Source organism: Pleurodeles waltl, chromosome 5 (genome assembly GCF_031143425.1).
Source record: "Pleurodeles waltl isolate 20211129_DDA chromosome 5, aPleWal1.hap1.20221129, whole genome shotgun sequence".
NCBI lineage: Eukaryota > Metazoa > Chordata > Amphibia > Caudata > Salamandridae > Pleurodeles > Pleurodeles waltl.
Genome location: NC_090444.1, coordinates 1,611,698,256 through 1,612,274,971, shown reverse-complemented (window position 1 = coordinate 1,612,274,971; position 576,716 = coordinate 1,611,698,256). Strand labels below are relative to the sequence as shown.

Below are 576,716 nucleotides of genomic sequence, written 5' to 3'. Positions count from 1 at the left end.
GTAGTCCATGGGGAAACGAAGCACAGGACTCGTAGTGGGGACCCCAGATCTGAAATAGGGAGGGAAAAGCCAAAACTCAGTCATCATACACTGGGGCAAATAGACAGGCAGCAGAGATGCAGGAGAGTAGTTCACATTTACTAAATTATCTTTGAAATGTTACCTGTGTCCTATTGGAAGTACTGTTCAATGATTCTGTCCCTGTTGTCTGTTTCAGCCCCGTCGTCTTCCTCCTCGTCACTCTCCTCAGGTTCCACCGCTGCCACAACACCACCGTCTCGACCATCCTCCTGCAGGAAAGGCACCTGGCGGTGCAAAGCCAGGTTGTGAAGCATGCAGCAGGCCACGATGATGTGACACACCTTCTTAGGTGAGTACATTAGGGATCCACCTGTCATATGCAGGCACCTAAACCTGGCCTTTAGGAGGCCAAAGGTGCGTTCGATCACCCTCCTAGTACGCCCATGGGCCTCATTGTACCGTTCCTCTGCCCTGGTCCGGGGATTCCTTACTGGGGTCAGTAGCCACGACAGGTTGGGGTACCCAGAGTCCCCCACTAGCCATACACGGTGTCTCTGTAGCTGTTCCATCACGTAAGGGATGCTGCTATTCCTTAGGATGTAGGCGTCATGCACTGACCCTGGGAATTTGGCATTTACATGCGAGATGTACTGGTCAGCCAAACACACCACCTGGATGTTCATTGAATGGTAATTTTTTCTGTTCCTGTACACCTGCTCCCTGTCTCTTGGGGGAACCAAAGCCACATGGGTCCCATCAATGGCACCAATGACGTTGGGAATATGTCCAAGGGCGTAGAAATCACCCTTCACTGTAGCCAATTCGCCCACCTCAGGGAAAATGATGTAGCTCCTCACGGATTTCATCAGGGCAGACAACACTCTGGATAACACCTTCGAAAACATGGGCTGAGACATCCCAGAAGCAATTCCCACTGTTGTCTGAAATGACCCACTTGCCAAGAAATGGAGTACTGACATGACCTGCACCAGAGGGGGAATCCCTGTGGGTTGGCGGATGGGGGACATCAGGTCGGGCTCCAGCTGGGCACACAGTTCATGGATAGTGGCACGGTTAAGACGGTAGGTCAGGATAATGTGGCGTTCTTCCATTGTCGACAGGTCCACCAGCGGTCGGTACACGGGAGGATTCATCCGTCTCCTCGCCAAACCCAGCGGACGGTGCCTAGGAAGGACAACATGGAGCACACAGTCAAGCAACCCACAGGTACGTACTCACAGCTAGCACAGTAAACGATTCTCTATGCAGTGAATGGCGTGTCTGAGTGGCTATGCAAGGCCTAGGCCTGTGTGACGCAGTTGAAATTGAGCCATGTGGGCCCTGGAAATGGCGGCTGCCTGACCTGTGAAGTGTGACAATGGGATGTGAGGTCAATGCGCTGGCGTGGCACACCGCGGCGGGCGGCGGGCGAAGACCGCGGCGCGAAGCCGCATTGGTTAACATTGAAGCCTATGGGTTTCAGGAGCCAATGGCGAAGGGCGCCGGCGGTGGCGGGACGCACCGACGCGGTACGCACCGCCGCGGACGTGACCGCCATTTTCTATCTACTTATCCACTTGCGACTTGAACTTTCACAGGAGAGGACCTATACTGCAAGTGTTGCTGTGACCTCGGTCTGGAAGGGACAATGGCTGCTGCGCCTGGGAAAGGGCCCCTGCCTTCACTGGAGAGGAGTTGGAGAAACTTGTGGATGGGGTCCTCCCCCAGTATGCGCTACTCTACGGTCCTCCAGACCAACAAGTGAGTTTAATTCAATCTGGATTTGGGGCCACTGGCTGGCTTGGGGGCCTGGCGGGGGGCCTGGCGGGGATGGGGGGCATGTTGGGCCTGGCGGGGGGCATGGCGGGGGGCCTGGCGGGGATGGGGGGCATGTTGGGCCTGGCGGGGGGCATGGCGGGGGGCCTGGCGGGGATGGGGGGCATGTTGGGCCTGGCGGGGGCATGGCGGGGGGCCTGGCGGGGATGGGGGGCATGTTGGGCCTGGCGGGGGCATGGCGGGGGGCATGGCGGGGATGGGGGGCATGTTGGGCCTGGCGGGGGGCCTGGCGGGGATGGGGGGCATGTTGGGCCTGGCGGGGGGCATGGCGGGGGGCCTGGCGGGGATGGGGGGCATGTTGGGCCTGGCGGGGGCCTGGCGGGGATGGGGGGCATGTTGGGCCTGGCGGGGGGCATGGCGGGGGGCCTGGCGGGGATGGGGGGCATGTTGGGCCTGGCGGGGGGCATGGCGGGGGGCCTGGCGGGGATGGGGGGCATGTTGGGCCTGGCGGGGGGCATGGCGGGGATGGGGGGCATGTTGGGCCTGGCGGGGGGCCTGGCGGGGATGGGGGGCATGTTGGGCCTGGCGGGGGGCATGGCGGGGATGGGGGGCATGTTGGGCCTGGCGGGGGGCATGGCGGGGGGCCTGGCGGGGATGGGGGGCGTTGGGCCACTGGCAAGGAAAATGCTGACAAACTTGAACGTGGTATTTCTCCCTCCCTGTACGTGTCACATAGGTCCGCGCCCATGAGAAGATCGGGATTTGGCGTGCCATCGCCAAGGAAGTCCGGACCCTGGGGGTCCACCATCGACGGGGCACCCACTGCCGCAAGAGGTGGGAGGACATCCGCCGCGGGACCAAGAAGACCGCCGAGTCTCTGCTGGGGATGGCCTCCCAACGTAGGCGGGGTGCCTGCCGTCAACTGAGCCCCCTGATGTTCCGGATCCTGGCGGTGGCCTACCCTGATTTGGATGGGCGCGTGAGGGCAGCACAGCAGACACAAGGGGGTGAGTACAAGCATTATCTACTCTGTTGTCGCGCAGTGGAGGTGTCTGGGTGGGGGAGGAGGGCTGGGGGTCCCCCTAGGCCAGGGCGATATCTGTAGGCTGGGCACCCCCGTAAGCCCCTGTGTCCCCAGCCACCACCCTCAGTAGTTTGTCAGTACAGCCATCCCTGGGCCGTGTCATCCATGGGTGCAGTTGTCAACTCTAGGCGTGTAGGGCATGTTCCACGGAATGCGTAGCGGACCCCAAGTGCGCAACTTAGTGCAGGGGGCATCTGTGTCTGTCATGTCCGCTAACTGTACCGGAGATCCATGTACTCAATATCCCTTTATTTCTCTCTCCCCCCCCCCTTTTTGTTTGTCTTTCTGTGCTTGTGTGCATCAGCATCATCAGGCGGAGGAGAAGTGGCATCGGGGCAGGAGGGAGCTGCATCTCACATGGCCCAGGAGGGCCATGCCACAGAGTCTGACTGGACCAGTGAGACGGAGGGCGAGGGGAGCTCCACGACGGGGACTACTGGACCCTGCAGCGACACGGACACGTCCTCGGAAGGGGGCTCCCTTGCGGGGGTGGCACCATCCGTGCCCCCCGCCATTACAGGTACAACCGCCACCCAGCGCACCATCTCCACCCTCCCAGCAGCCCCTCAGCGTTCGCCCCGTGCCCGCTCTGCCAGGAAGCCGGGCATCTCCTTCGCCCCAGGCACCTCAGGCCCTGCCCCTGTTACCCCCGCTGCCCTCAGTGAGGAGGTCATTGACCTCCTCCGAACGCTCATTGTTGGGCAGACTACCCTTTTGAATGCCATCCAGGGGGTGGAGAGGGAGGTTCATCGCAGCAATGCGTACCTGGAGGGCATTCATTCGGGTCAGGCTGCCCATCAGCGATCGTTCCAGGCTCTGGCCTCAGCACTGACGGCAGCCATTGTCCCTGTCTCCTGCCTCCCTCTACTAACTCCCTCCTCCCAGTCTCCTGTTCCTCTGCCTGTCCCACCCACACCATCAGACCAGCCTGCACACACCTCAACACCCAAGAGAAGCTCATCCAAACATAAGCACCACAGATCACGCAGACATTCACACATGCAACATTCCGATGCAGACATGCCAACAGTCACTACCACCTCTGTGACCCCCACCTCCTCGTCTCCCTCCTCCCTCCCTGTGACGTCTACCCTCACACCTCCATTCACCTCACCATCAGCCAGTGTTTCCATCACCAGCACACCCAGTCATAGATCTGGGTTTAATCCATCGTTCTTTTGCTCACCATGCCACCCCAGTTTGGACCCAGCCATATGCAAATCAGTCTTGACCCTGTTCCTCATGGGAACAGTCCAGACCGAACTGCCAAGCCAGGTCCTCACTGGACCGGAAACAAGCATCCTGGGACCGGTTTCGGGGTTTCACCCCTCATCAGCCAGGCTAGCTTGAATCCAGTGGCATGGGAAGCACGGGACCCACGTCTGGGCATACCCTTCCCACTTAGGGTAACAAAGCAAAAACAACAAGTGATGGACGGAATGCTGAACATTGTCAAACACTCACCCCCAGTCATAGATCTGGGTTTAATCCATCGTTCTTTTGCTCACCATGCCACCCCAGTTTGGACTCAGCCATATGCAAATCAGTCTTGACCCTGTTCCTCATGGGAACAGTCCAGACCGAACTGCCAAGCCAGGTCCTCACTGGACCGGAAACAAGCATCCTGGGACCGGTTTCGGGGTTTCACCCCTCATCAGCCAGGCTAGCTTGAATCCAGTGGCATGGGAAGCACGGGACCCATGTCTGGGCATACCCTTCCCACTTAGGGTAACAAAGCAAAAACAACAAGTGATGGACGGAATGCTGAACATTGTCAAACACTCACCCCCAGTCATAGATCTGGGTTTAATCCATCGTTCTTTTGCTCACCATGTGTAGTGCTTTCCTCTTATTTAGTTTCTAAGCACTAACATAACACACTAGAAATGCACTTGTGAGGTCAAAGAAGACTTTTATTGTTATTTTATTCTTCCCCAACCACAATGTTTATGAATGAATGACGAATTAGTAGCTTTCAAGTCCGCGTTAATCAAACAAAATATATCAGTTTGCAATATACACAGCAGGTTATATTTATAAGATATTGAATGCAAAGCAAAACAAATACTTCACCGTGTAGGAACTATTTACAGCTACATCTTTCTAAGGTCTGCAAGCTGAGACCCCTGTCAGCCGCGAGAAAGAGTGTCATCTACCCACACAGGATGCTGGCAACTGGCGCCAAGCTCCAGCACGAGGTCCGGCAGATTCGAATCTGACTCTCTGCAGCCTGTTACATTCGTTACAAAGGTGTGCCCCCTCCTCTCAGACCTGGGAAACTGAGCAAGCCTTTTGGAGACTGGCCAGGTCTCCAAGACTACTCCTGTTCCCAAGCTCAAGGGAAGAGAAACGACGCCCATGTACTCTCTCTTATCAGGTCTAGTCTACTGTGAGAGCAAAACATCTTGGTTCTCTGGTGCAAAAACACAGCTTGGAAAAATACAGAACTCCACGTTAAAGGCAATGGGCAGCTAACCTAAATATCAAATGCAATGTCATGTTAAAGGCAATAGGCAGCTAACCTAAATATCAAATGCAATGTCTAGTGTCATGTCAAAGCCAATAGGCATCTAAGCTGAATACAAAATACAATGTCTTATATCATGTCAAAGCCCATAGGCAGCTGAGCTGAATACAAAATGCAATGTATAATATCATGTCAAAGCCAAAAGGCAGCGGAGCTGAATACAAAATGTAATATATGATATCATGTCAAAGCCAATAGGCAGAATATCTAATAGCATGTCAAAGTCAATAGGCAGCTAAATTGAATACATCATGTCAAAGCCAATAGGAATGCAATGTCAAAGCCAATAGGCGGCTAGACTGGATACAGCATGTCAAAGCCAATAGGCAGAATACAGAATGTAATGGCTAATGCAATGTCAAAGCCCATAGGCGGCTAAACTGAATACAGAAAGCAATGGCTAATGCCATGTCAAAGCCAATAGGCGGCTCAACTGAACAAAACATACCATGTGCTACTGGTGAACATTGAGCAACTAATATGCGCAGTGGTGAAACACAAAGTCATTGGTCAAAACAAACTTTATCAAATGGCAGGACATTCCGCCCTTTGACCAATGAATTTTTGTTTCACATATCTCTTGTGTCAAACCAAAAACAAAAAACATCAGCACAAAAAAAAAAACATTATCAGCAAATCAAATTTCAATGATCAAAGCAATCCCTGTAAAGCAATAGAAGTGAATTAACACATTGATCTCATAACCTTTCACATCAGATACATCTACATAGAAAAGACTGGGCAATTTTTTTTTTTTTTTTTTTCTGAATGAGTCTCTAATTCAACAGTGTTAGCAATTTGATGTGGCATGAGTTCTGCTCATGTAAAGGTGCACGGTCCACCTGAAAGGTTTTCTGGAAGATAAGCAAAAGTCAGAGTTCCATACGAGAGGGGAAAAAAAAAAAACACAGCAAACAAGTTGAACTTGAACTGAAGGCGCAGTTTGCGCAAAATGGATCCATGGTGCTGGCACTTTACTCAGCCAGGTTCAGGTTGGGGATTCGGTCCCTTCCCCGACCCCACACGCACACACCGGAAGGGGGACCACACAGCACACTCAGGGACAGTGGCGAAACGTGGTCGGATCTGCAAAAGAAACAAGTATGACTTTTCTTGCAAATAACATTTTTCATTTAAACTGCACCCTTCCTCTTTCTTTCCCTGTTTTATAATCAGCAGGACGTTTTTGGGGCCCTTTGTTATATTCACTGCAGGTTCTGGAGGATCACTTGGGGCTTCAGCCCACACATCAGCACTGAGGTTTTTATCTGCTGCGCCACAGCTTCCCTTTTCTTGCACTGTCAGAAGGGCTGGGGCAGACTCCTTCTTTACCAAACCTCCATTCACTGCATTTTTGCCAAGTTGGGCCATTCTGTCTCCAATTTGTATGAATGAATCAGATTCTTTTCTAGGTATCAGCATAATTTCGATTTTTCCTTGGTAATTTGCAGCAATCACTCTCCCTAAAACCTGATCAATTTGCCATTTCTGTTCTGGTAACTTTCCTCTCCCCAACTGCTCTGTGACTGCTTGCATGACAGATTGCTTTTGTGCATGCTGCACAGTTTTTATCAAATCTAGGGGAATGGGCATCTCTCTCATCTCTGCCCACCTGTAAGTGGCCTTTTCACATTTCTGGGGCACCCACATAGCCATCCCCACTAAGGCAGAATTCTGGGTGAACACTTCTCTCTCTGCATTTTTCTCATTAACATCTGCAAGGTAATTGAACCAGTTAGGTGCTAAAACATTATCAAAGAACCAAAAATCAGCATAAAAATGACACATCTCACGTAGCTCTTGCTTTAAAATCTGACACACATTATACAACGCTGTTCCTTCTACTGTGCCAGAAAGCAACATTTCAGTCAATGAATCATTAGTAAAACAAACATGCTTTTTATCTTCAGTAGACACGAATTCAAATGGTGCACACAATTTCATTGATAATTCTTTTATCTGTGGTACTCTAGCCCTGTCTTGCAAGTACCAGATCCATTGTATGATTCTAGCTAGGGGCAGTATTTTCTTCCCTTGTTCTTGAATTACATGTACATCAGTTTTTCCTTCTTGCACTGCGCAGAAACCTAAAGTCTGCATTATTTCATTTGCCAAATCACAAGCGCGCAGCTGCATATTATTTTTCACAGTGACCATGTACAAAAGTGTTAGGATTTCTCTCAAATGAGGGCTATTCTTTTTCCAAAAATCAAACAAGCTAATGAAACTCGGGGTGTCTTGCTCTAAAATCCTTCGTTTTACTTGTGCATTTTGCAACGGTAACTCGTCGTCCGTGTTATCAGTTAAGGAATGCACTTTGGCTGCCAAAAACCCTGGCTCACACGGAAACTCAGTGCAGCTCGGAGCTGTCTTAACCCCCTCATTACTGGAATGGGACAAGAAAGATTCTTCAAAAACAGCCTTTTTATAACTTTCAGTCGGGCTAATTTGCTCACGTAAATTCCTATTTTCATGTTCCAACTTCCTACATTTCTCCTGCATTTCTCTGTAAGCAGATAAAGGTATCCAGACCTTTCTGTCATCATTACTTCCAAAACACACGTTTTCTACATATATACAACGGGAATTATTTCTCAAAACAACATCAGGCATTTTATCTACACATGTATTTTCTTCTGTAATTCCCCAAACAGAAAACAATTCACAGTTTTTCTTAGCACCATCAGGCAGTTCATCAACACATGTATTCTCAGACATGGTCTGCCGTGCTACTGTGATTCTCCAAACAGAAAACAATTTCTGTAATTCTCCAAACAACAAAAAACAATTACACTTTTAAAGTGTGCACTTAGAAATCTACTAACTCGTCAAACCCTTTAATCACCTCTTAATGACCGACCCCACTTCTGGTACCAATTGTAGTGCTTTCCTCTTATTTAGTTTCTAAGCACTAACATAACACACTAGAAATGCACTTGTGAGGTCAAAGAAGACTTTTATTGTTATTTTATTCTTCCCCAACCACAATGTTTATGAATGAATGACGAATTAGTAGCTTTCAAGTCCGCGTTAATCAAACAAAATATATCAGTTTGCAATATACACAGCAGGTTATATTTATAAGATATTGAATGCAAAGCAAAACAAATACTTCACCGTGTAGGAACTATTTACAGCTACATCTTTCTAAGGTCTGCAAGCTGAGACCCCTGTCAGCCGCGAGAAAGAGTGTCATCTACCCACACAGGATGCTGGCAACTGGCGCCAAGCTCCAGCACGAGGTCCGGCAGATTCGAATCTGACTCTCTGCAGCCTGTTACATTCGTTACAAAGGTGTGCCCCCTCCTCTCAGACCTGGGAAACTGAGCAAGCCTTTTGGAGACTGGCCAGGTCTCCAAGACTACTCCTGTTCCCAAGCTCAAGGGAAGAGAAACGACGCCCATGTACTCTCTCTTATCAGGTCTAGTCTACTGTGAGAGCAAAACATCTTGGTTCTCTGGTGCAAAAACACAGCTTGGAAAAATACAGAACTCCACGTTAAAGGCAATGGGCAGCTAACCTAAATATCAAATGCAATGTCATGTTAAAGGCAATAGGCAGCTAACCTAAATATCAAATGCAATGTCTAGTGTCATGTCAAAGCCAATAGGCATCTAAGCTGAATACAAAATACAATGTCTTATATCATGTCAAAGCCCATAGGCAGCTGAGCTGAATACAAAATGCAATGTATAATATCATGTCAAAGCCAAAAGGCAGCGGAGCTGAATACAAAATGTAATATATGATATCATGTCAAAGCCAATAGGCAGAATATCTAATAGCATGTCAAAGTCAATAGGCAGCTAAATTGAATACATCATGTCAAAGCCAATAGGAATGCAATGTCAAAGCCAATAGGCGGCTAGACTGGATACAGCATGTCAAAGCCAATAGGCAGAATACAGAATGTAATGGCTAATGCAATGTCAAAGCCCATAGGCGGCTAAACTGAATACAGAAAGCAATGGCTAATGCCATGTCAAAGCCAATAGGCGGCTCAACTGAACAAAACATACCATGTGCTACTGGTGAACATTGAGCAACTAATATGCGCAGTGGTGAAACACAAAGTCATTGGTCAAAACAAACTTTATCAAATGGCAGGACACCATGCCACCCCAGTTTGGACCCAGCCATATGCAAATCAGTCTTGACCCTGTTCCTCATGGGAACAGTCCAGACCGAACTGCCAAGCCAGGTCCTCACTGGACCGGAAACAAGCATCCTGGGACCGGTTTCGGGGTTTCACCCCTCATCAGCCAGGCTAGCTTGAATCCAGTGGCATGGGAAGCACGGGACCCACGTCTGGGCATACCCTTCCCACTTAGGGTAACAAAGCAAAAAACAACAAGTGATGGACGGAATGCTGAACATTGTCAAACACTCACCCCCAGTCATAGATCTGGGTTTAATCCATCGTTCTTTTGCTCACCATGCCACCCCAGTTTGGACCCAGCCATATGCAAATCAGTCTTGACCCTGTTCCTCATGGGAACAGTCCAGACCAAACTGCCAAGCCAGGCCACTTCACACCTTATCAAGGCAGCCTGGCCAGGCTGCCAGAGGCTGGCCAATCAGGGCACAGCAGCAAAATCAATGCAGGGCTGAAATCGGCAACTTTTCAGGTAAAGTTAAAAATTCTTTACCTGAACAAGTTATATTAAATCCAACAACTGGAAGTTGTGGGATTTATTATAACAATTAATTTGATACCAAACACTTGGTATCCATTACTTAAGGGGACTTTTAAAATTAAAATAAAGTCTCCCCATTCTAGCCTATGGAGGACATTCACTACAATGAGGGAAAAACGAATTTGGCTGTTTTTACCTCACCAGGGCTTATAAAAAACATTTTATAAGGTCCCTGCTTATAAATACATGGCACCCAGCCCTAGAGGCACATAGGGCACACCTTAGGAGTGACTTATATGTAAAAAAGGTAGTTTAAGACTTTGGAACTACTTTTAATTCCAAAGTCGAATTTGCATTTAACTTTAATTTAAAATCAGCCAGCAAGGCAGGCCTGCCTTTAAAATGACACTGGGCACCTCAGCAGTGCACCTATGTTGTGGTCCCTAAACCTACATGCCCTACCATATTCAAGGGACTTATAGGTAGGTTAACTTAGCCAATTATAATAAGCCTAATTTGCATATCCACTTTACACAGAGCACTGGCCCTGGGACTGGTAAGCAGTACCCAGGGCACAGCCAAGAGTTAGTAACCACCAGTACCTGTCCAAAAAGTGTGGGGGTGACCAGGGCAAAAAGGAGGACTTTCCTACACTACGTTATTTGCATGTTAAGAACATAAAGCAGAAGTACCTGTTCAAGTATTCTATTGCAGACTCTATGATACTATTTTCACATTTTTCATCTAGACTTGCAGATTCACATAAAACTGCTAATATTTAATTTGCATTAGCCTTGAGTACATTCAGGTAAATACCATCACTAGTACAACCAATTCAATTTATACAATAAGTCTCTTCACTGGAGATTTGCAGGTGAGATAGGGATTAACACAAATGCATATGGTTGGACCTGCTGTAACATCTTCTTCCTTCACAGGAATAAAGGTTCTTGGAAGCCAATGGACCTTTGGACCCAGTGACAGGGCGTGGCAGAACCATTAACACAATTTCAGCACAACCCAATTTAATTACACACCATGACCGATGTGGCCATGGAAGAAAAACTCCAGTCATTTAAAGAAGGGGGTTTATTACAAACTCAAGCTCAAAGGCATGTAGACAATTCACAAGACCAAGTTATAAAGATACATAATCACTAAGGGTTGCCCAAAGCGATGAAATACGTTTGGACAAATTAACATCAATAGAACTAAGCATTCAAGAAGGACTGTACATATCATTAAAAGAAATATCTGTGATGCAGAAATTAAGCATTGCTCAGAATTAACAATCATCAGTCAATTCAGTTTAGTCTGAAAAAAGAAAGCTCACGTTATAAAAAATGAATCTGCATTTCCAGCACAATTGCGAATTGCAAAACTGACAGGCCTCACTTAGGCTAACGCAAGTGAATAAAAGCAAAACATTAATATATTTTAATAAACACACTTTTAATATACACTCTTTTAAATTCAACCATAGTAATGATTCAATAATATGTATGTTAATTTAATTTTAAATGAAAAAGAACTCTGTTACTACATTTCAGTACATATGATGAGGAAGTACATTTCTTTAATTTTTGCACACATTTTAAACATATTAATCATTAGAATTTCAATATTGTTTAATATATTGTTAGTCTAAGACTTAAATTATAACATGACATCATTTAAATCTTGCAAACACCTGATTTAGTTCAAATACCACCTACGTCGAAATCTACAGTGTAAAGAATGCACATTAACAAAACATGTCAGGGCAATTTCTATGTTTAAAACCATTATTGCTTTTGATTAACATAAGGTAAAAACCGTCACATATTGATGGCTTTTGTGACATGAGGGACAACACTGAATTTTAGACTACATCAGACCTAAGATAACAGAAATAGGATCAGCAATATGATTGGGAACTCTAGTATTGGAAATACCAACTGCAATGATGAACAAGCCTGGGAGAGGTAAAAGCAGGTCAGCTAGTGCCAGTAGCAATCAGGAAGCATGTTGCTTTTCCACTAATCACATATTTTATATAGGGGCCATTCTAATCAAGCTGAATGAATGTAATCATTAAGCAGTTAGCAGCTCTCAGCTTGTCTTAATAATTAGCTGCTGATTCTGCAATATTTGGGTAAATTTAGAGTGCTCAGCTTGAACAAGCAAGTTTTTTTTAAAGACACATTTTTCTTAGCAATACTGTAAAAAACAATTACAAGAATAACAGCCATCTCCACCCACCTTCGAGATAGTGTAACTTGGTACAAATTGGAATAAAGGAAAAAGCATTACATGAACATGCCTTTATCAGCCAACAAATATGGGGTGCAGACATGAACATGCACTTAGTTTGTGTAATGTTCAGGGAGAGCAGGAGGTCCCCTTGTGGATCCCATCAATCCCCATCTGCTTCATCAACTCCCTTCCCATCCGAGGATGAGTGTGTACTAGATTCCGCAGGGTACAAAAAATATTTCAACAAGACTGCCCATGTCTCCAAATCCTCCTCGGCCCTGTCGCCATTCCTGCAGGACTTCAAACTTACCTCTTCAGCCACTACCTATTCCACCACATCCGCTCCCCATCACTCCACCCTGGGGTCTGAGGGGTTCATCCACACTATCCCACCTTTTGGTAGAAGCAATGCCAGATGCAAAAATTTGAACACCATTTTCTGGCCTCGTCTGCAAAAAATGTCCCCCAAAAGACACATTGTTGGTGTGACAGTCCCAGACCAAATGCAGAAAAGGATTGCATCCCTGACCTTGTAGTTCAATATGCGGGCTATGAGGGCCCCGGAAGAGGGGATCCCCTATGAGAGAGTGTGACCAGAGCCCTGTGCGCCCTCTCAATGACAATTAAATCGGACAGGTACTTGGGACACAGGGTGTGTTTCACCCAGCTTTCTGCTGATGCACCCTCTTCCTGCTCGCACAATATTCCATTGTGATCACCTCTGCATCCTCCATCCAATTTTCCAGAGTGCTAGAGACCACCTGAAGCCGGGTGACCTGATGTTTGAGGTGCAGTACCTCAGTCTACAGGGTGGTTGTTTTGGACTCTGCATTCTCCGCCTTATTCACCACCTTGCGGAGATCTGTCTGCAACCAGTACACCTCAATAGACACCACCACTATCTGGCCCTCCAGGGCAGCCCTCAAGCCCTCTGTTGCCTCCAGGATAGTGTCTCGTGAGGGCTTTTCCTGGCATTCCGGTGAGTGATCTGGTGAGCACTCCGGAGAGTGAAAGCATTCCTAGTTAGTGAGTCTGTGAAAGGCTCAGCAAGGCGTAGCATATTGGGTGATGGTGTTCCCCTGCTGTTGCCTCTGTGGCCTGTCTTTCCTCATACTGAAGAGTGGAGTGATGCCCAGGAAAGAGTGCAGGCCCACAGCAGACCAAATGGATGGGATTTCATAGTCTACTGCCCCAAAGTAAGAGGACTCACCAACAGGAAGGACAAAGGAGTATGTCCCCCTACATACATTGGTGGGCAAAGTCTAGGGCATCTGCACGAGGACCACAGAAGACCACAAGAGATCCTAGGCACCCTCACCATCAGCAAGCACAATACAAGTGACCCACCAATGTTAGGTTGTTTGTAACCGGAGGGCTACAACCCCTCCACCTTCGCAAATCCTTTGCCAGCATAAGTATCTGGTTAAGGTGTGCCCTGCAGGAGAGGCACCTGTCCACACAGGAGGCCGATGACAAAAGCAGGTGGGAGACTAGTGTTACAAGGATAGGGGCTTCTCTGACACGTCCTGGCTCACGCACGCCATCATGTGAAGCTGCAGTGAGGCTGGCCCAGCACCCTCAGGCAGTGCCAGGGATACATGTTTCCTCTTCCTTGCAGGGAAGGGAGTTGCATCTGCAGTGCCAGTTGGGCAACACTGCCCAGCATTAGGCCACCACGCTACGACTCCAGGAGTATCACAGGGCGAGCTGCAGCACTCCCAAACCCAACGGCCCAGCCCATGCTCCAATGCCACCATAGGTGCAATGTAGAGGGGCCACAGCAGGTCAAGGCACCTCCCTGCATTACATCCAGAAGGGTGCTACCAAGGCCTGCAGCACCAGGAGGCATGGTTAGGCCACAGGTCGGACCCACAGGTCGACTGCAGCCCCAGCAACAGGATAGTACAAATGTCATGCATCTGATGGTCACCAATCTGCAGTCCCAACCAGGCAATAGGAACCAGGCCCTCAGAAGACCCACAGACCTCCCTCAAATGGTGCAAGTCGGCCTCAAGAGGCGCAGAGCTCAGGACCCCATGGGTCCAATGTAGGTCACAATGACCACCGGATGATCAGCAAGCCAGCAGAATAACCCCAGTGTCAGAAGGGGAGCACCCCCTGTGCCCCTCCAAAACTAAAGCAGGAGTGTGGGGGCTCAGTTACCCCACGGTAAGCAGAATGGAGCAGGTCAAAAGGACAATGTGATGGGGAGACAGGGCTCTCTAAAGGTTCATCCTGTTGGCCATCTTGGTTGGCCATGCCACCCAAACAGATGCATCTGAAGTTAAGTTCAGGCAATTTCATTTCGAGTGTCCTAACTGTCCACAGTTAAAACATGATCCTCCTTGAGGGGCTGATTCTTCTCTTCCCCATCTTGGGTTTGTACTCACTCAACATCCACCTTGACAACTCTGATTTCCAGCATGTTTCATCACTTCTCTTCCTCTCCCTTTTACCATTTTCTGAAATGGCTGTAATTGCAAAGACATTAGATTAGATTTATTCAATTCCATTTTCTTTTCTTGGACCCTGAATGCCTGTAACCAACTCAGCCACACCTTTTCTTTGCCAAGCAATACAGATGGTATGCAATGAATCCTAAACCACCTGTACAAGTCCCTGTCCAAAAGCAGCACCAACTGCTTCTTGAGCTTGTTCAACAGGATGAGGAATGCCCAAGTATCTCTTAAATAAGTCATTTAATCAATTTAGATAATCTGCCAGAGACTCTCCTTTATTTGACTAACAGTTGGAAATCTTTGTCTAATCAGTCTTGACTTGATACTCTTCCATTACAGCATTGAACAAACCGTCCTAAGCCGCAGTCACAGTGGAATCATCAGCAGGTTTCACATCCTTTTTCTGTACTGGTAGTACATCAGATGTGCTGAAATGCTTTTTGCTTTTAACTTTTTCACCCCCATCTTCCATTCTATTTTGCTTTTGCACTTAAGAAATCATTGAGGTGTCTGTCACCCTTGTGCTGCAGCTCATACCACAGAGGGAGGTATGGTAGAAGGGTAAAGAATGAAGGAGGGACCTTACAGTTATCACTTTAATTGTTTCCATGGAAGGGGCATGAAGATATCTCTCACTCCTGTACACTCACCCCCTTGCTTTCAGACATCTCCAATCTCAGCATCGAAGTTCGAAGCGGTCCTGGGACAGCTAGATCCGGAAGCCTCTTTTTCAGGCACCTTTATCCTTACATAGTCTGTGCTTGGGTCCAGTCCCACCTGCATATCTTCCCCTTACCACAATGCTACTAGAACACACTTGTTATACAGCAAGGATTGCATTCATTATCCTGAATCCAGGCTTGACCCTTCACCTCCTACCCCGATGACACCCTTAGACTTTTTAAAAAATGAGAACAAAACATGAACAGTCTTCACATTTCATGAATTTAAGTATACTAATGCTGCCCGACCGGATTCGTGGGTCAGGTGCTCGCCACTCTGTACCCCTGTTGCCCTTGGGGAACTTTTCCCTTATCTTGGTGCCTAGAATTGTAGTGTGGAGTCCGATCTAGTACTCTCCCTTCTTCAGCTGAGTGCAGGTGAATCCTGGCTGAGGCGCCAGAATATAAAAGAAGAAACCCCTCACACATCTTCTTGCATTCTGAACATGGTTAGTAGGCAAAAATAAGCAAAACAAAATCTTACGATGCAAAGTAGCCTAGGTTTTCCTTCATATTGCATAGCAATGAGCATTTAATGCTAACAAACCCCTATGCCCTTACACAAGCTTTCATCGACTTCCACATACAGGCACTGAATTCAATACATGTGACAGAAACCAAAACTTTGATATTGTTGCAGTTGAGTGGCTTTCTCATGAGAAGAGTGCATTTAATCTTGAGAAATTATAAAAGAAAAGTAACTATCAAATGCTTAACTAGTCATTTAAAATTTCCCACTTGGGGTTGCCATGTGAGGGGCTAAATACGTAAAGGTGTTCCAACGTAATATTGTTCCAAGAAAATCATGTGACACAAATATTGTGTCTAAGCTATTGTGATGTCAAGAATATCAAGGGATACAATATCAGTAAGCATGTTGTTTTTTACGTTTGTTGTTAAAAATATCGTTTTGATCAATATTGTTGTAATGTATTGTTTATGTGTATTTAGTATAAGCTTTTATTGTTTTATTTTTTAAAATTTATTTTTGATTGTATGTTCTATTTTGTTATAAAATTTAAGGAGCATGATGTTGGGTTTTAAGGGAATAGAGTGGGAAGTCATTTTAATTTTTTAATTGTTATTTTCAATATTTTTTGGTGATAAATTATTTAAAAATCTAGTTTCGGTATTTGTGAATTGATACCGTGCTTTTGTTTTCTGTTTTTATGTACATGTGTGTTTTGTTTTATTGTATCTGGGTTATTGATTTATGTTTTGTTTTTTGATTTTATTGTCACTAATGCCACATAATGATTAAATCTGAGATAATGTTAATATTTTGAGGAGGAGGAGATGTGGCCCAATCGACAGAGCTGCCAATGTAAGATTGAGTTTAAAGTGAGAATAGTAAATCTTACATTCCCAAAATCTAATATTTTCCCCAATGTGGCTACGTTTAGGGTGGGAATGTTAAAACTGACCTTAACCAACACCCAACATTTTCCCCTATGCGATTACATTTGTATTTGTAATAATAAATCTCACTTCTACAAAGTCCAACCCTTTTTGAAATGTGGCTAGGTTTGTAGTGGCAATAATATATCTGGCCTCCCAAAAATCTAAAGCTTTCCCCAATGTGGCTATGTTATGGTGGGAATAGTAACTCTGACCTCCCCAAAATACAACACTTTCATCAATGTGGCTAAGTTTGGAGTGAGAATAGTTAATATTACCTTGTCAGAGTCCATCACTTTCCTCATTGTGGCTAAGCTTCCAGTGAGAATAGTAAATCTGACTTACTCCAAGTTCAATATTTCTCCAGTGTGGCTGCATTTGGAGAGGGAATAGTAAATATGACCACCCCAAAGTCCAACACCTTCATCAATGTGGCTAAGTTTGGAGTGGGAATAGTAAATCGAACCTGCATCAAGTATTACAATTTCCAATATTTGTAATTTTGTAGTCTGCATACTAATAACAATTGTTGGTGATAAATATTTGTTATTTCATTTACACATTTTAACAAATTGTATGTTTTACACATTTTGTAAAAACATCTTTGATTAAAGACATTTTTAATAAAATATTTTACATAATACATTTTTCTCTTCATATGTTTTAGGAATAAAAAATCATATTTTGTTTTTAGTACAAAAAGATTTACATTTTACATATAGTAGACTTTTAGTGTACATATATTTTTACATGTTATAAAATGCATGTATGTGGTTTCCAGAGGTGGCTGCTGCAAATCTCAAGGACGGGGGGAAGGAGATGGAGGGGGAAAAAAACACTTACCTTATCTGTCTACTGCCATTTAGCGCTCCTCTTCCCTCCATGTGATGTCCCAGCATTCACTGGGACACCAGCACAGGTTCCCCAGCAATCCTGGCACTGCTGACATGCTAAACATAGCATAGATCAGACACAAGCCTGGGGTCTGTGCTGTTACTCCAGCCCGGCTGTGCATACAGCCAGGCTGGAGAAACCTAAGTGCGCATGTGTGTTTGGCCAGCCTGAGACGGCCAGCCAAACACATTTAGTTCTACTCCCCTCGTCCCCCCTCCAACCTCCTGTAGCCTAGCCCCACCCCTCCCTGTACTGCTGGCTGAGCCAGCAGATGAAAAATAAAACAGTAGTGGAACTATAGTTTCATTATTCATCTCCTGGCTCTTGGCCAGGGGGGCGGCGCTCCTTCGCCATAGCAAAAGAGCCAGCCCTGGTGGTTACATAACTTTTTCTGCATTTTTATATATTAAAAGAACTATAAAATATTATTAGCAATTATTTTTCAGTATTTGTAATGCATATTTATTTTAGATTTCATGCATTATTTTAAAGAAGCGCTTCTAACATCGGCCAGGGGTGGGACTACATCCCCCGGCAATCCAGGCTCCAAGGAAACTTGAAATTGACGCGCTCCCACGTGGGATGCGTACTGCTGCTTCTAACATTGGCCCGGGGTGGGACTACATCCCCCGGCAATCCAGGCTCCAGGGAAACTTGAAATTGACGCACTCCCCCGCGGGACACGTACTGCTGCTTCTAACATCGGCCCGGAGTGGGACCACATCCCCCGGCAATCCAGGCTCCAGTGAAACTTGAAATTGAGGCGCTCCCCTGCGGGATGCGTACTGCTGCTTCTAACATCGGGGTGGGACTACATCCCACGACAATCCAGGCTCCAGGGAAACTTGAAATTGACGCACTCCCCTGCGGGTCATCGTCCGATAGAGGCCAGGCAGGGCCCATTACCTAGGTTGGAGAAAACAAGCACCAAGTAAGAGCTAGTGACCCAATAGAGCATCTAAAAGTGGGGATTCTAGGGATTTCAGGGAGAATCCTATATGTAATATTGCTCACACTGATGCTTCTAAAAACAGGTGAAGATCAAGGGGGTGTTATACTTTTAAAATAGCAGGTAAGGAGGTTGACCTCCTTCCCCCCACGATTAGACCATCAGAACCCCCCATTACCATTGATTCTCCCTTTTGTAACAAACTCAGTGATTTAGCACCTATGATTAAAGGTTTAGGTACAAAAAGTGGAGATAATACTATCTTTATGGTTGATGTTCCCAAGTTGCCATTGGCCTCTGTTGAGAATCATGAATCCCGGATTAATAAGGTAATACATTGGTTACGCACCCGACGGAACTGCCTTTCATTTATCCGTTCAGATATTTTTGCAGCAGAAAGATGCAGCCCCCCGGGGTCAAATTTTTATTTGATTTCTATTCATTTTTTCGATAAGGCATTGGAGGAACAACTTATGGCCTTTGATTTACATACCTGCTAGAACAGGGAACTGAGAAGGGGAGGCATTATCCTTGCATTGAAGCCATATAGTGTTTGTCAGACTGTTACACATGGATGCCCAAATTACCGCTAAGAGAGGGATTCCCCTGTGGCAGCCAAAAACTCTTGGCTACACTCAAAATCTGTATGACTAACTACTGTCCAGGAAGTACCTATTGGGACCTGCTCTGAGGATTTGCACATGAACGGAACTATTGGGATAGTTCCACCAGGGGCCAGCAAAGAGGAGATGGACACGGAAGAGGCCAGTTGCCCGATACATGGGATAGAGTTTGACAACCAGGGCCTATCAATAATGACTTAGAATTTAGATGGACTTGATAGGAAACAGGCAGACCCAGATTGGATCGCGTATATTAACAATCAGGATATCTGCCTATTCCAGGAAACCTGGGCTGAGAGTAAAGTTAATATAGATGGGTTCCTATCATTTAACATTTCTGCCCAACCACCGGAGAAGGGGATAGGCCATGCTAAAGGAGGACTTTTAATTCTTTTCAATAAGAAATTGCAATGTGATTATAAGATTTTAGACATTGATTGTGTTGATTTAATGGGTTTGCAAATTTAGTTTCAGCAGAATTTTAACATTACTTTTATTAATGTCTATGCTCGAGCCGTCCCACGAGGCTCTGAGTCCCAGGTTTTAGTATCATTATTTGAATTTTTAGATACTTTACAACCTTCGTCTGTTTTAATCATTGCAGGGGATTTGAATTGCACTTTTGAACCCTCTGTTTTTCTTAGTGGATCAACGGTTGAAGAGGATGAACTCTGGGGAATTCCACAGTTAAGTAGTCATCGGTACTGCACCCGTTCTTGTGTGGGCCTCCAGTTGGCCTCTTTATGTTTAAAGTATGGCCTTAGGGCCTGCAATGGTCATACGCCCTCTGATTTAAATACTGAGCCCACATTTAAACGAGGTAGGTCGACAAGTGTTAGTGACTACTTTCTGGTGGATGTTAGGCTATGGCCCCTGTTGAGGGATATGAGGGTAGACCCATAATGCGAGAGTGATCATTATCCCCTGCTTCTTACTCTATCTGGGGATGTATTTGGGAGGACCTCAAATAATTATCGCACAGTGGTTCCATCCCCATGTTTGAACAATAATTCTATAAAGGTTGGGTGGCCAAAGGTGATGTCTAACCCTTACTTGATACGTGGGATCTACCAATTGTTTATAGATAGCTTGGCAACTTATGAAGGACAGGATGCCAACGACATTCCTATTCTTAGTATACATGATAGTATGTTTTTAAAAATGCCGAGCTTCTTTTATAAGAAGGTTGGGTTGAGACCCCGGGGTGGGAACTCGGTAAGTAATGGATGGTTCGATGAAGCCTGCTTTAGGGCGAAGTCAGGGCTAAAAACAGCAATTACAACTGGTTTCCTGGGGGAGATGCAACAAGCTAGGCGCATATATAAGGAGGCCATTTCACGAGCGAAAAGATCATAGGAAGATTCCATCTGGCAGGAATTATTGGACGCTTCAATGCTAAATAACAATATGCTGTTTTGGGTACTTCTATCTAAACAATAAAGAGGAGGCAGGAGCAGCATTAGGAACCACATACAACCAGAAAGCTGGGTGGATCATTTTTCTTGCCTCTATGCCTTATTTTTCTTGCTTCTATATCTGGGGATCCCCTGGGCTGTGATTCTTATGACGGAAATCAGGCCCCTTCACTATTGTTGGATGTGAATCCTGGTGTTGAATCACTAGGAAAGGGTTTTAATAACCCAGAGGATCACATATTTTTTTCCTTGAAAGAAACCCTTGATGCAATCAACTCTCTTAAACCAAGTAAAGCTCCCGGGCAGGATAAGCTCCTGGGAGATCTTTATAGATCAGAACCAGCCAGATGGTATATAAATTTATTTTCAATTAAAATTACTGCAGGGGGTCAAATTACGAGTACGTGGAAAGGGGCTGAAATCAATCCTATTTACAAAAAGGGTAACACAAATCTCCCAACCAATTATAGACCGATTAGCCTTATTGATAATTTACAAAACATTTTTGCGAAACAATTCTTAGGGAGGCTAACTAGCTGGGTCCTAGATCATCAGATCCTTTCTCCTCTCCAGGCAGGGTTTCACCCAAAAATTAGTACGGTAGACCAGGTTTTCAGGCTGGCTGTTTTATATTGGAAATATGTAGTTCTTGCCAAGCAACCCTTGTATGTTGTTTTTGTAGATTTGCGATCCGCTTTTGATATGGTCCCAAGAGAGAAACTGTGGGAAGTGTTGCACAGATTAGGGACCCCAGTTAATATAATCCAAATACTCAAGAGGTTGCACGAAAACACATGTAGACAAGTGAGATGGGGCAATCAAGGTGAGTTGACTGAAAAAATCCCCATTCATAGGACGCCAGGGTTGTGTGATGGCTCTGTTATTGTTTTCTTTATTTATTAACGAGGTGGTGCAGGCCCTGACTTTTTGTCAGAATGACGCCCCTTCTCTGAATGCTCAGAAAATTCCCATTCTCCTTTTTGCTGATGACTCACTTCTTATTTCAAAGACCCCAATGGGTCTACAAATTCTTGTTGACAGATTTAATTTATTCGGCAGGGATTACGGTTTGGAGCTGAATTTCAGCAAGACAAAACTACTGGTGTTCAATTCTGGACCTTGCAAGAAATGCACTATCTCACCGGTATCCCCTTGAGCAAGGTTAGCGTAATAGACTATTTGGGAGTGAGGTTAACAAGTAAATTACATTGGGAGGACCAGATTAGTAAAAGCATGGGGCTTCTACAACATAGAGCAGCATCTATCCTGCGCTTTTATAGGAGTATGACCACAAAAGCTGTATCCCCAGCTATTAAGATCTATGTGGCCAAGGCGCAGGGAGCTGCTGTCTATGGTGCGGAGGTATGGGGATCCTCCAATAGTTATAGATTAGCTGTGGGAGAAAACAATTTTACGAGGGCCTTGATTGCGTGCCCTCGAAGTACACCACTGATCCCAATGTTTTTGGACTTGGGCTTAAATCAAGTAGCCAATTTAATTGCTCTAAGACCGTTATTATATTGGGTAAGGATTTGGACTGTCCCCAAAATGGATATATATAAGAGTTCACTTATCAACTTATTAAAGAGACCGAATGCTGCTACTATTCCTTGGGTCAGACATGTGTCCTACTGGTTCCGTACCCTGGGCTTGGGAGATTACTGGGAGAATCTCTATAAACTATAGAAATCCGATAAAAATGTTTTGAAATCCGCATACTGGTCTCATGTAAGGAATGATTATATTTGTCGTAAATCTTGTGGTAGATTAACTAACCTTTTTATTGATTTTAAGTGGTATCCGCAGTATGAACCTTATCTAGATATGATTCCAGATTTACTGGGCAAAAGTTTATATGCTAGATTTCGATTTGGGACCTTGCCTCTGATGTCTTTGACAGGTAGTTGGGGGTCAATTGTTGCTCCCGACATATGTCCAGTATGTGGTGGTGCTCCAGAAACAGTTGGACATTTTGGGGCATATTTATACTCCGTTTGCGCCGAATTTGCATCGTTTTTTTCGACGCAAATTAGACGCAAAACTAACTCCATATTTATACTTTGGCGTTAGACGCGTCTAGCGCCAAAGTTCATGGAGTTAGCGTCATTTTTTTGCGTGAACACCTTCCTTGCGTTAATGATATGCAAGGTAGGCGTTCCCGTCTTAAAAAACGACTCCGATGCTATTGCGTCGTATTTATACTCCCGGGCAAAAATGACGCCCGGGAGTGGGCGGGACTAAAAAACCTGCATTTGCGCCGGATTTTAGCGCCTGGGTCAGGGCAGGCGTTAAGGGACCTGTGGGCTCAGAATGAGCCCAGAGGTGCCCTCCGAAGCCCCCAGGGACACCCCCTGCCACCCTTGCCCACCCCAGGAGGACACCCAAGGATGGAGGGACCCACCCCAGGGAAGAAAAGGTAAGTTGTGGTAAGTATTTTTTTTTTGTTTTTTTTGTGGCATAGGTGGGCCTGATTTGTGCCCCCCTACATGCCACTATGCCCAATGACCATGCCCAGGGGACAGAAGTCCCCTGGGCATGGCCATTGGGCAAGGGGGCATGACTCCTGTCTTTGCTAAGATCATTTTAGTATGTTATGTGTTAGTGATATTTGTATTAGCAATTTTAGGTTAGAATGCTAGGCCTCATTGTAATTTTTAATACTTTTTATGTATTTTGAATATGTTTCATGTTAATGTAAAAGTGGTTTTAATGAATTTCAATCGTGTTGTGTTTTATAAGAGGGTTTTTTGTGCTTTTATGCTTTTGCTTTACAGGTGTTTTTATTTTAGATACCAGTGATTATTTTAAATATGGACACATTTATGTTTTATTCAAGAAAAACAGTTGGTTATTTCTTAACCAAAATTATTTATTTCTTTTTCCTTGATTTTTCAGATTCCCTCTAGTGTTTATTCACTTTTTAAACATTGTCCAGGTTTTGGATGGATTCCCTGGGTTAATGAAGTTGTATTGGATGTTTTAGATTTTTATAACATTTTTAAGACCAAAATCACCAATATACATTAGGAACTTATTTTATTGTTATTTATTTTTACTTTTTTGAAGAATTTTTTTGGAATTCTTTATATTTGGTCATGATTACATTTATAAGGACTACAGCAAAAAATCACAAGTGTTATGTTATGACGTATTCTTATGTTTCTTATATTCTTATATATTTATTTGTATTTCTTAATTATCATTCTGGATAATCAGGTATTGCACATTTATTTTAGTATTCAGATTGATATTTAAACCTTTATGTCATATTATTTATAAACAAATATACAGAAAATATGTTTTGGTTATTTAGGAAGGTTTAAACTGTGTTGCTGTTTAGTGTGGTGGTTTTAAAGTAGGGTGTTTGTTATCGAATCTAGATATGGTAGTCACTGGTGGTTAGCAAATATTAATACTTTGCTTGTTAAACTTCGATTCATTTATTTAGCTTGTTTAGATACTTTAATTTTGATTTGGGTCAGGGATTGCTCCAATCTAAGTTCCTGGTAGCTCTGCTCTTTATTGACTATTTCTAAAAATTGGTATTATGTAGCGAGGCATATTCCAAGTGTTGCGTAGAAGGAATCATGCCACCCTTCACTGTCGTATCTGTCTTTGCTTCCTGGTACATGGGGCTGTTATAGACATTACACCCTGGAATATGATACTGTGGTTTGTGTCTGTATTCTTACCCGCACAGGCGACCAACTCAAGTGTATTCAGAGTAATCCATTAATGGGGCTAGTTAATATAGATAATAGGGGATTCAATTCAAATATCAAAATATAATCACTTCTGTAGGAGGCTGGATCTCTATATAGTATATGAAATTGACATGCATTGTGCAGAGATTCCAAGCAAGCCCACCTTGGTATCCAGAAGTAAAAAGCAGACCACCTAATGCTCTGTTTTTGTGGCAGTGTGGGTGAGATATCAGGCTAATCCACGAGATTTGCTCAGCATTTGTTGTACTCACAGTATCATTAAATGTGGACATACACTTGAGAAAAATAGCTTGAGACCAATTTACAAGGATAATATAGATTTTTATAACATTTCTAAGACCAAAATCACTGCTTTTCGATGTCCAAGGTGGGGGGTCAGTTTCCCGGGTAGTGGTATGCCACGGCCCTGAAAAGACTCAGTACCACCAAACTTGGCACAGTGTTAGGCCTTGTCCTTGAGGGCTGTTTTACAGAATTTGGCTGGGCTGCTGAGTCCAGGTCACTGGCCAGCAGTTGGTCACTTTACCGGGTTTTGTGGGTTCCTTGCCCTCTAGGTGCAGGGAGTGCTATCTTTACTCAAAGGGTGGTTCTTGGAGATTTTTAGAAGGCTGGATGGCAAACTCTGTCTGCTGCTCCAAGGACTCGACAATCGCCGCTGAGGTGTCGCCTGAAACCAGAAGGACTCTACAATCCTTCTGGTTTCAGGCGACACCTCAGCGGCGATTGTCGAGTCCTTGGAACAGCAGACAGAGTTTGCCATCTTTTTCTTTCTGTGGCAGGGCTTCAGTTCTCGTGTCTTGCGTCTTCTTTGTCCTGGTCTTCTTTGTGTCCATCGAATCTGAAGTCTTAGTCTAGGGATGCCCTCTAAATACTGTATTTAGGAATTGTTAGGGGGAGTACATGGTTGTGATCAATGGACAACCTACCTTAGTGTGGTTACACCCACTAAGTGACCACTTCCTGTGGGAGGGGGTCACATTCCTAAACCTGATTGGCTCTTTTCCTGCCATCCAAGATGGCAAGAAAATGAAATGGAGTGATCACATTGCCTGCCACAACTGAGGGGTGGTGCAGGCTTAGGATGGCCACTCCTCCAAGTCTTGCTAGGTTTCCCGTCGATTTTCCCACCTAAAGTGGGGAAAAAACTGTTGGGCAGCCATCATCTGCTACCAGCAAAGGTGGAGGTCAGATTTCAAAGGTAGCAAAGCCTTTGAAGCTGAATGCTGGTGCAGTGTGCTTATCTGGGGGAAGACATGTAACACATCCACCTATGAAAGGCTTTGTGATCTAGTTCCTGGGAGCAAACGGCTCTCACCCAGGAGTCCAGAACTGTGTCTGGTGGTGGCAGGCTCGTTAGGACCAGTCAGCAGCCAGGGTTGTTTGGTTTTGTAGGGGCACCTCTAAAGTGCCCTATGGGTACATTTTATAATAAAGCCAACACTTGCATCAGTGTGGGTTTATTATTCTGAGTTGTTTGATACCAAACAACCAAGGGTTCAGAGAGCCAATCATGTAGCTGGGGAACGCGTAAGGACCAGTGTCCAGCACATGCATTTGCTATAGCTTCCTGGTATACTTACTATGTCTAAGAATTAGCAAAGACACAGTAGGGGCATATTTGTTCATGCACACATATGCCCTCAAATGCATTAGAGTGCACCCTGCCTTTAGGGCTGCGAGGCCTGCCAGAGGGATGGCTTACCTATATTGCATGCAGTGTTAGTGGGCATGGCGCTCTTGGTGAGTGCCATGTCAAGTTTGCAACTCTGGATACACCTTGTCATGCACTTGCAATGGCAGTCTGCATGAGACTGGTGTGGGGCCTCTCACAGTGGCACAATTTGTGCTGCAGTTCTGAGGGCCCTTTTCAGTACTCATGCACTAGGTACCAAGGGTACCATTTACTAGGGACCTACAAAGGTGGATGAAGTGCCAATCATAGTACCATTTTAGTGAAAGAGATATGGTCCTGGGAACCTGTTTAGCAGGAGCCCAGGGGACTTATACTTTGAAATCACATAATTTTTCAGGCAAAAGGTGGGGCACTACCATGTCAAAAGAGGGCCTTCCTCACACTACTTTCCCCCCCAAAGGAAAGGGGATAAAACTACCCTTCACCTGGGATGGCATGGGCAGTCCCAGGTCTGTGTTCCACTGAATGTTCCTTTCATCTGTTGGAGCCACCTGAGAGGCATGTGATCTGTCTGAACTATTAAGTGAGAGGCAAACAGGTATGGCCTAAGCTTCTCCAAGGCCCAGAACACACCAAAGGCTTCCCTATCTATGGCACTCTATTTTTGTTCCCTGGGGAGTAGGCTCCTGCTTATAAAAGCAACAGGCTGGTCATTTCCCTCCTCATTTGTTTGGGCTAGGGCTGCTCCTATCACATGCTCAGAGGGACCTGTTTGGACAATTAACTTCCTGGAGTAATCTGGAGCTTTCAGGGTTGGGACAGATCACATTGCATCCTTCAGAGTATCAAAAGCCTTTTGACAACTCATTGTCCAGTTAATCTTTTTGGGCATCTTTTTGGAAGTAAGTTCTGGGAGGGGGGGCACTATGGTACCATAATCCTTTTCAAATCTTATATATTACCCAGACAAACCAAGGAATGTGCTGATTTGAGTCTGGGTGGTTGGAGCATCCCAAACCAAAATTGTCTGGATCTTGAGTTAGAGTGGCTGAGCTTGGCCCCCACCTACCAGGTGGCTGAAGTATTCAGCCTTTCCCTGCCCTATCTGGTACTTTCTGGCCTTGATAGTGAGGCCTACCTTTTGCAGAGCCTTACGGAACTTTCCTAGGTAGATCAGGTGTTCCTGCCAGTTGGAGCTGTAGACAGCAATATCATCCAGATAGGCTGCACTAAATGATTCCAATCAATCTAGGACTTGGTTGACCAACCTCTTGTAGGAGCATTCCTTATTCCAAATGGTATTACAGTGAACTGGTAGTGCCCACTTTGGGTAGAGAGTGCTGATCTTTCTTTTGCTCCAGGGCTCAAACCAATCTGCCAGTACCCAGATGTAAGATCAAAGGTACTCAGATATTTGGCTGTCTTAATCTGTCCATGAGCTCGCCAACTCTTGGAATTGGGTGTGAATCAGTTTTTGTTACCACATAGAGGCCTCATTTTCTTTTTCTCTCCCTTGGAGAGAGGTTTGGGGACTAAACCTACTGTGCTGGCCCAGGAGCTCTCAGAGAGTTCAATGACACCCAAACCCAGCATCTTGTTGACCTCAACTTGGATGCTTTCTCTGACATGGTCTGACTGCCTATAGATTTAACTGCATATTTAAGAGCCCCTATTGCCATTCTAATGCCATATTAGCATCACTTTTTTACCCTAATGTGGCTATAGAAGGCCAAAAACACAGTGCCATGTTTACAACTTTCTAACCTTTTGTGTTATATTATGCCTGCACCAGGCATAATGTTTGCAAAGGGGGCGTTCCCCCATTAGAAGGGCTGAAAAAATGGTGCAAGGAAATCTAAGAGATTTCCTTGTGTCATTTTTTTGGCTTTTTATACCTGCTCAGAGCAGGCATTAAAAGGAGCCATGCCATTAATTACAGTGGGTCCCTATGTACTCTGCAGGGGTAGTGCCGAAATTTTGGTGCTACTCCTGCAGAGTACATCAATAGCGTTAAAAAACATGACGTTATTGCCCCCTACCCTACGCCATGGTGCGCTGTATTTTAAATATGGCGCATCCATGGTGGCGAGAGGAGGCACTAAGGGGCGCAAACAAAGTGGAGCTGCACTGTGTGCAGTGCCACTTTTCTTAAATATGCCCCTTTGTTTTTGACAAGCAAGTTGCCTTCAGTGTCCACATCATGGGTACACCTGTTAGTCCTACCAGGGGTCAGAGAAAATAGTTCAGCATACTGATTGAGAACTTGCCTCTAATGAGTCTGCTGCTGCCCTGTGAGGGTGTCTGACAAGACCACCCCATCTGCAGAACCATCTTGGGGGTTGCTGGAGAGGAGGTGTTCACTCTCTTCCTCTTGTCCCTCATCTGTAACCATGGTCACATCAGCTCTGTCAAAATAGGGCTTAAAGTGATTGACTGGTATAATCCTTTTGGGATTCTTGCAACTACCAAGGTCAACCAGATAGGTGACCTCCCCTTTCTTTTTAATTATGGAGTAGAGCCCAGACCATTAACTTTGGAGAGCCCTAGCTGCCACAGCCTCCAACACCCAAACTTTCAGCCCTGGTTGGAGCTCCACCATAGCAACTTTGTGGTCATACCAGTGCTTCTGGAGCTCTTTGCTGGCTTAAGGGTTATTGCTGGCTTTGACCATATACTCAACCATCCTGGAACAAAAGCCATGTACATAATCTGAAATGTCTTGTTTGGGCTGTTTGAGCGGCCTCTCCCAGCCTTCCCTCACAAGACTCAATGGACCCCTAACAGGATGCCCAAACAAAAGTTCAAAAGGCGGAAAACCCAACTTCTTTTTGTGGCACTTCCCAGTAGGCAAAAAGCAGACATGGAAGTAAGGCATTCCATCTCCTCCAGATTTTTACAGGGAGTCCTCCAATCATGCCTTTCAATGTCTGGTTAAATCTCTCGGCCAACCCATTGGTCTGTGGATGGTATGGTGTAGTGAACGTATAAGTCACTCCAAATTCCTGCCACATGTGTTTCAAGTAAGCAGACATGAAGTTGGAAACCCTGTCTGATACTACCTCTTTAGGAAAGCCAACCCTAGTAAAAATACCAAGCAGGGCCTTGGCCACTGTGGGGGTAGTGGTGGTCTTAAGAGGAATGGCATCAGGATATCTAGTGGCATGATCCACTACCACTAGGATATATCTGTTTCCTGAAGCTGTTTGAGGGTCAAGGGGCCCAACAATGTCAATCTCTACCCTTTCGAGGGGCACCCCAACCACAGGTTGTGGGACTAAGGGACCCTTGAGGTGGCCTCCAGCCTTACCACTGGCTTGACAGGAGACACAGGGCTTACAAAAGTCATTCATCTTCTGGGACATCCCAGGCTAGTAAAAGTGATTAACTAGCCTGCTCCAGGTTTTGTATTAGCCCAGATGCCCAGCTAGGGGAATGCCATGAGCTAAAGAGAGGAGGAACTCTCTGTACTGTTGAGGTACCACCACCCTCCTAGTTGCAACAGGCTTGAGGTCTCGCCTCAGTATAAAGAAGCCTATCTTCCCAGTAGACCCTGTGAATACCACTGACATTACCCTGTTCTTCCTGTGCAGCATGCTGCCTCAGGCTTTCAAGAGGGGGACACGTTTTTTGTCCCTGGCACAGATCCTCCAAAGAGGGTTATCCTGGTCCCAAAGGCTCTGTCATGTAAGGCCCACGGTCTTCAGGCTCAGTTACCTCTGGGGTTACCACGTCCACTTCCTGGGAAGAAGGGTTCTGACTTGTGGTCTGCTTACAAGTTGGACCCCCAGTCTTCCTGCCTTTTCTCTTGGAGGGTTGGCCCATCCTTCCAGGATCTCTTGTTCACTCTGGAGTTTGCTTTGTGCCCTAGTTTTGACACTGACCCATTGTGGGATCCCAGGCATGGCTGCATGGATCCTCAGCTTTACTTCAGCCCAGGGAGAATTCAAATCATTGCCAAGCAGACAGTCTACAGGGATAGATAGGGACACAGCCACTTTTTCCTGTCCAACTACTCCCCCCCAGTCAAAAGATACCATAGCCATGGGATGGATCTTTGTAACATTATTAGCATTGGTGATAGGATAAGTGTTCCCTATCTAGGTACTAGGTACTGATCTGAGTGGACCAGGTGCTGGACCAGCATAGGGATACTAGTTCCTGTGTCCCTCAAGGCTTCTACCTTAGTCCCATTAGTCAAAGGATGTTGCCTTTATTTTGGTATGTTAGTAGGCCAGGCATCACAGGATAAGTCTACCCCTCTGTCAGTGATGAATGTTGCCTCTGGCTGCAAGCTATAACTGTGATTCCATCTGGAGATTTGCAACTTCATATACAGCAGGTGGACTAGAATCATTCTTTTTATTTTTACAGCTAGGGTCTTCAGTTTGGTGTCCTTTGTTTTTGCAATCATGGCACTAACACTTGTTGGGATCAAAGTGTTCACCCTATTACCCACCCTTAGATTGTGAGGAGTCTCGGGCCCACCCTCCTGTGCTGGTTTTTGGGGGCCTGGTGAAGACGCTTGTTTTTGTTTTGGTTCCCATTTTTCTATTGGGGGGGCTTTTTGGCCTGTTTCTTTTGGTCTCCCCCACCAGTGGTAGTTTTAGTTACCCCTGTCTTGACCCAGTGGTCTGCCTTCTTCCTCAATTCTAGAGGAGAAAGTGGACCTAGGTCTACCAGGAACTGATGTAGTTTCCTCATTATAATAGTTAGTTCAAAGATGCTCTTTCACAATTACATTGCACAGCCCATCAGAATCGTGTAGCTTGTTACCTTCTTACAAGTTACCCAGCATGTTTACTGAAAAATCCACAACTTCTACCTAAGACTGACTCTGGGTGTTTCGAGTCTCCCTGAATTTTATTCTGTATTCTTCACTGGTAAGTCCAAAGCCCTCAATGAGGGTAGCCTTCATGAGGTCATATGATTTGGCATCTGCCTCATTCAATGTCAGGAGTCTATCTCTGCATTTACCTCAGAACAGTTTCCACAATAGAGAGCCCCAATGTTTCCTATCTACTTCCCTGGCTATGCAGGCTCTCTCTTAGGCAGAAAACCACTTGATGATATCATCACCTACTGTGTAAGGGGGTACAACTCCTTTGGGGAGTTTTAGGTTGAAAGACTTCTCTTTCTCCCTATTTATTTTTATGCTGCCACTGGAGATGGGTGTCAGTAATAAGGCTGTGCGCTGTGCAGGTCCCGCCCGAAACTTCGCTGCGCGTATTTGCGGCGCTTCATGCGCACCACTTGTCATCCCTTCTTGTTCTAGAAGTGGTCATCAGTGTCGCCTGCCCTGTGGCAAGATGCACTTATCAGTGCTATTCTATGAATGGACTACAATTCCCAGGTTTCTAGAGGCAGCAGCCATCTTGGGGTGCGGCAGGCCTTTAAAGCCCAGCCACACCCAAGCACATTGCTCACTATTTTGAAGACTTTGATGCAGTGAGACCTCGTGGGGGTCCTCTGAAGAAGAGCAGATTTCCTGCATGGCAGATTGGCAGCAAATCGGAGTATCCTTGTTTCCATGGTGAATTCAGATACGAGTAGGTCGTATTCATAGCGGTAAAGTCTTGATGAGCCCAATCTTGAAGAGAGTTGTTACTTCCAAAGGTAAATCGCCCCTTAGCACAACGAGCAAAGTGCTTTCAGTCCAAAGAGTAAAGCGCTCCTGGCACGACGATAAAAGTGCTTCAGGCCAAACGAGTAAATCGGCCTTGGCGCGACGATCAAAGTGCTTTGGACCACATGAGTAAAGCACCCCTTATCACAACGAGCAAAGCGCTTCAGGCCACACCTGTAAAGCGCCCTTGGCAAGATAATCAAAGCGCTTCTGTCCACACGAGTAAAGCGCCCTTGGCAAGACAATCAAAGTGCTTCAGACCACACGAGTAAAGCGCCCTTGGCACGACAATCAAAAGTGTTTCAGGCCACACAAGTAAAGCGACCTTGGCACGATGGTCAAAGCGCTTCATGCCACATGAGTAAAGCACCCCCTTAGCACAACGAGCAAAGCACTTCATGTCACAAGAGTAAAGCGCCCCTGGCACGACAATCAAAGCATTTCAGGCCACATGAGTAAAGCGGTCTTGGCATGAGGATCAAAATGCTTAAGGCCACATGAGTAAAGCGCCCATTAGCACAACGAGCGTAGCGCTTCAGATAAAGCGAGTAAAAATGCTCTCTGGCATAATGAACAAAGCGCTTCAAGTATGATGATCAAAGCGCTTCATGAACAACAAACAAGGCGTTTCTGCCCAACAAACAAAGCGCTTCAAGTTCAATGAGTAAAACTTTCAGGCCTTAGTAGTTAATGTGAAAAGTTTTGGAGATAAGCAAATTATAGTTTCATTGTTTTTTGGGTAGCATAATATGTGAGATACATTTTTAAGTCTTTGAGAATTTCTAGGCTGAGATCAAACCTTTATGTTATGAATGCATAAATATTACATGATTGATATTCAGAGTATGACCATAGTCCAAAGCTCTTGCCATCTCCAGGTTCAGAGGTTGCAATTTGTTCTTGTTCCATGATTCAAAGAACGACCTATGCCCAATTCACAAAGGGTCTCAATCTGATACCACGGAGACGCCTTTATTCAACAGTCCATTGGTGAGTTTATACTGTTATGAATGACTATATGCATATTTGTTCTAACCGTTTCTTTTCAGATCTCTCTCCCTGCAGTTCCCTACCCTAATTCCCTTCCCCCCGCCTGGCTTCATCATAACTCTGTGCTCTGATAGCTTTCTGAGTTGGTTACGCCGGGAGGTGGGCCTTTTGTTCAGCAGCGTGCGGATCCTGAGGAAAGGGCACTGTGACAATGGGTCATAGGCCCAACTCTCTTCTTTAAACTTCTATTTCCAAGAGTTGTGCTTCTAAATCCAACCGTTTGGTCAACCTTTCTAGAGCCAAATCCTCCTCTGAGGGGGCTCCTACTTCTGAGATAGAGGATCCTACCTCATCCTCAGCATCATTTCAGTTTTTTGGTTTTCTGAGTATTCTCCTCCTCTCACTGGGTTCTCAGTCTCATATTCTGCCACAAAGCTTCTAAGCTATTCTGTGTTATTATGATCACCAGTGTGATTGTTGTAACCTTTACAAAGATCCCTTAGCTGGGGGAATTTCAGTTCCTTCCAAGGGGTCAGGTCAAGCCCCCTGAGCCTGGTTTTCTGCATCAGACATTTTTTTTCCTACTAAAGTTGGGACCTTTTAACTTTTGAAAAACTTTTGAAAACTTTTATATGCCCTAACTACAGTAACCAGGGCCCTAGCAATTAATTTTTAAATTTTGCAAAACAATCCAATGGAAGAAAAATGTGCAATTAGGCTAAAGACAATTTTTTTTTAGATATTCGTATGATCACTTATTGGCAAAGTGGTATCAGTATCTTGTATCCCACCACTGAGCCTCCAAGTGTAGGAGGCTGGCTCTCTATATAGTGTACGAAAATGATGTGCACTGTGCAGAGAGACCGATCAACCCCACCTTGGTATCCAGAGGTAAAAAGCAGACTACCTAAAGCTTTGTTTCTGTGGTAGTGTGGGCAAGCAGTTAGACTAATCCAGGAGATGTGCTAAGCATCTGTTGTACTCACAGTATCAATAAATGTGGACACACACTCGGAAGAATAACTCTAGACCAATTTACAAAAATAATATGGTTTTTTTTGTTAATTTCAGATCAAGATCACCAATATTCAGTAAGTACTTTTTTAGTCATGATTTTTCAAAGTTTAGAAAATGTTGCTTTTCTGTGCATAATTACGAACCATAGGAATCAATGGGAAAAACTTTGAAAATGCGTAAAAGGCAATACTCTCACAAATGGCACCTTCTATTTTTAGGTAGAGGTCATCGGAATGTCCAATACGCCAGCTAGAGAACGTCAGGTGGTTTCCAGTTCAAGCAGGAGCAGCGGCTGAAGGTCTTAGAGCTGGTGGCCAAAGGAGAAGGGGACCACTTGGAAACATACTGCAAAGATGGACTTAAAGGCAAGTCCGGTGGGTCCCCTTGGAGGGTAGAGGTCGCAAGGGGTCAGGGGTCCTGAGAGCACAGCTGGTTGGTTGATGCAACCGCCAAGGAGAGAGGTCACTTTGAGGCTGGATTGCAGGTCATCAGGGCCACTCTGAGTGATGGTTCTTGGGTGTCCTGAAGTCCCTTGACTGGTGCTCGCTTCTGGTCTTTTGGGAGTCTGGAGTGGACTTTGCTTCTGGGTGCCTGATGTTGTAGGTCCAGTACCCCAGGTAGCAGTACGCAACAGCCCTGGAGAGTCATAGTAACACTAAACTTGGCACAGTGGCAGGTCTTGTCCTTAAGAGCTGTATGGAATTTGGCTGGGCTGCTGGGTCTGCGTCATTGGTCAGCAGCTGATCACTTTACCGGACTTTGCAGGTGCGTTGCCTGCTGGTTGTAGGGAGTGATACTTTCCATCAAAGGGAGGCTCTTGGTGATTTTTAGAATGCCAGAGGTGCTCTGGGGTTTTGTGGAGACCTTCAGGTTTTCAGTTGACACCTCAGCTGCAATTGTCAGGTCCTTGGTGCAGAACGCAGGGTTTCGTGCCCTTTTTCTTTCTGCAGCAGGGCTTCAGTACTTGGGTCTTCTTTGTCCTGGTCTTCTTTGTGTTTATTGAATCAGAGCTTTTGGTCTAAAAATGCCCTCTAAATACTGTATTTAGGTGGTGTTAGGGAGAGTCCCTAATAGTTGCCAATGGGCCACCTACCTGAGGGCGGCTCCTCCCACTAAGTGACTACTTCCTGTGGGACGAGGTCACATCCGTAACCTTGATTTGCCATTTTTCCGCCATCCAAGTTGGAGGAAAATTAAATGGAGTGGTCATCTCACCTGCCACACTTGAGGGGTGGTGCAGGCTGAGGATGGCCACTACTCCTATTCTTCCTAAGTTTCCCACCAGATTTCCATTCTAAAGTGGGGGTAAAAACATTGGGTGGCCTTCTGCTGCTAGCAGCAGAGGCGGATGTCAGATTTCAAAGGCAGTAAAGCCTTTGAAGTTGGCCACTGGTGCAGTGTCCCTGCCTGTGGGAGGAGGTGTAACACCTCCACCGGGGAAAGACTTTGTGTTCTGGTTCCTAAGAGCAAAATGCTCTCACCCCAGTCTGCAACCATGCCAGGGCTATTAGGTTTCACAAGGGGCACCGCTTGGTACATTTTATAATATATCCAACACTGGCATTAGTGTGGGTTTATTTTTCTGAGTTGTTTGATACCACAAAATCCAGGGGTCAGAGAGGCCATCATGTAGCTGGGGTACTCGTAAGGACCAGTATCCAGCACATACATTTGCTAGGACTTCCCAGTACACTTACTGTGTCTAAGAATTAGCAAACTGGGGTGGCGTGGTGAGCAAAAAAACGATGGATTAAACCCAGATCTTTGTGACTGGGGGTGAATGTTTGCATTGTTCAGCATTCCGTCCATCATCTATTCCTTTTGCATTTGCCTCCCTAAGTGGGAAGGGTATGCCCAGACGTGGGTCCCGTGCTCACTGCACCACTGGATTCTAGCTAGCCTATCTGATGAAGAATGATACCCTGAAACCGGTCCTAGGATGCTTGTTTCCGGTCCAGGGAGGATCTGGCTTGGCAGTTTGGGCTGGACTGTTCCCATGACTGATTTGCATATGGCGAGGTCCAATTTTTGGGTGGCGTGGTGAGCAAAAAAACGATGGATTAAACCCAGATCTTTGTGACTGGTGGGTGAATGTTTGCATTGTTCAGCATTCCATCCATCGTTTGTTCTTTTTGTATTTGCAAGAATTAGCAAAGACACAGCAGTGGCATATTTGCTCATGCACACATATGCCCTCATATGCATTATAGTGCACCCTGCATTTAAGGCTACAAGGCCTGCCAGAAGGGTGACTTACATATATTGCATGCAGTGTTAGTGGGCATGGCACTCTTGGTGAGTGCCATGTCAAGTTTGCTACTTTGGATACACCTTGTCATGCACTTGCAATGGCAGTCTGCATGAGGCCGGTGTGGGGCCTCTCATAGTGGCACAACTGGTGCTGCAGCTCTGGGTGGCCCTCTACAGTACCTATGCCCTAAGTACCAGGGGTACCATTAACTTGGACTTAGAAAGGGGATTGAAGTTCCAAACATAGTAAAGTATTGGAGAAAGAGATGTGGCCATGGGAACCTTTTTAGCAGGGGTCCAGGGCTCTTACAGGTTGAAACCACATCATTTTCCAGGCACAAAAGTAGGGGGCTACCATGTCAAAAGAGGCACTATCTTAAACTTAAACTTAAACTATCTTAAACTTCTGTCACAGAAACACATGTTAATGCTATAGGTTTTGTAATCTCATATGCAAATTCTAGGTAAGTAGCACGCTTTACACTCAGGTTTGATTTTTGTCAGTTCTTCCTTATGCTCTCGTTAAAATGACAATTACACTCTTGAATTCCAAGGTCTGGGTGCATTTTCAGTATAGTGTTCATGGTGGAGTGTTCAAAATCTCTGATGATTTTTGTGAGAATTAGAATTGTTAGTTTGTTGCTTTATACTTGCTAGCATTTTGAATCCAAGTTCCACTTTGTTTGATAGTTAACTACTGCATACACCAATTGGATGTTTTTATGTTCATATTGGCTATGTTCAGTTTATATGTGATTGAATAATGTAAGGAACAACTTAAATGTGCCACCCCTCATACATGTATTGCATTCTGTTAAGGTTAGTAAATTGTTGTTAGTAGCATATATTTTATTTCTGTCATTATTATGATAGTCATGTAGCAAGACGGTGCCATTTTGTTTGCATGGTTAGTAAGCGTTAAAGTATGTCCATCTCTTCCTATTTTCTGGGTGCTACTGGGGTTTCCTTGTTGTTGTACATGCTATGGTAACTAATCCTTTTAGGTTTGGTATGCTATTTAGTTGGCATTTTGTCTTTTCAAAAATGTTTGGAATATTATTTTTAAGTATGGTTCCTGTTGGCTATTGTGAGCGTATACAGGCCGCTTTCGGGTCCTGAAGGATATTTCTCACGTCTACTTCTGTAGTATCACAGGGATGATATGTTCCCTAACATTTTTTATAATATAATGTTTAGTGGTAGCCCTACCCTTGCATGCATTTTGGGTAATATGTGGTGCCTTTCAGTGTGTTGTATCACTGGTGGTGCTCTTCGTACAATAACTATATTCCCTACACTTGAATAACAGTTTCCCTTTTTTGGGATATGATGTACGTTGCTGTTTTCAACATTTCATCTGTGCATTTTTTAGAATATAAAAAATAAACATTAATTATTTCAAAAAACAATTCATTTTTTAATTTTTGTTTATATATTTTAACGTTTTAGCTGTGCATTTTTACTTACATTTTCGATGCTTTCTCTACTCGGGTTCTGTAGATTTCTGTTTTGAAGGGTTATTTGCTTCTGATTTTAGTGACAGCTGGCATTTGTTTTCGTCTGTTGCGAGGACAAGAATATTAATTATGCTGGTTTATTATGTAGTTTTTTTTCTTTTGATTTTGTTAGTTTTAGTTTACTTTTAAATTATGTATCAACATTATATTTACTTTAAATGTTAATTTCATGCTTTAGTTATAGCACTTACTTTAGAGTTTGTCTTTCTTGGATGTGCAATTTTTAAACGTATGTGGGTTGATTTTCTTTTTCCTTTTCTTCCTTTTGTCTTATTGTTGTGGAGATACCTGTGTTTTTGGAGATATAGCTGTATGGTATAGTTTTAGTCATTTGTTTTAATTATTTATTATATTATATTTATATTTATGTTTTTTCAGTTATTATAAGGTTACATTTTTTTTTATAACTTAGTGAGTTGAATTTAGTAGTCTTTTCAAGTCTGGCAGAGTGATGCTGTCCTGCTGTCCTGTCCTACTGTGGTTGCTTTTTAGGATGCATTTAATTCTATTATTTTGTGTCCTTTTTATACTATTTTTTTAATAGGGAATTCATTTCTTTTTGCTGTTTTTCAGTTTAATTTCATAGGTTATTTGAAGAGTTGTTTGAATTTTTCTTTTACCATTTATACTAAACACTAAGGGCCTGATTTAGAACTAGACGGATGGATTAACCTGTCGCAACGGTCATGGTTATCCTACCTGCCACAATCTAAATCCTATGATATCCTATAGGATTTAGATTTTGGCAGATGGGGTATCCATCACCATTGTGATGGAGTAACCTGTCCACCAATACCTTAATCAGGCCCCAAAGACTGTTTTCATTTTATAAGTAATATATATTTATTTTCATGAATAGCAATACATTTTTTTAATATATATTTATATAATATCACTATTTGGGTGTTTGATATTTTTGCAGTCATGGTTATTGTTATGTTTCATTAGATATAATGTAGTCATGATATTTGGTATTTCTTTGTTTTTATTTTTGATATTGTATTTTCAATCCTTTTCTCAACTATATTTTTGGTAAATATTTGCTGTTGATGTATGTATTTTTGTTTTGTTAGTAGAGGGTCACTATATTTAAGTTGTCAATATTTTTGCCAGTATTTTTGTGTTTCAGTATTGCTTTTCTCAATATATTGTCACACAACCATATCAACGGTGCAGTGGCCTACACACCTACAGCTAACATAGGTAAACAAGATGGTGCTGGCTAGAGCAATATGGGATAGGTTATCAAGGTAATACTTGTGAATTAATACAAAAGTGAAATTATGTGGTTTCTCAAAGTTTTTTAACAAAGCACTGCATGTGGGAGTACATGAACTTGGGGTGACTAGGAGTCACATGGCATACAGATTTTGCATAGTGTTAGCTGAAAAACAGGTTTTCAGGAAAAGAAAATGTGTTACACCTCAGAAGCAACCAAAGGGAAGAATGCTACTTAGTTCCGGAAATTTTTGTTGCAGTTGGATTAGAAGTATTCAACCTGTGTCATGGTCAGTGGCACACGCAACCCCCATTTCTAATAAGAATTGGCAAAGCCAAAAGCACTCAGCTCTAAAAGGCCAAACTTTAGGTTTCACCAATACTTTTTTGCATTGGCAATAACTCATGGCAAAATGGCTGCCAGTAAATCACAACACTTACAAACATTAATGTTAATGAATGTGTGAAGCACACTGATACCCAAGGGCATCTCGGAATAGGCTTCCCATTAAAGTTAAACTATTGCAGCCAAAGCATACACATGGGTAATGATGCCTGTGTTAATGTGCAGTGTGATATCTTGTTAAACACCAGCAGCCTGTTCATATACTTCATTTTTTTGTTTCAACATGGATAACAGCCACTTTAGAATGCTAAATTAAAAGTAAAAATGTAAAAACTGAAGTGTGCCACAGTGCAGAAAAGGAAGCCGGTGGGGGAAAGAACTTTCTTTTTAATTATACTTTTTTAATCCTTATATCACCGAGCAAAAGGCTACCTCAGGCACAGAAGTGTTGGAGACCAGCCATGAGCCTAGTGAAATTAATTGCTGCAGTTGTAGAAATGGGCCATGAGACCCAAATCACATTTACAACTTGTTGTAATTATAGGACAGATCAATTCTATGTGATCATTGTACCTTCCTGTCTCAAGAAACCAGCCCGAATGGTACCTGTCCCACTATAAATACCTTCAATGTCTAATTTACAAGTCCGATCAATTGCCTTCAACCATGTTGCCGGGGAGGGAGGTATGGGATTATGCTAGTTCTGGCAAATCTCTCTTCTGGTAAGAAGCATCAGGTAAAATAATAGGGACCGCTGTGATCTATCAAGGTGGTTATATGATGTAATATCAACACCAAACAGAACAAATATGGGATTTACCATGAATGAAACTCCCAAAATCCCAGCTATGATTTTACTCACACTCTCCCAAAAGCTAGATAATAACGTACAAGCAAAAACATATGCTCATCATTTGCTTAAGGGCAACCACATCTTCTACACCCAAGAGCATGGTTTGTTGCGAATCTCGCAATCTTTTAAAGAGTCCAAAATATCCTGTTGAGGGTAAAAAATGTATTCCTATTTAGGTTGGCCGGCTTGACAGTATGGTACAATTTTAGGTATGTTTGCCATAAATACTGTAACTCTGGCCCAGGCATCATCTCTTCCCAGATCAAATATGGGCCTTCAAATGTTTTTCCTCAGCATCCCACAATGTCCGGTACCAAATGAAGACCCCTATTTTTGTAGGCCGTGTATCTTGCAGTCTTAACTCAATCTCCTAGGGACCTCTGACTTCTTTTTTTAGTATGCATACAAAGTTAAGATAAAAGTTGTTAACTTCCCCTGGATTTTGGCCATGAGTGTTCAGGAAAAAGGAGCAGAATACAATTAAAAAGGTGTGTCAGTTTTAGAAGGATGGACATTTTGATTACATTCACCTGCCCAAATATTGTTAGTGGAATGTTCCTCCACTTAGTAAGCAACAGCTCAATGTCTTTAGCCACCTTCCCTAAATTGTGTGTTGGGATTTCCTCCAGGGGATGAACAATAGAAGTATCCAAATATTTGATCTCTGCCTTTGTCTTCCAGTACAGAACCTCTGATTGAGCTTTATTGTTGGGATATCCAGAGAAGGACCCAAACTCATCTGCTGGCTCCTCCACTCTAGGAATAGTCTTAGCTGGGTCCATCGTGTAGATTATCAAATCGCCAACATACAAACCTATCTTAATCCTGAAACCCTGCGATAGAAAAGGAATTACTTGTCAATCCCCCCTGAGCAGTTAGGTAAATGGCTTCATATAGACGTCAAAAAGGAGACTGGAGAGACAACACCCTTGCCTAGTACCAACAATCCATTAAGTGGAATTCAGGCTGACAGGACTCCATACAATTTTTGAATTGATTAGCTAAAGATCTGACTAAAATTCAACAATTTTAGAACCTCCCACAGGTATTCCCAGCAGACTCTATTGAAGGCCTTGGCTGCATCTAATGTAACTACAGCCAAGAGAACTAAATAAGTAGAAGCAAGGTCAATTGTACCAATTAGCTGTTGTGCAAGATCATCTATCTACCCTTTAGGGACATAGCCTTTCTGAGTCTGCTGGATTAATTGGGGTGCTAGATTGGGAAGTCTGCAGGCAAAATACTAGGTAATACCTTATAATCAGCATTCAGTAACGAAATTAGCCGGTATGAGTCTGCCTTCTTGGGGTCCTTGGCAGGTTTTGATATTAACACCAGGGTGGCTTCTGTCCAGGATTCTGGTATCTGGATGTTCCCAATGTGAAGTTAAACAACTTTTCCCATACAGGTATATTTACCTCCTTTAGTATCTTATAGAGCTCTGAGTGGATGGCATCTGGACTCACTGATTTCGCATTTTTAGCTCGTTTCAAATGTTCCCAGATTTCAGCCTCAGTAGTCCTAGATGACAATGAATTCTTTCCCAGATTCATAAACCCAGGAAGATACCTATCCCTCAACTATCTCCTAAGCTTTGCTAAATCTGGGTGGACCTCTTCCTCGTAGAGAGATTAGAACAAATGTTCCCCATGTTCCCGCCCAATTAGAGATTCCCTCCTGAGGGTTAACTACCAATTTTTCCTTATGATTCTTCGCCTTCAAGTATAGGGAGATGGTGGAACTCAAATGGCCCCCTTCTATGTCAGTTGTGCCCCGCTCCTCTCCCCATACTCAAAAACGCCTTCAACAATTAGCCTGCCATTTCTCTCTACACTTCCTGTTAACCTTGATTTCATAGTTCCCATCAGCACTTCTTCCAGCCTCGTAAGAGTTTTCACCCTGTCTACCAGTGGGTTCTGTAACTGTAGAATCACCTCAAGTTCTCCTATTTCTTGCTCAAGGGTGCCTAGCTCTTCTCTGGCCTGCTTGTTCTTAAAGGATGCCTGACTCCGCAAAAACCATGTATAAAAGCCTTGAAGGTATTCCAGTCAGTGGCTAGAAAGGCAGACCCTATATTGTCTAAGGAGAAATCCAGGGTCGCCTTCTCAAAAATCTGACTAATTCCTCCATCTAAAAGGAGGGCCATCTGGGATTTTCCTAACGGACAGGGAGTTCCACAAGCATAATCACAGCTGAATAGATGGAGATGTGTCCTGGAAGATGCTTAGCCTCTCTGACCCTCTCCAACATGGTACTGTCAGTGAGGAAATAGTGTACTCTGGTAAAATGGCCATACTTCTTACTATGGAATGTGTACCCCCTCTGTTGCATTATATGATGGCGCCACACATCCACCGGACTCATATCCTGCAGCATACTTTTCAAGGCTGGTCTAGTCTTTGGTGTATTAATACAGTATCCCCTGACGGATCTATCAAGTTTAATATCCAATAATATATTAAAGTCTCCCCCAAGAATTATTGGCAGTAGATCTTCTAATAAATGCCACTCCAGGGTGAAAAGGTACGATGGGTCATCCATATTTGGGCCGTAAAATCCTGCACACAGAAAATTATAATTAAAACACCTCATCCGCCCTAAAACTCATTTTCATGAACAATCAGTTTTGAAATCAACAAAATCTGTCCCTCCTCCTTTCCTTACAATAAATACAACACCCTTAGAATATTCATTTTACAGCTGCCAGGTCCTCGTAAAAAAAAAAAGGAAAATGGGGTGTAGGAAGGAGTGACAGACAGGAAGCAGCATAGGAGCACATGGGACAGGGGAAGGGTAGGGCGAGGCATGAACAGAGCATAGTAGGGAGTGGGGATGCTTACATGTAAAACATAAAAATCAATTTAGTATGGGGATCAGGATGGAGAGCATCAGGCACATGGGGAGAGTAGATAGAGAGCATGTGGGGCCAGGGGAACTGAGATGTTGAGAGTAACAATAAGGGAGTGAACAAGGAAAGACAAGAACTTCCACGAAGAGCTGAAAGTCAAGGGGAAAAAAACTCAAGTTGACAGTGGAAGGATACAGCTCATCTAATCAGAACACTGTGAGACTGAAATGTTCCTGGGCAGGACAAACACAAAAATAGGGAAAGCCATCACACGAAGATCAGAGAGAGACCCGAGCTAGATAACAAAACAAACCAGTTATGAGCAAGAGGCAGACCAAAAGCTCACTGTAAGGCGGCACTCTCTGTTGTTGAAACCTAAAAGGGGGCCTACAAATTAAGTAGATTGTGAAACAGTGTGGAGTCACCATATCAATGTTTTAATATCTAACAGTAACAATCTTGATGCCACAATATCACTTGTACTGTACCAACAGGAAAAAATGTAGAGCTAGAATAGTAAATCTGCACTTCCTTGTGTACAGTTACTTTAACAATATAGCTGTAGTATTTTTGGAGTCAATATTTGTGCAAGCCGATATTTTGTAGTCAACATTTTGACGTACGATGCTGTGGAACAAATGTTTCCTTTGGTACCTACTCTCACGTCCCCTGCTTACATAAAGGCCTGTCAATCAGACTTGGGGAAAAAAAGGTTTCAGCACAATAAATGGCCTTACATAAACTTGTCTCAAAGAGTTTTTAGTTTAATGTTGTGATCCTTCCTGATTTCCCCCAGAACAAGGCAGTGCCTATTTGTCAGGTCTGGCTTGTCAGCCTCCAGAAGCTTCAAACTCCCACTCCAAATATAACAATTTTAACTATTTGACAGTGAATTAAAATATGACCAAATTTGCGGTTTTCAGGATGAGGACGATGTAAGTTCAGATAGACAGTGAATAAGCATAAGATCATAACTTTAAGCAAATATTAATCTAGGTATCAAGTTAAATGGTATTCTTTGACAGGTGCCTTTGCAACAAAATGCTGTCCATTTGGAACATGATTTCTCAAATTCCATTCTGCTTATCTGAAATTGCTCCTTTCGCTCAATTGCCTATGGGGGAAAATCAGAAATGAATCGACTGAATACATTTAAGTGCCCAAAGTATTGACATTAAAGTGTGGTTCAGGTTGAATTACGCCAAATTATACAGGTAAACTGGTAAACAAATCTGTTCTTGAACTGGAAGTAACAAGAAATTAAGAAATCATTGAATACTGTTAATGTTTAAAAATTCAGGTAGGGTGCACACCAAAGTCAAACTGACCTAATTTTCTGCTGCAGTTATTACACCTTTTGTGCAATCATTGAAGGTGTTAAAATAGCAAGTGTATTTTCATAAGGAAGTTACAGTGTTGACAACTAATATTTAAATATAATGAACATATCCTTTGGTCCTCTTGGATTCTTGGTGGAATAATTAGGTTAGATCTGTAATTATAGGTCTTAGTTGGATTTTCACCGTATAAACATCAAATATAAGCTTTAATCTTGCAAAGGAAGACAAAATAACATTTTGGAATAAAAAATTGAAAACGATATTGACTCACAGGCATTTCACTCCTCACAATTACTATTTCAGATACTAAAAAGGGAAAGTGTTCAACTTCAACTGTGCACAAGCTTCTGAAAGCCGCTGGTGCGGATAAATCTTTGACAGCTTTCAAAAGAGTGCATGGGAACCGGATCTTGAGGAACAAATAACAGATTCTTTTGGGTCTAAGTGTCTGAATACCAATTTTAACTTCTTTATAGACAACCGACACAGCAAAAAAGATCTTCAGAGAAAATATTGGAAGCAACTGAAACTATTCAGAGTAGGCTGACCGGTTGTCTATTACCACCACATATAATAGATATTAGCATTAGTTAGACAGGTCATCACCGATTACACTTGTCTATTGCTGTAATAATTCATGAAATCAGATCCAGCAGTGGCTGAAGTGACTTGAGATATTGGTTGCATTTACATGTAACTCATTTGGCAGGATGGATAGTATCTACCACCACTTTTTAAGCAGCAGAAAATGTCAGAGTCTGTGTGCTGCTTTTGATTAATTATGTGAAATACTGCAAAATATGTGAGAAATTACGTGAAACGCAAAACCAGCATTTAGCACTATGGTCCATATTCATACTGTTTTAGCTCCGCTTTTGCGTCATATTTTGACGCAAAAGCGGCGCTAAAAAAGTATAAATATTGGCCTATATTTTAGAGCAAAATGTGCCCTTACCCCCGTTTATGGATGCATGTTTCGCTAAAGAAAAATATCACAAAAAAAACAAGTGCCACGAACAAGGGCTGCTCACTTTTTAGCTGTATGTGGTGTGACCAAGTTCTTGTTCAATACAGAATGCTGCAGATGTGGCGTGATTACTCCACATGGCATAATGCTGTAATTTCGGGATTTTCAGATAACAAGCCTTACTCAAAATTCATGCAAGATTACGCGAGTATAATTGGAATTTCACCCAGGCCCACTGCTCAGACCTCCCATGGGACAATTTGAGGTCTCGTTTGTGTTAGTTATTCCAGTGCCAACACAATTTTAGAACTGGGGCATTGGCAAGTGTTCAAATTGTAGAAGACAATTGTTTCATCCGGTTAGTGGAATTTTCAACCAAAATATCACAAATTGCTCAAACCAAGGTGAACAACGTGAGACTCCACTCAGTGAATGAACCGTAGCCTGCCTTGAAAATAATGCTTTTAAAGCAGGCGAGTTTGTGGTTACAGAACCAGCTGCGATTCGAACCCACACCAGGTGTTATTAAACTACAATTTCCTGTCTTGCTAAATATGAGCAACATTCAGGAAACAGGCCGCCAGTGTGAATTTTGGCAATAAAAAGTGCAATCCATCATTTTCTGTTTTACTGATACCTCTGAGTACTTGGACGGCCACGAGCCTGCTCAGTTTGGGCTCTAAATATAAGGCCGCCATGACACCGTTAAAGTGGCAGCTTGTGTCTTCAAACGCGTCTTAATAATGGATGCCTTCTTTAATTTAAATGCGTTTGCTAAATAAACTGTCTGTACTTGTACCCTTTATTTTCCCTCCTCTGACTAAAAATCGACCAAACCTAAATTACCCTTCGGGCTCTCCTTGTGTTTCAAAGCATGCAGAGCGTAAATGCGTATTTTATGTGCTAGAATTTAAACAGCTCCTGTGCTCTTTAATGCTTAACCAAGAAACTATGCAGCTTTCTATGTACATACCTGCTGCTGAGTTGTCGAGCAGCACATTCGTGCTGGTCATTGCAGCCAGCTTACTTCTAATGCTAATATTTACCTGTGGGTGTAACGGTTTGTTATATTTGGCTGCTTAGTTTGCTAAAACGCAACAGGCATCAAAGTATGAGTGAATGTTTGTCCGTTAAATACAGTGCTTTAAATGGGCCGTGTAAGATTGCACGAGCAATGCAATCGAGGCGGATTCAAGTAACACACACGTGCAACATGGTTGGGGTCTCAAGGGGAACTGCGTCAGAGCAGCCCCGACTTTATTACGAGACCTCGGTTCCGCCCTACATCAGGATGCGCAGAACCTGGTCCCAACAAAAGGAGAGCCCGGGTGGCTCTCTACAGGCCGGTACTGTCCCATACTGAGTACCGGCACTTTTTTTATTTTTAGAGGCAGAGTACTGGCATATCTCAAGAAAAACGTAATACTTTTCATTAGAGAGTACCGGCACTTCTCAGAAACAATCTGGTACTCTGGCACGGAGTACCTGCACTTTAATTTTTCCATTTCAAGCACTAGTTAAATAAATATGGAATATACCACTTTACGACTCTAGTTATTCTCAAAACACAAAATAAATACGGATAACTACAGCTGCTAATTTCAAAACAATAAATACCATAAAATATGGAGTCCTAATCATAGTATCATTTTGGGTGGCATCACAATGATACATTATCTGTTTAATATATAGAGCTACGTCCCCTAGGAATAGGTCCACCACGCACCCAGTATTTCTTGATATTGCTGGGGACATCCCCTAAATTTATATACCTGTTCCTTTGCCTTGGAACTCCAGTTCATTCCATGAGTCCATTCATGTATTGAAGGACCTTTCGTAGAATGCTAGTTATATGCCAGTGTTCTGGTGGACGGTCAACCCCCATTTATCCATTAAACCCAGAAGTGCCATCCTTGCGTCAGGTGTGATACAGTAACCTATAATTTAACCATAATAAGGTTTATAGACGACCTTTAGAGCTGTATAATGGGGCATTCCCAAACTAGGCAATAAAAGGTGAGCAGCTCTCTCCCACACCTAAGGCAAGGGGAGTCTATCCTTTCCCTCATTTTTCTCACTCTAATTGGGCTGTAATATACACAATGGAAGTATTTCAACTGAATGAGCTGTTAACTCATGAACACTCAGGGGCATATTTATACTCCGTTTGCGCCGAATTTGCGTCGTTTTTTTCGACGCAAATCCGACGCAAAACTAACTCCATATTTATACTTTGGCGTTAGACGCGTCTAGCGCCAAAGTTCATGGAGTTAGCGTCATTTTTTTGCGTGAACACCTTCCTTGCGTTAATGATATGCAAGGTAGGCGTTCCCGTCTTGAAAAATGACTCCGATGCATATGCGTCGTATTTATACTCCCGGGCAAAAATGACGCCCGGGAGTGGGCGGGTCTAAAAAACCCGCATTAGCGCCAGATTTTAGCGCCTGGGTCAGGGCAGGCGTTAAGGGACCTGTGGGCTCAGAAAGAGCCCAGAGGTGCCCTCCTCTGCCCCCAGGGACACCCCCTGCCACCCTTGCCCACCCCAGGAGGACACCCAAGGATGGAGGGACCCACCCCAGGGACATTAAGGTAAGTCCAGGTAAGTATATATATATTTTTTTTTTGTGGCATAGGGGGGCCTGATTTGTGCCCCCCTACATGCCACTATGCCCAATGACCATGCCCAGGGGACAGAAGTCCCCTGGGCATGGCCATTGGGCAAGGGGGCATGACTCCTGTCTTTGCTAAGACAGGAGTCATTTCAATGGGGGATGGGCGTCGTAAAAAAATGGCGCAAATCGGGTTGTGGCGATTTTTTTGCCTCAGCCTGACTTGCACCATTTGTGGACGCCCATACGCCATTTTCCCCCTACGCCGGCGCTGCCTGGTGTACGTCGTTTTTTTCAACGCACACCAGACAGCGCCGGCGGCTAACGTCATTGAATAAATACGGCGCACGCATGGCGCTTCAGAATGGCGTTAGCCGGCGCTAATTTTTTTGGCGCAAAACTGTGTTAGCGCAGTTTTGCGTCAAAAAGTATAAATATGGCCCTCAGTACTCTGGGGGGCTTTCTCGCCTCCCACCCAGTGCACATCGTCCAAGGGTCTGACATCCTGTACCCATCTGTCCCACAGTGTCCCTAGGGGGTCTGGTGTGTTAATTACCAGCATGCTATGGAACTTAGAGATGTACTTCCCTTCCTAGACTGGATTTGTAATCTGAGCATCAACTGGGCTGTTTTCTGGAAGGACTCCCAAATCCCTCTGATGTGCCTCTAGGGCATGTCCCTATTCAGGTAACTATGGAATTGTGAGCTGTGCAAGTCATATGTTTCGACCAAGGAATATGAATGTGTAAATATGATCACCTGTCCATGCATTTTCTAGTTTAGTTATACATATAAGGTTCCAGGAACAAAAGCCCTTGAGTCTCACAGTGTGTTTAAGCTATATGGAATGCAATAGCTGAGTCTCTGCAGTCAGAACCTGCTCCCACCTGATCCATCTAAGGGCTTGATGTCAGCAGGACAGTGTTGTCAGGGTAACAGGGTGGAGATCAGAGCACCTCAGAGGCCATAAGGCAGGTTAAGCAAACTTAATTTTTCCAAGGTACCATATGACTCCCGCAGTAACAGAACCTGGCATCCACCAGCCCCAATCCTCCATCGTAGAGGAACAGCACACACTTTCAGAATGCAATCCATAGTTGCTTATCAGCCCATAGGAACACTGGCATTGCTGATGGTAGGGATCTGAAAAAGGATTCAGGTATTTCAAAAGGGAAGTTTTGAAAAACATGCAACAAACGAGAAAGTGGAATGATTTTTTAATAGTGCTTCCCTGCTCGCAATGTTCAGAGAGAGGAAGTGCCATGTCTCTATTTCTCACGTGACACAAGGAAACAAAAATTTCACTGTCAAATCCCATGCCAGATGTGTGCAGTCTGTGATCCACATCCCTAAATATGTGAAATTGTCCATAGCTGTTGTAGCCCAGTCAATGCTCTAATATCGTCATGTTCCCCAGGCACTGGAATGTATATTTAATCAGGCATTGACAGGCCAGACGCCTTCCTGTAAATTTGCAGCATCAATGTCAATCTAGAGATAGAATGTTATGGTTTACAAATGAGGATATTATCAGCATATAATGAAATTCTATTCTTGTGTATCGTCTCCCATCGGACCCCTTGCAGTAATGCATCTCTCCGGTCGTACTTAGCCAGTCACTCAATAAGTAGAGCAAAGAGAAGGGGAGAGAGAGCTAATTCCTGCTGAGTGCCCTGTTCCATATTGAAAGGGGGCAAGACCATCCCATTCAGCACAACTTGTGCCCATGGTTCCCCATAAAGAAGTTTTACATATCTGTGGAAAAGTGGATGAAAGTTTATCTGCTCAAGAAGCACAAAAGGCCACTGTGCTGAGTCAGCAGCCTTTTTGAAGTTGATGGAGACCAGGGCCCTTGATTCCTTTGATCCCTCCAACCACACTATGGCATTGTTCAGGCATCTGAAACAATGATGTGTACCCTAACTAGGTATGTACCATTCTTATCATAGTGTATAGAGCCACACATCACCACCATCAGGATATTGGCTAGCAGCTTGGCAAGGCATGTTGGCCAAAATCAAGGATGTGGGCCAAATTGAGCCGTAGTCATCTATGCGGCTTTACTGGTTTTAGTCTCACTGTCTCACTGATACTATTGCTCCCTTCAAATGATAGGGCATGGTTCCAAGCTCATAGACCATTTCATATGTAGCTAGAAGTGAGGGATTAGATGTGATGAATATCTTTTAGATGCCTCACGTCGGAAGCCTTTAGAGCCCAGAGTGTTTTCCGAGTGGAGAGCAACTTCCAGAGGCTCATCCAGTTTAGGCTGTTCTATATATGAGTATCTTGAAACCATCAAATCATCTGTGATTGGATTATTTTTCTTGGCTAAAGAAGGTGCCCTGGCTGTGTATAGGGAGCTGCTAACATCCCAACTCTTGGGCAATTTGTTGGAGCCCTGTAAGGAGTTGTTTGATAGGACTAACTAGAATGGGTATCTAGATCTCTATTAGCCATCCAATGCAAGAGCTTACTGTCAGTGTGTCCAAGTTAATGTATTCGGCATTGTATTGCTACGTGTGCAGAAGTCATCAAATCTAATAATGTCTGACACAGTGTAAGTCTTAGTAATTCAAGACAGGTTGAGCCTGGTATTTGAAGTCATTTGTTAATCTCCTTTTCGAGTCCTCTATGTTAGTCTCTAGATCCTAAATATCTCTGGCCTGATGCCTCTTAATCTAGGTTTGATAGGAGATGGACTGGATGGTCTTGAATGCTTCCCAAAGCATTGATGGGAACACAATCAAACCTGTTTTTAATAGCCTACAATCTCCTGTCAAAGGTGCTCCTCAAACTCAATGTCACAGAGCCAACAGACACTAAGGGGCATAGTTAAGGAGCGTCACTTTTCGTGGTGCTCCGGTGGCGCTATGCCTTGCACCATATTTACAAGGTGGCGTTAAGCCACTTTTTGTGGCTTAATGCCACCTTGTAAATATGGCTCCTTCACATGCAGCACTTTGCGTTGAAGGGGCGTGAAATGGGTGTTGCTGTGGGCATGCCACAGCAACACCCATTGCATTTTGATGCTGACTCAGATTTATGAGTTTTCATAAACCTGAGGCATCACCAAAGTCTAACTCCCCCCCAACGGGTGGCATTAGAGTGGCATAACGAGGAGAAATGCTTTAATTTCTCCTCGTGTTTTTGCTCTATGTGCTGCATTTTGCAAATCGCCTTTTAAGATTGTTTTTGTGCAGGAAGGATTTCCTTCCTGCACAAAAACAATCTCCCCTTCAACGCAGCCATCCTTACACTGCGGTGCAAGGGTGGCTGCGTTGGCGCATGGCAGCAAATTTAGCGAAGGCACAGGGGGAAACACAGGGGTGTGCTGTATTCTAGTAAATATATATAATATGGCGCATCCCTGTGTTTTGAAAATGATGGTGCACGACACTGCCAAATTTGGCACAGAGCCATGCACCACAATTTTCCATTAAATGTGTCCCTACGTCTGCACAATCCACCCCATCCTCCGTCAAGTCTTCCATGTTTAGTTTGCTTGTTGGAATGTGAGTGGTATGTGTTTTCTCTAGTGGTAAGATGCATAACCCTCCAGGCATCTGAGACTACTAATGATTGGGACCATGTTTTCGAGGCACTAGTCCTATGTGCAAGTACTGGTAAGGAAACTTAAACTTGGAAAACCTACTTTAACACTATCCCCATCAACCCCCTACACTTTCGAAACTGAAGCAGCTCTCACCCTTCTATAACTTTGGAACCAAGTGATTAGGGGTCATGACCAATGTGAGTAATTTAAAGAGACCACCCTCCCAGGGTGTACCCAACACTAACACAAGTATGAACCTTTTTGTAATGAATGCACTAAAAACTATGGGGGTTATTCTAACTTTGGAGGAGTGTTAATCCGTCCCAAAAGTGACGGTAAAGTGACGGATATACCACCAGCCGTATTACGAGTTCCATAGGATATAATGGACTCGTAATACGGCTGGTGGTAAATCCGTCACTTTTCCGTCACTTTTGGGACGGATTAACACCTCCTCCAAAGTTAGAATAACCCCCTATGTCTGTTCAAAAGGATTTTAGAAGTAATTCTGGACCAGGGTTCCCCTGGAGCATATTTGGATCATCAAGTTGTTGGACATGGATTGTATGGTCTGCTAGATGCTAACTCATGCAGCATCCATAACTACACTGGATTGTCTTAATATTGCAGGTGTATCTATGTAATTAAGAAAGCAGATGTTAGAAATGGGGTCTTTAGTTGGCAGTCAGGTTGCCCCCTGTCCAAGCAAGGACCTTCACTCTAGTCAGGATAAGTCATACACAATCCAAATTAGCCTGTGCCCACCCTCTGGTAGCTTGGCACAGAGCAGTCAGGCTTAACTTAGAAGGCAATGTGTAAAGTATTTGTGCAGTAAATCATACAATACCACCATATTGCACCACAAAAATACACCACACAGTATTTAGAAAAATTTATAATATTTATCTAGATAAATGCAGGTCAAAACGATCACAAATGCAATAAGTAAATGTAGAAATATCACTGAAAAGTGATATAAAGTGTCTTAAGTCTTTTAAAAGCAAATAAAGTCTCTTTCAAGCACAAAGTACCTGGTTTGCATGAAAAATCTCCGCAAAGAACCGCAGAGGAGGAGATGCGTGGAAACAAAGGGGTGTGCGTCGATTTCTCAGGCCGCACACAGCGATGCGTCGTTTAGTTTTCAAGCAGGAACGGCTTTGCATTGTTTTCCAGCGCTCAGTCGTGGATCCTCTTCGGGTTGCAGGGTTTTCAGACGCCCCTGGGACGGTGTGTGGATTTCCTGTGCTGGCAGGACGAAGTCACAGGAGCTGGGTCGATCCGGTGGGCATTGTGTCGAATTTTCTACTGCACGGCAGGCGCTGCGTCGATTCCTCTCTGGAAGTCGTTCCAGCTCGGCTATGCATCGATCTAGTGGGCCGTGCGTCGAATTTACGGTCGCTACGCTGGCGCTGCGTCGATCTTCTTGTTGCGAAGTCGGGCTGCGTCGTTCTGGTTTGGCGTGCGGTGACATTTTCACTGCGGTGCAGGCTGTGCCTCAATTCTGGCAGGCTGTGCGTTGAATTTTGCCGCACAAGGAGTCCTTCTTGAAGAGCTGAAGTCTTTTTGGTCCTGAGATTTCAGGGAACAGGATGCAAGTTCTATCGAAGCCCTTGGATAGCACTTCTTCACCTCAGGCAGAGAGCAGCAACGCAGCAGGGCAACAGCAAGGCAGCAGTCCTTCACAGAAAGCAGTCCTTTGGGCTGCCAGGCAGTTCTTCTTGGCAGGATGCAGGTTCTGGTTACAAGCTTCTTCTCCAAGAAGAGTTGTAAGGGGCAGAGGCCCTGTTTATATATCCAAATGTGCCTTTGAAGTGGGGGAGACTTCAAAGAGTGACTTAGAAGTGCACCAGGACCCCTTTCAGTTCAATCCTGTCTGCCAGGGTCCCAGTAGGGTGTGTGGCAGTCCTTTGTGTGAGAGCAGGCCCTCCACCCTGCCAGCCCAGAAAGACCCATTCAAAATGCAGATGTATGCAAGTGAGGTTGAGTATCCTGTGTTTGGAGTGTGTCTGAGTGAATGCACAAGGAGCTGTCAACTAAACCCAGCCAGACGTGGATTGTAAGGCACAGAAAGATTTAAGTGCAGAGAAATGCTCACTTTCTAAAAGTGGCATTTCTAAAATAGTAATATTAAATCCAACTTCACCAGTCAGCAGGATTTTATATCACCATTCTGGCCATACTAAATATGACCTTCCTATTCCTTTCAGATCAGCAGCTACCACTCAAACAATGTATGAGGGCAGCCCCAATGTTAGCCTATGAAGGGAGCAGGCCTCACAGCAGTGTAAAAACTAATTTAGGAGTTTTACACTACCAGTACATATATACTACATAGGTATATGTCCTGCCTTTTGCCTACACAGCATCCTGCCCTATGGGTTACCTATGGCATACCTGTGTCTTGTATGTAGAAAAAGGGGAGTTTTAGGCTTGGCAAGTTCTTTTAAATGCCAAGTCAAATTGGCAGTGAAACTGCACACACAGGCCTTGCAATGGCAGGCCTGAGACAAGGTCAAGGGGCTACTTAAGTGGGTGGCACAATCAGTGCTGCAGGCCCACTAGTAGCATTTAATCTACAGGCCCTGGGCACATATAGTACACTCTACTATGGACTTATAAGTAAATTAAATAGTCCAATTGGGCATGATCCAATGTTACCATGTTTAAAGGGAGAGAGCACATGCACTTTAGCACTGGTTAGCAGTGGTAAAGTGCGCAGAGTCTAAAAACCAGCAAAAACAGTGTCCAAAAAGTGGAGGGAGGCAGGCAAAAAGTTAGGGGTGACCACCCTAAGGCTGTCAGGTCTAACAGCAGACAATTACAGGCAGGGGCGGAGACTTGAGGGAGGCCTCACCACTAGAGATCAATGGGCGTTCTCTTATGAAACAGGTTGAGGATTTCAATCAAGTAGTAAGGAAGCAGTTGGGATCCATCCCCTCTGAGCCCTCAGGTATGCCTATAAATCAAAAATGTTACTTCCTTGATCTCTTTTCTACATTTTCGACTCTGTGTTTGAGGTAACCCACCGCTTCTTTCAAGCAGCTGACATCATCAATAATGCAGTGAATCTTAGGTGGCAGAAATCCTAGTTTCCATTTCTGTAAGCTGCTCCTCTATTTTCCTAATGTTTTGTTGTAGCAGGCTAAAAAACACACCCATTACCCTAACTTGTGTCTCTAAGGATTTCCAGGTGTTCCAAATGGCCTGGGGTATCTGTTCTGATGAAGTTTGTGAGGCAGGTTCCCCAATGGGGTTAGTAATATCATCTGGCCATTGAGGCTCTGCTATGATTTTGTGAATTCATCAATTTTACTTTGCAGAAGGCTAGCTGCTGCTTGAGGCTTACCCCTTATGTCCAGATTCTGGCTGAGATGCAGCACAGAAAGTCAACAAAGCAATCCCCCGCCACTGGGCCCTGCACTTTCAAGCCTCTTGACAGAAAGTCCAAAGCGGTAAATGGCTTCAGTTTCAATTTGATGTTCAATGATCTCAGGAGGCATGTGGTTCTAAAAATTCTGGACCCATGTAATTTACTTTGCCACAGCAGTACGATTTTAGTATCAAAAGACCGATAATGACTAGTACACTAAGCATGAGCATTTTCGCTCAATTCCAGCAGCGTTTTCACCTCGAAATCGCCATTTTCGTCCTGCACTCGTGGCTCCCATTTTTAAAAGTTGCCCTCACATAGGCTTATAATACAGTCAGATTTGATTCCAAGGACACGTACACCTTGATTGACTTTTCTCTGACCTGGGCAAGCTGGAACCATTGCCTCAGGCCAAACCTGTTTGGTCAGTCCCTCTCCCAGTGGCCGAATCAGATAGCATCAAGGCACACCATGCCATAAAACCCTTATTATCTCTCACACACCCTGCCTAATCTTGCTCACACCTGCACCTGCTCTTTTCTTCTTCTTACTTTACGAGGGGGAGGTGCCCGTTTTTATTGGGGGTCCGCACTTATCTGATGTAAAATACTAGGCCTTGCCGGGTAATTTATTATGGGTTGGATGACATGAAATGTGAGGTTTCATCATGACACTGTTTTTTCCTTTGTAGTGAAAACATGTGAATGACCAACCAAAATGTCAAGAATGTTTGCCTGAAGCTTAAAAAACTGTATATAAGGAAACCTGATTTTGCATTGACACACAGTCTCCTGAGAACATACAAACCGTGCTGTTGTACTTCTAGGACGCGTGTTACTTGGTTGCAGCCAATAAATTTGATCTTTGACTTCACCTAGAAGACTCTGAGTTTCTGTGGTCTGAATCAGGAAAGTACCTGAGGTCTTTGGGTGTACCCTGGCACCGCTGGGTTACCGGATCAGTACCGGTTCTGAAAAACCCAGTACCTCAGTTGGCGCCCAACGTGGGGCGATACCAGCGGTACCGGTCCAAGCCTGAGGTCCGTGAGGAGCTTCGTGTGAAAATTCTGGAGGAAGGCCGCCACTTCATCGACCCCTGCATGTCGACGTGGTCCGAAAGTCTTTGCTGCGAGGTTCCCCTCTTCCCGACGGCTACGAAGGACTGCTGCCCTGGCTATCGCCCTGATTTGGACCCTTGATGTTTGGTAGAGTGAAACGATAAGACGAGTCTTCTGGTGACGTCATCGATATTTTCAGTTAAGTATAAGTGGAGCGTCTCCCAGTCCTTAGTTGGACACTTGGTTTGGTCCTTAGTTGGACATTTGGTTTGGTATCCCTTCGGGATCACTTTGATTTGGAACTTGCAAGTACCAAAGCCGAAGGACTCGTGTATTCACAAGACTATCGTAAACGATAATCCTTTGAAGTTTGAAGCTAGACTAGTGAGCGAAGATGCCTGGTCTTAGCAGACTTGGAAATTTGTTTTGTCTTGGTTGTAAAAGGGACTCCCGGTTGGAGGACTCATGTCCGGTTCCTCCGATTATAACTCCAACCTATGAACTATATGTGAAGCACGGAGTAGGCCCCATCACATATAATTAAGTATGGATCCGTTACACCAGAAAAGATGGTGTTTTAAAATGGCCCCAAAATGGTAGCTTTGACACAGAAATCTTAGATAACCTCGAAGTTAGACTTTTTAAGAAGAAAGCCCGGCCGGCAATGTTTGATTCTTTCCGCTTATGGCGTAAGGAAGCCAAGCAAAAGGAAATTAAATTAGCTAAGAAAAATAAGAGAGAAAAAGGTATTTCGATTATGCAAGCTGCTATACAGTTTAAAGATAACGAAGTAGAACAGTTGAATGAGCAGTTGCATAGGCGACATAAAATGACAGTAGATAAATGCTCTCCAGTTTTGCCACCTCTTCAGCAAGATGCAGCAAAAGACTCTGAAAAAGATCCCCTAATGTCGCATTTGCTAAGTTCGCCACCACCCTATGCGCAGAATGCAACGGCACCTCCGCAACCTCTAGTTGCACAACCAGTGGTTGCATTGCCTCCTGCTCCTCCCCAGCACCCACCAGCTATTCTTCAGTTGGTTCCTATTCCTCCGGTGCAGCCTCCTCAAGGGCCACCAGCTTTGACATCTGCTCTGCCTTTACTTCCTACAACTTTGACTACTATAGCGACTACCACTCCTGGTATTGTTTCTGACACTGCTTCTGTCTCTGCCTTGTCTCATTCTGTTTTTCCTCCTGTTCATTTGTCAACCTCTCCCTCTATCCGTCAGAGAATGACAAACACTGTGACTAGTCTTTTATCCCCTCTCTTTGGGTCATTAGCTACGACCCCAGTTTCAGAGCGTAAACAATTGCGTAGCCAATTGCCTGATGGTATGGAGAAAGAGACACTGAATTATTTGGCGCATAAATGGGTTACTGAACCAGCGAGATATGAACTAGAGTCTGTTATGGATGTCTTCCATCAGTGGGAAGAACCGAAACAGAGATACGTTTTTGAGAAAATGTGTACTTTTCTTTCTGAGGATTTAGAGGAAAATGGTTTGGAGCCCAATCCGCCTAAGTTGTGTCGTGTACGGTTCGATTTTGCAACAGGTTTGATTGTGGGTTCAGATGTCGAGAAAGCAGTTGCGATGTTATTGTCGTTTGGGACTGAAGGTGTTTCCAGGTTATTATTTAAATATGATTCTTCTGCTAAAAAGAAAGGGAAACAGTACCCCATGAGAGAAGTTCCCCCACAGTGGAGGGAAGGGGACCCAAATGCTAATCCACCTGTCCTGCCTCATTTCCAGCGTGTATGGGTACACGTTCCATGGAAGCGAGCTGAAGTTTTAGCCCTTAAGCAGACATTGCCTGATCCCCGTAAGAATCCTACAGGGTATTACAAGGAATTGGCACAGACTGCGGGGTCTTGCATTATGAATTTAGCTGACATAGACATGTTGTTTGGGAATGTTGTTCCACAGCCTTTATGGGGAAAGATTCGCCATACAGACCATGCTCAAGAGTTAGGTGACACATGGGCTAATATTGCTGCTGCAGATGCCCGACAAATTGGTGGTGCTAAACCTGAGCCTTTAGTGACAGAGCTTCCTGGTAGGATTATTGATTACATGAAAACTATAATGCCTGCGATGCGTGTAAACTGGGATAAATTGTCTGCATGTAAGCAAAAGAAAGAAGAAACGGTATCAGATTTCTTCACCAGGTTTGAAGAAACGTTTGTGGACCACAGTGGTCAAGATATGAGCACGGAAGGTGGTCAACGTTTGTTCGTCGATAAATTTGTGCATAATCTGCTTCCTGAGTTGTGTAAAAAGTTAAAAGACTCAGAAAGTTCTTGGGCAGTTTCCTCTTCAGCACAGATATTGGCTACTGCACAGTACTACGAAAATAGAGATAAAGATGAGAGAGATAGAGTAGAGAAGAAAACAAAAGAATTGAAAACGAAGGTTCTGTTACAACAAGCGTACCCGCCACGTGGTGGTCAGAATAGTGGTGCACAGAACAACTATCAGAATAACTATCAGCCCCAACCGTTTCAGAGAAACTCGCAAAGAGCCGAGTATGCTCAACCACGTATCCCAGTAGGTCCCAATCAGTGTTCATATTGCAAGGAAGAGGGTCATTTCAAGTATAGTTGCCCTGCTTTGCTACAGCGCGCAAATGGTACTTCCGGTTTAAGAGGTCGAGGTGTTCCACAAGCACCTAGAGGAAGAGGACGTGGATATGTTCCCCAGAGCGCGCGCCCATTCCTCCCTCAAAACTCAATGAACAGATTTGATCAACAGGTTAATGCATCTGGTAGGACGGCTCAGTACTATACTGATGATTACTATACAGAGGATGAGCATTTGGACAGTAATGATTGCTAGGACAGCCATAGACAAAGAGAGGGAGTTGTTTCAGTTCCAGTAGATCAGAGTGGGCCTTATGTTAAGGTGATTGCATCAGGTGTGTCAGAACCTTTTCTGTTGGATACTGGTGCTACCAAGAGTTCTATTATGCACTCAAAACTCCCTGGCGCACCTTTGTCTGGCGAAACAAATGTATCAGTAGGGTTTTCCGGCGCCCCAGTTAGAAATCCGATTTCTAACCCTATATCTCTTTCTGTTGGACCTTGTAAATTTGAAACACCCCTTATTTTGACGACAGATTGTGGCGAGAACTGGTTAGGATTAGATCTGTTAAAGAGATTGTATGCAACATTGTATTGCTCTCCTTCTGGAGTGCAACTCACATTGGGTAAGAAAGTGGTTTCACCAATGTATTTGTCAAAGGACAGATTTCCACCAGAATTTTCGTCTCTTCCTAATACTCTTTGGGCTACTGGACCTAATGATGTAGGTCTTTTGGAAATTCAGCCATATGTGATAACATTAAAAGCCAATGTTAAAATGCCACGTATTCCCCAATATAAGATCTCTAGTGAAGGGGAAAAAGCGTTGTTGGCAATTATTCGTGATCTGATTGAGAAGGATGTAATTGAAGAGACAAGAGGCAACGTTTGCAATAGTCCTGTTTTGCCTGTCTTGAAGCATACTGACCCTACTCAGCCACCTGTTTATAGGTTTGTAATTGATCTTAGAGAGGTGAACAAAATAGTTGTGCCACAGTTTCCAGTCGTCCCCGATATCACTGCATTGTTGACAATGATTCCAGCTTCAGCCACTTGGTTTTCAGTAATAGACCTGAAAAATGCTTTCTTCAGCATCCCTATTGCAGAAGAGAGCAGGGACATTTTTGGCTTCAATTTGGGAGGACGAAGCTTCAGATTTAAGAGAGCTCCTCAAGGCTATTGTGAAAGTCCATCTATCCATAGTCAGGCTTTGAAAGCACAACTTGACACTCTTATATTACCTGATGGCGCCACTCTCATTCAATATGTCGATGATTTGCTAGTTGCCGCAGATACTAAGGAGATCTGCAAAGAAGCAACATTGTCATTATTGCGTCATTTGTCTGATTTACACCACAAAGTGTCCCTTTCAAAGTTACAGTATTGTCAAAAAGAAGTGACCTATTTAGGTCATCTCTTTTCGAAGGAGGGAAGGCAACTGACCCCAGAGAGAATCAGGGCTGTTGCAGCAATGAGTGTTCCAAGAACACAGAGAGAAGTGCGTGCTTTCTTGGGTATTACATCATATTGCAGACAATGGATACCTAATTTTTCGTTAATAGCCAAACCCTTGGTGGCATTAACTTGTAAAGATACACCAAATCCCGTCCCATGGTCTGAAGATTGTCAGAAAAGTTTTGTTGAATTACGTGATGCATTATGTTCAGCTCCTGTGTTGGGTACCCCCAACTACAGCAAGCCTTTTACATTGTATGTCCATGAGAAAGAAGGTTGTGCGTTAGCAGTTTTGACACAACAGTTTGGAGACAGGGAGCGTCCATGCGCCTATTTCTCTTCAACCTTAGACCCAGTAGCTAAGGCACTACCGAGCTGCTTAAGAGCGGCAGCGGCAGCTGCTGTTTCTATCCGACAGTCTGCTGGTTTAGTGATGAATAACACATTAATCGTAATGGTTCCACATGCAGTGGACACGTTGTTAAACAGAACCAAGACACAGCATTTAACTAGTGCTCGATTGTCAGGTTACGAGTTGACATTGTTAGCAAGCCATGTACATATAAAAAGATGCACTACACTTAACCCAGCTACGTTATTGCCAATTGTGACGGAATTAGATACTTCTGAACAACATGATTGTCTCCATAGAACAGAAGAAGAAACGAAAGGGAGAATAGACCTTCTGGACACTCCCATTGCAAAGAGTGATGGTACTTTGTGGGTGGATGGTTCATGCTTTAAGCTCCCGAATGGTGACACGACTGCGGCGTATGCTGTGACAACTTTGTGTACGATTGTTGAAGCTGCACGTATCCCACATAATTCAGCCCAAGCAGCTGAGTTAATAGCCCTAACAAGAGCATGTACAGTATCAAAAGGAATGAAAGTGACTATCTATACCGATAGCCAATATGCATTTGGTGTGGCCCATAGTTTTGGGCGTTTGTGGAAGGAACGTGGGTTCCTGACCTCGCATGGAACTAAAATACAGCATGGTCAGTTGGTAAATGAGCTCCTTGGTTCACTTACTTTACCGTTGCAAGTTGCGATTGTGAAGTGTAGCGCACATAAAAAGGTGACTGATGATGTTGGTCGTGGGAATGCATTTGCTGACGAGGTCGCAAAAGAGACGGCAAGGAATGTGATGAGCCGAATGTATGTTGCGGGCCCTGCAAGATGGATTGGTGATGTTGGAATGTGTGAAGACACGATAGAAAGCGTGAAATCGATTCAAGCTGCAGCCACAGAGAGAGAATTGAGTGTGTGGAGAGAAAGTACGGGTAAATTGGATGCGAATGGTTGTTGGGTCGAGTTGTCAGAACATCAGAGATGGTTGCTACCCGATGCGTATGTGCTTGCAGTAGGTACAATGGCTCATGGAATGGCTCACATCAGTGTGAAAGGGATTTGTAAGTTGTTGGCCCCAGTATTTCAAAATGCAGGAATTCCCAAGTGCGCAGAAAATGTGGTTAAAAATTGCATGGTATGCCTGAAACACAACCCTGGTAGAGGAACCCCAACTCCAGCTGGTCATTTTGCACCTCCTACGTATCCGTTTGAGGTTTTGCAGCTAGATTTCATCCACATGGAGAGGTGCAACAACTTAAAATACGTACTCGTTGTTGTTTGTGCCTTTTCAAGATGGGTGGAAGCCTATCCCCTAAAAGACAATACTGCGCTATCCACAGCCAAAGCCCTTGTGAAAGAGTTCTTCCCTAGATTCGGAATGCCGAGAATGATCTGGAGTGACAATGGAAGTGAATTTGTGGGTCAAGTGATGAAGAAAGTATGCGAAGGGCTAGGCATAAACCAAAAGTTTCACGCTGCAAATCACCCCCAATCAGCTGGATTAGTGGAGTGCTATAATGGCACTCTAAAGCTAAAATTGGCCAAGATACAAGCGAGCTCCAGTCTCAAATGGCCTGACGCTCTACCCTTAGCACTCCTATCAACCAGAATGACTGTGCATTCACGAGTGAAACTTAGTCCTTATGAAATAGTCTTCGGCCGCCCGGCCAATATATGGGGAGTGCCTAGGCCCAAGAAGTTTAGCGAGATAGAGCATCCTGTTTTGCTTGACTATCTGTATGAATTGACGGCTAAATTGCGTGTCTTACATCAACAGGTCCACGACACCCTGCCTCCGGTCTCTGAATCTCCAGGTCATCCCATTGAGCCTGGATCCTGGGTTTTAATAAAGAACTTTCAGCGAACCAAAAACGAGCAGCCCAGGTGGACCGGACCGCACCTCGTTCTTCTCTCCACAAGATCAGCTGTTCGAGTAGAAGGGAAGAAACACTGGATCCATGGGACCCATTGCAAAAGGGTACCCCTACCTCTGCCATATGACCGGTGGGTCCAGGAAGGTGTCGCCGACTCAGAGACTGAAACCGTGCCACGTTTTTTGCCTTTCAGCGATGCACGAATAAAAGGAACACTCACTGAGAAAGAAAGTGACGACATTTTACAATTAGCAGTATCACCGTCAGTTCGATTGGACACTACAGAACCTGAACTCCTTTTTCAGGACCACACGATACCTGGGACTAACCGTTATAATCTACGACCAAGAATAAAGGACAAATAAAACAGTTTACTTTTCTTTCCTTTAGCAAAGTTCTCCAATATGGAAAATTATTTTTGAATGACTTTTTGTTTTTTGTGTTGTTTGAACCTCCATCCGGGTTCAGCTGTAGGATCGTGGCTGAAAAGACTTAGGGGGGTAGCCTGTGGACACAAGGTCTACAGGTCTGGTTTGTTCTAGGGCGGCCTGGAACATTCAGAACACTCCTAAGTGAAGTAAACCAACCGTCACGAACGGCAACGGTTAGAGGATGGAATCTTTCCAAAATGGAGAACATGAAGAAAGACTGAGTTTCAAGAAGAGAATATGTGAAACGATAACCAGGAAACGGTTTTTGCTGCTGTGCATTTTTATGTTATTTAGTATACTTATGTTTTTTATAGGATATATTTTATTCTGTTTTAACGTGATATTGGCACCCACTACCTCGTCTACACCTCCTCCTTCCACTGTTTCCCCACATTCTTTTCAACTCCTCCCTAAACATGAATCTGCTAGGAGACTAGAGTTCATTAATAACTCCTTCATCCAGCTTTTGCACCAACACCAACTAGTGATAAATACAACTAACTGTTGGGTGTGTGGCCTTATGCCTCACACAGCAGATAAAGGTATCCCTTATCTGATCCTGCCTTTCAGCCACAATGGTTCCGTGTGGGCATTCAGAACGATATTCATCTATGCACACTACCCCCTACGTTTTGCGGAAGACAACCCTAAGAAAAATGCTTTAGTTAAAGGTATCATAGACATGATGAAGGACAATATCTTCTACGAGACTATCCCCAGAGATGAGACAATGGCATATATAGGATGGAACATGACCGGATATGAAGCCACAATGAGTGAGAAACAGCAAGCTAAGATATCTTCCCTGATTTGGGTTGTACCCCATCAGGGTCACCTGTGTCTGCAAGGTACTGGCAAGAATCCCAGAGCTCAGCTAGGGGAAAGCGTCTGCACTGAGACATATGTCTTCGCATCTCAGACCTCCCCTCCGCTCTTGGCAGCTAAGGGTACCTATTTCATCTGCCATGATAGAGCCTTTACATGGTTGCCCCCTGACTTTTCGGACACATGCTTCGTTTCGTTCCTGTTGCCCCCTACCTACACAGCAGCGGCAGATTACCACAAGACAAGGATAGTTAGAGGCGTCTTCAGTGAAGAAGACACTGCAGGACAAGAATTTGGGGACTTCGTAAAGGGTTTTCTGCCGTTCTGGGGACAAATAAGTAACAGCAGGAGCATAAGGCAATTGATAAGAGTGGTTGAATCCACCGTGGCTGAAACCGCTGGTGCCCTTGGTAACTTGACTGCTGAGCTCCAGTCGGATCGTCTTATGACCCTTCAGAACAGGGTCGCATTAGATGTCATACTTGCAGACCGGGGTGGAGTATGTACATCGATCCAATCGAGTTGCTGTGTTTTTGTCCCAGATAACGCTCCAACAGTATACCAGGCCATCTCCAAACTGCATAGAATTTCCGAATCTATTCATTTAGATAAAGGAGATTGGTCATTAATGGGATGGTTCTGGGAACTGATATCAGCATGGGGATGGAAGATTCTGATGGTCATTGGGATGATCTTGGCCATTCTTTTCCTGTTTTGTCTATGCGTGCAGTGTGCTCCTGCGATATGTGGTTTCTGTGTTACATCATGCATAAGGAAACCTGCACCAAGAGACGAGCTAAATACTAGGATGATGTTACAGCAACATCTCAACGACTTTAGAAACATAGACCTGGACTCAGATTAGCATGAGAATAGGTTTATTGCCTATGTAAGGGCAAAAGGAGGGTTTGTGGTTCTAAAAATTCTGGACCCATGTAATTTACTTTGCCACAGCAGTACGATTTTAGTATCAAAAGACCGATAATGACTAGTACACTAAGCATGAGCATTTTCGCTCAATTCCAGCAGCGTTTTCACCTCGAAATCGCCATTTTCGTCCTGCACTCGTGGCTCCCATTTTTAAAAGTTGCCCTCACATAGGCTTATAATACAGTCAGATTTGATTCCAAGGACACGTACACCTTGATTGACTTTTCTCTGACCTGGGCAAGCTGGAACCATTGCCTCAGGCCAAACCTGTTTGGTCAGTCCCTCTCCCAGTGGCTGAATCAGATAGCATCAAGGCACACCATGCCATAAAACCCTTATTATCTCTCACACACCCTGCCTAATCTTGCTCACACCTGCACCTGCTCTTTTCTTCTTCTTACTTTACGAGGGGGAGGTGCCTGTTTTTATTGGGGGTCCACACTTATCTGATTTAAAATACTAGGCCTTGCCGGGTAATTTATTATGGGTTGGATGACATGAAATATGAGGTTTCATCATGACACTGTTTTTTCCTTTGTAGTGAAAACATGTGAATGACCAACCAAAATGTCAAGAATGTTTGCCTGAAGCTTAAAAAACTGTATATAAGGAAACCTGATTTTGCATTGACACACAGTCTCCTGAGAACATACAAACCGTGCTGCTGTACTTCTAGGACGCTTGTTACTTGGTTGCAGCCAATAAATTCGATCTTTGACTTCACCTAGAAGACTCTGAGTTTCTGTGGTCTGAATCAGGAAAGTACCCGAGGTCTTTGGGTGTACCCTGGAACCGCTGGGTTACCGGATCAGTACCGGTTCTGAAAAACCCAGTACCTCAGGCACAGGGAGAGGGAAACACAGGTTTTTCATTTGGGCTCTTCCTATCACTACAAACCAGTGAAGGAAATATCAAACATCAAGAAAGGTCTCTTTTAAATGTTTTCTTTGTGACGCAATTATCCCAGAGGCTGGATCGACCAGGCCTCACTTGCTGTCCATTGTCTATGGGCCTCCCTCAATGCTTGTCCATGTGTTTCTTTGAAACAGCTGCTGGGCTCACAGGCCACCACCACCTTGTGTGAATTGTCTTCCATGTTGAGCTCTTCTCCTTTTCTAGCGTGACTCTTTTCCTTCACCTGAGTTGCCCTAGGTTCATGTGGACTGACGCCACCTGTGTATCTTCAGTGCAGCTTAGCCACTTGGCCCAGGCTCATGCGGCAGGGGGATCAGTCCGCCACCCAGGCCCAAGCCTCCTTCAGCACCAGGTCAGCTGTCATCACTGATCCCCAGTGGCTGCAGCAGCCCCATGTGGCCTGCCTCTCACAGTGTGACTCTCTTCAAAGATGCTGCCCTAGCGCAAAGTTCTATTACTCGGCTGTCATTCGTCGTGGGCCGTTTGTACCTCTGCATCAGTATGCACCACAGTTTTGGTGGAAAAAGATGGGGGAACAGCCCCATAGCTTGGCACACAGTTTGCCCAGGCCAGACAGCATTGATCAGGCCCACCCATTCCTCATCTGTCTGTGGTCCAGCCCCAGCCGGAAAGCCTACCATGCCTCCGGTGTGGCATCGGAAGCCGCTGTTGTCTTTGCGGCTGTATTAAGGATCCCCACCTTTACCTCTGGGTCAGCAGGGTCATAACGGATCAGCAGTTTGCTATGCAGATCTCTCTTACAACATGGCTGCCATCTTAGGCATTTGAGACCATTCCCCTTATATTCATGATTGCAGTTGTCCCCTGGTCGACAACTAACCACATACGACAACTGTATTTATTTATTACCTGCTTCATGTAGCACGAATCAGTCCTCAGGGGAGTCAGAGCACCTTATGAAGTATATGTTGCTACTCTTTAACAATAATAAGCTCACAAAATTATCCGTTACAAGATAGCACTGATTACAGTGTCAACATGGAAAAATGAACATATGTACATTATCCACAATCACAGCGGTAGCCTTTAAACTTATACACAATCCATCAGTAAATAAAAGCTCCAGTGGCTGGTAAGGGAGTAAATGTCGAGCTGGGTATGTCATTTCTGGCTTTGACATTGAAGAGGTATTTAAAATATTATTTGAACAATTTGTAAGAGGGATTTGTCAGTACGCCAGGGAGTGGAGTTCCTGTTTTTTGGGGCTTCCCAGTGAAAGTATGGGAAAATGTTTGATGTTTCTTGACGAGGGGTATTTCAGAAACGAGAGTATAAACTCTTCAATGAGTGAAGGCCTCCAGGGAATGTCCGTTTTTACGCCAAGCATTTCAGGGTACTCAAGTGAAGAAATTTGTGCACAACGCAGTCCAACTTGGAATACTCTCAGCTTCGATGAGTAGCCGTCGGGTGTGGGGAAAACGTTTCCTTTCTGACACCAGCAGCATGTAAGGTCGACTTATGAGGTGTAAGGTGAATCTTTGGAATCACAGAAACTAAGGAGTTCCTTTGGTCAAGCCAGAAAGGACTCGGGATTGTTTTGCTCTTTCGAAGTGTAATTCGGGCATGTAGTCTTTGATCCTCCACAAGACTGTGGGCTGGTTTTGCCTGCACTTAGCTTATGAATTAATGTATGCTTTCAGGTTGAGTGATTTTTTATCTGGGAGATGCCGTTCACCACTATTGTCTCGTTTACAGTTTGGAAGGAGTTCTTGGGGCAAATCGAGTTCACCTTTGGATTCTGCAAGAGTGTTGAGTGCTACTCATGACAGTCCGAGGCATGACAGATTTTGTGATGACCACGGACTAAATAATTACTTTTAAATATACATGGATATAAATGTATCCTGTGCTGATATCCTAAAAATGTGGCACACATCTGACTATTGTTAACCACCATTGGGCATCCCTAGGCTACAGTCGCAATTTGCAGGTGTGCAAGGAAATGCAAACATTACTTCTGCTGGATTTTTCAATACATTTCTCTATCTCCCGTTCTCCATGATCCTAGCAATTTAGTGCTGCTGTGGATAAACTCTTGTGTTCAGCACAAGGAGCTGCAGGAGTGTAGCTACCCTCGGTGCATCAGGTTCAGTGACACCAGTGTTTATGGGGTCTCAAAGGCTCAATGCACCTCCGTTGTGGCTGGTTCTGCTAGCTAACCAGAGGGAACAGAGTCCTATCTGCCTATCATCTGTGCTTGATTTAGGGCCCATGACATCCTTGCTACCCCACTGACCAGCGGTAGATGGCACATTATGCAGGGTTGTAATTGTGGTCTGAAATATCGAGTGAGAAATATCGGGATACCGTAACATTGTAGCAAAGATATCAAGGCCCAAATATCGTAGTGGCAAGGGCATGCATGTAAATATAAATGTATTATTCTTACCTTTTCGTCTACATAACCTAAAGATAACATATCATCAAGGTACATATACGCGGCGTTTGGTATAGAAAATCCATCTATATTTACCCGTCTGTATTTTGCCTTGGATATTTTGGCTGAGGTTAGGGTCGATCTCGATACTGCCTCTCCCACATTCCATCCCCACACCATTATGCAGTCACTATGTAGTGCTCTTTCTGCCAGATATTAGTACAAATACAATATTTAATCGTGGAAATTGGATTTTAGTTATGTTTGACAAAATGTTTCTTGTGCATTTTCTTAACTAGGTAGGAGTATTTGCAAATGGCTTGCATCTACTGCAACTATCTTGTCGGGGATAACACAACTGCAGAGAATTCTCAATTGTTCTATTACACATAAACAGCTCCGCTGCAAGCTATAACCGTCTTCTCGGATTGCAGCGGACACACAGAGACAAAAAGCCAAGATATGCGGTTGATTTCCAACGTGGAACTAAAAACCGCAACCTCCGGTTCAGGAAACACAGCGTGAGTCACCGGAAGAGGCCACAGGCTGCAAAACTCATTAAAAGCCCGGCACAATGGCTCCTCGGAATCAATAAATAGATTGTTTGGAGCAAACCTAATGTTCGGGAGACAAGACTACGGCTCTCATAAAAGCGCTCATTATAAATGTGTGAAAATGCTTGTCCCAGATTTATGGTAATGCAATAATTTCATAGCATCGGGCAGCAATTTGCATTACTCCTTCATAGACGTTCCCATTTCTAAAACGTCTTTCATCATAGGCAAGCACATTGCCTATGCGTATTACCCAAATGTCTTGTATGTTACAGTAATTGCGTTTTGCTGTTTTCTTATTTGATGTATTACAAACAACGCAGTTAAGCAATCCGGTCATCACTCCCCACTTTGGCATTCTAGGCACCCCGATACTCTTCTCGGGTGGCTCTATTCCCTTACATGTAAGAGACTGCACCCCCTGATTATTTTTGCTGACTCTACAAAACATTTCCATAAGTATATTTTAATGCACGGATCCATCAGAAAACCATTTTCTCATTTTCCTTGTGTTGGTGTGAGATTATCTTGTATGTATCAGCCTGCTATAATAATAATTCACCTCTTCTCACAAATATTTATTAAAGGAAACATTTAAGTGTTCAGTGGCTTGAAGTGGTCAGGGGCCAGAGGTCCTGATATGCTCGTGCAGGAAATTAGGAAGCAGTCAAAGGGCACAGGCCAATCGGCGTTTGAAGGTCTGCTATATATTTCGCATTAGATCTAATAAGGCAACTCAAGACATCTTTTGATGCCAGTGGGCTTGAAATGGAAAAAATAAAGTGCCGGTACTCTGTGCCAGAGTACCTGCTTGTTTCCGAGAAGTGCCGGTACTCTCCAATTAAAAGTATTACGTTTTTCCTGAGATGTGCCGGTACTCACCCTCTCAAAATAAAAAAGTGCCGGTACTCAGTACCGGACAGTACCGGCCCATTTAAAGCACTCCCCCATTCCGGGAAACCATCTTTCACCTTTCTGGCCGGTATGAAGCCTCGCTCTGAGGAAACAAAAGCTGTGGTATGGAAAGTATTGAATGGTGGCAGTAGGCCGAGTCTCACGTGCCTAACTGCACTAGCCACAGCCGGTCGTTAGAGTCACACAGATTCCAGATCTACAATACCTATCAGTGGTGCAGCAGGTGCAGTTGCACCGACGCCCAGAGGCTTGAGGGTTCCACTACACCTGACTTATGGTGGCTTTTGCTTTTACATCAGGCGAAGGGGGCCCACTTCCCTTACTGTGCCACTGGCAACATTTCTTCTGGAAAGGACTGGGTACGGTGTGGATGAGGATAATTAAAAAGTAGTCTGCTGGCCATGTGTTCTCGACGTCTTCTCGTGTTTCAAAAATACATTGAGAAATCCAGAGATACAAGTCGATTACAAGATTTAACTGTTATAAACTGAACACTGTAGTATATGATTCCTATATTCTTTTTACCATCTTCCTACTTTAACACAATGATAACTGAATGGATGTATTTCTGAAAGTATATATAAAAAAAGATCTTAACGTGAAAGAATTGCATACTGCATAAATGTAAACAGAACGCCACAGAAGTATGTTGTTAGAATGGCTGTGGAACCTAAATGACAGTGGCGTAGCAAGGATGCCATGAGTTGTAATAAGGAAGTGAAATGGTCTCCCTTTCTCACATTACGGTGGTTAAAAGCAGCTTTAATTTGATTGTAGTGGGTCCCTCGCACTCGTTTTCCCAGGTGCAACTGCACTAGCTGCACCAGTGATCTCTATACCCCTACCATATGAGGTGTTAAAATGCACAGGTTTGCAGGAAGTAGTACAGAAACTACCTGATATACCATCCCTGTCAGACGCCAGAGGCTCAATCACATAGTACCTCAGGTTGTTGGGTCCATAGTCTCCAATGACCCAACCACGACACTATGCCTGCATTCTACTTGCAGCCTTTTGCAGAGTGAGGATGGTTGGAACATCTTTGCCAGGGATGATTTTGGTTACCAGTCTGCACTGCCAAACCCACAATCAACCTGAAAGTTACGAATCAATATATCTTGATAAATTGTGAGGTGTCAAGTTATGAGTAAGTTAATTGGCCATCAAGTTGAAGTAAAAGGTCACAACCCTTGTGTAAGCTTCACATCCTGCAGCCAGGGACCCACTTAACAGGCATAGCCCACCAATCTGCTTCATATCCTTAGACTTCCCACTGCTGGGGTGCTCAGGCATCATCCGCTAATTGAATCCAGATTAGTGCTACTAAAATACTCAAATGCTGGAGGGTCTGCAGATAACCAATCCACTGTGAAGCATAACAAGCTTAACTAAAGGACTGCATCTTGTCTGTGGATGACAAATAACGTCCCGCTGCTTGGAAACTGACCATGCAGGGTGTTTCTGGCAGTTGTTCCAATGGTGGATAGGGTATTTCAGCTCGCCATTTAGTTGTTGTGTGTGTGGTCTTCAATGAGAAGCAGCTCTGGGTGCAGGGACTTTAGACTTCATTGTCACTCATGGACAAAAGTTGGTTTTCCATAAACAACAGAGAAATTGTGTAGTGGCGGTAGAGTGGAAGCTCAAAGATTCTCACACAGGATAAGCAGCCCAATGGGAGAAAACAGTATTCATGGAGGTTCTATTTTCCAATGCGGCACAGACGATGCATTGTTTCGTTCCACGCTGCATGGGGCATAATTTTTTCGGCGTGCAGTCTTGGTTCCTCACTGCGATGCAGAGATCTTTTTGATGCCCAGGGATGACGCGGGGAAATCATGGGTGTGCTGGAAGAAGTCACAGGCATTCCGTCGATCCAGTAGGGTGATACATTGAATTTTCTGCCACAAGGCAGGCACTGCATCGAATCTTCACTCGAGAAGTTGGGGGAGCGTCATTCCGGTTTGGCTGTGCGTCGATCCAGTAGGACTGTGTGTTGAATTTTCTGTCACAAAGCAGGTGCTGCTTCAAATCTTCACTCTAGAAGTCAGGCTGCATCGTTCCGGTTCAGCAGTGAGGCAATTTTATCATCGCAAGGCAGGTTGTGTGTCGTTTCCGGCAGGCTGTGCATCGATTTTCGGTGCACAAGGAGTTTCCTGAAGAGATTAACTCTTTTTTGTCCTGAGACTTCAGAAAACAGGAGGTAAGCTCAATCCAAGCCATTGGAGAGCACTTCTCAGCAACGTCAGAGGTCTGCAGGGCAGCAGGGCAACAGCAGGGCAGCAGTACTTCTCAGCAAAGCAGTCCAGACAATTCCTTTGGGCAGCAATGCCGTTCTCTCTTGACAGGTTGTAGGTTCAGGTCCAGAAGTGTCTAAGTTGGTGGGATCAGGGACCCAGTTTATAAACCCAAAAATACCTTTGAAGTGGGGGAGACTTCAAAGAGTGGTTTTGAAGTGCACAAGTTTCCCCTTTCAGTACAGGTCTGTCTGCCAGAGTCCCAGTAGGGGGTTTGTGTGAGGACAGGCCATTAGCCTTTGAAATGTGTCAGACTCTCCACCCTTCCAGACCAAGAAGACCCATTCAGTATACAGATGAGTGCAGGTGTGACTGACTGTTCTGTGTTTGTGGTTGTCTGGGTGAAATGCACATGGAAGCTGTCAACCAGCCCAGCCCTGACGTTGATTGGAGACAGGCTGTAAGGCACAGATGGTTTTTAAGTGTAGAGAAATGCTCACTTTCTTAAAGTGCCATTTCTTAAATAGTAATATAAAATCCAACCTGACCGATAAGCAGGATTTTCTATTACCATTCTGGCCATACTAAATATGGCCTGGTTACCCATTTCTGATCAGAATCTACCACTCCAACAGTATATGAGGGTAGTCCTGATGCTATCTTATGAAAGGAGCAGGCCTTACAGTAGTGGAAACAGAATTTAGGAGTTTTTCACTACCAGGACATATAAAACACACATGTACATGTCCTGCCTTTTACCTACATAGCACCCTGCTCTATGGGTTACCTAGGGCGTACCTTATTGGTGATTTATATGTGGAAAAGGGTGGTTAAGGGCATGGCAAATACTTTTAAATGCCATGTCGAAGTGGCAGTGAAACTACACACAAAGCCCTTGCAATAGCAGGCCTGAGACATGGTTAAGGGGCTACTTATGTGGGTGGCACAACCAGTGCTGCAGACCCATTAGTAGCATTCACTTTACAGGTCCTGGCACATGTAACGCATTTTACTATGGATTTACAAGTAAATCAAATATGCCAATTGGGAATGAACCAATATTAACATGTTTAAGGGAGAGAGCATATGCACTTTAGCACTGGTTAGCAGTGGTAAAATGCGCAGAGTCCTAAAGCCAGCAAAAAACAGTGTTAGAAAAGTGGAGGGAGGCAGGCAAAAAGTTGGGGGGTGATCACCCTAAGGTTGTCAAGTCTAATATGTGTCTCCCCCAGCTGAAATTGGGAAGAGTTAACCAACCCCTTGGGAGCTCTCATCGCTAAGGCGGAAGAATCGGGAGAGGCCATCAGCATTGGCATGGTCAGTCCCCGCGCAATGCTCCACAGTAATGTCCATCCCCTGTAGGGAAATGGACCACCTCAAGAGTTTAGGATTTTCACCCCTAATCTGCATTAGCCATTTGAGGGGCCTGTGGTCTGTCTGAACCCGGATGTGAGTCCCAAACAGGTATGGTCTCAGCTTCATCAGTGCCCAGACCACCGCAAATGCTTCTCTTTCAATGGCACTCCACCTATGTTCCTGTGGTAATAGCCTTCTGCTAATAAAGGCTACTAGTTGGTCTGGGCCCTCCTCATTCAACTGTGCTAGAACTGCCCCAATGCCATGCTCTGAAGGTCTGTCTGCACAATGAACTACTTGGAGTAGTCAGGGGCCCTGAGCACGGGTGCCGTGCATATGGCTTTCTTTAGAGAGTCAAAGGCTTTCTGACAAGCCTCTGTCCAATTCACCAACCTAGGTTGCTTTTTAGATGTTAGTTCTGTTAAGGGGGTCACTATGGAGCCATAACCCTTAACAAACTTACCGTAGTACCCAGTGAGGCATAAAAAGGCTCTCACTTCTGATTGGGTTCTAGGTGGTTGCCGGGCTGTGATTGTCTCAATCTTGGCCTGGATGGGTTGCACCTTGCCCCCACCTACTAGGTGTCCCAAAGAACCCTGCTCAATGTGGCACTTACTGGCCTTGATTGTCAGGAGCATATGCACCTTAGCACTGGTTAGCAGTGGTAAAGTGTGTAGAGTCCTAAAACCAGCAAAGTGTCAGAAAAGGGGAAGGAGGTAGGCAAAAAGTTGGGGGGATGACCACCCTAAGGCTGTCAGGTCTAACACTGCTGAATCGCTCATTTGGGAAAGTTTATGCTGAAGCTGCTCTGACTAAAATTGAGCTTTTGAATAGTCTTTCCCAGGCATAATTAGCTCTCACCCTTTTGTCTAGAGTTTTGTGGAGTGTTCTTTCCAGGGAAACCTACCAAAGCACCTAGCCCACTTTAACAAAACTGGACTTATGAGACCCATTCTTCACTACTGATGACGTGACTGCAGCAACATTCAAGATGGGGGATGGACAAGATCCAGCTATCAGTGGATATTGCAACTGGACACCCACTTAAAACAAAATATTAGAGCGTAATGGCTAGATTGGAAGAGTGCATCAACAATAGGTTTTGAGCAATTTCCAGGTTGGATTCGTAAAAGGTTTGTACAATACAGCAAACCTAGATGTTGTGCTTGATTCAAGCTAAATCTTTTTCAGGCCTTCAAATTATTTAACTGTAAGCACTGAAGGTCCACACTTTGGGTTTGTGTTTAGGCTCAGTTCTATATTCTAAATTGCCAGCCATGACTCATAGAAATCAGATGAGAACATTAGGAAGCCCAATGTTGGTACAGTAAAAGTTGGTCATTAAAAGTGTAAATGCAAGAAAAGGATTGAGAAACCCGCTGGTTGTCCCTAAGTTCTATATTTTTAACAAAATAAGGCAGGTAATGGCAGCGAGCTAAACGTTTAGGAAATGTGTGAACCCTTCAGAAGAAGGTCATACATGAGTGCTGGTCTAGTCCTGATTTATTTGAAGGCAGATGACTGGACCAAAAGGACCAAACGATGAATTACATAACTGCCTCAACGAGAAGACTACACAGTGACTCATTTTTTGGTCTGCACACATACAGCTCCAGCTGACAGCTATAGCTCTTGTTATGCAGAAAAATACATAGACATTTTGGATCAGCCACCTTCATCTATTGCTTGTGGGTAGTGGTATTCATATTTTCAATCAACACATAGGAAGACAGCGTACATAAAGCGGGACAGTGGACTAGCTCCCTCAGTCATTGCTTTGTTGGGATGGTCATTCACATTTTGGATTAGTCCCTAGCTTGCAAAAGGGTGTGTGTGCATATAGAGGCAAAACATCCTCCATAGGAGAGAGTTTGCAGCTGGACATAATGCTTTTTAATGGGGATAACAAGATGTATTTAGTTGTATTCTTCAGAGGGATGCAAGTTATAGGCCATTGGGTTGGGTGGTGGCAGAAAAGGGTCAATAGAAGAGGATGTGTGAACCAAAGATGCAATGCAGAGCTAGCAAATAAACCAAGCGGAGGCCATAGGGGAAATGGTGATCATTAACATGGACTAGCTGACAAAAACTATTGTACCATGATGAGAAGCGCCTCATTTCATTTTCCTAGTAACCACACATTATAACCTGGCCGCCTGAGTGTGTTCTCATGTAGTATCAATGTGGCCTCATGTGCCCTGTGTTGTGATTTCCACAGTCTTCATGAAACAGTGACAAGGAGCCAGTCACATGACTATCTGAAGACCTCTTCTTCTCTAATTGAAGCACACCTACGTCTTGTGAATATTTTCTTCAATTGTACTATAGGTACCAAGTTGTGGCACTCCAACAGCCGCACATCACTGGTCCAAGAGTGCACAACAACATTCAGACAACACTTCCCATCATTGAGAAATTGTGAGGCTGGGCACTCCACCTATTGCCTGTTTAGGCCTTGATCTTTCGTTAAATAATTGTGCAAATTCCAAATACTTGTGAGATTTCCTTACTTTATGTTCTGAGTTCATACCAACGTTCTGTTTTCTACTTTACCTTTCAAATATGTTTTGTAGATCCAATTTCGTCTATTTTTAATTTGGCTTATTTTTTGTTTGTGAATTAAATAAAATAATTCATAATTTGTGTATTAACGTTTTGATTGAATAGATAGTGTACCTCCGGCTCCTCAATTATATGGTAAGCATCACAGAATCATGAGCTTTAGGATATTTGTGACATACTTCATTTTGCGTTCAGTAAGTGGATATGAAAAATATATATGAACTACCTACCAAAGTCTGAAAGAATATAGTCTCTCATTGTGTGCTTCATTCCGCAGTCAGCTCGAAATGCACTGGCCTATTTTTAATTAAAGCAATTGGATCTACAAAAAATATTTCAAAGATAAACTAGAAAACGGAATGTTGGTATGAATTCAGAGAATATAGAAATTATATGAGAAAAGAAGAAGGTCTATATGGCGAATAAGTGTGATTCCTGGCCTAACGATCCCTCAGTCACGGACTGTGTTGAATGAAGCAGTCACATGACCACCCAGATGCCTAAGGCTCTGTTAGGGCCCCAAGACAGCCGAGAGCATCTGAAAGAGTTACAGCATGGCCTAGCCTATCATCTGCTGGGGGTAGATGACGGCTTTTGGAGTTTGAGGAATGCCAGGGTGAGTTGCGGAACTGGTTCGGAGTTATAAGATGCTTGTAGGGCATGATCTTTTGTTTGATGTTCTCAGGCTTTTTCACCCGATTTGAACGGTGGGACGGTACTGAGTGCTACCTAGCTTCTTTGGGCTTATCACATGTTTTCAACCTCAACTTACCAGAAGACTTTGAGCGGGAACAGAATTTCTCGAGGGACCATTTTCTTGAATAAAATAGCCAGGAGCCATGCGACTTGGAAATGGACCTATGATTCGACCACAACCTCCTCTTATATCTGGTGATGTTGAGTTTCACCTTCCATTCTAAGATCACTTTCTGGTGCACAAGGGTTGGAGCAAAGCACCAGAGACACAAGTCTGCAGCTTCGGCAGAGCTTGAATCTTGTCGTTTTTGGAGAGTGATATCTTCCCTAGTACACTGTACAAGAAAATAAGAAGTCATTTGAAAAACAACAAAGTTGAGAGCCGAACACCAGGTTCACATAGAAGAAAGGAACTGATGTTAGCATGCAGTGGTGGCACTTAAATGAGGCTCCACTTCATCACCTACGGCCGTGTGGAGTCAGTGCCGAGCTGCACAACAACACCTAGTGATGCACAGAAACACTACGGTGAAAAGGTTTTGACATCCAGACTAGAGGCTGAGTAGTATTCTAAGGTGAGGAATCTGCAGTTAGAAGTATCCATCCGAATGTGGTAATTCTTGATGCATTGCTGGCATTCCTGACAAAAAGGTGCTCATTTATAGTCTACTATAGGCACTCTTTACACTATGGTGCTCATCCAGGGTGTTATTCTCCCATTGGCACAATATCAGTAATTCATGTATACTATTATCAGCATGTAGGATTGCCGTAATCTGTTTGCATGCATCCACACACACACACGCATCTCGTCCATACACTAGCTCATTTACCCATCCCTAAACTCACTCATTCATCCAAGCACTCAGTCACAGTTCAACCAATATTCCATGCACTAATGCATCCATTTATCCATCCATGCATTCACTCATCCATCAGATAAACTGTTTTCACTGTAATCCACTAATCAAACCACACATGTAAACTCTCCAATCAATGAAGATGTACTTTCACTTATAAAGTGGCCAGACCTTTTGGTTTTGCCATTGGTTTTCTTTTATTCTGCCCTTTGTTTGAGAGGCTGCACGCGGCCCGACTTATCACGTTAATAAGATTTAAGTGTTACAGAAGGGTGCCAATTGCAATGGCTTTGCACACTCTGTAACCTTGTAATGGGGTGTACAGTGTTACACTTCATTGATCGGCCGAGGAAGCAACAAGAAAAGTGTGTAAAAAACACACCTTCTATGGGGGACTATCGGTCGATTTATTTTTGATATAACCTTCGTTTATCCTTTATCCTTTTAAGTTGTTCAGTTTTATGTTCTAAGATTTATGTTTAATAAACCTTTTTGTGAAGATTGTTTTTTTATTTGCAGGAACTGTTTTTAGCTTGTATGCATTTGTAAATATTACTAGATTGAAAATGCATATTAACCACATTTTTCAAGACTTTATGACGTCCGGCATGCTGCATGTTGTTAAGATATTTTTTCTGGGTATCACTTGCTCCAAACATTCACACTACAACCTTGCTGGTGACCTTCAAAACGGAAATGAAAGCCTTCCTCCTTCCTCGGTACTTTAGCTAAGCCATTGCAGCCAACCCCTTCCACTGAGAACATGTTCACTCACGTCTTGGTACACAACTCAAACCTCCACTTCATCAGTGCTTACACATGTTTCACTGTTTTGGATATCGTTCCTTTCTCTATATTAATGTACTATTTTGTAATTCTAGAGCTTATGTAAACTATATCTGCTAATATTTGGTCATTCTTGAACCCTTTGTAACCATCCCTGTCACAACATATGTCTGCTATAAAATCACCCTACCTACCACCTTTGGGTAATGTTCGCCCTATATGAAATTGCAAAATAAATAAACAAAATAAATATTTCTACACCCTCTTCTCCTGCCCCGTCTAATTAAAGGTCAATATAAAATGAAAGTCACCGCACCTTTTCACCTTCTATGCCAGCCTAAGCCACGTTGCAGAGGGAAGTAAAATCGAATGTCAGAAAGGCTGGCTGGTTTTCAATATAATCACGTCTTCTTTCCCCCTGTGAAAAAACCATGTTTTACCCTGGTGCTGTGCTGGCTGATTCTCAAAACTGATGATTGTTTTTGCTTACCATGGAAGAGAGCTCGGAAGCCATTCCATCCGCTCTCTGGAACAATTGATTAATACTTCATGGAAACAGTGCAGCAAATTGCTCTGGCAATCAGCATACATCAAGGCTCTGTTGCTGCCGTGCTTTGATGACCTGAGACACATTTCTTTAACCTATCAACGGGAGTGAAGTGTACAAGCAGTTATTACATGCTCTCTCGCTGAAACTATGTTGTGCATTGATTAAGTTCTACTCCCAAGCTTCTCCTGTCAACCGAGCTCCTTGAATTAATGTGAAACCTATGACTGGCCCCGGTGGCGTGCAAAATGATTGGTTGACGACAAAGAGCACTGAAAATGCCCAGATTAATTACTGTTAATCTTCATTATTATAAGTATTTTTATTATATTTTTTATTGAGCAGGATACAGACATACATAAACTCTTAACAATAACAAACACATATTGCTATCTTATTATACAGACAACGTACTCCAAAAGCAGTAAGGTGTGCAAAAGTGTAAGTACATCAGCAATAATGTCAAAACAAAGTCCAAACTAAAAATACCTAGTACCAGACATTAAGATATTAAGGTGCAGAAGTGCATAATAATAGTAATCAAGGAAAGTGCCCATGCAAAATAAACATAGCAGCACATATTAAGCCCTTCGGTGCCAGGCCTTTTCCCCTCAGGTGCCAAGGCCTTTTTTTGGCTATTTGGGGCAGTTCCTGCTTCGGCCCTCAAATTTTTGTACATAAGCTACCCTCGCCAAATTTGCGTGCTTTTTTTCCCCAATATCGTAGGGATTCTAAAGGTAGCCAGAGTTTGTGGGTTCCCCAGGAGGAGACCAAGAAATTAGCCACAATACAGTGAAAATGTCATTAAAAAAAATAAATGGAAAAAAGGGCTGCAGAAGAATGCTTGTGTTTCTCTCCCTGAAAACGGCATCAACAAAGCGTTTGTGGTTCTAAAATCCCCATCTTCCTAGCTTTCAGGAACAGGCAGACTTGAATCAGAAAACCACAATTTTCAACACAATTTTGGAATTTTACTGGGACATACCTCATTTTTAGTATTTTGTGTGCTCTCAGCCTCCTTCAAGTTAGTGACTGAGATAGGTGTGAAACCAATGCTGGATCCCAGAAAGCTAAACATTTCTGAAAAGTAGACAACATTCTGAATTCACCAAGGTGTCATTGGTGTAGAACCTACAAGGTTTTCCTACAGGAAATAACAGATGAAATAAAAAAAATATTGAAATTGAGGTAAAACAAAAAGCAATTTTTCTCCACGTTTTACTCTGTAACCTTTTCTTGTGATGTCAGATTTTTAAATAATATACTGTTACATCTGCTGGACTCTTCTGGTTGTGAGGATATATTGGGCTTGTAGGTTCATCAAGAACCCTAGGTACCCAGAGCCAATAAAGGAGCTGCACCTTGCAATGGGCTTTCATTGTATGCCTGGTATACAGCAATTCATTTGGTGAAATATAAAGAAGGAAAAATAGGTTTTAAGAAAACCTTTGTATTTCCAAAATTAGCACAAGATAAGGTGTTGTGAAGCAGTGGTTATTTGCACATCTCTGCATTCCGTGGTGCCCATACTAGCATGTGAATTACAGGGCATTTCTCAAATAGACGTCTTTTTTTTTTACACACTGTCTTACATTTGGAAGAAAAAAATGTAGAGAAAGACAAGGGGCAATAACACTTGTTCTGCTATTCTGTGTTCCCCAAGTCTCCTGATAAAAATGGTACTTCACTTGCATGGGTAGGCCTAATGCCCGCGACAGGAAATGCAACATGGGCACATCACATTTTTACATTGAAAACTGGTGTGTTTTTTTGGAAAGTGCCTACCTGTGGATTTTGATCTCTAGCTCAGCCTGCACTTAGGGAAACATACCAAACTTGTGCATTTTTTAAAACTAAATACCTAGGGAAATCCAAGATGGGGTGAATTGTGGGACACTCACCAGGTTCTGTTACCCAGAATTCTTTGCAAACCTCAACATTTGGCAAAAGAAAACCCACTTTTTCTTCACATTTCGGTGGCAGAAAGTTCTGGAATCCCAGAGGAGCCACAAATTTCCTTCCATCTAGCGTTTCCCCAAGTCTCCAATAAAAATGGTACCTCACTGGTGTGCGTAGGCCTAGTGCCTGGGCAAGGACATGCCACAAAACACTATGTGAACACATCATAATTATCAAATACAAAACTACCTGTTTTGGGGGACAGAGGGGAAAGAGGCACCTTCGTTTTCGGTCCTGGGCTCAGCAGCCATATAGGGAAACCTTCCAAACCCAAACATTTCTGAAAACTAGACATCCGAGGGAGTCCAGGGAGGTATGACGTGCATGGATCCCCCAGTGTTTTCTTACCCAGAAACCTCAGAAAACCTCAAATTTAGATAAAAAATAAAATTTTCCCACATTTCTGTGTGGGATCACCGCGCTGGCGCAAATGTCCTACCACCCAACGTTCCCATCAGTCTCCCAGTAAAAATTATACCTCACTTGTGTAGGTGGGCCAAGTGCCTGTGACAGTCAAAAATGAGGGGGAACCTAAGCGGGTCCAAAAGGGCAGTTTGAAAAAAAACGTTTTTAGGCAGACAAATGGGGCAGAATTTTCATCGGTATAGATGCGACAATGCTAGGTGGTAGGACTTTTGTGGATTCCTGCAGATTTCGGAAGGTTCCATCACAAAAATGTGGGAAAATGTGTGATTTCCAGCAAAGTTGGAGGTTTGCAGGTCATTGTGGGTAAGAAAATGGTGAAGGGTGCATGTGAAGCACACCACTCTGGACTCACCCGGATGTTTAGTTTTCAGATGTGTATAGGTCTTGTTGATTTTTCTACATGGCAGCGTCCCAAAGTTCAAAAAGTGCAGCCCTCAGCATTCCAAGTGGGACGATTTTGAGAGTCAGACAAGCTCTCATGGCCCAAATGTAAAACCAAAACCCAAAATAATCAAATGTCCTCTTGCATGCCGTGGAATAAGATGTTTTAGTGTGCGGGGGAGAGCAGAAAGACTGTTACCCCCTTAAGTTGGGGTGGGGTCATAACCATGCCCGTACTGGTTGGTAGCAACCCCCCCATTATTATTATTATTTTTTTTTAATTCCCTGGCATCTAGTAGGTTTTCTGTGCCCCTCCCCATGGGGAATGAATCAGGGGTAATTGCCCCATCAGCCCACTGGTGGGCAGAACAACTTAGTCCCCATTTATTTGGGGTGGGGGTATGGCTATACCTAACCCTCTTTTTTTTAAAATAATTCTTCCCTTGTCTCTGGTGGGGCTTCTACAAATAGGCTGATCTGCCCACAAGGGGGGCAGAAATAGCCAACAGTAATGTGCCCCCATGGGGAGCGATGCTTGCCCAAGGGGTTGCCCCCCCAAACACACACACACCAATTCTTGGAAAGATCGGCCTAATAGAAATAGGCCAATCTGCCCCTAAGGGGGGCAGAAATGACCTAAAATAAATTTGCCCCCCCCCCCAAGGGAGTGACTCTTGCCTAAGGGGTCGCTCCCCATCTGTAAAAAAAAAAATAATAATCTCTGGTGTCTAGTGGTTTCTGCCCCCCTTGGGAGCAGATTGGCCTTATTAAAATAGGCCGATCTGCCCCCAAGGGAGGCAGAAATGGCCTAAAATACATTTGCCCCCCAGAGGAGCAACCCTTGCCTAAGGGGTCCCTCCCCGTGTGTGAAATTGGTGCAAAAAAAAATCCTGGTGCCTAGTGGTTTCTGTTCCTTGGGGGCAGATCGGCTTAATAAAAATAGGCCGATCTGCCCCCAAAGGGGGCAGAAATGGCATAAAAATAATTCCCCCACCCCCAGGAAAGCGACCCTTGCCTAAGACCTTTCCTTTCCCTTTGATGCTTCTCCCGCCCCCACCTCCCGGTCGGAAGAGAAATGCTTAGCATTTCTCTTCCGGATCATGCTGGAAGCACAGCTTTCAGTGTGATGGGAGGGGACCTCTGATGAGGTCAGTGTGCGATTTGCGCGCTGACGTCATCAGAATCCACTGGGGGGGGGGGGAGGGGTGGATGTTGGGTTGGAAGTGATTTCCCTTCCATCCCTGCCCTGAGGGGGTGGGTGGGAGTCCCGCACTCCCCCATGAGCCAGGCGCTGGACGAGCTGGTCTCGTCCTTGGCACACAGCGACCGTGGCCGAGGACGAGACCAGCTCATACCGGGCACCCAGGGGGTTAAAGTGCCTCATGCGAGTCAGTGGGGTTCCACGTCAGATAAACCAGTTAAAAAATTACTTAGCAGCAGATATTAAAATGCAATGGCAAAGAGTCATAAAAATACATCAATGCAATATACCCGCCACTAAACCCAATCATGATTATTACCTAGTGGCTGTGGCCACTAGGTAGTTATAGTTAGGAGCATGTTTCCATAGAAAAAACATTTGTTGACTTGCCTATTTCTTTGGCACCGTTTGAATCTTCATGAAATTTTTTTTTTTTTAAATGTGCCAGTGATTTGTGTTGCCCATGGAAAGTTTCCGGGTGATCCTCCAAGCGCGAGTTATAGTTACCTTAGGGCACGAGTTATAGTTATGTGAGAGAACTCTATGACAGGTGAATTTCTATGGTTTTTGTACTTTTAAAATGTGAGCCTAACTATAACGTCCCTGTAACCTTTATTTTTTTCAGTGAATATAGCAGCAGGTAATAAAGCGCAAAGGTATGCTACAGTGAAAAGCATATTGCCACAGTTTTGTAACATGGCAGTCAAAATCTATTAAATATGGACTGGCGTATTGTGAATGACTATTACCACTGAGTTGACGCTATTACCAATGAGATGATACACGTGAGGACAAGAGGGTTTGGGGCAGACTGCAAGCCCTAGACTGCCGTGCTGGTGGAGGAGGCTGGTGCATGTCCTAGTGCTGGTCGGGCACCTACAAGGAAGCAGTTACTTTCCTGCAGTACAGGACGAGCGTGGGAGGGGGTCTGGCGAAGACCATGCCAAGAATGGGCCCATCTGTGCCTGTCAGAGCCCAGAAGAGGCTGGGCCTGACCCCTACCTCTAGGCCTAAAGTAGCCAAGTTGAGCATTCCCTGCATTACATAGTCTTATGGGGAAAAGAAAGATGGGGCCGGGTGCACCTGTTGGGGACTCTATTACCACTATTGACTCATTTCCGGTGCAGGTGGCTGGGGTAATCTCCTAGGAGATAGCACTGACCGAAAGGAGACTCTCAATGGAACTTGTCAGGGGCAATTGTGGCCTGATACACCAATGTGACTTTGTGAAGGAAGACACTCAGCCATCAGGAGCCCCACATTTGCTTGCTGGAACACAGAATGCGTGTGTTGAAGATGTTTATATTGAACCCAATTCTCCCCCTGTTGAGTCCCCAGTGAAAGAAATGCTGGGGGGGGGGGAGAGTGGTAAAAAAGGCGATGTCCAACAAAGTGGAGAAGCAGGGAAGTTGGACACAGGATGTCCGAGTGTTGATCGAGCCCTGGACATGTTTTACCAAATTTTAAGGCTTAACTTAAGGGGCTTTTGGCATCTGTATTATCACGCCTTGATGGGATTGAGGCAGCGCTACCTAATTATCTAAATAATTGTGTCCCCAAGAGGGCCCCACCAATGGTGCAACAAGGGCCGGGTAGATTGGCAGAGTGTGCTAGTCTTGTGTGCATGGGTGCGAGGAGTCCTTTTTCCACAAACGTGCAGGGGGTGAAGGAACGGCCGAGCCACATCCCATCAGTGGTGACGTGCGTGCCATCATCTTTGCAGGAGGGCGGGCTGTGGCACCTTGTGTATCAAATGACAAGCCAGCTACTGGCCCAATGGGCTCGCAGCAGAGTAGCTCCATGACACAGGGTATAACTGCTTCTAATAGGCCTGACCATAATAAACCGCCTCTACAAACGGGGGACACTACCATACTGCATCTTCCCCCCAGATTCAGCACCAATTGTAGGGTTTTAATTGGCATACCCCCTATCAACACGGGCGAAAGCGAAACAATGGATAAACTGCTGTGTAAGGTGAAACATTGGTGTGATCGCGTTTTAGTAAATTGGGCAGCTTTTTCACTACATATTAATATGGTTAGATAAGTGTGTTTGGGTGGGACGGAAAGAGAAAAATGCTGAATGGGACTGCATTGTAGTTAACTTTAGGTCCCTCATAATTGAGAAAGACTTTGTACAGTGCAGTTTTACTTCTCAGTGTAAGGGTACAGCTATCAGAGTTCGTCCCTTGCAGTATTTTTACCCCTCCTCCCGCCCCTACCTATATTGCAGAGAACAACCTTTGTTTAACCTACGTGTAATGTTAGAGGAGGGGCGGAACAGTGTAAGGACATACCATCAGAGAATAGGTTTACGCTTTTGTGTGGGCTAAATGATAATGACTGACAAGTCTGTCTTTGGCAACTGTTATTCCCCACCCCCGCTCAGGGTAAGCAGTACAAGAGTGGCCTCCAGCTTGAGTGTACGTAGGGGGAGAAGTCCCTGTTGCCTGGTATGAGTTGGAACATTGCTGGGCTGAAAGTCAAGAGGGACAATGTGATGTCGCTGGATGTGCTAAGAGGAAAACACATTGTGGCTATGTAGGAAATGTGGGATATATATAACTCATTTTATTGAGATGTTTTCTCCTCTTTTTTAAAGACTCATGTCCTCTTTCGACGTGGGCAAAGGGTGGCCTCCTTACTATAGGCTCTCTTAAAATTCTGGGTACCCTCACACCAGTGAAAACAGGCTGCGTCAATCTGCTGACAATATAGCTGGTATTTAAGAATAGCCTAATGTGGTTGGTGTTTAACTTTTATAATTTGTTGGTCAGGGTCACACCAATAGAAGATATCCTTTGCTTAAAATGTTTTTTGGAAGGGCATGGGGAGAGTACAACCTCGCTGGTTAATATCCTAATTCTAGGTGACTTTAACGTTCATCTGTCCACAGCAGATTTTGGTGTAGATAAAGGGTCGCTTGATGTTAGCCCCCAAGTAACACACTTTGCACACACAGAGAAGGGTGATTTGCTGGAGGATATATTGGCAAGCAGCAATATGTATTGTGATGAGCAGACAGGGGTTGGTGAAGCTACACCCATTTTTGCAGGAATGGGCTGTCATTCCATCATTGGTCACATCATAGTATCAGCACCCCTGCCTTCTCCTATGAAGTCCATGAGCATACAATGGAATAGTTTTAGTGATCATAACCCTGTAGTGCTGGACTTGATCCGGGGGCCCGATGTGGAAGTAAATCCTAGGAAAGGTCCTGCTAACAAAGTTATCAGCACCAGGGACCAGGCATGAAGAATCCAGTGGGACAAGGTGATTCCTGAGGCATTTTTTCTGGAGACTCTCTACAGAAAGAATGAGGTAGACATTTCCCTATCTCTAGGGACTAAAACGAGGGAAGAGCAGGTTCCTAATGCCTTTAACAGGTTATGCAGGCAGATCTCCTCCAATCTCACGACTTGTGGAAAGTATGGTAATAGAAAGGAGAATAAATGGTGGACAAGAGATTGCACTGGGACACAGAAAGCTGTTGGCTGCCCTAAAGCAAAAACCAAGGGATGTGAATAAGGTATGGGCCAGCAGGCAAGCATATAAGTTAGCGGCCGGTTTACATAAAACATAAATTAAGGATCAGGCCTAGCAAGAGTTACTGCAGCCTAGGGTCCTAGGGAATAGTGCCAAATTTGTGGAGGTCAGAAACAGACTGTTTTTTCCGGCACTATATAAAGCAACTGGGTGCGGTATTCTCAGCCGCCTGCAGTGATGTTCCCATGGCTGGCTCCATGCAAAACCCAGCATTACTGTATGAAGACAATGCTTTCTTGATTGCAATGATGCTAGTGGCTCTTCAATGTCATTTGGACACGCTTATCATCTTTATGGACTCACTGGACCTTACAAAGAACTATGCTAAGTCACATGCAATGATATTAGATTGTCGTAAGACAGCCAGGAAACCTTTTTCGGTAAGGGGGTGGAATTGACTAAAGTACCTATCTTTCCATACCAGGTATATTATTTGACGATTGGGGGTCCTGGGTCCCGCAGAGATCCTTGAAGAAGAATATCCTCCAGAGAGCGGTGGCTGCAACAATGGATTTTGCTAAGAGACTCAGCGCCAAACCAGTGCATGTTTTGGTTAAAGTACACCATGAGAAATGTGTGCCAATGGCAACTTATGTTTGTGACGTATGAGGGCACACAGATGATAGTGAGCTTCAAGTTATAGAAAATAATTTTTTTGCATAGGCTCCTGGCCGTTCCTGCATGCACTTCGTCTTTTGTGGTACACACGGAATTAGTCTTAGGTTATCTCTCTGATCCTATTGCCCTGGCTTCAGTCATGCTCTGGCTTAGAATCTGGCCAAACCCCTAATCAGTCAATATTAGACCACGGTCTTCGCTCTCCTCTCTGTCTTGATCGACACGTTAGAACCCACTCCATTACTGGCCCTGAAGGGGGACACGCAACACATTCTAACTAGTATATGGCAATTCACGTCCATTGCTTTACTTCTAGCCAAATGCGAAATTGCTTTACACTAAGGAAAGCAAACCTATACCTAAGAGCTCTGCCTGGATAAGACCCTTGTCTAACTGTGAGACTATCAGCAATGACTATGCACAGCTCCAACCACCTGCATTCTGTCTCAAAGATACCTGGTCACCCCTTCAGCACTATCTTCTCCCCTTGCACCAGAAGTAGCGGATTAAATGTTGCAATAATAACTATTCTGATCTGCCTAATAGATGGTTGCACACCGCGACTCATTGATGTCTCTATTGTACTGACTTTGAAAAGTCTGCTTCTTTCTATGCTCCCACTTGGTTATTTTTTATTCTGAACGCTTTTCTGTTTTTGTACTGTTGTTTTATTCTGCAAAAACGTAAATATAAAAAATAAAAATAAAAGATTCTGGTCAAATGCAGCCCTTTCACTAAATCAGTTAGTGATGAGTGGGCAGTAGTTCACTGGAAGGGGCACTCCATCCACCCTGGCACAGATATGTTAAAACATGCTGGAGAATGTGGGTGTCTAGAGTTATTTGCTAACCCTAAAGCCTTGAGGAAAAGAGATCTACTGGAGCTAAAGAACATGCTGCTCTTACATAGGATGGCAGTTAGAGAGGAAAGGGGACTCGCCAAACCAATGCCAAAACAATACATTCTCTTAACAACAAGCTCACTAGGATAATCATATTTGGCTCTTGTTATTAACCCTCACCATCGAGTTTTATTAATGAGGTTCAAGTTGAATATTATACACTGAGTTTTAGCAGTGCCAAAAGGGTTCCACAAAGTAGGTGAGTGGCAACCCTGCCCCTGTGACAGCTGCTCTCAGCAGGATACCATGCATTTTATGTTTTTGTGATTTGTATCAGACACTAAGGCACTGTTTCTTTGTTCCATTGCTGAGAGAAACACGATTTGTACAAGTAAAACCAGCTTTGTTGTTCCTTCAAATACTTGCTTCCCCCGGAGTTTGTTTCGGGGTCGCAAGCTTCTTTTCAGGTTCCCTTAGACTACGGAAACAGTTTTTTAATGCTTAGAGGGCTTTTGTGTATGGAGTTGTTTTTATCCCTAGAAAAACTGACATGGATACATTTGTTTTTTATTGTCCTTTTTATCAACTGTACTGTGATTTTAAAACTTTAATCTTGAATCATTTTTATGTATGTATGGCTACACATAATTGTTATTGGTTTTATGGTCTTTTAATGGTATTGAGTTCCTGAATTAAGTATTAATGACTGACTGACTATGATCAGAACAGTACGAGACAACAGATCTTACACGAGTAGGGGCAACCTCAACATAACAGTATCTCAACCATCTACAATACATAAAAGGGCCCCATATTGTATTAAATTTCCGTACAGCCCCCACCAGTTTGGCACATGCCCCTTCAAAAAGTCCTGACCATTTTGTTATGCCAATGGGAATGTAATGGAACCAGATCAGCTTTCCAATTTTGGAGAATCAGTGAACGAGCCACAGCGATAGCAATTTATATAAAATACTGATAATATTTGGGTAAATGATAATATACCTCGTGGGAAGATCCAAACAGCACCAACATAAGGGAAGGGGATACTGTAACATGCAAAATCTGGCTAATTGAATAAAAGACCCCTACCCAAAATTGCTGAAGCGTTTTTAGAAAAAAACTGGTTATCGGAGTAAAACTAAACCAAAGTGAGAAATTCTGATCACCCAATTGTTGCTTTAATAAGTCCCATGGAGTCAAATTCAAACCATTATAATAACATCCCAGTTTCTCGAATCCTAGATTTCGCCACGCCTCCACCAACATTTGTGACAGACTGAAGCCCCAATCCTCACAGCCCTGCAGCACTCTATAAGCATGACAGACCGAACTCCCCAAGTCTTTCAAAAAATCAGAATACGCAAGGCTATGGTCTCTAGGGCCTTGTACCTCGTCTTCTTAGGGAATTTAGCAGTACGAAGAAATACTGGTAGCCGTATTTGACTTTCCTGAATCATATATTTTTAACAAAGACATACGCTATAGTGTCTGATGCTAGCTGGACCAACGAGTCGATTAGGGATGCCTGATAAAATGTTCTGAAGTTCAACAACCCTGAGCCTCCCTGCGTTGTATCAATCTGCATAAGTTTGACCCTGGGTTGCTTCTTGGACCAAACAAGGTTTTTGATCACCATATCTAATTATTTAAAATATACACTGGGTATTTTTAAAGTAAGTTTTAAAAAGGAAATAAAAACAAAGGAAGGACAGACATCTTGATCAAAGCAACCCTGCCAAGGAGCAGGGCGTAGCGCCGCTCACCCCTGTTGCCACTTGTTCTGCTGCCACGGTAACGCTCGACTCAGTGCATGGACTTGTTCGTGTTCTCCTGGCTTTCTTCTGTGCCTTTTGCCTCTGTGCCATGTTTGTTGTCTTTGCCTTTTGTCTCTTTGCCTCTTCTGTATCTTTTGCCTCTGTGCCATATGTGTTTTTTTGCCTTTTAACTCTTAGCATCTTCGGTGACTTTTGCCTCTGTGCCACTCTCTGCGCCTTCTAGCTGTGACCTGTTTCGTAATCGTTTTTCTTTGCCATTGTTGATCCTTCTTGCCTCTGTGCCCTTTGTCCTCTGTGCCCAGATTCTTCCCTGCTCGGCTTTCTGCCCTGCCACCCCTCCCACCATTTTTCCTTCTGCCCTTTGCTGCTTCCCTCCCTCTCGTCCCACCATCCCCAAGACCTACTTAACAGCAGTTACTGCAAAACCCCATGGAGCAGGGCCTTGCACCGCTCAGTGCGCAGATGGGTTCATGCTCTCCTGGCTTTCCTCTGTGGCTTTTGCCTCAGTGCCGTATTTGCTGTCTTTGCCTTTTGTCTCTTTGCCTCATCTGTGCCTTTTGCCTCTGTGCCGTACCTGTTTTTTTTTGCTTGTTGTCTCTGCCTCTTCTGTGCCTTTTGCTTCTGTGCTGCTCTCTGTGCCTTCTAGTTGTGACCTGTTTTGTATATTTCTCCTCGCCTTTGTCTATCCTTCTTGCCTCTGTGCTCTTAGTCCTCTGTGCCCAGATTCTTGCCTGCTCACTCCCTGCCCCACCGCACTCTTGTCGTTTTTCCTTCCAACACTTCGCTGCCCCCATCCCCAGGGCCAACTTAATGGTGGTTATGCTGTCGGCATGCCAAGGGCAAGCCCATCTGCACTGTGTCCAGCGCCAGAAGCCTTGGCTCCCTGACCCGCCACCAGTACTCCTCAGATGAAATCAAAAACCTCAGACCCAAGACCCAGAACTCCAACTGCTGCATCGCCTCACCACAAACCACCAAGGAACGTTTCTCCTGCCTCAGCTGCCACTTCACCTGTGATGTAACCTCCATTAAGCCCCCCAATAATGAAGTCCCTGCACATGCCCCAACTCTACTGTATTCTTCTCAATGTCCGATCCCTCTGCAAACACGCCTCTGAAATCCGGAGCATCATCAACACCCTCAACCCTCGCATGCAGACCCCCAGGCCCCCACACCAACTTCTCCAACCACATCTCCAACTTCATCGCGCCCCTGGAAATAGACTCCGGCCACTATCTCTTCCTGGGTGACCTCAACTTCCACCTAGAAGACCTGGACGGTGCCAACTCCACCACATTCATTGAAACATGAGCATCTTCAGCCTCTCCCAGCTGGTCACCTTCCCTACTCACAGCGCAGACACACTCTCGACCCCATTTTCTCCTCGAGTGACAAAATCAAGTTCTCCCACACCACTGTGATAACTTGGACAGACCACAACATCATACACTTTATCATCGACCAACTGCCAGACACCACAACCAGACACCCCTCTCTCCCCAGTCACAGCTGGACCAAAGTCGAGGAAGGCCCATGGATTATCGCCCTTAAAGAATCCAGACCCAACCTCGCCGACACCCTCAAACGCCAGGTCCAAAACCTCTCCACCTGGCTCACGTCCGCGGCCGACTCCATCGGCCCCTCAAGAACTCCTCCAACAACTAAAACCAACAAACATGCTCCCTGCTTCACCCCCGAATTCCGGACCCTCAAATGCAACTGCAGGAATGTGAAAAGACACTGGCGCACCAACAAAACCCCGGACAACCCTGACTTCAAGTCTGCCATCACCAACTACCACCACCACCTCAGGGAGTCCAGGAAAGCCGCTCTGGCCACCTGCATCGAAACCAGCGCTAACTGCACCAAAAAGCTTTTCAGAGTCCTCAAGGACTTCTGTCCCTCCGCCATCAAGAACGCAATCCACCCCCCCCAAAGCTGCTGCGACGAGCTGCCAGACCACTTCCACTTCATGGTAATTGACGTCTACTGCAATTTCAACCCCCAGGCCACCAACATTGTCCTACCCCACACACCAATCCACCTCACCCCTCCACACTGGATCACCAAATGATAACAGATCTCCACTGAAGAGACAGTCTCCATCATGTCCTCCATCCACTCTGGATCCCCCGCAGGCCCCTGTCCCCACCATTTCTACAACCTGAGGAAATAAATAATCGAAGAAACCCTCACAGAAACCCTGAACAACGTGGGGTGAGGTCTCTCCTGAAGAAACCCACAGTCAACCCCAACCAGATCAGGAACTATTGTCCCATCTCGCTCCTCCCATTCGCCACCACAATACTGGAAAAGGTCATCAACCACCAACTGGACCCTTCCCAATCCAGCTTCCGCCCAAACCACAGCACAGAGACTGCCCTCATCTCAGCCACCAATGACATCAGATGCCTCCTCGACCTCAGAGGATTAGCGGCTCTCATCCTACACGACCTCTCAACCGCCTTCGACACCATATCTCACCACATACTCATCACCAGACTCCACAGCACAGGAATCCAGAGCAACTCACTCAAATGGATTGACTCCTTCCTTTCCGGTCACACTCAGAGAATCCTCCTCCCACCCTATGTCTCGCCCCCAGTGATATCATCTGCGGCATCCCAAAAGCTCCTCCTTCAGCCCCATCCTATTCAATGCCTATATGGCCCCTCTCGCAGAAGTCATACGCTCCCAAGGACTCCACATCATCTCCTATGCCAATGATACCCAACGGGTCCTCTCCCTCTCCGACAACACAGACCGATGTAGCCCGAATGGATGAAGACCAAATGCCTCAAACTTAACTCAGATAAGATCGAAATCCTCATCTTTGGAAGCATACCATCCCCTTTGAAATGTGGCCGCCCACCTTCAGACCCCTGCCTACACCTTCAAGCTAAGCACGTCATCTTGGAATCATTCTGGACACCCAAATCACCATGAAGCAACAGGTCAATGCTATCCCCTCTGCATGCTCCAAAAGACCTTCTGATGGATACCCACCCACACCAGGAAAACAGTCACCAAGGCCCTCATCACCACTCGCCTTGACTATAGCAATTCTCTCGTTGCCGGAATCTTGAAACTGCTCTTCAACCGCCTCAAGACCATCCAGAACACCTCAGCGAGACTCGTCCTCGACCTCTCCTGAAAAATCAGGATCACCCCCCCCCCCCACCTCAGCGCACTGCACTGGCTCCCTTTACGGCAACGCTGCCTCTTCAAACTCCTCACCCACGCACACAAGGCCCTTCACAACACAGGACCCCCATACCTCAACAGCCGCCTCTCCAGCTCCGATCGACAAGAGAGATCTGCTCTGCCACGCTCGCTCAGGCATATGTCCCTCACGTCCGCCGTGAAAATACCGGGGGATGCTTCTTCTCACTCCTTGCCACCAAGACCTCAAACAGCCTATCCATCAATATTTGCACTGCTCCCACTCTTTCTGTGATCAGGAAACAACTTAGGACCTGGCTCTTCGACCACCACAGCCAGCAAGACGAGACACGCAGTTCCATTACAGTGCCTGGAGATCCCCTGTGGTGACAAGCTCGAGCTCTACAAGAACCGAATGACTGATTGATTGACTGACCAAAGAGAGAGAGAATAAAGCCCATTTCTCCAATAACTTTCTTGTCTTAATAAGAGTTGCGCCATAGTTCAGATGAAATAGTTGTGAAAAATAATTTATAATGAAAATCCCCCAAGTATATAACAGGGTTTTTAGGGCCATCTGTAGAATGTCTGGGAGCTATGAACAGGGTGTGTTAAACAATATGAGCTTGGACTAAGCCTGATTAACCTTATATCCCCCAATTCTCGTAAAACTCTCAATTGACTCCAAAGCACTGTAAATATTAGGCATGTCTTCCCTTAAATATAAACTCATATCATCAGCGAATAACTTCATTTTCATCACCCCCTCAAAAGGTGGTAAAACAGATTGATTCTTAAAAATGCTGGAAGCTAGGTGTTCGCCCCAAAAAATAAAAAGAAGCGAGGAAAGGGGGCAGCCCTGACAGATCCCGTAATTGATTTTCACTAATCCAGCTTCACAAGAATTAGAAATAATTTTAGCCCCAGCTCCCTGATATAACCTCTTAACCATATCTACTATTTCTAAAGGGATGCCAAAGATGACCAGAATATAAAAGAGCTTTCTAGTGGACGCAGTTGAACGCCTTTTTAGCGTCCATCATGAGAATAGTCGCTTTTTCTTTATTAGCTGCAAAATAACCAGTAGCTTACATTGAATACTAGGTGTTGGCTGCCATCGACCTTTTGAGCGAAAAAACATTTTGATCTGAATGTATCAGTACTTGAAGTACTTGCACACAGGGTGCAAACGTATCCACCCAGACCTTCATATATATTTTGAAGTCCACATTTAGTAGACTTATAGGGCAGTACGAATGAGGATTTAGCAGATCTTTATCTTTCTTAACCCATTAAGTGCGGGTGTCGGCCACTGGCCGACGCCTGCACTACCTCTCTGGTGCAGGTCATGACCAGTGGGCGACACCAGGGAGGGGGTTAGAATATTATTATTTTTAAACCCCTGGGAGACACGGAAACTCTTCCGTGTCTCCCCCTGACCCCCACCCGCCCCTTTGTGACGTCAGCGCACCGCGAGGCGTGCTGACATCACAGTATTGTTTTCCCAATCGGAGCAGGATGCGGCCGTAGGGGAAAACGGCCCAAACGGCCTTCGCCGCGGTCGGGAAGGCCTCGTATGAAAGGGGAGACTCTCCCCTTTCATACGAGGCCTTCCTGAATGCGTTTCCTGGCCCTCGATCGCAGTACAGCTGCGATCGAGGGCCAGGAAACGCCACTAGACACCAGGGATTTCACTTCGTGAGGTCGGCCCCCCCTCGGAAAACAGGCCGCCCCCCCCAGGGGCCATATTTTTTTATTTCAAGGTTGGTGCCCCCTAGGAGGGCGAGATCGCGCCACCCGCAGGGGCTAATTTTTTTTTTTTTTAAATAAAGAAATTGACAGGGGGTCGCCCGTGGGCAGGGCGACCCCATGTGGGGGCAATACTTTTTTTTAGTAGTTGTAGGGTTTCCTTGGTGGCCATTTTGGCCCCCAAGGAATCCCTACAACTACCCAAAAAAATACATATATATATATATATATATATATATATATATAGATATATCAATCCATGTAGATAGATATATCTATAGGTATATATATATATATATATATATATATATATATAGATCACTTTTGTGAATGCATGTGTGGTTTCACTGGGGGCTGCGATCGGCCCCCAGGAAAACTAGACCCACATATAAAAGTAATCTATATATATATCTTATATTATTATTATATATATATATATGTCACCAGTTGTCTTGCAGTTGCAGCTTGCCTCTTCAAAGCAGTGCACATACTTCAACTTACGCATTTCAACTGTAGCTTTTAGGCAGCAATAAAAAAGTCAAGTAAGTCTTGTGATTATGTTTCTGCTACAAAAGGATCAGACTTTTGTCTAGTGGCAGTTTTAGTGCCATAAAGAAACGCAGAAGGTTTATATGCCTACTGCAAAGAGCAAATCTGTATTTTATGTAAAAAGCTGAGTACATTAGTAAAGTCAGCCACTACCTGTGCTATAATACAAATAAAATGTATGTGCGGGGTGGGGGTGGCTATGGAGAGATGAAGAGCACGTTTGCTGGGAGGTAATGAGGGAATCTGAGGAGGAGGACATGGGAGTGGGAGCTCCAATAACGATTGTTGGACTGGGCGCAGGCGGTGCTAAAGACTGTGACGGATGGTATGTGACAAGATGTTTGAGTGTCTTGAAAGAACGTGCTGATTGAGGGAAGAAGCGCAGGTAAGGTGGCCTCTACTGTTGCACGTATCACACACACACACCAGCAATGTTGTGACTGTCTACGTAGGCTAGTGTTTTAAAGCAACAGTTTAGCCAATAGCAGAGATGGCATCTTGATGGGTGACTGCTGCTTACCTCACTCGGGTTATAGAGGACAGCTCTGACATAGGATCAGAGACTGAGGCAGCAGATACTGAGACAGCATCTGAGGGATAGGACAATGGCGCAGAGTCTGGGAGTGAATTTTTCAGTTGGAGGAGTCCCAATAGATAACTCCTTCCGTTAAATTGTGAGGAGGTGATGAGGGCAGTCATGTTGTCCCTTCGCAAGCACAGTCTGTGCAACAGGCCAATAGTGGGTTAGCCCAACCCAGAGAGCAGGTGAATGCGGGGCAAGCACAGAGAGGGTGCTCTCTTGGGAGCTCCCCAGTTTAGTTCAGCCCCAAATTCCACTTCCCAAATTGTATTGTGGAGACATCAAAATTATCTATCACAAAACAAACTGGTTTTGTAAGGCAGGCACCTATGTTTTTGGTCCTGGGTTCGGCGGCTATATAGGGAAACATACTAAACCCAAACATTTCTGGAAACTAGATATCCGGGGGAGTCCAGAGAGGTGTGACTAGTGTGGATTCCCCAAAGTTTTCTTACCCAGAATACCCTGCAAAGCTGAAATGTTGAATAAAAACTCAATTTTTCTTGCATTTCTGTCACACAAACTACAGGAATATGCTGCGATCCACAAAATTCCTACCACCCAGTGATTTCTCACCTGTCCTGATAAAAACACTACCCCCACTTGAGTGCCTATACCTAGTGCCTGCGTGAGGAATGGATCACCCCAGGATCAACAGTTGCCTCATGTAAGTACCAACATTGACCGTTGTGTGATCTATTCCTGTCGCGGGCACTAGGCCTACCCACACAAGTGAGGTACCATTTTTATCGGGAGACTTGGGGGAATGCTGGGTGGAAGGACATTTGTGGCTCCTCTCAGATTCCAGAACTTTCTATCACCGAAATGTGAGGAAAAAGTGTTTTTTTCCAAATATTGAGGTTAGCAAAGGATTCTGGGTAACAGAACCTGATCAGAGCCTCACAAGTCACCCCATTCTGGATTCCGCTAGGTGTCTAGTTTTAAAAAATGCACAGGTTTGGTAGGTTTCCCTAGGTGCCAGCTGAGCTAGAGGCCAAAACCTACAGCTAGGCACTTTGCAAAGAACAGCTCTGTTTTCTTTGTGAAAACGTGATGTGTCCCAGTTGTGTTTTGGGGCATTTCCTATCACGGGCACTAGGCCTACCCCCACAAGTGAGGTATCATTTTTATTGGGAGACTTGGGGAAACGCTGGGTGGAAGGAAATTTGTGGCTCCTCCAGAACTTTCTGTCACCGAAATGTGAGGAAAAAGTGTTTTTTTGGCCACATTGTTAGATTCCCCTAGGTGCCGGCTGAACTAGAGAACCCCATATTGGATTCCCCTAGGTGTCTAGTTTTCAAAACTGTGCAGGTTTGCTAGGGTTCCCTAGGTGCCGGCTGAGCTAGAGGCCAAAATCCACAGCTAGGCACTTTGCAAAAAACAGCTCTGTTTTCTTTGTGAAAATGTGATGTGTCCACGTTGTGTTTTGGGGCATTTCCTGTCGCGGGCACTAGGCCTACCCACACAAGTGAGGTCTCATTTTTATTGGGACCTTGGGGGAATGCTGGGTGGAAGGAAATTTGTGGCTCCTCTCAGATTCCAGAACTTTCTGTCACCGAAATGTGAGGAAAAAGTGTTTTTTTTGGCCACATTTTGAGGTTTGCAAAGGATTCTGGGTAACAGAACCTGATCAGAGCCCCACAAGTCAGCCCATCCTGGATTCCCCTAGGTGTCTAGTTTTCAAAAATGTGCAGGTTTGGTAGGTTTCCCTAGGTGCCAGCTGAGCTAGAGGCCAAAATCTACAGCTAGGCACTTTACAAAAAACACGTCAGATTTCAATGTAAAAATGTGATGTGTCCATGTTGCCTTTCCTGTTGCGAAGTATTAGGCCTACCCACGCAAGTGAGGTACCATTTTTATCGGGAGACTTGGGGGAACACAGAATAGCACAACAAGTGTTATTGCCCCTTGTCTTTCTCTACATTTCTTCCTTTCAAATGTAAGACAGTATGTAAAAAAAAGACATCTATTTGAGAAATAGCCTGTAATTCACATGCTAGTATGGGCACCCCGGAATTCAGAGATGGGCAAATAACCACTGCTGCTGAATACCTTATCTTATGCCCATTTTGGAAATACAAAGGTTTTCTTGATACCTATTATTCACTCTTTATATTTCAGCAAATTAATTGCTCTTTACCAGGTATAGAATGAAAACCCAATGCAAGGTGCAGCTCATTTATTGTCTCTGGGTACCAAGGGATCTTGATGAACCTACAAGCCCTATATATCCCTGCAACCAGAAGAGTCCAGCACACGTAACGGTATATTGCTTTAAAAAATCTGACATTGCAGGAAAACATGGAGAAAAATGGCTGTTTTTTTAGCTCAATTTCAATATTTCTTTATTTCAGCTGTTATTGTCTGTAGCAAAACCTTGTAAGATCTACACAAATGACCTCTTGCTGAATTCAGAATTTTGTCTACTTTTCAGAAATACTTAGTTTTCCGGTATCCAGTGTTGGTTTCACACCCATTCCTGTTACTAACTGGAAGGATGATGAAAGCACCAAAAATAGTAAAAATGAAGTATGTCCCAATAAAATGCCAAAATTGTGTTGAAAAATGTGGTTTTCTGATTCAACTCTGCCTGTTCCTGAAAGCTGGGAAGATGGTGATTTTAGCACCGCAAACCCTTTGTTGGTGCCATTTTCAGGGAAAAAACAACTAGCCTTCTTCGGCAGCCCTTTTTTCCCAATTTGTTTGAAAAAAACAAAATTTTAGGTGTATTTTTGCTAATTTTTTGGTCTCCTCCAGGGGAACCCAGAAAATCTGGGTACCTTTAGAATCCCTAGGATGTTGGAAAAAAGGACGCAAATTTGGCGTGGATAGCTTATGTGGACAAAAAGTTAAGAAGGCCTAAGCGCAAACTACCCCAAATCGCCAAAAAAGGGCTCAGCACTGTGGGGGGGGGGGGGGGGTGGGGGGGAGGAAGGCCCAGCAGCTAAGAGGTTAATAAAACTGACCACAACCGATTCATTAAAATTTGTAGGTATTTCTGCTCTTTATGTTATTGAAATGAATTAAGAGGAATGGGAGAAGTTCATCTGAAAAAGTCATATATACTTCCACAAGAATCCCGTTGCTACCTGGCGCCTTAGCATTAGCCATATCCTTTAAAGCTAAAGCCACCTCTGGGGATTTCATTTTGCTATTCAGTGCTCTTTTTTGCGAGTCTGAAACTTGAGGGAGCTGTAATCCATCAAAACACTGTTCTAGATCCTGCTCTCAGACCTCTTCTACTTCTTCATAGATACCCTTGTAATGATTCAAGAATACCCTTCTGTGTCTGTATTTTCAGTCTCCATTATTCCTGTGACCGGATTCCTAATTTTATTAATATTTGCCCGTTTTTCTGGGTCTTAGTAGTCCAAGCCAAAAATGTCCCCACCAGGTAGCTCCCCTCAAACAGCTTCTGTTGATAAGCTGTCCCCCCACTATCTCTTCTAACAAGAAGAAATCCATAATCATTTGCTTGGCCCTGAATAACTGATCTTGCAAAGACTGAAAGAGTGCCGTCGGAACAGAACCACCCAAAGATCCCATAAGTTGCTACAGGCTTTATCCACGACTGTCTGCAAACCATGGGTCCTAGGCGCCCGAACCCTGGTTAATTTAGCATTATATGAGATTGCCTGGCCCCTAAAAGCAGCCTTAAAATCTTCCCAAATCACTAGTCTTCATTGTTCCAGCCCTCTTACTGCCATCCAGCCCTTCTTGCCATCTCAGAACACCTTGAAGCCGAGACATGTTTCTATTAGCTTTTACAAAATGATGACTCAGTTTGAGAGTGAGATATGAAGAAAGGGGAAGGCACAGGGAAAATGTTGGTATAGTAAGGAGAAGACAGACTAAGATAGATAGATATGTGCAGCAAGTGGGAGACAGATAAAGAAAATCCTACTTTCGAACTATATCTGTATGTCTCAGTAAGACAGAACTGGCAAAACTCCTCCCCACAAAGTATGGAAGATGGATGACAGGTAATCCATCTATGACAGAAAAAGACCCCTGACACATTATTTCCACCAATACCTGTTTATTAGAATAGGTAGCACTTTTTTATTTTTCTTTATAAGCATCATCACATAGCATGTTCAAAACATATGCTACAGTGTAAACAATATATCCATCTCGGATGTATGGATACCTGCCATAACAACCATTTCTTTGATACTGTGAGAAAGCGTGACAGGTGAGAAAACCTCCCAAAGACATCACAAGGGTATATCCTGTTCTTATAATCCAGATTTAAGGCTAAATAAAATAGACACTTTAAAAGCAAATATTTAATAGACAAGCTCTTCACATTTAAATTTGGTATGATACATGGGAATTAGGTATGTATATTTCCGCTCCACAATTAGCAGGCCTGCCTGGGATCCTGGATATCAACATACATTCATAAGGTTTATGGGAAAGAAAACAATTTCCACAAATTATGTGCATCAACCAACGGGAAGCCTCGATTTTCATTTTTACAAGTCATATGAACTCATTTAAATTACATTATAAAAGGACAATGGTCATTTGTTAAATCCGTCCTATATTTATATGGTTTGAGCTAATCTAACATGAAAATAATTATTTACTTACATGTAAATAATATTGTCAAATGTTCATTTTTTAATATAGCTAACCATCAGGCTGGGAATCTGTGGAAAACCTTTAAATGCTACTGCTTTACAAACAGCAGAACTGGTGTATATCCTCAACTTAATATAGCGTAACTTCCTTGCTGCTGCTGTTTTGACTCCGACCAGTGAGTGCACTTCTCCCATGCTTCCTCTAACAGAGGGTGTGTTCGATTCTTTTTGTGCATTTTACAGATTATGAGAACTGGATATCCTTGGGAGAAAGGAACACATTCCATAAACAAAATACCAGTGTTGGAGAACTACACTTACAGGTCGATACATTTTTATTATCCAGTGTAAAATGTTCAAAAGATTGCATGTCTTTCAGAATGCATTAATGTTTGTGATTATTCCTAACTATAATCAGGAGAGAAATCAGTATTCTGTCTGGAAGTCGCACTCCAAAAATCATGAAGGAGGCTAAGGTTTCGGAGAGGGACACTCTTCTCACCTCGCAAAAATGTAAATACTCTGACCCTAAACTAATGTCTGCTTTAATGGTTAATATTAACATGCAATATTTGACAATAAATTACCTGGGAAAGAGAGTGAGGCGACCTTCTCAAAATAACAAGTTCCTACCTAGCCAATTTTTAAATGTGCATCAGTAAACCAACACTGTTTCATGAAGATCTGAAAACTCTTCCTTGCTGCAGCCTTATTGAGGTCCTGAAGACAAACACTGTCAAATAGAGCATTTATAACTTGTTGTGGCCTTTTTTTAAAAGACGTAATTCTGCATACTAACAGAATCTTACACAGTCTGTCACCTGCTGGCCTTGTTTACAAATCATGTCATTTATTACAGTCACAAAGGGCACAAAAGACTTTTGGAACAACTTTTTGGCATTTAATGCATTTAGCTATTTTACTGTTAACTCAGGGTTCAGAAAAATAAACTGAAAATGAGACAATTTAGTTCATGTGAATGAGGTTGTCCAGCCACTCTCTTGTATTTTATCTTGCTACCACTCCATAATATACTTATTGATGCATACCAAAGATTCGCTAAAGCTAAGAGGTATGACCTCCGTTTGAAAAATGACTTGATGTATGTGCGTGGACCAGCACCAAATATAGAAAGACTCACACGTCTTTTTCCTAGCAATTTCTAGTGGAAAAAGAAAATTAAATGCCTGCCTAACAAAGTCCATGCAACTATTCGACTGGCTAAGATTTTCGAGTTTTAGGTCTTCTTGTCAAGCTATAATATGCTCATAATAAAAACATACTTCTTTGGACTAGTTAAAGGTGGTCCTCTGTTTATGCTCTACGTGGACCTCCTTCACACCTTCAAGGCTGACTTCAATAGCATGTGACGAAGCAGCAAAGTCAGAATTTTGCTCATGTAGGATTAGTCATGTCTTAGGAGCAAACTTCTCAAGTTATTACAATTCACAAATAATTTCTGGAGTACCGAGAAGCTTTGACTTTTGGAGCTTCTCATGCATCTTCATATCTGTAAATATGCACCATAGAGTATTTTACAAGCATATAGGAAAACGTAAGTGCATTAGCTAACTTTCTTCTCTACTGGTGCACTGTCCCCTTTCCTTCCACCCAAACAAAAATATTGTGATTGTTTGTAGGTGGGAAACGTACTGCAAAATTGTTATATTTTTCAACAAACTTAGGTTTGGGGGTGTTTATCAACTTTTACAGGTACTTCCCCCACGAACGCCAACAACTAGCTGCAGTGAGGAGATATAGTTGCATATAAATGTACACCAAACTAGAGTAATTTTATGCTTGGATACATTCATATACATTTGCATGTATAAACTGACATTTTATTAATAACAAAATTGCTTCTCCATTCATAAATGTTTCTACTACTGTATCTAAGTGTCACTTAGAGCAATTTTTTCCCACTAACTTGTCTGAGTCTATGAATCTTGCACCTCATGCTGCAAGCTTCTAATGTGTGAAGAACACTTTTGTATTAGGCTATTGAAATTCAATATTAGGTCTAATAAAACTGTGTAATAACTCACCAGGCATTTACACACCAACTACAGATAGGTCTTGATGTTGCATGGCCTCTCCTTCACTGGACTTGCTATTGTCGATCAGGAGCTAATGTCTACTCCAAGGAATTGGACTACCTTTGTGACAAATGGAACTGCTTTTTCCACATTATCCTTGTGAATTTCTGAGAGGGATTGTAGCTGGAATTTCATCACTTTCAGCTGAAAGTGTTTTGCTTGTCTAAATCTTTTAAATCATCACTGCTTTGGGTTAATCTGTATGTCCAAATATACATACTGCAGGTCTTCTATGCAAATGTGTGCTCATTCATCTGTAACAGCAGCACGTTCAATATGAGAGAAGTTAGCTGAACATTTGTTTTGAGAAAGAATTGTTTTAAGTCCTGAGATTTCCTCGCAGCTAAGAGCATCTGGCTATGCCCCTTTTATTCCTATGGTACACTTGGTACAGTGACATTATCTTTGTGTCCAACATCAGCCAGGAGATATTGGAGCACCGGCTACTGGCCTAGGGCCAGTACAATTACATTTTGGGAGGTGAGAAAAAGCCCCCCTCTCCCAAGCAATAGCCACCTTTATGCTTTTTGGAGAGTGACTTCCACACAGAACTCTGCTTTCTCTCATTGTTGGAGATATGAAATTAGCACAAATGTTAATGTAGTAGGGATGAATAGAATACATGTAATCATTAGGGTCTTCCTGCGCCGTGTTGGTCTACCCACAAAGCTCAGATTCCCTACAAAAAGTCTTATCTTGGTTGACTTTGGTAAAGTGAAAAAAAGAATATGAATATATAACTCAATGGAAACAGCACACCTGCTCCAAGGACACACTTAAATATTTATTGATGAACCCAGGAGGGTTCGCTGCAGTTTCTGGTAACCTCATCTGCACAGATTCCCTGCTGAAGACTTTGGGGGTCATTCTGACCCTGGCGGCCGGTGGCCGCCAGGGCCACCGACCACGGGAGCACTGCCAACAGGCTGGCGGTGCTCCCACGAGCATTCTGACCGCGGCGGTTCAGCCGCGGTCAGAAGCGGCAAGTCGGCGGGCTCCCGCCGACTTACCGCTGCTCGGGGGAATCCTCGCGCTCCGCCGCCATGAGGATTCTGACAGCCCCTACCGCCATCCTGTTCATGGCGGGAAACCTGCCATGAACAGGATGGCGGTAGGGGGTGCTGCGGGGCCCCTGGGGGCCCCTGCCGTGCCCATGCCAATGGCATGGGCACGGCAGGGGCCCCCGTAAGAGGGCCCCGCAAAGTATTTCAGTGTCTGCCTTGCAGACACTGAAATACGCGACGGGTGCAACTGCACCCGTCGCACCCCTGCAACTACGCCGGCTCAATTCTGAGCCTGCGTCCTCATTGCAGGGGCATTTCCTCTGGGCCGGCGGGCACTCTTTCGGAGAGCGCCCGCCGGCCCAGAGGAAATGTTTAAATGGCCGCCGCGGTCTTTTGACCGCGGTGCGGTCATTTCACGGCGAGGCCGTCCGCCAAGGTTAAAATCACCCCCTTTATCTCCTTAAGTGCTAAGAAAGAACTTATTTACCTGTAACTCCTGTTCTCCAGTATTGGTATCTTTCATACATTCACATGCTTAAATCATTGCCCGTTGTTGAAGTGGGGGTCCCACGGTATCATAGTAAGCAGTATATATCAGTATAATAGGCTGTAAAGAGAATGTAAGGATCAACTTAATAGTCTATGTCTTTTTTAAAAGGACCAAAGTTGAACAATGACCAATCAGGCAACAACACCCTTAGAACACTCCCAACAGAGGCATCTTCCCTCAGATTTTCCAAGCACTAATGAGATAGACCTCACTGGCCAAGAAGCAGAGCCTCTAAAGGGAGGAGGGTGGGTCACGTGTGAATTTATGAAAGATACTAATACTGGAGAACGGGAGTTACACATAAACAACAACTTCTTCCTCCAGTATTGAGGTATCTATCATAGATTCACATGCTTGAATCAGAATAGTTATCAGTGCAAAACATTAGCAATGAAGAACACATGATTATGACAGCAGATGGTGGGTGCAACAGTATACATTGTATGGTAACAGGCTCACTGCTGGGAGATGTTCAGCCCTTATGGTCACTTGATGGCATACTGCCATTGCCAGATAGTTTGAGCTTCTTGAGGCAGAATCTTGGATCTTGTACCTTCCTTTGTTGAGGTAATGCATACTTGTTTTGTTGTCTGTCTTTATTAACACAGAGGACCCCTGAATCCTAGGCAAGAAAGTTTGAAGAGCCAGCAAAATTGATCTACGCTCGAGGAAGTTGACATGCATTCTGGACTGCTCTGGAGTCCACTTACCCTGAACTTGTAAGTCTTGCAAATGAGCTCCCAACCCTTCTAGAGAGCGTCTGTTGTAATGACATATTCCAAAAGGGTCCGAAAGAATGTCAATCCTTCAGAGCGGTTGCTGGACCTTCTTCACCAGGGAAGATATTCTTTCATCACATGTGTGATCTGGATGATGGCATCGAATTGTCCTTCCACCTGGAGCCACTGTGTGTCCAGTTCTTCTTGGAAGGGTCGCATTTTGAGATGAGCATGAGGCACTAGGAGAACGGCTGAAGACATCATGCTGAGTAGAGATTTGATCAGGCGAACTGAAGTGCACTTTCTTTTTGAAAGGGAGCGGACCAGAACAGAGAGTTTCTGTTGCCCATCTAGGGACAAAAATGCCTTGTCGAGCAGTGTGTCTAGAGTTGATCTTAGAAAGCTTATCCTTGTCAAAGGCGAAAAGAAAAATTTCTGGAAGTGGACTATGGGCCCAAGGGTTTTAAAAAGGTGAAGACTCCTGGAAGAATCCCTTGACGCCTGTTGGCATGACGGAGTCTTTTTCAGCCAGTCGTTGAGGCATGGGAAAACTTGAAGTCCTTGTTGCCACAGGTGGGCTGCCACTGGGGCGAGACGTTTTGTAAATATACGGGGAGCGGATCAGAGACCAAAGGGAAGGACCTTGAACTGATAATGAGTACTGGCTACTGTGACTTTGAGGAATTTTCAATGACTGGGATGAATGGGAATGTGGAAATAGAAGCTGGTAGAAAATATCCATAGTTGAGAAGGTGGAGAATTTCCTGGAGGGAAACCATATGGAAAGATTGCTTCTTCAGGTACTTGTTCAGTTTCCTGAGATCAAGAATGGGGTGCCACTCCCCATATTTCTTCCTCACTAGTTAAATAAGGAAGTAAAATCCCTGTCCTTTTTGAGAGTGGATCCTTTTCCATGGCCCCTTTTGACACCATCGCTAAAACCTCCTTACGAAGATGAAGGTGAGATGGGTGGAATTTTGTTGGTGAAGTTTGAGGTGGAACCTGGGTGAACTCTAGAGGATGACCATGTGTGATGAGATCTAGGGCCCATTTGTCTGTAGTTATTTTGTTCCAGTGATGCAGGAATTAAGAAATTCTGGCACCCACTGAAGGATGAGTAGGGGGTGTAGCCGGCACACTGAGGTCATCACTACTTCCTAGCAGTATCCTAGGCAGAGGCAGCCTGTCTCATTCTTGGTTGTTGTTTAGAATATGCTGCTGACGGCAGATAACTGGGTCAAAAGGAATGCTGATAGGATTGTGGTTAGTATCTCTGGTATAATCCACGGTACGAGTAAGATCCGCTGCTACTCTGCGAAAAGGGGTCTTGTGGAACTGGAGAGTTCCTAAGGATCGAGCTGTTTCAGTGTCCGCATTTTTGACCTGCAGGGCATCACTGACGTGTTTCTGGAATAAAGTGTCACCAAAGGGCATATAAAGGATCTTCGTTTGAACTTCTGGCCGGAATGATGTGGCTTTGAGCCAACCTTGGCGCCGAAGGATGGCAGATCCCGCAATCTGCAAGAAGCCCATGGATAATATCCATTGCGCAGGCAATAATTTCAGATGCTTTTTTTCGCTCTCTTGTAAAATGCGTGTAACCTTAGCTTTTTTGTCTTCTGGCAAGAAATTCAGATATGTGGCAATGTCCGACCATATCTGGTGATCATATCGCACCAGAATGGCCATGGAGTTTGCGGCACGGACACCTGTGCCTGGCATGACTGTGAATCAGTGCTTAATTTGTCAATAAAAATGTGTAGGTGCCCTAGCTGCCCACTGAAACATGCGGCTGCTGCAATTAAATGCGTGACCATGGAATACTGAGGAAGCGTATTCCTGCAACCATCTCAGCCCTCTTTAATCAATTTACAGCCACTCCCTACCCCTTCAGCTCATTCTTGCAGCTTTCTCCTTTCTCCCTTTGTGAAGCTTTTTTTAGTTTTCTCTTCCTCTGTCTTTCCCATATGAGGCTTTTGCTCGCAGTTAATGCTTGGGGCAGAAAAATAAGTGCTAGCCCTCAAAAATAAGTGCTGGTGGCCCGCACCGGAAACCAGCGACTCAAATTATGCACTGCTGTGAATCTCTCTCTGATATTATCTAGTTCTTGCCCCCCCGTCAGGCAGGGAAGAGATTGGGGTGGAAGGATTTTTAGACCTGCGTTGTGCAGCCTCTGTAATTACTGAATCAAGTTTTTGATGTCTGATCAAACAGGCAGCGGAGTCCTCTGGTGCTTTATATTTTTTATCTATTCTAGAAAGAAAAGAACATAAGTGATGGTAGCCAGTGCTTTCATTATTTTTACTCCTTTTCCCAGATATAATCCACAATCGGTATTGCTCTGACTGTTTTTCTGGATTGCTCCTTGAAATCATACAGAAAACAGTCCGATTGTTTAACAGTAATGGGAAGATGGAAACGCTTGGCAGCTCTCTCCATTAGTGTGTGAAAACCACCAATATCTTCCAGTGGAGAATTCACTGGTTGTGGAGCTGGAGGGGAAGGTGGAGGAATGAGGTAATCATTCCATTCATTAGTGATGGTGCAATTGTCTGTTATTTCGCCTTCTTCCCTATCCCCATCACCGTCATCATGATCATCATCATCCGTTGCCAAGGGATCATCTAGAGGTGGCATGGCAATGAGGGACTCTGATGTCACTCTTGGGGTAGTTGAAGGAGGAATATAGCCGGGGACACTTTACCAGGAGATGTGTATGCAGGGCGAATACTTCCTGGAGATGGCAAAATTCTTATTAACGATGTCGTTGTCTGTCAAGAGTGTGGGCAAAAGCAACATTGGTGGTTTCTTCTTCTTGAACTTTGCTGACGACTAGGACTTTTCTGAAGGCTGCGCTGCTGATGAGGTCTTTATTGATGGTGGTACTGATGCCAGTGCGGTGGTAGAGGGTGTTGTTACAGCCTTCTTCCACGTCACTGTAGTTGTTGACATGATGGAACTCATCGATGGAGAGGTTGTCGTTGACGAGGAAGTCTTCGTTGACGTGGAAACCGTCCTCGTCGACAGAATAGATGCCGACTGTGAAAGCGTCGAAGGACTTCCAGTCATCAACATCTTGGTTTTAGGTGCCGTGAACTTGGTCTTTTTTAAATTGGTTCAGAAGAGGATCTAGGTTTCAATGGACGGGTTGTAGATGTAGTAGAAGAGTCAGATTTAGAGTCTGCAGAAGCTCTTTTCTGTTTTTCCTCATGAGGACCCTTGCGTACATCCATGGTGGATCTAAGGTTTCCTTGATTTTATGATGTGACTCATGGTGATATCTTTCCCTTTTTCTGGAAGTCTGTGAAGCAATAAAACACTCACTACTTTCCTCCTCAGAAACGATGGCAGTCTTGGTCTTAAGTTTCTGCAACCATAATAAAAGTCTTCCCTCACGGTCTTTGAGGGTTTTGGTAGTAAACGTTCTGCATATCTTGCAGTTTCTCACCTTGTTTAATGGATGACATCAATACATTCATTCTGAATGAAGCCTTTTCTTATTACACGTGGCACAAGGTCTGAAGAGCCCTTTCTTTACCAGTTCTGACATACTGGAACAGACAAAGATCAATTTGGAAATCACAAAATCTGAATGACTAAGCAGAGCTCAAGGGGACTCTCTCACACAAGACGTGTGGTGAAAATCTGAGGGAAGATGCCTCTGCTTGGAGAGTTCTAAGAGTGCTTTCACCTGATTGGAAATTGTTCAGCTTTGGTCATTTAAAAAAAAAAAAAGCGACATAGGCTACTAAGCTGCATTCCCTTTAAAGCCTATTATACTGATATATACTGCTTATTATGATACTATGATACCGTGAGACGCCCACTTTGACAACAGGGAATGATTCAAGCATGTGAATCTATGTAAGATACACCAATACTGGAGAATCTGGGCCTTTTCAAAATCTCTGCTAGCTGGGGTTGATTTTGGGGCTGTTTTTCTCTACGCAAGCAGATAAAAACAATTCAGAATTGCTTCTGAGAGTGGAACTGGTATAGTAAAGACCTGATTTGCCTGAGGAGCAAATAATCTGGAAAAAAGGTAAACAGGATCCATAAATGCTGACTATAAAGCAGGGTAGAGGATGTTTGTTTAGAAAAAATGCTTTTGTTTATGGAGCTTTCCAGTCTCACAGTGGGGAAAATTCTAATGGCATATGAACTTAAGAAAGATTCAGGGCAGGAGAAAAGGGCAAAAACTGTTTGTCGTCTGTATTAAGAATGAAGGAAAATGAATTAATTTATGTTAGGCAGTGGGTGGAGTTTTAAAATATATTTGTTTCGTTTTTAAAAGAGGTTATGTCTGCAGGAATTGGTGTGTCACTCTCGTTCTCTATAATATACAGCTAACAATGAACAGAAACTACACAACATATCTAGCTTTTTGATTAAAATCCTTTTAGTGCCAATTAAACAAAAAGATGCCAATGAGTAGAAAATAAGATTAAAAGACTTTTGTTCTAGGCATCCATTCTATTGGTTGTAAATGCATAACTGACTGCAATGACATAATTCTCTCGAATTATGAAAGACTATTCATGGGTATGATATACTTCCGATGAAACATAGGTTATGGAGCCACTGTTGTCTGCACAATGAACAACAGCCACATATTTAATCTATGTAATATCAGAGCTTCACGATTCGTGCTAAAGATGAAAAAAAAGATACAAAATATTTTTAAAGCAATGTCAATACACATATAGGAGCAGTCTTTGTAACAATTGCTACTGATATGTACTTAAAAATGTGAGTAATGTTAAGAGTTTTCCAAATAGCAATCATAATGTCTCTCAGCCACACTGGGAAACTCCCAAACTGGATTATATTCATAGATGTAATTGCATGCATAAAATGTTGTATTTTTTTCAAAATCATTGAGAAGGACGGACACACAAGTCACAATAGCAAAAAGTGCTCCTTTTGGCATTACTATGTAAGCAGAAATTTCTTTCACAGAAAGAATAGTATTGATCAAACAGTTCTATGTAGTTGTTCTTGTGAATTGCAAAGTACTTCTTAAAATGAAGAACAAAAGCACAGTGACAATAGCAATATCAAACCAAACATTCCATGTGGCAAACATTCGACACACATATTTAGCCGAACATTTTCAGCTAATGCAAAAGCTGAATACATGTTAGTTTAAGTCTAAAAGAAACATTTTCACCAAACACACAAGAACGCTTGGAAATTTGGTACAGTCCCACTTCACAGTACAAAACACATGAAGTCTTCCAAACCAAAAAATACTGGCAAGGTCTTATGTTTTTTTCACTGACTGTTCTCCTTTTTGGATGCTTTTGAGTTACAAACATTGGTGGAAATTATCAGACTGAAAACGTTTCTTTGGGACATAGTTGCTGGTTGTTAGACATCTGACATCTAATGAACTGCCATGGAGAACATTCCCAATGGTTCCCTTTGAAGGATGGAACCAGTTATTAGTATTGTCTACTGGTTTCAGTAGCTATGTTTTTATCTGGCACATTTTCCCTTTGTTTTGTTTTCTATTAGACATATATAGTTCAAGGTCCAGATAGAAATATGCCGCAGTGAGGTCTAGGAAAACCCATTGGTCAAATGAAATTTCCACCATTGAAATGAGGTGCTCTGCTAGGTTCAGACACATGTTTCCTTCCCCTGCGTCTTCAATATAAAATGGTGATTTCATTAAAGTCAAAATATCAAACCACATTACCTAGCAAAATAGATATGGTTTATATGCAGACAATGCAGCTCTAAGTTGCATGAATTAAAGGCATATAGCAAAGCAATATAAATAACACTAACAGTGATGAAATGGAGATATAAAAATATTCTCTTAAATTAAAATATTCTATTTTAATACTCTCAGCAACACGTTGCCTCACAGCAGAGAGTACAGGCAGAGCACTGTCTTCTCCAGAACAGTCACTGGTGACAATCCACCTTGCACACAATCCTAATAACAGTCTTTTTCACCAGAACGTTCAAGCAAAGGACTTCACATGATCACTTCCAGTGACAGGGTCTTCATAGCATCAGCCACACAATGACACAGCATGTAACAACAGAAAGAAATACTGGGTGTAAAAAATATTTTACATGTCAGACGGAGTCCAACATACCAACATCAAGATGGCCCCCCCAATAACTCCTCACAAGAGCCGCCATTTTAGACTAAGACTGGATGTCAAACCGAGTCCAGCATACTAAAATGACCCCATGTGGCTTTAGGTGAGCTGCCATTTTAGACTAGAAATAGAAGAAAGATTGAGTCCAACATACAGAGTGATGACCCCTTTATGACCCCACATGAACAATCATATTAGAATGGAAGTCATCAACAAGGTGTGAAAACACTTTTGACGTAGTGTGATGCCTTGTAAATACTTCTACATACTTTCAAAAGGGGATATGCCTTTCCAGGATAGAACATTCCACATCTCAAAGCTAAGAGATAAAGGCACAGTATAATAAATGTCTAAGATCAAATTGCACCTCGATTTCTCAATGAGTTTTAACTAAAGACTCAGCATGAATCTTGCTCACTTACCCATAACGTTTTTCCTATTAAAAAGCATTCACTAGACTGTAATTTTTCTCCTTACAAAAAGGCCCAGTTGTTCTCTGGCTTACTCACATCTAACTTACAGTTGGCCTGCATCCAGTCTCCCGTAGAGTATAAATCTAAAACTCGAGCTTCGTTTCTGCATCACAGCATTAGATGTGTGGCTCACATAATCAATACACGCAGCCCAGAAATTCTCACCAAAAGGGAAAATGTTTACAAGTGAAAACCAGTAATGCACCACAAGACCATTTTATATCTTTGCACTGACTCTATATGAAAGTCGCGCTAAAGAGCTCTTGGAGTAAATCACTGTTCACGTTTTGTACAAAACACAAGGACAGCATTGTGACCAGATGCCAGTTACACACTCATTAGATGAGGCACAGAACTGTGAAATGACATCTCTCACATCATATGGCATCTCAGTAAAATGTTGAGTCTATAAACAAGTAACCAAGCTCCAAACTCAGTTGCTGCAAGAAAAATAAACCTATTAAGTTAAGTGACATGTTCTTCTGGGAAAAACAAAGCTTGTGAAACTAGTAATACTATTACTATAAATTGCCTGAACGTGTTCCCATGGGCACTTTCAGTGCTTCTTCACTGCGTTAATCATTTACTTTATGTCCTTCCACTTTATGTTTTAAAAAGCACCAGAAGAAGTTTAGTCTGATCACTTTAAAATAAATGTTAACAGTACTATACTTTTTAAATATTCTCTCTGTACCTGTAACGTACATGCACATTTATGTCACAACCCTGCTGACAGCACTGAGGCAGAGTTCCAGGACAGAACAGTCGATAAGATACCACCATGTTCAAGCTTCCCCTGCCATTGCCAAACCAGTGTAATACTTGACTTAATTAATGTGCTTCTAGATGCTGCCAATAAATATATAGCTTCATGATATCAAAACAAGTCAGCTGGTGAGCTCCACTGTGGCAACAGAGAGGCACAGCAGTATCGCCTGCGTCTTTGGATGACGTGTAGTCCTACTATGGTCCAGTCATTCTTAAGTGCCCTTAAGTAGATTCTGGGTGGATATCTGGGTTCTCGAAGGGTGGAAGAGGCTCTCTCCAGTAGGTAAACTGGCTGAAGGTGTCAGAGCAAGGGAAGTCAGAAGAACAGCTCCTATTCAGGAATGGGAATACATGGTCGACCACCTCACAGAGCCTCACGTACCTGTAGGGGTAGAAGAAGGGCACAATGACTGGATCTAAAGAGGCACAATGTTTCTGTTGTGAAAGGAAAATAAACAACAAGACACCCCCAACAACACACCCCACAAGTACAATGTGGTATCTATATGAAGATGTATCAGATGAGTAAGAGCATTCCTGACGGAAAACGTGCTGCTATTCAGGCACCCCCAAAGGGTGGGGCACAGGTCTGTGTCTTGGACACCTCCCCTGTGTTTCGAATTCAGGAAACATAATAAACACTAAACCAGAGGTTATAGTATAGGGGGCACAGTCACCAAAAGGCTTGTGGTGGGAGCATTGCTATGGAGTCTTTGGCAAACATATTGCATTTAGGAGTTACTTAGGTGTAGGCCCATAGTTGGCTTGAATCAGAGACTATTTAGTCTGGTGTTGATGAATAGGGAAATGACTAAGGGCCAATGTATCAAAGTATTTGCGTTTGTGATCGCAAAAATGCATTTTGGTATGTATCAAGTCCAATTTGCGATTCAGTAACTTGTTACAAAATCGCAAATTGGATTTGTGACTACATACCGATTCGGTATTAGGAAGGGGTGTGTCAAGGGCATCCCCTCCTTATACGGAATCGTAGAGGTATGTATGATTGTTTTGTGACCCTGAATGCAGTTTCAAAACAATCGCAGTTAGCACCAATTTCAAATTGGTGCTAACCCATTCGCAAAGGGGAAGGGGCCCTAAAGGAACCCCTTCCCCTTTGTGGATGCATGCGAAGAAAAAAAATTTAAGAGGAGGCAGTGGTCCCATATTTCTTTTTTAAACACATCCCGCTTTCCTTTAAGGAAAATGGGCTGCATTTAAAAAAAAGATTGCTTTATTTAAAAGCAGACACAGACATAGCAATTAGCAATGGGTCACAAATTGTGAGCTATCTCATGAATAATAATGAGGTAGGTCCATTTGCGAGCCCTTGCGAATCGCTATATGAAACTCCTGGAGTTTCATACATTCCAATAGCGATTACTTAATTGTGATTCGCAAAACATCGCAATTTGGTAATAGCTATTGGAAATCATGCTACATCTCGCCCTAAGAGTTTAACTAAGATTTAATTAACCAGACTAATAATATACTGAGGTCTAACATACTTCACTTGGGCCCTGTTGCTTAGTAAAACTGACAGTGCTTAGTTAGAAAATAAAGAATTGCCAACGCCCATGTATTTCACAGACGTCCACTGCAGTTGACTTCACCTGCAGCTCCTGGGCTACTGTCAACATATTGGACTATTCCAGGTCACCTAAAACTGTAGGGATGGCCTGACGTTGTTTCATTTTTTTCAAACATTATATTAAACAGTTAAATTCTCCACTGATGTGCTTTTCTACAAATGTAGACACACTGCTCCGCTATGTGGTGGGCGCTGAAAAGAAAATGCCAGTGTTTAGAAATGAATGTCGATGCTGAGCACCAGAAAACAATGGCACAAACTAAATCATCGGTATTACTTTTGAAAACATGCTAAACTAATCCCAGAGAAGCATTGTAAACGTTATCCTCAGGTTTTTTTTTTACCATGGTATCGATTTTAAAAGCCTACAATTGCATGTAGCACGCTTATGAGTGCAGAAATGTTTACAGTGCTGGAATTGGAAAACCTTTGCATAGACATGGACAGCAACAACATATGTGACCGTGAATCTGTTCTAGATTACTTAATTGGTCACAATGAGGATGCATTTTAAAATATCTTACAGGGCTAGTTTACTGGCTGCAGAGATAACTGTGTGTCCAGTAATTTGGAAGGGATTATGACAGCAGTAAGATAACTGTAGCAGTTAAAGCAGTTAAGGGAGAGTTCTATGTTTCGTTCAGTCACAGTTTCGACTCAAACTAGCACAAAGACTTAAGGTGCCTGTGCGTTCGTGGAATATGCAGATCACAGTTTGGCTTTTTTTTTTAGAGAGGTAAGTGGGCTACTGCTTTTGGTGTTGAGATCATTTGATAACTTTCAGTTCGTAAATTGCAGGCCTTGTAGTACGGCATATTTATCAGCATCAAGGAGATGCATGCGCACTAAGTCATGGGTTTAGATCCTTATTGTGTTTTTTTCTCAATCTGTTGTTATTCTAAGATTTCAGAGAAGGGTTCCTTTGGGAATTGATAGTCTTGTTAGTACTGACAACCACAGTCTGTGTGTTACATTTTATATCCAGAGTTTGTGTTTCTTTAGACCATTCACTCCTAACATATGTCTAAAAGCATGGATGATATGTGATTCCAAACCTTACAACCCTCATCATCTTAAGTAACATTCCCTGTAAACTAATTTATATACTTGTATGATTTATTGTGCTTTTGTGTGTGGTATAAAACGCGGTGACACCCTACACTGGCATGGGTATCACTATAAAATAATCAAATTAAAAAAGTAGTAGGTGCCATTTAAATCTATATTTGTGTAATCACTCATACAGACGGTTAACACGAGTAAGGACAGGGTTTTTTTAAATTCATGGTTTATGAGTTATTATAGTCCGGACTGTGACAGCACCAACCCTCACAAAACAACAGCAGTGTGACTTCTCTCGCCTAAGGTTAGAGATGCCATCTGTCACTGATCCCTTATCTCACAGATTAGGAAAACCAACTCTGTACAAGCACTATTCAGAGACAGCTAAACCTCCCTACTCTTATGAAAGGACAAGTAATGAATCATGCATGGATGTGAATGACAGTAAGGAACAGCAATGAAGTATTACAGCTTTCCTACATGCTGCTACCCAGGCTGAGCTTGTTGCGACTGTGAGTTGAGCTTGTATGGTGGGGGGGAGTGGCTTAGGGCATCAAGATGGCGGTCGCACTCTAAGAGAGCTCCAGCCCCCTCAGTCCTCCGCCACCATCCAACTCGATGCCCTGCCTCCATGTGACCACCGGACAACAATCCCGCACAACTCTGGAGCCTGCGGGTGGTGAACACTGGGCTGTAGAGGCAGTTGGACCTATGGTGCAGACTCTTGCAGTGGGCTAAATGGCGGGCCTGTGTGACGGCTAAGCCTCTGTCCCAAAGTGCTGGGGTGCGCGCTGCTCTTGGGCTGCTTGCCGCCTCTTTTGCCTGAGGTGGTGGTGCTAGCTGCTGGACTGGGACAGACTAAGGTTGCTCCTGCCGGGTACTTCTGCCCATCTGCCTCGTCGGAGACCTGAGGCAGCCTATGGTGGCGGCACAACAGGCTGGAGTCTCACTTCTGGGAGGCCCCGGGAGTTGGGAGCAGGTGGACCCGAGTGCAGCATGAGGACCCTGGTGAGGGGAGATGTTGGCTATCCCCCGCCTGCCTGCTCCTGGGGTTTAGGAGCAGCGAAGGCTGCCCGGCTGTGGTGCCTTCCTGAGCCTCATCTCCCGTTTGGAGGGAGGTCCTCACCTCCTTTGACAGTGCCTGTGCATACAGCCTTCGAGACCATCCTGTGACCTTCGCCTACAATCAGCGACTCTGCAGGACAGTGGCTGTCCTGCTGGGGTGGGCCTGACCTCCCGCTGCGATGCTAGCCTGTGGCGGCCTGCTGGTTGCCTCTTCACTGTGCTCTGGCTTGAGGGCATGGTGGCATCTCCGACCTGGAGTTGCAGGGCTCCAACAATAATCCCATTTTAGGAACCTGGTGTTCCTGCGAGGTGGCACCCCACCTTTGGGCTGAAGGAAGGGAGTGTGAAGAGGAGGTGCTGTGCAACGTAATTCCCAGCCAGGCCCCCAGGGCCCAAAGCAGCCACCTGAACTCTAATTATACACAACAGGGGTGGGCCTCCAAAAGAGACACGCATTGGCCCACTTATTGCTCTTGCTGAACATGCTCATCCTCATGGCGGGGAGCGCTGGAACTAGTGGAAGCCCATCTATAGGTGTTGTAAAGTTGGCTCTCCTGGAGGCGGGTGGCACAAACAGACCCACAAGTTGTTGGTGTGGCTCATCTCCATTGCTGTGGAGGGGCGGCTCTGAGGCAAGCATACAGCCACTCTCCACACTTTTATGCGGCTCCTACACTCCACTTGACGGGTTCCTTGCCTAGACACAACTGGCCTGACCTGTTTGGGGTGAACAGAGTGGACCAAATGATGTGGGCACACATACCAAGAAACTGTGACCCTCACTTTGCCTGCTCCTAGCCCTAAAGATCGCCTGGCACGGATCTAGCACTCCTTCTGTACAGTTGCAAAACTGAGAGTGGGTGCCTTGACTCCCGTCCATCACCCCCATACTCTACACCAACGGACTGCCATTTCCTTGGCGCCTGGCTGCTCGTGCTGCTACGAACTGTGGCAAGCGGGCTAGGCCTCCATTCTGACCGCCGAGATGATCAACACGAAACATGGCGAAAGATAAAGCTGTGAAGCCCCAACCCTCCAAGCTGCGCATCGATCAGTACACCACTTTGGTTGGAGAAACTGGGCGGATGCCTCGGCTAAACCTACACCTTCAGAGGGAGACCTTGACAAAATTCTGCAGGCCATCCATGCCTCACAGACTGTGGTTGAAACAAAAAATGGAGAGATGCAAGTGGATGTGGCACTTCTCCAACAAGACCTCAGAAATACCACCACCTGTATAACAGAAGTAGAAGAGTGTCTTTCAACTATAGAGGACAAGGTCGATTTCAAGACCAAAGTGGCTTGCTTTCTTACCCGTACAAGCAAGCTCCATCATCGAGCAGAAGATGTTGAGAACCACTCAAGGAGCAATAACTTGAACTTCATTGGCTTCGCAGAGGTGGCGGAACGTACCCAACCCACGGAATTCTTAGGAGAGTGGATTACATCTTGGATGCAAGCAGATAAACTGCCCCCCGGTTTGCTGTTGCTCATAGAGAGCTTACCCCTAAACGTCCTCCGAGCTCATCACCCCGACCTATGATTGCAAGATTCTTCAATTTCAAGGAAAAGCTCAAGCGCATCCAGACCTCCGATATCAGAACTCAAAAATTCTTACCTTTCCTGATTAAACCTGTTAAGTCCAAGCACAACATTGCTCCTACGAATCAGTCAAGCAGAAGCTCCAGGCCCTACAACTGTCGATATGCCCCTATTTCCAACACGCCTGAAGGTAATCCATGCCAACGAGACTCACTTCTTTGAAGCCCCTGAATTGGCATGGGAATGGCTGACTGAAAAGAAACAGCTGCACAGGCCCACCTCTCCTCCCCAATCCCCATTAAATGGTCAGTTGCCTAGGGCTGACACAGAGGTGAGCGGATGTCCGAAACTCTATCATACCGAGGGAGGCATAAGATGAAGGCTACATCGCTGTCACCAAGTTCTCGCTCCTCTGTGCCACCGCCGTAACAGGTCTGATCTCTAGAGATGGGCAGAGACATACATGCTGTTTCTTAGGCAGATAAGCGATTGAGTCGGACACTCCCTTCCATTTAGACCGGTAATGGGGCTCTGAGATTTGACCCTGCCACAACGTGGCAACCACCCTTACAGAACACTCACGACCGCTTATGCAGTAGCAAGCATCATTGGTATTGTATTAATCCTACAACTTGGAGGGCTCCACCACACAACACCTGTTCAGGACAGCTTGGTTTTTAGTTGGGGCACATGTTCTAGGGCGACACATACTTCTCGGGAGGGGAAGTAGGTGAAGGCGGGATTTGGGGGGGGGGGGGGAGTTATATGCTACATTGTTAAAGGGGATTTGTTTCATTGTTTGTTTCTTGACTCATTTTCCTTTCAGGTTGTCAGCTGCTCAGGAGTCACGGCTTCCACACACCTAATCACACACACTTCACACTCAGTGCCCGTTCTCTTCCATGTAATCAGCACACCCCTGGATGTCGTGCAAATCAGGTTTCTAGCCCTCCCCAGGCCCCATACACTGTGATGTTGTGGAATGTAAATAGTGTCTTGGACCATAGCAAGCACTCTGCGGTGTTGCGTTAGACCCAGCGCTTTCTAACTTCCATCTTAATGCTACAGGAGACACACTTGATGAGTGTAAACTGCCCATTTCTTAGTCTTCTGGCAGCAAGCTAAGGAGACGAAGGGCAGACCCGAATTCAGCAATCTAGTTCAAACAACGAGAGTCCTGCGACAATTCTATGCTGTCAGTGAGTGAGTTGTTAGGCTAAATCACCACTTTCGGACCAACATTGAGGCTGTTTAACTTGGAATTCTGGTAGATCTCATCCATGCCTCTGCATTCATTAAGACTCAAGTCACAGTGTCAGGCTATATTTGTCTGCAATTATACCTTCACATTTATGAGTTCTGTCAAATACTGCTGCCTTCATTTTTCAGCATTAGGGACTAGCTTACTGACATTGATCATTTGTCTTCTTCATACTAACACATTTGTTTAGCTAGGATGGGGGATTCCATTGATGGTGGCCAGCGAAGCAGTAGAAGGGTGAAATTCACAGGGTCCATTATTAGAAACTTGACTGTGTTTAGACACCAATCATTTTTTTATATACGTTTGGGGGATCCTTCAAATAAAAGCTACTACTTCCATAGAATGTACAAATCTCTCCTAAAGAGTAGGACAGATGTGAAGCGAGGGTCAGCGCCAGGACAGGTAGAAGTAAACATTGCACATCCCCAAGAGAATAAGCAGAGAACCTATAGCTTGTCTAGTAGACTAACTATAAAACGACATGAATCTACAGGACTGTCAATGCACCTGGTAAACTCGTACCTGGTACTCCCGTACCCAGTAAGTTTGGGTGGGGGAATACCAGCCCACTCAGAATTGTCAGGAGAGGTTATCATACTCCTGTGAATACCACTCTAGTCGACTCATAATGTAGGATTTAATTAATTATTGAAAACCTGTACAATCAAGTATTTGAAGTGGCTATACACTAACAAATTAAATATGCTTTAGAATACAATTAAAAAAAGCAAAGGGATTGGCAGTATCTGCAAGAGGAAATTAAATGCCTCACAAACACAAGCCCTAATAAAATATTCAGTGGTAGAGTGGGAAAAGTAATAATGGCTAGAAAAGCTTTCTAATCCAGAGTTTAATCTCCGATTTTAACTGAAGCTATAACTAAAAGCAGACATGGAGTACGTCAGCTTCCAAACTGTTGAATTCTTAGACAGTCTCAAGCTGGCAATGTAAAGCTGTGAGCGCCAGCCTTAATTTTAGTAGGAGACCAAAGAAATACTCAGTAAGAAAGTTACTGAATGCTTAATAATTTTAAGCACATCAGAAGCTATAGCTCTCAGTGCGGCAGAGAGATCACGGGCCAAATGATGTGTTCATTATAAGAAGTGGGATAGATAAAGATTCTGACCAGCAGGCTGGGTGAAAACCAATAAATGACAACACTAATTTATATTCATAAACAAATTAGCTTTCCCACTAACTATCTTGGGTTAGTTCAGTTCAATGAGATACCTGTTTGGTGAGTGCTCCCTCTTCACCCCAACCCCTAAGTGTCTACCACCACACTGATCTCACCATTGCATCAACCAAGGACATTACCTCAACATACTTTTACCATGACTTGGTTTTAGGACCCTTATAACTATGTCCAGAGTTAGAATAGTAAATGTGCCACATTGAAACAAGGAGAGGGGGAAGCAATCCATGTAGGCCCCAGGTAGTGGTACTCACTGTCACAGGGTTGAAGTGGTGGCATACATCTATTTGTGCACTTATTGTTTTCACATACTAGATATAATACTTTATAAGTGTGTCCGTTGCAGTTTTTGAATGAGAAATTATAAGGGGTGTGTTTTCACCTTTAGAAGAAATCTTATCCCGAGATTCACCTCAATCCTAAAGAATTACTGTAGCAGATAAGAATAATTCAAGATATGATGGTGTTATCAACCAATGAGGTGACCAGGAACACTGAGAAGTACTGTGCAGTAACAATGCAATAATTGTGGCCAATAGAAGCCGAGTGCCTACTAAAAAAAGCAGTGCCTCGGCCTGTGTGGTAGCTCAGTCCCTCTGGTCAAGTAGGCATAACAATGATGTTACTATGTATAGTAGTTAAAAGGAGGCTTGCACATGTCCTCAAAACCTTCAAAGCCCTGTGCCTAGTTACTGAAATAGGAAAATTGAGAGAAGGGCATGTTGAACCAACCACTGCTCACACTCACAACTGTGTTGTGGAAGTTTGGCATTGTGTGGCAGTCCAAACTTCCAATGATTAGTTAAACATAGGCACTTTGACTCACGCATCACTTTCTTGGATAGAATGAGGAAGTTACCTAGTTGCAGACACCTTGGAGAAAGGAACAAAAATATGCATAAAAAAAGTATAAAAACATATCTGCAAGAAAAGGGAGAGCAGCTGGACAGCATCTTAAGGAGCCCTGCAAGCAGCAGCGGCTCCTCTGCTATGGTGGTGGAGCGTAGCCCCCCGCGAGTAGCAGCCACTGCAATACTTTAACAGTGAAACAATAATAAACTATGTTTATTATCCTTTTGTTGTTAAAGGGGTGGGGCCATGGGGGATGACTGGGATGAGGGGGGTGCACTGTACACTCCCCTCAGTGCACATGTGTGTTTTGCCAGCCATCTAGGGCCGGCCAAACACACATATGCACTGTGCTCTCTCCAGCCTGCCAATGTGTTGCCGGTCTGGAGAGAGCAGGCACAAGCTCCTAGTCTGCCTGGGACACCCTGGCTGGTCGCTCCGGACAATCCAGCCTCAGGCTGCTGCCCTACTTTGCATTACGTCTTATGTAAGTGTTGTCCGTACCTCTAGGCCCAGCTCAGTCCTAAAGCCTTGCTTTTACATGTTATGCATATTTCTTGAACATTTTTCTTTACTAGCGTAGATGTTCCTAGCCAGTATGATCACTGGAGACATCCCTGACCCGTTAAGCTGTGAAAGTGGGACTAGTAGTGGGTTCTAGCTGCAGGTAAGAGCTCTATTGACAAAGCCCTCCTGTGTCCTTCTCAGAAAAAAGGGGACACTGAGTCCTGCCAGAGGCACTGGAGGATGGGAGGCAACCAATCCTCCCTGTGGCCACACTGTACATGTATGGAACAGCATACAGCTTTGTTGGAGGGTTAAATGGTGATGCAAAGTCTCTTTGGCTTAGGCTGGAGGAAGAAGGAAGAGGGTGGGAGCATTACACTCTCTAAAAATAGTGGAGGAACTTGTGTCTACTCCTGACCTTTGCTCAGAGTATGTCCATATTTGTTACATCTTTGTGAGGAAAACCTGCATTTTAAGGTTCCCCTAACCTACAAGTTATCATGTAAATACAATATTTGCAGAAGCCAAATACAACTTCAGCTCAGCTGTTTCCTGCACACCCTATTATAATATCATTGTTGTTACCATTGGTCATTTATACAGCATACAATGTAGCTACTGTCCTCAGTTTAGAGATGGCAACCTGAAGATAGTCTATCCCTCCACATGCAGCCTCTACCTCCTACTGGTCACATCTTTCAGTTTTTGCAGGAGTCTATTCTCATTTCTTTGAGCATAAATAATTTACTCACGATGAGATGTTGGTCTTTGCATGTTCTTGAATGAGTTCTCCTTTAGGATTGACAGTAAATATCCGATTTAATGAAACCCCCACTTCCTTATACGAATATACATCCTGTAAAAAATAGAAACACGCTTGTCAAAGGAGAAAGAAAATGTGAGACATGCATCTGAACTCTTCAACAAGTATTGTACCTATTTATAGATATCCTCCCCCATCCACACAATGCACCCGGCAGAAAAATAACAACTGAATAATTTGTATAGTTTACTTTTCTAGCACTCCGTTGTGCTTAATTCACTGCCAGAGGATCACTGAACCACCCATGCACGTTGCAGAACAAAATATCAGAGTCCAAGATTACTCTCCTTCTTATAGAAATCAGAGGCGCACATCTATGCCTTTGGGCATTTCATCTTCATAAAAAACATGAATTGACTTTGAAGCCAAATGGAGGACTGGGTTTTACTGCAAAGGAGAGGGAATGTTTTGCCTTGATGTCCAAATGTTCAGTAAATAGAGTTTTAAAGCCTATGAGCACATCTCTAAGTATGCTTGACTTTGTCAGAAAGTGGACTGAGGTACAGGGAGGGTAAAGGATTGCCTAGGGTTTCACAATATGGCCTTTTAGGAAAGTGGTATTGAAAACGTTTGAGCGAGAGTCTTTTATAAGAAATAACAACTTTATATTATTAACCTGTATGGAAGAAGTTTGTAAGCCTTAACTAAACACTGCATTTAAATGTGGGCTTTGCAGCTGAAGCTTCCTTGTCAACATGTACTTGCTTGAGCCGCTAAAAAGGACAAATTCCTTTTTCATTCCTTTTCTCTCATTCTTTCCTTTTTGCTAGGTCTGACCTGTGTCATGGCCATACGTATAACATTTCATGGTGCAAATGTTTTATGATAACAAACAAATGAGTAGACAGAATATTAGTGCGTTGTTTCATGACCATTTAACCTATGAAAAGAATTACTGCAATGTTCGATTAATCTTAAAACTGTTTTGATGTGAGACTGGAAATGAAATCATTCAAAAATATATCATGCTCACTTAACTGTTCTTTCCCTCACAGACACTGACAGGTGGGAATTAACTCGACTGTTTCACTGCAGTTTAGATAATAATTAAATGTATAGTGTATTTGAAGTTCTTTGTAAAACTTCCCATCTCGACGGAAGCTGCACTGTTCACATAAAGACCTTAAGTGGCGATTAGCTAATACCGAAGACTATCTACTCAAGCTTTGTAATTTGCTGCCATGTACAATGTTAGAAAAGTGTGTTCCCAGACTAAGACAGGCATAGAGAAGCTTGCTTGAGAAGGCTAGGCTCCCCATGATTGCGAGATTCTCTATTCAGAGAGGACTTTAACTCTGACACAATTTGTTCTATTCTCTTTGCCGATGTCGGATTCATTCTGAGACAAACTTTATCCTGCTTGAACCTATTGCTGAGAGATTTTACTGAAATTATCTGTGAGATACTTGACTAGAAATGATATGCCTTCACATCTGAGACGAGAAATGTTAAGGGTTCTGCTGAACTTTATTTTCCTGAAATTAGAGATCAGATCTTTATGGAACATGACATATGTTTTTTTCTGTAATTTGCATTGATGTTAAATGATTTGCTAATAAACAGAGATGAACTAATGGTTTAATAAAAAATGTAAAATAGAACCCAATCTCCCATTATTGACCTTAATCAGACTAAATTGAATGTATGATATTTATAAATGTGCATTTCTTAATATTACAAATGATCTACCTCAAAGACCATTGCCTCTAGGGATCAGTAGAGGTGTGGGACCTTTATATCCTGAAGGCTCCCAGTAGTCCTCAAAGGTGATGTTTTAAGAACAATGCTTTAGCACTTAAATCTTGTCTAAATCATGGTCATGTACTCCTATGTAATACATTGTTACTGATAACCTATATAGCCCAGAATGTATCAATAATTTTAAACAAAGGTGGATGTTGTTTTAAAGTAGTTTGAAGTTTTCTCTGCCATGGAGTATGCTTGCTAATTCCCTGGCTCTAGTAGGCCCAACAACCCATAAGGGTCAGGGTTGCATATTTCCTACCAGCACAATCTTGTTTTCAAACCTGGCAAGTGGAAGTGGGATTTCAGGAGAATAATGAGTCTAGTACTGTATTCAAGAATTATGGGGGTCATTCCGACCCTGGCGGTCCGGGGACCACGGAAGCACCGCCAACAGGCTGGCGGTGCTTCCAGGGCCATTCTGACCGCGTTTTCCCGCCGGTTTTCCCCTGGCCCAGGGAATCCGCCATGGGGATTCCGACCCCCTTCCCGCCAGCCTGTTTCTGGCGGTTTTCACCGCCAGAAACAGGATGGCAGGAACGGGTGTCGTGGGGCCCCTGGGGGCCCCTGCACTGCCCATGCCACTGGCATGGGCAGTGCAGGGGCCCCCTAACAGGGCCCCATAAAGATTTTCACTGTCTGCTTTGCAGACAGTGAAAATCGCGACGGGTGCCGCTGCACACGTCGCACCCCTGCAACTCCGCCGGCTCCATTCGGAGCCGGCTTCCTTGTTGCAGGGTCTTTCCCGCTGGGCCGGCGGGTGCCCTTTTGGCGGTCGCCCGCCGGCCCAGCGGGAAAGCCAGAATGGCATCCGCGGTCTTCTGACCGCGGAGCGGCCATTTGGCGGTTCCCGTTTGGCTGGCGGCGCCCGCCGCCAGCCAAACTTAGAATGAGGCCCTATATCTTCTCCACAAGGATGTCCAGCACTTTCTCTGGAAGAGTATCTTCCCACCTCATCATCTAATCATTAGATAAGGTTTGGCTGAGTGTAACAAGTTCCTGTCATGTGATTAGGCTCCTTGACTTGCACTGAAAAAAAGTGTGCATATTATTATATATATATACACGCACACACACACTTAAAAAATCAAATGTTACAGGGACGCTAAAAATAGGCTCAGTGCGAGTTATAGTTACCCTAGGGCACGAGTCAGTTATTTGAGGTAACTCTAACTAGAACTGGTGAATTCCTATGGTTTCATACGTTTAAAACGTGAGCCTAACTATAACATCCCTGCAACCTTTGGTTTTTAAAGTGAATTTTTATGCTTTTTTTAAATTCTATTTCCTAACTATAATGTTCCTGTAACCTTTGTTTTTTCAGTGAATTTCTATGTTGTTTTTCAACATATAGTAATTTTCATTACTATAATTTAATCCAACCATGGCCGTGCGCTGCAGCAGTTGGCCACAGGACCTGGCCTTAAATTGCTGCAAAAATACTGAATGGATTTACACCAAACCACAAAAAGCATTATCTGCAGAACAGAATCTAGCTTCGTTCCCAATCTGGAGTAGTTCCGTTCAGTGGTTCAGGCTGTAGGCATGTCTAAATGTGCTATGGAAAAATGAATGGGGGAAAACACGTTTTGGGCGCCCCTTTCCCCCTTTTCTCGACCCCCACTTGACAGATCACCACGAAACTTTAAAGACAGAAGCTCAACTGAGCAAAGTATAGGTTTTGAAAATTTCATGAAGGTTCATCAAGCGGCGCCAAAGTTATAGGCAAAACAAAAAATGCTCTTCCTATGGAAACTAGGTCCTAACTGTAACTACCAAGTGGCGACTGCCACTAGATAATCTGTACCTGCACATATACATATATATAGTCACTGAAAAAAATAAAGGTTACAGGGACGTTATATTTAGGCTCAGAATTCACATGCACAAAACCACAGAAATTCAGCTGTTAGAGTTATTTCAACCAACCATAATTTGTCCCCTATGTTAACTATAACTCGTGCCCTCGCCAGCTAATTACTTCACATATTATATCAGTCATAACATCTTTGACATCATTGAGAATATCACTGCAACATCTGCAATAAAATTTTTGGTAAGAAAACTGCATGGCGAGGGCATGAGTTATAGTATGGCATATATATAAGTATGGAATTATGAAAATATGTTTTTAAAAAGATCTGCAGAATGAACATGAAATGCTGAAAAAGTACAAACCTAAATTGATAGAATGAGATTCCCAAGTCGGACACTGTAAAACATAATGATTTACAGGCTCAAAGCAATCTTCTATCACAATAGTTACAAGAAGGGATGTGGTGCAGCCCTAAAGCACTGAAGCCAATAACTTCAAAAAAGAAAAATAACTGCCTATTTTCTGCAGCAACAGTGGCCGTAGCGACTGCTGACTTTGCAGCTTCATCAGCCAGTGCATTCCCAGCAACGTGTATTTCAACACGCTGGTGTCCAAGTGTATGTACAACATGGACGTTTGGGAGCGTTTCCTTCTGATCTGCTACCTTCCCACACAGAAGTCTGTGTTTGATGGTGTTGCCTTTAGAATCTCTGAACCCAATCTGGCGCCAGTAATGCAGGTATTCATTTAAGGACTGGACACAATAGTAAGAATCACAAACAATCAGCGTTAACTCTGCAGGATCCGTATATTCCAGTGCCGTATAGTTGTGCTGTGCAATCCCCTAGGGTTTGCGTAAATGTATGTTTGGGACAAAATTTATTATTCTCCATGTAGCCACTTACGACTGTGCAAGCAGCGGAGTATTGATGTTTTGTGCCAATTCCTGGTCGCGCTGAGCCATGGGAATACATGACTCTTTGATATTGATCAGTAGGCAGTGTTTTTGCAGGAACTGGGTATTATAGTTCATATTGCAAAAATTCTTGAGTTTTTAATTTTGGGTCAACTCCTTAAGGCTGAACGACTACCCACAATAGGTCTGGGATGAGGAATACATGTTCAGGTTAACTTTCACTATAAAAGATGATAGAAAACGAATTTTTTCAAGAGAAAATCATTGAGGATTAAGCTGAAATTTAGAACTGAAGTAATGAAGAATACATACATACAAATAGTGTACATGTAAAAAAATTCTGTTGGAGAATATACACAAAAATGTATTTAGCACATGGCGTGCTTCTAACATAACAAATTATTTATATAGAGGCATTTTAATGAAGTCAAATGAGATGCTCACAAGAACATCTGTCTACTCTACCAAGATAGAATGTAAGCACCTTCCTGGCATCTACTTCATGAATCATCACTTACCAATATGGCCTGGGGAAGACCACAGTTAAAAATATATATTGATTCAGCTACTCTCTACGGCTAATGGAAGAAACCTAGGATGTGGGTATGAAACCACACAGAAAAGTGATGTACTGTAGAAAGGATCTACAGAGAGCAGTTGAACAACAACTTACTGTCAAAAATAGAATCGTCTATAAAGTTACAATACAAAGAAAGTCACTAAAAGGCAGTTATTTTACTTATTAAGGGCCTTTATAACTATTTAATTGAACCTTTTTAATACATCCATTCAGGCGTATAGCACCTAGTTAGGACTATGGGAATTTTTGAAAGGATAAGGCTTAATTCAAGATCATGTCAGCACATCACTCCTGCTGAACACAATTTGGATGTACAGCAGACTGCTCACAACATTTTTGCTCAGACAGTTATGGCCCGAAATGCCCACATACAGATGTTTGCTGCTGAAGGCATTCCCTACATTCCCTCTGAGCTAGTTATACTTTGCAAAATTCTTCAGTGACAGAAATGTGGGAAAAGTAATAGAAATAAAAAAGGAGTTTTTTTTAAACCGGTTACTAAATCTATCAAATGTCATCTATTTTGGGGGATTTGTGGGCACACGAGTTGTCTCAGCGATATTGCAGCAGTCTGCCTGTCCCAAAAAGGTCATAATAAAGATGATTTTTACCATTTGTGCCCTGGTGCCTACACTAGCTGACTGGTTTGCTGTCCAGTAAAAACATCAAAGAGCAAAGGAAAAGTTTCTAACGTGGCTCGATACAACTGTGTACAACACAACAAACTAATGGCAGCCACAGATACAGCATCAAAGCAAATAAAAAACTGACAAGAGTTAAGTGTTATATGTATCTAACACTGAACTGATGTCCTAACACATGTATATAAATATATTTACCAATATGGTGCGCACAAGTACAAACAACTATTGGTGACACATGATGCCGCAGCACAGCCCTGGTTCGAAGCACTAACGTGAAGGACAGATTGCCCAGATAAATAAACCTTCTCACTCTCATACTGGCTGGACCAGAGCCTAAATAAAATATTTATATAGTATGAATTCAAGAAAGGAGGAGAATAGCTGTTACTTAGAGATAAAGATTTGTACAGAGAATAAAAAAGTGTTTATGTGGAATAACAGCATTAGAATATGAGTAAACACATACAGGACTAGGACAAACACATTTTCTATACAACCACATTTTCTAGTTCATGAAATAGAGCAAGCAGTACAGTCAAGCATGCACTTCATGGGATTACAAGAGTGATCAATCAATGAGGAGAGAGCGCCCACAATGATATAACTTTATTAATATTTATTTTATGTGTTATATGTACCTTTGTTGTTGAATTTTATTTTTTTAAGAGAGGTTTGATGCTACTACCTGACAAAACTGGCACTTTTAAGAAGTCCCTCTTCAGCCGTTGGAACTTTCCAAAACTATTCTGAGCACAGGTTCTGATTTGATGGGAAAATTAAGCCTCCTACTTCTTTAGCAATTGGCAGTTGAAGTTGACCATTACAGAATATTGTGGCAAAATGTGGAAACTGGTGACAGAAAGAGTGTGCAGCACTGCCATGGTTGTTCTAGTTTGTTTACTTAAAATCAAACCAACAATCCATCCGTAACTCCTGTAGATTTTCTTCTTCTGGATTCCTGGCACTGTCAGAGAGACACTACTCTACCACACCAGGGTTTTTATCCTCAAGGAAGATGCAATAAGTGGCGGGAAATGTTTGATTTAGTGTTTATTACTCTAAACTAAGTTTGCCGAAGTATATTTTATATCTTACTTCTACTAAATATCAGTATTTTATTATATAATGGTTATTCTAGAGAAATATTTCTATGATAGTTTAATATCGGAAAATTAAAGTGGCAGAGTGAACGATAGTCCTAGTGTATGTATGTATATATATATATATATATATACACACACACATACACACACACACACACACACACACACACACACACGTCGAAACGGGTCAGTTGTTCTACATAGCAACCCAACCCTCTTGGAGTGCTGGCTTCTCTGTATTTATGACAGAAATGTGGACTAAGTGCGAATACACTAGATACACTTTTGCTAATATTCAAGACATGCTCATCAATCTTAAACACCATTATAAATAGGGGCATACACACATCTCTGTTGGTAACAACCCAAACTAACCAAACCTTAACATGAAACAAAGGTCCCAAGTCATACTTACAGTTGGTCGGTTTCCAAAGGCAGCATAAAAGGGCTCCAAATTTGGATAGAACAAATTTTTGATGTCTGTCAAACACTGAATTTTAAATGTTTCTGGCTTTTTTTCTATCACTTCCCTGAAATAGAGGCAATATTAGTAAAACTTGGAAATAAGAATTGCAGAGTCTCTACTTTCACTCAAATATATAATCAGGCATCTTCGAAGGAATACTGACTACAACTTGACATTAATTTTCCAACCATTATATTTGATTACATCTTATACATCACTTTATTCATGCTTGTAGCTACGAGGGATCACATGATTAAAAGTCCTTGTGCTCAATATCTGTGACTGCTCCATGGAGAACGGTCCTAAGGGTGTGACAATGGACTTAGGAAGACAGGCAAGTTTGAAAGTCATGGTTGACAGCTTGGACAAGTGTTTGGCAGTCTAGAGATTGGAAGTCCATCGTAGATGTATTTAACTTTAAGAAGTCATAATTCTTCTACCGCTTCAACCAAAGGAATCAGTCTTTCATTGCTGCCTACGTAATTAACCCTTGAAATAGAAGTTGTTAAAGGCATCACAAGTATTCTTGATTTTGTATGAAGGAATGGCAGGCTATGGTTTTGGTAAACGTATAATGTTCTGTAATCCCAAGAGACCTTACTTCACAAAACAGTCCCACTCCCCCAATTTGAGGTCAAATGTTTCATACCTGTGTAAAGCGGAGAACAAACTGCTCGGGCTCAGTAGCACAGGGCCTTGTGGTAATACTGTGCCTCGCTCATTCACCCAGTGCAGATAGCCTCTAGTCATGTCTGCCATTCCGATAGCACGTGCTGAGCAGTATAAAAACTTATAGCCATTTCTAAGCAAAGGAAACAGAGAAAAATTCTATTTATTGTACCTATCACCTGCTTGACAAGCAAATCTTATTGTGGCTGTAAAATATCAGAGATTTTATAATTATAAGAGAAAATCATCTTGGTAAAATGGGAGATTTTCTCAGAGTGTGAGAAGCTGAGAACTCCTCAACTGATGCTTAAAGCTTAAATACAAAATAAACAAGCAACACACCAGACTGTCAGGCTTTCATTCATTCAGGATTCCCTTTGTGTATGGGTCCATCCATTAAACAATAACTGAATAAAGGCTGTTTTACAAAAACACAGTGAGCTAACTTGTCGCAGATCACACATGAAGAGTAACTGCTCCGAATCAAGAAGGCTTCCCAAAGTCATTGTCTTGACTGGCTGGCCAATTATTGTGGCGTGTCGTTAAGGGTGAATATTTATTTAACTAGTGTTATATTATTATTAGATTAGCAGTGAGACTCCACCAGCTTGAATAGGTAAAGCACCCAGCACACTTAAGTAAAGCAAAGCTATTGGAATATTTCTAAATGGCATTTCACTGCATCTGATGGTTACACAAAGAGAAAAAATACACAGAATTTCAACTTCCTGTGAAAGGTAGTTATTTGCACTGTATTCAGAAGACGGAACACGTTAAGACACAAAATGATACAAAGCACTAAGTGAACGCGGCTTCCCCCGTCAAGCAACTTTCAGTTCATCCTTAATGCTTTAGCAGTGTTTACCTTCACTTTCTAAGGAATGGTTGGAGAGGGTGGCATCATTCAAGAAGATGAATTGACTGGTGAAAATGACGAAATGTACAAATGATACCACCTCTGCAGTGCAGGACAGGATTTGCTTGCTACTTACTCGCTAACTTTGTGGTACAGCTTAGCAATTCCTTGGTGGGTCCAGTCCTTGCCAAGCGTTGGGAGAATATGGCCTAGCGTATCCGAGCTGGAAAAAAGCGTGTGATAAAATTATTAGAATGAGCACTAACAACTAATGTAATGTAGTGATAGAAACTTTATTTTCTCTAGTTTTCAAAAACTGTACTATTATCAATGTTTAGAATGGAACATTCTTATATAGCTATTACTAGTAACCCTAATAAATACTTCTGTTATTGTGCTAAAATACCATTATCGTTATTTTGATTTCTGTAATACAGATAAAGATGCTAATAACAATGCCAAAAATAATAATAAAAAGTATTTTGATTTGCCATTAAATTCCCATGCAGTTAAGTATTTTTGGTGCAGATGTGCTGTAGAACACAATTTAGAGTGTACAGAATGAATTTCAAAGGAAAAACAGGAAAGCAGTGTATTGAGCTTAAAAACAAAAAAGCAGACCAATGGGCCTAAGGGCCAGATGTGTCCTTCAGGGGTCACAATGCAGTCAATGTTTTTATACAGCAACTGGATTGCGACCAGAGAATATTTTCTGCTACAATAAATGCACTAATCTGTCACAGTGCAAAAATGTCCTACCAAAAGGGCTGTAAATAAAGTGACGGAGACGTGTGACAGACAGCGGATGTCCCATTGCTCCATTCACATCTGCAGGCATTCATTTATTCTAGTCGAGGTTTGCTAAAACGGCAAGGGCGTCCACGTAAAAATTAAACTGATTTGAGCAAATGTGGAAACGCTTGCTGCAGTAACCCTCCCCTGACTTCCCAAGAGCATGCTATCCCCTTGGCTTAACCCACTGTTCTCCTACTAGGGATACAAAAGAGATCTGGATGACTTAAAGGATGAGCGGTTAGGACTACAGTTTGTGTTATGCAAATGTAGAGACTTGTCAAGGCCACAGGGAAGAGAAAGGTTTCAGATTGTTAATGGGATTGTGACAAAAGAAAATGCATCCTATCTCAAGGTTTGGAAGCATTTCAAAGCAGACATATCAAAAGTGAGAATCACAAAACCGACCTTTTAAATTAAATGCAAGGATGGAATCTAGTTAATATCCAGCAAGTTCTGCGCAGTATGTTATTAATCTGCACTGTTCACTCACTCCTTTCACTTGAAGCTACCCTTTCCATGATAAAGGGACACTAAGTCAATTATTCATGTTTTATTTTTATTGAGATAGGAATCATGCTTTGTATTTTTATTTTACATCTAGCATTTGTTTTGCCAGTTTAAATGAATTTAAAAACAAACATTTTATAAAAATAGATCACTTTTTAAGACAAACTGATCACAACTAGAAAAAACACCTTTGGGGCTGAATTATGCACAAAAAAATAAAAGAGGAGTTCAAAAGACATACAGTTTTACACTAAAGGAGATCTAATATGCTATAATGGTGAACACAGCCATTATGCGGGCAGGTATGGGGCTTAATCAACTGTGTTGCAATGATTTTCCAGAGGAAAATAGCTAGGTAGAATTCAGAGAATAGTGCCATTTGCTCTAGACCGATACTTGGGAAGTCAGATTCACAGCAGGGCATTCTGTCCACTATAATTTACTATAATGTGAAGTATTAGAAGTAAAATGCAGCTTCTTGGAACACAGTAATGATCAGCTGTAAAAGAGAATGTGATCGCCACAAACGACAAGGCAATCACAGAACATGGCGACCGTACCGCGTGATTGTTCCATCAATATCTGAAATGACAATCTTATCATCCCAGTTCCATAAGTATATTGTGCCCTCGCAGCGGCAAGTGCCTTGGTATTGTGTGGTGACACTGAAGACCACATCATTGGGACCATTCTTGAGCTTCAGGCTTTTCTGAAAATACAGAAAAAAAAACACACACACACAAAAGCATTAGTATTGAGGTGGCATTGGAAATTTGAAAAGGCAGGTTTTACTCTGTAATAATGACAACGGAGTAATCAATTCCTTCAAATAACGCAGCATTTAAACGCTGATATATTTAAAAAGCTTTAGTCGCGACCCACAAAGTGCAGTTTTTCCCAACATGGTCTCTTTCAATAATAAGATCCGAAAGGCTACGATGTGTATGCGGTTTTCTAATTTATTTATGTACTTTGCACATGAAGCCTGATTCACAAAGATTAGCGTTTGAGTAGCTTGGCTTACTCTTTCATTACATAGGGCATACTCATTAATTTCTGGAGTAAGCCAGGAGAATTCTTGGCTTATTCCTGGCCAACTACTGAAATCCAGAAGTAAGCTATAAGTCGGTCACAACAAAATCTTTGTGAATTGGGCCCATAATTTGGAACAGCAGACCTCTGGGGATGTTTTCAGGTTATTTACTACTTTTAATCAAGGAACTGCAGTTTTAGACACTTTAGAGGCTAAGCCCTAATAGGCCTTTCTTATCTATCACCTCAATGCAAGTGTGCTGGTATAACAAAGAGTGGGCACCAACAATGTTTACGCCCTTAATTCTGATTGCTGTGCTATTACCGCATTTCTTCACATTTTTTCTGCACAATTAATTTCAAGTATTAGCTGGAGGAATTTGCGCTTGGCAAAGAGGTTTAAAAAAATGAAAATTTTGTGGGAATCAGCTACAACAGCTCCGGAGACCCCGGCTAACCCTCATTTCACTCACTGAAACTCAGGATCAGGTCGCAATTTTGCCATGAAGTAAAACCACAAGGTACAGTATCAGATGCAACCCAAGGCAATATCATTGCACAGAAATTCTCCAAGATTGCAACAGGGACCTAGATGCTTCGGTGTACAAGGGGTCGGATCTGACCTAGATCCGTAGGGGTCATATGTAAATAAGTAAAAGAGTGAGCTTGTCTCAGTCTGACTCTCATTGAATGTGCTATACCTCTCTTGGTATTGGTGTAACCTTCCATATATCAAACAAACACCCAACAAGTTTTGCATGATCGAAAAACAAAATGTTTGTACCTCAAGTGATAGACTAGACACTGATGAGGCTGGCATGGAGCTACTTAGTACTCTACACTCACAAAATATGGAGTCGTGTTTGTCTGACACAAATTTAAGTATGCATATAACGTATTCTGCTGGAGATAGCTCAGAAATATTTACTGTTAGATGATAAAACCTGCCAAAATGCATGTCCCAGTGATGCTAAAAGACTGAAGGGTGCAGGAGATTATTTCCGGGTATTAATCTTGCAATTGGGAACTTGAATGGCGCACCAAGCAAAAGTACATTACTCTTTTGGCCTGTGACATAATCCCAAGCATGGGATGAGGGTCGTGGGGAGGGAGGGGGGGTCCATGCTGGCACTGAATTATCTCTGGAGAGAGCAAGACTAGCTCGAAAGATAATAGGTACACCAATGTGCGGGACCAACACAGCTTGCTGCCAATCTGCTGCATGCTGTGGTGGATTTGGGATTTCCAGAAGTCTCAGAGCCTCATTACAAGGCTGGTGGTCCAAGGACCACTAGCCTTATGATGACTGTTGGACCGCCGCAACTGTGGTGGTCTGACCACCACATTACAACCCTGGCGGGCAGACCCGCCAGGGAACTGACATCTCCACAGGGAAAATGGTTCCTGATGGGTTGATGGCTGCCGGAGTTGTAAACAGCCAAGGTGCGCTGAAATCAGTCACCCCGCCATGGAAAGGCTGGCAGAAATCCAGAGCAGGGGGCCACAGTAGCAGAATTTGCTTATCCACCCATTTCACCTTTACACAAAGGGCTCAACGCCTGTTGAGAACAACTAAATTTCTTTGGATAAAAATGCATCCAGAAAACTTTGAAGCAAAGTTTAAAAAATGCATCCTTCAAACCATGTTGGGGGGTCGGTGTCCTAATACAAAAACAGTTTTCTGCGAGGAATCCCAAGCTTACTTTTGGTGGCGTGGCACAAGCACCAAGGCTTCCCCAAAGAATAGTGTGTGTGGAAAGTTTTTGTGAACAACACCAGAAACAAATTAGAGTTAACAAATAAACAAGATACAATTCCCAAGTCATGATTAAATATCACAAAAACGTATCAAATTCGATTCTGGGACCAGGAGATAGTAAAATAAGAATTGGAATGCGATTAGCGTTTCATTCAGTCTTCAGAAGTGAACAAGTGCACCAATGCTCTGGTTGTGCTTTTCCAAAAATCAGGCAGTAGGATCTAGCACAACATTTTTTAGAAGTGAAACAAAGCAATATTTCCCATCATCCTCTAGAAAAAAACAGCTCTTGAAAACTTGCTGTGGAATTCCATTATGCCTCACCTTTTCGACCCGTTGGCTTTACCAGTACCTTTTGGCAATACTTTACAAAATCAGGCATATTTCTGACGATGTGCAACATTGTCTAAATAAATTAATTAATAAAGCAATAACAATAATAATTAAAAAGGTGCAATGACGTGACCACTGCTGCTGGGCTCATCATTCCACCTGCACGCATGTGTGATGATGCATGTGCACGTATTTGAAAGCAATTGAATGATACAGCGTTGTTTGCTTTATTTTTTTATTTACTTATCCAAAATGGTGGATGTCACTTGGAATGTGAAATAAAAAAACTAAGATTTTTTTGTTTAGTGCGAAAATGTAAAGTAAAAGAAAAAAAAGGACTAGAGTGGTGGAATAAACAGAGGAGCAAATCAGGAGACTGGGTGGGTGAGAGGAGGGGAAAAGCATCACGAAAGGAGAAAGCAACATCAGGGCAGGGGAGAAGCACCTATGGAAAAGAGAACAATGAGCAAAAAGGACCCGAAAAGTGACAGCGAACAGTGGAGTGGATAGAGGTGAACAAAGGCGAAAACACATACCACGAGTGGTGCGATGGACGAATACACAAGAGAGGGACATAGAGAGTGGGAGGGCATTTGGGGGGAGGACACATTGGAGAGGAGGTGAGACTTGGAAAAACATGCACACTCAAGGAGTGCTCAAGAGAAAAGTAGTGCCCCTAGAAGTGAGAAGTGGAAGGATAGAAAACAGGCACTCAAGGATGGTAAAGTGGCCACGCTCCAGGGGATGGACATACATAAGATGGAGAAGCTGTAAAGCAAGCAAACTAGAGTGACAATGAAGCCAACCAATGCTAAACAAAGGGATGGGTTTAAACTTGTTTAGGTTCTTGGATTGGCTAGTTTCATAAAACCAACAGCTCTTACACATGTGCGCACACACAAACACCCACAATCTTTGAATGTCTGAATTTTCTTTAGTCACACTTTCTCTTGAACTGGGCAAGAGGGGATGAGGAATTGCGATTTGTCTCCTATGCAACAGAGTCACATCCTTTCCTGCTTCACCTTTTTAGAAACCTCTGTTCTGCCAACTGTAACCTACTCAGCAATCCTAAAACCGTCTGGCATGGACTTCAATTAAAAGTACTCTGGCTTTCTCTAACTTTCCTTTTTAGCACCCATGACATGCGCCTAGCTACTTCTGATCTTAAGAGACATGAATGCAGCAGCAAGGAACAAAGGAATTAGGGTCATAGATGCTTGTGAACTTCTGCAGTTTAAGCACTGTGGCATTCCCTTAGCTCCCCAGCATCGAACAGGAGGTGGATGGTGGGTTATGGGTAGGACCAATGATCAGCCCTGTGTTATTATCTTGCTGTGCTGATTTGCCTAAAACTCGCTCATTAGCAGCCTGAATCAATGTAGCCACCCCAGTGTCCAAGAATACCCCAAAAAACAGCCCTCGTCCTTTTGAAGCACCACAGAGGTGAGCACTATAGCACCCCAGTTTTAGTTTACTAAAACCTCTTCTCATACGTTTCCAGCAGAAACCACAAAAACTGAACAGAGACACAAAAATAACTCTGGGGACTTATGTCTAGAAACGGGCACGCACACTCGCGTGTGTAAAGTAATATTCATTTGTTCAGCTAGGCTCACTAAACGGCGCAGAGACTGAAAACAGAGATACTGGCCTCAAATCCATCAAGTGAAACAACTGGTCAGAACTGCACCAACTTTCATGTCATACAAGCAGCTGGACTCGCTATATTATAGGGGCCATCAGAGTAGGAATAGTGAATCACTAGAACAATGCATCCTCTTCACTCTGGGTGTGAGTTACACACACATAATCCCTCGGCTTCATGAATCTGTTCTCTTTTGTGTACGCAGCTGAGACTAGGACTAAAGATTGTATTCATATTTGTATAACGCTTACCGTGCCCCTTGCTAGGATTAAAGAGCCTCTGCATATACATACTTCATGACAAGTGTTCCATATATAAGATTGGGGGGGGGGGGGGGGTGTATATATATATTGGTGAATAAACACTTAATCTTGTTATGCTTGTGGAGTGATGTCTTCCCGTTAACTGAGAGGAAAGTGTTGAATATATATATATATATATACACACACACATACATGCATATCTTGTGCGTGCAAACTTTACTGGAGTACCACAAATGTATTTCATAGCTTCGCACAACTCATGTCATTACATATGTTTCTTTACGGCCTGTGCAGTGCTCTATGTAAGGCACTACACCGCACTTCTACTTTGTACGTGCTCTAAAAATGGAAGTACAACAGCTTTACTCCATCGATCAGAAAGCTTAACAATAAAAGTTGTGTTTCACAGTAAACAGAACAGGCTGAGGAGTCGTAAACAGTTTGTTCTGCTGTGGCCACAAAGCATTCACTAGACAGAAAGGGCTGCAAACAGACTCACGAGTTGGTCCGAAGTGAGCCGCAGGGTCTTTTTGTAGGTGACACCCGAGGATGCCGGGAGGTGGCTCTGGCTGGGCGGCACGGAGCCCCCGCTCTGGTTGGCTGCCCGGGCCTCTTCGTCGCTGGAGGAAGATTCATCTTTTATCCTGGAATAGCACACAAGAAAGATGCGCGCGGTGAGTGCATTTTGCAAGCCATTAAAAACACATTACTATTGCACTGAATCACAAGCCTGCTAATTGAATCCAAGCGAGATCTCGTGGGAGGCTCTTTAAAAAGCAGGGCCTGGCGCGAGTCAATGAACTCTCGCCGCCAGCGTCTCATTCACGCAGGCCTCCCATCATTCACCTTGCCCCAGCAGTCACTCACCGGCCCATACACATTCGTAATCACTGCACACCGAGCACGCCTGGGTGAGCACAACACGCTGACGCACGGCGAGGGCTAGCAAGTGATACGGCCGCCTATTGATTAATATGCCACGGTGCATTATGGGTGCGGCGAGCCTCACTGAGGAGGAGGATGGCGCCGCATCCTTTAAAGAAGCTCCCCTTCGCCGCATTATGGGAAGCAACGCTGCAGGATGACTCATGCTTCATGCCTGGTGGGGACCCCGCGGCCGCACTGCAGCTTTAAAAGCATTTCAGATGGCAGCTCATCTCCGACTGTATTTAGGACATGCCAGGAAGCATTTTCCGCAGGAGTCATCAGATCACACGGAAATGAAAACGTCACAGAAAATAGCAGCTGATGGCCTCTGGCATGAGATGGGAACACATCTATCTGTTTGTTCAAGAAAATACCACGTTCGCAGGCATCCTGGCATCGGAGTAAAGTAGGCAAAAACATATGACAAGCTATTGACATCAAATATATTGTAGCTAGAACATTTTACCACCAGCTACGAAGCCATTTCCACGTCCATGTTCAATTTAGGACCAACATGGCTCAATTACTAGCACAAATTAAGCTCTGCAATTCGCACAAGGTGGATTGCATTTGAAAATTATATTACAGACATAATTCTCAAATGTGGGGTAATGTTCAGGGACATAGGTTAGTTAGTCAGTGAGGTGGTGGTGGGGGTTTCCTCAAATTTCCCAACTAAAAAGAATCCGTATGCTGCAGAGTGGAGGGTGAAATCACTAAGCTCTGGGATAGACTGTTTACATGAAGACCAGGGTCTGTACTGGTTTGCATTAGATGGGCCTCTGTCTAGAATGGTGCAGACAAAGAAAAATGATGGACTGGAATGCTAGCCTGAGCGTTTGCCACTGGTTAAATCATTTGCAAACATTCATCCCATCACCTTTTGGGTGTTTGATTGCCGGTGGTATAGCTAGACACTAGAGACTGGTGCAGCTTTCCAAGTCTACTACTGCCTATGTTTGTGAATTCCAAAAAGTGGTAAATTTGCACCTATTCAAGGAGTTCTTCTATGGGTGCTGACTTACAACTTCTTTGATAAAACAGTCACTATATATTTTAAAGATACCTATTAAAAAACAATAAAAAACATTACAACCTCTTATTGAAATGAGAACAGATAAAAAAAGTGAAAAAGTAGCAGACCCAACTACCAAACCAAGAACACATTTGAGGGGTGTTACACCCCAAACACCCCCGCTAAAGCTACGCCCCTGCATGTCACACTTTAACCTGGTAGTTCTCCCTGGGAACTTATGACTACAGTTCCACACAAAATAATGCTCTGGAGTCCCTGCCTTCGGATCACTTATTTTAAATTATTTTACTTGCAAGCCCTCTTCTTTATCTCTGCAACAAGAAGCCTTGGTGGCAGAATTGTAAAATTAGTCATGTGGGAAGATCTTCACCTTTCTAGTCCTCACTTTTTACAAATCATTTTATCAAGTGACTGGCGGCCACAAGAACTAAGCCTAAATTAGTAATAGAAAATGGTACACGGGCAAATTAATAGGGTGAGCCAAGCCATGGGTCTGGCTTGGCTCCAAGAATGAATGACGAGCCAAGCCATGAAAACGTTTGACATGTATACTGTGCAACAAACATAATGTAAAAATATGATACACTCTCTAGAAAATTCATTCAAAAAAATGTATTTTTTACAAACCGGAAGAGTTTCACCTTAGTACATCAGATGGTTAGATTGGTGGATAGGCAGACATTTATTAAAAGTGGTAATCTTTAGAAACATTCATGTCTCGCCCCCAACAACAATGCCAATAAAAAACTAAGAGGCAAATCGATAGTCATGTGAACCCAACATGTAGCTTTGATTCCTATTATAGATGAAGCAACATTAAAGTCTAGTAAATGAAACATTAGCGGTTCTTGTGCTGTGTATATCCTAAAACCTGGGTGAAAGGACCCAACCTGTCCCTATGAGGACTGGGTGGAACCTCCCAGTGACTATGGCAATGGTGAAGAGTGGGGTGGTGGATGAGGAGGTACTGGAGGAGGAGGACATGTAGTATGTGAGGAGGAGGAAATGGATGAGAGGGCTCACACGGAATGGAGTTAACGCCCTTGTCCTTGTGCTTCTTGCTTTTAGGCACCGGGGGACGCTCCAAGCTGAGTTCCTCGACAAAGGAAGGCTTTTGCTTGCAAGGCAATTTCTCTGCGTGTGTTGGATGTAAGTTTGTGGAAATCATGCCAGTGTGAGGATGAATAAAGAGACTTTTTTTTCTCATGCATCCAAAGCCATTGGAGGATAGGCTGCTCCGAATCATCAAAGCCGTAGAAGAGCTCCTCTTCAGGGTCAATAGCTTGGGTGCCAATGCAGGTGTGCCAATGCAAGTATCAGACCCGATGGTGTCTTCAACACCAATGGTTTGGGAGCAGAGGGTGTTCTCAAATCTGAAGGTGCTTTGGGCACTGGCAAAATGTTTAGTGCCAATATCAGGTTTGAAGTGGAGGCCGTCTTTAGTGCTGGCGTTGAGAGGATCTTCAGACTCTGAAATAATTGTGGGGTCAATGGGGTAGCACTTACGGGTGGGGAGGCGACTGCTCTAAGGTTTTTGGTTGATGCCGACTGGTGCCAGAGGGCAGTAGGGCCACAAAAGGTCTTTGTTGAAGGGCTGGATGGCCGACATTCTTAAGGACAGTGCTCTGTCTCGACTCAAGGCTTTTTGGTAGGCCCGGTGTGTGATTCAATTTCAGCCATACTCACACTTTGCACTGAGGTGATGAGTCGGGCTCCTGAATAGTGGAGTCGCTGGGAGCTTGGAGGTTTAAAGGCTCAGAGTCTGAGTCTGAAGAGAAGGTGACTTTCCCATTAGGTGATGGCTGGTGGAGCGGAAGGGCAGACGGCCTGTCCTTTTCGGTTTTCTTGACTCCAGGGAGGGCTGTTTGCTGAAGATGCCATGGGTGTTGTCGAAAGCCTACCTCTGCATCTTGCAGTGTGCTCACCGTCTCTTCCACTGATATCAAAGTGTGTGCTTTGAACACAAGTTCATGCAGGCCTCTCACACAGTGTCGTTGTAGCCTGGAGACAGAAAGTTTATGCACCTGGTGGTGATCGGTCCACCAGGCAACGCTGAGCAACACTGAGGATATTTCTGAAAGGGCATGTGTTCCCTCACCTTTGTATATTCTCTGTCCAAAAAGATGGGGAACGTAGTTGAGGTCAAAGAGCATTATGCCGCGGAAAACCCAAAGGCCCCTTGGTGGACTTAGTCAATGCTGATCAGTCTGCAGAAGGTAACAGTTGTAAAACAAAGCAACAACAGTTGTTATCTAGATATCGGAGTCGGGGAATAAGACGGCTGGACCCAAACGTAAATGAAGAAAGGTGTCAAACTCAACACCCCAGCCTTACACATCCAAACCCGATGGTGGAAAAAAAAACAATCAACATCGAGTCAGTACTCATGCGCATTTCCAGCTAAGGAAGGAGTCACTATATAGCTTGTGTTTCTAAAGACTCTTTGAAGAAAAACATCCTGCAAATGTCAAAACCCAATAATAGATGGCAGGAGTATGCAGAGCATGAGTATCTACATCAACACTAATTATAAACATAAATATTACATTGGTTCACATGCACACGGTGCAACAAAACCACCTGCAACAGCTCACAATTGGAGCCAGTGAAGTTCAAAATGATCTGCTTTACGCACAGAAATATGGAACCAGTGTAGGTAGGAAGCTGGCCTGGTGTGTGGTGGACATCTATGGAGTTATCACCTTATACCAGGTATCCCCTATTAGTGAAGTGTAGGCAGTGTCTAGGAAGCCAGGGCTCTCTAAAGGTAGCTGTGGATGAGCAGCCAATACTTATCTTGGAGACATGCAAAGCTTATGCAATACCACTATAGCCACACAGCACACTCACACAGGAAAGCACCACATAGTGATACAAAAGTAAAGGTACTTTATTATGGTAACACAAATACTAGAGTACTAAATAGGCAGTCCCCCAACTTGAGGTAAGTAAACACACTATAATATACACATTAGCAATCAGTAAAAAGCATAGAGAGCAATAAGCATTGGCAAAAGTATACGTAAACAATGAGGGCCCTAGGGGAAGGCCACACCGTATACTAAGAAAGTGGCATGTGAAAGGCAGACCCCCACCCAAGGATGTGGAATCAGTAGAGGGGAGCTGGAAGAACTATGAAGCCCAAGAGGTGAGTACCAAAGTGACCCCCAGTGACAAAGAGCTGAGAGGTAAGTACCTGGTTTTCCCCAAAACCAACAGGAGGACTTTGCAAAAGGATTGTGCAAGAACCAAGCAAAACTAGAAGAACCCAAAGGTTGATTCTGGAAGAAGATGGCCTGCAAAAGGAAGGGAACCACGTCCAGTTTGTGACGGAGTGTCTGGTCGTGGCAGGAGCCACTACCCACCCTTCTGTGGTTGTAGGACCAGGTCGACGAAGGAGACCAGAAGTGCAGCACAGGAGATGAACAGGAGTTCCTGAGGTGATGCAGATTGTGTCCCACGTCATCCGGCAGGTTTCTGTGTCCATCTACATAATGGTAACTCCGAACCTGGGAATGTTTGGAATCAAACATGCTGGAATCATACCACAATACTGTTGCCAGTACTGGTCGTATGATTCCATGCACTCTGGGGGCTCCTTAGAAACTATTATATACACATTAGCAAGCAGTAAAGAGCATAAAGAGCAATAAGCATTGGCAAAGGTATATGTAAACAATGAGGGCCCTAGGGGAGGGTCAAACCATACACTAAACGTGGCATGTGAAAGGCAGAATCCACCCAAGATGGCTGCAGATACACATACTCTGCATAGATTGTAAAGTAGTTCCATCCCAAAAGCAGTGGCTAACCCGTGGGTGTTGCAGCTGTCTGTAAAAGAGTACAGAGCACAGCTTGTCCAACATTTGCATGTTGCCGTGCAAAGACATCCACACAGTAATGTTTGGTAAATGTGTGTGGATTTGACCACGTGGCTGCTTTGCAGATGTCAATGATTGGCATGTTTCCCAAAAAAGCCATAGAAGCACCTTTTTTATGAGTTGAGTGTCCTCTAGGAGGTATAGGTAGAGATCGTTTAGCTTTAGTATTGCATGTTTGGCTACATTTGATTATTCATCTTGATATGCCTGCTTTAGATATACAGTTCCTGTGTGTGGAGGTGAATAAGCCACAAAAAGTTATTTAGTATTAGGAAAGTCTTTAGTTCTATCAATGTAGTACATTAATGCTGTTTTAACATCTAAGGTGTGTAGAGCTCTTTCAGCCACTGAATCACGTTGAGCAAAGAATACTGATAACTCAACCGACTGGTTCAGGTGAAAAGTTTGGAAGAAACTTTGGACTGGTACGAAATACTACCCTGTCCTTAGGTACCTGTAAAAAAGGTTCTTCTAAGGTTAATGCCTGAAGTTCACTTACACATTTTAGTGAAGTGATTGCCACCTAAAAAGCTACTTTTCAAGATAGAAACTGGATTGGACATTTATGTAAAGGTTCAAAAGAAGGTCCCGTAAGTTTGGTAAGCACAATATTAGGATTCCATTTTGGTGCTGGAGGCACTGAGGGTGGTATCGCTCTTTTAAGACCTTACATAAATGCTTCAATAACTGATATTTTGAATAATGTTAAATGTTGCCTATTTTGTAGATAAGCTGCTCTTGCTGCCAAATGCAGTCGTATTGAGGTAAATGCTAAGCCACAAGTGCAAGCAGAGAAAATAGCAAACAATCTCTTGAATAGTTACATTAAACAGATCAGTTTGTTTGTTTTGACAATAAATAACAAACCTTTTCCATTTAGAGGTGTTTCATGCTCTAGTTGCGGGTTTGTGTGCTTCCTAAATAATGGTCATGCATTCAGGCGGTAAGCGTTAAGTATCCAAACTCTCTGACTTCAGAAGCCAAATCGCAAGGTTGCGTTCTTTGGGATTTAGGTGTTTGATTTCTCCATGGTTCTGAGTGAGAAGGTCCGGGTGTAAGGGAAGCTTCTTCTGTGTTATTACTGAAAGTTTGAGTAGTGTTGTGAACCATGGTTGATGTGTCCAAGTGGAAGCCACCAGAATGTGATTGAGAGAGGATTGTCTGAGCTCCCTCACCACAAAGGGAAGGAGGGGGAGAGGTGGAAAAGCGTAAGCAAATATCCCTTTCCAATTCATCCATAGAGCATTACCCCTGGAGAAAGGGCTTGGAAGCCTAGAGGCAAAGTTTGGGCACTTTGAGTTGTTTGCTGTTGCAAAACAGATCTATTTGTGTAAAACTCCACTGCTAGAAGTATTTTTTAGGACTTGAGAGTGGAGTTCCCAATCATAGACTTGTTGCCGCATCCTGCTAGGTTGGTCAGCAAGATCGTTGTTCGTCCCTGGGTGGTGTTCTGCTACCAGCTGAATGCAGTATCAAATTGCCCAATGTCAGATTTTCTGAGCTAGCAGAGACAAGTGTAGAGAGTGTCCCCCCGTTTTTGTACATAAAACATGGCTGTTGTATTGTCTGTCCAGACTAGAACAGTCTTGTCTTGGAGGTGAAATAGAAAAGCTTTGAGTGCTGGTGAACTGCCTGAAGCTCCAACTAATTTATGTGTAGAGCATCCGCTATATGAGTGTGCTGGGGAACAGGGCCTAGAAATGGCCACCCTTTGGTCAGATTTTGTGTCTTCCACCATTATGCAGAAGAGTGGGTGCGGCTCTCTACCAACATTAGATTGTGTAACTGACCCTGTGCTTGAGACCATTGACTCACCAGATACTCCTGCAGCAGACACATGTGTAGTTTTGCATATAAGACAATTGCAATTCAAGATGCCATCATCCCTAGAATTTTTTGGATTGTTCGTACTGGAATGGGGGGATAGTTGAAGCAATAGAGTTGTTATATTTTGAATCCTGTTTGTATTGGGGTAAGCCAATCCAAATTGTGTGTTGAAAACAGCTCCTAAGTAGGGCTGTAGGTGTGATGTTTGCATGTTGATGGTAAACCCTAACTGGTGTAAGAGCTGAATGGTTGCCTTTGTGTGCTGCAGACATTGCTGAAGGGAACTGTATTTTATAAACCAATCGTCCAGATATGGAAAGACATGAATGATTTGTCTGTATAGATGCACTGCAACTACTGTGAAGCACCTTGTAAATACACGAGGTGCAGTTGTTACTTTGAATGGGAGAACTTTAAACCAGTAATGCATAACAAATCTGATATATTTTCTGTGTGCTGGATGTATTGGGATGTGAAAGCAGGCATCTTTGAGATCTAGGACAGACATGAAGTCTTCTTGTTGTAATAGTGGTATTACATCTTATAGAGTGACCACATGAAAATACTCTGATATGATGTATTGATTCAGTAGTTCGAGATCTAGAATTAGATGAAGGGACCATTCTTTTTTGGAAAGGAGAAAATAGAGGGAGTAAACTCCTTTTCCTTTTTGATGATTGGGAACCAACTATTGTTTTGTGAAGGAGAGCCTTTACTTCTTGATTTAACAATTGGAGATGTTCTAGAGAGAGTTTGTGCTTTTTGGTGTTATATTTGGAGATGTGGTTATGAGCTCCAGGCAATAGCCATGTTGGATAATGTCCTATACCCACTGCTCTGTTGTTATATTTTGCCAGCTGTAGAAGTCCCCCAACAGGTGTTGTGTGATCAGTGGTAATGAGGAGAGAGTCACTGTTGTGAGGTGCAAGGGGTGGTATGAGTGGAGGCACCTCTTCCTCTACCTTTGGAATAATTTTCCTTATATGACCCTCTATAAAAACCTCTTGAAGGGGATGGTGAATGTTGATGTTTAAAAGAGGTAGAGGATTCTGATGCTGCTTGTCTATTACTCTGTTTGAAAGTTGTTTTACAAAAGGAGCCTCTGTTTCCACTAGTTTGTAGAGTTCCCATAGACTCTGCAACATCAGCATCTTTTTTCATTTTCTCTAGAGCTTGGTCTACTTGTGGACCAAAAAGATGTTCCTGATCAAAGGGGGAGTTTAATAGCATTTGCTGGACTGTAGGTTTAAAACCTGATATATGCAGCCATGCGTGACGGTGTAATAATACACTTGTGTTTATACCCCTGGCAGCTGTATCTGCCGGATCGAGAGAAGATTTAATAACATTGTTGGAAATCAACTTGCCCTCTTGTACAAGTTGTTGTCCCTTTTTTATAATTCTTTGGGGGGATGTTGAATAAGATCTTTCACCTCAGCCCAGTGAGCTCTGCCATATGTTCCCAAAAGGGCTTGTGTGCTTGCAAACCTCAAGCGGTTGGCTGCCTAGACCCCCACCCTTTTGCCTGAAGCATCAATGAACTTTGACTCCTTGTCTGGAGGAGGTGCGTCCCCAGAAGTTTGAGAATTAGCTCTTTTACGAGCATTTGAGACTACTAAGGAATCTGGTGAAATCTGTCCCTTAATATAAGCAGGATCTGTTGGGGCTGGTTTATATTTTTTGTCAACCCTGGGTGTAATTATTAGTGAGTGAACAGGGTCTTTAAAAATGTCAACCGCATGTCACATCAACACCTTTAACATGGGCGGATATTGAGATGCCCTAGTGGTGAAAGAAAGGGTTTCAAATAGAAAATCATCTTCTATAGGGTCCTTATACAATGGGACCCGATGGTATGCAGCTGCCCTAGCTACCAGCTCATTAAAAGATGTAGTGTCATCTGGTGGAGATGTTTTTGCCGGATATAAATTAGGATCTGTGTCCCCTGGTGGATCAATATCATATGTGTCCTAGGGATCTAATGCTTGCTGTTGTATGTCATCACCCCTCCCCTGATCTTCTACCTAGGAGTGTGGTGACTCTAATGGAGTTTCATTTATTAAATCTTCAGCCTCTGAGTTTGAATGATGTGGTGTAGGAGGTGGAGGCGATGGTGGTAAAGGTGGAGTATTGAAATGATGGCAATGTCTTTTTCCTTTTCTTCTGTGGAGGTGGTTGTATAACAATAGCCTTCTCCAATGAAGTCTGTGGCGTAAGATGGGAAGATTTGGCAACAATTCGACCAGTATTTGGTTGAATATATAGAGTCTTGTTTCGGATCGAGCTTCTCTGCCATAGTCTGTAAAATAGGCTCTGGTGCCAAAATAGATGATTTTGAGTCGATTGGTGAAACCTTCGGTGCTGAAGAATGTTTTTGTTTTGGCGCCGAAAAGCTCGATGCCAATAATGTTAGGACTATAGACAGCCTGGGTTGGGTCGTGCTGAAACCCTTGAGGCCATTTTATGAGAGGAGTCTTTAGGCTTGGCCTTCGATGTCATGCTAGAAGGTGGGGCAGCCTTGGCAACCATTCAGTGCCAACCATGCCCTGCTGGCAGTGGCAGCCCGAGAGCCTTAGTCTCAGTGGAAGCAGAGTGTTTCCTTGGTACATGGGCCTTTGTGCTCACTGCCTGCTGCGCCGATGGTACCTGTTGTGTATACACGTCCTCTTCAGCCTCCGACTCCGGTTAGGATTCCGAAATGGATATGGCCTCCTCTTCCGCCGCAGTAGCCTCGTGGAACTCTATCTGCAGCTCGATGTCTTGGAGCCCAAAAATATCTGGTGTCTCCTCTAGGTTTTTTTGCTGCATTTCTTTTCAACTTGCCCAACAATCTCATAGCATTTTCTTCGACTGAAACGATCGATAGGCTTCACAGTCCTCTTTATTGTGAATTGATGATAAACAAAAGTTACACAGCGAGTGGAGGTCTGTGTGGCGGGTATTTGGTGTGACACCTAGGGCTAAAACAAAAGATGCCCGTTCCATCAGCAGAACATTTTAATTAGATGCCGAAATGTGGAAAAAAAAATAGGGGCCTGATCGGGTAAGCCCCGAAGGCTGGAGGCGGCGTACACCGACCCAACGAAGTATGTTTTGCTTCCCGAGTTCGCAGTATGTGAATTCAATGCGATCAAAACAATACAGACGAGTATAGAAGTCAAAGTAATCTAGGAGGGACCCAAAGCAGTCTCGAACCAGAGCACCGAAGAACACGTCAGAACCCGATGGCGGAAAGAAAACAAACTAACAATGAAGTCGATGCCCATGACAGTATCACGAAAGGAGGGGTCACTTTACCTCGTGACGACTTCTTTGAAGAAAAACAACATGTACACATCCGGACCCAACACTAGATGGCAGAAGTATGCAGAGCATGTGTATCTACATCCACACATGCCATCAAACATTTAGTTACCTACACTTCAGACAGCACTTGAAAACTGAACAGTTTAAAAAACTGTGAACTAAGATCGGGAAGCACATGAACTGGGACCAATAATTACAAAAGTTCAGACAAAATAATTTCGCTGGTCTGTCAATCAGCAAAAGCCTACCATTTTCACAAAAATCCATTTATAACTGGAAACCCACTGCTAAATAAACGTTGATTACACAGAACCATCAATACATTTCTAGATTCGTGAAAAACGCAATCAGGATATAAACTCAACCCTCACAATCTTGCTGGACTACAACAGCAATTGAGAAGTTGGACACTATCTAAAAAGCCCTAAAGAGAGTCCAACTTGTTTCAGAACCAGACTTGTTCTCCCTTCTCTCTGCTACATCACTTATCACATACCCTCTCAAATACTAACTAACCTAACATTTCTCTGGCTCCAAACCAACACCGGAAGCCACATTGGAGTGACCAGTTCAAGGACTACATATTACTGATAAAGTCATTTTGCTAGTTACTTCTACAATCACTGCTAACAAACTTTGTCAAGATAAAATGCAAACATAGGAGTAAAAGTGATATGTCATTGCACACATAATAGCAAAACCAAATAAACAGATTACATATATATGTATGAAATTCAGTTGAGCCAAAATATGGTAGCTTTCTAATCATAAGAGATTGATCACTAAACTCACCTGCCATAAGCACAGGCTTCTGATATTCTCTTTTGATCATAGGAATAGGACAACTGAGGCACAACTTTGAACATTTGTGCAAGTTATTCAGGAGTCAGAATTGAGAGTCTCGTTCATGCTTCTTACCTGCTTCCAAGGTCCCTCTGTGACGACGGCTCGCCTGCAGCTGGTCCAATTCCAGGTAATCCCTGTGCTGGTTTGGCTTCCTGTACAAGTGGAAGGATTAGAATGTTCATAAAAATATGGGACCAACAGGCCCTCCCTTCAGAGAATATTTCCTTCTGTTCACAATATATATGCAGTGCATATGTTCTGCTCATCATCCTTCTGCGGCATTATCTTAGAACGCAGCTGAACAGTTGGAAGCGTATCAGCATGGAGGACATTAAAAATGTGTTCTGACTTGGCAAGGGCTCGTAGATAAATGATTTCAAATGGCAAGGTGTAGTACACTGTATACTTATAATGGAAGGAAACATAACCTCATAAAGAGGGGAACCTTTAAACAGAGCCATCCTTTGGGAAATGATATTCCACTTAAAAAAAGCTCAATGTCAAAGTTGATTTACACATTCTAAAAAAGTGGGAGTTAGAAGCAGACCACACGCATAGAGAAGACTTAAAAATTGAATGTGGAGCAACATTTAGGAAAATGAAATTCAGACTTAAAACATAATTTGTCTAATCTTTAAATATGGGCAGATATAGCACCACAAATTGTATCCTTTACTGTAAGGATAACAAAAGACAAAGGTGGTCATTCTGACCCTGGCGGTCTTTGACCGCCAGGGCGGAGGACCGCGGGAGCACCGCCGACAGGCCGGCGGTGCTCCAATGGGGATTCCGACCGCGGCGGTAAAGCCGCGGTCGGACCGGCACCACTGGCGGGGTCCCGCCAGTGTACCGCGGCCCCATTGAATCCTCCGCGGCGGCGCAGCTTGCTGCACCGCCGCGGGGATTCCGACCCCCCCTACCGCCATCCAGATCCCGGCGGTCGGACCGCCGAGATCCGGATGGCGGTAGGGGGGGTCGCGGGGCCCCTGGGGGCCCCTGCAGTGCCCATGCCACTGGCATGGGCATTGCAGGGGCCCCCGTAAGAGGGCCCCTAAATGTATTTCACTGTCTGCTGCGCAGACAGTGAAATACGCGACGGGTGCAACTGCACCCGTCGCACAGCTTCCACTCCGCCGGCTCGATTCCGAGCCGGCTTCATCGTGGAAGCCTCTTTCCCGCTGGGCTGGCTGGCGGTCTGAAGGCGACCGCCCGCCAGCCCAGCGGGAAAGTCAGAATTACCGCCGCGGTCTTTCGACCGCGGAACGGTAACCTGACGGCGGGACTTTGGCGGTCGGCCTCCGCCGCCCGCCAAGGTCAGAATGAGGGCCATAATAAGAAAACACCTAAATAATCTAAATGGACATAGCTTTCCAGATATCCATACTGCTAACAATGACAAACAAAATATAAAAAGGTGTTATATGCTGTTTAAATAGTAATTCAGTGTTCGTTTTTAAGTATTTAAGAACATTGTGAGCTCTTTCTTCTTTTGTTGCATTCGACAGACACATTTTAGGAATTAAAAACAAACACATAAATTACATCTGCAATTGGCAAAAATCACAGAAGAATCAAAACACTAAACTAGATGCCAACACCACCAACTATGCCTGACAGAAATTCTGCTTGACCAGTTACAAATGATTTCTATTGGATCCATTTTCTGGGATTCATGATATATGTGGGATTGCTGTGGAGAAAAGCCCAATCTTAGGTGTATCTCGAGAAGCTGACCTGGGTATGGATGATTATTTGTGTCTAATACCTTTTGGTGCTATTGGTCTTTCACTGTTAGAATTTACCTATTACCTCTTCTGAACATGTACATTCCAATCTTCAAAAACAAATATAGTGCAACTACATTCAAGAGTAACCATTTGCCAGTGGTCAGCTGGAATGTATACCAGGGAAATAGGGGACTGGCCATTCTCACACAGGTAACAACATTTGCAGACATTAAAGTTGAACAACAGATGATTTGAGCAACTGTGCGCTCGTAAAGGCACATGTCACAGGTCCGACAAGCAATCACTGCATGGCCAAAGGTCCCAAGCAATAAATCAGAGTATGATTTTGGTTGTCCTTAGATGCAGCGGCACAGGTTAGACGCTGATCCAGCACCCTGAGACACTTCAAGCAAAACCAATCCTGCTCCTTTTTTCAGACTTACCACTTTGTTAGTGGTGTTCCTTCCTCGCCATGAAAACCACCATCTCCCTCCCTTTTTGGGCATCTTGTCCCTCATTAGCGTTTCCACAGTGACCTGTGACAAATGCATGGTGACATAAATAACATAACTAAAAGAAAATAAAGAAACAAAAGTGCTACCTCAGGCATGCAAACATAAATAGGCAGGCGAGCAAAAGAACAAAAACTCAACGTACGGTCTGTTGGCCATATATCTTAGAAAAACAAAGCATAATGGCATCCAATGCCGCACAGAAATAACTGAAGCATGAATACTTGAAAATATTTTAAGAAAAAGAAAATCAAGAAAAAAAGCATAAAAATGGGTTAGTATTTATTTGGTAGACTACATAGAGTATTTAATAGCGTTGGTTTATATTGTAATGTTTAATCAAAAACATCTTGCCACGTCTACCTTGTCTTTCTCACATGTTCGCCACCTGTCTTGGCATAGTTTTTACATGCAGTAAGGCAAATAACTCAAGGGTTACTCAGGTTCTAACACTAACTCTTGGCCAGTATCAATGGTATCACTCATTTCATGGGAACCTCAAATTTGGAAATTGTTCTTTTTCTTGGTATTTTACTGGCTGGACTAAAATTCTCAAAAGCCAACTCTCATCAATTCGTGGCCTATGAGATCTCTGATATAATATATTTTGGCACACTCTTCTGCATAAAACAATAATACTGGTCCACTGCCAGCAAGTTGTTAACAGTGCCCATTCATGGGAAAGGGTAATTCATTTTTATGCTTTCTATTAAACAGTTAAGGACCGAAATGTTGCAAAATATCAGGTTGTTCTGTCACAAGTCGTCTGCTTGTACTGATCTTCAATATCACAAACCAAATTGATGTTATGTTAGCTGGATTTGTGAAGCACGGCTTATCACCCAGTAGGGTATCAAGGCGCTGGGGCAGGGGTATACGTGTGGGTCTGCCGGAGTGGTCAGTGGGTCAGCCAAGTGTAGTTAGTTGAAGAGCCATGTTGTCAGTTTCTTGAGGAATTCAAGAAACAAGGAGGAGGAGGAGGCAGTAATGGATAATTTTACAGTAGGGAACACACTTTTACATGAAGACTACAGGTCTAAAAAATGTGATGGTTCTATCTGAAAATGACAGAAAGATTCCAGTAATCATAAACCAAGAGAAAAAAGCTAGGGTTATTACTTAGTCATTTTCTGTGGCTGGATAGCCTTTACCCACACCATTGCTGTCATATACAAATGTGACTATTGGCAGGTGGGCTAAGTAGAGCAAGGAAAGAGAACAGCCACACACCAGTCCCAGTAGCTCTCAAAAGTTCCAAGTTCCATTCCTTTTTTTATAGAAACTATGGGACCAGCTATTAGGTCTCAAGGTGCCCTGGAGCCTATTTCAACACGGGGCCTCTCATCTGCATCTCCAAAAAATATTTTAATCACGTTTTCAAAAAGAAATGTTAGGAAATAAAATAAATATTAGCTTGGAATGGATCTTTACTAATAATCAAGATTCAATATTTGAATCCTTCTTTTTTGTACAGATGCATTTTCCTGTGCTAAATTATATGCCCTTGGGGAGGTTCTGTAAGATGCTGAAAACAAATAGGTTCTGATTCGTAAGGAGCAACATGATAATATAAGAAACAAAGGGTCTGATGTATCGAAGGGTTTTACCCATTCTGTGTCTATGGGGAAATGCATCAATACATAAGAGCCAACGTGATTAAATCAAACATTTCTGTGGTACTATTGTGTGCATGTTTGGATATTGATCCCTACTACAAGGGACTTTACAGACATGGATAAGCTTTATAAAGGTAATAATAGTCTCCTGTAAGGGTATTCCATTGTAAATCTCTTCCTCCTAAGGTCTCTCTAATCTGACTCAGGATGAACCAACTACATTTGTAACATATCCAAATTGTCCATTGACCTAATTTAGCATTTAGCTTTGGCCGTTGAACAGCTGTGGTGGCAAAGGCACTATTTCTGTCCCGCAGGCTGCCCTCGAGGTGATCTCTTGCACCGCAGCAGCTCTTGTCTCCATGGCGGAAGACACTTTGTGGAATAAAAACAGTGACGACAGGCCCACGATTATGTTCCTTTTCAGAAACAGACCCAATTGTCAGAATGACCATTGCATGCATCAGGAAATCCCCCAGAGGGGCTGGTGGCATAAAGGCAAATATTTGTAGCCCTACCACTGCCACAACCTTCAGCACTCAAGATTGTTAATGGTCATTAACACACTTCAGAGTCTTCTACTTCCTCGAAGACCCCTGTCCAAATGGCACTGGGCCTCTGTCCCTGGTAAAGTGGGGGTGAAGTACTGGCTGTCTCAGTCAGTGTGTTAGACACTCTGTTGATGCCTGCTGCCATGTGATTGCTCAATGCAGCAGTATTATCACAGGGACTGGGTTGCAGGCAGTCTAGTGTATGGTTTGCCTACCCGCAACACCTTTGTATAAATTTGCAAAGTACAGAATTACAGTGATGTCAGGGCGTGCAGTGTTGACTTCACTGACTCCAGCCCGTCGGCATGCAGGCCGACTAATAATCACCACCACAGCACTACCAGAAGTGCATACTCTGGTTTTCTAACAATGGTAGTCAACAACCCCAAATGCAATGACAAGCTGAGTCAGCAGTACACTTGACCTATGGTCCCCCCAGCTCTCTGGACACCCGCCCGTTAGTCTTGCCAGCCAGCTGAGTTCATGAAACAACCACCCAGAAAAAACCTAGAGAATAAAAATAGGAAGTAATTTAAAAAAAAACTAGAATAGTTCGAAGGAATTGGAAGCAAAGCAAAATTAAAGCTAGAAGCAGGCTATGATCTGAGTGGCCAGAAATTGGAAGACTGGACATGCCTGAAATGCGAACAAATGCACCACCTACATGCTGATTTTGCATTTACAAGTAGTTACTTATGTGTGTACACTTATGTGGTGAGCGGGTAACATTTTGCCTCATTTCCATAAACGTAAACTGTTTGTGACAACAATTAATTGAAGAAATATCTGCATCATCTCAGTGTACATTTGCACAAATGAAACTCCAGTACCTTGCAAAATGTGCCTTCTTACACACAAGTCCTGATAAAATTACAGGCATTGCAGGCACCTCTTAAATTCATTGCTAGTTTCGGGTCATTACTTTAGGTGACACAGTTCCAGCTATCATGGATCAGAAAGATGGGAAAAGAAAAAACTGGAGAATACAATGACATTGACTGAGTGATCCAGGCAACGCTACTTGGTCTCTGTGACCAAGAAGCAGGTTACCAAGAAAGAAAGTAGGGATAGTGACTCACAACAGTGGGAAGGAAGACGCTGTGAGTAGAGTGGATAAAAGAAGAGGGAAGGAAGGCACCACAGGGAAAGTGAGAGAAGAGGGAAAGAAGACATGGTGATGTGATTCACTAAGAACAGAAAATGAAAGGTGAAAGCAATGGATGGGAATGTAAAATACTCTAGAAAGAGTGGCTGAGAGAAAACAGGGAAGCAATGGATAGACAAACTAAGAGAGGAAAGGAAGGCATCATGGGGAGAGTGAGCAACAGAAAATGAGTAGAAGGTTCTGTGACAAGCATGACTAAGAAAAGGAATGGGAAGAGAAGGAAATTGAAGGCTAGGGAAGGAAGTCAATGGAACACAAGTCAGGCATGACACCTTAGGGAAGAGTGGGGCTTTTCGATCCAAACACCCTTCTTAAAAATATGAAAGACACTGTACGGGCCATTTGACAGACCCTGTTGGTATGGAATAATAATCAAATTATGTTATGGTAATATTGATTTAACGTTGGACATCTTGAAAATAAACATTTTGGAGCAGACCTTTATAGCCCCCTTATTTTCATCACCTAACCCTTTGCTATACATCACACTCCTCCACCAACTCTGTTGAATTATGTCAGGGTAACGCAGGGAAAGAAAGTTCTAAAAGTATAAAACTAAATGCAGCTTCCACTTTCCCACCATTCTCCCACAATTTGTAAGTGGTCTGAATCACTCCTCAGTTCCCAATTCCACACATGCTTAAGGGTGGCACTATGAATTCCCATGGCATGGCCCAGTGATGAAGCAGGGAAGCCAAAACGTCCGCTCACTGTCCTGTCATTTGTATTTTTCTATTGTCCCCTCACTCCTGCTCCAACACCAAAGTCTATTAGTTGGGGTGGGGCAGAAACAAAACAGAGAGGCACAGATGTACAAGCTTGCTCTGCAGACTCAGGGCAAGGTAAGAGAAATGTAGGATGGACAGTGAGCATGTGAGCTTACTTAGTAACTTGGACAGCTGGGCAACGGTTGCTTAAAGCCAAAACTGTTGCAAGAGCACTGACAGGAACAAAAATGGCAAAACAGGGGGCACCAAGCAGAAAGTAGGAGCAAATGAAGTTTGAGCATTTGTACACACCCACTTCCAGCATCATACGTGAACAATTCTTCCAACATATTGGCTGATGGTCTTTTTATATCTGTATGCCATTCCTACATAGTGTTCTTTTGGAACAGTCTTGAAGAATAATTTTCAAAATTTCTTTCTTCTTTTATATCTTTCTCGACATACAAAGTACACAGTGGTGTCCTAACACAGGCAAAGTTCCCGCTTTTAACTCTTTATTGCCAATGAAAACATATTTTAGTTTGTAAGTTCCTATATATAATCTCCTGTCACTGTCTTTGTGCCACAATTGTAACTTTTATGTTCTTTGACTAAACTATCCTATAAACATGCTAGCATACAATATGTAGTATGTTTGTTTGTAAACATGTAAAAAAACAAAGATATTTTAATTAATATGGGGTTGTCAAAAGACAACATCACTATTCTGTTCTCTACTGTAGCTCGACTTTCAGCTCCAGAATGAAGGCGGAGCAATGTTTAGAGCTACGCGTAAGCACACACTTTCATCTTACAAAATCATTTTCTTTTTGCTCAACCCACTTCAACAAACTTCTTTTTTTAAATGGCTACTCACGCTCACAAGCATTTCAAAGCCTTTCTTCTTACTGCATATCTTTCAAACTGAACACACTAGACAGCAGAGTGGTGTTATTTGTGTCTGAGCTGGATGCCCACCCATGCAGACTTGGTAGAGGCATAAGATTGATTTCAGGCTACCAAACTAATCACCAGATGGCAGTGGATCGGAGTTAAAGGCATTTGACTTTTCTGGATGTCGAGGACTATGAATCCTCTATGGCCTCTGCACTACCACTCGTCCTAGCAACATCAGAATGGATTCCATGAAACTTGTATCAGAGTTGCAGTTTGACTGGAGAATGACCCCGGCTCCCCTTGATGGATACACAACCACTGCCTGGATTTTAACAAAATTCTTTGACAATGCTTACCTTTGGGAGAGGCTTTTGAAAAGCCTGCATTGCCAGAAGGAGAGGAGCTGCTGTTGGCCAGTTATAGTATCTAAACATCAAGAGAAGAAGAAAACAACTCAATTTACAAAGGCACTGGAAATAAACACGTTTCTGTTTCAACTTTTCAGACCTGACAGATATTTTCAAGATCATTTGGTGGTCATTTGAACCAAGGAAGACTATGCCGCTTCTGTAGGCTTTCACTGTATAGTGTCATGCTAGGGCTTTTATCAGTCCCTACGTGATGTCTCAAACGGTGGACTATCACCTAACATGCACGTGGATCAAGGGTAAGCTAGGAGGCATGTTTACACCAGCGACCTCTGCAGCTCTCAAATCATACATCCTTGGTATCCTTGCATTTGATAACACTACGTCCAGGAGCAGCTCTCGCCACAAAGGCAGTGTAAAATGTGCCTGAGTGATACAGAACGTGTGTAAGCAAAGAGAACTATGCATTAGTACATTTTTATGAATTAAGTTTGTTCTTCTGATGTTTTTTGACCCAAATAAGGCAACTAAAAAACTCAAGATTAAGAAAAGGTTTCGGAAACTTGCCATTCTTTTCCAACTTTCACGCCGGCAATTCACTCGCTACATTTACAGATGCCAGGAGAGGCAATGTATCTGCGAGTGACACCAGATATTTGTCAAAATGCTCCTGCACCCCCCCATAAGTGGGATTTAAAGTTTTATTTAGTGAAGCCTAATGAATTGATAATGAGGTAATTCCAGGTAAGTGACTTAGTAACGCCTTCATTGCAATTCAAAACCTCATGTCGCAAATCCTACAAAGTGAGCAACCCACAAAACTTCACTTTGAGCTGTACGCACTTGTTTCCAATCTTCACAACAAGGTTGGGGTCATCGACGACAGCAGGATTGTCCACAAACTGCTGGTATGTTATTATTTGTTCTGCAAATTTCTCTGTTGAATAAAAAGGAAATATATTTTAAAGAAAGTATTTTCGTTGTCTCAAACACTATGATGTCAGTTTATTAGTTTGAATTTAATTGACCGACTGTGCTGTCTAGTGAATGAAGCATTAGGCTGAACAAGTCAAGAAACGCTCCTTCGCATCATGCTCATACGTACAAATCACTACCATAAACCTTGATGATATGAACTAGGACAAAAAAAAGTCTGATTCCTCAGTAGGTAAAGTGAGTGATTGAATACCGGAGTCAGGGTGCAAGCAGTGGAGTAAAGTAAAATAATGCCAGCCCCCTCAGTATGTGACAAGGGGCCCCTGAGTCTCACATATTTCACAAATATCCAGTTAACTTGGGCTGGATGGGGGCACCCTAAATGGTTGGAGGCCCCTTGAAGGGGTGGGGGCTTTCTCCACCACAGAGGCAGCGGGGATCTGCAACACCCCCCTGGGGTCCAGTACAAAATGGCCCCCTACATTGCATTAATATGTTTAAAGTTGTTCAGATGGATGGAAGTGCACTTTCAGAAAACAAAACAAAAAATCAACATGTGCTTTTAGAGTACAACTAAAACAGACAATCTCTTTAAGGGAAAGTGCAGTCTGATTTTAGTTTGTCATACAATTTACAGTGCGAGATTGGCATACGGAGAAAATTAGAAAATGTATTCCTAGCCTTTTGTTCAGTGGTTATTCAGGTCTCCTGCTTAAATGAAAAAACATATAAACTATGTACTACTAGGCAATCCTTCACATTACTGCTGACAAACGAGACTTCAAAGGTGAGCGAATACCAGACTTATTGCAATTTGGTAACTAATGTAGTAAGAGGTCCACTTCCTTGCTTATTGTTAGAAGACATAGCAGGCAACAATTACACGTGGGATATTTCCCATCTATATATCATTTTATAGTCATGTGTTCTCCTGGCACTCCTGTTTCAAATATCCAATCAGCATTGTCATAGTTAAATCTATCCTGTTTTGACCAGAAACATGTTTACTAATGTGCATGACTTTTTTTTCATGATACTAATGCTGCAGTTGCAGTGGTGTAGATTCATGCATTGTCTGCCTAGTTTTGCTGACATTTAAAATGTTAGTGTGGAATATACTGCACATAGTCAAATGGATCACACTGGTAAATTTGCAGGTACAGGAACCTTGCATCTTAACTACTGTTTCCTGTCACGTGACATAGGAGAGGCGGGATTAGCAGTGGAATGTGGGAGGGAGGATTCTTCCATGTACCTGCAGGATCCAGCTGTAAGCCAAGCGTAAGTGTTGGGCCTGATGTCACAATGTTTTGGGTGTCTGAAGGCTAACAGTGGGATGTCTTTTCATCTTTCTGGAGGATCCAATACAGATTTCAAGCAGTACTCCCAGCTGAGGATGGTACTCTACAGCACTGCAATCATGACCAATGCCATATACTTGTTTGCAGTCCAGGACTATATTTCTACGTACTTTGGGTAATTGGTGGACCTAGTCATCAAATCCTGTGGTGTTGTCCACGAATTTCCCCTGAGAACACATGTCTGATTTTACAAGACAGAAAATGATGGGTGAAAGGAAGTCTGGACAAAGATGTGGGAAATGTCATAGCTGCGGTCATTAGACGATGGTTCTCAGTGACATAAATGTGACACAACTTTGACATTTTTACAGGTCAAGGAGTGTAAAATGCTCTCCTCTCTAACAAGGAATGACAGAAATGAAAGTAGTAAAGGATGCTGCAGAGCACCATGGAGCTACAGAGACACACCATTCATTCTTCTACTGTACATAGCTTCTGTACCAAACCTTGTGCTATCACATTTCCACCCACCTTACAGCACGGATCGTTTTCTTTATGTACTAATATGTCTTTAAATAGTGTAAACCTCACTATAAAGGAACACAGCATTATAGAGTTGAGGTATACAGTATGTAGAAGGGGTGCTGTACTTGGCAGGAGCAATGAGGCTTTTATGGTACGTAACAGGAAGGGAGAAAGTATGAGGAATATGGGGATCACAGTTGAGCTGGGAGAGGAGGATAGGGGGTACAGTACTAGTGGCTGACTAGGGCGGGGGAGCAGCTGCAGCAGTTGAGAAGATAAAAAAAGAGATGAAGGAGGTCAGGGACAGCAGTGCTGGTGGAGAGGAGGAAAAGTCAAACACTTTTTACATACTACAGCAATGGGAAGGGTATCTTGTGATGACGTGTTGCTGAAAAGGAGAGTCTTGAGCTGTTTCCAGTATGGGTGAGCAGTGGTGTCCAAGGGGCCTGAACCAGGCTGGAGGGCCACACTGCAGGTGTGACAGGTGAGATAGGGACAGAGGCTACTGTACAATCTGGGTCAAGCCGTTAAAGTATCTCAATGAAGACAAAGTCAAGTGATTTGCACCATAACCGGCACTGTGCCATTGGAATAATGAAATGCACAGATGTACAGAGGCTGCTTAAGGGCGACAGGCACTTTGATGCATATGATAACTGAATGCAAGAAAATAAATAATAACTTTCTGGGAAATGTTGGATCAAGGCTGAAGCACAATCACTTCCTTTGCAACTTTTGTGTACCACCACACTGAGCTAGCAGTCTCTTTGTCTAATTCCTGCCAAAGAAAAGAAAATTTTCAACCTTATTTGCACATGTGTGCGGGTAGGCCTGGAACAGTGCCAAGTGATTATGAAGTCCGTAGTGTGTGGTATATACATTTTGACCCTCACTCACTAATAATTATAATGCAAATTATAAGAAACTGAATACATCGGAGAAGCCTTCAGGTGTGGGAGTCAGTAAGTAGGAGTGTAACCATGGAGCAACAGAAGTAGATTAGGAGAGTTACACACTAAGGGCCAGATGTATGAATCTGGCCCATTGCGATTCGGTAATTGCGATTTTTAAGAAATCGCTATTACCGACTCGCAAAGGGCCATGTATCACATTTGCGAATCGGTAATAGCGATTTCTTAAAAATCGCAAATGCAATTACCGAATCGCAATGCGAATATTTTGCATTTCCAAAATTGCGATTTCTGAACCAGAAATCGCAATTTTGGAAATGCAAAAGGCCAGGGTGCTGGGGGCCTAAGGCCCCCTCTCCTGCACCCCAATTTTTTTTTTGGGACCATGTAAAGTACACAAATGCCAAAAGGGCATGTGTGCTTTACATATTACATTTAAAAATGCAGTTTTACTGCATTTTTAAATTTTGCACCAGGTTACCACCTGGTTGCAGACAATGGTATTTTGCATGTGCAAAATACCATTCTGCGAAAAATCGCAATTTGCGATTTTTTGCAGAATTGCCTTGCGACCTGGATTTTGCGATTCTAAATCCAGGTCGCAACGCAAAAAAATCGCAATTTTTGTGATTTCTATTTTTGTGGTCTGCGAATGCCTTTGATGCATTGCAGGCCACGATTTTGCACTCGCAAACGGCCGATTTCGCCGTTTGCGAGTGCAAAATATTTTGATACATCTGTCCCTAAGTGTCATTCAGCATAAAAGACACTGCTGGTGCTTATAATAGGGTGTCCAACCCCCAAGGTAAAAAGAAAAAAAAATCAGTGATCAATTTTCAAAGGATAACCCCCCAATTTCAAAACCGTTATGTATTTCTTATCTTTAAGTCAGGTTAGAGACATTTTTAGATTGCCAATTCTTACAAAAAAAAGAAGAAAAAAGGAAAAGCGAGTTATGGGTCAGTCACCTTCAGTACTGACTTTCATATTTTCATGCTTCACAATTGCCGGGACCTGCAGTCTAACAAGGCCGGGCATATGGAAGACGGTACATTGTCCATTCGTATTCCCCTACAAATTGGTTCTGAGGCCTCAACTGCCCATTTTGTTAGCAGATACAACTTGTAACTGAGACTCGGTGTGTTTCCTTTGATGCATTTACTTTGCTGATGCATCACATTTTAATTGCTGAACTATGGGTTTCTTGTTTAGGAAGTGGAAGCTGATCGGATGTTTTGCCAATAAAAAGGAGAGTGCTATTCACTAATCACCCCTGCATGTTCATTTGTTTCACTGTGTTTGTCACATTAACATGCTGCTGGATTTATTGCTTTCCTTCACAATCTCGTGGCATGCACGTAGGCTTTCCCAGACACGGAAGAGAGATACGGGCCCTTTGTCAAGTGTATCCACAATGTAGTAGTTTCCTGTATATGCCTTTTAAAAATGAACACCTTACAATGCATCCTTCATCAGCTCAATCTGCTTCACAACACTCTTTTTGAGGGTAGCAATAAACTCTCTTAATACAGTTGTTCAACAAAGTGGCTCTTCGTCGGATACCTTGGATTTTATATTGCTGTAGCAGTTATTTCTAAAAAAGTTGAATTTATTTTTTTAGGACAACAGAAGGCAACCTGCAAAAAGTTGCCAACTATTACCAAACGCTTCTGTTAAGAAAAAGCCAGACCTATTTTCTTTGCCAATGCTTGTTTCCTTCTGAAGATACTTATACATATACAAAATAAAATCAGAAGATATTACACAGTGTCCTATTTTTAGATAATGGAGTAGCACATCGAACTGGATATAACTGAGGAAAGCAGTTTGGAAGTAAATTTACAGTTCATTTTACTCTTTGCAGTCATTTAAATATTATCATCAATGTCCACTCTGCAAATACATTTAAAGAGGAATACAATTACTTTTCACACTTTCTAGTATGGTGCTGGGACTTACCTTTTGCTATTTCTTTATTGTCAATGAGACCTCCACAGAGTGAAATGGCGATGGACGGCAAGTCTCTTATTCCATCCGAGATGCTTTCCACACCGCTGTCGGCCCCTGAACTTCCGACGGACTGGGGAGACTGGTTAGTTGATCGGACTCCGTTTTCAGTCCCACTCTTTCCGGGTACAAGATGTTCACCACTACAAAATATTTTGTAAAAGGTTGCTTTTACTCTTTTGGCCACTGAGCATAGAAAAGAGGAATCTTTATGCATTACACCTTAGGATATTTGTTGAAATGTGTGTGGCTCTTCTAGCATTATTTCTAAATACCTTCTTCAGACACAAATTGACTACATTTATTTTAGAGACAGTTCCCAGTATTATGCTGGTCCAAGACAAAGATTCTGTGGAAGTAGTAATGTTCCTATTTCACCAGAGCAGCTATGATGGTGAGGAAGGACTCTTCTTTTCTGCATGAACTTCAGCATCTCTCTGTCGTTTATGTGCTGTAAATGTGCGCTTACAAAAGAACTATACTCTATTGCCGAAGGGTTGTCAATGACCCAGAAGGATCATGTATTTGAGGTGCCGGAGTTATACATGTCGAGGAATGCAATTTTGACATATCAGTCCTTATCAGTGCTTTTCAAATGAGTTTTATTTTTACCAATTCGGCTTTTCAAACAGACTAGAATTAAAGTAAGTCATCATTTCCAAGACACCATAACACCAAAAAACACAGAGCTACAATCACACGGATTTAACACAATCTAAAGGCTACAGCAGAAATACAGATGAACCAAGGTCTAGGGACGCAGAACCAACGACTAGGTTTATTTTCCTTTTCCTGACCATGCATTTTAATATCTGATTATCAGTGCCCAAGGAAGGGTGTTTTCCACTGGGGAAGGGAAAGGGGAGAGGGTGGAGACATGCATGCATGTTTCAGTGCTTGTCAGTAGTCCAGAGAGACACAAGTTACAGCCTTCTCCTCTTTTCACAGTTACCGGCTTCCTGTGTCAGCCCTGCCAAGTGCGACGCATCTCACGTTAGAATAACGCGTTTCGGTCATTTTCCCACATTACCACAATGCATGAGACTGTCATGCAAAAGAACCGTGTCCTGAACTGCAGTAAATCCTTCTAATTCCAGTTTCTCACTTTGCTAGGTACGCTCCGAGTAGTGTTTATCAAAGGCCGCAAGGCGGCGCTGGTGTACAACGGGAGGTATAGGATTCTCGATAAATTGTGATATTTATATGGTCCCCTCGCCCTCATCGCTTGATTTTACTTGCAAAAAAGTGTAACTCATGACACTGAAATTATGAAAATGTCACACATAGCAATCTGAAACTTTGGCAGCTATGCTTTGTCCGTGGTGGGCATTTTAAGTCCTTAAACCCCTGACTGTGAAATTGTGAATCTGACCCTCGAAAGAAGGTAGAGGTCGTAGTGCGTGATCCAGAAGACAGAGCCCGGAGAGGGACAATTTCTCAGGGTCCCACTCGTATTAAGCAACTTCAAGGAATCGCTGGACATCATGGGTGTGCTTGAGGCAACTCATAGTGGAAAATTTAGGAAAATGTACACATTTTTTTAAACCGCTACATCTCAGCATTAACCATGGGGTAGAATGTCCCATCTCCGAGCTGCGGTTGCATCAAGCTCCACTCGCCGTACGGATGATGTGAAGCGCATTGAAATGTTCTTTAGAGCCCACATGTTTTAATGCAGCTTCTTAATATTGAAGACACTTGTAAATCACTAATGCAGTCATTCCAAAATACAGAGGGGCATATTTATACTCTGTTTGCGCCGGATTTGCGTCGTTTTTTTTTACGCAAAGCTAACTCCATATTTATACTTTGGCGTTAGACCCGTCTAGCGCCAAAGATCTTGGAGTTTGCGTCATTTTTTAGCGTGGACACCTACCTTGCGTTAATGATATGCAAGGTAGGCGTTCCCTTCTAAAAAATTACTCCAAGGCATGTGCGCCTTATTTAAACTCCCGTGCAAAAATGACGCACGGGAGTGGGCGGGCCAGAAAAAATGACGTCCAGCCGCTTTTGCGTCATTTTTTAACACCTGGTCAGGGCAGGCGTTAAGGGACCTGTGGGCTCGGAAGGAGCCCAGAGGTGCCCTCCCATGCCCCCAGGGACACCCCCTGCCACCCTTGCCCACCCCAGGAGGACGCCCAAGGATGGAGGGACCCATCCCAGGGAACGTAAGGTAAGTTCAGGTAAGTATTTTTTTTTTTTTTTTTGTGGCATATGGGGGCCTGATTTGTGCCCCCCTACATGCCACTATGCCCAATGACCATGCCCAGGGGACATAAGTCCCCTGGGCATGGCCATTGGGCAAGGGGACATGACTCCTGTCTGTGCTAAGACAGGAGTCATTTCAATGGGGGTTGGGAGTCAAAAAAAATGGCGCAAATCGGGTTGAGGCCAATATTTTGCCTCAGACCTGACTTGCCCCATTTTTTGACGCCCAAGCTCCATTTTCCCCTACGCCGGCGCTGCCTGGTGTGGGTCATTTTTTTTGACGCACACCAGTCAGCTGCGCCGGCTAACGTCATTCAATAAATAAGGGGCCCGCATGGCGCTTTGGAATGGCATTAGTCGGCGTTACATTTTTTGACGCACAACTGCGTTGGCGCAGTTGTGCGTCAAAAAGTATAAATATGTCCCAGAGAGTTGATGCATTACCTCAAGTTACACAAAATGTTTACTCAATGCCTGTAAAGCAATCCACACAGGTCTCCAGCAGCTTACTTGTTATCCAAAACTATGCAATGCCTGTTATCAATTTCTTCTACTGCTTTCATTGACATTGTAATGCCCTTCAAATTCGTTCGTCAGAGCTACCTTCAGATGGCTGTAGTACACTGGCTCTGTTGCTGATGTATCACTAAGGATTAAAGCATTCTAAGCTACTGCGTCCTCTCCAATGTGTTTTCCGCATGGATCTGCTCTTATAACATTCGGACATATGGTGTCACTCTTGTGCAAAGTTAAAAATGCCCAGCTAGTGTCCTGCATGGGGAGCCTATGCTTGGTCAGCTGAGATATTGCGTTAGAACTTATCCGCAGAGGTTGAGACAAACTCACAAAACACAATAATTAAGAGTTTGGTTACAACAGTAACGAAACACGGTATACTGGAAAACGAAATACACACATCAATAAAGATGCGAGTAAATCACAACTCTATATGTAAGAGTGCAAAATGTTCCAGATCCCTCCAGATCGAATTAATTTTATGACCCACAGCGAACGGGTTAAAACTTTGACAACAGCGCCACCAAGTGCCTACAGGTCATGGAAGTAAAATTGTCAAAAATCACTAAAGAAGAAGAATCAGCAAAGCATTTTTCTCGAGAAGAACTAGAAAGACCATGGGGCCTCATGTACGAAGATTTCAGTCGCAAAAAAGAGGTTGCAAGTTGCGTACTTACTTTTTGGAAATGGAATCCCATTTCCTGAAACTACTTATGTACTTATAGGTTGGTTTGCAAAATAAAAAATCATAGCGAGTCGCAGACTCCCATGCCTAGTGAATATTGAGTAGGCAGTTTGCAGATTTGCAAACTCGCAGCATTTGACTAGGTCGGCTGTTCAACAAGGTGGGGTATGTGACTCACAGGCGTTCCTTCTTGGAGTAAGTGTGACTACAAGAAGTGCCTCCTCAGAGCAGACCATGAGGCTAAAAGGTCAACAAATATGGAGGTCCGCTACCACTAGAATAGCAGAACATGCAAGGTAGGTTCACTTTTTACATTTACCTCACCTTCCTATTCTTTAAGTAGGTTAGGTGGTGACTGAAGCCCTGATGAATTCCAGAGACCTTTGTTAGGCTACAATCCATATGGGCAGAAACATGTTGGCAGGCAATTATATAGGGGCAGTGAGTGGGCATAATACCCACTATGAACCCCGATGGGAATTTCTCACTGTAGGAATTTTTAATTATGTCAAGTATACCGCCCTAATAAAACAGGATACTGTCTGTGGTTTATCCTTAGATATTTGTAAGGATATCTGCACCCGAGTTCGTTGTACAGCTAGAACATTTCCAAGAACTCCCTTAGGATTGTCCCACCTGAGGTTGGGTCTGCCCTAGTAGTATCATCTTACCAGGGTGGGATGAAGCGGCCAATGATGAAGCATGTCACATTATGTGAGTGAGCCCACCTCATTCATTTCTTTGAGGTCCCAAGTACTGCTGGGGTGGAAAGGATACATTTGGTTTAAAGTCATGAATTCCAATGTTTTGGGACAAATTCAGTTTGCGTGCCATGCATTTGATTGTGTTGTCAAGTATTGAAGCTAGCATGGCAGTTTATTAAGCCTCTTCTGACCCCCGCATGTGTTAGACCCCGAGTTTAATAAAACGTGCCCATACAAGGGTTTCTGTAGTTCGCTTGCTTCTCTTTCAGCTTGAGCCAGGCATAAGAAGTGTTTCTTCACCCAGGCCAGCTTGCTTCTGGTAATCGTTTCAGGGGAGCTAAACAATTCAGGGTGATTCAGCCTGTCTATGACCATTCTAATATAGTTGAGCCACAAGATACTGTTATCCTTCACCAGTGCTAGACAATCCTTACGAACAATATGGTTTCATTTGAGTTCCGGATTATTCCAGATCCTGAGCCACTGGCCAATGGCCTGGAGATCAGAGATGCATCCAGCTCCCAACTTGTCATGAACAGTAAACAAGGCTGTAGACTGGGGGACCGCTAACACTCTTCTCAAAACTGTATTTTCTACAACCTGCATTTCAGGCATCCCCAAATATCACACCCATAACTACAATACATTTCGAATGATATACCTTTAGGAGGGCCTGGATTGGCTTAGTGCCCAGTCTTCTGGCAAAGTCAAAAACAGCTGTGACAGCTCAAGCCATGTCATTTCTCCTGACACTCATTAGTGCAGACCAAGAGCCTCTGTCATCCAAAAGCACACCCAGCTATTATAAAAGAATTGAACCTGGTGATCTCAGCTCCACCCCCAAAGCATTTCCTTGCTATTCCGCTTCATGATCATGATGTGCGAATCTGAGCAGTTGGTACTTAGGTCGAGTGAATTAATAAAGTCCACAAAGCAATCTAGGAGACATTGCAGCCCTACTCCCGCTCGGGCCAAAAACACAGTATCATCTGCGTATAGTAGGGCGCTAAATAAATATGAGCCCATTTGTGGAGTATCGGTTTTGAATGCACATAACTTGGGACCCTATTTGTAATGAATGAAAGTGACAGGCTCCCAATCATGTTGTAACTCACTGAGGCTGATAAAGCGAGATGTAAATGACGCAGAAAGTTCACTATCGCGCGGGCCATTCCCAGGTCCAGGAGCGGGGGCCAGAGTTTTGACCCGTTTACCCTGTCAAAGGCTGATGTTAAAACCATAAAGCCAAGGTGTAGCATGTCTCCCTTGATTACTGTATATTTGTCTAGGATCAGATGTAAGTTGAGGCATTGATCGAGATTGCCCATTCCTAGTCAAAAACCCATATTGCAGGATTGAGAGGACGTTTGTTTTTGTCTAGTCAGGAGGTTAACCTGGCGAGGATCACTCCCCCCATGACTTTCACCACCAACTCAATTAAAGAAATGGGCCTGTAACACTTGGGATCTGATCTAGCACCCTTATTAAATACCGGAATTATTATAGGTTTCGACCAAGACTCTGGGAGGCCATCAGTGCTATTGCTTCGGCAACAACTTAAAAATAAAAAAATCAAAACATGGACTTCCGCAACATTACCCAAGCTGTTCGCTGGGGAGTCAAAAGCCCCGCATCCGTATACAACCCTAAAATAGTACACCCAGGTGTCTGGCGTTATAGCACATTCCAAAACACTGTTTTCGTCCCAGTAAAAAACGGGGACTGTTAATCTCCCAGAAACTAGAACTATTCTTCAGTACCTCTGTCTGGACTAATTGAGACCAAGCATCCTCTCTAATGACCTTATTCCTTTGTTGGAGGGCTAGTTTATCTCTTTTTCTACAAAGGGAGATCTCAACCTGGGTTTTCTTTTCAGGGCTACCATAAGTTTGTAATGTGCCTTGGAGCAACTATGATAGAACCACCTCTTGCCCGCCCCCCCCAAGTTAGGCTTGGCATCAGCTATCCTCAGTCTCAAGGCCATATGTACGCAGACACAATTGTATTCACCCAAGAGGAGAACCAGGTCTGTACTACCCTGTAGGCATAGGTTCATATCCTGGGTTCATGTAGTAAATAAATCATCTGAATAGGAGTCTCCTGGGATCGTATTCCATTTTATCCTCTGTGCTTGGACCTGGCTGACAGGTCATTGTTCATTGGACCGGCTTCAGAAGAGGCCTACTACTTCAGCCTCAATGCCATACTTAAGAACAAGGGGTTATGGTCGCTGAACTGAGACCATCTCACCTCGTGTTACGACACCCAAGGGATTAGAGTTGCTGAGAGGAGTATATAATCAATAATGGTGTTGGCACCTCGACCATTAAAGGTGGGAACCTCTTTATCCTTCCTCAAGGCCTCAAGATAGTCCAAATTAAAGTCAGAGGAGAGGTCATTCAACATAGCTCCTTGTATAGTATTTTTAAATAGATTATAGTTGAATTCCTCCCAAGGGGTGTCACTTAATAATCGGCAATTTAAGTGATTAAGATGAATATTAATATCTCCAGCTAACAAAATCATATATAGGGAGTTAGAATTGTTATGAGTTTAAAAAGGATCTTAGGCTCAACAAGGAGTCATCAGGAGTAGAAAAATCGAAATACACTGCCAATAGGTGACTATCTCCTGTTTGTACCTGCACATGCTTACACTCAACACTTAGGGAAATCAGAGTCGCTATGCCCTCTTTGGCCTTTCCTGATTGTAAGGACAGGACAGTGGAACAATACGGTACATATCCATCCAGAAAGAGTTATCCCTATCCCAGGTTCCCTCAAGTACCAATATGTGCTACTCTTAAAGTCGAGAAAACCAGCTGTAATTATATCCCTTGTTGGCTAACTGCTATATTGAAGGACATCACTTCAAAGTTTGGCTACGCCTTAGCTGCTGAGTGTCCTGCGTGAGATGGATTGACTCCTACTTGAGCTACTCTGGACACCGGGGAGATGGCGTTAAATTATTCACACAACTGTGGGAAAAGCTTTGCAATTATTTTGTAAACACTCTCTAAATTATGGCAGTCTGGTTGTAATCTCATTTGCATTTCAGTCTCCAGTGCTATAACACTCCCCTGGGAATGCAACAAAGTACTTTTTAGATGTGACTTATGAATGCAAAAAATCTGCAGGTGTAGTTGAGTATATTCCTGCATGAAGCACTCTTCTACAACCTGGCAGGTTTAAATGTACTGTTTTTCTATCACATGTAAATTATTGTGACTAGGGCCCATGGTGCCTGGTATCCTATGGATCGCAGGAAGCTGCCAGAGCGCATCTCTCTATTTATGTTTTTTTAAGGATGATATTTGTGATTCCCGATTTCTCTCAGCATTTTTCTATAGACTTTACAAAAAGTGTGTGGGGAAAAGTTGATAACTTTGGGAAAGTTGAATAAAGTTGGACAGAACGGCCGTAACACAAGACTTTGTGCTAGCTTAAAAAGTTCACTACATGCAATACGAGCTTACAACATCACAAAGCAAGGCCACATATTCTGGCACACAAGTTGCAGCACTGTTCTTCACCACATGCCCTGTTGTGCAATACTGTGCTCATGGAATAATAGAGACTTAATTGGTTGAGAATCGACTTAGAAAACCTTGTGACCCAATCCACTAAGAAGTACTACACCTGTCAACAGGATGGATGACAAAGCTCAGTGTCACACTTTCAAAGCCTGCTGGCCAAATATGTCTGACCTTTCTAATGCAGTACCCACCAGCACCAGTTACAAGAAAGGAGTATCATTCTCTTAAATTGTATGGGTCCTAATGAGCTGCTTCATTACATCATGAATCTCTAACAGCAGGGAGAGAGGCACAATACAAAGGAAATGTATGCAACAAGATATGAAGCAACTCTGTTGGTACATGTAGCATGTGGCTGAAACTGACATATCGAGGCACATACCCTTCTGGGCTTTTAGGGAAAAAGGAGCTCTTGGCCTTTAAATGGACGCTGAGCATCGCAATGGCTCAATATCAAGTAAAAGGTGTTGCAACCAAATGCTACTGAGCCAATCAATCATGGAAATTTGGTGAGTCACTCAATCAAATCTCCTTTTCAACAACATCTGTCCAAATTTGCTTCACTAGGAGAATGGTACACACATGTTCCCATTCCTTTGTGATGCCAGATAGCTTTGTCAAGCATGTATATTGTTCATTCATGAGTGCAAAGTGGGTGCACTTTCTGTCCATGTAATAATAATGATTGATCCGCTATTTTAGAATTTGAAGATGAATAAACTATACCTACTCACCATCAGCATATCTTCTATTGTGGACCCCATTTCCATAATACTCTATATGACACTTACTTCAAATCGCTAAGAAGATGCAGAAATAAATAAAATACCTCATAAAAAGAAGACCCATGGCTTGAGGCTATAATTTACAGTGATAGAATGTGGCACTATTCATTTTTATACTGGTCGTAAAAATCAACCTAATAATTACATGAAATATAATGAATCCAAAAGAAATCTACCTCTTGGGGAAATAGAGGGCAGCAACTTCTGGATCCATGCCGGTGAGGTCATCTAAATAAACACCATCAGCTCCAAGATGTCTGCTTCGTTTGTCTACAAACCAAAATTTTGAGGAAATGATCAAAACAAGGTTTTTTATCCAGTGCAAAATAGACAGAAACTGCCAAACAGCGCTGGAAGTTATGTTGAGAAGACAACTGAATGGTCTTACTGGTGTGTTAAACAAAGATAAGCATTATTTAGCAACTCTAAAGTAATCAGTAAGAGTGTATCTCCTAATTCTGAGGCCTAGTACTTACTGCTTAATGTTGGTTGTATGCCGAAATATCAGCTACCAGAATACCATGAAAGTCAGTATACATAAGTATCGATTTACTATGCTTAACTTCACATTAAAATACTTTCAAAACATATGTTATGTCAAAGTAAAGCTATCACTCTGGCTGTGCAGGACGCATGTTGTGCTTTTTTGTCAGTAAAAAGAAACTTAGGGTCTCATTATGAGATGGGGGTGTCCATTCAGACACTTCTCTCTTCCATATCACAGGAAAGAGGGACAGGGAGGTTATTGGTCCAGTGTACAATCTCCCAAATCTAATGAGTACAATAAACTAGGTAAACTGTTCCAAAAAAAGGGGGGGAGTCAATAAATACAGGGCTAGAGAAGGTCAGTAGTTAAGGAGAGCCCTCACACACCCAACAGGATGTCAAGCTTCATCACTGGGCAATCTCTCTTCCATCCAATCACACTTGGGCCAGTTTTACCAAGCCAAGTAATTGCAACCCTTTGTTTTGCCAACAGAAGCAATTGAATAAATTTAAATTCCATCTTCATGCCTTTGCGCGGTTTAATATCACCTAACAGACATACAGCTGGGTCATGTGGTATGGGAATTCTGCACACATCTGTCAGATGCTGCACTACAGTGCCCTAGAATTAATTAACAGATGGGGAGTGCCATGCCAAATGCAGGAAAGTAACCTTACGCTCTGGACAATGTGGCACACACTCGCCCTAGTGGGATCTTTTCTACACCTCCTGACTAAATCTGTATCGCTAGAGGTTCGAGGGCAATTGAAAATAGGAGGGACAAGAGCAGATAACCCTGTTGTGTCCCCCTGCTCACTCTCCATGGGTGTGAACATAATCGACCAGCTCTGACCATAGCAGTGCCTTTACAACTATACAGCACTTGTTCGATACCCTGCAACTATCGACTTTTCGTCATCTGAACTCACTTCTCATGACACTTATCTGGTCGGTTGGTAGGAGCAAAGTAGCTCAAGAGCATTTATACTTGCCTATGATGGAGGGTGGGCTCCAATGGAGAAGTCTTAATTTACTCTGGGTAGTCATTGTCATAGGTCAGTAGCTAATCCATCTGCATTGCCCCCAACATGTAATTTCAGCAGTAACCCCAACACGTCAAACAGTAAGATATCCCAACAATCCTTCCCACCCTCCACACAGGACAAGTAACGACAAACAAAAACCATATAAATGCCCACAATACTCGATGAGCCAGAACTTGCACCAACTCCTCCCTTTTACCGCACACCTCAACTTTTCTCCCGATTCAATTCTCCAATTAACACCCCCGTCCCCATCCACCAAGATAAAACAACTGTGGGGCAATCTCCCTGCAATATCAGACATGTAGCTATAAACTTAGCTTCAATACATTTTTGACCCTTCAGTTCCAAACATTCATACACCCCTAATGCATCGATCTGCTATCAGGTACCTTGCAAGAGTCATCTCTCATCACTCAACTGCATTCACTTACTCCTTACTCATCTCCCTCACTCTTTCCGAGCAATTTATACCAATCGAACTACCACCAAAGGTTTAAATTCCACTCGCAGCCTGCTAAACTCATACCTGTTACATCAATGTCCTATGCATTCAAGAGGCATTCTCATTGGTTTTTCAGTTTTACAGCTATTCTCCTCAAACAGAACGGGGAAAAACAGCCTGTGTTTCAAGCCCCTGTATCCGGAATAATGTCTTCAGTGTCTGCTGGTGAGCTGGATTCCTTTGCATTGCCAGGTTGGATCCTTTCATGGGGCTCACCTGTCATTTTCTGGGAACCATACAGGATTAAGGCAGTTTTATCATCCACAAGGCATGATGGGTCAGGATAAGCCAGCTGGGAGGCAGAGCTCCCTGAAGGTGCATCCTGTCGGCCATCTTGTTAGCCACACCCCCTCCACTTCCATATACTTTAGGAGGATTTGCTGTTCCAGATACAAAACTATATTATCTCAACGCTCAGGTGCATTTTGCCTACTATTGGTTTCATCCTCCTAAATATTTACCTCCATCTTGAGAACGAAACTAATGTGGCACATCCACACCCACTCAAAGTAACACTCTGGGCAGGGGAGGTCTGCAGGGTAACCGAGATCAATACTGTACAATGCACAGTGCATGCTTGGGGACAAGTTGCATTGTAAATTATCCCTGCGACATTTATACACGCCTGCGGGACCGCTGCAGGCTCATCCGCTGTTTGGTGCAGCGGCTGAGCCCAAGGCACGTGCCCAACTTCGTAAATTACAACTGGTAAAACAGGTTGACCTTTACAGCAACAGGATATTTATTGAGCAATATGTGCTTGCACTCCATCATACGCCTACACCCTTACACTACTATTTCTTGCATAGGCTTAAAATGATTAGTAAGCAGATGACCCGGATGTTTCCTCAAGAACTTGATAGAGCTCGCCCTTTGAAATTTTGGTTACTGATAAAAGTCTCAAAAAGCGAATCTCTCTTACATACAGCGCTGTGCAGTAGTGGCTAACTAGGGCTACACCACGGGAGGGATTAGCTTGGGAATTTGATCTTAATCAGTGGAAGAGATATGGTTCCACTGTTGTGCACGAATAGGAGATTCGCTCCAAGTAGCAGACTCATCCACTTTGCTTCCTTCACCATCTCTATTATATTCTGTGGAAGTTGAATGAATGGGGGTTGAGAGACAATTCTAATTGTGCAAGCTGTGGTTGGAGTGAGGCAGGCTTTATTCACCTGGCGTGGCATTGCAAACCGCTTCTGGCTAAGGCTTACACATACCCTTCAGGAACTGGCTGGATTGCAGGAGCCACTTACCCCCTTTAGTTGTGCTACTGGGGGGGGTTCAAAAGATTCTCAATGCTCATCGTAAACTTGTTGCCCGTGCTTTGCTTTTAGCTAAGAAGTTAGTGACAAAAGATCAGTGGCTCCAGGAAGTCACGTAGTGTAGTGAACAAATCAAACTGATAGTGACTTGTTGCCTGCATCCTCCCGGCCAAGAGATACCAGGACATTATTTCGGAATGTTTTACTTATCTCATGTGCAGCACAATCTCGAGTAACTTATTGACTGTTCAGCTGCATTTGCTGTTGGTTTGCTTACTTCATTTGGGGGAGGAATCATACGAATGTACTGCTGAGTGATAAGCAACGTGTTGCTTGCCTGGCTCCCCTGGAGCTGTGGAACCGTGCTGAGGCAGATGTACTGTGCTCTACTTTTGTTTGTACTTCAGAAATACGAAATAAAAATGTAATCATTAAAAAAAGATATAAGACATTAACATTCCTAGAAAAAAAGTATAGTAAATCTATACTTATCGATATATACATACCTTCAAAATATTTTTGTAGTTGAGATTCTGGCTACATTTTTATAGCACGATATTTAAAACTCGATATTCTGTTAGTAAAACATAACATGACAGACTTAATATTATGGAATGTACTTTTCTTTACTGAACAAAACACAGCAAAGTTGTTGTCAACATGTGAACAGGGAGGACTCCCTTCGGGACTAAGCACCAATCCATGAGCGGGAGTGCTCCACCAATGAGGATAGAGTACGTTGCAAGAGACAAGCTGCCCATACCGGCTGTTCCTCTTGCATTACAGCTTATTGAAAGACCAGTTACAAAGGAATAGCATGTTGTTTGTAACTAATGTTAGCTTATCTTTGCCGAATGATCATTGATAGACAAAGAGCTCAATCTGTTTCAGTGTATTTCAGTTCAACATGACAGGAGCTTGTGCTTTTGTAGGACAACGTCTGTCCGCAGGCCCGGGGGCGTAATGCAGGCCCCTGGCAGCCCCTGCGGACGGGAGGGGGGGGCACATTCTATCCAATGCCGATAAATATCTCTGAGATATAGGAGACCCAGGGACCCCTCATCACACTCTGCAGGGAGGCCTTCTCGTTTTGCGCTATGCCACTGGGCAGGTCCCCTTGCAGCTCCCAGTGCTGGGCAGTTTACAGATGCAAACATCAGACAACAGTGACTATGGTAGTCTTGTCAAATGCTGCTGTGTCCATTCCCACTCATCTTCACGCTTTTTGTAAAAAATATGCTTTATTAAGCAATAAAAAAAGCTCTACAACCAATCTAGCAAGTTAGAGAGCGTGTGCTTCTCCTTTACCCGAAATGGACTCCTCCTGTTCAGAAAACTCACAATGGCTTCTCTAACAACAACTTGAAGCTCATGAGGTCAGTCCTCATAACCTCCGTGTTCAGAGAGCAGTTCTACAAAGGATCACGTACTACAGAAAGTGACAACAGAAGCTCACTGCTGCAGTCATGGCTGTGCCCATTCTCGGACTGTGACAAACCACACACTTCAGTTCCCCTCCTCATCATGTGTAAACAGACTGCTGGCAGTCACTGTGGTTAGAGATAAGGCCCAGCTTGAGCGGAAGCTGGGTGATGCCATAGTTTACAGCAGCATATCAAAAATGAAAGAATATTTTTTTTACTGTCATCTTCAGTGAAATCCTTCTCAATCAAAAGTCCGCCACATGATCTGGTCAAAAAGGTCCTGCCATTCCTGTGTTTCCCCTTGTCAAGGGCACCACAAGGATAATAGCGGACTCGCAGTGAGGACCTCTATAGTAATTTTATTTTTAAAAGTGGTCATCAAGTTTCTAAAGTAATCATTGTAATTAGTGTATTTTAACCATTGGTTTTACACATGACCCTTCCTTTAATCACTTACCCAGTCATGAAGTGACATGAGGCAACTGCGTTAACAGAGCTGCACTATACAAGAATCTTCATTTGTTCCTTCATTTAGTCGATAGAAGCTTAATATTCACTCATCTCACCTAGATAATGAATAGTCGGTTTCCCTGAACATGCCACTGCCCACTGTGTCACTCCTTCAGAAACTACTACTGCCACAAGTTAATCATTTACACTAAAACGCCGTGCCTACGTTCTGCCATGGTTTATAACTCCAGCTTCCTTCTAGCATTATACAATCTGCATACAAGGGACATTTTAGGAAACAGAACTACTTGGCTAATTTTGTAGAAACAAACTAGTATTATTCGCTCAATAAATCTAGTCCTTTTTGTTTACTGTATGACCTTTTATTATCCCTCCATCAAATGTACTTCCTTCTTTTACATGCCAAGAACATGTATAATTAAAGGGGCTTAGAGGTAGCAGGTTTACCTTTCTTCTTGGAAGGAGAATCCGTTTTGTTCGGGGGCTGGTTGGGGTAGACCGCGGTCTGGGTCTTCTCTTCCTCGGTGCTCAGTGGGGGTGCAGCTGCTCCTTGAGGATCAATGTCAGGCTCAGTTATAGTTATGGCCGCAGGCTCAGGTCCCTGCTGAGTCTCGTGTTCCGGCCCAGGGCTCGGCTGTGGCTCATAAACTGGCTCTTCAAGGACTCTAGCATCCACGTGCTCCTCTGCGGAAGGGGCGCCAAAGCTTTTCGGGGGGTCAGAAGTAGGTGAATCTTCTTGAATAACCCGGAAGTGGGTGCTTTCAGAAAGATTTAGATTTAGGAGGTTGGGTTCACGTGTCTTGTGCGTGGACATCTATAAAAATACAAAGAAAAATAGAACTATTTTAAACAAATAGAAAGTTTTTAACTGCCAGTGAGAAATGCCATTCCATTTAAGTAACTTACAATGATTTTTTTTATTGCTGACATATTTACTTGACCTTCTACTAATGAGTGAGAGATGACTAGACACTTTATAAATGTCTTAAGTATCCCTGACAAGGCATTTTTGCTAAATATTATATTACATTATACCGAGCTCTCTGAACAGTGGCCATAGAATCTATGATTGCTAGCCCCTTAACTTCCAGCTCCTACCACAAGGAAGAGAAAAACACAAATGGATGTGGTAATTCCCCAATTCCATTACTCAGGGTGCTCTTCCCTCACTTCTATTCATTATAGAATGAGGCCATCAGACATTCACGCCACATGTTGGTTGAAATGAAAGGAACCTGCCCCCTCCACACCTGCTGTTAATATAACAAGCTCTGACACAACCCAAATCTTTGGTTGGCCCGGAACAACATGGAGGGCAGGAAGAGATGTAATGAACAGAAGCAGGAAAGAGGATTCTGAGTAATGCAATTACCAGTAAGCAATTGGGGCATTACCTTATAGTCCACTCCATCGCTGAGATTTACAAATCAACTACAGGACAACCAAAGAGATAATGCGAGAAACCTATGCTTACTGAATACAAATCAAAAAAATAAAGGGCCACTACTAAGACGTCATAGTGGCCAAAACTCTAAAACTAAATACACCAGAAAGTTCAATTTCCTGCATGATTCGATAGTGAGAGGCAAAAGCCAAAAGGGCTGACCAGGTGGCTGCCCTGCAGATTTCAGCTATGGAAGCCCTCTGTATCTCAGCCTGTGAGGTTGCTATAGATCTGGTAAACCTACCCTGGACCCCTAGAGGTGAGACCTTACCTGCTGCCTTGTAAGCCAAATATATCAAAGGCCTAACCCACGGACTCGTAGAAGAAGTGGATTGTTTTAACCCTGTATTTACTGGTCTAAAATTCACAAATAATGAAATAGAAGCTCTAACGGATACCACCCTGCCCAAATATATCTGGAGAGCCCTTCTGACATCGAAATGATGTAGCATAATCTCCTCTTCAGAGACAGGTGAATTAAAAAACGATGGTAATATCAACTTCTGATCCCTGTGAAAGGGAGAATTAAGCTTGGGAATGAAGGACAAAAGAGTTTTCAAAATAACTGCAAATATCCTACAAGGAGGCTTAAAATAAAACTCCTCATTCTCCCACACGCCTAACTGAAGTCGTAGCTAATAAAAATAAAGTCTTAAGAGTCAAGCTCCTGAGGTCTATGGATTCCATAGGTTCAAAAGGGAGACCCATCAAAGCTGATGAAACTAAGGACAGATCCCATAAAGAGAAGTGTGTCTTACAAGAACAAACGCATTATTCAGACCCTTGAAAAGACAACCAACCAAACCTTCCTCATCTGATAAGTTATTCCAAGAGCTTCTAATAGCTTTAATCGCTGCCCACTGAAACTTAAGGGTAGCCACCCTCAGACCCAAGGAAGCCCCATCCTGAAGAAAATTCGCAACATCAAATAAATCTGAGGAAGTGGAATCTAACTCCTTGGACTGACACCTCCTACTGAAGGGAAATCAGTGTCTTAAATATGATCTAATAATTGACGATCAACTAGAAGCCTGTAGAGTGTCAGTCAAACTTGCAGACTCCCCTTTATGCAGTAAGCTTAGCCTTTCAACATCCAAGCTGCTAATTTCATCCTGGATAGGACTTCCTGTTGTAACACTGGGAATTGAATGAAGAAGAGATTCAGATGTAATTTCCATTCCTCTGACTGCCAAGAGGAGTGGGGCCATGCTGGGCTATTACAATTACTGAAGCTCTTTCCCTCCTCACCATAAGTAGAAATCTGGAGATGAGAGGGAAGGGAGGGAGCACAGAGAAGACATTGAGACCACTTGCATTAGAGAGTGTCCACAGCCCAAGCCTGATCTTCCTTGTAGAAAGATCTATGACACGATTTCCCCATCTGCATGATATCACCACAAATATACTGTAATGGAGATAAAAAATCCACTGAGGATTGAATGTCCATGCTCAGATTGTCCACCAGAGTATTGGCTATCCTCTGGATATGGATCACGGAGATGGAGATCAGTCTGGACCCAATGAAATAGCCTGCTTGCAATCTTCGCTAGAGATTGTGATTTGGTTCCCCCCGTCTGTTGACATAAGCTGTGGCTGTCACATTGTCTGTAATGATTTGGACAACCGCTCTCTTCAGATGCCAAGAAAAGGTTCTTAGTGGTAACCGCACTGCTTCCACCTCTGTTTAATTTGAGGACCTCTTGCTCTGGGAAGGAGACCAAGATCCCTTGATTTGGCATACACCCAACCTGACAGACTGGCATCTGTTGTGATAATTCTGGGTGCTGGAAGAGAGAGAAGAATTCCTCTTACAACATGTTCCGTTTTGAGCCACCAATTCAAAACCACCCGTACATGGGGAGAAAGAAGGATCTGAACAGTCAAAGCCTATAAAAGGGGAGAACAGGGTGTTAACATGTAAGCCATCAGTTTGGGTATATGGATTCTGGCCCAAGAAACCAGAAACACTGTAGCTGCTGAATCCCCTGAGACCTGTAGCCACGTGGAAGCCCTCAGACTCAGAGTTAGAAGACCGAGATGTGAGACTGAATCTTTGTTACCCTTTCATCCGGCAAGGTGATGAAGCCCATATCTGTGCAGAATATTGCACCGATAAACTGGCATTAGGTTGGAGTTTCCCAAAATTTATAAGAATACTGTGCCTTTGTAAAATGGAAAGTACCATGCTTGTGTGTCTTTGGGCCAGATTTTTGGATGGAGCATCAATCCACCAGTCATCCAAGTACAGATAAAGGAAAATCCCTTGACGGTGAACTAAAGGAACCAAAACATTTGTAAATACTCTTGGGGCTGACTTCAGCCCAAATGGCAATACTACGAATTGAAAATAAGTCACCTATAAAAACATTTGATACTCTTTTGCCATAGGAATGTGCAAATAAGCCTCCTGAACATCTATGGATGTCATATAGTTCTCGAAGTTTACCACTGGGAGTATAGACTGTAAAATGACTATTTTGAAGCGCGCCCTGTTCTGACCCATGCATTCACTCTTTTGTGATCTAGGACTGGCATGAAGTCTCAAGAAACTCTTTGTACTAGGAACAAAATGGAGTAGGTCCCTTCTCCTGCCCCGAAACGAAAACATGAACAATTGCTGTCTTCTCCAAAAGGGTTCAAACCCCCTTCCATGGCCCCTTACATAGAGCTTGGTTTCTTACTGGATTCTTGAGGACAGGAGTATGGAAGGTGCCCCATTTGGGTGACAGTCTGACAGAGTCTATATGATAACTGTTCCTGACAATATTCAAGGCCCATTGATGACATCTTTCCAAACCTCAGAAAAATATGAAAGCCTGCCTCCTATAGCATAGGTGGCCTGTGTCCAATAATTCTCAGGACTTCTGCTTACGAGGCCCTTGTTGCATCTTGTACACCGTAGTTGATGGCAATTTCGTTGGTTGGAATTTTCTCCGTCAGTCAGAGTAAGACTTTGAATCCTTTCTGATTGAATGACAGGAACAGGAAGAATGACCCCAGTAGTTCTGAATGGATGAAGATTTCGCTTTATAAAACATGTCATGCTTCTGATCTTTGAAAGCCTTAATAATCGTAATATCTAACTGTTCACGAACAGCATTTTTCATTCAAAGGGGATTTTAAGCAGAGCCGATTTTCTTCTCCAATCCCTCATCCACAAACTTCTCGCCATTACCACTGACCCTGTAGCCACTGCAGAAGCCCTTAGAATATCTGAAGATACACCTGCTTAAAATGTTTCACTCCTGAACTGCTGTGGCCAGTCTAATTTAGCCACATAGGCTGAATAGATGCCAGCCTTTCATGCCAGATTCCCTGCTGTATATGTTTTCTTGAAAGGTCCCTCCACATTCTTGTCGGTAGCATCAGAAGGTGAACAATCCTCAGGATTTATGGCACTTCTCCCAGTCAGAGTGGCCAAGATAGCATGAACTTCAACGTTATGCAGAAGAGAATCCCCCCTCCTTCAAAGAGTAGAGCTTTTGTAAAAACCTTGCCCTGTAGAACAGTCCAGCTCTCGCCCTTTCCTTTAATTAAAGCCTTACTCCTACCATTAAGTGGCATGGCAAAGACTAGATGCTTAACATATTGAGGAAGGAGGCCCTCTGCAGTTTCTTGAGATAGAAAGGGAAAACAACAAAAATTCTGCCTAACATGCTGCTGAATAACCAGTACTTCCGCTCTCTGCACATATTTTCCTGTTAAGTCAAAGAAAGACTCTGATGCAGAAGAATCAAATGACGGGGAAACAGCAGCCCCACCAGCCTGCTTTTCCTCCTTTTATCCAAAGCTCTAGAAACCGCTGCCTCAATCATGGCTTAAACCTCTGCAGCAGAGATCGAGACTAGAGGATCATTAGATTCCATAGACCTGCTTCTTCTGGCTGGAATAGGGTCATCATCCTCTGAAGAGGACAATACATGCCTTTTTTTCATCGTTCGATTACCCCCTATCCTTACATCTAATGGTAAAGAGAATGAACCTCATCCTTAAATAATAATGGATGTACTAGAAAGGAAGCAATCCCTGTGATCCTCCCATTACAGTACATACCAATACAAACAGGGTTCCCAACCCCACCAGTAAGAGTCCAGAAACGTATATGCAAATTATTGCACATAAAGATAAAAATTGACCACCAATGAGGTCCCTACTCTTTTGTTTTGGCCACTTAATGTCAGCATGGAGGAAAGCTCCATATTCCCTCGTCCATAATCCAGCAAATCAGCAACCTCCTGTAACCTGGGGAAGAGCCCCAGCCACCGTGAGCCGGTCAAATACAGTACTGGCTCGGAAAAAAGACACCGTCCCAGACAGCAATGCTGACCTCCACAGTGGCATTCCTGCCTAAAAAGCATGTTGGCTGGTCCACAGTGCCCGATAAGTAGAAAAAACATAATTATAACTTCCTCTGATGAAGAATATTCTCAGCATTGATGTAGCCGTAGCAATGCACACAGCTGGTGCGGTACGAATGCACAACTTGATAAAGCTTGTTGATAAGACCTGTTTAAATAATTCACAGGAGGCTCTATTGTTTTGGGATGAGTGTGGGTTGAAAGAGATCCGTTGATAAATTCACAAGATGTCCTGTTGTTTTCGTATGAGGGTGAGGGTGAAAGAGACCAGTTTGTTAAATTCACAAGATGTCCTGTTGATTTGGGATGAGTGTGTGTGTTGAAAGAAAACAGTTCATAAACTCACAAGATGCCCTGTTGTTTTGGGATGAATGTGGGCTGAAAGAGACCTGATGATAAATTCACAAGGTGCCCTGTTGTTTTGGGCTGACTGTGGGTTGAAAGAAACCCGTTGCTAAATTCACTAGATGCCCTGTTGTTTTGGGATGAGTGTGGGTTCAAACAGACCTGTTGATAAATTTACAAGATGCCCTGTTGTTTATGATTAGTGTGGGTTGAAAGACACCCATGAAGTTCTCTGTTGCCACAGATTGAATGAGGGTTGAAAGATACCCATTGCAAATTTCTAGAATGAGGGTTCAAAGACACCTTTGCCTACTGCTATAGTGAGGGTTAAAAGACACCCACTGTATTATGCACAATTTTTCCTGTTCTGAGCTGAGTGAGGTTTTAAAGATACCTATTTTGTGGTTTTGTGTTTCATCTGAATGTTTCAGCCCGGTTGCGTTTTAGGTGGTGTGTTATGGGTCCAGTGAAACCCTGTATACAAATGTGCTTTTGGCTTTCTATGGATGGGGTCAGATGCGACCACTGTGACAATAATCTTATAAGGTTGAATAAGTTATAAGTATTATCGGAGCTAGAGTCTCTTACATTTTCCTCCTTGACGGTGAGTGACTGGAGGAGTGTGACAGTTAGAGAGAGTAGGCTGAGCAGAGATGATGCTGCTCCTGGTGAGGTTTCTTTATTAAGTAACTTGTAACACAGGTGAAAAACTGGGGGATTAGAGGGAGGGTCCTTATTTTTCAATCAACATGTGGTATGAATGGTTGATGAGACGGGATGGCCTCTTTTTGTAATGAAGGGAAGCCAGGGAGGGGACAACAAGGTAACTGTAATTTTGTAAATGCAGAGAAAGGGTAGACAATCCAGGAAAGCAGGAATATCATTACAGAGAAGATGCACATAGACCATGGAACTCTTATGTTCCTGCATGATATAGCCGATCATGAGACAAAGGGACTTTCCTGCTGAGCAGAGATTCACTTAAAGTGTTACAAAGACTCAGCATATTGAACCTCCAATCTTTAATCTACATAGAAATCTAGGTAAAATTAAATGTATGCTTTTTAAGTCATTGGTTTATTATTCAACCCAAGTCTCTGGTAAAGGAAGGTGAAATGAGAGAAGTCAAAACAATATTTTAAGCGATACTGAAATTTCAATGAAATGAATGGAATTGGTACCTTATTTCTCATGACAAGTCGTATGGTGTGCTGCATGCAATATACTCAGGAGCGCTATCCTGGTGAGTGCATGCCTCAGTGATTCGGAAAGTACATCCTAATAGCACTTAAGTCATAGTTATGTTCTCCTAGCCATGAAACATGTATGTTTTAAGTACTAAGCCCAAATGTACGTTGTCTAACACTGAAGTGTGACCTCTAGAGTGAATGGAGTACATTAACTCTTGTAGAATGTGCTAAAGACCCTCAAATTCTTACTGCCCATCCCCCCCAGACAGTTTGGCCCATATTTATACTTTTTGACGCAAAACTGCGCCAACGCAGTTTTGCGTCAAAGAAAATTAGCGCCGGCTAACGCCATTCTGAAGCGCCATGCGGGCGCCGTATTTATTGAATGACGTTAGCCGGCGTTAGCCGCGGGCGCTGTCTGGTGTGTGTTAAAAAAAACGACGTACACCAGGCAGCGCCGGCGTAGGGGGAAAATGGCGTATGGGCGTCCAGAAATGGTGCAAGTCAGGCTGAGGCAAAAAATTCGCCACAACCCGATTTGCGCCATTTTTTTACGACGCCCATCCCCCATTGAAATGACTCCTGTCTTAGCAAAGACAGGAGTCATGCCCCCTTGCCCAATGGCCATGCCCAGGGGACTTCTGTCCCCTGGGCATGGTCATTGGGCATAGTGGCATGTAGGGGGGCACAAATCAGGCCCCCCTATGCCACAAAACAAAAAAAAAAGAAATACTTACCTGGACTTACCTTAATGTCCCTGGGGTGGGTCCCTCCATCCTTGGGTGTCCTCCTGGGGTGGGCAAGGGTGGCAGGGGGTGTCCCTGGGGGCTTGGGAGGGCACCTCTGGGCTCATTCTGAGCCCACAGGTCCCTTAACGCCTGCCCTGACCCAGGCGCTAAAATCCGGCGCAAATGCGGGTTTTTTAGACCCGCCCACTCCCGGGCGTCATTTTTGCCCGGGAGTATAAGTACGACGCATATGCATCGCAGTCATTTTTTAAGACGGGAACGCCTACCTTGCATATCATTAATGCAAGGAAGGTGTTCACGCAAAAAAATGACGCTAACTCCATGAACTTTGGCGCTAGACGCGTCTAACGCCAAAGTATAAATATGGAGTTAGTTTTGCGTCGAATTTGCGTCGAAAAAAACGACGCAAATTCGGCGCAAACGGAGTATAAATATGCCCCTTTGTATGTCCTACAATAACAACTCTCTGGAAGTGAGTATCTAACTTATTAGGTGACAATAAACAAGATCCAGATTGGACTATAGCTGCTTGTCTGTGCACTGAGCACAAAAATATTCTCTTAGGGCAAGATCTTTAACAGAGCAATGAAACATCTTTGAATTGGGGCAACGGCGTTAACTTTAATATAAAGGTGACCCAAAAGGAAATTGTAGCTCTAATAGCATCAGCTAAGAATTCTACATTTTCTTTTGAGATAGCATGAGGGTTATTACAAACTAGATTGATGCTAACTTGATTCTGTCCATAGGGCAGGCTTAGATTAGATCACAGTTTTGTACTACCGACAATATCTTAGCAGTTTCCCGTTTAGTTGCTAAAAACAGCTACATAAAAATTGTAATTCTGTTTAGTCAATTATTCAAATGCCTTTGATAAAATCGGTACAGCAGGACTGAGGGGAAAACTGATTGTGTTTGGCATTTGAAGTCAGGTCTTTTAAAACTGGTTCAACACATTGGTTTTGGTTGGGCGAGGAATGAGTGGCACCAGCACTAAAATGATAAAAAAGCAAAAGGCCTTGCTTGCAACAACCCCATCCAACCTCTACCAGGCAGATTTGTCATTAGCTCTGAAACCGATAAGGTAATTCTCTGCAATCATTGGTGGTAATCTTTTAGCATTACTAAGGTAAGCTTATTACTTAGTTTTGGCTGATCAAAGAGTTATATGACTTTAGCTGCTACTAAGTCGGCTATTGACATAAATCACTTATTGACTGACATGCATAAACATAAAGGGGGTCATTCCGGCTGCCGCCCGCCAAGCGGGAGCCGCCAATTGGCCGCTCCGCGGTCAAAAGACCGCGGAGGCCATTCAGACTTTCCCGCTGGGCCGGCGGGTGCCCGCCAAGGGAGCGCCCGCCGGCCCAGCGGGAAAGGCCCTGCAACATTGAAGCCGGCTCCGAATAGAGCCGGCGGTGTTGCAGGGGTGCGACAGGTGCCCAGTGGCATGGACAGTGCAGGGGTCCCCAGGGGCCCCATGACACCCGTTCCCGCCATCCTGTTTCTGGCGGTGAAAACCGCCAGAAACAGGCTGGCGGGAAGGGGGTCGGAATCCCCATGGCGGCGCTGCTTGCAGCGCCGCCATGGAGGATTCTCCCAGCCGGGGGTAATCCGGCAGGAAACCGCCGGACCCGGCTGGGCGACCGCAGCTTTACAGCCGCGGTCGGAATGCCAGATGAAGCACCGCCAGCCTGTTGGCGGTGCTTCCGGCGACCTCCACCCTGGCGGTCATAGACCGCCAGGGTTGGAATGAGACCAAAGTGTTAACATTACTTCAGATGGAATATAGATGGCACACACGTACAACTGTTCAAGTCTTACGAGTATTTAAGATGTTATGGGCATCCACACCTAGAGGGGAGGCTCATTTAAATATAGTTGAAGTAAAGACAATCTGTGGTAGATGGATTAACATTAATCAACAGCCAATAAGAGGAACGGCATTGGGCACGGAAATCATTGCAATTCTTTCGTACTCAGGAGCAGCGTTCATCGAATCTGCAGACACCAGGGTCGATTAAATCAGTTGCAATGACTAAGGCGATTACTGAACATAAGGAAATCAACTCCACAAGTGTTACTCAAATTAGAATTTTTTAGGTCATTGGTCAATCTAATTGCTGCAAAGTAAACAACATCTATTAAATGAAATTGATATATGCAAATCCTCAAAAAGATGGGGAATAAGGGCATAATAAAATGCTGGAATAAAGTCTCGGGGTATGTACACTTAATAATTAAGAATGATTTACAAAATGCTCTTTAAAGCTAGAACTAAAATAAAGCTACATGAATTGAGCTTGATTGATTGTTCCACAAAGATATGAGTAGTTCAAAAAAGCCAGATTGATAATAAAGCCTCCAATGCCGACAATAAGGTTGGGCTTTTGAGGTATCTCTTAAATCCAATTGCTAATGTTGTCTTTATGGCCATGGGTAAGAAAGAACAGGAGGGACACCAAATGTTTTATGCTCTTGACACAAAAACTGCTATATGCATTTTTCCAGGGCTAATGGATATCAGAAGTAAATACTGAAAGGATATGCTTCTTAGCTGTCAGATAAGCAAAAATAGTGGATGCACAAGCTTTTTTTTTAATAAGGTGTTAGGAATCACCAATAGGTTCTATTGGTTCGCTATCTTAAAACCCCAATCAACCTTTGAGCACTCTTCAACAGTAAGAACAAGCCCTGTGTGTGTATGTTAATGCTCTTTTTAATGATGAATTACACAGCAGATGTCGGTGACTAAGTTGTTATGTTTTTATATGCAGTGGCCCAGCATGTTCTGCTATTTAAAATAGTTCCTCTTAATGGTATTGTAAGCTTTACAACGTATTTTACTTTGTTTGCATTGCTATATTAAGTTGTTTACTAAACAAGGCAATAAAGTTTATAAAAATAGAGACTGAACTATATATACACCTTTATAAATATTTATTGATGATGCGTCACCAGTAAATCGTTTCCCTTTCAGACTGTAATGCAAACCAATATACAGTTATATGTTCACATTATTTTTTATGTATCTGTTTATTTCAGTGCCCCATATAGCCATAAATATGTTCCCCTTGCCTCCTTCATGCAAAACACCCTTTTTGGGAATAGGCAATAACAAATGTAGAAAAAATGTATAGGATTGAAACATTCAACCAGTGAAGTTGACAGTGTTGTCATAGGGCTATGGGAAGTAGGCCATCCCTTGAGGCTACCACAACTGTGGTCTCACGTGTTGAGAGCTGAGGAAGGGAGGGATGGGTTACTAATGAAGAAGGGGAGCTGGATTGTGTGCTGTAGGTCTGGAGCTGTGGGAATATAGCCTGGGTAGTCCAAAAAGGTGTTTGTGGGCATCTGTCTGAAGCAGCGCTATTTCTCCACTTTTCAAAACCATTTCGGAGAGTATTTTCATCTACAATCTCGACTCCGGGTGAAAACAGAGACCGATGTGTACACAAAGAGTAAGTCAGGCAATTATTTTTTGTGTCGGCATTTCATTTTACACTAAATGTAGTCGTCGAGATAATCACCTTTACCCACAGCATTTTACCAAAATGCACATGGTGTAATAATTCACAGGAATAGATAGGTCCACTGTATGTTTCTCCCTGTGTCTTCATACCTTTGCAGCTTGTGGAAGTTCTCCCCAGGCCCAGTGCATCTGTGGGTTGTTCTTCAGCATTCCTCTGTCCAGTGGTTTACTGACTAACTCCGAGTCACTCTTAGGAGTGGACGAGCGAGAACCTAAAGGACTGAACAAGAACATGTGTATTAGATAGCAAGATAAAGTAAGGTCAAATCATCAAGAAATCACAGCCTTGTGGAACTCCTTCTAAAAGAGCTAGAGAGTACCTACCCTACGGCATCACTTACATTCTCATTGTGCGTGCCGTAATGCATTTCCAATTGGACACCAACGTTTATCTCACATGATTTAAAATACCATTTGCTACGCAAACTGTCCTCAAACATGGACCTTTGTTAGATTTTGTACACTGTTTACTACACCTGCACAGTAAGGCAAATTTGGAAAATGTTGGCTTATGGTTAGTATAGCAGCGTTCTACAACTCTTAAAGACTGTACAAGGCAGAGTGAAAACCTACAAACCTACCTCCAGATGAGCATTCCATTTTCTGGCCCAGGATGTCCAGGTCGGGCATCCTAAAGCAGACAATGGTGTTTTGCGAGACTGCACTTTCTTACGAATATCAGTAGGTGCTGAGGAGGGTGGAAGCAGGGAATGAGGCAAACTGGGTGCTGGTAGGGAGGAAGGTGCTCACCTAACTGGGAATGTGTGCAGGGGCCAACTGCAGGGAAATGGGTGGTTGGCTGATGAGCAGCACAAGTCTCCCCAGTGCCCTGAGCAGCACCCCACAAAGCATTATATGGAGATACATTTGTGAAAAATTTAGACCAATTTTGGGAAACACGGGGAACCAAAAAGATATTAAGGTACAAACATTTTAATTTAAAATGTGGTGCTCTTAGATAGGGTTGACAAAGAGAAATGACATTATAAAAAGTTTTAACCTACATTTGACAGTATTAAAAAAAGGGAAGGGAATAGGGATAAACAGGAGGTAAACGTGGGAATGAACACAATGCATCACTTTTAGAACTGCCTTCAGGGTGTAAGGTACAGTGCTAGGAAATAACAAAAACTGTTTCCAGTAATCCTGCTTGCAAATTCGGCAAATGGTGTGAGGACTAAGTGAATGGTTGAGTTATTAATCCCAGATCAGCTCAATGCTTCGCCACTGAGTTTAAGGAAAAAGTCCTTTTAGCGCCCAACAATATTTCAGCCACTCTTTAATTCACACTCAGGTATCAAACTATTTTAATTGTTGGTATATTTTTGGCATTTCTGTGCATTCATGATAACAAGCCCACTACTAAAAACCACTTAGAGTCACAAAAGGATGCTTTGTAAGGGCAAAATACCATCCCCGATTTACATAAGGACAAGTTTGGATCATGCCTTCACAAATGGAACCTGCTCACAAGAATATTCAGTATATTGCTAATAGTGACATTTCCGAGAGAGAAAACGTACTCCCATGCGTGAGTTTGTGCATGCTCCTGGATGGGCCGTCTAGCAAAAGATAGTGGAACACAATAAGCTTATTCAAAAACATTTTGCAGGTATTTTATTGCCCGAAATACATTTGTACATTTTCTCCTATTACGAAAATGAGTAAATACATTTGAAGGGGAACTGGAAAAAAACACCCTCAAAAACTGAAGGGGGGGTTGGGGAATGAAAATCTGCACAGGGAGAAATAGGGGGAAAAAATAAATTGTACGTGTAACTTCACTTTCCCATCTGCTAGTCCTCAAAATATGTGACAGTCGGAGAAAAACAGAAGTACTTTATTGCTTTTGAGCATTCCTAGAAGGTTAGAAATATACTTCACATATGGGTGTAAGTTGACGTGAATACAATGTTGACTTAGAGAGGGAACCTTTGTAAATCAGACCATAAGATGGTTCACTTGTTTTTAAGTAGGGAGCTATGTGGAAAGTTATCAAAGGACTCCCTACTTTGGCAGCCGCCGGCATCAGGCTCATCATGCAGGAGGGGAGTGATATATCATAATGTGTGAAAGTCTGATAGTTCCCGTGTGGTGAGGCCTATGCCTGGTAGCCTCTGCAGAAGGATCCACTATGCAAAGAAACTCGAAGTTTACACAGGACTGCGGCTATGTGCACAGCCACTCCCTCCATGTAAGAAATGTGCAAAACAACTTCATTGGCTCTTTCGGCCTAGAGGTTGCGTGAACAACATACATACACAGATGCAACTTTATAGGTATGTGACATATATCCTACAATGTGGAGTAAGTAAGTATACGACAACACTGCTAATACAAGTTTCAAGGTTCTATTTATCTGCTTTCCCAGAGACCATCTGTGATGTTTAATGATTTGACAGAGAGAAAATAAATTAAGAAAAAAATCGATAACGATGCAATGATATCAGCCATAGGCAGAACATTTGACAACACTATTACAATATATCTCCAGGGATTTCATATTGAGAAATGACAAACGCCTCAAGAAAGTGAATATAATGTGTTCCCCAACAAAAGCAATCTATTTGTAAAGGCACAGGATTTCAGCAAATATGAATGAGCCATTTGCAAACCGGAAGCTTCCGATCCTTACAGGAATCATCCGTTTGTCCGAGATACCTTAAGAATGTGTGAATATATGTACATCTGTGTGCAGCCCAGGCGAATTTTAAGACATGACATCCTACCTGTGCTAGAAATGCCTATAAACAGAGATTATCAAAAATTAACGCGTTTCATAAAATCGATCCTGTGTTGTGGTTGCCACTAGTGTCAATGACGGCAAATGTGTCTCTGCGGATTATCTTGGGCGAGGCAGCAAGGTCAAAGGACACTGTCCCTGCAATTGGTCTCTTGATATGAGGCAGGGTGGCAATCACTGCATTTAGACCAGTACAATCACGTCACACTTAAGAGCAATGAAAACATCAAAAAGACAGATAGGCATTAAGTATTAAAACCATCGATTGGACAATGTTCTGAAACTGTCTCAAGGGTTGACTTAAGAAGTCTTTTGAAACTTTACCGCAGCGACCAGGCATAAATGTACCATTTACTCAAATGCATTCAAGTTTCCAACTTCATAACGAATTGTGGTGTGGAAGCGGGTAGCCAGATGTATGGGTTTATGAAATGTAGTGGTAACCTTTGGAACCTATTCCTAAAATGTGGCAACCGTTTTAAATTCTGGACTACGAGAGGTAGGAGACAGAAATGAAATGAATGTCCTGATTAAGGCACACTGACAGGCCGATCAGAGAGTGAAGTCAATGGAACTAGAGTTTTAAAGACTCGCTTTCTCAAGGTTTTGCTGCCTAAGTGGGTGCTAAGATATTATTCTTCATTGACCTACTAACAGATACTTTCTCAGTGGAGGTCACCATCACGACGGCTAGAAAGGTGCCTTTCCTGATTGTAGTCCCTTATAACTGTGCAAAAGTAAGGATTTCCTTTTGTACAAGTGCGTGAAATTTCAGAAAAATTACACAAAATTATATGAAATGGATTCTGGCATTTGCGTTATATTTTAGCACAAGTTGCGTCCATTATGCCGGCAAAACAAAACGTTTGTCCAGGCCTAGTCATATGTGCTAGAGATTGCTGGAATAAGGACCTTTCACACGACCCCTCTACGACCTATGGAGTACAGGGAGGCGTCAAAACACCTAAATCAAGCCAAGCCAGCCAAATAGAAAGGCGCGAGCTAATCAAAGAAGTGGCAGGTTGCATCTCCTATTCTGAACCAACCTGGATGCTCGAGGGAGAATGCAGAAAAGCAAGTTTGCTGAGTGGAAGGAAAGAGGACACCACCTACAAATAAAAGTTACGGAAAAAGATGGCTAGCTGCATGTAGATAGATTATTCTAGTTTCATACAGAACAGCATTCGGCCTATTCCTTGGACTTTATGTCAAAGTTAGGATGAGAGGACTGAGGAGGTGGTCCTTTCACCTACATTTTCAATAGAGTGGAGCCCTAATCGGGCTTGGACGGCTGAGGTTAACTGTCATGGAATCCTTAAAATATGATGACAAATTAGCTATTAATTAAAGACTATTTAAAAAAAGGATTTGAAAGTTGTGCAGTAATGACTGTACGGCCGATTTTTTCGGTCCTCTCTAAGCACATACAAATCCATCAATGAAACTGCCTTATTGGTTCTAGTTGCGATAGATCTAACCGGCTCACATCCTACAAAGATGCTGTTTGGCTGCCAGACACCGACCAGAAAGGTCATAAAAAGGGGCCTCTTCTGAAGTGATGAAATTGTGGCCTTTCGGAAGGCTGAAATAACAGAGGCCGGATGGGCCGGCATTTCAACCAAGTTTTAGGGCCACAGGAACCAGTCAGAATTTTGTGCGAGGAGGCATTTGATATGATTAACTCTAACCAGCCAATGTCTCATAAGAATACTGTGTGTTGCCCCACAAGGTACATATGGGCAGCCTAAACAAAGGCAGTGTCTATATTCTATCAAATTTTTAGCCGGACTATGAAGCAAATTCTGTCATTTTTGTAGACCAAATTTAATCTGCAGGTGGACTAAAATAAAAAAATAAAAATAAATCACCTTTTCTCGCCTTTTCTTTAAATATTTCATTCGCTATTAGAAGGAACATGACATTTGGAAAAAGATGCATAATCATAGTAACAGGAAAGTTCTCAGTTTTTTTTATTGCTCTGACTTCATCTCGGGCTCAATGCAGCAGACTGCACTGCAGTTTACCCTCCATGTCTGCGGGGGGGAACAGACACCTTGCATCCTACGTCGGCACCCAGTCAGCCAGTCTGACGTGTAAATCCCACCAAACCTCATTAGTCACCGATTTATGTATTTGGTCTACTTTTTGTCTTGCTGAGAATAAATACAGCCGGCGGGAAACAACTATGCCCCCGAGAATAGCAGTACACAAGGAAGAACTGCAATTATATATTCCCACGGGCGGTGATTACTACTAGTAGGGAAACTACACATCAGTTAATCTCACTGATATTACTTCTGGGAGCTAAAAACAATACTGACGGGGTAAATAAGTATATCCAGCAGAAAGAAACAGAAGTGGTCAGAATGTATGGTAAGTGGCCGAAAGTTATCCTAATTGCCATAAGGCTGTGGGTGGGGGCCACTATTCTGTTATTATCCTAATGTCTGCTGCACACACCAAAACCATCCTTCTAGTCTTGTCAGTAGGTTACAATTCTGGAACTCAAAAACTACTAGAAGTGAATGGTTATGGGCGGTAGCTGAAGCCTCCATCTTAAAAAGTTTAATACAAGCATTAATTTGATTGAACCTAATATTAATCAATTGAAGCTGTACCGCTAGTGTAGGCCCGAGCTGCAGGGAGTAGCTAATGAAGAAATGAGACAATAACCATCGTTATTGCCTTGAAGCACATTAACACAAGCCAGTTCCTCCTGCTACCCACCACAAAAGCAGGGAGAACTGCGATTCAGCGATGTGAGGAGGAAGTTGGATGTGTATCTGTATGCGCGCTACTGGTCCTGGTCACGCTACTCAGCCTCTCCCGCTGCTCCACGCGCACCCTCAGGAAGATTCAAATCCCTCTCCTGGAGCACCGCTACAGTGAGCCACCTCTACTCTTTGTCCTGTTGATGCGGAAAGTGAGCCCCATGGTCACTGATAAACAGGGGCTTCACAAAGATTGACCACCTAGGACTATTTTCCCAAGGCCCCACTCTTTTCAGGGCTCCATACTGCCACTGGTAAGTCTACTTACATATTACAAAGGCCTACCTTGCTTTTGATAAGGCAGATTAACTTTGCCGCCACGAAGTGTCATCATAAAAACAAGAGAAGCACCCCACCTCACTTTTGTGACCTGAACCCCACAAAACCTTCTGACTAGCCTACAGACAAGTACGGATCATTAAAAAAAACTCTTTCAGCGGCTCTGCTGCACGCAAGCTTAGTTGCACCCTCAGCAGACCGAGAAGGGGAGACACCAAAAAGACAGCATACTACACCAGTCAAGCAAGAGTAGCTTTTCTGTCAACTGCATGACAGGACAGAGCCGGCAAACTGTTTGCTTAGCCAAACTAACAAGGAGAGTATGTCTACTAACAGAAGCAGATGTGCTTCATTCTATAAAGCTCATTGTAGAGCTGAAACAAATGATAATTATGCTACTGGCATTCTATTGTACCTTCTGCAATTAGTAGGGTACCGCATCACTTTCTTAATGTGGATGCCCGTTTAGTTTCCAACATTGATACGAAAGACTAATGTGGCAACCATTCACGCAGATAATTTGGAACCCCTAGTCTCCAACTATTAAATAGTAATATGTCCTAAAACTGAAATATTACCAGGAATTACTTGAAACTGCAATCTCACCGGGAATACATATGGATGAGATGTGACATTTTTGCAAAGTGTAGCAGAAGTAGGCATAATATGAATATGAAAGCATTCTCATCCATACGTTCAGATACACTACTCAAAATCATCCTATGAAACTTAACAAGAAATAGGTCACATAAATCATTATATTGTATTTGAACCAGGACAACAGCGATTTAATGTGCCCCAATAGCCCACATGTCCTCTGCCTTTTGTCTAGTGACAGAACTTTTGTAAGCAGACATTAGGGGAGAGAGACCCCCTGGAATAGAATTTGAACTGATGAGGAATCTAATGTTGCTGCATAGTGCTGCCATGGTGGGGGAGGGTGATATTGCGTAGGAGGAGGGCAGGGCTCTTTTTCTTTCACTTTTCTTTTCCCTTCCACATTTTTAATGCAGGTATGCCCGCCTCACGTTTTGTAAGCTACAACACATCAATAAAAATTGTAGAAACACAAAATAAAACATTATGTTTGTAATTAGAGAGGTGTATTTTGGTGGGGATTCCGAGATGAAAAACATATGATGTTTGGGGTATGTTTAAAAACACAGGTGCTTATGTGATACTTAAGGACCTAATTACAAGGTTGGTGGGCCGAACGTTGGCCTGCCAGCCCCGTGGTGAGGCGACCGATGTGGAGCTGGCAGTCTCCACCTCCCCAGGCCAATTACAAGGTTTCCACTGGGCTGACCGGCGGGAACCGCAGAAATCTGATGGTTACGCTGGTCAGCCCCAGTGGAAACCATGATGCAGCATTGGAGCCGAGGCCAATGCTGTCACACAGAGAGTGGAGCCGAGCTAATGCCATCGCACAGAGGGTGACCCCATTACCCTCAAAATGCCCCATAGCAGACAGTGCAAATTCTGAGGGTGCTGGGCAGGGTTTTTCACCAGTCTTTTCATGGAGGGGTCCCCGCCATGAAAAGGCTGGCAGAAAGTGAAGTTGTGATAAGCATGGCTGTGTTGCTATAAGCACCACGGTGGCGGAGCACAACTTCGACCGCCTCCTACCCGTCAGAAACCTTGTTCCTGGCGGTGGTCCCCTGGGTCATATCTGGGGGTTGGAACACCAGGAGCGTGGCGGTCCGACCACCATGGCGGGTCTGCCCGTCTAAATACTGCCAGAATTGTAATGAGGGCCTAAGTGTCCATGTTGAGCAAAACTAGAACCACACACGAATGTGACAAGCGAAGTGTATGTACCTTTGAAGGGATATGCATTTTGCTAATTCATTGTTAGTGGTACTTAATCAGATGTGCCCAGCATTTTTAAAACCAAGAGGTGAAATAGTAAGGTTGGGTACACCGAAGAATTAGGAGTACCCTTTTTAATCAATTTTAATGTATCAGGATTTGACATCAGTCTTAGAAGAGCCCACAAATAACATATGGCCGACAACCGTACAGAGCCAAAGACTGAAGTGTGAAAGGTAAGAACTCCTGATAAACAACTATACTAGGTCTTGACTTTCTACATGGTGAAGCACAACAGTAAATGGGTGTAACATAAGTGTGTAAAAAAAATCTCTGCATAAATATGTTTATATATATGATACGTTTTACAGCAGACTTTAAATATTTAATATTGTTTTTAGTAATTGGAATGTTTGCAACATGGGGCACAACACAATGGACGGATGAGTCTGCTAGCCTCCATTCAAACACAAAAAATACAAGGATCAAAAACACTAAACACAAAAACTGAGAAATGGAATAATGATGACTCTAAATAGACATTTCTGAGAACACTGTCAGAGCAGGTTAGTATATTGCTTAAAAAGTTACACAAGGTTACACAAAGTTTTGAGGAGATAATAAAAGTCCAAGAAGGGAAAACAAGGCCTCTACCTGTCTGAAGTAGGGAAGAAAGATGGTGGCTGCGGGCAAGAGTTAGATAGCCCTCCATCAGCTGGATCAGTTAGATGAGGGAAGGGCCCTTTGCAGCGTATAGGCTTACTAGACATAGGGGTACATTTAAAGAGGAAAACAATCATTAATTGGCAATAATAAAATCACTAAGTGAGCACTTCAGTGAGACACAGTGCATTTGGTATTCATCTTTAGAAATATTATAAGTTCAAAACGGAATATCAGTGGCAGAAACCGATCATTGATTTTAATATAAAAGCTGTGTACAATTGTAGTGAATGCCTCTCAACCCCTCAGAAAGTGAATGCTCAATTTGTTCTAATGATTAGTCTTCCATAAACCTACACCACTTTGTGCAAATATAGAATATAAATATTTTTTATGTAATAAAAATGTGAATAAAGATTGTACATGAAAATGAGAGGCATGTGTAATATCAAAATATGTACACCAACGCTACAACTAATATCACAGTTCTGTGCTTGTCACTGGTCTTGTGTGAAACACACACATCTTCAGGTTTCGCATAGGCAACACTAAGATGTATTGTCTTCTTACAGTGGGCTCAGAGCCCAACCCTTACTTCAACAACACAAAGAGTATGGGGAAATTAGTGGACAGACCCGTCAGGCCTGTTAGCTTATATTTTCACTTAACTGGATATCCACTTTATCCAGAAAGATATCACTTCAGCACTCCCTCAGAGTTCTTTTAACAACGAGGGTGAGTCCACGGAGGGGACAGGTGGTCAAATGATGAAGTATGACACTATAATGTGTGTGAGACCACCTATTCCGTAAGTGGGACCCCCCCAATAGAACACGGCTACCACTACCATACCTCACGCCTAAATTAGATTACTACATCTGTGATCTGATGAACAGCTGAACTAAGTTCCCCATACTCTCTGTGTTGTTGATTCTGGTTTCAGGGAGGTAGTATGGGGACCAGATCCTACCCTATCTCTCTTTGTTTGTAAAACCCAACCATTACTTACCATCAATTGGCCCCATGGTCACTCATTTCCTTGCTTCTCTTTGGTCGGTACCTAGGGCTACCTCTTACTCTTCACATGTTTGTCCCTCTCCGGTAGCATAGGCCAAGTACTGATTTATTACTTCATTATTGTGCTTCTGCTGCTCACAATCCATTGAGGTACTTTTTAAATGTTACTTGGCGTTTACTACTCCATGATGGTGTGTGCGCTTTTGCTGTCTCTCTCATGCACTTCACTCATGCTGTATTCCTCGTTGCTCTTTCTTCCCCTTGTACTGGTCCAGCACATTGTGCAACCCCCACCTTCTGTGTTGCCTCTTGCCTCTCTATCCCTCCAACCCTCTACCATGTTGCTTCTTCATCTATCCTGCATTTGCGTTGCCACCACCCCCATTTCATGTTACTTTCTATCATCACATGCGCAGTATTATGTAAACCAGAGTGTGCTGCATAGCAACAAGTTTACAACTGGTTGGTGGCCCTGCAGCAGGGGTGGCATTCAGAAGCTGTTATTTGTTATAATGGGGCCATACTGCCTGCAATTTTTCTACTTCTTATTTCTGTGGGAATGGCTTGGCATTTTGTATCCCCTTACAAGTGGCATCTCCGTGGAGCATTTGGGCTAAATTCTGGCACCCTGTATCCCGGTCCACTGAGCTTGTGTCCCACCCAGCCCCCATCCTGCTTCCAGGGAAGCTATGCCTGGCTAAAAGTGCCCCACTCATTGGTGCCACCTGCACTTTTCTCAATTTTAACTGGGGGAGTTGTGCAACACTGTATCCTTCCCCAGTCTACCTCACCCCTTAACGCTAGGCGACGCGAAGACTGATGCCTAGGTGTGAGGGATTCTGAACTTTCCCCAAGACTTCAGTTTCCTCTGACTGCATCACCTACTGAACTTCATGCTGTTTTGGCAAATGCTAACTATTTCCTTCCTTTTGATTCCGCTTGCTGACACGTCTATGGGCTTCTAATTTCCCAGGTAGGCGCTCATTGTCGAGTGTTGGTAGTAGCTCATCTATTTATGTTTTTGTGTAAATTTGACTATTTTTTGTTTTGAGTTGCTAGTTATTTAAATAGCAGACTACATGTATCAAAATACAATTCAAAGGGAACAGAGCCGAATGAGCGTTTGGTATCTTCAGAACCTGCTGCCCTCTCACTTCGGTGTTTTTCTGAAGTGTTGTTCGTGTAGATAGCATCTCTGTCCCTGTTGCGTCCTTCTGTTTTTTGGAATTTGATATTTCTAGGAGGTTAAAGTAACCTGCCTCTTAAGTAAATGACCCAATCCCTGACAGCTGGTAGCCCCGTCTCCACCTGTTCTCCCCTAAACATGTGTGTATGATCAGTGTTTTGAATGGGTTGTAGAGCAGGGCACTCCTGATCCATGGAAGGGGGCCAGTGTCTGGTTTGTGCAGCAGTACAGATGAAAGTCAAATTCACATACCAGGATAGGTAATCTTTCCACATTACCTTGATTCCAGTCTGTATGTGACGGTCAGTAGTGTAAATTGGATATATGTTATTGCAATGCATACGCTTGCAAGCATGCCTTTACCAAGCCTTCATTACCATGCACTGCCTTTACTATGCATTGCCTTTAAAACGAAGCCTTTACCACACATATGCCTTTACATCTCAAGGTATGTATCTATAAGGTGAAATCCATAATATATATATACATATCTACACACGTATTCATTGGAAAAAAACAAAGGTTACAAGGATGTTATAGTTAGATTCACGTTTAACCCACATAAAACCAAAGAAATGTAGCAGTTGTAGTTATACATATAGTAATACTTATGTTAAGAAACTATAGCTTGTGGGCTAAAGTTACTGCACACGTAATAGTATCTTCAGATAAGTATAACTATAAGTATAACTATAACTGCTGCATTTATATGGTTTTGTGTGGATAAAATGTGATCCTAACTATAATGTCCCTGTAACGTACAAGTTACTTACCTTCGGTAACGATATATCTAGTAGAGACATATTCTAGTTGCAGATTCCTTACCTTTAAATTTCCCCAGGCATCAGTCTGGATCTGGGGATTTTTCTTCGAGCAGTACCTCTGCGTGCCGTCAGGTGGCGTCACTCGACTCCGCAGGAATCGTTGGCGTCTTGTTCATCGTGATGACGTCGCAGACGTATATAGACGCCACCCTGGCATGCTGACGTCAGTTTCTTTTCACAACTTTTCACGCCAGTAGCACAGAGCCACGAAGAACACAGAGTGGTGCACCAAACCTAGGGCCCTTAAAGGGAAGCTCCTGTCCCTAGAAATCAGTTTGCAGTGCTGGGAGTATGGGCGGGTCGGTAAGGAACCTGCAACTAGAATATGTCTCTACCAGATATATCGTTACCGAAGGTAAGTAACTAGTACATCTAATAGAGACTTCTAGTTGCAGATTTCCTACCTTTGAATAGATACCCGAGCAATACCATCCCCGGTGGTGTGCTGTGAACCAAGATCACACCAAGAAGTCCTGCAGGACTGAACAGCCAAAGTAGCCGTCCCTGTGGACCTGACTGTCCAGGCAGTAGTGTTTGGTAAAAGTGTGCAGAGATGCCCACGCTGCTGCCAGGCAGATGTCCATGACTGAAACGCCCCGTGCTAGCGTGTGGTAACAGCAGTAGCTCTGGTGGAGTGGGCACGCAAACCTTCAGGAGGGTGCTTCTTAGCCAGAGCGTAGCACATTTTGATATATAAGAGCACACATCTAGAAATGGTCCTCTTCTGCACCGCCTGCCCTTTCTTTGCACCCACATATCCCACAAAGAGTTGATCGTCCACCTGGATGTCTTTGGTACAATCAAGGTAGAACACCAACGCTCTTTTTTGGGTCCAGTTGGTGGGGTCTCTCCTCTTCAAGTGAGGGATGTGGGGGTGCATAAAAGGTAGGCAAGGTGATGGCCTGTCCGACATGGAAGATGTCACTACTTCAGGTAGAAAAGAAGCCCTTGTGCAAAGTACCACTTTCTCAGGATGTACTGCCAGGAAAGGTGGTTTAGATGAAAGAGCCCGGAGCTCACTTACTCTGCGGGCAGAAGTGATGGCAAGTAAGAAGACAGTCTTGATGGTTACGAGCCGTAAAGGGCAGATGTGAAGCGGCTCGGAGTGGGCACAAATAAGGTATGGTAATACTAGGTTCAGACCCCATTGGGGCATAATGAATGGGGTAGGAGGAAAAACATGTGTGAGGCCTTTAAGAAACCTCCCAACAATGGGAGATTTGAATAAAGAAGGTTGATCTGGTAACCTCAAAAAAGCAGAGATAGCAGAGAGATATCCCTTAAGGGTACATAGGGTGGAACCCTGTTGGGCAAGAAAAAGAATAAAGAGAAGGACCTGACAGAAAGGGAGGAGCAGATAGAGGATCAACCGATTTGTCGATGCACCATGCCACAAATTTCTTCCAACGACAGGCGTACATGGTTTTGGTTGAGGGACGCCTGGCTGCCAAGATAACGTTACAGACTTTGGGTGGCAGGTCAAAAGACGTCAACTATCGCCGCTCAATCTCCACACAAGGAGGCGGAGGGTAGACGGGTTCGGGTGGATGACCCTGCCATGCTGCTGCAACAGAAAATCCTCTCTAAGAGGCAATCTGATCGGATGAGCTATGGCCATGCTCAATAGCTCGGGATACCAGGCTCTTCGTGCCCAGTCCAGAGCCACCAGGATTACTTGGGCCCAGTCTTGCCTGATCTTCTTCAAAACTCTGGGCAGAAGTAGTATGGGCAGAAAGGCGTACAGGAGGCCTGAATTCCACTCGTGACGAAAAGCATTGCCAAGCGAGTGCCGCCTTAGAAACTCCAACACACAAAACAGCTGACATTGCCCATTATCTACAGGGGCGAACAAGTCTAACCAAGGTTCTCCCCCACTGAAGGAAGAGACCTTGCGCTAACTCCGGATGGAGACGCCATACGTGATCGACTGCGCATCGTCGGCTGAGTTCGTCTGCCCTGGCATTCAAGGAGCCCGCCAGGTGTTGAACCACCAGGGAAATGCCCTGATGTTCCAGCCAAGTCCAGAGGCACAGAGCCTCTTGACAAAGGGTCCACGACTCCACTTCGCCTTGTTTGTTGCAGTACCACATGGCGGTGGTGTTGTCTGAACACCTGCACTGCTTTCCCTTTGAGAGAGGGAAGGAATGCTTTTAATGCTAGTCGAATCGTTCAGAGCTCCAGAAGAATTATATGGAGCCCAGTTTCTGATCTTCGCCTCTCCCACATGGCTGCCCCATTCCAGAAGTGACGCATCTGTCACTACTGTAAGATCTGGTTGGGGAAAGGATAGGGATCTGCCTTTGACCCAATCCTGATTCGTTAACCACCACTGCAGGTCTCTTGCAGTTCCTTCCAAGATCTAGACCTTGTTGGAGAGATTCCCCTGATGCTGTGCCCACTGGAACTTAAGGTCCCACTGCAGAGCCCACGTATGCCATCTGGCCTTTTGAACTAGCAGGATGCAGGAGGCCATGAGGCCCAGCAGCCTCAGAGTCATTCTTACCGAAATCCAGGATAGAGGCTGAAACATCGGTATCATAGCCCGAATATCCTAGACTCACTTTTCAGGAGGATACGCCCGAAAACTGCACTCTATCCAGAACAGCTCCGATGAAAGGAAGCGTCTGAGAAGGAGTCAGGTGTGACTTTGGCACGTTGATAGTGAACCCCAGCGAATGCAAAAGGTTCATCGTAGTCTGGAGGTGGGAGACAACTGTCTGGGGCGAGTTCGCCTTCAACAGCCAATTGTTAAGGTAGGGAAAGACTGGAACCCCTAACCTGCGCAGATGAGCTGCCACCACTACCATCACTTTCGTGAACACCCAAGGGGCACTGGTAAAGCCAAAAGGAAGCAAATAGAACTGGAAGTGCTCGTGACCTACCACGAATCATAGGTAACGTTTGTGGGCCGGCAAGACGGGGATGTGGAAGTATGCGTCTTGCAAGACCAACACTACCAGCAAGTCTCCGAGGTCCAGGGCAGATAGGACCTGAGCTAATGTCAACATTTTGAACTTCTCCTTCTTGAGGAAGAGGTTGAGGGACCAAAGATCTAATATAGGACGAAGACCCTTGTCTTTTTTCAGCACCAGAAAGTAGCAGGAATAGCAACCACGACCTACTTCTGGCAGCGGAACCCTCTCTATAGCTCCTTTGGCCAAAAGGGCTTGGACTTCCTCATGGAGAAGCACCATATGATCCTCCAATATGCGATTGTATGAAAGTGGCATGGCTAGAGGAGGTGTCTCAAAGGGGAGGGAGTAGCCCCAGCCCCTTCGGACAATCTGGAGAACCCACCTGTCCGAGGTAATGGATTGCCATTGGGGCAGGTGATGCCGAATCCTGCCACCAACTGGTTCCTGGTGTACCCGCAAACTAGGAAGCTTTGGGGGGTAAGGAGGCGGTGGGGGTGGACTGGGCGACCCGCTGGCTCCCTGATCCCCTGGGGTGTGGGATCCCATGTCCGCGCAGGGGCTGTACAGCAGGCGCGGGTCAATGACCGGGGAGAAAGAACCCAGTTGGGTGCCCCTTCCGTAGCAACAAAAGGGGCGAAAGGTGGACTGCTGGCATCTAGGAGCAGGTGCAAGGCCAAGGGACTGGGCTGTGGCTCGGGAATCCTTGAAGCGCTCGAGCGCTGAGTCCGCCTTGTCTTGAGACGTGTTCCATCAAAAGGCATGCCCATCAGAGATTGCTGGACATCCCCTGAGAAGCCAGATATTCTCAGCCAGGCGTAGCGTCTCAATGCCACCGTCGATGCAACCGATCTGCCCAAAGATTCGGTCGGATCCAGTCCACAACAAATCATGAACTTTGCTGCGTCTCTCCCATCTGTCACGGCTTGGGAAAGGATAGTTCGGGCCTCCTCTGGAACTCTAGGCAGCACTTACCTGGGGAAATTCAAAGGTAAGGAATCTGCAACCAGAAGTCTCTATCAGATCTTTGGTTTTTCAGTGAATGTCTATGTTTTTTTCAATGTAAACTAATACATAAATACTGTATGTTAACACAACCACCGCCACGCAGGGGCCTGCAGCCAGGTCATGCAGCCACACACACCCCTGCCTGCACCCAACCCCATGCTGCGCACTGCCGAAGGCTGTGTGCAGTGTGGGTTTTTGTGCATGCGGGCAGGCCCTGCAGCCAACCCCCACCAACAAACAAAGGTACAGTTTAGGGAAAGAAAACAAACTGGTGCTGGGGCCTCGTTAGTAGGATCCCAGCACACTTTCAACCATAACTAGCATCAACAAAACGCAAAACACTAGGGGGTAACCATGCCAAGGGAGGCATTTCCCTGCTTAGACCTATTGGCTTTGCCAATGCCTGTTGTAAGAAAATGCCACTGTTGGCATGGTTACCCCCCACTTTTTGCCTAGTGCTGATGCCAACTTTGACTGAAAGTGTGCTGGGACCCTGCTAATCAGGCCCCAGCACCAGTGTTCTTTCCCTAAAACTGTACCTTTGTTTCCACAATTGGCACAGCCCTGGCACACAGTTAAGTCCCTTGTAAAAGGTACCCCTGGTACCAAGAGCCCTTTGGCCAGGGAAGGTCTCTAAGGGCTGCAGAATGTATTATGCCGCCCTGGGGACCCCTCACTCAGCACAGGCACACTGCCTTGCAGCTTGTGTGTGCTGGTGGGGAGAAAAAGACGAAGCCAACATGGCACTCCCCTCAGAGTGCCATGCCCACAAACCACTGCCTGTGGCATAGGAAAGTCACCCCTCTAGAAGGCCTTATAGCCCTAAGGCAGGGTGCAATATGCCACAGGTGAGGGCATAGCTGCATGAGCACTATGCCCCTACAGTGTCTAAGTCCATTCTTAGACATTGTAAGTGCAGTGGCCATATTAAGAATATGGTCTCGGAGTTTGTCAAGAACGAACTCCACAGTTCCATAATGCCTACACTGAATACCGGGAAGTTTGGTATCAAGCTTCTCAGCACAATAAACCCACACTGATGCCACTGAGGGATTTATTGAAAAATGCACACAGAGGGCATGTTAGAGATCTCCCTTGTATGTTAGCCCAACTGCTAGTGTGTGACTGACCGGTCTGTGCCAGCCTGCCACTTTCAGACGAGTTTCTGACCACATGGGGTTAGTGCCCTTGTGCACTCTGTGGTCAGAAATAAAGCCTGTCCTGGGTGGAGGTGCTTCACACCTCCCCTTGCAGGAACTATAACACCTGGCGATGAGCCTCAAAGGCTCAAGCCTGGTGTTACAGTGCCCCATGTCACTCCAGCCAGTGGAGATGCCCACCCCCCGGATGAGCCCCCACTTTCACGGTGGCAAGTCCAGAGGGATAAAGAGAAAAACAAGGAGTCGTCGCCCCCTCAGCCAGGGCCACCCCTAAAGTGTCCAGAGCTGAAGTGACCCCCTCCTTGAGAAATCCTCCATCTTGCCTTGGAAGATTAGGGCCGATAGGGATGTGCCCCTTCCCCAAAGGGAATGGACACAAGGAGGGTGTAGCCACCCTCAGGGACAGTACCCATTGGCTACTGCCCCCTGACACTAACAGTATTTAGGGGCAACCCTGAACCCTGCTCTTCAGATTCCTGATGAGCTCAAGAAAGAAGAAGGACCGCTGAGCTGAAAACCCGCAGAGAACAGGAGGAGACAACAACTGACTCAGTACCAGCCCTACTGGCCCGTCTCCTGCTTCAAAAAGCTGCAAAAGAAGCAACGCATCCTGCAGCACCAGCTACCCTTGAAAAGCCTCCAGGGGACTGCCTGCATCACCGAGGACCAAGAAACTCCCATGGACAGTGGATCTGTCAAACAAGAAACCATTTTAAATGGGATTCAGTCCACAAGCGTGCGTCCAAACTACTCTGCACCAGACGCTCCCAGCCCGTGTCCAGAGGAACCAACTACCCAGATAGGATTCCCAGGCGATTCCGACTTCGTGTCCACCCGGGGCTGACCTTTCCATACCCCCACGATGGCGCCTGCAGAGGGAATCCCAAGGACCCTCCTGATCGCGACTGCCCAGGACAAAGATATCCGTCGCCTGGAGAAGCACTGCACACATACCACCCAGGCCCAAGAGAAACCGATCACCGGTGCAGCAATGATCAGCAGGCGGCCCTCACCCTTGCCCAGTCGGTGGCTTGCCCGAGAAGCCCCTCTGTGCCCTGCCTGCAGCGCCTCAGTGAGCCCCGGGGACCTCTATAGAGTTCTATTGAGAACCCGACGCCCTATTCACACACTGCACCCGGCTGCCCCAGGGCAGCTGAAGGTTGATTCTGTGCCTACTTGGGGCTCCCCCAGTGCTCCTTCAAACCCACCTGGTCTGCCCTCAGACAACACGGGTACTTACCTGCAAGCAGACTGGAACTGGAGTACCCCCTGTCTCCATAGGCACCCATGTTATTTTCGCTCATGTTTGACCTCTGCACCTAACCGGCCCTGTGTTGATGATGCTGGGTGTTTGGGGTTATCCTGAACCCCCAACTGTGGGCTACCTATGCCCTGGAGGCTGAACCCATAAGTTTGTTACTTACCCCAAAAACTGTACTTTACTTACCTCCCCCAGGAACTGTTGCAAATTGCAGTGTCCAATTTTAAAGTAGCATTTTGCCATTTTGAAGAAAACTGTGTACACTGTTGATTCCATTCAAGGTTCTAAGTATTACTATGCAAAGTGCCTTTCGTTTAATGTACTTACCTCCTAAAAGAATCTTGTGGTTATAGAAGTAAATTAACACAATATATTTTTCTATATAAAAGCCTATTGGTCTAGAGTTAAGTCATTGAGTGTGTGTTTTAACTTATTGCTTGTGTATGTACAACAAATGCATTACACTACCCTCTGATAAGCCTAACTGCTTGACCACACTACCACAAATAGAGCATTCGTATTATCTATTATTACCTCTGTCAAACCTCTTGGGGAACCCCTGGACTCTGTGCACACTATTTCTCATTTTGATATAGTATATACAGATCCAGCTTCCTACACTTGTCACATTAAAATGCCATTACCATGGGGCAATTGTTCATTATATTATGCATGCTTCTCGAAAGGAAAAGAGGGACAATTAAGGTATAAGGGCAAATAAGAATGTTCTCATATAGGATGTACCAACTCTGAAAGGTGGCTGCATGGGTGCTCCCAGATATACATCATCGCCATTATATTCTCAGTTCATGACCAATGCTTTATTTTCTCCAATACAAGTCACTTGGCAATATGGTAAAAGAACAAGGAAGGCCACATTGTTAAGCCATAATCAGGCATGGCAATTCTGTTGTTCCAGAGCTTCAGAATGTTTCCCCATCCTGTTGCCGAGGAAAGCATCCATTACGGATCCTCATCCTTGTTGGTGAAATCATCAATCACATGGACATCCCTGCACCATCACAGTTTGCAAAATCTATTGACAAAAAAATTGTTTACCTCCTATTTATATATTTCTAAGTTTTGCAAATCACCATAATGTCATTTTTTTAACCACTTCACACAGCTGGAGGCTGCCGTAGGGTGAGACTGTTTTGAATATCTATCCATACTGAATCTGTTGAATCCTCCCAGCTCAGTGAAAAGTAAAAGGATGACCAATGGTGAGGTAGCACTTTCACCTCATTGTCCATTAAGTTCCACAGGTGACTGCTTAGCTGTCCCATGTTTGTCTCACTTAAAATCTCCACTGCAATTGTTCTTGGGCTACGGGCTCCGCTGCCTTTTGCTTATGTTTGTGTTAAAGAAGTACCCTATATGTACATTTAGATACTGGTTGAAAGGAGAGGGAGGAGATGGAATGCCATGGCCATTTTCCTTGGCACTTTAGTCCTGTGATCTCATATGATTTGTACATAGCACTCATTATCAGTTCCATGGTGTTCCTCCAGTGACCCGGCCACTCCAAGTTACTGGTAACTCCACAGAGACTAGGAGAATACCAGGGAATTAAGAATCAATATAAATGTTTTGCTTAACTTTTGTCTGAATTAGATTGTAGATGTTCTCGTATGACGTGGAAGCTGCACATGGATTTGTCCCGTGGCCTGAGAAGATCCAGTTCTAAAACACCTTGTCTTTGTGAACCTGCCCAACTTCACATCATTGGGCAACTTTAGAATATCTAAGTATCACTACTTTAGGTTTCTGAAATTTATAAATAAGTGTTCTACCCTTATTTAAACAGTTTTCCTTGCAGGTGAGTCAGCAAAGTACTGCTGAACATTGCTCCGTTCCTGTGCTACAAATGAATACTGGAAAACGAAAAATGAAGATGTGTAGAACCCAAAAACAAACAGCAAAACTTACTGATTTCAGAAATGTCAATGCCATATGCACAGCAAAATTAAACAAACAACAACTTGTGACTTTACACAAAAGACAAAGACCAACCGAATAAGTATAAATACCATTTCACAATCTATGTTATTTTTTGTCAATAATGGCATATTTATCATGCATTTTACAGAGTTCAGCCTGTATTGGCACAGGGGCTGGGTATGTGTGTATTGAGGATGCCTGTTGTGGCCCTGGCCAGTAAGATTGCAAGATTTCACTTACCATTCCTATTTATGCTATTTGAATTTCTGAGAAAACGTGAAATCCAAATGCCACACTTTTGAAGCTATAGGTCTTTAGTAAATGTAAATTGTTCAATATCAATGCCATAAACTGTAATTAGTTGACAAAAAGTCACGTTATCGAATGCGGTTTCGATTGCCTGTCAAGGAACTATGTATGAACACATTTTCCCATAGACACAGAATGTATAAAACCCTTTGATACATCTGGCCCCATGGGTTCAAGAGCACAATAAGTTATCGATTCTGCTACTGTGACGTGACTTTCAGAGTGGCTGACCACAGCAGTTATAGCCTTCGTGGGTGAGATTTTGCAGTGCTTCCAGATATATCCCCAGGGCCACCTAAGGGAAAGGCAGGGGCTACACTCTTCAGTGGAAATCTCTGTTCTATTTATGTCTGACAGAACCTGAGCTTTTGTCTTGTGAAATTCTGCTCTATGCCTTGCACAACCCGGCTTGTGGGACTTGGTCTGTGCTTAGGTCTTCACCTGCGCTTAGTACTTGGTCTGTGTCTTTTAGGATTTTGTCTATGCCTAGCAGGACTTGTACAGTCCTTTAAGGAAATGATACATGTCTTTCAGGACCCAGTCCATACCCCTCAGGACTTGGCCTATATCTTGTAGGACTTGTCTTTATGTGATACAAATGTGCATTACAATATGGAAAAAATACCACGATAAGCTAAATTTAGATTATGCGCATGTGTGATAAAAATTGGAAAACTGGCTCGAAGAGTAAGAAAGAGAATCTTTTCCAGTAAACAGATTGACAATTACAAAGAAGATAAAGAATATAGTTGTTCTTAGTAATCAACAACTTATTTTGTAAAATGTCTGTAATTCTCAGTAACTCACTAGCACATGCACTCTTCCTAAAACAGGGAAGATTTGCCCTGCTGCTCTATGGTTGCTCTTCCCATTTCAAAGCAGCGGATTTCATTCTTTGGCCCATCCCCTTTTGAAAGTTCTTTCACACAGGTCACAGAATGTGTATTGTGCTTTGCTGCAACCAATCACAATAATGCCCCTGAATGGTACTGAACTGCTCGGGTGCCCCCTCTTGAAATTAGCCTTTCACATATAATTGAAGTAGTGACATACCTTAAAAACAGGAGCCACTAAATTACATCAGTACTGGTGTGACTAATGGCAGTCCATAAATTCTGACTACTTATCATAAAATAAGTCCAGTGGAACCATTGTTCTCTCTGTATTACGTTGCTCAGGTACCACATAGATGAACTGGGCTGCTGTGGAGAGAATGATACAAAGAAGCAGAACTCTGCTGAGGGATACCCCAGTAGTACACAAAATTACAACATACCTTTGATGGGGAGACCAATCTCCATCTGAGTGATGTGGAAAGGCAGGATGACCAAACGGACCCTCTTGAGAACTGTTTCTTTCCAGTACTTCACCTGCATAGATACCATGGAGAGGTGGCCTAAGAAAAACAATAGATACTTGAATATGCGTGGATAGACAGTTCTCTCAACATTCAATCTATAACTAGAAGAAAGTAAGGGAAAGGGTAAAGCAAAACAATAAGAAGGCAGCAAAATCTGATACAAAAATCTTTTGGGTTGATTTATCGTAGCAATTCTAAATATGACAGTGATGAGTACCCTTACTTGACTTCCCTCATCAATTCAAAGGTATCTTCAAAGGTGTCCTCTTATCCAAAAGAAAGAAGCTGTCTGTCCCTCTTGTTTCCTTAGGGCCACAGCCAAAGTCCTGTTCCACAGGCCCACTGTGTTTTTTGTTAAAGGTGCCCTCTCTTGGCAAGCATTTGCCCATGGACCAGAGGAGATTAGCATCTCTGACCCTTTCAGACACCCCTGCTTTCCCTGCCTGAATACAAGGGACAGCAGGAAAGTCTCTGCCCTTTCCTAGGCAACATGCAGCAAACAGGCCTTCTCTTCTTCTCTTACACTTTCCAACTCCAGTGACATTTTGATTTCTTAGAGGTGGGTGCCCATAGTTTTAGGACAAACTAAGCAGTGGGTGTTGATGATTTTGAAACCTATTGTTAGACCTGTCAGCCTCTGGATGGTCTCCTCCCAAACCTTTTACCTTACTCTTGTTTTCATTGGCTTTAGTAATGTGCACCTTACCACTGGTACACAGTGTTAAAATGTGTGTGCTAACTCCCTACAAAATGGTAACATTGGCTTACACCCAATTGGCACATTTAATTTACTTGTAAATCCCTACTATAGTGGTACTACATGTACCCAGGGCCTGTGAATTAAATGCTACTAGTGGGCCTGCAGGACATATTGTGCCATCCTCTGAAATAGCTCATTAAAAAGCCCTCTGGTCTGCCATTGCAGCCCATGTGTGCCATTTTTAAACTGTCGTTTCGACCAGGCACAGTAAACCTTTTCCTAGGCCTAAACCTTCTTTTCTCATTTGTATACATCACCCTTAGGTCAGGCCTAAACAGCCCACATAGCAGGGTGCACTGTATTCAAAAAGTTGGGCATGGACTTTTAACTTTTGCAAGTCCTGGTAGTAAAAAACTCTTACATTTGTTTTTTACTACTGCAAGGCCCGCCTCTCCCATAGGATAACAATTGGGTTACAATATTACATTTAATAAGAGATAACTTTCAATTGGGAGCAGGTAGGAATTTCAAGTTTGGTGTCTAAATAATTTTAATGGAAAACCCCCTTTAAAGGTAAAGTCATACTTTAAGTCACCATTGTGAAAATGCCACTTTTAGAAAGTTGCCATTATTTCGTCCCAACGATTTGGCGCCTGCAGCCTGTATCCTTGGTCACATGACTAGGTGTAGATGCCAGCTGGTCTTTGTATATTACTCACAGAAGGTGAAACAAAGGGGGAATAAGTACTGGCAGGACAGGCCACCTCTTACATGATGAAGGGGAGGAGCTGTCACCTACCACACTTGCACATCACAAAGGCTCTGTCTTAGCACACTCACAAAGGGTTCGACCCAGACAAGGTGGGGCAAGGGCAGATAGGCAAGACATTCCAATCATATCTGGGGGTGGAAATCTCCAGAATCTTTTCCTACTTCAATGCTGGCACCAAGTATAAACCCTGGACCCTGAGGCTCAGTTCGTCAGTATACCTCTGGACCTGTGGAAGACTCAGGTCTGCTGTGCTTCTCTGCTGTAGACGCTACACTGCTGCCCTACTACTCTGCTGCCTGAGGGAAAAGGATAGACTGTACATTCCAAAACCATCCTTGTCACCAAGTTTGGACTCACCCAAGAGAAGTACTGCATCAGGTTCGGGGATAGCCAAAAGATGCAGAACGAGTCTTGGGTGGATTTCCTTGATTACCCCAGCAAGACACTGAATGCTTCGAAGGGCAGCAGCAAAGCTGATTATTTTAATAGGTTGTTTGATCTGATACTAAGAGAGCACATTTTTAGTATTGGTTTTACAGAGCTGCCCCAGCACCTAATTGATAGTAGCTCAGAGACCGCAGGGAGCTTGCTAAGGAGGTAGACCTCTGGGACAGCACTAGAGGGTCCAAAAAGGTATCAGGCAGGTGCAGGATGAGAGAAAAATCACCAGAAAAAGACATGGGAGAAAAACTGAAAAATAAGGAGTTCTCTAAAGGCCCACAAAATAATTTCCAAGGGAACACCAGTAACCAGTCCCAACCTGATTAGAAAAAGGAATTCTTTGATCACAAGAGAGGGAGGTGTGTCCCCCAAAGTACTGACTGTTACAAATATGGACCCTCCAAAGGAGACACCAAATGTCCCAAGAGGTCATGCCCCTCCCCCCCAACGGTGGGCAGACACCTGCACTGGCCAGTGCAGCACTCTGGGAGGAGGTATTTCAAGTTAGCATGGGGGAAGAGAGCTGAGGTTACATTAGTGATCATGAGGAATAAGGATATGGTGCCAAAAGCCTATATACTTTACAATACTTCCAAGTATCGGCAGTGGGTCACCACAATGGGAAGAGGGTGGAGGATCTGAGAGACACAGGAGCCAGTATGACTACAGTGAGGTGTCATTTAGTGGTCATCCCAAATACATTCCACAAGGTCATAGTCGCAGACAACCATAAGAGTTGCTACCCAGTGGCTCTGGCTCCCTTTGAATGGGGAGGGGGGGGGGGGATGTCTTGGTCCCCTAAAATAGCTGTGAGCCCTTCCATGCCTGTAGACTCTTTGCTGGGCAATGGCCTAGAGCACACTGTCTGGAAGGAAGTGGAGCTCAGGTCACACCTGGAGATGTTAGGCTTGCCTGAATGGGTCCAGGGTTGCTCAAGTGGGGAGTCCAGGAAGTTTGGAACCTCGAAAAATGGCCCAGGCAGTTACCAAGAAAAGAAACGGCAAGGGGCTCAGGAAAACCAACCCTTGATTTTTCCATGGTCCAGGTTGATGGGGCACCTAAGGAAGCTGCCCCTGAGCCAACCGGGAAAGGAATTGCCACCCTAGGACATCTGCCTAAGCTTGCTGGATGACAGGTTGAGGGTGGGTCCACCAAGGAATTCCTCAAAGCCCAGAAAGAGTGCCCCACTCTAAAGGACTTGAGGAAAGAAGCTGAGGCCTAGGCAGCAGGTCATACTTCTGGAGATTACCTGATCTACTGGGAGAATGACCTATACAGTGAGCCTAAAGTTCTTGGACCTGGGGCAACTCGAGTGCTGGTGGTCTTATAGTGTTGCAGGGTCTTCCAACTGGGGTTGGCTCACAATATACCCCTGGTAGGACATCTGGGAAAGAACAAGAACGAGGCTTGTTCCCCACTTCTACTGGTCCGAGATGAAGACAGCTCAGACATGTTCTGTTTGTCCTGTCCCCCCTGCCAGGAAAGCAGGGAAAAAGCTGAAAGCTACCCTGGTTCCCTTGCCTGATGTTGACACTCCCTTTGAGAGAGTTGACATCAACATTGTTGGTCCTTGGACCCCAAGACAGCCCTTGGCAACAGGTTCATCCTGGTTTTGGTGGACCACACCACATGGTACCCAGAGGCCATCCCTCTGAGTTCAGTGACTGTAACTTCAGTGGCTAGAGCTCTAACTGGGATTTCTACCCACATGGGGCTCCCCATGAAAGTAATGTCTGACAGAGACACTAACTTCACGTTAGCATACATGAAGTCCATTTGGGATGAGTGTGGGGTAACATATAAGTTCTCCACACCCTATCACTCCCAACAATCAACAAGACCCTGAAAGGCATAATAATCGGCCTGTCTGAGTCCATGAGGCAGGTGTAGGGCGCCCTCTTGCCATACCTGCTGTTTGCCTACAGGGAGTTACCACACAAGTGAGTTGGATTTAGCCCATTTGAGCTCCTCAAGGGAGACCCTGTTAGCAGGACTTCTTAGCCCTGTGAGAGAGGGGTAGGAGCAAGCCTCCAGGAAACCCCCTTGGAGAGCCAGCATGTAATTGACTACACCCTGAAACCAGATGCAGCACTTCTGGAAGAAGGCTAAAGATAACCTTGAGCCAGTCAATAAGTGATTAAAATCTGGTACGACTAAAAAGCCATTCTGGTGGAGAGTCAGCCTAGCAAGAAGGTGTGGATCATGGAGCCTGTAGACCCCAGAGTTCTGTAAGATAGTTGAACAGGCACATATGAAGTGAATTAGCGGAAGGGATACCACCTACCTGGTGGACCTCAGGACACCTAAAAACCTCCTAAGCATGCTCCACACAAATAGCCTCAAACCACATTTTGAGATGTCTGAAGTTACCATGCTCTCAGTGACAGATGACGTAGTGGAAGAGGAGAGTGAGCCTCTCCTTGACCTGCTGTCTACACAGGAACATGATGGGTCAGCAGAGGGTGATAACCTCTCCCCTACTCTGACCCCAAAACAGCAGAGTGACTGTTACCAGTTACTGGGGCAATTTACTTTTCTGTTCTCCTGTTGTGTGGTCATTTTTGTTATAGCTCCATGTACGTTATTTTATCAGACTAGGCCTGCCGCTGTGCACTATAATCTAGATATATTTTATTTGGCTTAGTTTTATTATTGTTACAATAGCCACTTTTACGGTCTTGTTTTATTTATTTCTATCTAACTGTTTTTGCCTAGGCCAGCACTATGTTCTCAAACAAGACATTCTTCCTTACTCTATACTTTTTCCAAGGCTGAAGTAAGATAGGTTGCCAGTGAACGTGGTACAAGTTTTGTCTCTGACATTCATAGAAAAACACACATCCTTACGTAGGGACATTTTCTCAGAACATCAGCTGGTTTATTATAAAAACACTTCCCTGTCCCTTACACATTAGAGGGAGATTCCAGCCAGAGAACCACGACTGTATGCTGATTGCTGAACGCTTCGCTACAGCTGCTTATGCAGACTTCAGGCCTTTGCTCAGTTATGGGGGATGATATCTTTCCAGGGGAACCTGAAGGGCAGAATTAGAGCTTAACACGATGTGCTCTATTATAGCCTAGGTAGGAATTAGTCTATTGACTCTAGTGACAATATGGTAGCATTATTTCTATGCTTTACTCTCCTTGTCAAAATTGTAATCTTGTCATGCTGTATCGTCCTGGTTATTGCAGCACATGCTTTGCTGTCTAAGATGCAGTTGCTTCATTAAAGTCTTATTGAAACATATACTGCCTCTATTTTGTCATTGTGTATGTGAGACTAATGTAACTGAGAGAAACGGATGAGACCTGAGTGACCATGGTTTCCCTGAGAAATCAATTATGTCATGCGCTCGGCTGCCCAATCATCCCACCCTCGGGTGGAGATGAGGCACTGCTAGTTAGCTGGAGCAAAACGCGGATTGGACCAACAGGTGTCACCTGTAGTGGCTCGGACTCAGTCTCCCACACCGTAGTCTCATTACAATAATGAGAGCCTACGCAACACTCCCTCACCACCACCTCCCTCTGGGGCTTACACGCTTGTGTACCCATGTCATTGATATTGGGGACAGTATGCCTGTTAGAAACAAAATTTACAGGTTGTCACATAAGTAGAGGGCCAGTATCAGGGAGGAGGTCTCCAAGATGCTGACGCTAGGGGTGACTGAGGTCTCCAGCAGTCCTTAGTCCAGCACAGCAGTGCTGGTACCTAAGGCCCCCCAACTGGGCGCCATCAACAACTAATTCAGCATGGACTCCAAGGTAATCACCCAATCACCGAGACTGACACTCACCCCATCTCCCGACCTCATGAGCTCACAGACAGGTTGAGCACTGCCAAATTTCTCAGTACTTTTGACCTCACACCAGGGCAATGGCCGACTGCTTTGACTGTGGGGGCAAAAGAGAGGTATGGATTCTTGACACCAGATGGCCACTTCCACTTCAGGGTGATACCCTTTGACTTAAAGGATGCCCCTACCACCTTCCAGAGGTTGGTGAACAGGGTCCTGGCTGGGCAGGAGGCACTCTGTACCGCCTACCTAGATGACATAGCTGTCTTCCGCTCCAGCTCGGAGGAGTACTTGTATTACCACCAAGAGGTGCCTCAGGCACTGCAGCAGGCAGACCTATTAGGACCATTAAATGCCAGATATGGCAGGGTACTGTGGTATATTTTGACCACATAGTGGGTGAGGGCAAGGTGCAGCCCCTTTAGGCCAGGAGACTATCCTTTGCTGTGGTCTGGGCACTGATGAAGCTGAGACCATACCTGTATGGTACTCACTTCCGGGTTCAGACGGACTACAGGCATGTCAGATGGCTCCTGCAAACGAGGGGTGAGAATCAAAGCTGTTAAGGTGGTCCATTTATCTACAGGGAATGGACTTTACGGAGGAACATTGTCCTGGGTCAGACCACACCAATGCTGACGGCCTTTTCAGGATCTTCCGCCTTCGTGATGAGAACTCCCAGGAAGATGTGTAGTTCTCCCCATTTCCAGATGGGGTGTAAACCTGTTAGACCCCTTAGCCTTAGGGTGGTCTTCCACCAAACGTTTTGCCTTACTCCTCCATTTTTTTGCTGAACTTAGTTTTGTTGGCCTTAGGGCTCTGTGCAATTTCCACAGCTAACCAGTACTAAAGTACACTTGCTTACTCCCTACAAAACGGTAACACTGGCTTATACCCACCTGGCACATTTAATTTACTTGCATGTATCTAGCACAGATGTACTATATGCACCCAGGGCCTATAACTGAAATACTACTAGTGGGTCTGCAGCATTTTTGTGCCACCCACTTAAGAAGCTCTTAAAACATGTTTCAGGTGTGCAATTTCAGCCTGTGTGTGCAGTTTTTAAACTGCCATTTCGACCCAGCAAAGTAAACCTTTTGCCAGACCGAAACCTTCCTTTGCAATACATATATTTACCCCTAGGATAGGCCCTAAGCCCATATGGCAAGGTGCTGTGTATTTGAAACGTTGGATATGAACTTTTAACTGTTATATGTCCTGGCAGTGAAAAACTCAAATTTGTTTTTCACTACTGCAAGGCCCGCCTGTCCCATAGGATAACATTAGATTATCTAATTACATTTAATAAGTGATAACTTTCAATTGGGAGCAGATGGGAATGTTGAGTTTGGTCTCTACAGAATTGGAATTTAAAGCAATCTTTAATGGTAAAGTTGAATCCGACGTCACCATTGTCAAAATGCCCCTTTTAGAAAGTTGCCATTTTCCTGTCCCAACCATTTGGTTCCTGCAAGCTGTATTCTGGGTCATATGACTAGGTGTAGCTGGCAACTGGTCTTTGCGTATTGCTCCAAGACAGTGAGACAAAGTGGGAATAGAGGTTGGCAGGATGTGCCATCTCTGACTTGATGAGGGGAATGAGCTGTCACCTACCACACATGCTTATCACAAAGGCTCTGCCTGAGCACACTTACAAAGGGTTTGACACTAGTCTTTTGTGCCCCCAGACAAGCTGGGGCCAGGGAAGATGGGCAGGAAATACTAAACACCTCTGGGGGTGGAAACTCCAGGGCCTTCTACTTTAAAGCTGGCACCCTCTGACCCAACTCTTCAGTACACCTCTGAACCTGTGGAAGACACAGAGGGACTACTGTGCTGGTTTGCTGCAAGAAGAACTGCTACTCTGCTGCCCTACTACACTGCTGCCTGAGTGAAAAGGACTGGCCCTGCATCTTGAACAGTGACTCCAAGGGCTAGTTGGCTGGCCTCCTGATCAGAGCCCCAGGGATAGGAAAAAGATCTAATCACTGTGAACCCAATACCTTGACTCTGCCTTCTGTAAACCTTGCCCCCAAGTGAAGTCACCCCAGTCCTGGACTCTTGGAAATAGTCCTGAAGGTGCAATGCCTTCCAAGCTGTGGTTCAAGCAGAACCAACACAGGGCAATACAACACCTCCCAATCAATCAATCAGTATATTTATAGAGCGTGCTACATACCTGTTAGGGTTTCAAGGCGCTGGGGGGGCCGGGGGGAGGAATAAGAGCTGCTACTGGTCAAAGAGCCAGGTCTTGAGGAGTCTTCTGAAGGCGAGTCGCAGGTTGGTTGGGAGAGTGTTCCATGTCTTGGCGGCGAGGTAGGAGAAGGATCTGCCGCCGGATGTCTTTCAGTGGATGCGGGGGACGGTGGCGAGTGTGAGGTCTGCAGAGCAGAGCTGACGGGTGCGGGTGTAGAAGCTGAGTCTGTTGTTGAGGTAAGCAGGTCCGGTGTTGTGGAGTGCTTTGTGTGCGTGGGTGAGGAGCTTGAAAGTGATCCTCTTGTCAACGGGGAGCCAGTGGAGGTCTCTCAGGTGGGGTGTGATGTGGTTGCAGCGGGGTACGTTGAGGATCAATCGGTCGGAGGCGTTTTGGATGCGTTGGAGGCGCTGCAGGTGTTTTGTCGGGATGCCTGTGTAGAGTGCGTTGCCGTAGTCTAGCCTGCTGCTGACGAGGGCCTGTGTCACTGTTTTTCTTGTGTCTGTTGGGATCCACTTGTAGATCCTGCGGAGCATGCGGTGAGTGTTGTAGCAGGAGGAGGAGACTGCGTTGACCTGTTTTGACATGGAGATGGAGGAGTTGAGGATGAAGCCCAGATTGTGTTCGTGGTCGGTTGGTGTTGGTGGGGTTCCTAGAGATGTTGGCCACCAGGAGTCGTCCCAGGCGGAGGGGTTGGGTCAGAGGATGAGGACCTCCAGTTTCAGGTGGCTGTTTCTCATCCATTCGGCAACGGCCTGCATTCCCTCGTGGAGGATGGACTTGGCGGTGTGCGGGTCTTTGGTGAGGGAGAGGATGAGCTGGGTGTCGTCGGCGTAGGAGAGGATGTTGAGGTTGTATTGGCGGGCTACTTGAGCGAGGGGGGCCATGTAGATGTTGAATAATGTTAGGCTGAGGGATGAGCCCTGGGGTACGCCGCAGATGATTTTGGTGGCTTTGGAGTGGAAGGGAGGGAGGCGGACTCTCTGGGTTCTGTCGGAGAGGAAGGATGTAGTCCACTCGAGGGCTTTCTCTTGTATTCCGGCTTCGAAGAGGCGGGTTCTCAGAGTGTGATGGCATACTGTGTCGAAGGCGGCTGATAGGTCCAGGAGGATGAGGGCTGATGTTTCGCCGTTGTCCATTTGGCGTCTGATGTCGTCTGTGGCGGCGAGGAGCGCGGTCTTGGTGCTGTGGTTTTGTCGGAAGCCGGACTGGGAGGGGTCCAGGATGTCGTTGTTTTCAAGGTGGCGAGTCAGTTGTGCGTTGGCGATTTTCTCGACCTTCGCAGGGAACGGGAGTAGGGAGATGGGTCGGAAGTTCTTAAGGTCTTGGGGGTCTGCTTTGGGCTTCTTAAGGAGGGCATTGATTTCGGCGTGTTTCCAGCTTTCCGGGAATGTTGCTGTTTCGAAGGAGATGTTGATAACCTTCCGTAGTTGGGGAGCGATGGCTGCGTCTGCTTTGTTGTACACGTGGTGGGGGCATGGGTCTGACGGTGATCCGGAGTGGATGGAATTCATGAATTTGCGTGTCTCAGTGTCGCTGACGTTGGCCCAGGAGGTTAGGCGATCGGAGCGGGTGGTGTTAGTAGGGGTGGTGTCTGGCGTGGTGGGGGTGGCTGTGGTGTTGAAGCTGTCGTGGATGTCGGTGATCTTTTGGTGGAAGAAAGTGGCCAGAGAGTCGCAGAGCTCTTGTGAGGGTGGAATGTCGTTGATGCTGGGGTTGGAGAGTTCTTTCACGATGCTGAAGAGCTCTTTGCTGTCGTGTGCGTTGTTATCTGGCTGGTCTTTGAAGGAGGATCTTTTGGCTAGTCTGATTAGTTGGTGGTGTCTGCGGGTGGCGTCTTTGTGGGCCGTGAGGCTGTCAGGTGTGTGTTCGGTGAGCCATTTATTCTTAAGTTTCCGGCAAATACGCTTGGAGGTCTGGAGCTCTTCAGTGAACCAGGTGGCTTTCTTGGTGGCTTGGTTGTTGGAGGTCTTCTTGAGTGGTGCGAGTGAGTTGGCGCAGTCGTTGATCCAATGTCTGAGGTTGTGGGCGGCGGTGTCTGGGTCGGTGGGGTCGCTAGGCGGGTTCTGGGCAAGGGCGCTGGTCAGCTGGTCTTGGGTGACTTTGCTCCAGTGACGGCAGGGTGGCTGTAGGGTACGGTGGTGCTTGACCTGTTTCTGGATCTGCTCTGCATCAGAACCGCGCAGCATGACGCATCCCTAATGCAAGACCTTGCGACTCTTCGGAACCACCGCTGCGTCATAACTCCCCAGTGCAGGACCTCTTATCGCAGCCCTGCAACTGCTCAGAACGGCCACTGCACAATGCATCCTCAGGGACTGAAAACGCTCCAACCACCTTGAACCCAACACCTGGACTCTGTCTGCTGGGAACCGTGTCACCCCAGTCCTGGACCCTTGCAAGTGGGCTTGAAGGCACTCTGCCAACCCAGATGTGGTCCAAGCAGAACTGGCGCAGAGCAATGTATCGCTTGCAGCTCCACATAAGAGTTGCTACTCCACAATGCATCCTCTATGCAGGATCTTCCAACACTCCACAACCCAGATTTAAGGTACTTTGTTCAGCAGGGCTAACTTGGTCCCTGTATGCAGCTTGCGCACCATGGCGGTGGGAATAAACTCATGACTTTGTCTTGGACTGGAGCAACCAGATAACCACAGTTGGCACTTTGTGCTTCTAAGCACTGTTTTCACTTAAAACTTTAAAACTGCATAGCTCTGATTCTACTAATTAATTTTTTGCTGCTTTGGTCTCAAATAATTTGTTAACTTTTACTCTATTTTTCTAAAATGGTGTGGGATTTTTCTTGTGTTGTGTTTTCATTTTATTACTGTTTGAAGTGCTGCATAAATGCTTTATACCTTGCTTTTAAGTTAAGTCTTAATGCTTTTGTGCAAGCTACCACAGGGTTACGCATAGATTAATTTAGGTTTTGGTTTGGGACTTCATCCTGACAGAAATTGTGGTTGCTGCCCAAGTAGGGTTTCACCTCCTCACCCAATAACCTAATTTCCTACACCTATTAATTCCTTCCAGATTTTCTTCCCCATCCTTTTAACTCTCTTCAGCACAAAAAAACATAGTCTGAAGAGAGATCTAGTTCCCAGGACCTGGTGACTGAAATGTGAGGGGGCTGGGGAGTGAAGGCTTGTCCTGCTTGTGAGAAAATGAAGGTCCCTGGTAAATGTTTGCTCCAATAACCCTTTCAACAATCATAATTCAATCTTTTCGGCCCAGATCTCTGACTTAGGAGGAAGACCACACAATATTCCCGCAGCTATGATCCTAGCTGTGTTAAACAGTGAAGTAAGAAACGATGAACAGCAGGAGCACGCCAGCCTGGTATTTAGCCTGTCAACCTTCTAAACATTAGGTGCCCAGGCCTAGTCGGATGTTAACCACACGCACACACTTTAAATAGGATTTTTTATGGTACCCCTTATCCTGAAACTGTTCACTTGCAGCCATTCAGTCCAAGCAATAGGATCCGCGTTTCTAAAAGGGACAACGTGTGAAAAGGCTTCCCGGTCCAATCAAATTCCTTTCATTTTTTTGATTTGCAGATATCAAAGAAGCAGATTCAGAAATCCTCTGCAGTTAAAACGGACAAGATATAAAGAAGTGTGAACTTTTTAACTACCACCTTTTTTTATGGCTTGCATCTCAATCTCAAAAATAAATGAACCGCTATATAGGAAACCAGCGAAAGCATACTTTTTGAGAAAAGCCCAAGTTTAGTGTAAATCCATTCAGCGATTTTGGATGTAGGCGCAAGCAACATATGCTATGGGCGCTAACATTTGAAACACATCTTTTTCATCTCCCCCCTTAACTTATGTTCCCCATGCACGGAAATGCACAACATTTGGTTTGCGGAACCTGAGGTAAATGAACTGTTTTTTTCACAATTTTTAAGCAGATCCGTCCACGGAGTCCAAATATATATATTTAAGAGGGAAATTAAACTCATGGTAGGTGTGAATGCACTCAGTGAATTTTTTAATGAGACTTTCTACTCCTGTTCATGTAGGTCGGTGGAAACTGTTGCTGTACACTAGTTTACTCCTGTTAGCTTCTTCTGCTTTACTCCCACTCAATCAGCATACACCAATCAACGCCCTAATGTGCACCTTAAACTATCCACTTAGCAAAGGTATTTTTAAAGGCTTACCTTGACATAAAAAAATTATGATGTGCCACATATAAAATTATGAGGAGAGTTCATCACTCCGCGACTAGGCTGGGCACCTTTAAGTTCTCTGTGAAAACACCAATTTTTCCATGTCTAACCATTTCTACCTCTGCTAATTTGGCCAGCTTCCACAGTTGCAAGCAAACCCCGATCGTGTCAGGCCCTCACAGGCATTATGCCCTCCAGTTAAAACATCAAAGTCCTTGGTAGTCTTCAGCACAACAACAAGCTCGCCCGGAGTTGCACAGCAGTCATTGACAAGGCTAGGTAGAACAAATATCTTTTCTCGGGTTGGCACATGAACAATGGAAAAGGGCAGCGGATTTAAACAAGGGGGTGGTGATCCTTGGGGATGGAAATGCCGAATTCACTTCATCTTTGAAAATAGCATAGTTGGAGTTTTTCGAAATCTTCACACAAATCAACAAGAAGGTTGTCAAGCCTGTAACCATCAGCCTCCACAGTGAGATGGCCGTCAACGTGGAGTATCCCCGCTAGCTTAATATTTTTTTTTTTGCATTATGAAGTATGATGATGTAGCAAAGCAGGGCATAAGTCTGATGCCCAGTAGCATTTTACAGAAGGGGGCCAAATCGAATGATTTTGTGACTCTCCATTGGGCCAATTTATAAAGGAAAGAGCAACTTTACACTTCAATACTTTTACTATAATTGCAGCTGCTCTTTTTGGTGGAAAGACACAAAAACCCACTGCTGCCAAAGTAATGACACATACACAAAATGGAAATGTAATTTGAATGCGTATGATAAATCCTAATGTGGAAGACTTTCAGCTGAGTTAAATCCAATAGTTTATGCTTGCATTTGGGGTGGAAGTGGACTGTATTTTTTCCACCTGATAAAACATTTCATTGTAGAGAACACACTGTACCAAGAGGGAATTTGTTGGTCCATATAATTTTCAACATGGAAACCCATTTTTTTTTAAGAGACACAGTAAAAATGTTTCCCGAATGGTAATGATTCTGCCAGGACCCATCTGGCCTTTTATTTCATTGGGACTTTCCTCAGTGGGCTGGAGGCCAGTTTTGAAGGCCCAGGGCTGCTGCTGATGCCTGCCACCTTCTCAGCTCTGAGACAGAGAGAAAGAATGGAGGGATGCAAAGGAGATACAAAGGGCTAGGAGAGGAAGGGATTGGGGCTGGTTGAGCATTTTTGCCAGGGTTGCTTTTGGTTCTCCAGTCCGGCCTTAGGTTCTGCAATCACTTAGGAATACTTACAAACTTCCTAATATGTGGAGGTTAAAAGAATTTAGCAGGGCTATTTCCCACCCTTCCATCAACCTTCCCCGAACCTATGCTTTTTCCCGATCTTAAGACATGTACAACTACGTAAAATCCCACCTCATTTGCAGATGAGGTTATTTATGAGGTAATTATGAGGAGTATCTGCAACCAAAACAATCTGGAAATTCTGCTACTGTCAATCCGGATTTGGGATTTCTGAAGGAAAACGCTAGTTCTGAACATCGTAGTAACACATGTGCGCTCAAAAGATTTTGTTAATCTGGTACCTTATCCCAAGCACTGCATACCCTAGAGACTCTCACAATACAGTTCACAGTAGCCTGTTCGGGCCAAAATGAACACAGAAATATACACTAGTGGATCAGGATGGACATTGTGCAGACCTCCTCAGGGGAAGGGTGGGGTAACTTGACATGTCAGCCTGGAGTTTGATACAGATAAGAATCCCTGGGCAGTCTAGTCTGGTGACAATCATTGCCTACCTTTAACACTGGAAGTTGGATATCCTAAAATGTGCAAATGCGTAATGCACAAACATAGTCATTGCTAATCAAAGAAGGCCACAAAGCACCACTTCAAAAATACAGCTTTTGAAAGTGAGCTGAGCAAAGTGCAAGCAAGGAAATGTGCGACTGTCTGTGATCATTATTCCCAATCAGAGTACAGTGAAAAAAGGATTTAGTTGTGGTAGTAGCTTCCTGGTTTTAACCCAACGGGGAGGCTTCCCATAAAGAAAGGCCAGCCTGCTGACCGGAGGCCCTACTGGTTCTCTGCACTGTGCAAGATCCTTAGCATCACATTTTATCAGCATTATCATGGCTACATGCAGATGCCTCAATGGTCCCTCCAAGGCAAGTCTGTGTTGATAAAATTAACAGGAGTTCCCAGACCCGGTGTAGACCTGACTTCGCAAACCAATATGTTGCCGTCTGATTAGTTTATGTTTAGAGTGGAATAAGTAGCCGCAAGCAAGGACTTCCACGAATGGCCAAATGTGGGAAAAGGCTGGGCCGAACAGTTCCCCGCACACAGAGAGCGAAACGGGCACATTTTCATTCACAGGAGCCTTTCTATAAATAGAAGTAGTATTCAGGCAGATCTATAATTACACCCATTACACGCTGCAGCCTGGTGGAGATGGTGCTCTAAAGAAGAGCTATGTGAGCAGGAGAGGAAACAAAATGACACCCTTCCCCCTTCTGCCGTACCTCTGCAAAATATCACCCCATTCTGCTCTCCTGGCATACCTCTCCCATTCCCGCTCCTGACCTACCTCTTCAAAGTGCGACACCATTCCCCTTTCACGACATACCTCTTCAAAGTGCACCATTCCCCCTCCTGGAATACCTCTCAATATTATGGCACTATTCCCCTCTCCTGCATACCACCTCAAAGTATGGGAACATTCCCCTCTCCAAGCATACCTCTGCAAAGTATGGGAACATTCCCCTCTCCGGGCATACTTCTGCAAAGTATGGATTCCCCTCTCCAAGCATACCTCTTCAAAGTATGGGTTCCCCTCTCCGACTATGCCTCTTCAAAGTATGGGAACATTCCCCTCTCCGGGCATACTGCTTCAAAGTATGGGAACATTACCCTGTCTGAGCATACCTCTGCAAAGCATGGGAACATTCCCCTCTCCAGGCATACCTCTGCAAAGTATGGGAACATTCCCCTCTCCGGGCATACTGCTTCAAAGTATGGGAACATTACCCTGTCTGAGCATACCTCTGCAAAGTATGGGAACATTCCCCTCTCCAGGCATACCTCTGCAAAGTATGGGAACATTCCCCTCTCCGGGCATACTGCTTCGAAAGTATGGGAACATTACCCTGTCTGAGCATACCTCTGCAAAGTATGGGAACATTCCCCTCTCCAGGCATACCTCTGCAAAGTATGGGAACATTCCCCTCTCCGGGCATACTGCTTCAAAGTATGGGAACATTCCCCTCTCCAGGCATACCTCTGCAAAGTATGGGAACATTCCCCTCTCCAGGCATACCTCTGCAAAGTATGGGAACATTCCCCTCTCCGGGCATACTGCTTCAAAGTATGGGAACATTACCCTGTCTGAGCATACCTCTGCAAAGCATGGGAACATTCCCCTCTCCAGGCATACCTCTGCAAAGTATGAGAACATTCCCCTCTCTGGACATACCTCTCCAAGGTGCACCATTCACCTCTACTGGTATACCTCTTCAAAGGGTGGTATTATTCCCCTCTCCTGGCATATCGCTTTTAAGTACAGCACCCTTAGCCTCTCCGACGATACCTCTTCGGAGTATTGTACTATTCCCCTCTCCTGGCATCCCAGCCAGAATAGCTGTTTTGTCATCTACTAACCCTGAGCGGGTGTCAGATAAGGCCGGAATTCTGCACCAAGCCCTGAAAGCAGTAGACTGGCTTTCAGCTATTCTGCACTGGACCTTCCCACCCAGTAAGGGTCAGTCTATGCTTTACCTATCAGACACCCCAGTAGACCGGACACATTACAACCCCCCTGAAGACAAACCATCCAATCAGACCTGGACAAGGCAGACCACAGCACAGACTCCATTACCTAACATTTATAAGGAGCAATAATTAAGAATAGTTAAGGATACCAGCTGATTTGCATATGTTGATGTATTTGCAAGATTTGTGGGATCCTGGTATTTTAAAAGCAGCCCTGTGTCTGACATTTGTACAGTTATCGGAGCTGGATGTATATCAATGTTCCCAATTACTATCTTAACCTGCTACAGCCTTCACCTTTCACTACAGAGTTACAGGTCATGTGATGTCACTTCCTGTGATGTCCCTGGACCAACATGCATGTGATGCCAATGCAGCTACCACTAGGATTTTGAAGAAATCACGCCACAACGTTTTATTTAAAATTTAAAATAAAATAAAAATACCAGACATGGTAAACAGGTATTCTCTGAATCGAGACGATGTTGTTTACCTTGTGCAGTAGATCTGCGTTTCTAGATGTGAATCCTCTGGTTTAAACACACACACACCGAACGCTAATCACGCTGCCTGAAACAGATGCGCTTTGAGTGGGCTCTGAAAACCGTGAAAGGCCACTTTCAGCAGGGTTCCATGGACAGACTGCTCCGTATTTTAAATACCTTGAACTGAAGAGGGCTGTGATTTTTGGAACTGAGAAATAACCACAAATGGATGCAGTATGAAGGAAGCGTATGTTTCGCATCAGACCGGGACAAGTGTTCCTTCTTAATGTTAGCAGAAGAGGGTCTAAGGGCTCACGCATCTTCCAAGCGCCTTTCAGTTTTCTATGTCAATCCACTAAGTTTCAATTCTCTGATGTGGGGACATACAAGTGCAGTGGGTTTTCTCCGTGACTGTTCTGGGTGCTTCCTTATTAGATTTGATTGTAATCTGATAGGTAATTTAATTGATCGGTCAAGAAAAAAGCTATGACTGTAATGAAGCATTATGATGACAAATTTAGTTTCAGCTTACATTACGAAATAGTCAGAGGCCATAGTAATAAATATATATATGAGAGAGAGATAGAATAAAGTTGATTTCTTTCCTAATTTAGACACCAAAACAAAGTAAATCATATACGTATAACCAGGATTTTGGATCTTATAAGAAACAATAATTCAATGCAGTTCAAGCTGTCAAATCTTTGCCACTGAGGTAGATGGGGAAAATCACTAGTGACACTCGGTCACTTGTGGGGTGTGTTCAGAGGAACCCACTTGTAGTTAAGATTGTGAAGGTCCCAGGACCAAGCTAAGACAGTCAGACCAATTTTACCTGGCTCATGGGCCCCGGGTGCAGAGGTGTCCTGGCTGTCCTTGGTGCTGAAAAGCAGGAGCCGTGGGTGCTGATGAATGGTACTTGTGACACTCAGTCACTTGCAGGTCGAGTTTGGGGAAACCCATGAGAGGTTAAGCTTGTGTGGGTCCCTGGACCAGGATAAACCAGGCTAAATAACTATCTAGCTCCGGTGTCTCGGGTCCAAAGGTATGCTTGGCTATCTGTGGTGCTGAACAAGAGCTGCAGTTGATGGCTTTACCACTGTGACGGTGCAGGTGAGGAAACATGCAAAAACTTGACAACAGAGCCATTGGTGACTTCAGATGCGGGTGTTGAAGAGTGTGCCCATTTGTTGCAACGTCAATTAAAAGTGGTGATGAATGTCCTTGCCATCCCAAGCACTGGCAGCGGTAAGGTGGAGGAGAAGCTATCTCCCCTTCCATAGGACCTGGGGAAAAAGGTAACTGGCTGTAACATGGTGGAGAGCTCGACTACACTTCCCACAATGCACTGGACCATTTGTTTTTAGACAATCCCTTGGAGGACCCAACGGCCAGTGCTGGGGGAATTGGTCTTTGGTCCAAGACAAGCCACAGTAAAGCAGTTCCAGAAAGGTTGCCACAGGTTCAAGTTATCACACCTTTGGTTTGTGCAAGTTCTTGTTGTTGCTGATGTGGGTCTTCTCTTGTCCTTTCATCACACATTGTTGCAGAGCTGAGGTTTTGGTGCCCCGGTGCTCTTTAAATGCTATATTTAGGGGTGTTAGGTTTGTGGGTGCAAGTAACCAATAGGCTACTAGCCCCAGCAGGTAATCTGCCCCTGAGCTCACACATCCAATGGGTTGTGGCACTTTTTCTACCCAGAACCCTCTAGTCTGCCGCTTTTCAAGATGGAAGAAGTCTTCCTTGGGGGTTAAAATCAGGCTGCCCACCCTAGAGGTGTGGCTAACCTTCTGGGGGTGTATGCCTCCTGACTAACTTTCCCATCTGCCCAGGTGCAAATGTGCCTGGGGACAGGGGGAGGGCTTTGTCCTCCATTGGGGGACCGCCTGATTTCATATCAGAGAGGTGTGCCCTTTGAAGTTCACCGCCTTGATGTGCCACTTCACTAGCCTTTCTGGAAGGGAGGAAGGTGTGACCTCCTTCGTGTCTAGGCCTTTGTTCTCATTCCTGGAAGCATTCACGCCTCTGCCCAGGGGGTCAGAATCCAGTCTTGGCAGCAGCAGCTGCAAGCTGGCAGCCAGAGCACAGGAAAACTAGGGTAACTTGTTGAGCAACCTCTAAAGTTGCTCTCTGGGTCCACTCCACATCACCCGCGACATGAGATTTGTGTCAGGGGTGAGAAGGCATGATGTTGGATACCAAACATGACCCAGTTTGGCAGTACCATAATGAAGCTAGCAACCTCAGGTTTGCCCAGGTGCCAGCCCATGTTATCCTACAGACCTTTGTTCACTTATAATAGTTGTTAGACTTGGCATCCTTGGCGTGGTCTCCCCTAACTTTTTGCCTCTGTTTCCCAGGTTGTTGATGTGTGCTGAACTCTGTTTTTGCTGTTTTTGTTACTCTGGGCACTTTACCACTGCTATCCAGTGCTAAAGTGCAAGTGCTCCTATATAAAATGTGTATGTAGTTGGCTTTCCATGATTGGCATATTTGATTTACTGATAAGTCCCTAGTACAATGCACTAGAGGTGCCCATGCCTGTAAATCAAATGATACAAGTGGGCCTGCAGCACTGGTTGTGCCACCCACATTAGAAGCCCTGTAAACATGGCTCTGGCCTGCCAATGCAGCGTCTGTGTGTGCAGTTGTAAACTGCCAATTCGACTTGGCAAGTGTACCCACTTGCCAGGCCTAAAACTTCCTTTTTCTTACATGTAACACACCCCTAAGGTAGGCCCTAGGTAGCCCCATGGGCAGAGTGCAGTGTATGTTTAAGGTAGGACATATACTAATGTGCTCTATATGTTATGTTTTGACAGTGAAATACTGCCAAATTAGGTTTTCACTGTTGCAAGGCCTCTCTCTCTCATAGGTTAACATGGGGGCTGCCTTTAATACTAAATGAAAGTGTAGATTCCCTTTGGGAGCAGATAGACATTTGTAGTTTGGGGTCTCTGAACTCACAATTTAAAAATACATCTTTTAGTAAAGTTGGTTTTGAGATTGTGTGTTTAAACATGCCACTTTTAGAAAGTAGGCATTTTATTGCTTAAACCATTCTGTGACTCTGACAGTTTGTGGATTCCCTGTCTGGGTTAGTTTGACAGTTGGGTTGTTTGCACCTCTCTCTAGACAGTGACACAAAGGGAGCTGGGGTGTAGCATGCATTTCCTGATGAGCCATCTGTGCTAGGAGGGAGGGGAGGAGTGGTCACTTACACATGAAAGAGCTGTGCCTGCCCTCACACAATGCAGTCTCCAACCCACTGGTGTGTGTTTGGGCCCTGGCTGGCCAAAGCAGGATCTCACAAACAAGAGAGACTTTCCTTTGAAGGCCTACTTCAAAGGCAGAAATGGGTATAAGAAGGGCACACAAAACCCTGAAAATCAGATCACTTCTGGATGTCAAGAGGAACCTCTGCCAAGGAGAAAAGCTGAAGAGAAGTGCTGCCCTGCCTGTGACTGTGCTTTGTGGAGCTATCCTTCAGTTGCTGCTTCTGCCCGTGAAAGGGGACAAAGACTGGACTTTGTTGTGCATTCCTGCTTAGGAAGAATCTCCAAGGGCTTGACCTGAGCTTGCCTCCTGTTGTGGAAGTCTCAGGGCAATCAAAGACTTCCCCTGCCACCACCTGGACTCTCAACTGAGACTCCTGCCATGTCAAGTGGTGCCCTATCCAGTTCCTAGGCCCTTGAAAGGTGAAGCTGGCAGACCAAGACTGAAAATCCACGCTCAGACCACAGTGCAGAGAAAGTTTTGATGACCTTCTGAGACGCGGCTGAGAAACGATGCGCCACCGGCCTCGCGGCTAAAATCTACGCTCCACCTGCATTGCGGCTGGAAGATCGACGCAACTAGGCTGGAGAAACGACGTGCAAAACCTGCTGATAGAGGATGTTAATGTTGAAACCAACACAGCGCTGTTTTCTGATACTGTGAAACCGGATTTTCGACGCAAACCTCGCTGGGTGCGGAAAAACAACGCAAAGCCTGCCCGGACCCGAGGTGCCTGTCTGGATCGACGCATTGATTTCTTGCGGAGAGGAAAAACAACACCCGCCGACCCTAGCGGAGGAGGAACGACACACGGTCTCGCTTGCGGGTGAGAAATCGACGCATCGTTGGCTTTTTCCAACACACACTCGCCTGTGCAGTGTTATTTTGATGCAACCCATGTACTTTTCACACTAACAGTTTTCTCACTGTTTTCTAAGGGATTTGAGACTCTTATTCTTTAAAAATTCATAATTTTACTTGTGTATGTTGGACTTTTGTCGTTTTGATCTTGTTTTGTTTAGATAAATATTCTTTAGTTTTCTAAACCAGTGTTGTGTCATTTTGTAGTGTTTTCATTGAGTTACTGTGTGTGTTGGTACAAATACTTTACACATTGCTTCTGAAGGTAAGCCTGCCTGCTCGTGCCAAGGTATCAAGGGGGTGAGCGGGGGTTAACTGAGGGTGAGTCTCCTTTACCCTGACTAGAGTGAGGGTCCTTGCTTGGACTGGGGGTAACCTGACTGCCAACCAAAGACCCCATTTCTAACAATAGCCTTCAATGGAACAGGACACTATAGGGACATGTAAGCGTGTATTTATATGTCCGCACCTTTAATATAATGCACCCTGCTGTCTGGGCTCAGGAGGCCTTCCTTAGGGGTGACTGACATATATTAAAGATAGTGTTTTGGTTATGCCACACATGGTTTGAGCATAGTTGAGTTTGAGAAGTTGGCACTGCTCCTGCAGACTGCAATGGCAGGCCTGCTGTCAGAAATGTATTTGGGTCACTCAGAGTGGCACAGTGCTTCAGGCCCTTGTGATCCCTTTAACACCCATGCCCTGGGAGCCACTGGTACCATATGCTAGGGACTTATAAGGGGCTTAAAGTACTTGCCAATTGGGGATACCAATTCACATTTACTGATTTAGGAAGAGAGCACTGGCACCGGGGCCTGGTTAGCAGGTTCTATTGCACTTTAGAGTCATAACCACCATCATGTGGAGCAAAAAATGTGGCGGTGACTAGCCAAAAAGGACACTTCCCTACATCAGGCATTTGCAAGTGTGCAATTATTTGTATTTGTAACAAACTTAAACAAAACGAAAATACAGCTTTGGAAAAAATGTAAAAATAAATGAATGGCACAGCAGCCCTGGCACTTAACTGCACTCCTTTTCAGGAGGCTGTGCGCATGTGAAGAGGAAAAAATGCTGCCACTCAGAGTGCAACACATTCAATGGACAAAGTAGGCTAACATAATGCTACTCTATGCTGTGGTGGCAGGAAGCAAATTATGAACGGGGCAGAACAATAGATGAAGAGGGCTGACCTCTGTATGTTTGTTTATCTCGTCATAAAAAAGAAATCTCAGAGAGACACAAATTATTACTTATCAGGAAGTATTCTTTAAAAGAAGCAGCTGAAGGCCAAAGTTTGAGAAAACAAAAGGGGTACTCAGTGAACTACAGTTCTGACTGACTCAGACTCTGACTCCAAAAACACAAAAATAGCATCAGCTGATTTTTCCATCATCCATCTGCACAGGATGTGACATCCCTGTATTGCCCGTCATTTATATGCAGAGGGAATAAAATCACTGGATATCCCATCATTCATCTGCACAAGAAGTAACATTGCTGGATTTCCCTCCAACACTGTCTTTAAAAGAAGAGGCCAAGCAAAAGGACTCATTTCTATCAACCATCTGAACAAGAAGGGACATCACTGAAATTTCCCATCATCCATCTGCACAGAAAGTGAAATTACTCCTCTCCAACCCAGGACCTACTTAAAAGCGTCCGCAGCACGGGCGCACACATTGGGTGTCCCACCGGCATACCAAAGGCAAGCCAGTCAGTGCCTGTCAGCATCTGTGACGCGCCCAGTACCAGAAACCTTGGGTAGTCCCCCTCTTTCGCCACTAGCCCTCTGCTACCCTTGGCACCCTCAACCCCAGCTTCCCATGCTGCTGCCTCATCACACCACAAAACACAGAGGGAGAGTTCTCTTGCACTTGCTGCAAGCTTTCATGCACTTTACCACACCCGAAACTCATCACACCCGTACAAACAACACCCAACACCCCACACCCCACTCTCTCACAGTCACGCAGTCATGCATTTACCCACACAATACCACGCACTCGCATGCACGCTCCTCAACACCCGCTCACCAAACATTCCACAGAGATCTGGGACTGCTGCACAATTATGCCCAGACCTACTTTTCCTCACAGAAACCTGGCTGAATCCCACAACGGCACCTGATATTGCCACAGACATCTCCCTAGTCTACAAGATTACCAGGCTAGACAGATATCACAAGCCCGGAGGCTTAATTGCCATCATCCACAAGACTGACATCAGTTGCATCTCCTCCAGGAACACGTCATTCACCAACATGGAATACCTGTCATTCAAGCTCCATGACACAGCCAACATTACCCTAAGCAACACTCATCTTCAGACCCCCAGGACCATGCAACAACTTCCCCAACACCTTTACCGACTTCATCACACCATTTGCCCTCAATGCCAGCAATTACATCCTGCTCGGAGATCTGAACTTCCACCTGGAAGACTATGCTAGACCCAACCCAAAAGTGCTCATCGAACACCTTGGAAACCTGGGTTTTACCCAACGGGGAAAAATATCTATCCACCTCACCGGACATTTCCTGGACCCTATTCTTACCACCTTTGACAACATCAGAGTCAACAAGCCCACACCAGTCTCCTAGTAAGACCATGTCCTCGTCGGATTCAGCATCCCTGTCCTGGTCCAACGCATACATACCACCACCAGACCAGCCTGCTGAAAATGGAAGAGCATCACTGACAAGTGTTATTGATACCACTCTCAACATTCACCAACCGGAATACAGCAACAACCTCCCCAAAGCCATCAAGAATTTGAACAATTTGATCACCTCCTGCACCAACTTCCTGGTACCCCTCAAACATAAGATACAACAAGATCTAGACTCCCGGCCAATTGGTATATGGAGGAACTCAGACTACTGAAACGCCACTGCAAACAACGGGAACACAAATGGAGAATGAGTCAGGACACTGCAAACAGGAGCATTTTCAAATCCACCCTGAGATGCTACCACCAAACGTGCCACTCTGACAGACCGCATTGATGCCAGCACAAACAGAAGTAAATAAAATATTTGCCACTGTGGCTGCCTCCAGCTCAATCACCTCCTCACACCACCTCTGGAACACTCTCACTCAATTCTTCAGCAACAAACTCACTACCATTTACGCAACTCCAACCCGCAACCGGATCCAAGACACCTTGAAAAATGTCTCCAGATTTTATCCAAAGACCAAGTGCTAACCACATGAATCATCATCACCATGAAATCCACCCAGTCAAAGGCCCTATTGGACCCCTGCCACCACCACATGTATGCTAGCAGACTGCATCTCATCAGCAACATGCTCACACCCTTTCTAAATACCTCTAACCCTTCTGAAATCTTCCAAGAGGATTTGAAACAAGCAGTTTCCCACAGCTGAAGAAATCCCCTGCGGACCTTTTAATGCTTGACAACTACAGACCAATCTCCCTGCTACCATTCCCAGCCAAGGACTTAGAGAAAATCATCACCAACAGAAGCCTCACCGAACACCTCAACAACCACTAACTCTCTTGACACCACTCAGTCTGGTTTCAGACCCAAAATCAGCATGAAGCTGCCCTCATCACCACCGCTGGATGACACTGGACAGAGGACACATTGCATCCTTCGTTCTCCTGGACTTCTCTGCAGCGGTTGACACCGTCTCCAACCCCTTACTCATCCAACGCCTACATGACATTGGAATCCAAGGAGACGCACTCTGATAGATCTACTTTGTCCTGAGTGGAAGGACCAAGCCAGTCCGTCTAGGCTAGCTTGAATCTGGTAGCACAGCGAGCACGCCTGCAACCTCATCTGCAGAGTTCATCAAGGACCGTCCTTGAGCATCGACCCTCTTCAACATAAACACGATCCCTCTTGCCAGTACCATCTGCTCCCAAAATATCAATGTCCCCACCTATACCGATGACATGAAACTTATTCTCTCCCTCATTTCAAGAATTGAGTACGCTAATCAAGTTCAATGCCTGCATTACTGTAATCGCCGACTGGATAAAGACCAACTGTCTGAAGGTAAATGCTAACAAGACCAAAATTGTGTTCCTCCGGGAAGAGCACTTCACTATAGCACTTCACTACTAGAGCTAGAACCACCACTCACCCATACCACCCACAAAAGAAAGCTCAGGATCGTTATGATTGCAAACATGTCATGTCCTCCCACGTAAATGCCATCACTCCCTCATGCTTCTGTACCCTGAAGATGACGAAGATTTTTAAATGGCTCCCAATTAGCACAAAAAAAAAACACATCACACACACCATGGCCACAAGCAAGCTCGACTACGGGAACACCTTCAGTAGCCAGATCAACAAAAAACTCACCAGAAGGCTGCAGACCATTCAGAATCATTTCAGCCTTCCATGCCACACTCACATCAAACCACACCACACCTGATGGAGTTCTGCTGCGTCCCCAAACACAAGCACAATTTGAACTCTTCACTCACACTTTCAAAGCACTACATTACAACAAGGTACCTCAACAATCTGCTTTCACAAACCTTCCACACACTTCCGATCGTCAGGGCTTCTACCTGCACACATCGCATGCATATGGAAAATCTGATTCGGCGATCAAGCCTTCTTCTGTATTGCTCCTAAAGAGTGGAAGGACCTGTCACTACCCACTTCTTGAATTCCACAAGAAGTTGAACACCTGGCTTTTTGATTAGCCCCACTAGGCCCTAGGTTTGGCTAAACTCACACCTCCTTAGCACCAGGATGCCTCCCGGGTGATAGCGCACTCTACAAATCTGCATAATATAAAATACCATAACATCAAAATAAAAAGGCACTATTGAGAGGAGTTTTGCCTATAAAGATTGGCAAAAAAGCCAACACAGGTGCAGGGGCAATAAGGCTATCCAAAAGGTGGGAGAAGAAAGAAAAATAGAAGGGACAGAGGAGAGGATAGTGTAAAATGAGAACAGGGACACATTCAAACACGTGTAAATAAGGCGACTCCATCCAAACAAACGACAGCCGATTGAATACGAACACGATTGAAGAATTATTGATGGTAATTAACTTGGTTTACGTATTATCTAAGGCTGAAAACAAGCGCTTGAATTAGGTCTATTCCCCTGTCCAGAATGTTCCTTTAACTTTACTAAAACATTTTTAGATGCTTTCATATTCCTAAGATACAAAGATGTATAGGACAAAATAATTCCCTAGTAATTTACTGATGAGTGATACTAAGGTATTAGAATCTCTGGCTTCATTAGACTGTGATGTAGACACTTGAATTGACAAAAACAGAGAATTAGATCAATCAGTGTAAAGTATACCCACTAAGTAGCAACAGCGGTTTCAAGATGAAATCTCAGTTTCTTCCTGCCATGCCTTACAACTGCATATATACATTCCACAAGGTTCTATACAGGAATCTTAAAAGCTATTAGCAGAAAAGTACATATTTGTTTCCTGAGAAACATATCGAAAGTATAAAAGAAGGCTCTTAAATCTGTGTAACAATTGGATCAGGTGGTGATTAAACTATCTGATAAAGGCAGAAATATGGTTCTCTGGCCACATGACGTGTATATATATATATATATATATATATATATGAAGCTTTAGACAACTCAGCATGAGCAAATGCTACACAGATTATCAAATGGACTATGATGACGTTCAAAGAACATTCCATGATGTGTTACTTGATTGGAGATAAAGGCCCTCATTATGAACACGGCGGTTCACACCGCCGCATTCATGCTGGCGGTCTTTCTATTGACCGCCAGCCCCCCTGGGACCCTGCGGTATTATAAACATTCTGCCGGGCCAGCGGAATGCCTGGCCGGGACATTGCCGGCGGCTCCATGCCTCTGTGCGGCAGGTGGAGCTGCACCCGTCGCGCAGATCACTGCCCGTAAATAGGGCAGTGACCTGCGCGATGGGGCACTGCACAGGGGCCCCTGCACTGCCCATGCCAAGTGCATGGGCAGTGCAGGGGCCCTCAGGAGGGCCCCAGAGCACCCCTTCCGGCAGCCTTTCCCTGGCAGGGAAACCCGCCAGGGAAAGGCTGGGGGAAATGGGATCATTATCCGAGGGGCAGCAGCACTGCCCTGTCAGATAATGATGCCGTCCACTGACAGGCTGCCTGCCGGAGGCAGCCTGGCGGTGGAGGAGGGCCGTAATTGGAGGCCCTCCCAGGCTTCATTATGTGGCGTTCTGGGCCGCCATGCTGGATGGCGGGATTTCCCACCACCTCCGGCATGGCGGCCCACACCACCACGATCATAATGAGGGCCAAAATGTCTTGAATTGGAAGAGTAAGTTTTCTTAATCAGGGTTTTCCCATCATATCATGCTTTCATTTATTACCTAAGATGAATAAACATTGCACTATACAACGGAGAAGACCGCTTAGTTCAACTCAAAGGGGTCTTCTTGGAAATGTATCTATAGAGGCAATTTTTTGTTGTCTTTGGTGAATAATCTTTCCCTCTTATGTAAGGAATCCCAAAGATTTTGTAACAAAATTATTTAGGATTGACTGGAAAGATGAATATTTTATGCTCACTTTCGATGTTAAATCATTGCGCTCAGGTGCGAGACATAAAGACTGGGTTAAAGTGTGGCAGCACTTCTTAAGATTATACCATTACAAATGATTATACACTAATGTTACAAACAACAACTGAGTTTTGTCTCAGTAACAAGATATTAATTTTCCAGGATAAACTACATAAGAATGTAAAGGGTCCTGCAATAGGAAACTGATTTTCTCAAAGCTATGTGAAACTGCTTGTGGGCTGGTAAGCTTAGCGGGTACCATGGGCCCTTGTGTTTAATGAGTACACACAAAACAAAGTCATCTGGTTGTTCTACCTTGATGATTTGTTTTTCATATGTCATGGAAGTTACAAAAAAAAGTATTATATTGTATTAAAATAATCAGTCAAAATGACTTCAATATATAGTTCTCTCGTAATAGCAGCAGTAAGGAGTTATTTTACCTAAAACTAAAATTAGGTTAAAAAAGGAAGCTTAACAGAATTATTTCGTAAACCTACTGCAGGGAATAGCATTTTACCTGTGCAAAGCCACCACACCCTGTAAATTTGAAATGGAGTATCCCTATGGGAAATTGTTAAGAGACTGAGGCAGCTGTTACACTCTTGAAACATGCAATTGAAAAAGCAGCCACTTGTCAGATATTTCCCAAAAGGGAATATTCTATCAGAGTGATTGATAATTCACCACAAAAGGTGAATCAGAAGAGTAGTGATGAATTGTTAATTAACCGGTTTTCTAAAGAGAAATCTATAAAAGAACATAGGGGGTCATTCTAACCCTGGCGGTAAAAACCACCAGGGCGAATGACCGCGGTAGCACCGCCAACAGGCTGGCGGTGCACCGCTGGGCATTCTGACCGCGGCGGTTCATCCGCGGCCAGAAACGGAAAGTCGGCGGTGTACCGCCGACTTTCCGCTGCCCTGCAGAATCCTCCATGGCGGCGGAGCGCGCTCAGCCGCCATGGGGATTCTGACACCCCCTACCGCCATCCTGTTCCTGGTGGGTCTCCCGCCAGGAACAGGATGGCGGTAGGGGGTGCCGCGGGCCCCTGGGGGCCCCTGCAGCACTGCAGGGGCCCCCAGGGGCCCGCGGCACCCCCTACCGCCATCCATGGGCATCCCTACCGCCATCCATGGGCCAATGGCATGGGCACTGCAGGGGCCCCCGTAAGAGGGCCCCAAAAAGAATTTCAGTGTCTGCCTAGCAGACACTGAAATTCGCGACGGGTGCTACTGCACCCGTCGCACTCCAGCAACTCCGCCGGCTCCATTCGGAGCCGGCTTCATCGTTGCTGGGTCTTTCCCGCTGTGCTGGCGGGCGGCCTTTTGGCGGTCGCCCGCCAGCACAGCGGGAAAGCCAGAATGGCCGCCGCGGTCTTGTGACCACGGTGCGGTCATTTGGCGGGAACCGCATGGTTAGAATCACCGCCATAGTACGGTAAGAATAATCATCACATATAGTATGCAGCTGAAGTGAGAGGTGCCCTTAGAAAATATTGGGATATTGTGGAAAGTGACACAGATTGGCCACAGGATGACAGAAAATCGTCTGGTAACTTTTGGAAAATCGATATCCCTTTGGGGTTCCCTGGTATTTAGGTATCTTAGTAAATTTAGAATTAATCATTGGCTGTGACCAGACTGTGATTTTAAATGCTGTGCCAAAAGTACTGCCTGTAGAAACAGGGAGGATAAAACAATTAATGAGATGCCACACTGACATGCGAAACAAAAGATTCTCGAATTTTTCACTTGTACATCAGACTATGCAGTCTATATTTTCCAATGCTTTGCGCAAGCCAATATGAAAAGCACTCACTTTCAAGTGAAGGCATGTATTTGAGAGCATCATAGAAACAGAAGAACAACTGATGTAAGATCAGTGTAGAATAAGGCATTCTAAATCAATGGGCTTTTTTTGCAATTAACAGAATAGAAAAAAGAATCAGGTTGAAATAGGCTGCAAATGTTATGGAAATTTGATTTAAAATAATAATTCATCATGGCACCTGCATCCCAAATGCTTTGCATTTGACAGAAGAACTAGCAGTACATCTGTAACATTGTTCTTGACACGTCATTACTGGTATATTTTTTATTATAGTCTTATAAAAAAATATATATATATATTTCAGCACTGGGCACTGTAAGGTGTTAAAGCTACTTAACAATTTCTTGTACAGGTTTATGGTTTGGAGAAAGCCCCAACAGTGATGTATATTTGCCTACTTTGGCTGGATTAGACAGCTGGACAGAAGTTGGTACACTCTATGGCACCAAAAATACTTGACTGAAAGCTGACTGCTGCTACCTCTTAAATATAACCACAGGGAAGGAACACACATTTTCGTTCTCCATTTAACTAATTTAATGCATGTTTTGCTACTATTGCACATAATCTGAATACAGTTCATGTCTATAATGTTTGGATGAATATTTTGCTGCAAAAGATGGGATTTACTTTGCCCACTTGGTTTATATCTATATTCATTGTTACTGGGAATTTCTAACGCTGTTTGATAACTTTTTATGAATAAAAAAGCTATGAATTTCACGTTTATCTATTATTTATAAACGTGTTAATTGCTGTTAGTTTATTACAAAATTGTAGTAATTCAGTTTTGATGCTTGTACATACAGGGGGAAGTGCAACATGGTGCCCATGATACTAGCAAGAGATGATGTTATCATAGTTCATGATACTAGCAAGAGATGATGTTATCATAGTATGTTTTTCATTTCTATGCACTTTCATGTCATGGATTTTCTTTTTAAATGGGTGCAACATGTTATTTATTACCATTGTTGAGTGTGGGAAAGGCCGAAGCCCCATGAAAGTGAAGTCTCGAGAGGGTCATGATGCCCCTGCCCTCCCCTAGCAATCATAATGAATAGCATATTATATTCTGCACATTACATTTAGTTTATACCACAGCATTTTTCAAGGTTTTAAAAATGATAATTTACCAAAATCAGGATGTAAGGGTTTAAAATATGTACGATAAGATCACATTGAAGAGGCCTGTGACCATAACAGGAATTGTTTCCATCTGTAAAGTAAATATAATATGCAATGTGTGAATCGTTAAGCAGTCATCTTTTCATATCAAGTTCGATATACTGTAATAAGCTGGAAAGTTACCTTTCACCGTAGGGAACATGGGTGACTGTCTTTTTTGGTACAATTGTTCCAAATTACGTGTAATTGGTCAACTATATTAATTTCAATTGTAGTGGCATAAATATGCACGTTTGAGTGTGTACTTGCGTGCGCGTTTGTTTATTTTGATAGAAAACATGAGGCAACACGAGAGAAGCCATGCGTTTACTTGCTGAACAACAGTCTTTCCATGTGATTTCCTACAGAAAGTGTGTTGTAGATATTCTTTTCTCCCACAAGATGGCATTAAACCATTTATTTTAAAAGGAATGAACCACTGGAGCTATCTAAATATAGTGTTTATGCTGGTTTCGTGGTGTTTTTGATAGCATTCTTATGGCAGGAGAATACAGCGATATATGGAGACTGTAGGAAAATGGCCCTTGTTGTAGTTAACCCCCCCCCCCCAACCTTTTGCCTGATATTGATGCTGACTTGACAGAGTGTGCTGGGATCCTGCTAACTACGCCCCAGCACCTGTGTTCTTTCCCTAAAAATGAGCCATTGTTTCCACAATTGGCACACCTCTGGCATACAGATAAGTCCCTTGTAAAAGGTACAATGGTGCCAAGGGCCTGTGACCAGGGAAGGTCCCTAAGGGCTGCAGCATGTGTTGTGCCCCTCTAAGGGATCTCTTACCTAACACATGCACACTGCCAGTGCAGATTGTGTGTGTTGGTGGGGAGAAAAAGGCAAAGACGACATGGCCACCCCCTCAGGATGCCATGCACACAAAATACTGCCTGTGGCATAGGTAAGTCACCCCTCTAGCAGGCCTTACAGCCCTAAGGCAGGGTGCACTATACCACAGGTGAGGGCATAGCTGCATGAGCACTGTGCCCCTACAGTGTCTAAGTTCATTATTAGACATTATAAGTGCAGTGTGGCAATATTACGTATATGGTCTGGGAGTTTGTTAAAACCAACTCCACAATTCCATAATGGCTACACTGAATACTGGGAAGTTTGGTATCTAACTTCTCAGCCCAATAAACCCACACTGATGCCAGTGTTGGATTTATTTTAAAAAATGCACACAGAGGGCATCTTAGAGATGAACCCTGTGTTTTACCCAATCCTCTATTATAGGACTGACTGCTCTAGTCCAGCCTGCAATTGAGAGACACGTTTCTGACCTACAGGGGCGAGGGCCTTTGTGCCCTATGAGGCCAGAAACAAAGCCTGCTCTGGGTGGAAGCCCTTCACACCTCCCCCCTGCAGGAACTGTAACACCTGGCAGTGAGCCTCAAAGGCTCAGGCCTTGTGTTACAGTGCCCCAGGGCACTCCAGCTAGTGGAGACGCCCCACCCGGACAATCCCCTACTTTTGGCAGGAAGTACAGAGAGGTAATTAGAAAAAAACAAGGAGGAGTCACCCCTCAGCCAGGACCACACCTAAGGTGTCCAGAGCTGAAGTGACCCCCTCCTTGAGAAATCCTCCATCTTGCTTTGGAAGATTAGGACCAATAGGGATAGGAATGTGCCCCCTCTCCCCAAAGGGAGTGGGCACAAGGAGGGTGTAGCCACCCTCAGGGACAGTAGCCATTGGCTACTTCCCCCTCACCCTAACACGCCCCTTAATTTAGAATTTAAGGGCTCCCTGAATCAAGCTAGTCAGATTCCTGATGACCTCACAAGAAGAAGAAGGACTGCTGAGCTGAAAACACCGCAGAGAAGAGAAGGAGACAACAACTGACTCGGCCCGAGCCCTACCGGCCCGTCTCTTGCTTCAAGAAGCTGCAAAAGAAGAGCAGCGTGTTCTGCACGTCCAGCGAACCCTGAAAAGCCTCCAGAGGACTGCCTGCATCATAGCGCACCAAGAAACTCCCGTGGACATTGAGTGTCCAACAAGAAGGAAGAAGAAACTGCTTCTAAAGGACTCCCACCTCACTCTAGAAGCGTGAGTCCTAAACCACTCTGCACCAGACGCCCACAGCCCGTGTCCAGGTGGCCCTACTAGACAGAGAGGATGCCCAGGCGATTCCGACTTAGTGTCCACCCTGGGCTGACCTCTCCACGACGACGCCTGAAGAGGGAATCCCGAGGACACCCCTGACTGCGACTAGCCAGGGCGAAGATATCGGACGCCTAGAGAAGCACTGCAACCGCAGCCCCCAGACTCTAGAGAACCCGACCACTGGTGCAGCTACGACCAGCCTATCCAGTCGGTGGCTTGCCCGAGAAGCCCCCCTGTGCCTTGCCTGCAGTGCCCAAGTGACCCCGGGGTCCCACCATAGAGTTCCATTGGAAACCTGACGCCCTGTTTGCACTCTGCACATGGCCGCCCCTGTGCAGCTGAGGGTGTGATTGGTGCCTACCAGTGCTCCTCTAAACCCTCCTGGTCTGCCCTCCGACAACGTAGGTACTTACTTGCAAGCAGACCGGAACCAGAGGGGCCCACATTACTTTGGCTCTTGTTTGACCTATGCCCCTAACCAGCCCTGTGTTGCTGATGCTGGGTGCTTGGGGTTACCTTGAACCCCCAACGGTGGGCTACCTATGTCCTGGAGACTAAACCTGTAAGTTTGTTACTTACCTCAGAAACAGTCCTTTACTTACCTCCCCTAGGAACTGTTGAAAATTGCAGTGTCCATTTTTGAAATAGCTTTTTGCCATTTTTAAGAAAACTGTATACATTGTGGATTCCATTCTACGTTCTAAGTAATACTAAGCAAAGTGCCTTTCATTGTATGTACTCACCTGCAAACTGAATCTTGGGGTTCTAGAAATAAATTTAAAAAATATATTTTTCAATATAAAAACCTATAGGTCTGGAGTTAAGACATTGAGTGTGTGTTTCTCCTATTGCTTGTGTGTGCACAGCAAATGCGTAACACTACCCTCTGATAAGGCTAACTGCTCCACCACACTACCCCAAATGGAGCATTAGTATTATCTAAACTACCGATGGTGTGCGTGATAATTCTGATGCAAGTGCCTTTCACGAAGTAACGTTTAGTTTACCACATGCATGTCAACATAGGAATAAAACCTCTATCTCCCTCAGGAAGTCCATCTACTGTGCCAGCAATATGGCTCAGCCAGAAAACGTTTTCTGCCTTAATTTTGATACCTGCATGTCAATAGTTTGTATCCCAGCATGGCCGCACCGGCAAAACGTCTTTCCAGAATCACTAAACTGAGTACCATTAAGATAGCACAGGTCAATTAGGGTGCCGACAGATGAGATGGCAAAACTGTGGTATGAAGCACTCTTAAAAATACACAAGATTATTATATGTAGATTAATAAGTGGCGACTGGAGAAAGTCCGGGCCTCATCATGGTTGGTACCAAACTGACATCTGAGCTGCCACCTCCCCTTTATTCCATACCTGAGTCAATAAAAGTGGCACCTAATTTAACCTCCAAAAAATACAGTGTAGTCATCCAGCCAAAAATGAGAAACCCTGCTTTGCCTGACTTTTCATAATTCTTATGTAAATAATCAAACAGACTTAGTCCTACTTTCCTGCCAGTTACATTCTTAGAAAGGCCATAAAGTCAGGTCAGAATGGCTTATGTTTTATAGATAATTTCTTCTCTGGTGTCAATTTGTTTTCAGGTAAAAAAACAGTTCCTCATGTTACAAAAGCTGTCTAGGTGCAGTTCCACTAAAGGCTGCTACTCTATGTGGAAATCTGGTAACATCTCTTACAAAGTACTTCCTTTTGGCTGAAACAAACATTGTTTTGCATACCGTGGTGTCTTTCATACAATAAATGGTATCTTGTGAAAGTGTATTCGATTATGGATATACAACAAGCCTCTTTGTATTATATTCTTATACAACAGAGATCATAAATCCGGCATCAAAACAAACAAGTTGTACCTTCCATGGTCCAGTGGCTCGTTTTCCTCGTCTGAACTCATCTCGATAGGAAACATGTCTTCTTCCTCAGTGGTGTCTCTGTTATCGTCTCTCTTTATACTGTCTAGTTTCGATTTCCGCCGCTTCCGCCGTCTTTTTTTCACAGAGCCACATAGGTTTGAATTCTCTGTTCCACTCTGGGACGTGTGTGTGGTGGCGGAGGACTGTGAAGACCCAGCAGTGTCCATGTTTCTCACTCTGTCTATAGAGTTCCTTTTCAGCTGGGCTTCAATTAGTGTCAGTCCCTCTAAGAGAATGGGGGATGTAGCCAGATGAGAAGGAATGAATTCCTAAGGAAAAACATTAAAAGCAAATCAATCAGACTGACATATGAACATCAAAAATTTAAAAATCATCAACTACAAGAGTAACACCATGGGGACCTACTATTAGCCAATTACAACAAGATGGGAACTAACCTCGGCCCCCAACGCTCTCCAAGTTCCAATATTTGTTTTGGTATCAGTGCCTTAGAACTGTGGAATACTTTACAATGAATCATAACCATTGTTCTTTTTGCATCGGGGAGAGAGATGCAGCAATGCAATTCCATCGAGTGCTCCATATTCAGGAACTGGTTCACTACTATTTCCCTGTGAGTAGTTGTGTCTTACCTCCAGGAATATCTTAGCTCTGGAAAGACATCAGTACGCCACACCTAATACTGAACTGAGACATAACTACTCACAGAAAATTAATATTGACCTCACTCAGATCTGGACATGCCCACTGCACTTAGGTCATTTAATGAGAAGAGAGAAAATACCATCCATCGCTCTTACTGCTTGATATTCTGCTTCCAATGTTTCTGAACACTCTTTTCTACCCACACAGCCTCATATCTACAAGAATAACCAGTTTCAGCAGCTACCCGAGTATTTATTAGTCCGGATCTTTTTCTGAATTGACCTCAAACGTGCAAATTAATCAGATTCCGAACATACTGAGATTGTGTAAGTGTATGTCAATGTAAGATGACCATATTTAGCATCTAGTGCCAGACATTTGCTGCTTGCTTATACTCAGTAGTGAAATGTAATAGCTAGTTGAGGCAAGCAAAGTTCTGCTCATGTTCTCCCCTACATTACTCCAGGCCTGGTGTTCTTTACTTTAGTCCTATAGAGATTAGCTCTGCTGCAAAAGGTGAAATTAATGTGGCTGCTGATTTCAGCATCAGGGACTCAAATAAATGCCAGGCCACAAACACAACAATAATCAAATGCCAGTATTTCCCTTTCGTTGTTTAAACCTGTCTTTAGGATAACAAAACATTATCGTGCATGGCAGCCATTATTATCTTAAAGACGAAGTAAAGACCTTGGGTGTACCCTCACGAGCAGGTGTAAACAGAGGAAAAGGCAATGGGTTACAAAGAGCTGAAGAAACATGGTCTATATCTACTAACAAACTTTCCAATGGACACAGAATGGGAAAAACCTTTGATACATCAGACTCAAGTTCAGAGCCAGCCGAGAGTGTCAGTGTAAATGTTCTCATGACTTCAAGTACACAAACCAGTAACACAGACTCCTTTGGGATTTGCCTGGATAGACTTTGAACAAATATGGTCCTTTGGGGGTTTGTAGAGCTAGCAACACCGAGGCGATTAAGAACAGAGATCTAAATCCCCAGTACAAAGGAAAGCAGTTTCTTAATGGCTGAGGTTTGCTAATACAAAGAAGTGTAAAACTTGTGCTCTTGGTATTATTCACGAAGATGTCAACATGCTCGATGGCACAACATTGTTACTCAGTTCAGAAGAAAACGGGTTATTCACGCAAGCTGTGCATTATTTCCTGCATTCAGCAATAGTAATTATCCAAATGAGTATTGCTGACATATAGAGTATACTACTGGAAAAAATCTAATTGTTCTCAATTATATTGCAGTGTGTCACGCTTTTTATTTGACATGCAGCCACAACTGCTACAGGCAATAAGCATATTATACAGCACTTAACTGACACCTTTATGTGCTCATTTGATTTGCGTTTGTATCAGACGACTAAGTATGAACACATTTTCTAAGACGAGCCTGTCTCCCTTGGTTAACTTGTTTGGCTTGGCCATCATGCTCAGTCGGAGCCATGTTTAAGCCTTTGTCTGTCGTAGTTGGATTCTCGCTTCTAGGCAATACTCCTGGTTTAGGGAAGACAGCACTTTTGTTTGTAGGTGACTAAGTCACTCCTACAACAAGTTGCAACTGTCGCCACAACCCTCTGGCTCACAAGCAGAACCTCACCAAAAAATTATAACAGTAAGGTGATTTCTGGCAGCCTTGTGCATGGACTCTAGATTGCGACATCTCAGGGAAGTCGTGGTGGAACGGAAGTAATCCTTTTCTCATGCTAGTAATTAATAAGTCTCAATCACACACAGGCAATCAAGGAGATGCAGAGGGTTTTCAAAATATTTACTGAAAAAAACTGCAATCTGCGATAAAATGCAAGAGCTGCAATGATTAGGATAATGAACAGTAAAAGAAGCATAATTGTGAAGAAGCGAGTTGTAAATACAAAAAAAAACCACCACCTTACAACAAACATGAGATGTAAAATCCCTAGCAAAGAGAACCTAATCTCTAACCCAATGAGGGCTAGGTATGATACAACTAATCTGCCAGTACCACGTCCATAAAAAACCCCCAACCCTCGTTACCTTAGAATGATGTCTCTAGGTCAGACTCCGTGGTGACACAAGGGCTGAGTTCTGCAGCAAGGTGACGTGCAGCATAGATGGCATTTACACAGATCCTGCAGGACCCCTGACACAGGTATGTATGTTCCCAATACAACTGATAAGGAGGCAGACTTGTGGCGGCAATTATATAAACAAACCCAAACAAGTGTACATTATGCTCCTATCACACGTAAGTGAGAAAGGGACATGATGTTAATACCTACATACATCACTTGATCATGATGCTGATCTTCACAGTGTGGCACTGATAACGTAAATCAAAACATTTCTATAACTATACATAATGGCAACCATCTTAAAATTATTAAAATACATGATAAAATAAAGGGGCAAAAACAGAACAAGCTAAGTAGGTTAAAAGTCACTAGGTGATGGGGGCACAGGCTAACCGAATCGCCTGTGAACCAATACAGACTTAAATGGGTTCACCACAGTTCTTGCTCAGATTTAAGGAATGTGGAACTTGTAAGATTAACAAACAGAATTTGACTCTTAGAACTATAAAAGGTTTCAATACTGAATTCAATCAGGTTTTCATGCTTACCAGCCCAATAGAGGAAGCAAACATTGCCATTTTAGTCTAGGAACATAGATTAATTTACCTATACACCTTAATGATTGATAGTGTATTATGGGAATGCGGATTCACATATGTGACTTACAAGTGCTGCTATGTTGTATGAAAAGTCGGGGCGTGGACATGTGGTAAATCCTTTATTTTCAAGTAAATGCGTATAACAGCTCCTTCACCCGTTCCTCCCGCACCAACCTTTCTCCACAACTGCCAACCCTCCCGCATTCCACATTCTCCCCGGTGCTCGTTCCATTGCACGGAACCCGTGACAACGGCACGAGCCATCTACACGACCCAACATTGTATTCATCAATTACAATTTTATTTTTGTGCCAGCTTGAAGCCCCCTAAATCCTTAACTTTATGCCACGCTTGAATGTTAAGTGAGTTCTCATTTTGTATTTCTACATTGTTTACTACACATTTTAACTGAGCTATTCTAGAAAGCATAGGCTAGTTCTGAAGTTGCCACATTGGAGTAAGAATTTCAGAAAGTAGTAATGCCGGATCTTGCTGGCAACACAAGTATCTTTAATGTCAATCTTTATGCATTCTTTCCACAAGAAGAGCCTGGCACCTGCTCATTAGTGTCACGTTACAGGACAGGTTATGGAAATGAAGCCTCCACTAAGTGGTGAGTACCACACAGACACCTCACGAAATGTTAACATCATCACTAGTAAACCACACTCTTAACCAGAGCTCTTCTTGCCTTCTTCTCAATTCTCGTAACATCAGCAGCTGGCAGTGGCTTCTGGATGCAGCTTTCATTTTTATGATTGAGAAATCATTTAGGATGATGATGTTCCTCATCAGCCATGCCGTGCTCAGGCTGTATGTAGCAGCTCTCTTCTGCTTTAAGTTTGGACAATCACTATTTCCTTCGAGGTACTGTCTCATTTCTTAGGGGGGTTATTGAGATATGGGCAGAACAGCAGGACCACCGTAAATCAGTGTTGCTCCTGCGCCACCACACTCATTGTTCTCAGCATTACTCAGAGTTGAGGGGGAAGTGATGGATTTCCAAAAATGGTACCTCAGCTGGCTCTTAGGCCCATCAGGTCATAGTGAAAGGTGCCTGTCTCTAGCTTGGGCAGAGCGACCATCACTAGATCTGCGCCTAGTGCCACAGCAGCAGCTCCAGTGAAGACAGAGATCCCGCCTGAAGCAAATATTTACATCTGGGAATAAGAAAAATCAAATGGTGTGCTGTTTTCCATATTTACATTCAGAACAGTGAGGGTAACCAAGCAGTGATGATGTAAACATTTCAACTGATTTGGAAGGTGCTGTGCCACAAGAAGTGGAGTGCATTTCCTCTGTAAATCAAGTGTGGTATTGTGGTAGATATTCCTATAAGTAGGTTTTCTAGAATGCAGCCTGGATCACTACCCCTGATTAGTGTCTACTGAGGTGAATCTATAAAGTATTATTGATGTGGCAACCTATAATATTGACCTTTACTTAATCAGAAGTACAGGTTGGGCTTGTTGTGTTTAGTACATTAATTAGTTTATAATAAAGGAAACTTAATGTAGTCAAACTACGGCCTCATTTGGTCTGTAGGCCTGCATTTTCTTTTAAATAACTATTGAAAACTTGGAGTGTTACTTTAGCAATAAATGAGTAATAAATGAGTAATTATGCGAATGTACAGTAAGATGGAGACTTCCTAAACACTGCAAGAATGTTGCACCATGTTCCTGTTCCGCTGGAAGGAAATATTTAAAAAGTCAAGAGTGTAAATACTTGGATTGCCTTCATCGCACTGTTTCTGGTCCACAAGACCATCCCCTACTTTTTACGTTCTTTTCCATGAAGACGAGTTAAATGCTTTTTTGTTTCAGCTACCTCAAATTCACAGGTAATACCCAACTCTGTATGTTCACTTCATATCTGCATGTTAGTAGAAGCAATGTATGTACGTTACAGAGGTTCACACGCTACAAATGCATTGTAACTCAACATTAAGGGCCATATGTACGAAGACATTTTCCCATTGACACAGAATGGGAAAAACCCTTTGATACATCTGGCCCTAAATGTCCTGAGCAAGACAGATTACTAATATAAAGGAAAAAAAGGATGGCGGCACAAAATCAGTTTTATATTATCCAACATGCTTGATTAAACCAAGATTTATCTCATCTAATTAGCAGTAATGTTGCCAGCATTTCAACCCTATATTGTTTGCATGGTATCAGAAAAGAAGTAGTTGAGAGTGTAAGCATGGAATTTTTATGAAGAAGAAATCTGCATAAATGACACAGCAAATTGGTCCCTGATTGAACAAGTGAGTTATGTTCCACTCAGTTCATAGTTACTGGAAATTAGGAATGATGCACAAACAGTGTTCCCTCTGATGAAAAAGGGTCAGTGCGAATCACTTAACTGAGGATTAGATTTGTGCTGGTCATAGCACCAGCATCACTCAGATTGCTGCCTGAGAACTTTCAAAGCCCCTCCTACCGTTCACAATGTCCACAGGCTTGGTGCTCCATATTTCTTAACACTGAGAAACGACTTTCTAGTCTGTACACATCTTTCATCACAAAGTAGGCAAGACACCTGCATACCAGTACCATCTCAATACAGTAAGCTCTATCTCCACCACAAACACAATTATTACAAATCTGACTCCAACACAATGTGTCATGTGTGCCCGCCTGCATGTGCACTAGCACTCACTTCCACTTCACCTGCGCACAGCTCACATTCACTGCAGAGGTCCTTAAAGCTTCAAGTTTCAACATAAGGGTGCTCAGTTAACATACTTACTTCCAATCAGTATATTTGTGAGGGGTCGCAGAGCTCGTAGACACAAGTGGTAACAACACAACTCTGTCTTTCTGAGTCCTTTATCTCATGTTCCCTCTTTCCATTTTCTGCCCTCATCATCACTTTAAATCAGCCTAAAACACATTAAATGCTACACACACAACAAAATGACAGAATACAGAACGAATAAACCTATCAAATGCCACACAACCAACAAAGTACCTAAACACATGATTCACCGAACACAATATGGTTAGCTGCAAATGAATGCCGCATGACCAGCCCTCCATACGGTAATAAACAACCTCCTGACGACACTTCTTGTACTAACCAAGATTCAATACCCCTCTGAGTTCTTCTGTGGGAAGACTTACAACTTGCAGACATGTTCTAAGCAATAGTCTGCACATTGATCCTCCAACCAGAACCACGAGGCTAAGGAATTAACTAAGTGCATTAATTTAAAAAAATGATGGTACAGAATATAAAATGAAAAAAAATCTATTTATCCTCCCTAAACTGCTGCAACAAACCTACGTCTTAGCTACTATTTATGCGTTTGCCTGTATTGTACAATTTGCACTATTTCTCATATCCGTCAGCAACTGTTATCCATGGGCCCTTCTGGGGAAAGAGTTACAATCGTTTATAGAAAAACATAATTCCAAAAACCTTGGAGTCAATTGCAAAGTACCCTCCATCAACCCCTCCCCGTGCGCATCAACTTGGAAATTACCTGTGTACCTGCCAACACTCACATCCAGCTGGTTCTGAATCCCTATAATTACTCCATTAGTATATAAACCCTGAGGGGAACAGGAACCGCCTCCACTGCGCCTTGATTACTCAATACATATAAAGTGATTGTTCTTCCGCACTGAACCCGAAGCAGTCTTGTGCTGAATAGTGACTTAACTGACAATTAAAGTCTAGTTTAGTTTTGCTATGGCACAATAGCAGTATTATTCACAGACTCATTTACAAACAATGCATTGCCTTACTTGGTCATTCTCCGTTTCCTGGACAAAAAAAGCTTCTCCGTTGTCTCCCAGTTTCATGTGCAGATCCACACATTCTCCATTAATCTCGATATCCACCTAAAACACATATAATTTGAAGTGTAAAAGAACAAGTCATAAGGTCTGTATATGCTCCTTTTATATCAAAGTGATATGGTAAAAATAATTGGACCCAGTGTGTAGTTTTTTGAAGGTGGCATGCTTCACCCTAGTGCCCCTCCTCAAGCGGGGGAAAGGATCACCAATCAAGCATATCACTTACTAAGCAGGGGAGCTACTCCGGCTGGGAAATAAGGAGTCCATTCAATGATAGTGCCCCCACTCTTAATATTAAAGGGAGAAAGCCTGATAAAAAAACAACTGTCACCATACACAAATTAAAATGTATATATGGTATGCTGTAGTACTGTTTAATGAATTCATTACCTACTGGTAATTCTCATTACTCCGAATACCCTATTTCTTGTACCAATACTTACACATCTGAGGTGTTCCACCTCTGCTCAGACCCACGTACCCTAGCCATAACCAATCAAAAGATTGTGGCATAAAGCCCCTCCTACCTCCCCACCCCTCAATCTCTAATCACCCTTTTCCCGTTCTGGATATAAAAGGGCATAGAGCCCAGAAGACATCCTGTATATCCCAAGCCCATGAACAAAAGGGAACAGATTGTGACCCAGGAAGTAAGGGGGAAGGTGGGACGTATGTAATGGTATGAGAAATAAGGTATTCGGAGTAATGAGAATTACCAGTAAGTAATACATTTATTACCTCCTCAACTCTATTTCTCGTCCCAAAACGTACATATATGAGGATATACCAAAGCAAACTCAGAACAACCTGGTTCCCAAAAAACAAATGCCACAAACTCTGGATACTGCAGAAGAACAAGTTACTTACCTTCGGTAACGAGGTATCTGGTAGAGACTCTATCTAGCTGCAGATTCCTTACCTTAGAATTCCCTGGCGTCAGCTTTGAATCTGGAGTTTTTTCTGAGCAGTACCATGCGCGCGCGCCGTCGGGCGGCGTCGTTTGGATCCACGTGCGTTGTCGGAGCCGCCTATGACGTCACGGTTGTCTATATAGACGCTGTCTCGGCGCGCGTACGTCAGTTCTTTTCCTTCCGCGCCGGTTAAGCGCAGTTTTGGAAAGAGCTACCCTGCTTCGACGGTTTGTCTACATGGAGGTCACGGTCCCGCAGTATGAGGAGGTTGCGGCACCGCTCGCTCCAAGTCCTCTTCCTCGCATTCGAGGTCATCCGAAGGTAAGAGGCACAAGAAGAAGAAGAAGTCCAAGCGGACTTCGTCTTCGTCAAACCCGTCGGCAGACGAGGCGTCTAGGGAAGGTTGACGTTCCCGAGCGCGGTTCTGCGGAGCAGTCACCAGGGTCGACTCTGCGTCTTCCCCCCCTTTCCGGGGACCGGATCGACCCCCGCTCAAATAAAAAGAGTTTTACGAGGCCATGCGTCTCGTTTTTGAGCGGGCTGCACCCTCGGGTGGGTCAGCAGGGGCCCCTTCGGATTCAACACCGACAGCTTCGGCCTCAGCGCCGTTGGAGACCCCAGGATCCGATACCAGATCCGGACCGGCGGCGGTCTCTCACAGTCGACCTCCTTCGGCACCGGGTCCTACGTCGACGATTCCTCCAACGGCACCCACCGGTGGCAGCCCCATCCTTATTCCAGATGATCCGGAGCGACGTCATACGACGTTGACTCCGACGGAGCCAATTCAGCCCAGATCATTGTCTGAGTATTATTTAGACTAGCCAGACACAGCAGAGGAATGGGAGGGGTCTGAGGACCCTTTAGAATCTGGATCGGTGGGAAATCTGGGCGAAAATATCTGGAGCCAGACAGAATTCTAGGGAAGAAGGAAAAACCCAGCTGAGTCTGTCTGCCCAAGCATTGTCCCTCCCCCGAATGTAAGTGGCTGCGAGGGAGAGAGGGCGAGATTCCGCCCAACTCCCCACCTAAAATGCAAGAGAGGCCAGAGGCCGAGAACCAATCTCAGACTGCCTGTTGATAAAGGATTTGGCTACAGTGTTGTCTGTCCGCCCCAGCACCACCTGGCCCTTCAGCAAGGGAAAAAATTTAGCAGAGCTAGCAAGACCGCCTTCAATACCCTCCAATTTGAGGAAAGCCTACTCTCCTGTGGATGCGACAGTCCCTTAATGGAAAGGGTGCCCAGGGTAGCCCCTCCCCAACCTAGCATGAGGGCATCTGTGGTAACCACTTTGGGAGGGGGCAGGGCAAGAGGAAAGTCCCTGGCCAAATGAAGGGGATCGAGCCACTACTGCAGCAAGCACCAGATGTTTCAGGAGATTAATGCAGACAAGGCACCCAATGAGATAGCAGATGACAAACGAGAGGCCAGCCGAGCCCACAGGATGACAAAGATGCAGGATGTCAGAAAGAAAAAGAAATACAATGAAGAAACGCAACCCAGAATGCAGCAGGAGACAAAACCAGGGAACATCAAAGGCAACCTACCATGTGACCCGGAAGACATAGCCAATCTCAAACAGGTGCCAGATCTCTTGTGTCCAGATACAGACGATTGCGCAACCGCTGCGCTCTGTCCAGAGGAAGGCTGACAAATCCTCTGCCATCTGGAAACGGGCCTGATAAACTGCAGATCCTGTGTAGGAGTCAGATGCAACCTCTCCCAGTTCACAAACAGGCCAAAGGCATCCAGAGTCTTGCACCAGCACAATCTGAGATTGGAGTACAGACAGCACAGGGTGATGGAGAAGCCAATCGTCCAGGTAGGGATGATTCATCACCCCAAAACTATGAAGATAAGCCACCAGAGGGGCTGTCACCTTGGTGAGCACTCTGGAAGAGGTAGCCAGTGGACACCGCCCACACAAAAGCGAAGAAACCACTGATGAGACAGAGCAATGCCAATGTGGAGGTAAGCATCCCTCAAATCTAAGGAGGCCAACAATTCGCTGGGGCGAATGAGGGAAATAATGCACTGTGGAGTGTCCATCTTGAAGTGAGCTTTCCTCAAAAACAGGTTCAAACAAGACTGAAAATGAGCCTGACCTTCCCTGCAAGTTTTGGGACTGAGAAGACCGGAGCTTAGCTCCACAGGCACACGTACCACAGCCCATTTTCTGAGGTCTGCAATTTCTTGGTACAGCACAGGAAGATTGGAGGAGGACGTCAAAGACTCTACTGTGCCCGTAGAAGAAACAAAGTCAAGGGAGTAACCATCTGAAATGATCTGTAGAACCCAGGCGTCTGAAACATGCCTTTGCCAAGTGGGAACAAAACATTTCTGACTTTTGAGCAGAGTCCACACTCCAATCGTGGAGATAGACATGGCGGTGGGCAGAAACTGAAGATGCCATGGCAGAAGCAGAAGCTTTCAACACATCACAAGAAACATTTGCCAGAAACTTAGCCTGAGTCTCCATAGAAGAAGAAAAAGAGGAGAATTCCACCCCATCCTGGATCGCTGCCGTGAAAGAATGGAAATCTTTAACCAGGGACTGAGAGGCACAAACCGCGTAAATAGCAGCCCGAAGGCCAAGGTTTAAACCAGAGAAACATTTCTTCAAAGAAGCCTCCACTCGATGATCAACAAAATCTGAAATAGGGACTTCCTCTGGCATAATAGAAGGACGGCCAGCCAGGTGAGAAAGCAGGGGATCAATTTTCAGGGAGGAAGAGAACACAAGATAGCCCTTGGCCAAAAGATAAAGGTGCAACAAAAATTTAGGCAGATCAGCCTTTTCAGGATCCCACCACTCACGAAGGAGAAGATCCAATACCTCCCTGTTGACAGCCAAATAAGCCAGAGGGCAGGAATAAAACTGCTGAAAAAGGCCCGAGCTAGGACCAGGAACGTCATCCTCCATAGGGATACGGAGGTTATCCCCAAGATACCTGAACAACGCCAACTGATTAGACTTCTGAAGCAACTTGGACCTGGGCACAGCCTCAGCCATCAGAGACTCAATGTCCTTGTTATACTCTGGAGAAGGCCAGGAATAAGAAGAAGAGGGAGAAGACGCCATCAAAGAAGAACCGCTAAAAGGTCGGATGAGAGGGCGAGTAGCAAGAGCCACCCAAGTCCTTGGACCTCAAAAAAGCTTCATAGAGGGAGGACCTAGCGGTGGTGGTCGGACAAGCAGACAATGAAAAGCGCGATTGGTGCTGCTGCTGCACCTGACGCACCACAACATTGCCGCTGGCTCAATTACGAGCCGGAATCAATGTTGTGGGTTGTTTACCGCTGGGCCAGCAGGCAGAAACTCTGTTTCCGCCCGCTGACCCAGTGGATATTCAACATAGTGTCCGCAGGAAGGAGACCGCACTGGTGGTCTCCTGAACGCAGGAGTTTGGCGGGCAGCATTTTCTGCCCACCAAACCTGTAATTTTCAGTCATATCAATCTAACCAAAACATAACTGATACAAATTGATTAGAATTTATTTTAGATTGACAAACATGAGCTACTAACGTTTATATACCAAGGTTCAGAATATTATGAGTTTTTTAAATAAAAAAAAAATGGTTTTAATAAAAACAGGTATGTTATTGTTCACCTAACCCTCCTTGGACAGCCTGGTCTCTACATCTTAGTGGGTATCAAAATGTTTATTGTAGGTTAGGTACGCAGGAAGTGCAGTAATAATTAATGTAACAATACACTTTAGCACAGAGTACCCTTTGAGGAGGAAAAAATACGCATGAACTCATAGTTAGATTTAACTGAAGTTGCATGTCAGTGATTAGCATTTGGACGAGGGGGAACTTGGAAAACAACTGTCTGTGGCTCTCAGTACCAACCTGGAATGGTGGTGGGGAGGGGGTGCGAACACATACATTCATCATCTTAAAATTGAAAGTGGTCAGACAGGTGACGCTAGCAAGAATTCAGAGTGCAAATCTGTTGGAGAAAGCGAGTGAGGCAGGAGCCATGCTTCAGGAGCTGCTTTGACTGAAGGCTGGTGAAATGCTGAATGGAGTTACATGGCTGGTATAATATTAGAATGTGGTGCGTCTCTGTGTTTTTTTAGAAGGCTGGTCAATAAATTTGCCGGGATTAAGCGGCTGTTTTTGCCCTGCAAAGGGAAGCCGTTGTACTTGGCTAAGGCAGAGGATGGTATGGACTAAGTGGATGGACTTGTTTCATAAAGGGTATCCATAACTATGCCTGGTTATGAGTGCAGTGTTCTCAGTATGAACCATTCTGAGAGACAGAGCCCAGTCTTAAACCTGAACAGTGTTGATTTGCTACCTCTTGAAGGGGTATTGGTAAAAAGCCTTCATATTCTGCACTACCTCAAACAAATAAAATATAGCAAACATGTTCATACCAAATTAACTTTAGTGGAGCCCAAATGAATAGCACAGTGCAATACACTTTACAGTAAATAGAACAGTTTGGCTTTTGTTTACTTACCACTTTCTCCCTAGAGCGTAGAACCCCCATTTTCCCAAAGCGCACATGGAATGGGGAGCACTGCAGATTGCCATTTGGCTGGCGTACAACAATGACATCAATGCATCCAGACAAGGTAGCAGGATTTAGTCCTCTGTAAAGTTCCTTCACCGTAACAAATACTTGTCCCGCTAACTGTCCCACGTAATTCATGGTCTGCGTCTGGAAACAAAAGTAAAACAAAGTGATGAATGCTTAGGCCTGATTCAGGGGTGATGAAGAGCAAAATATATCTGCTGGACTTGGCCCTCGCTGCAGGGTAACCCTCAACATTTTGCCTTTACCCTGCAGTTCTCTGAAACCATTTTTGTTGGCTTTAGGACTGTGTGCACTTTACTACTGATAACCTGTGCTAAAGTGCTTGTGCTCTCTCCTTTTAAACATGATAAAACTGGCTTGCACCCAATTGGCACATTTAATGTACTTGTAAGTCCCTAGTAAGGTGGTACTACATGTACCCAGTGGTACTAGTGGACAAACAGCACTTATTGTGTGGCCCACATAAATAGCCTTTTTAGCTATGTCTCAGGCCTGCCATTGCACCCTGTGTGTGCAGCTTTAAACTGCTATTTCAATCTGGCAAAATAAACCTTTTGCAAGGCCTAAGCCTCCTTTCCTAATACACAGGTCACTCCTAGGGTAGGTTCAAACAGCCCAAGGGGCAGGATGCAGTGTATTTAAAGAATGGACATGTACTTTTAAGTTTTACATGCCCTGGTAGTGAAAACGCCTAAATTCATTTTTCACTACAGTTAGGACTACCTCTCCCATAGGATAACATTAGGTTACCTTATTACATTTAGTGAGTGATAACTCTTGATATTGGGTGCAGTTAGGAAAGCCATATTTAGTGTCTTACGAATCATAATTTAAACCCCCCTTTAGTGGTAAAGTCGGATTTTAAGTCATAATTCTGAAAATGCCACTTTTAAAAAGCTGCCATTTTCTTGTCCTACCCATTTGGTTCCTGAAGCCTACTCCTGGGTCCTGTGACTAGGTGTAGTTGTCAGGTATGAGTGTTGGCAGCGTGTTGACAGCATGGGCGATCTCTGACTTGAGAGGGGGTAGAGGCGTCACCTACAACACTTGTTCTTTGAAGGCACTGGCTCAGCTCACACACAAAGGACTCCACACTAGCATATTGTGCCCCACAACAGACTGGGCCAGGGTAGGGAGGCAGGCATTTCCAGTCACCTCTGTAGGGGGAAACCCCAGACGTTTCTCCCACTTCAAAGCAGGAAACAAGCATAAAAAGGAAACCCTCAGAGCCACTCTTAAGTACTTTCCTAGACCTGTGAATACTACAGAAGAAGAACACCCTACTACTAGAGGTCTACCGTGGTTGCTGAAAAGGAAGACTGGATCTGCACTCTTCATCCCAGACTAAAGTGACTCCAAGGGTCAGCTGACTGACCTCCTGTTCTGAGTTAAAGGGACATTATAGCCTCCAATGGACTCCCTGCAACTGCTCAGCTGACCTGCCTGAGTACTGCTGGAGTGAGTTCCTGATCTCCAAGAGGTGTCCCTCAGGTCCCGGACATTCAGACTGTGAACAGGCCTGTCCACACCAAAATCTGCCGTCCATGCCAACGCAAAGCTCCGGTGAACCTGACTCTTCGCACTACAATGAGAACCGGAAACACAAGATCTGCACTTTGCGCTACAGCATCAACAGCCTGCAATGACCACGCAACACCAGTAACGGCCATCCATAATACCAGGATCTTCACGCTGCAGAGATGACCATCTGTGACACAGCCTACGTGTTACAGCGACACCCATCCACAACGTTTTCCCTGCTCCTTCCAGCTTCCTGCACCACAAATGGAAAACTTAGCACTGGTCTTTAGATTGTAACTTTTTCAGCTGGACTAACCTAGTCCCTGTATTCAGCCTGCTCTCCATTGCGGTCAGACTCAACTTCTTGCTTTCACCCAGTCCAGGGCAACTAGATGACCGTGCTTTATTTAGCCTAATCTTTAAAATTGTATATCGCCGGGTCTACTGATTGAATTTTTTGTTGTTTTGGTGTCAAATAATGCATTGAATTTTACTCTTATTTTTCTAAATTAGAGTGGGATTTTTCTTTTGTTGTGTCTTCACTTTATTACTGTTTGTGCGCTGCATAAGTACTTTACACATTGCCTCTAAGTTAAGCCTGACTGCTTTTGTGCCATACAACCAGAGTGTTAAGCACTGGTTCATTTAGTGACCTTTTTGTGGTACATCCTGACAAGAATTGTGGCTGTTGTTTGAGTAGGGTTTCACCACCTCCCCACCAAACCAACCAACAACCCAATTTCTCACAATACCATTTTGAGAATCCATGAAAACATAGATTATATAAACTAGCAGAGTGCAGGGTAAGGGGCAACCAGTTCATGCAGTACATCACCATCCTTATAATCATTTAGAGACAGTGCGTATGTCCTTTATTAGAGGGGGCGCTAAGGATATGACTGAGCCTGCTCTTCCACACCTGCTGCAGCAGGGCACCTGTCAGGGTAAAAAGCCACAGTGGATTCAGTTTGGAAACAACGGTATTGATATAAAGGTCAGCAAAGGTGATGAGAGGAACAGAGACTAATCCTTACCAGGTACAACATTCATGGAAGCAGCTGTAAATGTACTAGACTAGTGAGGCAAACAAAGGTGATCAATTACTTGGAACATAAGTGGAAAGACGCAGTAATTTCTTACTAAACATCTGAGCCTTGGTCTCAAATGAAATGTCCCCACAGGCACCACACTGTTCACTGGTAGGTTAAGGAGTCATTCTGCACACAAGCTCTGCACTACAGTACCCTCAGTTCCCAGAACACCAGAAGACATGATTACAAGAAATCATCAAAGTAGAATTAACTACTGATTCTACTGTTGGCCAAACATATTGGCCACTGACATTCAAGCAACAACACAAATGCAGCGAATAAAGGAAAACGCTGTCCTAGCTCGCTACACAGAAGCATGCAATACACAATCAAGGATTATTTTTTCCACCAGGGAAGATGATTTTACCACAAAAAGTTCTACATCACCTAGGACATGACGCTGCATCAGGGAACACTGATGTCCCCTACACACTGCATGGTAGGTGCCTTTCGTGAATTACCTTAGGTGGCATCAAGCTGCCTTGGATGCTTCTTGGTTCTAATTTACATAAAGCAGTACCACTGCCAAGCTCATTGTTGATGCAATGCTTACCATGCATTCAAAATGCCAACATGCAAGCTCTTCAATCAGATCGATGTATGAAGTTCCAACATCACAAGTAAGCTGTTTTCCCAGAATTGGTGGTAACCCTCTTTCTCTAGCTGACTTAAATCTCCAGCCTCTACCCCAGCCTCACATTATGCCCCAGACTAAAATTCAAGTACATGGTGCAAGCTTCCTTTAGTATCACTTATGGTGGACAAGGTATAATAAATACAAGTGATATATTGTATGACTGAGACGCAACAAAATGTAAGGCAGTGCACTGAACAGGGTTTTGGGATTCAGAGAGGCACAGAAAAAAGTCTGTCTAACCGGGAACAGTACCTAAGAGACCCTTCAGTGATGGCAAACACAGACTTAAAGCAGTGTCCTTATACAAACGGGAATATATTTTATGTGGAATCCAAAACATTTGTTTTCTCCTATGCCTTTCCTCACTCATATCTGATGGAATCCTGTCTGTCTTGTCTTTCTGCCGCTGGTATTCTCACTCTTACCTCAGTATTCAATTGTTAGATTGTTGGCTCAACTTTTCTTTCAATTTTCAAGTGCGCGTCAGCAAACTAGTAGAATCCTGCTCTTTTCAGTTCCCCTCACTAGGTATTTACAGTGCTTCATTCTTAACACAGGTGTCCCTTCAACCGTGCAAGCTCTGTTGTGGTCACAGCGAATAGAGTAAATAAATGTCATTCTTTGATCTCCTGGACAAATGGTTTTGGCAGACCTCAGGTTGTATTACGTTACTCCAACTGTTTATCAGTTGTACATGCTTCATTTACACTACCAGACTCTGTTTGGGCCTCTGTTTAGGTACCCGTAAGACTACCTCCAGGTCGCATGGGATTCTAGGGTTATATGGAGGATACTCCAAGATTTTTTGCTCCCTCCCCTGTGCGTGGAATAATCTACCTACTCTCTACTCTGGTTTCTTTTAAGAAAGCATTCTTCCATATGCATGCTACATTTATCTTCTCATGAATGAGGATATTTTCTCTTTTTATCTCCTCATTAGTTTTATATTATATTGCAATTGTCGTCCTACTTTGAACTGCTCCTTCACTCATGCTCCCTCCGAAAGCATATTAAATTTTCTTTTTCATTCAGAACAAGGGACGTTTTATTATTGATTTATGCAAGAGGCCCAATTTAGGTACTTATTCAGAGTTTAGTGGGCAGAGTACTCAGCCAAACATGTGGTAAACTACCATATTCCCCCTTCAATCCAGATTTGGAGGAAACAACACTTGAGATCCGAAGGTAGTAGATGTCCTATGAATTGCATGGCACAGGGTGTACTCTTATTCCATTGATAGCCAAGGTCCTTCAACAAGTCCAGTTGTAGAATGCAGAGTTGATTTCAACTGCAGCCTTGTGACTACGCAGACCATGGTTTCCCTGCTCATGCTAAATATGTGCTGCAAGGAATGACTCGGTTGTCAATGAAACAAGTTGTTGTATTAGACATAATAAATATTTTTTTTTTTTATGGTTTCCCCTGCTTAAACACCTACCAGGACACCAATTTGAACAACTCCCGTTGGGTGCTCTGCCTCTTCAATTTCTAGTCCTGTCTCTCAAACAAGTGTCAAGTTTGCATCTGACAGCATGAAAATCAATAAGGCAGCATTACAAAGGTTAGGCTGTTCTTCAGAAGTTGCACATTGCATCAAACATCAAGAAAAGCATCAACTCTAGCGGTATACTCAAAGCACTGGGCTCATTTGGAAAATGTTGTCTTTCTATGAACATTAAACCAAAGTCTTGTGTTCCATCCCAAAATCTTGAGTTTTTAAGAGATGGCTTTTTATTAGCTTTAGCAGCAGCCATCTTAGCAGCACAAGAGGAAGCATTAGGAGCTTTTATAGAGATGGTTTGTGGTATCTCACAGGTCATTCCCCTTGTGGCAAAACGTTTAAAAAGCTTTAGCCTAAAGAAACTAGTGACAACTATTACAGCAGCAGACTGGGATTTATGAATTGTCTTTAAAGGCTTGCAGAAAGCCACTTTTGAACCAATAGAGACTGCTAATATAGCACTGGTCTCTGCAAAATTAGCCTTCCTGATAACAATAAATTCAGTAAGGAAACTGAGGGAATTAGGCTCTTAGGTGGTCATTACAACCTCAGCGGTCTTTTTACAAGACCGACGAGGGACCGCCGTGCGGAAGACAGCCAGTAGTGGCGGTTTGCCGCTCGGCGTATTATGACTGTTGGCTGCTCTCCGTCCTTTTTCCGACGGAGAGCCGCCAACAGCCATACTGGCGGGCGGCGGGAAAGTGGAGGTTGTTCCACCTTCACCGCCACGCCAACAGAACACCGCCCAGCGAATCACGTCCTGTGATTCGGCGTGGCGGTGTTCTGTTGACGGTGTGGTGTCGGCGGAGCAGCCCCCATGGCTCCCATCCCCTCCCGGAGGATCGACGGAACAGGTAAGTCGATCGTACGTTAGGGGAGGGGGGCGTTGTGTGGGTGCATGGGGGTATGCGTCTGTGTAAGGAAATGCCTCCTTGGCATGGTTACCCCCAGACTTTTTGCCTTTGCCGATGCTATGTTTTGAATTGAAAGTGTGCTGAGGCCTGCTACCCAGGCCCCAGCACCAGTGTTCTTTCCCTAACCTGTACTTTTGTTTACACAATTGGCACACCCTGGCATCCAGGTAAGTCCCTTGTAACTGGTACCCCTGGTACCAAGGGCCCTGATGCCAGGGAAGGTCTCTAAGGGCTGCAGCATATCTTATGCCACCCTGGGGACCCCTCACTCAGCACAGACACATTGCTTGCCAGCTTGTGTGTGCTGGTGAGGACAAAACGAGTAAGTCGACATGGCACTCCCCTCAGGGTGCCATGCCAACCTCACACTGCCTATGCAGTATAGATAAGTCACCGCTCTAGCAGGCCTTACAGCCCTAAGGCAGGGTACACTATACCATGGGTGAGGGCACCAGTGCATGAGCACTGTGCCCCTACAGTGTCCAAGCCAAACCTTAGACATTGTAGGTGCAGGGTAGCCATAAGAGTATATGGTCTGGGAGTCTGTCAAACACAAACTCCACAGCACCATAATGGCTACACTGAAAACTGGGAAGTTTGGTATCAAACTTCTCAGCACAATAAATGCACACTGATGCCAGTGTACATTTTATTGTAAAATACACCCCAGAGGGCACCGAACCTTAACCAACTACCTGTGTAGGCTGACTGGTTTTAGCAGCCTGCCACCCTCGAGACATGTTGCTGGCCACATGGGGAGAGTGCCTTTGTCACTCTGTGGCTAGTAACAAAGCCTGCACTGGGTGGAGATGCTTATCACCTCCCCCTTGCAGGAGCTGTAACACCTGGCGGTGAGCCTCAAAGGCTCACCCCCTTTGTTCCAGCACCACAGGGCATTCCAGCTAGTGGAGTTGCCCACCCCCTCCGGCCACGGCCCCACTTTTGGCGGCAAGGCCGGAGGAGATAATGAGAAAAACAAGGAGGAGTCACTGACCAGTCAGAACAGCCCCTAAGGCAACCTGAGCTGAAGTGACTCTGACTTTTAGGAATCCTCCATCTTGCAGATGGAGGAGCCCCCCAATAGGGATAGGAATGTGACCCCCTCCCCTTGGGAGAAGGCACAAAGAGGGTGTAGCCACCCTCAGGGCTAGTAGCCATTGGCTACTGCCCTCCCTGACCTAAACACACCCCTAAATTCTGTATTTAGGGGCTCCCCTGAACCTAGGAACTCAGATTCCTGCAACCTAAGAAGAAGAGGACTGCTGAGCTGAAAAACCCTGCAGAGAAGACGGAGACACCAACTGCTGTGGCCCCAGCTCTACCGGCCTGTCTCCCCCCCTTCTGAAGAAACTGCTCCAGCGACGCTTTCCCCAGGACCAGCGACCTCTGAATCCTCAGAGGACTGCCCTGCTCTAGAAGAACCAAGAAACTTCTGAGGACAGCGGCTCTGTTCACCCAAGACTGCAACTTTGTTTCCAAAGAGGCAACTTAAAGACAACTGCGATTCCCGCCAGAAGCGTGAGACTTGCAACTCTGCACCCGACGCCCCCGGCTCGACTTGTGGAGAACAAACACTTCAGGGAGGACTCCCCGGCGACTACGAGACCGTGAGTAGCCAGAGTTGCCCCCCATGAGCCCCCACAGCGACGACGGCAGAGGGAATCCCGAGGCTCCCCCTGACCGTGACTGCCTGACGACCAGATCCCGATGCCTGGAAAAGACTCTGCACCCGCAGCCCCCAGGACCTGAAAGATCGGAACTCCAGTGCAGGAGTGACCCCCAGGAGGCCCTCTCCCTTGCCCAGGTGGTGGCTACCCCGAGGAGCCCCCACCTGGCCTGCCTGCATCGCTGAAGAGACCCCTTGGTCTCCCATTGATTCCAATTGAAAACCCGACGTGTGTTTGCACACTGCACCCGGCCGCCCCGTGCTGCTGAGGGTGTACTTACTGTGCTAACTTGTGTCCCCCCCGGTGCTCTACAAAACCCCCCTGGTCTGCCCTCCGAAGACGCGGGTACTTACCTGCTGGCAGACTGGAACCGGGGCACCCCCTTCTCCATTGAAGCCTATGTGTTTTGGGCACCACTTTGAACTCTGCACCTGACCGGCCCTGAGCTGCTGGTGTGGTAACTTTGGGGTTGCTCTGAACCCCCAACGGTGGGCTACCTTGGACCCAAACTTGAACCCCATAGGTGGTTTACTTACCTGCAAGAACTAACAATAACTTACCTCCCCTAGGAACTGTGAAAATTGCACTGTCTAGTTTTAAAATAGCTATATGTGTTTTATTTGGAAAGTATATATGCTATTGTGATTATTCAAAGTTCCTAAAGTACTTACCTGCAATACCTTTCATGCAAAGTATTACATGTAGAATTTGAACCTGTGGTTCTTAAAATAAACTAAGAAAATATATTTTTCTATACAAAAACCTATTGGCCTGGAATTGTCTCTGAGTGTGTGTTCCTCATTTATTGCCTGTGTGTATGTACAACAAATGCTTAACACTACTCCTTTGATAAGCCTACTGCTCGACCACACTACCACAAAATAGAGCATTAGTATTATCTCTTTTTGCCACTATCTTACCTCTAAGAGGAACCCTTGGACTCTGTGCATACTATTCCTGACTTTGAAATAGTGCATACAGAGCCAACTTCCTACAGTCTGTGTATGTAGAGGGGGTGTGTGAGTGCGTGTATGCTTGCGGGGTGTTGCGTGTTTTGGGAATGAGTGCGTGTATGTCTGTGGGTATGTCTGTATGGATGTTTGCATGTATGTTTGTATGTGGATGTGCGTGCCTGACTGTGTGTGTGTATGTTGGCATGTATGTCGGTGTGTGTGCGTGTGTGTGTGCTTGTGTGTGTTGGTGGTGCCTGCATGCGTGTCGTGTGTGTGTTAGTTATGTGATGTTGGGGGTCGGGGTGGGGAGCGGGGCCCTGCCACCTTTGGGGGGTGGCAGGGGTGGTGGGGGGTGTAGGGGAGGGAGTTGGGATGGGGGTGGGGGGTGGGGGAGACCCCTATCAGTGCCAGGGAAAGAATTCCCTGGCACTGATAGTGCTTACCGCCATGGATTTCATGGGGGTTCCAACCGCAGGAAATCCACGGCGGTAAGCCGGGTCACAATACCGCTGGCGGTATAGTGACGGCCGCCGGGCTGGAGACCCAGGTCTCCAGCCGGGCGGTCGTCTCCGCACTGGCGGGCAGAACGGAGAACCGGCAGATGACCATGGCGGTAACCGCAATGGTCATAATACAAAAAAAAGACCGCCAGCCTGTTGGCGGTCTTACCGCTGCTTCTCCGCCTTCTGCCAGGGTCATAATGACCCCCTTAGTGATTATTTACCCCCACCTTAAGGACCTTCCAGATGAGGTTAATTTGACCCCACACCCAAAGTTTAGACTGAAAGTGCAGAAACAGTTTCATCTGGTCAAAGAGATAATTTTGCCAATTGGAGATGAGAGTTCACAAGATACCATTCCAGTGTTTTTAGATATAACAAGATTGTTGCAGATATACATTCTAAGAACGAAATTCTTTAAAGAGACCAGCTCACTGTTTGTGTCCCATGGAGTGGTTAACAGAGGGAAGAAAGTTGTTACAGAAACATTACGTAGATGGGTCAAGCAGGCCTTATCCCGAGCTTCCATTTCGACAGGTTCTGAAATCCCATGTGCGATTCAGAGGCATTACACTATAGCAGTGGCTACCGCATGGGCTGAAGAAGCTGGGGTATCTCTGCAAGAAAGTTGTGGAGCAGCTACATAGTCCACTCCAAATACTTTTATTTCCCATTATCTTTTGAATTTAGGTTGTTGGTGGCTCTACTAATTTTGCTTTTGATGTTTGTGGGAGGATTTTCCTTAGGGATGACTGACGTATCTTAGGAGAAGTGCTTTTGATTGTGCCATACCTGATGTGGGCACAGTCGAGTTTGAGCGGTTTGCACTGCTCATACAGTGTGCAATGGAATGTAGGAGGCTGGCCTAGTGTGTAGTGGGTACCTATGGTACTTACACCTTATACCAGGTCCAGTTACCACTTATTAGTGTAGTGTAGGCAGAGTCTAGAAGCCAGGCTCTCTAGAGGTAGCTGTGGATGAGCAGCCAAGGCTTATCTGGGAGACATACAAAGCTCAGCAATACCACTGTAGTCACACTTAGTACTCACACACATGAAAGAAATACTCAGTGTTACATAAATAAAGGTACTTTATTTTGGTGACACGAACACCAAAAATACTATAGAGACTATATGCCCTTAGGAGGGAAGTAACACACAAATTATATACACTAGTATGCAAAAATAGCAATAAAAGCAGTTAGAAAACAGTGCAATTAGTGAAAAATCACAATAGTTAGAAATGGGCCTGGGGGAGCACAAACCATTTACTAAGAAAGTGGAATGCAAATGTCGGTCCCCCACCTAGGTATGTGTAGTGTGTAGAGGGGAGCTAGGAGTATTAGGAACACCCAAAGGTAAGTACCACAACCCACCCCAGCGACCAGGAAAGCAGGAGTAAATCACAGTAAGTTTCCCAGAACACAGATAGCGAAGAAAATAAGAACTATGCAAAACCCAGAAGAGACTGCATGACACCAACAGTGGATTCCTGGACAAGAAGACCTGTGGAAGAAGAGGACCAAGTCCAAGAAGCACAGAAGAGTCCATAAAGAACATGAGGCCCTGCTAAACGGGATGAAGGTGCAAAAGGAGAACCACCGGTTGAGAAAAGTCAGTACTGCACCCAAGAAGACGAAGTCAGGTTCCTGGAGGGAGCAAGTGATGTCCCATGCTGGATGGAGGATTGCAGTTGAGTTTGCCTCGTTTAAGTCTGCTAACAAGCCTTGGCACACGCACAGCTCACGCATAGCGGAAAATGGCGCTGTCGGGGACCAGGAAGGACCAGGTGGACTCTACCCAGAAAGAGGAGTCAGAGGGGGCCCTCAGCAACTCAGAGAGCCCACAGAAGACCAGGCAGCGAACACAGGAGTACCACAGGACGGGGACAAGAAAGTTGCAGAAGAGGCCCAGGCAGCACTACAACAAAGGCTCCCATGTCGCTGGAGAACCACTGAGGAAGCTGTGAGTCACAGGATAGAGTGCTGGGGGCCGGAGCTACAAGATGCACGAAGGACTTGGAGGAAGGATGCCAACAAGCCTTGGCAGCTGCAAAAGACACGGTGCACGGGGGTACTGTCTTGCGTGGGGAGGCAAGGTTTTACCTCCACCAAAATGGGACAGCTGGAACAGAGGACTGTCGGGGCCACTTCAGTCCACCACCCGTGATGCAGGATCCACGCAGCTCAGCATGAGGGGGGATCCACGCAGCCGGTCGTCGTCGCAGTTGGTGCCTGCAGAAGCAGGGGAGTGACTCCTTTACTCCAAGGGAGATTCCTTCTTACTTCTGATGCAGATTGAAGACGGGCTGTGCTCAGAGGAGGAAACTGTTGCAGCTGCTGGCAGGAGCTGGAGATACAATGATGCAGGAGGTGTCTTGCTTCTTTGTTGCAGATTGTAGGTTCATGGAGGGTCCAGATGCAGTTTCTTCAGTGGGAAGTCGAAGTGGAGGATGCAGAGGATTCCTGCTAGTGTCTTGCAATCCGAATCTGAGGAACCACCCAAAGGAGAGATCCTAAATAGCCCTGAAAAGGGGATTGGTCACACCTAACCAGGTAAGCACCTATCAGGGGGGACTCTGACGTCACCTGCTGGCACTGGCCACTCAGATGCTCCCAGAGTTCCCTGCTAACCTTGAATCCAAGATGCCAAAACCCAGGACCCTCTGGAGGAGCTCTGAGCACCACCGCTGGGGTGGTGGTGGACAAGGGAGTGGTCACTCCCCTTTCCTTTGTCCAGTTTCGCACCAGAGCAAGGACTGGGGGTCTCTGAACCTGTGTCGTGTGGTTTATGCAAGGGCAGGAAACTATTGCCAGTAGTCCAAGGAAGACTGGTTTTGCCTTTGGCTCACAAAGGGTTCCCTCTTGCTTGGAGAAGCAGTCTTTGATCCAGTCCCATCCCACCCTCTCTCCCAAACAGCACCAGTAACTACATCATTCCTAGGTACAGACCTATGTGCTGCACTGCGCTGCTGCTCTCCATAAGTGTTCATCCAGACTTGGCAAAGAAATCACATCTTCAAAATGGCGGACCCAGCTCATGAATTAACAAAGCTAGATTCTGCTATTTGATCAGATCTGTAAAGCTAATGCTTCCACTTGAGTCCATGGATGGAGGCTTGAATAAGGCGGCAGGCAGTCATCCTTGAATTTAGAGTACGCAGAACAAGACATTAAAACTGCTGTCATTTATGTCTTTTAAGTGCAGAAATAGCTGTGAAGTTTAGGTAGTAGGATGCATTCTACAAGGGGTGCCAGTTGGCAGTAAAATGCCTTACTGCCCTTGTTTCTTGAAGATGATATTCTCTTCTTCAAACTTGTGTTTACAGCTGACAGGATATTGGATCATAGATGGTTTAATTTTTTCAGTTTCCTTATGACATCTCTGTAGCACTTGCATAACTGATGCAACCACAGTAAATGGCTTCATATCAACATTGGTCACCTTGGCAATGAATGAGGAGTCACTGCGTACAGTTCACATGTTCACTTTCTTTAGGTCAAGTGCGCAAGCGCATTCCGGCCTGTTGCTATCTATCTGAGGGCTTTTAACCAAGCCCATCTCACGCCCATCACTTTCACTCATTTGTGGGCTTGGCTTTCAAAAATCCTGTGATGTCATTGGTAAATGCTTTATGTTTGTCCCGCCTTGGGGCAGTTTTGTTACCGCCTTGCAGACTGACCATGTTACATGGATAATTGCACGATATACTCCAGCGTGGGCAAACTATTTTTTCCTTTTGTCTCTCCCCTTCATGCTCCATAGCAGCCATGGTGTGAACAGAATGAACTCCAAGGTGGTATTGAAGCACTAATCACACTGTTACCTAATCAGTCATTTCTTTTGGCTCTCTCCTTTGCACTCCATAGCTAAACACTTGTAATTGATAAATGCTTTACTGAAAAAATATAAAAATACCACAGAAATCCGCAACAATGCTCTTCCAGCTCAGGAAAGCCGATACTACAATATTCACTGCACTCAGGAACCTCGATCCATAATGCTTTGCAAGCTTTCTTTTTCACAACATTTTTGCCCATAACTCAGCCTGTGGTGGTCCTAGGACAATGAGACCACCACTAAAACATTCAGCATGGCGCAATCTTTCTATTTAGGTCATCTCTGGGTCCCCACAAAATAATAACCCCTCCCACCATTCAGTGTTTTTAAGCACTCTTATGGCTAAAACTTTTGCTGTATAGCTGGGTGTAGTTTGTGTTTTAAGGGCTGTACAAAGCATTTGTTGTACACACATATGAAATAAATTAAGCTCATACTCAATAACGAACTCCAGTCCAATTGTTTTTAAATAACAAAAATATATTTGTGTTACTTTATTTCTAGAACCAAACGGATCTTGTTGCAGGTAAGTACATTAGCAAGTAAGCATCAAGCATAAGTAACAACACCACTTGGTTTAGACTAGTCAGCAAAAACGATTAAAAAGTAGCAATTTTCTATTTCAAAAGGTGACAGTGCAATTTTCAACACAGCCCTGGGGGGAAAAAAGTGTTAGTGTAGTTTTGCAGTAAGTACTCGACTTACAGTTCCAGTATACGGAGTTTAGGATGTCCCCTGGTCAGGGTCCAAGTTGACCCCAAACATAACCCACCAGCAACACTGGGCCGGCCGAATGCAGAGGTCAGAGTTGGTGTCAGATTTAAAATGGGATCCTACGGAGACTAGGGGCACTCGGAAATAGATCTTCCAGCAGGTAAGTACCTGCAACTTTGAAGGGCAGACCTGGGGGGTTTAGGTGAGCATCGGAGGGGGGGGTTTGGGGCACAGGTCAGCACCAAAAACACACCCTCAGCGACACTGCGGCAGCCAGGTTCAGGGTGCAAAAACAGCATCCGGCTCCCAATGCTTTTCAATAGGGAGACCCCGGGGGTCACAAGGATGCTGCATGCTGGGTCCAGGGGGTCGGTTCCAGAAAACCACAAGCTGGACAAGGAGGAGCGCCGCCTGCTGAACGTTGCTGGACCAGTGGTAGGATTCCCCAAGGCCAGGGGGCTACAAGGGCAGGGGTACCTTTAGGCTTCAGGAATCTTTGTCCGGTTCTCTTGTAACAGGGGGTCTTCCGGATTTAGGCTGCAGGTGTCATAGTGTTGGCCAGGAGGGCTCTAACCCAGGGTGGACACAAGATCGGAATTGCCTGGGGACCTGCTCTGGACCAGTGGGCCACCTAGACATGGGCTGTGGGCGTCGGGTGCAGAGTTGCCAGGACTATTGGATCCGGGGCAATTCTGGAGTCCTTGTTGAAGTTTCTTGTGGACAGAACCGCTGTCCTCTGGAGTTCTTGGTCCTCTGTGGGGCAGGTAGTCCTCTGGGGTTTGGAGAGGTTGCTGCTCCTGCAGGATGAGATGCCTTTTGTAGCAGGGCTTCTGAAGCTGGAGACAGGCCGGTAGGTCTGGTGCCAAGTCAGTTGGTGTCTGGAGTCTTGTCTGCTGGGGAGTTGGCTTAGCAGTCCTTTCTTCTAGTCTTGAGGTCGCCAGGAATCTGACGGGATAGGTTTAGGGGAGCCCTTAAATTCTGGATTTAGGGGCGTTACTGAAGTCAGAGGGCTACTGATGGCTACTGTCCCTGAGGGTGACTATGCCTTTCCGGTGTCCACTTCCTTTGGGGAGGGGGTACACAGACCTAACCCTATTGGTACCTGTCCTCCAAACCAAGATGGAGGATTCTGCAGGGAGGGGGTCCCTTCAGCTCTGGACACCTTAGAGGTGGTCCTCGCTGGAGTGGTCACACCTACCTGTTTTACCTAACTTTCCCGCTGTGAAGTGAAGCTTTGTCTGGAGGGCAGGCATCTCTACCAGATGAAGTGCCCTGGGGCACTGTGACAGGAGGCCTAAGCTTTTGAGGCTCACCGCCAAGTGTTACAGTTCCTGTCGGGGGGAAGTGTGAAGCACCTCCACCCAGAGCAGGCTTTGTTTCTGGCATCAGAGAGCACAAAGGCTCTCACACCAGGAGGTCAGAAACTTGTCTGTTAGTGGGAGACTGGCACAGACTGGTCACTCCTGCACTAAGGGTTGGTTAAAACACAGGTGGCATCTTTAAGATGCCTTCCTGGTGCATTTTACAATAAATCCAACAAGGGCATCAGTGTGGGTTTATTGTGCTGAGAAGTTTTATACCAAACTTCACAGTATTCAGTGAAGCCATTATGAAGCCGTGGAGTTCGTAGTGACAAACTCCTAGCCCAGGTACTCAATATGGCCATACCGCACTCACAATGTCTAAGAATGGACTTAGACACTGTAGGGGCATATTGCTCATGCAGCTATGCCCTCAACTATGATATAGTGCACCCTGCCTTTGAGATGTAAGGCCTACTAGAGGAATGACTTATCTATGCCACAGGCAGTGGTTTGTGGGCATGGCACCCTGAGAGGGATGCCATGTCGACTTTACCTTTTTTCTTCCAACCAACACACACAAGCTGCAATGGCAGTGAGCATGTGTTTGGTGAGGGGTCCCTTAGGGTGGCACAATACATGCTGCAGCCCTTCAGGACCCTCCCTAGCCACAGAGCCATTGGTACCATAGGTAGCTTTTACATGGCACTTAGCTGTGTGTCTGAGGTGTGCCAATTGTGGAAACAATGGTACAGTTTTGGGAAAGAACACTGGTGCTCAGGCCTGGTTAGCAGGATCCCAGCACACTCTCAGTCAAGTCAGCATCAATATCAGGCAAAATGTGGGGGGTAGCCATGCCAAAAGGGGCATTTTCCTACAGAAAACCATTGCAAATGTGCCCTCATCCATGCCAACCGTTGTTAAACAGCATTTGTTAAAACATAATAAAATGCATTAAAATATGACTGCCGCAGATGTGCACCTTCACAGCAGCCATCTTTTAATGTATCTGTTAATATTTTACAACCCTGTTACAAGATGGCCTCCGCATGAGTGGGGGAACATGGCAGCTAGCTAAGGAGCCTGCCGTGGGCTGCTGACCCAGTAGCTACGGTGGTCGAGAAAGCATGAGCAGTGAATGTTGAAACATCTGGAATTACCCGGTTTGCTCACCATGAGAAAGCTGTGGAGATCCTGAGGATCGCTGAATGATTCGGCAGCCAGGAAGAAAAGGCGGTGGGACCAGTATACGGAGAGCCATTTTGGGTGGAGTAGAGCCCTGGGGACGCGCGGCTCGGGGGATTTTAAGAGAGTGGCGTGCTGCAGCTTGGATACCCTTCTGGGGCGTCACTGGCAGAGGCAGCACGGAAAAAACAGGATGGGTGATAAGCGAGGAGCATATTGAACAAGGGAGAAATACGCTTCCCAAGAGAGCTCCAGGCACAATTTAATGTCTTCAAGCAGACGGATAGATGAAGGTAACAAGGGAGGACTTGTAGATGCCAGCCTCCCCCCCCGCCCGACTGTGATATTACCTCCCCAAGGAAATATCATAGGAATAAGGTAACACTGGTCCTTTACATAACAATAAGGAATGAGAGTGGAAAGGGAACTGGTTATGCTCTGAGGAATAAAAGGGAAAGGAAAGGGCCACTAATAAAAATAAACAGTCAGATTTAGCTATAACTTTGCCCGTACGTTCCGGGGGTGCGCCTCGAGGTCTAGAAAAGGAGGTGGCCCTCCCAGTGTTCAGAGTTCAACCTACTAAAAAAAGTAACAAACAAATCGAAGTGAAACGTCCCTGTAAACTTAGGGAGTAACCCTAAAATTACCTCCTCTTTGCATTCTTTTTTTAAAGTACAAGCAAGTCACGTTGGACAGAACACTTTACTTCTGCCAAACATGTCAACCTCCCCTGGCACGCTGGCTGTGGAAGGCCTGGTGCTCACACTCACGAACAAATTTCAAGCCTTGAGTCAGGTTTCCCCTGAGTAAGATAGTGAGGGGGTGCCCCGAGAACCCCAGGAGTCGGATAGTCAAAGGCTATATGTCCTCATATAGAATCATTGTTAGCGGTACTAACACTAGAAACAAAGCAGAAGTTCACAATTTCAGGAAAAAATTCAAGGGGCCTGCGAGAATTTTGAGGCTAAAATGGGCAAACTCCTGGAGAGGATGTGTCAGCTAGAAACCTCCATTGAGGGTTTAAACAAAGAGATTGACCTTAACCATAGAGAAATTCAAGCATTAAAATCAGGTGAAAAAGAGTTACTTGAGAAAATAGAGACTTTGAAAAACAACGCTAGGAGGAATAATATTAGAATACTGAATGTTCCGGAAGGTATGGAAGGAGGAGATTTGAAAGGGTTTGTGGTTGATCTGATAAAGTAGTACACCCAATCAACAGCATCAGTGGATTTGGGATCAGACATTCAGCGGGTACATCGCGACTCCTCTAAGAGAAATCTGAGCATGGAAAAACCGAGGAAGATACTGGTTACTTTTACCACTGATTATAAGAGCAGATCTTCTCAGAAGTCTTAAGAGTTAATTGCTTTAAGAAGGATGAGATAGCCTTTCAACTGAAATCCGATATCTCCAAAGCGACACAAGATAGTCAATGAGAAGTAGGTAAATTTATACAGGAGCTCAGATCACTTGGGCGGTTGACAGCTGGAAATTTCCAGCAATCCTCAGGATTACGTGGAACAATAAAATGTACAATATAAGGGAGCCTACCAAGGTTCAGAACTTAATTCAGCAAATGAAAGGGAACTAACGGTAGCTACTGAAGAGATGGAGCCCAAGGGTATTTGAGATACCCAATAAAAGAGGAGTGGAGGGTTCCCCAGGGTGGGCCAGGGGGTGGGGGATTGGGGACGAGTTATAAATGGGCAGTTTTAGGGAGAAGGTTTGTTGCATGAGGTGGGGAGCATGTGGGAAAAAAAGAAAAAAACTTTTCCTCATATGAGACAAAGCAATAAAATACTGGGGGTATAGGGTTAACGTGATAAACAAGCTGAGATTAAGGTTCCAGTCTTGAAAAGTAAACGGGCTTAGGGTGCCGGGCAGGAGGAGAAAAATCCTAGAATATTTAAAACACTCTGATTCTAATGTTGTAATACTACAGGAAACACACCAACTTCAGGGAAAGTGGACGAGATTTTTAAAAAAGTCAGGAGTGGATTAGTCAGTTTGCGTGCACAAAAAAATGATGCAATGTAAAAGGCATTGCTTTTATGTTGAAGACCTCTGCATCAGTTAGAGAAGAGAACTATGCTACAGACCCAGGTGGGAGGTGGCTGGTGGTAAACACTAAACTACATGGGGTAGGATATACTTTTGTGGGTTACTATGGGCCCAATAGTGATAACCCAACCCCTCGTCAGGAACTGAACGAGCAATTAATGGAGGCAGAGGTAGTGATTGGTGGGGACTTTAATGTATTAATGGACGCCGTATGAGATAAATCTACATCAAGCCCAGCAGTTGGTTCCCCTAAGAACTTCACAGCCATCTCCCTTGCATGATAGCTATTAATCACCACCTTAGCCATGGATTTTTTTTGTTGCATTAGTAGACCATCAGCCTCTGCCATGACCGCCACCATACGCTATGCCTCCAGCTTTGCCAGTTCCTCGTACATCCCGGACCTCCTGAGTTTGTAGTTTCCTATAGTGTGAGACAAAGCTGATGGTCTCCTCCCTGACACCAATTTTTAAACCATTCCAGACTGCATCTCTACATGCACTGCTCCTGTTAACTTCAAGAAAATTTGTTGCCCATTTCCTCATGTGGTTTATATAATTATTATTCAGAAGCAGTTTCCTATGCCCTGTTGGCTGAATGTCTCTACCTTAGATAGCTCTAAAATTAGAGGATTATGGTCGGTGAAAACTTTGGGAAGCCTCCCAATATCAACATTCCCCACAAACCCAGAGGAGCTCAGAAAGTAGTCCAGTCTAAAATATTTTTGATGAGGACATGAAAAAAAGGTATACCCCAGATCCCTTTCAAAGACTTGCCTGCTTTGACTTCAGATGTAAACACCCGCACTTCATCTTTCCAGGCGACCTTGAGCTTACCTGGGTTAATCAAAAACACCCAAGGCCCCTTTTCCTGAAAAAGCCAGATCATTTGTCTGAGCCTCCAGAGCCTTTCAACAGTTATATGGCAGAAGTCAGGTTTAACAACAAGTAACAATCGTTCACCACACGCCTGGCATCCAGCCTAGCTTTCTCAAATATGGCTTGTCTGAGCAGATAGTTTCCTATACAGACCAAGACTGCCTTGGGATTACCCACATCGTGGCCTGACCACCTCATCATTAATGGAATTCTATGGGCCCTTTGGATTTCCTGACCCCAGTTCCAGCTTTCCAGTTCTAGAAAAGCATGAAGCAAGTCAATCAAGAACAATCTTGCATTGTTTCCCTCTTTGCTTTACTCCACCCCTAGGACCTACAAGTTATTTTGGTGTTGCTGATTTCCGTGCTCTTCCAGCTTCCACTGGATATCAATCAACTGTTTTTGATTTGTTAGAAAGGCCCTTCTCCACGCTACAGTTCTTAAATTGTGCATACCACGCAATTTTGTTTCCTTGATTATGCTGTTGTACTTTCAACCCATGGCCTGATTCCGAACCAATGGTTCCTTGATGGCCCCTTTTGTCGTAAGGGTTGGTACTCAACAGGGATGCGCCCTATCCCCTCTACTTTTCATTATCGCAATGGATCCCCTAGTGCGGCACCTCGAGGAAAAACATATGCATTGCAGTTTGCAATTTAACTTTGGGACGCTTCTTCTCTCCTTATTTGCCGATGATATCCAGCTATTTGAACAACACCCTCAGGCAACTTTTCACCTATTCTTTGTGAGATAACCCGCTATGGGTTGTTTCCGGCCTCCATTTCAACTGGTCTAAATGCAACCTGTTCCCTCTTACCAATGCTACTGCCCCTTTTCAGAGTGAATTCCCCTTGAACTTGTGCGTGGGCCCCGTTCAATACTTTGATATACTGCTCCACCGAGATAAAGAACAAATTGTCAGAGCTAACTATGGCCCAGCTGTCAAAAAAATGACCGCCAAAAGAGGCTATTGGATTCCCCTCCTGCTTTCTATGGCTGGCCGCATTGCCATTATAAAAATTGTTTCTGTTTCCTGTACCTGTCATTCAACATCCTGATCCCACTAACTAATTATTTTCTTGCTATGCTGCGGAGCCTTCTCCTGAAACTCATATGGGCTGTTAGGAGACATTCTGTTGGCTGGAACATGTTGGTGCTGCCATATGAGTGGGGCAGGTTTGGCGTTCCCCACCTACAATTATATTACCTGGCAGCACAATGACAATTGGCTCACCAGTGGTTTCATGCCGATGCCAGAATCCCCTATGCAGAGCCTGAAACTGACTTGGTCGCCCCGACCACCCATTGCATCACTTCTCCCCACTGGTCTTCCACTAGACTCCACAGACATTCAGCCTTTATCCACCACTTGCTGGGCATGAAGGAAGCTTCTAAGGCTCCTGGGGGTGACTTCCTTTATTCCAGATTGCTGCGCTTAGCATCTAACCCCTGGTTGCCCATCACAACACACTTTCACTCAACACGCACTACACTCTTTTGGTGAGCTTTTCCCTGAGGGACATGTGATGGATATATCTGATGAGGGCAAAAAGAACAAGTGATGGACGGAATGCTGAACAATGTCAAACATTCACAGCCAGGCTAGCTTGAATCCAGTGGCGCAGCGAGCATGGGACCCACGTCTGGGCATACCCCTGCCACTTAGGGCGCATAAAGCAACATCACAAAACAAAATAAAATGATGGACGGAGTGTTGAAACCTCAGTGATTTTATAGACACAACATTAACTAGGCTCAATCCTGGGCTCACCTAAAAAAAATTCCGAAGAGCCAGCTGCCTTTGGGCCACCCCCTCCAACCATAGCCTCCCTCACACACCCCTCTGTACATGAACGCACCACAATACCTGACTCCTGCTGCTGAGCCTCACCAATCGGCTCATTAACAAGAAGCCTTGAGGAGTGACTGACCTCTACTGCTGCCACAGACTGTGCAGGGGTCTGGCCCGCAAAGCACTCCACCAATGTACCTGGTTTTCTACTACAGCCAATCTGCTCCCCCTGCTCCACTTGGTCTACTCGCACCACCTGCCCTGCCTCCACTGCAGGCACCACACTTACTTCATTGGATTTTGCATCGGATTTTATTGCAGGTACTACATATGCTGCATCAGGTTTGGCTTCCACCTGCTGACTAGATGCTGACTAGACTTCCCCGCTGATTTATAGATGATCTCCACAGTAGCTGCCCTGGCCGCATGGGAGATGGGAGGAGCGGCCAATTCTTCTTTTCCCATCTGGCTGAACAACTTTCCCCCAGACGGGAGGGGGGGTGGGGTTGACAGCCACTTTGTCTTCCCACTCAATTACCTACATTTTTTGCAGCTCCACCGACCACAAGAGCAACCGAGTTTGTGACCACCCTGCATTTCAGGCCTACACACAGAATCTTCGGTCCCATGACCTTCCACTCTCTCCAGTAGCAACATTGCATGCTGGCAAATCCATCAAGCTGTTGAAACTTCCTTCCTGCAGAGGCGCAATCATGCTTCCTCTCATTCAGGATGCCCCATTTAGCCACAGCACACCAAACTCCAGTGGCAGCCCCAGGGAGCATAGTTAAACACACTGTGGCAACGGATGATGAAGAGGAGCGTTCCACCATCTCGCACGGCTGCCATCTTGCTTCTCCCACCAGAAAGTACTCTGAGTTAAATCTACTCTAATGGGCTGATCCAGTACGTAATTGACAAAGTCTCAAGCCAATGGTCAAATAAAGCTATTGGTTGAAAGGAGAAAACCCAAAGCTCACTCACTGTATATTGTTAGCTATAAGTCTGTTTGACAGATGCATTGCCAAAACCCAGACCTAGTGATGCCAACCTCCTCCCACCTCCATAGATTCTAGTCAGAGGCTAAAACATTCCTGATAGGAAGCCAACAGCACCACTTATTTATTTACCCATATAGTTTTATCAGTAAAACTGTACATCTGTGCAACGTTAATGCTCATTTCAATGGATAATATGCTGTCTATAAATGATAATGCGCTACTATAGCTATAGTGGGCTATTGAAGCCATTAAAGGCCCTCTCCAGGTCCTTTAATAAGGGAGCAGAACTTCAATGCTGCTATAGCCCAGCTACAGAGGGCTATAAGGTTATTAGACCATTCTGCCACTAGAGAGCAGAATGTTCTAATAAATAAAACAAACGCCTCACGAGCCTGAGGAGATTGGAATCCCCTCAGGCTCGTGAGGCCTTTATTCACAACAACAGCTGTGAAGGAAACACAGGACTGTTGGAGCCCCTGGCTTCTACTGGCCATTAGAAGCCCAGAGCACTCCGTTGATTTCAATGGAGTTTCCAACATTCCAACGTTTTAATACACAATGATTTAGTTACATTAAAAAAATCACCCCTCTTCTTGTCCAATAAGATAGGTGGGCGCGAACATCTGTTGTTCTAAAAAGTGGGTTATGGTTGGGTTATAAATAACACCATGGACAACTCAAGCTTCGCACTCGCCAATCCTGCTGTCACACAAAAACCTCGTAGTGAAAAACAACCCGGTATCTGTCTATAATTCATAGTTGTGTTGCACTGCGCTGCTCAGTTATAGAATGTGCCCTGTGGTACCATTCACTATGACATTGCTAACGCGGGATTTTCAAAACATCCAAAACAGTGCTGGAATAACTGAACACGAACTAGAATTAAATGGACGTGCAAAAAGCAGAATTCGAGTCAATATGCCAAAAATACTGCACGTGTTTTTCTCGTAGACTGCAAATGAGGACATCACGTGCCCTAGCTTCTGATTTTATGCGTGACTTATCATCATTACAAGAAATAAGGGCACACAAGAAATGAGGTCACACAATGAGGTCACCTGAGATGTTCACATATAAACTCAGAGGTACCGGCTCCTTCCCAAGATGAGCAACATGGCGTACGAAGCCGGAAAAAAACATAATGGGGTGACTCTCGAGCAACCGGAAGCGACACAACTGTAGCAATACCTGTGAATCATTAAACCTCAGGGAACACTGATAAACTCACGTGCAGTGCCAATAAAGCATAATTGCATTTTGTTCAACTGCCAGATCCACACATCCTTGCTCACTGCAACGAGGTAGAATACATGACGCAGAACGTTACCCGCCAGTCTGGCAGACTGAGCCTCATTCCCGTCACGCGTGAATGCGAGACTAGCACGCAGCTGAGTGACCAAGGGACGAGGGCACGAATTTGCTGACATCTTTGTAAATTAACCCCTTGTGGATCTGTGCAAATCAGTGCTGTGCCCATCTAACACGCGGCTCGTTTACAAACACAGATCAATGAGCTGATGCTTAAAGACATAAAGAAACGTGATAGGGATACACAAATAAATAGAGGTGGGCGAGCCACTGGAAGCTCGAGCCTGGCTCTGGCTAAGCTCGAGGTCCTGTTGAATCCTTGAGCCCATAACGAGCCGAGCTTTCCTGTGGATTTTGCATGCTTACCTCTCACAGCCCATGATATGGGTTTGTGACCACAGCTGCTGACCTGATCACTTAGAGTCCCGCTGTGGGCTCAACTTCTATGTTTCTGGGCAAATCACGTAATAACCCCCGCCTATAAACAATGAATGTGACCTTGTGTGATGTAACTAAGGTTCATGTAAAACGCTCCAATCCCTTCGTATCGAGCTCCCACTATATAAAAAAACTGTAAAACAATGCACAAAGAGGTAAAAATAAAGTCTTAGTATAAGGAAAGGCAATTAAATACCCATTTCCTGGCTGATTTCTACAAAGTAAAACCAGAAAACCTGGATAAATTGCATCTTCCCCGCTTAAATTGTGTGATGTTAGGCAAATAGTTCATTTTACCAAAACTCATTTTTTTCTCGATTGTGGCGCATAATAATAGCCCTTTCTACTGTATGAGATTGGAATACTCGTTGTACAAAAAAACTCTTGGTCATTTAATAGACTGTAATGTTGCTCTAAAATAACCCGCGTCACTGTACCTTGCTTACATGACAATTACCTTGCCTGTTAGTGCATTCATGGTTCATGTAAAAACAACTATCACTTTTAAAGTACTTCTAGGTGCGATGCTTTAATGTGATTTATTAATGTCAAAGCTTCACGTTAAGGCTGGACATTTTCTTGAATTTTGAAGCAGCTTTATCATATTTAATGTGATGTGTGTATGGTGATTTACATGGCAAACATTTCGGCTCGGCTCGTGCATGGGCTCTATGATCTGAGCCAGACCCTCGGCTCTCCCTGAAAATCTGTTGGCTCGCCCACCTCTACAAACAATACATTCATTACAAAATCACTGTTGACAATAAACGTAGAGGCGCGCAAAAAAAAAAAAAACATGCTGCCGACTTCCTGGTATATGTCGAATATATATATATCGAGGCAAGTGGGCCGCATATTGCAGTTGATGTTACTGTTAGCCAATTTATGTTATCTGTACTCAATTCACCAAGCACATAAGGATGGAAAGTGGAGTCGCCCTTGACAGAAGTCGAATCCTTGATATTTAAGCCTTCACCCCACTGATGCCACCGCTCTTTATAACCCCTGCCTCTCCAGAGCCCAATCATAACAAAGGCTGCGTACATCGGTAGTTCGGGGCGACTGCTTGCCCTTTCTCTGGAGTAGACGATACATCACACCTGCGCTGGTATCCCGTGATTGAATTTGTATGCCCTTGAAAGGCACAATCTGTCGCATGACTCCAGCCTTACATGCTAAACAGCCCTCGGGCGGTTCGGGGGGATTTATCATCTAGTTCCTTAAAGCGACAATTCCCACACAAGGCGCTCGGGCCCGGCAGAAAACGGCCATCATTTTCAAGTTTCGGCATCATCTGATCCAGTGAGTGTGCACTGAAGCCCTGTGTGAAAGCCAATAAGCCATTCACGGCTGTCTACCAGTACTTACAAGAGTGACGGTTTTTAACGACAAAACGCCTCGCGATCCGCGGCTAGACGTGGCAAGTCAGTGAGACGCGGAGTAGGAATCAGCATCCCCAAGCATCCCCAAGCCGCAGCATCCCCCGGGATCCAGCCCGCTGGTCCTCTCACTCCTACATGCTGAGCCACGGGTGCAGGAGTCACACATAAGCGAAAACACGCACGGGCACTAGCCTCCGCGAGCCCTGCCTCTGCCAGCCAATCAAACCCTGGCAAGGGACAGCGCGGCGTCCCCGAAGCCTGCCATTGGACAGCTCGTATTCTGCCTCCGCCACCTCCCCCGGTATTACTCTAGGGAAAAGAGTCGGGGAAATACAGCCAGGGTCCTAACGCCGTTGGTCATCAGTATCAACAAACCTTACTCAATATCCACCCCGGTGTTGTGGTAACTTCTGTGCGACCAGCTCTTGCTGCATGCAGGACGTGCTTGTCAGCTAATGGCGCTGTTGCTGCTGCAAAGCGTAACAGTATCCTTTGTGGGTTATGGCTCTTTTTTTTTAATTTAAGGGCAGTTTTCTGCTAAAATTGACAAATACTTGAGGAAGCTCTGCTGGAGATTCTAGTTGGCCACTTACAGATTTTTAGGACACCTGGCTAATTGCTGGCACGCAATTCTGTCACCATCGTCAAACTATATCTTTATGTCTAGTGATAAACACTGATGTCTACTGGTGTTATTTAACCAGTAAAACTGCCATTGTTTAGTCGGGACACCAAGTCTCACACTTGAAATGAAACCAGCACATACCAATTGTACATAGTTAAATCGAAGCGTGTAGGTGTTTAACAGACAAGATAGTTAAGAAAACAACACTGCCTTGATCCTGAAGAAAGCCATATATGTTCTGTTGTGTAGTACAGCAGATCCCTAAAAATATAGCTTCTCCTGCAACAATACCAATACAGGAGGGAGCTAACATGAAAGGAGAGAAAGGGCTGTAATTGTAAAGTAGTCCCTACTGCAGTTCAAAGCAAGCACTCAAGTTGAGACAGAATGATACACCCAGACAGCCAATAGTATTAGGAGGCAGGGGTTAAATCTACTCTCTTGGCCTGACCCAATAGGTAACTGACAAACAAAACCAGTGGTTAAACAAAGAGGACACAAAGCCCAGTGCATATTGTTAGCAAAAAGTCTATATGACAGCTACTTTGCCAAAACTCAGACCTAATGATGCCATCTTCCTGCCACCTCCAAAACATCTAGTCGGACACTAAAACATTCCTGATAGGCAGCCAGTAGCACCCGTTATTTATTTACTCATATAATTCTGTGACCATTTCAGAGCATTTCAAACAGAAATTAGTTAATTCTATGATGAAACATATTGCGATAGTGCAGTTTGGGTGGTGAATGTAAATAATTAAGAGGGCTATTAAACGGGGGGTAAATGAGACTCTGAAATCTCAACAAAGAGACGAGGTACATGCAGAGCTGCAGTTTCTGGGAGTAGTTAAGTGTTCTAGAAGGAACAGCAACAGGCTATCTTGTGGGAACATATGAGGGAGCGTTGATAGCATTGGTTGGTTTGTAACATTCATGGTTGCGAAAAGTACCTTGAAACGTCGTCTTCAATGCTTGTAGGAAGAAAATGATTCTGAGCTCAGCCAAGAGGGAGTTTCACTGTCAAGGGAGAATTAAATCTCGTAATAAAAGCGGGAAGGAACATACAGAAACTTAGTCACAACTAGGTCATGGAGTTTGTCAGGCTGCAGTAGTCAAGTCGGAGAGTAGCGAAAGATGGTGCCAGTGAGAAATGGTAGGGTAAGCAATGGACTGCCGTAAACAATGAGGCGAGACGCTTAAATTGAGCTCACTGGTTGATTTATAGACAACTTGCTCATTTAAAATGCATTTCCCAAAAGCAGGAAGGCATACTTATTTAAATGTGGACTCATCAACATAGCATTTCAACAGACACAGGTCTACACCCGAATCACATTACAAAATTAGATGATTTAAATGCAATGCCACATAATCAGATGATTTAGATGCAATGCTAGGACGATTTGTCTATATACATTTATAAGTGAACATTTAATTCTGCTCATAATTGAAATGCCTCTCTCTAACTGGGGACCGTAAGCTGGAACTAGCAACAAGGTGCAGATTGGTGACTTTATGCCCTAAAATGACAAAATGGCCTATCTGGTGTACGTCAAGGGAAAGCTTGCTCACTAAGGTCGTGGTTGAGAAAACTGACAAAATCCACCTTTAAATTTATATCTATGGGTTTGGCCTTCCTCATGTGTCTACCGGTGCTTCACTAGTAATCTTCTCAGACAACATGCTTAAAACTTGTCCAAATAGGCAATCGCAGAAAATGATTGCTGGAAGCCAACAATGACATAGACAATAGAATCCTGCATGCATTTTGGGGCAACTTTATTAATTCAGTAGAGGATTCACCTGATTGGTTCTCCCTTTGTTGAGGAAGCACTACGGGCTGTATTACAGCATGGGAGAAATGGCTGCTGTACCTGCAAATGAAATGGCATGCACACAGCAGGCCTGTTCATCGTATTAACAAAAAAATGTGTGGTAGTTGGCACAGAGACACACAGAGCAGCGAGTGAACGCAGCCCTCAGTGCCTGCTCTGACCCTTGAGGGGAGCCAGAAGTCCCTAGTCAGCATGGGTGCAGGCTCTGACTGCACCTCCATGGTGGAGGCCTTCAAGACTCTCCCGCCAGACTCTGTGTGAAACCTGGGCATGTAACAGTGCAGCCAGAACTCACCACATTGTACTGACAGTTTCTGCACATGTGCAACTCTGGTTATCCCTTGGGAAGGGAGCCAGGGGTACAGGCAGGCAATGGTGGGAGTGAAGTTCCTGGTGGTGCAGTCTCATGTACGCTTTCAGGCACTCTTACAAATCAAGTATGGAGGGAGTGTGGAGGAGAACGTGTGATGGAACAAAATGGTGGTTCCCTCCCAGACCATCTCTTTAACTCAGAGCATCCTACCCTGTGCACATGCTTCATTAATACGATCATAAACACACTGAATCATTTGCACTGCTCATGTAAGGATTTCCAGCGCTATACGCAAAATAGCATTGTGCCTGTTGAACTTCTCCACATACACTGATAAAAAGGCATACTTTCAAGCATGCTGCTGTAATTTGGGACCACTCATCTTCTGGAAGCACCTGCCCTTCTGGAGGAGAGAGCACTCAAAATGAAATATAAGTCCACCACTGCAGGAGTGAATGTGCACTTCAGAAGGGGCATTGTGATGACTCTTCCCATAATAATTATGCGCCACTTCATAATAAACACCCTGTAGGGTAGTTGTTTAGACAGTGCATTTGATTAGCCCTGACCCCCTTATAAGGGGCCAATGGTATACCACTTGTAACATGTAGTAATAGCATCATATCCCATGCTTGCACTTACGTCACATCTATCGTCTACTGAGAGGGCCCGGGTCATACAAGTAATTTACAGTTTTGACTAAGTTTACATTTTTGAGTAAGTCTACTACTTTCAGTATTCCCAAACTGCACTTTTGTAGTAATTTAAACATTTGTATAAGTCCAGCTCTACACATGGACAACCACTGGTACCCTTAGGAAACAATGTTAAATTAAATTAAGCAAAAATATATTTTTAGTCTTAAAAATACACATTACCATTATAGGCCCTTGCACTGAAGAGGGCTGCTTTGTGAGTATGCGCTCATCATGAAAGAGTAAAATGCCAGTCAGCTAAGTCAATTGCTGAAGCGGGATGACCTACTGTCCTATGCAGCCTGATGGAAGAAAAATGTGAATGACACAATACAGACAAATGGATGAAGTGGGCTGTCCCGAAAGTCCCTATATGTAAGTATATTATGTATAATGTTAGTAAAAAATGGCTAACACTATACCTAAGACTGTGTCTGGATGTGCATGTTTTAAAAAGGGGTGCATGATATCAAAATGGAAGGTGGCAACATACACTGTAATGGTGGTGCTCAGAAAACTAATTGGTGGAAAATTACACAGAATAGGACCTTGGTTATACACAAATGTCAATAGCGTAAACAATGAACCATCAGTTCCTGTTTGGCTGAACACAGTAGCCTCAGCAGCCAATCGGGATCTTCACATGGGAGGAAGGGCTCACTGTGGTCGCCTCTGTAATCACTGGACATCTTAATTAAGAGGAAGTTGTGCTTGATCGCTGTTTGTACATACTATGCAGGGATGATGTTGCCTAGAGGCAGATGAGAAGACATTTGAGGGAGTCTATAATAGGAAGGAGACAGACTGAAATATAGAGGGAGCACAGGGGGAATTATCGGTGATATGACATTGTTGGTATTAAACCATTTAGAGGTGAAGGCGAACAGGGTATGAGTGGTGAAAGGCGGTCTGAATTGAGTACTCAGGGGCTATGAACAAGTCTGCTTGAATAGGGTGAACAGAGTGCAGCCGGCTAACCTATGTAGTTTATTCAGTTGTTTTAAGAGATAGTGTTCCATGCCAGTCTGGAAAACAGCCTTGTCCCGGCAACAAAAATTTAAAACCTGCCCCACGTTGAACTGTGCAAGTGGGCAAAACTAGCCAGCCTGACACTCTTCTGTAGGTAGTCTTCGGTCTATATTGGTCATATTGCATCACATATTTCTTTCAGATTATATAGGCTAAGGACTTTCAGGACTGCTCCATGACAGACCACCAGCCCCAAAAGCATTTCCCAAGATGGCAGCCTACCAGGAAACACCAGCATGCCCAAATGTCCCACCCAGCCCAAGTACTGTGGGAGACTGATTAGGCGGCTGCTACAAAAGTTCGGTTTCAAAAACTTTCTTAGCTCTTGTCTGTGTGTTGAGGCTGAAGAGTGGGGAGGTTGTTCCAGAAATAGATACCTCAGTGTAGATATCCTATTCCCATCAAGAGAAACAGGCAGAGTGTTGTTCACAATTAGTAGTTCGGTTTATCTGATACAAAAGCCTAACTGGTCTTATCACTTACGGGGGTAACACAGGACGATCACATATGAGTACACACTAGACACAAGTTAGGGACAGAGGGAGCTGTCAGGGCCTCCGGCATAGGCTTTCGCTTCTCTTCACTCAGGAGACCACAAGATGGATGGACAGTTTCCTGCGTGCGCTGTGATGTACCAGCAGGTGTCCCATTCCACCACCCTACATAACCAAGCTGCACGTATCATTTATTACATCTTATTTAGTCCTGATACTCACTGCCCTACACTGACACAGTTCTGGGTAGAGTATGTGGATCGGCAACCAGCTAGTTGAGTTGGGTATGGTGTTGCCTCTAGAAATATGTGTGGGTTTTTTGGTTGAGTTCGTGACAAGAATTCATTTATTGAGAACGATTGTTCCCGGTGCAAGTTTGATTGTGAAATCGTATGATCTGCTTTTAGTTCAATAGAAACCTCACCTTTATTGGAGCCTCCCCTTCTCCACCAAGGTGTTAAGGAGTATTGTATGTTTGTTTTCTATACATGCCTTCCCCACTCGTTCGCGAGACAACAACTCTGTAATCATTGACACCTCCCTATAGTTCCACAACTTCAAAGCTAATATCTTTGTGATCTTGAGCACAGACCATTCGGTGCACATGACTGACTCCTCCCTTTTCCATGTTAAGAGTGGCGGCAAACATTACAATAAATGGTGGCAGGAACCCACACGGAGACTCTGCATCCAAAATGTGCGGACATCATTTGATTTTAGACATTAATTCGACACCTCCTATTTCTCCACTCATCAAAGAAACAGATAGAAAAACGAACACAACAAAACAAGCCCCGCCATTTTTGTAGTATTTGGAAACTACAAATGTATTGTTTTAGTAGAAAATTCAGTTGACCAATTATAAATGGGTTCACTGACATATGGAATTATTTATTGTAACAAGAAGCTGAATCCATTTGTATCTTGAACATTGTAATTGGTGCCTAATGGTATTTGTCGACTTCATTTAGCATATGTTTTGCCATTAAACATTTCTATTATTTTGAACAGGACTAATATCACAATATAAAAAAAAACTGCATGCGGGACCTGCACTGCTATGAACTATGTGTCAACTTATCAATTGAGAAACTAACCCCATAGGGTATATTCGAGCAATGCTACATTTCCTGGTATGCCCCCACCTGTCAGGCTATTTTGCATTACATCTTTACACTATGTTGCCTTTCTGTCGTATGTTATACCGCACTGATAAGGCTCTTTATATCAAAAAATGATCTCCAGCGCAAAACAGAAAAGATTATCCCATTATGCATTAGGAGGAAAGTAAACAAGGCCAGCTTGCACATCGCCCATAGTACATATCGACTGGAGTTTTTGTTTCAATGATTCTATGTTACTAAGTATAACTGGCTACGTGTGCTTTCCATGAGCTTGTAACAATCGCATGCATATTTATCCACATACCGCTTTTCCATGAGCTTGTAACAATCGCATGCATATTTATCCACATACCGCACACGTTGGTACTTTTAGTGTCTACGTGCAGACCACAGGTACCCCGAAACAGAGGATGAATTAAACATTCCCAGGATTGGGTTACCTGGCCCCCTAAGAGGCAATTCAGATTTGTTGAATTACAGAGGCAATAAATAAGACAAAAATCCATTGATACGATAGACAGGTACTCACGTATGTAACGCTCGCCCGTACAGGTACACACCACCAGCACACGGAATTCTGTCAATTCAAGTCAAACACAGCCAGCCTTAATCAAGACGCGCTGGAGAACAATCTGTACAGAAGCAGCAGCAAGGGGTGGATCTAAGGGATCTGTTGAAAACTGTTGATGGCAACTTCAGATTGCAGCGGAAGGGATGTCCTTAAAAAGTGCCAGCGGCCGCTCGTCGGAGATACCCCTGCAGAACCCCATGCTGTCATACAACGAGATGTGCCTTTCGATAGGCGAGGAAGCGGCTCTTAGTGTTGTGACATGCCGGGGAGGAGGAGACCTGAGGTGATACGTCCATCCAATCAGGAGGCCGCGTCAGGTCAACCCAGCCATCAGCTGCTTCTAGAGGAAAACCCAAGACTGCGTTACTCAGAACTTACTCAGAAAATGTGAATGAGGTGGTGCTGTCACATTGTTTATTCTGTCCCTTTTTATTTCTTCATTTGTTATTGGGCCTCTTTGTTTGGTAGACCGGGCGTTTTGTACAAGGTAGAGTGTGGTCAAAGTGAACACGCTTCCAGTTTGTTAAATGTGTAACACAGTAGCGTATCGAAACTTAAAGCACCCCCCTGCAAAGTACCTGTAGGGGAGCCCCTCCCCCTGCACCCAGTAAGCGGCCTGCCGCCCGTGCACAGTGTACTGTGCTGGTAGGCCCCCCTGGAGTTCGGCCCCATCCACGCACCGCGGGGGCCTTTGTTAAGCCCCTTGTGTATCAGGAGTGGGTGCTGGTATTAAGCGATTTGGAACCCGTTTTCCCCCTCATTTCATGTTTCTAAACGCGACACAGGCCTTGGGGGCTTACCGGAATGTCCATCTTGCTTGCCTCCTTTTCACCACACCAGTACATATAGCAGTGACCAGTGACAGTGATGCCAAACAAGGAAGGCTGCCCCATACCCATACCATCGTGACAAAAACTAGATTTTCAATGACAAATGTAATTTGATCACAAAAAACATGTTTGCTGAAGGCAAGTGCAAGACTGTGTCCAAAAATATATGGTTCCAAGCAATTTACACATTTAAAGAACACGCAGTTTTTAACTGCGCATCCCAGACAGCGTCTATTAGATGTACTTTCTGATTTTAATACCGTTCGCTCATAAATTTACTCGAGCGACAGACAGGATGCGGATGTTCCGATTGTTCAGTAGTGCTATCTGAATTTTCTGACAGAGGTAATGCATTTTTCATTCAGTCGTTTCTCTGTTAGGTAGAGTTGTGTGTTACGAAGAGCAGTGACGTTAGAAGCAGGATGTCGGACACAGACATTATGTAGCATAAACCGTGGCCTGGTACGGCTGCAGAGGCCAATAAAAGAACATTTTGCATGTAGTTTGTGAGCTGTGAGTCAGTGATGTTCTACTGCATGCGACCCTCCGGGTCGACCAGTATTCAATCAAGCAGGATTTGTAAAGCGTGACTAATCACCCTCAAGGCTATCCAGGCACTTGTAGGTCTGAGCGGGTCATTGGAATAGCCAGGTCTTGAGGGCTCTACAGAATTCCGGATGAGATGTGATGGTCTGGCGATGCTTGGAGAGGCTGTTACAGATTTTTGCTGCTATGTGAGGGAAGGAGCGTCCTCCATTTCTGCTTCAGTGGATGCGTGGGGTGTCGGCAAGTGATAGGGAGGTGAAGCATAGTCTTCTTTACAGTTTGCTGGAAATTCAGCCAGTGGTTAATACAGACTGGCCTTTGGTTGTGTAAAGGATTGTGAGCATGGGTCAGCAGCTTGAATACGCACCTTTTCTGCACAGGGAGCCAGTGGAGTTGCCTGAGGTGGGGTGTGATATGGGATCATTGGGAAAGGATGAGGATGAGTCTGTCTGCTGCGCTCTATATGGTCTGAAGTCTTTGTAGGAGTTGCAATGCAATTCCTACAAAGAGGGCTTTGCTGTAGTCTACTTGACTGGTGATGAGGGCCTGTGTCACAGTGTGTCTCATGTGCGGGTGTAGCCACTTGAAGATCTTATTTAGCATGTGCAGATTGAAGAAGCAGGTAGAAGAGACAGTGTTCATCCGTGATTCCATGGTGAGTCTGTTGTCAAGAATGATCAGAGTGTCTGGCATGCTCGAAGGGAGTGGATGAGGGTCCTAGAAGGCCACCAGGAGTAGTTCCATGTGTTGCTGCTCTTGCCGAAGATCAGAACTTGAGTTTTGTCTGTCGTTAGCTGCAGGCAGTTTTCTTTCATCCATTAAGCGACACTTGCCATGCGTCTGTGAAAGTTGTTGGTGGTGGTGGGGTTGTCGATGAGCAAGAGGATGAGTTTGGTGTCATTTGCGTAGGAGATTATGTTGAGGAAGTAGGATCTGATGATGTTGGCTAGCAGGGCTATATGTGTGTTAATAAGCATGGGGCTGAGGGATGATCCTTGAGGGACCCCGCAGGTGATGTCTTTTGATTCGGATGTGAAAGGAGATAGGTGAATCCTCTGGGTTCGTCTGTTAAGGAAGGAGCTGATCCATCTGAGTCCGCCCCTCTGGATGCCGATGTGGTGGATTCTTTTGCTCAGCATGTGGTGGGTTACCATATCGAGGGCTGCCGATAGATCGGTGAGGATCAGTGCCGCTGTTTCTCCTCGGTCGAGGAGGGTATGGATGTCATCCATAGCTGCGATCAGGGCGGTCTTGGTGCTGTGACTGTTATGGAAGCCAGATTGGGAGGCACTGAGTAGCTGGTTCTGCTCCAGGTATGTTATGAGTTGCTTCTTGATGATTTTTGTTCAAGTACTTTAGCTGGGGAAGGGAGCAGTGAGATTGGATGGTAGACTTTGAGTACGCTGGGGTCTGCAGTGGATGTTTTAAGTAGTGGTTTTACTTTGGCATGTTTCCAAGCGTCGGGAAAGGTTGCGGTGGTGATGTGACTCTGTTGATGAAGTCCGTAGGTGTAGGTTGGGGTTCGAAGTTCCTGTATATGGTTGTAATCTTATTGTGAAAGAAATTGGCCAGGTTGTCAATTAGCTCCTGTGATGGTGTGATGTTGTTTTCACTAGCCATTCGGTTGGAGACTTCCTTAAAGATGTTCAGGAGTTCTTTGGTGGTTTTGCTGCTGGTTTCGATACACGTGGCAAATGCCACCTTCTTTGTTGCTCTCAGCAGACGGTGCTGGAGGTTGAGGGAGGTCTTGAAAACCACCCTGTCCGAGGTGTCTTTGCTGGCATTCTACTTCTTCTCCAGCTGATTGCTGTCTTGTTTAGCTGTTCTGAGTTTCGGGGGGGTGGGTACCAGCTGGCCTTTTTGGAGGCTTTTCTCTGAATGCTGCTTTTGACGGGGACAATGCTGTCAGCGCAGTTGGTGATCTAGGTGTTGAAGTTCTTTACTCCCTGGCGGTAGCAGGGCTGGAGGTGTTGAGGGCGTCAATCCAGTTAGACTCTGAAACTTTGCTCCACACCCTGTGGGGTGCGCTGGATGTCTTTGGGGTATCAGTGTGAGGGCAAGAGATGTTGACGTGGATGACGGAGTGGTCAATCCATGTGAGTTCAGTGACGTGGCTGTATGTGACACGACTGCTGGAGTTACAGATGGAGTCCAGCATGTGTCCTGCGGTGTGCATAGTGTCATGGATTGTGAGAAGGTAGCCTCTTTCTAGCCTTGTTACCCCCACTTTTGGCCTGTTTGTGAGTGTATGTCAGGGTGTTTGTCACTGTTTTCACTGTCTCACTGGGATCCTGATAGCCAGGCCTCAGTGCTCATAGTGAAAACACTATGTTTTCAGTATGGTTGTTATGTGTCACTGGGATCCTGCTGGTCAGGACCCCAGTGCTTATAGGTTTGTGGCCTACATGTATGTGTCACTGGGACCCTGTCACACAGGGCCCCAGTGCTCATAGGTGTGCATGTATATGTTCCCTGTGTGGTGCCTAACTGTCTCACTGAGGCTCTGCTAACCAGAACCTCAGTGGTTATGCTCTCTCATTACTTCCAAATTGTCACTAACAGGCTAGTGACCATTTTTTCCAATTTACATTGGCTTACTGGAACACCCTTATAATTCCCTAGTATATGGTACTGAGGTACCCAGGGTATTGGGGTTCCAGGAGATCCCTATGGGCTGCAGCATTTCTTTTGCCACCCATAGGGAGCTCTGACAATTCTTACACAGGCCTGCCACTGCAGCCTGAGTGAAATAACGTCCACGTTATTTCACAGCCATTTTACACTGCACTTAAGTAACTTATAAGTCACCTATATGTCTAACCTTTACCTGGTAAAGGTTAGGTGCAAAGTTACTTAGTGTGAGGGCACCCTGGCACTAGCCAAGGTGCCCCCACATTGTTCAGAGCCAATTCCCTGAACTTTGTGAGTGCGGGGACACCATTACACGCGTGCACTACATATAGGTCACTACCTATATGTAGCTTCACCATGGTAACTCCGAATATGGCCATGTAACATGTCTATGATCATGGAATTGCCCCCTCTATGCCATCCTGGCATTGTTGGTACAATTCCATGATCCCAGTGGTCTGTAGCACAGACCCTGGTACTGCCAGACTGCCCTTCCTGGGGTTTCACTGCAGCTGCTGCTGCTGCCAACCCCTCAGACAGGCAGCTGCCCTCCTGGGGTCCAGCCAGGCCTGGCCCAGGATGGCAGAACAAAGAACTTCCTCTGAGAGAGGGTGTGACACCCTCTCCCTTTGGAAAATGGTGTGAAGGCAGGGGAGGAGTAGCCTCCCCCAGCCTCTGGAAATGCTTTGTTGGGCACAGATGTGCCCAATTCTGCATAAGCCAGTCTACACCGGTTCAGGGACCCCTTAGCCCCTGCTCTGGCGCGAAACTGGACAAAGGAAAGGGGAGTGACCACTCCCCTGACCTGCACCTCCCCTGGGAGGTGTCCAGAGCTCCTCCAGTGTGCTCCAGACCTCTGCCATCTTGAAAACAGAGGTGCTGCTGGCACACTGGACTGCTCTGAGTGGCCAGTGCCACCAGGTGACGTCAGAGACTCCTGCTGATAGGCTCCTTCAGGTGTTAGTAGCCTTTCCTCTCTCCTAGGTAGCCAAACCCTCTTTTCTGGCTATTTAGGGTCTCTGTCTCTGGGGAAACTTTAGATAACGAATGCATGAGCTCAGCCGAGTTCCTCTGCATCTCTCTCTTCACCTTCTGATAAGGAAACGACCGCTGACCGCGCTGGAAGCCTGCAAACCTGCAACATAGTAGCAAAGACGACTACTGCAATTCTGTAACGCTGATCCTGCCGCCTTCTTGACTGTTTTCCTGCTTGTGCATGCTGTGGGGGTAGCCTGCCTCCTCTCTGCACCAGAAGCTCCGAAGAAATCTCCCGTGGGTCGACGGAATCTTCCCCCTGCAACCGCAGGCACCAAAAAGCTGCATTACCGGTCCCTTGGGTCTCCTCTCAGCCCGACGAGCGAGGTCCCTCGAATCCAGCGACACCGTCCAAGTGACCCCCACAGTCCAGTGACTCTTCAGCCCAAGTTTGGTGGAGGTAAGTCCTTGCCTCACCTCGCTGGGCTGCATTGCTGGGAACCGCGACTTTGCAAGCTACTCCGGCCCCTGTGCACTTCCGGCGGAAATCCTTCGTGCACAGCCAAGCCTGGGTCCACGGCACTCTAACCTGCATTGCACGACTTTCTAAGTTGGTCTCCGGCGACGTGGGACTCCTTTGTGCAACTTCGGCGAGCACCATTTCACGCATCCTCGTAGTGCCTGTTTCTGGCACTTCTCCGGGTGCTACCTGCTTCAGTGAGGGCTCTTTGTCTTGCTCGACGTCCCTTCTCTCTGCAGGTCCAATTTGCGACCTCCTGGTCCCTCCTGGTCCCCAGCAGCGTCCAAAAACGCCAAACACACGATTTGCGTGTAGCAAGGCTTGTTGGCGTCCATCCGGCGGGAAAACACTTCTGCACGACTCTCCAAGGCGTGGGGGATCCATCCTCCAAAGGGGAAGTCTCTAGCCCTTGTCGTTCCTGCAGTATTCACAGTTCTTCAGCCTAGTAGGAGCTTCTTTGCACCAACCGCTGGCATTTCTTGGGCATCTGCCCATCTCCGAGCTGCTTGTGACTTTTGGACTTGGTCCCCTTGTTCCACAGGTACCCTCAGTCAGGAATCCATCGTTGTTGCATTGCTGATTTGTGTTTTCCTTGCATTTTCCCTCTAACACGACTATTTTGTCCTTAGGGGAACTTTAGTGCACTTTGCACTCACTTTTCAGGGTCTTGGGGAGGGTTATTTTTCTAACTCTCACTATTTTCTAATAGACCCAGCGACCCTCTACAAGGTCACATAGGTTTGGGGTCCATTCGTGGTTCACATTCCACTTTTGGAGTATATGGTTTGTGTTGCCCCTATCCCTATGTGTTCCCATTGCATCCTATTGTAACTAAACATTGTTTGCACTGTTTTCTAAGACTATACTGCATATTTTTGCTATTGTGTATATATATCTTGTGTATATTTCCTATCCTCTCACTGAGGGTACACTCTAAGATACTTTGGCATATTGTCATAAAAATAAAGTACCTTTATTTTTAGTATAACTGTGTATTGTGTTTTCTTATGATATTGTGCATATGACACTAAGTGGTACTGTGGTAGCTTCACACGTCTCCTAGTTCAGCCTAAGCTGCTCTGCTAAGCTACCATTATCTATCAGCCTAAGCTGCTAGACACCCTATACACTAATAAGGGATAACTGGGCCTGGTGCAAGGTGCAAGTACCCCTTGGTACTCACTACAAGCCAGTCCAGCCTCCTACATGGATGATTTGGGTTAATCCAAGACAGCTCATACTGTTGAGGAGGTGTACAGTGTTGTTGTCATTGGGGCAACTATGCGGAAGTTAAGGTCACCAAGGAAGATGCAGTCCTTGGATTCTGAGGCCAAGGGCGCAATGAAGTCTGCGATGATGTTACAGAAGCTGGCATTCTAGCTTGGGGTTGGGTATGCTAGGCTACCTCTGATGGTGGTTTTGGCGTCCGTGCAGAGCTTCAAGTTGACGTGCTCCATGGTGCTGGTAGTATTGTCGGTGAAGGTGGTGCACTGTATGTTTTTTTGCGGACCATAGCTGTTCCTCCTCCTGCCTTGCTGGTGCAATCTTCGTGAGTGATTTTATATCCACCGGGGATCGCTGTGGCAATGTCTGAGGTGCATGTGGGTTTGAGCCAGGTTTCTGAAGGATGTTGATGTCAGGTATGAGGGTAGCGATGAGGTTCCATAGTTCGGTGGAGTGCTTGCACATCAAGCGTGTGATGAGGAGCAGGCAGTGGAATTGGTGTGTTGCTTCTGGAGTGTTGTGGTGAGAGTTCAGCTTGGCGCAACATGACAGTGGTCATGCAGGAAAGGTGCATCTTGAGCAGGAGAATGGTCCTACCATTGAGTGCAGTGCGGCATGGCAGCAGCATTCGCTGGGACGTCGGGTGTTTAGGGCGTGGAGGCTTCAAAACTGTGGGTGGACCGGCGACCAGAGGTCCTGACGCTGGGAGCAGTCCAGGCGTGGACGGGCACCAACAAGCTTGCCTTTCATCTGCATGTGGCATGCTGGTGCATTGTCCGCTGTGCGCGTCCACTGTGGCCTCTATTAAGTATGTCCTGTGAGAAGGGAGGGGCGTTGGGAGGCAGTGGACTGGGCTAGGTGGGTGGCAGGAAATTACGGGCGGCAGGCAGGAGCGGCAATGAGGGGACAAAAAAAAGAAGGAAGCAGTGAAAACTAGGGAAAAGCAGGGAGGAGGCACACAAAAAACGGGGAAAAAGCAAAGAGAAAGCAGTGAAAACGAGGGAAAAGCAAGGAGAAGACAAACAAAAACCGGGGGAAGAAAAAAGCAGTGCAAACTAGGGAAAAGCAGCAAGAAGGCACACAGCTGAAGCAGCTTGCAAGAGAAAGGCCCAACACTGAATAAGTTGGTGTACTGCTTTCCTTCCTTCACGCCTCATTTCCAAACCAAAATAACTAACTGCCATATGACTAGATGACTCTGAAAGCTCCTGTCGTCACTCATGCTCATTGCTCTCAGATAGGGGTTATCTATTTTCCAGCAGTCACTACTCGTACAAGGCCTCTCCTCCCTCTCATACCCACCTTCACCCCTCTCTTCATCAGCAAAGAAAGCCGGCATGCTGCTCACTTCTTCCATGAAGTTGCAATTCTTTATCCCATCAACCATTTCCATAGATTGTCCAATTACTGGACTCTAAAAAGATCTACCATTCTCCATTGTGCCCTTGCACAGTAGAACATCTCTTACAATCGTGTGATGAGCAAACATGACTACTATAATAGTCTACTTATCAGGACCCCTGCCCATACTCCTTCTTCCCCCTCAACTAGGGCATCATTTTTGCAACTATGTTCCAATTCGTATTCTTAAAAGAAATACGCACCTCCCCAGCACCATACCAGCGACAATTCAGCAACAACAGAGGCCATTTTGTAATTCTTCACACTCATCTTCAGTGCACTACAATGGGCCTTCTCCTCCTACTTCATCGAGGTAATGAGACATCACACCCCACTTTGCACGTTATGTATAGCCATCCTTAATCTAATCTCAGTCCCAAAGCTTTAGAGTGCTTTTTAAAGATTCAGGGTTTCTCAGTTATTTTAACAATTGTATTGTTTTTTTTTGTCATCTTCCAAATCACAAAGTCCACCTAACCAGATTTCAGCGCGATGTACCAGGCCGGAAGTCAACATGCAATAAGTGGTGATATAGAAAAATAAGGCGTTTGAGTACAACATTGGTCAAGAATCACAAAGGTTTACTGCGCATGGAATGCATTCATAGATAATGAGGAAACTATAGTGGGAGATAACAAGGTTACGAACACACACAGAGCACAGATTCGGCATCTTGGACAATAAATATATAAATGGAGAGCAACTGTTAGCATAGTGAGAACGTAAATTTACACATGCACAAGCTTCAACAATTGCTATTATAATGTGTGAACCTAAATAACCATGTGCCTCAACAAGTGCTAAACAATTGTTTATCACTTGTAAGTTCCTTTGTCTACCTGCTTGAAGCTCTGTAAAGCCGTAGCATTATTGCCTGTTTACACGTGGTTCTAAGAACTGCCATCTTGATGTCCTGTGTTGTATGCTGTGCATTTCAGCTTAGCCCTCTTAGCACAGCGCAGCTTCTTTCTGAAGTTGACACAGCGAAGCCTGCAGAGAGTAGTAGAGTCCGTTTTTGCTGGAAGAAACTTGCATCACTGTTCCAAGGTCTTCTCACATTCCTCGCACGAGTAGAGTAAAAAACACATATTCATCAGCACCTGTCTGTAGGGTTCGGTTTGTCACGCGTTCTTGCTTCCATTCACCTGTATTCAGAAAAGGTGAATACAAATGGTATTCACATATATGGATTTTACCATTATATTTTCTAGCTTACCAATGGAATATCTCTGGTCCATTGATTTGGCAATTGCCTTGTTTATTTTGAATACTTGCTGGCTATTTTAGTATTAAGTATATGTCAGACTTCTATGCGTATCCTGAATGTTTTCATTTACAATAGTAAAGTGGTCAAACAGGCAAAAAATTACCTGAGAGCAGAAGAAAACACCGAAAGACTCAATATTGTAGTTTAGGGATAAGAGACTGGCACCAGGAAAGTGTGGATGCCATTTGCTACGGTGAAAGTAGCAGAGTTGAACTTGTAGAATAAGGGACATGATTGATTACAGTGTAACATTGGTCTGGAATTACTGTTTTGGAGGGAGTTACAATGCACAGAAACTATACAAAGTTGTGTATTGCTGTTAAAAAACAACTTGGTCTCATGTTTGAGTTAAGTCGCAAAAGTGTTTTCTGCAAGAATATTTATTCTGTGAGTCATAGTTATCCCTACACTGGCAATGGAGATAAGCATCCTCAGGAAATGTAAGATGCAATCTACTGCATCAGAGATGGTTTCTAGTGCGTATCACATGAGCACATGCTCACCAAAAATTAAGACGATGCATAGCTGATCTCATGAGGGAGCTGATACATAGCCTTCCTACGAATAACAATGTAAACAATTATGGCTGAGGAAGCTGGTTTGCAAAATTGACGTCTTGAGTGCCAGGACATGTCTTGCCTGGAAGATGGACACATTCATTTAGCAGAGTTAGCATGAGCTTTGAAAGGAGGGGCATTTTCACTGTGAAGAGGACATTGTCTATGGAATGGCTTCCTACCCATATAAAGCTATGGTGTCCACTGATATGCCCCCAGGGATCACCAGTTACACCAAGTATACTAATGTGTAGTGGTATACCACCACAAATGAAAGTTCTCAATCTATAGTGTTCATATATTCGTATATTTTGAAACACAATTTTAAGTAAAACCCTGCATTCTATCCCCACCTTATGATGTACAGTAATCATCAGGTAATAATCAGCAGGCTGGACACCTACCCTCTGCCTCACTCTCACTCGCACACATTCCCTGCATCGGCATAAGCAACATTGGAGGTCGCTTATTCTTCTACATCACACCCAAAACATGGAACAACCTCCCTCCACACATCAGAGTCCCATCCCCATCACGTCTTGAGTTCCACAAGAAGCTGAAGACCTAAATCTTCGTATAAAAACCTTGGGTACCACAAACCTACACACCTGACCAAGCCCCTAGATACCCTCATGGTTGGGGGCGTGGCCTGCTGAGCAGCGAGATGGCCGCTCTTTGAGTGTGCTCCGCCGGCCGGACTGAAATCCTTTAATAATCCTTAACATCGGGGCGAGCCCAAACTGCCAAAACCTGTGCTAATGTGCGGATGATAGTGCGACGCAGATGGCGGCATGTGAATTGTTTTATTTTATTGCCTGCGTGGAATTGGGGGACAGCGCGGCCTGAGAGCGGAACCGGCGGCGTCGTCTGACGGAACTTCTGGTGGAGGAGCCTGGGCTCGGGCTGGAGGCGTGCGCCGGCGGCGGGACCAGTGCGGTGGCGGAGCAGGGACACGGAATGTCCCGACATTGTTGGGCTGCCCGGGGGATCTCGCCGGAGCTGTGGAGCTGGGGCGGCCCCGGGCTAGCCGGAACACTGCTAAGGGGTGCAGACGACGCCTACAAGATTTGGGACCCCAGATGGCGGTAATAGAGGTGTCATTTGGACTGCGCTCCGTCGGGCGGAGACGCTAGGCATGCGGAGGGTGTCGATGTGGCGGACTTTAAAGGTGGCGACCGCCATTTTGGGGCCAAAAGTGCCGAATACAGATTGAGGAGGCGCGTGGTCCTGAGAGAAGCTGAGCACCGACACAGAATCCGGTAAATGCCGTGGGTGCCCTGCGAAGGAATTGAGAGCGTTTGAAAAAGTGGAAGTGTTTGAACTACCCTGTGCCATGAATAGCGCGCTACAAAGATGCAGAGGTGAGGTACCTGGGGACCCATGAGCAGACACAACTGAGCAAAAGGTGGAAAGTCGGGCAGTGCGGGCGCGGCGAAGGAGGCAGGGGTGCCAAACTGTGACTACGCGAGAATGGAGGTGGCTGTGAGACTTAGCTAATAACTTGTGGCAGTAACAGGTGGATCCTTTGCTGACATGGGAAAGCACGACACTAAACAGCCGAAGCTGAACTTTGATCATAAGCGTTCCACGCGCCAGGGAGAGTTGGAGCAGGGGCTCCTGGCGGCAGAGGGGCGAGACCTGGCCGTAGAAGACCAGGACGAAGATTTGCGCACATTGATGCTTGAGATGCGCTCCAGCCTCCGCAATATTGATAATAAATTGGACAATCTAGCCAGTCAGTTAGACTCTGTTAAAACCCAGGTGGCCACACACGAGACGAGGCTGGACGTGCTTGAGACCCGCCAGTCAGAATGTCATGAGTTTCAAGTAGAAACAAGGGACCAACTCCTGCACATGGACAAATTATTAAGAATAATCCATGCAAAGAATGAGGACTTGGAAGCAAGGTCCCGGCGCAATAATCTACGCATCACAGGAATTCCGGAGACCACTGCCATAAATAAGATGGAAACATATACCACTGAACTCCTACACGAACTGTTTGATCCCAGTCTCTCGACGGTGTTTGCGGTGGAGAGGGCGCATAGGTCGCTGGGTCAGAGGCCCCCCGCGGGTGCACCGCCCCGTCCCATAATTGCGAAAATCCTGAACTACCAAGACAGAGACTTGATCCTTAAGATGGCAAGAGAGAGAGGATCCATCACACACAAAGGAATTAACATCTCCTTTTACCCTGACTTCACCCCGGCGGTCCAGGCCGCCCGCTGAGAGTTTCTACCTGCAAAGCGGCTTCTCCTGCAGGCGCAGGTCCCGTACTCCCTCCTCTACCCGGCTAAATTGAAGGTATCCTTCGAGGGGTCTGCCCACATATTCACTGATGCCAAGGAGGCGCTGAAGTTCGCTAAACATGTGGGTCGTAAATCCGCACAACGCTCCAGGGACACTGTGAGGTCAGAAGACAGCAGGCTCTGTGACAATGAGTAAACGTTGATCCTACTTAATATCCCCTGTGGGGAACTGTTCCTAGTTAAAAGTAACTCCTATTCGCTAGAAATGGAGACACACTTGTGTTGCTTGTTGTCCAATATCGCCATCTGCTATTCCAGATAAGATTTGATTGTTAGGTTTTGTGCGGTGAGGATCCCCTGCAGTTATTCCGGCCACCCCGTCTCATACGGGGGAGTAGCCGGCATCGCCACACCCCCTCGGGAATGTTCCCTTGCTTATTAAAATGTCTCTTTGGGGATAGGGATGGGAAGGTTAATCTACGACCCGGTTGGGGGGTTGGAGTGGGTGGGGGGAGGGTGGCTGGGGCTGTTAGTTTGTTGTTTATTGCCAATATCTATTATATGATACATGTGCGGTGTCCTGAACGTACAGCCTGGTTATCGTCAACATGTCTTACTACACTTTGCAAGATGTTTGTGTGAAATGCCAAGAGCGGATAAAACCTTGAACTGTCTCACCTGGAATGTTAGGGGGCTCAACGACCACAGGAAGACTAGGTTGGTACATGCATATTTGGTGCGACATGAGGTGGATGTTTGCCTATTGCAGGAAACGCATTTGAACACCGCCCCGGCCCAAAGACTTCGTCACACTAGATGGGGTCATGTTTATTCAGCTATCTATTCCAACTATGCCAGAGGGGTGGCGATACTCATAAGACGCGGACTGGATTGGCGTGAGGGTACAGTTCAATGTGACCCAGAGGGGAGATATGTTTGGGTACAGGGTATTATGTGCGGTGTTTCGGTTGTATTCGTGGCTGTGTATGGGCCCAATACAGATTCTCCAGGGTTCTTCCATAAGCTTTGGGGACAAGTGAAAGCCACTGGATGTGATACAATTGTATGGGGAGGTGATTTCAATGCTGTAATTGATGACAAAGTAGATAGAAAGGGAGCAGCTCGCACATTGAATCCGCTGGCGGGTTCCGCCCTACGAGAGATAATGCTAGATGGTGCGCTGGTTGATGTATGGCGAGGTAGGCACGGTGACCTGAGGGAGGGTACCTGTATATCATCCTATAGCGGCGCGTGGTCCCGGCTCGACTTCTGGCTCGTGTCGCGAGATGTGGCACTGTGGACATCGCAGGTAGAGCACATGCCTCGTACACTGTCCGATCATGCGCCCTGTATGCTGAGGTTACTGCTCCCCGGGGGTCCCTCCCCGACATTCTCGTGGCGACTCCCTTCCCAAGCACTACTTGATGTCGCATTTAGGGAGGAGATACGGACCGATATTACTGACTACTTTGAGCATAATGCGGGATCGGTAGACACGGAGGCGACTCTATGGGAGGCCTTCAAGGTCGTTATTAGAGGCCAATGTATAGCCCGGCATGCGGGGGTATTGAAGGCGATACGGAGCACTCTGGTAGCACTTGAAGCCGATATTAAACGACTCAAATGCACTTTCTTAGAGACTGGGGAGCCAGTGGCGGCGGGGCAATTGAAAACTAAATTACTGGAATATGAAGAGGAGGCATTGAGGGAGGTTAAGTTTCTGTGGAAATATGCGGAGGCGAGGCGCTATGGTGAAGGAGGGAGACCGGGGAAGGTCCTAGCAAACATGATTAGACCGCCGCGTCACGCGACATATATTCATGAGCTGTGCACGACTGATGGCGAACTGCTTCATGACAAGGAGAGCATTGTAGGGGCATTCTCCAAGTTCTATTCTCGTTTATATACTAACACTCAAGACGATTGTCCGGAAGGGCTTATATCCTATCTAGATTCCATTGCATTGATATGGTTCAATAATAACCACAGAGAATATATGGACCTTCCAATAGACGCCGGTGATGTGGCACAAGTTATCAGGAGCCTGCCGCCTGATAAGGCACCGGGACCTGATGGTCTTACAACAGCCTTTTATAAGGCATACGTAGATGAGCTGTCACCCCGGTTGCTGGCTGTGTACGAGGAGGCCCTTGAAAAAGGGGTGTTACCTGCCACTATGCGTGAAGCGATGATCATCACGCTGTTGAAGCCGGATAAACCTGCTGACGATCTAAACTCATATGGGCCCCTATCTCTGATTAATGTAGATGTGAAAATCCTGGCCAAACTACTCGCGAATCGGGTGCAGCCACTGATGTCGAGGGTCGCGCTCCCAGATCAATCCGGTTTCATACCAGGAAGGGCGACCTCCCACAACCTGCGAACAATCTTTGCTGCATTACATTACCTACGCCCCGAAGTTAAAGCTGCCGCGGTATTTTTAGATGCAACTAAGGCCTTTGATACTATTGAATGGCCATATTTATTTCATATACTAAAAAGGATGGGTTTCAGTACGTTGCTGCTTAGGAAAATTCGCCTGCTTTACACCTTACCTACAGCCAGAGTGCGGGTAAATGGTCTGGTATCTGCACCGTTCCCTGTCTTGCGCGGTACCAGGCAAGGTTGTCCTCTCTCCCCGCTGCTATTTGCCATAGCTATGGAGCCGCTGGCAGCGAGGATTAGGCAACATCATACTGCAAGAGGTATAGGATTCAGCTCTAGAAATCTCTTAATATCACTATACGCGGACGATGTGACCCTTTATCTTACCAATCCTGCGGACAACTTGGATCCCATCCTGTGGGAATTTGTTCGCTTTGAGGGGTTCGCGGGCATCTCCATTAACTGGTCTAAATCGGTAATCTTTCCCCTTACGGATGGCACTGAGGAAGTATGCACTGAGTACCCCCTGCGCTGGGAGGCGGAAAAAGTCAAATATCTGGGGATTTGGATAAGCCGGGACCTTCAGGAGATTTGGGGCCTCAACTTTGGCAGGGCTACGATGTGGCTAAGTGAGAAAGTGAAATCATGGGCCTCCCTGCCCTTATCACTAACCGGGCGGATCGCGCTGACTAAAATGATAGTGTTACCCAAATTCCTTTATCTATTTGTAAATATACCTATACCGCTCACAGCACACTTCTTTGCCACTCTGAGGTCATACCTGGTTGAGCTGGTGTGGACGGGCGGACAGGCCAGGGTAGCGTGGGACACGCTGGCACTTCCACTGCGGCAGGGAGGTTTGGGGCCCTGTAGGAAGTTGGCTCTGTATGTGCTATTTCAAAGTAAGGAATAGCATGCACAGAGTCCAAGGGTTCCCCTTAGAGGAAAAATAGTGGTAAAAAGAGATAATACTAATGCTCTATTTTGTGGTAGTGTGGTCGAGCAGTAGGCTTATCCAAGGAGTAGAGTTAAGCATTTGTTGTACATACACATAGACAATAAATGAGGTACACACACTCAGAGACAAATCCAGCCAATAGGTTTTGTTATAGAAAAATATATTTTCTTAGTTTATTTTAAGAACCACAGGTTCACATTTTACATGTAATATCTCATTTGAAAGGTATTGCAGGTAAGTACTCTAGGAACTTTGAATCATTACTTTAGCATGTATACTTTTTACATAAAACACAATAAGCTGTTTTAAAAGTGGACACAGTGCAATTTTCACAGTTCCTGGGGGAGGTAAGTTTTTGTTAGTTTTGTCAGGTAAGTAAATCACTTACAAGTCTCAGGTTTGGGTCCAAGGTAGCCCACCGTTGGGGGTTCAGAGCAACCCCAAAGTTATCACACCAGCAGCTCAGGGCCGGTCAGGTGCAAAGGTCAACGAGGTGCCCAAAACACATAGGTTTCAATGGAGAGAAGGGGGTGCCCCGGTTCCAGTCTGCCAGCAGGTAAGTACCCGCGTCTTCGGAGGGCAGACCAGGGGGGTTTTGTAGGGCACCGGGGAGGACACAAGTCAGCACAAAAAGTACACCCTCAGCAGCGCGGGGGCGGCCGGGTGCAGTGTGCAAACACGTGTCGGGTTTTCAATGGAAGTCAATGAGAGATCAAGGGATCTCTTCAGCGTCGCAGGCAGGCAAGGGGGGGGGCTCCTCGGGGTAGCCACCACCTGGGCAAGGGAGAGGGCCTCCGGGGGGTCACTCCTGCACAGAAGTTCCGATCCTTCAGGTGCTGGGGGCTGCGGGTGCAGGGTCTTTTCCAGCCGTCGGGAAATGGAGTTCAGACAGTCGCGGTCAGGGGGAGCCTGGGAATTCCCTCTGCAGGCGTCGCTGTGGGGGATCAGGGGGGACAACTTTGGTTACTCACAGTCGTAGAGTCGCCGGAGGGTCCTCCCTGAGTTGTTTGTTCTCCACCAGTCGAGTCGGGGTCGCCGGGTGCAGTGTTGCAAGTCTCACGCTTCTTGCGGGGAGTTGCAGGGGTCTTTAAATCTGCTCCTTGTAACAAAGTTGCAGTTCTTTTGGAGCAGTGCCGCTGTCCTCAGGAGTTTCTTGTCTTTTTCGAAGCAGGGCAGTCCTCAGAGGATTCAGAGGTCGCTGGTCCCTTGGAAAGCGTCGCTGGAGCAGGTTTCTTTGGAAGGCAGGAGACAGGCCGGTAAGTCTGGGGCCAAGGCAGTTGGTGTCTTCTGTTCTTCCTCTGCAGGGGTTTTTCAGCTCAGCAGTCCTTCTTCTTGTTGTTGCAGGAATCTAAATTCTAGGTTCAGGGAAAGCCCTTAAATACTAAATTTAAGGGCGTGTTTAGGTCTGGGGGGTTAGTAGCCAATGGCTACTAGCCCTGAGGGTGGGTACACCCTCTTTGTACCTCCTCCCAAGGGGAGGGGGTCACATCCCTAATCCTATTGGGGGAATCCTCCATCTGCAAGATGGAGGATTTCTAAAAGTTAGAGTCACCTCAGCTCAGGACACCTTAGGGGCTGTCCTGACTGGCCAGTGACTCCTCCTTGTTGTTTTCTTTGTTTCCTCCAGCCTTGCCGCCAAAAGTGGGGGCCGTGGCCGGAGGGGGCGGGCAACTCCACTAAGCTGGAGTGTCCTGCGGTGCTGTGACAAAGGGGTGAGCCTTTGAGGCTCACCGCCAGGTGTTACAGCTCCTGCCTGCGGGAGGTGTTAGCATCTCCACCCAGTGCAGGCTTTGTTACTGGCCTCAGAGGGACAAAGGCACTCTCCCCATGGGGCCAGCAACATGTCTCTAGTGTGGCAGGCTGCTGGAACAAGTCAGCCTACACAGATAGTCGGTTAGATTTCAGGGGGCACCTCTAAGGTGCCCTCTGTGGTGTATTTTACAATAAAATGTACACTGGCATCAGTGTGCATTTATTGTGCTGAGAAGTTTGATACCAAACTTCCCAGTTTTCAGTGTAGCCATTATGGTGCTGTGGAGTTCGTGTCTGACAGACTCCCAGACCATATACTCTTATGGCTACCCTGCACTTACAATGTCTAAGGTTTTGCTTAGACACTGTAGGGGCACAGTGCTCATGCACTGGTGCCCTCACCTATGGTATAGTGCACCCTGCCTTAGGGCTGTAAGGCCTGCTAGAGGGGTGTCTTACCTATACTGCATAGGCAGTGAGAGGCTGGCATGGCACCCTGAGGGGAGTGCCATGTCGACTTACTCATTTTGTTCTCACTAGCACACACAAGCTGGTAAGCAGTGTGTCTGTGCTGAGTATGGGGGCTCTAGGGTGGCATAAGACATGCTGCAGCCCTTAGAGACCTTCCCTGGCATCAGGGCCCTTGGTACCAGGGGTACCAGTTACAAGGGACTTATCTGGGTGCCAGGGTGTGCCAATTGTGGAATCAAAAGTACAGGTTAGGGAAAGAACACTGGTGCTGGGGCCTGGTTAGCAGGCCTCAGCACACTTTCAATTCAAAACATAGCATCAGCAAAGGCAAAAAGTCAGGGGGTAACCATGCCAAGGAGGCATTTCCTTACAGGCCCCCAGATATAAAACTGTATGCCCTCTGCGCTCAGGCTCAGTTCCTGCATTTTTGGACCCACCCTGTCCCTTATCAGCCTCACGTGGCGGTGGAGCGAGATATGGTGGCGCCCCTTCCACTTGGAGTGGCGACATGCGCTAAGGCTAAGCGCCCTAGAGAAGAGGTAGATACGGCTAGGATGCTGCAATGGGTATGGGAGGAGTTGCGCAAGAGGGCCGGGGTCCCGATGTTGTATGCTCCATCGCTGCCTCTGCTGCATAACCCGATGCTGCCTTGTGTGGCTGATGGTATAGCTGGTCACCTGATTGACAAGATGAATCTCCGCACCTTTGCTGATCTCTTTCCCAATGGCAAGTTTATGCCTCCCCCTGTGCCGGGGGAGGGTGGTGAGGTGCCCTTTTCCGAATTATTCCTATATCATAGACTACGTGCGGCGTGCCGGACGTTGTGCGAGGGGTTCCCTGACCCGCCGCCGATATTTACAGCTTTGGAGGCGGTGGTGGGCTCCCCTTCTCCCAGAAAGCTAATAACTCGTATTTATCGACATATGCAAAACATGACACCAGAGGTAAAGCCTAAATCTATGCTGTATTGGAACGAGGAGTTGCAGCCTGAGATCTCTGGGGAGCAGTTGGAGTTCTGCTGTGGGCAGCTTGCTGAGCTTTCGCCAAATTACAAGCTACGTTTAATACATTTCAAATACCTACATAGGTTCTATAGAACCCCCATCAGCCTGAAAAGAATGGGGCTTAGAGAGACAGATGAATGTTGGCGATGTGGGTCGGCCTTGGCCTCCTTTTTACATATAGCGTGGTCCTGCCCGAGGTTGAAGGATTATTGGTCTCAGGTTTTTGCATCGGTAAACCAGATAGTGGGCCGCTCAGACGCCCCTTCCCCTCTGCTTGGGCTATTAGGATATGTCAGAGACACTCCGCCGGAAATGCGCAGGCTGCATGCATTACTGTTACTGTTTGCTAAGAGACGTGTGGCGATTCACTGGGGCAGGCCGAGGGTGCCCGCGGTGAGGGATTGGCTGGCAGACGTGACTTACGGGCATACACAACTTACCACATTCTGGGAGTTAATGCCAGCTGCATCTAGACCCCGCGACATCTGGGATCCGTTTGTGAACTGGGCCCGGGAACAACAGAGCCAGGAATAAGGTGGTGATAACATGAGTGAATGTCCCCCGGGAGGGGGGTGTCGATGGAGCTATACCACACTCCTCGCTTCTCACATCATGCAGGAAATAACTTTAACACCAGCATGACCCTAACCGATACCCCTGTTTTATTTCACGACCGACCAATCTGGGCACTAAGGTAGAACACTGCGACCCGTTTGAGCCCCTGTAACCAGGCAAGATGCTTACAATCTCTATTGATATGACATGTTGACTATTGTTATATGTTTCTTTTTATAGGACACCGAACTGCATACTATATGTAACACACCAACGATGATAACTGGCAAGTTTGTTTGTAGTACTCACCATAAGTAAAATGCTCAATAAAAAAAAAATAAAAAAAAGATACCCTCATGGTTTATTAGTGCACTATACCAATCAATATCACACAACATAATATGTGATTAATGCATCAATTTTATTCCCAACTTATGTATTGAGTTATCAATTATTTACAGCACTTCTGAAAGAAATGCTAAACAAGAGAAAATAAATAGAAATAAAGTATCATATTGAGCTGCAAGATTGTGCTTTCTTGGTCATTCTGGTCAAAACACCAATCAGAGAACAGAGTGGCCCTTTACTACTTGGAGCACCTCTGGGGTCATCAAGCTGGGTCATAACGTTAGGCCATCAACTCTATGGGTTGTTCTTGCCATGGGATTACACTCTACCTGTGTGTATTTGGTAGGTGTTTGACCTAGTCCTGGCAGCCACCCAGACACTAGGCCATAATCCTGGAGTAGCAGTCGTGGCATTCTGTTCTGATGTTGACCATTATTGCATTAGCATGTTCTGCTGTTACACATGCTATCATGCTATAGAACCTAACATATGTTGTTTTCCTTCAAAAAGTCCTTTCCCTCTCAGCGAGTGCCAGTACATTAGGTGCTGCTATTCATTACTGATTTCCCATAGAATTCTGAAAGAATCTCTATATTATTTATCACTGGGTGTTAGACCTGTCAGCCTTAGGATAGCCTTCCTCCAAATTTTTTGCCTTCCTCCTCCATGTTTTGCTGATCTCGTTTTCGCTGGTCTTAGGACTGTGCACTTTACCACTGCTAACCTGTGCTAAAGTGCATGTGCTCACTCCCTAAAACATGGTAACGTTGACTTGCATCCAGTTGTCATATTTAATTTACTTGTAAGTCCCTAGTAAAGTGGCACTCCCTTTGCCCAGACCCTGTAAATGAAATGTTACTAGTGGGCCTGCAGCACTGTTTGTGCCACCCCCTTAAGTACCATTTTCAACATGTCTCAGGCCTGCCATTGCAGCCTGTGTGTATGCCATATTGACCTGCCAAAATAAACATTTTACCAGGCCCAAACCTTCCTTTTTAATACACACGTCACACCTACCGTAGGCCCTGAAAAGCCCAGAGGGCAGTGCTCAGTGTATTTGAAAAGTTGGACATGTACTTTTAAGTTTTACATGTCCTGGTAGTGAAAACATCTTAGACTCATTTTTCACTACGGCAAATCCTACTCCTCCCATAGAATATCATTGGAGTTACCTTATTACATTTAATTAGCTGTAATTTCAAAATGGGAGCAGGTAACCAGTTCATGTTTGGTGTCTTTGGAATTGTAATGTTTTGACAAAGAATGAATGAATGAATAAATCTTTGTTTCAGTTATTTAAAACCTGAACAAAAGAGATAAAAGTAGAAAAAAGGATAATAAAAACAGAGGACAAAGAAATAAGTTATCTCATTTTCTGCATGTAAGATCTAGCACACAGTATATTTTAAAGACAGATCACTAAATCGAAACACGGCTGATAACATAAGTCTCTGATAAATGTTGAGAACACACATATCTCTAAAGTGACTAAGTGCATGAACTGAGTACACAATTCCACCCAGCCAGTAGATGGGAAAGGAATCTTTTGTGTTTGCCTCAATAGTAGAGTAATAGCCCTCATTTCAGAGCATTAGCCAGATGTCATAGCAGTCCAAAGGAGGCATCTGTTTTTAGCTTGAATGTCCAGGTCTTATACCTAAAACTCAATAAATACAGTAAAAGTTCTAAAAATCTGAAGCATTCTAACACATTGAGTACAAATAGTAACAAATTAGTAATTTCAGCATTGGTTAATCATTACAGTTGGGCTTGTGATATCTACACACATCCTGAATATTGAGCTGAGCAGTTCTGCTTACAAAGATTTATCATCGAGTTGCTTGACTGCCTGACTCATAAATTTGTGGGAATTCCCCAGTTAGGCAGGCAACAATTGCATTTATACAGCTTCACAAGTTTAGTTGCAAGAAAACAGTCATTATCTTCTAAGTAACATTGAAGGGGCGCAGGTGCAAGTTATGTGCACTGGAGACTCTGACCGCACTCCACAAAGTCGGCATGTCCATTCCGTTGTGCCTTTAATTAGCCCGAAATTATACTCTTTCAATGGAATCACCTCACTCCTTAGACGTAATCAACTCTGCTTCATTGATAGGTTCCAGGGCAAATCCAAAATTCCTGAGACTCCGGTGTCATTGTATTGGGACAGTAGGACTCCAGGTCGCTCCATAGCAGAGACAGCTTCAATGTCCATAGATCTAGAAATTAATCAGGCTTGCTTGGTCATGACTCTGGAAGTACCTTTTGGTGGGATGTTACTGTCCCAAATTTCTTCTGCTGTAAGGGCAGCTGAAACAAGATAATGATGCCATTTCCGATGTTACCCCATTGGTTGTGCTCCACACTCTTACCCACTTGTCAGAGTAAAGACTAATAATAGGATTCAATAGGGAGGCCCCACTTATGAAGTATGTACCACATCCTTCCCCTATTTACGCAATTGAAAGCTATAGTAAAATCAATAAATGCAGCAAGAGAGTTCTTCTTAGTGGCCATGTCCAACAACCAGGGCAGTGCCATTAAATTATCTTCTGTCCCACATCTACTGCGGAAACCCATCTGGGTCAGGGGTATTATTCTTTTTCCATGGTCCATTGTTCCAGTTCTTGAAGTAAGATCTTAGGGAATGCCTTGCCATCTACGTTCAACAAAGTGATTAATCTATAGTTGGTAGGCTTTTCATAATACCTCTTTTTAGGTATCAGAACCAGGAAATGTAATGACATTTCTAGCTAGTAGTGAAGTCTGACTTTAAATTACAATCTTGAAAATGCCACTAGAAAGTTGGTATTTCCCTGCCTTAGCTATTTGGTGCCTGCACCCTGTATTAGGGTCACATGGGGGGTATAGTTGACAGTTTGGCTTTGTGTATTCCTCCTAGACAGCCACAGACAACAGGGAGCTTAGGAGTGCCTGGATGGGCCATCACTGGCAGGATGGGATGGAGGAACTGAGCCCAGCCCCACAAACACTTGAATAGGCTATGTCCTGCTTTCATACAAAGAGCTGCGTGCCCCCAGTAGTTAGTCTGGAGTCAGGGCCACGAGTGCAGGGTACCTCTGCACTTGAAAGGCCTGCTTCTAGAAGCTTCTCCCCAATTAGAAGGCACAACTGGGTATAAATACTGGACTCTTTAGTACACGTCTGGACCTTTGGAAACTCTGCCAGGAAGAAGGACTGCTGTGCCACTGAAAGGATTGTCACTGTTGGACTCCTGCTCTGAAGGACTGCTGCCCTGTTGTGGTGATCTGCTGCCCTCTTGCCTAGGTGAGTAGGAGTGGACCTGCATCTATTGAACCAAGAACCCTAGAGTTACTCAAAGGCTAGCTGGTTGGCCTCCTGATTTGAAGCCCCAGGGACACCACAGCCTTCCAACAATATTGCACCTGCACCAGGACTCTGCCATATGTGAGTCTACCCTGCCAAGTGGTGCCACCTCAGTAGTGGACTCTTGGAAATGGGCTTAAGCAGCTCTGCCAGCCTCTGTGGAACCAGCAGAACAGATGCATATCCTACGCTGCATGGCACTATTCTGAGCAGAGCCAACACACCGCTTCTGCTCCGTGGATTGGACTCAATGCAAAGACCTGCATCACCTCCACAACCTCTACGGAACAGTCACTGCGCAACGCTGCCTCGACACAGGCCCTTATCCCTCGTTGACAGCAGCCTCAGCAATGATGCTGGATTCCGCATCGCAGCCTTGCAGCTTCTCCGAACATCGCTTCAACTACATGACACATATTTTGTGCAGGATTTCTCATTGCGAGCCCTCGTTGATGCAATCCTCGATGAAGATGGAAGACCTCGCATCACAGCCTCACCCTATCACGGAACTGGTACATCACTTCGGCTGTGTGACGCATTTCCGGCATGGATCCTCACAAAGCTCCTCAAACCAGTATTTAAGGTACTTTGTTCAGCTGGCCTAATTGGATCCCTGTATCCAGCCCACTGTCTATCTTGGTCAGCCTGAACTTGGGACTTTGTTTGGGTCCAGCGCGACCAGATATCCACAGTTGGTGGTTTGTGATTTTTGGTGGTATTTTTTCTGAAATCTTTAAAATTGAATAACTCCGGTTCTACTGAGTGGATCTTTGTTGTTTTGTCCCAATTTTATCTATTAAGCAAAACTCTATTTTTCTTGATGTGGGATTATATTTTTGTGGTGTTTTCCTCATTTTCACTGTTTGAAGCGTTGCACAAATACTTTATACATCACCTCTAAGTTGAGCTTGACTGCTCTGTGCCAAGCTACCAGAGGGTTGAGCACAGGTTAATTTAGGGTTGGCTTGTGCCCCACCCTGACAAGGATTGTGGTTGCTGCTTGACTAGGACCCACAACCCAGTTAACCAACAATCCAATTTCTTACAAAATTGTTAATTATGTAATTACTTATACAGACCGATACATCAGACATTCTTACAATGCATTCATATCTTTTATATACATTGGTGGAACAAAGTAAAACATTTGCCTCCAAATCATAGTTTTTCTTAGGTACCTGTGAAATGAAAGCAAGCTGGGCGCCTTTATTTCCACCATTGCATTGGCATCTGGGTGTTAGGCTCCAGATAAATCCCTTTAGCAACACAAGGGCTCATGGCCCTTTAAATCAAATCAATTAAAGGAAGGTCTTTGTGTTGAGCCCAGCTGGAAGTGAAAATAAGAAACCCCCCTCAATGTCTCAGGTTGCTGCTCCCAGCCGGAAGCAGACAATGTGGGTACATTGCTGAATACGTCCCAGTGTTGGCAAATTACACTGGGGCAAATTCAACATATTTTACTAAGGCTAGCTAGATCTGGCTCAATAATAACTGCAGGATCTGGAATCCAGCTGGATGCCCCTCATTTTCTGCACTGGCCCTGAGGAAACTAATTCTCTCCTTTTTTTAAATATCCACTCATGACTTTTCTTTGCAGCTCTCACATTCCCGGAACATTTCTGACAGATTCCCAGGTGACTACAGCCTCAACTCTGCTTCCAGTACCAGTATCCAGTAGCCTCAATCAACATACCAGAAACACAAAGTGGGTGTGGCTGGCACCCACCCCATGATCCTACCTGAGACAACATTTTGTGTTCTTCAACACCAGCACTACCATCTGCAGTGGACACTGCAATTGTCTACCCATACACAAGGTGGAACGTCTCATGGGAGGACACAGCAGCTGGGAACTCTCTTCCTAACCATCCAGACTGGTCACCCCTCCCTAGGTTCCGACCAGTATGCTGGACATTGCAACAGTTCACCCTAGCAAGTCTGCTAGTCTGACAACAATGGCATGGCATGATCAAACCCAGCACAAGAATTGATGCATTTAGACAATATCTCAGCAAAGTTCAACAGGGTCATACCATTACCCAGCCACATACCAGAACCACACAAGAACTCACATTACTGAGCCACCATCAAGTCAGCAACCTACTTCTTACGTCTGGTTGAAGTGCACCAACAGCAGGGACTGACCCCTTGGTCCCCTCATCAGCACCCATCCAAGTCGAGGTCTGCAATTGTGTCTGATGACTGTACAGTGTCTGCAGAATGACTATCCCTACCTGATGCAGAAGTCACTAACCTCCCACCCCCCAAGCTCTACAACTGGCAAGACTGAGCTATTCCACATCCACAGTCTTTACTAGTAATTAACAAGCACTGCTTACTAATCATTTGCACAGCCAATGCTTTTGATAGATCAGCTGTTTAACTGCTGGGATCGTGGGCATTGCTTTTGGATGTCTCTGCACCTTTTTGGAGAGTAGAAATCTGGTTTTTACGCTTACCCCTCTTCTTTACATAACATTCTGATATAATCCAGGGGAGAGGTGGGGCACATTGACATTCATCTAATTGGCCACTAGCATTAGAAATCCTCCATCCATAGTGGGAACTTAGACCTTTCTCTGTCCCACACATTAATTATATTGTTATTGAAACATAATGCAAAACACTTAAATTAAACAAGCAGTTTTCTTGGATGTACACATGTTTATTGTCTTGAGCTGTCTACATAGTATATATGGTTTAAGCAGTTCTATATTTTGGCTCAAAAGTCTGTCTTTAATCTTCTTCTTCTTCTTGTGGAGATCTAGCTTCTAGGACTAGGCAAAGTAACAAGGGTTAGAGCCTGCCTAGAGATGTGGACATTTGTCATTCACAAAAAGAGACCGGGATCCATGTTGGTTTAGGAATACGTTTCCGGCTTGTAGACGTTGACTCATATTTTATGTAGCTCTCAAATGTGAGAGCTATACTCAAGAGGAAACTATAACCTTTGTAGCTTCCCTGGTGAATGCATGTCAAGCCTAACCTTATGATAGTGGATTATTCACTGAGCTGAAAATCTGCTGTTGTAGGGTTAGGATCAATATGCAGTTGCAAACTTTGTCCTCTGATTTTCATCACAGGGAGACCAGTTCATCCAACAGCCGCTGAAGTTATAGGAGGGTTAGTGCAACTTTTTAACGGTATCACTGCACAGCTCACTCTATGAGAGTGGGAAAAGGGACTGCCTATGTTTGTGAATGTCTTCTAAATTACAACAATGCGAATACCCTTGTCCCCAGCACCAACCCCACTTTACGACTGTGGATAATCCAACAACCTAGCAAATGTTCTGCACTGCACATGGGTGACCATAAGAAATCTACAGGCAATTGTTCTGTAGAATATTTTAACTTTTTGTCCAGGTAGATTTGAAATATGTGTGAAACGTTTTGGACAACATTGAAGCAGTGCAAAATGAATGTGGTGCTTCTGTACATCACACAAAAGACAAGAAGTGTGTTTAGGACCATAATCATACAGTTACAATGGAGCAATATCATATATAAATAACCAGTATTAATATTCCTGCTTGCATGACACACGCATCAAATCAATTGTAAGTTAAAGTGAATTCATGAACATCTACAGAAGAATGCAGACATGCGGACCATGTAGTGCTCACTGAAGTATTGGAGCTAGTCTTGTGAATAATGTAGAACAACCTATTAACAAGGTAACAATTCTTGCCCCATTGTAAATGTGTATACGAGTGACAAATACAGTATCAGGCCAAGGGCTTGAACTAAAAATAAAGACTACTCCATACAGAAATGCCAGAGCCACTTGCACAAGGCTGACATTTCGAGCCCCGTGACAAATTCACACACTCATAACTAGGAACTGTTCATGAGGATCTGGAGCAAAGAAGACCAAGACTGAGGATGTAATTGTGAATTGTGCCAGAAATCACTGTTTAGACGACTTGAAAAAATGAAGTGCAGAAGCAGGATTTGGATTTGCGACAGTGAATGAAAAAGCCCACGTCAGGCTAGGAAAGCGGCAAGGTCACCCAGAGGTCGAGCAGAAAGACTGCAGCGACCATCAGCATCAGCGCAAATGAATTTGTTCCATAACTTTTGCAGCTTCCCTGGGTATGGATATGAGACCCAGATTGCACGGATAAGGATATCGTACCCACGTTCCTCCTATTTACTGAGATGGCCTATCTTTATAGATTCTATAGGACAACAACAACGACTACCAACAATGTTCATCTGTATCTCCAGCTTCAGTTGCGTGAGTGTCTCTTTTAGGAAAATAAGGAATACTTTTGGATGTGAAACAAATTCTCCCTAACTTTGAGGTTTCTGTCGATTAATCCATCATTAAACTACGTGTACAATGGCAACAATAAGTTCTGTACATCATCCTGGGTTTCACAGCTCACGTTTAACAAAAATGCAGGCTATATAGTTTCCACACACAAATTTTCGTTCTAATCGGTCGTTACTTACTTGTACGTTCTTTTGAGTATTTATAGGAATGTCATCTGGAGATAGTATTTTTGGGGAAACTAGACTGGAAAAGCTATTAGCATCACACACATATGAACGTATTCATAAACTCCAAAATACTCAAAACGTGAAGCATAAATGGTTAGAATAGCATTTGAAAGTAAATTAACAATACAGCCCTAACTATGTAATTACAACCAGTCTTGTGTTTCTTGACAACCAAGAGTTCAGGCTGACTGATGTACATCAAGGAAAGTGATAAAATGCATAGCACACTTGGTACTTTTTAAATCATACAACATATGTGACCACAAACATACAATCTGTCTGTGTCATGTTTATATTTGCGATGCAGTGTTGGTAACCGCATATGTAATCCTGAATGAATCACCCATTTCTTCAGATTTGGATGCCTCTTTAGAGCTTTATGCTGCACGTGACACTGAATATATTTGCAAGGTTTCATTGGTTTGTAGGTGATTAGGCCATAGGACTCAGGGTTTTACCTTGCACATTTTCTAAGAGCACAACCTTGTTTTCTAACCTGGCAAGGGACGCAGGACTTTGTGAGAATAATAAGGCTAGTAGCCCGTATATGACATCTTCTCTGCAGGGTTATTTTGAGCTTTCTTAAAAAAAATATATCCTGCAACCTGCACATTGCCTAGGTTTTTTTTGCTTATAGTAACATGTTTCTGTCACATGATTATTTTTCATTGACTTGTATTAAGAGAAAACCAATATATACTGATGTAGTTTTATGCTTTTCGTTTTTTGAAATAGCAATTGTCATTGATCTTTCGCTGTTCTGTTGCTATTTTGTATTAATCGCTAGTTGAACTTTAGGCTTCCAGACGTGTTATCTTTTATTTTTAATATAGGGATTTGTATGGAGTGCCTGATTTCTTGTGAACTTGGCAAACTAAAGACTACTTGTGGTTCTAAAGGGCTGTTTCACAATAAAGTGTAAGGAAATGGAGGTAATCTACCAAAAAGGAGGATCACAAGTGTAAGGGATACTGTCCTGTAATGGCAAAGGGCCTCCCACTCGTGGAGTGAGGCGATGTGTGCTCTTGTTCTGTTTGTTTATGAAATCTTAAATGAAAAGATCTGTTCATCATCATCATCAATAAACTTTATTCAGTCTGCATTACCCATAAAAGCACATAAAATATAGAATATATAAAACAATAAGATAAAGAAGCATTTGTAATGTGATGGGTCTCACTTTTGCTCAAGTTACAGCTATTACCGTTGTTAATTCCTAACTGGACTTTTCGTGCCACATAAATTGAAAATGAAAAGTAAAACAGTTGACATAAGCGGGCCGATTCAAAGCACCATGGCCACCATGAACATGAGCGTGAAGGAGAGACATAAATGGGAAAAGAAGTTCACTCGCAGTCGAAAGTATCAGCAAAAGTGCAATTATCCATGTAATAGGGTCGGTGTCCAAGGCAGTAAAATAACCGCCCCAAAGAGAGACAAATGTAAAGCATTTACCAATGATAACAAAGGATTTTTGAACGGCAAGCACATGAACGATTGATAGTGATGGGTATGTGGTGGGCGTGGTTAAAAGCCCACAGATAGATTACCACTTGCTCGCTCGACCTGAAAATTATCAGCAATAAAAAGAATTACACTCATAGCAGATCATTAACCCAGTCCTCATAGTTCCTTCAAAGTGCACAATGTACATAGCAGCAAGATAATCTTATCAAGGGGCAGCCTGAATCTCAATAACAGTTAAATTAAAAAAGTGCATATTTTCGCCTTATGGTAAATGCAGAGATTATATAACTAAGAACAGATGTACAAATGTCCACCGACTTCAAACTCTGCAAATATAATAGACCTTCCTTGTGAGTTACAAAGTGCTTATTGAATAATAAAGGACATAAAAAAACAATGCCTTGGAAAGGTATGCAGTGTGCAAAAAAAGCATGAAATGGGAGGTAGATTGCTTAGTATGCCCATCACATCGGCAGGGTGGCAAAAAGGCATGCCAGGAATCACATGTTGGGAAAGCTACTGGAAGATGTACTAGATTTAACCTCACCCTAGTAAGATAAAATCTATCATGGGAATTTTTCATCCATAACAAATAGGGCTCCACATTTGCCGATGAGGTGATTTGCAAACACCTTATAACAGTAGGTTTATCTAAAATACCTTCAAATCTTACTTCCTCTCTTGCAGATTAAAAAAGCTGCTTCAATTCAGCTTTAAAAGTAGCAGGGATGCTTCCTGGGTTATCGAAGGCATGTCCACAACCTAAACTGTTAAAAGTAGTTTTTATATAGTCTAGCCAAGGGATTGTCTCCATATTGTCCTGACATAAACAATCAGACTGCCCCTTCCTAGAGAAACTGGTTTGTGGGCTTTTCCATATTTGTAACCATAAAAATAACAGTGCCAGTTTAATATAATCTTCAATGTAGCCCACATCTAGCTCTCTATGGACAATAAAACTCGCTGTAGTTCTATGGAGTGCAACAAGTCTACATAAAAAAACTGTTTTCTACAGTCTGCAATCTCTTAGGTTGGACATAACCTCAAACACCAGCACCATAAGTGCCAACTGCTAGACATTTACTATTATAAATTTGAAGCAAATCCCGCACTGGCTTTTGCCCCAAGCATCTCGCAAATCTAAAAATACCATCACCCACGCACCACATTTTTTGTGCCCTATTAATGAAAAGCCTACCCCAATAACCCTTTATATCAAATAAAATGGCTAGATAATTAAAATTTTATTTTTTTCTATTGTTCTCCCCCTATATAAAATGTTTTAATTTTAGATTATTTGGGACACAGGACAGTATACACTATTTTTGTTAGTTAACCTTTAAATTAAGAGTTTGCATAAAATTATCAAAACCATCTTTGGAGTCCATTTGTTGTCATCTGCATAGAGTAAAACAGGGACTGGCTGATTTCCAATTTTTAGGGACATCCGTGCACTTAATCAGCGCTACAGGGAGTTTATATGAAATAAAAAAAGAAAAGGGGCTAAGATACAACCCTTTCTGACACCCCTAACCACTGTGATTGGGCCCATACAGCCCCCCTCCATAGAATAACGCACTCTAGTCACAGATCACTGATGAAGTTGGATTATAAGGTTTAATAAAGGGAGTACAATTCCAGTGTGTTCATCATGTTCCACAAGATCGCCCTGTCGACCATATTGAAGGCACAGGACAGATCCATAAAGACAATGTGGAGGTCGCCTTTTCTGGCCTTCGCGTATTTTCCAGTAATAAGTTGAAGATTCAATGCCTGTTTTAAGGTTCCTAAGCCAGGGCTAAAACAGGCAGTCTCCTTTGCCCACGTTTACAGCTTTTCCAATATGACTCAACCCAAAATTGTCACTGTTGTGTCAATTAGGGCTTTGGTCGATAACAGGTCAGTAGATTCCAGCTACCTTTTTTATAAATGGGGACTATTAGAAAATCCATCCAAGGAGTAACCGGGTCCGCAAGCACCGCCACCTGCAATACGTTTGTGACCAGAGGGGCCCAGAACTCCACATTACATTTATACAAGTCAACTGTAACCCCATTTGGCCCAGGGGCTTTACCACTTGTGGCACACATAATAGCCTTTGTTACTGAGGTCAGATCTACAAAATCGGTGACCCATCCTCTATCTGGGGGATACCCACTATCATGACCGTGACTTGGCTCTTTATTTTCCTGGGTAAATACCACTGAATAATGGCCAACCCACTCCTGTTCAGTAGTATGGCATGAAATCCTAATCAATGGGTTATCTGCAAGTAGTGGATGGTTTACTACATTCCAAAATAGTCTACAATCCTTTAATCTTGTGGCTTGATGCTAATTATCCCATGACTTTGACCTAAACTCACTTTCCTATTGATTTAGGGCTTCTTTATATTTAAGCCTTGCAAGCCTAATATGGTCAACTTTTCGCAGGATAGTATTTGTAACTAATTTAAGCTCTTTGAGTGCTACTGTGCATTCTTTTGGAAAACCAACAGTGGCCCATACACTCTTTTGTGGGTTTATTTGAAACTAAGTGTAAGGAAATGCCTCCTTGGCATGGTTACCCCCTGACTTTTTGCCTTTGCTGATGCTATGTTTTGAATTGAAAGTGTGCTGAGGCCTGCTAACCAGGCCCCAGCACCAGTGTTCTTTCCCTAACCTGTACTTTTGTATCCACAATTGGCACACCCTGGCATCCAGGCAAGTCCCTTGTAACTGGTACCTCTGGTACCAAGGGCCCTGATGCCAGGGAAGGTCTCTAAGGGCTGCAGCATGTCTTATGCCACCCTGGAGACCCCTCACTCAGCACAGACACACTGCTTGCCAGCTTGTGTGTGCTGGTGAGAACAAAATGAGTAAGTCGACATGGCACTCCCTTCAGGGTGCCATGCCAGCCTCTCACTGCCTATGCAAGTATAGATAAGTCACCCCTCTAGCAGGCCTTACAGCCCTAAGGCAGGGTGCACTATACCATAGGTGAGGGCACCAGTGCATGAGCACTGTGCCCCTACAGTGTCTAAGCCAAACCTTAGACATTGTAAGTGCAGGGTAGCCATAAGAGTATATGGTCTGGGAGTTTGTCAAACACGAACTCCACAGCACCATAATGGCTACACTGAAAACTGGGAAGTTTGGTATCAAACTTCTCAGCACAATAAATGCAAACTGATGCCAGTGTAAATTTTATTGTGAAACACACCCCAGAGGGCACCTTAGAGGTGCCCCCTGAAACTGTATCCAACTATCTGTGTAGGCTGACTGGTTCCAGCAGCCTGCCACACTAGAGACATGTTGCTGGCCCCATGGGGAGAGTGCCTTTGTCACTCTGAGGCCAGTAACAAAGCCTGCACTGGGTGGAGATGCTAACACCTCCCCCAGGCAGGAGCTGTAACACCTGGCGGTGAGCCTCAAAGGCTCACCCCTTTGTTCCAGCACCGCAGGACACTCCAGCTAGTGGAGTTGCCTGCCCCCTCCGGCCACGGCCCCCACTTTTGGCGGCAAGGCCGGAGGAAATAATGAGAATAACAAGGAGGAGTCACTGGCCAGTCAGGACAGCTGTACAATTTATTTGTGAAAGAACACCTGTTAAGTAATTGTTTCAATGATAAACTGCATCAGCATCTGGTAGACCTAGGACCAATTTCTCCCCAAGAATTGGGAAAGAAGGCGTCAAGACTTGGGTCAAGACTAGGTTGTCCAAAACTTCCACAGGGGGTGACCAAAAGAAAGGGGTCACAAAACCTCCCCAGGGGAAGGGTGGTGAGACAGCCAAAAACAAAAATAGTAAAGAGTCTTCTACAGGCCCCCAAAAACCTGCACAGGAGGGTGGGCCCAGAGCCTCTTCACAAAACAATTTTGGGTACAAGGGTAAAAACTTTGATCCCAAAAAGGCCTGGTGTCATAGCTGTAGTCAGTCTGGACACCAAACTGGAGACAAGGCCTGTCCCAAGAAAAATACCACTTCAAACTCCACTCCAGCTAACACTGGAATGGCTAGTCTCCAAGTGGGATCAACAGTGTGCCCAGAGCAAATCAGGTGTCACACTGAAGCTACATTAGTCTCTGAGGGTGGGGTGGATTTAGCCACACTGGCTGCCTGGCCCCCTAACATGCAAAAATACAGGCAGCAGCTCTTAATTAATGGGGCAAGTGTAGAGGGCCTGAGGGATACAGGTGCCAGTGTCACTATGGTGACAGAGAAACTGGTTTCCCCTGGCCAGTACCTGACTGGACAAACCTATCCAGTCACCAATGCTGACAATCAAACTAAAGTACATCCCATGGCAATGGTAACTTTAGAGTGGGGAGGGGTCAATGGCCTGAAACAGGTGGTGGTCTCCTCAAATATCCCAGTAGACTGTTTGCTTGGAAATGACCTGGAGTCCTCAGCATGGGCTGAGGTAGAACTGAAAACCCATGCAGCCATGCTGGGTATCCCTGAACTGGTGTGTGTCAAGACAAGGGCACAGTGCAAGGCACAGGGTGAAAAAGTAGAGCTGGAGTCTGGAAGAAAGGCCCAGCCTACCAAGACAAAAGGAAAGTCAGCTGGGAAACCAGCTGCAACACAACAGGAAAAAGAGAACCTCTCTTCTCAGGAAGAAGTTCTGCCCTCTGAGGGAACTGAGCCTATGGAGCTGGAACCTTATCAGGTTGAGCTCTTGGGCCCAGGGGGATCCTCAAGGGAAGAGTTGTGTAAGGGGCAAGAAACCTGTCCCTCTCTTGAAGGCCTTAGGCAGCAAGCTGCTGAAGAGTCCAAAGGCAAGAAAACTGGAACACATAGGGTCTATTGGGAAGATGGACTCCTGTACACTGAGGCAAGAGATCCCAAACCTGGTGCCACTAGGAGAGTGGTAGTGCCTCAGGAGTTCAGAGAGTTTATTCTGACCTTAGCCCATGATATTCCCCTTGCTGGGCATTTGGGACAAACCAAGACGTGGGAGAGGTTAGTGAACCACTTCTACTGGCCCAACATGTCCCAGAAGGTTAAGGAGTTTTGCATCTCCTGTACCACCTGTCAAGCCAGTGGCAAGACAGGTGGACATCCAAAGGCCCCCCTCATTCCACTTCCAGTGGTGGGGGTCCCCTTTGAAAGAGTGGGTGTGGACATAGTGGGTCCACTTGAACCTCCCACAGCCTCAGGAAATATGTACATCCTAGTAGTAGTGGATCATGCTACTAGGTATCCTGAAGCTATTCCCCTTAGGTCGACTACTGCCCCTGCAGTAGCCAAGGCCCTCATTGGTATCTTTACCAGAGTGGGCTTCCCTAAGGAGGTGGTGTCTGACAGAGGTACCAACTTCATGTCAGCATACCTGAAACACATGTGGAATGAGTGTGGAGTGACTTATAAGTTCACTACACCATATCATCCACAAACTAATGGCCTTGTTGAGAGATTCAACAAGACATTAAAGGGCATGATCATGGGGCTCCCAGAAAAACTCAAAAGGAGATGGGATGTCCTCTTGCCATGTCTGCTTTTCGCTTACAGAGAGGTGCCTCAGAAGGGAGTAGGGTTCTCACCCTTTGAACTTCTGTTTGGCCACCCTGTAAGGGGACCACTTGCTCTTGTTAAAGAAGGCTGGGAGAGACCTCTTCATGAGCCTAAACAAGACATAGTGGACTATGTACTTGGCCTTCGCTCAAGAATGGCAGAGTACATGGAAAAGGCAAGTAAAAACCTTGAGGCCAGCCAACAGCTCCAGAAGTTGTGGTATGACCAAAAGGCTGCAATGGTTGAATTTCAACCAGGGCAGAAAGTCTGGGTTTTGGAGCCTGTGGCTCCCAGGGCACTTCAGGACAGATGGAGTGGCCCTTACCCAATCCTAGAGAAGAAGAGTCAGGTCACCTACCTGGTGGACCTAGGCACAAGCAGGAGCCCCAAGAGGGTGATCCATGTAAACCGCCTAAAACTCTTCCATGATAGGGCTGATGTGAATCTATTGTTGGTAACAGATGAGGACCAGGAAGCTGAGAGTGAACCTCTCCCTGATCTCCTCTCATCAAACCATAAAGATGGCTCAGTGGATGGAGTGATCTATTCAGACACCCTTTCTGGCCAACAGCAATCTGACTGTAGGAAGGTCCTGCAACAGTTTGCTGAGCTCTTTTCCTTGACCCCTGGTCAGACACACCTGTGTACCCATGATGTGGACACAGGAGACAGCATGCCTGTCAAAAACAAAATATTCAGACAGTCTGATCAAGTTAAGGAAAGCATCAAGGTGGAAGTCCACAAGATGCTGGAGTTGGGAGTAATTGAACACTCTGACAGTCCCTGGGCTAGCCCAGTGGTCTTAGTCCCCAAACCTCACACCAAAGATGGAAAGAGAGAGATGAGGTTTTGTGTGGACTACAGAGGTCTTAATTCTGTCACCAAGACAGATGCCCATCCCATTCCTAGAGCTGACGAGCTGAATGACAAATTAGGTGCTGCCAAATTCTTAAGTACCTTTGACTTAACAGCAGGGTACTGGCAAATCAAAATGGCACCTGGAGCAAAAGAGAAAACAGCATTCTCCACACCTGATGGGCATTATCAGTTCAATGTTATGCCCTTTGGTTTAAAGAATGCCCCTGCCACCTTCCAAAGGTTGGTGAATCAAGTCCTTGCTGGGTTGGAATCCTTTAGTGCAGCTTATCTTGATGATATTGCTGTCTTTAGCTCCACCTGGCAGGATCACCTGGTCCACCTGAAGAAGGTTTTGAAGGCTCTGCAATCTGCAGGCCTCTCTATCAAGGCATCCAAATGCCAGATAGGGCAGGGAACTGTGGTTTACTTGGGACACCTTGTAGGTGGAGGCCAAGTTCAGCCACTCCAGCCTAAGATCCAGACTTTTCTGGACTGGGCAGCTCCAAAAACCCAGACTCAAGTCAGGGCATTCCTTGGCTTGACTGGGTACTATAGGAGGTTTGTGAAGGGATATGGATCCATTGTGACAGCCCTCACAGAACTCACCTCCAAGAAAATGCCCAAGAAAGTAAACTGGACTGTAGAATGCCAACAGGCGTTTGACACCCTGAAACAAGCTATGTGCACAGCACCAGTTCTAAAAGCTCCAGATTACTCCAAGCAATTCATTGTGCAAACAGATGCCTCTGAACATGGGATAGGGGCAGTTTTGTCCCAAACAAATGATGATGGCCTTGACCAGCCTGTTGCTTTCATTAGCAGGAGGTTACTCCCCAGAGAGCAGCGTTGGAGTGCCATTGAGAGGGAGGCCTTTGCTGTGGTTTGGTCCCTGAAAAAGCTGAGACCATACCTCTTTGGTACTCACTTTGTAGTTCAAACTGACCACAGACCTCTCAGATGGCTGATGCAAATGAAAGGTGAAAATCCAAAACTGTTGAGGTGGTCCATCTCCCTACAGGGAATGGACTTTATAGTGGAACACAGACCTGGGACAGCCCATGCCAATGCAGATGGCCTTTCCAGGTTCTTCCACTTAGAAAATGAAGACTCTCTTGGGAAAGGTTAGTCTCATCCTCTTTCGTTTGGGGGGGGGTTGTGTAAGGAAATGCCTCCTTGGCATGGTTACCCCCTGACTTTTTGCCTTTGCTGATGCTATGTTTTGAATTGAAAGTGTGCTGAGGCCTGCTAACTAGGCCCCAGCACCAGTGTTCTTTCCCTAACCTGTACTTTTGTATCCACAATTGGCACACCCTGGCATCCAGGCAAGTCCCTTGTAACTGGTACCTCTGGTACCAAGGGCCCTGATGCCAGGGAAGGTCTCTAAGGGCTGCAGCATGTCTTATGCCACCCTGGAGACCCCTCACTCAGCACAGACACACTGCTTGCCTGCTTGTGTGTGCTGGTGAGAACAAACTGAGTAAGTCGACATGGCACTCCCCTCAGGGTGCCATGCCAGCCTCTCACTGCCTATGCAAGTATAGATAAGTCACCCCTCTAGCAGGCCTTACAGCCCTAAGGCAGGGTGCACTATACCATAGGTGAGGGCACCAGTGCATGAGCACTGTGCCCCTACAGTGTCTAAGCCAAACCTTAGACATTGTAAGTGCAGGGTAGCCATAAGAGTATATGGTCTGGGAGTTTGTCAAACACGAACTCCACAGCACCATAGTGGCTACACTGAAAACTGGGAAGTTTGGTATCAAACTTCTCAGCACAATAAATGCACACTGATGCCAGTGTACATTTTATTGTGAAACACACCCCAGAGGGTACCTTAGAGGTGCCCCCTGAAACTGTATCCAACTATCTGTGTAGGCTGACTGGTTCCGGCAGCCTGCCACACTAGAGATATGTTGCTGGCCCCATGGGGAGAGTGCCTTTGTCACTCTGAGGCCAGTAACAAAGCCTGCACTGGGTGGAGATGCTAACACCTCCCCAGGCAGGAGCTGTAACACCTGGCGGTGAGCCTCAAAGGCTCACCCCTTTGTTCCAGCACCGCAGGACACTCCAGCTAGTGGAGTTGCCTGCCCCCTCCGGCCACGGCCCCCACTTTTGGCAGCAAGGCCGGAGGAAATAATGAGAATAACAAGGAGGAGTCACTGGCCAGTCAGGACAGCCCCTAAGGTGTCCTGAGCTGAAGTGACTCTAACTTTTAGAAATCCTCCATCTTGCAGATGGAGGATTCCCCCAATAGGATTAGGGATGTGCCCCCATCCCCTTGGGAGGAGGCACAAAGAGGGTGTACTCACCCTCAGGGCTAGTAGCCATTGGCTACTAACCCCCCAGACCTAAACACGCCCTTAAATTTAGTATTTAAGGGCTTCCCTGAACCTAAGAATTTAGATTCCTGAAACTACAAGAAGAAGAGGACTGCTGAGCTGAAAACCCCTGCAGAAGAAGAAAGAAGACACCAACTGCTTTGGCCCCAGTCCTACCGGCCTGTCTCCTGCCTTCCAAAGAAACCTGCTCCAGCGACGCTTTCCCAAGGACCAGCGACCCCTGAATCCTCAGAGGACTGCCCTGCTTCAAGAAAGACAAGAAACTCCCGAGGACAGCGGCACTGCTCCAAAAGAACTGCAACTTTGTTACAGAGGAGCAGATTTAAAGATCCCTGCAAATCCCCGCAAGAAGCGTGAGACTTGCAACACTGCACCCGGCGACCCCGACTCGACTGGTGGAGAACCAACACCTCAGGGAGGACCCTCTGGCGACTCCAAGACCGTGAGTAACCAAAGTTGTCCCCCCTGAGCCCCCACAGCGACGCCTGCAGAGGGAATCCCGAGGTTCCCCCTGACCGCGACTGCCTGAGCCTAAAGTCCCGACGGCTGGAAAAGACCCTGCACCCGCAGCCCCCAGCACCTGAAGGAACGGAACTTCTGTGCAGGAGTGACCCCCAGGAGGCCCTCTCCCTTGCCCAGGTGGTGGCTACCCCGAGGAGCCCCCCCCCTTGCCTGCCTGCATCGCTGAAGAGACCCCTTGGTCTCTCATAGGAAACCATTGAAAACCCGACGCGTGTTTACACACTGCACCTGGCCGCCCCGCGCTGCTGAGGGTGTACTTTTTGTGCTGACTCGTGTCCCCCCGGTGCCCTACAAAACCCCCCTGGTCTGCCCTCCGAAGACGCGGGTACTTACCTGCTGGCAGACTGGAACCGGGGCACCCCCTTCTCTCTATTGAAGCCTATGTGTTTTGGGCACCTCTTTGACCTCTGCACCTGACCGGCCCTGAGCTGCTGGTGTGGTAACTTTGGGGTTGCTCTGAACCCCCAACGGTGGGCTACCTTGGACCCAAAACTGAGACCTGTAAGTGCTTTACTTACCTGCTAAAAATAACAATACTTTTCCTCCCCCAGGAACTGTGAAATTTGCACTGTGTCCACTTTTAAAACAGCTATTTGTGTTTTATGTGAAAAGTATACATGCTATTGTAATTATTCAAAGTTCCTAAAGTACTTACCTGCACTACCTTTCAAATGAGATATTACATGTAGAATTTGAACCTGTGGTTCTTAAAATAAACTAAGAAAAGATATTTTTCTATAACAAAACCTATTGGCTGGATTTGTCTCTGAGTGTGTGTTCCTCATTTATTGCCTGTGTGTATGTACAACAAATGCTTAACACTACTCCTTGGATAAGTCTACTGCTCGACCACACTACCACAAAATAGAGCATTAGTATTATCACTTTTTGCCACTATCTTACCTCTAAGGGGAACCCTTGGACTCTGTGCATGCTATTCCTTACTTTGAAATAGCACATACAGAGCCAACTTCCTACACTAAGCCACCAGCTATCACACTACAGAGCCTCTTAAATTGCCCAAGATACTTAAAGGATCATCCAGGGCAGACAATCAGCCCAAGATCTCGTAAGATTACTAATAATCAGGTTTTCAAAAACTTTTCTTGGGTCTATGGAATCCCATCAGAGGCGCACCCACTTGTTTTGAGAATAAGTAACTGGCACCATTACTTTCGTTACTGGGCATTCCCTTTTGCTAGAAAAACAGTTTATTGTGACAGGATTATGGTCACTGAATGGCAACACCAAAACCTCAAAACCAAAGGCATACTAAGTTAGATCTCTTGATTTTAAAACATAATCAATCATAGAACCCTTGCCTCTTCCAAAGAAAGTAGGTGGCGTGAGAAAAGGCATCTTTTGTCATGGTCATCCCCTACTTTTTGCCTGATATTTGATGTAGTCTCAAAGTTAATAGTGTCCAGGGACAACCCTAACCAGGTTCCCTGGGACAGATTTATTTCCCTAAAACTGTTGTGATGCATTGGCTACACCTTTAGCTGTGACTGTAAGTCCCTAGTAAATGGTACTTAGGTAACAAGGATATAGGATACTAAGATAGGTCCCTGAGGGCAGCAGCACAGATTGTATCACCTTCTAGGGCTATGCACCCAGAAGCACCCAGCACTGCCATTGAGACTGAGTGTTCTGATGCAAACCTAAAAAGACAAACTCAGTATGGCACATAGCCTCTGTGCCCTGTCCACTACACACTGCATGCGCTGTAGATATGTCACCCCTCTGGCAGGCCTTCCAGCCCTAAGACAGAGTGCACTAAACTGTATGTGTGGGCATAGATGCAGGAGCAATATGCCCCTACTCGGTCCTTGCCAAACCTGGGACATAGTAAGTGAAGAGGGCAGCCATTTTAATATATGTGCTGGACACTGGTCAATACAAGTTTCACAGTTACATGATGGCTACCCTGAACCCTGGGTTGTTTGGTATCAAAAAACTGGTACCAGTAATGGATTGATTACAAAATGTACCCAGAGGTCACCTTAGAGGTTCCCCCTGCAAATGCTAACTAATCTGGCATGGCTGCTGGCCAGTCACAACCAGCCTGTCTCCAGCGGACATGATTCTGATCCCCTGGGGCGGGAGAGCCTGCTCTCTGGGACTCAGAACAAAGCCTTTCCTAGGTGGAGGTGCTAACACCCCCCTCCCTCAGGAATGTGCACTGCCCTGCTAACGAACTTCAAAGGGCTTACTGTCCTTGATACTCAACACCCAAGCCTGCTGCTAGCAGCAAATGGTTGCCCCTGTTGCAAACCCCCACTTTTGGCGGGTGCAACTGTGGGAAACCAGACAAAGGACAGAAGGAGCGGTCAGTCCCGGTTTACACCATCCCTAAGGTTTTGCATGAGAGGTGACCTCTCCAGTTCATTTTTTTTCATCTTGCATGGTAGGAAAATAGCCAATCAGGTGTAGGGAAGTGACCACTGCCCACAGGAAGTGGTCACTTTTTTGGGTATAGCCACCCTAAGGTATATGACCCATTGGTCGCTACTAGGTACCCCCTAGAACGCCCACTAAATACAGTAATTAGTGGATCTCCCTAGACTAAGAAATCAGATTCTACGGACACAAGAAGATCAGCAACAAGAAGACCCAAGGCTCGAGAACTGAAGACCTGCTGCACCAAGAAAAGGTGCCAATCCCTGCCTGCTGCACCCAGGACTCGACAATAGCTGCTGAGGGGTTGCTTGGACATTGGACAGACTCTACAAACCCCCAGAGGACCTCCACTCTTCACAGATTGCCAAAGATCTCCCTCTAGAGTGAAGGCATCACTCTACAACATTAAGGAACCAAAGACCCAGTGAAAGCCGCTTCACTGCCAGGCTGCTGACCAGGGAGCCAGACACTGCAGCTGGACCAAACCTTGCCCATCAGACTGTGAGGGCAAACTCTGCCAGTGTGCCAAGTTTGGTGGCAGTGCACCCTTCAGTGGCCAGACCATACAATAGCTGTAGGTACTGGCCACCTCACGTCAGACACCCAGAAGGACAGCCTATTCTGGACTGAAAAAAGACCAGGAAGAAGGTCCAGTCCATGGACTTCAGGAACCACCTGGACCTCCCACCAGAGTGCCCCTGGTGTCCTGCAAGTGACCCTCAAAGAGACCTAACTTCTGCTTCCAAGGGCACCTTTGCACACAGCTCCTGGCTCACTGATTTGCTCTGCACCCGGCTGCCCTGAGCCCTGCACCGAAGAACCAACTGTGCCCCAAAGGTCCCCCACCCCTTGCAACCTCGACACTCCAAAGAACTTACTTTAAGTTCACCTGTGCAGCGCTTTTCCAAGTGGTCCCCCGCAGTGGCCTGGCACAAGCTCTATTGACATTCTGCAGCTGCTCCCACCGAAACTGGGAGCCACCTGAACTTCTCCAGCTGGTCAACAGTGCCCAGCAAGGACCTCAACATACCTGCAAAAAAGAGGCATTGGTAAACGCACTGCCTGATTTTATATGCACTTTCAAATTATTTCCTCCATTGATTCATATGGTGCCTAATTATGCACAAAACTTAAAAAATTAATACCTTAAAAAGTACTTACCCAATTGGTCTTAAAATGTTTATAGAAATCTATTTTTGCAAATTGATCTCAAGGTAATCTTTTGAGTGTGTGGTCCCATTTATTGACACTGTGAGCACAACAACTGCTTAGCACTTCTCCAAGATTAGCCTAACTGCTGGACCAAGCTACCATAAAAAATAGAGCATTAGGTGGTCTAGTTTTTACCTCTGTAAACCAACGTGCGGTTGCCTGGACCCCCTGCACAATGTGCCTAGTTTTTCAGACTACATAGAGGGCCAGCCTCCTAGAGGTGGATCCTGAATACGATTACCCTTCCCCTATATATCTGATGAAAATTTTAAATCACAGGATAAGGTAAGTAGAATTAAAGCTTCACCATACGGTGAAGCTTTCAGGGTAGCCATTACGCCCTCTGGAAGAGGAGGGTTATACCCAGGTGTAAGCTCATCATTATCTAATAATCTTAATGAGCCAGCAGACTCTGCCTGTTGGCATCAGTCAATTTTCTCAAGATCAGATATGGCAAAAAAACGTTTTTCTAAGGGTAACAAGATGTTCAGAGAGGAACTATTCTGTATAAAATGTAAGCTCTTCACCTGATTTTTCAATGTTGTAGCTGGACGTAGGTGCCTATAAAAATAACCAAGAGGCAAGATCATCAAATAGCTTGATTTCATCAGCCATCCCATACTTGGGTTAAAATGACCCAGGCTGTCTCAGGATTTCCAAACGTCAAAATTACTGTCTCCTGTATAGTTTCTTTAGTAAGGGCCCAATCCTGCCCACTCTTCTAACAAAAAGAATCTCACTAGCAAGATACCAATTACAATTTGTCCTGTGGGTTAACCAAAAATGAACCTTATTTCTTAAGGATATCAGTGTTTCCAATAAACCCTGGGGCAGCGGGGGGTACATTTGTCAATATTATTATAACATATGAACATGATGCCAGGGGGAGGTCAATAACAGGTAAGGAGATTGAGGCATTAAGGATTTTTGACTTTTGAGAGCCATTTCCCACCATAGAAACTGGGGGACTCTTCCGCAGAGATTATAAATTAATATTACTCACATTCTTCAAGGGGTTTGTGAGTGGAACTATATAGCCAGGGCCCCTTTTTGACCTTTGTTATTTACATTTATACGTGAATCTGACTGTTGGTCTGGAATTTGAGAAGTCATGTCTATAGGATAGCTCGGCACCATAGCTGCCACAGATGCAGAAGGCTGAGAGATGATTTGGGCAGCTGAGTTTGCCAGTATCTTAGTCTGTTCCCTGTTTGAATTATTTTGCTTACCTGAATTAAATTAATTAATTTGTTATCTAGGTCTGCGATGTACTTGAAAAGAGGGTGAAGTTAAATGTCCAAAAGTTCACTTAAATATGTTCTGACAGAATCCCATCAATTTATCTACTGAAGGAACCTCTTCTGCCACATGTGGGCAGCCACTTACTGGCCCCTGCTTCATGTTATTCACGGAAGGTTGGATTACACTTTTGCATCATTTAGACGTTTTTTCTGTCTCCAACTAGTCTGACACACAGTCTAAACCCTCCCTTGAGTTATGAACTTCCTGCCAGGCAGGAGAGGAAAACCCCTGACACTCTTCCAAAGAAGTAGACCCTTTTGTCAGAGCCATGGCGATCCCAGGATATCGTCCTTCAGTTGCTCCAGATGTGCCAATGGTCCCATATGTAGATAAAAAACTGGACAAGAGGAAGATGAAAGAAAGTCAGTTGTCTTTAAAAGACACAGTTTGGCAGCTTCAATCTCACTTGGAGCCAAATTGACGGCCCTTACCAAAAAGTTCTCAATTGTTGAACATGAGTGATTTTTATGTAGATCCGCATTCCCTATCTGGGTAGTCTTTCTTTTCTCCATATTTCCACCAGTGTGAGAGATTTCAAAGCAATCAATTTACAACACCTTTAAAACTGGTAGACAATAAATAAATGATGGAAGGAACCAGCAAATGGAGCTTCCTAAATTCACCAGAATTCTCCTAAATCCCCAGACTAAGAGATTGAGCCCGGCCTGGTCTCAGTCAGTCTATGATGGGCTAAGATGGGCCCGTCTTGACCCAGTCTTCGACGAGGCATGCACCCGGGTAGGTCCCACGCTGTGGGACAGCCGGGCAGTTGAAATACGCACCTCTGGCCGAACTGGTGTCAGCAGCGGCCCTCCTGCTGCATTCCCAGCCAGGAGGTGTAGTTCTCTATGGGCGCCTTTGAGCACTACACCCCAATCAAGTGAGCTTCTGCTGCCCGTGCTGTGGGACATCCGGGCAGTTTCAATACACGCCTCCAGGCGCACTGGTGTCTGCAGTGGTCCTCCTGATGCATCCTAGCTGGGAGGTGTAGTTCTCTATGGGCGCCTCTGAGTTCTACGCCCCAATATAGTCAGCTTCTGCTTCCCCAAAAGGTCCCCAAAAGATCTCTTAGAATAAAACAAGTGTAAGGGATACATCCTCCATTTCTTGGCACCCCATGGTTTTTGGGAAGATGGTGCAATTCCAGGTAGAAACAATGTACCTGCTTCAGATTTAAAAAGTGACAAAAAAGGAGTGGTTTAGAAACATACATGATGGAAGGACCCCCCAATGTATGCACAACCTTACTGCTTCAGACAGAATGAATGAGAAGGGAGATGGATTGGTTTAGAAATACATGATGTGAAGCTCTCAATGCTTGTGTTTACCAACATGTGTAGATCAGCTGAGCCAGCTAGCTAGATTGTGCTGTTTGAGACTGCTCCAAATGGATAGTAGCATTGCATCATTTTAAAAGGTATTTTTGGTTTAGTTTTCTCATTTTGTAAAACATCAAGGTTGTCAAATGTCATTATGAGGCATTTCTATGATGGGCTACAAGGTAAAGCTTGAAGTTTTGGCAACTGCAAAACATGTGGTACAATGTAGATTTTCCTAGTAAATTATGAAAGGAAGCCTATATTTTATTAAAGATATGGAGGCGAGTATTATGCTTCTCAAATCTTGCTTTAATCATACAGCAGTAGTCAAGAAAAACTAAAAAACAACTTGAGGTTCAGCAACAAACTAGACAATGGGAACAAAAAACGTATCTCAGTAATAACCCTGTCCACAGTATAACCTACATATTTGACTGTGAAAAGCCCTCTTTTCTTGTGCGAGAGGTCAAATAGTATCAGAAAACAAAGGGAAAACAGAAAATACAATAGCAACTGCTAAAGTAAAGAAAACAGTTCTTGGCAAAAGTTCATCAATGAGAAAATCCTGGGGGAGACCAAAGGAGCCAGAGAAGCAAAACGCTGGAATGCCAATGAATCTGTAGTAGGAGTGGATGATCTTGATTGGAAAGTGATGTCCTTAGGAGGAAGAAGGAGGTAATGTTGAAGACGCTGTCACTGAGAGAAAAAATAACATCAATTACCAACTGTTGTGGTGGGATAATACTTGCCTCTGTGTCTTCAATAAAATTAAGATTTTCCTTCATAATTTACTAGGAAAATCTACATTTTATGTCAAGACCAGAGGCTCTTATTATGCTTATTTAAGCATCTTAATTACCACCGAAGTTGCAATACAAACTGGTTTACAATAAAATGTCCTAAAAACACTATCATTAGACCAGTCAGCGGATCTCAGAATGTCCTCAAGTCTATAACCCACCCAGAAAGCTTTGGAGGCCACGGCACCTCTAGAAGAATGAGCCCCAAAAACAGAAGTATCGATGCATGTAGGTGATATAACCCATCTGACCCATACAGCTAGAGTAGCAGAAGAAACTGGTTTATGAGGTTTACCGAAAGAAATAAGGAGTTCAGAGTGAGAGGACATTCTGAGATCAGAGGTGTGTTCTTTGTACACTTGTAGACATTGTCCAACACAAAGTTTCAGTTGATTTGGAAAATAAGGATAAAATAGAGTGTGTATATTAGTCATTGAACGTTTGAAAACAACACACCTATAGGGGTAAATTGATGAGAAGAAACATCCAATGCTTTACCATTTGACAAACATTCAATAGAGATAAGACACAAAAACATGGTGAGTTTGACTGAAAGCATTTTTATGGAGAAGTACGCATTGTCAGGCCAAGAGATGAGCAAATTCAGTACGTCCCTCAATTTTGAATATTTAGGAAGAGATGGATTAGAAAATGTTACTTTCTTTAACAAGCGGCATAACAGCCGATGTTCTCCCACATGTTTTGCATTAATGTAGGTATGGTGCATGGAAATTGCTGATCTCCAAAGGTTAATAGTTCTGTAAGGCGTACCTGCACTGGCATATGCTGCTAAAAAATTGATGACATAAATTATATCGACTGAAATGGGAGTAAGATTTCTTCCCTGACACTAGCCTGACCAAAGAGTCCAGGAGGATTTGTAAGCTTTTGTGGTACCTGGAGCCCAGCCTTTATTAACAAATTCTGAAGCTTCTTACAAAATAAGCTTGACAGATTGGACTGGCCTGAAACTTTCCAAGCCGAAAGAATGAGAGAGTTGTTGAGTACCAGGTTGTGGGGTTGACCTGAAGGATCTACAAGAAAAGTGGGGAAGGATGGGAGAAGGACTGGAAAGTCTATTGTCAGTTCAAGGAGGGAAGGGAACCATTCTTGGGATTGCCAAAAGGGAACCACTATTACAATAGTGGCTGTTTGTCATCTGACCTGAACTAGGGCTCTATTAATCAGGAGAAAAAAAGGAAAAGAATAATTGATTGACAGAGACTAGTCCTGAAGAAAAGCGTCTGTAACTAAAGTTAGAGGATCTGGATGGCAACTGAAAAAATGAGGTAAGTGGGAATTCAAGCAGGAATCAAAGTGATTGATGGAAAAAGGACCCCATTTGTGAAGAAAAGCCTGGAACACGGAGGGATGGAGTCTCCGGTCACTGTGAACTTGCAGGTAATGGGAATGCCAATCTGGGGTTGAATTCAGACTGCCCGGAAGGTTTTCTGCTTTGAGTGAAATTCTGTTGAGAACACAAAATTCCCATAGACTTTTTGCCAATTGTGCTAGCAATTTTGATCTGATGCTCCCTAAGTGGTTGATGTAACGGACAGCCTAACCATTGTCCATACAGAGGAGGATGGAACATTGTATTTTGTCTTTTGCCAGGCTTTTGATTGCAATGGAGCCCACAAGTATTTCTAAACAATTGATATGCAATTTGGACTCCTCGATGGACCATGTTACTCAAGTTGAGATTGGACCACACCAGGCGCCCCAGCCCATCCAGATTGCATCAGATTCTAACACAAGATCTGGGGCTGAGGCGAAGATAGTCCTGCCATTCCAAGTGCCTAAATGGTCTATCCCCCATTGAAATTCCGAATAAGGTTCTGGGTCTATGTTTATCAGATTGGAATAAGCCAGACCTTTTCATAAGTGCTGAATCTTTAGACGTTGTAGAGCCCAGTAATGAAGTGGGCCTGGGAAGATGGCCTGCATGGAGGAAGTGAGGAGATCTACTACTCTGGCCAGAAATCTGAGTGAGATTCGAGAATTGTGGAGTGTTTGAAGAATTTTTGATTTGATAGTTTTTGTTTTTTGTTGAGGAAGATGGAGTGTGGCAGTCGAAGAGTTTACTAAAAAACCTAGAAAGTCTATTTGGTGAATGAGAGTCATAATTGATTTTTCTTTGATTATTAGGAAACCGAACTGCAATAGTAGACAGCAAGTGAGGTGACAATGGAACAGAAGGGTATGAGAGTTCTGACTCACAAGAAGGTTGGCGTCTATGTAACTTATTAGTCAGATGCCTAGAGACCCGAGATGTGCCACTACTGGTTAATCACTTTTGTAAAGCACTAGGTTGCTGACGAGAGACTGAAAGGAAGGGAAGAAAACTAGCAAGTTTTTCCCTGCCACTGAAATTGAAGGAATTTTCTATGAACTGACTGAATAGGAATTGTGAGATAAGCATATTGAAGGTCTAGACGTACCATAAAGCCGTACTGAAGCAGTGCATTTCTGAGATTTACAATCGTTTCCATTTTGGAAACACGGTAAATGACAAACTGATTAGTGGTTCTGAGCTTGATAACTGGTCTAATTTTTTTGTTCTTTTTCTGGAATAGAAACAGGGAACTGAAGAAACCTGAAGGATCTGGAACCATTACTTTAATTGCTTTCTTTTGTAGAAGAGACTGAGGCCCTCATTATGACCCTGGCGGGCCGGGGAGAAGTGGCAGTAATACCAACAGGCCAGCGGAAAAACAAAATGGAATTATGACCATGGCAGTTACCGCCATGGTCATCCGCCACTTTTCCATTCCGACCGCTGGGCTGGAGACTTCGTTCTCCATCCCGGCGGCCGTCACCAGACCGCCGGCAGTATCACGACCCTGCATACCACCATGGGTTTCGTGGAGTTTGGAACCGCCATGCAATCAATGGCGGTAGGCACTATCAGTGCCAGGGAATTCCCCCTTCCCCACCCCTAACCCCAACATTGGAACACCCCCCCACCCTACACGCATACAGACACCACCAATACACATACCCGCACACATACCAGCAACCATACTAACAGACACACACACAGCCATACATGCACACATACATACAGACATACACGCACACATACATACAGACATACAAACAGAGACGCACACATTTTCAAAAACAGCCCCCGCATGCATGCATGCACTCACACACCCCCTCTACATACTCACACGCACACCCCCATGCACGCACACAACACACAACACCTCCGCACTCCCCTCCTCTAACGGACGATCAACTTACCTTGTCCTTTGATCCTCCAGGAGGGGACGGGATCCATGGGGGCTGCTCCGCCGCCAGCACCCCGTCACCAGAACACGGCCACGCCGAATCACGGGACGTGATTCGGTGGGCGGTGTTCTGATGACGGGGCGGTGGAGGTGGAGCAACCTCCACTTCCCCCCCGACTGCCAATATGGCTGCTGGCGGCTCTCCGTCCGAAAAAGGACGGAGGGCTGCCAGCAGTCATAATTCGCCAAGCGGAAAACCGCCTGCACTTGCGGTCTTCAGCACGGCAGTTCCTCAGCGGTCTTTTTGACCCCCTTTATTTCTAAGGAAATTAGATTGGACATGTCTGGAGAGAAACTTGGAGGATGAGGGAAACATTTTGGTAAGGGGCTGAATAGAACTCTATTAGATAACTTTGTACTGTGTTTAAATCCCAAGGACCTGCAGCTATTTTTTGCCGTTTGGAAGAAAAAAAACTGAAGACGGCTCCCTACTGGAGGAAGACCAGAAGGAAGACTAAACTTGCTAGACAATGGATTTGAAGTTCCATTATCTACAGCCCTGAAATCCACTACCCCTTTGAGGGAAGAATTGTGGTTTGTCCTGATAGCAGTATGATGAGTTGAAGGAGCCTCTGGTTCCCTGTTGGTGATAGGAACAGCAGGTAAAGCAGCTCCTGACTCTACTGGCCCGTGCAAAAACACACCGTAAGAATACCTTCTTTAGAGATTGCTGTGCCTTGTCAAATGCAGAAAAAGTTGTTACATATCTCCTAAGGTGTTTGATGAAAGATTCCCCCGAAAAGAAGACCATCTGCTTTAATACCCATGTCAAGAGATGGCAGATTTGCAAGTTTAGGGTGCAACTTGAGCATAAGTCCTTTCCTGGGTTCATGGGTAATAGCTGCGTCGGCATTGCCAAGTAAGCTGGAGGCTCTCTGTATCCATAGCGAGAGGTCTAGAGGATCATTGTCTATATTTTCCAATCTGGCTGCCTCAGCCATGTCAAAAATGGGAGCTAGAGGGCCCATTAAGTCAAGCAATTTGTCCTGGCAAGTAGACCAGGCTTTATCGACTCCCTTACAGGAATCCTTGCCAAATTCTGAAAAGAAAGTAAGGAGGGGTTGGTCAATTGGTGGGGTAGTCGTAATATTGGAGGCCAGAGAAGGTCTAGGGTATTCAGACCTCTGTTTGGCTCTTGTCTGTTTACCTATATAGTCCCCAATATGGGTGGCAGGAAACCATTCTGTGGAGTTGGGTGTTGTTTGAGAGAAAGATTGAACATAGGAGTCCCTTCAGAATCCAGAATTGATTTGTCCGTGAAAGAATTGGACAGGGAAGAAGTAGGTTTAGACGTTTTGCGTTGAGGAGAGAGAGAGAAGATTATTATCACCCAAGTTATCAGAATTATCATCCATTTCATCCATATCCATATCCATTTGTGAAATATGTATTTGTTTTGGTGCATTTTGAATATGTTTTGATTTATTTTTGCGCTTAGCATGCAAAGTATTATTCCCCTCCTTAAATGGAGGCCTGGGAGGAACTACTTCCTCAGTCTGGTGTGAGGAATCCTCACAGATCAAGGGTGCACCATCAGAGTTGACATGTTTTTGGGTCTTTTTTATAAGTAAAGATACTATCTTTCATTTTTTGCTTTTCCCCGCAGAATAGGCCATTAAAGATCTGGAAATCATGTGCATAACAGAATTTTCTATATTTTTTTACATTTTGTCCATATATAGGCTGCTACAGCCTGTTCCACTGAAATATGAATAAAGTCATTCCAGTCTTTTTTAAAGACTTTTCCATCATTATTATCTTCTAGCATTAAAGGAGAGCTGTCTAGCTACATTGTAAATGAGAAAAGAAATTAGGCAAAAAAAGGGTTAACACTGTAAGAGGGTGGAGACTAGGGTGTAAGCACTCCCAAGAGGTGTGAACTCTCTTGCCTGAGGCAGAAGAATGAAGGGGAGACTCAATGTTTGTTCTCCAATCGATACGGAGACAGAAGGAGGACAAGAGTTATTTCTCCGAGACGCGTGAGTCTAAATATGCGCATTGGAGAAAAAACGAAGAATGCAGTCGGGCCACCACGTGTGAACAAATGATGCGACGTGAGGAGACGTGAAATGTCTAAAATGGCAGTCGCATAAACCAGTGGCAGTAAGACAGTGTAAACGCGCACGCCGAAGAACGTTGGGAGAATGTGAGTGAAGCTGCGTGAGAGGAAAAGGAATAGCGGGATTAACATGAATAGAATTCAAGATATAATGTGACAGTGCAATATAAATACAGCAAAATAATTAAATTATATAAGCTGAACGAAATGTTGAAATGTGTAAAGTGGTACTTGCCTTGACTGCGAGCAGGAAGAAAAGAGGGCAGTTCGCAGTCAGGTATGTATGTTATACTGTGGACAAGTTTACCATTGGTTATTACTGTGACACAATTTTCATTCCCATCAGCTAATTTGTCTGTGAGCCTCATGGGAATTGTAGTTTTTCTTGACTACTGCTGTATGATTAAAGCAAGATTAGAGAAGCATAATAAGAGGCTCCGGTCTTGACATAAAATTCGGGCATCCATGGTCACTGGCAGGCAGTTTAGCTTAGTCAGGCCTGCATTTATGGAAAAGACAATAGGAATCAGAGGCCTGGGAAAGTAGCAAATTGTGAAAAACAGACCATTAGGGCTAAAGAGGTGTACCTGTTAAGACCAAAGAAAGTCCTGCAGGATAGTGACTTTTAGGCTATTCCTCTGAATCTCATGGTATGCTAGTTGTACCTTAGTCTAATCTAGGTGAGACATCCATTGAAGTGTAAGTCCCCATTCTCTCAAACTAGCTAACTCTACACATCTGTTTGGTGGGGGACAACCTTAAGTTCGAAGAAGCCTAAAGATCTGACTGTTTACTCACTAAGGAACATCTGAATGTTACATCTAGTAAGCCATAGTGACAGAACACCTCTTGGGAGTGTATGAGAGCTTTAGAAAATATTTTTAATATAACTGCATATCATGAGACAATGTGTTAATTTAAGGAAAGGGGAACTTTTGTAAACAATTCTTTATTGGCATTTTTATATATGTACACATCTTCTACGTGATATATGCAGAACAGATCCTTGTCAAGTGCAATATTTAGGGATAATCAATAAACCTAAACAAAACAAGGAAAACCAGAATTCCCGGAGTTGTATGATTCTTAAATAATTTCTGTATCAATCAACCATACAAAAGGTTAAGTACTACAGATATAATATAGCGTCCATTTCTATCCCCTAACTTCATTTATACATTGAAACATATATTGTCCTCATAGCCTCTATAGGAGAATGGCGGAAGAGAGGAGTTAGGAGTCGTGACTAATTAAGAGTATAGAAGGACATATGTTAAGAGCTAAAGGACAAAACAGCTTAGAAACATAAACAGACTTACAAAGCTCTTAAGGTTTACACCTAGCCATGCTCGATCACATCAGGTCCTCCAAAAATCATTCGGATCCCTCTGGGAGAAAAGTGAAGTGTGAATCATGCCTCTGACTATTGAAAAATGTTAATAAATGAAGTTCCCTATACATACCATTGCAACCAAGGGTGTATGATCCCTCAACGACCTTTCAGATAACTTGACGGTCTGGTGTAAATTTAAAGTACTAATAACTGGAACCATATCTCAGTCTGCAGTCTTTGACTACGATTTAACCATTCACAGTATTCAAAACATACCATTTGAACTGGAACTCTGCTAGATCAAGAACTGAAATACAACTCGTTGACATGGTTGGTGTATTATTTCAAGGCTGTGATTAAAGGCAATTGTTACTGCACCTTGTAGGTCTCTCTTTCAGAGGTGGCCACTTTGGATATTTCTACAAAATTGGGGACTTTTTATGGCTCTGGGTACACCATGTTAGGTAGACAGACTACTAGGGGTTCAGTCAAACTGTGTCCCAAAAGCATCATTTATCTTGTTTCTCAGCTGTCATGCCCAATGTCCGCTAGTCTTTTAAGAACTAGAAGCAGCCACTTTTCAGGCTATACCTTGACAGTCTCTTATCGGGCGCATTGTTCACCTTTTTTCCATCCCCAGACATTTGAAGGTACACATTGAATCACGTGCCTCTAACCAACATTATGCCATATACCTCCTGACCACACAATTGATTTTCTCAAAAAAGCACACAACAACAGTTTCCAGTATGAACACCTCAATGCGCATACAGTTATTTTTATGTATTTATTAGGACAGTGCAGCGTTTTTAATCAAGTGAGCAAAATCTGACGTAGATGCATAGTGCCAGATATATCAAGGTTTTGCGTCACCCTTGCACAATGAAAGGGGGTGCAAGGACGAGGCAAAACCTAAGTAGAATGCATCAAGCCATGCAAGGCCCCCTTGAGTGGCCCTGCATGGCTTCATAAATATGGAGTAACACAAGAAAGTGCAAATCGTTGCCTTGCGTTACTCTGCCCCAGGGAGGCATTCCATGGGTGGAGCGTGGATGTTCCCATGCATCCACCCATGGATTTTGGCACAGTCTCAGATTTACCACCGGTAGACCTGGGAATGCATCAAAATGCTATGTCTCCCCCGGTGAGGCTTAACAAGGAGAAATATAGCTTTATATTTCCTCGTTTTTTCTTCTTTCTGCATGTGCTGATTTGCAGCACACGTAGAAAGAGGAAAATGCCTTTGAGGATTGTTTTTCTGCAGGAACGTATTCCTTCCTGCACAAAAACAATCCTGCCTACAATGCAAGCACCCTTGCACCATGACGTAAGGCAGCCTGCGTTGGCACTGTGCTGCTAATTGCACGCCAATGCAGGCAAAGGACAGGAATGTGCCATATCTTGAAAGATATAGCACATTCCTGCCCCCACCCATTTAAAGCAGCACAGCACAGTGTATGGCTGCGTTACTGTTAGAAATGGGGTTTCTGGTTGGCTAGGGTATGCACCTGAACAAGGCAGAACCCACCACTCTAGTCAGGGCAAGTAAGTTACACACCAAAGATAACCTGTGTTCAACCCCAGGTATCTTGGTGCAGAGCAGTCAGGCGCATCCCCAGAGGCAATGTGTAAAGCGTTTGCGCAACACACTGACACCAATGACACAATAAATATACCACAAATGAGACTCCACACAGGATTATATATAAAGGCATTTCTATATTATATAGCCCAGTACAACATGAACCAATAATTACTTTGCCACTAGGCAACTGTCATCCATTGCAATGAGTGTAATAGAAAAAGGCTTATATGTTGCACACATCACAAAAACTTTCTCACCATACACGCTATGCAATCACCTTATATAGTACTCGTTATTCTGAACAATGTGAGGTATAGAACGTCATACCATAACATTGAGAGCATGTATTGCAGTAAGTGATGAAAAGAGACATAAGTCACCAAACGTTATTATATACACATAGGGTGATGTGCACCTTTAGTTCTACCAGTGGTTGGGGGGGGTAATCTAGGCACTGACCATAGGGTATAGCAGACCAGCCTGCCTGGTATCTTTAATTTGGGAATTCCTAGGAGTGTGGTCAATCCCTTAGGGCAAACGGTGGGGGAGGAGCCCTCCTCCACCCTTTTGGACAACCTCGCCAACCTCGGCCTCAGACAACTCGTCACCACACCCACCTACGCAGCCGGCCACATGCTTGACCCCATCTTCTCCACAAGCTCCCACGTCACCTTCAACCACACCACCGAACTCCACTGGACCGACCACCACTGCATCCATTTCACCTTCCAGAAACAGGCCAAGCACCACCGCACCCTACAGCCACCCCGCCGCCACTGGAGCAAAGTCACCAAAGACCAGCTAACCAGCGCCCTCGCCCAGAACACGCCTACCGACCCCACCGACCCAGACACCGCCGCCCACATTCTCAGACATTGGATCAACGACTGCGCCAACTCCCTCGCACCACTCAAGAAGACCACCAACAACCAAGCCACCAAGAAAGCCACCTGGTTCACCGAAGAGCTCCAGACCTCCAAGCGCAACTGCCGGAAACTCAAGAACAAATGGCTCACCGAACACACACCTGACAGCCTCGCGGCCCACAAGGACACCACCCGCAGACACCACCAACTAATCAGACTAGCCAAGAGATCCTCCTTCAAAGACCGCCTAGACAACAACGCACACGACAGCAAAGAGCTCTTCAACATCGTGAAAGAACTCTCCAGCGCCAACGTCAACGACATTCCTCCCTCTCAAGAGCTCTGTGACTCACTGGCCACCTTCTTCCACCGAAAGATCACCGACATCCATGACAGCTTCAACACCACAGCCGCCCCCACCATGCCAGACACCACCCCCGCAAACACCACCCACACCAGCCGCCTAACCTCCTGGGCCAACATCAGCATCACCGAGACACGCAAGTTCATGAACTCCATCCACTCCGGATCACCATCAGACCCATGCCCTCACCACGTGTACAACAAAGCCGACGCAGCCATCGCTCCCCAACTACGGAAGGTCATCAACATCTCCTTCGAAACAGCAACATTCCCAGAAAGCTGGAAACACTCCGAAATCAACGCCCTCCTTAAGAAGCCCAAAGCAGACCCCCAGGACCTCAAGAACTTCCGACCCATCTCCCTACTCCAGTTCCCGGCGAAGGTCATCAAGAAAATCGTCAACACACAACTGACTCGCCACCTCGAAGACAACGACATCCTGGACACCTCCCAGTCTGGCTTCAGACAAAACCACAGCACCGAGACCGCTCTCCTCGCCGCCACAGACGACATCAGACGCCAAATGGACAACGGCGAAACATCAGCCCTCATCCTCCTGGACCTTTCCGCTGCCTTCGACACGGTATGCCATTGCACTCTAAGAACACGCCTCCTCGAAATCGGAATACAAGAGAAAGCCCTCGAATGGACCACATCCTTCCTCTCCGGCAGAACCCAGAGAGTCTGCCTCCCCCCCTTCCGTTCCAAAGCCACCAACATCATCTGCGGCGTACCCCAGGGCTCATCCCTCAGCCCAACATTATTCAGCATCTACATGGCCCCCCTCGCACAAGTAGCCCGCCAACACGACTTCAACATCATCTCCTACACCGACGACACCCAGCTCATCCTCTCCCTCACCAAGGACGCACAAACCACCAAAACCAACCTCCATGAGGGAATGAAGGCCGTCGCCGAATGGATGAGGAACAGCCGCCCGAAACTGAACTCGGACAAAACGGAAGTCCTCATCCTCGGACCCAACCCCTCCGCCTGGGACGACTCCTGGTGGCCAACATCTCTAGGAACCCCACCAACACCGACCAACCACGCAAGCAATCTGGGCTTCATCCTCGACTCCTCCCTCTCCATGTCAAAATAGGTCAACGCAGTCTCCTCCTTCTGCTACAACACCCTACGCATGCTCCACAGGATCTACAAGTGGATCCCGACAGAAACAAGAAAAACAGTGACACAGGCCCTCGTCAGCAGCAGTCTAGACTACGGCAACACACTCTGCACAGGCATCCCAGCCAAACACCTATGACGCCTCCAACGCATCCAAAACGCCTCCGCCCGACTGATCCTCAACGTACCTTGCCGCAGCCACATCACACCCCACTTGAGAGACCTTCACTGGCTCCCAGTTGACAAGAGAATCTCATTCAAGCTCCTTAACCATGCACACAAAGCACTCCACAACACCGGTCTTGCCTACCTTAGCAACAAACTCAGCTTCTACACCCCCACCCGACAGCTCCGCTCCGCAGACCTCGCCCTTGCCATCGTCTCCCGCATCCATCAAAAGACATCCGGCGGCAGATCCTTCTCTCACCTTGCCGCCAAGACATGGAACACTCTCCCTACCAACCTACGTCAGACCCAGGACCTACTCTCCTTCAGAAGACTCCTCAAGACCTGACTCTTTGACCAGTAGCAGCTACCCCCCATCCCCTCAGCACCTTGAAACCCTAACGGGTATGTAGTGCGCTTTATAAATTTACTGATTGATTGATTGATTGATTGATTCGTCGAGGTTTCACCCCACAAAACTAATCACCGGCTCAAGTGCCCCTAAAGGCCTTTACTCAGGATAAGAACAAAAGAGGAAAAAACTGTAGGATTCACACAGGGAGGCCTTGTTCGGTCCTTCCCCCTGTCAGGGTAACATTCGAATGCGGCCACACTACCCTGAGGGTAACGGTGCAGAGTAGCAGAGGATTCAAGGAGTGTCTTCACCGGCACAGGGTTGGGCAATTAGCAGCAAATCTCCCAGGGCCCCCCTGGCATTATGTGAAAACGGAGGAGCGCAGGATGGCTGAAGGACAACCCCCAGGGCCCTTCTCACCCATCGTACTATGGATGAAGATAGCCTCCTCAGGGAAGGCAGTTCACTGGCCAGGCACCTAATGCCGACAGAGTGGTCCCCGATTTCCTGGAGACCCGCTCGCTCCCTTCATCAGCTGGCAGCGACAGGAGAGATTCTCCCTGAACCTTCAGCTCTGCTCTCCATGTCTCCCCGGTAAGGGAGTGGGGGAGTTATGCCTTGGGGGCTACCGACAGCCAGCAGCAAGGGCTATGCGATGTAGGAGAAAAAGCATGCCTAGGGATGGCATCACTTCTCACCAGGTTGTCCGTCGTGGTCCCCTCTGCAGGGGAGTCCTTGTTGTAGATGACAGAAGCTTGGCTGTCCACATGTGCTGGGGAAGGTAAGCACAAAGCGCTCACTGCACGCCGGCATTGCAGAACCCAAAGGGCTCACCACATACAGGAATATTAAATGATAAAGCGTTCACCACGCGCTAAAACCTGAAAGGCTGAAATGCTGACTAGTAAGAAATGTACTCCCCACACGCTAGTCTCGTAGAAGGACAGAAGCAGAAAACAGCACTCTAGGGGGAGTCTATTGTTGTCCCTGAGATTCCCTCATCATCAGGTGGGGCAAGCCAACAAGCCTTCTGAGAACACTGGGCACAGAGCAGGAAGCAGCAGACAGGCAGATCAGCACGAGTGAGCAAGTGATGCAAATGGCGGTCTCTCCTAGTAATTCAGCAGTCCTCTGGCAGTTGTGCAGACTGAAGAGTCTGGTTGAACCAGAGTCAGGAAGCAGCTGGCAGCAGGGCAACAAGCAGAAAAGCAATCCAGCTGAGTCCTTTTGTGCAGCTCATCAGTCCTTCTGACAGAGGTTCAGTCACTGTTCTAAAAGTTCTCTAAAAATAATGACATCAGAGCCCCTGTTCTTATACTCCAAAATGTCTTTGTTCAGCGGGTGACTTCAAAGGGACCATTTCAAGTGAAGCACACCCCCTTCCCAACCCAGCCCTGTCTCCAGACAACAGTAGGGAGTAATCAGCCCATTGCGTGAGGACAGAGCAGAGCCTATTGACATGTAAGGTGAGATCGACCCTCCCCAGGCCAGGATGACTATCCGTATGCAGATGGATGCAGATGCCTCTTCTGTCACACCCAGCCCCTCTTGTGTAGTGGCTGTCTGGAAAGTATGCACCAAGTGTAGATGTTACTGTGTCATAGATGTGGATTGGAGTCAGGCTGCAAAACACTAGAGTTAGAAACACAGAGAAATGCCCACTTTCTAAAAGTGGTATTTCTAAAATAGTAAAGTAAAATCCAAGCCCACCAGTAAGCAGGATTTCTCACTACCATTCCAAAAATACCAAACATGCCCACGCTACTCCTCTCCGATCAGAAATTACCACTTAACCATATATAAGGGAATTCCCAATGCTATCCTATGTGAGGAGCAGCCCTCACAGTAGTGAAAAATGATATAGGCTGTCTGGCACTACAGAACATGTAAAACATATAAGTGCATGTCCTACCTTTTATATACATAGCATCCTGCCCATAGGGTTATCTAGGGCCTACCTTGGGTATAGTAAAAAGGGATTTAGGCCTTGGCAAGTAGTTTGAATTGCCAAGTCATTGTGGCAGTAAACTGTGCATGCAGGCACTGCAGTGGCAGGTTTGAGACAAGTTTGAAAGGCTACTTCTGTGGGTGGTGCAATCATCGCTTCAGGTCCACTAGTAGTATTTAGTTTACTGGCCCTGGGTATATAGTATACCTCTTTACAAGGGACTTACAGGTAAATTAATTATGTTAAACAGGTGTAAGCCAATTATACCAAGTTTTAGGGGAGAGAGCACATGCATCTTAGCACTGATTAGCACTGGTAAAGTACCCAGAGTCTTAAAGCCAACAAAAGGAGGGTCAGAGAAATAGGAAGAGAAAGGCAAAAAGTTAACCCTGCTGAAAAGGTCATTTCGAAAAGTTGTAGTGCATGAAAGTTTGATTACTATGGTACATAGTTTGCAGAGCTTCATACGTTTATACCCTATATAGTTTACCCCAGAAGCTAGCAATATTTCCTTGGGAGTGCTAGTGGGCACTGAAATTAACATTTGTGAGTTAAAAGAAAACACCTTCTACTTATTCTGACTACACCTTCCAAAACGAAACGCATGCAGATTCCCAGGAGTAACACGATTTCCTATCCCCGTTGTTTTTTATCAGATGCATTTGCTCCCAATAGAAATACAGTTATGCAAAATTCAATTGCAATCCGCACATTTTTACATAACACTAGTTTGGCAAGAGAATGAATCTGAGCTGCATTTGACACTGAATAGTCCCTGCAGAACATTACCCACCATGCCTTTCTTCACGGTGGGGAGCACCGTTGGTTTTGACAGAATGCCACGAGTCTTCAAAGAGCAAACAGCCTCATTAACTATTTCCATGCTGCAAAGCACCTGCTGCGTTCTTGCAAGAGTTATGTTCAGTTTGAGAGGTTTTTATTCAAACTCCAGGCAAACCGGTTTTATCAGTCCTCCCATGGCATACAGCTTGTATGTGCAGATCAGTTTTGATTGCCCGGCATCCCTGACAACACCACCTGACTGCCACTGGCTCCCTCACATTGTGAAAGAGGTTGGCAGCAGATGCTAGTTTTTGTATGCTGGTTGCCTACACTGCAGTTTGACAATGGCATGCAAATAACCCTTCTATTAAAGAGAATAGCTTGGACGTCTCTGCAGTAATGCGATCCCACAAACATGTTTTTGGAAACTTGTGGACTCACAGATTGAGGTTGTGCTCGTGCTGAAATCGGTTGACAGACTGCTTTTCTTTTGCAGTGGATTTTTGGAAGGACACATCAGTGCCTTATCACTGAAGTTACTAGTGGGTGTTATTATTTGAATTAGAATTAAAGCAGCAAAATTGCTGGAGATTTATTACCTCACAACTGTCTAATTAAAAGGTAAGCAACTTCGGTTTGACAGAACTATAATTGGAGAGATGTTAGCCCAAACCTGTCTAAATATGAAGTATGCACCAATAAAGGTGCATTGTATTTTTTTTCCCATTTGTGATGAACGTAATTCTTTTATAGATTTCGCATAAATTACGTTTGAGTCGTCATCTAAGTGAAAATCTTAAGAGAGAATTGTATGTATCAAATCCACTTAATATGGCACCTCATTGAATTACCCATACCAGTATTGCCCATAAGAATTACGCAATCAACGCACTCGAAATGTGTTGCGTACACACAATAAAAGCACTGACCATACTTAAGACATTGGGTAAACCAATGTGTATGCTAGATTACACATTCCCACAAAAAAACTAGTTTTTAGTATAGCCCTCAATGAATTGCTAGACATTTATTAGGGTTTAGAAATGAAAATGACCATCACCAGTCTTCTGTGTGCTCGTGCTAAAACACTTAAAGTTGCAATAATGGAATGACATTTTGTACTTTATTGTACTGTTCCAAACAGTAGATCAATAATAAAGCACTAAATAGCAATCCAGAATAGCCACATAGGGAGAAAGAGAGAAAGCAGGAGCAAGAAGAGTTTGTGTGGTGGGTGGTGGAGGGGGAACAGCGGGCAGTAAGGATTAAGGAGCAACGCTGGACAGACGGGGGTGGAAGCAACACAGTGGTTCTTTGACAGTCCCAGTGCCCCAAGGTGTGGTGCGTGTGCTGTATGTACACCAAGTGCTCCATCCATGGGACTAAGTAGGGTCACCCACGCTGCAGGAAGCAGTACAGTGCAGGTAAAAGATGTAAACTGGACCGGTGCCTCAAAATTATAGTCAGTGCAAATGCAAATGCTGGAAGAGGGATTCTTACCAGCACCAGTAGGGTGTCCAAATGGGTCTGATTCTGTTTTTTTTAAACATGAAATGCAGTAGAAACACTTTTTACGCACATATTCAAATGATACTTTGATTTTCTTTTCAGCTGTTTGTAGTTGCCAAGCTGTTCCAGAGAAAATTATGTTCATCATTTCGCCATTGATTGTGCAGCGTTAAGGTCAAACCTAAAATTGTGCAGCAGACCTTCATGGTCTAACATAAAACATCTTCTGCTCCTAATGGGACGGACAAAATTGAGCTGAACCTTAGTTGAAAGTCACTGAATATAAATCAGTATTGGTGTAATACTTCAATTTGGTGCACTGAACTCAATTAAGGCATGCCAATGTTAGGAATTTGATGAGGCATATCATGCTACTGGAGTTAGTGAGGGCTATGCTAACTTGTTTGAGGGTAATGTTATGGACGTTAGTGAGAATAAACCATTGATAGAAGGATGATGCCATTGAACTCAGTGGAAGTAAATAATGGCTGGTACTTGGAGCCATTGAAGTCTATGGAGGTGAACTATTGCTGAAAGGACGGTGCCAATGTAATAGAAAGCTGTTGACACTGGCGTCTATGGCAGTATGTGGCTTGTATGACTAAAGAGGTTTGATGATGATTCCAGGATGGGTGATGCCTTAAGCTGAAAGGAAGGAGGAAACATCATTTACTTTGCATAATGTGTTCAGCTCATAATGCATATTTTCCCATCCCTGAGCTCTGGTGAGTTTGATAATAACATCTATAATCCAGGTGCCATGAATCAGTTCCGTTTGTGGTGTGGTCTATATAAACAGTAAGGGCCTCATAAGGAGTTTGGCAAACGGTTTTCACCGTCTGCCGAACTTCAGATGGGGAGGTTGCCGCCACACTGGCTACCTCCCTGCCTGACCCATTAAGAGTTTTCCGCTAGGCTGGCATGCGGAAACCTAGGTTTCCACCACCCAGTCTAGCAGGAAACAGGCTACAGCATTGTCGCCAGCTCGTAATCGAGCCGGCGGCAATGCTGTAGCTAGCAGGGTGTACCAGCACCCTCGCAATGTTCACCGTCTGCAAAGCAGCCCGTGAACATTGCAATGGTGCTAGGCAGGAGGGCCCTTGGCATGGGCAGTGTAGGGGCCCCCTTGTGGCCCTTTGCACCTGTTCTCCGCCAGTCCACCATAATATAAGTTCTATTATATCCTATGGAACTTGTAAAATGGCGGCCGGAATATCCATCACGTTTGTGACAGAGTATCCCATCCGCCAAGGGTGTAATCACGCCCTAAGTCTCGATCAACCACTTCTCACTGACTCACATTGTAGTTTTGCTTCCACTGTTTTTTATATTCAAGTTTTGATATTTCTTTAAAATTTCACACATGACTACAGATCTCCTTAAGTCATTTTTGTCATTATGGTGTTATTTCAGTAATTAAGGATCTGATTTTGAGTTTTTCCACCTGTAATTTGTGCCATTATGTTTGAATCGGGTGTAAACAGAACCCACACTACATCCAATTTCCTACCAGTGGATACGAAAGAACATTTTCATTTGAAAAACCATTTTCAAATAGAGAAAAAAGGAAATGCAATGGTAGATTCACCAGCGACAGTGAATTACCTGGTTTATGTCTAGTCACATACACTTACTGCTTGGAATGTCTGTGAATCCTACAAAAATATTGACTGCTTAATTCATAGACATCAACCCTTTGAATGTAGGCATTGAGTACGATCTGAAAATTTGATTCCAGCAATTAAAGATTTAGGCCCAGATTTATACTTGCTTTGCGCCCTTGCGTCATATTTTTTATGCAAATTCGGCGCAAACCTAACTCCAAATTTATACTTTGGCACTAGACCTGTCAAGCGCCAAAGCTTTGGAGTTAAAGTCATTTTTTGCTAGTGGGAAACTACCTTGTGTCAATGAAATGCAAGGTAGGCGTTCCAGGGCAAAAAATGACGATATCGCCATATCTATCCCCCCGTGCTAAAATCAAGCACGGGGTAAGTGGGCCTTAAATAATGGGTCAGGGCAGGCTTTAGGGGACCTGTGAGCATATTTCCATGGTCAGAGACCATGGAATGGGCCCACGATGCCTTTCCCTAGCCCCAGAGACACCCCCAACCACACCAGAGGATGGGGAGACCCCATCCTCTGGCGAGTAAGGTAAGTACAGGTAAGTATTTTTTATTTTAATAAAAAGTGCCATAGGGAGGCCTAACTCGCCCCCCCCCACATGACATATGTCCCCTGGGCATGGCCTTTGGGGTGGTGGGCATGACTCCTGTCTTTGCTAAGACAGGAGTCATGTCCATGGGGGTTGTGCATCAAAGGATGATGCTAGTCTGGTTAGAGGCATTTTTATGCCTCTGCCCATACTAGTGTCATCCTTTGACGCACAACCTCCTGTTCCTCCTATGCCTCCCCCACCTGGCTAGCATCCTTTTTCATGACGCTAGCCGGGCCTTACCGCCAGCTACCGTCATTCCTTAAATATGATGCCCAGATGGCATCGTGGAATGGTGCTAGCCGACGGTATACTTTTTCACGCAAAACTGCGTTAGCGCAGTTTTGCATGTTAGATTTTTAGTGAAGCAAAATGTACACAGCTGGCACTCACATTTACTCCATGGTGTCAGGTGACCCAGTAATAAAAACTATTTGAACTGTCAAAGTCTTTGTAAACAGCATATAAAGAGCCCTACATATCTTGAGCATTGACAAAGAAGCTAAAGACACGGATAAATATGTTAACTGGTAATCCCATTGTGGTAACCGTTATCATTTAGACATGAAATTAACAGGGATGGTTTATTGCCAGAGATAATGCGGAAGGACAGAATGTGATAATCCATGTTTTAATAGTACAAAAGACTGTTTGATCATACCAAGGGCGTCATTTTTACGATCAAATCTCACATGTAAATATGAAAGAATGTCATTCAATGGAAGATGGAGAGCACTGAGCATACACCATTCAATACATTTTCTTGAATCCCCATCCCCTAGTCCAATGAGATAGTGTTTAAGTGGGTGCAAATTGCATTGGTGCCCATTGCAACACTAGTTGAAACTGCACTCATGTCTTTTGGAGAACTTACTGGGTTTTCTTCTATGTTATGTGCCTGAGAAAGTCCATGTACAAGAATACCGAGTTCCTAAAACTGGTTCATATGCCATCTCCATGCGTTATTTTACATTATTTTGCACCAGGGTGTAAATCGTGTTAAAAAATCACCAGTCTTGCCGCAATGTTATGTATGGCAGGTGTTTTTGTCTATTTTCACCTCTATGTCAATTACCCCATTGGTGTCCTTCTATGCCATTTTCCTCACACTGCTGCTCCTCTCTGTTCCTATCAGGATTTCTTTAATGTATTTACTGTTTTTGCACTTGGCTTTCATTTCATACAGTCAGTGTCCTTTCTATGCAAAGGCATTTTCAAGCGTTACTCAAACCCCCCTTTCAAGTTTCATATCGAATCTGCAAACATAGGTATACGCCTTTTCCTGCAAGGCACATGTTTCACTCAAGATCATACAATATTCTTTTGTTGAAGACATGCTCTATTGAACTTAGAACTGTTGGAGTATGCTCTTTGGCAACTGAGATACTATCTTCACCTTCTGCTGCTCCTTACGCGCATCCATCTTTAGAATCTCGAAACACTTTTGTGACCTGTCTCTAGTCAGCCATTATCACTTAGAAGATGAAACTTCCGGAAGAGGACACATCCAGTTGAGGCCTCACCAGTGATGGGGAATTTCTCACACAATTTTGAAATGTTAAATAATTCCTACAGATTTTCTATCACAATCTGCATTTATATGCTAAGCAAACTCTGCAAAATTATCACACATAATGAAACAAAGACCCGTACCAATAAGAAAGGGGCAGAATGGCTGCTATTTATGTAGGTGAACAGCAGTGACCGCCATGGCTGAAGTGTACTCATTTATTGGTCTTACACCTCATGTAGGTTGGGTTGAGTAGTGGGCTCCTGCACTGTGAGTCTCATGCCCAGATTTCGGTCAGCCCCCAAAAAGGGTGATCTGTATCACATCTGATATATTATGACGCAGCAGAGATTTAAATATATTGGATGTAATAAATAACACATAAGTATTACTTAAAATGCAGATGTTGGGTTTACCGTACATAAATCTCCATGTCCAATTAATTACTAAACATTTTTCCCCTGGTAAGTTTCAGCAGTTTTTACCTGCCAAAACCTACTGGGGTAAATGCAGAAGGTGCAGTAGTCAATGCATAAATCGTAATGGATATGTGTGGTAACCCCAGTTAATATGACAACTAATCGAGCTAAGCATAATTCGGGCTTTAGCAAATAATTTTCCCAGTTGAAGCAACTCAGTAATCAAGTACTTTCTCCCCTTTTTCCACTATTACTCAATTCGCCAAGCACCTGTGTGCCCTTGGAGCCGTATTCACAACAAGAATTGGAAAGGCGAAGAGGTCTAGCCTTTCACATTGCTGCAGTACCTCAATTCATTACTAGATGTCCTTCAAGAGTCAGAAGTAACAAGGCTGCAGTCCTTCATAACTTTACCAGATGTCACTCCTGAGTCAGAAAAAACTGCTTAATAAGCTTGTCACAAAGCTGCAGAACCTTAGGCTGTTAACAGATGTACCTCTCAAGTTAGATCCAACTTTTTGAAGACTTTACAAAACTGTAGTACCTCAAGTTGCTACTATGTGTGCCTCTCAAGTCACGGGCAGTGCTTAATTTGTAAATAAAAATGTGCTAGTGCCCAAAATTCTCCTCTATAACATCGGCTGCTGCAATTAAATGTGCAAGCCCGTAATACTGAGGCAATGTAATCCTGAAGCCATCTCAGGGGTCTTTAATCCATTTACAGCCACTCCCTGCCCCCTCAGCTCACTCTTGCGCCTTTCTGCTTTCTCCCTTAGTGACGTTTTTTGTTTTTCTCTTCCTCTGTCTTTTCCATATGTGTCTTTGGCTCGCAGTAAATGCTTAAGGCAGAAAAATAAGTGCCAGCCCTAAAAAATAAGTGCCGGTGCTCTACACCGGAAACCACAGGCCCAAATTAAGCAATGATCAAGTGCCATTGCATTAAATGCCCTTCACAATGAGGGTGTGGGACTTCAACATACAAATTTACATATATAGTGTTTCTAATCTAAAGGATTGTGCTTGTATTCTATAGGCTAAGTAAATCAACTCAATCTTGTTCATGACGAACTTTCAATAAATGTTTGGATTACTAAGGAACACTTGTGGTAACATTTTAATATAAGTACTATTCATAGGTACTAGCAGTCTCTGGTTAGACAGCAAAGTGTGTTTTTTGAGTAGCACTATACTTATTTGGCAGCAATTGCAGTTGCTTATATTAAAGCCCATGGCCATATCCCATGTTCGGTGGTAGGAAGAAGCAAAATGTCAATGTTAATTGAGGAATACAAAAAAGATTTTTAATGAAAAGGTATTTTATTCACACACACTCACAAACACACGTAACTATGCTAACTTAAAAAAAAGAAAGTACAATAACTCAATAACATCATTACCTTGCAGGAATCTGAACTTCTATGCTAACACTCTTGGCCTCTTTGTTAGCTCTCTGCCACTTTTTACCTCTTCACGCAAACCCTTTCTGTCTCTCTCTGCTCTCTGCACTCCCTTTACGCCCGTAGGGGCATATTTATGGAAAGTGGTGCTGCACCGAGTGCAGCGCCACTTTCCCTGCGCCCATTAGCACCCCACTACTGCTATCATGTGTGCGCTGTATTTAAAATATGGTGCACCATGGTGCAGGGTAGGGGGCAATAGCGTAATCTATTATGACGCTATTGATATACTCTGCAGGAGTAATGCCAAAATATTGGCTCTACTCCTGCAGAGTACATAGGGCCCCATTCTGAAGAATGGAAGGGCATTTTCAACGCCTGCTATTGAGCAGGCATTAAAAGTGCCGTAAATAATGGCGTAAGGAAATCTCAGAGATTTCCTTACGCCATTTTTCCGGCTACCCTAACGGGGGAACGCCCCCTTTGCCTACATTATGCCTGGCGCAGGCATAATGTAGAGCAAAAGGTTACAGGGTAGCGCAATGCATGCAGGCATGCAGGGACCTCTAGAGGTTGGTCCAATGTATTTTATGTGGTCTATAGATATAAAAGAAGGACTGTAATACATGGAATGTTGGTTTTCAGTGCTTTATTGAAAACATATAGCTGACAGTGTTTTTTTTATTGCATTGCTAATATTAACAATAATGATTGCATTTAAAAGTTATTACTCATTCTAAAGATAAGATAGTGCTGATTTTTACTATGTGGTTAGTAGCCTTTTATGTAGTGACCCCCTTGACAAAGTTAATAGGCTTAACTTACATACTGATATGTTGGTGACCCCCGACAAAGGCAATAGGGCTTGACAAAGCCAATAGACTTGCCTTATATATTGGTGTGGCAATACCTTGACAAACGCAATAGGCCTTCTTCATTTAAAGTGACAACCCCTTACATTGTGAGGTTCCATCTGATATAGGTGGGGGCATTTTGATTTTGGAGGTCAGGACCCACTATAGGGTCAAATGTGGTTTCAGAATGTCACCAATGATATTCCACCTACCTTCTATTTATGTTTGTATACTAGTGTGTAGTATTTAATAGTGTGAGTGTAATAAATGAACTTTTCCTGTTTCAAAGAAAAATACTGACTGGGCAACCATGTATTGAGTGCCAGTGAACGTGGATTACTAGCTGTAGGAAAATGGCCCTTGTTGAAGTTACCACCCCCACATTTTACCTGATATTTATGCTGACTTGACTGAGGGTGTGCTGGGACCCTGCTAACCAGGCCCCAGCACCAGTGTTCTTTCACTAAAAATGTACACCTCTAGCACACAGATAAGTCTCTTGTAAAAGGTACCAGTGGTACCAAGGGCCCTGTGACCAGGAAAGATCCCTAAGGGCTGCAGCATGTGTTGTGCCACCCTAAGGGACCCCTCACCCAACAAATGCACACTGCCATTGCACACTGTGTGTGTTGGTGGGGAAAAAAGGCAAAGTCAACACGGCATCCAGCTCAGGGTGCCATGCACACAAAATACTGCCGGTGGCATAGGTAAGTCACCCCTCTAGCAGGCCCTAAAGCCCCAAGGCAGGGTGCACTATACCACAGATGAGGGCATAGCTGCATGTGCAATATGCCCCTAAGGTGTCTAAGTCCATTCTTAGACACTGCAAGTGCAGTGTGGCCATATTAAGTATATAGTCAGGAAGTGTGTCAAAACAAACTCCACAGTTCCATAATGGCTACACTGAATACTGGGGAGTTTGGTATCAAACTTCTCAAAATAATACACTGATGCCAGTGTTGGATTTATAAAAAAAATGCACACAGAGGGCATCTTAGAGATGTCCCCTGTATTTTACCCAATCCTCTAGTGTAGTTCTGACTGGTCTGTGCCAGCCTGCCACTAACAGACACGTTTCTGACCCCCTGGGGTGAGAGCCTTTGTGCCCAATGAGGCCAGAAACAAAGCCTGCACTGGGTAAACTGTAAAGGCTCAGGCTTTGTGTTACAATGCCCTAGGGCACTCCATCTACTGGAGATGCCCAGCACCTGGACAAAGACAAAGCCCCACTTTTGGCGGCAAGTCCAGAGGGATAATTAGGAAAAATAGGGAGGAGTCACCACCTCAGCCAGGACCACATCTAAGGTGACGAGAGCTGAAGTGACACCCTCTTTGCAGAATCCTCCATCTTGGTTTGGAGGATCAGGGCCAATAGGGATAGGAATGTGCCCCCCTCCCTGAAGGGAGCAGGCACTAGGAGGGTGTAGCCATCCTCAAGGACAGTAGCCATTGGATACTGCCCCCTAACCCTAAAAACGCCTGTAAATCTTGTATTTAATCTTGTATTTAAGGGCTCCCTGAACCCAGAGAGTCAGATTCCTGACGACCTCACAAGAAGAAGAAGGACTGCTTAGCGGAAACCCCAGCAGAGAAGGAAAGGAGACAACAACTAACTTGGCCCCAGCCCTGCCGGTCGGTCTCCTGCTTCAAAGAACCTGCAGAAAAAAAGCGACGCATCCTGCAGGTCCAGCGGCCTCTGAAAAACCTCCAGAGGACGTCCTGCAGCACAGAGGATCAAGAACTCCTGTGTGACAGCCGCCCTGTCCAAAGAAGAACAGAAGAAGAAACCTCTTCTGAAGGACTTCCACCTCACTCCAGAAGCGCAAGTCCTAACCACTCTTCACCAGATGCCCACGGCCCGAGTCCAGGTGCCCCAACCAACCAAAGAGGACCCCCAGGCAACAGCGACCAAGTGCCTACCCTGGGTTGACCTGTCCACCCCTCCACGATGATGCCTGAAGAGGGAATCACGAGGACCCCCTGACCGCGACTGACCTTGACAAATATAACCAATGCCAAAGGACTCACTGCACCCACAGCCCCCAGGCCTTGTGTGGAAAAGTAAAATATCGCACCCTCATGCAATCACTGTACTTTGACATCTGGGCATCCATTTTGAGAGTAAGCATCCATTTTGAGAATGTCTTGACAAACCTTATTGTTGACACTCTGGAGAGTGCAGCTGGAGACAAACTGCCTTGCATGATATGCTTTGGGCAGGATGTGAGCCGCCCACGTAGCTGTGGTTAAGCCGATTCTGCCGTTGCTGAGAGAAAAAGGTCACACCTGATAGCCGCCCACATAACTGTGGTTAAGCCGATTCTGCCGTTGTTGAGAGATAAAGGTCGCTTCGACGGAACAACCTGTGGTTGGAACACAGTCACACCTGTTATTTTTTTTTTCTTTTCTTTTTCCCCTCGCACTCTATTCTACACCCCAGCTTTGACATTTCTCTGTCTGCATGCTATTTTTACGTATTTCCACTGACCCACATAGAAGTGTTTTTCTAAAGTTTGCTTGATGGAAAATTACAGAATTATTGCCATTCGCTTGTGTTGTGCAAGAAATTTATAAAAGCTGCAAGCTGCGCAATGTTGAGCAGACCACTCCCTAACCCGCTTGGTGAAGGAGCTCTCCCTTAACTCGAGTTATTGAAATAAACCTTGATTATACTCCACGTCCCGGATTCTGTCTCCTTCCTCATTTACCTATTACTAGAAAATTATGAAATAAGATAAGGTAAAATAAATTATTTACCACATTTTTGGCGTCCGAACAGGGACCTTCCCTTCTCTACACGCGCCGGTTTTTGCCGGCCGCGGTGTTTTCCCCTGTTTCCTCTCTTGACGGACTTCAGGTGCACCCGGTGGGGATTTCCCACCGAATTCCTTCGGGGATGCGGGGGATTGACTGAGACCGGCATACATATGAGGCGGTGAGAGACGCGGGAGGTCCATACCCGAGCCCGACATCGAGCAACTGAGGAGTCCAAGACGTCTGAGACCCCTGACACGCGCAGCGTCTGGATTCGATCGAAAATTCTGGACTTGTTGTTCGGTGAGTACTACTGAATAGTATCAAGACGTTTTCCGATTAAGGAAACGGTAAAGGTATAGATTTAGTAACAAAATGTCGTTGTTTGCAAAATTTAAGACTAAATCTAAGGATAAAAAGTTTTTAGAAAAAGAGGTGGTTCTTCCACCTAAAGATACGCCAGCCAGATTTATGTATAATAAACATGGCATGTCGGCAATAGTTTTTTTGGACTTATGGGTGGAATATACTGAGAAGTTGGAGGAAAGGTATCAGTGGCCCGTCAATGGGACTTTTGATATAGAAAGTGTCCTTAAGGTAGAGGAACAACTGTTCAAAAGGAAAGCGAGACAGGCTCAATTAGATTCTGTGGAATGGTGGAGGAAAGAAGCCCATAGGAGACAGGAGAAAGCTCAGAATAAAGTCGAGAAAGCGCAGAGAATGTCAGAGAAAGCGAAGTCAGATGAATTATTGCAGACAGGAAAGGAAACAGTTCTTGATCGAACAATTAGAGAAAAACAAGGAAACATGACCGGTCTGTATCCGGTGTTACCTAAATGTGAGGTCACTGGTCATGTTAAGTCGAAGCATGGTCTCCTTCCCAGCGCTCCTATAGATTTTGAAGAAGCACCCCTCATAGACTTATTGGACGTACCACCCCCGTATTCTACTGATATGCGGCCCGTCCAGCCTGGACCTGGTCAAGCGGTAACACTTTCCCCAGCCATAATTGACAACCTTTCAGAAGACACCCGACGTCTTTCTCTGGTAGAGACAACGGGAAGGGACAACGCAGCGGGTGGGGAGGATAAAGTGCAGTGTCCACATGACCCATTATATGAAAAGTATCCCGCTTTAGATGAACAAGGAAAACAGTTAGTTGATAGTTGGACCAAAATAGAAAAAATGCCTGCAGTACAAAGTACCATTAACAGTATGATTGAATATATGTTACGAGGTGGAGATTCCACCGCATATAAAGATGTCATGAAGGGGAAAAATAAGAGACAACAAATGCACATATATGTTTTCATGTCACTTCTCTTTGCACAATACTTCCAGGCAAATGGTTTGAAAACTCCTACAAAATTAACAGACATTATTAATCAACTTAATGAAAATACCGAAGAGGTAGAGGATGAGATAGATAGAGCAGTGGATACCTTATTGGACCTTATGATACAACAACAACATAAATTCAAAGAGGGTCCCTCACGACCTACTAAGCAATGTCCACTTCGTGGGGACCTCGGAAAAGGAGAAAAATTTACCCCCACAACTGCTCCCTTTTTTCCTGAGGCCCCAACGAGTGAAGAGTTATATGAGGAAACAGAGGAAGCCTTAGAATGGTTCCTTGATCAGGAACCTCCCTTAACAGTTGAGGAGCAGGAATTAGCTCGTACTGCCACCCTGTGGACCTCACAACCAAAAATATACAATCCAGATGTTATAGCCCAGTTATTTTCTAATCTCCCACTTACGCAACGTAGATTGGCCAGTATATATATGACCCAACACTTGATGACGCTAAATAAAATAATTAGACCCCATCAGAAGGCCCTCGAAGATTTGTTGTCTAAGTGCACGTCCTTAACATTCGTACAAGACCCAAGTCCGTTTTTGAACACATTCCTTGAGGCTAGACAAGAGTATCATGACGAAGTAACACGAATACTTCTTCGGTCACGACACCATGATTTACAACAGAAAGACACACTTTGTCATTTTCCTCTCAGAGAGGTACACCCACGAACAGATGTTGGAAATAACTTGCACAGGGTTTTTGTGTATACCCCCCTTACTAAAATGGAAATTATGAAAATGAAAGAAATGGTTCCATCCCATTCTAAGGATCCTGCGGGATTCTTTAAAGAACTCGCGGATGTCCTTACGATGGGAACCTACACATTAACTGATATGACTATCATGTTAAAAAATTTGTTGCCTTCGGGAATTTATGAAAAATTTAGGGAGAAAAATTGGGTAGTTGATGCTGTTGAATTAAACTGGGCGACTCTTGAAACACGAGAACGTGATCGCATACCGGGGGGAGATATACACGAAAATATAAAGGCGTTGCCAGGTCTTGTTCTCAAAGTATTACCCCAACTCCTCACTACAAAAAAAGAGGATTGGGACGCCATTTCGGCTTGTAAGCAAAAACCTGGTGAGGATACTGGGGATTATTATTCCCGATTAGAGGAATGTTTCGCTATCAATAGCGGTCTTAAACCAAATAGTGACTCCTATCCCCACCTGTTTGTGTCCAAACTGGTAGAAAATAGCCTGCCTAAATTAAAGGAAAGGGTTCAAAGAGTTGAAAGTTCCTGGCAGGCTCAGACTCCTTCCCAAGTTTTACGAATATTACAATATCATCAAAATAGACTCAGGGAGGAAGAAGAGCGTGAAAAGACGAGACTGAAAGAAACTAAGATAAGAGCTTTAGTCGCACAGACTGTAATGCCCAGAACAGGCCCGCCGCCACAACAACAAAAGACAACAACTACCTCCAAGGGTGTTTGTAATTACTGTAAGAAACAAGGACATTATGTCAAAGACCTGCAAGGGAATGTAACATGCCCCGTTCTGAAACACAATTTGGCCACAGGTAAAACGTTATCTAGACCCCATGTTCCTCGGGAACAATACAAAACAGAGGGAAGTGTTCCCAAGAGCCAGGATAAAGAAATAAAACAGAGCGCACAAATGTACATGACTGGAGAGGATACTGGGTATGCCGATTTTCCCAGTTTCTTCTGAAGTTGCCCAGGGAGGGAAGAGGATAAATTGCCCCTTATCCCTATACCTGTGGACCAGACTGGTCCATATGTGGACGTTCACCTCCTGGGACAAGAAAATAAGTTTTTATTGGATACCGGGGCAAGCAAAACAACAATTGATCACAATGAACTGCCTCAAGCACCACTGTCAGGAAACAAAAATATTTCCCTAGGTTTTTCAGGTCAGCCCATTACTAGTAGTACTTCAGAGCCCTTACCTTTACAAGTTGGCCCCCTCACCACGACTACTGATCTTCTTTTAACAGATGCTTGCCCCGAAAATTTGCTAGGCATTAAACAACTGAAAGAATTGGGAGCTATTATAGTATGCTCCCCCCAGGACGTATGCCTTTTCTTACGAGATTTTAAAGGCCACTATACCGTTAGAGAGTTGGATCCTCGGCTTGCACACCTTCCCCCCAAATTGTGGGCCACCAGCTCCACCTCGGTTGGGCGAATGACTATTGCGCCTCACAAAATTATATTGAAAGATGGAGCCATATTACCACGATTACGCCAGTATAAAATACCTCTGCAAGCTGAGAGGGATCTCATTTCCATCATAGAAGATCTCATCAAAGCAGGGGTAGTGATAGAAGTACCTTCAAACCCAGTTAATTCCCCTGTATTACCAGTAGCAAAGAAAGTCCAACAGGGTGAAAATCCCAGTTATAGACTGGTAGTGGATCTACGAGAACTTAATAAGTGTGTGGTGTCCCAACATCCTGTTGTACCAGATATCTCCACACTTTTAACTACTATTGATTGCGAGGCATCTTATTTCACCGTCATCGATCTCAAGAATGCGTTCTTCAGCGTACCCATACACGAAGATAGCCAGTATTTGTTCGGGTTCTCACTGTCCGGAAGGAGCTTCCGGTTTACGCGAGCTCCTCAAGGATTCACTGACAGCCCGAGCATCTACAGTCAGGCATTAAAAAGACAATTAGACACTATACAAATGCCTCAAAATACTGCACTCCTGCAATACGTTGATGATCTACTCATCACGGCTCGCTCTGAACAGTCATGTGTACAAGCCTCGTTAATTGTATTAACGTTTCTTGCTGAAAATGGTCATAAGGTGTCACCAAATAAGTTACAGTTTTGTCAACAGCAAGTGGCCTACTTAGGGCACTTGCTGTCGAAGGAGGGTAGACAACTAACACAAGAAAGAATACAGTTGGTACTAAATATACCCCAACCAAAAACACAGAAACAAGTACGTGAATTCATAGGATTAACATCCTACTGCAGACAATGGACCCCTCAGTTTGCTTTAATATCCAAACCACTTGTACACCTCACAACATTGGAAGCAAGTGCAACACCCCAACTTCCCTGGACAGAGGAACATACACACACATTTCAAACGTTGAAACAAGCAATGTGTCAGGCTCCTGTATTAGCTACCCCCGATTACCACAAAGATTTTACATTATTTGTTACTGAGAAAAATGGGACTGCTTTGTCAGTCCTTACACAGGAACAAGCAGGCAAACAAAGGCCGTGCGGATATTTTTCATCCACTCTGGATCCAGTAGCACAAGCCCTTCCTGCATGCCTGAAAGCTGTAGCAGCGACAGCCCAAGCTATCAGACAAAGTGACACCATAGTACTAGGACACCCACTAGTAGTAAGGGTTCCTCATGCAGTGGAACTACTACTCAATAGAACACAGACTCAACATTTGACCATAGCTAGATTGACAGGGTATGAACTGACACTGTTCCAACCCCACATTCAGATACTTAAATGTAACACCCTGAATCCAGCGACACTCTTACCTCTCCCTGAAGAGACAGACGGAGTACATGATTGTATAGAAGTGATTGAACAAGTGACAAAACCAAGATCAGACCTAAGAGATATTCCTTTAAAAGAGGCGGAACAAAATATATATGTGGATGGCTCATGTAAAAGAAATGAAAAAGGGGAACTGAAAGCGGCCTATGCAGTCACCACAAAAACACAGGTACTAGAATGTCGACAAATACCAATTCTCTCGGCGCAGGCTGCAGAATTAATAGCCTTGAGTAGAGCTTGTCACATAGGGAAGAAAAAAAAGATAAACATTTACACCGACTCACAGTATGCCTTCGGGGTAGTACACAATTTCGGAACGCTGTGGAGAGAAAGGGGCTTCATGACATCCCATGGATCAAAAATACAACATGCAGACCTCATAACACAGTTATTGGACGACATACACTTGCCCGAACAAATAGCTGTAATTAAATGCAAAGCACATTCAAAGGGAACAGATGATGTCGCTATAGGAAATGCCTTAGCAGACCAAACAGCTCAGGAAATGACACAGAAAGACGTAGACAAAGGGTCACCCCATGACCTTGCATTTATAGGACATACACAAACTACCAGAGATACCACTATTGATATACTAGACATACAGAGTCATGCTACAAAAGAAGAAAAAGAAAAATGGAAAAAGGAGGGAGGGATCTTGACAGACCAGGGATGGATGGTGCCACACAAAGCAGTCTGGTATCTACCGGACGCCATGGTACAGATCATTATAGAAACAATACATGGGCCAGCCCACTTAGGAGAAAAGGCTATGCTAGATGCAACAAGATCTATATGGGACAATAAGCACCTTAGAGCCGCAGCCAAAAACAAGGTCCAAACATGCATGATATGTTGCCAGTACAACATCGGGAAGGGTGCAACAGTAGGCTCAGGAGGATTTCATCCTCCAGAACATCCTTTTGAGGTCATACAAATGGACTATATACAAATGGAAAGATGCAGAGGATATAAATATGTCCTTGTAGTAGCATGTACATTAACAAGGTGGACAGAAGCCTACCCCGTACCCGATTATACTGCCAACACTACTGCCAAACAATTGATTAAGGAATACTTTCCTAGGTTTGGTCTACCTCGAGTCATATACTCTGACAATGGCCAACCATTCTCATCTGAATTAATGAAGAAAATTTCGCTCCTGCTGGGATACCAGTGGAAATTCCACTGCGTACGCCACCCACAAGCAGCTGGTTTAGTCGAGCAACACAACCAAACGCTAAAAAACAAATTGGCAAAAATTTGTGCCGATAAGAAAGTTGATTGGATAACTGCTTTACCTGTAGCATTGTTCTACATGAGAATGGTTCCCCATTCCAGGATTGGACTAGCTCCCTATGAGATAGTTTTTGGTAGACCACCTAACATATGGGGGACACCGCGAGCTAAGGCTATAACAGATATTGAACTACCTGTGTTGACAGATTATCTGGCTTCTTTGATGTCTGCACTCCAATCTTGTCGTTCACAGGTTGCAGCTGCATTTCCTGATAATACAGAACCCAAAGAACACCAGGTCAGACCGGGAGACTGGGTCTTCATCCGGAATTTTGATCGCGCGGCGCCTCTTGAGCCCAGGTGGAAGGAACCCAAGCTTGTTCTACTGGTTACCCGAACAGCCGTGAAAGTCGAAGGACGGAAGGGCTGGTTACACGCCAGCCACTGTAAGAAATACTTTTCTAAAGAAGGGGCAGAGGACACCTTGCCTCACCTGATTCCAAAACATTCCGAACAATTGACATTACCCACGGAAGAAAGTCCCCAACAGTTATACAAGTCAAGACTTAGGTCTTCTTCCCGAGCCCAGGTCACTTAAGTCCAAACAAGCTCCTCTTGTTGGTGAAACGGCAGGGGCTCAAGGGAGATACGCCTAATGGCAAGGCTTGTGACAGAAACAAGGATGGAACAAAAGAGATTAAGGGACAAATATAAGAGAAGAATATGTACTGGGAAAAATATTTTTGTATTGATACTAATGTTTTTGTTGGCAGCAATAGCATGTGTGAGTTGGATACTGTATGTGGTTTTTCCTCCAAGCAAACGAGTTCAGACACCCCTTAATGACACTCAAGAACACACACATCACGATCTTCCACCTCATGAGTTGGCACATAGAATAGCTATGCAGAACAACACCTTTGTGAAGCGATTACACTACTCACATCAAGTGGTTAATACCACTAATTGCTGGATATGTGGACGGATTCCCCCTCACCAAGATGAAGGGGGAATGCCATTAACACCATTTCCATTCTCATATAACGGCTCATGCGAGGCCTGGTTTGCCCTGATTACAGCTTACAACAGGTCTGAGACGCCAACAGATCAAAAGGACTGGCCCTGGGGTAATTTAAACGCTGTCCTTCAAACGGTCTGTTATCCTGATGAGGAGGGGTTACCACAGGCTAATGGAACGGTATTCGAAAGAGAAGAATACCGACAGGATGACTTGACTTTTAAGCTGAAAAAGGCCAGGTCTCAAGGAGAGGGAGGGCCAATAACCATATCCGTTTTCAAAGTAAAAGGACACCTGTGCATCCAGAAGACTGGCACTATCTCTGTAGGATACAGTGAATGCAATTCTACTGTGAAATTTACGGATCATGGTCGGTCCTCATTTCAGACCACCAGACATACCTATTTTATTTGCGGCCAGTCTGCCTATGTCCGTCTTCCCTACAACTGGGGAGGGAGATGTTATATATCCTTCTTATTGCCACCTGTTTTCCTTGCCTCTTCAACGTACCACAAGGATCATCGAATTAGTGCAGGGAGGTACAAGAGGTATATAGATACATCCGGAATAGATCAAACTGAAACTGCTGCGGAACAATATACTGATTTTAATAGAGGTTTTTTCTTCTTCGTCGGACCAGTGCAGAACAGTAAGCTTATACGTAGACTTACTCGAACAGTAGAGGCAGTTGTGAATCAGACTATAGCCGCTTTGGGGAACTTGACTCAGGAACAATCCGCTATCAGAATGGTAGCGCTCCAGAATCGTCTTGTTCTCAACGTCATACTAGCGGAGAAGGGTGGGGCCTGTAAAATTATCGGGTCGAGCTGTTGCATTTTCATTCCCGATAACGCCCCCTCAGTCTATAAAGCTATTTCTAAATTACACAAAATAGCATCAGGATTACACCAGGAACCAGGCACCTGGACCTGGTCAGGATGGTTTTGGGGGTTGGTATCCTCCTGGGGCTGGAAGTTACTGTCCATAGTCGGGATAATATTCGCAGTACTTATGGGGTGTTGTCTTTGCATACAATGTGGTCCACCGCTCTGTGGACTGTGTATCACCCTGTGCACTCCTAGAAGACATACTCAGGAGGAGGAAAGTGCCAGGATCTACTTCAATTGCCGGTAGAAGACCGTGATTGCACTCTGGTGCAAGGAGGGAATGTGGAAAAGTAAAATATCGCACCCTCATGCAATCACTGTACTTTGACATCTGGGCATCCATTTTGAGAGTAAGCATCCATTTTGAGAATGTCTTGACAAACCTTATTGTTGACACTCTGGAGAGTGCAGCTGGAGACAAACTGCCTTGCATGATATGCTTTGGGCAGGATGTGAGCCGCCCACGTAGCTGTGGTTAAGCCGATTCTGCCGTTGCTGAGAGAAAAAGGTCACACCTGATAGCCGCCCACATAACTGTGGTTAAGCCGATTCTGCCGTTGTTGAGAGATAAAGGTCGCTTCGACGGAGCAACCTGTGGTTGGAACACAGTCACACCTGTTATTTTTTTTTCTTTTTCCCCTCGCACTCTATTCTACACCCCAGCTTTGACATTTCTCTGTCTGCATGCTATTTTTACGTATTTCCACTGACCCACATAGAAGTGTTTTTCTAAAGTTTGCTTGATGGAAAATTACAGAATTATTGCCATTCGCTTGTGTTGTGCAAGAAATGTATAAAAGCTGCAAGCTGCGCAATGTTGAGCAGACCACTCCCTAACCCGCTTGGTGAAGGAGCTCTCCCTTAACTCGAGTTATTGAAATAAACCTTGATTATACTCCACGTCCCGGACTCTGTCTCCTTCCTCATTTACCTATTACTAGAAAATTATGAAATAAGATAAGGTAAAATAAATTATTTACCACACTTGGAGAAATCAACATTCAGTGCAGCAAAGGATCAACAGGTGGCCCTCTTCACTTTCCAACCAGTAGTGTGCCTGAGACATCCCCCTGGACCTCACCGGCAGCACCTGAGTGACTCCTGGGGTCCCTCATAGAGTTTCATCGGAAACTCTACGCACAGTTTGCACCCCTCTAGTGCTCCTCTAATCCCCCCTGGTCTACCCTCCGAGCCATGGGTACTTACCTGATGGTGTCGTAGTTTGGACCCTTGCCCGGGCAAGACTGCTGGTTTGGGGATGACAGTACTTATGTTTGTAGGTGACTATGCCTGTCCTACAACAAGTCGCAACTGTAGTTCCAACCCTTCCGGCTCACTAGCAGTACCTCACCAATTACTCAAACTGTCAAAGGTGATTTGTGGCAGCCTTTACGCATGGCCTCAGAAGTATGACATCATAGGGAATGTCGTGGTTAAACAGAGATGACCCCTTTCTCACAGATGTATTATATCTCAACCAAACACAAGCAATAACAAAGATGCTGTAATGTCTCAATAGTTTTTATTCAACATAAAGCGGTAAATCATATTTGCTGCAATGATTAGAATAATGAACAGTGCAATCGATAAGATTGTAAAGACGAGGGTCATGATTATGAAGATCCCCACCATCTTGTAATAGCATAGGAAGACATGAAACGTATCATATGTCCGTGTACCCTATTATAATAGGCATAACCTTCTACCTAGAGGAGAGCTGGGTATGTTAAACCTAATCTGCCAATGCCAAGTCCCTGGTAGGAGCCCCCAACCCTGGTTCCTTGAATGAGGTCTCGAGCTCAGACTTCGGCAGAACATGAAGTCCGGGTCAGCGTCAAGGCGATGTGCAGCATCAATAGCAGCAATGGTATCTGGTCAGAATCCCTCTGATTATCTATCTAAAGTGTGATGTATTTATACGGATCTACTTGGACCCCTGATGTAGGTTGTTCCAAAACAATAGATAACGCTGCATGCTTGGGACGGTAATTTCTAATGTGAGCCCCTACCGTTTGTTTGTCTTTGTTGTACGAGTTGACGCCTTACTGAGGTGACACTGATACCATAACTTTAAACAAAAGGGACTAACTATAAACACAGCAGCCACCTTAAAAGATTTAATTAAAAAATGGTCTGAGACAGAGCAAGCTAAGTAGGTTAAAAGTTACTAGGTGATGGGGGCACGAGTCTGCAAGTGAAAGCTAAGCTAACTCCCGTTATCCCATTAAATCAAACTAGGATTCACTACAATGGCAAGCTCGAATTCCAAGTACTCCCTTTCTCATAGATGTTTGGGTTTGACTTGAACCCCCAACGGTGGACTACCTATTACCTGAAGACTGGAACTGTAATTTGTGTACTTACCTCTAAAACTGTACTTTATTTTCTTCCCCCAGGAACTGTTTTGAAAATGCAGTGTCCACTTTTAAAATAGATATTCTCTCTTTTCTTAAAAATTGCTTGCGTGTGTACAACAAATGCTTAACACTGCCCTCTGATAAGCCTAACTGCTCAACCACACTACCACAAATAGAGCATTAGTAATATCTATCATTGCCTCTGTCAAGCCTCTTGGGGAACCCCGGACTCTGTGCACACTATACCTCATTTTGATATAGTATATACAGAGCCAGCTTCCTACACCAGCCTAAACTACCTCCCCTGAGTAGGCCTTGGACTGCTCTGCTTCACTGCCCTGAGAGAGTTGAGAGATACTATGGGGTGCTTGGTTCCAAATCAGCAGACAACTGTGGACCTATTACTTACACAGGCCTCATATTCTGCACAACTAATAACCCGACTTCTTACATATGAATAGCAACATATTTACATTAGGAGATATTGGAGAGGCACAGGAGTGCATGAGTGAGAGAACAAGTATTACTGCAGATGAATTTCCAGCTTTAGAAGAATACAATGTAAGGCTTATTGAAGCAGTGAGTTAGGAGAAGGAGCATAATGTGGCTATGTACCTAGCCTTGAGATAAGGTCGAAGTAGCTGAAATGAGCAGAATCATGAGGCAGCACTGGGGGGCACAGAGGAGATAGCAGGTTCTCATCAGTCAAGTGAGCGTTCTCTAGGAGTGCACTTCTGTTCAGCATTTCTGATTGGTAGCTTGGAGATATATAGTCGGACCCTTTGAATATCAGAATGAATAGCTTGATAGTTTGGTTTGTTTGCTATAATAAACAGCTGACTGAATGGTGATAGGAGGATGTATGAGTGTATCTGGTTAGCTTATAGAGGGTTCTTCCGGTAAAGTTAAGAACTTTGACCAGTGGCAAGAAAGAGTATTGGCGAAGGCAAATTAGGAGGCGACTGCAGTAAACCAATTTGCTCCAGACAAGCACAGTAGGCTGTGATGATGGATTAGGCAAATATTAAGCATGGTAATCCGCCACTTCTCTGATCAGACCGCCATGGCGGAGACGACCGCTGGGCTGGAGACTTGGGTCTCCAGTCCAGCGGCCGTCACAAGACCGCCGGTGGTATCATGACCCGGCTTACCGCCATGGATTTCATGGGGTTTGGAACCGCCATGAAATCCATGGCGGTAAACACTATCGGTGCCAGGACATTCCTTCCCTTGCACTGATAGGGGTCTTCGCCACCCCCCACCCCCTCCCCCAAGTCAATCCCCAACACCCCCCACCCCCCTGTCACCCCCCAAAGGTGGCAGGACCCCCCTCACCACCCCTACCCCCGACATCACAACACAGACACACACTGACACGCATGCAGACACCACCAACACACATTCCCGCACACACACAAACAAACATTCCAACAGACACACACACAGTCATACAGACACACCCTCATTCAGACATACACGCACACATCCATACAGACATACATACAGACAGACACGCACACATTTCCATTCACAATACACCCCCGCATGCATACACGCACTCACACACACCCTCTACATACTCACACGCACACCCCCATGCACCCACACATCACACAACACCCTCCCACCCCCCTCCCCTAACGGATGATCAACTTACCTTGTCCGTTGATCTTCCGGGAGGGGACGGGATCCATGGGGGCTGCTCCGCCGCCAGCACACCGTCAACAGAACACCGCCACGCCGAATCACAGAACGTGATTCGGTGGGCGGTGTTCTGTGGACGTGGCGGTGGAGGTGGAGCAACCTCCACTTCCCCGCCGCCCGCCAGTATGGCTGCTGGCGGCTCTCTGTCCCGAAAAGGACGGAGGGCTTCCAGCAGTCATAATACGCAGAGCGGAAAACCGCCACCACTGGCGGTCTTCAGCACGGCGGTCCCTCGGCTGTCTTGTGAAAAGACCGCTGAGGTCGAAATGACCCCCTATGTACGGTATGTCAGTCAGCCCACCATAGGCATAATTTCAGCACTTTTTGCCTGTAGGCATCCTATTCCCCTACACTGATAAAATGGTTTGTAGCTACATCTATGCACATGGCTCAAATAGAACGTCTGCCTGGCCAGTAGATTGATTGTAGACCTATTCACCCACAAACACCACTATCTGGCACCCTCTTGATCTGTGTTTTCCTGTACCTCCTCCTTCCCGTCTTCCTCCACAGTCATTTGGAGCGACAACAGGGATACCTGTGAGCCAGTGCACAAGAAGGCATGGTCTGTAAGGAGCATGTGAAGCCTGAGGGTTTGCACTAAGCTCCATGCAAAATAAACAATTACAGTAAAACAATAGGACATGAACACCCTTTTGTCAGTGTGCCAGTCACCTAGGATGGGGCAGTGGAAGCGGCACCCCTTGGAACTAGTACTTATAGGAAAAAATATTTATTGGTTAAGAAGAAATATGGTTCTCCCTAAACAAAGTATGAATAGATGTTCATTCTTTTCCAGGAGTTGGATTTCAGTCAACCACTTTGCATTGCTATGCTTTTAATATTTTGTATTGCAAATGTGCTTCAGTTCTTTTCCCATTGTATTATTAGGTTAGAAATGGTTTATTACATATCCTGATAACTGAATTTACCTTGATGCTAAAAGAAACCTAATTTATAAAGAAAATCCCGATAAGGTATTGCTGCACATATATCAGAAATAAACCATGTTTTAAAAAAAATTAAAATAATTAGTTGTATGACAAAGGGAAGAGGCTAAGTAATGGCTTAATGTGCCACCTTTTCCCCCAAATGTGAGGCTCTTGGTTAGTACCAAGTGTCATTTATCAGTTTGAAGTAATATTGTTAATGTAGTTATATCTGGTACATATGCATGTATGTAGTATTTGTATAGCATGAACCCAGCTAAAAAGGCAGAATAGTACTGTATTTGTTAAAGGCAAGCATACAGACAGCGAGTGATAGGAGAAGCAGCCAGTTACTGGATGTTTACTGCATTGTGATTTAGTGTTCTTGGACGAGGTGTGCCTTCCCTAAATTGAAGCGGTGTTGAGGAGGTCCTTGTAGATATAGAGATGGTATTCCAGATCCCTGGTGCATAGACGGAAAAGGCCCGATGCCTTGTGTTTTCTTTTTTACACTTCATAGTTTGAGGTCTTAGGGTCGCCTGCCTTTGGGTGTGCTGAGGGCCACCAGAGATGCTGAGATTGTCTGCAGAATGACAAACATGATGACTTTTTAAATGATGCAGCATAAAATGATGCAGCCTATTTTGAAGAATGTGCAGACCAGCAAATGGAGACAATGGAGTTCGACCAGGTGGTTGATGTAAAGAGATTTCTTCTGGCCCTGGATGAGACATGCTGCAGTATGGCATGTAAGATGCCCTTAAGAGGAACCAGTGTGGAGTGTGGGACGCCAAGGAGCAGGGTGCTACCAGCATCCAGATGCAAGAGTACGACAGTTGAACAGCAGTTCTGGAAATGGTTTCACTTTCTTTAGAAGAGAGAGCTGGTATCAGACCATCTTTGTTTTCTTTTGGCAATGTGTCCCTTGAGGGCAATCTAAGTGATTAGGATTTGGTGAAAGTTGGGGTTAGGAGTCATCAAAGTTCATGACATCGTGTCAGGTTTGACTATTTCTAGCTTGATGTTTCTAGCAAATAACAGAAATTCTGTCTTTGTTGGGTTGAACTTCAGGTAGCCACTAGACATCCAGGTCCGGGTGAGGTGCAGCCAGTGCTTGAGGCTTAAGCTGTCAGGACCACAGGAGGCTTTCGTGTAGATTTGTGTATTGTCAGCAAATTGGTGAATCTAGCTGCTATCTTCTGTGACCGAAGGGGCTCACTGTAAAAGCTGAAGATGAGAGGAGGGAGTATGGAACACTGGGAGACTGTGCTGGTGGTAATGATCTTTAAGAACCTGGACATGCCCATGTGAACAAACTAATGTTGATTGGAAAGGTAGGAGGAGAACCAATGAAGGACATTGCCAGTTAATCCCATTAGAGACTTCAGGGCGTGAATGAGGATTTAATGGCCAACTGTGTCGAAGGCAGCTGAGAGGTCCAGCAGTATCATGAAAGAGGGGTCATCTTCATTTCTAGGTAGGAGGGCATCTTTTATGAAGTGTAAGGTAGCAGAGCCCATACTAAATACTGACCACAGAAAGGCATAGATTGTTCATAGTACAAGTAAATGCATAACTGAAGGAACTGTCAGTACAAGAGAATCTTTGATTTTGCCTCCGCTAATGAAATAAAATCTTAGCTTACTTTTGTGAGAAGCTCCCTCCAATTCCTAAACATATTTCCATCAAATATCACAGGTTTAATGACTTTTAGTTACATAGATATTTCCTGATATCTCTGATGAATGGTTGTAAGTTTCACAATTATTCCCTATTATGAAGTGCTGCGAGTGGGAGAAATAATACTAGAAGGACGAACAGTGCTTAGTTTGTAAAAGAATGAGTGCCGATGCTCAAAGTTCTGCTCAGTAGCCTGCTACTGGTGTATTTAAATGCCCTTGTGCCAAAAACCAAGGCTGCGTGGTATTGAATCCATGACATGTCTCTCTAATCCACTACCCTTGAAAGTAGCTGAGCACTTTACAGACTTCTGGCATTACTTCACCAGGTGCAGGTAAGAGGAGCATGGGGGACATTTAAAAAGCAGATGAGGATTATATTACATCAGCTAGATATAATTTACATGGCAGGATACATTACGAAGATTACACAATTCACGCTATTTACTATGTCGCCCCTTAAAGGTGAGGGCTTAGATATAGTGAGAACAGAAGGGTACCCCTTTCTTTTCTAAAAATTAGGGCTGCTGCTGCTTCTGATAGAAAGAGGTGCTTTCCAGAAGGGCATAGCAAAGGAAGTTAGGGTTTTTTCCTCTTTTTCCCCATTTCTGATTATCAGTAGTTCCAGGATCAGTTGGTGTGATGTGGGTGGTACTGAAGAAGGAGTTTTCCTAGACAAACTGTCTGTGCGTGCATAAGGCCTTAAAGATGATGCACTTGCATATAGGTTTCACAAGTGCTGCTGATGGGAGCTAGTGGAGATTTCTGATTGTAGGGGCGATGTGGTCAAATGTCCTTTCTCTGGTGATTAGTGGGCGGCTGCATGGGAGGTGGATTGGAGAGGAGTGTGGAATCAGGGAGCACAGTAAAAAGGGAACTGATCTGCTCAAATGCAAAAAGGCTATAGAATCTAGAGAAACATTCAAAGTGATAGCTGCTTACTTTATTTTATGTGGATCTTGGTTTGCCCTTGCTCCTCTGGTAGAAATGATCCCATATATCCTACATGTTTCCATGAGACCTGCTGTGGCGCTGTCAGCCTGCTCAAAACACCACTGTTGACCCCAACTACCTTTCCACAATCCCAAGTGAAGGATGACTTGAGAAGCCAACCATCCGTTACTAGCATCCATATTGCAGGCCCCAGGTCATCAAGACACCCCTTACTGCAGACTCAAGGCCTCACCGCTCTTTATAATACTCCCACTTACCATCAAGAAGCTTCACCTCAAACCATAGCATCTTCTAGGTGCAGGTTTTTTTTGCCTCCAAGGTCCTGACTTTGTGGGAGGGCAGTTCTGGGGAAATAGTGGCCTAACAATTGTTGTGTATGTTTGAAACATACAGACTCATTGTCATGGTTGTTGCTTAACCCATTTGGTTTAGATACAGTCTTGTTTAATTGTTTGTTGGTCAATATATATTGGTTTGCTAGCGCTGTGACACCTTAGCATTATGCTGTGCTTTAAAATATATTTTCCTTTAATTTCACTTATTATAAAGAGCTAGTTTGCGTCTGTACTTACCTGCATGTGCTGTGCCTAGTTACAATTGTCTGACCACTACCGCCACAATGTCTGAGTACCCAAGTCGGGATGAGAACTCTGTGTGAGCTCACCAGATGGAATTAACATCACATAATTTAGAACTGATAGTAGCTCCCCTTTACTGGACACGGGCAGACGAGAGAGGGCTCAAGTGTGAAACTGTGCTTTTGAAATGGAAAAACAGATGTGCAGGTACCCTATACCAGAGTACCTACATGTTTCTGAGAACATCATTGCACATCGGCTGAGAAATGCAGGTACTCTCTTTCTGAAAATAAACAAGTGCAGGTACTCGATACTTGACAGAACCTGCCCAAATAAAGCACTGGTGTGAAAGTGTTTTTTTAAACCCAAGCTTACCTAGGGAGGAACAACAACCTAGACACCTTCAATGATGAGACTGTACAAACCTGGTGTGATCAATATACGCAAGAAGCATACATTTCACAATGAAAAATTATTATGGAACTTACCGTTCATAATAACAATGTTCGTTTTCCCAAAATGTTTAAATATGTGCTATTTGATGGAAACATGATTAAAAGTTTGCCAGGGCTCTTCATGCAGCCCTGAGGATGTTATTCATCCACCCCTCGGGCAGAACAAAGCGGCTCACTGACTGACATCTTCTTGGAGCCATGCCTACTAAGTGTTTTAGGCTCCTAAACGCTGTCAATAGGTTGTAAATTATATTTTAACATTCATCCTTGCATATATTTGCAGATGTGTTAGCAGGAGAATAGCCCAATATGTAAACAGTACTTTGACTTCCTTTTTTCTAGAGAAAGTTTGAGCTTTTGAAAGCTGAAAATTGAAGTTTGATCGTTGCCAAACAATCTTGTAGCCGAATTAATTCAAAAACATTTCAAAGCCCTCAGGAAACACTAAAATAGTGTAATTTGACATAAGCTGTGACGAGAGCAAACTTGTATGCTCCACGCCCTGACGCGGTGGCAGATCGCAGTGCGTTGTGTGCTTGGACATTTTACTTGATTGAGCACATATTTACAGAGCATTTTGGCTTTTTCAACTCTTGAGCATTTTTTACCTGACAGACGTTTTTCCTCAGCTGACATGTTAGTGTAGTTTTGCTTGGAGTCGGGTCGTGCTAAGTTTAATGCCTGCCCCTAAATATGGTTCCTTCTTGATTCTAACATCAGTGGCGGCCGGCAGTTTTAGGAGGGAGGGGGCTGGCGGGAAGCACACTCAGACTTTCACACAAACACACGCATGCATGCACATCCATTAACAACACTCATCAACATTCAAACATACACGAACGCAACAAACATTCATTAAAAAAGATCTCACACACACACACACACACACACACTTACCTTCAGCCTCGGAGGTCCCAGGAGGGTTGGGACTGCTGTCTTCCCCAGACAGCAGTCCCAGCCTCATCACAGAGTGGGATGGGGTCAGTGAGACTGCTGACCCCATCCCACTCTGTGATGACGTGTCACTGATTGACACTCGCCCTGGGTGCTTCAGGACTTAAACCTGAAGCGCTCAGGTCGAAGTCAATGGGTGACGCTTTCCTCGTCACCCGGGGGAGGGCCTCGAGGCACCTTTGCTGAGCGAAGGAGGTCACGCCCATAGGAGCTGTGACCTCTTCAGCCCAGCAAAGTTCAGCTCAGGCAGCCACGAGTCTGCGCAAATCGTGCATGTCTGCTCCTGGCTGCCTGACCTGAAGATGAAGAGTGTCTGTCAGGCTGACCTTTGCTCAGCCTGACAGACACTCTTCATGAGGGGCAAAAGGCAGGGGGGTGCGTGGCCGTGCCTGTCTAACATTCTGTGAGGCAGCAGCTCTCCAACAAACCACCATCAATGTCAATGTGCTAGGTGTGAACTTTCACCCGGATCCGGTTACACCTAACCTAAAATTGTGAGGTTTACATCTGTTTCTAGAATCAAGGCAATGTATGATGTCCTAACAAGGGGATCATAGGAGTGCCGTTAGCTGCTAGCTGTTGTATGCCAGTGGTTCCAACCATGGTCTATAGAACACTGGATCTGTGGGAATCTTTTCAGGGAATAACCGTAGTATATAATTTCACATCAACCAATTGCAGTTTGCACTTGTATAAGTCATTAAATTAGAGAATCAATTTTAGTTATTATCAATACAACCAAGCCTCTCATACAAACAGTTGATCGCACGTTTTCTCTTTGTATATACTTTACTCTATGGATTAAAACACAATAAACCTATTTGTGACAATAGTGCAGATGACACAGTGTGTGACAAGCAAATAAAATCACAGTTCTACAGAAAAGTCCTGGTGTATCTCACAGTAATTGTGAACGCCTGTTATTGTTTCATAGGTATTGAACATGGGCAACAAGTCCATAAAAGCCAAGGGATATATAGTCAATGTTTCAACCCTTTAGTAATTAAGTACAAAATGTCATCAAGAGACATTGGCACATGGTTGAGGATACTAGTCATGCGCCACCACTCTTTGCATTTAAATGCAACAAGAACATAAGGGATCATGTGGTGCAGGCATGTAGGAAGACCCCTGCATAACAGACACTTAGGGGGTTATTCCAACTTTGGAGGAAGTGGTAATCCGTCCCAAAAGTGATGGTAAAGTGACGGATATACCACCAGCCGTATTACGAGTCCATTATATCCTATGGAACTCGTAATACGGCTGGTGGGAAATCCGTCACATTTGGGACGGATTACCACCTCCTCCAAAGTTGGAATAACCCCCTTAGAGCCTAATTACAAGTGTGATGTCCTTGGACCTCGCTGCAGTTAAGGCGGACCGCCACATTACAAGGTTGGGGGGCAGCCCGGCCAACCTACCACCGCCTCCGCTGGTATCTTTGATCCCGACAGGCTGATGGCGGCAGAAGTCAGAATCAGCCCTGGGGGCACTGAAGTCAGTGCCGCCATGCTGATCACGACTTGGTTATCCGCTAGCATTTTCATGGCAGTTTTACCACCATGAAAAGGCTGGCAGAGACCAGGTACAGGGGGCCACGGCGGGTCCCTGCACTGCCCATGTACTTGGCATGGGCAGTGCAGGGGTCCCCCTGCCCAGCACCCTCGCAATGCTCACGGTCTGCTGTGGAGACAGTGAGCATTGCAAGGGTGCTGGTGCTCCCTGCGGTGGCAGCATTGCCGCCGGCTCGAATATGAGCCAGCGACAATGCTGAAGTCACTTTCCCACTGGTTTACACCTATCAGCCCAGCAGGAAAGTCGTAATGGGCCGGGGGGGGGGTAGGTAGCCAGTATGGCAGCAGCCTCCCCATCGTAAATTTGGTGGATGGTTCATCAGGCCCTTAGATCTGCCCGGAACATAACAAAAACTGTCCAGCAGTGTACGTACTCAAGATTGGGTCCAAAGGTCCCATTTTTATACCTGGTGCCCCTTTAAAATGTGAGAAGCTTCTGGAGTTTTCCCCTTACACAGGTGTCAGGAATTTCCTGCCTCCCTGCCCTTGTCCCAGCCTGTCTGGGAGAACAATAGACTAGTGTGAAGTTCTTCATGTGTCTGCTGGGCCAGTGATTTTGGTTTGCAAGTGTGGTATGTGACAGCCCCCCTCCCAACACATCAAGTGAGGCTGGACCATCAGCCAACACCCAGACCTTCTATTGTGAATGCTGTCTGGGAGGAATATACAAAGGCCAACTGCCAACTACACCTAGTCACGTGACACAGGATACAGGCACCAAATGGTAAGGACAAGAAAGTTCCAACTTTTTAAGATAATTTTGACTTAAAATCCAACTTTACCATTAAATAGGGTTTTAAACAATTCTTTAGAGACCAAACTCAACATTCCTATGTGCTCCCAATTGAAAGTTATCATTTATTGAATGTAATATAGTATAGTAGAGTCCTACGGCCAACAAAAATCAATTCAGCAAAAACAGGAGGATTAAGGCAAACCATTTGGGAGAACACCTCCCTAAGGCTGACAGGTCTAACAGCGGGGATGCCAAAACAGGTTCTCACAGTGGAAAAACTGATCCCAGTGACAAACAAAATAACAAAGTTAATAAAAACACCAGCCTGTAGTAGGAGGGGATATATGCCTATACTAGTCCCCATCCTTGATGGAGATTGAGGTGGTCATTAGAGGAATACATAGCTTGGCTGCAATGGGGCCAGATAAAATTCCCATTTCGCTACTAAAACAAGATGTATCCAACTTGAGTAAAATATTATTTCGCGTTTTCAGATTTTGTTATGAAACCAGGAAAGTTCGCCCATCCTGGAAGGGCAGTATTATTGTTCCATTATTTAAAAAGGGAGATCAAAATTGTCCTGGGAATTATTGTCAGATTGCCCTTCTAGATGTGCTCAGCAAAGTATTTGTGAAGTGTCTACTGACCCAGATCAGTGAATGGGTGGAGGAAAATAAAATTATTCCATTGGAGAAAACTGGATTTAGGAAGAAGCACAGAACTATTGATAACATATGGGCCCTTCAGGTGATTAATGAAAATATGTCTCTGTGAGAGCAGGGGTGACCTATGCAGCTTACATGGATTCCTCCACAGCATTTGATAAAGTAGATTGAGTGCTGCTGAGGAGACAGCTCGCCAGATTGGGCATGCCAGGTATTTCATTAGAGTTGGTCATCTCCCTCCACTCTTCCAACTGGTGCAGGGTGCTTTTAGGGGGCGATAAAGGCTTTTCCCAAGAAATTCCTACTCCAAATGTTTTAAAACAAAGGTGTTTGTTAGCCATGTTACCCTTTTCTCTGTACATACCTGATCCTCCCAGCCATGTAGCTCAGAGTGAGGGCTTTGCCCCAATAATGGGGAGGGAGACCAATAGTCTGCCTTCTTTATGCATACGACATAATAATTTTGGATCTCACCCCAAAAAAGTTAAATAGCCTTCTGCAAGCGCTTTAACAGTTCGCAGAGGCCCACTATTTAAAGATAAATATGTCTAAAAGTGAGATCATGTGCTTCCATGGGAAGAAGAAACCTAAATATGTCAATTTCTCATGGCCCCTGGGAACCCAAAAGTTAGAAATTGTGAAATCATAATCCTTTTTAGGGATGATAGTATGTGGGAACCTCAGTGATAAGACTCATATAGAAAACAACACATGTAAGTCCCAGTCTCAACCCAATGGTTTGGGTGCTATTTATAGGGCAACTGACAGGAGACACTTTAAACATCTTCAGAGGAAAAATCCCGGCCTCTCTGCCTTATGGATTGGAGCAGATTGAAGTTTCCAAGTGGGGGTTCCTGAATAAGATAGAAAGACATGACCTCAGAAAATTATACTGTATTAATTCAGCTTACCCAGTGGCAGCTCTAAGGCTGGAAATGGGTTTGAGATGTGCATTTGTCTAAAGCTTGGCTGGAGTGGTACATTGGGTAGCCAGCCTAGCGAGGAGTGATGACGATACCTTATGGTCTCTTTTAAAGAAAGAAATTCTTGTTGGTAATAAGGTAGAAATTTCACATATGCCATTGATCCGTTACAATTAAATTGCCACCTTGTTATTGCTCTTTCACCACAGCAATTAAAAGCCAGCTTGAAGCAGGCCACCCTTTCTTTAAGCTTCTGTTTAGACAGGAAGGCACGCTTAAAAAGAAGGGGCCGCCAGCCTTTATTAGACTCTGTGATAAAAAATAAAATGCAACTTTACCTCACCTGGAATCTGCCACTCGGGCTAAGACGCTTTTGGTTTTTGCTGCAGCAGGGATTGCTTTCTTTTAATGTCTTGTGTGCCAGAAGGCACGGTTCATCAGCTGTTTGTAATTTCTGTCAGAATGGCATCCAGGATCTGAACCATGTCCTCTTTGTGTGCCCGACTTTGCTTCTACATCGTCCCTAATGGCTAAGACCTATATGACTTTAATTATCTTTACTTACTGTGCCAGAAGTACTTCAGTCACTTTGTGTCACCCCAAATGAAATGTTCTGTTATAGAATTTGTAACTTTTTAAAGTGCTTTTTAAAACTGTATTAACTATATCATTTTTATTGCATTGTGATTTGCACACTGTATTTATAAGTTCTGGTGGAATATGATGAATATGTGTTTTTCAGGCCTTTGGAACTTTGGACCTCAGTACGAGTCTGGCGGTCCTTGGACCGCCAGACTTGTGGTGGCGGTCGGCTCGCATCTTTACAGGAAGGTCTGACCACCACATTATGACCCTGGGGGTTGGACTAACAGGGGACAGCTGTCAATCAATCAATCAATCAAGGATTTGTAGATTGCCGCTAATCACCCAAAGGGTCTCAAGGCACTGTATGTGGGCGTGCTGCTCATTCAAAGAGCCATGTCTTGAGGTCCTTCCTGAACTGCTTCAGTGATGCGGTCTGCCTCAGCTTGAGAGCTAGTGTCTCCTCCCACCTCAGAGTGTAGGTCTCTGAAATGGGAGGAGATGTGGCTGCGTTGGGGGATGTCTAGGATGAGTCTGGCTGTTGCTTTCTGGACTCTTTATAGTCTTGGTTGACGTTTCTTGGTGATGCCGGTTTAGAGTGCGTTGCCTTAGTCCAGTTTGCTAGTGTTGAGTGTGTGGATGACTGTCTTCCCCGTGTAGAAGGGAATCCTTTAGAAAATCTTACGCAGGAGTCAGAGGGTGTGGAAACATGACGAAGAGACAGCGTTGACTTGGCGGGTCATCGATAGAGAGGAGTCCAGGATGATGGCCAGGCTGTGCACATGGTCAGTGTGGGCGGGGGCATTACCCAGAGCGGTGGACCACCAGGGGTCATTCCAGGCCGAAGGGGTGGAGGCAATCACGAGGTTCTCTGTCTTGTCTGAGTTGAGCTTGAGGCAGCTGGCCTCCATCCAGCCGGTGACTGCTCTCATCCCGTTGTGGAAATTCATTTTGGCTTGAGCAGAGTCCTCAAATAGGGAGAGGACTAGTTGTGTGTCATCGGCGTAGGAAACTATGGTTAGCTCGTGTTTTCTGGTGATCTTGGTAAGCAGGGCCATGTAGATGTTGAAAAGTGTTGGACTCAGTGAAGATCCTTGGGGCACTCCGCAGCAAGTGGCTTTAGGTTCTGACGTGAACGGCAGTGGTCTGACACTCTGTGTTCTTCCGGTGAGGAAGGACCCGATCCAATCCAGGGCTCTGTTGTGTACTCTGTCATGGGAGGGGAGAAGGAGACGGTGTAAAATGAGGCAGAGAGGTCGAGGAGGATGATGGCAGCCGTTCCTCCGCAGTCCAGTATGATGTGTATGTCATCGGTGGCTGCTAAGAGTGCAGTTTCAGTGCTGTGGTTGCTTCTGAATCCAGACTGGGATGGGTCTAGGATACGGTTTGTCTCGAGGAATTCAGTGAGTTGCTGGTTGAAGGCTTTCTCTCTTACACTGGCTGGGAAAGGGAGCAAAGAGATGGGTCTGTAGTTCTTCAGCTCCCTAGGTTCGGCTGTAGGTTTCTTGAGTAGTGGGCTGATATTGGCGTGCTTCCAGTCTGAGGGGAATGTGGCGGTCTCGAAGGAGCGGTTGATGGTTCAGCAGAGCTCCGCTGCTATGGTGGCACTGGCCAGTTTGAGGATGTGATGAGGGCATGGATCCGAGGGTGCTCCCGAATGATTGGAGTTCATCAGTCTTTGGGTGTCCTCTAGGGGGATGGGGGTCCAGGAGCTCAGTAGTTCAGTATCTGGTGAGGTGCTAGGTCCATGGTGGTGAGTGGTGCTGGTGGGATTTGGTTCCTGAAGCCTTCAGAGATGTCCTGAATCTTACCCTGAAAGAAGGTGAGAGGTCATTGTCGAGGTCTTAGGAGGGAGGGATGGAAGAGGTGTCTGTCCCGGGGTTCGTGAACTCTTAGACAATGGTGCGGAGCTCTTTGCTGTTGTTAGCGCTGGTGTTGAGGCATGCTTGAAAGGTGGCTTTTTTGGCAGCTCTGATGTTCTGGTAGTGCGTGGTGACTGCATTTTTGTAGGCTGTGCAGTCTTCGGTTGAAACCTGGCTCCCAACGTGCTGAGAATGAGTCTATTTTCCACCATGGAAAGGCTGCTGGAAAGGCTGTGCAGGGGGACACGGGGGTGGGGCGGGGGCCTGCATGGCACATGCCCATGGCATGCACAGTGCAGGGCCCCCCAGCCTAGCACCCTCGGAATGCGCACTATCTGCTTTGCAGACAGTGCGCATTCCGAGGGTGCTGGTGTGCTACAGTATTGACCTCGGCTCCGAAAACCAATACTGTAGCACTGTACCTGACGGGCTGGCTGGCGGGAATGTCTTAATACGATGTTCCCTCCGGTCAGCCCAGTGGGAACATTGTGATACGGTGGGGTGAGGCAGCCGGGTTGACGCCTTTCTCATCCCCCCGCGTTTGCCGGTGGGCTCGTCCGACCGCCAAACATGTAATGAGCCCTGTTGTGTTTTCGTATTGAGGTTTATGTGGATCTCCTTTGTATCATAAATAAAATAAACTTGAAACTAAATATAAACATACAAGGATAAGCTGGGGTGCTGAAACAAACTCTACAAATTGAGAAAACGACCCTGGTGATGATGTCACCCACAGAAATAACAGAAGTAATATTATTCATAAACAGGATTGGTCACCACACTTATCAAAAAAAAGAATTGTTCAAGAGGTATAGTAATTTTACGGTTTTACAAAAACAGCATTTTTCAAAAAAGAGGGAGGGAAAAAATGTCATGAATGATAACGTACTGCAGAGGAGGACAGTCCTTTCTTTTTATTTGTGGAGACTCCACTGTCATAAAGGTACTAGTAATAAAATACCTTTGAGAATTGTAAACAATTGTAAACATACACAAAAGTGTAAGTTTGCCCTTGCAAATCAGGCACACAATGACTAATATGACAGGTAATAGCCTCCCACTAACTTGAGTAAGCTATGCTTTGACCCTCTGCCCCTCTTTTAAGCAAAACATTTACTACATACAGTTGGCTCACAGAACACCAAGTGAAAAAGGAAGGAAAACACAGTGCAGGGCATAAACAGCTGTACCAGTGCTGGATGGCATAGTTTTCACAGCCATGTCAGATCCTTTGTTGCAAAGAGAAATTGTAAATTGTATGATATAAATCTACTAAAGTCTTTTTATCGTACTATCTCAAGAAAACACCATGCATGAAACAGAACTCAAGCTTCACCCAAGGGGCATAATTTTGGGGCCTTCTCTCTTGAGAGGACACACATACTGACTAGAGAAAACCAAGAGTCATGGCAAGGCATTCAGGCCTGGGAATTGCATCCACAGTTAATAAATTGAACACTCTGAAACAGGAAGAGATGGGAGTTCTCCATTTGGCTAAACTGCATAATTCAAAGAAAATCATTGTATGGTGTCTTGGTTATCTTATGTGTCAACAATTAGGAGCAAGTTGACGTAAATCATTTTGTAGTACGTGCTATAAAGAAAATGAAATACTTTCTCCCTCTCCAAAAAACATTAGTAGTATCTAGAACACTAACATCTTTCAACGACTATGTAAGTAGGGACTTATCTTAGTTTTTTTTAATGTTACCAGTTGCGTACTGAAATGGACAACATTAAACACAGCAGTTTTTTTTTTCTCAGGAAGAGTATAATAGGGCAAAATAGAGATGTAAATTACCATTATGGTACTCTTACTTTGCCCCTGGTGGCTCCTGAGACAGAGGAGACCTTAAAGTCATTTTCCATTTCTTCAACGTTTTGAGGAGTTACTCCTCTTACAATCTCATATCTAGGTTCAGATCACTGCCAGCTTACTGTTTATTGCTGGGGTATTTCTGTACCCTGGCAGGTTATATGACAAAATATCGGAATCAAAAATGTTGAAATGCAAAAATATCAACCAAAGATTATTGAGTACAAAACTATTGTCTTCTTATACTTAGCATGCAAGGGACAAAATATTGCTTACAAACACAAAGTACACTAACATATCATGACGAAATAGGCAAGCATATTGAAATTTAAATATTCTGCAATATATTAACTTTAAAAAATATATGTCCGGTTTAGTTATATTTTGTTTAAATTATATCTAAAAACATATTGAAAAGCATCATAACATTAAACATCAAATTAAAAAAAATTACTTTAATATAATAATAGTAATAATAGTAAAAGTAGTAATAAAACATATGCATTCTGTTAAATATATAAAATAAACATAATATATAAATAATTAAAATGACAAACCATAATAAAATAAAAATACTAATAATAACTAACTGTAATTAAATCATTAAGAATATACTTGAATATATGCATATAAAATAAAATGAAAAAATAATTTCTTGAAACATATGGTTAAAAAAATACATGCTTAAAATACATTAAAATACCTTTTACAATTGGGCGGGCCCAAGCAAGATGGCTGACGGGATGCGCTCCGAGTGAGCTCCTCCGTCCCGGCCAATCCTGCATTGATCCTGGTGTGCTCGGGGGACTTGAGCTCCCCGCCCCCGGTGCCGTGAAGGTACCGGCTCCTGGTTTGCCGGCGTTGCGGGGCTTCCCCTCCCTCCGGATTCCGTACTTGTTGTGGGCCCGTGCTGGGCCTTGAGCCCGGGATGCCTTGCTGGTGAGCTGTCTGGAGGGGTGCGCTTCGGCCCTGTCTGTGGGGCCCAATGGAGACTGCATTGACCGTCCTCCGGTGGGGGACATCTGCTGGGCTTTTTGGCCCCCTGGACCTTGGACGCCCTGTGTGCTGTGGTTCCCTGGTCAGTTGCTCCGGGCTCTCGGGGTTCTGACTCGTGTGCTGCACTGTTGGGGGTGTGGCCCTGGACTGTGTACTGCCACCCTTGGAATAAGGTACTCTGGTTCTGTATAACCTATTGTTGAGTGGCCGGTGAGATGGGGAGGCATCGGCAGTTGGCGGCCTCACAGGGCAACACTATGGAGCAATGTACTACGCCCATCTCAGGCTTGCAGCACCAGACTCATGTGGGGGGCTCTGGAGGGCTTCCGGAGGTGCCCGCCCCAGTGGAGGAGCTCTCTCGCACTGAGCTACTGGCTGCAATACAGGGCTCCGTGTGGTCCTGGAGGGGAAGACCGAGGCTGTGGCTGTGGAAGTGAATCGTCTTCAGACAGACCTTCGCAAGGTCTCTGACAAAGTCAAGGTGGCGGAGGGGTCCATTGTGGACCTACAGGGGGATGTAACCACTCTACTCAAACAGATGGCACAGATCACATCCACGGTCAGGATGTTGGAGGCTAGGCTGGAGGACTCGTAGGGCAGATCCCGTAGGAACAACATGCGCCTCTTGGGGTTTCCGGAGCAGGTGGAGGATTCCTCGACAGAGGGCTTCGTGGAACGGTGGATCACGGATGTGCTGAAGCCTGAGGGTCTGTCCAAAGTGTTTGTGGTGGAGCGAGCGCACTGGGCTTTGGTCGCCCCTCCCAGGCCTGGGGCGTCTCCGAGAGCTATAATTGCGTGCCTCTTCAATTACAAAGACAGGGATAGTATCCTGCGGGCTGCTTGAGAGACTGAGAGGGCTGTCTTTGAAAATAGCAAGATCTCTGTCTACCCGGACTACACGAACAAGGTTCAGACCTCCAGGAAAGGGTTTCTGGAGGTGAAGGCGAAGCTACGTGCCATGAATATCAGATATATGTTGCTATATCCGGCCTGACTAAAGGTGCTATCCGGGGGCAAGTCGCACTTCTTTGATCATCCTGAGGAGGTCTGGAGATGGGTGGAGATATGGAACAAGGCGGGCACAGGACACTCTGTGAGGTCCACTAGGGGGGCTGCTCATACTTCTGGTGTGGATGATCAGGACTGGAGGAAACATGGGAAGCGCCAGACCCAGATTTCTGCTCGGGGAACTTCTGGTGCCGATGGCAGGGTCGAAATTCAACAGGATGGTACCATGGCTTTTGTGGTCCCTGAGATGACGGATGAAAGTACTGATCCAATGGACGTTCGTATGGAATCGGTTTCTGTTGGTACCTGAAACTGTTCTGCTCCTTAGTGGAGCTGTCTAATTGGGAGCCCTGTGTTTGGGCCTGTGTCTGAGGGGTGTGCTCCGGGTGATCTGGGGTTCAGGGGGGGATTGTTCTTGTTTTGCCTATTGCCTTCGACACCATTTCACCTCATATTCTTCTTGCACGTTTATATCAGGCAGGTCTCAGAGAACAAGCCCTTAATCTCCTGGAATCCTTTTTAACCAATAGGTGGATGACGGTTAGTTGTGGAGATTTCAGATCTCCTGCCTACCTTCTGCCCTGCGGCATGCCGCAGGGCTCTTCAGTCAGTCCCACCTTATTTAATGTGTATGTCGCCCCTTTGGCCGAGATAATACGTTGCTTTGGCTTTATCCTGACTTCTTATGCAGATGATACGCAAATGATCATCCCACTCAACAAGAATGGGGTGGAAGGGGCTGCCCATTTCAGCAATTGCATGCAAGCATTTAACAACTGGATGAATTGTAACTGGCTGAAATTGAACTGCGATAAAACTGAGATCCTCTGTTTTGGAAATGGTAGGGAGCAGTAGAACCCTCGGTGGTGGCCCAAAGACTGCGGGACCTTTCCTGATCCTGTTACCACCACGAGAAATTTAGGAATTCTTTTTGATGATTACCTATCCTTCAAAAAACAGGTTAACCATATGGTAAAATCCTGCATGTGGATTTTGAAAAAGCTAAAAAAAGTTTTTCCATTTCTTCAAAGACAATGGAAAATCACAGTCATTCTAGCTCTTGTTATGTCTAAACTTGACTACTGTAACATGTTATTACTTGACCTGGATAAAGGATCCCTGAATAAACTTCAGTTGATACAAAACACTGCCGCCAGATTGATCCTGAATCTTCCACGATCGGCATCTGTTAGAGATAGCCTCAAATATCTACATTGGCTCCCGGTGGCCCAGCGGATTATTTTCAAAACTCTTTGTATGACCCACAAAGCCGCCCATGGGATCGGCTCTAAATATTTGACCTCCAAACTGTACTGGTACAGACCAAAGAGGTATTTACGGTCAGATGGAACCTACAACATACAGATTCCCCGTACCTTTAAGGCTAAATGGGGTGATAAAGCCTTTACAGTAGCCGCTGCAAAGTGTTGGAACTCGCTCCCTCTGGAATTAAGAAAGGAGCACAATTACTTAACTTTCAGAAAATTGGTTAAGACGTGGCTTTTTCCACGCAAGGCATTGATCTGGCCTACCCTTCTCTCTTTTCAGTGTGTGCACGCATTCACCTTAGTTAGCGCTTCGATGCCCTCGGGCCGGAATGCGCTCTATAAATACTATATACATACATACATACATACATATACATACATAACTGATATGATCCCTGGGCACATTGATTTTTGGTAACGGGGGTGGTCACTTCAACGATGGTGGTAGGGTGTGGGTTGTTGGGGATTAGGCTGTTGTCCTGGCAGCACTCATACACATGGATCTACAGTATGTTTTGAGGTTGCTGTTTTACTGTTTATCCGGAGTGGGTTCTGGGGGTTGGGGTTTATTAGTTAGAGCTTTTGTGCACATGGTTGTGGGTCGTATCAGCAGTGCGTGGATGAGTGTGGGACATGTTGTGTGGACTTACACTGCTTTCTCTACTCTGGAGGGAGGAGGAGGGAGAGGAGAAGTACAAGGGACAGAATGTTTGCACCATATACATGGGAAGACAACTTAACATACTGACATGGAATGTCAGGGGGCTGAAAACATATACTATGCGTTACAGGGTACACTCTTTCCTAAGGCGGCACAAGATTCATATTGTCTGTCTCCAGGAGACGCATTTGATGGAGGAGGAATCGCAGAAATTGGCCAAGAATTGGCTGGGGCAGGTGTTCTCCTCGTCCTACTCATCCAACACCAGGGGTGTGATGGTCTGGGTAGCGCTGGGTGTCCCATTTGTGCATACTTACAGTGAAGCAGATGTGGATGGAAGATATATACTTGTGCAGGGCGTGTTGGATGGGTTGCCTTTTACTGTTCTCAATACCTATGCCCCTAATGTGGATGACCAAACGTTCTTTGATAATATTCCTGAGATCCTGGGGTAGGGTGTTGGGGACCTTAAAATGGGCGAGAGATTATAATTGTATTTTGGATGGGGAGAGGGATCATTATCCTGCTAAATTAGGTACTAAGCCTTTGATGGTGAGGTCTCTCACGGAGGTCATGCATAATTTGGGGCTTTGGGATGGATGGCGGGAACTACACCCTGCGAGGAGGGAATACACTTGTCACTCTAAGATGCATAATACATACAGTCGCCTGGACCGTTTCCTCTTGGGTGGTCTCACTCGCTCACAGGTGGGTGACGTTAGGCATCTAGGGAGGTTTTTATCCGATCATGCACCAGTATTGCTGCAAATGCAGTGGGGATCTGATGTGGAGGTTAGACGCAGTTAGCGCATGCCTATGAATTTTCTGATGGACGCTTGCTGTCGTGAGAAAATAGCTGTGGCTCTTGAAGACTATATGGATCACAATTGGGGGGTGACGGACTCCCGGGGAGTGGAGTGGGAGGCCCTGAAGGCTGTGTTGAGAGGGGTCCGCATAAGTACGGTCTGTGGTGTACGCAAGCAGATGGAGCAGGAGCTTTCCAGTGCTGAGAAGGAGCTGGAGGAAATGCAACATCATGTAGAATTAACTGGGGAGATAGTTCCGAAACAGCTCAGCTTGTATAAGAAGGTTAGTAGCTGCTGGGAGACATTAAATAGAGTCACACTCAGGTCATATAGACAGCGCCTTCATAGGAAGGGTGATAAATCTGGCAAATTACATGCGTGGATCCTTAAGCGGGAGGTTGAATCTCATCCCATTTTGCGCCGGGGATCTGGTACCAGATTCTGAGTTAGAAGGGTTTCTGCGCCGGATGTGTCTGCCGCGACTGGCTTTGGAGCATAGAGAGAGTCTAGATGCCGAGATAACGGTGGAGGAAGTGATGACGGCTGTGAAGGCGCTCTCGAAGGCTAAATCTCCGGGTGGGGATTGCTTTCCAATTGAGCTGTACCAAACGTTTTCCTCTCAGTTGAGAGAGAAGTTGTTGGAAGTGTGTGAAGAGGCCCGGGTGCGGGGTGTGCTTCCTGAATCCATGCGTCAGGGCATCGTCTGTTCAATGCTTAAGCCTGGCGGGTACCCTTGTGACCCATCTTCTTATCGCCCGCTTACCATGCTGAGTAGCTATATAACAATTCTATGCAAAATACTGGCTACTCGGCTACGTGGGGTGATTCAGGGATTGGTGCAAGAAGATCAATGTGGTTTCATACCTGGCCGTAGCACAACTCATAATTTACGTCGCTTAACACATGTCCTGCATGAAACTATGGGTGTTGGGGAAGACCTAGCGCTGGTGTCGCTGGAACTTGAGAAGGCATTTGACACTGCTGAGTGGGGCTATTTACTGGCTGTGTTGCGTGGAATGGGATTTGGGCCACATTTTTGCTCTTGGGTCCATTTGCTGTATAATGCACCTACTGCGCATGTCCGGGTGGGCGGGGAGCTCTCGGACTCCTGGGTGATCGGGAGGGGTACCAGGCAGGGCTATCCTCTCTCCCCACTCCTTTTTGCCTTGGCGGTGGAGCCGCTTGCAGTTTGGCTGCATGGGGAACTGGCGCTTTGGGATGTGCATGTGGGGCGGGTCACTCACATTCTCTCGCTGTATGCTGATGACACGTTGTTATATCTTCAGGAGCCTGGAGTTTCGGTGCCTCTCTTGGTGCGATTACTGGAAGAGTTTGGGATTATGTCTGGGCTTCGGGTTAGTAGGAGAAAGTCGCTTCTATTCCCCCTGGGGTCTTTGATTCGTGCTCTGTTGGAGGATTTGCCAGTGGTGGGGCTTAGGTGGGAGATCGAAAGTTTTAGATACCTGGGCATCTGGGTCACTCATACGGTGGAGGCGCATTTGAAGCACAATGTTGAGCGGGTTGTGACCGGGCTGGAGCGTTCGGTCTCGTTTTGGAATAGGCAGCCTCTCTTGGTTATGGGGAGGGTGGTGGTGGCCAAGATGGGGTTTCTGCCGCGGTGCCTCTATCTTGTGCAGAACTCTTTGTTTCCGTTGGCGGCTCCACTATTCAGACGGCTGGATAGCTTGTTGATCTCATTGGTCTGGGCCGGGCGTCGTAGTAAAGTGGCCCTGTCCACACTGCAGAGGGAGATGGTGGACGAAGGGTTGGCTGCTCTGAATATCAGGTACTATTATTATGCAGCCCACCTGCACCATGCTGCAAAGTGGATGTCTCCATTTGATAACTAGGAGAAACGACTCTTGTCGGGTACACTGGGAGGAGTGGAATTGGTGCATGCCTTGATGTCGGAGGCTTCTGTCTCGTACCTGGTTAAGACTACTGCATGGATTTGGGAGCAAGCAGTCAAGAAGGTAATTCCCTGTGCTATGTTTGACAGGGAGTTGAAGGTCTGGGATTTAGCCCCTTTCAGGAACATGGGTCCTGTAATGTCCAAGGAGCCTTGGAGAATGAGAGGTTGCTTATTAGCATGTGATTTATACCCCAATGGGGAGTTTATCTCCTTTTAGGGGGCGCAAGATACGTTTGGACTGCGCCCTGGGCAGTTTCTGCAGTATGCCAAGCTGGAGAGTGTGGCTCGAGAGATTTGGTCTGGATTTCAATAGCTCCTGCTGTATCTCAGGTGTTGAACGGATTGATAAACTAGGGGGAGGAGGCTCACTTGATTACCAGGTTTTATAAAGCGCTCAGGGGGGATCAACCAGGGTTGGAGTGTGTGGCGCATAAGGCATGGGATCGAGAACTGGAGGACCCTCTGGAGGATGCGGAATGGGATATGGCTCTGTCGTTGGTGCACACGGTCTCCTGCAATAACAGATTCAAGCTCTTGCACTTTAATTTTGTTCACCGTGTGTATCTCACGCCTGCCCGCCTCAACAAGATTGACCAGACAAAGGTGGTTGGGTGTCCTAGAGGTGGGCAGATGGGAGTGTCCTTTCTACACATGGCTTGGTACTGTAGTGAGGTGCTACACTTCTGGTGGGAGGTGGTCTGGATAATGGATAGGGTCACGGGATTGGGGCTCGATGCGACTCCACTGTCCTGTCTTTTAGGTGTGATGCGTAGATCCAAAGGCAAGCCTATCCTACATAGACTCACACAGCTTGCATTGGTGCTGCCTAGATGCAGAGTGGCTATCAGCTGGATAAGTGTTCGGTGTCCTACTATTCCTCTCTGGACCCGCGATGTACTGGAGTGGGGTGCTGCTGAAGAGCAGAATATGAGAATGACACGCAGGGAGGAGGGTGCCCTAAGAGATATAGGCGGTCATTCCTACTTTGGCGGGAACCGCCAGAAGACCGTACCGCAGTCAAAAGACCGCGGCGGTCATTCTGACTTTCCCGCTGGGCTGGCGGGCGACCGCCAAAAGGCCGCCCGCCCGCCCAGCGGGAAAGCACCAGCAACGAGGAAGCCGGCTCCGAATGGAGCCGGCAGAGTTGCTGGTGTGCGACGGGTGCAGTTGCACCCGTCGCGATTTTCAGTGTCTGCCAAGCAGACACTGAAAATCAATGTGGGGCCCTGTTAGGGGGCCCCACGACACCCGTTCCCGCCAGCTTGGTTCTGGCGGTGAAAACCGCCAGAACCAGGCTGGCGGGAAGGGGGTCGGAATCCCCATGGCGGCGCTGCTTGCAGCGCCGCCGTGGAGGATTCACAGGGGCAGCGGGAAGCCGGCGGGAAACCGCCGGCTTCCCTTTTCTGACCGCGGCTTTACCGTCGCGGTCAGAATAGCCCCAGAAGCACCGCCAGCCTGTTGGCGGTGCTTCCTCCGTCCCCTACCCTGGCGGTCTCGGGTTGGGGGACATTACTAGAGCGCTTCTTGGGTTCAGAGGAGTCCAGTTCTGATTGTAGCACTGAGAATGATGGTTGAAGCGTGGGTTGATGTGTGAGTCGGAAGGTGGGACAACCAACTGTGGATTATTATGCTGTTGTTTCTATGGTATTATGAGGAATTGGTTACACGGTGAATCCTTTGCAAGGGGGTTGGGAGGTATCCAATTTTGTGTTGCTTGGCTTTGATCAGGGTGTTGTTGTATATTTCATGCCTCTTCTCCGACTCTGGGGTGGTGTTTACTCTCTGATGTTTCGCACTGGTTTGCACTGCACTGTGTTTTTTCGACTCATTTGTTGTTCTTTATAACAAAATTTAATAAAACAAAATTTTTAAAAATGACCTTTTACAATTAAATCACAAAAAAACAAAAATAAAAATATCTCATAAATAATTACAATTTTTAATGTTCCCAATGCAACAGCAGTGACAGTAGAGTCAGAGGGTCCACCCTGGAAAGCCTGCCTAACAGAAAGGAAGGAGTCATCTTTACTATCCCCACTCCAAAGTAAGTACCAGTAAGGAAAGAGCTGGACTCTAGAAGGCTCAAATTTGCTATTTCCATTCCAATATAAGCAGGGAAATTGTTGAATACTGACAAATGTTTACACTCAAAACTATTAACATAAAATAAACATTTAAAGTTAAAATTAAATTAAAAGAATATTTACTAATAAAAAAAACATTGAACATTATATAAATATTTTAAATAGATCCCAACACACTACCCCAAATATTCAACACCCACAAAAAGAAAAGAAAATATTTGAAATAAATTAACACTACACATTCATTTAGTTTATAATACTAAAACATAAAAAAACACATTACAATCAATTAATATACACAAAACTAAAATCAATTCATTTGAGAAAATGAATTTTCAAGTCAATCAATTGAAAATGGCAACTAAGTACCACTTTGATTATAATTACCTACTATATATATATAATGCACAGTTAAAATAATGTACATAATTACTTATCAAATTAAGAAACTAAAAATATAAAAATATTTGTAATATTTGAAAATTAAATATTCAAAAACATCCTAATCTATACCCGATAAACACAGCAACCTGATAATAAATAAATTCTAATAAAATTGAAATAATTAAATGTATTACTAAATCAAAACAAATAAACTATACAAAAAATGACACATCAAACTAATAATAACTTAAGAAAGAAAAACTTATAAAACACAACAAAATAATGTTAAAAAATTATAAAGTTCTTGAAAAACAATATTCTTACCTTCTATATTATGTCCCATGATATTGTTTTGTTGACACAATATTTGTGTCACAATATTTTTAAAACAATATTTTAATGGGAACACCCGTAGTGAAGATGCCTACTGCCCAATCCCTGACAATGCGATTCCTTTTTCTGTTTTGCTATCTATGAACGTTTTTAGAAGAATGACTGCAACCACATTTGGTGCATCTGTCTATAGAGTCACCCAATATGATCATAAGTATCTCTTTAGTTCAATTTTCAGTCTTTCTCCAATTAATCTTATGGTAATTAAACTATATATACCGAGCATTCTGAGGCCAACTCCTACCATATCAACAACCCAAGTTACACTATTGCTCCTTAACAGTTGTGTTCCTTCAAGTTTGTTCACATCCATATTATGGATAGTAGATACGAGAGACTCACCAAGTTAATTTATAGACTAATAGAGCTGAATACCTGCCATACATATTATTTCATTGTAAAAAGAATCGTCCTTTCTCTAACCAGCTACAATTACTGCAAAATACATAGGGCGTTACTTAAAAAGTTTAGCAGATGTGGGTTATTTGTCAAGAAACAGAGAATGCCTCATCTACCAGTCTTCTTGTTACCCTGCCCTATTCAGAGGTGGGAAACCCCAAAGTTTCTGACAACAGAAAAACTCACCTGGGTCAGCCATCATAAACCTCTGACCTGATGGCCAGTCCACCACTGATGCCATTAGGGTCATAGAGACTATCGTCCTGCTCTATTTAGGGATTGGCAACTTTGAATGGCATTCCTGGGCAGGGAAATGAATTAATGGTCCCAGCGGGCAGGGAGCAATTCACCTTTTGTTTTTAGAAAAACAAAAGTTTTCCAAGCAAGCATGATAAACATGGCAACCATGGTATCTGCTCAGCAAAGTTAGTTGCCCTCAGTGCAACTGCCAGACCAGAGGTTGCACAGAGATCTCTAAACTAGGTGGGCAGGCCTCCTCACGGTATAGGAGGCAATTCCCTCCACTGATCTGGCAGACCAGCAGGCTCTGTGCCCACATTTAAATGATTCCCATAATTTCCAGAAGGAGAACACTCTCCCCTCAACCATCTCCACACTATAATCGGTCCTACAATCATTCCCAGAGGTCAATTCCAGCTCCACCAGGTAAGCACACCATAAAGATAAGTACCCCCAGAGATCAGTTTCAGTTGCATCAGTAACGCACACCTTATAAGTAAATCTAAGATAGCATGACACCAAGGCAGCAAGGACTTAAAGAGCAAAAACATAAACTGTATCCAGAATATGAAAGACGTGTAGCAAGCATTGCACTCACATTGAGGTTAAATGTCCATATGTTTCGGATCCAACCATGATTCCTCACCATTGGAATCTAGGAGTCAAAGGAAATTGTGAAAATAAAAGGTCTTTCCCAATCAGAAAGAACTGCTTCAACTGGAACTCTACATTCAATTCTAAGATCCCATTACACATGCAGTTGTACTAGATTTAATGTATGGTTGGGTCTATTTTGCTGGTTGCCTAATAAGGCACGTTAAAAAGAGGTTTTGCTGAAACTATAGCCAGAGATTTTTACATACGATTTTGTAGCACATTTCGTACTTGTGTGATAGGAATAAGAGCTAATTTTATAAATATAAAAGATTAGAGTGATATGGCAACAAACTCAATTTGTTTGCTTTCTATTACAAAAGCACAACAATAATTGCACAAAATAATTTTATTTTCCCTGGAGAAGATCATTATATAATATATTCCTCTGGCAAGGCCCTTTTGACCCACTCTGCTAATAAGTATACTAATCAGCTACTACTTTTCAAACATTACACTTGGAAAATCGAAAACGATATGCTGATTCTCCATATTATTAGAAGTAAGCACGAGCACTTCAAATATTGGACAAATATATTAACCAGAACCATTTACAGTTGCTATCCTGAAATACTCTGATGTGGACACAGAAAACAGGATAGAATAACAAGCATTGGCAAAGTCAATAGGTCTGGCTTTCTTTGGGTAAGGGGTGCAAGCACAGACATGCTTAAATGATGTGGGGGACTGGTGTTAAAAGTGGTGTTGGTAAGTGTAGTGGTAGTGTTGGCAATGGTAATGGTGGTGGTGATGGCTATTGTGGTAATGGTGATAATAGTAGTCGTGGTAGAAATGGCAGTGGTGATAATGGTAATAAAGGTTGTTATATTCTGAGTAGACTGGCATGGCTCCTGCTACAGCTGTGGTGGGACTGTTGGGGTGGAGAGTTGGGATTGGAAGGCTGGTGAGCTGAGGGACCACTTGGAGCTGGCAGAGTCTGCCAGGAATCGTGTCTTCTCACTTAAATAAAGTTGACTTCTATTACACCAGTTTGTGTTGTCATTATGTCACCACTGTAAAAGAGGTGTAGAGGTAATAGTGCTGGTAAAAGTAGTAATGGTGGTGGGAAAGGTAACAAGGGTAACGGTGCACACTTGAGTCCTGACAAAAACATTTAAAAAGCATACAGAATTAAAGAAAACACAAAAAGTGATTGCTTTCTATATAAACTAAGACCCAGATTTAAGAGGGGCTAGCGCCAGTCCAACGCCACATTAGTGTAATTTTTTACGCTAATGTGGCGTTGGAAGGCCAAAAATGCTGCGCCATATTTACAAAGTGGCACAATGCAACATTGTGACCCCTTGCACCACATTATGCCTGCGCCAGGAAGAATGTATGCAAGGGGGCATTCCGAAGATACGGGGGATGAAAAAATGGCACAAAGAAATATAAGATTTCTTTGCGTCATTTTTATCGCCATTTTTCACACCTGCTAAGAGCAGACATTAAAGGGAGGCTCTCATTGTTTTGCAGGGATTTGACGCTAATCCTGCAAAGTGCCGGTCTATGGTCAACAGTTATGGCGCTAGTACCCCTGACTACCGCCATGGTGCGCCGTATTTTAAATACAGCGCACACATGGTGGCATTAGGAGGCAATTTATCATAAATCTGCCCCTAAATCTGTTATAATTTGCTATAATTTTCTGATGTGAAATAGTCTCTCCTGCTTGCAATATAAGCACTCAAGAGATGGAATTTTACACAAAACAGCCAATAGCATGATGTGAGAGTGTAATACTGCTCTGGGGGAGGCAAAGCAAGCTCCATGTATATTTTAAAGAATTTATCATACTGTGTCAAAAGGACAGCCACAGTGTCAAGCCAGACCTAAAAATTAACAGCCATTCATCCCATGCCCTATATTGAAAAAGCAGTCCTTTTTTAGGTTGAGCATAGCAGCGCGCTGCTTTTCCGACGTGTTGGTATATATCTGGACCGCACGTCCATCAGTATCACTAGTTCATGGGCTTGCCTATCAAAAATCCTTTGCTTTCATTGGTAACTGCTTGACGTTTGTCCCTCCTTAGGGCGGTTTTGTTACCGCATTGGCCGTCGTCTCTGTTACATGGATAATTGCACTTTTGGCGATAACTTTGACTGCAAGCAAACTTCTTTTTCCTTTTGTCTCTCTCTTCGTGCTCACTGCAGTGCTTTGAATCAAGTTACTTATGTCAACTGTTTTCCTTTTTATTTTCAGTTTGTGTGGCAAGAAAAGTCCAGTTAGGAATCTACAACCCTAATAGCTCCACCTGGAGCAAACGCAAGACACATTGCATTGCAAATGCTTGTTTGCCTTCCTGTGCTTTTCCACTTTTTTTCTGATTTACCTTTGATAAATAAAAAAGGGTCACTGGTCTACCATCGCCAGCCTTCTCTTCTGCAGTGGTCGAGCTGTCCTTCATTGTCACCTGTTGGACTGGCTCTCGCTCTCACGCCAGTAGTTGTGAAAATGGACGGTCTCCTTGTCACTAAAGCACCTGATAACCAAGTCTCGAAAAAGAGGTGCAAAGCACTATAGCACACTGTATCTTTCTTAGTGAGAGTAGCAAGGGTTCCATCGACATTAATGGGGAAAAAGTCTCCCTGTGCCTTACAAAGGCAGTAAAAGCAATCACTGCAGGGATGCTGTGGGCCCCTCCCTGGGCCCTACTGTCACTGCCGCAGCTGTACTCCTGCCACACACCATTTTCCTGCAAAGGGGGCCTGTATAGAGTCTACAACACCATTCTCATTAAAAAAGCACAGATTTTGTACTCCTGTTATCAACCTATCTAGATGCCACGTAAAAGATGTTACGTAGTTGCGCTGGCGTCTGATTAGAAAAACGAAGACAACGAGATAGCCAGAGCACTCACAGTGCTGAACAACATCCCACAGAGTGGGCGGCGCACCATTATGAGCTAACGTTCACATGGCCGCTGGGAGCCCGGCCAAACACTCGAAGACACTGCATGCTATTCTTCAAGGGGCTTCTCCCAGTCCCTGGACATGGGAACACTTGGACACAGAGCCCTGGCTGTGTTTGGTCTACTGATGTCCCGAGGAGAAACAAAACAAGCTGTAAAAACAAGCTCCCTCCGAGCCAGCGACGCACTTTTTAAACCAAGCACGTTTCCAGAAGGCTAGAGAAGCTCTTAAATGAAAACAACTTGTGATAGGCTAGGTGGTTTCTGAAGAAAGCACAGTCGGGCATAGATTTTGATCGTTCATCTAGGTTCTATAGTGCTTCTAGATCCCACAGTGTAACAGAAAGCGCTGTGAATATGTAACTAGTTATTTTAAAATTGTATTGCACAAAGTGTAAGAAAACCTGAAGCAAAATTATTGATGTTTAAGATAAAACAGGTGCTTTCAAACGATATATTTTAGTAATGCCAATCAGACTGTACCTAGTGTCAACATTTTATAAGTGCCCCTTAAAAGGACACGTTGCAGAACAAAGCAGATAACACCCCTACATCACATCTAAAAAATAATACATCTTTGTCACCATGAAGCTTCAAGTGACTCTATCAATTAAAGCCAACAGTGGCTCCCAAGCAGCCTTTACATTTGGTGTGAGACAAACTAAACTTCAATTGCAGCTGTTTTACAGGGCAGGACTGGGAACCAAAAGCAGCCCTGGCAAATTCTGTCAGATCAGCCCCCACAGAGTATATAGCAAGCAAGCCTGGCCACTACAATGAAACTTGGGGGTAAGTTCTCCATCCCCCAAGAACATTTGGAAAGAAATGGCAAAAATGGTGAATTCTACAACACATTTTTCATTATATATTCTATTGTATTAGTTTTCAAAGCATAGTAAATGATGACCTTACTGTGCACCAAGATACGGCAATCTTGATTAGGCTTCTTCAAGGATTCCCCCACCATCACCCTCTGACGGTGCCTCTCATCTCTTCATAGCCACTCGCTCACATGTATTTCATTTGTTTTATAGAGCCTCTTTTAACAGTGTAGGGTGTTGGAGCACTTTACATCTTACACACACACACATACAGACACAATGAATCATTCGTGTGTAAATCAGTGTACAGAAAATGTTACATAAGACAAAGGGGACTATAGGATGGAAAATTCACACTATACATACTGGTAGGCATTTTGTAAGTGTGCCTGGTCTGGGAAAGCAAAAACTCAGGACTCTGAACGTAAAACAGTGGTTAGGTTTGACCTTAATAGTAACAACTTATTTCTACCCAAACAAACCCTTTTTTAGCACAATTAGGATATTCAAAGACAGGGAAAAAAACATAACTTTCTAACCTGTACCATGCACTTTGCATGCAGCTCTTTGGTGGCAGTTCATAGCTCACTGTGCTAGATTATGATTATAACTTATGAACTTCACAGTAACAAAAGGATCTCTGTGACAGACAGTATCTCTCTGAGCATTGCACCTAAAATACTGTTCTGTTCTGTGATCTGCATAGTACACATTGTTTGCAGCAGGCATACTAACCCTCTGTGCTACATTAGATGAGTCCAAACTGCCACTGGCCAAAACTCTAATCTCTCCGATCTCTCTCCAGCACTTACATTATTCATCATAACTATCTTGCCACTTTTATTGTTGCCAACTGTTGGATACACAAGGAACTCTGCAGTGTTTTTAAAACTAAACTGCTGCTTTGCTACAAAACAGGCCTCCAGTAACTAAAGTGGCACCTCCATCCTTCCAGCTTCCCAGGGAAACGCCCGATGTCTGGTACAGCTAGCCCGGCCTTGCTGTTTTACATCCTTCCTTGCTTGAAAAAGAGCCTGGTCACTCATGCTGTGCCAATGTTGCTTTGGGCCTCAGGGCAATGGCCCAAGGGCGGGGAAACTTAAAGCATTATCTTATTATTCAGTCTTGTAAAACACGCCTAAATATATAAAAACAGCCTATACATTCAACAAACTCACCTTTGCTTTTATACAAACTTACATACCACATGAAAACCTCCTCTTTCAGCCTAAAATGTGTTATGTCTGGCAGGAATAACAGAACATATCATCGCAAATAACAATTTTGGAAAAAGCACAATCATTCTTTTCATACTTTAGACATATTCGTCCTAAATCTATCAGGAAAATGCAACTTCACGCATCACTTCACTTCACAGGGTCTTTCCCAGTCGTTTTCCATGGCCGGCAGGTTGGTATCTAGCGAAAGACATTCTGGAAGACTAACAACCTTTAGTATCCTGATCTTCAAAATGAAATACCTGGCCTGTCTATATCTTTGGGAAAGAGATACAGGATCATCACGTTGTGCCTCAGAGTTTTTATTTGCTCTTGTTCCTACTCAAAATCTTGTTCGGTTATTGGGTCTGGAAATATGTATGGTCACTCAACCGACAGAAGTTTGGAAGTGGCTTTCCTGAAGAAGGCATTGGTTCCCCAAAACACACGTAGAGAGAATACAAGCCGCAAAAGTTCTCTTAGAACGTTATACCTTTGAAGCCATAGAGACTGCCAAGGGTATATAATGAAAAATTGTGCTAGCTTAAAAATATTGAACTATGTGTGAAGTTGCATTTTCCGGATAGATTTAAGACACGCATGTCCAAAGTGCAAAAAGAAAGATTGTGCTTTTTCCAAAATTCTTATTTGGCATGATATGTTCTGTTATTCCTGTCAGACATAACACATTTTAGGCTGAATGAAGAAGTATAATGAGTCTGTAGACTTTAATGAGATTAGCAACTTATTAAACCTTGAATACGTTTTAAAAACAGTGTTTGGTAATTGTTTACCTCAATGTTAAATATCACCTCTGATATAGAATTGTTAGAGAACTGATTCACTTCCACACACTACCCAGTTATAAGCCATTCACTACCAAGCCTTAAACACAACCCTCCGTAATATGTAAAACTACTCCAAAAATATTTCTGAAATGAGCAGAATAATGTGAACCATTTTAATAATGCTTGCAAGCATACTGCAACTTGAACCACTTATGAGTCACCCACAGATTATACATTCAAAAAACAATGTATAATGCATCATATAAATCTCTAGTGCCCTAAGGATACTATAACTTGCGCGCTCCCATACCCTCTTGCCATGCACAGCTATTTACCCCACATATTACATCATTCATGACATCCTCTATGGTATAATTCATAATATCACTGCAACATTTGCAATAAAATTATTGATGACAAAAATGTGAGTTATAGTTGCCTTAAGGCACAAGTTAAAGTTCCTTGAAATAACTATAAATATAACAGCTGAATTGCTGTGGTTTTGTACATGTAAATTCTGAGCCTTACCATAACGTCCCTGTAACCACAGTTTTTTTTAAATGAATATATATATATGATGCAAAAAAAACAGTAGGCTGCTCACTCTGGCTTCAGTGGTAAAAACAGGTTGACTCCAATATGACACTCACAGTATGTGAACAAGGCCATTGCAACAGCCAAACCCCGTCATGTTGGAGTAAACCTGCTGCTACTACGGAAGCCTGAGTGAGCGTCCTACTTTATTTGTTGCATCGTGCCTAGTTCTGCCGGGCTGTTTGACCAGCATGCCACTCCACACCTCATGGATTAAGAATCCTGTTTCCCGAGCGCTGGTGCTTTGGCTTTGATATATATATATATATATATATATATATATATATATATATATATATATATATATATATATATATATATATATATATACATAGGAAGATGCAGGATCACAAGAAAACAACAGCCAGCCAGGGCAAAAATCTGGATCCCAAAGGATACAAAGAGCCACAAGAAAATGTAATATCCATGAAAGAAGTGACTCAAACAGATGATCTCACTAAAGAACAAAAATATATTTCTACTACGTTGTAGTAGAAATATATTTTTGTTCTTTAGTGAGATCATCTGTTTGAGTCACTTCTTTCTTATATATATATATATATATATATATATATATATATATATATATATATATATATATATATATATATATATATATATATATATATATATATATATATATATATATATATATATATATATAAACATCAAATTACTGCCACTGCTACAGCCACTTACTGACGGTGTCACAGCAGGGCGGCAACCCCTCACATATGCAAACAATGTCGATCCCACTCCAGAGGAAACGGAAATCCCTCGACGAGGAACAGCCAGCCGTGACAGCAAAAACGTAGTTATTGACAAAGGCTTCCTGACGTGTTTTGGAGCTTCCGCTCCTTGATCACAGAATCAACACACCTTGCTCACTCTGACATATATTTATATTAACAACACAAAAGAAGGACTAGCAACACTGCTTGTGCTAATGTCTGCCATTTTAGAGTGGAGCAAACTGCAATATTCTACAATGTTATCATATTTTTGCCATTATATATAATATTTTTGCCATTATATATAATATAATATACAATACTGAGAACCCATTCCTAGTCAATTCATTTCATTCTAGGATGGCTGATCATCTATATTCTCCCTCATGATATATATATATAAAACAAAATGCTGGGAAGCATCAGAATGGAGGGGGAGCCTAGTCACTCCAAGATCACTATCCTTGTTGTCAAATATCCACACTACTCTCCAATTTTACAAAAAGATGTGCCAGCATACTCCCCGATATTGCAAATAGTGCTCAGTTTATCATCACACTCGTGGCAAGAAAAGCTTGACACATTTTGGCTGCATCATAGCCTTGATCAAGATGAGCATCGTTTCGGAAACCTTTTTATATCTATGCAACTGGTTTAATAGACAATTGAAGAAATACATTTATAAACATATTCAATTTAGGTTTCATTCACGATGGTCATAGTACATTACAAATATTCATTAAAGATGAAATCTGTGTACCTCAAAGGTACATAAATGATTCACCTTTCATGAATATATGTAATGTACAATGAGCATTAAAAATGTAACCTAAATTATGTAATTCCGTACGCATTTCTAGATAGACCATGTTGCTTCTGGTTTCCATCAAAGCACTCAGCAATTATGCTGTTTTATCTTAAAACCTTTGTTAATCGCTCATTATTGGAAAACAGTGTGTTTGTGCCGAGCCAGTTAGCACAGCCTCAGTGGGCATGAGTTCTTTCTCATCTTACTAATATTATCAATGACTCATCCACCAATTTTGTTCCTTCAAGACAGCTGCCATTTTATTTTCTCCCATTGCATGCTAATAAATAACAATGTGTATTTCATTGATCATTGCCAACTTTGTGGGCATAATGTCCATTGCTTTCACGTTTGATTATCTGAAATCAGTCTGCAAATGCCCTCCCATCTACATGGGTTAATTGTGATGCTGCCATTATTGTCACCTATGAAACACAAAGAGAAAATAAAGAAAACAAAAAATCAATTTCCATTAAAATAGTACCCCTATCCAATCACGTTAGAGGCTATTTCATTTCACAGAATGAAAACATATGGCTCCTCATCCGTATTTAGTCCATTTGGTGTTCCTTAGTATCCTTCTCTAGTATTTATCTGAATTCAAGATCATCAAGTTTTCGCAAGCCTTTTCCCTGTCACCTCCCCTCATCCTCTTGGGTACCGCATCAGTTACACTATATTTTAATAATCTGCTATTTTCGGCAGTTCTTTCCAAAAGTATTTAGAAAATAGGTATGCATTGTCTCTACAATCTATGACCCTTATATGTTTAATATCCTTTTTTGTACAGTCAGTGTTGTATTTACTGTGTATCTCTTCTGACAAGGACAGACCAGCATGTACACAAAGTGATCGCTTTTTCAAGTATAGTTGTGTTTCTAATGTGTTTGCATATTAGAAAATGGGTTATCTAGTGTTTTGATGTTCATACCATGCACTTCGAACACTTATTGAACCCTGGTTCCTTCTTAAGCCAACTATTGTTGTCCTGCAATGTCACTTGTAACTAGTTGATCTCTCCTGGATATGGGTTTCTGAAATGTGAGAACTGGTCGTTTGCCTAGGTCCTTTCCTTTTATTGGCTCATCTTCAATAAGGGCTAGTACTTAAGTAAGATATGTCTCACAGAATTATGTTGCATAGTATAAGTTGTTGGAAGTCTATGACATTTGACAATTGCCTCACTGTTGTTCTCTTACCTTGGTGATTTGAATAGTATGTCCTGTCTTTTCATGTTTCCACCCTTTATTCTGCTCTCTAGAGCTTCTATTCTCTGTATCCTCTTGCCCTGAACCTCTTCATTGTCTCATCCCTTGCTTTTATTCATGACACCTCTGTACTACAAGTTATTTTCATACAGAGGAGTGGAACTGGGTAGAAACTGTGAGCATGCAACAGGCTATGTGCTGGAGTGGGTTTCCTGTACATGCTAGTACATGCTTCATTATCCTTCTCCACAATTTGTACATCTAAAACTTACAACTAGTTAGGCATCTATGGTGCTGGTAAAATGTAAATTCAACTCGTTAGTATATATAACAGTCACACACTCATTAGCAGTGCCCCTAAGTCCCTTCTTCAATATTATGAAAAGGTTGTCAATAAACCTTAACCAAAGTATTATAGGCTAGACCATCGTCCCATAACTTGGCTGTGGATCATCTGCTCCTCTTACTAGCCCATATGCAAACTAGTATAGCTGTGAGCAAAGAAGGTGCAAATAGCTTTCCCACGTTTCTGTCTGTACCACTAATTGCTGAATAGAAAGATAATAATAATGTAATAATGCATCATCTCTAAGAGCATTTCTGTGTGTCTTGTATGTATGATGGTAAACATTGTACATGTAGTCTTAGGGAAGATATCTATGTACTTATATGTGCTTCTGAATAGATTTCCATGCGCTGATATGATCAGTCTTGCTGGTGGATTTGATTTGTTCTTATGTACTTTTGGAATTAGGTATAGAACAGGGACTTTTAGACGTTCCTTTTTTTAGGGATACATATTCCTCATGGCTTAGGATGTTTCCTTCCATACTGGCAGACAAATTTTCAATATAATTATTTTTAACATTCAAATATTCCACCTTTGTGATATTCTCATAACACGCCTCATCATGCAACTGTCCATATGCTTCTGTTATTTATGCCACAACACAAATGTTTCCTCTTTGTCGGAGGCCTTTATGACAAGTCCTTCTTTCAGAAATATTCTCAGTTGTCATGTGGTATTACTTACTTTTAAAACCAAGTCTGCTCTTACCCCTTGCAACTTTTCTATTCACTTTTTACAAATCATTGATCACACATTCAGAGAATACATTTATTACATCATGTAGTGTGTTGTGATGTAAATGTGATCTAGAATGTGAGGCGTTCACTGTTCCAGAGGCGACAGTTGCGAGTAGCCTCTCGGACGTTCAGACGCCAGGTTGTGTTGTTTACCAAATAAACTTGAAATGGACTTCTGCAGTGTTTATTTGGATCGTTCTTACCCACCACATTTTGGCGACGAGTTACCTTGATATATACACAACCTGGCGCTGGCTCTCGTTTCTCTACACCGGCCGCACTGGAGTGTTGTTGTGGCGTCCCTGGGGAGCTGAAAGGGCTGTGTTGATCAACAGCAAAGCTGAGCTTCTTGGAAGTTTTGACTCAGCTTTATTTTATACGGCGTCGCGGACTGAGGAAGCGTCTGTGCCGCTTTTGGGACTTGCTCCGTCAACCGGTCTGCTTCCAATTTGAACAGTGAGGAGTCGCCCTGAGGCGGGTGCGTTCTCACTGCTCCCGATTTAAACCGCAAGGAGTCGCTCTGAGGCAGGTGCGTCTCCCAAACGGCCTAGAAGAAGACGCGTGCCTTTTAAGCAGGTACGCGCCGAACGCGTGTTGCGCAAAACCCCAGGAGGTGAAGGGGCCCTCCCCTTGGCATGCACATGCGCTACGTTGCTCCTCACGCTCGGGTACTCCTAGCGCATGTGCTCGTGCGCACCAGCTCCCGGTTCTCCATTGGATTTTCCAGACATCGCGTTGTGTCATATTCGGCACACCCTTGCGGAATGAAAGACTAGACCGCTTGTGTAAAGAAAGGCGGACATCTTTGAAAATCGCGGGACACTTCCTGGTTTGGAGAGAAGGAATTTGAAATTTTTTAGATCTTGGTAGTGTTAAAAAAAAAAAGTGGGAAAGAGAAGAATTTATTCCTGTTAAGTTTTTCTCTTCTGGTTTGTATATCATTATGGCCACATTGGGAACCATTGTTACACCACCCTCTTTTTTAAAACAGGCTGGTCAACCAGATATTTGCTGGGAGGATTGGATAGAAATCTTAGAAAACTACATTGTAGCCTTGGATGGGCAAAACTTTTCTCCGGCTAGAAATAAAGCTATTTTGCTAAGTGCCCTCGGGAATGAAGGCCAAATAATTTTTAAATACTTACCAGCAGTGATGGGGCCTAATGGTCAGCCAATGGATGACATCTACAAAGAAGCAGTGAAACAGTTGGAAAATAGATCTGCAAAGGAGGTTAATTTAGTTATGGCCAGGTACACATTTTACATGCAACCTCAACATGAACATGACTTTGTGGCCAGACTGAGGGAACTTTATATTAAATGTCATTTTGGAAACATGACAGAGGAACTCATCCGAGACCAGTTGATTGTCCAATGCAAAGATTGAAAAATACAAGAGAGACTATGGGCAGCGAAGGATCCCACGCTCGTGGAAGCTATTGGAATGGCAAAAATAATTGAAGAATCGCAGCGGTGTATGAAAGAATTGAGCAGGTGGGACAGGACTACCGATGTTTCTTCAGTCAGTTCTGGTCATGATGATAACGCTCCAAGTGAAGTGTGTGCGTTTAACATGAAAGGCAAGAAGGAGTACGAATTTATGTCTAGAAGCAAAGGGGACCAAGGTTCTCAATTACTAAGGGATAAGAGAGACTGTGCACGTTGTGGCAGCATTTTTCATGACTCAGACTCTGCAAAGTGTTTTGCGAGTAACAAGATGTGTAGGAGATGTGGGCGTAAAGGTCACTATGCAAGAGTTTGTAAAGAACCTGGCAAAGGAAATAAATATTCTAGTGTGGGTGCGGTCGGGGATGCAGTCGCAGAATTGTGTGAGGACAGAGTCCTTGTAGTGCATGATGATACTCATTTCTTGGGTAAAAACAACCAAGGGCATAGGGGTAGAATGATTAGACCCTCTGCTATTTTTACTATGTGTGGGAAGAATGTGGAACTTATGATTGACTCCAGATCCATGTACACTATTATTCCTGAACACCTAGTTAAGAGGCATTGGATGGGTGTTAAACTTTTACCTAAGGATATCAATCCGAGAGGGTACCAAGGGGAGTCTATAGATGTCCTGGGGTAGATGGAAGGGGATATTCAATATGGCAACTGGTGTGTCAAAGGCAAGGTTTATGTCTCAACAGATGGCCCGGCAATTCTGGCGTGGATGCATCAATTTGATCTAAATATTATGATTCATCCTAGGGCTCCCAATCAAGTGTTGGTGGTAGGAGATCCTACTTTGGAGGATGTGTTAGCGGGTGCAAGAAGTGTGTTTGACAAGAAATTGGGATGTCTCAGAGGTTACGTTCATAAAAGTACGAGTGAAACCGAATGTCATTCCTACCCAACATAGATTGAGTCTGTTCGGGATAAGTTGAAGTGTTTATTAGGGGAGATGTTGGAAGAAGGTGTTATAGAGCCTGTGGAAGCTTCAGAATAGATTTCACCAGTAGTAATTACTTAGAAGGCGAATGGAAGTTTACAATTCTGTGTAGACTTGCGCTCAGTGAATACAGAATATAGTAGTGGATATGTTCCCTCTTCCCAACATTAATGAGTTGTTGACTCTGGTGAAAGACCGGAGGTATTTCTCCAAACTCGATCTGAGGAGTGCCTATCATCAGATCAGGTTGTATGAAGACTCCAAATCACTCACAGCTTTTGTCACTGCAGAAGGGACTTTTCAATTTAAACGTCTACCATTTGGATTAGCCTCTGCCGCTAGCGTTGTTCAACGGGCAATGACCAGGGTTTTGGAGGGAGTAGACGATGTGATCTACTTTCAAGATGACATCTTAGTCTTGGGAAAGACAGTGACTGATCATACTGTTACTCTGAGGTTGGTGTAAAACAAATTGGAGGAATTTGGTCTTACAATAAATGAGGAGAAGTGTGTTTTTCCAACTGAACAAGTTGAGTACTTGGGCTACACAGTTGCTTTGGGGTCTGTTAAGCCTAAACATTCCTTGTTAGATGCTATAAGCAAAGCTCCTGTTCCGAAGGATAGGGATCAATTGAGGTCCTTCTTGGGGCTTGTGGAGTACTATGCCAAGTTTATGGAGAAGTTTGCAGAGAAGATAGAGGATTTAAAAAAATTGTTGTGCAAGGGTAGTAGATTTGAGTGGAAGGAGGAGCAACAACTATGTTTTGACAACATTAAAGAGGAGATATATCGAGCTGGAATTTTGACAGTATTTGATAAGGATTTGAGATCTGCACTCACAGTAGATGCCAGTTGATCAGTATAGGGAAAGGTGCGGAAGACATTGTGACGTGAAGGGTTAATTAGCTTGAACAGTGTAGATGAGCGTGATGCCTGCTGAAGCCAAAGCAACGTGGAAAAAGTCACGATGTTCGCTTTCAAGCTTGTTTTTTTTATGACATTCCGTAGATAAACTTATTCGCAGCTGCATGTGTAAGAAACAGGTTGTGAAGGAGATTCAGTCTCAACCTTGAGAACGAGACCACAGTAAAAGATGGAATGAAAACAATGGCCAGGGAAGGGCAAAGCAGCCAAGAGACATGTGCTGATAACACAGCTAGAAAATACTGGAAGGGGATAGAATCCAAGCTTCAGGTTACTTAAGCACTGAAAGGCGAGTGAGGGAATTGAAGCTCGCAGATGGAGTTGTGAAAACTGTCATCTTCAGACCCAGAGCTGCCTCCCTGTTGTGCTGTTCAGAGACCGTGATGCTCGAGGGGGAGAGAGGTCCAAGCGGGCGGTAGAGGGCTTCCCAGCATTTTGTGGACTAAGTTAAGTTCCACCCAGGGATGAAAGGCCTTTGTTTCTCTGCACTATTATTATGGTTGCTTATTATGCTTGCACTGTGTTTATAATCTGAAGTATTCAGCTCGTTTATATTTTGCTTTCTAAACATAGTAGTGTGAGCCTGCTACAGTAATTGAAACATACATTTTGGTATGCAGTTAAGCAAAGCTAATCTGAAGAATTCAGCTTGTTTATATTTTGCTTTCTGAACATCGTAGTGTGAGCCTGCTGCAGTAATTGAAACATGCATTTTGGTGTGCATAAATCAAAGCTTATCTGAAGTATTCAACTCGTTTATATTTTACTTCCTGAACATCGTAGTGTAACACATTTTGGTATACAGTTATTCCAAGCTTATATCTGTCAATGAACTCTTTGCTCATATGCATACATAGATGCTCTTTCTCTTTGTAGTGTACATATATATATATATAAATATATATATATATATATATAGATGCTCTTTATTTCTATTTTTATTCTGCCATTGTTGAATTGCTAAATTCATACATTTCCCTGAAATTCTAGTAAAGCTAAATTGAATTCATAATTGGCGTGTGGTCCTTCAGTGAGCGTCCTTACTGACTTATACCGAACAGGTGTCAACCAATCACCTGGATAAGACACCAGTGCATCTGGTTTGGGTGTAGTTCTTTTACAATATCATGATGTTGAAGAAAGGACGGTGGCATTTGCCTCTCGTACCCTGACACCAGCTGAGAGAAATTACTCGGTCATTGAACGTGAAGCTTTAGCAGCGGCATGGGGTGTTGAATATTTCCGAGTGTATTTGTGGGGTTTGCCTTTTGTCTTACAGACAGATCATAAACCACTGGTTAAAATCCTGTCTGCAGGAGGAGCAGGTAAGAGATCGGCTAGATTGGCCAGACTAGCGGCTAGACTTCAGGAGTATAACTATACCTTTGAGTTTTTGCAGGGTTGGAGGAATGTTCGGGCTGATTGCTTGTCAAGGCTGTCATTAGATTGGGAAGACGTTGATGGTGTTGGAGTGAGTAGTGCTGACAAGGAGGGTGCTATTGCCACTGATGTAGTGGACAGTGGAACCAGTTCCTTCTAGTTGGTGCAATGGAGGGATGCAATGGATGGGGATGTGGTCATGAGAGATCTTGTTAGATTAATACAGTATAGGAAGGTGAGAGAGAGTACTCTTCCATTACCAGTGAGACCTTATTTGAAGGTGCTTGATGAGTTGTCCGTTTGTAGTGATGGTGTGATAATGAGGGGTGATTGTTCTGTACCCCCGGTAGGGTTGAGGTTCCGGATTTTTCAGTTGGCACATGAGGGGCATCTGGGGCAAGGTTTGACTACCAGAAGGGTGAGGGAAACGTTTTGGTGGCCGGGGATGAATAATCAAATCAGGGAGTGGGTACAAATGTGTGAATTGTGTAAAGCAAGTGAGAAGAGGTTGGTTCTTGAGAAGAGTGTGGGGGGACACTTGGAGGATCCGGGAAAGCCTTGGCACACGGTTTGTCTGGATTTTGTTGGACCACTGAATGAACTGTTGTCTGATATGAGATTTGCCATGGTGGTGGTGGATGTGCACTCTAAGTGGTTGGTAGTGGAGCTTTTGAGGGATGTCACTACAAGAAGCACGATTGCAGTCTTGAAAGCTATTTTCAAAAAAGAGGGGGTTTTGGTTGCGCTTATCACGGATAATGGGACGCAGCTTACATCGCATGAAATGGTAACGTTTTTGTAGGCATGGGGTGTTAAACATTCTTGCACTTCGCTATATAACCCTAGGGGTAATGGGGTGGCAGAGAGAACCATTAGGCTTCTTAAGGGGACCATTCAACTTGCCCTAGCTAATCGTTGGTGCTCAACCTCTTAATGAAAGAGGGGTTCATTCCAAGATGCCAGTGGAAGTGGGGGACTGGGTCAAAGTGAAATCGGGAGGGATTCAAGGAGGTTTGGCCAAGTTCAGGGGCCCTTTTAGGGTTCAGCGAGTTGGTACATTTTTTGTGGTTTTGGAGAATGGGGAAAGATGGAATTTTCGGAATGTGACCTTGTATCAAAAGGGAGGCATGTCAGATGAGACTGCTGATGACTGTTCCTCGGGATTGATGTTCATTAGTGATGATGAAGTGTTTAGTGGGATCTGTAGCAGGGTTTCACATAGAGATTATGAGGTTCAGAGTGGGGTATGTGGGAATGGGTATGAAAATGGTCCTGTTTCAGGAAATGGTCCTGTTTCAGGAAAGAGAATTAGAAAACCACCTTCTTAATGAGTGATTATGTTAGGTAATGTACTTATGGTTTATTTGAGAAAGTTGTGTTGCATAATCTACTTCTTGTTACAAATTTCATTTATTGGTTAAAATTTGCTGATTTAAGTTTTGTTATTAGTTTCACTTTTACTTTCATAATTATTTTGTTGACGAACGGGAGAGGATGTGTTGTGATGTTAACGTGATCTAGAATGTGAGGCGTTCACCGTTCCAGAGGCTACAGTTGCAAGTAGCCTCTGGGACGGTCGGACGCCAGGTTGTGTTGTTTACAAAATAAACTTGAAACAGACTTCTGCAGTGTTTATTTGGATCGTTCTTACCCACCACATAGTAACTGCAGAACAATTCTGGATTACAGCTTAAATGTACTCCCTGATTCATATGTAACAGCCAACTCTAGCGTATCGATAAACTTTTGTTCCTCAAAGTAGCAGCGTTAACACCCGGACTACTTTCCAAGTGAAGTTGGGTGTCAAGTAATTTTCATAACTCTTGTTTGGAGATTATTGCTTTGCGTACTGACAGATAATGGTCTTGTGGGCCTGTTTTTTACTTTTCTTCATCTCGAAAAATTTCCACAATTTTAGATTTTTTAGAAATTTGTACACATCAGTTCTTGTCTGTCCATAGTTTAAACAGGTCTCTGGACAATGTAATAACCCTAAAAAAAATCTGAAGTTCTGTAATGATGATTGTTCTCTAATTACATTTTTTACTGTTTTCTCCATCATTGTTTTTTGTTGTATCTTGTCCTTTTTATCATATTCTCCTCTGTGTCTTTTTTGTTGTTGTTTTCTGCCCTTACAGGGTGGACAAAACTCCTGACCTCCTGGAAGGCTGGAGAGGAGCGTTTATATTTTTATTTGCATAAACAAGTCATGGTGGGAAAATACTTGCCTCCGTGTTGTTAATAAAATTAGGACTTTTCATCCTTAACAGGTGGAAAAGCCACATTTTATGTCAAGACCAGAGGCTTGTATTATGCTAGTTCAAAGCATAGTAATCCATAGATAGAAGCATGAGAAATCAGTTTGTGATGAAATGCACTGAATATGAAATACCATCCATAATATGAGCCTGTGGTTTGACATAAAACTGATTCACACAGGGGTAGGTGGTTGTTTGTGAATCATGTCAGCTGCCTTTAGGGGAGCAGGCAATGGTACAGAAGATCACTTCCTGCTCATACTCAATGTCTTTCTCAAGGGGAATCCTTTTTTTAAAACCAGCAACTGTGCCTTTAATGAATACAGGCTGTTTTTAAAACATGAAGTGGCAAAGGCAATAGGTCTCACATTTGTGACCTTTTGTCTTTGCCAATCGCTTTTAGCCATGCTACAAAACATCCTTGATGCTGTGGAGCATGGCTAAAGTACAACCCAAAAATATTTTTATGCAGCCACCCACATTATTATGTAGGCCCACACACCTACAAAATGACTCAGTCACTTTTTTTTGTTTTTAGTTACTGATCAAAGTAGGATCGGTAACTAAAAAAAAATGTGTAAAAGAGAGTTAATTTTTTTTTAAGCGGACGGCTAGGTGGACACAACAGAAGATGACGCAATGGGGATGTTGAAAGCAGCACAGGAAGGGTGGGAGGACACAAAAGCAACATAAGTAATGGTGGTAGGCAGGGATGCAACGCGAGGGACAGCAGAGGACACAGTAGCAACACAGGGAGTGTGGGTGGTCGGATGCAATACGGAGAAGCACATGGATCAGCACAACTGAGAAGGGACAGAAAGAAGCACACAAGCACAGGCAGCAGCATGAGAGGGGAGAGAAGTACGTGAGGAAGACAGCTCAAAAACACATGCACTCTCTGAGAGTTCTTACACAAAAGAAAACAGTAGGTCTCTAACACAGACACAAGGTAAACACACTTGTTAAAGAGGCAATAATCCATGGGAGGGACAAACACAAGATTGAAAAGCTGGTACACAAATAAGAAGCACACAAATGAGTGACAGGGAAAACCAACCAATGGTAAGCAATGGGTGGGCACCAGTCACCATTTGTTTATAGTAAGCCACAATATTCCTTGCAACAGACAGAGCATGTGCTGTCTGGTAGACTCCACCTAAAAATGTTCTCCATTTCTGACAGGAAATGGAGGGATGGACCCTTGCAGGCTTCCACACCTCCACTGGCAGCCATTCACAACGCATCATAAAGGACTATGGCCCTCATCACAACCCTGGCGGACGGGGGAGAAGTGGGGGTAATACTGCCAACAGGCTGGCGGGAAAAAAATGGAATTATGACCATGGCGGTTCCCGCCATGGTTATCCGGCAGGGCGGTGACGACCGCTGGGCTGGAGACTTTGGTCTCCAGCCGGGCGGCCGTCACCAGACCATCGGCGGTATCACGACCCTGCATACCACCATGGATTTTGGGTGGTTTGGAACCACCACAAAATCCATGGCGGTAGGCACTATCAGTGCCACGGAATTCCTTCCCTGGAACTAATTAGGGTCTCCCCCACCCCCCTCCGTCACCCACCGATTCCTCCCCCAACACCCCTCACCCATCCTGCCACCCACCAAAGGTGGCAGGAACCCCTCCCCACCCCCAACATGCCCAGACACACACCCCCTCCCCATCCCCCCAACATGTACAGACACACACCCCTACACGCACACATACACTGCAACAACACATACCCGCACACATACAAACAGACATGCACACAGACCGGCTCGCACACATTTCCCATACACACAACACACCCCCGCATGCATACACGCACTCACACACCCCCTCTACATACTCACACGCACACCCCCATGCACGCACACAACACACAACATCCCCCTGCCCCCCTCCCCTAACGGACGATTAACTTACCTTGTCCATTGATCCTCCGGGAGGGGACAGGATCCATGGGGGCTGCTCCGCCGCCAGCTCCCCGTCACCAGAACACCGCCACACCGAATTATGGAACGTGATTCGGTGGGCGGTGTTCTGATGATGGGCCGGTGGAGGTGGAGCAGCCTCCACTTCCCCGCCAACCGCCAGTATGGCTGCTGGCGGCTCTCTGTCCGAAAAAGGACAGAGGGCTGCCAGCAGTCATAATATGCCACGCGTAAAACAGCCTGCACTGGCGGTCTTCAGCACGGAGGTTCCTCGGCAGTCTTTGAAAAAGACAGCCAAGGTCGAATGAGGGCCTATATGACAAATTAATTCTGTCACTTAGGAGACATGATTTCTTCCTGTGAATACACAATTTGTGCTATGACCAATTAATACATAGATTACATCACAAATTGCATTCCCATTTATAAATCTGTCTGTGTGAAAACTGCACGTCCCATGTTTGGGAATAATAGTGATACATCAGACACAAATTCATGATATTTTAGGCATGTCCAATACAAATATTACAAAAGTGTTTGACTAACTTAATTTTAGTTTTAAAATATTTGGGGTCATTATGTGCAGATTTTGTGTTGGGGAAGGAGAGGGGAAACCATAACACCACAGAGTTGAGTTTCTAAGAGAGGATTTGTGGACTTATACAACTTTCTTGTAAGAGTTTATAAAGCTTTCATCCGACTATTTAAATGTCCATGTATAATATTTAACAACTCTCCATCAAATCATATGCCAGTACAATGGCTCACTTGGCAGAGGGCATGCAAATTGCAGGGCATATGGTCAGGCTTTCTTGGGATTCTTTATACATTTTTTTACGGCAATAGCTTGTTTAGCGATTGTTTAGATAGTAAGCTGGCTAAAACTGCTCTAGTACAAACTACTAGGCATCAAGTATGTTTTTTAACAGTTGAATACTGGTTGCTAAGGGGAAAATCAATGCTAGAAATAACTACAAAAATACACTCTAAGGAGGAGCAACTGCACCAACCATCTGATTTAGTACTTTGTATATATGCAGTACCTTAAGGCCTAATTATGCACTTGCCAACCTTGTCATGGAGCACTGCAGCATTTTATTTGTCAAGGCATCTCGAGGTTCACATCATGAAGGTGGTTGCAGATTTGCAATAAAAAACGTTTCTTTGCTCTGGATTTTTCAACTCTAGAAATAGCTCATTACAGCTGGCATACACGTTTTCAACTGGATAGGATTCTCACTACACAAACCGTCAGGTGCTGTGTACCTTGAATTCGCATCTACGTTCCTCCTGTTCACCATGACAGGATCTATGCTTCTTCACTTTGTCTGCCTCGCTCTCAGCTTGAGATCCACTATAGGTCATTGGAGTTTTCAGTTTCTCAGTATTCCCTCAAGCCCTTGTTGGACTTGTTTGGAGTAAATCTGATCAGATTTATTTGAACAAAGGCTCCTTAGGGTTTCATTTTATCTCATGGGTGGGAACTTGTATGTCAGCAGAGTCAGTCTTAGGTTGGCAGGTTATCCTGCGAGTGGTAATAGGTGGCAAAAGAACAAGGTGTCTTAGTTGTTTCAGGTCATATGTGACTGAGACCGGTTGAGGATTGTCTGCAACAAGTGACTCATTTTTTGGCTTTTCCCCTATGGCTGGGTTGGGGCGTTTCTAAAAGGCCTCAACTTCCTCCTGTCCTCTAATAGTCTTGCAATCTCTTGTTCTGCTTCTTCCTCTGTGCTACTAAATCCTCATAAAAGGGTGACTGGATAAATGAGATTGGTTGGTGGAATATTTTGAGGGTGGCTATCTTGGGCGCAGATTGAATGCCCTGTCCTTCAGATAGACTTTCTGGCCCCTATTGCTAAGGTACACTTTACCAAATACCCAGTCTCAGCTGACAGATCGCAAAGTTTTATTAGAAAGATTATAACATTACCTTGACCTGCACATGACTGTTTTGAAGACGGTAAGGGCTCAGGCATGCCCACAGCTCCTTCCTTGTGGGACGTCTTTGTGGACCCCTTCAGGGACTCTCTGTCATGTCAGCAGGAAGGTGTAGTGTGGCACTTCCAGAGGAGTTAAGCCGCTGCTCCCCATTTTAGGTCTCAGCTGAAGACAGTGCATGTGCTTGTTCGAAGAGACATGCTGTACCTACTTTTGTGGGCTTCAGCTCGCTCATAGCCTTCCCATTTGCTGCCTCCATCGTCGCTCTCCTAGTCTTTATCCCCATTTTTCCATAGCATGCATTTGTCATGCCCCATCGTGGGTTTACTCCTCCTCAAGAGCAGGGACCAAGTATACTCCACTATCCCTCATTTTATGACCATTTTAGGAACTTCTTTTTTCTTAATTAACAAGCCCTCCTCAGGAACGCTGCTATTTTCATTCCTCTGAGCAAGCTTTTTTTGTTATTATCCTGTCCCGCTTTTCATTTTCTCCATCCATCATTCCCTATGCATGGGTAATGGCTGGGACAATGGGTCACGGCAGCAGCGTAGTTTTGCCATGCAAGTTTGACACTCAATTTCAACAACTTTGTGCTAGCATCTTGCTCTATTTCTTTTCATTAGCCTGTTCCGCTTTTCTTTTTTACTATCCCGTCTTGCTTTTCATTTGCTTTGCGCTGGCAGCCCGTTGCAAAATAAAACACCAAAAAAGACAGTGCCATGTCAGCTTCGCCCTGAGAAGCAGTTTCTCTCTCTTTTTGTCTGCTCATCATGTTCATGGCTGGATCCCGGGAAGCAGGTTTGGGTGGAGTCTGATGCGTCCTCTGCAGCATGCGGCTGTGCTTCCATAAAGCTTTTGCCACCTCCACCAGTCTCTGGGATAAAGAAAAGAAAATGGCAGCAGGGAAAAGCGAGCAAGCCAGAGGAGGACCGCCCCAGCATGATGGCCTAGGAGAGCGAGGCCCTGGCCAGCATCAACAGCTGGGTCCAGGATTACCGTAGCTGGCAAGCGGTACTCTGGCAGTTGTCACAAGCACTGCATGACCACTGTTCACTCCTTTCCATGGGAAGCTGTGCCAGAGGCTCCCTGCGACATGCTGCAGCCTGAGCCTCTAACAGTGTCTCTCTTCTTCTTGCAGCAGCTTGTACGGGCTCCTAAGGCTTTATGACGATGGCGCCACATCCAAGCCCCTGTTGGTAAAGGTAAGCTTGGCAGCAGAGTGGCACTGAGAGCCGCACTCTATCTCTGCCCTTAGTCACTTGTACACTCATCTCTCCCTTGTAGAGAGTAGTGCAACTAACTTGGAGTCTGTGAGCTTTAATCAGTTTCCCTTTATTTTTCTCTCCAACTTCCGTCTTCACAATGCACTCTCCAAGTCAAATGGTACAACAAGAATGGTTGAGGGGGGAAACAGCTAAGCAGTTCAGAGGTAAGTAAGTAGAACTGTGTAAACCGTATCCACAAAGGTATTTGCAGAGAGGCTAAACAAGCATAATGCCAAGACTGTGGTATCTGAATGTTTCAGATATGAGCTGCCGATTGCATCATTACTGTGCAGACTCAGTGTCTCACTGAGCCACATCTCATCATTTACAAAAACACCTTAAACTCAACTATGAGACAGAATATCAAAGAGGTCATGGATGCCAGGTCCTCTTGCAAGAGTCCCCCACCTTGACACAGTCTAGGAAATTGGGTTATTGGTAGAGGGGGTGAGTCCTAGTTAAGCAACAACCACAATCCTTATCAGAGTGAACCACAAAAGTCACTTAATTAACCTGGGCTTAGTTCTATTGAAGCGTGGCACAAAAGCAGTCATGCTTAACGTAGAGGTAAAGCATAAAGTGTTTATGTACCACAAAAACAGTAATAAAGTGACAACACAACCTAAGAACAATTCCAAAGCAATTTAGAAAAATAGTGTACAGTTAATAAATAAAATGAGACAAAAACAACAAAACTCCAGTCAGTGGAGCCGTAGATATGCAATTTCAAACTATTAGTTATAGTGCCTAAAAGCACAAAGCGCCATCTGGTCATGCTAGACCAGGGGAAAGTCACAAGTTCAGGCTGACCACAATGGACCGCGGGTCAATACAGGGACCAGGTTAGTCTAGCTGAAAAAGATACTTTCTCAAAGTCTGGCGCGAAGAGTCCAGTTTGCAGTGGAAGAGGCTGCTAGAAGCAGGAAGAGTGTTGTTGATGATCATTTCTGTAGCATGAAAAACAGGCCGAGCGTCGTGGACAGTTGTTGCTGGAGCTTTGTATTGGCCGTCACCATGGTCTGTCATTGCTGTAGTGTGAAGTGACTATCTAACATTGCTATTCATCGTTGGTGGTCGCTGTAGTGCAAAGAGTCGGGTTCACTGGAGATTCACACTTGCAGTCGTCACTGAAGGCAGAATCTCAGCACAAACAAGCTCGTTTGAGGTTGTGAAGATCCCAGAACCTCAGGATTTTACCTTTTCTTGTAGTGGTGTGAATCCTGATGCCAGCCAAAAGTACAGGACCCGGGGAGGCACCTCTTGGGAATCAGAGACTCACTCTAACAGAGGCCAGCAGAGCTCTGGTAGGTCCAGCTACAGGTCCAGGTGGGTCCAGTTGCAGCAGGTCAGTTGGGCAGTTGCAGAGAGGCCTCTGCAGCTTTTTGTGTCCCTGTATATCAGACCATTAGGTCAGCCAGCTGACCCTTGGAGTCACTCAGGTTACCTTGAGATGGCGGGAGCAAGTCCAGTCTTCCATCTCAGACAGCATGGTAGGCCTCAAGCAGCAGGGCAGTCCCAAGGGGAACAAGGCAGGCCTCAATCAGCAAGACAGTTCTCTGGTAACATCAGGGCAGTCCTCTGGAAAACAAGGAAGGCTCACTCAGCAGGGCAGTCCTCTGGGGAACAAGGCAGTCCATCTTATGTAGTGTTCATAGGTCCAGAAGTGTACTGAAGAGATGTTCTGAGGGTTTAATATTTATACCTGGTGCCAGCCTACGAAGCATGAGGATTCTCTAAGCAAGCGCCACATCTGATTCTGGCAAGTCCTTTCCTTCCACTGGCAAGGCTCCAAGACATCTTGGGGTGGGGGGGGGAGGAGGAGGAGCAAGAAAAGGCTAGTGTCATGGTCTTTTGTGTGTGCTGGCAGCATGCCCTTTAAAGTATAAGTGAGGCAGGGAACAGCTCTGCCTCAGCCATCCTGACAGGGTGGCCCATCCCGCCAACATATGGTCCCCTTTTGTCTCATTGTCTGGGAGGAATACACAAATCCCAACAGCAGAGCCATTCACAGCCTTGTGACACAGGACACTGGCAGCAGGCATCCAATAGGACAAGAAAATGCTAACTTTCTAAAAGTGGTATTTTCAGAACTGTGACTTAAAATCTGACTTTACTATTAAAGGGGGTTTTAAATAACAATATATTTGAGTCCAAACTTGACATCTTCTACTTTGTTTTTAAATACAGTGCCCCTGCCCTAGGGGCTATTTATGGCCTACCTTAGGGGTGACATATGTATTAAAAGGAAAGTTTAGACCTATCAAAGGTTTATTTTGCCAGGTCGAATTTGCAGTTTAAAACTGTACTATAGGCTGCATTGTCAGGTGTGAGACATGTTTTATTGTGCTTCTGTATTGGGTGGAACAACAAGTGCTGCAGGCTCACTAGTAGTATTTAATTTACAAGCCCTGGGTACATGTAGTTACATATTGTAGGAATGTATTGGTACATTAAATGTGCCAATCAGGTGTAGGCCAATATTACCATGTATGAAGGTGAGAGCACAAGCACTTTAGCACTTGTTAGCAGTGGTAAAGTGCGCAAAGTCATAAAGCCAGCAAAAACAGGCCAGCAAAGGAAGGGAGTGAAGACAAAAAGTTTGGGGTGACCCTACAGAGAGGGTAAAGTACAACAGCAGTGCTCCATCACATTCAGCATCTGGAGCTGGCAGGCTTTCAGCAGCTTGGAGAATGTGGGTCCATTATCAGAAACCAGGAAGTTGGATGTGGAGAAGCTAAGTGGGATAAAACATGGAACACAAGCCTCTTAGTTCCTTCTCAGGATGTGCTCTGTCTTTATATCAACTATGGTGCACACAAATCTTCTCCCTACAGCAGTTCTCATGCATGTACATACAGCCTGCTGTCTGAAATCTGCACTCGGTCTCTGCACAGGCTTGTGTGTGCAGGGGGGGCAGCCACTTCCGTAGTGCTCACCAGGCAATTCTGTGCAAAGCAGCCTCCCAATATGTCTATATTATCAGAACACTGAACTATTGAGAGCATCATGGATAATAACGGGCGAACATGAGGCTATAAATATTGATATAGGCCAACTGCTTTGAACATTGCAATGCCCTAATTTACAGTCTTTAAGACTCCTTTTTCCCTGCCTCTCCAAGATATGTGGATTGCACAGGGGAATAACAGGGGCAGGGCTGTGGACCAGGGAACACAGAGAGCCTCCTCCCAACACTCAGTGTCAATGGAGCTGCAGAAGGTCAGAGGGGGAATTCTCCTCAGCTCCTGTCTTCCTTGGTTTTGCCAAGCACAGAAAAGCAGTTTGGCAGAGCCGAGGAAGAATCAGGGGCTAACTTCAGCCACCACCTTTCACTGCTCCTGCTGGGTGTGCGTGTTGCCATGGCTCTGCTTGCAGCAGTATCTGTCAGGCACTTACAGCAGGGACTGTGAAACACATACAGCAGGGACTGTGAAATTAAGTGACACTTTGGAGACCCAAGGGTTTTTAAAAGCCCTGTGTCTAGTGGGAGGCCATTCTGCCTTCATGTGACCAAATGTTTTAACAGCCTTACAGCCCGCTGTTACGGGCTATCCCAGCCACTAAAGCATTGTTCCTTCTCATAGGCCGTCACCTTTGGCTTGGGCCTATAAGGCTGAAGAAGTCTTTACCGGCCAGTATATACTGCTATGGCAGGCTGTAAGGCTATAGTAAAGTGTGATTCACAACTTTCAGTAGCTTCTTTAAGTATATGCAGTAAATCGTTACACAAAACACCAGGACTAATATGAGGCATATAAATACTACTTTTGACAAAATTATTCATGAGTAAAGGAAGTAGTACCACGTGAGTACTCTTTTATATACTCTTACATCCCTTTGTGAGTCAGCCCAAAAGAGGGCACAATCCTTTCTCTTTGCAATAAATGTATGTGCTTTTTTCCTGAATACTGCCGTTCTAATCCCAATAAAATGTTTTGTGATCAATTCACAAAGGCATATAAGAGTACCTACAAGGATACTCCAGGGATACTATTTTACATACTCTAAAATACCTTTGTGACTAGTATAAAACAATTTAGGTTTTAGTCTCTCTCTTTATCCTGTGTCCTGTTGCATTCATCAAATTAAGAATCGATTGAGCCACCAAATTAATAATATTAGACCAATTACTCATATCATCTAAAGCCCCCACAATACCCATATCGGATAAATCAATGCCAGAAGAAATTCCATCTATTTATTTAGATATACATTTCAGGGTTTGTGAACATGACCGAACCAGTACTACTTGACAGAACCAGTGATTGTTGTGCACAGTTTTTTGTATAACATTCTGTAAATGTCGTGCTGTTGCTGTGTTGTCAGAGACTGAGGCTGTCTGTATCTCTTTTAAAACACATCGCCTCTACATTTGTAAATAATCCTCTTCATAACCAATCTGTTAGACTGAAAAACATCTGACTTGAATGCCCTGCTACACATGTTTTTGCCAAATATATAGGCAATATTCTCTGAGAACAGAACTGTGTCAATGAATTATCCTGATTAGTTTTAAATCTTGATTAACAAATATATTTCCAAGAGCAGGGTAACAATCTGTTTCACTCTTGAAAAATGTTTTGTCAAGGCTTCAAAATGAAACAACGAGTATCTGTTCGTGAGTTTTTTGTTACGTTGCATACACCAAAATGTGCAAAAGGAGTCTAAGAAGATGAAAAGATATAACTCTTCACACATTCATGGGACGAAAAGAAAAAGAAGAAAATAAAATTATTCTGGTTTAGTTCAAGTTCTCACACCTCAGCCAGAAGCAGCGACAAAAAGCCTACCATGAAATGGGTGGAGTTTTACAAAAAAAACATAATTCACAATGATCCATCAATGGAGGTAAAAGGGTACAAATTTTAGCTTAATAAAGCTGATGCACGGAGAATCAAATTGCAGATAAACACTAAGAAGTGGTATAGTTAGTGCATTGGTTCTTAAGTACATGTACAGGAGCTCTGTTGGCAGCTGATGATATCTTCATTTGTTTTAAAACACATTTTACTTAAGTTATTGACTGGAAATACATATAAACACAATCAAGGACCATGAAATCCTCGAAAACCATGGCATTGTTTTCATGGGTCAGTTAGTGCTTTTCAAAGAAATGTACAAACATGCATCCTTTTAGCGAATTTGTAATTATCATCAATCTACACCAAACAAACACACAATACACCCCCAAAAATCGAAAAACAATATTCTTTGTTATTTTTAAGATGCCGCTAAAAGAGAACCACGATGAGTTGACCTAGGAAAAATATGTTTTTTTTAAAGTCCAGGATAATCAATTGACACAGTCCTACCTAACTCCAATAATATTTGCTAAATCTGGCAAGCAACAAGTGGGATGGATAACCAACTCAGAATTTTCTCAATATGACAGTTTGGAAATAAACGTAGAGGATGCTGTTGAATTTTGATTTGCTGATACCGAAACTCATTTCTCGTGTTTGAGGTAGTCAATCTACAAAGATCATAAAAACAATGCACCAAATATTATGCGGACATCAGCAGTAATTTCTGAGTGGATGACTTATTTCCACACTAGATAAAATGTTTACTTACCTTCAATCGTGAATCGCAGAGCTAATAAAGAGAGAACTCAGAGCCAAACAGGAAAGTGTTGAAACTTGGTTTTGGATGGTGATCTCGGCTGCAATACTCAGAATGCAAAACAAACAACACATAGCGTCATTCATAAGTGCCCCGAGGCAGGACAGTTGGACAAGGTAATTATATGCTGAATTCATCGAGTAGGAAACGCCTGTATTAGGCAACATGTTCCTAACTCTCTATTGTGCTCCCACAGACTATCTCCAGCAAATAAGAAGTTCTGCCAGTCATAGTCTTCACTCTGGGACAAAATAAATGTGTTGCTTGACAACACAATCCTCAAAGGTAGTAAAGGCAAGCCTGCATAAATGTCATGCTAAAAAGAAAAAAAACATTTGCAGACTCCAATGCTGATAGAATCTGGGCAGTTAGGTGGTCATGTGGATATAGTTTTGCTATGGACAAAATGAAATGAAGTAAAGTACACATTATTTGAGTGCAAGAAATAACTATGTTGTTATACCTTTTGGTGGCGGGTTGCCTCCTTTTTACAGGGATGCACCTTTTAGGTGTGTCAAACACCACACAACTCTAAAGTGTTTAACCAGCAGCAGGGAGTACCTCATGGCTCCTCCCTGAGTCCAAATGTATTTATTATATACATGCTCCCCCCGGCTAAGATCATTGAACGTCATTGGTTCACATTGATCACTTATGATGATGATACTCAACTGATCATCACCCTCTCCCAGGATGCTGCTGACACGGCTTCTTCAAACAGGTTGAGTCTAGAGGAGGTTACCGAGTGGATAGAGCAAATTTGTTTAAAGTTGAATGCAGGGAAGACAGAGGTCTTGATCCTGAGCAAACAACCCAACATCAGTCGTCCTCTTGGTGGCCTGAAACTCTTGGCCCTTTACCCAGCCCCAAGCCCAAGGTTAAAAACCTGGAGATTTGGATTGATCAGAAGCTGTCTTTTGACAGCCAAATCACAGTGTTGGCTGGGAAATGCTTTGGAATCCTCAAGACCCTGAAAAAGATCCTGGACCTGCTCCCAGAACCTACAAAGAAAACTATGGCCCAGGCCTTATTCATCTCGAGGCTGGACTACTGTAACATGTTGTACCTGGGGGTGTCACAGTCTTGCATGATGCAACTCGAGTGCAGAATGTGACAGCTCATCTGCTGCTCAATTTCCCGAAACACGTCTCCATGGCATCTTCACTTGCTAAGCTACGCTGGCTTCCTGTGAAGCAGAGCATCTCCTTCAAGGCTCCTGCTACTGTTATAAAGCTTTGACAAAGCCAGGAGGGTTTGTATCTCAAAAGTTCGAAGAGTGTGCCGTGGCGGCAGCTCTTTTAGCTTTCTAGCTTTGACACTGTGGAATTTGCTGTCTCTTTCTGTAGAACAGGCTCCTATGGCCCCACAGTGCTGGGACACTTTGTTCCGAAGTAGCTATGCACATTTCAAGCACAATTATTATTATTATAAACTAACCTTATTTAAACACACGTTTGGACTAACTTATTGAAATCCAGGTTACCTGGAAGGGGGATGAAATATACGCCACACCCATTTGATCAATGATAAGCCAAGGAATGTTGTCTGATTCCAGACCCACGCTACAAGAGCCTCACGCTAGATAAGCAACGCCAGCTATCGTGAAGTAATAATGAGTACTGCCCCAGCCTCAAACACTCTTAAGGTAAAACCTTGAAGCCCTGCCATGGCCATTGCTGAGGTTTTTACCACTCCTATATGCTTTAGGATCTTTTGTTAGCACTGGCTAACAAAAGGAGGCAATACTAACAAAAACATTCTTGTACCAAATGTTGTCAAATAATATCCGTGGCAAGGCGAGAGGAGCATTAGGGTGGGATCCCCTCATTAAAGTAAAGAAATAGAGGCCAGCTTCTTGTACGCTGACACTTTTGACCCCTGAAGGCCATACCCTTGGAAATTATGTTGTTTGGAAAGATATTTTGGACAAGGGTATAGTGATTCTACCTTATGAAAACTGAGATGGGCTACCATGCCCTGGGCAAGCAGCACTCTCTGATGTTGCCCTGCATATGGCATGTGCAGGTTCTTAGTGTTGGGTAAGATAGATTAAGTATCTGGTGTACTTGATTAGACATTAAAATTATTATATAATATTTTATGTCTATTTCTTCTGGAATGTAGTGGCTAGGATCCAATTAAATCTTGCCTTAGGTTATCCAAATTACATAATTTTAATTGTAATCACATTTGAATCACTGCAGTCATTTTACTGGTTTAACTGTCGTTGAAGGCCCATTTGGGTCAAGGACAAGATTACCAAATCATCTGAATTTGCTAGATGGCTACTCTTCTTGTCCAAACTTTGGAGAGTATCCATCGTAATGAGCAAATGTCTCTTTAGCCTTGTTTTAAGCAATGTGTCGTTGGGATTCTTGGTTTAAAACCCAAGCTGCCTGTTAATTTGACTTGCACCCAGGTTTCTTCATGTGACTTATTAGAAGGTTTAATAGAATGTTATGAATACTCCATGGTTGCAGTTTACACCATATTTGGTTCATAAGGACTTTATCAAAGGCCATTGAATAATGTATATTATGCACATTGATTGCCAATGTCCATAAGACCATCATGGTATCTATGGTAGAACAATGAGATCTCAAACCTGTTTGGGAGAATTTATCTTTTGGTCAGAAACCCATTAGAGGGGTTTGCTCAGCAAGTGTACAAGTTGGCAAAGAATGTTCCATCTGAGTCTAGTAAGGCGATTAAACAATAGATGCTTGGTTGTGGTATCGGTCCTAGCTTATAAATCAGTTGTGTAACTGAACCCTTTAATGAGGCTGGAATTTGGCTACTTAGAAAGGTATTGTCAAACACAGACCTTAAAATTGTGCTCCAGGCAGTTGGAGACGACATAAATATAGCAACTGAGATCCCATTAGGACCTGGTGAACACAAAGATGTTCAACCTTTTATTAGTGCCAGGACTTCTGCTTGAATAATTGAAAGTACTCCTGTTGTCATTTCATCTCCGTGTAAGTAAAAACATAATTGGCCATTCACATATAATTGGTTAATAAAGGTTTTTCACTTGTTTTAGGAAATATAGTAATCATATGCTGTTATGACATGCATGCCAAGGTTTAACAAGGACCAAAATTAGTGCAAATCATTTGAAGTGACTGATTCATGCAGATCAACCCAGGCTTCTTCATACTTTGAACAAATACCAGTTGACATATTATTTCTCAAGCAAGATATCAGTTATGTGATTTCCACACTAAGTTTAGCATTTTTCAGTGGTTTCTTTTTTCTATGGCGATGAAGACTTCACATTTTTTGTAGTATTGATGATTAGGCTGTGCTTTGTTATAATTATAGCTAGAAAACAATAAAAAGGTCTAAAAGAAAGTTTCTCTTTTAACCGTGTAGGTGATAACATAGTGCTATAATCAAGTAGTTGTAGGAAGCCACACATAAAGTCTTGATTCCTAAGCTTTTTTTCTATGTCAAAGAGTTCATTGTTGTCGGACCCTGTTCTGGGGGGCATAGGGCAAGGAGGGGTTTCGGATCCCCAGCTGCGGAGGTTGGAGTCATAATCCTCTGATGTTTCAGGGTCCATCCTACTGCGATTATGGAAACTTGGCAACCTACAACCCTTTCAACACTTCACTCTCATTGGCAGCGATGAATGACAGGCTTCTCAGGGAGGTTAGTGTGGGGGTGCAACAAACTCAGCACTCCACAATTACCCACAAGTGCAATACCTGATTGTCCAACCCAGTGCTTGTCTTTATTTTTTATTATAAAGAAACTACTTCAATGCACTTTAAAACAAAATGCTACACACTACCTGATGCAGGTATTCTGAGTCATTGAGGTAGGGACACTGTACCTAAAGCAAGGGTACTTCAAATGTTAGCCCTCTTACTTGCCTTCTGTGGCTTAGAGTAGTCTGTATGTGGTCTCAGGCACAGGTCCAGTGTTATTCCACTAACGCAGAACAATGCACTCAGTCTCTCAGTCTTGTGTAGTCAATCTCACTAACCTGTGACTCAGGCTGCAGCACGCATCAATCCTTGCCCTTCCACTCTTTTCAAGAAAGATTCAAAGTATGTGGGTGAATCCGAAACAATCTCCTTTACCAGTAACTTTTGTTGTCAGTATTGCTGGCTGCCTTGCAGGCTCTCATTCAGGCTCACTGTGAATTGGTGGTGGCCAGAGATCATTGATTCCTCTACTTTGGTAGTGGGGTAGTTCCGATGTCACACATACTGGATGTCAAACAGACTACACACCTGGGCAAGTCTCTGGGTCAAGGCTTCTTAGCAGTCTGATAAGCTCACAATACTGCCTTTCAGCAGTTGGGTGCTTGCAGTTTACTTGGTGGCTGGGACAATCCAAGTGTGCGCACCTCAGTTCAGAGCCTCGGGCAAACTACACTCAGGGTCACAATGTCATAGTCTGCTCAGGCACGCTTAGAGCAAGTGCCAAAGGCTAGCAGAATTCTGGTTCAGCGGTGTAGTCCTTGGGCACGTGCTACAGGCTACCTGCTTTTAAGTCCATTTGGGCACACTTCAGGCAAGTGTCACCAGCTAGCAGCTTCAGCAACTGTGACTACCTCAGGGTTGTGAGCATGCCAGTCACGTTTGTTGGAGCCTCTTGTGTATGGACTGTATCTTTGGGGTTAGTTTCCTCTTGTCCATGCTGGCAATCGCCTCTTCTTGCAGGGTTGGATCCACCCTTTACTCTTCTTCACGTGCAGGAGACTTTCAGGGGCTTCAGGACAGGGAGAGAGTTCCTCCTTTCATATCAGACTCCAGGTGTTGTCCCTTCACCAAGCTGGGTGTCAACAGACACCTGCTTTGGAGCCACAGCAGTCTTTTGGTTACTCTGTGGAGCACCTCCTCCTTGGTCAATGAGAACTTGTAACCAGAACAAGTGGCTCAGCAGTTCCCGCCTTTATACAGATAAATCAGAGAGGGGGTATTTATTCTCTGTCTCATGAGGTTGGGCACAGTGGATCAGAGTCTTCTCGTACCAATGAGCGGTGCCTCAACCCAGATATGAATTTATATTGCAAACAAATCTGGGACCTGAGTTTAGTTCATGATGAGTGCAATATGGAAGAACAGAGAAAACTGTCACGTTACTCCTGTACACCACTGATCTTGTAGGTGCCAGGGGATAATACTGCTTTTCCTATGCCAGTGGAAGTTATTTCTCTTACGTGTTTACTTTGTTAGTAAACCATAGTATGAGGTAAATCACAGTAAGTTTCAATGAACTTCCCAGGCTGTTTTGTTAGCAGTAATCCCCTTGGCAGCCAGGGTTTTGTTCTGGAAAATGTAGCTGCCCTAGAAAACTCATGTATTTCCCATGGAAATTGGCTATACAGTCTATTGCATATCACCACTCCTACTCCTCTGTTATATATCAGAGGTAGTGGTCTTGGGGTTCCCTATACCCACAACCACAGGCTAATGGAGAGAGAGCAACTGTTAAATGGAATGTGAGTGTGGGTGGACTAGTGCACAGGAATTAAGGGATTAACATTTCAAGTGCGACCAATTCCCATCAGACTGTAAAGTGCTAGGCCAGCATACTGCACTGCGTGCAATGAGGGCCTCAGACACACTACCCTGTGTCTGACAGTGACTTTGAGGGTTTCCCCTCCCTTTTATTTATCACCTCACCTGCACCCAGCCATATGGGTGCATGCAGCGAGGCCCCTTCACATGTGGGTCAAGTGGTTCACTAGATCCCTTTACGTTAGTCATGTACTTTGCAGTCAATAAGATTCTACAACATGATCTTGTAGAATCTGGCTCTGAGCCAGATTCAGTTTCAGGTTGCATTTTTGGCTCCAGGGTTTGACTCCATGTCGGTCCTTCTGTCTGTGCCAGGTTTCCAGTTCCTCTCTTTCCCTCACTTTCTCCCAATCATCAGGGCAATGGGGGGCGTTACTTGGGTGGTATTGTGCAACGTATTGTGGTACCTCCTCAAGACTCCAATATAGGTTTCATTCTAGCTCCTCCTTTGATCCACTGCATTCTCTAGAGCTTTAGTGAGGGTGCGCATAAAGCGTTCAAGCTCCCCTTTGGTTTGAGGCCACTGTGGCATGAGTTTCTTTTGTTTGATCCTGAGGTAGCTTAGGTAGTCATTGAACTCAGTCCTTTGAAACGGAGGTCCATTGTTGGTTTTGATCTCAGTAGGCAGCCCAGCTGTGGCAAATGTCCTCTCTAGCCAGCAGACATATCTTGTCCATGGCTGTTGACTCCGTGAATTCTACTACAGGAAACTATGAATGTCCATCAATAAACACTAGTGTTAGTCATCCATCCGGACAGCTACCAAAGTCCATGCTGACTTTCACCCATAGTATCAGAAAGGGTTCATCCGTTATCACTGGAGATGTACGGATCATTCCACTCATTTGCTGACAAACTTGCCATGATTTTATTTGGTCTTCTACCGCCTCATGCATCCCCAGGAAGCACAACTTCTCTTTCAGTTTTGATTGCATTTTTGCAATACCCTGGTGATGTTGGTGCACAGTCAATGATCCTCTTCTGCAGTGCTTGTTGTAATGGTGTGTTATGGTGTCCCCACAGACGCAGCCCTCCTTCATGGGTAATCAAGTCTTCCCTCACTCCCAAAAGCTGTGGGGAACATTATCATGTCTGCTGGGTTCTAGAGGTGGGCGTGTCACAGGAAATGTTTCCATTTATGCTTTTGCATGAGGTACCCTGCCTTTTGAATGCATTCGTTTTCAGTGGAGGCTTCTGCAAATGTATCTGCTGTCATGTCCCTGGGCAGGCCCCTCGCACCCCTATGTGGATAGAATCTTCTGCTTCATCGCTGGTTGCAGCTACCCCTAACCTGGGAGATGGCACATGTCTTAACAAGTAGAGTGGTTGCTAAACCCTGGCCACTATACCACTGTGAAATTGTACTGCTGAAATTGGACCACCCATCTCTGATTGCACGGTAGGGGATGTTGTGAAGCCCCTGAAAATAGATTGACAAGTGAATTATGTTCTGTCGCCAGCCACAACTCCCTGTTCTAGGTATATATATAAGTTGACGTGCGGACATGCCCACTTGATAGCCAGCGCTTCTCCCTCTAGCTGGGTATACTTGGTCTCTGTGTTTGTCAGTGTTCTATTTATATAAACGATGAGTGACCATCCATCTCCGCCCTGTTCTTGTACCAGGATGTCTCCTAAACCTACCAGGTTAGCATCTACCACAAGTTCAGTCCTTTTCCCAAGGGTGAAAGAAAGCATGTCATTAAGTAATGCTTTCTTAATACTGGTGAATGCTTTTTTTGTCCTACTTCCCTCCTTAGCCTTCATCAAGGCCCTCAGTGGTTCAGACAGTGTAGCCAAGTTCGCCATAACCTCCTGCAATCATTAGCCATGCCTAGGAAGCTTCTTACTTCAGTTGCGTTTGACAGGGCAGGGACATTACAGATCACCTCTGATATGTAGGAAAGTGCCCCTTTTGGCATGGTTTACCCCCCCACACACTTTTTGCCTGATAGTGATGCTGACTTGACTGAGAGTGTGCTGGGATCCTGCTAACCAGGCCCCAGCACCACTGTTCTTTCCGAAACTGTACCATTGTTCCCACAATTGGCACACCCCTGACACACAGTTAAGTCCCTTGTGAAAGGTACCCATGGTACCAATGGCCCAGTGGCCAGGGAAGGTCCCCAAGTGCTGCAGCATGTATTATGCCACCCTGGGGGATTCACCAAGCCCATGCACACTGCCTTTACAGCTTGTTTGTGCTGGTAGGGAGAAAAAGTCAAAGTCGACATGGCACCCCTCTCAGGGTATCATGCCCACAAACCACTGCCTGTGGCATAGGTAAATCACCCCTCACTTACAGCCCTAAGGCAGTGTGCACTATACCACAGGTGAGGGCATAGTTGCATGAGCAATATGCCCCTACAGTGTCTAAGTCCATTCTTAGACATTGTAGGTGCAGTGTGGACATACTGGGTATATGGGCTGGGAGTTTGTCATTACAAACTCCACAGCTCCATAATGGCTTCACTGAACTCTGGTAAGTTTAGTATCAAACTTCTCAGCACAATAAACCCAAACTGATGCCAGTGTTGGATGTATTGGAAAATGCACCCAGGGGGCATCCTAGAGATGCCCCCTGTATTTCAGCCACACTTCTAGTGCTGGACTGACTGGTCTGTGCCAGCCTGCCACTTCCAGATGAGTTTTTGACCACATGGGGTGAGAGCCTTTGTGCTCCCTGTGGCCAGAAACAAAGTCTGCACTGGGTGGAGGTGCTCTCCCCTGCAGGAACTGTAACACCTGGTGGTGAGCCTCAAAGGCTCAGGCCTCTTGTTGCAGTGCTCCAGGGCACTCCAGCTAGTGGAGATGCCCACTTCCCCGGACAAAGCCCCACTTTTGGCGGCAAGTCCAGTGGGAAACTTAGGGAAAACAAGGAGGAGTGACCACTTGATACTGGGACGACCCCTAAGGTGTCCAGAGCTGAAGTGACCCCCTCCTTGCAAAATCCTCAATCTTGGTTTGGAGGACAAGGACCAATAGGGTTAGGTCTGTGTTCCCCTCCCCAAAGGGTGGGGACATCGGAAGGGTGTAGTCACCCTCAGGGACAGTAGCCATTGACTACTGCCCCTGACCCTTCTAACGTCCCTAAATCTAGGATTTAACGGCCTCCCTGAACTCAGCTCACAAGATTCCTGGCGACCTCAAGAAGAAGACAAAAACAAAGAAGAAAGACTGCTAAGATGACCCCTAACAGAGTATACTGAAGACAGCAACTAACTTGGCCCCAGCCCTAAAGACCTATCTCCAGCTTCTGAAACCCTGCTACAAGAAGGCTACGCATCCTGTTGGGCCAGTGACCTCTTAAAAGCCTCAAGAGGACTGCCTGCACCCCAGAGGAGCAAAATCTCCTGTGGACAGCTGCCCTGTCCTAACAGAAACTCCAACGAAGAACTTCAGGACCGTCCCGGATCCACAAGTCCTGCCACTCTGTATCCGACGCCCACTGCCAATGTCCAGGTCGCCTACCCGACTAGAGCTGGTCCCCAGGAGATACTGACCTAGTGTCCACCCTGGGCTGACACCTCCTGTCCAACATGACGACGCCTGCAGCCTAAATCCGGAGGACTCTCCTGACCGCGAGGGAACCGGACGAAGATACCCAATGCCCAAGGGTACCTCTGCACCCGCAGGCCCCTGGCCTTGGCGAATCCGACAACCAGTCCAGCATTGTCCAGTGGCCCTCCTCCTTGTCCAGTCTGTAGTTTTCCGAACCGACCCAAAGGACTTAGTCTGCAGCATCTTTGTGACTCCTTGGGCCCCCTATTGGAAAGCATTGGGAGCCCAATGCTGTGTTTGCACCTTGCACCCGGCCGTCCCTCCACTGTTGTGGATGTGTGTTTGGTGCTGACCTGTGCCCCCCCCCACCTCAACCGGTTTTCACCTAAACCCCTCAGGTCTGCCTTCCGGAGACGCGGGTACTTATCTGCAAGCAGGCCTGATTCTGAATGCCCCCAGTCTCCATAGGATTCCAATTTAAAACTTGCATCATTTTTTGACCTCTGCACCCGGCTGGCCCCGTGTTACTGGTGGTGGGTGTCTTGGGTGAACTTGAACCCCAACCTGTGGACATCCTAACTTCCGGAGATGAGAACTGTAAGTCTTGAACTTACCTTGAAACTTTGCAAACTTTTCTTCCCCCCCAGAACTGTGTTTGAAAATTGCAGTGTCAATTTTTAAAACATATATTTGCTATTTTCTCGAAAACCGTTTAACTTGTCAAATTGAAACAAAGTGGTGTTGATACATATGTCTGATACTAACACATGTACTTACCTGAAAAGTAACAAAATATATGTTTGGTATATAAAAACAATTGGCCTGGAGTTAGTCATTGAGTGTGTGCTTCATTTATTGCCTGTGTGTGTACGACAAATGCTTTGCACTACCCTCTGATAAGCCTAACTGCTCGACCACACTACCACAAAAGAGAGCATTAGTATTACCTACTTTAGCCTCTGTTAAGCCTCTGGAGAACCCCTGGACTCAGTGCACAATATAGTATACATATAGAGCTAGCTTCCTACAAGATATATCTGAAAAACTCAACCTGATTCTCAATCTCATTCTTGAAAAAAAGCACTTGCCTTTGAAGAGGGTCAAACCTTGTTCTTTCAGTCTTTGGGTTGTCATAATGTCTTATTACGTGATGATGTTACTTCAGGATTATGTAATAGATGAAGATATCATCCCTGATGTTAATGTCTTTTAGGACTGATATTGTCTACCTTATGGCATTTTAAAACACTTCAGCTGCCAATATTATCCCTTAAGCCAAGATGGGTAGAAAATGTTGTGAAATATATACTAGCTGGGTCCAAAGGAAACTGGGGATAAAAAGTATTAAGATCAAGTTTGGAAATGACTATGCCCCATTAAGGTCCGCAGTGATACTGTCCATTGTGGGCGTAATGTGCCATACACCCACATGGCTCAGTAGGGTAACCTCATGTTAATGCACATTCGTACCGCTCCAGACTGTTTCAACTTTGTCGTGATAACAAAGGGTAACACATAATGTGTGGGCTCATTGACTTTTCCAATGACTTTTAACTGTTCCAGATGCTCTACCTATTTTTTCTACCTGGGGCCACAGGTGGAAGGGTATTTGTTGGTGTCTATGGGCTGTGCGGTTCACTGACCTGTTAATGTAGTTTGGCGGAGGTGCATTGTAAGCATCCCAATCCCTGGAGCAGGCTTTGAAAGTCTTTGATAATGTCTCTGTTCTGGCAATGGCCACTTCCATTACTTCCCCTCTGCTATTGGGTACTTCATGTGACCCTGAAAGTATTAGGCTATCTTCTAGCTTTATCCCTAGCTGATGCAGAATTATCTGTCTCAACAGTTACAACTTTCACCCCTGAATAATTTGAGCTCTGACCTCTTTGAGCTCGTTGTCTGTTGGTAGAGGTACTGGCCACTTCCCTTAGGCTCTCACAGTCCGCTCACAGTCCAGGTTCAGATGCTGATCAAAGTGTGCAATAAGGGTGGTAATGGCTGGATCATAGTCTTGCTCAGTCCTGTGCCTAGAAGGTTCTCAACAGGTTTATAGAATTCTTCCCCTACAAATTTAACAGGAGCAATCTCTTCCCCATCCCATCGACTTCTCTTGTGGCACATAAGTAATTATGACAGCAGCATGACTTACTTGTTGGGAAGGATTGTGCTTCCCTGCTGTTCCCTTCAGATGAGCGCAATGCTGCCACAGGCCCTATCAAAAGGGAAAGCGGCTCTGCAGTTGGGAGAGATGGTGGATGTGTTCCAATTTCTGAGCACACTCCATAAGACTGATGAGCTGCAGGCTTCCTTCCGGATGATGAGCAGGCTCAGTGGCGCCAATGGAGGTGCCATCATCTTCTCAGCTCTAACAGTAGTGCAGGCAATGCCAGTCCAGCATTCAGGTGAGTGTCAGAGGAGATGGGTTGCTGCACTTGTAGGTGTGGATGGAAGGCAAGCATAGGTGTGAGGCATTGGGGTATGCTATATTGTATGGCTGATAGCTCTACCGTGCGGTACACTCCCAAATACCATCTTGCGTCCAGTCAGGTATATTTGTTTAACCCTAAGCTCAACCCTGGGTAGGTGTGATTGCAAGCAGTAAGGCTTAGCAAAAGAACAACGTGTAATGCGTTTAACAACACCAAACAACAAAATAAGAAATTCACACAACATGAAAGAACAAGACAACAGGTAGACAGATTAGATTTTTATGAATTTTTAGAGACCTTGATCATCAAAATCCACTGGAGGGTTCTGGAGATATAGAATTATAAACAAATAAATCATTTTAGCATCAACAAGCATTGGTCAACACAAATTTTAGATACTTTTGAAAAGTTTGGAAATGTTAGTTCCACAACTCTGGCCTGAGTTAGGCGACCAAGTCTGGCAGGACAAGGGTCCAGGGGGCCAGAGATGATACCTTGAACAGTTACCTGGCCACCAGAGCATTTTTAGAGCAAGATCCAAACTTTACAGGATAACACAATAGACTATAATGAAGTGGTCCTGATGCTGAGGGATGCAGGTTCAAAGATGCTCAAGGATGCTTCTGGTGCTGTATGGTCTACGGGCGTGAAGTCTGTTTGAGCCCTTCATTCACATGTGAGTGGGAGCGACTCTGTCCATGGATGTCAGGGTTCCACGAAGTCCTCTTTGCAGGGTTCCAAGGGCTCCCGATACAGACCTTGTGCTTTTGCAACACAGCAGTCATGGGGCAAATCTTTTGTGTCCCTCTCAGGTGACGAATCCAGACACACAACCAACACTCTCAAGTTCAGCTGACTCGGTGCATCTTTTGGCTATCTCTGAATTTTCCTTGGGGGTGCCCAGCATCCGGTAGCTGCAAGACTTCTGTGGTGGCTACCAGAGGTGCTACTTGGGCTCCTTCAGTTTTAATATCCCCAGTACTGTTCTCGGGGGCCCAGCCAACTGACCCTTGGAGTCTTCAGCAGGTGCAGTTGTTCCGATGTTGCAGCCTCTCTTTGAGTGCTTCCAAAGGGTGCTCAGTGGTCTTCTCATCCTCTTAAAGGTCCAGTGAGTACTGAGGGCCAACATGCCAGGGTTGCCATATTTATCCCAGGAAAGAGCCCCAAGGAGATTATGTGGTCACTAGCCAATGGGCTACTGGGTTCCCTCCTACCTAGTGATGACGTTCTGTGATGTGCAGCATCTGGATATCCCCCCTTCAAGATGGCATGACCCTTCCTCTATCGTCCAGAGCTAGGTAGCTCACCCAAGAGGTGTGGCTACCTGGGGACAACATGCCCCCTGTAAAACTTGTTTGGGTCGTGACTTGCACCTCCCTGGCCCTGTCTCCACGCTGTCTACAGTGGCAAATGACATCCTGCCCAGTGGTGTTGGGCCAGGTGGCCCATCCAAGGCAGTTTTCCCTTTGAAGGATGCCTCCAGGCTAATCCCCAAGTGGCAAACCTGGCAGAGAAGGTGACACCTCACTGTGCACTGCCTTTGTCCCTGGGCCTGACCCTTTGTCCCCAAGGGGTCAGAGAGCTGTCTTTGTGTGTGTGGGCCTTTGTGAAGCCACTGGATGAGTAGAGCACAGAGTGGTCACTTTTCTAAAAGTGGCCAACCATTAATAGTGACATTAATTTTCGACCTGAGCATCATATCACATTTAATCTCACGATTAATTTGGTACCTCACATGACCCAGCTTGGTAGTCCCAGTCAAAAGTTAGCCGGGTAGGTAGGTCCCCCAGTAACCCTGCGTTAGCCAATGGGGCTATCAACTTTACCCACAGCAAAACTACAATTTGAAAGTGTTGCTGTTGATATATATATATATATATATATATATATATATATATATATATCACTTAACAAAATACAGCTCCCTGGCATAGAGCTCAGTAGGCCTTCCTTGGGGGAGACGTATTTATAATGTTAAGGGACAGGGTAGCTTTGCTATTGGTATAAATGGCTAAGTCGAACTGACAGTGAAAACACAGTTCTTCCAGTCTGCATTGCCAGGCTGGGAGCCATTTTGTGTCTTGTCACACAAAGGGTAGCACAAATAATGATGTAACCCTGAGCAGACAATCTGCTTTAAATGCCCTGGGTACCATCTACTATAGACTTATAAATAAGTCAGGCACTGAGGTCTGGTTAGCAGGCCTCAGTGCACTCTGATAGTCGAAAAACCAGCAGCAACAGTTCAAAAATGTGGGGGTGAACATGCAAAAAAGAGGCATTTCCTTACAACAGAGTATATGGCTCATGATAGTCTGTGAAAGGGACCAATCCTCCGTCGTCAGTGTAGAGTGTTGAGGACCACGGACACACAAGTCTCTGTCTGGAAGCAGCAGCTCCATTTTATTTATCACCTCGGCTATGGTCAGCCATACAGGTGCGTGTGCGTACATGCACCACCTCCTCGGATTCCCTCACTACCACCCCGCAAATGTGCCTTTCATCTCTCCATAGCCCCCTTGTCACTTACATTCATTTGTTTTAAGGTGCTTGTAAAGGCAATCCACTCAACTATCCACTTGAAATATAGTTCAGTTCTTTGCAACAGGCATATTAACACTCTTCACTACTTTATAGCGCCCATATCTCTCCCTAGCAGGAACATTAATCATAAGAGATATCTTGACATTTTAATTGCTTGCTGAAGGCTGGACGCCCAAGGACCTTCTCGGCAGATACTTTTAAATCACAAGTTTCATAAGTTATTGCTAAACACAGCGCCCCCCCTGAGGTCAGTGCCCCCCAGTCCAGATCAGCACCCGGTGCAGCCGCACCGCCCTAAAGCCAGCCCTGGTTTTCACATCAGCACAGCAACACTAACTGTCCTATTTCTTGTAGCTCCCCAGATTCCATGACGAGGGAGAGACTGATATGGCAAGCACCGAGGACTAAGAGAGAATTTAGCCTCGTCTGTGGTTACAAAATGTCACAATTTGTTAGTGGGAGGAGCAGTTAACAATGTTGCAAAGGCGCCCGATCCTTACTTTCCACCTTTACTTCTACTAACATTTTCTTCCCTGTAATTACTTTAATAGCGCCTTCGCTTACCTTATCTATAATTTGATATTAACTACTTTTTTATATTCAGGGTAAGTGTTTGCATGAATGTAAGTAATTAATTTAATTAAAATAATTAAGAAATAGTGTTAAAATAACATTATTATGTTGAATATGCTTCATTGGACGTAAATCAATAGCATGTACAATTAGGGCTTGTCTTACAATTGGAATAATGCAATGAAATAAAAATAACTGTACTTAATGAAGCCAATCCGCCAATGTACCACTCGACCGCCATGGCGGTAGAAGCTGCCGGGCTGGAGATAAGAATCTCTAGCCCGGCGGCCATTATTGTACCGCCTCAGGCATTTTGACCCTGCCTACATGAAAACCATGGCTGTAGGCCCTATCAGTGACAGGGAAGGAATTCCCTGTCACTGATAGGAGGCCTCCTCCCCAACAACAACTCCCCAGACGCCCCCACCCTCCCCTCCATCCAAGCTCCCCCTTCAAATCCCCCATTCCCCTACACACACATACGCAGACATGCACCACGCAGGCACACACACACTCACACAGGCATACAAGCATTCATATACGCATGCATCCATTCATTCATTCACACATCTGCACCACATTCACACTGACAAGCAGACATGCATTCACATATCTATACTAACACGCATTCTCACACATGCATACACGCACGCAAACAACACTACACATAGATTTGCATTCACACACACTCACAAACTCATGCACACACACCCACACACTCCCACAACACTGCCCACCCCACTCCCCTGTCGTAAACCCAACTTACCTGGGGGTCTTCCGGCAGGGGACGGACGCTGCTACCGCCAGCAGCGCCTGCCTGCGGAACAACGCCAGGCTGTATTATTTTTTCATAATATGGCTGGCTGCGGTCTACTGGCGTGGCGCTGCTGGTGGTAGCAGCACCACCTTAACGCTATCCGCCAGCATGGCCACAGCCGGATTTCTGCCCTGCTTGTGGCTGAAATCCAGCTGTGGTCTTTATTTGGCAGACAGATGTTAGCCACGGAGACGGTCTTTTGGCAGCTGTCGTCGCCAAAGTCATAATATTGGCCTTGGCATTTACAGGTTGCATTGAAATCAATGATGAAAGATCCTGCAAGTGTTTCTACCTGCAGTTTGCACGGAAATGGTACCAGTAATCAAAGGGAGGCTGACGGTGCTTCTGGCTTCTACAATGGTCTATTTAGTCAGGAGTGATACGTTTCAGTCAAGGATGAGGGTTGTTCATGCAGTTCCTAGTCTGTCACCTCAGAGACAGACTATCCCTCTTTTGCCTTGATGAAGTGGGCAAAGTCCGGTTGTCAGTAATGCAGAGCTACTCCTGGTACTTTTCTGAAGTTAGTCGATCATAACTGAGGTTTTGGTGTCAGGAGAGTCCCTTAAATACTGATTTTAGGGGATTCAGGGTTGTGGAGACTAGTGACCAATGGGCAGCTAGCTAATACAGCTAATCTGCCCCTGGGGTGACCACATCCGATGAGACAGGTCAACTTTAACTACCCAGAACCCTCTATTCTGTCACTGCAAAGATGGAAGAAAAACAAATTTAGTTCACAGAACGCGCCCTAAAGGTGTGGTCAGCCCGCTGGGGATGTGCACAGTCCTACATACCTAATTTCGACCTGTCCAGGAGCAAATGTGCCTGGGGCAGGGCTGTTTCCTCTACTGGGGGACATCACAGATGGATATCAGGGGTGGTGAAGTCTTGAAGCTCACCGCCCTGATGGCTCTATTCACTAGCCTGGCTGGGGGGGAAGGAGGTGTGACCTCCTTCCTGCCTCAGCCTTTGTCTCTGACTACTGGGAGCACCCACGCTGCCTGACAGGAGCTCAGAAGCTAGTCTTGGTGGCAGTAAGTGTGGGAAAAAGCACAGGCTGACTACCCGGAGCAAAAAGAAGGGTAACAAACAGGCGGGCAACCTTAAGTGTGCCATCTGGGTGCATGCCAGCCGTCCTGCAACACCACATGTGTGTTGGGGGAGAGAAAGCAAGTTGTTTGATACCAAACTTGACATTCTAGGCAGTACCATGATCGAGCTAGGAGCCTGGGTCTGCCTGCGCTTAAGTCTCATGCAAGCTTTGAACCGGCCTGCACTTATAGCGTACCCTAATGGAAAGGACACTATAGAGACATATAGCACCTTAACTATAATGCACTCTGCCTCCTGAGCTGCAGAGGACTTCCTTAGGGGTGTCAGACATATATGTAAGGTAGTGCATGGGACTGTGCCACTTATGGTGAAGGCACTGTAGAACTCAAGACGTTTGCATTGCTCTAGAAGTCTGCCAAGGCAGGCCTGCCATCAGCAATTTGTGGCACAAACCATGCTGCAGGCTTGGGGACCCCTTTATCACCCATGCCCTGGGTACCATTTACTCAGTGTTTATAAGGGGGTAAAGTCTTGCTTATCAGGGAATCACCATGCCAACAAATAATTGAGGGAGAGAACACAGACACTGAGGCCTGGTTACCAGGTCCCAGTGCACTACCAGAGTCAATAAAACAGCATCTATGTGTCCAAATGGGGCCCAAAACTGTGTGGGGTCCAGTTTTCTTGCAAACCCCCCAATGCCAAGACACCCAGGATACTCAGCCCAAGCCAGTTCCTCTGATTTGTCAGGTGAGGAAGAATGTTAAAAAAAACTGGCTGCACTATTGCTGAGCCTACTGTGCCTTACATCGTCCTGTCAAGGTTACTCCCTCTGGGCAGGTGGCCTATCCTAAACAGTAATAGGGCCCATTTTAAACTGAATCTGTACTTCAGCTGTCTCTTTTTCTACCTCCCCTTTTTCCTTGGGTATTGAGATACTCACCTCTTTTACCCCTATCCTTGCTAGAGCCACTCCTAGCTTACCCACAGATATCACACAATAGTTCAATCAATTAATCATAGCATTTGTAAAGCATACTACTCACCCGTGAGTGTCTCAAGGTGCTGAGGTGGGGGGGTGCTGCTACTACCCGAACAGCCAGGTCTTGAGGTGTCTCATGAAGGCTGGCAAGTCCTGTGTCTGTCGCAGGTGGATAGGAAGAGTGTTCCGCGTCTTGGCGGCGAGGTGGGAGAACGATCTGCCACCGGAGGTCATTCTGTGAATGCATGGAACAGTGGCGAGGGCAAGTTCAACAGAGTGAAGCTGGTGGGTCGAGGTGTAGAAAGAGAGTCGTCTGTTGAAGTATTCTGGTCCGGTGTTGTGCAGTGCTTTGTGAGCATGGGTGAGGAGTTTGAACGTGATTCTCTTGTTGACAGGGAGCCAGTGCAGGTCTCTCAGGTGGGCTGTGATGTGGCTGTGGCGGGAGATGTCCAGGATGAGGCGTGCGGAGGCGTTCTGTATGCATTGCAGTCTTTTCTGGAGCTTGGCCGTGGTTCCTGCGTAGAGGGCGTTGCTGTAATCCAGTCTGCTGCTTACGAGGGCTTGGGTGACCGTCCTGCTGGTTATGGTGGGGATCCATTTGTAGATCTTCTGAAGCATGCGGAGGGTGTTGATGGTTGCGTGCGTGGTTGGTGGGTGTCAGTGCGGTTCCCAGTGTGGCAGGCCACCAGGAGTCGTCCCAGGCGGAAGGGGTGGAGCCATGGATGAGGACCCCAGTCTTGTCAGAGTTCAGTTTCAGGCAGCTGTTCTTCATCCATTCGGCGATGGACTTCATTCCTTCGTGGAGGTTGATTTTGGCAGTGGCGGGGTCTTTGGTGAGGGAGAGGATCAGCTTGGTGTCATCGGTGTATGAGACGATGTTGAGGTTGTGTGATCGGACAATGTTTGTGAGCGGAGCCAGGTAAACGTTAAAGAGCGTTGGGCTGAGGGACGACCCCTGGGGTACGCTGCAGATGATCTTGGTGGCTCAGAGCGGCACGAAGGGAGGCAGACTCGCTGGTTTCTGCCAGTGAGGAAGGAGGTGATCCAGTCCAGGGCTCTGTCACGGATCCCTGCGTCATTGAGATGTCTGCGTAGGGTGTGGTGGCAGACGGTGTTGAAGGCGGCCGAGAGGTCCAGGAGGATGAGGGCAGTGGTTTCATTTGAGTAACCTCACCATGACCAGAAGGGTCAGGAGGGTAAGCTTGCTTTTGGTCATGGGATCTGCCTACCTTGCCACGTACAGTGCTGCCATGAAGGCCAGCACCCAGCAGAGGCTACTGAAAGCTGTCAGAATCCAAAACCACACCCTCAGCTCTCCACTGCCAGGTGGGGGAGCTGCTCTAGGGGCAACAGTTGGATCTTGGAACCTCTCACGTGGTTTGTAGTGGGATTTTACCACATCCTGTGGCAGATACCCTTCTTCCACTCTCCCTTCTATCAGTGCAAGGGGGGCACCCTGCTGCTTGACAGTTGCCTAGCTGTTCAAGACTTCCTTAGGGGCACCAGTGCAAATCTTAGACTTTTCTCTCATTGGGACCAAACCAACCTCTGGGAGGTCACTGCCTAGGATACAATCTGAGGGGAGGTCAGGACTGACCACTACCTCAGCCCAGCTAAGGGTATCCTCCCTCTCTAGGGGCACTATGGCAACAGGTCTTTCTGTGACCTCCCCAAGGATTACCCTCACCCTCCTAGCACATACTGATCTGGAGACATCAACCTGTCAACTACTATGGTGTGACTAGAACATGTCTCTTAGCCCAATGGCAGGAATACAATTCCCCTGGATGGGGTGGGAGTGCTTACTACCACCTTCAGGGATCACCAGATTACCATCTGGACCCTTCTACCAGTTCAAACTTAAGAGGATTTCCTTATCTGATGATTCCTCTCCTATGGCTATACTGGATAGGCCAGTGCTAACCACCTTTTTGGGGGCAGGTGGCATCCTCTCTGAAATAACCTGTTTTCTGACACTCAAAACACAGCCTGTTGTCTAACAGTTTTTTTAGCCCTGGCTCACCCTGCCTCTGCTTGTCAGAGTTGGGTTCCCTCGCCACTATGACATGCAAATCACACTCAGCCAATGATGTCCTGAAGGTTTAAGATGAGAATGCAATATTACACAGGGTGACACCGGAGATTCCTCAAACTTTTGCCTCATTTTATAGATCCCTGTACATGTCCCGTAGGTTGATACCGCCGAAGCAGACACATATCTAAAAGATGTAGTGCTGAGGTGGTTAAGTGACGCACATCGCAATTACCTAGCAAAAGGTATCACAGATGATATTAGAGAGGCTATCATACAGTTGCAGCTGGGTAAAGCCCTGGGGCTACATGGCCTACTTGCAGACTTTTATAAAACTTACAATGACTCTCTGATACCGGTTTTAAAATCTGTATACCAGAAGCCGAAGTCAAATGGCCTACTGTCCCCATCCATGAGGGAGGCTATGATTATTGCCTGGCCTAATCCAGGGAAGTCACCTGAGAGATGTGAGTCTTGTAGACCGTTATCTCTCATCAACTGCAATATTAGCAAAAGTACTGGCCAACTAGCTGGCCCCTCTCATGACATTCCTGGTTAGACCTGATCAGCCGAGATTCACCCTGGGAAGATCTACGTCCTATAAACTACATATCTTATTTGCATTACTCCATGACAAAAATTCAAACCTAGATGTGGTTGCAGACTTTCTAGATGCAACCAAGGCGTTTGATTCTTTAGAATGGGACTTCTTCATTTCTATACTCCGCCGGATGGGATTCCCCCATTCTTCTTTTTTTACATGGATCGCTCTTCTACTAGCTACAGAAGATACTTTGCATTAGCCTGGCTTTTGGCCAAATTCAGGACTGCGTATCAATCGATTAGAAGGAGAGAGTTGAAATTAAAAAAATGGCTGGCTGACCTTATTTATTGTAAAGATCAAATGTTTGTATATGCTGAATTGCTTCCCCCTAGTTCCCGGCCACGAGACATCTGGGACCCACTGGCTACGTACTTGCTTCTGCAGGTACGAGAGGCAACAGATGACAATGCTCGCAATTACACCAATCGATCTATATGACTCCTCACTAGGTTTCTATATCTCCACATGTGTTACTTGGAAAGTTGGCAGAGTTAATCCATTAAGACGAACCAATCCGAGAACATTGTGCAGATGCCTGCTTTTGCAATAATTCTAAACTTACTGTATAGGTTTGCACAACAAAGGAGATACTAAGCCTTGGTTTCCGCTATATTGCTGTTCAGTGAGGTGACTGCATGTTCATACCGGTAGGTGGGTATATTGCAATGTGAGACATGGTACTGGCTAAATATATACTGTGATGGTATACTGAATGATGATGCACTTTGACCTTCATTGTTGACACTGCATATTGAAACACTCAATAAAGTTATAAAAAAGAGTGGATTGGGTTTTGCTCTCCTTCTTTGTAGGGTTGTAGGCTCCGGAGGGTGTCTCCTTGGTAGACTTACCACCTCCTTTTTTTGTTTATTGAGACCCTAATCACCCCTTCTTGGAGTCGCCCCCTGTGTCTATTTGGGTACTCCTGACCTCACGCACTTATCAGCTTTCTTAACCAACTCTCTGGGACTAGAAAGAAGTGAATCCAATAAATGCTTGCGTAACTTGTCGGAGATATAGTTTATCAAAATGTGTACTTTCATTATCAAATTATAAAGCCCATCATATATGCCAACCCTGTTACTATTTATCCAGCCTTCTAGTGCCTTGACTGAATAGTCCACAAAGTCCACTCGGGTCTGGTTCTGACCCTTCTGGGTGTCCCTAAAGGTCAGTCTATATTCTTCTGTTGTGAGTCCAAACCATTCTATGAATGCCTTCTTCATATGTGTGTAGGACTCAGCCACTTCCTCGGGGAGGGTAGAAGTCTATCTCTGCCCTTCACTGGGAATACCTCCCAAAGTAGAGAGCCCCAGTGTTGATAACCTACCCTTCTCATTCTGCAGGCCCTTCCAAAGTCTGTAAACCATTTCTCAATGTCATCACCATCACTAAACTTGGGGACAATCCCTTGTGGGATCTTTGGGTCAAAGGACTTATCTTTCGACTTTGAGTTTTTGTTGCTGCCACCATCTTTGGACCTCAGGCCCAGCCTAACAGTTCTCTCTTTAAGGGCTCATCTCCTTTCCTCAAGTGCAAGCTATTCCTCTTTCAAGGAGATTTGGTTAAGCATGTCCTCAAGGGTCTTAGCCACCCTACCAATGGCGGCAGGGGAAACACTTGAGTGACTATTGTCACTTCCACTGGTGAAGGGGTAAAGGATAAGGGTGGAGAGTTGTGGTTCTCACCTTCTTCTCCATCATTTTCTGGGGCAAGAGCAACTTCCCCCACCTCTACAGGTTCACCTTCTGAGGATGAAGCCTCCTCTACCCTCTCTACTTCATAGAGGCTGAGGGCCTTCTCCAGTTCCTCCTTTTTGGCTGTAGCTCTACAGCCAATGCCTCTAGCTTTGCACAGAGTGTTCAGTTCACTGATCCTGAGAGCTGTCAGCATCTACTGTGCCTTTTTTTTTGTACTTTTTTTTTTTTTTTTAACATCTTTTAGTAATCATTTATACATATATATATATATACTCTTCCATACAAGCCATAAGTAAGGACTCATTTTAAAATTCCAGTCGCGGCTAACGACAGGTTTATTACGTTATCCGGTTAGTCATTTTACTGATCATCCATCTGTACCTGCCATCAACGCTTCGCATCTATTCTCGCGTCCAGTTTGTACTCGTGTACTCGGTATCCCCATTTACACTGTAACCATCTAAACAACACAATATCTAAAAGGTAACTACTAAAAACAAAAAACAAACCATGCGCGGGTGGGATAAGTGGTGGCATTTGAGACCCATTCTTGCTAGTACATCTAGATTGCTCTACTGTTGGGGTCCTCTGGAGCGTTCTCCTTTTCCTTCCTCATTGTGCTTTCCCCTGTTCCAACAGGAATCCTCCAGGTCTTTAATTAGAATCACACTTCCTATCCGGAGGGAGGTTTCGGGGTCTTCCTTCCCTTCCCAGAGTCGACCCTACACAGCAAATTAGTACTTCTCTGCTCGTGCCCTCTCTGCACTCATGCCCGTCCTCCCCCAGCCTCCCCTCCCCCTTCATCCCTCGCCTCGAACTCCTCTCCTAGTATTCTGTCATTCCTACACTCCTGCGTTCTCTCACACCCTTGCCTCCAATCCTCCCAGGCTTCCACTATTTCCTTCCATAACAGGGCTATATGTTTAGTCCTAATCCCTCGTGCCGCCTCTCTCTGAAGCACCTGAAGTTCAGCTTGGCCCATACCGCGACATCTGCTCTCCGATCCTCAAATTTCGGTCCCATCTGTGACTTCCAGGTCATCGCTATTCGGCTCCTGTAGAAGACCAGTGCAAGATCTAAAAACCTACTACCCACTCTCTTGGAAGCAGGTCTTTTGTATAGTCCCACCAAGCACAGGAGAGGGCTCATGTGCAGCCTATTGCTGAGGGTCTCCCCCAGGTCCTTCAATACTCTAATCCATCCCCCCGTATGTTGGGGCAATCCCAGACCATATGGTGAAAGTCCGGATCCGCCGCCTGACATCTGGGACACTCCCTGGGCTCCCCCATGTATATCACTCTGAGCCTGTGTGGGGTGAGGTATGTTCTGTGGATATAGTTGTATTGGATATATTGGAACCGTGTGTTTCTAGATACTTTCCCAGGATATGCTAATACTCTCAGCCACTCTCTATCTGTTAGTTCTCTACCCCCGTCTCCTCCAATTTCGTCCTCAGGGTCTGTAAGGGCTTCAGTGTAGCATCAATGGAAGCCTTGTAAAGTTTAGTGACCAGATGACTGTCCTCCTCCCTGTCAATAGTAAGTGCAATAAGGCATTGGTCTCCGGTTTCGCATTTACTGTAGACCATAGTCGTCGCATCGCTAGGACCAGCGTTTGGTACGTCAGAAATTGACCCACTGGGATTCCATCCTCCTCCACTAGTTCCACAAAGGGCCTCAGTACCCCCTCCTTAAAAAGGGCCCCTATCGTCAGCACCCCCGCCTGGGTCCAGGCCCTGACCTGGCCCCCATCAAGGTGTGGCCCGATGCTCTCAACGGTATCCCAGTCAGCAGTAGCCCAGGGGAATAGGCCACCATCGCCTCTGTGTGCTTCAGGCACTTCTTCCAGCAGGAAAGTGCCGCCGTCAACAAGACCGATCTCCCAGACAGAAGGTTTCCAGTGCCCAGCAGGTCCGCCAACAGGGCATCTGTCGCTATCTCACCACTGGCTGCACTCAATCCCGTCCGATGCCCCCCTCAGACCCACCTAGCCACCCATTGGAGTTGGCATGCCCGGTAGTACAACTAAAAATCTGGGACCGCCAGCCCCCCTCCAGGGCAGGCCGGCAAAAAATAGAGAGCGACATCCGCTGGCATCCCCCGTCCCATAAAAGCCCCCTAAGGAGCACATTTAATTCTCTAAACTAGCTCCCTGGGATAGTCACTGGTAGATTCATAAAGTAATAGAGGAGGCGTGGTAACATGATCATTTTAGATAATCTATTGTGCCTTTTAACCTAAGAGTTGGGACCTTATTAAAAATTCAGAAAAACTTTCAAGACCAAATTCTTAACTCAGTAGGACTTTTTAATTGATTGGGGATCTACACTGAGCCTTTACAAGCCAATTAGAAAAATAAATAAAAAATGCCAAAATAATTTTTATGCTGAAATCAATTTAGTGGATTTCTCATGCAAAATATGACCAAGTGGTACTGCAAAACACAAGTTCAATACCTCACCGCTGAAACACCAATGTAGGAAAGTGGAGTATTATGTGGGGTGGGGGTTACTCCTCGCCATGTAATATTCTCAATATACCTCAAAGATGGCTCTTGGATACACACTAGTAAATCCTTAGCTCAATCCTGGTAGTGTGGCAAAGAGTAGTTAAGCTTTACTTAGAGCAACGTGTGTTAAGCATTTCAGAGCACCATCATGGTTGATAAGTAACTTACAGGACTTGAGAGAAATCTGACACCAATTTATAAAACTAGAACTTATTTTTATCTTAATATAGACACCAAAACTGAGAGAATTGAATCAGTATAATTGGAGTTATAGATTTTAAGAGCAAAATTAAATCATTGCAGAAATGGCATTTAAATGCTCCACTGAAGTCTATGGTGAAACATCACTACTTGCAAAACAGTCCTTAGAAAGCGAGTTGCGTGGAACCCTTTTCAGGTTAAGGTTGTGCAATCCTTAGGACTAGATCATGACAGTCAGTGCAGTCTTACCTGACCCGTGGCATCCGTGTGCAGAGTTGTCTTGGCTGTTCATGGTGCTGAATGGGACTCGCGCTGAAGTCAATGGCAGGAAGCCACTGATGACAAATGACCACTTGGAGGTCAAGCTGTGGGGAACCCTTGCAGGGTTCAGGTTGTGCAGGTCCTGCGACTAGGCAACATCAGACAGTTCACTTCTTTCTGGTCCCTGGGGTCCAGATGCAGAGTTGTCCTGGCTGTCTGAAGTGCTGAACAGGACTCGTGCTGGTGCTGATCTTAAAGCTTACATGATGGTGCTGACAAAGGGATGCAAAATCTCAGATGGGGCTGGGTTGCACGCAATGTCCTGCACCTGCAGCCTAGAGTGTGGGAGTTAGTTACCGGACTGGCAACCAACAAGCCTTGGCAGCAATAAAGGAGCAGAAATCCTTTAGGAACTTCCTGGGGTCTGATGGAGTGGTATAGCATCCTGAAACTTGGACCACCTGACTTTCAATGATCCCACAGTGGGTCCGATGGCTAGCAAGCCTTCAAATCCTTTAAGTGTTTTTACCTACAGTTTGCAGGGGACTCGTGCCATCAGTCCAAGGGAATCTGAGGGTGCTTCTGGCTTCCCTGGGGGTCCCTCTGGTCAGGAGGGATGAGTATAAGCCAAGGACGAGGGTCATTCATGCAGTTCCCAGTTTGTTGCCTCAGGGACAGAGTATCCCTCTTTTGCCTTGGTGCAGTGGCCATAGTCTGGTTGTCAGTGACGCAGGGCTCCTCCTGGAAGTTAGTAGATTAGAATTGAGGTTCTGGTGTCTAGGGTGTCCCATAAATCTTGGATCTAGAGGAGTTAGGGGTGTGGAGACCAGTGGCCAATGGGCAACTAGCTCCTACAGTTAATATGCCCCTGAGTTGACCACATCCAGTGGGACAGGTCACCTTTAGCTACCCAGAACTCTCTATTCTGCCACTTCTAAAATGGCAGGAATCATAATTCAGTGCACAGACTGGGCTGCTTACCCTAGAGGTGTGGTTAGCCTGGTGGGGGTGTGTTCTGTCCTGCATATCTAATTTCCCACCTGTCCACAAGCACATGTGCCTGGGGCAAGGGGAGAGATGTTTCCTCCACTGGAGGACAGCACTGATGGCTATCAGTGGGAGTGAAGCCTTTGAAGCTCACCACCCTGATGGCTCTATTCACTAGCCCAGCTAGGGAGCTTCAGTTTTTCTTTTTGCCTCCTGGGAGGGCCCACGCTGCCTGGCAGGAGACCAGAAACCTGTCTTGGTGGCAGAAATCATAAGTAAAAGCATGGGCTGACCGGCCAGACCACAAAGAAGGCTGGCAAAGTGATGGGCAGCCTCTAGTATGCCACCTGGGTGCATGCCACCTGTCCCTCAACACCAGATTTGTGTTGGGGGAGAGAACGCAATTTGTTTGCCATCAAACTCAACATATCTAGGCGGTACCGTAACAGAGCTAGCAGACCAGGTTTGCCCAGGCTTAAGTTCAATGTTATCCTATGGACCGGCCTGCACTTACAGTGTACCTTAATGGAAAGGACACTATAGAGATCTATAAGCTTGTGCGTATATGCCTGTACCTTAACTATAATGCACCCTGCCTCCTGGGCTGCATAAGACTTCCTTAGGGATGTCTGGCATATATGTAGGGCAATGCATGGGACTGTGCCACTCATGGTGAGGGCACAGTCGAACTCGAGCAGTTTGCACCGCTCTCGTGGTTTGCAATGGCAGGCCTTCCATCAGCAATTTGTGTGGGTCACCTAGGATGGCATAAATTCATGCTGCAGCCCTGGGGACCACTTTACCACGTATGCCCTGGTTACCCTGGGTACCATTTATCAGGGCTTTCTAATGTGGTAAAGTCTTGCCAATCAGGGAATCACCATGTCAACAAATAATTTAGGGAGGGAACACAGACACTGGGGCCTGGTTGGCACGTCTCAGTGCACTGTCAGAGTAAAAAAAAACAGCATCTAGTGGTCCAAATGGGACAAAAGGTGGCAGGCGTCTGCAAAGAGCCCATTTTTCTTACAGCCTGCAATACCTTTGGAACACATCTATTATGAACCTGCAAGGATGTGTTACAAATCCTTTGTCCAAAATTATAATAGGGCCAAGTCACAAAAGCATTTGTAAGAGCACTGAAGCGGTGCTACAGGAGTACTGATTTACATACTCTTGCAGGCCTTTGTGAATCTGCCCCAAAATATCAAACTCCATTTTAGTAAAGGTGCAAAGAGGGCACAGCCCTTTCTTGTTTACTAAATACATATCATCTGAATATTCCTTTTCAGTTGCTTTGGGGGCAATTAATAAAGAACGGCTTGTAAAATTATGTAAAGCAGTACTACAGGAGGACTGCTTTACCTACTCTTAAATGCCTTTGTGAATAGGCCACAATTTGATTAAATAAATTAGTTATGAGTTTATTTGTGCCCTCGAAATATGTTGCACACCATATTAGCAGAGACAGAACTCACTCGCCCAATATTCTCTTTATTCTCCCAAGCATTTATAGCTTTAAAATCTGGAATTGGAAGTCTGTGATTTTTCAGCCCCTGCACAAGCATGACTCCAAATTTCAAAATGCAATGTACTGTTTGGTAAGAAGCCAGGGTTGGTTTCATGGTGTCACCCAAGACACAGGATCATTTGATCATTTGGTAAGTGTGCGAACCCCCAGGTTTGGCTTTGTTCCCCCATTAGTCCTATCATTAACAGAATTTGCACACACCTGTAAAAGCCATACAGCATATGTAAATCTGCATAAATCACGAACAGCAAAATTACAACATAAGCTGGTAGCAAAAGGACATGCACTCCTTATGAGAATACACAGGCATAACATTGTTTGTGTGGTTTATATTAGTAAATAAAAACTCACTAAACATAGTATAAGAGAGTATAATACATGTGTGAAAAGGTGCGTTGAGTCTGGGAATGCAAAAGTGAGAGAAGAATAGGCAGCGACATAAGATGTAAGTTGCGGTTACATCCACAAAGTTGTACATTTTTGAAAATGTAGAAACGTTTAAGGAAATGTGCTAATCTAATCCATGAATCTAACCTGTACAAACTTTAAGAATCTGTAATCGAGCATGATGGCACTACCAAAAACACATGGAAAACCATGGAAATGGAAAATGGCATTTTAAGAGAACACATATGCAATGCAGCTATATAAAATTCCTCTGGCTTCAGACTTATAGCCTAATCATTGTTTCACTAAACATATAATAAAGCTAACAAATCCCACCCTAAAAAACTCCTCCCAGCATACCATACTACCCTAAAGCCATCCAGAACTTCAGACCCACAATCTTCACACAGTGGTTTCCATCAGACTCATACTGCACCCCTTGTCTCCCTTTTATGCTCAAAACATTACTATCATAAATCCACGTATATCAGATCCCTTCAATCTGGAGTCGTTCACACTTGCGATAACCCCAACAAATTGATTTATCATCAGATCAAAGGAAGTTACATCAATATATTTCCCATCATCTATCTGCACAGAAACTGATGTCACTGGTTTCCTGACAAAACCATCTTTAAAAGAAGCCAATAAAAGGGACTTAATTTCCCATCATCCATCAACACAGGAAGCAACATCACTGAATTTCCCATCATCCATCTTCACAGGAAGTGACTGTTGGTTTTCCACCAAAATCTTCTTTTAAAAAAGCTACTCAAGAGGACTTCATTTCCCATCATTTATCGACACAGAAAGTGACACCACTGTATTTCCCATGATCCAACTGAATAAGAAGTGACATTGCAGGTTTACTGCCAAGGCCATCTGTAAAAGAAAAAGCCAAGCAAAAAGGCTTCATTTACCATCATCCATATGCCAGGAAGTGACATCGCTGGATCTTCCACCAGTTTGAACAGAAAGTGACATCACTGGTTTCCCTCCAAAATCGTCTTTAAAAGAGGAAGTCAAGCTTAATTTTCAATTATCCATCTGCAGAGGAAGTCACTTCACTGGTTTGCTGCCAAAACCATCTTTAAAAGAAGAATCCAAGCAAGAGGACTTTATTTCCCATCATCAATCACCACAGGAAGAGACATTACTGCATTCCCTATCATCCATCTGTGCAGGAAGTGACATCAATTCCTGCTTTCTCGCTACTTTCATCAACTCTTCAGGGCATCGGCATCCCATCACCTGGGGGTCCCGAAGAAAAGGTGACACAAACAAGGATATTTCTTGTTTGGGCCTGTTAGGGCCAGGAAGGGCCTTTTTTCAGAACCCCTTTTCCAGTAAAACCTACATGGAAAAAAATAACACAATGCATAGACCCAACCTTGTATACATCTCACTAACTAATACACACCGTCAAGCTAATGAACACACATTCCGACTCGTGTTGTTAATGCTTGCTATGCTGTACCACGCACCAGAACCAGACCTCCAGGATCACATCACCTTTCACAGCCTCGAAGCCCTCCTCATCCTAGAAACATGGTTCAAAGACTTCTCTATAGTCAACCTGATAGCTGAGCTGATCTCTCACCCTATCAAATCCACATTCAACATCAACACTTCCTAAACAACTTCAACAGTTTTTAGGAAAACTATGTGAAGATATATGTCCCAATAAAATTCATGTGAACACCAATTCCCTCAGCACCCTGGTACTCTAGAGGCCTTGCTGAAAACAAACTGTACCTTTGCAGACAGGAAAGAAACTGGAAGAAAAACAGATCTCTTGATGATCTCATAATGCCCTCTGCATAACCCGCAGACAGCTCATCATATCGGTGCAAGCACAGTAATATACTACCACATTCAATGAAGCCACCAACAGAAGCAGAACATTTTTAAGTCAATCAACCACTGCATCAACCCCTGCTAGGCCCGCCTACTCCTCACTCCACAGAAATGTGCAATGCTAGCAACTTCTTCTTCAGTTGAAAAATACAGAAGATCCAAAACCAAACCTGCTTCATCTCTTAAACCTACCCTTTCCCACAGAATCCAGCAAAAGCCAGCCTTCAGGGCCCTATTTCTTGCAAATCTCTCCAGCATATTCAAGTCCCACAATCCCACGTTTTCTGAATATGATGTTTTCTACTTCAACAAAGCTCCCTCTGGCCTTCTCAGCCCTACTCACCACTGTCAATGGCTACCTCACTCATGGCAACTTGTTAGAAGTTCACACGACAAGACAGAATTGCCCACTCCTAAAGAAAACTACAATAGACCCTGAGGACCTCGCCAACCAGAGGTCGAAGTGGGCAGGTTCGAAAAGGCAGGATGTGCCCATCATTTTTTAATTTATGAAAAACCATTCCCCTACTTTTTGTGAAAAGACAACTGTAAGGAAATGCCTCCTTGGCATGGTTGCCCCCTGACTTTTTGCCTTTGCTGGTGCTATGTTTACAATTGAAAGTGTGCTGAGGCCTGCTAACCAGGCCCCAGCACCAGTGTTCTTTCCCTAACCTGTACTTTTGTATCCACAATTGGCAGACCCTGGCATCCAGATAAGTCCCTTGTAACTGGTACTCCTAGTACCAAGGGCCCTGATGCCAAGGAAGGTCTCTAAGGGCTGCAGCATGTCTTATGCCACCCTGGAGACCTCTCACCCAGCACAGACACACTGCTTGCCAGCTTGTGTGTGCTAGTGAGGACAAAACGAGTAAGTCGACATGGCACTCCCCTCAGGGTGCCATGCCAGCCTCTCACTGCCTATGCAGTATAGGTAAGACACCCCTCTAGCAGGCCTTACAGCCCTAAGGCAGGGTGCACTATACCATAGGTGAGGGTACCAGTGCATGAGCATGGTACCCCTACAGTGTCTAAACAAAACCTTAGACATTGTAAGTGCAGGGTAGCCATAAGAGTATATGGTCTGGGAGGTTGTCAAACACGAACTCCACAGCACCATAAGGGCTACACTGAAAACTGGGAAGTTTGGTATCAAACTTCTCAGCACAATAAATGCACACTGATGCCAGTGTACATTTTATTGTAAAATACACCCCAGAGGGCACCTTAGAGGTGCCCCCTGAAACTTAACCGACTATCTGTGTAGGCTGACTAGTTTTAGCAGCCTGCCACAAACCGAGACATGTTGCTGGCCCCATGGGGAGAGTGCCTTTGTCACTCTGAGGCCAGTAACAAAGCCTGCACTGGGTGGAGATGCTAACACCTCCCCCAGGCAGGAATTGTCACACCTGGCGGTGAGCCTCAAAGGCTCACCTCCTTTGTGCCAACCCAGCAGGACACTCCAGCTAGTGGAGTTGCCCGCCCCCTCCGGCCAGGCCCCACTTTTGGCGGCAAGGCCGGAGAAGATAATGAGAAAAACAAGGAGGAGTCACTGGCCAGTCAGGACAGCCCCTAAGGTGTCCCGAGCTGAAGTGACTCTAACTTTTAGAAAGCCTCCATCTTGCAGATGGAGGATTCCCCCAATAGGGTTAGGATTGTGACCTCCTCCCCTTGGGAGGAGGCACAAAGAGGGTGTACCCACCCGCAGGGCTAGTAGCCATTGGCTACTAACCCCCCAGACCTAAACACGCCCTTAAATTTAGTATTTAAGGGCTACCCTGAACCCTAGAAAATTAGATTCCTGCAACTACAAGAAGAAGGACTGCCTAGCTGAAAACCCCTGCAGCGGAAGACCAGAAGACGACAACTGCCTTGGCTCCAGAGACTCACCGGCCTGTCTCCTGCCTTCCAAAGATCCTGCTCCAGCGACGCCTTCCAAAGGGACCAGCGACCTCGACATCCTCTGAGGACTGCCCCTGCTTCGAAAAGACAAGAAACTCCCGAGGACAGCGGACCTGCTCCAAGAAAGGCTGCAACTTTGTTTCCAGCAGCCTTGAAAGAACCCTGCAAGCTCCCCGCAAGAAGCGTGAGACTTGCAACACTGCACCCGGCGACCCCGACTCGGCTGGTGGAGATCCAACACCTCAGGAGGGACCCCAGGACTACTCTGATACTGTGAGTACCAAAACCTGTCCCCCCTGAGCCCCCACAGCGCCGCCTGCAGAGGGAATCCCGAGGCTTCCCCTGACCGCGACTCTTTGAATCCAAAGTCCCGACGCCTGGGAGAGACCCTGCACCCGCAGCCCCCAGGACCTGAAGGACCGGACTTTCACTGGAGAAGTGACCCCCAGGAGTCCCTCTCCCTTGCCCAAGTGGAGGTTTCCCCGAGGAACCCCCCCCTTGCCTGCCTGCAGCGCTGAAGAGATCCCGAGATCTCTCATAGACTAACATTGCGAACCCGACGCCTGTTTCTACACTGCACCCGGCCGCCCCCGCGCCGCTGAGGGTGAAATTTCTGTGTGGGCTTGTGTCCCCCCCGGTGCCCTACAAAACCCCTCTGGTCTGCCCTCCGAAGACGCGGGTACTTACCTGCAAGCAGGCCGGAACCGGGGCACCCCCTTCTCTCCATTCTAGCCTATGTGTTTTGGGCACCACTTTGAACTCTGCACCTGACCGGCCCTGAGCTGCTGGTGTGGTGACTTTGGGGTTGCTCTGAACCCCCAACGGTGGGCTACCTTGGACCAAGAACTGAACCCTGTAAGTGTCCTACTTACCTGGTAAAACTAACAAAAACTTACCTCCCCTAGGAACTGTGAAAATTGCACTGTGTCCACTTTTAAAACAGCTATTTGTCAATAACTTGAAAAGTATACATGCAATTTTTATGATTTAAAGTTCCTAAAGTACTTACCTGCAATACCTTTCGAATGAGATATTACATGTAGAATTTGAACCTGTGGTTCTTGAAATAAACTAAGAAAAGATATTTTTCTATACAAAAACCTATTGGCTGGATTTGTCTCTGAGTGTGTGTACCTCATTTATTGTCTATGTGTATGTGCAACAAATGCTTAACACTACTCCTTGGATAAGCCTACTGCTCGACCACACTACCACAAAATAGAGCATTAGTATTATCTATTTTTACCACTATTTTACCTCTAAGGGGAACCCTTGGACTCTGTGCATGCTATTCCTTACTTTGAAATAGCACATACAGAGCCAACTTCCTACATTGGTGGATCAGCGGTGGGGTACAAGACTTTGCATTTGCTGGACTACTCAGCCAATACCTGATCACACGACAAATTCCAAAATTGTCATTAGAAATTCATTTTTGCAATTTGAAATTTTTCTAAATTCTTAAAAGTCCTGCTAGGGCCTTGTGTGTTAAGTCCCTGTTTAGCATTTTCTTTTAGAGTTTAAAAGTTTGTTAAAAGTTTGAAATTAAATTCTAGAAACAGTGTTAGATTCTTTAAAAAGTCTTCCAACTTTTAGCAAAATAATGTCTGATACAGAGATGAATGTGGTGGAACTCGACACCACACCTTACCTCCATCTTAAGATGAGGGAGCTAAGGTCTCTCTGTAATATCAAAAAAATAACCATTGGCTCCAGACCTACCAAAATTCAGCTCCAGGAGCTGTTGGCAGAGTTTGAAAAAGCCAACCCCTCTGATGATGACATCACAGAGGAAGAAATTAGTGACTTGGAGGCCAATGTCCCTCCTCCAGTCCTAAATAGGGAGAACAGGACCCCTCAAGTCCTGTCTCCAACTGTGTTAGTCAGAAATGGTGAGTCCCTCACAGGAGGGTCCCACATTTCTGAAATCACTGAGGATGCTCTCAGTGAAGATGACCTCCTGTTAGCCAGGATGGCCAAAAGATTGGCTTTAGAGAGACAGCTACTAACTCTTGGGAAAGGTTAGTCTCATCCTCTTTCGTTTGGGGGGGGGTTGTGTAAGGAAATGCCTCCTTGGCATGGTTGCCCCCTGACTTTTTGCCTTTGCTGATGCTATGTTTACAATTGAAAGTGTGCTGAGGCCTGCTATCCAGGCCCCAGCACCAGTGTTCTTTCCCTAACCTGTACTTTTGTATCCACAATTGGCAGACCCTGGCATCCAGATAAGTCCCTTGTAACTGGTACTCCTAGTACCAAGACCCTGATGCCAAGGAAGGTCTCTAAGGGCTGCAGCATGTCTTATGCCACCCTGGAGACCTCTCACCCAGCACAGACACACTGCTTGCCAGCTTGTGTGTGCTAGTGAGGACAAAACGAGTAAGTCGACATGGCACTCCCCTCAGGGTGCCATGCCAGCCTCTCACTGCCTATGCAGTATAGGTAAGACACCCCTCTAGCAGGCCTTACAGCCCTAAGGCAGGGTGCACTATACCATAGGTGAGGGTACCAGTGCATGAGCATGGTACCCCTACAGTGTCTAAACAAAACCTTAGACATTGTAAGTGCAGGGTAGCCATAAGAGTATATGGTCTGGGAGGTTGTCAAACACGAACTCCACAGCACCATAAGGGCTACACTGAAAACTGGGAAGTTTGGTATCAAACTTCTCAGCACAATAAATGCACACTGATGCCAGTGTACATTTTATTGTAAAATACACCCCAGAGGGCACCTTAGAGGTGCCCCCTGAAACTTAACCGACTATCTGTGTAGGCTGACTAGTTTTAGCAGCCTGCCACAAACCGAGACATGTTGCTGGCCCCATGGGGAGAGTGCCTTTGTCACTCTGAGGCCAGTAACAAAGCCTGCACTGGGTGGAGATGCTAACACCTCCCCCAGGCAGGAATTGTCACACCTGGCGGTGAGCCTCAAAGACTCACCTCCTTTGTGCCAACCCAGCAGGACACTCCAGCTAGTGGAGTTGCCCGCCCCCTCCGGCCAGGCCCCACTTTTGGCGGCAAGGCCGGAGAAGATAATGAGAAAAACAAGGAGGAGTCACTGGCCAGTCAGGACAGCCCCTAAGGTGTCCCGAGCTGAAGTGACTCTAACTTTTAGAAAGCCTCCATCTTGCAGATGGAGGATTCCCCCAATAGGGTTAGGATTGTGACCCCCTCCCCTTGGGAGGAGGCACAAAGAGGGTGTACCCACCCTCAGGGCTAGTAGCCATTGGCTACTAACCCCCCAGACCTAAACACGCCCTTAAATTTAGTATTTAAGGGCTACCCTGAACCCTAGAAAATTAGATTCCTGCAACTACAAGAAGAAGGACTGCCTAGCTGAAAACCCCTGCAGCGGAAGACCAGAAGACGACAACTGCCTTGGCTCCAGAGACTCACCGGCCTGTCTCCTGCCTTCCAAAGATCCTGCTCCAGCGACACCTTCCAAAGGGACCAGCGACCTCGACATCCTCTGAGGACTGCCCCTGCTTCGAAAAGACAAGAAACTCCCGAGGACAGCGGACCTGCTCCAAGAAAGGCTGCAACTTTGTTTCCAGCAGCCTTGAAAGAACCCTGCAAGCTCCCCGCAAGAAGCGTGAGACTTGCAACACTGCACCCGGCGACCCCGACTCGGCTGGTGGAGATCCAACACCTCAGGAGGGACCCCAGGACTACTCTGATACTGTGAGTACCAAAACCTGTCCCCCCTGAGCCCCCACAGCGCCGCCTGCAGAGGGAATCCCGAGGCTTCCCCTGACCGCGACTCTTTGAATCCAAAGTCCCGACGCCTGGGAGAGACCCTGCACCCGCAGCCCCCAGGACCTGAAGGACCGGACTTTCACTGGAGAAGTGACCCCCAGGAGTCCCTCTCCCTTGCCCAAGTGGAGGTTTCCCCGAGGAACCCCCCCCTTGCCTGCCTGCAGCGCTGAAGAGATCCCGAGATCTCTCATAGACTAACATTGCGAACCCGACGCCTGTTTCTACACTGCACCCGGCCGCCCCCGCGCCGCTGAGGGTAAAATTTCTGTGTGGGCTTGTGTCCCCCCCGGTGCCCTACAAAACCCCTCTGGTCTGCCCTCCGAAGACGCGGGTACTTACCTGCAAGCAGACCGGAACCGGGGCACCCCCTTCTCTCCATTCTAGCCTATGTGTTTTGGGCACCACTTTGAACTCTGCACCTGACCGGCCCTGAGCTGCTGGTGTGGTGACTTTGGGGTTGCTCTGAACCCCCAACGGTGGGCTACCTTGGACCAAGAACTGAACCCTGTAAGTGTCCTACTTACCTGGTAAAACTAACAAAAACTTACCTCCCCTAGGAACTGTGAAAATTGCACTAAGTGTCCACTTTTAAAACAGCTATTTGTCAATAACTTGAAAAGTATACATGCAATTTTTATGATTTAAAGTTCCTAAAGTACTTACCTGCAATACCTTTCGAATGAGATATTACATGTAGAATTTGAACCTGTGGTTCTTGAAATAAACTAAGAAAAGATATTTTTCTATACAAAAACCTATTGGCTGGATTTGTCTCTGAGTGTGTGTACCTCATTTATTGTCTATGTGTATGTGCAACAAATGCTTAACACTACTCCTTGGATAAGCCTACTGCTCGACCACACTACCACAAAATAGAGCATTAGTATTATCTATTTTTACCACTATTTTACCTCTAAGGGGAACCCTTGGACTCTGTGCATGCTATTCCTTACTTTGAAATAGCACATACAGAGCCAACTTCCTACATTGGTGGATCAGCGGTGGGGTACAAGACTTTGCATTTGCTGGACTACTCAGCCAATACCTGATCACACGACAAATTCCAAAATTGTCATTAGAAATTCATTTTTGCAATTTGAAATTTTTCTAAATTCTTAAAAGTCCTGCTAGGGCCTTGTGTGTTAAGTCCCTGTTTAGCATTTTCTTTTAGAGTTTAAAAGTTTGTTAAAAGTTTGAAATTAAATTCTAGAAACAGTGTTAGATTCTTTAAAAAGTCTTCCAACTTTTAGCAAAATAATGTCTGATACAGAGATGAATGTGGTGGAACTCGACACCACACCTTACCTCCATCTTAAGATGAGGGAGCTAAGGTCTCTCTGTAATATCAAAAAAATAACCATTGGCTCCAGACCTACCAAAATTCAGCTCCAGGAGCTGTTGGCAGAGTTTGAAAAAGCCAACCCCTCTGATGATGACATCACAGAGGAAGAAATTAGTGACTTGGAGGCCAATGTCCCTCCTCCAGTCCTAAATAGGGAGAACAGGACCCCTCAAGTCCTGTCTCCAACTGTGTTAGTCAGAAATGGTGAGTCCCTCACAGGAGGGTCCCACATTTCTGAAATCACTGAGGATGCTCTCAGTGAAGATGACCTCCTGTTAGCCAGGATGGCCAAAAGATTGGCTTTAGAGAGACAGCTCCTAACTCTTGGGAAAGGTTAGTCTCATCCTCTTTCGTTTGGGGGGGGGTTGTGTAAGGAAATGCCTCCTTGGCATGGTTGCCCCCTGACTTTTTGCCTTTGCTGATGCTATGTTTACAATTGAAAGTGTGCTGAGGCCTGCTAACCAGGCCCCAGCACCAGTGTTCTTTCCCTAACCTGTACTTTTGTATCCACAATTGGCAGACCCTGGCATCCAGATAAGTCCCTTGTAACTGGTACTCCTAGTACCAAGGGCCCTGATGCCAAGGAAGGTCTCTAAGGGCTGCAGCATGTCTTATGCCACCCTGGAGACCTCTCACCCAGCACAGACACACTGCTTGCCAGCTTGTGTGTGCTAGTGAGGACAAAACGAGTAAGTCGACATGGCACTCCCCTCAGGGTGCCATGCCAGCCTCTCACTGCCTATGCAGTATAGGTAAGACACCCCTCTAGCAGGCCTTACAGCCCTAAGGCAGGGTGCACTATACCATAGGTGAGGGTACCAGTGCATGAGCATGGTACCCCTACAGTGTCTAAACAAAACCTTAGACATTGTAAGTGCAGGGTAGCCATAAGAGTATATGGTCTGGGAGGTTGTCAAACACGAACTCCACAGCACCATAAGGGCTACACTGAAAACTGGGAAGTTTGGTATCAAACTTCTCAGCACAATAAATGCACACTGATGCCAGTGTACATTTTATTGTAAAATACACCCCAGAGGGCACCTTAGAGGTGCCCCCTGAAACTTAACCGACTATCTGTGTAGGCTGACTAGTTTTAGCAGCCTGCCACAAACCGAGACATGTTGCTGGCCCCATGGGGAGAGTGCCTTTGTCACTCTGAGGCCAGTAACAAAGCCTGCACTGGGTGGAGATGCTAACACCTCCCCCAGGCAGGAATTGTCACACCTGGCGGTGAGCCTCAAAGGCTCACCTCCTTTGTGCCAACCCAGCAGGACACTCCAGCTAGTGGAGTTGCCCGCCCCCTCCGGCCAGGCCCCACTTTTGGCGGCAAGGCCGGAGAAGATAATGAGAAAAACAAGGAGGAGTCACTGGCCAGTCAGGACAGCCCCTAAGGTGTCCCGAGCTGAAGTGACTCTAACTTTTAGAAAGCCTCCATCTTGCAGATGGAGGATTCCCCCAATAGGGTTAGGATTGTGACCCCCTCCCCTTGGGAGGAGGCACAAAGAGGGTGTACCCACCCTCAGGGCTAGTAGCCATTGGCTACTAACCCCCCAGACCTAAACACGCCCTTAAATTTAGTATTTAAGGGCTACCCTGAACCCTAGAAAATTAGATTCCTGCAACTACAAGAAGAAGGACTGCCTAGCTGAAAACCCCTGCAGCGGAAGACCAGAAGACGACAACTGCCTTGGCTCCAGAGACTCACCGGCCTGTCTCCTGCCTTCCAAAGATCCTGCTCCAGCGACACCTTCCAAAGGGACCAGCGACCTCGACATCCTCTGAGGACTGCCCCTGCTTCGAAAAGACAAGAAACTCCCGAGGACAGCGGACCTGCTCCAAGAAAGGCTGCAACTTTGTTTCCAGCAGCCTTGAAAGAACCCTGCAAGCTCCCCGCAAGAAGCGTGAGACTTGCAACACTGCACCCGGCGACCCCGACTCGGCTGGTGGAGATCCAACACCTCAGGAGGGACCCCAGGACTACTCTGATACTGTGAGTACCAAAACCTGTCCCCCCTGAGCCCCCACAGCGCCGCCTGCAGAGGGAATCCCGAGGCTTCCCCTGACCGCGACTCTTTGAATCCAAAGTCCCGACGCCTGGGAGAGACCCTGCACCCGCAGCCCCCAGGACCTGAAGGACCGGACTTTCACTGGAGAAGTGACCCCCAGGAGTCCCTCTCCCTTGCCCAAGTGGAGGTTTCCCCGAGGAACCCCCCCCTTGCCTGCCTGCATCGCTGAAGAGATCCCGAGATCTCTCATAGACTAACATTGCGAACCCGACGCCTGTTTCTACACTGCAACCGGCCGCCCCCGCGCCGCTGAGGGTGAAATTTCTGTGTGGGCTTGTGTCCCCCCCGGTGCCCTACAAAACCCCTCTGGTCTGCCCTCCGAAGACGCGGGTACTTACCTGCAAGCAGACCGGAACCGGGGCACCCCCTTCTCTCCATTCTAGCCTATGTGTTTTGGGCACCACTTTGAACTCTGCACCTGACCGGCCCTGAGCTGCTGGTGTGGTGACTTTGGGGTTGCTCTGAACCCCCAACGGTGGGCTACCTTGGACCAAGAACTGAACCCTGTAAGTGTCCTACTTACCTGGTAAAACTAACAAAAACTTACCTCCCCTAGGAACTGTGAAAATTGCACTAAGTGTCCACTTTTAAAACAGCTATTTGTCAATAACTTGAAAAGTATACATGCAATTTTTATGATTTAAAGTTCCTAAAGTACTTACCTGCAATACCTTTCGAATGAGATATTACATGTAGAATTTGAACCTGTGGTTCTTGAAATAAACTAAGAAAAGATATTTTTCTATACAAAAACCTATTGGCTGGATTTGTCTCTGAGTGTGTGTACCTCATTTATTGTCTATGTGTATGTGCAACAAATGCTTAACACTACTCCTTGGATAAGCCTACTGCTCGACCACACTACCACAAAATAGAGCATTAGTATTATCTATTTTTACCACTATTTTACCTCTAAGGGGAACCCTTGGACTCTGTGCATGCTATTCCTTACTTTGAAATAGCACATACAGAGCCAACTTCCTACAACAACTGTCCTGGGACAGTTCATTCTGATAGTTTAAATGCTTCAGCTGGAGTGTGAGGCAGAGAGTCTCCTGTGCTGTGAAAATGAAGGTGTATGTGGGCAGACAGCAAAACCATAAACACACTTTCCTGCAAGAGCACCCGGTTACCTCAAAGAAATGTACATGTGCACAACTGGTTAATATGCAAATGTAAAGATGCTTGGAAGCCCATACAGGCTTTAATTGATTGAATCATTTGAATCTTTGTGGTGACAAAGATGTATTCTTTTTGAGTGGTAGAGCAAGGGAGTTACCATCTGAGCTGTAAAGTGCATTCCTTTAAGGGACGGTTATATAAAAAATTGCATTACATACAGCCTGAGTATTACTAAAAACTATATTTTGGAAGCACAATTTTATCTTAAACCTTTTTTGTTATTCTTATACTGTGTGTAATGCAAAATTAAAATAATGACTTACATATTCCTAGTGCTTTCTTTCACAGGCTGGAATCTCAAATACTAAAAACAGACAAGTCACTATTCTCCACTTCACGAACAAAGATTTAATTCTGTGGTTCTCTGGTTACACACAGATCTCTGCAGTGCATTACCTAACAGAGGTTTTCATTATGTACTATAGTGCAATTTCCACTGATTAACTTTTTTATTTTTCATTTTCATAAAAGCTGCACAATATTGTATATGTAGCTGCCTGAAGGTAAAAGACCAATAAAACTTCCAGAATATTTAGTTTTTTAGCCACATCTTTGACCCCGCCCCACCCATATTGGCCCTGCCCCACTGAATGCAGCATCACAGTTTCCATATGTTTTTAATGCACTTTGACTGTTGTTGACAAGTACCTGCCTTTTACTCACCTACCATTCATCTGAAACTTTATTGATAAAGCAGTCTATGCTCAACTCCATGATAACATCAATAATACCCAGCCCCTGTACAACTACCAGTTTTGCTTCATATGACCCTGAAGCACCATCTTACACACTATAGACAATGCCCTCCTGGCCACAGAGGAGGATGATCCCTGACTTCTGATATTGCTGGATCTCTCAGCTGCCACTGACACAGTTGGTTATCCCACTGTCATAAGCACCCTGGACTCTCAAATGGGATTCACCAGCATTGTCCTTTATTGGTTCTCCTCCTACCTTTCCAATAGACACCAGTTTATTTATATGGGCATTTCTATGACCCAAAAGATTCCTATCACCTGTGAAATTCCCCAGGGCTCCATGCTGTCTCCTGTCACCTTCAACCACTACGCTGAGCTGCATGGTGCTCTACTTGCAAATAACAGCATAATGAGTCACCAATATGCCAATGATACACAACTCTACTTGAATATCTTCTTCATTTCACACATCGAGCACCTCAAACAATACATGTACATCATCCAATCATGGATGTCCAGCACCTACATGAAGCTCAACATACCCAAGACAAAATTTCTGTTATTTGCTAAGAAAAACAAACAAGAAACAGTATAAGTTGAACCCCAATCGTTCTAACAAAGCCACCTGTATCCATCCTGGACACTAACCTCACCCTTAAAGAACATATTGCCAAAAACACAAAGATGGCCTGGATCCAGAGTTTGCATTTGAAGAAAGTGACACAGTTTCTTCCAGAAAGCAACTCTAGAACTGTTGTTTAAGCCCTTGTATACTTGCATCTAGTTGTTGATAACCACCTGTTCCATTGCTTTCCACACTCCACACTGGCACCACTTAAGTGCATCCAACATACCCTACATGCGGCAACACATCTCCTGGAGGCCCGGAAGAAATCTGATCACATCACCTCTATCCTGAAGGAACTCCTGTGGCTTCCCTTACCGGCCCGCACCATCTTCAAAACTAGCTGCAGCATTTACAAATGCATCATGACCTGCACACCTGCTTTTTTTGCAGACAAGCTCATCGTCTCGTGGTTCTCGACACACCTAGAGCCAGGACACCATCAGGCTGCAGACTAAGAAGTGTACAGTACCTTTGAAAACAATAAACAAACAAAGATGATGTGTGGAGTCGGAGAGGTGAGGTGTCGCTGGGTCCGGTGCGGTGTTGGTTTCTTACTGCTACCGGGTAGGTGAGGTGTTGGTTCCTTACTGCTAGGAAGGGGAGGTGAGACATCAGCTCCTTAGTGTTGCAGAGGAGGTGATGCGGCGTTGGTGGTGAGGCATCCGTTCCTTACAACCCGGAAGGGTCAATGAAACCAGCAAAGCAAGATGTGAGGGGTCGACTCACGGTGTCATGATCACACCATCGGGCCACAGGTGCTGCGGCAGAGTGAGAGTCAGATGTCAGTGGCATCAGTGACACAGCACTTGGGACTAGCGCTGTTACGGAACTTCAGAGGCGCTGTGGCGGTGTGGGCCTGCAGCTTTGGTTGCTGCACTCAGCAGAGACCACAGCTCCAGTGCAGGCAGTGGCACGGAGTCACACAGCAGCATTGGTTCCAAAGTCGTCCCTGGAGTTGATACATGGTTTCTTCTTGGTTTCACCAGAACTCACTCCCAAAGGCCCAGGGAATGGATTTGGCACCACTTGACAAGTCAGGACTCTCACCAGGTCCCCCCCTTCTGTTCACCCAGTCCTTCTTTTTCTTTTTCTTCTCTCTCTCTTCTCCCTCTTCTTCTACTCTCTCCTTCTTTCCTCTCATCTCTCTCCTTTTTCTTTTTTCTATTTTTCTCTCTTTCTCCTTCTTTCTTCCTTCTCCTTGTTTCTTTTTCTTTGTATTGTGTCTTATATTCTCTTCCCCCTCTCCCTTCTTTTCCTACCCCTTGTCTAACACTATAAGACATAGACATGCCACTCTCATACCATCCTTACCACTGCACCCATTGCTATTGCACTACCCGATTAATAGGGAACAGCTTCTATTATTCCCACTTAAGCAGCCTTGGACAGCCCACGCTATTACCAGATGAATCACGCCTATGGCGGATGCAAGCCTATCTCCCTACCCCACTCATACCATGGAGAAGATGATAAACTGAGACGCTAGATTCACAAGGGGCGGACAAACTCCGGAAAATTGCCCTAACCCGACAGTTGATTTTCTATGCCCCCTCGTCCCCCCTCCCTTCTATCAGCAAATACTTGGAAGGCCTATATTCCCTGCCCATCCCTACCCCCCTCCCTTCACCTCCCATCCCCCCAAACTCCCACTCCCCACCCCCCTCTCTTAGTATAGGTTAGTATCCTCTGATCGGTTGACTTCTGACGATTGCCTCTGAGGTCATTATTGTTATTATTGTTATTAGGAGTATCATTTTGGCTATCACCATTATTGCTATTACTCACTACCTTTCCTTCATGGTCTTTCCTGTAATCTCTCTATCTCCATCTTTCCCTTCCCTTCCCTTTTTTCTTTTTCCTTCTTCTTCCTTCTCCCCCCCAAAAAAATGCTAGGACCCACAATCATTGATGTGTGCGCCATGTATCTATAGATGTATCTTAGATGACACCATTGTGCTCCCCTAGAACATGTTATTCATGAATCGTTGTCTTATAATTCAACCCACGTGGATTAACTATTATTTTCGCCTTGTAAAGTTGTACTATGCCACATTGTATTGGTTTGGCATGTTATCTGCTGTTAAATGCAATAAAAAACTACAACACAAAAAAAGTCAGGACTCTCAGCAAGAGAGCCAAGGTGCTGGTAGATGAAGTTTATGATGTCCCTGAGACTTCTTAACAGGAAGCAAGCTCAGTCCAAGCCCTTGGAGTACGTTTGGAAGCAGGATGTAGAAAGCAAAGTCTAGACCTTTCACTCCCAGGACAGAAGCAGCAAGCAGTAGGAAAGAACAGCAAAGCAACCGGCAGAGTGGCAGCCCCTCCTACAGCTTCTAGCTCTTCTTCCTGACAGAATGACCTCAGTCCAGAAGGATTCTAACTTTGTAGGGTCGGAGGTTCCGTATTTATACCCTTTTCTGCCTTTGAAGTAGGCAAACTTAGAAGAAAAGTCTTTGTAGTGCACAAGACCCTGCCTTTCCTGACCTGGCCCCAGACACAGTCCAGGGGTTAGGGTCTGCTTTGTGTAAGGACACACGCAGCCCTGTTGAGGTGCAAGTATCAGCTCCTCCCACCACTCTCACCCAGAAAGACCCATCAGGATATGCAGGGCACACTTCAGCTCCCTTTTGCTTGACTGTCTAGAGTGAATTCACAAAAAGTCCAACTGTCATCCTGACCCAGACGTGTATTCCACAGCCAGGAAGAGGCGCAGAATGGTTAGGCAAGAAAATGCACACTTTCTAAAGGTGATATTTTCAAACTTACAATTTAAAAACCAACTTCACCAAAAGATGTATTTTTAAATTGTGAGTTCAGAGACCGCAAACTCTATACCTCTACCTGCTCCCAATGGTTAATTACACTTAAAAGATATTTCAAGGCAATCCCTATGCTAAACTATGGGAGAGATAGTCTTTGCAATAGTGAAAAACAAATTTAGCAGTATTTCACTATCAGGACATATAAAATACACCAGTAAATGTTCTACCTTTTAAATAATCTACACCCTGCCCTAGGGGTGACTTGCATGTAGTAATGGGGAAGGTTTGGGCCTGGCAAGTGGATGCACTTGTCAGGTCGAAATGGCAGTTTAAAACGGCCCACACAGGCACTGCAGTGGCAGGTCTAAGACATGTTTACAGGGCTATTCATGTGGCTGGCACAATAAGTGCTGCAGGCTCACTAGTAGCATTTGATTTACAAGCCCTGGGCACACATGGTGCACTATACTAGGGACTTACTAGTAAATCAAATATGCCAATCATGGATAAACCAATTGTAGGAAGTTGGCTCTGTATATACTACCTCAAAGTGAGAGATAGTGTTCACAGAGTCCAAAGGTTCCCATTAGAGGTTGATAGTGGCAATACTAGATAAAACTAATGCTCTATTTGTGGTAGCGTGGTAGAGCAGTAGGCTTATCAGAGGGTAGTGTTAAGCATTTGTTGTACACACACAGGCAATATATAGGAACACATACTCAAAGACTTAACACCAGTTCAATAGGTTTTTATATAGAAAAATATTAATTTCTTACTTTATTTTAGAACTACAAGATTCAGAATTCAAGTAAGTACATAAATTGTAAGGTACTTGGCATAGGTAAATATAGAACTTGGAATGAAAACAGTAAGGTACACAGTTTTGGCAAAAATGGCAATAAGCTATTTTAAAAGTGGACACTGCAAAAATCAACAGTTCCTCGGGTGGTAAGTACAAGTTAGTTTAGTAGGTAAGTAAAGCACTTACAAGTTCAGTCTCTGGGGCATAGGCAGCCCACCATTGGGGGTTCAAGTCAACCCCAAACACCCAGCACCAGAAACAAAGGGCCGGTCAGGTGCAGAGGTAAAAGAGGGGCCCAAATAACATAGGCACCTATGGAGACTAGGGGTGCTCCGGTTCCGGTCTGCTAGCAGGTAAGTACCTGCGTCCTCGGGGAGTAGACCAGGGGGATTTGTAGAGCACTGGGGGGTCCCAAACAGGGACACAAAATACACTCTCAGCGGCACAGGGGCTGCCGGGTGCAGTGTGCAAAGTAGGTGTCGGGTTTTTAATAGAAATCAATGGAGGGACCTGATGGTCACTCTGACGATGCAGGCATTGCACAGTGGGGCTTCTCGGGCCAGCCACCAACTGGGCAACGATGAGGGCCGCCTGCTGGTCACTCCTTCACTGGTAGTTGGTTCCTATCAGGCCAGGGGGCTGCGGGTGCAGTGCTTCTTCCAGGCGTCGGGTTCTTTGTTACCGGGCAGTCGCGGTCAGGGGAGCCTCTGGATTCTTTCTGCAGGCGTCGCCGTAGGGGTGCAGGGAGGTCATCTGAGGGTGTCTACGTCGTGGGAGTCACCTGGGGGCCCTCGCTGGAGTGTTGGTTTCTCTGGACACGAGCTGGGGGCATCGGGTGCAGAGTGTTGGGGACTCATGGTTCAGGAGTGAGGCTGGAGTCCCTTCAAAGATGGTTTCTTCTTTGTTGTTTAGACAGAGCCTCTGTCCACTGGAGTTTCTTGATCCTTTGAGGTGAAGGGCAGTCCTCTGAGTCGGCAGAGGTCGCTGGTCCCACTGGATGCATTGCTGTTGCAGGTTCTTTGAGTCTGGAGACAGACCGGTAGGGCTGGGGCCAAGTCAGTTGTCGTCTCCATCATCTCTGAGGGGCTTTCAGGTCAGCAGTCCTTCTTCTTCTTTAGGTCATCAGGAAATCTGTTTCCTGCGTTCAGGGTCGCCCCTAAATACTAAATGTAGGGGTGTGTTTAGGACTGGAGGGACGTAGCCTATGGCTACTGTCCCTGCGGGTGGCTACACCCTCCTTGTGCCTTCTCCCTTTGGGGAAGAGAGCACATCCCTAATCCTACTGGGGGAAATCCTCCAGAGCAAGATGGATGATTTTCTAAGGAAGGGGTCACCTCAGCTCAGGACACCTTAGGGCAGAGGTCTCCAAACTTTTTAATGCGCACCCCCGTAAGCTGAAAAATAAATATTATTGGGCCCCCTCCTCATAATTTTTCGTAATTATTGTATAAAGATGGCAATGTTTAAATATGTCTATACCTATTTAAACATTGCAGTTAAGTACTGTTACCTTTTTAAAGATGCAATAACATGCTTCTGCTTTAAACAAAGGCCTGTTATCTGTGTAATGCTTCTTTTGGCCAGAGTCCGGCGCCCCCCCTGTGATCACTTGAGGCCCCCCCAAGGGGGGCCCGCCCCCAAGTTTGAAGACCTCTGCCTTAGGGGCTGTCCTGGCTGGAGGGTGACTCCTCCTTGTTTTTCCCATTATCTCCTTTGGACTTGACACCAAATGTGGGGGCTGTGTCCGGGGGACGGGCATCTCCACTAGCCATTGAGCCTTTGAGGTTCACCGCCAGGTGTTACAGTTCCTGCAGGGGGCGGTGGGAGGCACCTCCACCCCGGACAGGCTTTGTTCTTGGTCACAGAGTGCACAAAGGCACTCACCCCATGTGGCCAGAAACCCGCCTGGATGTGGCAGGCTGGCAGAAACTGGTCAGCCTAGCACTAGCAGGGGGGCTGCATGCAGGGGGCATCACTAAGATGCCCTCTGTGTGCATTTCTCAATAAATCCCACACTGGCATCAGTGTGGATTTATTGTGCTGAGAAGTTTGATACCAAACTTCCCAGTACTCAGTGTAGCCGTTATGGAACTGTGGAGTTCGACTTTGAAAAACTCCCAGACCATATACTCTTTATGACTACCCTGCACTTACAATGTCTAAGAATTGGCTTAGACACTGTAGGGGCATAGTGCTCATGCAGCTATGCCCTCACCTGTGGTATAGTGCACCCTGCCTTAGGGCTGCAAGGCCTGCTAGAGGGGTGACTTACCCATGCCACAGGCAGTGGGTTGTGGGCATGGCACCCTGATGGGAGTGCCATGTCTACTTAGTCTTGTTCTACTGACCAGCACACACAAGCTGTGAGGCAGTGTGCATGTGCTGAGTGAGGGATCCCCAAGGTGGCATAATACATACTGCAGCCCTTAGAGACCTTCCCTGGCCACAGGGCCCTTGGAACCAGGGGTACCATTTACAAGGGACTTATCTGTGTGCCAAGGCTGTGCCAATTGTGGAGACAAAGGTACAGTTTTAGGGAAAGAACACTGGTGCTGGGGCCTGGTTAGCAGGGTCCCAGCACACTTTCAATCATAACTTGCATCAACAAAAGGCAAAAAGTTAGGGGGCACCATGCCAACAGTGGTATTTTCCTACACCAATCACCAATACTGTTTGGACAGAGAGCACTTGCACTTTAGCACTGGTCAGCAATGGTAAAGCCTAGAGTCCTAAAGCCAGCATAAATGAAATCCAGCAAAGGATCAAAAACAGAAGGTCAGAAGCCAAAACAAAAGGGGAAACCATGCCAAGAACTGACAGGTCTAACACACATCATCTCTCCAATGTATCCCTTCCTATCCCCATCATACCTCCACGGCACCTGGTTTCCAAAAACATCCTCCATATTTGTTAATAGGCTTTCTTTGTAGAAACAGCAATAGGTCTTTCAGCCAACTGCACAGCCCTAAGCATCCTAGATCCCATAACTTCAGTGGCTTATCTGTCTTCTCTACTGCCCCTCCCGGTGCAGGTTTATGGAACCTCTGCTATTGCAAATGAAACAAAGAATCTGCAATGGTATTGTTTATACCAAAAACATACCTTACTCTAAAAAACAATAGTAAACTTCAAACAACCTAATAAGAAGATCCTTAGCAACTTCAGAACTCTGTCATCTCTGACTTTCTGGGTATCAGCTAAAGACACCACTGTATGAATGACCGCATTAAGGATGCCTCTCCTTCTGGCTAACACACGCCCCTAAATAAACATAGCCACCATTAGCTGAAAACATTCCAGAAACGCAGTCGTCTTTCTGGGCTTCAACTAATCCTATGGTCAATGCTTAGTACACCGTCTCCCTTCTGAAAAAAGACCAAAACCTCTGGAACATGCTGTGCCTGAGAAAATCTAGACCTCCCAAAGCTATTCATCCTCCACCAAGCACAGTCACAAGGTTAAATTCTCAAATTCAAACTTTCAAATACGCTCTTACACCTGCATTGAAGTGCACCCGGTGATGCAGCAGAAGCACACAGAACATTCAAAATGTCAATATCCCATAAAAAGCATGACCCACCTTCATGCGAAATGTAGGTGCCCCAAAGAAGCTTTCACCTTCCACCCTTCAGCTTCTAGGCCACTAAGGTATTCCCCAGCAATGGCAACAACTTCACAATCTGAGACAAACACACTTCCATCTTCAGCTTCTCTAACTCTGCCCTCAAAAAAAGAAACAACACGAGGAGCCCTCTATTTTCTCAGAAGCCAAGGGTACACAAAGTTCATACACTGATTCCAGAAAACATTACAGTGCTCTACAACAGATGATTCTGACCACAAAAAGAAATCATCTAAATAGTGAGTCACATGTTGAAAACCAGTCCAGAACTTAAAGAGCCAGTGTAAAAACCTGCTAAATATTTCAAAAGGGGGCATAAATCAGAACACCCTATTGTCAATGCTTTTGCCACACAAATATGCCCTTCAACCTTCATACCTAGAAGGGGGAAATAATATGGGTGGACTGGCAACAAATAAAATGCTGGCTTTATGTTAGTTTTATCCAATACAGCGCCAACTCCTGACCCGAACAATGGCATCACCCACAGATATTGTCCAGGGCAGATAAATCCTTAATGGACAAACTTTTAGGCCACATCATATGCTGTATAATCTGATATTCTCTTTCCCACTTGTTATGAACTACTCTAAGCAGTGAACTCATCAAGGGCAGATGTACCAAAGGATTTTACCCATTCTGTGTCTATGGGAAAAAGCTTTCGTGCATATGGCCCCAAGTCCCTTAAATGGCCAAAAATCAAAAGGGCCTACCATCTCTCTGTCTACACGTTCTTAGCTACTTCCATCCTCACCAGCAACTAATTTCCTTCACAGATTTTCAGTTCTCCACCCACTGTCACTCCCTAGGTCATTGATAACTCAGCATAAAACCAGCTTTAAAACCCAACTCCTGTGTATCAGCATCTTCTCTATCAGGATAAAAAGACAACCAATATCTTAACTTACTAACATCAATTGGTGTAGCCCCCATTTTCTCTAACAAATCGCAATCCTCTGCCGCTACCCTCTTGTCCTGGGTGTGATACTGGGATCTAATCAAGGCATTTCACCAAGGGCTGCTTCCCACTGCAGTTTTTAAAACTATGCCAGATTTTGCATTGCTCGTGTGTACAGCTCCCCTCCTAAATGTGCAATTTGCTCCATTCTGGGGTGGCAACAATCCTCTCCTGACACTACCCACCCCATACCTGGTGGGACAGTTTTGAAAGGGCTTATATTGAATATGTAGATTACTGGCCGTGAACCGATGAGACTGCCTTCATTGGGTCATCCACTGTAACCATAATCCACTGTCTACTACACCTCACTCTTTGTCCAGAGTCATCGCTAATCTGGTTCCGAACTCCTCATCATATGGTAGCAATGCCACTAACATAGTCCAAATGGGCTCTCTGCCCAACGTCCATGTACTAGAACAACACATTGCATCACTCTGGATGGCATTCGGAAGTACACACTATTATAGATCAAAAAGCTGATGTCCAATTTTCAATGCTCAAAAGGCACCCTTAACCTCCTCGCCAATTCTCCTGCTGCCTCCTTATACCGTCCTTGTCCTGAATCTCATGATTAAACAACCAGAAAATATCCACAAACGCCACCATGCAGATCTTATCTTTGGTTGATTGTGATAAGTGTGACCTCCAAAGAAATTGTAATAGCCATATAAGACCATTTTTTTTCTTTCACCTTAGTCACTCTTGCTTCCTGTCTTACCACCCTTGAAAACCTCTGGCTTCAAACAATTTTGTCCCCCTCATTTATGCTGAACCCTCTCAAGAGATTTTTGTACCACCCAACTTTTCACTGTTTCCTTCATCGTGGCATGATACCAATGCATCTGTTGACTTTTGCATTCCTTCTCCTACTTTGTCTTCACTGAAACCATTTTGATCACCTTTTCCACTATTCTTCCTGTCACTTCATGAACCCCACCATTTTTGCCTACCTATTTTAAGTCAGCTTTCTTGTTTTTTCTTGCTAAATAGCCCTTGCTGCTTCTCAAAAGCTGTTCTGTTGGAATGATTTCTCTTTCCTCTCATCATCCCGACTCTGAAAACCAGTACTTCCTCTCACATTAGCACCTTCATCCCCTTTTCTTTGCATACCTGCGTGTCACCAAATAATGACCTCTTCTGAAACATTCACTTCTTGCACCAAAATCTCTCCTTTCTCTGTCTCTGCAGCACTCTCCTCAGTCACAGTCCATCTGTGCCTTCACCTGATTCAGCAACAAGCCCACCAACACAGCCACCACCCACACTGGCACCCTTGCTCATGCTGGGCACCTTTCCATCACCCACAACACCATCAATCATCATACAATGCCATTTTATGTTTGATACTGTTGTTAAGGAGGTAATGCTGGATCTATTCCTCACATCAGACCAGCACTCACAAGCCGTGCAATACTTTGCCGGGGACTGCAGGCTGTCGCTGGACTCCCTCTGCAGCACTGAGCCAACCAGCCTTTCAGGGCCACTGGACATGGAAGTGTTACCTCAACTTGAAACCCCACAAGTTGCTCTAAACCTTTCCTGCACTAGATCCTCTTCACCTTCCTCCTCTAATAATACCCATCTATCTTTCATCTACTCCACATTAATGAAGCCCTATCTTTCCTACTTTCACCTTAAATATGCTCTCTCTCGATCACATTATCCATCAAACGCTCCTCAATCTCTGCACCAACACTCAATTTTCTAAAAATCTGGGGCCTTGTGTTACGACTCTGTTGTCCCATCACTAGGGGGTGCTGTAAGGGGACTGTCGGAAGCCTGGGAATCACCTTAAACACTTATCTAGAGTCCCTTGCTGACTCCTATTTGTTTCTCTTTTCACCATGGTACACTTGTGTAGTACTACATTTGCTTATTGGGACTGCAAATCCCATAATGCACAGCCTGGTAGTCAGGAAAGCCTGGATTCTGTTTCCCATTGTTTTCTATGGAAGAAGTCCAGTTGCTCCTTTTCACCGGATCCTCTCCTCCAGGACTTGCAAGTTGTCTGAAACTACACACACCTGAGACTTCTCCTTGCAGCCCAGCTTGGAACTGCTTATAAGCAGCCATTTCCTCAAGATCCCTGTCGTGCATTGGAGTTTGATTCCTTTGTGTTGCAGACCCCTTGTCGGATGGTGTTCCAGTTTTGTTCCTGTGCTGTTCCAGCTTGATCCTGTTTCCTGTTTCTCTGCCCTGCTCCTGATTGTTCCAGCCAGAGTCTGCCCCCTATCTCTTAGCCTTGTACCTGTTTGTTTCTTCCAGAGCCTGCTCCCTGTTTCTCTGCCCTGCTCCTGCCTTGTTTCAGCCTGAACCTGCTCTCTGTTTCCCAGTCCTGTTTACTGCTATACCTACTTCCTGTATTCCAGCCCTGGCCTTGCCTGTTCCAGCCAGTGCCTGCTCTCAGTTTCCCAGTCCTATCTCTGTTTGTTCCAGACAGATGTTTGCACCCTGTTTTCAAGTCCTAGTCCTGCCTTTGCTTCAGCCTGAGCCTGTTCCCAGTTCTTGCCTCTGCCTCTTAGTTTGTTACCTTCTGTTTCTGTTTCTTCTTGGTTATTTGTGTCTGGTAAGTGTTCTATCAGTCTTCACCAGTGTATAAGTGTCCTCCTTTGTACTGGGGTTGGCTCCTGGTTTCCAGGAGGCAATTCCAGCCCCCATCCTTGTCTAGTGTTATACGTTGTCTTTCGTGCCTAACAGTGACAGTGTGCTATTGCTGTTTTCTCAGGAATCGCCACTGTGTTTCCAGCTGGACCCACAAGAGCGTGTCCTGTGTATGTAAGTACTATCCTTGTTTGTGCTCTAGGGTCCAGAGACAGAATCACTTCTGCTGCCTCCTTTCTATGGGGCTGGCAGGGTGACTATCTGTAAGAGCAAACTGCACAGAGGCATTGACATTCCCTGTCACTGTGGGAGGTTCTGCGCCCTGCTCTGTGTACAACCCCATCGTGTTTGTCCATTAGTAATCCTTTTCCTGTTTGTTCACACAAGGGTTGCTCTGCTTTTACTTTCCTGTTTCCTGTGCCTGTCCATAGCTGTCCTTTCCGTGTATGCCTTTAGCTGCTCTTCTGCCCCAGTACACTACCTCTTTAGGATATTCAGTGACCTCAAGGGGTGTCCCAACCAGAGTTCTGATCAGACCTGCCCGGAACCGTGACACCTTGTTCCTGGCTTGTCCAACATTTGAAAAAACATAAGATGGCCTGTCACATGGACTGCAGAGCCCTCACCCCCTCTCTGTGCCTTCATCACCATAACCTGCCTCTAGACCCTAGCTTTTGGTCCCACTCTCCTCCTTCCTGCCAGTTACTATGTTAGCAGCCCCTCCACAACAAGGGGTGCTGCCATCTCTGTAAATAGATTTGAGGTGACACACAGCACGCTTCCATTGTGTGTCGATAATGCACTTGACTGAAGAGGACAAAATAGTCCAGAACTGGTCTTGGGTTGCTTGAAGACCAGTTTGGACTGGATTTGGCTTGGTAGTTCAGGCTGGACTTTTCCGATTGAAGACAGACTAAGGCTGATTTGCATAAGGCTGGCTCTTCTATGAGGTGGCATGATGGGTGAAAAAACGATGGACTGGTGTGCTGCCAAAGTAATTACCAGTGGCTGAGAATAGTTCAACCATTCCATCCATCATGCTTTTTTATTTTTCTTGTGCCTCCATAAGTGTGCCAGTCATGCCCAGGTGGTGGGCCCATGCTCACTGTTCCATTGGAACCAGGCTGCACCTGACTATAAAGTGGCTCAAATAGGCTAAAACAGGTCTTGGGTTCCTTGTGCTCTGGCTCAGAGCTGGCTTGGCAGGGCAGTCTGGGCTGTTCCAGTTGGAGCAGAAACATGTCTAATTTGCATATAGCTGAATCTTCCCTGAAATGGCATGACTGGCAAAAGAAAAATATGTTAGGATGAGGCTTAAGTAATTACCAGTCGCTGAGATTAATTCAAGCGTTTCATCCATCACCTTGGGAGGGATTTTTCTTGTCATCAACTCTGGTGCGCCCAGGCCGCTGGCAGAGCATACACCAGTGTTTTCATCATGTGGCCCACCATCAACATGATGCAGGCTGTTTTCCACAGATGGTCCGCCTCTTAACCAACCAAACTCCACCACACCTCACACAGCAGTTGCCCACAAGGACACACTTGTCCGTGTCGCCTTGAGTGACCCAGAAACTGCTTTAACTTGACCACCTAGTGGTAAGGATCCTGAAGGAAATCACCCTAACACTTGCTGCGATGCTATCTCCATTTCCCCCACAACTTCTATAACCTTGCCTCTTACAACCCCGCCTCTTACAACCCCTCACATCATCCTCTCTTCCTGGACCTAACCCATAAGGTGAGCAAGTGATCTCTGCCACACGAACCCCTGCACAACCTCCCTCCTGGGTCGTTTTAGTCTGGCCCATGGATAGTTCAAACCCCTGTGTTCAATCAGGTCCTACCCTCTGCCTACTATACAGTTAATGCCTCACCTACCCAGCTAGCCACCGTTCTCCATTCCCTACCAACCACGATACTACCAAACTCTTCCTTACCTTACCACTACCTATGACCTTTACTAGCCTCACCTACAACTCCCCACCTACTTATCCTAAACCCAAAACGCTTCCCCAGACCTTCCACAAGGCGTGACAATTTATGAGAATATCACCACCATAACCTTACTCACAATCTAGCCAATCAGCTTATCGCCGAAGTTTCCCGAATCACCCTTCCAAAATGTTCTGGGTGGTAAGACCTTGTCACCCTCATCTCCATCTGGTACCAGGGTGGAGCGGAAAGCGAGTGTGGTGCCTTAGTCAACACAGTACAATTAATGTATGTACCAAAGGTCAGCATGAAAAATAGCGAACTAGCGCAAACATGAATGTTAGTGAAATGTCTCACATATGAAAGTTGCAGAATGCACCTAATTCGTCTCATGTGCATTTCAAATATTAAAGCTGCAGAATGCACCTAACCCTACTCATGAGTAAAACAATCATAAGCTGTGTTAGGAAAATAGGCCCTCATTTACAGGGATTTGGCGTAGGGCGATGCAGCAAGTCACCGTGCTGCGCTGCCCTACGCCAAAGTGAAAAGGCAGGAATGCACTATATTTGTGCAATACGGTGCACGCTTCCCCTTTCCCCCTGCACAGGCACCATTTTGCCAGCCTAGCGCGAATGCAGGCACCCTTGCACCATGGTGCAGGAGAGCCTGTGTTGTCAGCAGGATTGTTTTTGTGCAGGAAGGGGCACTTTCCTGCACAAAAACAATCCTAAAATGTGTATTCCTCTATGTGTGCTGGCCACACGGAAAGAGGACAAAACGAGGCAAAATAAAGTTATTTCTCCTCGTTATGCATCACCTTGAGAGGCATAAGGTTTTGGCACATCCCCAGGTTTACATGGTTTTGGAAATCTGGGGAAGCGTCAAAATCTATGGGTGTTGCGTGTCACCGCATCACCCATGGAACGCCTCTCTTGAGCAGAGGAAGGCAACACAGTGATTTGCGTTGGCTTACCTTAATCCACATCTACGAGGCCATTCAAAGCCCCTCAAAGTGGCTTTGTGTGGCCTCATGGATGTGATTATGAAGTCTGCGCCACTAGACCATCACAAAAACTGACGCTCTGGCGGTGCAAGGGACTCATAATTAGGCCACATAGGCAGTGCTTTAAATGGAAACATAGAAGTGCAGGTACTCACTAACTAGAGGACCCGTTTGCTGCTGGGAAGTGCCAGTACTCTCCCATTAAATGTATTGCTGCAGTGCAGAGAAGTGCCGGTACTATCCCTTCCGAATGAAAGAAGTGCAGGTACTCAGTACCTGCCCATTTATATCACTGCCCATAGATTTAATGCGTGAATACCACAGGCCTACAGATAGCTCCGATGTGAACTAGTTAATAAACTGTGCATTGTGCATTAAATGCATAGAAATACAAATGAATTAGCGAAAATGAATACTGTCGTACACGAGTGTACGTAATAGACAACTGGCGCAATTTGCTACTTTTTCTAAATACATAGTTATTTGGCCCCTGTATTTCTACAAGGCTCATGGTGCGGTTAGTTTCTCACAATCTAAAGCATTTAATTTAACTCGCTCGAGAAATACTTTTGTCTGTTTCCCAATGTCATAAATTACTTTTTAAGTCACAAACGAATGAGCTGCCACTTGCTACAAAAATCCCAAACTCGTCTGCTACCATTTTGGTCTGGTCGTGAACATAAGGGCAATAATTTAAGGCTAGCATACATGTGCACTCTGGAAACTGCTAAATTTCATTTTGTTTTGCAAAATAACATTTCCATAACTGTCCCGTGTGTGGCCCTCCGCCAAATTCCAGAAAAATCCGGTTGCGAAAAACTCGCAACCTAACCCGCCCGCAGCCACCCCCAGCTAGCCACTGATTTCTTTCTAAGAAAAAGGCGCAAGAAGCATCTGATTTCCTAGAAATACATAGGAGCCTCAAGAAAGCCTGCAGTTAGGGGGCGGTGGACTCTTTTAGCCAATCAGAATGCCCCGAGGTTTGCTGACGAAAGGAAATCAAAAACAAGACGGAAAACCCTGTTGACCTCCCGTGGAAAAAACGCCTTCTAAGCACAAACCCGCCAACTCCAGGTGGAATGCTGCAGCGACACTGCTGCTGTTTACTAGGGTGACGTTTGTGTTTGCTACTTCAACGTGTTGCAGCTTTCGAAGCTTAAACAAAATCGAGTGTAACTGATAATTAAGGAAATTGGTTTGGGCCAAATCAACTCCTCAGCTAAGAGTATCGGTGGGCGAGATAACAAATTAAAAGGGCGAGCCGAAACGAGGGGCTGGATGGGCTTTAAGGACCAGGGGCCAGATGTACTAAAGGATTTTACCCATTCTGTGTCTATGGGAAAAAGCTTTTGTACATATGGCCCCAGATGTATCAACATTTTTGCAATCTTGGGCCGTTTGCGATCGCAAAAATACATCTTGGTATGTATCAAGTTTAATTTGCGATTTGATAACTTGTTACCGAAGGATTTGCGATTACATACCAATTCGGTATTAGGAAGTGGCGTGTCAAGGGCGACCCTTCCTAATACCGAATCGCAGAGGTATGTATGATTGTTTTGTGACCATGAATGTGGTTGCAAAACAATCGCAGTTACCACCAATTTCAAATTGGTGATAACCCATTTGCAAAGGGGAAGGGGTCCCTATGGGACCCCTTCAGGGACCCCTTCCCCTTTGTGAATGCATGCAAAAAATTTTTTTAAGAATAGGCAGTGGTCCCACGGACCACTGCCTACTCTTAAAAAAATTAAAAGAAAACTTTTCATTTGTCTTTTTTAAACTCATACTGTTTTCCTTTAAGGAAAACGGGCTGCATTTGAAAAAAAAAAAAGATTGCTTTATTTAAAAGCAATCCCAGACATAGTGGTCTACTGAGCCAAGCAGGCCACCATCTCTGTGATTGTAGCCATTCGCAATGGCTGGCAAATTGCGATCTACCTCATGAATATTAATGAGGTAGGTCCATTTGCGAGCCCTTGTGAATCGCTTTTGAAAACTCCTGGAGTTTCATACATTCCAATAGCGATTACTTAATTGCGATTTGCAAAAAAATTGCATTTGGTAATCACTATTGTAATTAATGATACATCTGACCCTAAGAGTCCACGTACGAGCCAACCCCTGAAAATGAATGGTAAGTAAACTGCAAGAAACACTGTATAAAACAATCAGACACAGACTCAAAATCGAAAACGTGTATAACATTTAGAAGGGCTTTAACTTAGAACACCAGAATATATCACTGCATTGAGGCATTTATTGAAGGTGACAGTTTTTAAGCATGACGTTATAAATATCCATGCCCTCCTATGCCCACCGTGACAACAATGCCTTTAGTGAATTAAAGAGACAAGTCAGTTGCCAAGTGTACTCTGTATGTGGCCTAGAGCTACATTATTGTAATTGTACCCCTGGTGAGGCACTGACACGCTTTAAGATGAGTAGCATGCTACTCTGGCATAGTCTATTTCAGTGGTTCTCAACCTGTGTCCCGGGAAGCCCTAGGGGGTCCATGAAGCGTTCTCAGGAGGGCTGTGACTGCTTAGAAAATTAATATTAACCGATTAATAAAGTGTAAATAAATCAACTGGCTAAATGTGCAACGGAAAATTTTAAAACATACTGTAAATGTCAAGGAATTTGAAATTGGAGGCTAAACATCCTCAGATTGATTCATGTGAGCAGTGCAGGTGCATCAAACAGAATATAGTACGGATGATGTGGGGCTTCTATTGAATTTAGAAGATCTCCATCCTTCCTATTAAAATTACATTTTTTATTTTATTTATTTATATTTGTTCGCAGTTTAAGTAAAATGTGTTATCATCTGTACATTGGTTTGATGAATGCTTGTTTCTGTATTTTGTTTGTGTATTGTTTTGCAGTTCAAATCATTGACAATGTTTAGTTTGGGGTCCCCGCTTTCCAGTAATGACTCAGTGGGGGATGCAGAGATTCCAATAATGATTTGGTGGGGTGTCCATGTGTTCCAGTAATGATAAAGTGGGAGTCCAAAGAAGTCAAAAGATTGAGAACCACTGGTCTATTTAAATCAGACACAAAAGTGGTGCTTGTATAGCACACACCCTGAACTCACGTATTTCTAAGTGTTCTCAAATGTAATAAGAAAAAAAGGAAGCAAAGTGAAATAAAATATTTGCCTAAGATCACGTAGTTTGGGTGAGCGGGGAAGCAGGGGAAAGATGCTAAATTTTCTGATTTCACATTGTGCCATTCAGTCACTAGAGGGGTATCTATTTCCCTCTCTTGTTTTACATCAAAGGCGGAGTTTTCATCTTTAATACTTGACACTTTAGGTCAGAGCATGGATGGCAGGCAGAATCCACATCAAAGCTCGTTTTGGGCTCAAGGTTCCAAATGAACCTGAAGCCGAATTAGAGTGTGACATATGGCTCGAGTTTTCATTAGCTCTTCCACCTCTAGCTAGGAGCGGCAGATAAAATATGTGTTATCAGGTTTTTAAATGGACTGGATCACCCCCAGATCTCTAAGTGGGTCAAAAAGGTGTTCAGAATACATCCTTGGTGTTGCACCTGGCTCTTTTTGCAGGGTCATCCCCAATCTTTTTGCCTCCTTCCTCCTAATTTTTCCGACCAGTTTTTGTTAGTTTTAGGACTCTGGGCACTTTATCACTGCTAAAACAGTGCTAAAGTGCATATGCTCTCTGTGTAAATTGTACTGTTGATTGGTTTATCCATGATTGGCATATTTGATTTACTGGTAAGTCCCCAGTAAAGTGCACTTGAGGTGCCCAAGGCCTGTAAATCAAATGCTACTAGTGGGCCTGCAGCACTGGTTGTGCCACCCACATTAGTAGCCCTGTAAACATGGCTCAGACCTGCCACTGCAGTGTCTGTGTGCAGTTTTGAACTGCCAATTCGACTTGGCAAGTGTACCCACTTGCCAGGCCAAAACCTTTAGTTTTACTACATGTCAGGCACCCCTAAGGTAGGCCCGAGGTAGCCCCAGGGGCAGGGTGCAGGGTATGTTTAAGGTAGGACATATTCTAGTGTCTTTTATATGTCCTAACAGGGAAATACTGCCAAATTTGGTTTTCACTGTGCAAGGCCTATCTCTCTCATAGGTTAACATGGGGGCTGCCTTTAAATATCCTTAAAACACAGATTCCCTTTGAGAGCAGATAAAAATGTGGAGTTTAGGGTCTCTGAACTCACAATTTACAAATACATCTTTTAGTGAAGTTGGTTTTTAAATTGTTTGTTTGAAAATGCCACTTTTAGAAAGTAAGCATTTTCTTGCTTAAACCATTCTGTGACTCTGCCTGTTTGTGGATTCCCCGTCTGGATTAGTTTGACAGTTGGGCTGTTCACAACTCTCCTGTAGACAGTGACACAAAGGGGGCTGGGGTGTAGCTTGAATATCCCGATGAGCCATCTGTGCTGAAAGGGAGGGGCGGAGTGGTCATTCACACTTGAAAGGACTGTGCCTGCCCTCACACAATGCAGTCTCCGACCCCCTGGTGTGTGTCTGGGGCCTGACCTGGACAAGGAAGGATCTTGCAAACACTTGAGGCTTTGCTTTGAAGTTTGCCAACTTCAAAGGCAGAAAGGGGTATAAGAAGAATACCCCAAACCCTAGACGTTTAGAATATTTCTGGAATCTAGAGGAACCTCTGCCAAGGAGAAGAGCTGAAGAGCTGGAGGAGGAGTACTGTCCATTTGTTGAGTTGCTTTGCTGAACTGGCCTGCAGTTGCTGCTTCTGCCTTAAAAGACTGCAAAGAGTGAACTTTGCTGTGTGTCCTTCTTGAGAAAGTTCTCCAAGGGCTTGGAGTAGAGCTTGCCTCCTGTTGTAAGTCTCAGGGACACCAAAGACTTCAATTTCCTTGACCTGCAGTACTGGGAACTGTGTGTTTTGTGCTGCTCAAGAGGAGAAACCACAGCGACGCTGCTAACGACGCTGCTGGCCTGCACCGTGACCTGCCAACGGCGCACAGAGTTGCATTGCCCCGCTTCGCACTGCGACCCTGGTCTCGCCAACGCCGTCCTGTCCCACACTGCAGCCCCAGTCAACCGACGCCAGCATCATCGACTCCAGTGTGTCACCAGGCATCCTGCCTGCACCGTGGCCTGTGGACAACGCTCTTGAGGGTCACGAAGCACCGCCCTGTCCCACACCGCTGGCTTGGGCCTACCGACGACAGCGCTTCAGCAACGCCGTGACCTGGTGACACCGCACGTTGCACCGCCCCACTTCACACCGCAGCCATGGTCTCACCGTTGCAGCTGGATGCCATCACTGAGCCGCTGCCTGCACTGTGACCTGTGGGCACCGCACGTTGCATCATCCCACACCGCACGGCAGCCCCGACGCCATCCATGCCAGCGCTCCTGACTTCATCAGCCCAGAGTTCGATCCGCACACGTGTGACTTCAAGGGCCTGACAACACCCGCACCGACTCCGTAACCGACATCGCAATGCCAGCAATGCCTCTCTCTGGAGCTCACTGCAAGGATCACGATGCCCTGCAATTCCAAAGGTTCTGTTTTGCGGGTCTTCCTGACACCTTTGCTGGCCCGCAACACCGCTGCTGGCCTAAACTGTTGGTTTTGTTGATCTTTACGCCATGATAGCCGCAGGTGGAGCTATGGACTTCAAGGAACTGTATTTTTGTGTAAATCTTGCAAAATTCATATCTTTAACACTGTGTGGGTCATTCTGACCCCGGCGGGCGGCGGGCGGAAACCGCCCAAACACCGCCCCGCGGTCAAATGACCGCGGGGACCATTCTAACTTTCCCGCTGGGCTGGCGGGCGATCTTCAAAAGATCGCCCGCCGGCCCAGCGGGAAAGCCCCAGCAAAGATGAAGCCGGCTCCGAATGGAGCCGGCGGATTTGCTGGGGTGCGACGGGTGCAGTTGCACCCGTCGCGATTTTCAGTGTCTGCCAAGCAGACACTGAAAATCTTAATGGGCCCCCAGGGGCCCCACGACACCCGTTCCCGCCAGCCTCTTCCTGGCGGTGTAAACCGACAGGAACAGGCTGGCTGGAAGGGGGTCGGAATCCCCATGGCGGCGCTGCATGCAGCGCCTCCATGGAGGATTCCCCCAGCCAGGGGAAATCCGGCGGGAAACCGCCGGACCCGGCTGTGCGACCGCGGCGGAATACCTGATGTAGCACCGCCAGCCTGTTGGCGGTGCTACCTCCTGCCTCCACCCTGGCGGTCTATGACCGCCAGGGTTGTAATGAGGCCCTGTATGTTGTTTTTTTATCGTTTTGGTCTTGTTTTGCACAGGTAAACATTGGCTATTTTTCTAATACTGGGGTGGCGTCCTTTTGTAGTGTTTTCACTTATTACTGTGTGTTATGTGCATATGCTTTACACATTGCTTGTGAGATAAGCCTGACTGCTCGTGCCAAGCTACCAAGAGGGTGAGCAGGGGTTATCTGAGCGGATATCTCCCTTATCCTGACTAGAGTGAGGATCCTTATTTGGACAGGGTGCAAACTGACTGCCAACTAGACCCCATTTCTAAAACTTGGCCTCTGCAGAGGGCACATAGCAATGGTCACATATTTCAATTGCAATTGTAAATATGTTTTAAGGAGGTACACAGGTGCCTAACTAATGACAAGCCAAAAGTAAACAAAAATGCATTGTTACTGGTGAGAGAGTGCATTGGGTGTGGAGAAGTGGAGGAGATGCAACAAAGTGCATTCAGGAGAGAGTGAAAAGAGGGTCCTGAAGAGGGAAGTGGTGAGGAGTAAGATATGCAGAAGGACGAGATGTGGACAGAAAGAGGGCATATATCTATAACATAGAATGAATATAACTGTGTAGGAAGCTGTCTCTTTATATAGTGGGCCAAAAAGAGTTTCACTGTGCAAAGAGTCCAGGCAAACCCCAAAGATATCACAGAGGCACAACTGACATCCCAGATGGTCTCTTTTGTGGTAGTGCGGGTGAGCAGTTGGGCATATCAGAGAGTAGTGGTAAGCATGTAAGAAACACGCATAGGCAGTAAGTGAGACATCACACTCAATAAATAAATCCAACACCAATTCGTAAAAATAATACATATTTTTATATAAATTTAGATACCAAGATCACTTTTCGAGCTAGGAATGTTTTGAGCTTTCAAAAGTCGGCACTTAGGGAGCTTATTTACAAGCCTCTTGCGTGGCTGGTCTCTCACATTTTCTTGTATAAAAAGGTGATGCACGGCAGCGCAAGGGGCGTGTAAATAAGCCCCTTAGTGCATTTTTCTGTAGCTGCAGTGTTACTCTATGGGAGAGTAAAAAATCATGGCAATGAGGTACTTCACAGCAGCGCAACTTACAAGACCAGTCTTCTGGACTTGAGGTGATTGTGAGCAGGGTCCTAGGCCACACCAACAGGTTACCTCGGGTGGCACAGGGTCTGGGTTAGAGGTGCAGTTCAGTGTCGGGTGGCAATGGTCCTGGTTGGTTTTAGGGGTACGTCGGTCGTGTTATATTATCTGGATACAATGACGGACAACTCAGAAAGGAACCAAAATACAATCAGGTGGCACACTGTGAGAATCGCAGAAATTTGTGTAAGCCATGTCCTTAATTAAAGAGGTCAGGCCCCTTGTAGAGACACCCGCCCCTCTCCCCATTTTGTCCACCCCACTTAAAGCATGTATTGTTGTCTTATTAAAAATGAGCTTGCATAGCATGTAATTGCAGTGACAGATGAATGACAGCAACGTTTGCTTAGGAAGAAATCATTAAAATATACTGATGTGTTAATATCATTGATTTACTACCCTATTTTTTTTGTAACACGTCATTCTACTCGTCAGTCACTTATAAACGCTGCAAAGTGCCAATGTTTCCCAGTTTACTGACTTTGAGAGTTGCATGGGCAATAGGATTAAAACTCATGACATACAGAACACAGCTGTCACCAGAGAGTGCACTATTTACTGAGCCATATTGCCAGCTTACTCATATATGATAGGGACCAAGACACATAGGCTCCAGTTCCAATGTATTATTGTATGTCTTGGTGCTGCACCTCAGCAGCACTCCTTCTTTACCTCTACTCAGGGTCTCTATTTAATAATGTTTATGGTAAAAGACTATGGGGGTCATTACGACCTCGGCGGTCTTTGAAAAAGACCGCCGAGGCCGCGGGAGACAGAATACCGCCATTGCCGGCGGTATTCCTGTCCCCCTATTATGACATTTCCGCTGGGCCAGCAGACGGTAACAGTGTTACCGTCCGCTGGCCCAGCGGAAATGTCACAATAACATTGCAGCCGGCTCGTAATAGAGCCTGCGGCAATGCTGATGTGCAGTGGGTGCAGTAGCACCCGTCGCGCATTTCACTGCCCGAAATTCGGGCAGTGAAATGCGCGACGGGGCTATGCCTGGGGGCCCCTGCACTGCCCATGCCAAGTGCATGGGCAGTGCAGGGGCACCCCAAGTCCCCTTACCGCCAGCCTATCAATGGCGGTGTTTACCGCCACGGACAGGCTGGCGGTCGGGGACTCATAATCCCCAGGGCAGCGGTGCTTGCACTGCTGCCCTGGGGATTATGACCGCCAGGCGGAAACCTGGCGGGAAAGTGGAGGGGCCGGCGGTATGGCCGTGGCTTTTCCGCCACGGTCATAATTGCTGGCGGAACACCGCCAGCCTGTTGGCGGTGTTACCGCCAACTTACCGCCGGCCGCCAGGGTCGTAATGACCCCCTATGTAGTTTAAGCTTACATTGTAACCAATGACAGCCCGAGCAACACAAATGTGTATTTCATATTTTGGCTATAGTGAATGTAGTGTTGCACATGTATGGCACCAGCTCTATTAACATTGTTGTTTCCCCTCTTCCACTGTTAGAGTTTTTGGTATAACTCATGTTAAAGTCTGTCTTCAATAAATATGCGGAAATATGTGGGATGTCGGAAGTGGTTACCTCAACAGTCCTTTTGTGGAAAGCAATGGGTATCTAAGAAGATGGGTTATGTTCTGGAGTGTTGTTAAAAGTAATCATTGACTCTGCAAAGAAAGCTAACTTATCTAAAAGGTGTGCAAAGACAGCCTTAAAACAATCCTCAGCACACACAAATAGAACTTCTACTGTTTGCAAGGTTACCTCTAACCATCCATCCAAGGCCGAATCAAGGGGTGCGAAAGTTAACCACATGAATATTCCAATAAGCCCTATGAATAAAACGTAGAGAAAAATAACCAAGCCAGGTGTTACAGATTTGGAAGTAACGATCACCTTGCCAGGGACAAAAACTGGCCTGCAAGCAACCTTAGCTGTTCGTACTGTGGAATCAGTGGTCATTTTACCAGGATGTGTGGGGAAAAACACTACTTTAAGTTATATTCCTGAATATTCAGACGCAGAGCACCCCTGGGAGTGATGATCCTGTTAGTGCAGAGGGTGTACTAAATATTGGTTGTGAGGTATAAAACTTAAGAACCAGTTCTAAGAGCAAACCTGTTTATCAAATGGGTTATGGTCGCATAGACAGAAATTGTAGCTGATTATGGATCTCCTTTTACTATTGTTGACAAATCGGTCTGGGTGAAAAATGTTCATCAACCTGCTGGGAAGAGAATTACTTTCTCCAAGTGTACACTGTGAAAGCTTTACAGGCCACAGCATTCCCAAATTCAAAATAGAAAAGTTAAAGGTAAACTGTATGTTTCATAGAGAGGGCCTTCAGCCCTGGGTGGAACAATTAGAAGGCCTTGGCAGGGCCAGCTTTAGGGCGATGCGACCGGTGCAGCCGTTCCTGGCGCTGACCTCGGGAGAGGTGGTGTGTTCGGTAATAACTTTGGATTTTAAAAGCACCTGCTGTTTCCTTGGTGTCCAGCAGTTTTCAGGCAACAATAAAAATTCAAATGTCAACACACTGTAGGTGATTCATGTTTCTGCTGGAGAAAGATTAAGGCCCTCATTACAACCCTGGCGGTCAGTGATAAAGTGGAGGTAATAACGCCAAAAGGCCGGTGGTAATGAATATGGAATTATGACCACGGCGGAAACCGCACAAACAGACAGCCACTTTAACACACCAACCGCAAGGGCGGAATCAATAAGCACCACGGCGGTAACCGCCACCTTTTCCAGGGCGGTACCAATGACATCAAAAGCCTGGCAGAAACAGAACACATAAGGGAAATGACTCACCTGCATGGAGCCTGAGCTGCATGTCTTCCCCATGCTCGTCTACCTTCTGCTCCATTACGAACACCAACGCTGGCAAAGACGACCACGGTGAGTACTTCCGCCTAGCACACAGGGGAGGGGGGGAGAAAAAAAAGAGAGTGACACACACACACAAAACACACACCCCTCTGCCCCCATACACACAAGCAGATGCAGTAACATAACATATGTACCCCGTACCCCTCAGGAATACTGCAAGGACAACACCAATAGATTAAAGTGAGTGTAATAAGATAAATATAGTAGTAATATGTGCATCCAGTCTAAAAGTATATACATATTTACAAATGTAGGGACACTGCCCAGTCCTCAATGATCGTGGGCCACAGGGCCACATCACATAGTCCAAGGCCCTACCTTACTCCTGCAACAACACGGAGAGAACACTGCAGGGGCATTAGGTCAAAAATAGCTAGGCCCCTTAGGGGGACTGGGAATGGGGGGGCACCTCAGCCAGAAGATGGTACAACGCCACTGGTCCTGGAGGGGGCAACATGCCCTGTGCGGTGTCCTGGGGAGTGCAAGGCCACCGTCTCTCAAGTGGGTGATTTGCCCACTGCTTGGTCCTGAGCAGTGCAAGCCCACAGTCTCTCAAGTGGGTGATTTGCCCACTGCTTGGTCCTGGTGAGTGAAAAACCACAGTCTCTCAAGTGGGTGATTTGCCCACTGCTTGGTCCTGGGGAGTGCAATGCCACAGTCGCTCAAGTAGGTGACTACTTCCACTGGTTCTGGAGGGGACATTGTGCCCAGTGAGCTTCATCCTGGGAAGGATGGGGTGAGTGGATGGCTTCCCCACTGGTTCTGGAGGGGGCATTGTGCCCAGTGATGCAGATCTTGGGGAGTGCAAGGTCACAATCTCTCACCTGGGTGTCAGACCCACAGGATTTGCTTGCGCCAGGCCGCACAACAGCTCATGGATGCAGGACTACACACTGTCCACCAGTGGTGACGGCTGCTCAGTGGTGGCAGTGGTGGTGCTGCTGGTGGAGGTGCTGGCAGTGGTGGTGGGAGGCTCCAGCCCTTCCCCTGCAGCCTCGTACGGCTGCCCATTGGGGCTGCTGCTGCTGGCAGTGGTGCTGGTGGAGGTGCTGGCAGTGGTGGGGGGAGGTTCCAGCCCATCCCCTGCAGCCTCGGACGGCTGCCCACTCAGGCTGCTGCTGCTGGCAGTGGCGCTGGTGGAGGTGCTGGCAGAGGTGGGGGGATGCTCCAGCCCATCCCCTGAAACCTCGGACGGCTGCCCACTGGGGCTGCTACTGCTGGTGGCGGAGCTGGTGGTGGTGCTAGCAGTGGTGGGGGGAGGCTCCATCCCTTCCCCTGCAGCCTCGGATGGTTGAACCACCATGGTTGGTGGTGGGGACTTTGACTGAGTCCCAGCACCAGGCCTCTTGCCTTTCTGCCTGCTGGTGCAGGCCCCTTCACCTTACCGGCAGCAGCTGGGGATGGCTTCTTGCTCCTTTTGGCAGCAGCTGGGGACTGCTCCTTGCCCTTCCTGTCAGCAGCCGGAGATTGCTCCTTGCCCTTCCTTGAAGCAGGTGCCTCCTTACCCTTCCTTGTAGCAGCTGGGGGTGCCTCCTCACCCTTCCCTGCAGCAGCTGGGGGTGCCTCCTTGCCCTTCCCTGTAGCAGCTGGGGCAGGCACCCTTCCAGTGTGGCTGCCTGGTACCCAGGATCCTCTCCCACCTGGAGTAGCAGTGGACTCTACTGTGCCCGTGGACTGGGTGGCTGAGGTGCTCGCCTGGGTTTTGACCACCCTGGCCTGACGTGAAGGACAGGGGGGAGGGGTAGGGAAGAGGTCAACAGTGGAGAGGAAAAGCTCCTTAGGGACATTAGGGCGGGAAGAGGGAGATGGTTTGGGAGTGGAGGAAGAGGGAGTGGTTGTAGGAGGTGTCAGTCTGTTGTGTTTGGGTGCAGGTGCATTAGCTGGATGCTGTTGTGAGGTGAATGGCTGTTGGGTGTCTGAGTGCTTGGGTTTGTGTACTTTGGGAGGAGGGGGCTGAGACACAGTGGGAGAGGACACAGGGGACGTGTTCATGGAAGTGGGGGTGGTGACTGCCAGTGAGGGGCGTGTGCTGGTGATGGGGTTAGTGGATGAGGATGTAGTGCATGCAGGTGTGAGTGGAGACGAAACTGGGAGGGAGGTGGACGACGAGGAGGAGGGGGCCACAGTGGAGGCAGTGGATGTTGGTATGTCTGATTCTGGATGGTGTTTGTGTGAGTGCCTGTGGTATGAAGTGTGGTGCTTGTCTTTGCCATGTCCACTCTTGTGTGTTGTCCTGGGTGCATGCTCGTCTGACTGTGTGCTTGGGATAGGTTGGGGTTGAGGGGAATGGGATTGGGTAGAGGAAGTTGGAGGGGGGAGGCTAGAAACAGGGACAATGGCTGCCATCAGAGAGGTAGGCCAGAGCCTGGATTGATCTATGTTGGGCCACCATGCCAGTGTGAATGCCGTCCAGGAATGCATTTGTCTGTTGCATTTGGGCTGCCAGCCCCTGGATGGCATTCACAATGGTTGACTGCCCAACAGAGATGGATCACAGGAAGTCAATAGCTTCCTCACTCAGGGCAGCAGGGCTAACTGGGGCAGGGACTGAGGTGCCTGGTCCGAAGGAGATGCCCTCCCTCCTGGGTGAGCGGGCACGGGAAACTCGCTGAGGGGCTGCTGGGAGGGCGGTGCTGGTACAGGGGTGGTGGCTGTACCTGTAGTTGGGGTGGGCACAGAGGTGTCCGCCACCACCAGGGAGCTTCCATCTGAGGAGGTATCCGTGTCAGAACTGTCCCCTCCAGTCTCTGCCGTGGCACTCCCCTCACCCTCCGGCCAACTGGTGCCTCCACCGTCGGTTGATTCGGCATCCTGGGTCCTGTGAGATTCAGCTTCCTCCGTCGCCGGTGCCTCTGCTCCTCTGCCAGATGACGCTAATGCACAGAAGGACAGGGTGACAAAACAAAAAGGGGGGGGAAGAGACAAAGGATACACTTGGTCAATTGCGGCACCAACACCACCGTTGGCGTAAACGACACACACACACACACACACAGGCAACAGCCCAACGCACTAGGCAATGCACTACCAGTCACAATGCTCGTCACCAGACCCTGGATAGGGACACCTAACACCACACCCAAGTTGTATATTGGGGCACTGTACTCACCCCCTTGTGGCTGCTGTGATGCCCCCAAGCACCCAACCAGCTCCGGATAGGCCACCACCATTATGCGGGCCATCGCGGGGGGGTCAGGGTTCGATGGGCACCCCTTCCATTCCCAGCTGGGCCTCGGCCGTCTTCCATGCCCAGCGTCTCAGGTCCTCCCACTGTTTCCGACAGTTGGTGCTCCGCCTACCATAGACCCTCAGGGTCCGCACGTCATTGGCAATGGCATGCCATATACCCTTTTTCTGATGGGCGCTGACCTGCAGGGAAATGGACACAGGGAAAGGTATTAGTCCGACCGTCCTGCCTGTTACACTCATGGCCCACCATGCCCCTTCCCATCCCCATTAGCACAGACATGGCCCTCCATACATGCTGCCTGCTGCCCAGGGCCCATCCACCACACACCCCCTACATGAGGCCTTCACACACAGCACTCCATGTATTCACGCCCCATGCATCGTACTCACGGTGTACTCACCTGTTGGTCTGGAGGCCCATACAGCAGTCAGTACTGGGGTAGGACCCCATCCACCGGTCTCTCCAACTCCGCCAAGGTGAAGGTAGGGGCCCTTTCCCCAGTCACACGAGCCATGGTCAGTTCCAGACACAGGTCACAGCAGCACATGCAGTGTAGGTCCTCTCCTGTTGAAGGTCAGATAGCAAGTGAGTGAACAGATAGAAAATGGTGGTCATGTCTGCAGCGGTGCATACCGACACCGCTGGCGTACATCACCATTGGCCACTGTACCTCATAGAGCCCAATATAAACCAATGAGGAGTTGCACAGCGGTTCTCGACCGCCTCACGCAACGGCGCACAACATCAGCGGAATTACCTCATTTCCACATGTCCCTCCATATAGGACAGGTGGGCGCCATTTCAGTGGGGGGTGCAGGTCATGGCTCCTAACTGCCTCACAGTACACATATGCACCATTTGGACCTCTCCAAGAAAATACTGTTACAATCACAACATGCATTGAAATGTAGTGGTTAGAAATAAGAGATACTGACCAGCTGCTCACCATTTTGCCCCATAGATTGCAACCGCTGCGGATAAATAGGAGATAAAGACATACCCCCATGTACAGACCCCTGGTGGACCTGGCAACAATGGAGGACAGGCACATTATCCTCACCTATAGACTGGACAGGGCCACAATCACTGGGCTGTGTGCCCCATTGGAGCCTGACCTAATCTCTGCTATCCATCACCCCACGGGATCCCCCCTCTTGTGCAAGTGCTATCAGTGCTCCATTTCTTGGCAACTGGCTCCTTCCAAGTGACAGTGACCTTGGCAGCAGGAATGTCTCAGCCAATGTTCTCAATAGTGCTGACCACAGTGTTGTCTGCCCTGATAAAACACATGCACAGCTTCATCGTTTTCCCCCAGGTGGAGGATTTGTCCACAGTGAAAGCTGATTTCTATTCAATGGGACATATCCCCAACATTATTGGGGCAATTGATGGTACACATATTGCATTTGTTCCTCCCCGGCGAAATGAACAGGTGTTCAGAAATCAAAACAGTTTTCACTCCAGGAATGTACAGATGGTGTGCTTGGCAGACCAGTACATCTCCCACGTCAATGCAAAATACCCTGGGTCTGTGCATGATGCCTTTATCCTGAGGAATAGCAGCATCCCATATGTGATGGCTCAACTCCAGAGGCACAGGGTGTGGCTAATAGGTGTGCCCTGGTTCCCACCCAGTATATGTTGGTGTATGGGCATGGTGTGGGTCCTAAGGGTTTGTGTGTGGCTAACAGTTGTACCTCGATATTTGCAGGTGACTCTGGTTACCCCAACCTCTCATGGCTACTGACCCCTGTGAGGAATCCCAGGACAAAGGCAGAGGAACGTTACAATGAGGCACATGGGCGAACAAGAAGAATTATAGAGAGGACCTTTGGCCTCCTGAAGGCCAGGTTTAGTTGCCTCCATCTAACTGGTGGATCCCTGTACTACTCACCCAAGAAGGTCTGCCAGATCATCGTTGCATGCTGTATGTTGCACAACCTTGCCTTATGTCACCAGGTGCCTTTTCTGCAGGAGAATGAGGCTGGAGATGGCCATGTGACAGCAGTGGACCCTGTGGACAAGGAAGATGAGGAGGCAGCGGATGAGGATGAGGACAACAGAAGTGCAATAATTAGTCAATACTTCCAATGACACACAGGTAAGACAGTGTAACTTTACATTTAATTGACAGTTTTGTGTTTGACATTGTCATTGGCAGGCTGATTTTCCCACTTCTATGGCCACTCACTGTACCCTTTGGCATCTCTATTTGCAGATATTTGTGCCCCACTATTGCTCCTGGTGTGCTGACTGCAGCCAACTACAGGTCATTCCTATGTATACATTACTGTCCAGTTGAATTGCAATGTTTACACCTTGTTAAACGAACACATACTTAAATCATTTGACATACTCCATACTTGCATTTTTCAAAGGGTGTTTATTTAAGTGCTAAGAAGTAGAGGGGGATGTGCAATGGGCTGGGGTAATGGTGGAGGAAAGTCCAGGATAGAGTCCAGTCTATTTTCATCACAGGTGCATTGTCCAAGGGGGCATAGGAATGGGAGCAATGGCAGTTCAAGGTGGACAGGGTGACAGAGTGGGACACAAGGGTGACAATCAGGAGAGTCTTTTTTCCTGGTGGGGGTCTTGGCAATAGTCTCTGGCTTCTGCCTGGATCACAGGGAACGTTTGCAGGGTGGTTCTCCTTCTGCAGGGGGAGGGGTACTGGTGGCCTGTTGGTCCTGTGGCGGGGCCTCCTGTTCACTAGCAGCAGGGGAGGTGGAGGGCTGTTCATCAGTTTGGCTAGTTTCAGGGGCCCGGTGGTGTGCCATTGCCTCCCTCATAGTGTTGGCCATGTCTGTCAGCACCCCTGCAATGGTGACAAGGGTGGTGTTGATGTCCTTCAAGTCCTCCCTGATCCCCACCAGTTACTGTCCCTCCTGCAGCCGCATGTTCTCCTGCAACTTGTCCAGTATCTGGCCCAGCGTATCCTGGGAATGTTGGTATGCTCCCAGGATCGCAGTGAATGCCTCCTGGAGAGTCGGTTCCCTGGGAATGTCCTCCCCCTGTCACACAGCAGTCCTCCAAGCTTCCCTGTTGCCCTGTGCATCTGTCCCCTGAACCGTGTGCCCTCTGCCACTGACCCCAGGTCCCTGATCTTCCTGTGTTTGTGGGGTGGCCTGGGGTCCCTGTAGTGGTGGACACACTGCTGATTGACGTGTCCTGGGGACAAAGGTATGGGCCCGCTGGGTGGGTGCTGTGGTGGTGTTTCCTGAAGGGGAGGCTCTGTGGTGGTGTGTGACTGTGCGTGGGTAACCGACTGTCCGGAGATCCCTGATGGGCCAAGTTGCTCATCCAGATCCAGGCGAGCAGAGCTGCAGTCATCACTGTGGGCCTCTTCTGGTGGGAGGGGGACTGGATGTTGCTGGCACCTCTTCTCCGGTGACATTGGCTGGGAGACCTGTGGGGATGTAAATGCAGTGTTATTGTTTCTGCGTGTGACATATTGAGCATGGGTGTGTTGCCCACTATGGTTGTTTTTGCTCTGGCAGATTTGCCTTTGTGTGAGTTACTATTTGGTGGGCTAGGTGATTCTCTCCAGTATGTATGCAGTGGTGATATGTGTCCAGGCAGGTTTGTGAGTGGTGTCCATGCAGTTGGTGTTGCATGCAGGGCTTGGTATTGGGATGAGTGGGTTGTGATGGTGGGGTATGTGGGAGGTGGTGATGTGATGGGAGTGAGGGTAAGGGTGGGGGTTTGAGAGGGCATGCATATAGGGGGGGTGATAGAAATAGAGATTTGACTTACCAGAGTCCAGTCCTCCCCCTACTCCTGCCAGGCCCTCAGGATGCATGATTGCCAAGACTTGCTCCTCCCATATTGTTAGTTGTGGGGGAGGAGGTGGGGATCCACCAACAGTCCTCTGTACAGCTATTTTGTGTCTTGCTGCCACAGAATGCACCTTCCCCATAGGTTGTTCCACCTCTTCCTGATGTTGTCCCTTGTTTTGGGGTGCTGTCCGACGGCATTGACCGTTTCCACGATTCTCTGCCATAGTTCCATCTTCCTAGCAACTTATCTCTGCTGCACCTGTGATCCAAATAGCGGTGGCTCTTCCTGGATGATTTCCTCCACCATGACCCTTAGCTCCTCCTCAGAGAACCTGGGGTGTCGTTGTGGTGCCATGGGTGTACTGTGAGTGGTGTGGGTGTCTGGGGTGATTTGTGGGGGTGTGTGATGTAAGGTGCGTGGATGGTGTATAGGTGATGGTGTTATGTGGCTCTGGTTGTGTGGGTGCTCTTGCTGTATCTCTCTCTGGTGGCAATTCTTTCTAGTCGTAAAGGGATGTGGATGTTGTGTTTGTGTGTTTTATAGTAGTGTGGGTGTGGTGTGTGTATGTGTGTCAGGTATGTGTAGTTTGAATTGTCCAATGTGGTGTTGTTTTGTTTGAGTGTGTGCATTTTGTGCGCAGCAGTATGTACCGCCAGTGGTTTGGCGCCATTGAATGTCCGCCGCAGTGATTCGTGGGTCATTATGTTGTGGGTGTAGTTTTGTTGGCGTAATGGTGTGAGTTTGGATACCGCCAGTTCATCACTGACGTTTGGGCTGGCGGACTTGTGTGTGTGCCCGCATAGTGACGGATTGGTATGTGTGTCATAATATGCTTGGCGGTTATCCGCTGCAGCGGCGGTATGTTGGCGGCAGTCGGCATGGCGGTAAGCAGAACTTACCGCCAATGTCATAATGAGGGCCTAAGTTTTATCTAGTGGCAGTTTTGACTGATAATTTAGCGCAGAGGGTTAATGTGCCTTCTGCACAGAAGATGTACCATGCAGTTCACAGAATAGTATTCCTCATTGTTTTATGTAACATTTTCTTTAGAATGATTTACACACATAAGATTCATTGCCTCTGTATAACTTGTGTGTGATGTAAAGTGTCGGACACCCTAGGGTTGGCATGAGTAGGGCTATAAAACTAAAGATATGCATGTGAGAAAGAAGCTGTGGCGAGATGAGTGATACTATTGGAAGGTGGTAGTGAGAGAATCCGTGGAAATGTAGGTTATAGGGGGCAGGGGTGCCAAAAAAGATTGTTGCACCAGGCTCCTCTAACTCTAGATCCAGCCCTGGGGATCACCCTGGACCCCTATAGTGCAAACAAGTATTATTGGCGAATGATGATAAGGCGAGGAATGATGATAAGATGAGGGTTGGAACGTTTTATGAGGCCATTATATGACCCATATACGCCTGCTTTCACACCTATCAGGTACTTATTCTGTATTAGTTCCTATATTATCTTTGTATATATTATTGTTCTGTTATGCTGTTGATGTCATTGAGTTAAGGGAGGAGAAGTGTGTAATGTTTTAATCTGTATCTAAGGAATTGGGTTAAGAGGGTGGAAGTTCAGGTACTGTCCGGCTGAGGCTGAAGGAAGATCTACCTTAATATGCTGCAAAAAACCTGCTTTCCGACCTGAAAGTCTCCTTGACATCTTTACAATAATTGTTGCCTCAGCACCATCTTTTGTGTCTATGTTAATTTTCTAACAGAGGGGTCTTTGCCACATAGGAGACAAAGTGCAGATCCCCACAACTATGCCTTCTGCTGTAGCTGCCGCCCACCACACATAAGCTGGATGAGCCACTTACACTGTGTATACCTGGCCAGCTGATGTCATACCAGCAACAATGATGATTCCTGCATGCAGCCCTCTGGCACTCACATTGTTTTGGCTGCTGTTGCTAGGCCCTGCCTAGTGGCAACGATGAGTTCACATGGTAGTGAAGAGTGTCATGGAGACTGACACCTCCACACTGCTCTTTGCGTGAGCCAGAACCACGCTGTGGTGCCACACATATTTCTCCAGAGTGATGTGGCCTCGCGTATGGGCAGTTGCAAAAGATCCTATAGCTGTTTTGCTTCCAATTCTATTGTGCCACCACCAGTGCTTAAATGTTAAAATGATAAGTACCAGGGGCCAAGATATTCCTCAGATGGCAATGGAAGATTGCTTCATTACAGGCCCTGCCAAAACTGCCAAATACCAGTATTAACGCTACTGACTCACCATTACCCTCTTACAAATGCGACAATTCGAACTACTACAAATGTGACAATTTGAACTATACCAGGTGACTTAAAGGTATAAGAATGGCCTAGGCACATAATGGTATATCAGATTGTTAAACACTGTGGTCCAGTACTCTTTTAAAATAGACTGACAGCACCACTATGTGGCTGGCTGTCATAAATATGTGACAATGTTAAGAAATAGGTGCCAGTGCTGAGCACCAGCAAACAGCGGCACTGGACACCGTAACTAGTGTAACATAGTAATAAATCCCACATTCTAAATGAGAACCACGTGGTTGGGGACTATACCAAATAGCGTACTTCACAGTGAGAGTGTGAAGTTTTGAGCAGATACAATATAAGTGGTGCTGCCTGTTAGAAATGGGGTTTCTAGTTGGCAGTCGGTTTGCATCCTGTCCAAGTAGGGGCCCTCACTAAAGTCAGGCTAAGGAAGATACCCACTCAGATAACCCCTGCTCACCCCTTCGGTAGCTTGGCACGAGCAGTCAGGCTTAACTCAGAAGCAATGTGTAAAGCATTTGCACATAACACACAGTAACACAGTTAAAACACTACAAAAGGACACCACACCAGTTTTAGAAAAAATAGTCAATACAGGGAGTGCAGAATTATTAGGCAAATGAGTATTTTGACCACATCATCCTCTTTATGCATGTTGTCTTACTCCAAGCTGTATAGGCTCGAAAGCCTACTACCAATTAAGCATATTAGGTGATGTGCATCTCTGTAATGAGAAGGGGTGTGGTCTAATGACATCAACACCCTATATCAGGTGTGCATAATTATTAGGCAACTTCCTTTCCTTTGGCAAAATGGGTCAAAAGAAGGACTTGACAGGCTCAGAAAAGTCAAAAATAATGAGATATCTTGCAGAGGGATGCAGCACTCTTAAAATTGCAAATCTTCTGAAGCGTGATCATCGAACAATCAAGCGTTTCATTCAAAATAGTCAACAGGGTCGCAAGAAGCGTGTGGAAAAACCAAGGCGCAAAATAACTGCCCATGAACTGAGAAAAGTCAAGCGTGCAGCTGCCACGATGCCACTTGCCACCAGTTTGGCCATATTTCAGAGCTGCAACATCACTGGAGTGCCCAAAAGCACAAGGTGTGCAATACTCAGAGACATGGCCAAGGTAAGAAAGGCTGAAAGACGACCACCACTGAACAAGACACACAAGCTGAAACGTCAAGACTGGGCCAAGAAATATCTCAAGACTGATTTTTCTAAGGTTTTATGGACTAATGAAATGAGAGTGAGTCTTGATGGGCCAGATGGATGGGCCCGTGGCTGGATTGGTAAAGGGCAGAGAGCTCCAGTCCGACTCAGACGCCAGCAAGGTGGAGGTGGACTACTGGTTTGGGCTGGTATCATCAAAGATGAGCTTGTGGGGCCTTTTCGGGTTGAGGATGGAGTCAAGCTCAACTCCCAGTCCTACTGCCAGTTCCTGGAAGACACCTTCTTCAAGCAGTGGTACAGGAAGAAGTCTGCATCCTTCAAGAAAAACATGATTTTCATGCAGGACAATGCTCCATCACACGCGTCCAAGTACTCCACAGCGTGGCTGGCAAGAAAGGGTATAAAAGAAGGAAATCTAATGACATGGCCTCCTTGTTCACCTGATCTGAACCCCATTGAGAACCTGTGGTCCATCATCAAATGTGAGATTTACAAGGAGGGACAACAGTACACCTCTCTGAACAGTGTCTGGGAGGCTGTGGTTGCTGCTGCACGCAATGTTGATGGTGAACAGATCAAAACACTGACAGAATCCATGGATGGCAGGCTTTTGAGTGTCCTTGCAAAGAAAGGTGGCTATATTGGTCACTGATTTGTTTTTGTTTTGTTTTTGAATGTCAGAAATGTATATTTGTGAATGTTGAGATGTTATATTGGTTTCACTGGTAATAATAAATAATTGAAATGGGTATATATTTTTTTTTGTTAAGTTGCCTAATAATTATGCACAGTAATAGTCACCTGCACACACAGATATCCCCCTAACATAGCTAAAACTAAAAACAAACTGAAAACTACTTCCAAAAATATTCAGCTTTGATATTAATGAGTTTTTTGGGTTCATTGAGAACATGGTTGTTCAATAATAAAATTAATCCTCAAAAATACAACTTGCCTAATAATTCTGCACTCCCTGTATTTATCTATATAAAACAACACCAAAACAAGAAAAATCCAACATACAGTAATCTTCAAGATTTACTCAAAAATACAGTTCCTTGAAGTCAATAGCTCCACCTGGGGTATGACGGCTTTGTGATCAAAAAACCAACAGTTCAGGCCGGCCGAGGCGTCGCGGGCCAGCTACGGGGTCAAGAAGGCCCACAAAAGTACCTTTGGAATTGCAGGGCATCGTGATCCTCGCAGTGAGCTCCGGAGAGCGGCGTCGCTGGCGTCGCTGTGTAGGTTCCGGAGTCGGCGCGAGAGTCTTCGGGCCCTTGAAGTCACACACGACGCAGATAGAACTCCGGGCTGATGAAGTCAGGAGTGCTGGTGTGGATGGCGTTGGGGCTGTGGTACAAAGCGGGATGGTGCAACGTGCGGTGCCCACAGGTCACGGTGCAGGCAGCGGCTCGGTGACGGCATCCAGCGGCGTCGGTGAGACCAGGGCTGCGGTGTGAAGAGGGGCAGTGCAACGTGCGGTGTCACCAGGTCACAATGCAGGCAGCGTTGTCATGGTTGCTAAAGCACTGTCATCAGTAGGCCAAAGCCGGCAGGACGGGGCGGTGCTTCGTGACACTCACGAGCGGTGTCCACAGGCCACGGTGCAGGCAGGGATGCCTGGTGACGACACTGGAGTCGATGGTGCTGGCGTCAGTGGACCGGGGCTGCTGTGTGGGATGGGATGGTGCTTCGTGTCCCTCACAAGCGGTGTCCATAGGCCACGGTGCAGGCAGCGGCGCCGGTGTCAGCAGGTGCATCATCGTCAGGGATGCCCAGGCTGCAGTGTGAGCAAGGCACTGCCAGAGTGCGGGACCCACAGGTCGCTGTGCGAGCAGCGGCTCAGTGAAGTCATCTGATGAAGGCATTGGTGAGACCAGGATCGTAGTGCGAAACAGGGCAGTGTGGCTCCGTACGGCATCAGCAGGTCGCATGCATGCCAGCAGCGTCATTGGCGGCATCACAGTGGTTTCTCCTCTTGAACAGCACAAAACACACAGTTCCCAGTGCTGCAGGTCGAGGAAAATGAAATCTTTGGTATCCCTGAGACTTCCAACAGGGGGCAAGCTCTACTCCAAGCCCTTGGAAAACTGTCTCAAGCAGGACACACAGCAAAGTTCTCCCTTTGCACTCTTTTCAGGCAGAAGCAGCAACCGTAGGCCAGTCCAACAAAGCAACACAGCAGAGGGACAGTACTCCTCCTTCAGCTCTTCTCCTGGGCAGACGTTCCTCTTGATTCTAGAAAGATTCTAGCAGTCTGGGGTTTTGGGTCCAATACTTATACCCCTTTCTGCCTTTGAAGTTGGCAAACCTTAAAGCAGAGTCTCAAGTGTTTGTAAGATCCTTCCTTTTCCAGGCCAGGCCCCAGACACACACCAGGAGGTTGGAGACTGCATGTGTGAGGGCAGACGCAGTCCTCCCAGGTGTAAGTGACCACTCCCACCTCCTTTCTAGCTCAGATGGCTCATCAGAATATGCAGGCTACACCCCAGCTCCCTTTGTGTCACTGTCTAGATCAGAGGTGTAAACAGCCCAACTGTCGAATTGACACAGACGGGGAATCCACAAACAGGCAGAGTCACAGAATGGTTTAAGCAAGAAAATGCCTACTTTCTGAAAGTGGCATTTTCAAACTCACAATCTAAAAACCAACTTCACTAAAAGATGTATTTTTAAATTGTGAGTTCAGAAACCCCAAACTCTATATTTCTATCTGGCCTCAAAGGGAATCTCCACTTTAAAGTTATTTAAAGGCACCCCCATGTCAACCTATGAGGGAGATAGGCCTTGCAACAGTGAAAACCAAATTTAGCAGTATTTCAATGACATATAAAACACACCAGTCTACATTTCCTACCTTTTAAATACACTGCACTCTGTCCCTGGGGCTACCTGGGGCCTACTTTAGGGGTGCCTTACATGTCCAAAAGGGAAGGTTTGGGCTTGGCAAGTGGGTACACTTGCCAGGTCGAATTGTCAATTTAAAACTGCACACACAGACACTGCAGTGGCAGGCCTGAGCCATGTTTACAGGGCTACTAATGTGGGTGGCACAAACAGTGCTGCAGGCCCACTAGTAGCATTTAAATTACAGGCCCTGGGCACCTCTAGTGCACTGTACTACGGACTTCCGGTAAATCAAATATGCCAATCATGGATAACCCAATCACCAATACAGTTTACATAGGGAGCACTTGCACATTAGTGGTAAAGTGTGCAGAGACAATAGACCAGCAAAAACAGAGTCCTAGATACCATGAAAAAATAGGAGGTCAGAAGGCAAAAAGCCATGGGAGACATGCCAAAAAGCTGCCAGGACTAACACTGCCATTGAAAGCACTACACACCTGTCGCCAAGTGGTGGCTACAAATAGCCACCAGCTGTTTTCTCGCTCCAACAATGGAGACCTGTCACTCCCTGCATTTTGTCTGTTACAGTGCATTGAGGAAGAATAGTATTGGCCATTCCACCCATAACATAATTTAAGATCTCTGGCTCGCCATCATCTCAATCCCACAGATGGAATCTTTAGGTTGAACGCCTTGAGATCTGCTTTGCTGCCACTGATGTGGCTGATGAAAAAAGAGGCAGATGCTTCTACACCTAGCAGGTGAAGGAATCTTCAAACACGGTTGCTAGCTTGCTGAAGAAGAGCCACCTTTCACCTATGCCACAGCTATTGCAGCACTCAATTAACATTTAGCTCCAATAGCATAACCCGGCTAACAAGAGATTCTTGCAGTGCCAGGCCAAATAAGGTCCAGGAGTTTTTAAAAGCATAACATGCCAGTCTGAAGGAACTCACCAGCATGTATAACTTACCCAGAGGAAATATGAGCCCAATTCATCCAAGGGTGTGCCTCCATAAAACTGCAACAACAGACTCTGAAGAGATCAGGCAAGTCCCTACCACACATATTAACACTGGGCCATTCATTGGAACTCTATAGCTCCCGTATCATTGTACTTGAAAGTGGCTGTGCTCCTTGGCCGGCAGGAAATTTAATAATTTTGCCAAGGTCTGTGGATGCTCTTTCCTATCAAAAAGGATGGTGAAAAAGACACTAAAATCTGCATGCTCACTCAGTTAGAGTCTCTGACCAACCATGTGGTTGATGAAGAAGAAAGTGAGAGCGTAGTGCATGTCATGTATTCTGCAGAGCACGGTAAAAGCAACTACCGTGTTCAACCACAATGTCAGATCCAGGTTGAGGTCAACACCAGAGCCCACATAAATGTCATATCCAGGTCACAATTTAACTCCATGGTTCGCGACCCCAATTAAAGCCCACGAAGTTCAAGATCTATATATACAACAATAATTCGCCCCTACCGCCATGTTGTGTATTCATCACACAACTGACACGTAAAACTGCACCACCACCACAAAAGTACAGGCAACTCAAATGGCAGCTGGGGCACTTCTAAACTGTCAGAGGGCTGAATAACTGTGCCTGATTCAGTTTCTATGCAGCATGCACACCAATAAGTTAGATGACCAAACCGAGAACATTTGATGGACTGTTCTATAGAATCAAATGCCTTAAATGAAATTCTATGAAATAGCAGAATTGCCACACCATGCAAACTGTGGCATTGTGACCTCAACAGGTGGCTTTTTATCTGCCCCCTAGAGTAGAGACACAGCTAATCAAACTGGAAGAGGCTGATATAATTGTGCATGTGGAATGCCCCACACTGTGGGTTTCACTTATCGTAGTTGTTCGTAACCCAACACAACCTGATGAAGTGTGCATCAGTGTCAATGTGTGCCTTTAAGATAAGCTACTATGAGAGAATGCCATTATAGTGGATGATGTGGTAGCAGAGATCAATGGAGGCTATTGGCTTTCCAAGGTTAATCTCAACTCATGATACTGACAAGTCTTGTTGGAATCAAAGTCCAAATATTTTACAACCTTTTGCACTCACCATGAACTGTGCAGGAACAAACAACTTATATTTTGAATCTCCAGTGCAGATGAAGTATTTCAGAACATCATTCCAGAAGTTATTGCTGGACTCACAGGAATCACAAATATCAATGATGACATTCTTGTGCATTACAAGACTAGGTGAATGCCACTCCAGACTCCGACATGCACCAACTAATAGGCGGTGGCTTCACTTTCAATGTCTGGAAATGTGGCTTAGCCAAACTCTCTATCATCTTCTTAAGATATTAGTTTTCAGCCAAAGGGTTAGTCCATGACCAACTAATGTTGATGATATAAATTCGGCACCACCACTTACATCTTTGTCAGAAATTTAAAACTTCATTAACATACTGTGGGATGGTTATAAAAAACCTAATGTCCCTGACTGGCCTGTTGAGTGAACTTGCAGAATCCTCATCCACAATAAACTGGATAAATGAAAACCAGGAAACCAGTCATTTCAGGAAACAAATTTAGTGCTGACAGCAGAACCTATGTTCCAGCATTTTGATTCATCAGAGGACTCCGAATCATACAGGTGGCCTATATGTGATCCTATCTCAAACACAGCTCTGTGGAGAATGGGCACTCATTACCTATGCCAGGTTAGCTGTAACCTCCATTAAATAACTTTAGACCTAAACAGAGAAAGAAATAATCGCTATCCACTGAGGGTGTCAACACATTCATCTGTATCTATATGGATACTCCTTCTTGCTGAGCATGGGCCATAATTATCTGGTAACTTTGTTCCAAGGGACATCTTCAAGTTCCCTGTTATGGATAGAAAAGTGGATTATTCATTTGCAGGAATATTCGTTCTCCGTGGTGTATCGACCAGGATCTCACATCCAGCAGACTATCTCTCAAGGTACCCGAGGTCTGCCACACCTGCTGAACCCCAATGTGCCAATGAAACTGAAAAGTATGTCTGAATGGTAGATAAATGCTTTTGTCCACTTCCTATGTCACTAAAGGACATTTATAATGCCACCACCAATGATGACTTTCTGAAGCTTGCCAGTTTGAAACTCACAGAGAGCAGTGGAGGGTGTTGATGTTAAACACTTCAAGCCGCAGCCCTGAAGCTTGTCAGGTTCCCTAATCGCTTGTACTTAAAGGCTTACAGTTAGCCCATGCAAAGCATTAAGGGATTGTCAGCACCAAAAGTGGACTCTGGAATAAGGCTTGGTTTTCCTAGGCTGGATGAGATGGTGGAAAATATAATGAAAGAATGCCATCAGTGTCAAGCTTTTGGCCTGCCACACCCACCGGCATGCATTGTTATGAGACATTCCTCCATATTTGAGGATAAGAGCGAGAGACAGTTTGGAAGTCTGCCGGCTGGACATCATCCACTAGTGATAATCAGCAATCATTCAAAATATCTAGCTGTGGAGATAGTAAACTCGATGTTGCCTAATAAGCTCATCCAAAATAGAAAACATAATGGCTACTCATGTGTCATCAAAGAACTGCATACAGATAAGGAGCCATGCTTCCAGGGTCAGGAGTTTGCAGAATACTTAAACATGTTTCGTATCAAAAATTGCAAGATTACCTCTTGATGGTCACAAGCCAACAGAAAAGTTGAGCGGTTCTGCAGAACCTTCACAAAATCTATTTGAATTGCCAATGCCTCCGGACAGAATGTGGAGTATGGCAAAATGTGGCGTGCAGCATGAATGCATAAATATCTATTTCGTGATTGATTTGATTCCACATCACGCGTAGGTGTCTTGCTCCCCCTAATAAAGGGTGGATCCCGGCATGGTAAAAAAATTAAATGAGTAAAGCAGCTCTTAACATCATGCTTGACGGTCGGTCTCATAAAGATGAGGGGAATTTGGTACTTGTACAGAGAAGTCACACTGGCAGTAAATTTCCCCTCCCATTTGAAATATCTCCCTGTGAGGCATACACATTCAAGACAATATATTGAATGCCAAGAGTGGGGTCGAATCAGTGACCAGAACTTTGTTTTTGTTTTTTAAGTTTTGTTCTTTTTCAGTGATGCCTGATGACAAAGATTCAGATGACAATGGTGAATTAGAAATTACTTGGTGCTTGATACTAGGTAAAAGTCCTACGGGTTTAAGCTCTCATTTGCCTATAGTACCTTGGCTTCTGAAGGTTCCCTCTTCAAGAAACTATCTGTGCATGCCTTTGCAACATCTTCATAAGCTGGTTGGTATGGCCATCCAAAGTACTGCATGAGGGTCAACCCGATCTGTTAACAGTGTATTTTGTTTTATTTGGCCTGCTCTGGATTTTTTAGTACTGTTTCCTTTGATTTTTGGGAGAATATTGGTGGTGTGCCTGCTCGACACTGGTACTAGTAAAGTTAGTTTCCCTTCTCCTTGTCAGTGTTGGAATTTTGGGTTTAACCCATTTTACGCCATGTCTTTTATAAATATGTAGAAAAGCCAGTGTCTTGGCACTCCAAGGCTACCATTTTCTGTGTTTGTTATTCTAATGAGCGTGGCCTACCATGCCACAGTTCCCATTTTTATTAACAAATCTGCTTTTCTCTTGTTGCTTGTACAATAGGAGCCTGATTGATTCAAGGCTAACTTGGCAAAAATCCAGGAGGTAGAATCGCTATGGTGTATGCATGCATAACAATTATTGGCAAAGCCAATAAGTCTCACCTATGCAAGAGCAATGGGCTTTGCCAGTGTATTTTAGCTATGTTGTACACCAGCATGGCTGCTGTTCAGCATGAGCAGTTAGTGGCGTAGAGGAGGGTCTTTTGGAGTGTTGTAGAGTGGAATGGTGAAGAATGAAGTAGAGTGTTGTATAGGGGAGTGGCAAAGAGTGTCGTGTATTGGAGTGGCATAGTGTGGAGTACGTAGAGTGAGATATACTGGAGTGGCATAGAGTGGACTGGTGTAGAGTGCATTGGCGTAGAGTGTTACAGAATATAGTGGCATTGAGTGCAGTGACATTGAAGTTATCATCATACAATGCACTGTTGTAGAAAGCAGTGGCATAGATTAGTGTGGCAGAAGGTGGAATGATGCAAAGTGGAGTGGTGTAGAGTTGAGAGATGCAGAGGGCAGTGACGCAGAGTAGAGTCGAGTGGCATAGGATGCAGTGGCGTAGAGAGCAGTGACAGATTGCAGTTGTATAGAGTGCAGTGGTTAAGAGTAGAGTGGCATAGAGTGCAGTGGCAAAGAATGGAGTGGTACAGAGTAGACTAGAGTGGCACAGAATGCAGTGGCAAAGAGTAGATTGTTTCAGAGTAGAGTGAAGTGGCATAGAGTGGAGTTGCAGGGTAGAGTGCAGTTGTGTAGATTGGCACAGAGTATAATGATGTAAAGTGGTGTGGAGTGGAGTGGCATAGAGTGCACTGGTGTAGAGTAGATTTAAGTGGCGGACAGTAGATTAGCGTAGAGGACAGGGGCAAAGAGTTGAGTGTTACAGTGCATTGACTAGAGTGTACTGGCATACAGTGCAGTGGCGTAGAGTGGAGTTGTCCAGAGAAGATTGGTGTGGTCTAGACTGCAGTAGTGTAGAGTGCGGTGGTGAAGAGTGCAACGGGTAGTGTAGAGTGGCAAAGAGTGTATTGGCAGAGAGTAGAGTGGTACAGGGTAGAGTAGAGAGGCATAGAGTGCAGTGGTGCGGAGTGCAGTGGAGTGGTGTAAAGTGGAGTGGTACAGAGTAGAGTGCAATGCAGTGCTGTAGAGTGGTGCAGAGTAGAGTGGAGTGGCCTACAGCTGAGTATGCATGGTATGGTAGCGCACTGCCATTACAGACAACACATTTGTAATTGAAATAACAATTACATTTGCACAGGCATACCATTTTACTAATAAAACTATTCAGTTCACAATTGAAAATGTGTTGAAATTGCAACACCTAGTGTAAAAATTTGTTGTGATCATATTAACCCCCTTGGTGCCTGGGGCGAGGTGGCCAGCTCGTCCTGCACCGGGCTCACGGTGGGAGCGCTAGTGCTCCCCGTGGGCCTCCCACCCACACCCCCATCAGGGATGGAAGGGGAATCGCTTCCCCCCACCCCTGTGACATCTCATGACGTCAGCGCGCAATGGCGAACTGACCTCATCAGATGTCGCCTCGCACAGCGCGGTTCGGAAAGAGAAATGAAGGCATTTCTCTTTCCGATCAGGGGATGGGGGCGTGAGAGGCATCAAACGAAAGGAAAGGCCTTTCCTTTCCTTTGATGTCTCTTTTTGAGCATTTCTGCAGCCTGATCGTGAAGCGATCGGGCTGCAGTAATGCCCACTAGACACCAGGGAGTTTGTTCTTTTATATATTTATCCATAAGTGGAGTGGCCCCTTTGGCAAGGGCCGCTCCTCAGGCGGGCAAATTTTCTTAAGGCCTTTTCTGACCCCCCAGGAGCAGCTAAGCCTACTGTAACTAGGCCAATCTGCCCCCAGGGGGGCAGAAACCATTAGACGCCAGGGATTGTTTATTTTTTTTTTTTTACAGGAGGGGAGCGACCCCTTAGGCAAGGGTTGTTCGCCTGGGGCAAATTATTTTAATTAGGCCGATTTGCCCCCAAGGGGGGGCAGAAACCACTAGGCATCAGGGATGTTTTTTGTTGTTGTTTTTTTTACAGACTGGGCACGACTCCTTAGGCAAGGGTCGAACCCCTTACGGGCAATTTTACTTTAGGCCATTTCTGCCCACCTTGGGGGCAGATCGGCCTATTTTTCTTAGGCCAATCTGCCCAGAAGGGGGGCAGAAACCACTAGGCACCAGCGATTGTTTTTCTTTTTCTTTTTTTACAGACGGGGAGTGACCACTTAGGCAAAGGTCGCTCCGCTGGGGGGAATTGTATTTTAGGCCATTTCTACCCACCTTATGGGTAGATCAGCGTATTTTTCTTAGGCCAATCTGCCCCCTAGAGGGGCAGAAACCACTAGACGCCAGGGATTTTTTTTTTACGTCAGTTTCACGCAAGGGAAGCGACCCCTTAGGCAAGGGTCTCTACCCTGGGGGCAAATTTATTTTAGGCCGGCGGGGCGTGGCCTGGCGCCGGCTAAGATGGCCGGCATATAGCGGAGCTCCGCACCACTGCAAACTAAATCCCCCCACATATCCTGTTTTTAATCTGCATCATCTGAGCGGAATATATGCCTGAGGGTGATGGATGTGGAGGTGCGGCAAGTCCCAGAACCGGGTGACGCTGGGAGCGCGGAGTCTGATCTTACCTGCGAGGGCCTGGAGGCCGGGAGACGACATGCAGCCAGGGTGGGCCCGATACAGCCCGGACATAAAGATTGGAGATGGGGTGCCTAGTTGGGGCACCGCACAGTGAGTCCTATCGGCTCTTGGGGCAGAGGAGTGGTGGGTCCAGGAACCAGACACCGCTGGGAGCGCCGCGATTGAAAAATTTACGAGGGCCTGGAGGCTGTGGGGCGAACGTGGCCGGAGTAGGCCGGCGGCAGACCGGTGGTGGCGATGGTGGAAAGGGTGGCCGGTCGGAGCCCCTGGAAGTTGGTCCCAACAGCGCTGAGGTGAAGGTACAGCGACTCCGGGAGTCGGACGTCGCGGTGAAAACAGCGGGGCTCCTGGAGGTGGGTCCAAGTGGCTGTGGGAACAGGGAGGGCCCGCGGCAGTGCATTGCTGCCCTCCCTCGGCTTGATGACTGAGACATGGCAGCGGGGGACTTTGGGGGCCTATGATCGGCGTGGGCTGGACCAACAGGTGGTAGGAGGAACTGGCCAGACGACCGGCAGGAGTGTGGCCTCCTGCGATTGGGGTCGGTGAGGAGGGACGGAGTGTGGAGACCTGGATCGGACGTCGATCTGTCCCCTCCTCCTCCCCCCCCACATTCGGCACTTTCATGAAAAGCCACTTGCAGCGTGAGGAGGAGAATGTGCCTGGGCTGCATCGCTGTGCTGACGACAAGATTGCTTGGTGAGGGGCAGGGTGACTCGCTGCCTCCACCTGGACTGTGAAGAGCGCAGGACCTGTGGCCTGGCAGGGCCCCAGTGGCCTGCCAAGGGGGACACATCTAGTATGGTGAGGACAAAAGGCCGGCTTATGCAGCAGACCAACAAGATGGACAACTATGCAGTGTCAAGACAGTCGGGAGATCCTGGGGTCGCAGGAGGTGATGAGGGGATGCGCGAACGGGGGACGGAACAGGACCCCCGCTCGAACCCTTACTGAGTGAGAATATGGCAGCGATTCATGACCTGAAAGGATCCCTGGAGCCACAGCTGGACGCTGTGGCGGTGGGTGTGGGCCTTCTACGGGCCGACCTTCAAAAAGTTTCTGACAAGGTCTCAACAGCAGAAACAGATATAGCCTGTCTGCAGTCTAAGTCCAAGACACTGGACGAGCAAGTGCGGTTCTTCACGACGGAACATGAGGGCATTGCGGCGTGCCTGGAGGACCAGAAGGTGCAGGCGCAGAGGAAAAATATCAGGGTAGTAGGAGTACTGAAGGGAGCCAAGGACCCAAGTGTCGAACTCTTTGTGGAAACTCCGATCACTGACCACTTGTGCCCTAGGAGACTGTCATCGTTCTTCATGGTGGAGTGGGTGCACAGGGCTCCGGTCCCACATCTGCGTCCGGGGGGCCCCCGAGGGCCATCATTGCACGCATCTTTAATTTCAGAGATCGGGATGGTATCCTCCAGGCCACCCGCTCCAAGGGGAACCTACAATACGAGAATGTCACTGTTCATTTCTTCAGTGACTTCACACTACAGGTCCAACGACAGCGTCAGAGTTTTTTGGAAGTCAAGAGAGCTCTGCGGGACCGTGAACTCAAGTACATGATTTTATTATTTTTGAAAAACATCTTAATCTGGAGCTGTCAGCTTTCCTACAGGAGAATGGTGGATTAGACCCCTCACAGTATGGTTTTCGAGGTGATCATAGCACGGAAACGGCACTGATTTCCACCTCAGATATGATCTGGAGAAGAGGAGATGGGGGTGAGGGCTCGATTTTGGTTCTATTAGATCTTTCAGCAGCTTTTGACACCATCTCCCACTCTATTCTATGTAATAGGCTTGCCCAAGTTGGAGTAAGAGGGAAGGCCTTGCAGATCCTTATTTCCTTTTTGTCTGACCGAACCACTACGGTAGTATGCGGGGATTATAAGGCCTCTCCTTTCCAACTACCCTGTGGTGTCCCGCAGGGCTCTTCCCTTAGTCCGACACTTTTTAATCTTTATGTGTCTCCATTAGCTAACCTGGTGCGCTCATTTGGGGCTCAGATCGTCTCGTATGCAGATGATACTCAGCTAATTGTGCCCATCTCTCACATTGTGAAGGACACTAAGGAAAACTTTCACTGCTGCATGACAGCTATTAATAAATGGATGACCTGCAATTGGTTGAAACTTAACGGGGACAAAACTGTGATTATGTACTTGGGGGGCAAAGTGTCCCCTTGGGATAATAACTAGTGGCCTCCCGTGTGTGGGGGCTGCCCCTCACCAGTTTCAGCTGCCAAAAATTTGGGTATTATGTTTGACGATTTATTGTCTTTTAAATCACAGATCAATCAGTTGGTTAAGGTTTGCTTTTGGAGCTTAAAAACTCTCAAGAAAATTCTCCATCTTCTAGAGGAAGACCTTAGACACGCGGTGGTATTGGCGTTGGTCACCTCTAGGCTTGACTACTGCAATTCTCTACTGCTTGGCGCAAATAAGTCCTCGCTGGATAAATTACAGTCTATCCAGAATGCGACGGCTCGTTTAACTTTAAATATGCCCAATTTTGCCTCTGCTTCTAGGTGCGTGGCATCCCTCCATTGGCTCCCAATCCGGAAGAGAATATTGTTTAAGACACTTTGGCGGTCATTCTGACTGCGGCGGTCAGCAGTCTCCGCCCGCCAAGCGGTTCCCGCCGAAAGACCGCTCCGCGGTCAAAAGACTGCGGCGGCCATTCTGGCTTTCCCGCGGGGCCGGCGGGCGACCGCCAGAAGACCGCCGACCGGCCCAGCGGGAAAGCCCCTTCAACAATGAAGCCGGCTCGGAATGGAGCCGGCGGAGTTGCAGGGGTGCGACGGGTGCAGTGGCACCCGTCGCGATTTTCACTGTCTGCAAAGCAGACAGTGAAAATCTTTGTGGGGCCCTGTTAGGGGGCCCCTGCACTGCCCATGCCAGTGGCATGGGCAGTGCAGGGGCCCCCAGGGGCCCCACTGTACCAGTTCCCGCCATCCTGGTTCTGGCGGTGGACACCGCCAGAAACAGGCTGGCGGGAAGGCGGTCGGAATCCCCATGGCGGTGCTGCAAGCAGCGCCGCCATGGCGGATACCCTGGGCCAGCCGGAAACCGCCGGCTCCCCTTTTCTGACCGCGGCTTTACCGCTGCGGTCGGAATCGCCCAGGAAGCACCGCCAGCCTGTTGGCGGTGCTTCCGCCGCCCTCCGCCATGGCGGTCATGGACCGCCAGGGTCAGAATGACCCCCTTTGTCTCACGCATAAAGCACTTCAGGCATCAGGTTGTGACTATTTAAAATCTATTCTCTCGTTTTATCAACCCTCTAGACTTTTGAGATCAGCTTCCAGATTTTTGATCAAAGTCCCACGCTGCAAAAAAGCGAGATGGGGAGAGCGCGCTTTTTCGGTGCAAGCATCTAGGCTCTGGAATGACTTGCCGCTTCCGTTGCGACAAATGCGTAATCATTTGGCCTTCAGGAAGGGCATGAAGACCTGGCTCTTCGCAAACTAATTAGTAGTATTCTTCTGTATTCACTTTTTTTTGCATTTAGGTCTGCATAGCGCTTCGATGCTCCCGCCGGAATGCGCTCTATAAATAACTCAATTCAATTCAATTCAATTCATGATGCTCTCCCTGGCGTGGCTGAGGGTCATTGCGGACGGTAAGACCTGGCACTTTGCAGCGCCAGAGAAGACCTGGGAGTGGCTCGAGGGTTCGAAAGCCGCGGCCCATCCAGATCTTCGGCAGGAGAAGGGGGGGCCCACAAGCAGGAAGAAGACGGCCTCCCAGACGGGGCGACAGGAAGGCCCAACGGACGTCCCGGCACCATAGCGCTGGAGGAATAGGTGACTCGGCTGACGCCTCTTCGGTTTTGGCAGGTGATGCAATAGATGATGCACAATATGATGCAACAGGGGATTGCTCTGAATTGACTATAGACACACTACATGGTAGAGGCCATGCTTGGTGGCGATGGTCCTCCCACACGAGTATTTCATGTGTTGGGCGACAGGAGCTCTGCAGTTTGGGGGGGGGCAGTTCAGAGCCTGCTAAGCGGGGTAGCAGGGTGGGGGAAGTTTTCGTAGGGGGATGTTATTATACAGTTCATGGTTGTACCCAGTTTATGAGCTATTGCATTGCATCGCGACACCAAGATATGTTGATTGGGTTGGGGAGGACATATGCAGTTTTGCCGAATTAGAAAACACTAAATGGCAGGCTTGAGAACACGCTCCCTTAGGGTCATGACATGGAATGTCAATGGGCTTGGGAGTCGCGTTAAACGGATCATAGTCCTCCAGTTCTTGCACAGACATAGCCCCGACCTTGTCCTACTACAGGAAACACACCTAAAAGGAAATCATTACAGGGCACTAGACAGATTTGGGTACCAACTGATTGCTCATGCAGGATACACAACAGGATCCCAGGATGTGGGGATTCTTCTTAAAAAATCAATACCATTCATCCGGACACGCACATGGTAGAATGCGCTGGGACAATATGTTGCAGTCTCGGGGGTTATGGGAGAGGCACACTCTTGACATTTGCTCTGTCTATGCCCCGCCACGACTTCAGGGGCCTGCCTTGGCGGACATAGGTGCGCTGCTACTTGACTTCCCAGCGTGTCTTCTGCTTCTGGGAGGGGACATGAACCTAGTGATTGATCCAGGGCTGGATAGAGTCACACGTGCACAGACGCCAGATGCTTCCAAAACGCTAAGATCCTTTCTAGACTCCCTCGGCCTGGTAGATGTATGGAGGGAGGATAATCCAGGACAGAGGCAATTCACCTTCTCCTCGGCCCCTCATGGTGGATATGCGAGATTGGATTATTTGTTCACGGCCAGGGCCTATGTGGATAGGTTCCGGTAGGCTATGCATTATCCGAGAGGGATTTCTGACCACTCCTCTGTAGGGGTCACAGTGCTGGGCTCCTCACAGATGTACTTGCAGACGCCCCGGCTGGATCCCTGGTTTCTACGAGACAAAGCATTTGCCAACAGGGTACGGGAGGGGGTGGCCCAGTATTTTGAGGTAAATCTGGGCTCAGTAGACTCTGCAGCCACACTTTGGGAAGCTTTTAAAACGGTCCTAAGAGGTCAGGTACAGGCCATGATTGGGGGAAGGAGGAAGGAACAGCACTTGCAAGTAACGGAATTGGAGCATGATATTGTAGCTCTAGAAGCCCGCTCTCAGGCAGGGGAGGGGGCGGGAGAGGAGCTCTCACATCAGTTGCGACTCAAATGATATGAGTTGCGTGCTCTGGCCGAGGGCTTATGCCCTGGCGTCTCAACGTCGTTTATATGATGTTGGGTACAAAGCCAAGAGACTGCTGGCCTGGTTAGATAAGCGCGACCAGGAGCGCTCCTGGGTCAGGGCCCATATGGACCGAGGGAGGAGCCGCATGTGAGTCCAGCGAGTCCATAGTGGAGGCATTCGCTGCCTATTATGAGGAGGTTTACACCTTGATGTCTCAGATGACAGAGGAGGACTGCTCGGACCTCCTGCGGGATATCCAATTGCCAGTGCTCTCGGAGTCGGAGAGAGGGCACCTAGAAGCAGAGATCGCAGAGGGGGAGGTCACAGATGCATTGAGGGGGCTTCAATCAGGCAAGGCAGCGGGGCCCAATGGCCTACCGGCGGAATTATTTAAGTGTCTGGGTGGTACAGTGATGAAGCATATGTTGGCCATGTTTAAGGAGGCACAGGACGTAGGATGGCTGCCGCTGGATCAGCGGATTGCGACGGGTGTGGTGATTCCGAAGAAGGGTAAACCCCCTGAGAGCTGCGCCTCCTATAGGCCCATCTCCCTATTAAATACAGAGGTCAAGGTCCTGGCAAAGGTCTTAGCGACTAGACTGAACGTAATTATCACTAAACTGGTGCATCAAGACCAATTGGGCTTCATGCCCTCCAGGTCCATGCATTTGAACCTGCGTAGACTTTACAGTGTCTTACATATGACGGAGGATCGGAGCAGGGAACAAATGGTGCTTCTGTCCGTGGATGCCCGGATGGCCTTTGATAGTTTGGAATGCCCCTATATTTTCACTGTGCTCCAAAGATTTGGGGTTGGCCCGCGATTTTTGTCATGGATTAGATTTCTATATCGGGACCCAGTGGCCCGGGTGAGGGCCAATGCGGCGATGTCGCTGCCCTTTCCCCTTCACAGGGGCACCCGGCAGGGATGTCCGGTATCTCCCATCCTATTTGCCCTAGCACTCGAGCCGCTGGTGGCATGGATCCGGCAGGATCAGATGATATGGGGCATAGACTCAGGAGCAACATGGGAGGAGCATGGCTTAGGCGGTCCATTGATGGAATAATGCACATTTTTGGTACCTTCGGGGACTATTCTGGGTACTGGATTGACTGGGAGAAGTTGCTGGTGTTCCCGTTGGCTGGGCCCCACCCACCTTGCCCCAAGGATGCGGTCTGCCGATCTGTACAGCGGGTTTCAAGTATCTGGGGATATATGTTACCAGGAATAAGGAAAGTTTCCTGAAGGAAAATCTTCAACCCCAGTTGGATACATTTCACGGACACGTGGCCCACTGGAGGATGCTGCCCCTTTCCCTTATGAGCCGAGCTGCACTCTTCAAAATGATGACACTGCCACGCCTCCTGTATGTTTTTCAGAACACTCCCTGTGCGACACCGTCGGAAGTGTTCAGGAGTCTAGACCATGCGTTGGCTATTCCGGATCCCCTTCGATACTACTGGGCGACACAGCTGGTTAACATTAACGATTGGGCTTTCACTGCCCTGGGAGATCCGCCCTTCCGGGTGGACAGGAGGGTGCAGGGGGGATATGAGCCTGCCCTTTATAATCGAGGGAGTGTGCGATCGATCCCGGCTCACACCGCAACGGTGGTGAAGGCCTGGCACGACGCCACACATTATCTAGGCTGGGGCTCCATCCTGACAGCACGGACCCCCCCCTCTTGCGCAGTAATTTGTTGAAGGATTTGAAGACCCTGGGTGGATTCCATAAATGGTCACTGGTGGGGATTGATCACCTGGGAGATGTATGGAGGGGCCAAACGATTGTGTTGTTTGAGGACCTGCAACAGGAATACGAAATGGCGGGAGTGGAGCGGTTCAGGTACTTGCAGCTGCGGCATGCTCTGAGTCAATATGTTCCAAAACACGAGCAGCTGCCGGGATGCGGCTCCTCTGGAAGATCGACTCCTGATGGAGCCCCTCAAGTAAAAGGCTATATCCCTGCTCTACAAGAAACTACTGAATAACTCGCCAGATCCGATGAAGGCCCCAAAGGCAAAATGGGAGTCGGATTTGGGTACACTCTCTGACGAGGACTGGGGGGCGGCAAGGCAGGGTCCCAGGGTGGTGGCAATCAGGACATGTTTCAGACTGGTACAACTTTGAATTCTTCACAGGGCATACTATTCCAGGGTAGTGATGCATAAGATGGGTCGGACCCAGAGTGTGCAGAGCTTACGGCGCTGCAGGATGGAGGGCACCTTCTTACATATTCCATGGACTTGCCCCAAGGTGCAGACTTATTGGCAAGGGGTGGCCGGGGAGGCAATCCGGGTCCTTGGCAAGACGGTCCCACTGGATCCGGGTCCACTGCTCTTAAATATAGTGGGGGAGGAACACTAGATGAGGCAACAGGCTACATGGTTGGCGATAGTGGCTATAGTTGCCAAGCGTAATATAGCGCGGTTGAGGGGCACAGAGTCTCCACCTAGTCTTCAGGAATGGAGGTCAGACTTCGACTGGTGAGGCAGTGCGGAAAAAGTAGTTTATGAAAGCAGGGGTTGCCCGGGGAAATGGTGTAAAATCTGGGATGGGTGGGGGGCCTATATGGGTGGGGAATGATCAGTCTGTTCGCTCTGTTCTAGTGGGAGGAGTTCAGTGGGTGGTCGCTCAGTTGCTGTGTTTTCATAGGGGGATGTCTAATTATGATGTTAATTTGATAATGCATTGCTGGGTACCCCGACTCCGAGTTGTTATCAAAAGAGGGGTTATTGATAGTCGCATGTTACAAGATGCAATGGCTGTTTTGTCGTTCAATAAAAATAATTTAAAATATATAAATATGTATTTTAGGTCATTTCTGCCCCCCCTCCATTGGGGGCAGATCAGCCTATTTTGATTAGACCGATCGCCCCCAAGGGGGCAGAAACCACTATGCACCAGGGATTTTTCATTTTTTTACTAATGGGGCAACCCCTTAGGCAAGGGGGGGCGGAAACCACTTATGCACCATGGATTGATGTGTGTGTTTTGTTTGGGGGTGAAGCTGCTTGGGCAAGGGTCGCTCCCCATTGGGGCACATTACTGTTGGCCTTTTCTGCCCTCCGTGGGGGAAGATCGGCCTATTTTTGTAAGGCCCATCCACCCCCAAGGGGGGCAGAAAACCCACCAGAGACCAGGGAAGATTTGTTTATATGGCCATACACCCACCCCAAATAAATGGGGACAAAGTTGTTCTGCCCACCGGTCGGCAGATGGGGCAATTACCCCTGATCCACTCCCTGGGGGGGCAGAAAGCCTACTAGATGCCAGGGAGTTAAAAAAATGGAAAATAGTGGGGTGGTGGTTACCAACCAGTATGGGCATGGTTATGCTCCCACCCCAACTGAAGGGGGTAACAGTCTTTTAGCTCTCCCCCCACACACTAAAACATCTTATCCCATGACAAGCAAGAGGATTTGGGCCATGAGAGCTTGGATAACTCTCAAAATCGTCCCACTTGGAATGGTGAGGGCTGCACTTTTTGGACTTTGGGACGCTGCTAGGTAGAAAAATCTACAAGACCTAGACACATCTGAAAACTAAACATCTGGGTGAGTCCAGGGTGGTGTGATTCACATGCACCCGCACCATTTTCTTCCCCACAATGCTCTGCAAATCTCCAACTTTGCTTGAAATGACACATTTTTCCCACATTTTTGTGATGGAACCTTCCGGAATCTGCAGTAATCCACAAAATTCCTACCACCCAGCACTGTCGCATCTATACCAATAAAAATTCTGCCCCACTTGTCAGCCTAAAATTTTTTTTTTTCAAACTGCCCTTCTGGACCGGCTTTGGTTCCCCCTCATTTTTTACATGTTTTTGGCTCTTCCCTGTCACAGGTGAGGTATCATTTTTACAGAGCGACTGAGGAGAACATTGGGTGGTAAGAAATTTGTCCCGGTGCGGTGATCCCACACAGAAATGTGGGAAAATGTTGCCTTTTTTTTCGCTAAATTTGAGGTTTCCTGAGGATTCTGGGTAAGAAAACACTGGGGGATCCATGCAAGTCACACCTCCCTGGATTTTCTCCGGTGTCTAGTTTTCAGAATTGTTTGGGTTAGGTAGGTTTCTCTAGATGGCTGCTGAGCCCAGGTCCAAAAAGGCAGGTGCCCCCACAAAAACAGGTAATTTTGTATTTGATCATTTTGATGTGTCCACATAGTTTTTTGGGGCATTTCCTGTCGCGGGCACTAGGCCTACCCACACAAGTGAGGTACCCATTTTATCGAGAGATCTGGATAACAGAACCTGGTGAGAGCACCACAAGTCACCCCATTCTGGGTTCCCCTAGGTGTCTAGTTTTAAAAAATGCACAGGTTTGGTAGGTTTTCCTAGGTGCCGGCTGAGCTAGAGACAAAAATCCACAGCTATGCACTTTCTAAAAAAACACATCAGTTGTCAATGTAAAAATGTGATGTGTCCATATTGTGTTCTGGGGTGTTTCCTGTTGTGGGCACTAGGCCTTCCCACACAAGTAAGGTACCATTTTAATCAAGAGACTTGGGGGAATACTGGGTGGAAGGACATTTGTGGCTCCTCTCAGATTCCGGAACTTTCTATCACCAAACTATGAGGAAAAAGTTTTTTTTTTTGCCAAATTGTGAGGTTTGCAAAGGATTCTGGGTAACAGAACCTGGTGAGAGCCCCACAAGTCACCCCATCCTGGATTCCCCTAGGTGTCTAGTTCTGAAAAATGCACAGATTTCATAGGTTTCCCTAGGTGCCAACTGAGCTAGAGGCCAAAATCCACAGCTAGGCACTTTGCAAAAAACACGTCAGATTTCAATCTAAAAATGTGATGTGTCCATGTTGCGTTTCCTGTCGCAGGCACTAGGCCTACCCACCCAAGTGAGGTACCATTTTTTTCGGGAGACTTGGAGGAACACAGAATAGCAGAACAAGTGTTATTGCCCCTTGTCTTTCTCTACATTTTTTCCTTCCAAATATAAGACAGTGTGTAAAAAACACGTCTAATTGAGAAATGCCCATTAATTCACATGTTAGTATGGGGACCCCAGAATTCGGAGATGTGCAATTAACCAATGCTTCTCAACACCTTATCTGGTGCCCATTTTGGAAATACAAAGGTTTCCTTGATACCTATTTTTCATTCTTTATATTTCACCAAATGAATTGCTGTATACCCAGTATACAATGAAAACCCATTGCAAGGTGAAGCTCCTTTATTGGTTCTGGGTACCTAGGGTTCTTGATAAATCTACAAGCCCTATATATGTCCGCAACCCGAAGAGTCCAGCAGATGTAACAGTATATTTCTTTTGAAAATCTGACATCGCAGGAAAAAGTTACAGAGTGAAATGTGGAGAAAAATTGCTGTTTTTTAGCTCAATTTCAATATTTTTTAAATTTGTTTATTTCAGCTGTTATTTTCTGTAGGAAAACCTTGTAGGATCTACACAAATGACCCCTTACTGAATTCAGAATTTTGCCTACTTTTCAGAAATGTTTAGCTGTCTGGGATCCAGCATTAGTTTCACATCCATTTCTGTCAGTGGCTGGAAGGAGGCTAAAAGCACAAAAAAATACTTAAAATGGGGTATGTCCCAGTAAAATGCCAAAATTGTGTTGAAAAATGTGGTTTTCTGATTCAAGTCTGCCTGTTCCTGAAAGCTTGGAAGATAGTGATTTTAGCATCGCAAACCCTTTGTTGGTGCCAGTTTCGGGGAAAAAAACACAAGCTTTCTTCTGCAGCCCTTTTTTTAACCATTTTTTTAAACCAACATTTTCTTTGTATTTTGGCTAATTTCTTGGTCTCTTCCAGGGGAACCCACAAACTCTGGGTACCTCTAGAATCCCTAGGATGTTGGGAAAAAGGGACGCAAATTTGGCATGGGTAGCTTATGTGGACAAAAAGTTATGAGGGCCTAAGGGCGAACTGTCCCAAATACCCAAAAAAAGGCCTGGCACCCGAGGGGGAAAAGGCCTGGCAGCGAAGGGGTTAAAGTATTTGTTTCTAACGCATCTCAGAAATAACAAAAAATGTGCTTTATTTGTGTTCCTAGTTCTGATATATTCTGAAATATTTACACAGTTAATTTAAATGTTGTTGTGTGCTAGAAAAACCTCTTTCCTGCCCCAAGTATCCAGCAAGATTGTCACATAAATCCTCTCACCTTGAAATCAGAGAAAAAAAAGGCACCCTTGGCAAGCAGCACCTGATATCTGACCTCAGTCTTTGAAAGTACAGCAAATGTGACAAGATAAGAACAAAATTTAAAGGCCTGTTTGCAGAAAGGGAGTTTGTGGAAGAAAACAGTAAACGCGGTTTAGGCAAAAGGAGGGACGATTGAACCTGGAGAGCCCAAAGCAAATAAAGCCAGCAAATGGAAAGCCAGAAACTGTGAGTTACAAACCACAAAGCCAGTGGTACTCAACGGGTGGAATGTATTCCTAGGTCAACTATCTGAAAGTCCCCGAGATGTCTTATGAGTCTGCGAACTAAAAATCTGTCTTCAATAACGGAAATGATCTCTCTACAAATTGATCAATCATCTGCGACAAATCTAAAGCAAGACTTATCACCTTGTTTTATGTCTACCAAACAAAAAAAAACACTCCTACTGAGAGAACAAAACAAATGGATTAAAATGTTTAACTACTCAAAATGAATCATTTAACTAGGCCTCAACATGGGTAACCAGCATTTACATCATGTTTAAGTTCATTGGGCGGTTGCTGACATGCACCAAAGCGTCAGTAGTGCCCAGTCGTAGTGTGTCCGCCAGCATGCTTTAATGAAAAAACCTTGTTGAGAAAACCACGACACTGGAACCCCAGTTGTTCTATAAAGTGCTTTTTTCCAGTTACAATTGTGTTTTGGTTGCACCCAGCATCCTTCGTCACAATGTCGAGTACCATTACTTTCTGTTTAAATATACGGATTTCCTCCCTCATAGAGCTACATCAAAATAAAGAAAGGACTAATGGAACAATTGCACTGCGTCACCATCCTAAATTTTGCACATCATGTTTAATACACCTACCCAGGGCTCAGGAGGCTCTGAAACTGGCATTTTCCCAGTGGACCACAGTTTAGGTGGCTTCTTTTAGAGGTGGATAGGGTGCTATGACCCAACGATGAAACCCACTATGCGCTCATTCTAATTTAGCCCTGGAATATGGGGTTGCTTTTTGATTTTGAGGCGGGATCTCCACCTGTCCACCAAAAAACAAACATTCATAATGCAGTTCACAATGAAAAACTGAAGAAAACTAAGGGTTAACTGAAGTGATATTGCACACTCTTTCATGTAATGACATAATAGGAAGAGACATTATTCGATCTTTGATATCTATGTCCTAGCAAGTCATGACATAACTAAACCCTGGAATTTGCAAAAATATTAGGAAGTAGGCAGAATACCCTAATATAATAACTGCTCTACTGAAGCAGTTTAAAGCAGTGTTCCCAAGTTTACCCAGGTCCATTCGTGAGCTAACTTATTGTTTAACTTTGCATTGTGGTATGTGTAGTCCTGTTAATCCAAATATAGTTAGAGGACAAATCAAATGCAGAAAGCTAAACCACTAAACAAATTAAGATTGGAAGCAATGAAACAACGCATCAAAGAGGTACATATAGACCAATATATCTGCAAGGGCACTGCCCAAAACTAAAGAGCTATACCAGGATTGTACACAAGCTCCAAAGCATTCCACCCAAAGGAAACACAGTATACCCCTTGAAACATAATGATCATTGTGCCCTGACACAGCCTCAAGATAAACCACAAATACAAGTTTGAGACCATATAAAAAACTTACAGTTTTATGACCTCAAAACCCTAAACAGTCTTGTGACATCAAAATATTAACACAGATGTCTAATGCTCCTTTGTGCTGAGGCTGATGCCGTCCCCAGTAGGAGGGACATTTTTGGTCAATCCTTTAGTAGTTATACTCGTTCATGACAACCCTACTCTAATGCTGTGTTTCCAACAAAGTGCCATGCCTGTTAGCCTTGAAGTTAGCAGGGAGGCTCATAGTGTCTCCCGTAGTTATGGAAGCTTTTAAAAGCACACGTCAGGTGGAGTTGGCAGACATTTTGCAACCACCCAACAGTATCCCCAGTGTGGTGAAGAGATGAAGTTCTCCCTCACCTGGTCCCAGATGCACTCTCTTTCTCTTAGACAGTGGCAGCCCCTCTAATTTAAAAGTGAGGATGTGTGGCACCAGAGAGCATATTGAGTATGGTGGGTCTGACTTGAATGGAGACACATACAGCATCACAATCAATGAAAAATAAGCTACTAAGAGGTGTGGCCCTGGGGACACACACTTGCAAAGACCGTGAAGGAGTACGTGGTTTAGGCAAAAGACACCAGTCTTGACTACACAAACCAGAAGTCCATGCAAAGATTGAGACTCAACAAGGGCACCATCAGTGACTTCCTAATCATTATTAAGCTCATTCACCACATCCAAAAATATGCCTCAATGTGGACTCCTACAGATCTCCAGTAGTATCTTACAATTATTAATCTGCAAAGCTTAACAAATTCTTGATTGAGTCCCTCAAACCACAGTTCACACTACATTACATTTCTATTTTCACAGCACAAGCTTCCTCCGCAAGGGGTATTGATTGCAGATATATAGCCATCAAGTAACCCCACAGGTGTACGTTAGTGCACCTCAACCACAAAGAAATGCTTGTACCAACATCTAGTTGAACTTTGATCCTACTCTATGCCTTACCAGTTACTCAAAATAATTCCAAGTTAATGGCATGAGGTAACTTTTATGGATGCCAGCGGAGTCTCAGCAAGAATGCAACAACCAAAATATGGTAACTGTGGCTACGACCTAAATGCAAGGGTGATGGCACCTTACCACACCTCAGCAAATTAGGGACAAGAGAGGTACAACAGGGTACGCAACCACACATGATGCACAGTCTAGCAGCCATTGGAATGCTCAAGCAGTGATTCATGTACCTGCAATGGATCTATGGTGGAACCAAGTGGAGAAGTAGAAGACCACAAACCTGCTGGAGGTCTGCTTCTTGCTCCACAACATCACCTCAAATAGATGACTCCCTATCCTGGTATACTACAGCTAATCCCTGCCAGGTACACAATGGGTGTCATTACGACCCTGGCGGACAGCAGTATTTTGGGTAAAGGTACTGCCAACAGGCTGGCGATAACTTTCCCCAAAATATTACATTTGCGGTTTGGCTCAAGCCAAACTGCCATTGTACCACTCCGTCCGCCAGGGTGGTAACAGCCGCCGGGCTGGAGACTTCGGTCTCCAGCCAGGCGGCCGTTACAATCCCACCCATGGGATTATGACCCCACCTACCGCCATGGTTTTTGTGGCAATCTTACCGCCACAAAAACCATGGCAGTAGGCACTATCGGTGCCAGGGAAATCCCTGCCACTGATAGGGATCTTCCCACCCCCCTCCCCCGAGTCTTCCCCCACCCTCTCTATCCCCCTTCCATCCCCCGACATACACACACCTACACGCGCAAACATACACACTCATACACACATGCATACCATCATCCACCCACGCATACATACATACATACACACACACCGCAACACACACTTACATACATTGAAGCACACACACATTCACAACACACAACATACAGGGAGTGCAGAATTATTAGGCAAGTTGTATTTTTGAGGATTAATTTTATTATTGAACAACAACCATGTTCTCAATGAACCCAAAAAACTCATTATTATCAAAGCTGAATATTTTTGGAAGTAGTTTTTAGTTTGTTTTTAGTTTTAGCTATGTTAGGGGGATATCTGTGTGTGCAGGTGACTATTACTGTGCATAATTATTAGGCAACTTAACAAAAAAAATATATATACCCATTTCAATTATTTATTATTACCAGTGAAACCAATATAACATCTCAACATTCACAAATATACATTTCTGACATTCAAAAACAAAACAAAAACAAATCAGTGACCAATATAGCCACCTTTCTTTGCAAGGACACTCAAAAGCCTGCCATCCATGGATTCTGTCAGTGTTTTGATCTGTTCACCATCAACATTGCGTGCAGCAGCAACCACAGCCTCCCAGACACTGTTCAGAGAGGTGTACTGTTTTCCCTCCTTGTAAATCTCACATTTGATGATGGACCACAGGTTCTCAATGGGGTTCAGATCAGGTGAACAAGGAGGCCATGTCATTAGATTTCCTTCTTTTATACCCTTTTGTAAGGAAATGCCTCCTTGGCATGGTTGCCCCCTGACTTTTTGCCTTTGCTGATGCTATGTTTACAATTGAAAGTGTGCTGAGGCCTGCTAACCAGGCCCCAGCACCAGTGTTCTTTCCCTAACCTGTACTTTTGTATCCACAATTGGCAGACCCTGGCATCCAGATAAGTCCCTTGTAACTGGTACTTCTAGTACCAAGGGCCCTGATGCCAAGGAAGGTCTCTAAGGGCTGCAGCATGTCTTATGCCACCCTGGAGACCCCTCACTCAGCACAGACACACTGCTTGCCAGCTTGTGTGTGCTAGTGAGAACAAAACGAGTAAGTCGACATGGCACTCCCCTCAGGGTGCCATGCCAGCCTCTCACTGCCTATGCAAGTATAGGTCAGTCACCCCTCTAGCAGGCCTTACAGCCCTAAGGCAGGGTGCACTATACCATAGGTGAGGGTACCAGTGCATGAGCATGGTACCCCTACAGTGTCTAAACAAAACCTTAGACATTGTAAGTGCAGGGTAGCCATAAGAGTATATGGTCTGGGAGTCTGTCAAACACGAACTCCACAGCACCATAATGGCTACACTGAAAACTGGGAAGTTTGGTATCAAACTTCTCAGCACAATAAATGCACACTGATGCCAGTGTATATTTTATTGCAAAATACACCCCAGAGGGCACCTTAGAGGTGCCCCCTGAAACTTAACCGACTGTCTGTGTAGGCTGACTAGTTCCAGCAGCCTGCCACACTAGAGACATGTTGCTGGCCCCATGGGGAGAGTGCCTTTGTCACTCTGAGGCCAGTAACAAAGCCTGCACTGGGTGGAGATGCTAACACCTCCCCCAGGCAGGAGCTGTAACACCTGGCGGTGAGCCTCAAAGGCTCACCCCTTTGTCACAGCCCAGCAGGGCACTCCAGCTTAGTGGAGTTGCCCGCCCCCTCCGGCCACGGCCCCCACTTTTGGCGGCAAGGCTGGAGGGAACAAAGAAAGCAACAAGGAGGAGTCACTGGCCAGTCAGGACAGCCCCTAAGGTGTCCTGAGCTGAAGTGACTCTAACTTTTAGAAATCCTCCATCTTGCAGATGGAGGATTCCCCCAATAGGGTTAGGATTGTGACCCCCTCCCCTTGGGAGGAGGCACAAAGAGGGTGTACCCACCCTCAGGGCTAGTAGCCATTGGCTACTAACCCCCCAGACCTAAACACGCCCTTAAATTTAGTATTTAAGGGCTACCCTGAACCCTAGAAAATTAGATTCCTGCAACTACAAGAAGAAGGACTGCCTAGCTGAAAACCCCTGCAGAGGAAGACCAGAAGACAACAACTGCCTTGGCTCCAGAAACTCACCGGCCTGTCTCCTGCCTTCCAAAGAACTCTGCTCCAGCGACGCCTTCCAAAGGGACCAGCGACCTCTGAATCCTCTGAGGACTGCCCTGCTTCGACGACGACAAGAAACTCCCGAGGACAGCGGACCTGCTCCAAAAAGACTGCAACTTTGTTTCAAGAAGCAGCTTTAAAGAACCCTGCAACTCCCCGCAAGAAGCGTGAGACTTGCAACACTGCACCCGGCGACCCCGACTCGGCTGGTGGAGAACCAACACCTCAGGGAGGACCCCCGGACTACTCTACGACTGTGAGTACCAAAACCTGTCCCCCCTGAGCCCCCACAGCGCCGCCTGCAGAGGGAATCCCGAGGCTTCCCCTGACCGCGACTCTCTGAAACCTAAGTCCCGACGCCTGGAAAAGACCCTGCACCCGCAGCCCCCAGGACCTGAAGGACCAGACTTTCACTGCAGAAGTGACCCCCAGGAGTCCCTCTCCCTTGCCCAAGTGGAGGTTTCCCCGAGGAAGCCCCCCCTTGCCTGCCTGCAGCGCTGAAGAGATCCCTTGATCTCTCATTGACTTACATTGCGAACCCGACGCTTGTTCTAACACTGCACCCGGCCGCCCCCGCGCCGCTGAGGGTGAAATTTCTGTGTGGGCTTGTGTCCCCCCCGGTGCCCTACAAAACCCCCCTGGTCTGCCCTCCGAAGACGCGGGTACTTACCTGCAAGCAGACCGGAACCGGGGCACCCCCTTCTCTCCATTCTAGCCTATGCGTTTTGGGCACCACTTTGAACTCTGCACCTGACCGGCCCTGAGCTGCTGGTGTGGTAACTTTGGGGTTGCTCTGAACCCCCAACGGTGGGCTACCTTGGACCAAGAACTGAACCCTGTAAGTGTCTTACTTACCTGGTAAAACTAACAAAAACTTACCTCCCCCAGGAACTGTGAAAATTGCACTGTGTCCACTTTTAAAGTAGCTATTTGTGAATAACTTGAAAAGTATACATGCAATTGAAATGATTCAAAGTTCCTAATGTACTTACCTGCAATACCTTTCAAACAAGATATTACATGTTAAATTTGAACCTGTGGTTCTTAAAATAAACTAAGAAAATATATTTTTCTATACAAAACCTATTGGCTGGATTTGTCTCTGAGTGTGTGTACCTCATTTATTGTCTATGTGTATGTACAACAAATGCTTAACACTACTCCTTGGATAAGCCTACTGCTCGACCACACTACCACAAAATAGAGCATTAGTATTATCTCTTTTTACCACTATTTTACCTCTAAGGGGAACCCTTGGACTCTGTGCATGCTATTCCTTACTTTGAAATAGCACATACAGAGCCAACTTCCTACACCTTTCTTGCCAGCCACGCTGTGGAGTACTTGGACGCGTGTGATGGAGCATTGTCCTGCATGAAAATCATGTTTTTCTTGAAGGATGCAGACTTCTTCCTGTACCACTGCTTGAAGAAGGTGTCTTCCAGGAACTGGCAGTAGGACTGGGAGTTGAGCTTGACTCCATCCTCAACCCGAAAAGGCCCCACAAGCTCATCTTTGATGATACCAGCCCAAACCAGTACTCCACCTCCACCTTGCTGGCGTCTGAGTCGGACTGGAGCTCTCTGCCCTTTACCAATCCAGCCACGGGCCCATCCATCTGGCCCATCAAGACTCACTCTCATTTCATCAGTCCATAAAACCTTAGAAAAATCAGTCTTGAGATATTTATTGGCCCAGTCTTGACGTTTCAGCTTGTGTGTCTTGTTCAGTGGTGGTCGTCTTTCAGCCTTTCTTACCTTGGCCATGTCTCTGAGTATTGCACACCTTGTGCTTTTGGGCACTCCAGTGATGTTGCAGCTCTGAAATATGGCCAAACTGGTGGCAAGCGGCATCGTGGCAGCTGCACGCTTGACTTTTCTCAGTTCATGGGCAGTTATTTTGCGCCTTGGTTTTTCCACACGCTTCTTGCGACCCTGTTGACTATTTTGAATGAAAAGCTTGATTGTTCGATGATCACGCTTCAGAAGCTTTGCAATTTTAAGAGTGCTGCATCCCTCTGCAAGATATCTCACTATTTTTGACTTTTCTGAGCCTGTCAAGTCCTTCTTTTGAGCCATTTTGCCAAAGGAAAGGAAGTTGCCTAATAATTATGCACACCTGATATAGGGTGTTGATGTCATTAGACCACACCCCTTCTCATTACAGAGATGCACATCACCTAATATGCTTAATTGGTAGTAGGCTTTCGAGCCTATACAGCTTGGAGTAAGACAACATGCATAAAGAGGATGATGTGGTCAAAATACTCATTTGCCTAATAATTCTGCACTCCCTGTACAAGTACACTCACATCCATTCATTCACACATGCATTCCACACGACTCACACCCGCATGCACGCATACAAAAACAGACACACACACCCCCCAACACACACACAAACACCCCCCTCCCCTGTTGGAGAACCCGACTTACCTGCTTCCAGGGGGTCCTCTGGCAGGAAACAGGACGTGGCGCTACTGCCAGCAGCAGCGTCCACCAGCGTAACACCACCAGGCCATATCATTGGTCATGATACGGTCGGCGGCGTTCTCCTGGCGTGGCGTTGCTGCTGGCACCAGCGCCACCTTACCGCCGTCCGCCGATATGACCATAGCTGGAATTCTGCCAGCCTTCTGGTGGACGGTAGGTAGCTACGGAGACAGTTTTTTGGAGGTCGTCGCCTTGGTGGTAGGTGGAATTTTCCGCCAATATTAAAATGAGGGACAATTTTTGGTAAAGTATTTTAGCTGCTCCTGCCTGTCTGGTCATGGTTTTCTAAATGGATGCAGCTACTTGCTGATCAATCCTTTCAGAATTGGAGTTCTTGTCTGTATTCGTTGTGTCTTACTATTTCAACTTGTGCCAGTGTTAGGAAGCTGTGTAAAGCTAACAGAGTGTGGTTCTCCAGGGGTGAGTGTGACGTGAGAGGCTAAAAGGTGTCTTCCCTGCCAATGTTTTATTTCAAGTGAAATCTTTAAGGGTTGACATTACGTTGTATTAGGGTTGGATTTAGTGTCTTACTCTGTTTTGACTGCCCCTGGCTCCTCCTTTGTTCTCTGTGCACCATCAGTGCTTGGTAGAATGTGTTGTATTGCTAATTACACATGATGTATTCATGTCTTCCAGACAGCTGTGATATATGTACCATGTGTGGTATAATTGTTGTGCTTGATCAGTGTCATCAAGGCCCTAATTGCTTATCCATACATTATGTGGGCTCCAACCTGCAGCCTTCTTCCACATGGTTGCTTTGTTGTCTTGGGCGCTTGCCCACATGAAGGGATGTCTGTGTTTTTTTGTCTGTGTATGTATTTGTGTATGTACCTGTGTGTACCTTTGTTTAGTTGTAGTTCGGAATACGATGGACATAAATATGATAGGACAAAAGTATGCATATGTAAGTATAGGTGTATTATTTTTAACTCCAAATATACATACCTTGTGAATATACATCAAGTACACATATGTAAAGTTAATTATAGTAAACCTACTCTTTCCTATATATACTTACTTTGACCGTATTTTGGTAACTAATATTTTTCCGATAATATTTTTATAGCACAATATTTTTTCCCAATCGTTTGGCACTGTATCCATGCGTCCAGGTGTATTATATATTTTATAGCACTGCAGCGCCAGCTTGAGAAATTTATTTTAGCTTTTGTGCATTGTGTTCCTGTGTTGGCATTTGCGCTATATGTTTTGCGTTTGCCATTAACTGCAGTTTGTTTTATGGAGAAGTAGTCATGTCTGTGCACAAATGGCCACATTTGGTGTTCGGAGTGTGGGCGTGCTGTTCAGGAATATACTGGGAGGGGTATCCTTTATAATGGGTGTATCATTGGTACATAATCGCTGCACTAAGTTGTGTTTTTGGGATCTTCATCAACATTGTCTATTTGCTTGCTTGAGGAATATCTTTATTTTGTATTTATGTCGATGTTTGCAGAAGTACAGCTTCTGGACGGTTTTGATCTCTGTTTTGTCACTTGTTCAATGAGGCCCAAGGTGTTGTTACTATGCAAACATATGGCATAGATGTTAGTGCCCAGTCAAATGCTCAGTTTGGACAAGTCCTTCTGTTAAATGTCTTTGGTTCCTACATGCCTATCACTGGGCTTCCTTCTAAGCCATCTGAATTTTTATGCCTTACCATGAGTTTGGAGGAAGAGGGAATGGACGAACCAGACGTGCTCATTTCTCACCATATAGTCTCTTGTACTGGTAGACTAGTCCAAAGTCCTGCTTTAGCCACGTGTACCACCCACCACACCGCTCTGTGCGCTTGTCCTTTTTATGGGCAGAAATAAAAGGACTGGAGGGCTTGGGAGTACTTGTGCTACCAAGCACAGAAGAATGAAGCATGGAGTCCGTCAACCCTGCTTGATAAGAATCTGTGATCTGCAGGTTGCTTCTCTGCAACAAGTGCACAACCAACAGAGCTATCTGCCATGTATCGTATTAATTAGTGTCGCTCCCCCACTGCAGGAAATGCTCTTAGCTAAGGTCTGAGGAGTGAGCTGTTGCATTCCCATAATTTTAACAGATGCAAGCCAGCTCACATGGATGAATGATTGAATGTTATGTGTTGTTTTAGAAAATGTATTTACAAATAATGCCACTGAATGAATGAATGACTTCATCCAGCTCGTGGCACCTTAATCGAAATCTGGACCCCCTTCTGTTAAAGGCTCACATTTTGGTAGTATGCCGTGCATTCTTTTCATTAAGTGCAAATGTTCAATTGGTGGAGTTTTAGAGATGGTGACTTTTCCGTTTATGCCTTTCATGCGTTTAGTCTTCATGTCCCCAAGAACACCAATCTCACAATACTCACACTGAGCATGGTGAGATTGTCCCAAAAATACCAGGCGAGAAGTGTGTTATTGTAATTAAAAGTCCAAAGCTCTCTCTGTGAAACGAGTTGTGGCACGTTATGGGAACATTCTCACGGCGTTATTCCAAGTAGCTGCAGGAAGTAGTCAATAGAGCAGAGGTCACCATTTAATGGGCTTTCCAAATCTTTTATGTCCTTGTTCTCAAAGGTCTGCAGACTCCTAGCAGCAGCTGGCACAGAATTATTTCTGCCGGCTCTCATAAAGCATTGTTTGCAACATCTTAGGTCAGCTTTAGTACGAGCCCGAGAGCCGCAGGGTCTGGCATGAAACTTCCCGGATTTTCTTTAAAGGCAGAGATTTTCAAAAGGCCTTGAGCTTGATTCCAGGAATCAGACAGAGCACATTAGCCAGATCAGTGGGGTCCAGAAGAGGTGTCCTTTAGGAGCACACAGCAAATGTACCATGTGTTTGTTCCTCACCTTTCTCCCCTGGCACGTGGACATGTTGGTCCCCTCTGGAGACGTGAGGGCATTGTATTTTAGTGACCATTCACGAAGGCATTGCACTCTGGTATTTATTCATATCCAATAAGAACAAACAGAAAGGCCTGGGCCCTCTTTGCACTTTTACTAAGATTGACACACAGCAAGTGCACCATGTTTTCCTCATCACCTCTCTGCTCTGGCACGTGGGCTTGTTGGTCCTCTCAGGAGGCCTGAGGGCTTTGCACTTTGGTGAATCTTCATATGCAGTTAGTGCAAACAGAAAAGTCTGTGCCATCTTTGCACTTTTACTAAATGAGTTGGATATTTCAGTACCAATTCACCAAGGCATGTAAGTGTGCGTAAAAGAGTACTCCTGTAGCAGTAGTACTTCCCGTACTCATTAATGCTTTTTTGAGTTGGCCAGTGTTTGATAAGAATTCCAGTGCATTAATTTCATAAGGATGATATGTGGGTAATTAGAGACACAGATTATTTAAAATGTCAGTATATATCGGCATGGACTTTTTCGCTTTTAAGAGTATTTTTTAATTTTCTACTGTCTTTAGATTTTAGGTATTTTTTTTCAGTCGGAGATTTCTAGGTAATAGCATTGAACACAGACGGATCGTGCATATGGCGAGATTAATTTAGATAAGATTAGGAGCTCATTGTTAAAAATCGTGAACTCCAAAAGCTGATAACAATTAATAAATCATTGTCAAATCGCGTTACCTTTTCCCTCAGGGAATCTCTGTGTGACAAGCAGCGTTTAAAAGGAAGGCTCCCATAGTGTTTGGAGCTTATTCACGTTGTTATGGATCAATTCATAATTTGTAGGTTAGAACAGGAAATGTTTGGATTGCAGATCATGTCTGGATTGTGTATGAGACTAATGTGTCCCTCCTGCTCGCAGTTTTCCCCTCCGAGTTTATACATAACCATATGCATCCTCCCACTACAAGCTAAAAATAAGTCTTGAGACCCAGTAAACATGTTGGTACAAGGAGAGCCTCTGGCTAGCTTTGCTTTGTTGCCATGTACGGCTGTTACAGTTACATAAAGTATCTGCTCTGAACTGCCAGGGACTTGGCAACGCACACTGCGGAGCAACTGAGGCCAGGCCCTGCCACACCCCAGAGTGAGCTCAGTGCCATTGTCAGTTTATCACTTGGTGCTCCACGCGGATGAGTAGACACACTCGTGACGCGACCTCTCTGACTCTTACGCGGCATCACGGCTCCATGGACGTCAGTTAGGGGTAGATGTGCTACGCCTAGTTTGGCGTTTGATACCCTTTTCATTGCCCTTGCCACCGGTGGTCTCAGAGTATGGCTGCCAGAGCGGAAAGTAAATTAGAATGTAGTAGCTATGTTTATTTTTTAGGTGGCACTCATTTCAGTGTCATCTTAAGAATGTTGGGGGCCTGGGCAAGACATACTTTAATAGACCCTGCCCAAGAAAATGTTTTCATTTTATTACCTATTTTCTGCTAATTCCAGACCCATGATTCTAATCAAGTCTGAATCTTAAAGGTTGAAATGAAGAAACAAATGTTAGACTGAAAGAACAAAGAGGCCTTTGTCAACTGCTCACTTTGCCCATGCCTTAAAACGTCTGTTCTTCATGTCCGTCCCCTCAGAAGCAAAAAGAGGTCTGCTGATTGGACAGTGGAAGAACCCTGTGACGTCATCTGTGATCACAGGATGCATGATATCCCTTTGGCTCCCCTTAGCATTTTGGGGCATCATCGTCCATATGCAGGCATACATTGCTAGTCTAGTGCCTTCTATATCAAGGGTCAGTAAGGTGTTTGAAAGGGGTTTATTTATCGTGTGAATGGATGATGTTGGTCAAACTGTAGGAAACATCCTCATTTGTAAATGAGAGACAACGGCAGCGCAGGTTTTCAGACAGGTACAGAAGAACAAACTCTCAGGTTTTGGTCCTAAAACCTGGGATGTCCCAAAAGGCTATTGTCAATGGCGTCTCAGCACCTCTGGTAAGACAGCTCATTAGACTGTGCACCTACTGATGCTATTTGTGTGGATGCTCTAGGCCTCCAGTTCACAAAGATATGAACAGTAACAGTTGTAAGTTTAACTTTGTACAGCAATTAGCAATTTATAAATGTAGTTTTGAATCAGGCCTTTAACTTTTGCGCTTGTCATTGTAAAGTGCTCTAACTCCCACGGACACGTCTACACTATGTCAACTGAAAAGACATTATGAAATGAATAAATGTCATATGATATACTATATTATATTCAGTTATGGCCTCGGGTATAGTGTTTGCAGTGATATAGATATCTGCAGATTCCTTCCTGCAGATTTTAAGTATGGATTGTCATTCCCATCCAGGGGCGCACCATACAAAAACAAGCAATTTCACAGTCAATAGGTCTGGCGTTGGCCACTAGCATTTGACATTTTGTCAATGCTTGTTTTGTTATGGGTTTTGCAAAAGTTTGCTCCTGGGGAAGCTGCTGGATCCTCACCAATGTAAAAAATAATGGCTAAAAGCAAAAATATTTTTTAGGTCTCCAAAGCACATATTACCATAGTAGAACCCGGCACCCAAGGGAACAACACTGTGCGTGGACGTTCTCACATGGAAAAGGACCAAATGGTGTCCCTCAGTTAAGTGAACCATAGGCTGAAGTGCTTTGACCCACTTGCCCCATACTGTATGCTAAAGTAGGTGGAAGAAAAATGTGAATGACACAATAACTGGCAAATGGATCAAGGTGACTGGCTCAAAGCCCCTAGAGAGTTAGGCCCATATTTAAACTCGGTTTGCGCTGAATTAGCTTAATTTTTTTTACGCTAATTCAACGCAAACCTAACTCCATATTTATACTTTGGAAAAGTTATGGAGTTATCGTCGTTTTCTGGATGTGAAAACCTACCTTGTGTCAGTGAGATGCAAGGTAGGCCTTCCGGTCCAGAAAAGGACGATATGGCCTTTGTGCCATATTTATCCCCTGTGCTAAAATCCAGCACAGGGGGGCCTTAAATAATGGCGCTTAGCTTGCCTAGCGCCATTATTTAATGCCTGGGTATGGGGGGGGCGAAGGGGACCTGTAGGCATATTTCCATGGTCAGAGACCAAGCCCTGGTTTCTCCTATGCCTCCCCGCCCTGTTAGCGTCCTTTCCAGGGATGCTAACAGGGCACAAGCCCCGGCTAGCGCCATTCCATAAATATGGTGCCCAGCCAGCATCTTGGAATGGCGCTATACTTTTTCACGCAAAAACTGCGCTAATGCAGTTTGCGTGCAGAGGTATAAATCTGGCCCTTCGTATATTATTATACAAATAGCCAGATTTAAAAAGAGGGTTGCATGAAACTCAGTGGAAAGCCGTTCACCCTACACAATGAATTGAATTGAATACGAGGGGTGGACCCCCATGAATCTCCCTTGTCTGTGTTACCCTTACATTAACAAGAAATACGTAGCATGTTGGAAGGAATGTAATCCGATCCAGCAGGACTCATCCTTCTTGGGACTGGGCGAAGATCACATAATGCTGCCAGTGCAGGCCACTGGTTTGTGGACTGCTAAATTTTACAGGCCCCATCACCTACGGTTTTGCAGTAGTGTCCCATTAGTCAAAAGTCTTCCTCTGCTGACGCACTGATAGTGGTGAGAGGAACAAGACATGTCTGAAATGGTTGGTAATAAAGAGTTATCAGGTTAGCACACAAGAGACTGCACTTATGCAAAATAACACTACAATGCAAGTTGCTTGAGGTTCTTATACTCTTTATGACCGCTCACTACTAAGATAACCAACAGTGGCGTAACTAAACTTGAGGGAGCCGCCTGCAAAATACATGGAGGACACCACCCAACCCATGCCCTACGCTCCAGACCCAGTCAGGAGCTCTCATCTAGGGTCCTGCCACCTGTGCATCCAGCTTGAGGGGCCCCTACGCCCCAGGAGGTGTGGGGGCTATTGTTACACCACTGGTAACCAACTACTTCTGCAGGAACGTATTTTCCAACATGCTACCCCTAATCTGTTTTGAGAGACAGCCCGCTCCACTTCCTGAGCTGTCTGCCTCGCCGGAAATTGATTCCACGTGGGTGGGTGTTACTGCCTCGTGTGCTCTTGTGATGACATGACATTGGCAGGAAGGACTCTGCAGTGGGAGGCTCTGTCAATTACCTTGCAGAAAGGGTGGGATATCCTGATGGGGGTTGTCCATTCTGAGATTGTGCTATTGATTGTGCTAATGGATGGCACACGTGCACCAGTGGGAGGGTGGGCAGTGTGTTGTTCTGTGTCATACTGTGATAACGTCCTGACCAAAAATGTGAACATGTGCAGTTTCCATGGGACAGGGACTGGTTCGCCCCATTTAATTTTCCAGCCACGTTGAAATCGCCCTCCACCATTTATGTGCATTTTCTTTAGATATCGTCAGAACCCAGGATTAACCAAGGGTTGTCTGCACAGTAATGTGGAAGTTCTTAGATGAAACTTTAGAGTAGACAAGTTAAGACTAGAGAGTGGGTAGAAAATGTCTACATCATCACACCGGATTTGCTGCTGGAAATCTGCTCTATTTTATGCCTTTCTTTAAAGGGCAAATTACACCCTTGTTGCAGTGCTGTAAGAAGCACAAATGGTATTTGTGTCATTTTTGGTCCTAGAACCCCTAAGGACTGAGTGCTACTTAGAGTCGTATTTTTTTCTACCCAAACTGGCTTTTAGCTGGTGATAACTTGCCATGCAGAAATAGCACACACAGAATGGGTGCAAAAAGTAGAGAATTACTCTAAATTCATGTCTTTAAGTTTTTACCCTAAAGTGCAAGCACATTCCTAGTACCGGAGGCAGATGTCAATTGCACTGTGGGGGCTTTGAGCGTCTAAAGGGAGACTTCCGCACACAGAGGAACATTCTGGCTCTGCGGCTTGCTACCTGCGCCCTAAGTGCAGAGGACAAGAACGCCCTGTACTGCTAAAAGGTTCTAATGAATGTGCCTCCCAGCGAGCTTCATACGGGTACTTTGAAAACAAGCCGGAGCTGTTGGATTATGGAAAATGCCATTAACACAGTTTCAAACCCAACAATTTTAATCTTTTATGGAAAAATCGGTGATTTGATGTATAAGTGCAGTGGTGCTTGCAGCGAGACGCCCGGGCTTTACTGTTCTTTTTACTTAATTGATGTTCCGCATCCGGAGAGGCACTCAAGCAGAAATGTGATCCAGTCTTGTTTTTGCATTCACCGAGTGACTGACTCCTTGTGCACGCCAAACATCTATTAATAAACCGCGTTTTCTCTCACTGCCACAGAATGCAAATCTCACGTTACAGATGGCTGTTGAACTGCTCAAGTGCATCTGGCTGAATTCAGCACAACATGGGGCCCCGCGGACGCATCTGTGTCGAACCACCCCCAGATAAATACAGATAAGTCGTGTTGACTAGTAGGAAGTAGATATAGCAAGTAGTTGTTCACGTCAAACCAAGTGAAAAGTTTTCACATGCTGATTTTTTAGGTCTGACTAGACAGGTTAAACTGTGCAGCCTGACCTTATGTTACCACTTCACACCACACCATATAGTCACATGGCCGGTCCTTACATGTTTGAGCCTCTGCAGAAAAGGAAAGATGTCTGGACCCTCTAACTTGGGTACAACCTGCCATTATGTTGACGTCACTATACCTTTCATCGTCTTTGGTAATACTGAAGCAACTTTGCACGACGTATCCCTGGTAATTAGTAAAATTCTTAACATAAAAAAATGAAAATGCATATAATGCCTAATTGACATAAGTACCTATACCTACTGCCTCTGTTAAGGGGATATATATTGCATTCATCTCACTGGATAGAGATGCTACCATTGAGACCTTTTTCTGAAAAGCCAGCAGGACAGGCAAAGTCACATGCAAGGCCAGTTCCTAAAGGGACGTTGAGGTGGGAAAAGCGAATAGTAACTTAATAACTTGTTTTTAGGTATAGAACAACAAAACACTTCTGGCGTTTCTAAAGAAGGTAACTAAAAGATGCTGCTATTGGAAGGACTGAAGACTGAGCCTGTCTTGCAGGTTTCAAACTCATAATAATCACAGCACAGCAATCTGTCAACAGAGAGCCTTCCACCTACTAACCCATCCTGCTGGCAGAAGACACCAGTCAGGCACAGGTTTGGCATCTGATTCTTCGACCAGTAGGGACCAGTAGACTAGTCTTCCGAGCTTCCCTCCCTGCTCTCCACCCAAACCGTCTTTCTAAGTCCCCTCCTTTTCATCCTTTTATAATCGAGTTTCTCTTTCTTCCCATCCTCTCCTTGTCTCGCCCATTAGCAACTTCTTTTGTTCTCTTATGGTTTTTCCTCCTTTCGTGTTTGCTATTTTGCCCTCTCCTTTTACTCTCTGCTCCTTACCTTTTCCTCTTCTTTCTCCCTCTTCTCGCCACTCTCTTCTTTCCCTTCTTTGCCCCTCTTCTACTCGCTCTTTCATTCCTCTCTTCCTCCCATCTGTGTTCTTTTGCCATTGTTTCTTCTACATTCCCTTGTCTCCATTGCCTTTGCTCTCATTTTACTCCTTTTCCTTCTTTTTCTTTCCTTTCTCTCACCCTCTCCTAGTCCTCTTTTCCATCTCCTAGTGCACATTTTTCGTAAAGAGGGATTCTTCTCAGTGAAGTAATAAGTCCTTTATTTCAACCCACCAGTTAAATACATTACAACAACTGACGGCAGGACAGGATCAACCGATCAATCTCTTCCACCTCCACCTCCGTTCTGCCTGCCTCCCAGTGTTCTCCTTAATTTGTTCTACATTCTATGTTTTACCTAATACAATTCTACTACCTACCTCCTACAATCCTAACCATCCCCAGTCCACACATCTTCCCCTTAAACACAAAATAAACAATACAAACAAACTAAAATATCACCCTTCTAGAAGCGTTTTACAAGTGCATATTCCTGTTTCAATATATAAACAGCAAATGAAACTGTGCTAATGCATACTATGCAATATGGTCACATTTTGTGTCCTGAAAATAAATATAAATTTTTATAACATACAAATATAATCCTTGTATTTCTTTGGTCTACAAATGTTCCTTTTCCATTTTTCCTTTTGGTGTCTTATGTACATTTTATCCTGTAAGTATCTGTTTTCTTCGTCTGATGATATTTGGTTGTTCTCAGTGGCTCCACTTGCATCGTTCCCATTCATATTGATCTTGCTTTTTACACTCAACTTGTTCTCCCCCAGTATAACATTGTGCATCCAATCATACTTTTGTCTATTTACATTTATTTCACTGCAATAACTTTTTCCAACATCCAACTGTTTGCATTAAGCCAGCCTACTTAAATGCCACACTTTCCCACCCCTAAACAATTTCTTAACCTTTAAAGGTTCAGTAAAACTGCTTTCTCCCTTCTGATTTTTTTCTTTTTTAACTTTAACCCAGTCACCACTTTCCAATGGAACAATCTCTACACCCTATTGTTTGTCATAGTATTCCTTGGCCCGTATTTATACTTTTTGTGCGCCGCATTTGCGTCGTTTTTCGACGCAAAAACGGCGCAAGCTTGCAAAATACCATTGTATTTTGTAGGTTTGCGCCGTTTTGCGCCAAAAAGCGGCGCTAAAAAAAGTATAAATACGGGCCCTTGTTTTTGAGGATCTTGATGGTAATTTTTCACCAGTTGTTTGTGTTTTTGTGGCCAGATACATTTTTTTTCAAAGAAAACAAGGAAAAAATGAAAGTTTGGATGATTATGTGGCAGCACTTAAACAGTTACCATTAACATGTAGATTTAAAGGGTTACAGGAAAAAACTAATAAGGGATCAAATCATTATGCATGCAAGCATTCCAAATATACACAAGTTATGGGTAAATTGAGACGCTCCATTGAAATATGTCATAACATTGGTGAGGAAAGCAGAACTAACTGGTAGATGTGCCAAGGCACTGGTAAAAGAATCCCATTCTCATTGCCAATTTCATAAAGAAGGATTCTTCTCAGTGAATTAATATGCCCTTTATTTAAACTCTAGCAGTTAAATACATTACACCAACTGACAGCAGGACAGGATCAACCATTCAGTCTCTTACAACTTCACCTATGTTCTGACTGACTCCAAGTTTTCTCTTCAACACGTTATACATTCTATGTTTTACCTAATACAATTCTACTACCTACCTCATACAGTTCTAACTATCCCCAATACCATAACATTCTATCCCGATGTTCCCTTGTTTCTTTATCCCCTATTGCTTTTCCCCAGCTTTCTCTATCTTCAGCTCCAACTAACAGCTACATTTCTTTGCAGCATCGCCAATGCTTTTCTCTTTTCTTTTTATTTCTACTTGTCCTTCTTTCCCTTCCTCTTTTCATTCTATGTCCCTCTCCTTTCATCTAATATTCATTCTCCTGTCTCACCATGAGGCTGACTGACCCGTAGGCCCTCAAGGAGGATGGAGCTTTAGGTCTGTTAATGAAAGGCCAATGATGATGCAGGAGGGTCAGTTGCATGTGAATGATTCTGTCAGCGGACAGTCGGACTTTCAGTAACGGGTCGTACGGGAGCATATGCGCTGAGTAGGAGGGAGAAGATGTGATGTGTGTGCCATGGAAGTCTGTCCTGATCCTTCAGCTCTACGCTGTCTTCTCTATAACCTCTGGTAGGGCTGTGTAATGACACCCATAAATAAATATTTAGATTTTGCTGAGTCAGATGTACAGATTTTATGGTTGCACTGTAGAGCGCATCAGGGTGCCAGAGCCAGACTGATGTTGATGGGCGCTAGCTGGCTTGGACACCACAAGGTGTTGCACTGATCAGGCACATCTTTTGACCATGCACATGCCTAGAACCAGCCCGGCATATACATACAGAAAGGGGCTTTTGGTCAACCTCCTTCAGTCATTAGGTATGACCACTTTAGGCACTTGCTCAAAGGGTCGTTGTGATCTTCTGTAACTATAGTGTTCTGTAACTAAGCAAAGCGATAAGGAAGAGATGTAGAATGTGGAAGGTTGCTAATGTGGAATGCTAAGCAAAGGCATTCTGGAAGTTGCTGTTGGATCATAATGTGGATGGGGTCTCTGCTGTTACCTACCTATTAAAGAAGATAAGATCTACATTTACAACTAACACTTTTGTTGGGCTTTTACATTTGGCGACGAGGATGGGATGTTTCACTCAGGCACCTACTCTGATACACTTTTCATCTATCTCTTTGGAGCAGAGCGACGGAGATCTCAACACTGTTATTTATGATTCTCAAACAATGTTGTGAATTTAAGATCAGCATGAGGTAGAAAGTAGAGCAGGATCATGATGGCGTAGCAGTGAGCAACTGCTGTGGGAGGAGATTAGCAACCAGAGCATACAGAGGCACACACTTTGGTTGCCTAGCAACTGATTCCTTTTTATGTGACACATATTGTGTGTTAGTGACGACTTGCTGAGTCAGGAGAAATAATCGACAAGTGCAGGCAGAGACTGTAGTGTCACATCTGTTGAATCCCGCAGTGCCTGGAAGTAACACTAAGGAGTGGGGGCTTTTTAAAGCGAGCGTTGTCATGCTCACCTTTCCTTTGTACAGCGTGTCAAGCGGTGATGGGCACACCATTGCTTTGACTGAGCACATCATCGGTGATGTGCACACCATTTAACTGACAGCACAAAATTCGTTATTTTGGCACACCGATCTCTCTTTATACAGCGTGCCACGTGGTGATGCGCACATCATTTGAGTGCATATTATCTGTGATGTGCACACCATTTAATTGACAGCACAAACATCGACATGCTCACCTTTCTTGTGTACAGCGTGTCAAGCGCTGATGCGCACACCATCATTTTCATTGTATTTCTAGGACTTTACAGCCTGCAATATCCCTTGTTGAACTTGGTAGTAAGAACTGGTGAATTGTGAACTATTCATTCATTATTGTGTAGCACATTATCTAAGTTCGTACATCATGCAGAATGTTACTGCACCTCCCATTTTTTCTCTCATCTCCAGGTGAACTCACTATACCATGGCAAAGATGGAAGAAGGTATTCAATCCTTATGCTTGTGTTTGTGGCACTTCTCTCAGTGCAGAGACAAAGACATCTCTTCTAATGCATTGTCTGGGGTCAGAAGGCCAGGAGGTTTTCAAACATTTTCCTGACCTCTCAGACAATGATGCTTTGAGTCTAAATGAGTATGAGATATGCATAGCAAACTGGATTTGCATTATCTACTTAAAGTTAGTACAGTTCTTGAACGGTATCAATTTGAGAAGAGAATGGAATGACACAGTGAGACTGGGGAACAGTATATCACAGAGTTGCGTAAATAGAGCAGCTACTTGTAATTAAGGGACATCTCTAGAAGAGCGTTTGAGAGATCAGTTGATGTTGGGGTGTACACTGGATAAAGCTCTTAAAAATGTGTGGCAAAAGGACAACCCATCTTTACAAAAGGTTCTTACAATTGCTAAGACACATGAACACTCAAAAGCCTGTGTTGATATTATACCAAAAGACGCTGCTACAGGTAAGAATGATAATGTCAACATAGAAGTAGTTAAGGAAAAAGGGGAAAAAATAGGTCCTTTACTAGTGTGAAAACTTCTTCAAAATTGTTTCAGGGCAAGCGCTTTTGATGTGGCAATTTCAGGCACACTGCAAATTTCAAGGCTGGAAAGCCACATGTAAAAACTGTGGATGCTAGGAACATGTTACCAAGTGCTGTAGGTCAGCAAAAGAGTCTAAGAAAGTCAGGGAAATTGAATTTTGTGATGAAAACGTTGAAAGGAATAATATTTTTCAGATGAAAGGGTGTTTAGGTGGGGGTCCCATGGAAATGATTAATGTCAATGAGGAGTTGGTAAAAATGCTTTTCGATTTAAGTGCCACGATAACTTTTATCCCAAAAATCCTTTACCAGTGACATTTACTTGGCAAGGTGAAACTCTTGAAGCTTGATATCAAGCCGAAAGGCTATGGAGGAGAACCCAAAGACTTTTGGGGTAGGATCGAATTCAAACATAGAGTTATTCATGGAAACGTTTATATATGTCTGTAAAAGGAGATTATGGGGGTCATTACGACCCTGGCGGAACAAGTCCGCCAGGGCCGTGGGACGCGGTGGCACCGCCGACAGGCCGGCGGTGCCCCGCGGGGCATTCTGACCGCGGCGGCTCAGCCGCGGTCAGAGAAGGGAAACCGGCGGTCTCCCGCCAGTTTCCCGCTGCCCCAAAGGAATCCTCCAAGCCGGCGCAGCATGCTGCGCCGGCATGGGGATTCCGACTCCCCCTCCCGCCATCCAGTTCCTGGCGGTTCTCCCGCCGGGAACCGGATGGCGGGAGGGGGAGTCGCGGGGCCCCTGGGGGCCCCTGCCGTGCCCATGCCTATGGCATGGGCACGGCAGGGGCCCCCGTAAGAGGGCCCCTAAAAGTATTTCAGTGTCTGCAAAGCAGACACTGAAATACGCGACGGGTGCAACTGCACCCGTCGCACCTTCCCACTCCGCCGGCTCTATTACGAGCCGGCGTCATCGTGGGAAGGGAGTTTTCCCCTGGGCTGGCGGGCGGTCTTGTGAAGACCGCCCGCCAGCCCAGGGGAAAACTCGGAATACCCTCCGCGGTCTTACGACCGCGGAGCGGTATTTCGGAGGGGGGAAGCCTGGCGGGCGGCCTCCGCCGCCCGCCAGGCTCGGAATGAGGGCCTATATGTTTATTATATGTTTATTTGGATCCAAATGAAAATCCATTGGTGTGTATTAAAGAAATGCCCCCTGTTGGGTTTATTTTGGATGGGAAGGACAGTTAGATGAGAGAAGGATGTTTAAAAATTATTAACACCTGATAAAACTCAAACCCAATGCTTTACCTAATGTGGCTAAGGTCATGGGTGTTCTGTTGCTTGTGGAAGAAAGTATGAAACCTGCACTGGACATATTCATTAGTGGGGGTATCATGCAATACATAGTTATCCTTGGTGGTTGTGGCTCAGAAAGCCACTCTGGAGGCCAGATTTTGTGTAGATTTGAGGGAGCTTAATAAAGCTGTTGTGGTCGACCACTATCCACTTCCCAATATAAGTAAAATGTTGAGTTCTCTTGATAGGGCCAGGCGTTTTTTCCTCTCTAGACTTAACATCATCCTATCAACAAATAAAATTACATCTGCTATCCCAAGTATTGACTGCGTTTGTGATGCCCTCTGGCACTGTCAAATTCATGAGAATGCCTTTTGGGTTGATATTAGCTGCCTCTGTATTTCAGAGAGCTATTATTTAGCGCATGCGCATTCTTTGTGGAATTTAGAACGTCAGGGTGTACCAGGATAATGTTCTGATTTTTGGGACAAATTTGAAGGAGCATGACGACAGATTGAGAAGAGTCTTGTCGAAACTACAAGATGCTGGTTTAACATTGAGAGCTGATAAATGCAAATCTGATGTCCAAGAAATTGAATATTGAGGACATTTGTTGTCAGTGTATGGAATTAAACCAAAATCAACTCTGGTACATACCATTAGTAATCTTCGAACACCTCAAAACAAGAATGAACTGGTGACGTTTCTTGGAATGGCTGAATTTTATAATAAATTTGTGCCAAAATTTGCAGAGAAGACATGTTGTATGAAGGAGTTGTTAAAAAAGGGTAAGGAATTCATTTGGTGTCAAGAATGCAGTAAAAAATTTCAATGTGTGAAGCGGTGCCTGAATGAAGCTCCCAACTTGGAAAGCTTTGATTCCAATGATGAGTCATATATTATGACAGATGCAAGCTCAAAGGGTTTAGGCTCTGTCCTAATGGAAAAAGTAAATGGAAACAAAAGGACCATATTGTTTATATCTAGGAGTTGGAGCGGTGCAGAAGTGAATTATTTGGTTGTGGAAAAGGAGACACTAGGGGGGTCATTACAACATTGGTGGGCGGCAACCGCCGCCCGCCAAGTTGTAACCACTGTGCGGCCGTCAATGCGGCGCACTCCCGCGGTGCCCATAATGACATCCCCGCCGGCCCAGCGGGGATGTGGGCCACAACATGGGAGCCGGCTCCAAATGGAGCCGGCGGTGTTGCGGCCATGCGACGGGTGCGGTTGAACCCGTCGCGCTTTTCACTGTCTGTTATGCAGACAGTGAAAAGCTGCACGGGGCCCTGTCGGGCCCCTGCACTGCCCATGCCCCGCGACTCCCCGTACCGACAGGCTGGTGGTAGGGGGACTCGTAATCCACTGGGCAGCGCTGCAAGCAGAGCTGCCCTGGCGGATTATCACCGCCGGGGCAAATGTGACGGGAAACCGCCGGCCCCGGCGGTGCGACCGAAGCACCGCCAGCCTGTTGGCAGTGCTTCAGCCAAAACAGCCCTGGCGGTCTTGGACCACCAGGGTTGTAATGAGGGCCTAGGAGTATTGTGGGCAGTGTGTATAGAAATTTTCTTTGGGGAAGAAAGTGTGAAATCAAGACTGATCACAAGCCCCGTAGGGGGCATTTTCAAGGATGGGTATAGATATGGTTTCACATAGGATTTACAAGTGGGTGGCGGCCCTGCAAGAATTTGAGTTTGTCATTTCTTATTTGCCCGAGTCAACAATGATTTGGCAGACTGGTTATCCAGGATGGGGGATGTAGAATCTGAGACTTTTGTAGAAAAAGATTGGTTTGGGGTAGAGGATTATGAAGAGGAAGTCAATGTTTGTTTAATCACAGGTTGAGTTGTTTCTGAAGATGTATGGTGGGAAAGTTTGAAGAGTGATCATATGTTGTAGAAGGTTTTGAGAATGATTTCCTCTGGCTGGTATGCGAAAAATGATTGAAGTGAGGATGTAAAAGGATATTGGCTGGTCAGGGATGAAATATTGGTTGTCGATGGGTTGCTGATGAGGGGCAGTAAAATGGTTCCTCTAGGAAACCCAAAAAATTAATTGGTGGATAGTGCCCACACTAGCATCATGGGTTTTGCAAAATCCAAACAAAGGATCAGGGAAAACTAATGGTGGTATGTTATTGTGTGCGTGGACATGTATTCGATATGGCCTGAAATTAAGGTAGTGAGTTTGGCTGAGTCTGGAGTGATTATAGAGTTCTTGGAAGAATTATTCGAAAGTGTTAGAAATGGGGTCTTTGGTTGGCAGTCAGTTTACCCCCTGTCAAAGCAAGGACCCTCAATCTATTCAGGGTAAAAGAGAATCACCCTCAGCTAACCCCTGCTTATCCTCTTGGTAGCTTGGCACGAGCAGTAGGCTTAACTTCAGAGTGCTACGTGTAAAGTATTTGTACCAACACACACAGTAACTTAATGAAAACACTACAAAATGACACAACACAGGTGTAGAAAAATTGAAAATATTTCTCTAAACGAAACAAGACCAAAATGACAAAAATCCTCAATACACAAGTCAAGTTATCAATTAAAAAGCAAAAAGAGTCTTCATGTAGTTTTAAACACCCACTAACACTGTTAGCGTGAAAATGTACCTTGAGTGCGTCAAAAATAACCCCGCACAGGCGAGTATGCGTCAAACAGGGCTTGCGATGCGTAGATTTTACTCACGAGTGAGACCTTGCGTAGTTTCTCCTTTCGTCGGGTCGAGCGCGTAGTTTCTTCTCTCTGCAGGAGAGCGATGAGTCAATCCAGTCAGCACTCTCGGGTCCGGGCAGGCCTTGCATTGTTTTTACACGCCCAGTGGTGCTTGCATCGGAAATCCAGCCGCACCATGATCCGAAAACCACGCAGTGCGGGTTGCGATCTCACCAGCCTCTGCCAGCGATGCTGCATGTCGTTTCCCCAGTTCCGTGTGTCGATCTTCCAGTTGCGTTGCAGGCGAGTGTCGATTTTCAGCTGCAGATCAGAGTTGCATCGATCTTTTCCCTGCATGGTGTTCAGTGCGTGGATTTCTTCCTCTTAGGCTGCCAGCTTCTCCTTTCAGGGTCCCAGGAACTGGATGGGCACCACAGGGCAGAGTAGGAGTCTCTCTAGAGACTCCAGGTGCTGGCAGAGAGAAGTATTTACTGTCCCTGAGACTTCAAACAAAAGGAGGCAAGCTCTAAATCAAGCACTTGGAGATCTTCACAAGATGGAAGGCACACAAAGTCCAGTCTTTGCCCTCTTACTCTGGCAGAAGCAGCAACTGCAGGATAGCTCCACAAAGCACAGTCACAGCCAGGGCAGCTCTTCTTCCTCAGCTCTTCTCCAGGCAGAGGTTCCTCTTGGTTTCCAGAAGTGTTCTAAAGTGTGTGGTTTTGGGTGCCTTTCTTATACCCATTTTTCCATATGAAGTAGGCCTACTTCAAACCAAAGTCTTGTTTGAATGTGAAATCAGGCCTTGCCCAGGCCTCAGACACTCACCAGGGGGTTGGAGACTGCATTGTGTGAAGGCAGGCACAGCCCTTTCAGGTGTGAGTGACCACTCCTCTCCTCTCTCTTAGCTCAGATGGCTCAGCAGGAAATGCAGACTACACCCCAGCTCCCTTTGTGTCACTGTCTAGTGTGAGATGCAGCCAGCCCAACTGTCAAACTGACCCAGATAGGGAATCCACAAACAGGCAGAGTCACAGAAATGGTATAAGCAAGGAAATGCTCAATTTCTAAAAGCGGCATTTTCAAACACACAATCTTAAAATCAACTCTACTAACAGATGTATTTTGAAATTGTGAGCTCAGCGACCCCAAACTCCACATGTCCATCCGCTCCCAAAGGGAATCTACACTTTAATAATTTTTAAAGGTAGCCCTCATGTTAACCTATGAGAGGGACAGGCCTTGCAACAGTGAAAACAAATTTAGCAATAGTTCACTGTCAGGACATATAAAGCACATTACTATAAGTCCTACCTTAATCGTACACTGCACCCTGCCCTTGGGGCTACTCAGGGCCTACCTTAGGGGTGCCTTACATGTAAGAAAAGGGAAGGTTTAGGCTTGGAAAGTGGGTACACTTGCCAAGTCGAATTTACAGTTAAAACTGCACACACAGACACTGCAGTGGCAGGTCTGAGACATGATTACAGAGCTACTTATGTGGGTGGCACAACCAGTGCTGTAGGCCCACTAGTAGCATTTGGTTTACAGGCCCTGGACACCTTTAGGGCACTCTACTAGGGACTTGCTAGTAAACCAAATATGCCAATCATGGATAAGCCAACTACATACACATTTTGTAAAGGAACACTTGCACTTTAGCACCGGTTAGCAGTGGTAAAGTGCCAAGAGTAACAAAATCTGCAAAAACAGAGTCCAGCACACATCAATAACCTGGGAAACAGAGGCAAAAAAATAAGGGAGACCACTCCAAGGATGAAGAGTCTAACAGAAAGAGAGAGGTTTCCTTTAACCTTGCTCTCTGATAATGGTGTGCAACTCACTTCTAGTATGGTAGAAGTGTTCCAGAGAGTGAGAGGGATAAAGGATATGAGGGCATGCCCTATATCACCCAGAGAATAATGGAGTAGTAGAAAGATTTATAAAAGTGCAGAAGGAAACATTGCAGCAAGCTCTAGTTGTGGTGAGAACTGGGAAACAGCAATGAGAAAAAAGTAAATGAATATTGCTTCACCCTGCATTCTACAACAGGTGTGGCTCCTTTCAAATTGTTCAAAGGCAGACTTGCTAATACCAAAGTCATTTTGAAGTGAGTTTCTGACATAAGAATGATGGTGGATGATCAAATGGGAAATACTGCTGCACATTTGTCCAAACCTGCGCGGCTGGCTAACCCCCAGTTAAAGGCTGTGCACAGCATGGGGTTAACCGCAAAGCCTGGCTTCTGGCAAGGTCCGGCACACAATCCCCTGTAGTTGGCCAACAGCCATGCACAATGGGGGATTTGCAGCAGGACCCATCCTCAGCCAGGTCCTGCACCCAACCCTGTTGCATCTGACCAACCATGAGACAATTTGTTTTGTTAGTTTTGGCCCTGGTGGGTCACAATACATTTTTTTTCCACATAAAAAAACAAAAATTACAGGGACCTTATAGTTAGGCTCACATTTTAAACGTGCAAAACCATAGAAGTTAACCTGTTATAGTTAGTTATCTTAAGAAACTATAACTCGTGCCCTAAGGTAACCATAACTCGCACCCCCGCCATGCACAGTTTTTTCTGCAGAAATTTTACTGCAAATATTACATTGGTATTGCCAATGATGTTATCAAAGATGCTATGAGTACCATAGTTTGTGGGGTAGTAAGCAGGGATTTACACTAAATTAGCAAAAGCGTAATCTGCAAACCGAAAGCTAGATTTCTGCCAAATTTGGTGTAAGTCCGTATAGTGGTTCAGCCTGTAGTCATGTTCCTATGACAAAACTTTCGGTTTGCAACAAGAATCACTGGGGCACTTTTTTCTGGAAGATTTCAGGAAGATTCATCAAACGATGCCAAATATATAGACAAGTCAAAAAACGCTTTTTCTATGGAAACATGGTCCTAAATGTAATTACCTAGTGGTGACCGCAACTAGGTTTTATATATATATGTGTGTATATATATATACGTATATATATATACACACACACATATATAGGTATATATGTATATATATATTTATACATATAAATATAAATATACATATTTATATATATATCAAAAACGAAGTTGTCCTCATGTGAAAGCGCACTCCCAACAGGTTATATAAACGGGAAGAAAAAGCAAAGCCAGCAACTCACAGTGAATTCTTTAAGCAGTTTCATTATTCCAGGCCTTAAGTTATAAAATCATCTCTGGACACGTGTTTCAAGGTCAATCCATTCTTCAGCAGAGAAAAATATAAAAGTGTTTCACCCTCGTAGGTGCAGCCAGTGCTGGAGGTGTTCCAGGCATCTCTTTCTTACTGAAAAGACTGGCATGGCTTCAGCTTGTCTAATTACAGGCACCTGATTAGTCTCTTTAAATACTAGTCCGCCCCAGTGGGCCTCTCAAGTGAGCAGTGCATGCTGGTTGTGGTGGTCCTGCAATTTTTTCATTTTGCCCCAAGTGGGTTGCTGGAGCCAAACGAAATAATGACCCAAAGTGCAAAACCTTTGTAGGCGAATCCAAAGTAAAATTGTCAGATTTGCTATGAATAACCCAACCTGATTGCTCTTATGTGACAATCCATTTTTAGTCACACAGACCTGCTTCGATGTGCAGTGGTGCTGCCTTCCCGGCTGGACAGGCCGGTTAATTATCAAAAACGAAGTTGTCCTCATGTGAAAGCGCACTCCCAACAGGTTATATAAACGGGAAGAAAAAGCAAAGCCAGCAACTCACAGTGAATTCTTTAAGCAGTTTCATTATTCCAGGCCTTAAGTTATAAAATCATCTCTGGACACGTGTTTCAAGGTCAATCCTTTCTTCAGCAGAGAAAAATATAAAAGTGTTTCACCCTCGTAGGTGCAGCCAGTGCTGGAGGTGTTCCAGGCATCTCTTTCTTACTGAAAAGACCGGCATGGCTTCAGCTTGTCTAATTACAGGCACCTGATTAGTCTCTTTAAATACTAGTCCGCCCCAGTGGGCCTATCAAGGGAGCAGTGCATGCTGGTTGTGGTGGTCCTGCAATTTTTTCATTTTGCACCAAGTGGGTTGCTGGAGCCAAACGAAATAATGACCCAAAGTGCAAAACCTTTGTAGGCGAATCCAAAGTAAAATTGTCAGATTTGCTATGAATAATCCAACCCGATTGCTCTTATGTGACAATCCATTTTTAGTCACACAGACCTGCTTCGATGTGCAGTGGTGCTGCCTTCCCGGCTGGACAGGCCGGTTAATTATCAAAAACGAAGTTGTCCTCATGTGAAAGCGCAATCCCAACAGGTTATATAAACGGGAAGAAAAAGCAAAGCCAGCAAATCACAGTGAATTCTTTAAGCAGTTTCATTATTTCAGGCCTTAAGTTATAAAATCATCTCTGGACACGTGTTTCGAGGTCAATCCTTTCTTCAGCAGAGAAAAATATAAAAGTGTTTCACCCTCGTAGGTGCAGCCAGTGCTGGAGGTGTTCCAGGCATCTCTTTCTTACTGAAAAGACCGGCATTGCTTCAGCTTGTCTAATTACAGGCACCTGATTAGTATCTTTAAATACTAGTCCGCCCCAGTGGGCCTCTCAAGTGAGCAGTGCATGCTGGTTGTGGTGGTCCTGCAATTTTTTCATTTTGCCCCAAGTGGGTTGCTGGAGCCAAACGAAATAATGACCCAAAGTGCAAAACCTTTGTAGGCGAATCCAAAGTAAAATTGTCAGATTTGCTTTTATATTTTTCTCTGCTGAAGAAAGGATTGACCTTGAAACACGTGTCCAGAGATGATTTTATAACTTAAGGCCTGGAATAATGAAACTGCTTAAAGAATTCACTGTGAGTTGCTGGCTTTGCTTTTTCTTCCCGTTTATATAACCTGTTGGGAGTGCACTTTCACATGAGGACAACTTCGTTTTTGATAATTAACCGGCCAGTCCAGCCGGGAAGGCAGCACCACTGCACATCGAAGCAGGTCTGTGTGACTAAAAATGGATTGTCACATAAGAGCAATCATGTTGGGTTATTCACAACAAATCTGACAATTTTACTTTGGATTCGCCTACAAAGGTTTTGCACTTTGGGTCATTATTTCGTTTGGCTCCAGCAACCCACTTGGTGCAAAATGAAAAAATTGCAGGACCACCACAACCAGCATGCACTGCTCACTTGAGAGGCCCACTGGGGCGGACTAGTATTTAAAGAGACTAATCAGGTGCCTGTAATTAGACAAGCTGAAGCCATGCTGGTCTTTTCAGTAAGAAAGAGATGCCTGGAACACCTCCAGCACTGGCTGCACCTACGAGGGTGAAACACTTTTATATTTTTCTCTGCTGAAGAAAGGATTGACCTTGAAACACGTGTCCAGAGATGATTTTATAACTTAAGGCCTGGAATAATGAAACTGCTTAAAGAATTCACTGTGAGTTGCTGGCTTTGCTTTTTCTTCCCGTTTATATAACCTGTTGGGAGTGCGCTTTCACATGAGGACAACTTCGTTTTTGATAATTAAACGGCCTGTCCAGCCGGGAAGGCAGCACCACTGCATATCGAAGCAGGTCTGTGTGACTAAAAATGGATTGTCACATAAGAGCAATCAGGTTGGGTTATTCACAGCAAATCTGACAATTTTACTTTGGATTCGCCTACAAAGGTTTTGCACTTTGGGTCATTATTTCGTTTGGCTCCAGCAACCCACTTGGTGCAAAATGAAAAAATTGCAGGACCACCACAACCAGCATGCACTGCTCACTTGAGAGGCCCACTGGGGCGGACTAGTATTTAAAGAGACTAATCAGGTGCCTGTAATTAGACAAGCTGAAGCCATGCCGGTCTTTTCAGTAAGAAAGAGATGCCTGGAACACCTCCAGCACTGGCTGCACCTATGAGGGTGAAACACTTTTATATTTTTCTCTGCTGAAGAAAGGATTGACCTTGAAACATGTGTCCAGAGATGATTTTATAACTTAAGGCCTGGAATAATGAAACTGCTTAAAGAATTCACTGTGAGTTGCTGGCTTTGCTTTTTCTTCCCGTTTATATAAGCTGTTGGGCGTGCGCTTTCACATGAGGACAACTTCGTTTTTGATATATATATATATATATATATATATATATATCTTGCTGTTTCTTTTCGATTCTCGAAAGAAAAAAAACGCACTCCAAAGTTGTTAATCCGTTTTCATGCTTTAATGCAGAGCTCAATTCAGTCCACAACGAGTATCACACCCAATGCGTTTCGGTCTCTCAGACCTTGCTTACAGGTACCTCACCTCACAGGTTACATATTAATAATTTAATGGTCACTTGTTTTGGCGGGCTAATAATTCTTAGGGAAATGAGACCTTTTATGCCCCGTTCTTCCATAAAAACGTGAATTCAATCTCTCATCACAAGTAAGCTTGATTATTGTAGTTTGCTGTTTGTTGGCCTTTCTTCCAATCTCCGGAATGCAGCTCATTCAGAATTTGGGAACCCAAATTTGCTAGCATCTCTGTCAGCCTTGCCAATCTTCATTGGCTTCCTATCCAGAAATGCTGCATCTTCATACCTCTTTGTTTTTGTCACAAAGCAATTCATGGTTCTGTGCCCACTAACTACATTACTTCTCTCTTCACCCACTAATATTCCACCAGATTATTGCGTTCCAGCCCCTCTGGTCTCATTACCATGCCTAGGTTTCACAGAATGCTTCCCAGTGGCCACGCCTTTTCTGTTAGCCCTGCTTCTAAGGCTCGGAATAGTCTTTCAATAGCTTTTCTTTCAGAATCTAGGGCCACGTGTACGTAGCCTTTTGCGCATCGCAAACAGCGAATCAGGTTGTTTGCGATGTGCAAAATACACTTCACCATGTAGCATACCCATTTATGCAATTCGGTAAACTACTTACCGAATCACAAAAAAGGATTGCGACTCGCAGTTAGGAAGGGGTGTTCCCTTTTTAATTGCGACTCGCAGTCCCATGTATGATTGTTTTGTGACCGTGAATGCGGTTGCAAAACAATCGCAGTTAGCACAAGTGTGACACTGGTGCTAACCCATTCGCAAACCCCTTCCCCTTTGTGAATGTCACTGAAAAAATGAAACAAAAACGTTTCATTTTTTGATTTTGAAATGTATCTTGTTTTCCTTTAAGGAAAACAGTCTGCATTTTAAAAAATATATAAAAAAATGCTTTATTTAAAAGCAGTCACAGACATGGTGGTCTGCTGTCTCCAGCAGGCCACCATCCCTGTGAGGGCCGCCATTCCCAAGGGGGTTGCAAATTGTGACCTACCTCATGAATAATCATGAGGTGGGCATTTGCGACCCCCTTGCGAATCGCTAATAGTGTTATTGACACTATACAACATAAGGTTTTGCGACTCGCAATATGCGAGTCGCAAAACCAAACGTTGGTACATGTGGCCCCTAGTTTTAAACATTCGTAAATCACTGAAAAAACACTTCATCCAGCTTTAAACTTTTATGTTGCTCATTTTCTCTCATTAGCACCAGGACACACTTATTTCCACACTTTATAAAACTAAAGTCAAATCAAATATCCAACACAAGCAGCAGCTTGTCAGTTAACTCTTTATTGATCAACTGCAGCTTTACTACAGAGTTCTAATGAACAACTAGAGTGCTAAGATTCTGAATTTACAACAAAACGGTGGCATACCCGAAAGTCATCTTGATTGAATCAAAGCTATAAAACTCAAAGAATTTGCTTTACAGTATACTACAGTAAACAAAGAAATTAGGGGTTTGTTTTTGTCATAGAAATGATGGTTAGTGCTTTAAAAAGATAAAAATTAATTTACATTTTCTATGAGTTCTTGAATATATTCCTCCTCAATTTCAGAAAAACATTTGGACTTGCAGTGTCATTTACTTCCAACACCAGCAGCTGCCTGTCAGTTAAGTCCTCAGTAATGAACATCAGCATCACCACAGAGTTCTAATGAACAACTAGAGAGCTAACATTTTGTTTTGAAGACAAAAGTGAGGCACTCCTGAATGCCATTTTATTGAAATAGGAGCTGTTAATTTTAAGCCTTTTCTGAAGAGCAGGCGGGAGTTAATGAACAATGAGATGTTAATCAGACATAAAACCAGAGGTATAATGTATTTTTTAAGGACCTAAAAATACACGTAGAAAGAGATATCTGTATTTGCACAACATTCCCTTTATACATCTGTTTACTCAACCTACCCCTCTTCTCAGTCACTTAACAGCTCCGTAATTTTAAAATAGTAAGCTTTTGGTGGACAAATGCATATTCACTGAAAAAAACAAAGGTTAAAGTGACATTATACTTTGGTATGCTAATAAGATCTTAGCTTACGTTAAAAATCATACAAATTCACTGAAATAAATAAAGGTTAAAGTAAAGTTATACTTATGTGTTGAAATAAGGTAAAAACCAATGTTTCAGAAACAAAAATCTCTGAAATTCACCATTTAGAGTTTTCCTAGCTAAGTATAACTTGTGCGCCGCTCTACGCCGCTTATGACCTTACATATTACATCGCTAATGACTTGTTAAACGGCATCATTAATGACATTACTGATGACTTCTCAAATGACAACATTGATAACATTCTGATGACATCATACAATCATTCTGACACCCTCCTATAGGGATTGTAAACTTGAGTAATTCAACATACTACACCTAGGAACATTTTCTATTTACCTTAATGGGATTATCTTTGTTTTTTCAATTAATTGAAGTGGCAAACTCTGCAGGGATGGTTTAGTCCAATTTTCCATTGAAAAGGCATTTTTGATTTGCCTATAACTTTTGATCCTGTAGTCAAATTTGCCCTATGCTGGCAATTTATTCCCTCACACAGCTAACTTTCGGCACACCAACTTTCATGAAGATCTGTCGACAAGCAAAAATGTTAAGGGGGGTGAAAAAGTACATCATTTTCCATATTAGCTCCCATAAGAAACGTTGCTGAAAGATCGAGCAAAAATCACTGAGCAGATGTACATCAGACTTTGAATGAAAGTGGAAAGTGTTTTTTGTTTGATTTTGTGGAAATCCTGGGAATTTTTGTTGAGATATTTGCATTTAAAAAAAGGTTCCGGGTGGCATTTAAAGGGTTAACACTTTTGTAGATCTCTGCAGTTTAAACTGGAGAGTCAATCCTGTCAACCACATTTTAAATTTTTTACACAATAAGAGTACCTGGATTAGGGATGAAAATTATATTTTTTCAGCTATGTTGAAACTCATGAGTCAGCGCTGACTTAATGGTTTTGCACTGTGGAAAAAAAATCTACACTCATAGGCAGCCAAACCCAAAGGAGACCAACTCCAAGGCAGTGATGACAGGGCACACGACTTGTGAGTTGGAGTCCACTCATTAGATGCCTGGAAGCCATTCTAAGTGTCTGGAAGCCATTTTAAGTGGCAGATTCACCCTTTATTTTTTTCCCTGACTCTTGAAATTAGAGTCAACTATTGAGTTTCATGCAGTGTAAAAAAAAATCACAAGCAAAGTTGAATACTAAAATGAGTGTTTGGCTTTGCTTGGAAGGCGGGATGTAGGGTGCAGAGCCTGTGTGCAGGCCCGGCCCTGTGCTCAATGTCTGGTGTGCGGCACTCCCTGCAGGGCAGTGTCGAAGGTGGAGCATGTGGGGGTTGGGCAACTAAGGCAGGTTAGGTGCATGGCCTAACCGTGAGCCAGCACCCAACACCCGATGTGACCGCCATGCAAAAAACACCTAGGGCTACATGTACATACGTTTTGAGACTCGCAAATTGGTTGCAGCGCTATTTGCAACCGTGCAAAAAGCTAAATGGTATGTTCCAATGCCATTTCGGAGTGCCAAATAGCGATGCGACCAATTACCGAATCGCAAAAATGTGCGACTTGAGATTGCGACTCGCAATTAAGAAATTAATTAAGGCAGTTGCAAACTGCGAATAGTCGCAAAAAGCCCGTTTTGCACACCCAGAGTAGCACTGATTCCAAACAGGTGGTAACCAGAACCAAAGTATAAAAGCAGACCCAGAAGGCATCTGGGTTCCTCAAAATGGCTGCACTCTACGTTATTGCATAGAGGAGGAGAGTCCAGGCTGCCCAGCAGTGGAGGAGGAGGCAGAGACAGGAGAGGATATACAGAACCAGGCAGACCATATTTCAACAAACTGAGGAGGAAATATATGACAAATACAGACTGAGCAGCGCAGTTATCTTAGAGATAACTGAACTGCTGAAACCTCAGCTAGAACGCCAGACCTTGCACAGCTGCTCCATCCCCACACCTGTGCAAGTGTTCTGCTCACTGCACCTCTTGGCCACGGGTAGCTACCAGAGGGTGATTGCAGTTGCTGGTGGGGTGTCCCAAAGTGCCCTGTCACGATTTTTTAGAGGGTTTTTTAGATGCCTTACTCACACACACATGTCCAGATACATATACCTACCCAGGAATGAGGAGGAAATACACAACACCAAATTGGACTTCTACAGAATTGCAAACTTTCCTCATGTAATAGGGTGTGTGGATGGCACACATATACCCATTTGCCCCCCTGCAAATCTGGAATATGTGTTCCGCAATAGGAAATGTACTCACTCACTCAACATCCAGGTGGTATGTGATGCTCATAATGTCATAACTGATATAGTGGCAAAATTTCCAGGGAGCACACATGATGCATACATATTCAGGCACAGTGGGATACACCAACGCCTAGAACGTGGGGAGTTTGGTGAAGGATATTTATTAGGTACTGTGTAGTACACACCGATGTCATGAATACATGTCACTGCATAACCATGTGAAGCCATGCTCATATCTGCTGTTTTGTTCCACAGGTGACAGTGCATATGCTTTGAGGCCATGGATACTCACCCCATATCTAACACCTGCCAATCAGAATGAGAGGCGCTACAACATTGGACATCAGCGCACCTGAACCGTCATTAAGAGGACATTTGGCATGTTAAAGTCACGTTTTCGATCCCTGCACAAAAGTGGAGGGGCACTCCAGTATGCCCCAGAGACTGCATGCAAGATTGTGGCAACATATGCCATCCTACATAACATAGCAACCAGACGTGGGCTACATCTCACCCTAGATGACACAGATTCGGAGGATGAGGAGCAAGAGCCACCACAACGACAGCCTGGGGATGGTAGCATCGCACTGGAGGGCAGGCGGAGACGGGACCACATTGCAACTCACTACTTTGGCAGGTACGTGGCAACCATTACAGCACTCACAAATGTAAGACATACATAGCCAGGTTGTGCAACAAAAAATATTACTTTAATGTCAGGAGTGTAGTAATGAACTGATGATGTTTAGCTAGCAGTAAAAAAGTAAAATGTAACATCATGTGCCCCAGGCGAATCTCAGGTAAGAAACATCACACCCTCCTGCAGCTATGCCCACCATGGCCCGTTCCTGGTTGGTCCCCTGATGTCTGGCGTGCACTGCTACTCCACAGGATGGGTGCATCTGAGGGAGAAACGCTGATCACACTGGAGATGTCCTCAATGTCCTGAGAGGTCTCACCAATGTCCCTTGCTGCCTGGGAGGTCTATATGAGGTCCACTGCATGACTGATGTGCCCTAGTCCCCTTGCCACATCTCTGGCAAAATGGCTGAGTTCCACCTGTAGCGCAACAGTGCGCCTTGACAGGCAGGTAGTTGTGGTTGCGAGGCGGCCAATCGACTGACTGAGCCGGTCCAAATGGGCAGCAGTGTTGCGCTCTCACTGCCTTGCATGGGCCCGATCCGCTACCATTTTCCTACACAGGTCATTGATGGCGGGGGTGAGGTTTACCATGTTGTTGTTCATGTTTGTAAATTGTGTGTGTAAACATTGGCAAATCCCTGTGTGAGGGTCTGTTGCAGTCTGTTCAGGTTCCGGTTCATCAACCGCATTTGTTTATTTTGCAGGCGGTGACTGCTCAGTAGGGATGCCTCTAGTCCAAGGAATTGTTCACCTGTGACATCCTCCTCACCTGCAGCCTGTGTTTGACATCGCCGTCTCTGCCCACACCCAGCTGTTCTAAGTGGCCAACTCACACCTATCTGTGGCCTCAGTGTCAGGTTTCCTGTCTCAGTGACCACATCTGTCTCTTCGGTGGTCTCATGTGCATGGTGGACAATTGGTGTGGTCATGCACTCCCCTGCAGATATGCTGGCCACCTCGTCTGCTGTGATGGTGGCATCTTCATCTCCCTGCACACTAGGATCATCGGTGGGTACCTGAGGGAGACCTGTGGCACACAAGGGATACACTGTCAGTGCCTCTCTGATGTGTGGTGTATCAAAATAAATATTCCTCAAAAGTTGGACTACTGTACTACATTGCCCATAATGCTTTGTCCTTTAGGTTGCAATATAGGCATGGAACAAATTTGGATGATGAATGCTTTTGTGTACTGTGGTTGTGTGAATGGTGCATTGAATGGTGTAAATAAGTGAGATTTGCTACTTACTTTTGGAGGTTCCCGGTGCTGAACTGTCCAGGTCCCCAATTCCTACGACAGCCTCTGGCTCCAGTATGGTCTCCACCATGCTCTCTATGGCTGTCGGAGCTGGTACTGTGGATGGTCCTACACCTGTTCCGTGCACCTCCTCATCCGCTCTGCCACCCTTTCTTTGGTTGTGGACCTGAGGTCGTACCCACTTTTGCGGACCTCATCAATGGTGCAATGGCTGATTCCTATCACATTGATCTTGCTCTGAATGTCCAGCCAGATCTTCTTTTTCTGTGTGTCAGGGACACTCACTGCTGCCTTGCCAAACAGGACCTCATGGTGCAGGCAGCACTCCTAAGTCAGGACCTCCAGCTCCTTATCAGAGAATTTCAGTTTTCTCTTCCTCCCTGCAGTAGTTGTCTCCTTGGTCTGAGTTGACATGGCTGCAGTTGCTCCTCTCAGCTGGGTGTGCCTCTGATGTGTGTGCTGGGTAGACTCCTCCCAGTTCCATGGAGGGTACTTCCTGGTTCTGATGTCATCAAACAGCACTAGGAAGAGTGTTTTCACATTTTTTTTCCACCCACTAGCAAATTGCGACACAGTCACAATTTGTGACTCTGGGCCACACCCATGTGCAATTTAGGAAATCGCAATTTGCGATTATGCAAATTGCGATGCAACTCTGCACCGAATCGCAAAATGGAATCGCGATTTGTACTTACATCCTGTTTTGCGAGTCGGAAATAGCGATTCTCATTGAGTCGCTATTTCCGACTCGCAATTCTTCTGCTTCGTACATGTAGCCCCTAATTGTCAATGGCACAGACACACTAAAACAGTTCACAGAAGAACATCATGTCAGGCATTGAGTTATGTTCTGTACATTTATAACCACAAATAGTGAATTTGAGTGGTTTATTCCATTTGAGCCAAACCCATAACTTGTTTTTTAACTGTTTTTCCAATGAAAATATACGTGCACAAATATGACCAGCACAAGGCACAAATGTTAAGGGAAGTAACACCCCATGGTTTGTACAAGATCTGTGTAAACACTGGAAAAAGTAAGTGACACACAAGAGCGTAGACAGCTTAGCAGTTAAAAGGCTAAAACTATCTTTTCTGGTTTGAATAAATTCAAAAGTATCTTAAACGAGGCAAAGCCTTTTGTGAATCAGTGACAGTGTTCCTTCCTTAAGGCAGTATATATGAATGTAAGTCAATGCATCACAAGTTTTCAAACATGTGCGGTTGTTGTAATATGTACATGTGCACGCCCCTATTTCCGGCCACAAAATATTATGCTAAAAGTTAGTGGCGTGGAGGGTGAGAGAGTGGAATGGCGAAGAGTGGAGTGGTGAGGAGTGGAGTAGAGTGTTGTATAGTGGAGTGGCAGAGTGTTGTGTATTGGAGTGGTATAGGGTGGAGTCAGTGGCAAAGAGTAGAGTGGACTGGCAGTGGCATTAAATTCAGCTGCATACAGTACAGCATCATAGAGTGGGGTGGCGCAGACAGAGTGGTGCAGATTAGAGTAGAGTAGAGTGGCGCAGAGTATGGTGGCATGTAGTAGAGGGCTGTAGAGTGGTGCACAGTGGGGTGGCATAGAGCTGAGTGATGCAGAGGGCAGTTATGTAGAGTTTAGTGGCATAGAGTGCAGTGGCATACAGTGCAGAGTAGAATCAAGTGGCATAAAGTGCAGTGACATAGAGTGGTGCAGTGTAGAGAAGCATAGAGTGCTGCAGAGTAGAGTATCATACAGTGCATGGGCATAGAGTGTACTGGTGTAGAGTGGAGTAGCATACAGTTGAGTAGTGCAGAATAGAGTGGCATAGAGTTCAGTGGTGGAAAGTGCAGTGTTGCAGAGTAGGGTTTCAATGTGTAGTGGAGAAGAATGGCGTAGAGAGCAGTGTCGTAGATTACATGTGATGAGGAGTAGAGTGCAGTGGCGTAGAGTGTAGTGAATGAGTGCATTTGTGGAGAATGCATTGGTGTAGAGTGCAGTGGTTAAGAGAAGAGTGGCATTGAGTCCAGTGGCACAGAGTGGAGTAGAGTGCAGAGTAGATTAGAGTGGCATACAGTGGATTGGTGTAGGGTTGAGTGTTCCAGAATAAAGTAAATTGGCATAGAGTGCCGTGGCATAGAGTGCAGTGTTGCAGAGTATTGTAGAGTACAGTGGCATAGAGTGGAGTTATGTAGAGTAAATCGGTGTGGACTAGACTGGAGTGCTGTAGAGTGCAGTGGCCAAAATGCAGTAGTATAGAGTGGCGAAGAGTGCACTGGCAGAGAGTAGAGGGGTAAAGGGTAGAGTAGAGAAGCGTAGCATAAACTGGCATAGACTGGAGTGGTGCAGAGCGTAGTGTTGCAGAATGGTGCAGAGTAGAGTGCGGTGGTGTGGGTTGGTGCAGAGTAGAGTGAAGTGGCGAAGAATGGAGTACTCATGGTGTGGTACCACACTGCCATTACAGACAATACATTTTCAGTTGAAATGACCACTACATTTGCACAGAATACAGTTTTACTTCTAAAACTTTACAGTGCACAGACGTAAATGCATGGAAATTGCACCACCTAGTTTAATGGTGCATTTTGATCATATTAACGCATTTGTTTCCGACATACTTCAAAAATATATAACAGTATGCTTCGTTTGTGCGTTCATAAGTCTGATATATTCGGAAATACTTACACAGTACAAAAACACTTTCGCACCCCTACTGTCCAGCAAGATTATCATATAAATCTGCTCACTTGTAAGTCAGAGAAAGATAAGTAAACAAGCGCCCTTGGAAGACAGCGCCTGGCATTTGATCTCTGTTTTTAAAGTCACAGCAGATGAGACGAGATAAGAACAAGATTTACTGGCCTGTTTACAGAAAGTGGGCACCGGGAAGGATTCTGTGAATACGGTTTTGGTAAGGGAAGGACTGAAATCAAGCTGGCCAGCCTAAAACAAATAAAGCCACCAAATGGAAAGCAAAAAATGTGTGTTACAAACCACAAAGCCAATGGCAAGCAACAGATAGAATGTCTTCCTAGGTCAACTTTATGAATGTCCCCAAGATGTCTTTAGCTCTGTCTGGTAGGCTGAGACCTAAACGTGACTGCACAGGAGACGACAGTCCAAGTGATGGAACCATGAAGAGCAATAATATATTAAAGGGGATTGTGAAAGGGAAATCAAGGGGTGGCCGAAGGAGAGAAATACACACCTGCCTACTCTAGTATTACCCCAATCACAAGCTGCTGAAAGTTACACATATCCAGCAATGGAGCAATTCACGCACCACACAAAGGCTACATTGTAGAAGTTCAAAATGTACAGACAAACAACTACAAGGCTTGTCTTAAACCGGAATAATGAAACATGCTGCGCTAAAGGAAAAGTGACTGTCCTAACAAACAATTTGTACTCATTGAAAAGTGCAAGACTACATACCAATAGAAGAAATGCAAGCCATGCATTCAATTCACTGACAACCGATAGGTGAGATGGAATGGCCATGGTGTATATAATTTCTGAAAGACAGCAATACACTTCAATGTGAAAACAGATGTGTGACAAAGCATAAAGCCACCATCATCATGGTGTAACCACTGTCAACTAGATATGAGAAAGGGGTGAAGGATCACTAATGTGGTCTGATGCAGGGTACCCGAGACACCCCATCACCACCATTTTGTCACACCGATGTTGCAGCACAACTATGAAGACATATGGCTGCTTAGTAGCTGAAAAGTACCTACCATGTTCACGTCCACATTGCCCATCACAATCAATACGTAGGAGGGCACAGTGAAATACATGTTTAGTGTGACATACAAAATTGATAATGTCAACATACTTGTTTTAGATCTCACAAAGGCCTATTGAGAAAAATACAATACATGGAGCGGGCTTTGATTCAACCCCTTATTCTTGATTGGATGGCTTTCTTGTCTACTTGACTTCATTGCCCTTGATTCAGTGACTTGCCTCACTATTCTTGTGTTTATCCCACCCAAGGAGCATTTTGGCCTCACATCGATTTAATTGGATGGCATGCATTCTTTCACTGCTAATGTCAGACAAGATGTAATGCATATTTTCTCTCCATTTCTATCTGTCCCTGTTCCCCTTCCATCCCTTATTCCTCCCTCTCTTTATTATAAATGAGCTTTTACCCCACAGTCCCAGCTTACATCTATGTCCCTTCACTCTCAGAACACTGCGTCCACTGTGGGAGTGAGCAGCCATGTATAATGACTTTTTAACAGATTTCAAGATAGCCACTCATGCATGCGTATGCTCAGACACGTGCAGTGAGCATCTTTGAATTAACTTTCTTATGTTTGTTCATCTACAACAGCCATTCATTCAAAGATGGCCACCACGGGTGCATCTGCATCCATGGAGTCTGTCTAGGGACAAAACCAAGCTTTGGAAGTGCCAGTTACATTCACAGACAACACCTATTCACATTGCCAATGCTTGTTTAGATATGTTTTTCTCATTTGTAGTGACAGACACCAGCCATCCAGTCTGGGAAAATAAGTTTTGTGTTCTTGCCAAGCTTAGCAAGGGGCAGAGTCACCATAATCTACTTTTTCAGAGTGTGAGTGTGTTGCATTGACATTATGGAGAAACCATACAGGAGTACATAGATGCATGTTAGTATGATTCTTACATGGACTTATGACCTTAACCTCTGGGGGAGAAAGAAAAGGCAGTATTAGGGCGAGCATGATGATGACGTGATGCTTAATGAGCCTGAGTCTAAGACGTGATGCCAGACCCACATCTGGGCATCGCAGTGTGTCTACTGTACGCTATTTTCCTCTTCTTCACACACCTGTCCTCTTCTAACCATTGCCTATGAACTTGATGCATTTCTTTACCCTGATGGTATCCACCTTGTCAATGTGATGTTGCCACATGTCCTGCTTTTTGGCTGCGCTGAGGTTGTGTGGAGGTAGACTAAAAAATGTACCTCAGTAGTACCACACATGGTGGGCCACATTTTCTGCGTCTTCCACCACCGTGTTGGAACCTCCATCTACTGCTGTTTGTGTAGGCGATAGTAGTATATGAGAGGAAGAGAGCAGAGATGCATATCTGTTTGGTAGTGCTTGCTTTCATATGTTTGAAATGTGCTTTAGATGTGGCAGCTTTCCATTCACTGTTATTTGTAATATTACACTCTATTTTTAGAGCTACAGTCCAGATGCAGCAGTGTGTGAGTAATGTTAGCTGCGTATAGCCCCACGTACACCAACTGTGACTGTAAATCTTCAAAGTCTTAGAATTAGAACCTTATATGTAGAAGTACAATGGCTTAGTCATTACTTACATATGAGAATTGTGAGGTCCATTGTAGAACCCCACACCTATAGAATTACGTACATGAGCTCTGTTAATTAGGAAAAGGCAGATTTACTCTCCAGTGGAAGGGTAGAGATTCGAAAGCATATATAAACATCACTGTATGATCTACAGCACAGCTCACCCCTGCTCAGGCACAAGGATAAATAACCCCGTGTAAATAAGGTTAGGCTACCGTGCGTCACTGTATAGTAAGTACAGTGGTACAATTTTATCTTAATGCCATCCTTTCGAATAAAATGTCTGATATTGTCCGTTGTAATGGTTTAAGATAATTAAATCAATGAACACGTTTTGAGCTATTACAGAGAAATAGCATAAGCTGTTCTGGCATATACAGTGAGTTTTTATTTTTGAGCTTTATATTCAGCTGATGCACGTGTTACAAATTGGCAAAGACAGCATGTTGTTTTCGGCCTTAGTATGTCATGGTTGGGCTATGGAGGGATGAATTCTGGCACAGCTGAGGGACTGGTCATGTGAATTCCAACAGATGAGCAACACAAGCAAGCTGAGCATGATTAGATTACATCACAGTACAAGAGAAGGGGGGGCAATGGGAAGGCGCGCGACCGCCTACAATACGCCTGCGTTCCCAACAAACCACCACATGGTTCACAGAGAGCAAAGAATGCAGCAGTCAGTTTGGTTGTGGTTTTACGAACAATGTTCACAGCACGACAGCCAAGAATACATTCCACCAGTTGTCAGTGAAAGAAAGGATCTTCATTATTAGGGTGAGCGTTCTAAATAAACTTTTTAAGGTCACACTGCATTACTGACAGTGGTTCCAGTAAAAAAAATAAAAAGTGTACATGCATTTGAAAAGTTTAACAATATGAGGCTAAGTTTAATGCTCCCAGAATGCTCTCTGATTAAATGGAAATGTTTGCAGAAGCTTGTAAACAAAAGTGATGATTCTTTGCTTTCAAAATCAAATGTTCAGAAAAAAATGCAAGTAGGAAAAAAAAGTTTCTCTACTATGAAATATAGGTGCTATTTCTTTGAAAAGACATTTAGTAAAATGTGTTGATGCATGCTAGTATTTCCCAAAAATATTCCTAATGGAAAATCAGTGTAACCATTTTCAACAAGATAATGGGAAGCATGAAAATAAACAAGCACTAGCAAAGCCAACCAATCTGACATTTTTTGTGAGTCTTTTGGTTTCGTCAATGCATGTCTTGTTTTGACATGGTTTTTGTAACCCTTTATTGTCGTGAGAGCTGCAAGGCCCTCACCACTGTAACAAACACTGGCAAAAAGAAAAAAAAAAGTATTTTGGTCTCAAAAATCCCACATTGCCAACAGTGTTGAACAAAGGCCCGATGCCCCACTCCAGGGGGCCCCCTCAGCACAGCATCTGCCCTGAGTCTGGAGGGGGGACCCCTCCATATTTTTAACAGGGGGGCCTCCTCCAGTTTCATTACGCCACTGATTGCCACAGTAGTTCTGGGTACTGAATAAAACTACTTTGTGTGCTAATATGCTCCTCGTGGAAGAGCAGAATGTGATCACTCACAGTAAAGCCAGCCAATAGATAGAGAGAGAAATAAAAATGTAATAAAAACAAAATGTCTTTGTTAATACAAGACCTAATTAGGGACCTAATTCTTAAAGAAAGTCACAAAAGTGCACCCATGGTATATGTCTTTGAATTTGTGGCTTTCATGAATTCACAAGAACTTACAGAGGTAGACCAGGAAATTGTACTAGTAGAAAATATTTGTGAAGTGTATTTTAGCACAAGCAAATATGCATGTGCAGGTTTGCTCATGTGAAAATCTATTGAACATTTACAAGTTTGCATTCCCTCCAACCACTTTTTCCGAACCCTGGAAGAACCTTTACTTCTGCCATTTTCAGGAGTAAATTTCCAACCTTAGAGAAAAGCTGGTGAAAAGCTTTAAAACATGCAAACTAGTAGGTTTGCAGACTCAAAGGCATTCCAGCCCTGTGCGAGTTGCGTTTCTTTTCCGGTCTCGATTGTTTCGGCTGCGCTTGGCCCGGGGTGTTCGTTCAGTTCGCTCCGGCGTATCAGTAGTTGAGAGTCCTGTCGATTCAAGCCATTCCCATGCTGCCTCAGGGGTGGGGAAAAAGTGTGTTTTGTCTTTAGCCACTACTCGAAGTTTAGCTGGGAACAGTAGCGAATAGTTTAGGCCCAGTGATCGTAGCTTACGTTTCACAGGTAGATAAGAGGCCCTGTCTCTCTGTACTGCTAAGGTGTAGTCTGGTAACAGCAATATTTGCATGTCATCTATTCTGGGTGGTGGCGCAGCTCTTATTGTTCGCAGTATGATGTCTCTGTCCGCATAGTGGAGGAGGCGTATTATGAATGGGTGCGGAGTGCTCCCTGGGGGCCTCACCCGGGTCGGGATCCGGTGAGCACGTTCAACAGAGAAAAAAGTGGTGAGCGTTCCATCTGGTACCAATCCTCGCAGCCAAGTCTCCGAATAAGTCGCCGGGTCTCGACCCTCCACGCCCTCCGGTAGGTTCACCACTCGTATATTATTCCTCCTGGATCGGCCCTCTACGTCTTCTGCCCATCGCTCCAGCTCTGCTACTCTTGCTTGTATGTCTTCCATTCCTGTTTTCAGCTGGGTGGTCGCAGGCGTGGTTTCAATCTCCTTGGTTCTATCTGATAGTTTGCGGTGGTCCGCGTGTAGGAGGGTGCGGTCGCTTGCCACTCTATCTATCTTGGCTTCTAATGATGTGCGGGCGCGTTCCAATGAGTCCCCAATGCGTTCCACCGCAGCGAGTACCGCATCTAACTTCTGGTTAACTTGAGTTGGGAGGTCTAGTGCTTTCCCAGATCCAGCTCCAGAGCGGAGTCGTCCGGTTCCGGTCATGGTTTAGTTTGTTGGGAGGTTAGTTTAGTTTTTGGTCGTCGATCTGCGCTCAGTTTGTTTGCGCACACATTACACACTATGGGTTAATGTCCATTGGCGAGTTGTTGAGGGGATGCGCTGCGCGTCGCCAGCTCTCAACTATTAAGTGAGGGGCTTCTCTATTATCAGTCTATCTTGGATCTTCAGCGTGGGTTCCCGTTCGTGTGTAGACTTGCGAGAAATCACTTTTGGAGGAAGTGTCTCAATAGTGTTTCATTTGTCTTTAGCCTTCGGCAGATTGCGTGGCTTCAGTGTTGTGTCCCTCCTGCTGAGCTCCTGTTTTTGATCAGGGGAGGGTTGGGCCCGCTTGTCGGGGGTGAAGGGACTGCGACCCCGTGACAGCACATGCAGCCCGTTCGGTTAATGCCTCCCTCCGCGTCACTACTCTACGCTCTTGCGGCACCCCACGGGTCCCAAGGGGCTCCGGCCAGCTCAGGGGCCCCAGCGTCGCTGTAGGTCTGCTTTAGTGGTTTTAGCAGTCGTAAATGGTCAGTGAGTTCAGCTTTCTGGGCCTGGTCGCTTCTTCCCCTCTGAGAGTGGAGTGAGTGGGGAAGAAAAGAGAGTCAGAGGTATGCTTTTGGCGTTCCACGCAGCAGCTCCCATGAAGGGCCTATGCACGTTCCCTTTTTAAAAAAATGTCCTTCCCTCTTTCCTCCTTTGTCTGTTTCCTCCCTCTTTTAAAAAAAAAGAGGGGAAGAAAAGAGGTTGGTGGCCAAGGGAGGGCTCCCAGTTGCTGTGCGTCGCTTCAGTAGGGCCCCCTCTCCCCTTTCCACCGGTCCGTCCAGTCATTTAGGGCCCCGTGGGCATTTCCAGGACACGGCTGCAGTGAAGGGATGGGGAAGGCATCGATGCTGCCCCGGCGAGGCGTCACGCTATTTTACTGTTTTGTGGAAGGGAGGGGAAGGGGGTGCCATCTCTCACCGGTTGTTCGAGGCGTCTCCGGCGAGGGGGCCAGCAGAAGTCCGATCCTTGCGCGCGGCTCAGGCCACGCTCGCCGCCTCTCCTCACTCGCGTCCTCCGCCCCTCAGCTCCGCCTCGTGGCGCGACTCGCACGATTGTGGAACCGCTCGGGAGCCGAAGCCCCCAAAGGAGCGGCTCCAGCCCAAGAAGCTCCAATGCGTCCTCCGCGTCAAGGCACCCAGCACGGGGCGCCGTGCCCCCCCACACCCTCACCTAGGTGCTGTTTAAGCCGGTTGCGGCGCGGAGCTCTACCAGCTCACGCCCGCCATGTTAGGTGGCTTAGCCACGCCCCCAGAGTCTTATCAGAGCTCTTATATAATGAGATTGCTGTCATAATTTGTTGCGACACTACATGGCACCAAAGGGACAAGTACATTTTTTTACAAGACAAGTAGATTTAAGAAGCAATCTGTCCCAAGGACAAGTAGATATTTTAATAAATTCCACACCCCTGCTGTGGTGTCTGTGTCGGGCTTTGTGAATTCTTTGACTATGGTGAAGAGTTCCTTGCTGTTGTGTGCGTTGGCATTGATGCGCTCCTGAATGGCTGATTTTCTGGCTGATCTGATGAGCTGATGGTGGGATGTGAAGGTGTATTTGAAGGCTATGTGGTCTGTCTTGCTCTTATTGCTTCTCCACTTTCTCTTGAATTGTCTGCAGGTAAACTTGGATGTTGGGGAGATACAGCTGGGCCTCCTGTGGTATTGATTGCCTGTGGGTTTCCTTAGAGGGGCTAGAGTGTTGGTACAGTTAGCAATCCATTGGTGGAGGATGTAGGCTGAGGCATTGGCATCCAGAGTGTCTGATGGTGGGAGTGGCAGAGAGCGACGGTGAGCTGGGCTTCGGTAACCTTTGTCGAATTTCTGTGGGGGAGGGCATGGTGCCGTTCGGTGGTCTTGGTGAAGAAGAAATGGATGCAGTGGTGGTCGGTGCAGTGGAGTTCGGAGGTGTGTGAGAAGGAGATGTGGTTTCCGGCAGAGAAGACAGGGTCAAGGGAGTTCCTGCTGAGTGCGTGGGGAGGTTGACCAGTTGTTTGAGCCCGATGGTGGCGAGGTTCTCCATGAGGGTTGAGGTGTTTGGGTCGCTGAGGTTATCGAGGTGAAAATGAGGGTCGCTGAGGAGGATACAGTCTGTTGAGGAGAGAGCATGGGAAGCGAAGTCAGTCAGGGCTTCACTGAAGGGAGGGCAGGGGCCGGAGGGTCTTTAGATGAGGGTGTCACAGAGGGTGATGTTCGGATTTGTCTGAATCTGAAAGTGCAGGGGTTTGGACATCGATGCTAGTCGTGAGGTGGAGTGAGTTTTTGTGGATGAGTTCTTGTGATACTCAGAAGAAAGAAACATACACCCTGTGCCAGTGCCTCTTACCCATGCCCCTCATGTCTGCCTCTTTTCTTTTTATCATTCTCTTTTGCTGGATTTGTGATTGCTTTAATATCTTTTCCAGTTCCAGCATTTGTTTTTTTCTTCCAGATCAGGCCCCTTTACGATGCTGCACCTGTCACTCACCTCTAGTTCAAGGTGAACAGCAGCAACTTTTTCTGTTTTTTCTGCCATCATATACATCCTGGGCTAATAAAGATACCCTCTGTTTTTTTAACTCCTATAATTTTATTTCTGTATTTCCCGTTTCGCATTTCGCTGTTCTCTCAAGTGTTTTCACAGTGTGCCCTCTAAACAACCAATGAAGTGAACCTGGGGTCCTTTAACTCTTGGTTTCAATTTGGATCATTACCCACAGTAAATAAAAGAGATCTAGATATCAGCAGTCCAAAATATGTATTGTTGGCACAATGGCATACGATGCACAGGCTACCAGAATGTCAAAAAGGTTGATAAAATACAAACAAAGGGTAAATGGAACAGTGAAACTACTGAACTATCTAAAATGGTACCTCTTGAACCTCAGACTTGAGTTCTAAAGGCTATAGCATTATAAGGTTTGTGAACCTTTTGGATTATGATCGACCAGAAAACTAAAAACTGGCAATGCGTGTACAGCAGATTCTGGGACCATGTGTATCCTCGGTTTGTTGTCGGACAGAACTGAGCACTACTTTCCAGGCTACCTTGAGGGTTGTTCTTTGATGCTACCTCTCTTGTAGGCATGTTTCATAACTGTGTTTATATACGTATTAGTGCACTCCTATTAATTTAAATCTGTTACTCTTGTTTCAGATGTTAATGGTATGCTTTTGGGGTGTCACTTTCTGATTTTAAGTGCAAAACAGTAATAGTCAATTAGCACTTGTCCTGAACCAGGACAGTGTCTCCCCTCTAGCACAACCTAATGTCCTGGTAGGTTTCCTCCTTTAGTCCTTAAGAATAAACACCTTTCCTCTTGATAGGTTAAAAATATATAATCAGTTAAATCAACTTAGTTCCGTATTGTTATTCCATGTTTTTATTCTCATAAACCCATTGTATCCACAGTAAACATATCCAAAAGTGTAATCCAGATCATCAGTGCAATTAAAAAATCCCAATGCATTTCAGACTTACTGCAGTCCTTTGTTAGAGGTTACCCTATAGAACAAAAAAATACAAATTGGAACAAAATCAATAGTACACTCGTTAATTGATACTCTGGTCATGTAAACAATCCTAGTCCTATGTGTTATCTTGTGTAATAAACAATATGATATGGAAAAGTCTAAGGAATTAATGCAAGTATAATACAAAATTCACGCTAAGTACTCCTTAAACTTATCATTAAAACAATCATGATATGTTGGTGGCTCCCCCCCAGCACAATGCCTTCATGTATGGACTATTGTGCTCATCTATGTTATAATGATGCACAACTCAACACTACTATAATGCTTCCCGTGGCATAATGCTCAAGAGCAGGCACTAAAAGGGGCCTTGCATTCTTTATAATAGGGTCCTATGGACTCTGCAGGAGTAGCACCAATATTTTGGTGCTACTCCTGCAGAGTACATCAATAGCGTCATGAAGGATGATGCTATTGCCCCCTACCCTGCGCCATGGTGCGCGGTATTTTAAATACAGCGCACACATGGTGGCTGTAGGGGGTGCTGAGGGGAGCAGGGAAAGTGCGCTGCACTCAGAGCAGCGCCACTTTCCATAAATCTGCCCCTTGGTTTTGTAGAATATGGCTGTCAGAAACAGTTGCCTGGCCGCCAGCTAAACAGACCACCCAGAACATATCTGGAGTAATATTTAATTCTGTCAGGGTTGCATTGCAACAATTCTTTTGCATAGGTGAAACAGGTGCAAAAGACAGGAAATCCCTATTACAATAATTACGGGGCAGATTTATGGAAAGTGGCACTGCACTGAGTACAGTGCCACTTTACCTGTGCCCCTTAATGCCCCTCTACAGCTACCATGTGTGCACTGTAATAAAAATACGACACACTATTGCGCAGGGTAGGGGGCAATAGTGTCATTTTTCATGACGCTATTGATGTACTCTGCAGAAGTACGCCAAAATATTGGTGCTACTCCTGCAGAGAACATAGGGGCCTGTTATATATAATGGAAGCCCCCTTTTAACGCCTGCTCTGAGCAGTCGTTAAAAGTGCTGTGCAAAATGATGCAAGGCAATCTCTTAGATTTCCTTGCTTCATTTTTTCATCCCCCTTTGCATATATTATGCCTGGTGTGGGCATAATGTAGCGCAAAGGGTTACAAAGTGGCGCAATGCATGCATTGCACCACTTTGTGTATATGGCGCTAAGATTTTGGCCTCTTTGGGTAAGCTGGCCCTCGTGGATAGAGAAGGGGAGCCGGTAAGCTTTCAATGCTTTGGAATGCATTCGCAGTAATAAACCTTTTTTACGATTTCATGCTAATCTAAAAAGAGGAGGAAAACTCCTCTGCTTTCCCCAAATGCTGACACTGAGTTCCACTGCGATTTGTAGTGTATGATTGACAGATTTTGTTCATCTATCACCCAAGAAAGCCTCTGCCTTTTCACAGTACAGACTTTTCTAATCTTGGAAAAGGTTAAATACATTAGCCACATATTCAATAATGGGCACATTTAAATTTTCATATCGATTTTAATGTCATAGTAAAGCAAGTGCTGTAGGAGGATTTCTCACCTGGAAGTATTAGATTTCCTACTCGGTGTGGATGGATTCCACCGATAAGTTGTTATGCAGAAAGAACGTCTAGAACAGAGGTTATTAACCTTTTGACTACTGTGGACACCCACTTAATCATAACTAGAATCATTGAGAAACATTTTATATAAATTATAAATGTAAAAAAAATCAAAACTTTTGTTTTGATCAGAAGGTTGGAGCATTTCTAAGTTCAATTGAGGGGAACCTCGGCCCTAATGTTTTCTGTTTCATGTTTGTACTGTTCCCACAAATTAATCTTTGGCTACCAACTTAATTTTTAACCTCTATTTTTACAATCCTGCACGGTTAGAGAATGTTTTAACATTTTCAATTTTACATCTTTATTTATGTACACTTTATTAATCTGGTAACAATATTTTATTTTCTAAGCAGTGATGGACATCCTGAGTAGGCGTCACAGACACTCAGGGGTCCCTGAACCACAGGTAAAGAATCACTGATCTAGAAAATGTCGACAATACTTGTCTTAGCGTTTTTTGCGAGTAGGTGACACAAACATTATCAGGAACCGTGTGGGAAGGCTTGAAACTGCTGCTTAAGTTTGCATTACTGTGGCTATAGCCAGCGGTGATTCCTCTGTGGGAGCGGAGGAGCGTCTCCACCCCCCCAACAACTGCTGTGCAAGAAGCATCAAAAATAAAATGGTAATAAAACGGTTTTATTACCATTTTATTTTTTATGCTTTCTGCCAGCAAACAGGGTGCAAGGGCAGGTCAGGCCAATGCGTCACTGCTGCAAAAGATTGGCAGGATTGAGGAATGGCCACTTCAGTTTGAAGTGCGCATGTTGGTTTGGCCGGTGTCCTTTCTGCGGCCAAACTGACATGCGCAATGCAAACCCCTCCAACCCGGCTAACTAGACAGCCGGGTTGGAGAACAGTCACAGGCCTACAGTGCCTTTTGGAGTGTGGAGCCAGCCCGCTCCAGACAATCAAGACACTTTTTCCATGCCGCTTAACAGCATGAAAACAGTATCTTCATTAAATGAGGGCGTTTGCCGTGGGCATTGAGCTCGGAGGATGTGCTGCCGAACAACAGCGACATGCTGCAGAACATCAACTAAGGTAAGTGATTAAAAAAATATACATTAGTGTGCATGTGTACTTATATTAGTGTGTTGTGTGTAGTTTTTTGTGTATGTCTTTTGCACCCTCCAATGTAATTTGCCACCAACCGCCACTGGCTATAGGTGCAGTGTTGGGTGTTGATAAAGATATGAAAAACCAATAGCCGGCATCAGCGTGGAGGCGGCAGCATTATCCCATCAAAAGGGGTGTCAGAGAGAGTCGTAAAAACAATGGTTTGGCAAGGCAGTGTTAGCAGAAGCCAGCAGCAGTTGCAGCAAACATGGCGCAGACTGTGCGATGCAAAGGCCCATATTTATACTTTTCGACGCTAAACTGCGCTAACGCAGTTTAGCGTCAAAAAGTTTTGCGCCGTCTAACGCCATTCTGAAGCGCCAAGCGGGCGCCGTATTTATGGAATGGCGTTAGACGGCGCAATCAGACCGGCGCTGCCTGGTTTGCGTGGGAAAAAACCACGTAGACCAGACAGCGCCGGCGTAGGGGGAAAATGGCGCATGGGCGTCTTAAAATGGGGCAAGTCAGGTTACGTCGAAAAAATCGTCTTAACCCGACTTGCGCCATTTTTTAACGACGCCCATCCCCCATCAACATGACTCCTATCATTGTAAAGATAGGAGTCATGCCCCCTTGCCCAATGGCCATGCCCAGGGGACTTCTGTCCCCTGGGCATGGTCATTGGGCATAGTGGCATGTAGGGGGGCACAAATAAGGCCCCCCTATGCCACCAAAAAAAAATATAAAAAATAAAAAATTATACTTACCTGAACTTACCTGAATGTCCCTGGGGTGGGTCCCTCCATCCTTGGGGGTCCTCCTGGGGTGGGCAAGGGTGGCAGGGGGGGTCCCTGGGGGCATGGGAGGGCACCTGTGGGCTCATTTTGAGCCCACAGGCCCCTTAACGCCTGCCCTGAGCAGGCGTTAAAAAGTGGCGCAAATGCGCCGTTTTTAGCCACGCCAACTCCCGGGCGTCTCTTTTGCCCGGGAGTATAAATACCACGTAAAGTCCTGGGAGTCATTTTTTAGACGGGAACGCCTCCCTTGCATATCATTAACGCAAGGAAGGGGTTCACGCTAAAAAATGACGCACATTCCGGGAACTTTGGCGCTATTCGCCTCTAACGCCATAGTATAAATATGGCGTTAGTTGGCGTTAGTTTTGCGTCGAAATTGCGTCAAAAAAAACGACGCAATTTCGGCGCAAACGGAGTATAAATATGGCCCAAAGTGTTTTCCATCCCTGCTCCTCACGCCCCTCAGCTCCTTTCCCCCGCAATCACTAGCTGCAAAGCTTCAGCCCGCAAGCCTGGAAATGAAACTGAAAGAAATGGAACAGGCAGATAATCCTATTTTAGCTTTTATTTGTTTTTCCTTTTGAAAATATCCCTTGCAGCCCACAGATTGCTTCCGCGTGCCTCTGAAGTGAGGTGGAAAGTTTTATAAGGGGATCCAGATGATTATTTGTTGGCATTAGGACAACAATTGCACCATTGCGTAAATGGAGCTAGAAGTGTCAGCTGTGTGGCGTGAAAGAGGCGAGGGCCATATATTTTCAGCTACACTCAGGCAGAAGTCCCAGCGCACGCGGATTTAGGCCTATGTCTCGGAGTGAATGTGGGCTTAAATGCACCAAGTATATCCACCAAATGGAAATGTACAAACCTACTCCATGCAGAGCTATCAACTGAAAAGAACAGGGGAGCTGCTATCACATGAGGACAATAAAGTTGTTTTTACTATATTTGATAAGAATGTTATTGTATCTGTATTATTCTAAGTATGCGCATCTGTTATGTTTACATGTCTGCATTTTGATGTATTTAGGTGTTTGAAATATCTACATTTATAAATATTTTTTTCCCTTTCATTTATTGACATTTTTTAGGTGTATGTCTGCATGCTTGTAGTGTCATTCCCTGCCTTCATTGATTTGTATACGATTCCTTTGCAATACCCATGACTTGCTTTGTTGAAGTAGGTTTCTGATACCCTTTGGGCTGTAGTGTCACTGGAATGGATGCAAGTGGAACTTTGGTGAGTTGTAAATGATTTAAGGTTTTGAAGGTGTGTTATTGCACTTTAATGTGTTTCTCTGTGTCCTCCTTATTTATTCTGCTGCTGTAATAAATTCTGGAGATCATTGCACTAGCACATAGGATGTCCTTTGCAGATGAATTAATAGAACCTATATTACTCACAGGAAGCGCAGGGGTCAAACCCTTCGTGTATGACCCTGACCATCTGAAATACATCGGTTGTGAGCACTAGAAAAAGACAAATGGTGATGGGTTCATGGAGGGGTGCCAATCAAATGGAGGCACTGCAAAGTTGCCAGATCCGTAAATTAGTATATGAGTCTTGGAGACATTACAAGTGAGACACTTTCAGTGCATCAAGTACAGTAAATTTGTTGTACAATCCACTGATTTTTGGCAATCAACAGGATCATCAGAGTACCTGAGTGTCTTCTGCGTAGACATGGAACCCCATTTTGTATCTGTCCATGACGGTGGTCAAGTAAGAGGCCAATTTTACTTTGTTAAATTCTTGAAACGGGAAGAGGTGAACCAGCCACTGAAGGACCATCAACACAATAGCAGAAAGGGGCAAGGAAAAGAAAAGCCTAGGTATTTCAAGTGACAACATAGATGTGCAGGAAGTAGCTGGTGATGCGCAACTGACAACAATGTAAGACACTGTTGACAAGCATAGCCTCCTACATTAACTGAGAAAAACGCAGAATCATTCATTACACTTACATATTCTGCATAAGGGTTAATGGTCACCCTTCATGAGGCTCGTAGATTTGATTTTTTTAGAGGAGCCTAAAAATGATTCTACATTTTTACCCTACAGAAGCAAACTGGCTTTCTTCAGTACATCACCAAATGAGACTGAAAATAGGAAGGGTGATGTTAATAATCATCTTATTTATGGAATAAATGGTGAGAATTAAATTTAAGGCTAATATGATTATGCTCACAGGCATGCGTGTGATTTCCATGGTGCACATGTTCTTCCATTATGTGACCAGTTAGTAACACAGTAGGTAAAAGTACGTAAATCAACTATTTGCTAATATTGATGTAGTACAGCGTGTAATTGTTTTAGTGTTAATGAATATGCTCTCCTCCTACAATGCCAGTTGCAGAATTAAGGTTTTCAATATGTATGAAATCAGTAAATTTGGCTTTGGCCGCCCTTGTAAAAGTACAAAAGATAGGTTTTGTGAAAAACAAAACCTGAGGGACAGTTCTCCCACAGACATGTTAACGTTTTGCTGGAGAAATCTCCCCCAAAAACCTCTGTTTTCAAAAATGCAGTATTGTGAAGGTGAAAACTACACAACATGAAATCAAAAGTGTTCTATGTTCAAGTAACATATCATTATCTAGGAAAGGGTAAAGCATGATTGCACTGGAATCCCTAGACCACTTTTCTAAAAACTGGGAGAAAAGTGGTCCAACTGATGGGGGCATGGCACAACAGCTGGGGCTCATCAATGGGGTCACGATGAACCCAAGACAATAGCAGATGTGACATCTGCTCTCCCAGTGGTTTCAAGTCCATGCATATGTATGTAGTTTCATTCAGAAAGTGCTATTCAGCATGGTGGGTGGGTGGGAAGGGAAGAAAGTATGTCAGCTAAAGTGGAATTTCCCCTACAGCGCACAGCCAATGTTTTATAAGCAGCTGATTATGTCACTCAGTATGGCTGAAGGCAGAAAAGTTCATCTGACAACAGCATGTCTATGACTGGACACGGCTTGGATTACATAACGTTTAGTACTCACTGGGTGACCTTGCATTTGTCAGTGCTGGCAAAACAGCACTCAGTCATATTTTGTTACCCACTCACTGTCAAAATCAGTCTGGTGTTTTTCTGGAGCCATCGTAAGGCTTCATAGGACCCTGGGTAAAGGAATATGTTAAGGCTCCTGTTGGGAAAAACGTCGATTTAGTAGGCTATAGATTTTATACAGACATATGATAGGTTGCAATCTAAGCTCTCAAACACTGAAAATTAGATTATAGTATTTAATTTCTGCAAGAAATATGGAATACTTCAGCTCTTTCAGGGACATTTTATGTCAACTATACATTTTATAAACGTATGCAATACTATAAATGGTTGTTCAGGCAGAATTGGTCATGTTTATTTATGTATACATCCTATAGGTTAATTGTTGCAGAGGCATCTTTTCTAGAGTCGTCTGGTGAGTCTGTGCGCCCGTGCACTTATCCAGCTTCCAGTTTATTAACGCATATGAAAAAAAATGATTATACAGACTCTGGTTTGCATTTTGTACATTGTCTGCAGAACAGACATCAGTGCTTCAGATTTTAAAGTGGTACTTCCAAAAGTTGGGAGTAAAATGATTTCCTAAGGAGTAAACAATATACTCTAATTCCTGACTGGACTATTTTAAGCGGGAAAACAATCATTTTAAGGGAAGGTTCTCGACAACTCCAAGAACATATGAAGCAGAATAACCTCCTCCAAAATCACCAGTCTAGATTCAGACCACCCAGCTGATTCTCTCCCTTACAGATGAACCCACAGCCGCAAAGAGCAACTTCCACATCGGGATGAAGGCAGTCGCCACTCGGATAAAGGACAGCTGCCTCTAGCTTAACTCAGACAAGACCGAAGTCCTCATCCTGGGCTCCACCCCCTCTGCCTGGGAGGACTCCTGATGGCCAGCAGCACTCGGGACACCCTCCCTACCCCCCAAATACCAATGGACCATGCATGAAACCTCAGCACCATCCTGGACTCCTTGCTCTCAATGAGCCACCAAATCAACGCTGTTTCGTCCTCCCGCTTCCACACACTCTGCCTGCTTTGTAAGACCTTCAAGTGGATCCCCACCGAGTCCAGGAACATGGTCCCCCATGCACTCATTAGCAGCAGACTCGACTATGGCAACGCACTCTGAGCAGGCACCACCCAGAAACTCCTAAAGAAACTGCAGAACATCCAGAACGCCTCTGCAAGACTCATCCTGAACATCCCACGCCGCAGCCACATCACGGGCCGCCTGGGAGACCTTCACTGGCTACCTGTCAACAAAAGAATTACCTTAAAGCTCCTCACACCTGCCTACAAAGCCTTCCACAACGCTGAACTTGTATACTTCAACCACCGCCTCCCCTTCTACCAGACATCTCCACTCTGCAAGGCCACAACCCCACGGATCTGCGAGATCATGGCTGGAGGAAGTTCCTTCTCCTAACTCACTGCAAAGACCTGGAACGCCCTGCCTATGCACCTAAGGCAATCACCATCACTGCTGCAATTCAGGAAGGACTTCAAGACCTGGCTCTCCAACTACACCGCAGAGCCCCGCCCCAGCACCTTGAGACCCTTACGGGTGAGTAGTCGTGCTTTATAAGACTCCTAATTGATTAAGCCAGGGGTGTATAATCCACATCCTCCAACACCAGACATAGGGGGTGATTCCGACTGGGGCGGGCGGCGGTAGCCGCCCGCCCCGCGGGAACCGCCAAATGGCCGCTCCGCGGTCGAAAGACTGCGGAGGCCATTCAGGCTTTCCCACTGGGCTGGCGGGCGACCGCCAGGAGGCCGCCCGCCAGCCCAGCGGGAAACCCCTCCCCACGAGGAAGCCGGCTCCGATTGGAGCCGGCGGAGTGGGTATGTGCGACGGGTGCAGTTTGCACCCGTCGCGTATTTCAGTGTCTGCATTGCAGACACTGAAATACACAGTGGGGCCCCCAGGGGCCCCGCGGCACCCCCTACCGCCATCCTTTTCCTGGCGGGCGAACCGCCAGGAACAGGATGGCGGTAGGGGGTGTCAGAATCCCCCATGGCGGCGCAGCAAGCTGCGCCGCCATGGGGGATTCCAAGGGCAGCGGAAAACCGGCGGGAGACCGCCGGTTTTCCTTGTCTGACCGCGGCCGAACCGCCGCGGTCAGAATGCCCGGCGGGGCACCGCCAGCCTGTTGGCGGTGCTCCCGCATCCCCGGCCCCGGCGGTCCTTGACCGCCGGGGTCGGAATGACCCCCATAGTCTTCTGGTGCCATGTAGTATATCCCAGAAACGATATCTGTGTTGCTTGTTCTTGAATATCTGTGTACACCCACTGGCATAACTTATCAAGCAACACCATGAGCGGCTCCAAATGTATACCAATGTCGTCCAACTCCACTTCAAGATGGAGAACAACCCAGACAGGAGGACATTGTATACTTGGATCACATTGTTGGTTTGAAGAAGGAGGGCTTCCTCTGCATGAATGAAGCCAAGATTGAAACCTTTGTGATAAAAAGGACTAAAACCGATCTGTTACCCTTCGCCTGACCTCCTTGTTTTGCACCATCCCCTGTAACTTCAGGAAAGGTAAGGGAGCTAGGAATCGCATTTCAAGCTGAGCTCTCTTTCGCATTGTAAGTCAACCCAATGTTCAGAGGAGTTAATAGGCTACTTTTAATCCTCTGCAGAATTGTTCTTCTAGTCTGGATCAAGCACTATGTGGAGCTCATCAGAGCCCTGGTCATGGGATCCCTTGACTACTGCAATGCCATATACTCATGGCTCTGAAAGAACAAAATTGACAGGGTCCAAAGACTAATAAAACTGGTTGCCAAAATGTGCCTGAACCTTTGCAAATATGAACAGATCAAACCAGCCCTGAATGCACTTCACTGGCTCATGGTGAATGCAAGGGTTGAGGTTTATAGCCCTATTTAGTGTCGAGAGAGCCTGCTAGGGTAAAGACTCAAAATATTTACATATATTACACCCCACCTATTCATGAAGCAGGAGTGTTTGTTTCACAAATGCACACGGCACATCATTGCCTAACTATCCATTAAAGGCCTGGGGCCCTTGGCTATGGTATAAGGTAAGAACCCAACCAGACAGCTGACCAAACTACATGGTGTTGAAGGCCTTTCAAGATACATCTTTTCATGCTTTACTAAAATTGTTTAAAATCAGACAAGGTTCTACCTAACCCATCAACTCTTACAACTACACTTTTCAAGACTGGACCATTCTGTTAAACTCACAGTTAAATACTCCTAGGGTATGCTATATGTTGTAAGGTATGCTTTTTTGCATCTTGCAATTCCTATTTTTCACCCCATAGTCCCTCCTTAGAAGGCAAAAAAACGATGAACTGAAAAGTGGCCCAGAATAATTTATGAGTGGCTGAGATTACCATTCTATCATTAACTTATTTTTCCTCAGAGTGGCGCCCTAAGAGCAACAAGTGTGTCAGGATGTTGGCCTAGTGTTCACTGTGCTATAGGATTGACACTATGCCTCACTAACGAGACCCAAAATGCCATAACTGGTCTGGGATTAATCGTTTCCTCTTCAGAAGGGGCCTTAATCTTGCAGTTCTGGATGGACTGTTCCTAATAAGGTTGCAGGGAGGCCCCCAACCTTTCAGAGGCCCCTCATTGAGCCCAAAGCCTACGATTCATTGCATAATATTGGAGAGACTCTGGCTCCGTATCACATTCTGCAGGGGGGTCCCAATATTTTCCATAACGCCATGGGTTCCTAGTGGAGCAGTCTCAAACCTGATTTGCATGAGGGTGGTTCTTGTCTGGAGTGGCATACTATGCAAAAAGCAATGCGCTAGATGCGGCCCAGAGAAATTACCCCTGCTGAAATTATTTGAAGTATTACACCTTGCATCTTTTTGTTTCCCTTTTTGTACAACATACTTCTATGCTTTTTAGTGGTAAGTAACTGCTGTTCTCACTGATTAAAATACTGTATATGCTACAGCAGTGCGAATGGAGGCCGGAATGGACTCCGTGTATCTGTTACTAGCTGTTTGGTCCCATCCATAGTAGTTGTCTGATTTAGGACAGTAAAATGGGTCAGTAGGCCACTTGTCCCATGGGTTGGTCTGGCCAACATTAAGGCAAGAAGTTGACTAATTCTTACTTGAGGAGGTGAAAGCA

General features: G+C 45.0%; 1 protein-coding gene and 1 long non-coding RNA gene across 6 annotated transcripts; one reads left to right on the top strand and one right to left on the bottom strand.

Annotated features, from left to right (window-relative positions):
• Window positions 1–108,053: 108,053 nt before the first annotated feature.
• Window positions 108,054–419,821, bottom strand: LPIN1 (lipin 1). 5 transcript variants are annotated; one of them, XM_069235949.1, is made up of 22 exons: window positions 419,744–419,821; window positions 391,858–391,914; window positions 254,101–254,301; window positions 248,663–248,758; window positions 241,572–241,900; window positions 207,512–207,631; window positions 194,609–194,716; window positions 186,443–186,572; window positions 175,182–175,548; window positions 169,716–169,809; window positions 161,059–161,249; window positions 156,270–156,363; window positions 155,415–155,484; window positions 150,054–150,146; window positions 147,956–148,035; window positions 136,560–136,704; window positions 131,586–131,734; window positions 129,860–129,946; window positions 128,848–129,000; window positions 128,148–128,262; window positions 120,860–120,963; window positions 108,055–111,414 (listed from the first exon to the last, which is right to left on the bottom strand). In XM_069235949.1, the coding sequence occupies exons 2-22, from the start codon at window positions 391,906–391,908 to the stop codon at window positions 111,255–111,257; spliced, it is 2,937 nt and encodes a 978-aa protein (XP_069092050.1). In that variant the 5' UTR covers window positions 391,909–391,914; window positions 419,744–419,821; the 3' UTR covers window positions 108,055–111,254. The 5 variants fall into 5 exon arrangements, with proteins under 5 accessions (XP_069092051.1, XP_069092050.1, XP_069092052.1 ...); XM_069235950.1 differs by lacking the exons at window positions 391,858–391,914; window positions 419,744–419,821 and adding an exon at window positions 278,852–279,045 and having other exon boundaries at window positions 108,054–111,414; XM_069235951.1 differs by lacking the exons at window positions 391,858–391,914; window positions 419,744–419,821 and adding an exon at window positions 285,510–285,619.
• Window positions 419,822–475,917: 56,096 nt separating this feature from the next.
• LOC138297417 (uncharacterized) lies at window positions 475,918–554,230 on the top strand. Its single transcript, XR_011204092.1, has 3 exons — window positions 475,918–475,976; window positions 552,757–553,138; window positions 553,848–554,230. It is a non-coding gene; the product is annotated as an uncharacterized lncRNA (long non-coding RNA).
• The last annotated feature ends 22,486 nt before the right edge of the window (window positions 554,231–576,716 follow it).

Coding starts and splice junctions, on each gene's coding strand:
- LPIN1 (XM_069235949.1), bottom strand. CDS start 391,908: ATGGTGAGGAATCATGGTTGGATCCGAAACATATGGACATTTAACCTC. Junction 169,810..175,181: donor TTCTCCTTCCAAGAAGAAAG/GTAAACCTGCTA, acceptor TTTGGTTTGTAG/ACAAACGAAGCAGACATCTT. Junction 131,735..136,559: donor GGCTCACTTCGGACCAACTC/GTGAGTCTGTTT, acceptor CTGTATTTTCAG/AAAAGCCTGAAGCTCAAGAA.